The sequence below is a fragment of the Neopsephotus bourkii genome, unplaced genomic scaffold (assembly GCF_033783945.1).
Source record: "Neopsephotus bourkii isolate Nb327-2 ecotype Australia unplaced genomic scaffold, CSIRO-AGI_Nbou_v1 NB_1783, whole genome shotgun sequence".
NCBI classification, from domain to species: domain Eukaryota; kingdom Metazoa; phylum Chordata; class Aves; order Psittaciformes; family Psittacidae; genus Neopsephotus; species Neopsephotus bourkii.
The window spans coordinates 838,166-1,350,811 of NW_026902257.1; the positions used below are offsets into that span (position 1 = coordinate 838,166).

The 512,646-nt window shown below is 40.7% G+C and overlaps 2 protein-coding genes and 3 long non-coding RNA genes across 17 annotated transcripts; 2 read left to right on the forward strand and 3 right to left on the reverse strand.

Annotated features, from left to right (window-relative positions):
* Positions 1 to 33,785: 33,785 nt before the first annotated feature.
* PPIF (peptidylprolyl isomerase F) lies at positions 33,786 to 42,071 on the reverse strand. The gene is made up of 6 exons (XM_061380046.1): positions 41,751 to 42,071; positions 39,560 to 39,590; positions 38,577 to 38,665; positions 36,510 to 36,606; positions 35,619 to 35,694; positions 33,786 to 35,161 (listed from the first exon to the last, which is right to left on the reverse strand). The coding sequence occupies exons 1-6, from the start codon at positions 41,937 to 41,939 to the stop codon at positions 35,026 to 35,028; spliced, it is 618 nt and encodes a 205-aa protein (XP_061236030.1). The 5' UTR covers positions 41,940 to 42,071; the 3' UTR covers positions 33,786 to 35,025.
* A 9,687-nt stretch (positions 42,072 to 51,758) lies between these two features.
* On the reverse strand, positions 51,759 to 396,257 carry ZMIZ1 (zinc finger MIZ-type containing 1). Of its 13 annotated transcripts, none has more exons than XM_061380030.1 (23): positions 396,135 to 396,257; positions 345,864 to 346,014; positions 276,764 to 276,846; positions 207,057 to 207,166; positions 190,402 to 190,515; positions 179,072 to 179,177; positions 103,693 to 103,837; positions 88,129 to 88,243; positions 85,728 to 85,945; positions 84,115 to 84,313; positions 82,793 to 83,083; positions 80,532 to 80,714; positions 78,069 to 78,243; positions 76,609 to 76,795; positions 73,105 to 73,315; positions 71,792 to 71,897; positions 71,081 to 71,241; positions 70,718 to 70,785; positions 69,692 to 69,760; positions 68,985 to 69,232; positions 65,807 to 65,970; positions 59,822 to 60,070; positions 51,759 to 56,244 (listed from the first exon to the last, which is right to left on the reverse strand). In XM_061380030.1, the coding sequence occupies exons 4-23, from the start codon at positions 207,114 to 207,116 to the stop codon at positions 56,137 to 56,139; spliced, it is 3,177 nt and encodes a 1,058-aa protein (XP_061236014.1). In that variant the 5' UTR covers positions 207,117 to 207,166; positions 276,764 to 276,846; positions 345,864 to 346,014; positions 396,135 to 396,257; the 3' UTR covers positions 51,759 to 56,136. The 13 variants fall into 13 exon arrangements, with proteins under 13 accessions (XP_061236014.1, XP_061236025.1, XP_061236016.1 ...); XM_061380041.1 differs by lacking the exon at positions 396,135 to 396,257 and adding an exon at positions 395,642 to 395,778 and having other exon boundaries at positions 76,609 to 76,750; positions 82,793 to 83,065; XM_061380032.1 differs by lacking the exon at positions 396,135 to 396,257 and adding an exon at positions 395,642 to 395,778 and having other exon boundaries at positions 82,793 to 83,065.
* Positions 65,989 to 67,552, forward strand: LOC133226453 (uncharacterized). The gene is made up of 2 exons (XR_009729511.1): positions 65,989 to 66,890; positions 66,997 to 67,552. It is a non-coding gene; the product is annotated as an uncharacterized LOC133226453 (long non-coding RNA).
* Positions 213,065 to 218,832, forward strand: LOC133226440 (uncharacterized). Its single transcript, XR_009729508.1, has 3 exons — positions 213,065 to 213,137; positions 214,331 to 214,495; positions 218,534 to 218,832. It is a non-coding gene; the product is annotated as an uncharacterized LOC133226440 (long non-coding RNA).
* A 55,823-nt stretch (positions 396,258 to 452,080) lies between the features above and the next one.
* On the reverse strand, positions 452,081 to 455,884 carry LOC133226439 (uncharacterized). The gene is made up of 3 exons (XR_009729507.1): positions 455,712 to 455,884; positions 453,699 to 453,805; positions 452,081 to 453,022 (listed from the first exon to the last, which is right to left on the reverse strand). It is a non-coding gene; the product is annotated as an uncharacterized LOC133226439 (long non-coding RNA).
* Between the last annotated feature and the right edge of the window lie 56,762 nt (positions 455,885 to 512,646).

The following is a 512,646-nucleotide window of genomic DNA, read 5'->3' on the forward strand; positions in this document are numbered from 1 at the left end:
CCACCTTCTTCAGGGTTTAACTTGAAGTTTAGATTTAACTCTTTCCAAATCAGAAAAACCTTAAAAATTCACTTCCCCCCCCCCCCCCCCCCCCCACTGGAAAGAGGAGTTTTTACCCCTGAGATTTTCCTGAATGCTTTCTGATGTTCTGTTTAACCAGCTTGGCATGTCAGCTAGTAATCCTTGAAGGCATTTTTAGACAGTCGTACCAGAAGTGAAGCAAGCATCAGTAAAAAGTGTTTTCAGTTTTAATCAATATAGGCCTTCTTAAATTGAGTGTTGCTTAGGGGTGTACCCAAGAGAAATACGTCGAACTAGATTTTTAACCTCAGATGTTGCCTACCAATCCACCAGCACACAATACTGCTTTTTTTTCTTCCTTTCCCCTTTCTGTGGAGATTTTGAAGCATTCATTTGTTTCTTTATAGAAAAGGAGCACTAAACACAATCTGTTTCCTCAGTTGGTCAGAACATTTCACAAGGAATTTGTGTTTGGCATTGGCACTGCTCTGGAGAAAAGTATCAGAGACTTGAAAGGTGTGGTGTAGGTTTTTAGCTGCTTTAACTTTGATGTTGAACCCCAATGAAATTGTTACAAATACTTCATTTAATCACGATGAAGAAAAATCCCTGTAGTTTTTAAAGGATGACCCCATTTTAGCCCGGTTCTACTGCTGCTACCACAGACATAAAATGATGCCACACAAGCAAAAGTTGAGGCCTTTTTGTCTAAATGTTGCTTTTTATTTTCAGACAAATACACAAGAGTATATATTATTTTTGGAAACAGGTGTATTTTGAAGTTCCCCATTATATGGGAATTAGTTTGCAAACTAAAAATGTGAAGTTAAGTATGCCTGAGAAGCCTTATGCCAAGAAGTATTCTCTACATTATACCTTTCTGTATAACATGAAATATAGTTTATACATGGGTTATATACCTGTGATTCTCTAGCAGTTATTCCAAAAATAAAACTACTTAAAACGTATAAAGTTAAGAGCTTTTGGAGATGGCAAATTTCATAAGTTAGCTCTCTTTGTCCTGCAGTCACGTAGAATATTTTTTCCTAGTATGGACCCAAAGAGTTGTCCACTGAACAGTATGCAATAAATCACCAACATGTGCATTTCAAGTTAAGTGAACTGACATACATTTTCCACTTGCCTTTGCCAACATATGTTAAAATATGGTGGAACTATCCCCATACAAAAATCGTTCTTTAAGATATCACTCCACTCCCAACTGGGCTTGAACCCAAATCTCTTTCCTATCTGCAAAACCACTGCTGTCCATTCAGTTTGCTACATTGCTGAAGTGCTCAGAGGGCTGTTTGAGATCTTAGATATAGGGATGATGGTTTGTGTTTTCTAGGATGAATTTCAAAGGGACAATCGTGTGCAGTTACTAGCTATAGATGATTGATATAAATGTTTACCCCTGTATGAAGTATTTTACAGTTTTACTTGCAGATGTGTATTTATCTTGAGTTATACTTGACATAGAGTTTCTTTCAATTTTTTTTTTTTTAATACTATGTGTGTATTTTGGAAGCCTTTTTAGATGTTAAAATTTTTGAATGGTTACAAATATTTCTTGTAATACTGAATTGTTATCTGGAAACTCTTTGCAGTAACTTTTTTGTATATATTTGAGGGCCTTTTTAAAAAAGTATTGTTTGTTTTTTGGGGGGAAGTTTTTACAATTTGGAAGCTTTCAGAAGGGCCTTCCTCTCAGCTAGGATACTAACAGAGGTAAGAGTTTTCTTAAGTATTTTGCAGAACTAAGGATGTATCCTCAAGAAAATATTTATGGAAGTAATTTACCTTTTTTTTTTTTTTTACAATGCTTTTGTCTGTATAAAGTATGCAACAGAACTACATTAAGAAGGAAATATTGTCTACATAAAATATTATATGAAAGTTGGTACATAATTCTGACAAAAACCTTGCAATTCTTTAAGCCATATTGTTTTTGTTATCCTTGGATGAAGATATCAGTATTAAGTAACCAATGTATTATTCAAGTGCTTAGACTTATATGAAAATGCTTATACAGTTTATTTATGTGTATTTGGGAAAGGATTGCTAGAAAAAGCTATCACTAGACATAGAGCAAGTGAGGAGCAAATAACAGTATACTGTCACTTTATGGCCTTGTGAGAGACACAGATGCTGAAAGCACCGTAGAGACTCGGCTCTCAGAAACTCCGAAGCACAAGTGTTGGGTTTCAAATGGTGGTTCTTTCCCATAATCAGAGGGGAGAGAGTTGTTAGGACACTGTTTGACAACTTGACTTTTACAACTCTTTTCAAACTGTGAGCTCAGCTATGCAGTATCGGCTACAGCAATAATATCAATCAAAGGATATAAGAAAAGGATTGAAGTAGATGATTGTAGGAATTTATGTTTATTTTAATTAGAACTCATAGCAATATAGATTATGCATGTGCACGTATTTGAAGCATTTTTACACTTTACATTTCATGTAGTTTGATTATATTATGAAGGATTGGGTTTTTAGTTTGATATTTTACCATGCTAAACTGGGATGTCTGCCCAACCCTGTACTGGATTCTTGTTTCCTTTAAAAGGTTGTTTAGTAAGGCACTCACTGCGTTGCGTACTAGTGCTAAAACTAACACTGTATCTTATGAATTTCTTCAGCTTTAAAAAAATTAACCTAATGATTATTACATTTGTTTAGCTGTACCCACTGTCCTTGTCAGATTCAGTTGGCAATTTGTACAATTTCTTTTTCTGTAATTGTTATTAAACCTGTACAGCTAAAACAAACAAACAAAACCTATGGACAAAGGCCTCAGAGGTACCAGTTCTGCTTCAGCAATCAAGATGACAGCTTGCTCATCTATTGACTGTGTTGCTAAAGAGACTGTAAAACCTCTGTTGTGGATTGTCCATAAAATGGCATTCCGACATGTGCCTTATTTGCTGGATAGTATACAGCTTTCTTCTAGTATTCTAGCATTTTAATGCTGTATTAAAGTACTGAAAAAAAAAAAAGGCAAGAGAGTGGTATGGTTTTGTTGAATGGTCCTTCCTTTGAAGTTTTACTACCAGCTGTGTTGGGTTCCTGGTTATGGATGCCCAGCTGCGGCCTGGTGTTTGCACTGCAAACCTGGCCCAGCATAACCATGATCCAGATCAGGTGAAGAAGTGTCTCCACTGCAGACAGGCTCCTAAGCTGCAGTGAGCCTGATTGCATCCTATGTGAGAGAGATTCATCCAATATCTCCTTTGCTGCTGGAACAACTTGGGTTAATGATGCCAGCTTTTAGTTTATTAGCCTGGTACTGTCTAGCATTCATCTGAAGGAAAAACCCATAATCAGACCAAGTACACTTCTATCCTTATAGTTGGATGCAAATACTTAGGTGCCAGAATACTGACAGAATGAAAAATAACATCCGTTTTAAGTCATTAAGCTTTATCACTTAAAGTTTAGGGAATTAGATCTAGTTCATTCTTTGCGAACAGTAGAAGTTGGTAAGAACTAGATCTACCAAATGCTTATTAGCAGTGCTGTCCTCGCATCCCAAAGCAAAGATCAATAGCAAGCAAGTTTTCTGTTGAGACTACCAATACTGTTGTGATTGACAGTTAAGGATGTCACGAAACTTTGGACTTCAGGTATCCTACCTCTGAGAGATCTCCTTCATTTAAAACAAGCAAAAAAAAAAAAAGCAATAATTGACATAGCAGCACACAGTTGTTCTTTGCCAGATCACCCCTACAAGCATGGTGCATATTTGGCACTTGGAGTGCTTTACCATAGCGGCACAGGTTATATCGCATAGTAAGCCTGATTTCTGGGAGATTAGAGTGCTCTTCTCATTCAGGTTGCATGAGAGAAAGCAAGAACATGTGCATGCACTTGCGGATGGGCATGCAGGATGGGGGGGAGTGGAGGGGTGTGTGTCACCAAGGAATCTGATGCCTTGAAAAAAAGTAACTTATTTCATCAAATTATGAAAGACATGCTGCCAGCTGAGCCCCATGGAAAGGAAAAGCACACATTCAGAGCTAGTTGGTAGATTACAGTTTGAGGTAGATTACTGCTTTTCAATATAGCACTGTTCCTATAGCAAATGGAAGCCACAAAGCCAAGCTCAGAACTGAAATGCATCTTTCCACCAGAACAAGTGAGGGGCTCCCAAACACCAACACCTCAGATACAGCACTCCACCAAGACCAGAAAAAACGCTGAGTAGACCAACTGCAAAGTCCGAGCTTCCTATTACCATATTTCTGTGATTCCTCAAAGAAATAACTTCTTCATGTTTAAAACAAAGTAAATTAACACAAACAATATGGCATCAACAAAAAATATCAAACTACTTTTTCCTTACTTTTCATTGCCAAATGCGTCACCTTCCTGCACTATGTGAATGAGGTCAAGAGACAATGCAACACCCCGCTTGTAACAAAACAGCCAAATAATGGGGATTTAACATAACATTGATACTTTGAAATAAAAAGCTGTTTTGTTATTCTTCATGGAAAAGCAATTTAAACAGTACACTGAGGTTACTATTTTTAGTTAGTCACATCACACAAACCAGCTTTTAAGTCCCGACTAGGGAGGTCAAACAGTCCACATATTATACTTGTGTGGTGTTGCTCTGGGCCCCATGTATGGATTATTCACTGTCATGTAACACAAATCAAGTAAGTTTAAAAGGCTCCTCCTTTCTCCATATCCCTCTGGAGAAGCATGTACACAAGAGGCATTAGTGGGAGAGGAAGCTGAAACACCAAGGACTCAGTCAGATCTTTCCACTAAGAAATCAAGCACTAAAGAAACCACCTAACTGGAAGAACATATCAAATCCTTACTTCTGAGAAGCATATAGTACATAGCTTGTGATCTTGAAAGAATGCAACATTCAGCTTTGCTTTTCTCTAGTATTCACCTCCTGAACTTAGAGAAACAGGTCATCTGCAAACTCCTTTCTCACTAACACCAGCTATGGGGCCCACACCAAGCACTTTCATTTTACTAAAAGTAATGCAATTTTCTTCCTCACCATCTGTATCTCAGGAACACTTCAGGCAACAACAAAAAAAAATAATCCAGAAATCTGGCCATGATACAACCTACCAAACCTGCAAACCTCATTCAAACAGCATGGGTAAACACCTCTCACAATCCTACAAATTTCAGGAAACATTTGTAGCAACTGAACATGCTGAGAAACACCTACCTCAGGCAGCATTCATTGGGCCTTTTTCCAAAGGGCCAGAACTGAAGTTGAGGCAATCACATCCATGAGATACTAGAGCATCCTTGGTTTCCACCCCAGGTGAACAGAGATGGCCAACACTGCTCTGCAAGAGAGCAGAACACCATCAGCCATCCTTGCCTAAAAGCGCTGCCCAGGCATATGGCTCTGTGGCACATGAGACCGTAGAGGCAGCAGCAACCCATGGCATTCTCTGGGGGGTTTGTTTCTATTCCATGAACTTAGCTAAATAAAAACATAATAATCATTGACTTTTTTTGTAACAGAGGGTAAAAATGGAGCTCACATGCACAGCTAACCCAACCAAAACCCATGCCTATGGGGAAAGCAAACCATAGCCAAAAATATTATGGATGCCTTAAGTAGAGCAGGCTGCAAGCCAAAAATTTTGTTTGTTTTGTATTTTTGCCTCCTTTTCACCAGCTGAGACAGGAACTAGAATGCCAGAACACCATAAGAAAGCTTTCTCTTACACGATCACTGAACACATCTAAGCAGCAGGTATGAGAAACCTAACCCCAGACAGCTTTTCAGAAGTTTTCCATATGGTTTCGCAACTTAACATGAAAGTACAACTCAATGGACTTCCAAGGAGTCAGACACACTTATGCTCCATTTGTTTGCAGCCAGCAGAACTGAAAGAAGTAATAATGCAGAAAAGCACTGCAGGAGTAATAGGAAGTAAGATCTCAAACCTCACTGTTTGCAAATAAAGCAGTGATAAACAGACAAATACCATAATTATAGGGGAAAAAATACCTTTGTTGAGTATCTTCATAGAGAAATTCAGAGAGCTGGCACCCACAGACCCTGGAAAGGGGCTCCTTTCCCTCTGCTTCTCTTACATTGGCTGCCAGCCCTGATTGCTGGGGGCTCCAGCTGTGTTGGCCAGATTGGGGAGGGGGAGGCACCAGCTCTTCCGCAGGTGCAGGCACTTCCTGCCTGGCTGTGCCTGCTGCAGTGCCAACCAAACAGCCCTCTCCACAGGGAAAAAGGGCAAAGACATCAGTGCCACAAGAGGAATTCTCATCGGCAGCCAGGAGGCAAAGTATAGTTCAGTTCATGTCTAGGAGAAACTGAAAACTCCAGTGTTTACAGTAATTGAAAACTCAACACAGTTAAGTCTTCGGCTCAGCAGTTTCATCAATGAAATACACAGAAGTAGGCTTCGCTGGACAGAAACATGAGTAAGGTGCGTTGTAACAAACCAACTCAAACTGCTTTGCAGCATACCCCACTAAAGTTTCTGAATGTCATGAGTGATTTTTGAATACACAGTGGTTGCACATATCAAGCAACACCTTGTCCAGCTACTTGCTCTAAGGTGTGGTTACTTCTTTGGCCATTTACCCACATGGGTTGCCCCATGTGTCTGCACTGCTTTAATTAAACTGATGTAAAAGTGATGCAGTTAAATAAAGACAACCAGCACCCACTCGCACCAACATCTTTCAGGATTTGAGGAAACTGAACCAACTTTATAGAGCTGGTTTTCTGTAGAGAGGTGAACAGCAATACACTGATTCAGAGCAGCAAAAGCAAATCCAAACATGAGCAGTGGCTAACCGAGTCCCTGACACTCAGTGAAAAACACCCCATATAGTCCCTATCCAATAATAGATTTTAAAATCAGCTAGTAACAGTCAGGAATGAATGCATGGTGTTGTTTTGGACAATTTAACTCAATGTGGTGTTTTGTCTTTCTTAAAGAGAGACAAACATAGGATTTGGAAGTAGGGACACGAAACCAGAGCGAAAACGTTATTATATGATCCTTATCACTCTAAAAGGATAAAACAGAAGTAAGAAAAACAGGAATGGTGAAAGGGACGAAATTGTTTCCCTGTGAAGAGACTTTGTGCAGCGGGCCTCTGCCTGCTGGAAAAGAGATCACTGAGGGTGGATATGATAGTGGCCTGCAACATAACAAATTACAGGAATAAGGGAGGAAATATTCACTGCTTCCACAGTGCTTTCCTTCTAGGAGCAGGGAATTTTGGATTAAACTATCTGAGGTAACATGATAAAAACAAAAATTTCACACAGCAGACTGAAATTCATAGTCATGGGGTATTCTAGCTGTCAAAAGAATAAATGGGATCAAAACCAATTACAGAACCACATAAAAAAAGAAACGCTGTAAGGGTTATTAACCACGAAGCTGCAACCCTGCCTCAGGAAGTCCCAAAGCACAGAAGCAGCCAGCAGCAAGAGGCGACGCCAGCAGAAGGCTGATTGCCTATGTTTAATATGTTTTCCCTCAGTAAGCTGTTGTAGGAAAGCAGATATCAGAGAAGGTACTGAATGCTGCGCTGGTCTGAGAGGGCTCTCTTTTGTATGACAGTAGGAGCTGAAATACATGAGTGTAAACATGGGGTTAGTCCTGTATGTAAGGAAACACTTTCATAGCACCCATCGGGAACCTGATGGCTGTTGGGGAAGGCTTGGATATCCATGCCCATGGAAATGCCCATTAGTTGCCCAGCATTTGTGCTTCTGAAGGAAACCTTGCAATTCAACTATGTTCATGCTCAGTTGAGCTAATTGGCAAGAAACTAACTGAAACACCACCATAATTTGCAGTCTACAACTGAATATTGCACTACTGTAGCTAGTTTGGTATTTTATTAGTTTTTTTAATTCATTGCAGATACTTTACTTTGAAAAGCTGGTCCCAATTAGCTCTGTTTAAAGTTATTTTAAATGCATCCATGCAATGCATTCCTGCTCACTGGGCCACACCACCCACTCTTGCTCTCCAAGAGACAGGCCAGGGTCTAGCCCTCCCTTTGCCTCACCATATGGTCTTCTGGGGTCACAAAGGAATTTACTGAGTGAAGTAAAATTTCTAAGAGGTGTTTAAGCACCTCCTAGCATCCTACAGGTCCAGTAAATGGAGCTCATAAGGATGAGGTCGTAGGCTCTGGCTAAGACACGCGCCATGCATGCCATAGTAGGCGGCCAAGCTGTGTTGGGCTTCCATGGTGGGTTTCAGCCATGCTCTGGCTTTCTGCCCAGCACCGAGCCACAACAAAGGACATCCTGAATTAACGTGGAGGTTAGTTAGCCTGCACCCATGTTTCTCTATCTTCAATGATGTCTTAAACTGCAGGGTCACAGCTTCACACCCACATGGCCACTTACACTGTTTAGAGTCCTGAGGTGCTCTTCTATGCTCATGTGAAAACATGCAGGAACCGTGAGGAAAGCATGAGACCTTCAGAGCTGGCTTGAGAAGCACATGTGATTTATCTTTTCTGCCATAAGTATCTCTTCCCATCTCCCTACGACAGGAGGAAATGCCAGGTCGAGGCAGACAGAAACATTCAGACCAAAAGAGTTACATCTGGAGGCTTTTGTGAAATTACTGTAGCCAACAGAAAAAAGTGAATCTTTTCTCCCCCAGTTTCCTTTCGACATTGAGCCCTCTGCACCTCCTTGAAAGAATTTAGCACAATGGGAGGAGAAATAGAGGCTCAAATAAGGCTTTACCGGCCCAGGAAAGGCGAAGCGCAGTCTAAGGTACGTGTGATTTGCTCCCTCAAGGACCGTACATGTGAAATACAGCTTAGATTTTTTTTTGTTTTGTTTTTTAAATGAGAATTTAATGCACTTCATAACCCTGATCTTCTCTTCAACCCTTTACCAGCAAACCTGGCAGATTTCAAACAGCTTGCTAAATATGAAAACGGGGAAATTTGTCACCTGAGTTCTTTTTGTAAAGGTAGACAATACAGCTGGTAGTGTTTAACTTTAAAAGTAATGGGCATACAAACCTCATTTTCTTTGCTGGCAGGTATTCTTGTTTTCTTAAGAGTTAGAAACTGCTTTTCTTTTAACCCAGGTACTGCCTGGGCTCTGGCACATCACCAGTCCCTCTCAGGGATACCTAAGGAAAACAAAAAAGGAGATCTGTGCCCTGCTCCTGGGGTCAAACAAACAAACAAAATAAAACCCCAATAAACAATCTTCTAAAAACCCAGGTGGTTAAAATCTTCCCACTGACTGGAATGAGACACGTGTGTTTAGATTATAAAGCTGATCAACCTCAGCAGAGGCTCCTTCACCTACAGATTTAGTTTGTAAGGGATTGTGCTTTAAATAACTAGAACTGTAACCTTTGAGTCCCTAGATGCCTTCTACCTCCTTGGCTTCTCTTGCCTCTCTCAACTCCCCCCGTTGCCTGTATTTCACAGTTGTTGGTCTTTTGTGGCCTTTTTATTTCAAGCCTGAAGTTATATTACATAGTTAGCACCGGTCCTGTTTTTACAAAAGCTGTATTTCGTATTACAATAACATTCTGTCCCCTCCCCAAGTCCCTAATGGCATTCTCACACATCCCAGCCAGCCCCAGCACCGATGGTGCCTGCGGCATAGGCAAACGCCCTGGTGCTCTCCGTTGCCAATGGTACTTCTAAGAAAATTATTTGTTCCACAGTGTTCAGTAATTTATTTTATTTTTCAAATGAGAAGCATTTATTTAGGAAGTACTGAAAGGGCCTTAAGATTGTTAGAAGGGAATGGAGGAACAGTTAGGGCAACTCGGGCTTCAACCAGCACTGAACCCTGGCCACCACTACATCAGAAGGAAGCAGGTGCTTGACCACAGCTATTTCATTGCCCATGTGGGAAGCAAAAAAAGTCTTCTGTAATCGAATTGTGACTGTGGTTTCGGCTCTTTCTCACACAGTCCCAGACTCAGCAGAGAACCAAAAATGCCATGGATGATGCACACAGCACTGCTTTGCAAGGGGCAGGAGCTGAATTCTTGGTCTCTCCTAGTCCTCAGGTGTGGCCACCTGCAACTGGGTTACAGCCAAATAATTCCGTCCTTTTCTTCTGTCCAGAGCCCTTCCCGTCACTCTTCAGACAGCTCAACAGCTCTAGGAGGCCTTCCCATCAGGGATGAATCTAATTCTACCCAATGAACAGCCTGTTCAAAGCCCTCTTCATTTGTTTGGCCTGGTGGAGCCACGGAATAGCTCTTCAGGGCGGAAAGCACCTTGCTTAGGGGAGCATTTTCCTCCCCTGAACATTAGGGGAGACAAGTGACATGGAGCAATGGTTTTGTGGTGCAGCAAGAAAATGTCCCAAACACAGTAAGCCAGGTGTGAAAATGATCCTGATTTCTCCTTTTAGCACATTTGGCTGCCCAGTGAGATTGAGCCCAAGACAGAATTAGCAGACGGGTCTGCAAGATCAGTGCTGGCAAATGTGGAAACATTTGCAGCCTCTGGCTCTGGCCCCAGCTCGTCCCCACTTTCCATGAATGCCTAATTGAGACTGCTGGCTTTTTCCACAGAGGTGGGAGCCAGTTTCCAGGCAGGGCATATGGGTGTATTCTGTAAGTCTTCGCCTTGTAAAGTTTTAGCACCCAAAAAAGCCTCCCATCTCCAGTATGATTCAGTTGGTTGGCAAGGGAGCGGCTGACAGGCAGGGGTGATGATTGTTGCTGTTGGCAGGACAAACCGGAGGGTAGGAGTGGGGACAGAGTGACTCCCTTTTAAAGAAATGATGCCAACAGCAATCATCTCATTTTGTATGGGGCATGAAACCCACTCAGACTGTTACACTACAGTCCCTGCAAGACAGGACACTCATGTACAGCCATGGCACAGGCAGCAGCATGAGGCGGCAGCATGAGGATAAGGGTGTAGCCACTTTGATGGCATATGTGGCACTCCTGGTGCGACCTGTGACCAAGCCTCCAACAGCTGCCCTGTCTGCCTTGTGCTGGAAACCACCTGCAGCAGCCATGGCACCCACCTGGCACTCACACTTCTACCTGCTGCACCTCAGCCTGTGAACCATAGCAGCAGCCACCACTGCGGCCACCACTGCTCCCACACTGCAGATGCAGCGCTATGCTTTGAGTTCAGAGAGGCAGGTCCCAAAAGGAGAGGCATGCCTGCGTACCGCTGTGCATGGCACTGGCTCCCACACCAGAACTAGCCTGAGCTGCTGTTTTCTGTATGCAGAACAGCAAAGAGCCACACAAAGGCACAGCTCAGCATCTAGAGCAGGACAGGGTTGCCACGAGCTTTGCCCCCCACTGATTTCCTGTAGGCACCTTAACTTACAGCCAGCCTAGATAAGGAACAATCATATAACACCCAGCTAGGAAGTGGTCTGGGCTCCCCAACATGCCGTGTTCACACTATTCCTTTCTCAGTGGGCAAGACCCTGCACCTGCCAAACATAACGTGGATGATGGAACAGCCTGGCCTATCACTGATGTTGAGGTTTTGCATTAATCACATGGAAATCGGACAATTAAGCATACAGATGCAAGGCCAACTGGCTGCACATATTGTGTGGGGCATGACCTAAAAGCAATCCCAGTGATTGAGATGATGTAGTGTGAAAGCTGGATTAAACAGGTCAAGTAAATTTGGAGCAGCTAAAATAAACCAAACTCCCTTCCAAAACATATATTGTGCTTGCCACATAATACTGCTGTACTTTGGTAGCATGTCCCAAACATGCCAAAACAGTGACATGCTTGTTCCAGGGTCACAGTGCCAGAGGTAGAAAGTGAGGATGGTTGGAAAGTAGTTCTGAGAAAGTCACAAGCACTCCTGAATGTGCTGCCTGATAAGGCTTTGTGTGTCTTCCCTGCAGCCAACCTGCCCAAATACCCAAGCCCTAGGAAGGGATCCAGGCTCACACTGAGCAGTCAAACGTGAATGAATGTTCTGGGCTTTTGCTCCCCTCTATAAACATTTTCCAGCCAGTGGTAAGCTGTTATGAAAGCCCCCAGCAGCTTGGCTAGGAGCTGGAGACATTTTACAACATCTGGGAACAATTCCCGAATCACTTCCTGCATACACCTGTATTGAACTCCATTTGCAGCCAGTTTGCTGTGAAAAAACAGTCTGTGCCGCCCATACAGGGCTGGGACTGAAAGGGCATCACCACTGACCAGGATGGCCAATTCCCACCACAGAGTGGCCTGTGGGATCTGCAGGGGTGGCTAATGGTGTGAAACACTTACCATTCCTCTGTGCTGACCTCACTTTGGGCCATCACCAGTACACACAGAGTGGGAAATGCTTTATTGGTGTGATACAGCCATGCAGGAAAAGAAAACAGCCCTCAGCCACCCACCGACAGATTACCTAGGCTGGGCATTAATCATAGTGGAAGCACAGGGAGTCCAAAATGAGTTGAAAAGGGCTTGGATGAACGGCAGCCCTTTCCCATTGCAGAGTCCTCTGTGGGACCCAGGTCAGTGCTGCTTGGTCTTCCACAGTGCTTTTCTTTTACTTTCTTACCTTTTAACTGCCATATGCTTTGTATTATCTTTGGTTTTACTTTGTCTTGGTCATTCCAATCCTTCACTACACTAGGTAATCAAGAGTTGTCAGCAGTAAGCCAGTAGATAGTAAGACACAGCACTTGAAAGATAGGAAATGTTAAGGGTCAACACATCAAATTCTTCTTTGTATGGAGCGCTGCAACATGTAAAGGTTTATCCATCTTGAACTCATCACTGGAAAAGCGTTTTTAGCTTGTATGTGTGGTTTTAGTGCTGTTCTTTTGAATGGCTGTATTTCAGTACCGCAACTGCCAAAGCCCTGTCTCATTTACAAGGGGCTGCAATGAAGAGTGCACGTGGCATGAAGTTCCCAGAGCGAGAGAAGGCAGTAAGGGCATGAGGCCCCAGAGACAGCTGGACAGCATGCTCCTCCTCTGTTTAAACTTCCCCATGGAATTTGCATGTGTACCAAAGTTCATAAGTTTGCAGTTAATGTTATGGATGAAGCATATAAATCCATGGAAAGCTTTGTGAAGGAAGAATAAATTATCAAAGAACTCAGAGAAGGTAAAAAAGCTGACTAGAAACTTTGTGATTCCCAACTAACCACATGTGTGCTAAAGGAGGCATTTGCAATCTCTGCACTGACCAGCTAGTTGTATGCAAACCTCCTAGGTACCTAAGCTACCACCTCAGAGGCGCAGGTGAGGGAAAAGGGAAGGTCAAAAGATGGAGAAGTTCTGAACCCCGATTAGTGTCACTATTGCTGGAGTTCAGAAATACCCTCTGCAAAAAGGGAAGAGTGGGTGTGAGCCTTTGACTGCAATCGCTGAGGCTCCAAGCTGGAGAAACTGTACTCCGGTAAGAGGGAAAAATAAATTTACTGTTGATATTCAAAATTTGGGGTTCTGTGCTTCATTTTCTATATCTGGGGTTTTTTTATGTATCTGTTTTCTGTAAAATCTGGGCCTGAAGGCATACTAGATTGCCATTTGCTTTGGTTCAGTGCCAGCCCCATTTACCTGGCAGCGTAGTATAGAGAAAAGCAAGATCTGCAGGCAGTCTGGTGATCACAGGCGTATTTGGGCAGCACTTAGGAACAAGCCCTGACCATCTGGAGAAGAACAGAGCAGGGGTTTTGCTAGCCTTTGGAGGAGTGCTCTTTGGCTCACACAGGCATCCCAGCCATAACTGTGAGTGGTGATGGTAAAACACAACAGATAAAACCCGAACCCCTGCAGAGTTTGTCATACATCTATTAGTGATTTATAAAGCAAGTATAGGACTGACTGCAGCATAACAACCCACTGCCATTCAGAAGTCACACACATGTTCAAAATGGTTCTTTAAAAATAAATGAGATGGTCTGCTTCAGTGCAGCTAAAGCCTCCACGCATCAAGCCTAGTTGGCCACCAACTGTGGACGACAGGCAGGTACAGCCCCCATTTCTGAGCCCTGCAAACCAGTCTTACACGGGAAAAGAGGTTGCGCAGGTTTCACTGATGAGCCCAGCCAGGCCGACTGCTCTTTGGGATCACCATCATGCACCCATGATGAGATGGAAAGAACACACTGAAATGCTGATGGCTTTCAAGAAACTCTGCTGCTGCCTTGGAGGCCAGCCCAGGGAGTCACCTTCTGGCTGAGGCACAATCCGCTGGCATGCACTTAGAGTGATCCCCACTTGTCCCAAGCCTCATGGACAGTAGGGCTGTGCCAGCACCTTGTCCTGCTGCAGGGGGGGTTCTGAGGCACTCCTCCACCAACTGCATTTCCAGCCTTTCCATTGCCCCGTGGGTGCCATGGGATGCCCCCCACCACCGACTGCAGCCTTTATTCACTGCAGTGTGAATTACAATGCAGCGCCAACAGTGAGCCCCGTTACATGTGTATGCGCTCACCGGGGCCTGTGCTATTTATGTCCAGAAGGATCTTTTACAAAGTCAAACATCTGAACAATGTCAGTGCTGTGTGGTTATTTTCTCAAGGCTGCGGCAGAGTCTTTCTGTGCTGTCATGTTTCTCCAGAAGACTTTTGCCAGACACCTATGCACGGCTGTGGTGTTACTGAGACAGCTAAATGGAGACCTGATGGAGACATCCCCTTAAAAACATTTGTGTCCTTAGTTTGCCAGAAATATGGTGATTTTCAAGCTGAACCAGAGTTTTAAAGACAAATCTGAACTTTTCCTAAACATGTTAGAGCTTTTCTCTTTCTGAAAAACAAATAGGGGCTGGTGGATGAGTAATGCAATTACACCAGGATCACATCTATCATTTTGGTGCATCCAACACGATCTGAGAAGTAATGTTGCAGCACAAGATCAGGCCAAGACTGAGCATGCCAGTTCTTCTATTCCACCAGCAGTCTGTTGGCCAAAGAAAGAGGTACAGTGGGGAACTCAGGGGATGTGTTCAAGCTCTCCTGCAACATAGAAAGAAGGAGAGAGAAACCTGTGTGCTGGATACTGGCAGAGCACAGGGAATTATCTTTGATGGCTGCCTTGCCATTTGATCACCTTCCTGGTGGTCAAGGCAGCAGCTAGGTTGGCTGGAAGCACAGCATCCCTGGCAGCGGGCAAGGGCTCCCCAGGCACCCCTGGGGGCTGCCAGGGTCCCTGCAGCCCAGGTCCCCACACAGCAAGGGGTCAGGTCCCCAGGGTGGTCCCTCTTTGCTGACATTGAGGTAAGGCTGGAAAGGTGGACTCTGCTCCAGGCATTTGGACGAGGAAAAATATCCCCCCATCCTGCTTCTACTTCTCACCCCCTTTAGTAGACAATTCCCACCACTGATGGGCCTTACGGTATAAAAAAGGTACCACTGCTTTGCGGCTGAGCATCTACAGCACTGACAAAGACCAGATTGCCACCACAGTTATTTCCTCTTGTGAGTAAAAGGGGAAACTGTGGTATGTGACACACCTCTGGGCAAAAATAGCTGACAAATGCCAACTTCTTCATGGCGAAGACTGCACCTAATGGCATCTGGGCCCCACTATGAAATGTTCAACAACTAATTTCAAATGCTGCCCCATGATGTGAAACATTTATAGTTGGAGCAACCCGGGAGTTTTGGGAAGACTTTCCTTCATAAATAACCCCCTGGCCTGGACACTGACACTGGTTTTACAGCTGCCACCCAGCTCTGAGAGCTCAAGGACAAGATCAAACTGCAGCCCTACTCACTGGCCAGCTACTTGTGCAACACAAACACGCACAAATTAACATCACTGGACATTTCCAGGAGCAATGGAAACTAATAATTCTTTTGGACAGGATGGATTTCCTGCTGAATTTAATAACAACAGTTGGAGACAAGCGTCTGGATACTTGCTGCTTTGAGATAACCAGCCAGCGAAATAACTGTGGTGATTTTCCTTGCAGAAAATTCGTATGTGACAGCCAGACATATACTCTCTTATTTCTAGTCATTACTGAGCATATTTATAGAACCTCCATCAGAAAAATGCTTAAGATGAAGGGATAAAACTCAAGACAGCCCACTATCAGCAAGCTTGTTTTTTATGAGGTTTTTCAAAGCTACACCAAATTTCAGGGCTCTGGATTGAGGCTTTCATAAGACCTGTGTTTGGCATCCAGTTCCCTTTGAATTCAGATGAATCTGGGAGTGTGACTCCCTGCAGGACCTTCAAAACCCCCACTTCTTGTCTGCAGTGACATACTAAAATGAGAGAGAGAGAGAGAGAGAGAGAGAAACTCCTCCAAGAACAGACTGAGAACAAGAGTAGAAAGAAACGATAAGAAGTGCTGGGAAGCCAAGTTTCACAATCAGGGAAGAGGGGTTTAAATGCAGTCGAAGGCCAAAAGGGAGCATTAAAGCATCTGTTCTGACAGCCTATATGCTACAAGTCATTAAATCTCAGCCAGTTACTCTTCTGTTTAGCCTAATAATTCTTCTGGTACATCTTTGAAAAGAAGCACTTTCTCTTAACAAGAAGGCCTTCATCAGTTGGTGGCTTGGTTCAAAGATAGTCATCCTCTCTGGTCAGACACTGATCCTCACTTCCTATATTGATTTGTACACCTCAGATTCCAGGTGTTGTGTCCCTCTGTGCTTTCAGATGGTATATTAAGTGACTGGTATTTTTTTTTCCCACTTACACAGTGTAATTAAGTTACTCCTAGTACTTTCCTCCCTCCTCTCTCCCTCCCTCCCCCTCCCCAATTTCCTTTAAGCTAAAAAGTCTCTTTTTCAAAGAGATTTCTTCTAGTACAAATAATCTCTGTGGCTCTTTTCTGCACTTGCTTAGGTTTTCAATGTCTTTTGAAAAGGGTCCCTGAATCACACAGAGCATGCCTTTGTTTGTCTCTCCTTTTTAAAGATGGCACTTCCCCCTCTTTCTGCCACAGCACCATAATGGAAGCTCTTGCTGGGTTTTGCACCTTGTGCAGCCCTTAATTCCTGCAAACATGCAGGTTTTAGGATGCAATACTCACTCTATCTACACATGCTGCCTCCATGTTCTCAGAAGTACAGCTTTGTATTTTGCTATATAAAAAGCACTTTTGTAGATATGAACCAATCAAGTCACTGTCATTATTGTACCTAACTTTTCCCTGGTACCATTATTACCTGTTTATCATCGTCCTGTCCATAAGTTTTACCAGCAGTGATTTTATATTGATATTGGTAGAAAGGATTGATTGGGAATCTATTTAGAAGTCCTAGTCCTTCTAAAATGCCACTGAACACACACTCACCCACATTTGGTGCCTTCTTCAGGAGAGCTATAAGGTACCAAATTCCAAATCACCTCTCAGGTGCTTTCTTGATGTCACAATTGTTTTTTTTCTTAAATATGAAAGCCATGGTGTCCTAAGTCACATGTGGTACAGAAGGTGAAGCACATTATGTCATACCCTCAGTTTTATCAGACACATACATAATCTCTTCCAAGACCATAGCCTGGAATCCCCAGGCTTTAGGTCCTGCAAGTATGGGCAGGGGAGGCCAGGGAAGAATTCAGGAGCCAAGCTGGGCTGCACAACCTGAGCTGTCACATAGAATCATAGAATAGTTAGGGTTGGAAAGGACCTTAAGATCATCAAGTTCCAACCCCCCTGCCATGGGCAGGGACACCTCACACTAAACCATGCCACCCAAGGCCTCGTCCAACCTGGCCTTGAACACCGCCAGGGATGGAGCATTCACAACCTCTCTGGGCAACCCATTCCAGTGCCTCACCACCCTCACAGTAAAGAACTTCTTCCTTATGTCAATCTAAACTTCCCCTGTTTAAGCTTGAACCCGTTACCCCTTGTACTGTCACTACAGTCCCTAATGAAGAGTTCCTCCCGGGTATCCCTATAGGCCCCCTTCAGATACTGGAAGGCTGCAATGAGGTCTCCACGCAGCCTTCTCTTCTCCAGGCTGAACAGCCCCAACTTTCTCAGCCGATCTTCATACGGGAGGTGCTCCAGTCCCCTGATCATTCTCGTGGCCCTCCTCTGGACTTGTTCCAACAGTTCCATGCCCTTTTTATGTTGAGGACACCAGAACTGCACACAGTACTCCAAGTGAGGTCTCATGAGAGCAGAGCAGACAGGCAGGATCAGTTCCTTCTACCTGCTGGTCACGCTCCTTTTGATGCAGCCCAGGATACGGTTGGCTTTCTAGGCTGCAAATATCTGCCATTTCTTACATGAAGACCTCATTTGCCATCTTCTGTGCATACCAGGACTCCCTAGATGTGACAGCCCTGATGCAGAGGTTTCATATCCCATAGGTTTCATATCCCATCAAAGGCCCCCGTCACAAAGCACTGTCATACACTTTGCTAACACTCCCCAGCCAGCCCAAGCAGGCTGTTGCCAGAGGCACTGACATTTCAGGCAAGCAAATCATGCTCTAAGATTGAGTTTTGCCAGTTGTACAATACTTATTCCATTAATGAGCATTTCTAATTCATCTCTGTTGTTATTTGCATGGGTATATCAGCCACTGGGAAATAAACAAAAATCCTGGTTTTGGGACACTGTCACAAGCTCCTGCCCCTTCTGCTGCCTGTTCCACCTGGAAAGGGACAGGCAGCCACCTGCAGCAGCACACTCCCTATATAGTTCTGGTGCCACTGCAGACTCTGTGCTCATTTAGGATTGTAGGATAGTAAAGCTGAGCTGTTTCTGCTGTCCTGTATCTCCTTCTGGCAGTGGTACCAGAGCCGCATGCCCCAGCAGTCCCTGGGCAGGGATGCATCAGCCTGTGTGTACCTCAGCATCGCCTAGTCCTTATGGGGCCCAGGGTGGAGGTCATCTCCCTGGGACACAGATATATTTTGGGTGGATGTGAGGGGCAGACAAGCCCATCTAGTTCTGGATACATAACAAGTATGAGTTCATTAGGAGAAACTGCAGTTACAGCCCAGCCTTCCTACTCCACCAAGCCAGAGTGCAGCAGCATGATGTGCTGTAAGGCAAATGAACTGGCATCTCCCAGATAAGTTTCCCAAAACTACTGGTGTTTGAGGAAAAGCATAGCTTGAAGGAACTAAACTTGGTTCCAACCTGACACAATCCAGAAAGAAAATTAAATCAATTTTAAATACTAGATTTCATTGTCGCTGTTGTTACCAAGGCAGGCTCTAAGCTGGATAATCATCTCTTTTATTGGGCCCTCACCCACTGGCTTTAGAACAGTTGCTTTTACAGCTTTTTTATTTTCTCTGACAAGGGCTACTTCCCCCTTGAGCATCCCTATGCTGAACTGCTGGAGCAGACTGGGGAGTGGGGTGGTAAAAAGAGGAATCTCTAGCACAAGCTGGCAGGGAGCCCCAGTAATGGGCCAGCACATTTCAAGCAATTCTGCCAGGCCATTTAGAGACACCTTTGCCAAATTACAAACACTTCAGGAAACCTCTGGGTCCGTGAATGCTCTTAGGTCCATCTTCAGTACAAAAGGATCTCACTAAATGAGGTCAAGAGAAAATATTGTTACTGCAAATCAAGGCTTATAGCTGTCATTTCAATCACTGAAAACCCTTCCCTTTACAAAAGCCATGCAGTAATTCAGCCTATCTGTTGGTAGCTGCTTTTAGTTGAATCCTCATTTATCTCTAGATCCTCATTTATCACACAAGATTCCTATCTCTCCCCAAACTAACGCTACATCAGTAGCCTGCCTAGCAATGAAGCCAGCAGGGAGTTTATCTACAGGAACAGCTCCAGCCCCTGCTCACCCTGGGGCTGCATTCACCCAGCCTGAGACTTAGCTCAGTGTTTCACCGTGGGGAAGAATTGACAGCATATGAACAGTGAGGAAACACGTTACCTCTTTTTCAACAAAATCCCACAAGAGTGGAGAAAGGCAGATGTCACCCCCATCTACAAGAAGGGCTCAAAGGAGGATCCAGGAAATTTTAGGCCCATCAGTCCTACTTCAGTCCCAGGAAGGTTATGGAGCCAATCCTCCTGAGCACTGCCACAAGTCAAATGAAGCACAGGACTGGGAAAAGCCAGCACATATTCCCCAGGGGAAAATCATGCTTGATAAACCTGATGTCTTCTACAACAGAGTAACCTGCTTGATTGATGTGGGGCAAGCAGTGGACACTGTCTACCTGGATTGTTTCAGGGCTTTTGATATGGTTTCCCACTGCCACCTCTTTGAGAAGCTGATGAATTATAGTGCAGACAAGAGATCTGTGCAGTGGGTGGGGAGCTGGCTGACAGGCTGCACCCAGGGAGTGCTGGTAAACAGCTCCTTTTCAAGCTGGTGACCTGACACTAGTGGGGTCCCCCAGGGCCACTGTATTGGGCCAACTCTGTTTAACGTCTTCATAAGTGATCTGGAAGATGGGATCAAGTGTACCCTGACCAAGTTTGCTGATGACACTGAATTGAGTGGGGAAGGGGACATTTTAGAAGGGAGAGCTGCCCTGCAGGATGACCCAGATAGGTGGGAAGAGTGGGGTAACAAGAACCTTATGAATTTCAACAAAGACAAGTGTAAGATCTTGCACCTGGGAAAACACAAACCAAGAATGCAGCACAGGCTGGGATCTACCCAGCTGGGGAGCAGCTCTGTGGAAAGGGACCTGGGGGTCCTGGTGGACAACAAGCTCAGTGTGAGTGAACAGTGTGCAGCTGCAGCAGAGAAAGCCAACAGGATGCTGGGTTACATCAACAAGGGCATCACCAGCAGAGATAGATAAAGAAGTCATTGTCCCACTCAGCACTTGTCAGGCCACACCTGGAATACTGTGTTCAGGCTTGGTCCCCGCTCTACCAAAAAGACGTGGACAGGCTGGAGAGGGTCCATAGAAGGACCACAAAGATGATCAAAGGACCGGGAAGCCTGCCATGTGAGGAAAGGCTAATGGGCACAAGTTATTCCTGGGGAGATTCCAACTGGAAACAAGAGGAAAATTTTTCACAATGAGGACAGCCACTGGAATAATCTCCCCAGGGAAGTGATAGATTCCCCAACACTGGCTACTTTTAAGATTCAGCTGGACAGGATGCTGGGCCACCTTGTCTAGATTGGTTTTTTACCAAGCAAGGTTGGACCAGATGACGCTCGAGTTCCCTTCCAACCTGGCATTCTATGATCCTATGAACTCTCCCTGTGGCTCTTGTAAACAGAAAAAGCAGCCATCATTACGTGTTCTCCCAGATGACCATTTCTAACCTAACGGTGAAGGTTGGCTGGTATGAGTGGTGCTCAGGTGAGGGTAAGGGCTCCCATCCAGACCCCTCTCCAGATCTTGGTGGATGTGCCACCAAAAGCAAGATCCTAGGGACTGCAACCTGATGCTCCAAAGCTCATCCTGATCCGGCAGCTTGTGGGCAAAACCCAACACCCACCAGTGTGGCATTGTGGTTAACAGGGAGCGCAGCAGCACAGGCCAATGTTGGTTTGGCCACGTTGCAGCCTGGAGGTTTGCTAACCCTTGGCAGCTACAGCGGGAACACAAAGCACAAAGAAACAGCTCCCCAGAATGCCATGTCAGCAGTTTTCTTATCAGAGGAGACTGGAAAACAGGGCTTTGAAATACACTGGGAGATTTTCCCAGTAAACATCAACTACCAGCCCTTTATTTATAACTTATAAAAGTCATCGCATTTCAAATCTGTCCAAGAGGGGCTGCTTTGGGTTTCTTAAGCTATGAATTTTGTTACTAAAAAACTGCTGTATAAAGCACGAATGCTGATTATAAAAAAAAAAATCAAAGCCAATAAAAACTATCCAGAGGACAACATTCCTTAATGGGGACCATAAAATATAAGGACAAAGGAAGGATAATTTGGAACTAAGTGATAGGAAAGTAATACATTTTACTGCCAGTTAGTCTTACAAACAGGAACAATCATATCAATGGACTTAAAAAAAGTGAAAATAATATACTTTCAAACTCATCATTGATCATATATATGCTTGGGAAGAGTTTCAAGCAGGGTTGAGTTTTAATCCTCAAGACACTGCTAACCACACTGGGCATTTTGCCGCCTTGTTACCCCATGAACCTAATGGGTTTGTATGTCCAAGTGTGAGGGTTTTGCTTCAGGGAGGGAACTAAAGGAGAAGAAATGAGAAGTTGTTTGCTGTTGTGTTGGGCTTGGTTTCATTTTAAACATTAGAGACCAGTTTTACAAAGCTGCAGAGTCTGGATACAGCCATTCAGACACAGGCAGGCAGAGGTTTGGTCTAAATCCACTTCCAGTCTTAATAAATCGGTGGTTGCAATAAAGGACAAGGAGCTTGAAAATGTGCAGGGCTAAGATATTTTATAGTTCACCCTGCAAAGCAGAAAGTCGATATCTCACTAATGCATATTAGAGGTTGTTGGAGAGTTTCCAAAAATAAAGTATCTAGCTTCTTTGGGGGGTTTATTCATTCTGCTCTATAGTCTGTGGCTTTGTTTTTTCCAGCTTTCCATTGCTTTGTGCCAGCTAACAAAATACATGTAAAATACTGTCTGTCCTCATTCATGCTGGTGGGCTGCTGGTAGCACTCAAGCCACCTCAACACTAGGACTCTAACACTGAGATGTCCCAGTTATAAGATGATAGAAAACAGATAAGAAATAACTGGCTATGAATTGTTTCCACAGAGGAAGGAGTCTTGCCTTAATAAACTACAGTGGATTGGAATAGGGTAAATATTTCACTGATTATTTAAGATCTAATTCAGCTTGAGGATCACACCACATAGGCACAAGTCATCTTTCCTGGTGTTTTTCCCCTTTGGGACCACTACCATTTCCCAGCACATCCCACTTATGTGACTAAAACAGCAGGGAATGTGCCAGAGACACCTGGGGTGGGAACAGAGTAAGCTTCAGTGCCTGGATCAGCAGTGAACAAGCTCTCCAGGTGAGTGATGTCAAATACAGACAAGATCAGACCTAGTTTATCATCCAGACTCGTATTTCTGCCAGGTTTTGAGAGAATGACTAAAGAATACATGGTGAAGCTATGACTTCAGAACACTGAAATAATAAAATAGGGGGAAATTCAGGATAACAAATTACATCAGTGGAACAGGAACAATTTGGGGTCTTGTTAAGCCCAGGACCTTAGTCAGCAATGACACACTGGGGCAATATTATTTTAACCCTTTGACTCCTTGATACAGAGTTCAGTCTGCTCTTTGAGGGGCCCTGCTCTTTAAGAACAAGAGGGAACAGAACTGTGTTATCTGCAGGGTGTTAGCAGCCATTGAAAAACTGTCAGCTTCATTCCTAAGGAACTGAGGCACCTTCTGGGCAGACGAAGCTGGCACAGGTCATGCTCCAAATGCCCCAAAACCAGAGGGGGTGGGAAAGGGAGGAACTGAGTTCTCTTAGGCGGGATAATAACGATTGCAGCTGCAAAGTCCCACAGAGGCCTTAGGCTGTAAGTTTAAGTTACATTTTCAAGGGTCAGAAGGCTGCCACACGCTAACTAGTTCTGCAGAAGCCCGTCAGCTGGATGGGAGCCACCAGCCCAGCTCCCAGGGTGACCCCAGCCCTGCTGAGAGCTCCTTGTGCCCCTGGCTTTGTCTCAGCTCCAGCCACACTGGAGAGATGGAAAGGCCCCCATCCACCGGGTCTGCAGTGCCTGCTGCAGGCAAGCGGGACAGCTCAGGCTTAGGCGGTGTGAAGGAACCCCAGAGCCAGCACTGGCAGGAGAAGTGGGGACAGGAACTGCAACCCTGCAGCAGTTGCAGGTAACTGTGTGCTCTGTTTGTTTCTCGTCCCCAGCTGCGGGCTCAGATATGCGGCTGATTTCACAGCCAGCAGATCAGTACTCTCATCTCAGCTTGGTGGCACCTAAAATACATTGGTTTAAGTCAATTTTTTTCCTGAAGTAATATATCAGTTCCTCTCCCATAGTTATAAAATATTATTTTTTGACTGTATTTTAATGTACTGCACCCACACTGAGCTGTTTTAATGTCAGAGTTCCTGTTTCACTGACACACCTGGCACTCCACTGCATGTTACCGCGGTCTTGTCTCTCTTCAATCTCACACCCTTTTGCTTTCACCTGTGTTTTGAGCTTAGAAAGCAGACAGCAGAAAGCAGAAGGAATATGGCATTTTTCCCCCATGATGCAGGATGCTGCTCTTGCACCTCAGGTGTGACATTGGCAGCAAAGGACATCCTTCCCTCTGCTGCTAGCGGGTGGAGGTGCCCCCCACCACCCTGCTCCTCAGATGCCCTCTGAAACAGCAAGGGAAAGGGATGATAGAAACCTCATTAACTGGGGCAGTAATTAAATAGGAGTAAAAATATCACCGGCAGCTGGGAAACGCTGCTGTGCTGCCTGCAGGCAAAGGTAACCAGCCCCCGGCTCCAGCCCCAAGCCCGCTGCCTCCTCCACCTCTCTCAGTCATCAGATCTTAATGGCAGAGGGAACCCTTAGCTGCAAACTCCAAAGTCACATTTCTGAGCACGACCAAGAAGCAGGGTTGTAAAATTAGGGGCCAGCCCCAGCTTTTGGGTTTGCATGCAGCAGGACCCCACAGGAAAGGGATGTCATCCAGCCTTCAGGGTACAGTTTGGCAGCCCTCTCTTGTGAGTTGTATGCTGAACCAGATGCAGTTTTATAACTCTGCTGAAGGCAATCTGGGCCAGGATGCTTTCTGGAAAATTATTTCATACTATAGTGAAGAGAAAAAAGCATTTCATTTCAGCATGAAGGAACAGTGCTGAGGAGATGGAGACGAGCAAGATGCAATCCCCCCACCACCACCCTACACCAATTTCTACGCATTTTGTACCTAACCATCGTATAAAACTCTAGTTCACCCCCAGAAACGAAGTCATCCTTACAACTAAAAGAGGTATCCAGCTTTCCTTCATTATGCAGTCCTGCATCTGTGTGCATGAATAGTATTTTCCAAAATCCAGCAGCATCAGACCACTTTTCCAGTGGTTTCAAAACAACTGGAAAAGAAACAGAATAAAAGCACTGGAAAAATGAGCTGCTTTGCCTTGACCCAATGTGACCCAGGCAGTTCTAACAAGCAGTTTGTAACAACAGCTACCCCAGAGGGGGCCAATCCACTGGTGATCTCCCGTTTTGCTGCCTTGTGTTTTGAGCTCCCAAGCTCTGTGCTATCCTGTTCACCTTTCAGTCAAAGGAAAGCATTTAACAGGAAGTGGGAGGTTTTTTCCCCCAGTATATTAAATCCTTGCCCCACTTTGAGCTTCGGTGATTTGCAATTGATGCTTTCAGCCAGGCAGGCAAGATTTCCCACAGAGGGTTGACAGCCTGCAACCCAAAGGGATGCAGGAGCACTGCTCAGAGCCAGGGCTGCCATGTCCACCTTCATCCTTCAAAGGTCTTCTCCTGACCTCAGTGAGAAGATCCCAAGAGCTGCAGCCATGCCAGCAGAGCCCTGCTCTGCAGAGGTAGGTGACAGCAGCGCAGGCTAAAGGCAGATGCCCTGAGCCCCTGCATCCTCTCCTGCTGAGGCACAGCTGCTGCATGGTGATGCTCAGCACCTGCTCCCATTAGAAGCAGCACCAGCACTGCTGCCATCACATCCCCCTGCCTGGCCCCACTGCCAGCCCAGCAGCTGGGGAAGGAAAGCAGCAATAGCCACAACCTCCATCTCACATCACCTTGTGGAAAGCAACACTTTCAAGGCCACTAGCCTGCAGCCCTGACCCCAGCCCTGCCTTCAGCACCTTATGGCTGCTGGTGCCAACAGCTGTATTGGAAAGGGGTGTGGAGGACAGCCATGCTTTTGGGAGCAGATCTTGCACTGGGAGCTCTGCCACAGGGAACCGAGCTGCATGGCTTCACCGGGAGCCAAGGAAGAGTTCTCTTTGCAGCTCCCTTGCTCTGAACACTGTTGCTTGACATCACCGACTGCGCACAGAGAGTGGGTGGTGATGAGAGCGAGGAGGATGGCCTCTGAGCCAAAGGGCTGTTTTTTCAGGCAGCTGTGGGCCGGGAGCAGCTTGACCTGGTGTACGCACACCATGCCCTATAAAGCCAGCCCAGCGCTCCATCTGGGGTGCTGCCACCGACCCAACAACATCTTAAAGACCTCCTTTGTCAGCCACGGGTAATTAACGTTCACAGCACCCATCAGGGCAGCAATCTGCATTGTTTCTTCCTTGTGCAGGGCTAGCCTATTGTTTGCATACACCACTGAGTCAAGGGGCCAAGGGTTAGTGGGTTAACAGCTACCTAACGTCATGCTGTGCTCAGGGTGGGGGACATGGGCCGCAGCTCTGTGTTGGGTGTAACTGCATGCTGGCCTAGAACTATAACCCTTCCACCCCTGCCCAGCCAGCCTGCCTTGGCTGCACTGCATGCTCCTCCTGCAAGCTGTACAACCTCACACTGAGAAAGAACCAGACCCAGAAATGCAAATCTGGAGCTGCTGCAGTTTAAGCAAGGAAATGGTCTTTAAAAATGCATTAAAAAAAAAAAAAAGGCAAAAAACATTTATAGGAGGCTGGCAACATGAGCAAAGCATGTGACAGGCTGCGAGGCAGAGGCTGCGTGCTGGCATCCCCCAGCTTCTAATGTACAGAATCACGCAGCTTTCTCCAAGGACACTTTGCACTTCGTTTGGCCTTGGCAACCACCAAGTTAATCTCAGCGCTGCTTCCAGAAAAATAAAGCCCTGACTTTTTGGCAGGGAGAAAAAAAAGCCCTAAGACACTGCCTCATTGGAGCGTGCACTGCTCAGTGCGAGCGCAGAATTTATTGCTCGGCAGAGCCTAAACACTCGCAGCTGCCGCCTCCTCCTCGCACTCCTCCACATCTCCAAGGACCACCAGTGTCAACCGTGCCAGTGGTGGGGTCAGAGCAGCGAGTCCTCCAAGAGCCCGGCCCAGGGTCCCAGTGGGGGCCGGCGCTGCAGCTGCCACGCATCACGAACAGATCACCCTTGGCTCGGCTGTGACAGCAGCCGTCATTAGCGAGACACCAGCGACACGACAGCCTTTCTGGGGGAAACTGCAGCGCGCCGGGGTTGAGGCAGGGGTGGAGGGGAGAGGGGGAGCAGGAAAACCACAAGACACTTGTGCCTTCTCAAAACGATTTCCACCTAGTAATTTTAGCAGCTGTTGTGCTCCTCTGCCTACCTTCCTGGATGGATTTTAAGTAGGAGGTGAGTGAAAATGAGAATGGTGACAGAGCTCCCCTCCCATCCCCCAAAACCTCTGTATCTGCACATTTTTAACTTATCCATGACCCCATCTTAAAGACACAGTTTTTTTCCTCAGTCACATCAGTTTTGTTCTGACTGGTAGAAAGAACTAAGAATTTACACCAATGCTTCTCAAGGGTGATTAAGAATAGCAACCTGCCGGAGGAGTTCAGAGCTACACCAGCACCCCTGGTCCAGCCCTGCACCCCAGCTGGATGAGACCACCTCAGGCCTCCAGGTCCAGGGTATGGATATGAAAAGAAATGCAGCTTCCCAATAAACAGCAAAAGCCGTGAAGCCATTGCTCCTCCCTGCCTGGCAAGGGGTGGTTTCTCTCCAGCGTGTGCTGGGCTGCACCTCTGCTGTGCCCTGCCTCTGCGTGGCCGTGACCCTGAGGAGCAGGAGCAGCAGCAGCACAGGGTGGTCGCTGTGCCTGTCCCCCTGTACCCGCTCACTCACAGCCCCAGCAGCCATGTCTGGAGAGGGTGGGAGGAGGGACACACACATGTTGAAGCACTCACAGAGAGGCCTGCTGTTCAGCTACAGGTACCCTGACGTTTACACACAAGCTGTAACCTGTGTTTCAACACTCAAATATACACATGGATAGTGAGGATGGGTAACATCAAGCAAACTGCATGGTGTGCTACCAAACCAGGTGAAGAACTGGCTCCTCAATGGGAACAGGTAGACCAGAGCTGCAGATTGAGGTCTCAAGTCCAGTTACCTGCTCATTTATGCTGCTCTTTTCTGGATCTTTTGGGACCCGAATGTTCTGCTGAATTCCTGACAGATGATGAGGCGTGCTCCTGAGTACGTTTTCCTCCATTCTTCTCAAACTTAAGGATTCCTAAGGATGACTGAATTTTGGGGTTTGGTTCACTTAAGCAGCTAAGAAAAACCAATCAGTGTTAACCACTGATATGGGTGCACTGAACTAGCTGTGCCCTATGAGATCTTCACCTCTGATGAACAGGCACCAGGTATTGACAGCCTTCTGCAGAGAAGTTACTCAAGCCTTTCTCCATTTAGGCATGGCATCTGAAGTCGAACAATCCTGTCCTCATTCAGATTCCCTGTAACAGAACCACCTCCCTCTCCTGACACAGTAAGCTCTCCTGCCTCACGTAATTGCCTCCAAGCCCCTTCATCTTCCACCATTAATAGCTCGCAATGATGGTTCTTCTGCACCCCAGCTCTTAAATAACACCCTTGCCAGTCCCTGACACCCTTGGCCTCAGCCCTCACAGAAGGAAAAAGCCACCTCTTTGCTCCTGCTTCCCTCCCAAAGCAGTGAATCACCTGCTTCCCCAGCTGCAGTCATTCTGTCCTACATCTACCCTGAGGCCATCTCTCCACCATGCCAGGGCACTACGGGTGACCTCCTGCAGGAGCAGAAGCTCCTTCTCTTGAAGACTTTGGGAAGAATTAAAAAGAACCTGCTAATCTCCATCTGCTCTCTGCCTGTCCTCACCCATTTGCTCACATGAAGCAAACTGTACACAATCTCCTCCCACAAGGATGGGAATTACGTACAGGGCAATGAGGCAAGGGTTCAAGGTAGGAGCTCCGCCAGCCTGTGGCACACACAGCACAGCCCTGATGTGCGGCTCCAAGGCCTCAACCACTGGAAGGGGAAGGAGGTTACATGGGAGAAGTACTTACGCTTTCACATTGCTACAGCTCTTTTCTCTCCACCATCTGGCAGTTCACACACAGCTAATGTAGGATACAGGCTCTGGTTGGCTGCAGCATCCCATGCAGCATGTCCCAGCAGACATAGGGACCACATGGAGGGAGGAGAATACAGAAAAGGCTTTACTAGGGCTGTAGTGGGAAAATCAGAGGGCTGATAACTGGAAAAGGATCCTCAAGGTTCAGGACAAAGAAGGGCAATAAAGCTGAAGAGTCTAGAGCACAAGTCTTATGAGGAGTGGCTGAGGGAACGGGGGTTGTTTAGTCTGGAGAGGACGAGGCTCAGGGGGGACCTTATCACTCTTTACAACTACCTGAAAGGAGGTTGTAGTGAGGTGGATGTCAGTCTCTTCTCCCAAGTAACAAGCCATAGGACAAGAGGAAATGGCATCAAGTTACTACTGGGGAGGCTTAGACTGGATCTTAGGAAAAAAATCTTCACCAAAAGGTTTGTCAAGAATTGGACCCAGCTGCCCAGGGAAGTGGTGGAGTTACTATCCCTGAAGGTATTTAAAAGACATGCAGACATGGCAGCTAAGAGCCATAGTTTAGTGGAGGACAGCAGTGCTAGGTTAAGGGTTGGACCTGATAACCTTAAAGGTCTTTTCCAAAATAAATGACTCTATGAGAATTGTTAAGGTTCAGTTTTCAGTTTGATGGGGCAACAAGGTTTGGGCCATAAAGATTGTAGGCCAAAATTCACTTATGACCAGCCAGTTCACACAAATAGAGTCAGACTCAATACAAAAATCTGCAGTTTGAGATTAAAAGTTTTCCACTTGAAAGTCTATGTCCTGGTTACTTCTAACTTGGGTAGAAAGTGTCCGTCCAATTACAGATTCTCAGCTAGCAGCAGGACATCCAGATTGCCTTTGAAATGTCACATAAAATGATTCGTACTCCAAATAATTCACTTCTTTGAGGTTCCGATTGTTGATATATTGCTACCAGAAGAGTATATGCATTACAAAAGAGAACAACACTTTATACCGCAAATGTCTCGACTTCAAAGCATTTAAACTTTATAAACAAGGAGACAGTGCTCAGTCTAACACCAAAGAAAGTGATTTATGGAAGCAGAAAGTCTGGAACAAATAATTCAAACATGAGACTAAACAAAAACATTTGTGAGTTTGTTAAAACAAATTTTAAGTATAAACTCTTTTTTTTTCTGTGTACATTTATTTGCACTTTACCTAATGGTGCCCTTTGAGCGTGTTCTCTTGTGCTGCGTCTGGAGGCACATCAGTGGTAGTGACTGCAGAGCTCACTCTGCAGGCTGCTTTCCTCTCAGGCCCACACCTCACCCCCAAGGCAGCCTGGATGTGCCAACCTCTTCCAGAGGGCAAACTGTTACCCTAATCAGCTGGATGAGAACCTCTGGTAGCACACCTGCCACCCTCAGGGGGTCTCAGAACCACAGCCCCACAGTGAATACCTGTTAGAGATGTGCAAGGTTTCTGAGTGGTAGTCCCCCAAAAAACTCCATGTGCTCCATCTTAACATCTTTTGCGCCTCAGTAAGCCACAGATCACGGCAATGTGCAGTTGTGAAAGCCATTACTGAAGCAGCCCCTCAAGGGTCGCAGTGTTTACACCCAGCAAGATGTGCAAGTGCAGCTTCTGGTACCTCAGGAGTAATTAACTGCAGCTCATCTCCTTTCAGTGTAGTGTAGCTGAAAGGAAGCCACAGGACAGCTCGTTATCAACACTGGTGTAATTCTGCCTGCTCCTCACCTGAGTTTAGCGGTGTTCGGCGATCTCCGGTTCCTCCACGGTGGTTATCGGGGACGAGGCGCTGACCGAAAACGCGATGTGCAATCGTGTGGTGCCACCTCGCGGGGAGCGGGACAACAGCGGGTCTCCACCAGGCCAACCCCAGGCTGGGGAGCATTAGGCGTCCCTGGGAGTTCCTCAGAGAGGATCCGGAGGGAGCGGTTCACCAACGTCTGTGATCCGCCAGGGACAACTGCAGGCCGGGATCTGTAATTTGTTTGACTCGCTACCGAGCACTCGATCCACAGCGCAGTTAATGACCAGTGACAATAGCCAAGGGTCAAACCAAATAGGACAACTACAGTATAACACGCGAGGGGGGGTGGGAGGAAATAATGATTTCCACAGCGATCATTTGTTGGGGACATATATTTCTTACAATAGAAAAGCAAAAACTTGACCTAATCCTCTGCTACACCAAAAGCAGGGACTCCCCAGCACTTCAGGACACCTCAGCCAAACACCAGTCTTGTAGCTCTGCCCTCTTCTATGATAGAGGCAGCACCAAAGTAACAAATCACAGGGTGAATCACACTATTTCAACTTGTATGGCAGCAATTTCCACATTTTTAATACATACATCAATAACGCTAGGTACTCTGGATCACTTGCCTGCTTTAAAATGAACCACGTTCTGAACTACTTTAAGATAAAGGCTTTTTACCAGCAGGACAGGGAAAGCATTTCCATCTAGCCTATTGGGATTTAACATCTAAATGCATTTAAAAAAATAATGTGGAACAGTTTATCACAGTTGAAGCAGGCTAACTTTAGAGGTCACAACCCTTTTCAGTACATGACAGTGCTGTGAGGCTGAGTTTACTATAGTAATTTTGCTAGGAAGATGTATAAAAACCCAGAGTAAGCAAGTCATGAACAAGGAGTGGCACTGCCCAACACGTCCTGTTCCAGCCTATCATCTTGGACATGACAAAACCATCAAGCAAGGCTGTAAAAGGTGAACCCTCTTCTCCTAGAAGCTGTTTGTGATACAAAACAGCCAACCGTAGAGTGACAGGCATTTAAAATCCTGTAGAAAACTACTAGAATGACTAGCAAAGGCCATTTTCTGTGTACGTACCACGGACTGCAGTCCTGACTTTGGACTATGTACAGAAGTGGGTAAGCTACCCAAGAGTGACTGCCACAGGATCACAGAGGTCTAGAACCCACCATCCAGCATGCTGAGGTCCATGCAGCTCTTGCTGTGGTGTCCTGTGGTGCCACAACCAGCTCTTAATATTACCTTGGATGCACCTAGTACAAGTTGCAGTCATGTATTTTCAGTGTAGGAATGCTCTTGCAATGCTGCAGCGTGCAAGACATACTGAAATAGAGTTCTCTGTGTTTTCTTTATGAATAAAGGGAAAGGGGGTTGAAAAAGAAGAGATTCAGAGCAGCCCTGCGGAGGACTTGGGGGTGTTGGTCTCTGAGAAACTTAACATGAGCCGGCTTCAGTGTGTGCTCACAGACCAGAAAGCCAACCATATCCTGGGCTGCATCAAAAGGAACGTGACCAGCAGGTCGAAGGTGATCCTGCTCCTCTGCTCTGCTTTTGTGAGACCTCACCTGGAGTATTGTGTACAGTTCTGGTGTCCTCAACATAAAAAGGACATGGAACTGTTGGAACAAGTCCAGAGGAGGGCCACGAGAATGATCAGGGGACTGGAGCACCTCCTGTATGAAGATAGGCTGAGAAAGTTGGGGCTGTTCAGCCTGGAGAAGAGAAGGCTGTGTGGAGACCTCATAGCAGCCTTCCAGTATCTGAAGGGGGCATATAGGGATGCTGGGGAAGGACTCTTCATTAGGGACTGTAGTGACAGGACAAGGGGTAATGGGTTAAAACTTAAACAGGGGAAGTTTAGATTGGATATAAGGAGGAAATTCTTTACTGTGAGGGTGGTGAGGCACTGGAATGGGTTGCCCAGGAAGGTTGTGAATGCTCCATCCCTGGCAGTGTTCAAGGATAGGCTGGACGAAGCCTTGGGTGATATGGTTTAGTCTGAGGTGTCCCTGCCCATGGCAGGGGGGTTGGAACTGGATGATCTTCAGGTCCTTTCCAACCCTAACTATTCTATGATTCTAAAAAGCAGGAAGAACAGAACAACAGAAAAATCCGTTTTGAGGAGGACACTTTACAGAAGGAAGCTTTAAGAGAGTGATCTGTTTAAGTTTCTCAAAACATTAAGACCCATATTACACTGCTGTTAAGTACTGCACAGCAAAGGACTTCTTCTGGCAGAGAAAAGTGTACAGAGACTGGTATCTGGAAACCAAAGCCAGTCCCATCAAGGCAGGGCAACCAGTGTTATTCATCAGTTATTCTGCATAGCTTAATATTTATCTTCTAGTCAAGACTGCAAGCCATCATCTTAACATGCACAATACTATCACTTATTTAAGGCTTAACACAGTTCTGCTCAAATGGACTGGTTTGTGGCAAAGTATTTTCCACTGCATTTCCTGGCCTACAAATACAGGAAGATGATAAATTCTTAACGTCATCTCTGATCACCCATCAAGGAAGGAACTTTTCTCAGTTGTCCAGCAAAAAGCTGCAACTACCAACTTTTCAAAAAAGGAATTCAGAAATTAAAAACCCTACCCAGTAAATTTACATTTTCCTCACTATCTCTGCAATCAGATGAAATAATCCGACAAGTTTCAAAACCCAAATTGCTATTTATACACCAGCTATTTTAGATTCACTAGCAAGAGGCAAAGCATGGCACCAGTACCACGTTTCTTGCTGGGTTTCCCTCCAAGTAACAGCATGGCTTCTGCTACTACTGCATCAGATCCATTAACAGACAGAATAGAGCAGCCCAAGTAAACACAACAGGTTTCAGCTCCTCACACTCCTGCTTTCAAGAAAACAAAAAACTTTTTTTTGTGGTACTGTATTTAATTATTTTTCATTTGCAAATTAAGAGAGCACAACCCCCCCTTCATTATTGTATCAAAATGAAATAAGCCAAACCAACCCAAATTCATATTTTTAAAATGCTACAAAAAAAGGTGAAGCATCTATAGTGGAAAGAATAAAAAGCTTTTCAATTCCCTTTTCTGCAAAATTACACTCTGAATACTACCTTGTACACACAAGAATGCAGCTCTCAGTAGAAAACAAATCCAGTACAAAATAGTTTTAAACCCACATACTATCAGAATGCAATGGAAGTAAATTCACATTTGAAAAGAGCCATCACATTTTATTTTTCTCTTCAGCATCAAGATTACTGCACAAAACCAGTCTTTTCTCCCACAAGCATGAATACTTTACAGCCTTAGTGATTCCAAATGCAATGTTGTGAGTTTCCAACATTTGTTACTGCTCAAGCACGCCACATAAAACACAGCAGTTCATACAAATGAAATGTGTTTATCTGATCAGCTGAATTCTTTCCTTCTCGTGCATCAACCTCGATAATGATTTTGCTGCACAGCGAAGCTTTGCGATTCTGTGGTGACCAATTTTGACTTATGATGATGTGTGAGAAGAAATCACAACCCCAGTAACACCCCATGTGGGCTGACTTTGCAGGACCACCAGGACAAAAAATGCAATGAAACCTTTCTCACTCAAGCAAGCTCACTAAACTCTGATTACATTCTCAAAATGCAAAAATAGACTATCTATTGAGAACCGTGCTGTATTTCTTACAGACCCAGATCTCAGAGCAGAACCGCACTTCAAGTAAGTTCACAGTTGCATAATAAAAAAGTCCCAAGATCTTTTGGCTAATTTGTGGTTTTACTGCCCAGGCAGAGCCCAAGTAGTAGGCTAACTCAACCTATCGCAATTTATTTAACCCAAAAGTCACACTGCTCCACTGGAGCAGGTAAGATAGAATTCAGGTTTAAACAGTGGCCTGAGACTACAAAAAATAAGATTATTAAAACAGAATTAAATTTTTAAAACCTCACAATCACACATTAACTCTATTGCATAGACTCCAATTGAGACACAGAAAGAAAACACCTGACAGCCCTGAGAGCACTAGTTAGTATTTTTTTAAAATGAGACGAACAATAGGTTTTTATGAGCACCAATGTGCTATTTCTCTATTCTATCTAAGCCCTGACTACAGAACACTTAGTTGCAACTCCACCACCAGTCCTAACACCTGAAACATTCAAAAGCTCAGGCCAGTATCAACACTGCATTCAGATGACCATGCTACTTCTTTCGAAACACAATGGGATTCTATCAGATCAGTGTGGCAGAGTGACTACCACATCAGCTCATTTAAAACAAGTTTCAATTACTGTTTTTAATCAATATTATTCAACATAAATATAAAAGTTGGACCAAGTTACATGGAAAATGTGGTTCCACAGGTGCTATTCATGGGATCAGAAATGTTTTTATGATTCATTTTTCACAGCATCGAAGTTTTCATGAATGGTGAGGCAAAAGGCTAGGACAGCTGGCCACAGTCAGTAATGACAATCTTTTTGGAGGTTTTTCCACTCTTGGAACCAAAGCTCTCAATTTTTTTCACGACATCCATTCCTTCCTTTACATACCCAAAAACAACATGTTTTCCATCTAGCCTGTAAAACAAACACACAAAGGGAGTTTTACTTAAAATATCATAAAGACTGAATCAAACCAAGCTCAGTGAATGAATGTCAGCAGATCTTCGTAGCTCTCACATGCTGACCAAGTTTATGGCAAAGGCACCGCTGCTCTACAAGTGAAATACTTTAAGCTCTGGACTTAGAAGCATTCTGAGGGACAACTGCTTTGTCACCCCCACAGACTCTCCTCCCTCAAGTAGCACATAACCATTTATTTTCCATTGTAAGATAAGTAATTTGGAAATTAAAAACCTAACAAACAAACCAACCTCAAACAAACACATACAAAAAAACCCCAACCAAAACCCACCAAATCAACCAAGGAAGAAAAAACCCAATCAAACCACAAACAAACACAACCTTAAGAAAACCAAATGCTCCAGATCCAGGCATCAATTCATCTGGTTAATATGCAGTGCTGAGAACCTACCAGTCAGTTTTTGCAGTGCAGATGAAGAACTGAGATCCATTTGTATTGGGTCCTGCATTGGCCATTGAAAGAACACCTAGAACAGAAGCAGTAGCACCTAATTAGTTTGGCATAACAAGTACACAGTGGAGAAGACAATTTTCCTCCGCACATTTGGATTAAGATGGACAGACAGAAGATGGGATGGCCCACACTGACTTGCCTTTGACTATTCCCTCCAGCCCAGCCTCCCTTCTTTCCACAGCAAGAACATCAGTAATACACTCCCTTGTACACATTCAGAAATGTGATTAACATCAGCTAACCTCTACTGTGGTTCAACAGCAGCAGTAGCTTACTGTGAGAAGAAAGTAATAATCCAAAAAGAGAGACTATAGAATTGAATCAGTGTCCTTATGTACAGCTTTTCCTTTACTTTTTCTGTATTTGACCTTAAAAGGATGTGCCTATGTTAGTAAATAAGAAATCCCAGATTACTTTGTTTCAATGTTTACTTAGATGATTACTGGAGAAGCGAAGTCTATGACTTTATGCTATGAAAGAGGACAATAAAAGCAGTAATTTCACCTTTGCAGAACTTGTAAGTCAAATGCAAAAAAACATAAAAATACCGTATTCTGCAGTCCCTTTTACAGCAAGAGCAAGAGTGGCAATGTCACCTGTTATAGGCTGACTTACAGTGTCAGTCCTACTTTGTCAGTCTAAGTCTGCACAAATAAGCTCAGGCCAGGGACAATTTTAATTTTCCATTGTTAAACTTCTGGATATTTCCCTAACTAGCAAGTGTCCCTCCCATCTTTTTTTTTTTTTTTTTGTTTTAATACATCTTCATAAAAAATGTCTCATTATTGGTGATAGTCAGCAGAAGGTAGAAAAAGTATGTTTGTTTACCAGGTCCTATGTGCTTAAGTATGAAATTTTCATCTGGAAATCTACTGCCGTAAATGGATTTTCCACCAGTTCCATTATGATTTGTGAAGTCACCACCCTGAAACAGAAATTGCTATTAACCTTAATAGCACACAAGCATTACTTTACATCAGAAATCATGCTATTGAAAGTATACTCACTCCAATTTAAAATAAATAAAATGAGGAAATTGTCTTCAGGTTAAGAATGAGTATGGTCACGTGAGGATTTAAACCCGTGTAACCAGATGAAGGTACAATCAAGCTAAAAATAAATTTCTCCTCCAGATATCGCTGATATTCTCCAACTGACATCCATAACTGCGACAGCTACCTTTCTGTGTTGCCAGCCTCGCTCCCAAATATGATGCAATAAATGGTAGTAATAATTTTCAGAAACACCTCAAATGCCTCAAAACAAAATCACCCAAAATCACCACCATAGGCAAGACATCAAAACTTTCCTCTCTTCCTCTCTCTCTTCCAACAGGTATTAACACTGGTCTGGATCTCAATATTACTGTTTGCTACTTCTAAGTCTTGTTGTTTGTGTTACACTGCAGCTATTTTAGACTTCCCTCAGCTACATTCTGCTTGCTGAAATAGATGTGACCATCTGCCTTGGGTTAGAACACACAAAACTCAAACAAAAATCCCCAACAACTTGCAAGAGTGGCTACTAAACACTGCTCCCAGCAATCTGCAATTTCCTCTCCCAGAACAGACATTACAAAGAACTCACACCTAACAAGTATTTCGTATCATGTTCATCCTCCCATTCCCACCTTGAGTAATCTATTACAGGTGGTGCTACAGCTACTCTTACACAGGCCCAGAGGTATGCTCTATAGGCTGCATGCCATGTGGAGGCATCTGAATTGTCAAGTCCCAGGTATGATGACCTCAATTAGGCTATGCCAATTGCCTGAATCATATTAACACTCTACTTCAACATGTGGAAAGGCCTCTACTGTCCCCTCTCACTTTAAAAGATTTGAAACCTATGACTGTATTTCCACTTCAGTAATGACTTCCAAGTAATTCCTAAATATCAATTCATCTTATCACCGTATCATGGAGTCAGCCATGGAGTATCCCCATTTTGTGGGGTTTTTTATGGGGACAAAAAAGGCAGGTAAGAACAGACTTACACAGAACTTCACAAATTAGTGGCAGCATTACAGTAGGATTTCTATTTTTCTTATATTTATGTATTTCTGACCCCAGCTGGACTTCTAAACTTTGTCCCTTTGTCAGCATCACAAAATCTTACTTTCCATGTCAACAGCAAGAAAAGAGGTACTTTACAGCACACTTGCCCCCCTTCTCTTCTTAGAAATAGGTCATAAAATTATGGCCTCTTGTTCTGACAGCTGTGTTCTTCACTTAACGATAAAAAATTTCAGGAGGACCAACCATCACAGTTGTGATAATAAATAAAGCAGTTTAATACAACCTTCACCTCACTTTTTTTTTTTTTTTACAAATTTATTGTTTAAATCAAAACAAAATCCATTTCCAGTGTCTCATCCCAAAGACTGACCCCAACTAACCCTTTTGGTTCTCTCCTCCCCTCCACATTAGGGAGATGTTCAGGAAAAAAAATAGTATTTTTCTAAAAAAATACATTTTCTGTTGTGGACAGACTATTCTACTAGGAATAAATAAAGGACATGGTGTTTTCTTAGCTCACTCAGAACATAAGGTTGATTGTCATTCTACCCACAAACACTTCCTCCAAGGAAGTGTCATTTTGCTAAGCACTCCCTACACTAAAGTACACTGCTATACAAAAGAAGAAAGACTTAAGACAGTCTTTTTAAAACAGTCTACACATAACTTATTCATTCATACAAAAGATGTGCTAAGCAGCAGCCATAGCAAAAAAAAAAAAAAAAATCAGAGATGTAAGGCACTCTGCCAGTTCTTTATTCTGTAGTTAGCAAAGGTTAGAGCAGAGCCACTTAGAACATTACTAATCTGACTGGTTCTAAGAATATATAAATAACATGCAGATAAATTTAATAGCAAAGGAAACAAAAAGCATTACCTGGCACATAAATGAAGGAATCACTCTGTGAAAAGTGGATCCTTTATACCCAAATCCTTTTTCACCAGTACAAAGAGCTCTAAAGTTTTCTGTGAAAACAAAGCATAAAATATTATTTTGCCATATATGATACATAATATAATCAAACACACCTAGATTCACTATGTCCCAAGTTTATACACTGCATAGGTTTTTACAATATCTTTAAGGTGGTATTATTAGTTGTTTCCATTCTTTAAAAGCCAACTCTGTTATAACGCTGAGAAAACAAAACTTGTTTGGCCTCAGTACAGGGTACTAACACCATCCTTTTCCATCTCCATTTTATTTTGCTGTTACATCTTAACTCCACACACACACCCTGCTCCCAAACCCACCACTCTGGAGTCAAAGGTTTCATTTTATGACTTTTATGCCTGTATTTGCTACAGTAACTGTGAGGATGATGGGGTTTTGGTTGGTTGGTTTGGTTTGGTTTGCTGTTGGAGTGGTTTTTAAGGATATTAATCTAACAGGAACTGAAAGAAAAGTACAAGTTTTTCAGACCCACTAAATAAGCAGATGTGGAAGGAAGCACGTGATAAAACACAAAAATGTTGTAACATGGGTGCGCTAATCAGGTAGTGACTAAACCCTATACACGCTTTCAAATCGCCAAAAGACACCATCCCTTTGGTTTACCCTTTCCGATTTGATTTGATTTCAATGCAAACTAATGTGCTTTTAAACATATTCACCACTGGCAATCCAACATACGGACTGCACCATCTTGGTGCAAATTACAGAATGAAACTACTTGGAACAACAAGAAATAACTCCTCACTAGCACTGTTATGACAAACTTCACACCATACTTCTCTACTTAACAAATGGGGATGGAACATGGGAATAGTTTCCAAAAGGTAAAGGAATATTCTTGTTCCTGCAAATCACAATCTAAATCTTAAATATTTAAGTATGAAATTCTGGAGGTGCTGCCTTACCTGCTGTCTTTGGAACCACATCAGCTTTCAGCTGTTGAAGAAAGACAAATTAGTAAGTCAGCTTTGTCATACATATATAGAAATCTTCTGCATGGGAGGCTGATACAACTAAGCCTTCTTCCCAGTGTGATAAGCTAACTGAAATCACAAGCCACTCAGAATTCCAATAACAGCTTAAGACATTGCTAGTAATTAAAAGTATGTCCTCAATGCAGCTTTTGGCTGGTTAACAAAGAGCAACTTGAGCAGTGCCTAATGACTTCATGGATCACAGAACAATTTAGCAATAACGAAGAAGAATCTTTAACAATGGAACTCCAGGGACTGGATCATAGCCAGTTTGGATACAACTGGAGAGTCTCCCCAGCAGAAGGTCACCTGTAGAAATCTGCAGAAAAGCAAAGGAAAAAGAAGAGCAGAAACTGTCTATCATATACCATACACATACATACACTTTTGTTACCAACAAAGAAATCTGATTTTGATTAGTATGCATCTTTTTAACAATCTTAAACCTGTAGAACACTATAATTGATACAACCGTGGCCATACCACATCAGACCAAAGTTTTCTCTAGTCACACATCCTGACAGTAACCAGCAGCAGCCTCCTAGAAACAGTATGGCTGTGGCAAGAATCAATGTTCCTTCCCCAGGATACTCTCCTTGGATGCCTGTAATTTGCAGCTGAATCTAAGCACAACTTTGCCAAATATTGAAGGCTTTGGTGCTTCAATGCATTCTGATTTTCTGTAAATTGGGCAAACAAAAAATCTTTAAACACGGAAATTAAATACTGCAACAAGCAATACAGTAACATCAATGCTATTTTTTCTAATACAATCGAGCTATTTACCAAATCTCATTGACGAATAAGAAACTTGCACAGCAATACTTTTACCTTTGTCTCCTTCAAGTGCTACCTCTGAGAACAGGACAGCTGCTAGTATCCAATTAATTTATATGCTGACACTTTCAATGAAGAAAAATAAATTGGGCTCTGGCCTCAGGGGAGCCCCTTTCAGAGAGAACCCTTATGAACTATGTTTAAAACATCTATTGACACAGACCCAGAGTGGGTGCTGGAGGCAGAAGGCCACAACCAATTCCCTCAGTAAGGAGCAATTTGGAAGCGCAGCATTCCCCATCTAGTGCGTGGTTCTGGAGCACAGCCCTCATTCCTCCCCATGCACAACACGTTCATTCAGAGGCACGTGCCCAGCCCTAAGGATATGTGGTACACCACAATTAAAGTTTCGGTGCTTTTGTAAGAGCAGAGTGTGCTGCAGTTTGTATGTTCAAGCCTTCTTTAAAGGCCCAATTATTTCACAGGCCGAATGTTTAACGACAGAGCTGGTTGCTATCTGGCTGCTGAGCCGGCTGCCAGTTCAAACAGAGCTGTGCAAACCCTTCAGGGTACGCACAGCAGCAGTACCTCAGAACACTGAAAACTGAGAACCACACAGTAACTGGCCCGGAAAAGGGGGAAAGCAGGACGGAGCTGGAATTGTGGCCGAGGACCGCTATGGCACCATGCCCCCGGAGCAACCAGGCGAGGGCCTGGCTCCACACTTGCAGCGCAAAACCCAGAGCCGCGCTAGGGCTTCGGGTGCGCTGTCACTGCGGGAACCGCGCCTGCCCCTGTCCACCCAGCGCTACCTGCGGTAGTGAGCTTATCCTTGTTCAGCGTTTCTGCTTTCACACCATGCCTCCAGGACTTCTGCTGCTGAGGCTCCCTGCCATGGCATGGCCCAATCCGCCCCTCAGCTCAGGAGCCGCAGCCGCCCCGAGCACCAGACCCCTCAGACCCGTCCCGCAGGGGTGACCCCAGCTATGGACACAGGAGAGAGCTACCGCAGCAAATCGAAGCCAAACACTCTATGCCGCTCTCTTCCAGCCCCTGCCGGCTTCCCACCTGGGAGGGAGCCACTTCTGCACCATCTCCGCCCTGGAAGCGGATCCAGCAGCCCCGGGGGACCGCGACCCCCCGGACCCTTGAGGCCCACACCGGCGGCGGCCATCACCTTCCCCCGGCTCAGGAGCCGGCGCTGTTAGCCTCGTAGCCACCGCCCCGTTGGCCTGCCCTGACCTTGCCCTCACCGTCCGCCATGCCCAGGTGTCCCACCGCCCTCGGCTCCCCGGGCATCGGCCCCAGACCGCGGCTGAGCTGCCGGCAGCCCCCGCTCTCCTACCTCTAGCACTACGCGTCCCAGCGGCTGGTTGTCAGCGGACACGTCCATGTACACCACCGGGTTCGCCGAGCCGGCGGCGGCCGTGGCGCAGCCACGGGCACCGGCCGCACACATGCAGGCGAGTCCCGACGGCAGCAGCAGGCTCCCGGACGGGCGAAGCAGGCGGCGGGCAGCGCTTAGCGCCAGCATGCCGCGGGCGGGCGGACTGACTGACACGCACCGGCACACATGAACACGCGGCCAGGGCTGTCGCGGCCTTTTATGGGCTCCGCGCCGGCGCCACAGCGCCCGCTGAGGGCGGCGGGCGGCGCGAAGGGCGAAATGGCGGCGGGGGCGCTGTGGGGCAGAGCGACTCCCTGCGGCGGGAAGGAGCCGGCGCGCTAACCCCGGCAGCGGTGCGCGGCGCTGTGCCTGGTGCGGAGAGGGGCCTGCGCCGCCCGCCCGTTCGTGCCCCACCATTCGGCAGCGGTTTCTGGGCGCTGCTGGGGCATCTTTGCTTGTTCCGCACGTTTCTCCCGGCCCCGAACGCCAGGGGTAGCGGGGAAGGGGAGTTTCTGCATTTCGTAATGCCGGGGGGACGCCTTTGGGCTTGTCCTCGGCGGGAGAGGCAGGGGTGCTGCCATGGCTGGGTGATGGGGTGCAGGGCAGTCACTGCAGCGTTACTCACCGGCAGCGCCCAGCAGGGGAATCACGCCATCAGCACACGAGGAGGCAGAGGCGTGCTGAGCACGCTCCTGTGGTGTCACCCGGGCAGCGCAGACCCCGCGGGACCATGTCATCCTTCCGTAGCCGGACCCTGGAAACCTGCCATAGGGATCACAAAACTGAGGAGAGGTGGTCCAGGTTAAGCAGTTTATGAAGGGAACTAGGGTTCACCTGTTATACGAAAATATTCAGTTTTCATTTTAGTTTTCCCAAGTTAGTAACATACCAAAATACTTGGTACATGTCTCATATTCAGATATAATTTTGAAATTCTCTCCAATTGCCATCCTGATAAAAATCCTGTGTATAAAACCTTACAGAAGTTTTCCAGATTCTTGATGACACAGAATGTCTTCAGTTTGGTCCTGGTCTGTAAGGTCAAAGATCTTCCATCAGCAGACCAGTAGCAAGACAACTGTTCTTATATGCCAGCATACGTTGTCTCTAAAAGAACTGCTTGGGGTATTTTACAATCTGCATACATTTGATTTCATCCAAATCATTCATGGTGCAGTTCCCCCCAGCTGGGTGAACAAAACCTACCATTGCTGTGCCAGCACTTCTGCAACCAGCAGGCATACCGCTAGTAATGCAAGCCCACAGGTATCAGAGAACAAGCTTTAGTTTTTTCATTGGAAACAAACAGGAACAGAAGTTCAGTTCTCCATGACAGGCCCATGCAAGTGTCCTACGCCTACAGCATTCTGCCCCACTACGCCCAAAGCAAAGGACACCCACAACGTCTGATGCTTTGCATTTATGATAACCCTTGCAATTAAGGGGACACAACTGGGTCTCTGGTGAAATGAACTCTGCACATACATGACATCCTGTCTGCTTGTTTTGCTCTTTCAGCTTCCCAGGTGGAAACAGGGTTTCTATTAAAACATTTCTAAAAAGGATGCATGGGTTTTTACAGATTATTTTAAGGCAGTAAGTCACCAGAACAAAGTAGCATGTATCTATAGCACTGCAGGCTACCCTTGTTAAAAACTATACCCCTTGAACGTGGGAAAATAGATCCTGAAGCGTCTCTTAAACAAAGAAACAAACAAACAAAACCACACACACACAAAACCTGAACACCCACAAGCAAAAAACACAAACTGAAAAACCCAAGGGTGATTCCAGTAGTTATGGACCTGTAATTTTCACATTCCTTGTATTATAAATTAAGTTATTCTAATGAAGGACAGAGCACCACAACCATGTAATGCAATATGACACAAAGAGAGCCCCTACATCAAGAACAGGAAACTTTCAGTCCTGCCTAAGTTCTTTGTTGTCAGGCGGCTAAAAGTGACTTCACCAGTGACATTCACTGAATCATCAGAAAGCTGCCAGTCAAGGCACTGCCCTGGCCACAAAGTTCAGATTACAATTACAGATGACTGAGAAATCCTAGATAGACACTGTTTCCCAGGCACACACTCCAGAGAGACCCACGTTTCGTGCCCATTAACTGGAAGGACATCAGGACATAAATTAGAAAGGTTTTGAGATAGCAATTGAACAGCTGGCGGTATCGTAGGGATGGCTGTAGCACGTACAGTACTTTATAACTACAGAACCACATCAGGCTTTGCAGAAGGGTCAATCTTGTCCCAAATCCTGGTTTAAAGGAATGCCTAAGGAAGAGTGAAAACGGGAGGTTTGTTATAGGCCAGTAAGCTTTCAACCTGCTACTGCTTCCACTGCAGAGAACTCCCCGAGTCGGATGTGACTTTGGTATATAGTAATTTTTATTCCTTTTCCCCAATGTGACTTACCCACTCATTGAGCCTGTCCTAGCTCTCAGCATCAGCAGCTTCCATGGCAATGAACTGGAAGGTGGCCTCCACAGGCCTGCTGCCCAGCACATCAAACATTTGTTTGGTTTGAGTACTGTTCCCATTAGCTTTGTCTGATGTGCCCTACTTCTTGTACTGGAGCAGACAGGTTGATTGGTACCCATCTTTGTCATACTGTGCATAGTTTTAGACTTACATCTTTTCTCCTCTTGGTCATTTCAAGACCAAAAACTCACAGCCAACTCAGTTATTATTTTTAAGACAGCTGTTCCATGTCTTTGGGATCATCTTTATTGCCCTTCTCCAAGCTCTTTCCACTTTTATGGACTTTTTTAAGATGAGAGGATCTTTGCATGGTATCCGAGATAGGGATGACTGATTACTTTAAATCTACAGTATCATGCCAGTGTTTTCTATTACTTTACTAATAATCCAAAGGTGAATTTTGTTGTTGTTTTCTAATAGTAACCAAATCAGTACACATTTTCTAGTTACCTTGTGATTGGTATCCTCCCAGCTTCAAGTCCATTTTAGGGAAATTCTAACTTCACTCAATCTATTTATTCTCTAGTGACCATAAAAACCCTCACACTCTTTTAAATGTTGCTTTACTTGTAGCAGCCACTACAAGCCCAAGCCAGAATTCGCACGTGGGTGTTAAGTTCTGTGCATACCTATAACAGACCATTCTGGCCCTGACAGATTCATTATTTAATAAAAAAGGCAAAAGATGAGCAGAAGAAAATACTCTTATTTCACACTTGGGAAACACTGGCAGAACAGCTTTGAACTTTTTGCTAAGCGTTCAGAGGCATCTTTCACAGAGCAAACAACGCAGATCAAACACTTGCAGGCCTTGGTGAGCAGACAAAACTGCTCTCTTTCACAGTGGTGGATTTTTTTATGTGGGAATATGGACTGAATTGTTATCTCTAAACTCATGCAATAAAGCTACTAAATCGCTCATCATGGTCTACTCCTGCACAGTCAGATGAACTAGGACTCCTGCAGACAGTGTGACTAGAAGCTTGTGAGTTACTACAGAGTGTAGCAGCATACACAAAAGTCAAGGTAAATGCTTCAGCAGAGCCATCAGGGAGCTGAGACGTGCCCCACAGATTTCATCATCCTCTCTCCCTTCCCCATCTCAAAAGACAACATAGAAGTTACAGATATAAACAAAAAGGACCCTTTTCAGTTGCTAAATAGGTATTTTCAGAAACACACCTATTTAAGGACCATTCTGAAGTCCTAGCAGAGAAATTCCAGCATAAGAAAAACAATAAATGATATGGTATTTCATACTGATACATTACTTCCAAATTAAAAGTCTTCATAAACAGAATTCTGAAGCAAGTGAGTAAATATTACCACCATTATGCCCTGATGGACAGGAAACAACAGCAGCAGGTAAGTGACTCTTCTAAAGAAACGGAAAGAATAAATGCTTGACCTAAGTTTGGTGATTTTGATTTTACGGGGCTTGAAATGGTGTTGCCTCCCAGCAGACAGATACTGCACCAGTAAAAAGGCAATACACATTCCTGATTCTAACTGTCCGACTGCATGCCTATTTGTTTGTGACACAGGAATGTAGGTTAATTGTATTGTTCAGTCTTGGATTGATGCTGGGTTGATCTTGGCAGCTTGGCAAGATCACATTTTGCAATCTACCAACTGCAAGAATGCAACTACACTCAACTCATCTTTGTCATCTTTGGCACTTGTTGCTATGCTTTTTACGGGGCTGTATGCAAATAAAACTTCAAATACAGACTGCAGGAATCCAGTACTGAGTGGATTTTACCTTAGCATCACTTGCTACTGTGATACAGGGAATTCCCATGGTACTGATGTTAAGAACCCTCACGCACCTGGGACCTAGTTGTCTCAAGGACTCTGCTAATCTGGACTGTTGGTAGAGGGAATGGTCATACAGCCTGATTTTAAGTGAGGAGAGCAGGAATTTCCAGTGGGCATTCCCACTGTCCACCTGCACAGCCTGGATGTTCTTTACTTCAAAACACTCAGTGCAATTTTTATTTCAAGGTTTTGGCTGAGCTGGAAGATGAGTTAAGAGCTGGAAAGGATTCCTGTGATCTGCATCTGTGATATGCATTTATTTATGAATGGGGAGTAGAGCGGGGGAGATGGTGAAAGACCTTTCCATTATACTAAGTGACTGCAGTGTGAAATTAGATCATACAAGAGCTCAAAGAGCATAGAGTAGCCACACAGGTACATTTACAGATGAAAAGAAAAAAATGCTAATAAATATTTCCCCCAATCAAGGTTTTCTCTTAGGAGCTTGTAGAAACCCAGCTCACAACGTGAACCTTCTCTCCAGCACGCGCTGTACATAAAGGAGGAGTTTCCCCACATGACTTCATCCTAATTACCTACAAATAGTCATACAAGAAAAACCTCAATCCACTCATGCTCTTTACAGCTGTGATTAGCATTTTCATTTCGGAAGTCTTGAGCGACACTGCTGGCTCGGAATTCATTACTCAGTCTCCCTGCATAATGTATGGAAACTCACTGCTGAGATGTCAGATTACATGAGGCCTTTATGCAGTGCCCAGGGCACCCTGCAGCTGCCTGCAGCTTCCCACAAGACTGCCCATACACCACTACAGCTGGTCCAAGAACATTTACAGAGGGATCAGAACAGTACTAAGATACAGCCATAACTACGTGAGCCCTTCTATCTTCTGAAACACACAAATTTCAATTAGAACTTGAAATTTATAGGGGTCAGTTCAGTTTATTTACCTGTGCAGTGCCACCTCTGCTCTGAGGAATGAGTTACAACGTAAAATAGTATCAGAAATACTTTTAGAATTGATTAGTCATGCTAATGATGATGAGTAAGACTAGTCTGGAGCTTGAGATGATCATACTGAAAATAGAATTGCCCAGGAGTTACTCATCACAGGGGACTCATAGCAGCTTCTTCCCAAGGAGTGGAAGTCAGCACCCCACTGTCCCCACCTCCGTCCTGAGAGGCTGTTGCAGCACGCACTTGCATGGAAACCTACATCTGTTCTCTCATCACTACCAGCTCCTGCCATGCCTCATCTTTTCTTTCTCTGTGTGACTCCATTGACTCGTTAGGTTTTGTTTTGTGATGTAACACGGAACTGGTAAAAATGTAACTGATAACAAAACCAGAGGAGCATCGACACTTCCTATAATCACTATCAGGAACACCAGAGAACGCCAGGTGAAAGGGAGGGGAGAACATCACACAGTTAGCATTCAAAGACTGACAGGCTGGTAATACAGCATTCTAGGTTGAGATGAGTTTTAGAAGTCAGTTGTCTCTGCAACTCAAGTGGGAAATGTTCACACTGTTCACAGAGGCACAGGACCACGTGCGAGCCATGGTCCCATGCAGCACATCACCAGCAGCTCCCCAAGTTCCCAGCTGTACAGTTTTTATTCTCCATAGAGTGCTTAAAATTATTTTGTCATGGGTGTTTGCTGTAATTTGGTCCCTTTTCTGATATTTTCCGCTCCCCAATATTTAGGACACACTTTCTCATGATTACTTTCCTTATATTCTCATGTCCTCATGGCCTTTCTTCTCTATACAGTTTCTCAGGAGCTCTGCATTAACTGGCTGCCAAGTAAAGCCTTGGGTTTTCCTTGTATTTCTATGGTGTGTAAATCTGAACAGTGACTCTTTGAGGTAACAGTTGCCTTGTACAAGATGAATTATCCTGTCTGCACTAAACTAGTTCTAACAATAATTGTAGTTTTGAGACGTTTTTTAGTTGTACAACTTCACAATTGGAGTTTAAAGCTAAAAATGATCAGATAGCATCAGTTTGAACATGATTCACCTGGAAATTAAAAGCTTCACAGATGTAAGAAGACTAAAAAACACCTCCCCCAGTTTTTCTAATGTGTAATTCTGCTGGAACCAACCTCACAATGCAGAATCTCTCCAACTCCTTTCTGCTTTTCTGCCGTTTCACTACAGAAAAGGCTGCTTACTATGAGCATGGAACAGCACCACTGTATTACCTAGCATGGAACATTGTGACATACTTATACAACATAATTGCATGTGACAATCACCTGAATACACAATGTTCCACCAACCAAGCTAACCAGTTGTCACATGCAAATTAACGTGTGTCACATTTACAACTAAAGAACATCATTTTTGGATGATGAAATGTTTGGTGAAATACTTACAAGCCCGGGGTACAAATGCTGATCGGCAACCCTAGGAAGTGACAGTCCAGGTTTCCTTAACTTCTGACTGTCTGTGCCACTCCTGCACATTTTGCCACCAGTTTGATGGTGGCAGTATGAAAGTAATGCTTCCTCCCAGGCAGACCATCATTCACAACATAGCAATGAAAACTGCCAGCCAAACAGGATTGCTTGGGAAGCCATGTATTTTGTGTGACTTCATGAACTGGGTGTTTTTACCAGTCAGCAACTAGGACAGCCAGTCAGATGGGTACGCGGGTAAGTCCTAAAGTCACTGATTTTACATGTCTTAAAAATGTACAAAATGTACCTCCTGAGAAATACAGAAGCAACGAACAAGGAGAAAATGAGCCCTGATTATAAATATGAAACATAGGAGTAGCTGCTGAAAATCTGAATCATTTAAATATGCATTAAAGTCCCAATAACACTTAAACTGCAGCTTTTCATTAGTGTGGGGTATTTCAGGAGTTTTTACCAACCAACCAAAAAAATACAACCCTGACAACAGTCTGATTCTTTAAAAAATACTTTGCTTTTTCTAACATTTGACTCATTACAGCTCATTAAAACGAACAAGCTGTCTCCATGTTCATAACCATCGATGTGCTGATACTGAACACGGTGAGGTGTGAAACTGAATGCCCCAGAATGGTTCAACAAAGTACATTCAAAAAAAATCATTAAACAACTACGGGCAAACAGGAAAGTCTCGATTGCAAGACTGAGTTAAAAATGTAACTGGTCAACACTTAGACCTCGGGGAAAAACAGTAATCCCAAAACACTTAGAATGTCTAACAAAGCCAAAAACTGCAGAGAAATCTATGTATTTAAGAGTGGCAGACACTAGTGTTTCTAGAGAAGCTTTCCTGTGTTTAACTGGACCTATCAACAAATCTAGTGAGTTCAGGAATGGGGAAGACACTGGACAACGCAAGCAGACATAAACAGGGGAAAGAGCTTAATCTCATCTAGTCCACACATTTAGAAAGAAGGTTTTTAGCAGAAGGACAGACTTAAATAGCATAAAACCAATTGCTATGATTTAGGCAAGGAGTTTCTGGAAATGCAGATGAAGTGTGCATAGTGTAGCAAACAAACCAGTAGGTCCACCTGTACCATGGTGTATGCTAATGCCTGTAGGAGTCATAAAGTAACTGCTGTCTGCTTGCTTTATAAATGAAACTGGTTAGGTTCCTTGTGGACCATTTTTACACTGGAAAATTATATTGATTGATGGAGACAAGATACCTCAGCAAAAGGTTTTGGAAGTCTAACCAATACAAGAAAAATTCCATGTTCCTTTTAGAGAGAGCAAATGTGAATAGCGCGTTGACAAGATGACAGACATTAGGAGTACTCCGCATAGGGTCAGTAGGATTTCAGTGACACAGAAAGTAGAAAACTGTTATAAGGTGACATGCTGCTAATAATTCAAAATGTAAAAAAGAAAGGTAATCGTTCACATATGGAAGTTCACAACACAGGAATATTTGTCCAGATTCGGGACTTAAGCAGATAAGAGGGAAATAGGTTCGTGCTAAATATACATAGAAATAAAAGAGTAGGCACACAAATGTGAAAATTTGTTAATTAAAGGAAAACAGAAGGGTAACAAATGAGAACATTACACATGGTGTATCACGTGAGAGCTGTACAACTGTTTTATATGCTGTCTAGCTGCTTTAAAGGAAAGCAAGCTGCTCTAGACACAGAAGTCTCATCCCAATTGTTCAAGCAGAAAAGAAACGGGGAGTCCTTCTTCCATGTTTCTAATTGTTTTCAGTCTCCTGCTCCTGTAAAAGGCACAATGAAGTGCATGAGCACACAACCAAAATAATGAGATTCAGAGATCCATACTGTTCCATTATTGAGTAAAAATGCAGAGAAGTAAGAGTGTTCCAAAGCTGTTCAACGAGTGGTAAGCACGGAACTCAGACATTCATGTAGGTGGCTGCCTGGAGGCACAGGCAGAGCGCGCAATGCACTGAACACACACACTGACAGAACACAGGATGCAAGACATCGCATCAGCTGGATGCACACATTATACCTACCCTGGGGTCCTTGGGTTTTGTCTGTGAGAAACCACTCTCAGAACTGTCGTGGCTGCCTCAAAGTAAGCTTGAAAAACGTACAATGCTTATGGACACCACTCAAGATTTTTATATCCCTGCACATATACACTTGTATGTAACTTGGTCAACAGTAAGGACTTGCATCATTATGAGCTGTGGAGTAATTGCTATTTCTGAATTGGATGCTTAATACTCATACGTAAAATGCTTAAGTTGTTCTGAAGTATTTGAATTCATTTCAAAGGTGGGTTTAGACTAAACACTTCCACAAATGCAATATACATATACAAGTACAGTGATACTGTCTATATTACACTCTATTAAAGCAAGTTCTCAGATGCAAAGGGGCTCAGATGCATCTATGGCCATGTCTAAGCACAGGTGTAGAACTTGGTTGAGCTGAGACAGGGTCTGTATGTGCCACAGCTGTTGTTGATACGATCCTGTGTGTATTCCTTGTTCCACAATTCAGTCTGCTTAAACAGGCAGATAAATTGAGCAGACTTTGTAACTCATTTTGAAACCAAGTCCTTCAACTTGGGGATGCATTAAAAAAAATTATCTAATTTTAGCCATCTTCCAAGGTCACTGATTTCATTTCACTGACAAGCTCCAACTGAAGAAAGAAATTCATGAGAACTTAAAGCCAACTATGGACTTGTTGGCTGTTTACTCCCTCCATACATGCCAAGACCAGAGACAAGCCCTCCTTTCTTGTTATTCATATCACACACAGACTTCCATTTCAAAGTAACTTTTATCTGTTCAGGTGATACACAGTGCCCTGTGCACTGGGCTGTGAGTCACTGATACCCTGCTCAGCAGGGGCTGTTTTCTATGTGATCCCATGCCTGGCAGTACATTTCAGTTCATAACCTGTCATTCTGTGTCTCTTCCAGGCTGGTTCACACCTTCCCCTTCCCACAGCAAGTCCTGATCCCTGTAAAGGTGCATCCTGCGCAGCTGACGTCCATGTTAACACACACCAGGGAGGGCTGAGGGCAGGTTGGTGGTTTCAAAAAGAAACTCGGAATTTACAAAGCAGCTGCCAATTGGCCAGACCTTGATTTTGTAAATTTATTTAGGAAAAAAAAATTAACATGAGCAAATGAGAATACTTCAGTGTTACAACAGAGTATATAAATGTCTAGCAATAGTCAAATAATTTGATCTTTAAATACAAAATAACCACATGAACACCTAATATACAGGTTTCATCTGAATACATATTTATTAGATAAATATTAGGTTGTCACATCATCTAACTACATACAGTTTTGCAAGACTAAAAATCACAATTATTTTTTCTGACCAGTTTAAAGTATGAAATGATTGCATTGTACTGTACATACAATGTACAAACAAAGACAATGGCCATTTTTGCATGTTGCTTCAGATTGTACTTTTTTTTCTTCTTTTTTCTTTTTTTTTTTTTTAATTCCCATCTGATCGCGTTATCAAAAATTGTACAAAGTATGAATTTGGTTACAATTTATTTTTTCCTGAATCCCCGTATTTTTCTTCATTATTTCTGTAGCACCCTAAAAATACACAGGTGATAGACTAGTACACGTAAGCTAAATATTACATGTAGATAAAACAAAACAAAACGAAGGATCAGAGTATATTACAGAAGTGAAAGTGAAACAAATGCTGAGACTCCACAAACGCTAACAAACAGGATTCATTTTCCACATAAGATGGAGCTTCAAGCTTCTTTTTCCTGCGAAATAAAAACAATGCACATTCCAAGGAAAATGAATGCATTTCTGTTAACATGTCTCTATTTGTCATTTACATATGTACAGCTGTCCCTTGAGTCTCCGCTGCAGACATTGGCGTGTATCTGTCAGTCCTATAGTAATGTCTTGGCAGCAGAACTGTAGATCTCTGTGGGTTCTTTCCCAGATGAACTTCCATAGGGAAACAATTTAAGAGTAAACAAACAAAAAAGAAAGAATAAAAATACTACTGGAATTTCATATAATAATTAAGCTTTAAAAGAAGTGACTGTGATAACCCTATCTGCTAGGCTTTTTTTTTCTCTAAACTTTAATATGGCAGTGAACAGATAAAAAAATAACTAAATTTTTATTTAGAAGCCTTTTCATACTGACTCTGCTATACAGTACCTGATTTTAGCTGACAGGTAAGTTTTAAAACTGTCTCAAATGTCCAACATTTGGGTGATGGGTAAAAATTGTATTTTCTCTCAAGTTCTGCTTAGAAACCAAATGTTTCTGTAAGCTTAAAAATGTCAACTGTCTGCTTTAATTCTCTGTTACTGTACAAAGCAGATGCAAACACTGCTCCAAACATACTGCTAATATCTAGGGGTGGGTTTTTTTCCCTTTATGCTTTCCAACAGGTACTTTTAAATGATACATTTTAAATGCTACCAGTTAGCAAAAGGTCAGTCCTTAACATACGTGGTTTAAAATGCTAATGTTGTGTTTAAGAGAAAAAAAAATATCATTTCAGGTGACTAACTCAGCTGCTCAGGAATTAATGAAGGGGGAACATTAAACAGAATCAATTAATAAAATCTGAGCAACCAGTTCCAACTAATAATGAGAAATCTTCTTTATACCCAAACCTATGGCTTAAGAAACTCCCCCTTCCCCCCCAACAAAACCCCCAAATTCTAAGGGCAAAAAGTCAGTTTATCATTAGCCACCCCTGCAGATGACTTCAATACCTACATAAACAATGCAGCAAAAATACAGGGGGAATCTACTACAGTAAAATGGCTACAAAACACATCTGTAACTGAAGAATGGCCTTTCCTAGGAACTGCGCAAGAGCAGCACCACACCACAACCATATTATCATGTATTACACCAAGGTATCTTTAATACTCTGCAGAGATCCTCTACAGGTTGTCAAGCCTACATAACAAAAAAGACACTTCTAAGCAGTATAAAATATACTATACTGTTTCCCTCCCCCACCCACCAACATCCCAAAGTGTTAGTGTGCCCTGGTTCCAGAGACCGGAGCAATATAAACACGGTACCTCACATACTTGCTGCTTGCCTTAGTGCATCTTTACCTGTTCAGACAGCTGGTCCTAGGTGTTCTGCTCACTTGGGCAAATGAACAACGCCTCTGCCATTACCAGCCCTTGATCACCCACAGTCAGTGAACATCAGTCAGTTACTTGTTTGGGGTTTTTTTGCCCTAGGCAACCACTTATTATGTTTCCACGACAGAGCTGGGCCCTGATTGTCCAGGTACTGCCTGATGTACCAATTCATTGAGCACATAAATGGATACGAAATTTGGGCTAATTTATCAAGAGAAAACAGGAGGGGAAAAAAAGAAAAAAACCCAACTCCCTTATTCTGTTAAAGAACCCTCAATTTTCTTTTTTAAAAAAGGACCCATATTTTTCTTCAGACAAGGTATTTAAAAACACCAGCAAAAGTATAACCAGATCATGAAAATGCTGAATATTATCAAAGACGATACTAAAATATTCACAGATATTTACAATAGCAATTCTTAAAATAATTGATTTTGCATAATGAACAGCGCCTTTCTTAAAAAAACTTGAAACAGGAAAAATATAAGTGTGGGACCATCTCTACATAATATGTTTGACAGATTCAATACTCCTACTGGAAAACAAAAGAACTAAACCGCCATTTCCTTTAATATCTACAGCAAGGTGCTGCTGACTAGCATATATATATCATGACACATGTACAGCAGTAGTGGGAAACGTTAACAAAGAGAGCAAAACAAAACAAAAACCGCAAAGAATTTACAAATCTGACTTTGGTGAAGAAAGCAAATCCAGAGTCATAAGCACAGAACATGCCATTTACAGCATTGCAAACTAAACACGGAGGGCTAGGTAGCTAGCTAGTCAAACCAACAGGAACTAACAGGATTTTGCCTGGCACTTCTGTTCAAAATGTATTGTGGTAAGCAAACACAGGGTGTTTGATTGGACTTGGGATAAGGAAAAGGAGCAGGGTTAAATTTGCTTTAGTAACTAAAAGAAACAAAACCGATAACTGTACAGTGGGCAAAAGCTGAAATGTTGCACCACAAGGGCAAAGTTGGCACACATGCACTTCTTACACAGCTACTGTACATCATTTATAAGAGAGAAAGAGAGAGAGAGAGAGACGAAGAGCACAGAAATGGCCACAGAAGCAACAGGAAGCTCATGCAGGAGCAGCAACCACACGAGAAGCACAGATCACAGGGGCAAGGCAGTGATTGTGGCAGCAGGGTCTCTCGAGGGCAGTAGCAATCTACCAACAGTTACTGATTCTCCCCGTGCCCGGTCCTTCAGGAGAAAGAGCTCATCCCGGCAGCCAAAGTTTGAAAAAAAGAAACTGAAGGAGGAGAAAAGGAAAGGGCTGAAATATCTGTAACAGTCACAAAACAGGAACGCAAAGCAAAACAAAAATGAAGCTGTAAGATGTCTGTCCAATGTCAATGCCCCTTCTCAAGCCAATTATTAAAAACGATTATGCAGATTGTGATGTTACTCTCCCTCCATCCTGCAAATCAACCTGGCTGCCTTCAACCCAGCTTGTCTTACTATGTTTTGTGCAGCACAGTGACACAAACGCTTGGGGCGCCGAAGGCTGTAGGTAATAATCAGGAACAGTTTGGTTTGCATCCCCCCCTCCCTCTCTTTTCCATTCCATATGGCATCTACAGCAGAAAGATCTATTACAGAACCGCAAGAGCTGGATGTTAACTCAGCCACAAAGGGTACCGATTTCAAACCAAAACTACAAAACAAAATCTCTAAACATCGCCAACATTTTTTAATTTTCCTGGGTGCTCCCAATCTGTGTGTTTGGGCAGAGGAATCCTCTTCACAGAGGTGGTTATGATTCCTGTGCTTGCAGAAATATCAACACCCACGGCCACAGCCTGAAGATTCTCAGGATTCTGCTACTGAAATCTCATTAGCTAAACTGCTGGCTCCCTCTGACGCGCCCGTGTGTCTTCCCTATCTCTGCCACTCAGCTGTAGGATTGTGCTTTTTTGAGCTTTGTATGTGTTTTTGTTTTCCTTTTCCTTTCTGTGTGAGGCCAGGATAATCACCCCAATGCAAACCTGTGGCTGGAGGGGGGCATAGGGGAGGTGGGATGGAGGGAGGAGATACAGTTTCAAATAAATGGAAGAACACGTTGGAAGGACACTCTGAGATGGGTCAGTTAAAGACAGATCCATTTTGTTGCCTTTTCTTCCCTTGCCAAGATTCGGTTTTGCCAAGATACTTCACACTATGTTTATCACAGAACTCTCTCTCTAGAGGATGAACAACAAATGGGGTTTCCAATAGCTGCACAACTGTCTATGCTTCTTTGTCACGTGTAGCACGGCAGACTCAGAGATTACTGCATTTATTTATATTGTGTGTTTTTTTCTCCCGTCACTTTCGCAGTCTTTGAAGCTGACAAAAGCAGTTCCGAGATGAAGAAAGCAGGGAGTGCACCACTGGATCAAGTTGTGAGTTTTTTTTCTTCTCTTGTGGAAAAGGAGTGTAAAGATTTCTCGCTGTGCAGCCACACACGTGTGAACAAGTGAAAGGGATGGGAGAATACACAAGATTTCAGTTGTTCTCAAAGAGAGACAGAAGGTCATCATTGCTATTGCTTGGCAAATCAGGAGGATCCAGGTACGAAAGCAGCTCATCTGGATTTGTGAGTTCTGGAAGCAGCTATAAAATACAAAGATAAAAGGAAAATTACAGGTAACAGAAATACGATTGAGAAAAGAAAGGGATTAAACACCACACATTCCTGGAAACTGGCTTTCACATGTATATATCCAAATAAGTCGGAAGGCATCAATACAAACCTAACACCCTAAGACGATGCAATATCCACTTGTTTATGAAGGCCCGTATTGCTCAGTTTTCACCTGTGAATTACACTACCATCTCAGGGTTCCTCAGTCAACCTCCCCTATCACAAAGTTCACCAATAAACAAAGTATATTTCCTGGCTAGTGATGCTGACAAAAACTTCTCGTTAAATGCTCGCTATGTATGTTAGCTTCATATAAAACACCAAGTAAAAACTTTAACCACTTGGTTTGAGTAATACATATTTAAGCTTCACAGCAACTCAGCAAAGACTGGTCTATGTGACTTGCACATGGCAGTGTGATGATAATCCTAAATCTGCATTCCTACAGGAAGAAGCAGCCTTGTCCTTTCCTCACCCCTGTGCACAGATGTAAGCTCAGAGGCAGGTGACTCATCCAGGGCTAAACCTACTCAGAAAGGAGAAAGAATGGGGCAAAAAATAAAAGAGGAAAAAAACCCAACCCAACTGCAAAGGAGTATGGGGAGAGGAGTGGCAAGGCAAGTGGTTGAGTCCTTTTCCTTCTGTGGCAGTGAGTTTACAATAGTTGGAAGTACTACAGCGTTACGTGCAATTCCAGACATTTTAAAGGGACAGGGGTGTAACATCCCATTCAGCAGAAGCTGCACTGATCTTCTGAGTATCAAAAGGAACAGCTGTGGAGGCTTATTTATATTTTTATTACTATTGTGCTTTAAATAGAAAATCTTCTTTTTCCAACCATCAATCACTCAGATTCTTTTTGATCTGATGGGTAACAAGGACATCGTAACTCCTGAGTTACGTACCAGGCAGTGTTTTCTGTTTTATTCTGCATCTTGCCATATCCTAGTCAAAAAATAAGTGTCATTTATAAAAAAACGTCAGGGAAGAGTTTGCAACAAACTCCCTTTATATCTGTAATAAACTTGCCTTTATAGCCAGTGTTGTGTTAAAGCAAAGACAGAAAAACATGGACTGCTTTAACAAACTTACTAGCAGGTATGAGAAATTCATTTGAAGTTGTTCTGTTGTCAAATACTATAAAACAAAAAGCTTAGCTGCATTATATTTAGCATGCAAATATTATATTTATATGCTTCTGTTACTCCCGTGCAAATCCAGCTGCATCTTCTAACATTATATGGATAAACATACCTTTCAGTAAGCTAACCATGACATGCAGAAAGAAGTTTATTACTTCCTAAGCATTTTGAAAAAACCACAATGTCTAGTTTACACAACCAACCTCCCAGAGGAATGCTTTTCCTAAAACACCACCTCCTCTTAATCACGGCAAAAATACTGTTGTCATAGCTCTAGACTAAAGATACAAGGCTTAAATGTATTCCACCTGCTATCATGATTTATGAATACCTAGTAGAGAAGCCCAAAAGAAAACTGCGTTCTACCAAACATGCATAAAGTAAAAAATGGTTGAATTTGTCCTACGATTTTACAATTAAATTCTTAAAAATTTAACATAATGGCTCTGAGACCCATTTGTGTACACATGGGATTTAGTTGTTTTTTTTTTCAGAAAGGTGGAAGTTTTAAACCACATGCTCAGTATCTCTGAAGAGCAAGTACTCCAAGCTCTGAGGGTGACCTCGGCTCCCTTGCTGGGAGCTAAGGGTGCTGCGATGGAGCAGCAGTAAGAGACAGAGGAGCACCAGGGAGAGGATACAGGCAGAAGAACATACTAGAGTTAGGGTCAGAATCTGGAGAGGTGCACCCAGTGCTCCTGAAGTGAATACTCTGAGAGGTAGTTCTAATCAGTCATTTTGTCGCCTCTGCTGTCTATGTGTGCAGATCACCTGTATCTGTATCTATACAAGTTATGTCCTATATCCTAGGTCAAACCTTAGACTGCATCACACTGAAGCCTGAAAGAATTAATGTGACTGTGCCAGGAGGGAGTAGACCAAGCTGCCTGCTGATAATACAGTCCTGTTTGGTTTGCTGCATGGAATTTTATCCAGCCTGGTTCCACAATACAGCTGCTGAAAGTGAAACTCACTAAAATAATCCAACCGATTGTGACTGAGCTCACAGATATTTCAGGGAACTATATCCCCACACCACCTTCTCATTTAGCTAAGATAATTTCAGCCTCCTGTTAAGAATCTAGCACAACCCCATCAGAGAAAACCACAGTACTGTGATAATTGCACAGGTTTTTCTACTTTGCTTTTCACGATGAATGAGTGCCTGAGCTATAACAGCATACTTTGTGTGCTTAAATATTTGAAGAAAAAATGACATTTTTATTTCACCTATTAATATTGCTCATACAGGGTCCTTAAGGGTTCAGAACTCTTAATTGCCACATGAACTATCATTCCCAAAGGATGTGCACGTGACTGCGTTGTGTGAAACTGCAGCAGTCTGGTTCAGACAGAAGTTACTCCATTGAGCACTGTTCCCTGTGCACCCATCCCTCCCCTAGCCCCTTCCTTCCCTTCTGTGAGGCTACCTGCTGGCACAGTGCTCCTATGTGACCGGGAAGACGTAAATATACAGCAACAGTAAATACAGATATAAATGCGAGGCACAGAGGTGAGCATTTCTCTAAGAAAATTACACTGTGCAGTAGCAGACTTGGGAACAGACAGAAGATACACATACGGGAACGCATGACTCAAACAAAAATCCAGTGCTAGTGCTACAGAATTTGTTTTTCAGGAGGTAGGTCGTTAACCAGAGAGATACCTCAGATAATTCACTTCTGACTCCACTGAATGGATGGTAAGAGATGGAAGATCACTTTTGGCCTTAAAACTAGGTTTATCTTTGTTTCATTGTGAGCTTCCTCCCATAGTGGCTGAGGAGCCAGAAGACATCCTTATTGTTTGTTCTTCCATGTGGCACACCAGGAGGAAGAACTTGTGCTGCTGAGCTGCCTGCACAAGTGGGTACAAATGGGCACAGCCTGGTTTTGCCTGCAGGAAGCAGGGATAGTGCCACAGCCTGGGCCAGCACAGATCACCTTCCCACTGGCCAGGGCACACTGCAGGGCTCAGCATGTAGCTTGCTTGGCACAGCTCCACCACAGTCAGCCACACACAGCTGTTTCCTTCCTCTTATTCAGGCACTGTGATGGCTAGAGAGTCTGCATGAGCACATGGGAGCTCCCATCCAGCGATGAGGGGGAAGGGAGGATGTGGCTCCCCTCCTGGTGCCTGGACTGCTGTCTGAAGAAATGCCTGTCCTGGTGCTAGGAAGAGGCTATGGTTCACATGCCACACAGCTGCTCAAACCACAACTGTTCTCCCAGCAAATCAAAAGTGTCCTGTCACCTTGGCTGCAGCACCTGCGCCCATGTACCAAAGCATGAAAGGATGGCATGTGCCATGGAAGCAGCTCCCCATCCCCTCACCCTCCCCGCCCTCCCGCCGCGATGCGAAGCACACGCTATGGCAGGCAGATGATAGTATGACACAGACTTACATCCAGCGAGGGCTCCGGCATGTCGGGTGCTCCCTGTCCACCAGCCTGACCCTCTAAGGCTGAGGAGGGATTAAAGGTCAGGTCACTGTGTGGATGGTTGCTAGAAGCGGCCGGGGGTGGCTGCCGGGACTGCTGGGTAGGAGGCCCGCTGTGATGTAATGGCTGCCCTGACTGGCTGCTGGGGTGAGGGACGTGCAAACCTTGCTGCATGGAAGTATGGGACTGATCAGTGCTGCCGGGATGAGGGATCTGCGGAGGAGGAAAAAAGCAGGAAAAGAAAGTGAGGCCACAAGGTATAGTGCTCGCGGTGCCTGACTCTGAAACCGCATGTTACAAGAAGAAATAACTTAAAATAAATTTAAAAAGACACAACAAAAACAAATGAACAGACAAAAGCAACAAAAGAAAGACAAAAAAAAATTTAATCAGGAAAAAATACTCCATATCCCAATGCTTGGGGAAGTGTTTCAGCTTTTTGAAGGTTATCTGCTAGGGGGAGATAAACACATTGGATTTGTGCTGTTGGTTTGCTTCCTTGTGATGTGGGAAACTGTACCTGAAGATGCAACCCTAAAGAGCAAGGAAGGAGGCTTATGGGTACAGCTCAGCATTAGCAAGGCAGATGCTTTTGTCCTAAAAAAAAATCCCTGAATGAAAGGAGAATTTGTTGAATAACAATTCCTATGCCAGGAAAGTGATTATTCAAGAAAATGCAGCATTTCTGCTCAGCTCCCTTATTGGGTAGCTTCCTGTTATCACTGCTTACTTGTGTTTCAACTCAATACAAACATCTTGCAAACATCAGCCCTTCCCACTTCTCCCCTCCTTTTCTCTTCAGAACGCAACATCCATTTTAAGGGCTGGAGATTTTCCCTGCTGATATTCATGGGGTCTGATGGTTGACAAAGAAACAAGCCTGCGAGCTCCCCCACCAGCAGAGCTGCTGTAGGTGGCTGTATACCTGCTGACAAGGCATTAGCTTAAACTAAGCTAATAATCACAATTCTATTTTGTATCCATGCTGTGGATAAGTTCTCTGGCAAAAGCTTTGTATTTATTACATTTTCCACGGGGAATAAACTACCTAACCATACTCATCTTCCAAGCCCTGTAATAGAAGAATGCGGGAAGAGTCTTTCTCACATGACAAAGAAGCAACAAAAATGCACAAGCCCAATCTTTCCTTGCACTGCATATCACATTTAATGCTAGGGGATTCTCTGGGGCTTGACCTTGGTGCCATGAGAAAGAAGTGTGTGAATGCTTCAGAATCAGATGTCTCATGGTAGTTGGGTATATGGAGAAGCAAAAAATGTAAACATTTTTTGAGGAATGCTACATGTTGCCACAAAGTGGAGCTGAAATAAAAGGACATATACATACAACAACAGCATGAAATTCATTCAGCCAAGCCAACAGAAACCAGCAAAATGCTATGTCAGCATTGACCCTTTGATATCACAGTAAACTGCAAGGTTATATCCTGCATCTTCAGTATTGGAAAGCAAAAGGGAGGTCATTACAAAACTTAACTAAAATGTTCCCATAAAAAGAAAAAAAAAAAGATAAATTAGAGAAATAAGCATTAAAAAAATACATTTCACCACTCTTATGAAAACTGAAACCTGAATGCTGATCCACTGGGACAGTCATACTTAATTACACAGAGATCCTTTACAATACCTTGGTAATATGATGGTTGGTGGAAATGAGCAGGATTCTATCTGCAACACTGCATTTGGGCATATTTCCCAAAGAGTGTTTTAAAGTAACTGTTAAGAAGTATTGATACACACTCTTCACTCCATTAGGGGCATAGTTTGACTAGCTGAAAAGCATTCTTCAATGTTACTGTTGTTACCTTAGGGGAGAACTTGTACAAAATCTGCCCACAGACCACACCTGAATGCCAATGAATCCACAGCCTGAAAGCTTTAGGAAAGCCAAAATGAAAGCAGGTGCTATTCGAACAGTACTGTTCTCTTCTTCATTCATTGAGGATGTGTGTAGCTTGGAAATGGAGAAAGCTTAATAATAACAAAAAGTAAAAAGCTACTTAAGACAGTGTTGCTGAAGCGGGAAAGCAGTTCCCGGAAAACAAAACAAAATGAAACAGGATCATCTCGAATAGTCTCTTAAATTCACCCCTGAATGCACAAAGCAGGCATCAGATTGCCATATTCAGATCAATATTTGAACCAAGGGCATTTGTAAGTTCACAGACATATTTCAAAACAAATAAGCAGGTTAGAAAGTCTACATTATGTTTATATAAGCAAGCATCTTTATATATAAATATTTTGGTGATAAGGCAGCATCTTGGGTCCTGAGATAAATGCTAGATAGGGAGTAATTGTTCACTGTAAGACTGAGGGCCACCATCATCTTAAACAGCCACTGCAGGTTCAAAATCTGTTCAACTTAGGCCACAGACCCTACCAGCCTCCCTGTGAGAAAGCAAAATGCTCAGGGCTTCAACATTTTTCTATTTGCATTTATGTTACAAATGGTAAGTTTGCTATGGTGCAGAACCATTCTAAACAGTACACTTTGTGTATGATCAGCTTACGTCTGCAACTCACACAGTTTTAGTTTAAAAACACTAACCCACACTATGAACATGGAGTCTAACAAAGTTGCCTTTGCTTATATAGGAAGGTAATTCCTCTTGGTTTTAGGAGTGTAAACTTTGGCACTCTTAAAACATTTACCATCTATAAAAGAAAAGCTTAGAGCAGACCGAAGTACATCTTCAGCTTAATAGCACAAAACAACACAACTGTTTATGAGCCCAACAGTGACCTCTAGGAGTGCTGAGATGTATAGCTGGAGAGCAATGGGACCTGCCAGTTTCAGAACAATATTCCTTTCATCTCAGGATAAAACTGACAGTGCAACAAAAATCAGCTGGTTGAGTTGATGGTTTATCTCTCTCTCCATTACTGGGGTCATAGTTTTACCAACTCTTTTGCAGGGTTAGCTGGCAGAATCACTGAAAGGTGCCATCTTGCCCTGTTGCTCATCTCACTACTTTTCCCATTCATGCCTTTGCCATTGGGTTCATCCTTGCAGGCATGCGGTGAACTCAGCTGTGAAGCTGACAAGAAGCAAAGCTCAACTATCCCCCTGCCCACATTAGCTCATAATCACATCAGTACCTGGATCCACATCACTTCATGGCTGCAATGACACTTGTGCTGGCGTGAGAGAGAGGAAAAGTGAAAACAGAAACAATAGCAATGACTTTTTACAGCAACACCAGCTCACCTCACTGAGTCTATGAAACTATGGCATGATCATCCACTGCTCAGTCACGTACCACTCCTTACAATGTCTGCAATAAGCACCAAGCTACAGCTACCTTTGTCTAAAACTTGTTTACAGTTTCTGAAATCAAACATAATGTGATTGTGGCAGCTGTTTTGTAGCAATCTACCACTGACTAAGAAGCATCTGTTCTATAGTTCACAACACTACACTGGGGAAGAAATGCTGCTTCTAGCCATGTTTCAGGTCTTGATTTTCTTCTTGTGTAACAGCAGGTTTGAGAGAAGGTATTTCAGATGATCCAGCCCTTGTTACCCAGCCCTACCCACACTGGGCAAACACATCTGCATTTCCTAGAGTGATTTACAGAGTATGTCCGGGGGAAATCAACATTCTCTGCCTACCATTACACAAAGGCCACCACATAGATCTTCATAACAGGAGAATGTGCAGCTCCAGTTAGAGACAGACTTTGGGTCTAATAGGACCGAACATCTGATCCTGACTCACCTTGTAAACATGAAACAAGTCAAAGTGAATAGCAGATGAAAGTAAAATACACCTTAAATGTGTAAAAAGAAAAGACAAAAAGCCGGATGAGAGCACAGGCAACATCCCAAAACCTTAGTTCAATTATGCAATATGATTTCTAGATATTTTTGTACAGAATGTCTGTCAAAAAGCATTCAGCTACACAATTCAGAAATGTGCTAATGGCATGCATTTCTCTAAAAGCAGTAATTTTAAAGCTGCTTTTCCTGAGTGCCTGCTACAGACAAACAGCTCATTTCTGACAGAGAAGAAAGGGAGAAGAAGAAAAAGAGAGAAAGAGGAAAGCAGAGATTTTTTTAATATCGAAAAAACTCTGTGGGAGCACTACCAGTCTTCAAACACAGCCTAAAGACTGCATGGCCAGACTGACACAGTCAATCTAATTCCCTTGTGCTAACAGACCTGAAAAGTGATCCTCATCAGAAAAAAATCAACCATTGACATAAATTAGGTGGAATCTGCTTTAGCACTGCCTCATGTGCCCAACAGCATACCCTGCATATCATGATAGATGAGGGAGAAGTAAGGCAAAGGTTTAATTGTCAGCTATCATAAACAAATTATCAGATTTGCTACAGACTGGACCACAGAACCAAAAATCTATTAACATTTGCCCACATACCCTCTTACAGCTCTGGAACATGCACAGCCTTGAGCAACCTTCATGTTTGCTATTATCTGTAAACAGTCCCATTGTCAGAAAGCCGCAAAATTTTAACTTTCATATTCAACCACGTCGTATCCTATCTCTTCAGAAATTTCACTGGGGCAACTACTATAGCAAAGGTACAGCAGTTCACTGATGAAATCAAGAGTTTGTGTCAGGTAATAAGAAGCAAAAAGTAATTCCCTGTGCCTTTGATTCAAAGGAAAGTAGCTGTGAGGGGTTCAAGATGGTAGTATTTCCCCTCCCTACTATATTCTAATACTGTATGGTTGGTTCTGATGCAGGTAACTCAGACTGCCCTTTAAGCTGGGCACGTGGAATTTGCCAATGTAAAATTGAATTTACAGCGTATTTGCTCTTTCCTTTATTAGCCCATAAAGAGGTAAAGTCGTTACAGTTTCTGGATTCTTCCTTTGCAGACAGTCTTGTTACTTGAGTTCTCTCCAAGTGCTAAGAATTCTCTCTCTCTCCCTTCCTATTTCTCACCATCCTCCTTGGGAAACCCACTGCCGGCTAGAGGAGACATTGACTGAGTAGGCTTTTGCTGAGCATCTGCTACCACACTGCCTCACTACCTTCTGAAACTGTACTTTCTAGTATTCATTAACGACACAGCACAGATGACTTGTCAAGTTAAACATCCTTCCTGTGCAGTAACAGCACACCATAAAGCCCCTGCCCTGTAACTTAAATGAACATAAAAGGATGTATACACACACACCCCACACAAAAAAGAAGACTAGCCATGCCTAAAAGCTTAAGTATTTCTGGTAGATTTTCTATCACCTAGCTGCTGCAGTGCTCCATTTTCTAGAGATATATAAAGGTCTGTATATAAAACTCAGTGCTCTGAGCAAGCTGCTTCTCCAAGGCACTGCTCTGCCTCGCCTTCTGAGATTCAAGGAACCTCCATTTTTTAGTCTCTTACCCTGATACACTCTTACACCAGTGGCAGCATCTCTCCTTGAAATCTAAATGCTCAGCATATTCGCAAGAGCTTAAAGGTGCCTTTCATGCTACTTGGGTAGAACTCCCCTCAAAATGCTTTGATGCAAATTCTGCCCTCAGGGACAAAGCCATGGAAGGTATTGTCCCTGCTTTGAAGTCAGTCAGTGCCTTACTATAACAAGGTGTCTCCTGAGGATGGATAGTCATAGACCCTGCTGGCCTAGGAAATGAAGTCTAGTTTTTTTCAGGTGTCAGAGCAAAGCACAATCATTAACACAAGCACATGGAGCCAAGTTCTCTCTTTCAGATAAACAAGCCTAAATGACAATTCACGGAGCTCAGAAATGCTTCTCCAAAACCTCAAAAAGGCCAGAAACTAAAACCAGCCTTTTTTTTTTTTTTTTGCATTCCACAGGACTACGCTATTTCATGAACTTCCAAAGTGAGGAATCTACAGAAAGTAAAAGCAGTACAGGAGGAAAGTCCGTTAGCTGGATGAGAGCACTTTACCCCCACAAAGGAAAACCTACGTGCACAGCACCATTACTTACAGATTCCTGCATGGGGTGACTGAGGGGTTTGTCAAGAGCTGCCATGCTGCTTGGCATGTCTGGGGGATGTGACAGCTGTGGCCCATGCATGAAGTCATTCATAGACGTGCCACCGGGATTCCCGTGTGGGAAGTCAAAATTGCCATGACCTTGGTAACTGTTGCCTAAAAGAGAAACAGATGTGATATGTAAGAAACTATTTGTTACCCAACATTGATCTCCCATAGTATTTTGTAAGAGCTGTACAGCACGGCATCCTGCCTGAACAGCTCAGCACAAGGCAACTGCAACACTGAATATGATAACACTGTGCTCCCCACTGCTGGAATGAGCTGGAGGAATGGGGAGGGAAAAATGGCACTCAGCTTTCGTGTATATGTTGCAGCTAATTGAAAACTGATGACATTTTGAAAAACTACTGTCAAGTCCCCACATAAATTTAACCATGTTGAGAAGTGAAAGGGGTATTAAATGCCATGGAATATTTGCATCTGGAAGCATCCTGGCGTAACTGAAACTGACTGACCAAGTCCAAAATCAGTACAGAGGACACCTGTGTTAGTCTATGCTTCTACACACTCAGTAAGATTGTAGCATTGCTTCATTTTTTGATGAAGCTAATTGACAGAACTGTATCAAGAAGATGCTACAGTATCAGTTCACCTGTTTTACCTCTTCTGTGGTTTAAACAGGCAACTTCCACTAAGATAGAGAAGCAGAGGCCTTCATGTCCAGCTGGAGTTTGTGATGTAGTTCTCCTTGCTTCCCACAGAACCTAGTAAAATTCACTTGACTGTCTGCAAATATAACATCAATTTTCCACTCTTGGATTTCTTAGTCTTGTTTTCAGTTACAAACTGGATGCCTGTAGCCTGTGTTTCATCATGTGGATATGCACACTCGTAATGAAAAACTGACTATGAAATCCACCTATCTTCAGCCTGAAACAATGTTCTTCAAAGCATCAAACTTTCACACAAGTTGATAATAAACGATCTGGATTTACCCCCAGACATCTACTATATAGCAACAAGGCTGGAGTTCCTTGTGGACCCTCAGGACAAATATTGTATGACCATCAATGGTATGTTTTGATCTATCCCACCTCAGCCCAGTTATCTTCACTTGAATGCCAAAGACAGCACCTATCCCAGTACAGAAATTTTACTCTCCTATTTTTTTCTGTCCAGATCCCTATGCTAACACTTCCAACTGAGATACCAACTCTGGTGGCTTATTTGCTATGAAGAGCAAAAATTGAACTAAACCCAATCAGCTGTTTCATCTAAGCAACTGAATTGGATGGTACTGAGCTCTAAAAAAACAAGAGTAACTCTGGAGCTTGCATGGAGAGCCTACAGTTTGTCAGCTGAAGTACAGCAGCTTTAAGTCAAGGCAGAAGTTTGACAAACTGAAGAAGCTGCATCATTTGCTCTTTAGCACAGCTTCACAAGCTGAAGTTTAATCTCAGAGGAATAGAAGTCATTAGCCATGTAAGAGTATTTCTCAAAGAAGTCAGGACTTTGATCTATCATGTAACTACTGCAGAGCTTTACTAGTTTTCATTTTGTTAATCTGCAAACTGGATGAGTCTTGCAGAATACAGCTGGTCTTGCCTTGCTTCTCAGAAATGATTTAATAGCAGGGAGCTGGAATAAGGCCTTGTATTAGTGAGTACTTGTTATATTTGGAAATTAAACTTCAGTATGCTTACTGTCAAATGCAAACAAACAAATGTAAACTACAGTAGTAATACTACTACTGATTCGCTCTAGAGTACTGTTGATCCAAGGACATTACCTAATTCTAAACGCGACATTTCACTGTGCACATTGATGGAGAATGCAGATGCAAGGCAGTGTGCCCAGGGAGCTACAGCCATGCAGCAGTATGCCCTTCTCTGCAGGCAGAGTTGTGTCACATGCTGAGGGACAGACCTATAAGGACATTTAGGATAATCTGGTGCTCTGCATTGGTATGGCTGTTGCAGGGGAAATAGAAAAGCGTGGGTTTCACCTGCCACCGATGAGTCAGGCCTCTGAGAAGCAATGACTACCTCTGCTACAGGATCCACGGGGAAGGCAGGAAAATACCAGTCTAGGCAGCAATTGTTACACAAACCCTAAACCTCATTTTACATAACTACCCTGTCTGTTCCCAATTATAAAGTAGAAAGATGACGAAGAATAGATGGCTGTTTTCATGCTCTGACTGCACTTCACTCCTACTAAATGAGTGAAATATTTGTGATTCAGTGCTCTTGGCTTTGTTATAGTAATCATTCATCTGCTTGAACACCTGAGAAGTTTTATCGTCTGTCATCAGTTTTGCAGTCATTGGAGCAAATTAACCATATTTTGCATGCAATCTGTATCTTCCTTCAAATGCCTGCAAAACCACATATATCACCTTGTAATCAATTTGGGGATTCTGATGGTGTGAACAGTTTGGTCTTCCCAGAGTTGAATTGAGTCATATCATATTACTTGCACCAAAAAAACCCTAACAGTCTCTGGTTTCATATTTTCAGAACTGTCGCTATAATTGAGTTTTTCACAATATACCAATCATTTGAAAATGTATCTCTGCTGCCTGTATTTAATTCTCTGTTTCTTAATCTGGCGGCACATGGGTAGAGGAACTCAAAAGTAATTTTCTAATGCAAAGGTATTTGCAAAACAGTTAAAAGCTCTTTAGAAATCATTCCCTTTCTAGTTAGCCTACCAAATGTCACCCACCTGGCCACAAGTTAAACTCAGTGTCCCAGGCATCAGAGTTAATTAATGGGTCAGGTTCTCTACTTTGTAACTTCTGTAGCATTGGGAGCCTTCACTTGAATGAGAGTGCAACAACAGGAAAATGGACAGAAAAAATTAGGAAATATGTACATTGTGGCAGGCCATGAATATATAAGGTAACATACAATGTTTGTTGATTCAGGGAGGGCTGCATGGCAATAAATATGACAAGCACCTATTTCCTTACTAAAATATATTTCCCTCTAAACAGATGAATCTTAAATGAAGAGACTGATGCAGAACTTCAGAACTGCAGCTATAGAAGTTCCTGTCCTTATGCACGTCTCTGAGAAGATGCACTGACATATCTGAATAACAAAGCTGACTGAACCACTGACTTCTACGGTGACCACCTGTGTGCACAAAGGTATAAAACTAACCTTGGTTACCATACTCAGTGGAGTTGTTGCCTCCTGGAGGAGGGGGTAGGGATGGATAAGGTGATGGCCCAGGACCCAAAGCTGCAATCATCTCCATTACATTTGGCATGATCATCTGGCTTGGGCTCATGGTCTTAAATCTTTTTGAGGGAATGCCATCTGGGTCATCTTTGATGTGAATATCTGACTTTATAGGGACCGGCCTCCAACTGCAAGTTGGATCAATGGTAACTTCTTCAAACTCAGAGCTGTAAAATAATGTGAACATTTTAGCACATTTTTATTTTTTTTAATCAATTCTGATAGAGTTTCCGTAAGAATCTACATGGTAACAAATGCTCTGAAATGCTCTAGTATAATACATCCTCAAGATCTTTCACTAATCAAGTGTGCTCCAAAAACAAGTTTTAAAAAAGGCAACTGTGGGAGCACATTTCTGTGTTTATCCACACAACAAAACCCAAACATATCTATGTGATATCATCACATCTATCATCATATCCTGATCTATCATCAGGAGATAACCCAAACCGAATCTATTAAGCAGATGGAAACTGATTGACTGTATCACCAGCTCCACCAAGGACCCATGAAATAGAATATTCAAGTTCAATCTAAGACCTACTTTGGTGTGACTATCTCAGTACTCATTAACATATCTCCTGGTTGCTTTGTTTTGGATATGTGAAAAGATTAAGTTCACTTACTTTTGTATAGCATTCAGAATACCCCACATATACTGGTCAACCTCCAAGCCCTCCAGTAGAGCTGTTTTACTAGAAAGGAAAAAACAAACAAACCTCATGTTACAATATTGCTACACATGCATGAAAGAGGAATGGGAAAAGGATAGATTACTGATGAAATCAGCAGACTGAGATCCACCAACATCTGTAACATATAATTTAGGAATTATTTGGGGCAAACAGTTTTAGTTCTATATCTGCATTACCACCATAATGGTATTCTATATCAAACAGATAAGAACACATCTACTTGCATGTGTCCACACAAGCTGCTCACATGCTTTGAATAATTTTTTTACTGAAATACATTGTTAATTAAAAGGCTTTTCAAACACAGCAGATCTCTCCTGTGAACATCAGCTAGCACTATTCTCTTTTTAAACTGAATTTTTTTTTTGAGCTACACAGTAATATGGCTTCAAAATAACCATGTATTATAGCTATTTTACTTAAGATCAGCACAGATGGAGACAGAAAAAAACAAAACAAGAAATGATTTAGTTACACAGGCACTTAGATCTGAATGCAGGTGCTCATACTCAGAGAAATAGGACAAAAATTTTGGCCTGGATGTATGAATACATAAATTAAGAAGTAAGTCATTTAATTCTTGTGGTATTTTTAGCCAAACATAGAAAGATTCAGGTAGTTCAGAGAAAATACCTGCACTTTAGGGTACATATCAACCATGGATAGTAACTCGAACAAGCTTGCCTTCAGCCTGCAATGCCCACCTAATATTAGCCAGCACAGATGGGACTGAAGTAGAGACTTGTAGAGATGGCTTTAAGTTTCTAATAATCCAGAGTGTTCCCATGATTTATGAAGCATTGCAAGAATTCTCCCTGAACTTTATACTATTAGATAAATGTACTATATACACCTTACTTCTAGCACTTCCTTTTTCTTCTGCCTTGACCTAAAGTATGATCTGACTTTGGTCAAATGGCCTACCAACTGCATTTAATGTAATATGGTTGCACTTACTTGCATACTGGACACCTCCAAGTTCCTCTTTCACAGTTCAGTTGCAAGTAAGATTCCAGATCAAAGCACTAGGTATCAGAAAGAAAGAAGAAAAAAAGAAAAAATAAAACCCAAAGGAAAATACTGTATTAACTGAAACAGTTGGGTCAAAAGTAAAACTGTCATGAAAAAAGCCCTAGGAGGACTGAAAACTAAACCAAAGAGCTTACTTTCTCCCTCTACATTAAATATATGCACAGTTAATTATTTAGCTTGATAAACACAAAGAAATCACATTAGGTGCTCTCTTACAATAGCTTAGCTAAAGGTACTGTAACAACACATGGCTGAGGGAATACTGACATGCCACCGGCATCTACTCACTTGTACATGCTTGCAATCATGACCCCTTGCTGGGAGCTGAATCCGCCGGAATGTGATCGGACACTTCAGAGACACTTTAATAGCAGTTTGCTCTACTCCATCTTCCCCATTTAGTGTCGCATTACCAGAGGAAGCTGCTACACTACTGAAGTTCCTCTTTACTGTTTAGGAAGAAAGTATGTGTATGTGTAAAACACAAGTGTACTGTACATTCTAACACAGAAATCTGAAAGACCAACACTTCAAATGTTAAGGGCCAATGGAGTGGACAATTTATCCACACAAGTGTATTCTGTTTAATTTAGGATAATCTCCTGAAGAGACAAACCATCACACACATGCAAATCAGCTATACCCCCAACCAAATTATGTGCCGTACAAGCACTCAAAGCAGCCTTAAAGAAAGAACAACCTGGGCCTTTTAGGTAAGTTAAAAACAAATATGAGGGAAAGCTGGAGAGATTTTCCTGGAATGGGAAAGTCCTCGTTAGGAACTTAGCTTGTGTCCTTGATACTTTGTTACGCCCACTCAAATAGTCCTCAACGTCTGAGGATACTGAGGATTTAATCTATTCACATGATGTTCTGGAAATTCCCGACAAGTACATCTTAAGGTTTTCAATAAGCAAGTAAATCTTGCACAGAAATAGGTTATCACAACTGAACACAGGCATCCTGGAAAGTCATCATCCACGCAAAATGGAAACTCACTCTTAGTGATACAATGTTCTGCTGGGAGGAGGCGTTTCTTTAGTAGACCTTGAAGTACAGAGCGAACTGATGGCCGGTGTACTAACTGCAACACGAACAAGTGTGACTGAAAGAAAATGCATTTTGTTACCAAGAGAACCAAGTGCACAGAGTAAATACACTGCTGAACAGAGCTGCATTCTTCCCTTGAACACACGGCTTCTGTAAGAGCCTGGTGTTTAAATATGAAAGCTGGATCTGCTCTGCGTGCATACGGGCTCCCTTAGGGATACTCTGCACACTGCATAGCATGTTGTTCCATGCTCCAGGAGCATAGCATATACAAGCGCTCTAACGAAGCAAAGATTTTCTGCATTTTCTCCCTCCTTAATATTAAGAATACAAAGTGCTGACACATTCATCTCTGATATCAGGGGTTATTTTTAAAAATCTGAATTCTTTGACACTGTCTAGCCTCCCTGCCTGCTCTCAGACTATGTTTGAAGTTGCAAAAAATGACTTGCTACTGACGTTTCTGGAACCAGCTGAATCTTCGTCCTCAACACAGATCTCATTGGTGATTCACAGGATGCTGCCTCTGCTCTTAGCCATCAAATAAATGACATTAGGTGGAGAAACATCAGTATGAAGTAAAGCAAAATAGGTGAACGGTTTCTTGTCAAAGTGCCTCACACTGCAACCTTGGGAGAGGTAGCAGCTTGCTTTATTGTCAGTGGCAACAGAACAGTCAAAGGCTCAGACTGTATGTGTGCAACCGTCTGCATAGAAAATACAGTTCTCATTCCCAATAGTGGAACCATGGGAAAGAACAAAGGGGAAAGTTGCATGGTCTACACTGCATCATAGAATGTATTTTTCATCTGAAAAGCTATTTGAAAAAAATCATTACCACCACCAATGATTACGCTGTTGATATTCTCATGTCAAACCACACTCAGTTTAACACTCTAAGAAAACGAAATTAGTACCAGACAACAGTCCGCATCACAATCATCTACTTGTACATCAATACACTTTAGCTGCCTTGTTACACAGGCACACACTAAATAGGTAGGAGACCAAATTCCCTTCCTCCCCTAGACCACAAGCCTTTTCAGAGACACAAGGACTCCATTACATTCTGCAATAATTCAGCTCCCAAAATTTCCACATTAGCACTCTGACTGTGTCAACATCATCAAACAAGCACCTTACCAGAAAAATGCATGGACAAAAAAGAGAGTAAGGCTCTTTCAGCTAAGGCAACATTTGCAAACAGTACTAAATAGCAAACTCAGCATCAGCAGCTACAGCCATGAGCTCAGTGTACTTACACAACAACATGCTGTGACTGTAATTTGAATCGTGTTTCTTCCTGGCTGGCAGACGTGCTTTAGGTGCAGAGGTTTATGAGATGTCTTGTTGTCACCACGTTCAATGGTAAGTGGGGTTGCATTAACGCTGACCTGGACTGAAGCTGGCCAGTTTGTGTTCATTTGTCTGTCTTCATGGTGATAGCACTTGAACTGTAATTCCAAGTCAGACCTGTATAACAACCAATAAATCTTCCTTAATTTTGTGTTCACATTGCAGAGGAAGGTCGTTTTGACGGTAGGAAAGCTTTTTCTTCATCAATCGGATTATTTTTCTAGACTTATTTGCCAGTAAAGGATCTAACATACTTCATAAAAGCCTTTAACAGAAGCAAGTCATGACAAATTACTGATGCAAGCATACCACAAACTTGCTATTAATATTTTACACTTATAAAGAACTTTTCAAGGGAACATATCAGACCACTTTGCAAAACTAGACCACGGAGTCATCCTGCAGAAGGAAAAATGACAATATTCAGTAGGTCCTTCCTGTGTGTTAAAATCTAAGAACAAGAGAGTGACATGCTGCAGCGCTTTCTGCCAGAAGACTGTGGATTCTTCACTGCTTCAGAGCATTTGAAAGAGCACTGGAATAAACACTTGTCAGATAAAACACAAGTACAGCTAATACTGCCTTAGAACAGGTAAATGAACTCAGATAAAATGACCCCTGTATCTCACCACCTGCATTTCTGTTATTCCAAATTAACACAGCTGTGGACTAAATCTACCCAATTTAGATCTTCTTTCAAAGCAAAAATTCCTCCCACCTCTCCAATAATAACTTCTGCATACTGTTTAGCTCCTCAAAAATGGTTTTATAACACCTCCAAAAATGGAAGAGGCTGAGATTAAATTGATCACAAATTCAGTGGGTAAAACTATGACTTCAGTTTCATACGTGGATGTTAACCTTGTGTTAGGAATGAGTAATTTTAAGAAGAAATTTAAAAGAACATGAAAAACTGAACTGAAATCTCAGGATTCTGCCATTTATGACAGCAAAAGACAGCTGAATATTTATCTTTTGGATTTTAAAATCTAGGTGGTCGTTTCTTCACCTTGCTTGAAGGAAAGTATCTTTGTAAGATCCATGCACAGCTTATTCAGGAAATCATCACCTTAACTGCCATTTTCCAAAACCAGAGATTCAATTCTGAGTTAACATCACCTTTTCTGGATGTCAAAACATCAAGATCTAGCACTGTATAAAAACATTACTTTTTTTTTTTTTTTTGACCAGAAAAGTATAGAACACAAATCAGCTGACCTTTCAACACAACCCATATCAATCTATATTAAGTCCTTGCAGCTTTTTCTAATATATTATTACTGATTTTTGAAAGCTCTCTCTGCAAGATCCACTGGAGATTCTCACCTTTTGAGCACACACTGCAGTCACCCAAACCTAGAGGGAAGCCAGGCTTGGTACCTCTGACATAAAACCCAAGCAGACTAAGTGTGCTCTGGAGGACTCTGAGAAGGCCTGCTGAATGTCACAAAGTGGTGACAAGAGTGCAGAGGACCCTCATGTTCTCAGCACACAGTGTCTCCACTGTGGGATGCTATTAATCACCGAGTAGTGCTAAGACTGAACTGGCTTCAAGAAGACATTTTCTCCGCCCTCAAACTGTTTCTCTTAACCATGAAAAGTTTCAGTGGGGAGAAAAACAGCTGAATTGCTATTCATTATGTGTGCCAATGTGAGAGGTTTTGCTGAATATTTTAACTGGCAAATATTCAAAATTGGCTCGATTCCACCATTCTCTATAAAACTGAAATCCATTCACACATGTGACTAATTCATTTTTCTGGAGTTCATCCAGCCCTGAATTAAATATGAAATGACTTCATTATAGGACCGTCCGTTCTTCCCACTATTAACAAGCTTTTCGAAACAGCCGACCTGAGCACAGTTTACCTATGAGTCTTCATTAAAATAAGTTTAAATAAAGGCTATGTGTTTGGTGATCTAAGGAAGAACAGGTATTAAGAAACAACCTCATACCTCAGTGCAGCACTATAAATCTACTGAATGAGCCAACACAATCCCCAGTAGTGATTACTTATTAATAAGAACTAGCAAATAACTGCCAGAACTCCCTCTGCTGCGAGTACTCCATGATAATGAAATGCAAGTAAGCAGTAACTGACCTCAAAGTTAGGTGTTAATTATTGGATATGGTCTGCCTGCAATCTCCCTCTCTCCCAACACCCATGGCTACCTCAGGGTAGGGGGAGCAACGTGGCAGCAAGGACTCTGTATCCCGCATCAAGCCTCAGTTTTAGAGGCAGAGTCCATCCCTGGAGCAAACAACTGAGTGCACCTCTCTGCCCAATTCACATCCTCCATAACATGAAAACAGAAGTCTCAAGTAGATTCCAGTGAATGGGAAGAAGATCCTCACAGGGAAAAAAGCTGAAGCTACAAGTTATCATTCCCATTAAGGTCAGGGGGTATGTGGTCCAGGCATGGGAAGAAACTGAAAACAAGACAGGCGTAACAGAAAATGTGCTGACAGAAGGATGCTGCATTTTATGCTCTCAGCTGCTACACCTGATGAAACAACTTCCATAAAGATCCTGAGCAATGAACCAGCCTTCAGTGCACAGAGACAGGTTCAAACAATGTTATCAGCAGCCATTTATTAAACATTTTATTAAACATTTAAAGCAATGTTTATCAGCAGCCTCAGGATAACACTGAGATACTTTCTGAGAAAAACAGAACAACAAGACAAAATTATTCTGTGGTATTTGAAAGTAGATAAAAAAGATTTAGGCTCTGACAGTCATTTGATCTAAAGCCCTTCCATGAAAATGGTGAAATCAGGACATAACCTGGAATCACTTATGCAGATCTACATTAAATGCAGGAATGTACCATCTAGGAAAACTTCCTCTGTGCTGGAAGGAAGTACTTGATGTAACTGAAATCCAGAAGCTTTTGTATGTGGAAAGCCATGTTCCAATATCTCTGACCTGTCCTTAGTGGAATCATAGGAGAGAGCACAATTTCTGAAGTTAGTTTCTAAAGCCTGGCAGATTTAAACACTTGTATTTCCAAGTGACTTTACCAATTCTCTAAATCAGGCCCTTGATTTAGAGGGCCTGATTTTCATTATCAGATACTCTGCACCATTTATGTATCAGTTCTGTGTAGTTACTCCTGCAACTAGCATTTCACAAAGCACCTAGAACTTCAGAGTCCCCCAAATGGAAGTTTGTAATGGTGTTGGTCATCCGTGTCCAACACCTGCTCCAGCAGAAAGGATGGAAGAGTTGCAGTGATTTTTCAGACACTGTGTGCCATGTGCTATCAGCAAGGAGATGCCACACAGATCAGGAGGCATTTTAGAACATGTTGTCTCTGAAAAGTGAGAGGCGAGAGTTATCTGTAAGTGGCAAACCTAAGTGGTGTTCATGTGGCCTCCTTGCGTCACTGGTTGCAAGACAGCTTACCTCCACATCAGCGTCTGATGAACAGTTGGCCGTAGGTGAAAGACATGGTTACTGACTGCCAGGTTGTGTTCCAGCCGGAAGGGCTCCAGTACAACACCATCTCTCACAGGAAACGTCAGGCGCAGCTCATCATTGTGGTTGGCTGGGATCGAAGAGGGAGAGAAAGCGTGAACTTTCCCTTTAGCATCTGCAGTGCAATAATAATGTGTATATTTATACAGAATAGTAACAAACAGCAAAGTGATCTGCTACTGGGTCTAACTTAGCAGGTTCATACGCACTTAGAAGAAAATCACAAGGAACGAACTGATATGAGTGAAAGAGCTCAAACTGATTGTGACGGCAAAACAAAGTCTTCTGTTCTCCCACACTTAACATTTGGACCATAGCATAAACAGAAACCAAGCCTGGTAAGAATTCCTAGTTTTTTGTTACTGGACAGGTTCTATGTCCAGGCTGACTCTGTTGGCAGAAGACTTGACAACAAATCTCTCAGTTATGGCAAAGAGTGATAATGCTTATCTTCTCTGGTTTGAACAGCAATCAACATCACCCAATTAATTTCGTCAGTTTCATCAGCTGAAACTATCCAATGACCAAAGACACTTGTTTTTAATTGCAATCTGATCTCACAACATGATGGTCTGTGGTAAACTTACAGCTGATCTATGAAGTATGAATGTCTTTAAATGCTGTGCTCTTAATCAAATAATACTGTAGGCCACCTTCTACTTCATTTCTCACCTATCCTGAACTCAAAGACAGGTTGCAAAGTGCTAATGCATCAGCAGTTATTTTACAGAAAACATAAAGGTTCTCCTAACTTCCTAGTAAATGGTATCTCCTATTGTCTATCAGTCACTTCAAAACCTCAGACATCTTGTGACAGTATACAGTCAAAGAGATCTTGTTATTCCTGCCCTGTACCCAGCCAAATGCAGCTGTGACGTTGAGTGGCTTTGAAAGGAACATATGTCAATTTTTGGCATACTACTGACTATTCTTAAGAAGCCTATACGGATCACAATAAAGACACCACTATAAATATTCACACTTCACGCTATTCTGCAGAGCTATTCAATGAATGGCTTTGCCCTTGAACAAAACAGATCACAGTGAAAGTTCATACAATAAGCAAGCCTACCAAGCACACATAGCACAACACAAAATCAAGTGGTTTATCCTCAGGAAGTATACCAAAAGAATACTTCAGAAGTAAAATGTTTACAAGTTTAACCTGGAAGAACACTTCTGATATCCTACTTCAGGAGGGGACAGCAATCTTTCTTTTTCCTGTCCACTGTTCCTAGTGACCCTGCACTGTGCAGGTCACCTATCACAACTTCAAAAATCAAAGCCTCTCCCAGAGCAGCAATCAGAGCTAGTTTCCAGACTCTGAAATGTATGCGGCAGAGGACAGAGACAAAAATGACTGTGGCGGCATTCTGTTTGCTACTCACTTGGAGGTGGTGGTAAAGCATTGATATTTGGTTTAATGTCAGGTGGGAATGGTGGTTTGACATCCTGGTTAGGTGACAGGTATGGAGGAATATTGCTCCCTGGAGTCATAGGTGGTGTGGGATTTCCTGGAACAGGTGAATGAGGGTAATTTGCCACAGGTACAGGCCTTGATGGCTAGAAAATAAACAACATCACATTGTTATTGCAGCCTGAAAATAAGAATAATAAGCCTTGTGAACTGCACTGCTATCAAACACCAAATACTACAAACAAGGTAGGGAGGCCCCTCTGTCAGCGGAAGGGGAAGAAACCACAGGAGGTCCCATGAGGCCTCCAGGGAAGAGGCAGGCTAGAAGAGCAAAGCAGGAACTGAAAACAGACAAGCCAGCTTAACTCAGGCAATGACCAGATAGAAGCACGGCTGCCAAAAGGCCTGTTGCATTCCTCTGAAGGCTCTCTTTCCAAAAACAATTGTCAATTTGCTTTAGTTTTTCCACACCACCCCAACCCACCCAGCCTTTTGTATCTCTTTGGCTTCCTCCCAAAATAGCCCCACTGCACAAAAGCCTACATGAAAAACAAATTCCAAAGACACGCAATTAGAATGTTTCTGTCCCTTTTATTGTCATCTATCCTTTCTTCCATCCCCATCCAACTCATCTACTCGGAATGAAAGCTCTGAGGGTCAGGGGATGTCTTTTATTCCGTGTACCTACAATTAGATTTTATTCTTAGTTTGATGCTGAGTAAGACAAATTAAAAGAAAAAGGAAGGTTAGGTATAAATAGCAGCTATAGTATTAAAACATCATTGGTTTTGTTTCTTGTAATTAAGGGGATGGCTGCATTTAACAGAATAAACCAGTAATGAAGGAAGCTCACATTAACCAAAACTGCTATTTCAAGTCACTCTCTTGTAATAGCTCATGTACCATAAGCACCTATTCATGGGAGTGTCAGAAGATGAAAATCTTTACAGGCAGCCAAAGTACCAAGACTTCAAATCTGATTCCATATCTAAATGCTGCACTGCTAGCGTAGGATACTCTAAAGTATCTAAGAAATCTGAGCATTTACATTTCCAACCATTTTTGCTTTTTTAATGCCTAGAGTTACTATCTTCACAATCACTATAATCCGGAGGTTCAGGTCTTGTCTGTGGCAAGCTGGAAATTTTCCACTAGCCAAGATGAACTCCCTTGTTACAAGGTCCCTTATTTTCTGTTTCCAGAACAGTCGTTATTTGATACAAAATAAAGGATGCATTGGAAAGACCACAGACTTCCTGTTAAGAGTTATACTGTAAGGAAAAACTTAAAACTCCATCTCAAATACACACATGCAAAATGTATTAAAAAATCTGTCACTTAAAAACTTGACAGAGATCATCTGCTGTTATTTTAGCATAAGTGACTGCACTGGAATTACAGCAGTTGAGGATCTGTCTCCTCCTCATGTTCTTCCTGGCAGTGTACTGCAAAAGCTGCCATGATGCAAGAGGCACTCCTTTGGGTACCACAGTGGACAGCTTGGTAGAACAGATACTCTATAATAAGGAGTGCTGTTTCCTCTTCTGTTTTTTCAATGGTTGGGGTTTTTTTGTGTGTGTGAATGACACTGGAATAATTCCAATTCAACACCAATGTGCAATTTAGATTCTTTAGCCCACATGAGAGATCAGTAAGTAGTTAAGAGACTTCAACAGCTAATGCTTTAAGAGCAGGTAAGACCATTGATGGTCCTCCCCATTTTTATGCTCACTGGAGTACCCTGCATGCAAAAGATCACTTTTGTGTGCACTTCAAAGATGGCAGATCTCAGCAGGCCCTAGGTACAAACTCAGTTTGGAGAATATGAAGTGCTCAAAATGTATCCATAAAGCAGGCTTTAGGCAAAATTTTAACAATATTAATTCCTGCCCAAAACAAGCAGCACAGAGGGAAAAGAAAGAGAAAAGGGGAGGGAGAGGTCAGAGGAAGTCACTCAAACTTCAGTTGAAAGATTAATTCTACAGATGGAAGAGCTTTTAAGTTTGAACTAGCTTAATCCAACAGTGACCACTGTAGGTCTGAAAATTGGATGCTGCAACACTGAACTTGTTTATCACAAATTTCCAAAGATGTATTTTTGCAGGGTGCCATGAATAGGTGAAAATATTACACCTGAATCCCATTAGGTACCTTTTTTCACATGCTATTTTTAAAGCAAAACCAACATTTTCTTGTAAAAGCCTCTAATGAGCTCCAGTACCATTCAATTTTATTTATTTTTTATTAACTGCTCTGAAGTTACAATGCAACTTGGCTGATTGACTTGATCCTATGATATCCAAACATTAGTAAAAACACTGCTTTTTTTCCCCCTTTCCTTTAATTACATAAAAGCAATAGCTATGAAATAATTCATGTGACTTCATTCATAAATGTCTAGCAGAATGCAACAAGATAATCTGAAAATTCTTACCTTGTAATACTGCCCCATGTTGACTGTTGGAGGAGGGTACTGCCCCGTGTTTTGCTGGCTTGGCATCCTTTGTCCAGGATAGTTGGGAGATGTAAGGGGTCTTGGAGGGTTGGGAGTGGGGTACTGACCAGGCTGGTTTGGAAACTGACTATTTGGTCCATACTGCTGGTTTCCATAATTTGGCTATTTCATGACAGAGATTAAAGAAGACAAAGACATTTCATGCAAGTAGTTGTCTTAAATTGATTATTAGCACACATTCAACAGCACAATCAAAACAAAAAACCAAAAACCCCTCTGGGTGCATACTTCTCAACTTAGTGCCACTCACGCCTAAACCAGGTCCTTGATGGCTGGAAGGGAATACTCACTCTAAAGCATAAAAATCCCACACACCAAAGTGGGATAAGAATAACCGTCCATCTTAACACACACGTACACTTAGCCTTGCAGGGCTGTTCAAAGGGCACTGTGTTTGAAGAAACCAGAATTACAACCAGATGCAGTGTTTGCAAAATCTCTGTGTTGTTGCAAGTGCTACCAGCCCCAACCCTGGGGATCTGTTTCCAGATGGAGAATGGAAGCACAAAAAGTACCATAAAAAAAAAATACAATAATACCCTAAAATGGGCAAAAACCTGTGTTGTACACGTCTCTCTGCTCAATACAGCTGCTATCCTGGCCTTGTGCTAGAGCATATAGCAAGACCTTAACTAAAGAGATGCCACCACTAGTCATAAACTCCCTGCTAGTGCTAACTAGTACTGTGCTGCAGTTTTGGAGTTGAAGTTATGAAAATTGGAACTTTAGAGGTAATATCAATTTGAAAAATTAAATGATTAATAGGCAGTTTCCATAAATGAAGCCTTCAAAAGCCAATAAGCAAATAGCATCTGTAAGACCCGCAGAATTCCAGACCAGAAAGCACGTAACATTTAGGGTATTGTACAGCACTGACTTCTTGGAAACGTGACCATATTCACTTACAAGGAAATAACCTGCTTCTGAAGCAGCAAAAGAAATCTCAAGGTAACAATTATCTGAACAAGACAAATTTTGTGTTTTCTTACTTGTAAATAGCAGTATGAAAAGCCATCCTAGAGAAGCAATTCCTGGTAAAGCACACCACTTTTTTTTTAATTTCTGAATACTTTTTAATTAATTAAAAAAAAGTAGTTTGCAGATCAGGAAAGAAATGTAGCCCAACAATAAACGTTTGCTAGACTTTATGCATGCTATGGTACTCTTTGCTCTATGTTTTCTAGAAAGTCTTAATACCATTATTATAATCAGGGCAATGTCATAATATTCAAAGCTCTACACCTGAAGTTACAGCTGTTGTTTTAGTCTCAGTTTAATACAGAATTTCATCAGCAAATTACCTCTGAAGCTAGTAATGTGGCTAGATTTGTCAAGATAGTTAGGTGCATATAGAGCTGAGAGAATTGGTGGGATTTTCGAAAGCACCTACTGCCTGATTCATACCCATTTCAGTAGTAAAATGCATTGGTACTTTTTAAAATCCAAAAGCTTTTCTGTCTACATCTTTGGTTCTCTACATTTCTCTAAAATTTTGACCCTAAGTGTTTTGCCTTAAGTCAATGGCAATGTAATTTTGTCTAGAAAGCCACTCAGATCCCGTATAACAGCATGGGAACTTCAGAGATAGAACACTCCAAATAAACTTGTATTAGATATATGTTGACAGAGAGGGATTTGAGTTCAATGTGATTTATATTCATCTCAGTGCCTATGAAAAATAAGCCTCAAGAAGTTTGGAAAGCAATTGGTCTTTAAAATAAATGTTATTACTATTGGTGTTCATACAATGTCCACCCTGTATCTCTTTAGAACAATAAAACCACCCAAGAAAATGCAGATCACATAAGTACTGGGCTCAAATGAAGTATTTCACCTTCAACATCTCTTTTAAGTTGTCACATTAAATAAATCCACTTCTGTGAAAGAAGTCTGCTTATGGTCTATGAATTCACCATCTAGCATGAGAATCTTAAAGCGACATTTTGAGGGCTCAGCTGATTTTGGGCCTTTATTGGTTTTAATGACTATCATCTTGACTAATATATAGCAAGGGTCAACCCAAAAAAATAAAGAGCTGCTTCCACTTGTATTTTAATGGCAGCATTCCTATCAAGGCTGAAACAATGATGTACCTATCTTAAAGGGATGTGCACCACACACTACCCAGAGTGTTTCAACACAGGGAAACAATGTATACAAAGCATAATTTATCTTATTACCTCTCCTGGGTACGGTCTTTTTATGCCCTGTATAGGCAAAGACTGGGGGCGTGGGCCTGGGTAGGCTTGCTGAGGCATCCTCTGCCCATGGGTGCTGAAGGGACTCATCCCAGGAGGCCGAGGTTGGTTCATGCCCATGGGTGGCCCACTCATGCTGGAAGGTGTCATTCCTGCTCCCATGCTTGCTGGGTTCATGTTGCCTGGCATAGAAGCAGGGCCACGAGGACCAGGCTGGTTCATAAATTGGTTGTTGTAAGCCTGAGTTGGACCCATCTGGAAAGAGGAACAAACCTTCAACGGAAGAAGAAGAAAAAAAAAAAAAAGAATAAAATGCGACATGCATTTAAAATGGGAGGAGGGAGCTGAACATGCTTTTGGGGGAGGGAAGAAGGGGAGGATTTATGTCGCATTTTCCGTCAGTGTTCTCCAACATTTGATGAGCAGCGACGTTAATTATAACAACTCAATTGGAATTGTAGAAGACATAAGAGAGGAAGAGAGACATAAGTCTAAGGTGAGCAATTAACTTGTTTAAATTGACTACTTATTACTGTAAGGTAAACAGGTTAGGAAGTTGGCTGTGTAAATACAGCACAACGCTACAATTTCTAAAGCGTGCTTCTTTACATCACCTGGCATATGAGGCCATATACATCAGAACTCAGAGAGGTAAAAAAGCTAAGGAGGGAAAAACCTGAATTGATCAAATCCTTGTTTATTTTAAGAAAAATACTACACGAAGTCATGACATGCTACAGGCTATGGCTCACCAGAAATGCACGTCTCACATAGCTGTTCTCACAGACAATGTTATTAAAAAGCAAATCCCTTTTCTACTGTTGTTTCCTTGTTTGAAGGGGGAATCAACCAACCAACCAACTGTAGATGGCAAAATAAACAATTACTGAAGCAGTAAAAAATCTATTCTAAGATTCTGGAACACTTTACCAGGTACTCAAATTTAAAGGTTCAAAGGCTGGCAGAGGCAGCAATAATACATCACATTAGATGCAGCTGTAACTTCTGGTAAGCTTCAATTTTTTTCAGGGACAATCTCCAAATTACAAAATACAGTTAGGCAGGATTTATTTCCAACCCTAACTATCCTATGATTCTACAATTTATTGGGAAAAACATCATACCTACATACACACATTCTAGCAGTTTCCCATAAGCATTTATAACCATGCTCATGCACAAAGAAAAAGTAATAAAAAAAATAGAGTAGGCATCCTAATAAACAGGGGAGTAAGAATAACAGCCCAATTCCCTATAACAGTCCAGATTAGGCAGGTAGGAAGATGCGAGGGTTACTCCCTTACCGGTCCATACTGGTTCATGTCCTTATTCTGCGTTTCCTGAAGGGCTGCCACAGTGGCTGTAGCTGTAGCTGTTGCTGTAGCAGCTGCAGCTGCAACTGCAGCAGCGGCAGCAGCAGCAGCAGGCTGGGTGAAATCAGCTGGTGGCCTCGTGTGGGGTGGGATCCCCATTCCTGCAGGGGTATTTGGGCCTCCTGGGTAACTGACAGGGAAGAAAGAAAGAGAGAAAGAGAGAATTAAGATGCGCCTGGTGATTGTGTTTTGAACATTGGTGTGATCCTCATCTGGAACTGTTCCAAAACCATGTACAACACATAATGAAAGCCAGCAGGACAAGGCATGAGGTGTGTATATGAGATGCAAGTGTTGCTCAGGTGTAGCAGTCATAGCCGCTGGGATTACAAGGACCCACCATCAGTAGTTTCAGCGGCAGTGTTCTGCTTTGCAGCTCTGTAGCTTACTGTGAAGCTGAACTGAAATCCTGGAAGTTAATGCATGCTTCATTTCCCAGTAGTGTAGGGGTATATCGCACAGTGGCATGAATAGACAGCTTTCTCCCCTACAGTGTGTTCATTTGCCTCAGTGGTGAACTACACCAAGTGTTGCCAGCATCCTAAGTGCTCTTCCCTGACCCTTAGCAGAAAGGACAGGAGAGCCCCAATGCAATCAGCTCTACTGCATCCCATACAGTGTATTCTGCAGTTCCTACCAGGCTCTCCTATTGATCATAAGATAAATTAAGCTAAACCATGCCTTTCACACTCCAAGACATCAACCATTTTTATAAATATGAGCCAGTGTACTGTGCCCATTTTAGAGATGTTAAAACAAAGCCAAAGAAACTTTCTGATTTGTTCAAGGTCACTCAGTAAATCAGTGGCAGAGATGAAAGGAAAGAGAAGTTCTCAGTGTCCCAGGCTTTTATTCTTCACACTAGACTGACTATGCTAACAACCTTTTCAGCAAGCTTTGCAGAGGGACCATAAATAGTGGTTTCAGCTAAGTGCACTTATCACCCTTGTTTACAAAGCACAGACACAGAAAGTAAAAATGTAACAAACCCCAGGCTATTAGTTTTTGCCTTATTTCACTAATGCAGCATTTACATCCCCCAGAAAAATACACAGCCTGACCACCTCTCTCTTAAGAAACATCTTCACCCCCAATTCTTTTCAAATTCCTACTGTGGAGTAAGTAGATGGGCAGAAATATGCCACTGCACTGGAACCTACTTTGCCTAATATAAATTTATTCCTCCATGCACACGTAGAAATTATACTATCAATACCTTTCACATCCTGGCCTTACTAAATGTTAATCATTCCTAAGTGTGTGGTCTGTTTAACAATCTCTGTTAATTAAAACTTTATTTTGGGGGTTTATTAAAGCTAATTGATTGACCTAAGCCATTTCTGTTTACTGTGATGAATTTTACTGCAGTTTGGGTAGCTGATTTCTGAAGCTGTAAAAGCAGCATGCACTTGAGTTAACCAGCGTAAAATAGCTACTGAGACTTTATATAATTAAAATAAGCCCAAGATACTTCTGCCAGGCCACTAAAACAAGCTTCATCAATGATTTACATCCATTTCCCACCTCACACAAGTAAATCTTACCTGCCACCAAAGCCTCCACTTCCAGGATAATTGGGTCGCCCATACATGCTCTGCTGTATATACGGCTGAGTGGAGCCTGCCTTGGCTGAAAATTGTTGCTGCTGTCCAGCAAACTGAGGGGAATTGATACCAGGGTTGCTGGTAGTCATCCCAGAAGCCATAGGATTTCCTGCTGGGTTCATAGGGTTGTTAGCATTTGCCATTGGATTTCCCAGCACCTGTGAGGACAAACATGAGAATAAAGGGCTGTACCTTGAACTACCTCAAGCAAATTAAGTTGATTTTTTGCAATCAATAATTTAAAATACAACCACCCTGTACTCTGAACTCCAGTATGCATACACCTTTTTGATGTCTAGGTGCACATTCTTGGTGATTTCTTCTTCTGCCATTCCAAACAAACAAGAGTTTCTGATCTTTAATTATCTTTCACAGATTTTTAACTAGATGGAACCCAAACTAATGCGCTTATGAAAAAAGTTACTACACAGACCTCCTGGAACCATGCTCTGTTTGTGACAAATTCATCTGATTAAGTAAATGCCTCTGTTTTTTTTTTTCTTCTGGATGTAGAACTTCAAAATAATTTGCAAATATTCAGTCCCACGTGCATATTGCAAAGGGTACTACAGATGTAGAACTGTGAAAGAATGTATTTTAGTGTCCTCTGTTCTGTTCTTAAAAGGACTTAGTTTGCTTGTTTGAAGCATGTGGGGTTTTTTTTCCATTTGAACCAAAACTGCTATGATTTCCTTTGAGATGTAAGTATGGCTGTTCATGGATCACCTACATGGACATCTGTCTTCTCCTTGGGAAAAAATACAGCACAAGACCATATTTCAGTTTTGGGAATTTGCAGAAGGAAATCAGTGATCCTGGCCAATGCCTTTTCCCTTGGGGAACTTGAAGACTTAAGGGAAACCCTGTCATTCATTTTAACCTGTTCTAAACAACCACAACCAAGCTTCACATTCCAGAGTTTCGCCCTTCTCTTGCAGTGATTCTGAAAAACCATTTTCTTCTTTTTACCAAAGCACTTTTTTTTTTTTTCCCCTTTTATTGCTCATTCCTCTGAAATATCACAAAAAATTGAAGTAACATTACAGTGGCTTAGGATAGAACAAAAATCTGAGTCTTCCCCCCCACATCCCCCTCTTTCCTTTTGCCTTTTTAAGTGTGAAAGATTTTCACAGGAAACTGTATTTCCATTTTCCGGCCAATGTACAGACTGTAGAAACACCTCTTTACTCAGGTGTTCCTTTCCCAGATGGGATACCTTTTCTTTTAAGGTGTTAAAAAGAAATCAACAACAATAAATGATGTTATAGATCTGTGTAACTGTTTCCTCTCTGTTTTCTGAAGACAGATTTTGCCACAGTCAATGCTTACATAACTGCCATGTGAGTATTTGTGTGACTTGGTCCCTGAATAATTTCAAGGGGCGCTATCCATAACATTCTGGTTTTATTTTTCTGACTAAGATTAAATTAATAAAAGCAATTACACAGAAGATTTTGTGTTGGATCTAATATCACTTGATTTAAAAAAGGTAGAAAGACAAGTTAGATTTATGTACTCATGAAAGATGTCGATGTGTTTAGATGTGTTTAGAATTTAGATGTGTTAGAACACTTCACCTACGGTGTAAAAGGCTAAACTGCCTGAGAGCTTGATTTGCACCACATCCTTTGGAGAGTACACTGTCACAAATAATTGGCATCTCCTTCATTAAAGCTGCTTCTTTTGGTATAGCATAATTCAATATACATTGCAGAAGAAAAAGAGAGTTTAGAGTGAAGTGGACCAAATGAAAATCTGCTAAGTATGGGTCTTGCCTGGAAGCCAGGAACTCATGCTCTGATGCATACTGAAATATTGTTTTAAAGTAAGGCCGTATTAACAGGAGAGGTTGAAAAGAGCACAGCCTATAGTCAGTAGTTAGCATCTCAGTGTGGAGGCAGATCTGGCACAGGATTTCACCAGTCCAAGAGTACGACACAACCCCAGGTAAAATCAACAATAACTGTTATTTGGTGAATCTTGCCAGAATTTGTTGGGTTGTTGTTTTTTTTTTATAAAATAACTATTCCAATTAAATCTGAATTTCTCAAGAAGTCTGGTATTATCTCAAAATCATGCTTTTAGTGTTGAAACCATACAGCGCAAAATACGCGGTAAACCCAAGCCTGACATTTGCATGCAGCTAAAGGAGTTACTGACTCATGCTCTCAGACAACCCCTTTTGATGCTTTCAAGGAGGAGACCACTGGAAAAAAATGCACCATGTGCAACAAAGACACTCTTATCAACCCCAAGAGAATCTTCCCCAAACCCTTCCTATTTGCACACATTAGTGAAAATCTGTATCTAGAGGGGAGGGAGCATAAAAAAGGAAGCTTACCTGGCTTTGAGAGGTGTTAGTTACACCCCATACTGTCGTGACCACTGACAAAGAGCCTGGAGGCTGGTTGGTATTTTGCTGCCAGGGAACAGAATCATAAGGGAAAGACCCATCACTGCAAAAACAAATGTTTAGGAGGGTGAGATTCTGGAAGTTTAAACAGTGGCAAGTTGCTGGCAGGGAAAAGGAATTAAAACCTGATGTTACCTTAACTCTCCACTCCTCCTTCAATTATTAGCCTAGTACTTCCACAAGTATAAAATTTTCTTTTAATACCAACATGACCATATCAAAACCACACAGAACTAATTAATTCCTTAGGTATATTTAAGACATGGCTTTCACCATAAAGTATGTTACCAATGAAAGTGAAAATAAACCTGGCAGCAGAGTTTCAAACGGCTAAGCAAGTTGCTCAGAATCACTTATTTTTTGCCATCCATCCCAAGCTCTTTAACAATCACTGCTTCAGCTGATTCCTATCAATTCATTTAGATTTTGAGACCAGACTGCACCTCCACTGTCTGCACTGGGTCCCCACATGGCCAGAAAAGCCGTTAAAGCAATAGCAGTTCACCATCATTTGGAAAAGAAAATTGAAATTCAGATAGTGTTCTCCCACACGATGGATAAGCTGCATGCCAAAAACAGTATCAGCTAATCAGCATTCTAGAAAATCAACTGCAGATACAGAACACATCTTCCAAATAAATATATGGTCGAGAAGATGGGGTTTTTCCATTAGCTTTGTCCACAGACACAAGCAAGCATTTCTTACAGTTCTTTTCACACGAAAGCATTGGTGGCTTCAAAATGAATGCAGGATAGGCATGCGTCTAGTGTAATTAATGATATATGCTAAATCCAGTGAAAGGAACTATTAATCCAAGAACTGTAAAATATATTCCACTTGAAATTTGCTTGTTCTCATATTATGAACTTGTAAATTAGATCTCTATTTGCATATATGTTCACACACACACACACGTGATCTTTCATCATCTAGATATATATACCATTTAATGCACACACACACACACACACACACACACACACACTGCTGTTTCATTTTCAAATGCCACTTACTTGTATTTTATAATTGAGAACTGCATTTCTGCTTGGACTACCAGCTATCACTGTACAGGGCTACCCTGCCTAAAGAATCCACCATACAGGCTCTGTGAGTGCTTTATCTACATTCTTCAAGGCCTGCACTGTGAAGTGCCGAACAATCAATTCATACAAGACAAGGTGAGACAACCAACCTGCCAAAGCCCTACAAAACAAGGGCTGTGGCAGAGCAGGGTGCTGACTCTCCCATGTTTCCAGACAGTAGTCAAAGCTTGGACCACTTCTTCTTCCTGTGCTGTGAGCCAAAATCAAGGACTACCCATGCGTTCACTCTTTAGCTTGTTTGTAACACCTCAAGTAGATCATTTAGGAATAGGAATTGCTTTGCTTAGAGTGCACACACATGTGATAAAAAGTATGTCCCAAGTAACAAATAATCTAATAACAGCAGCAGCAACTGTATAAGGTAAAATGAAACAGTGAATACATTTCAGAAACAACTAGGAAATGTCAAATACCATAATGCTGTGTGAGCACAACAGCACTATATTAGAACATAACCGTGAATCTGAACTGACCCATTTCAAAATACCCAAATTGAATTAAGCAATAAAATCATATACATACACACAAAACCAGCATTGATTAAATCAGGGAAAAGAATAATTTCCTCTAACAAATAATTAGGGAAAATTAACCAAAAACAGTAAGTCTCTGTAATATGCTTGACATGCAACCTTTATGTTGACAGCATCCATATAAAACAATGTGTGAATAAGGGCATATTTAACACCTTGCAATCAGTAAGTCCTTCTAGCCCACTTTTCTTACTAGATTTTCTCTTAGAAGGCTGAGAATCTTGCCCCTCTCATTCAGAGGTGCAGACAATAGCTTCAGTGACTAACATCTGCAAGTGACGCAATACTTCAGCAGGTCCCCTCCACCCACCATGGAGACAAATGATGACTAACCCAGAATCTGTGACTGATATTAAGCCTTCCTCTTTTTCCTATTCTGAATTATGCCTCCTACTTTACTTCCTTCTCTGACTGCTTTTGATGATGCCTGCTCTGTGATTTGTTTGGATATTTATGGCACATATGAGTGCATACTTCAATGACTACACAGAAGCTCTCTCCATGACATAAGCAGCGAAAGGACTCTGCAGCCATTCCTCTCTATTCTCCACTGATGCACTGGGGACAGGTAACAAAACCTAAAGGAGAAAGCAAACCTTTTGCAAGTGTAGGAGTAAATAAGAAGGGTAATGACAGGCAGGAGTCAAACCACAAAGTTGCTAAAGGTTCTCAAACTTTGAGCTAGCGATGCCTTAGTCTGCTGTTAAGAAGTTATAACTATTTCTACACTTTCTTTGCCTCCAAAGCATGTTCCTTGGACCTGTTCCTCACCTTTACAATTACACAGAAGAGATTTCATGTATTATTCATCCATAGTTTCCAATGGTGGAGTCAGAGCATTTGTTTAGTGGAAAGCTGTACTGGGTTCTCAAAGACTACACAATCACTTCACCTAATTACAAAGAAGAGTAAGTCACTCAATTTTTACTATATTATAGTTAAAACACCTCAAGAAACCACATAGTTGACATACGATAAAAGTCCTCAGCACAGGACCCAGTATAACACGTGAAAGCCAGAAAAAATGACCAGGTACAGACTTGTTTTAAATACTCATTGTTTACATTAAATCACATGACTATCACATGACCCAACACAGAACTCAGCCTTAAATCACAGACAACACTAATAGCAGAAATTATGGCAACACTGGAATAGTGATAGATGTGCCTTGCAGGGTATCAGCTTAACACCCTATTATACAATTACTGCACTAGACTCACTTCAATCTTCCCTTTAGTTACTTCAATGAGAAATACACAACATTCTAGCAGTGCGCACCCCCAGCATGATACTCTGGCCCATCATCAATTACACACACGTTTGAGTATGACTTTTGCCATACTGGATACAATACCCACCCTTCCTCCATTGCGTGAAGGCTTCTTTGGTTTCAAGCAGTAGCAGATGCTGAAGCACATGCCACTCAAATAAGGATTACTTGTCCCTCCACTTTGCTCTTTCAACTTGCACTTCTGTCCTAAGACAACCCAAAGGAGTTCTCCCACCATAAAAGGAAAATCCATATGGGCACTGTAATGAAATATGACCAATCTGATTCTCATTTGCAAGAGAGCACTCACTTTCCGCTGTTATTATACAGAGCTGTGAATTATCCCGAAATCCCCTTCTTTAAACTTGAAAATGGCAGCCAATAGAGAAAGAAGCTTTAACCTCTCCAGCCACAGCAAAATGCTGCCCATGACACTGTTCCTGTTGAAAGGTACAAGGGTAATTAAGTCTCTCACTACACCCTGGAGGGTAGTGAGTCAGCTTGGGCTCAGCTGGAGTCCACTAAAAGAGTATTGACTAAATTTATAATAGTGTTAATGAACCTATACTGCTACTGGTCAGCATTATTGGTCAAGCAGCAGAGGAAGCCATAGAGCAAGGAGGGAGAGATGGAAAAAAATAATTTCTCAAACTATGATGTTATGAATCCCTAATACTAGGAAAACAGAACCAGGTGCATATCCAGCCTCTCTGGAACAGTTACGGCCTTCATGTCAGACACAGACTTTAGAAGTTGCTTAATAAAAAGTGAGGTCCATATAGTAAATTAATACTAGTCAATTGCTGTCATTTATACAATATTTGTGGCATTATTTGAAAATGATGTATTTTAAATATGTTTATATTGCCATTAAAGCAATTGTATGTGTATCTGATACTCATGTTTACATGTCTTTGTTGCTTGAGGAAGAAGAGATACAGATGGTTTAGCAAAATACGCATCCCTAGAGCACTGGTACTTTACATGCTGTGGAAGAGGATAAAAAATGGAATTATACTATCCCAGTGATTTTTTTCACATGGCTTATTAAGAAAGCCAGGTGTCTAAAAGACTACCTTTATAAAGCATCTATCACTGTTTTAAGCACTGAAAATTTATCAACTACTGCAGAAAAGCACCAGATGTTGGCTTTCTCAAAAGACCTTTTCATTCCAAGCACTGGTATCAAGTTTCCCATAATTGGGCTTTCAGGGGCTAGCTGGCTAGTTTCTGTAGCTTACCCTCAAGCCAGCTTTACAGTTTTGCAGGGGTCTTTAATGCTTCTGAAGCACAGCCATCCTACCTGGTTGGACATATGCAGAGTCCACACAGTCCTAATGGACTCTACTAACTCTATTTCTAACGGAATCTACTGGCTCTACCATAACATCTTCAGCTGACACTAAGATAAGCAGGTAACTGCCAGTGCAATGCTGGCTATCATTTCTCCCATGTCTTCTTTTGTCACTCATGGACACACAGAGAGGAGAGCATCTCATGATAAGGAGTGAGGTGCCAGAGATCTAACCCCCGCCAAACATTCCTTTGCAGTTACACACAGCTAAAAATCAGACCCGTCCAAATAGAGCCCAAACCCAGGGCTACTGATCTGATCTTGCCTGCCGGAGTCTCTCTGTGTCTGCACCTTGATTTGCCTCTGCAAGTGCCTCTGGATGTGCGCGTGCTCAGGGTGCCCAGCACCCCTTGGCTGTATTCTTTGTTGATGCCTCTAGGTGACACTACTTTAATACAAACTAAAACAGCGATTTCCAAACAAGGCTCCTTGCTTCTGCCTCATCTCTCTTTTCACCCTAAAACCTCATCTGTCTGCAGTGGAAAAATATCACAAATCCCACAAACAGAACAGGAAATAAAGCCCTGGGTAACTGTAGCACCAGTACCAGTGTTTCACACCCATACTGTCTCACAAGTTAGGCAGCTTAGATTTTTTCATTCAGGTTTAGATTTTGTTTTACTTGGATTTCTCAAATGAAAACCGCTCACATAGCTTTAATTACTAATATGGATTTGGTTAGCAAACCTTCTTGATTAGGGCACCACCATAAACTTATTTTAAGCACATTCTTATTTAAGAAAAATACTGTTTTGCATGGTGCAGTGCAAATACTGGATTTGAACTGCCTTTTTGGTATGTTCATGTTACGGAACAGGCATGAATTTCACCACATTTTTGTAATTTTCATAATCAGTGTAAAGAAAACCTAATAACTTCTTTAAAAATAAAATCTCAAGAACAGATGGAATATTATTTGGCAGTTTCCTGCAACACTAATGCACCAGGAAGGACTTCAGCTAATTTTCCCCAATTCAGTAAGATAGGAATCCCCAACAATCTATTCATAAATAAATAACCAATCAAATTGATTATTGATTTTTAAATTTAATTTCTGGTCAAACTTCCACTGAAAATACCCTTGGCCTTGACTACCAGTTTGAAAAAAAAAAAAGAACCAAAAACTAAACCCAAACAAAAAACCCAATATGACACCTGAAAGCCAAAATTTGTTTCTGCTTACTGGCAATCAAAAACATTTCACAGATCTGCTTTTGCTTTCTTTTTAAGAACCTTGGACATTTAGAAGGAAACCACTTCTCACTTTTCATTGAGTTTTTTGCCAGGGGAACAAAACCTCACCAGCTGGAATACTTGCACCCCCTTCATACAGCTAAAGTGCTTGGCCAAAGCTTTTCGATTCAAACAATTTTAAATTTTTCATCTAGTTAACAGATATTAAAACACATTACTATTAAAAAAAATCCTAACACAAAATTTAAGGAAGTTATCCCTTGGCCTTCTGTGCTGTGTTTTCCATAGATGTAGAAACCACCCTACACAATCTGTTGTCTGTTCTCATGAAGGAACATGGCAGCGCAAGGAGAGAGCTGTGTAAAAAGGGCAGGAAGGCCACTTACTGTCAGCAAGGAAATATGAAGACAAAAGAATACCTCTGTACATCACACACTGACAGGAAGCAAACTAAAAGCTGATGTTGTTGTGTACAGGTATCCTAAGGTGCTTATGTTAAAGATGAGGAAAAAAAGAGAGTAGCGTAGGAAGTTTGTATATTCATACTGGCTTTGAATGGCTAGCAGTAATTTACTTTTGACTGATGCTGCCTATGTGATGCATACCTTCCTCAAATAGTAGTATCATTTGATGAGGCTTAAACTGTATTGGAATAAATTGAGGCTCCATCATGTATTTCACAAAACAAACACATAAGACAGAGTCCCATCCAAATCACTGGTTGTTTTTATGTCATGCAAAAGTGAAAAAAGCCAATTTGGAAGTATTCTGTGAGACTATTTCCTTCTGCTTCTTAATGGCGTGACTCCAAACATTCAGATCCTACAAAGAAAATGTACAGCTTCAAAAATTATCATATGTTCCCCTCCTCCCTCCAATTTCTCAAGTTTGTTGTTTCCCTCTACTCTTTCCAACTATGTAAGTATGTTCTCTAATCCTCTGGAAAGCTTTTATTCTCCTAACTCCAAACACCCAGAGGCTCCATACCTAGTCCTTCCCTTATCAAGAAAGAATTACCTCAAGTGTTGTTTCAGTACTGGATGTTGCCTGTACTATGAGCAATGTAGACTGACAGCTGTTAGAAAATTCGTAATTCACTGTAAAAAGAAGGAAGGCTGTTTTCTGGCAAACCAGTTGAAAACACAGAAGCATTCTGAACCTGTTCTGGATGAGCAGAGGCAGGTGAAGCAGTCAAAAGGTGAAAGCAGCAAACCAATTTATCAGCTCTGTGGTTTGGATGGCACCTGCAGTAAGCAGGTGGCTATCACCCCTGCCTCTGCTCTCTTAAATATCAACACACACTTTTACAACAACCGTTCATGCAGCCACACGCATACCCACAATACATTTTCTCCCGTGGAGACTGAGACAGCAAAATCCAGCTGGCAGTTCAGCAGGTGATACAAAGTACCTCTGAAAACTGAAAGCCCTGAACTTGTCTTCATAGTCCCGACAAGGCCTGTGAGGCCTGGATGACTTATGATTGCACAAGGTGGGGACGCTGTCTTCCATTCCACATAGGGTTGCTACAGGTCAGGCTGTGGCACGCTTGCTGATGCTTCCTGGCGCCTGCCTAACTCTACACCCAGCCTCATCAGTTAGACAGCCATGCCTGCAAAGGACCACGCTGCTCAGCTAGAGTTAGTGCATCTTAATCTAACCCCTGGAATTAGAAAAATGCATCAGGCCAAATAATTAGATCAATTCAGAAGTTTCTGAAGCTGCACACACCCACAGCCCCCTGTATACACACACAACCCTGCTATGCTACAGATTTCAGATATGTCTGTGCACACGTGTGCGTGCACGCACGCAAAGATACACGCAGTGATAACACAACTTATTTCTGTCCATGTGGAAAAAACGATCACAGCTATGCACGTAAAGCATAAGAAACAGAAACTCTACTGAGACCCGCTCCTGCCTCAGAAGCAGTAGAAGGGGTTACCATCATCTGGCATTACGGGACTAGAGCATCCATCTGATCAAAGGAAAAAAGATTAAAGCATCACACCCAGTTCTATTGTCACACAAGTAGACCATGCAGCGCGTTACTACAGCCCAGATTACAGTCACAAAATCCACCGGTAACAGCCCTGCTATTAACATGCCACCTGTTACCTTTTCCAAAATGCTGAAATTATCTTATGATCGTTTTCAGCTTGACAAATGCAGTTTAATCTTTATTGCATCTCACATCACAGACCTGCTTCATCCATGTCTTATTTATCTCACGTGTGTCGGAATGCAACCCCAAGCCCTCAGTCCCCCCCTGCCACCAGGCATTCTTTCTGCTCTGCTTTATCAATATACCTGGGTTTCCATATCCGACTGCTCCTTTACAATAAAAAACACACCCACCCAGTATTCTACCATTGCCTGTTGCCTTGGTAATCCAAATGCCTGGGTACTCGCTGATTATCGGCGAATGAGACTCGCATTGTTCACACCGCAGCGCGTCTGCTATGTTAATGTGAGATAATGGCAGCCAGAAGACTCCTTTTGTTCCCAGCTTTGCTGTTTATTCATAGTGCCTGGAGGTCAGCGACTGCTACAACAACCGGGGAAGGAACCGCTGTAAGCGTGAGCAGATTCCACTTCTGCTTTTGCCTCTGAGACAGAGGGAAACACGAGCAGCCCCGCACAGCGAGAAGGGCACCGGGAGCTTTGCAGTCTGACTCACGCAAGGTGTAGCAGGCGCCTAGGAGGAAGATTTGATGGACTTGCACTTCCGAGATTTTAGATGAAGCTGATTTACGTTCCCCGACAACAGAAAAAAAACGCTTTCTTCAAGAGGCGCGGCGGAGGGCGGGAGGGGAGGGGGCAGCGCACCGCCTCAGCTCACTGGAACCGCGCGGGGCTGGGGGCTCCGGGGCTGACAAGGGGAGCGGGGCGAGCCCTGCCGAGCCCAGCCGGGCAGCAGCTGCCGCTGGCAGCGGCCGGGGACAGGGCGGCAGCGGCTCCCGCAGCGCCGGAGGCTGACACGGGTGGGTCGGGTCGGGTTGGGTCGGGTCGGGTCGCGTCGGGACGGGACGGGAGTGGGCTGCCGGGGGCAGCCGTCGCGTAGCTCCTCGCCATGCGGCGGCGCCCGGAGCGGGCGGGCAGGGCAGGGCAGGGCAGAGGGAGCCCGGGCAAATGCCTTCGCCGGCGAGGGACGGCTGCGCCCGGTGGCACATACAGAGGAGGTCTGAGAAACGTCTTCCCGAGCCGTCTCCGACACTGCCTGTCAAAGTTGTTTGGAAATGCTGCTGCTGACACAGTGACACGGGCAAACAAACCATCACATCGTATCTCCCCTGACGTGGTAAGTGGGAACGCAGAGTATAAACAGACTGTGGTACCTTCCCCGCATTCCCAGCGTGGAGGAGATGAGGACATGCCGGAAGATGCCCCGGCTGGCGTGCTGTTCCCCATTCCTACAACAGCCCTTTCACGGGAAGAAACCTCCGATTCCTGCTAACGGCACTGCCAGTATCTAATTAATGTCAGAGACCCATCTGCACCGGTCGCTGATGTGCTCTGTCTACCAAGCAGGCTTTGTTGTCATCAGTAGCGAAAACAACACAGGATTTTTTAGCAAGAATTTCTAACCAATTTTATTTTAGGGAAATCATTAGAAAAGACTGCATTAGAAACCACTGCAAATATCAATGACTATTTTGTTTTCTTCCCACTGCGATACTAAAGAGACTTAGTAACCCAGGTATATGGGAATAGCAGGAATATTAATAATAATAATAAAGACAAAATCGTATCAGGAATTTACTCCTTTTGTAATATATTTGCAGGGAAATCCTGTGGGAGGTCACGTTTTCATCTAACTGAATGAATGACAGATGCGTGTAAAGAAAAGACATCAAGAAAAAAATACAAGGTTTTAGACAAAATACACATCTGTGTTCCTGTTGGCAAATTACCATAAAGAACAGAAATCTTTAAAAAAGACAAGGCATTTGCCATCATTTATGCCAGATATTTTTTCCACTCCACTGAAGATGGAACACCGCCAGACTGTAAGTCCCTCCCTGGGCAGAAGCCATGTCACCTCCTGGCAGACAGGCTGAGTGCAACCAACAGCACAGCATACACAGCACGGGTACCCAGCAAACAGCTACAAACACTGAACCCACCCGGGCTGAACCCGGGCTCCCCAGCCCTCTCTGTCTGCGAAACCACACTCACGGACCTGGCCCTGCAGTGGCTGAAGGGCACTGTCTTAGTTCTGGTCTTCCCCATCCAAAGGTACTCAATCCAATTAAAAGACTTCTAATGAATTTAAAAGATTTTAATGAGTTTTGCATCAAAGAGCTGGGCAAACTATAGCTTTCAGTGTCACCACACAGTTACCATGTTGACAGTCAAAATGGGTAAAAACTAGGGATGTTGCCATAGCTGACTGATTTTTAACTCCAGCACCATCAGGAATTAACTGGTTTCGTTGAGAACAAGTGACAGAGGGAACCTTCCCAACACACTGGAAGAGGAAAATCACCTGCACTCAACACAAATCATCTGCTTTTGAGAGCAGCCCTCATGTAAAGAGCATGATACTATTGTGGTTATCGCTAAACACTAAAGTGCAATCAATTAGACATTTTCAGGATCTGGGTGTTCCAAACATGAGAATGACAGCTGTCTTTTCAGAGGTGTCAGTTACTGTATTTTAAAAATGAGCATAGACAGGGAAAAGTCAGCAGACATCCCTTGCACCCTATTTGCCTAGTCTTTATCAGGATTTTAAAAAATATCAGCTGGCACTTTTTAATAATAATAATACTAATAACAAAAATATCACATAGCAAAACCCTAAATTGTTTTATCTAGTAAATACATCAGAGAGGAAAAAATGTAGACTAACACTTACATGTACTTACCAGAAACAAACAGAAAAAAAAAAAGACAAAAGTATGGCGGTTGTGTTGCTACATATTTTTCTTACTGCAATAGCACTGACTCTCTAATCAATACAGAAGCCCTGTTTTCGCATCTGTGCAAGGTGCTGTACGTACAATAAAAGACAATCTTTATCCTACACCTTTTACCAAGCATGTGAAGAGCATATATTTGAAAAGAAGTTGAACTGCCCATTATTATTTTCAGAGATTGTGTCCCTCATGCTCTCCTATCACAAGAATTGACCACAAACGTGTCGCCTAAAATGAAATACAGATTTTTCACATGAAAATATTACAAGCTGAATTATTAACAGCTAACGATTATGCATCAGTTTTTAACGAGGGAGTACTAATAATTTGCATTTAGCTTCAATATTCTTTCAAGGTTTTCTTCCACCTCCTCCTCATAGTAAGTGTGCGCGTTAAAACTAGCCTCTGGTTTCACTTGGAGAACAAGATGGGCAAACAAGTCTTGGGACAGTACTTCGGAGCAATTAGCTCTATCTTTACAATGCTTAGAGCATCAGCATACTGTTCGGAACAATTCCCGAAGGTTTGTTAGTTTTTTTTTTTCTTTAAGAAAAGGCACTTCTGCAGAAACAGCTTTTGACGCTGAACTTTTCCTTTATTTTTTCTTGATGGTGGATATTAACATTTCTTGACAGAAAGGAAGACAGAAGAAAAAGAGATGCTGCTCTTGCGGAATCAGGAGTAATACAGGTTGTTTTACTGGGTATATTCTCTTATTAGGATTTACCATCTGTTCAGTCCCTCATTATATTTATTTCACAACTTCACAAACAGAAAGATGAAAAGACTTTGAAACAATCTTATCTTTCACCTAAAGAGTTTTGAATTCTTTTGCAAATATTGTTCCTGTATGCCACAGCTACATGCAGTAACGAAGTGATCCCTGACTTCAAACTGATGTATAAAATACACACAACGTGCTTGTTTTCAAAGAAGTGGTATATGCTGCATCTGACCTTTCACTTTAGCCATTTCTCTCATCCAGACTTTTTTAAATTGAATATCACTGTTGGTTCAAAACTGCCTATGATGGCAAAATTGAAAAGGCAGCAACCTTTTCAGAGACTCTGTCACTGTTTCTGCTGGTGTGTTATAGCCAGATCACTTCTGCTCCTTAACAAACAATGTAAGAACCAATCCTAATCACTCATAAATTCAGAGAATTGCCATTCTTTCCAAGAGCTCCTACCAATGTCGAAAGTTCAACTCTAAGTAAAGTTTGAATAGAAACAAAAAACGCACAAAACCAAAAGCTAAAAATAAGCACCTTTGTAACACAAGTCTAATGAATAAAAGGTATTTATGGCAACTGCCTGAACATAAAACAATAATGATAATACATAAAGCACCTTCCATAATACTGAACTACTATTTAATTTGATCTACTGTTTAATTTTCTCAAAACCTCCAGCTTTTTTGTGATAAAATAATTTTATCTTCATATTTTTCATCAATCTTGACTGCCCTATACAGACATTGGTACCCTTTGGTCACTAACTGCAAGATAGCTGGCAATTAATACAGAAGACCAAAATTTGGAGCTAGAGAGAAGACAGTAAAAACCTGATGAATGTTCATGACCCTGTACCAAACTGCAACTAACAGCTGTCTATTTTCAGGTGGTTTTGCTGACAAAAATAAGTTTTATTACAAGTTACGCATTAAATTATAATCCTCCTAAGGCTTGCCTAAACTGAGCTAGGGTGCAATTCCCACTGGGACTGATGGAAACTGTACCCATTTCAACCAAGATTCAATTTGATCCACATGTAAAAGTCCACCACTTAATGCAATAAAGCGTTAAGCGGGAACTCGATCAAAGCAAAGGAAGTTGTATAATGACAATAATCACGTACTTATGTAACAGCATTTGCTGAAGACCTTAAATTCATTTAAAAGTAAAAAAACCCCAGCCACCTTAAGTAGTATCTGTTATTACAGACACATCATGGAAAACTGCAACAAAAGGAAGTTACGTTACTCCCTGGAAGCTAGAAAGCATGAAATTTCATTCCTACGCAGAAGGGCCAGCCCAAAGACTACTGGCTTTCCTTAAGTCCCACATAAATCCTTTAAGTAGGACTTTGGTTAGAAGTTATACAGAATAAGGGAGGTGGATAGGGCTCACACTGGACCTTGAGGACAGGAGTGAAACTTATCCACATTAATCAATAAAAAAGTCTTAAATTAAAATAAATCAATGAATCTCCCATTCAAGTTTGAGCTGATTATTATTATACTTAAAAAAAGAAAGATAAGATTGAGGGATTTTTATCTGAGAATCCACTGCTCACGCTGTTCATAAAGCACAGAGTTTGCAGTTCAACCAACCACCGTACATGAGGTAATAGTTATTTAGCTGAAAATTTGTTCTATATGCAACACTTGATCATTCTGTTAATGAAAAACTAAATTTAGAAAGAAATTACCACCATACAGCCCCTGTTCTGTTCCATGCATACACATCCCTGTATGGCATATACTCTGCTCTCTGTAAGTGCAATTGACCAATAGAATCATTGTCAAAGCCCTCCTTGATCTGTCTTCTTCTTCAGTTTTCTCCCACAACTCAAATTAACTTTTTAAAAATAAAAGGTTGTCCCTAAAAATAGGCCAGGCCTGAATTCCCTCCAGTGTATGTGTCCACAGTTTCTTAAATATGAATCCTTAGATTCAGATTCTTGTCATACATTCCTGAGTCAGAATTTATTTTAAATACCTGAGCCCTGTTTCAACTTTGAGACTAAGCAGCTGTGAGTCTATAGCACCAGGTACATTGCAATTCTAGTCCTTGATTAGAGTTCTGGGTAATTCTGTTGCTAGTAAAAGCAACAGCAGAAGAAGCTCTGTCTGAAGGTACTCAAAACAGTCCTATGACTATGGGTTTTTTTTGTCTATTGCTATTCAGCAACTGACGTATATCCTAAATTCCCTGTGTTCAGCTACATAAGGTTTTTCAATATGCTCTTGGTAGTTTTAATTTAGTATCCAATTCTTTCACAAAACTTGAAGTATCCAGTTACATTAATTTCTTGCTTGTTTGAATTCATACAAAACCCTTGTGGATTAGAGATAAGATACTGTGAACTTTAATACTAAGCTTTTGACCCAAATGTAATTTAATGCAAATACAAATGTTGCTTCATCAACAGCTTTATCACTGGAATTGTACTTAATGGCATTTCATCTTTTTTTTTTAAATTCAAGCAATCAGAAAAATCTATTCTTCACCCTATTCTTCACTACTGCCTTACACACTGATTATAAAACACCCATGAAAATAAACAGTTCCAGTCGGAAAAAGAAGTTGGAGAGTCACGAGGTGTCTCATTCTAATGCACCACTCCAGAGATTTTGAGTAGTCACAGTTATGGCTAAATTACAGACAAGACAACAGCATACGCTGAAGTAGTGATGCAGGTATTTCAAATCCCTGAGAGGCTGCTGCAGATATTATAGGTATGAAGTTATGCTACAGGAATTATGTTTCTAAAGGGGCATCTCATAGGTAAACAGCACTAATTTAGAACTGACTCTCAGCACCTTCTTCAGTAAAGGATTTCAAGGGCAATACTCAAGAGAAACTTACAAGGACTATTTCATACTGCACAGGATATTTTACTGTTATGCAGAATATAGGGTAAGCCAGTATTGCCAGAAATGCTGGTATTTATGTTGAGCAGAAGAAAGTGTTTATTTTTTGACGTGTAACAGAATTTCAGTGAAAAACTGACATGAAAGAAGAGTTGTGCCTATCTTATCTAAGTAATGTAGCACACAGCCCCTGTGAGACATAACAGTGCTTTCATCCTTACTTTATAGACTCCAGGGGAACAGAGGCTAAAAGGTCAGATGAGAATCAGGCATCTAAAAACTACAAAACTACACCTAAGAGAGCATATACTCTGCACCACACTTTCTCTGCAGACTGGACACTAATTCCACCTTGGCTTCTACAAAGCTTTTCCCAGGTGTAAAAACAAGTTATTTTAGAACAGAAGGTGGTTCGGTTTTGTGTTTGTTCTTTTGTTTGTTTGTGGTTTTGTGTGTGTGTTTACCATTGACCAACTGCAAAATGTGGCAATCCAGGTATTTTGAAAAGCCACTGATACTGTATTATGCTACAAAAATGGACTTCATTCTCAAGGGCTATAATAAAAGGCATAGTATTTGCATAATTTTCCCATGAATACAATAAAAATAAGGAGAAAAATAACCAACCCAAACCCAGAAGTGGTTTCCAGACGTGCACATTTGTATAGTGGACTTCATGTAAATGGACAGGTACAAGATGTCCCCCAGCTCCATTCTAACACAAAAGTTCATTACTTATGCTACCATGGAAGCTATGTACAAGGATTTCAGCCTTATCCATGCTCTACACAAAAACAACTTATACTATTTGTGATTTCTTTAATGTAATGCTAAGTGAAAGAAAGCTTTGAGAAAAACCCTCCCAGAAACACAAAAGCATAAAATGGATGTTTAGTCCTGTCTACACTTATTTTTCAGTTTTTGCCTTCATCTAGGCTCTGCAGACAAGAAATACAAATACTGCTCCTCCACGTAATTTGGTAAAGGCTTCACATCTTCAGCTTCTTCTAATGTCCTTTAATGCTCACATTTTCTGTAAATGAACAGAAGTACTTTGTGATCCTCACCTGATAAAAGGTAGCACAGGACATTCTCCCATGTGTGGTTATGTCCACTATACAATTGGTTTGCATACATTTCCAATGGTGCTCGGAAAATAGAACATCAGTAAAATGTTTTCAACCTTAAGAAAAGGCAGCTGTATCTAAGTAAACAGTAGGAAAATGGCTTGGGAGAGGCACGTTGTAGAATTTTATCTCTAGGGCACAACATGAAGTTTGAAAGCAAGCCCACTTGATCTGAGCACAGATTTGAAGACTGATTCATCACTTCACTATGCATCAGGGAACAGCAAAGTCAAAACCCGGGTTTATTTTGTACTTGCTCTAATTACAGATCCCCTGTTGTCTGTAGTGCTGTTCAGTGAATAAAGCATCAATGGTAACAAGCATTTCACATCTGTCATGCAGTACGTCTGCACACACTGCCACTCCTACAGACTGGGCTGAGACTCACCTATGAGAGAGGGTGGGTTTCATGGAGCTCATAGAGTTCATGGGGGGTTGCATGGGTAGCTTCCCTGGAGGATCGTTCTGCCGGCTTTTCTGATGGCGAAGCAGCAAGAGCCGTCCCAGCTCCTCACACCACGACGAAAGCAGTGCTGTGCAAACAGAACAAAATAACAGTAAGTGCACAACCCAAGAACCGGCACAGCCAAGTGCAGGTGCATGCTACTGTAACAGGAGTCTCAATCCCAACAGACAAACCCCAGGAGTGAAGAGCTTGTCCACAATCGACCACTCATATTATTATCCTATCAAATTGAGTCTGTATTTGCCCTACACTATCATTATAATGTTTTTACACAAGTTACTAACATTCTGCACAGCCCAGGAGGGAGAACTTGTCTGAGCTGAGCAGCACAGAGATGAACAATGGATGAGGCACAAAGACACAGGATAGCTGTTGTGAGTAAAAACAGATATGGAAGAATTTGTTTCACGCTCATAGAAATGTAACAAATATATACAGAAGACATCGTTCACAGAGGGGAGCAAAGAACAACAACATCTCTTTTCTGTTCAGCTATTTTTGTGCAAAAGATTAATTGGAGAGACATGAAGAGAAACCCATGTGAAAGAATCCATTTCCAAACCTGCTATCAGCCACCAGTCTTGAACACATAAACATGAGAATACAGCCACACTGATGTATGGATACAAAGTTAGCACTTAAATCTATATTTGACCCAGCACAACCCCTAAATGTGTATTTCCATTATGTGCCTAATCTTCTAGTCAATGAGGGCAATTCTGTGCTTACAGGAAAATCACGCTTATGAACTATGAAGATGCAGAGGTTTCCTACAGGGACAAAAAGCTTCCAGCTCCAGCTGAAGGGATGAAAGGGGTCATTATCTCTGAAAACGTGGCCTCTCCTTTATGCAACCACACTCAGAAAAGACCAGCCCCTGTTACAGAAACCGCCTAAGTAAGCACAGCCCCAGAAAGTGACTGCAGGTGAAATCTGGCTCCCATGAGCGTGTCCAGCCAAGACACCCCACTGGAGCCCAACTGAGCCTCAAAGCTGCATGTTTAATTCCAGCATCAGCAGTGGCTCTGGCAAAAAATCACCAAGGCACAATGCAGTGAAGAGTTTCACCAGAACAAAGTGCAGACTAATTGCAAAATTCTGCACTTGAAGAAACATTCTCAAGGGGCAGTGCTTGGGGTTTTTCCTCCTTTAAAGTATGCTTTACAAAGCCCTCAGAACAATAAAATGCTTCATATTTAATTTTTAACTAAGTGCTTTCCTGAGGTGTTACGAACTGAACACAAATCAACAGATTGCACAAGTAGGTGAGAACCAGAACACTGCTCAGAACCCAAGCTGCCACAGCGGTTCAGAGTAGGAGAGCTACACATGTAATTTTAGGCTTCCTGGTTTAAAAGAGACAAATGCAGAATTCACTAAAATTGTGGCTTTCATTTTCATCTTATTTTTCTAGTGTGTTTTTGGTTTTTTTTTTGTGGCGGGTTGTTTTTGTTTGTGTTTTTTTTTTTTTTACCAAATAACAGAATCATAAGCAGTAGCAAACTACCATTTCGTACACCACCTTCTTTTTCAGTAGCTATCGTCCATACGGTACCATTAACAAACTGGAACAAATTCAAAGAGACTAATTGTAAAATCGTATGGGGGGTGAGGGGGGAGACGAAAACCAGTTTTGCCAAGAGCACCCACAAATATGAATTTTCAGTACCAGAAACAATTGGAATTACTCAAGTTTAATGGCCACACAGGGAAAGTACTTAAAGCCCGATCCATTCCTGTGAATAAATCGCACATTTGGACAAAGGAGAGGTAGTAATTTCATTGCATTTATCAAGCAGAAGGTCAAGAGCGGTGTTTAGGGAGGCATTTTAGAGCTCTGCTGTGACAAAACGGGGACACTGCTTCTTTATGTAACTAAATATGGTCACTTGGAAATTGTCAGCCTCACATGTAGCTACAGAGAGCATTCCCCCGAGCAATGTGAAATGTTCCAGCAACGAGTGTCAGCCTAGGCTGCTTCTCTATTAGCCAAGGAATCTGTCAACAAGCATTTGATCAAATTATACTCACCTTTTATCTCTGGCATATCACCACTAATGTGCCAGTGACAAAGGCGCCCTCCCCCTTTCCAGCCACCTGGAGACACAAATCCCTGCCTTGCAGGGCTTCTTCCTGCACACCACTTGAGCTCTGAGAAACAGGAACAAAGTGTTCTGCTGAACGCTAAATGCAGCCGTTGCAGAGTAATAGTGGATGCTGAGCACTTCCACAGCAGAGTGTAATTACTACAGCATCAAATGGAAATCGTCCATCTTAAATGAGGCTTTGATGGGAGGAGGGAGCTGCTCCTTCTGCACACCTATGTGCACTTGATAAAAAAGCAAAAACCCAATGGATCTGAGAGCAAGAACCAGCAAACAAAAGACAAACCTGCTTGGAAAAAAAAGTGGAGTAACTCCTGGAAAAGGAGTAAGTAATGAGATAGCACTGCTTTGGTGAGATGAAGGAAAGATCTTAATGGGTTGTTATTATTATTACCAATATCCAATACACACATTTATAAAGGTGAAATGTAAACCATTAAAGAACAAAGAGGTCCTCAAGATAAGCTGGACAGTTTCATTCTCCAATTTATCTAGAGAGGAGTCATGTTTTTAGAAACTAAGAGACTGCAGGTATTAAACGTAGCAAATTTACTCATCCCTATCACAGCACTCATTACTGAGAGGTTTAACCTTTCCTCCCTTGGGACATTTCAACTCATACACCATGTATAATAATTGCTCTCTTTCCTGCATCACTGTTTGTGCATGGAATGAAAACAAAGAGTTGTTTGTAGCCACCTTAGGAGTAAGCAGTCCCCCTCTATCCTATTCAGTAGGAGCAAGAACCGTCTAAAGGAGTCTGCTCTCCTCTACTAGAAATGTAGGGGCAGTCTCCATTCCCCCCTGCCCCAGCTACCTCCACTGCTCTGCTCTCCGCTTGGTAAGATGAATATATACCCCACACACATCTGGTACAGCTGGCTTCTGGAGAACATCACTTCCTGGGCTATTCAAGCACGATGAAACAAACTCAAAATGAATTTACAGATTACACTATTCATCTTTAGTGTACTTAGTTACTGCTTTTTATGCTGACAGTATTAGGCGTATCTCAACTCATTTACACTCAAAGCACGAGAATTTCAGTATCATATTATAATGAACAGATAAAGCAGCAAGCACAAAGGACAGCTACAGATGGTGCCAACAGTCAGTCTCTCCCTCTCATAGCACAGCCAAGCAGCTGCTTTTTCTTCCCCCTTCGCCCCTCCTCCTTGTACAACAGGAGCACAGATTTTGCAGATGGACCATCCACACCGTCTCTCACAGCCTCTTGCTGCAGCAGTTTAATGATCAGATTTAAATCGTATTCCTGTGCTGCACTGCTACAATGTCCCTTGCATGTAATGATGTGGCTTTCCTGCTTAAGTTGAAGTTAACTGTTGCAATGGGGGAGGGAAAGGCAAAATCCCTAAATGTGCACCCCCGCATGCACCTCCATACGCAGCCCAGGTGTAAAATACAACCTGGTTAATAAACCAGAATTGACATTTTCAACCCTTGTTCAGTCATGGAGGGCTCTAACAGCTCATGCCAAAAGATGCATAATAATGGCAATCAAATGACGTGCTGACAGTTTAAGTGTATTCATACATTTATTTGGCTTAAAGGGACACACTCTGGGATGACTGGTGCAATATTTGACCTACTTTCCTCCATTTGCAAAACCTGTATCATTCTTAATGGGACTGCATTTTACTTTGAGCACTGATGTATTTTCATAGAAATAAATCAATACTGATTTGCTAATGATGACTGTGTTAAGAAACCAACGCAGAAATGAGCAGCCTCGGCTTTCAGATTTGCGAAATAGAGAAAACCAGAAAGATTTAAAAATAAGAGAAATTTCAATTATGAGAGTCGCCCAAGGGGTTTGCCTAAGGAAATGACAGAAAAACACATTCAGAGATACTCAGCTTGCTGCTAACCAGTCCCATTTTTGTTTCTCCTTTCCCTGAAGAAGAGCAGACGTTGCAGGAGTGTGTCTCAGCACAGAATGTAACCGACCTCTCCTGAAAATACCCATAAATACTCCCACACACCCGGCGCTGGCCACACTTTATGTCCTTCTGAATGCCTCCTGGAGTTTTAAACACTTTCATTGAAAAAAATCATGAGACATCGCAACGTATCCAACACTGGGATCCTGAGGACAAGGAGAGGGAGGGGAGGTGTAAGGCAAAGATTTCTTTTTTCTCCCCTCAGCCTGAGTCACATTTCAAGCATTTTTCTGCAACCGCAGAGCTAAGCCTTGTTTGAAAGAGAAAGGAAGCAATTGTTATTTAATCCCCTGCCTCTAGGAGCCAGGTCTTTAAGAACATGCCAAATATCACAAGATTTGCGACACAATTACTAGGACTGGCCACATCCCCGGGTACTGTTCTTTTCATGTGAGGGCCCTTCTGTGCTGAAAACCTGTCAGGCAGTATGGAAACAAAGGCTTCCGCTGCCCGCTCTGTGGCACCTTCCCATCCCTCAGAGCCATGTGTGCCTATCACTCACCAGCAGCACCAGGCACTTCCGTGAGGAAAACCAAGGAGTTAGAGCTGGGGAAAGCCATGGATCACATCCAGGCTACCCACTCCACTTACTTCTTGGTGACAAATGATGCTGGCGTACTTGCAACAATTACGTGCTGGGTGCTGATGACGCAGCTCAAAGGATAGTTTATAGCCACAGCACTGAATATTGGTACAGCCTGTTACAATCCCTTTTGGGTCAGGGAACAGAAAGGGGAGAAGGAAAACAGGCTAAGCGATCAATGCTACCCCATAGATTCACTAATGCAGTTCATTAGCTGCATCCACACCAGCTCAGAGAGCTGCAATCCTGTAACTGACTGATTTAACTCAGTGTGCTGTAGTAAGCATCTCCGAGTGAATGAGCCAGTCGGCTCCCTAGAAAGCAAAATACAGAGAAGCACAGTGCTAATCTATTTACCTATTATGATACCCTAGTATTAGTTACAGCTTATCACCTCAGTAAATCGCTGCCTCTTGTTAGGAAACATGCTTAAAGGTGCAGCAAACTGTTATTTACAGGCAGACACTATATTTACAGCCACAAAGACAGGTGAGGAGGGGATAGGACAACAACTCAGTAATTTCAATGCCTTCTGCTTCCCGGGAGACTGCTGGAGGAGCACAATAGGATTACCGCTTCCTTGCTGCAGTTAAGCTGCAGTGGATAGTTCAATAGGCAGACTGGCAGAACCGTATTTCTCACTCACTGCAATGAAAATATTAGGAAAAAAGGAGGAGTTTCATTTGGAAAGCTATCTGTTCAGCACCGTCTCGCTACTTTGGTTTTCTGTCTCGAAAGGAAACGCATTTGGCTGAAAAGATATTTACAGCATGAATGAGAAAATACAACATTTTTTTGCAGGTCATAACCATTAATTTTACGTTGCTTTTAGAAACAAATCTGTATTTTTTACATGCAGAATTACAGCTAAGTGGAATACAGAACTACTGAGGGCTTCCTATCCTCTTCTGTATAGACTGCAATCTAAATTCAGTTTTTATAAATTATCCAGTGAAATAATTTGGTGGGGTAGGAAGGGAAGCAGCAGAGAAGGAGGGAAGTGGAAATTACTATTGTCTTGACTATTTAAAAATGATAGTCTTTTTACACAGGAAAAATGGAGATTACATACTGTTTGGAAAAATATATTAAAAATGTTAACTACCTGATGATCAGTGTGCTGTAGTCTTAGAAAAGTCATTTCAATTGCATTAAAAGGATGGAATCTTTGTCCACAATTTGGAAAGCAGTAAATCAGATGTTTTCCTTGTGTTTTAAAAGACATTTTGTTTTTAAGGAGCTGGGGAATGGAGAGAGAGGAAAAATTGTTCATCCCCAACTATTTCAAGGATTGATATTCCTGCAGCTCTACTTCTCACACACGCCAGGAAAGCCTGGCAATGGCTGGCTAACCTGTCAGACAGTCAGTCAGGGCGGGAAAGCAACGCCACAATGGAAATAGGATGTACCTATCCATTAGGAGAAATTCAGAGTATGTGTGTTTGCCCCTCCTCTTCAGTTCTTTCAATGTACCGCTACGTGTCCTAACCTTGTGACAGACAAGCCCTACCCCTGTCATTACACAAGCTTCTGCTGTGTATCTGCCTCAATGCAGAGAGCACAAAAGGAGTGTATATAATGCCAATTACAAAGCAGAAGTAATCATTTCTCAGCAGTCTGGCTGTTTGACACGGACTCTCAGCAGTTCCCAAGGAGCCCACCCCTCCTTCCAGGTCTATCTCTCTGGCTGCCAGCAGATGCCCACTGCACATGCAGGGGCCCATGGCACAGAGCCTGTGCTTGCTCCCAGGTGTTTGTTCCCAACTCATACCAGGAGGCTTACATCCCAGCTGCCTGCTTTTCTGGAGCAGCTGAGGATTGTGCTTGCCGTTCTCCATCATGCAAAATCAGTGATATGAGCTTAAAGAATCCAAGGAAGTTGGATTAAACAAACTGGTTTTATCTGGAATTAGAAGTACCAACACAAATGAGGAGCACCACTGCCAAATACACGCAGGTTTAGAAGGTGCTAGTCCCAGTGACTGCACAACAAACCGCATGGAACTGAATTCCCTAGCAGAGCAAAGGCAGCGGCTGGCTCAACCCCTGCTTTGGGAGGCATGAAACGCCCACAGTTGCAGAAGGAACACAAAGTCAACAGCCACAGTTCAACACTGTGAAACACTATGGTACATGTTTCTATCACTAATATCCAAATAATTCCCTTTATCAATGCCTCCTTCATTACTATAGCTAGAGATGTGTCCTGCAGAAATACCCAGCTTTGCTCTGGTAGGGTCTATCATGCAGTTATATATTATCATTAAAAAACAAACACTACATAGGTTTGTAGCAAAATAGATAACATGGGGAATGCCTAATTAAATGAAATGTAATATAAAATTACTTAACAGAGGTTTTATTCAATAAAACCGTTACTGCAAACCTGAAAGTTATCTAGCATGTGCTTTCAAGGGTGCTGCATAAGAGTGACATGAAGTAGAAGTCTGGTCTTGAATATGGGTCCAGCTTGTCTTGGCATATCTTCAGCTCTTCACAAATACCTCTCAAAACACATATATATTGGCTTCCAATTAGAATATTACATGCTGGAGACACATATTTGAATACTGCTATCCTTATCCCATGTCTTCAGTGGAAGCGGGATTCTCCAATTTCCTTCTACACTTGCCAAAACTTGGCAGAGCATCTTACCAGATTCACTACATTAACTTTGAAGTAATACATTACAAAACATAGCAACAATGGCTCAATTTGGCAAGCACAAAACACTCTGCTTGGATCCAGATAAAATACGTAAGCACCTCATTTAGGCTTAGTTGTAACCACTGAGTTGCTGCATCTGAAAACATGCCCCATTATAAAGAAAAGACAAGGCTGGTTAAAGGCCACCAGCTAGGCAATCTTGCATACAGCTTTCCAAAGGAAATGCACTCCAATAGCATTAGATTGCTTGCTTTCTTACTCATCCAATTGTTGGTTTCACTGCTTAGAATTCAGACAACAGTGTCTTTCATTACTGCTGTATGTGTTTATTTCGTAATGCCAGTTCCAGTCATCAACAGACTTCACACATAATGCAGGCATCTGAAAAACGGAAGCAACTCACTTTAACCCGTCTTTAGCTAGATTCAAAGTGGTGACCTCTAGGTGAGAGGATCAGTTTCACATAATCCATCCTGAGCCCTCCAATTACTACTGTAAACAACTCCTGAGATAATGCTACCACTAGCACCCAAAAGAGCTAGGAAAATGTACTAGAGGCATGTAACCGGGGACTGAATACAGGGAATCCATGCACAATCAGTACGATGATGAAAGTCTGGAAAAAGGAAAACCTAGAGGCTATTTCCCAAAAGACTAAACGAGTAACTTCAGAATTGAAGGCCCAGTTTCCTACTGGTGAAAAGTAACCCAAAGTGTTCAAAAGGACCAAAAGGAAAGTAAAACAAACAAACAAAACACAAACAACAACAACAACAAAAAACCAACAAAAAAAAAAAAACCAACCAACCAAAACGGATTTGTCAAGAACAAGTCATGCCATTACTTCTGTACTTTCTGTACACTAACAGACAAGAGACTTTGAGCATAGCTTTGTTAGATTTTAGTGAGGCTTCAGTGATGCTTTACATGACCTTCTTACAAATAAAAGAGGGAAGTAAGGTCTAGCTGAATGCAACGCAAAATGTCTGCAAACTTAAGCTTACTGAACTATTAAACCAATGGTCAGTAATAGAAACAGGCATTATTGGCTGGGTTTTTGCAGGAGTTTGTTCTGGGTCTGAAACTACTGAATGCTTCATTTAGCGACATCCATGACACAGATGGATAAAGCGCTAGAACATGTTCTGGGTCAATTTACAGATAGCACAAGCTGGAACAAAGCATCAGTTCACTGCAGAATTGGTGTTGAAATCATCTTGAAAAGTTGGAGAAGTGGTCCGAAACTACATCCAAGAGGGACAAGTACAAAGTAAGATACAATGTAGCTTCCCAGCAACAGGGTGAGAATCACCTTCAAAGGCAGGAATTCTCAGAAGCGGAGCTGAGGGCAGTAGCTGTGCGGAAGCTGAGCTGTGCCACACTGCTGCAGCAAACTCAACTGTCCTCCTCAGGTACAAGTCTGAAAGATGCACAATTCTTCTTTCTCTCTACCCCACCACAATGTACAGTCACAGAAGGGGAAGAAAAGTTACCAAAATCATTATGAGAAACCCCACCAATATAATCTGGACTAAAAGATTGCATGGAGTGGTGGCATGGTTTGGTGGTGCTGGTTTGGTTTCTTTTAGACGAGCAAAGATTGACAGCAATATTTACCGAGTAACAAAGCATCACCCATGTCCTCAGCAGAAATGCCAAAATATAATGTACAGAGAGACAGAAAAGACACAGGTTAGGTATCAGAAGCATCCTAATGCTACTAAATACCCTAAGAGGCAAGTTGATGAATTTTCCATGAATGGAGATGCTGAGGCACGGTCAGATAAACATCCAGAGAGAACAGTACTAGGTATTCTTCAGGCAAGGGGTATGGCATAGATACCACTGGAATCTTTTACAATTAAATGACTCTATGATTGTGAACATAGGAACTTCAATCAATCAGCTTGCATCAGAAAAATATTTAAATCTGTCTTGTCTTTATAATTATTCTAAATAGAAATGTAAAATATACTGAACATCTCAGTTACAGAGCGGGGACCTCCTGCAGAGACTGCTGAAGTGGCCATCCAGCTACATGGCTTGCTGGCTGCATTTTACAGGTGAAAGAAACCGAGAGCAGGTGATGTGCTGAAGGTCACACCATTGGTGACAGAATGAGTCCCAGAACAGAGAGGACCATACACCTTCCTCTCTTTGCAAGGAAAAACCATAAGCACCACATCAAGGGCTTACTGCTCTGTGCCCACAGTCTCTGTGCCTGCCATGGAACATTTTCAAACAACTGTAAAACATCTGGAGAGGCTTTCAAGGAGAGGAAAAAAAAAATTACAAAAACCACACAACCAAAATTTATAGCAGAAACGTGTTTCCAAAGTTAACATTGCACAGCCAGAACTTCTGAGAAGGACCAAAAGCTATTTTAGGAACTTCTGGTTCTGCAGTCTTGCTCTTTGCTTTAATTTCACATTATTTTACCTTTTTATGGGAAAAGAATGTTTTGCCAGGTGTCCTCAGGAATTTTTATTTTTGTACAATTAGTGTAATACACGCATTGCCAACTTCTCCTGAAGTGTTGAAGGAAAAAAAAGTTCACTTTCAAAGCTGGGGGTTGCAGGACAATTTTTCATGCTATACAAACTTTGTACTTGAACAGAACCAAGCTGAAAGCACTGTGACCCCTACCTCTGCATTGTTTTTCATTCTGAAAGAACAATTACAGCTACTTATAAGATAACCTCTATGTGCTGAACATGAAGACAATTAAGGACATCAGCAAAGAGAAACTCAGCCTGCAGGAGTGTTTAACTTATTTCTGTTCCAACAATACAGAGCAGACAGATGTGTGCACGGCACTGCACTTTTGAGACAGTGATGTTTCCCATCTCACTTCCCAGTTGATGTGTCCGTTTTCTAACAAAGTCATTACTTCTCTTTTCCCTGGTGTTCCCCACCAACCCCACAAACCCTGTCATCTTCTTCCCATTACTAGCAACCTGCTCTGCTCCTCTGGTACCAATCACCTTTTCTTGAGAACTGCCTGATTAATTAACATTCAATTAACAGACCAAAGTTAAATGCCAAATAATTGTTCCCAAGCTGCACCCAGAAACTTGGCAACTAATGTGAACAAAAGAAAGAATTTAGTATCCTGAAAGTTCTTTTCTTCTAGCTCTGTTTTAATAAAACACAGTTATATTAAAGAGGCATTCTGTGAGCCATGGATGTTCTTGTTAAAGCATTCTGATACCTTTAAGATACAAAGTGAACTGTGTTTATTTTATTGCCAATAAAGCAAACCTAGCAAATCATCTATGCTCTGTTACAATAACGCCACATGGAAAACTCAAATTGGTGTAAAATAAGACATCTAAAAAAACCTACCCTGATCTTCAGATTTTTCTGACTGTGTTTTCATGATACAAAGTGTTCAGCAGCAATATTGCTGTCTGTGCCCGTGCCCTGCTGTGGCTTGTAAGCGCTCCCAGCTGTGCTGAAGCATCTCTTTGCATGACCATACTGTGAACCTGACCACGGATCTGACCTGACTGTGTTGTTTTTTTTTCTTCTTCCTCCCCCGACATTTATTTGGTTTGGTTTTGTGTTTTTCCCCCCACTAGATGAATTCCCTCGCTGCAGCTCTGAGTCTGGCCCCAGCACCAAGGCTACAGCACTGCAGAGGCAGAAATCAGGCAGCTGTTTCTCTGTACAGACGGTACCCAAATACATGGCTCCAGTGCACACTTATATGCCTCAGTTCGATTAGCTGAGCTAAAAGCACACAGAGGTTCTGAACAAGAGACTGCTTTATTTAAAAACCCAAGTACGAACATCAGCTTTAGACAGATTAGAAATTGCTGCTTCCTTGTCTTCAGGGAAATGTTTATGGTTTTACATAGGTAGAAATAGGTTATCTATGGAATAGGGGAGAAGTAAAAAAAAAATGAACATGGCTAATTGCTTTTTACATGCATCTAGGGAAGAAGCCAGTAGAAATCACAGCCTACACTGATTTCTCAATACCTTTCTTTTCTCTGGCTGAAAATGAAAAAGAAACTTGGAAGAGGGAAAGGGTTATTTGTGACTTATCTCATCCTATGGACATTTACAGAAGAGCAGCCTGCCTAAATTCTCACGGAGGGTATCTCCCTGCCCCTGCACACAAGTGCTATCGTTTCAGGACTGGAGTGCTATAGGATAATGCCATCACTGCTCTTGCTATCTATAAATAACAACTGCATTTGGATCCAGCCGAGTCACGTGGAAAGGCTGGCCAGTGCTATGTACATGTGTGTGAGCATGCATTTGGAAACCCAAATAATTCCAATAATCTTGCATGAAATAAGCTTTAGCTTTCCAAATTTAGCTCTGCTCCATGCACTCTCTGTGGCTCGCAGAGAACTGCCATCATTTTTTTCTAACACTATTCTTCCCTCGGAAGCTGCTGACTAGGGCATTAGCAGGGCATTGTGCAAAACTGTATCATGTGCTACTGCGCAGACAGGCTGCTCCGAGAGGCAGACAAGAATCAACTGCTCCAGCAGCTCTGCTAACCCTCCCTCCCCTCTCGTTGACATCTTATCTCAGCCACTGAAAAGGCGCATGGGCCCGAACAAGGCAGCCGTGGGGAGCAGTGGGCGGGTGAGAAAGCGAGACAGACAGCACAGCATGGATGCCACACGCTGGAGCAGTTTCCCGATCCTGCGCTGAACTGCAGCATGAGCCTTCCCAGCCTCCGGTGAACGTCTCAGGCGGAGCACTGGGATGGCAGAGAAAATAATACACTCCTAATGACACATGAAACCAAGCTTTAGCACCAGCTCTCTACAGCAGATCTGCTGGAGCAGTGCAAAAGGATGATTAAAAAAAAGGTAAAACCTGTAATTTGGATGCTTAAAAGATCTCACAGCACTAGTAACAAACACGAACAGGAAACCATTTCAGATGAGTTGTATGCGACTCCTCGGGGCATTTTCTGGGAAAATGACTAGAATACAACCTGACATGACCAATAAAGCTTACAAAAAATATTGTTTATCTGAGACTGAAATACCCACAACACATCACCAGGAGTAGGATTTTCATCTTTTGAAGCTAAAACTGAAGAGAGCATATACTGAGGAGGAGAGAAGGAGGGGAGGGAGGGCAGTGAGGAACTCAAAGGATTTCCCAAGACTTCAAGCCCTGTTATTTCTGCAGAGCTTTTCACAGGGACAGCGTTTCTATTTCACAGCCTGTGGAAAAGCAGCAGTTTATACCAGCACTGAGCAAACATCCTGTTTAAATAGCAACTGCATCTATTTTATGTTCCCAGAACATCTGGATAAGAAGAATCAAAATGGACATCAGAACACCAAATGTTACTGTAAAACACACAATAAGACGCTATCCAAGCAGTTGGTAAATAAAATTCTCCATTCTTGGTCAGAACCATTTTGGATTAGCTCCTGCTCCTACTGAAGTTGATGGAAAATCCCATAAACAACTTTAGTGGCTGGAAGGCTGAATCTCTTATATTTATTCAACCTCTATCAATCTGATCCTTTTCTTTTAAAATACACCATTTTAAGTGTACTCTACAAAACGTAACTTCTCTATACATTAACAAGTACTTTCATTTTAGTCAAGTAAATGATAATTTTAGCAATGTGAACTACAGGATTTCCCGGGAAAGTGGCTAGAACAGAGGGTCAAAATCAACAGAAATGAGAGCAAAAGATAAGATAACATGTTAGAAAAAGGTAAGGCTTCTGAAAGGTTAGAGATCCATTTACTGCCTATAGACAATGCCTGACTATTTACTGCCTAGGGATTGTATAAATGGCCTTTCACAAACACATAAGAACTGGCTCCTTCCATAACAAACTTGAAAGAAACGCAATAAAAGCTCAAAACCAAGATGGCATGGGCAAAAATTTCTCAGGGAAATTAACACAGGAATGCTTTCTGGAAGAGGCTAGTTACTTGAAGGGCTTGAAAGGAGTTTGCAGCCAAGTATTAGGAAATTTTCTCTAAAGGGGAATAGACTGAAGTAATTTTGAAAACATGAGGGTGGAGGAAGAGACAATGAGAACCTTCAAGAGCAACAGAAACCCAGGGAACAAGGACCAGACCTGAGGGCACTGTCTGACTGTTTAATGAGAAGGGAGAATGGGTAATCGTGTGGGCTCCACCAAGGTGTGATTCCCTCCCTCCCACCCCTGCCCCCCCAACTTTAGGTCTTGCATTTTACTTTGACAAGTTTCTACTGCATTTTCTTCCTGCTTAGAGCCCATCCTAAAGCTTCCTCATGGAAGAAACCCCCCAAAAAACAAATTGTCCAAATTTGGCCAAAGTCAAATAATGTATGTATGCAATACCTCACCTAATCTTGTCAACTGCAATATAGATCAATCTGCACTAGCAACCTGCACTTTGGTGCTACAAAACCTAGAAATGACAGCATTTTGAGATTTCATGGTTTGGATAATTTCATTGATGTTGGAGAAAGAGGTGTTCACTGGAATTGCTTCTGCTTGTATATTACACACATACATAATCCTTCTACCTCTTTATTAGTACAACCCTTTTGAAAGAATATAACTGGCTATTGGGAATGTCTTGTTTGTTCTCTCGTGGATTTTGTATTGATTGTTAAGGTCAATTCAGGATACCAGCTCCAGTTACAAAAGCTGTCGGGGGGGGGGGGGGGGCAGGGGGGGGGGGTGTAAAAAACTAAAGGGGGAGGGAAGGCAGGCACTGCAGCTTGACTGTGGTGTTGGCCAAAAAAATGGCAACCCCCCCATTTTTTAACTTCCTACACACCACAGTTGTTCTTCCTCTGTCTTCTGAGTCATCTCTGTTCATGTTACTAAGAAAGCCCCACAGAGCCAGTATCACTAGGGAAGAACAAGATGTATTTTCAACAAAACTGTTAGCTGATTCCAGCTGCTGCAGAGCCTTTATTTTCAGAAATAATAAAAGAAGCAGGAAAAACATTGTGAATTTCAGGTAACAGATACCTTAATTCATGAACCAGGGATATCTGATGTGGAAAGGTAACAGTGGAAATTGTCTGAATGTCTAGAAAGATACTCTTGAAGGATGGTACTGTGTTTCCTTATACCTTTATACAGGTATAAGGAATTATTACAGACATAAGGTCAGAAATGTGATTGAAATTTCCATCATGATCACAAAAATCCTACATATTAACACTTAATACACATACATTTAAAGGTAATGAAACGATAGAATAGGGTGAATATTTCCAAATTGCTAAATGCCTCAGTTTTGAGGAAGCGGGATTCAATTCCAAAAATATGCACATCTTAATTATAACTGTCTGTAACAATTATTTTGTAGTGGTATCCTAAATCAGATGTTTTTCACATACAGACTTGAGCACTGTCCTGTGATCAGGACCATGCAGTCTAAAAGATACACATGTAAACAAAGCACTTCTTTTATCTGCAAGAGGCTGATAAACACTAGCTAATCCTCACCTAATCCTGTGAGGAGAACATCATCCTGGCTTCACAAAGAAGGAGGCTAAGGTAATGAACTAATCCTTTGGGGAAAATACCCAGGTTAGAATGCTGAAGAGACTAGTTCTTGTATAAAGGTTCAGTGAAATCACATCTAATTACTGCCAGCAAAAGAGATTGTGAGTCTACTGACTGGTAGGTCTACACGAAAATTTCTGTCTGTTTGATACATTTCTGCTGCCAAGACTACCCCCACTCCCTGAGGGACCTTTCAGGTAACTGCTGACAGAAACATTAGGAAGGGGAGAATGGGTCTGGACATCAACATAGAAACAGGATTTTCGCATCTGTAAGAGCAGGGTCTTGAAAGGAGAGAGGAACTGCCCTGAAGGAGTATAATGCCAGTCATTAAGGACATAAATTCACAGTCATCCATAGCATCCTGAAGAGAAGAGGATCAATGCACTCAACATCAGATGTGGATTAGAGCTCAGAGGCTCTTTTCCTAGCCTGAATGCAGATCACTAGGACCATGCTAATCTGACAGGAGGAGTTTCACAAGAGAACTGAAAAAAAAGCACAGATTCATGTTGCAGAAAATAAACCACAGGTTCTAAAACCTCTTTGCAAATTCTTGCCCAAGCGAATGTGCCACTGAATTTAGAATAAATAATAACAAAGTGGCAAAGGCTAAAAATCTTCCTTTTTAAGTAGACTTCCAAGTAACATGCATATGCTGTGAAAGTGCTGGACTCCGCAGCCTGTTTGACAGCCGGAGCAATAACTGCAGAGAACTCCAGCACCAGTCCAGCAACTTGAGCCGGAATGTTAAATGGAGAAAAGAAGGTTCAAAGCTGAAGACTAGGATCAAGCAGTCAAAGCTTTAAAGTGAAATAGTCCAGTTCATGCACTATTTATAAAAGGTAGTATCTCAAAGCTTTCATGGAGTACAGACTAAGTCCCCGCTATTACAGACTGGAGTAAACTAATAGTGAAGGTATGTTTAAGGAAGTCTTGAAAAGCAAAAAATTTATTTCATCCTCAAAAAATCTAAGAATCAAAAAGGTCAGCAGAACACAAAATGGGTAAGCCAATGTGAACAGCTTTGTAAGATAAAATGGATGCATTAAAAAAAGGTATAAAGACTTCATAAGGGAAGACTGGAAAAATGTCATACAACATACAGCAAACATTACTGTAGGTATCATGATGAAACAAATGACAGCCTTCTATCAGACAGGTTCTTGGCTAACAAGTTTCTGCAGATACACACTAATTAAAAAACAACTATCAAAACCCACAACTTGGACCGCAGTAGACTCAGGTGAGGAAGAAAGAGTAGATACGAAGCAGTCATTATACTAATGAGAGAGAACAGAGCAATTAGAATCATAGAATCATAGAATAGAATCACAATTGTAGTGTCTTACAACTGATACTGTTCCAGACATTCTATGAGTAGAAGTCATAAGGTCTTTAGTAAAGACCTCTTTTGGTAAAGATAGGAAACTACAGTGGATCAAACTAATGATCTCTTGAGTTAAGGGACTGCTTTCATCTATCCTAGGCAATAGAGCAAGTACTTCCAATGTGCTTTTTTCATCAAATGCACCTTACAGAGATCAGAGAAGGCCTTTCCAGTGTTTGGATAGACATCATCGGCTCAGAAACTTCTGAGTGAATAATAAACTTTCAAACACATAGAACTAGAAACAGAGCAATCTCAATCCTAACATACATGCAAGCAAGTTACAATTAATCCCTGTTTCTAAACAAAACTTTAAAATACGGGAAACTTTCCCGTTTGTTTTTTTTTTAGAAAGGACCACCCACCAGCATTTTACCGGGCTATGGAATTTTTGAAGCCTTTGCAAATTTGATGATGCACTGGAATTTCGTGGTTTATTTGTGGTTTTTTTGGTTGGTTGGTTGTTGTTTTTTTTTTAGTTCTTTGGGAACTTGCATTTGATGAAGATAAAAATTGGCTACCTAAATATTACTACTGTAACTAGAGAGGCACAAGTGGCATAGAGATCCATAAGCATAACTGAAGTGCAAAAAAAAGCAGCATTAAGTAATAAGGTAAAAGAACTAAAGTGTCAGTCTGCTCCACCCTTAGGAGCAGAGCCTGCCTCTTCAAACGGATTTGCACAGTGCACAGTGGGCATTCTGATTTAGATATGATCACTAACCAAATATTAGCAACTAATAATGGCAAATACCTTAACCTCAATAAAACAGTGCATCTGTAACTGGCATTTTTTAATGGTGGAAAGAATCAGGATCATAAAAGAAACACATCTGTCTAGTGAAATATTAAAAGTGATAGTGCCTAAACCTGGTAAAATCACATAGCATTCTAAAGTACCATCAAAACCATAAAAATGATTAAGTTATCATGTGCTGGCTCACAACTTGCACCATGGGGACCCAGCAGTTCTGGGTTTACCTTGTTCTGCTTAAAACTCCATATTAAGGAATATTTTGGCTATTAGCAGTAAAGTCACTCAGAACAAGACAGAAGAAACCAGTGACGCTGGCTACAAGAAAAAGATTGGTTGCTGTTACCTTGCTTAAGACACGGTAAACACAACTGGGTAAGCCAAAGACTTAACCAAAAACAATGTGCAAGAAACATAAAAAGTAAACACAGTAAGTGAGGATATGATTCCCAAGCACTAAAAACCCCAGACAGGAATAGGTACAAGAAGTAGGAGTGCACTGCTTAATTTGGGATTGGAAACAGTACACAAGACAGACTTGCAGACTGAGCAACTTGGTCTAGTAGAAGGCGTCCCTGCCCATTGCTGGGGGTTTGGAACCAAATGATCTTTAAGATCCCTTCCAACCCAAACCATTCTGTGATTGTATGATCTGCTTGGGGGAGAACAGGAGAAAAGGGAAAAAAAGGTGGGTGGGTAGGCAGTGGAAAGTGAAACAATCTGATGTTGCATTAGCTCTTCCATTATCACCTTGAACACATACGCACCATGTCCCAACTTGAGAAACCCTTGTCTAACAACGACCAGAAAGGAATGAGCTCCCCAAAGGCCCTGGCATGGAAGGATTCCCCATTCCCTTGTTGCTAAACCTGCAAGAGGCTGCAGGCTGAAAAAAGGCTTGGGTCCACTCAAGAGTGAAAGCAGTAAGTCAGGCCATGAATTGCTCAACTCCCATGATTTTATGTTAATTAGACCATGTTATTTTTACATGTGTAGAAGTTACCTATGGTGGTTTCTTCCTACAGAGTAATTACATTGGGATTTTTGAGGATTTACAACTAACCCAATTTTTCAGTTACAAACAAATACAAGTCTAACCAGTGATGACTGAACCTGAGACTAAACTATAAGAGTACACATGCAGTTTGGGTATTTGGCCAAAAGCTTATGACACCAGGCTTTCACTCCCCCTTATTCTAAGCAGTTACTGTGGTTCAGAAAGCAGATGGACTTTGTCTAGATTAGAATAAACTGACACTTCAGCAACTGAAAGGCAAGCCAGAACACAGGCCTATCTGAGCTAACCCTTATTACTTGTGTAAAAACACCAGCTCCAGGCCACAAGGGAGAGATGCAAGGAGGTACATCCCTCTGTGTGCACCCTTCTAACCAGCTAACTCAAGAAGTGAACAAGGAACTGGGGGAATAAATGGCACCCATAAAATCCTGATCCTTTAAGGAAAAAGCGAAATGTTGTTTCATATTATTCTAACCAATTCCAGCACCACAGCTGTTATCACAATGGCTTCAAGGTTTACAGCCTGCTTGTACTAGAAAAATTAACTATGAAGAATTAAAAAAATAGTTTATCTTAACACTTAAGCTGGGTATTACTTCACTACCTGCAAATTAGTATTCTAATTTGCACAGTTACATTAAAGTAAGTTGCATTCAATTTATACTGGATCAGTTCAATAGCAGCAAGTTCCAAATGGTCCACCTCAGCAATCTCTCAGGTTCCACCTTGTCTCAGGTGGGAAATATCTCATGATTTTGATAGTAGAACATGCAAATGCCCTGACATGCACCACAGGGCAAAGGATCTGCTAGTATAAATGCTGGAATTTTTCTGATGCATATATTATGTGTCTGAAATCTAAACTATTATGACTAGACACTGATAATATGACCTATTTCCCTTTTCAGTGTGATTCATAATAGCTTCCAAAGAGGTCTGGCTTCACTGGTGCTGCCCGGCTATGCCTGCTCAGCTAGTAAGTCGGACCGGCGCCTGAACATGCTGGTTAGCAGTCAAAGCCAAGAGCAGTTCAAACATGGTCAGCCACAACGGAGGTCTTCTGAGATCCTCTCTTCTTAAGCCAAGGAGGTCCCTTGTGAGCATTTGCAAACCACAGTTATTCAGCTGTGTATCAACACAGCCAACTCGGGATAGATTTTTTTTTTTTAATGGTAAAAAAACCCTGAGGACTTTGCTACTCAAAGAGCAGCATTTTGCCAAATGGGAAACACACTATCTGCAAGGAAAAGGTCAGTAGAAAGTTCTTCCATAAACAATGGCCTAGCCTGTTCTCCAAAATACATATGTAGTTTGTATATATATACATATATACACTTCATTGAGTTTCAGCCTGAATTGTTAAAACCCAGCAAAAAGATAAGGACCAAAAACAGTCTCATTATAGCAATGCTGAGCCCTACCAATCCTGCCTTTATTAGAAATATACCTAAAACTGAGTTCCAGTGTTATCATCTGCCCATGTACAACTAATTAAAAAATGCTCTGACAACCACTTTAAATCCAAAAAAACCTAGTGGTGAAATTATCTTTATAGCTGCTGAAGTAACTTTGGTACTGCAATACTGCTTAGTACTGGCATAAAACCTTGATAAAGCTTCCTGCCTGATTACTTATTTGGTGTAATTTGTACTTATTTGGTGTATTTGGCTGTCCTTGGTAAGGTCAGCCTCTTCCTTACTACAAACAAACAAACAAACCCACCAAAAAAAACAAACCCACAACCAAAACCAAAAAAACCCCAAACCCCACAAAACCACCAGCCTTCTCTCTATACAATTTCCAAAGTAATGAAACTCAGGTACTGTAGGATGGGCATCTTGTATGGACTTTGTTTCAACATCCTCTTTCCTCTTCTCCTCATAGGTGTTATGAGCCATTATAGTGCATTCCGTAATTCCAGTTTATGTCCTGGGAGGCATTTCTGTGGTGGCAATGATGAGGTAAGTTCTGGTGTGCCTGAAGCTATAAGGTATGGTAACATTCTCACACCAACCCTCACCAGCATGCAGAAAACACTGACTGATTTTATTTTGGTTTTTATTTTTACAAATGAAAGTTTATGAATTCATGATAGCGACAGCAGTGATGTTCTTTGACATGACAACCTCTACTTAACTGGATAAATGCTCAAAAAGACAACCAAACAAACCAACCTCCTCCTCACAGGCTTCTCCCGCCTCATGCAATCACTGATCCACCTGCCTTGTTCACGGAGACCAGTAACGCTAAAGACCTTGAGAGCCTTCATATCCACTGAAACCCAGTCTCCTTACTTGTGCACCAACAACTGTTTCCAGATGCTACAGCACATCAAGCTAAAAGCCATACACCCCACCGACTGCTAACAGGAACAAGGTCAACATCTCATTTGAAAGGGGGTATCAAGCATCTGTCCTAATGCGAATGGGCACTTGAATGTGAAGCCTTTGTACTGTGAAGTCTGCTAGTAATCTTCTCTCAGTACTCCACAAGTGACACAGAGAGGAGGTGGGACCATATTAAGCATCCAAGCAGGAATCCTCAATTTACATTACAGGAATCCTCTTGTCAAAACAAGAATGTAATTTCACAAGCATTTTTAATACCAGTGCTATCTTGCAAACCTTTCAGTACTCTGCTCTTAATTTTTTTGTGACACATCTTTTAATTTTTACAGCTCGGGAAACTGGATTTTGTAACGCAGATGTCTTGAGAAATGACTGACAGAGCTTGTAAAGCCATACCAATATTGATAAACACACACTTGTTTTAATAGCTATTAGAACACCCAGCAGTTAAAACCAGATTACATCAGAAATGTTCTATAAAGGCCAGTCAGTTTTGCCGTCTCAATAGATTTTACTGTACATGCTTTTATAAAGTTAAAAATAACAAATTCTCAAAAAAACTGCAACAAAGTTGTTTTATTCCCACATGAAAGTCAGATAGGCTAAACCACAAAGGTATGAATACGTATGTGGAATAAACAGTAGCATGACATAAAATGGAAGCCAAGCAAGCCAGTACCAGATTCACAACCAGATCTCCACTGGCTCCAGAAGATAAATTTAATGTATTTCAAACTGACCTTTCAAATTAGGTCACAGAGGGCCACATGCTCAATGGAGTTGACCATGTCTATGACATTAACGATCTTAATTCAGGATGAAACTGTACAATTTTATAGCCTTATTTACAAGGTGCAGTGAAAGGTAAAGTGTAACAGTCAGAAATCTGAATTTGATTCTGCTTTTGACTTTCTGTGCAAGCACAAAGCAGTTCTCAGGAGGAAGATAAGAAGCTGGAAAACAAAATTTCTGCTAAAACAGAGAAGCTCTCTGCTTGAGAGGCTCAGTGGAGCCTCACTGCCCAGAATATGATCTGCAATACTGCTACATACAAGACTAAATGGACCCTGGATGTTTGACTCAAGCCTTCAGATCACTTTCAGGCTGTCTGTTATCATATTTTTAAAATAATAAAAATACACAGAATAAGCACAGAAAGTGTGCTTTGGAGAAAAGCCAGTTGTAGCAAAAGTTGCTTTGTCTGAGAGTCCAAAAATACAGCCTCATTCACTCACAAGAGAAGCTATTCATGGACAGAAAGAACACTGCATAATTTGTAGGTCTTTGCAGGGTTCCCCCCACACCCCAAGACCCTCTTTTCCTAGAAACAGCATGAGGCAGACAGACCTTTTTGCCCCCCTACCAGTCTTGAATATTTTAGGTCTTGTGTGAGTGAATCGTAAGAGCTGTGACACAAAGTTCGGTTTAACTAACTGCCAAATAGGAAAGCACTCATTACTCGTTTAAAAGCATCTTTTGTGCAAATGACTACAGTACAGCATGATGAATTAAAAAAACCCTCCCATACCCGCAACATGACCAGAGCCTATCTATCCAGCATGGTGCAAACAACAGGCAGACAATACTTTATCTGCTTTCTCAAACTGACCTTGTTGATCTGCTGGATCGTGAGGCTGTGTACCATATTTATAAAAACAGAGCGCAGGGGCAGACAGCTGACTTCCACTAGAATGTCAGCAAAGACCCTGTTTTTACTCTGCCTGCAAGGCTTTTATTGCTGACATGAAATCTGAGTCTTAGGAACTCAGATTTGGTAAGTTTGGGCAAGGAGAGGGGCAGCGATTAACATTTGGTAATATGGACAGTTACAGCACCAGGCAAGAGTTCCATTTACCATGTGCCTTACAATTACAGAGGATATAATTTATTTACACTCTACACCAGCAACAGGGCAAGCAACAGTAATAAGCAGTACTGTCCTTCATAGTGCACAGAGTTTAGCTGACCATTTGATCCTACTGCTTTAACAGTGAAACATCTACAGTGTGTTGAGTCCTAGTTTAAAGGGTTTCAGATCAGTTAACATTAATTTAATAGCCAGAAACATGTACCTGAACATACAACAGAGGTAAACCAGAGGGTGTCAATGAAGACATGCCTGAAATGAAGTTTATTCATGTAACTTAACTGCCCTTTTGAAGAGCCTTTGACAAAGCCCCTGGCAATAGAATGTCAAGGAACTCAGTAGTCATGGGATCTGCAGCAAACAGCATTGTCACCCACTTGGAACTCCTTAACAGAAAGACAAAGAACCAACAGTTCTCAGTCTGACAAACAACTAACATACGAGGGGGACCAAAATAATGCCAAAAAATTAAAGGTGTTTAATGTATTCACCCAGTCTCTGAAAAAAGAGTTTGAAAGTAAGATGACAGGATTTGCAGATGGCACATTTCTGAATAAGTAAACAGAAAAAAACTATATTATTGATAAAAAGAGGAATGTAGAAACATCAAGCTTCATGGAAAAGATGCACTTGGCAGACAAGGTTTCAAAATCATGTTACTAGTATTCAGAAACAAATACATGGTTTTTACTATGATTTTCTCCTTCACATAGCTCAAGCATGTCAAGTTCCTCAAAATCCCTATTACAAAGTATTTATGAAGCCAAGAACAGGGTGGAACTCAAAATAAAGTTAAGCATTTATATATACACATGCTCACTGACATTAGAAAAGATAAATGACATAAATGGACATGAAACGTTCTCTCTTGTTCTTAGAAGTACAGCAAGTTTCAACATTTGTCACATGTGATGTCTAAGATCAAAAGTGGAAGAAAAAGAAGAAAAAAGAGTAATTTTCTGAAATGTAGCATACAAACTTCAAAAAAGGTTCAGCAATTATTCTTACCTAATGATTCCATTCAGTGTTTTCCTCCACAACGAAAGCAACACACTTAAACTTCTTGTATCAGTTAAAAAGGCACAGGCTTAGCTCAAAAAATGACAAGCTGAAAGATGAGGATTAGCAAACCGAAGGCCAGAAAATCAGAACTGAATCATTCCAGCCTGCTGCCTATAGGAAGCACTGAAGGAGTGCATTTTAAATCAATCTGTTCATCCCAGGCAATATGTATATTGGAACAATTATTTGTTTTCCCTTCTCCAATGTTTAGTCACCATAAAAACCATCTACATGAAAACAGCTTGTGCTTTACAGTTCTGATGAAGCTCATAAAAAATTAATAGAATGTGAAGAAGGAAACACAATGATGCATAGAGATTATACATCCAAAAGACAAGAGGTATGTGCAGGTCTCATTGATAATATGCTTACTTCATTTTCACATATGAGGCAGCATTTTAAATCTAAAGGTTGCATTATAAAATGTGTATCAGGAGTTGTTAGCTATCATGTCAAAACTAAAACACACATGCACTGGCGAGAGAAATCTTATAAAATAGTTTCTCTTTCATTTACAAGAAATGGGAGAATCAAGAACAGAAAAATGAACTCCTCTGGTAAAGTCTTGAGCATGCTTAGGAGAATGGCAAAACCTACAGCTACCACAGGAATGGGATTTTATCTGCTAGGTAGGATTCCAACTGGTTTTCTAAGGCCAAGGATGCTGACACCATCCTCTTCACCACAAAGCAACCCTTTGGTTTCTGGGCAGAGTAGAAGTACAGACCTTTGTCTCAGGCTTTCAGTCCCCCTCTGCACCCCCAGTTCCACATGCATAAGCTTCCTACGGTGAGCATGAGCAGGACTTGACTGGGCCACTTAATCTGGCCTGCACCTCATTGAGGTGGAAATACCATGGTGAAGGGTTTATTCCTGTGCTTCACCCTGGAAAGCCAAGTAGATTATTAAGGAGACAATCCCACAGTAAATTCACTCAAGAGTTTTCTCAGCTCATCTGGGATTTTCCTACCTTCTCCCAGCAAACCTACACAGTATTGCTTTCAAAACTGTGTTGAATTGGGGCAGTGGAACTATTTTTCTGTCTTCCTAGCAACACATGGTAAGGTGTATACTAAATTGCCTTCTAACATCTTATTCACAATATGGTATTACCTCCTAATACCTTAAGAAGAAGTGTAAATATACAACCAGCAGCAACAGATCAGGCTAAAACTGGTCATGGAGAATGTAGTCTAGAACAGTGTTTGTATCATAAATCCTTACCTTATGTTATCAATGTGGGAATCAAGGTCTGATAAGCAACTATAAAAGGACCTTTTTAAGGTTCCTCATCTGTCCTCCTTAACCTTAAGACTACCTGTTCTAAAAGACATTACGAGAATAGAAAACTAATGTGAACTAATGCTCATTAACACCAAGGGTTGGAGAAGAGAAAGACGTCAAGCGCAGGCAGCAAATACTGAGAATCCCATTCATGTTTTAGAGCTCTATTTGTTCATAACTAGATGTTGTAAAAGTAGCAAATAAGGACAAGAATGAAAAAGATCAGATTCATTGTAGTAGGCACTGTTTTCAAAGATGTTCTTTACCAAACAAATAACATTAAAACTCCCCTAGACTTCAGAACCAAGGATAAAATAGAAATCGAAAAATAGATCAAAATCCAAGTTTCCCTCAGAGGGGAAACTGAACCTCCCCAACTGCATACATGAAGAGGGCTGTCCTACCCCTTCCAATCTTCTGACACGCTCCTGGTACCATTTTGAATAAAATCTGTGTAACTCAACAATGTATCATGTGACTGCTTTTGGACTTTTTGCTATAAAGTAGCTGTCTGTACATTTCCAGTTGCCATTTCAGTGCAATTTAATGCTAATTCCTTCATGTTTGTATTTGATGCTTTCAATACTACTGTTTACTAAGGCATTTAAAAAAAAAGTATTTGCCTCAATGAGTCTGTACTGGTGAAATGGAATTAAAACAGAAACAACTGCATGAGCCTCTCTGGTGCAGAGACTGACTAGACTGTCTACAAAGCTAATCTGCAACACTCCTTGAAGCATATTAGTAAGCAATATAACAAGCCGCTAAGCTCAAAAAGGGTGGAAATACAAACACTAATGAGTCATAAGCAGACAGATAGAAACTAAAATTACAAGTTGATCAAAGATACCTTTCCACTGACAGGGTCAGTGAAAAGAACTGTACAGCACGTACTAATTCAGTTCTATCGTAAACTGGCTAAGGCTACTGGTGTCAAGATTAATCATTTGATTCTTGTTCCAAATCATTCCTCTACTTACACCATTTTGTTATTCCCATCTGTCCTAACTCTTACATACCTGTTTATTTAAAGAAAAAGAACATATGGCACCAGAGATACTGAGACAGCAAATGCAGACTAATGGGTACAGCTGTCATGCAGTAAAGCCAGGCAGGTACATTTGCTCATCTGCCTATGAGCACAGACCTATCATTACACTGGCCAGCCCTTTTCCCCAAGCAAAAGAGAAATCTTGGAAACCTATTCTCAAACTCAAGACAATCAAAATTTTGATAGCACTTCAATTCCTCAAAGATTTAGTTGCTGAACTTTTCAAAGTCATATGCTCTTGCCAGGTACAAGCTTGTAAAGCAAAAAAAAGTCTGAATTTCAATACTGCTATTAGACACTCTCACCTGTACCAAATATCATTTTTAACTCTCACCTGACTGACATCAGATTCAGGCATGTTGCCTACCAGAATTTTTGTATTGGCATTTTGTTATTCCTGTGTTCATGGACTTGAGATATCCTGCTTATGTTTTGGATGTCACAACTGTTTATTCAGTCTTTATATGATGGAATTGGATTACTGAGAGCACCTTTGCTTATGCAGTCCAAAGAGACCACGCAACATCTTCCCTGATGACAGACCCAATCTTTCTTCAGAGAGAAGATATTATTGAGAGAGTGTACACATGTGATGGTTACTCGCACACAGCAGGTCCCAGTCCTGGGTACTGGGTACATTTCACCTAATCTGAGCTTTTTGTAGGACAGCAGCTATAAGGTTCTGCCTGAACTCATATTCTCCTACTTTTTCTGTTTCAATGAAAATAGAAACTTTTGTAGTTAACAGAAATTAAAGAATTCAGTTTATCATAAACAGCTGAATTCTACAATTATTAAAACCAAACCAAATTGCTAATTTGTTTTTACTCTAAGTTTTTATTTCAAGTAGCCAACATGCAGATGAAAACACAATTCATTTTCAAATACAAAACCTACCTATAACAAAATAGCCAGAGTAACCTGTAACGTGGCTCCCTGCCTGCAAGCGAACAGTGTTGGATAGGGTGGAACTGACAAATGTTTCAGAGTTCAGCACAGGCTTCTCCAGGCAGGAAAAGTACACTGCTCTGCAAACTGGCTCCACATAATGAGCAATTCTAGTCCCACCTTGAGTAAGAGGTTGGTCGATCTCTAGATTAACACACTTCATGGGTTCAATTCACTGAACTGTAACATCAACAGACAGTTACTGCTGGATTAACAAGACATTTAAAGAGGCTAAACATGAATTCCAGACAGGCAATTATCAAATGCTAGAAATAATTACTAAACTTAACTTGCCAGTACACGGATAAGGGTTGCCCCATGTTATTGTCATTTGATCCAAATACTGGTTTATTTGTCAAAACCTAAAAGATAAGTAAAACAACCAAAAAAGACAATCAGAGTTCTACAGAGGCAAACCAACACTAGAAAAAGAAGACCAGCAGCAGTGTTTATCTTGTAACAGATCTTCCAAATACAGTTAAAGACCTTTTGGCTGGAGAAGTGGACCACATCAATTTTGGTGTAAGAGGCATAACTGTGTTTTAATTCATTTGTAAAAAGCTCACAGATGTGGTTTAGACAGAAGTTGCTCAAGTTGCAGAAATGCCTTGCTCTGGCAAGTCCTGATTTCTTTCCAAATGGCAGGTCGCTGCACGGAATAGCAAAAAAAAAAAAGCTCTTGGAAATGTATGAAAAAGTTTTCACCCAGAGCTAGAGCTGAATATTTTTATACCAAAACCAGGCTAAACTGCTTTTTCAGGAAATTATTAAAAGAAACACAGCTGAGGTTCCTGAAAGAGCAAGAGGGGTTGGGATACATTTTGGTCAACAGTTCTGGGCAACTGCGAATTCAGTGATGAATATGGAAGACATGGCTGTTAATGAAGTCAAGCCCACTTAAACTGAGTTCATGATTTCTTTGATAGTTCTTTGAACCCGAAACTCAAAACAAAGCTCAGGATGGGATTAAGCCCATCTGGACTAAAACCTCCAAATTACGTACAAATCTGCATTAGACTGATCCTAAAAATACTTCTCAGGGAGTAAAGCCTTACTTCTGCATTTCCATAATGCCAAGATGACTCTCATGAACAAGCATACAGAATATAACATTTTGGTGTAGTTCAACTGCTTACCAATCTTCAAAAGGCAGGCTTTCTTCCCACACAGAATTTGTAGATTATGCATGTTTACAGTTATTCATGGATGATCCATGACACAAAGAAAAAAGATGCTATGGGGAAGAGGGTTGTTTCAGAGGGAGACACTGAAGAACATCCAGAAGGGAGTCTTTGGAAACACATTTGTTAGAACATGCACCTCAACTAACCTCATACATTACCAATGCATCTTCATACCAACTACACTGACTAATTCAAGGCACAATCTGAGTTTGCATACACAGTATGGGATAACAAAAGAGTGTCACCCATAAAAAAGTGTTTAGTGAAAAGGTTGGAAATCTCATATACACATTAAGAGATGTAGCTACTTCCAGGAGTATGTTTCCTACCTCCTTCATTCCTTGTGACCATTTTCACAAGTACTCTGTCAGCACAATCACCCTCAAAAAGTTTGATGTATGTGCCTATTGCAAATACAGTTTGTATCAGCAAAGAAAAGTGATCTTCACAGTATCACAGTATCACAGTAGGTTAGAGATTGGAAGGGACCTCAAAAGATCATCTAGTCCAATCCCCCTGCCGGAGCAGGAACACCTAGATAAGGTTACACAGGAACGTGTCCAGGCGGGTCTTGAATGTCTCCAAAGAAGGAGATTCCACAACCTCCCTGGGCAGCCTGTTCCAGTGTTCCGTCACCCTCACTGAGAAGAAGTTTCTTCTCAGGTTTAGTGGAACCTCTTGTGTCCATTTGTACCCATTCCCCTTGTCTTTCATTGTTTGCCACTGAGAAGGCCTGGCTCCATCCTCGTGACACTCCCCCTTATATATTTATATACACTAATAAGGTCACCCCTCAATCTCCTCTTCTCCAAACTATAGAGACCCAGCTCCCTCAGTCTTTCCTCATAAGGGAGATGCTCCACTCCCTTAATCATCTTAGTTGCCCTGCGCTGGACTCTCTCCAGCAGGTCCCTGTCCTTTTAAACTGAGGGGCCCAGAACTGGACACAATACTCCAGATGAGGTCTCACCAGGGCAGAGTAGAGGGGAAGGAGGACCTCTCTCGACCTACTAACCACCCCCCTTCTAATACACCCCAGGATGCCATTGGCCTTCTTGGCCACAAGGGCACAGTGTCGGCTCATGGTCACCCTGTCGTCCACCAGGACCCCCAGGTCCCTCTCCCCTACACTGGTCTCTAACAGGTCGTTCCCCAGCCTATACTGGAACCTGGGGTTGTTCCTGCCCAGATGCAGGACTCTACACTTTCCCTTGTTATATTTCATCAAGTTATTCCCCGCCCAGCTCTCCAGCCTGTCCAGGTCCCTCTGGATGGCAGCACAGCCTTCTGGCGTGTCGCCACCCCTCCCAGCTTAGTGTCATCAGCAAACTTGCTGATAGTACACTCAATACCCTCATCTAAATCGTTGATGAATATATTAAATAATACTGGTCCCAGTACCGACCCTTGAGGCACTCCACTAGATACAGGCCTCCAACTAGACTCCGCCCCATAGACTACTATCTTGCTAGTTTATAGCTTATACTAATTCCTTGAGCGAAACTAGCTGCATCAGCAAAAGGCCATTTTCATTACAGAACTATACCAACCCTGGCACTTTTGCCTGTATCTAGAGTTGTAAATAAACATAGTCTTTAATGACATTTCCATGTTCATACAAGTTTTATGTGCAGATCTCACTTCAGGTGATCTCACCCTTACTGCACAAAATTCCTTATTGTGGTTGCTTAAGCCCTTTCTTTCAGGTTTCAGACAGATCACTGAAAGCAAGTAACAAACTATCTCCCAAAAGGTGCATGCCTCTCATGTCATTTAAAACTGAAGTTCAGTAGAGAGCAGGTAGACTTTCAGAGTTCAGATGATGAAACGGGAAGCATATGCAGCTCTGCGGGAAAATGTGAGGGGCTTGTAAAGGGTAAGCAGAAGTTACTGGTCTGACAGCTAATTTATAGTAGTCAAAGTTTAAACATTTAAAATGTTAGTAATTCCGTAATTACAACAGAATTATTGGTTTGGGAGCCTTTTCTTGCCCTCCCTCTTTTTCATCTTTTCCCTGCTTACTTATAGTACTGTCAAACCAGAACACAGGTCTATTCTATTTCCTACACAGGTAAAGCTACCTTCCAGCTTTTGAGAGAAATTAGCATCACTGGATGAAATCTGATTATGATTTATTTTGCCACTTGATTCAATACTGGTATGGGTAGATTCTACCACTCATGCAGTATGTAACACAATTTTCAATCTCTAGTGTAATTAGGAAGAAAAAGGGGAGTTAAGGACAGGCGAGAACTATCTTAATCATCAATGAAATCTGCAGCAGAAGCTTCTGGAAAGAGCCACTTAATTTTTTTCCCTTAGGGTCCTTGATTCATGCAAAACTGATCTCAAAACAGATTAGGCAAACAATGAAAATGCATATGGGAAAACTCAACTGTAGACTCCAGTTTCAGATGGTGACAACTGGTAAAAATGTTTCTGAAATGCCTGAGTCTGTTAACAATCTAAAGTCCTCTGAAGAATTATGACAAATTTGCCAAATGCTACGAGTGAAACTGTACAACAACTTGAAACAGCATAAATTAGAAGGGCGGGTTATCGGGATTCCACTGATCGAAACCCAAGAGCCACGATAAACCTTCAGTTTAAGGCAACAAGCACTATCTAAAGTGAGATTTTGGAAAAATTATCAGTGGTTCAACAGGCTTTGTGAAGATCCACAAATACAGAGACATTTCAGTCTAAAGACAATGAATAATAGATATTATTTTCACACTAGGACATTAACTTTCATACTGCAGTCAGACAGACCTTTTTATAGTCGGGGTACTGCTCAAATGCAGGCGCAGAAGCAAAAAGTGAGGCAATGTTAGGGAAAGTGCCATTACCTATTAAACTCAGAGCTGAAAGTAGGCAGAACTCAGCTGCAGAGGAAATACTCAGGCTGCTACTTAGGACGCCACTAAAACAAGAAATGTTTAACTTGTATACAGTGTTATTTTATGATCAGGCTCTGCCTTATTCAAATAAATTCCCTCATTTCAACCTGATTTGGGTCATCCTGACAATTTTTCCAATTTGTACATGGCTGGAAAACCAAACACATATTTCGGGCAAAGTATCTGTCACCCAATAGTTTGGATAACTGTCAAACTCTGAGTGTTCATATGGGTTAGGTACATGTGCTCTGACTACAGGAGAGATACTTACAATTGAGAAGTAGGAAGCTCAAAGTAAACATACTAGTAACAGAAACGGTCACAACTGGGAATCAACACTGAGGATTAAATAACCTAAACACTGACAACCCATTTGCCAGTGATCTGCATCAGCTTTGCCTGACTTGGCACTAAGAAGAACACAGCAGAGAATCAGGACTGATGAATCTGGACACTGGAATATTGCTTGCCTGACTGCATAAACTGCCTTTTTTCTTCCTGATTAATAAAAACCCATTAAAAAGTATGTACCTGAGGTCTTTGTGCTAAACAAACAGTGAGTACTAAAAGGAGACATTCATCGCTATTTTTTCCAAGGTGTTACCATGTCTTTGTAAATGAAGTTAGAAACAGCCACAGTTCAGGTACTTCCTCTTAAGACAGCTTATCAGCCTTTAAACATCCATTCTCCCAGAAAGAATCCCAAACTTTCACCAAAAGGAAGCATTTTCTGAGAAGGGGTCCTCTTCTCTCCCTCCACTAAGCAACTAATTCTAATCTACTTTGAAGCTTTTCAAAATGCTGTGGCCAATTTTATTCAAGAAGAAAACTGTTGATGACGTCTGTCACTCATATCCCAAGACAAGCACAGAAAACAGTGTAATGTCTGTCTTGCTACCACAAGCTCATCATTCTTGCATCTGCTAGCAACAGCTGATGAGATCATTCACTAGACTGTTGTGAAGGAAAAATATTAGCCATCAATATACTCAAGCTCTTGAATCAGAAGGGACAGCCCATCTCCTGACACTTTCCAGAGCTGCCTGATGACTGATTTCATTTCTCCACCTCCATCTCTTCTTGCTTAGTGCAGTTGGGGCCCTGGAAGATTCTTGAGATTTGTATGCCAAAGAAAAGTACACTCACCGCTGTCGGATGGTCATTTGGAGCATTCCAGGTCAAGATTTGTCATTGACTGCAATTGCTCTAAAAACTGAAAAAGGAATTACTTTTCTTGGAGGACGGGTATTTCACTATTTGTCCTCCTTGCTCAGAGGCCAATTTGTTTCATCGTCTATTCCAATTACTATCACCTCAGGCAACACAAACCTTTTTTTTTTTTATAGTTAATTTTATTTATGGGACTAATGCCTACACACAGTTTAGTGGCAGGGACCACCTTTTCTTTTACCCCGCTTAATTGTGCTATAGGAGAACCATGGAGATGTAAAAGAAATCTCTGTAACAGTTCTTTTCCTTGCAAATGAAATGGCTGCAGTGCATTTCCCCCTATCACTTATGTATAAGGTCTCAAACAAGACATATTTTCAAACAGCAGCATTTTATTCGCTTTATTCTCTTTCTTCACCTTGTGCCACCCTGCTGGTGGTAAGACACTGAGTCAGCATGGCACTGCTTCAACACTCAAAATCAGATCACCCTTTAACTAAAAAAAGCAGTATTAACAACTTTCAGTAATCTGAGGCAAACAGCTCAGATGCAACAACCTCACAAAGACAGGAAACTGCTCTGAATTGAGACTCTCAAAACAGGCTCAAGAATAGGGGACTTGTCAAACTCAGCTACGGGCTGTGTGAGACATGGTCAAATTACCTCCTCTAGCGCACATTTCAATTTCTATTGGATGTGGCACATGTAATATCTCTCAGGTCAGAAACATTACAGAATCTTTCACTGTGTTAATAACCACCAGGCACTGTGACCACCAAGGTGCTACAAAACTACTTTCACCATTTTCACAGTTAAATGAAAACTAACTAGCGAAAGATAAACCAGCTCACATCTCTAGTGCTATCTCCTCAGGATAAGGCACAGAGCTGGCAAATATGACTAACTATACAGTGTTACTGCCCTTCCCACACTCACTCTGCAGAGGACATTTGTTTCCAGAGGTGTCGGTTCAGCACCTTCTGTGAGCATTACGCTGAGTTCAACCCCCTCAAAGCAAGCCTGACGTTCCCTCCTGCCTTGTGTCAGCCCTCAGTGCACACTGACTGACTAATGCACATACCGAAGTGTCCTTACTCTTTTACTTAAAGGAACAAGTTCCTGCTGAAATATATGCAGAGGACAGAACTGAGGAGACTCCTTATAAATATGCCAAGGAAAATTTTTTTCCCCTCCACCCCACTTAACTAGGAAGTAAACCAAAGCAGAACAAAAAAAACAAACCCCAAGAAAAAACACTTCAACCAGGTCACATGTGTGTTGAAGTGGAGGTAAGAAACCACTTAGAGCTCTTATAGGATTGTAAGCCCCTTTGACAGTTTTGATAATTTTAAAGGCCTAATTCTATTACAGTATCTGGCAGCCTGCAAGGGCACATTTTACCAACCATAGGCCACCAAGTCATGATAGATGATGACAGAAAACACTAAAGGTTAAGCAGATGTAAGACCATAAAACATTTCAAGCTGTACAGTGCCAACAACATCAACTAGCGACCATGACTGTAAAAGGGGAAAAAAATAGCTGGGTCTTTCTACCACCTGCAGGCCCAAGGAGCCCTAACAGAATCGGGTGGCCAAGACGGCCAGCGCCAGGCATGCTCACATGACATGAAAATCTTCTTCACTACATCAAAACCCAAATTTCATGTGTTACATGAAGTTCATAAAGTATAAGATTGGATTAATTAAGGTTAAGAAAACAAACCTATACTATAGATTTCACTAGTTCTCTTCAGCTGGAGAACACCAGTGGTGGTGCCTCAGAGGAACAGCAAGGCAGGAGACATCCTGGCAGCTCAAGTCAGGCAACCTGTCACTGCCTCTTTGTAACAGTATAGCATCCTGACTTTGAAAAGTAGCACTCAGATCCTCACTGTGATGAGCGTTTAAGCTAACAGTAAAACAATTTAGCAGGACACAGTAATTTTGCCTTAAATCCCCCGCAAACCTTATTCAAGAGCAGCAGTGTAATCACTGCAGGTGGCAACGCACACTTCAACTCTGCCTGAGAATATTTATGCAACACATTTACGCAGTTGTGACTCTGACATGTAATTCTGATTGCTCATTCCTTACAGGTGTCTAGATACAATGACAACGGCCATAATCACAGAGTTAAGCTTATTCCAGTCATTAAATATAAAACCTAATATTTTACATCCCAAACTATTTAACAGAAAGGAAGGTATCGCAGAGATCATTGCCTCTGTATATGGAAAAGGCTTGAAAGCTGATCTCTTCTACATACTCCCTTCTGTAAGCCATGTGAATAAGCATATTAAAAAATAAATCTTCAAGCTTTTATTTTCTTTTTTTAAACAAAAAAACCCAAACCACAAACAAACAAACAAAAAGAACAACAAAAATATGAGCTCCTCTGAGTGACATCTATCTGGGTAATAAATTGCCAACACCACAGACAATTAAATTAAAAGCTGTTCAATATGTAAGGAGGAGGGAGTTGTCTACTGACCAAGTCTGACATACAAATAGCTTGTTAATTTGTCAGCAAGCCAAAATAAATGGAATGGGCTGGCTACAGGTGCAGGCAAATGCCTCTGAAAGATACATCAATAAATCATTTAGCCCTCTATAACATTTTAGATTACAGTCATTTAACAAGAAGGACACTTTTTTTGCAACATGACTTAAAATGGCTCACTTGAAGCACTCACAAGTCAACACTTGGGACAGGACATTAAAACATCCTTTTCCAGATCTCTTATAACCTGCTCCTAGGAGAAATTATAAAACATATCTTCTGTTCTGCTTATAGCAAAATACCTAATCCAAGATTATGGGGTATTACATACTAATGATCAACTAAATCTCCAAGGCCAAAACGCTCTCTATGAGAGAATAAATCCTGCCCTGATATTTTTTGTAGACGTAGAGACAAAGAAACAGTTTGCTGAATGTCAAGGCAAGCCAGAAAGCCAACATCCTAGTTTCACTAAATGCAAAAGTATCTATATTGGAAGGGTGAAAAGTGGGTCCTCATGTATTAGATGTGTTCCTTCCAAGTAAAATCACTTGGTCCTTGTAATTCTTCATCTCAAATACTTCTCCAAAGAGTCAGCCACTGGCTCTCTCCTCTTTCTGCTCAAACACCATCTGCTGGGCCATTTTTCTATGAAAACTATACAAGGAGCCACAAATAATAACAGGCAGAAGCTTAATTGCGTGTTCAAAGAAGGCCACCCTCATATTAAAACCAGAAACACAAATACACAAGGACCATATATGCTTCTATTTTTCAAAAAGCTTAAAAGTATATTCACAAGCCATTAAGTCATTTAGTAAAACATTGAAATCTCTGGTTTCTAATGGACAAAGACCATGTAAAAGCTTACACGGATGTTTCTGATTTAAAGCCAATTCTACCTTTTGCCTAATGAAGCATATTTCTTGGCAGCCACAAACTACTTTAGATAGTCACTTTAAGGACTTTCAGGTAAACTGGTCAATTAAGGAATTACAGTATTTCCATGCTGAGGAATAGTTGGAAAACATATATAGCCATTTGGAAAGCCGGCTGGAACAGGACAATGTAACAGTGCTTCTCTATGTGCAAGAGACAACATTGCTTAGAAGTTTCTTCCAGATTAACCTTTTAATTGCCCTATTGCTAGAAAAACAGTAGGAATGTATATGGATGAAAAGGTACATAGGAACAGGAAGGACCAGCGCTTACTTCCAAAAATATGCCATTTTATTACACCTATGACAGGAGGAGTCTTTATGTACTTATAACCAAACATGACAGACAGGCACACTGCTAAACATGCACTATAAATCAGAGCAAACAGTCAAATCCAGACAGAACCCCAGTTACACTGCCTAAGTTCACTAAGGTATTACCAAACTTACAAAAAACCACAAAGGGTGTGACACAACCCTGTGGCACATCTGTCTTGAGTGAGAGGGCTGGGGTTAAAACTATCGACAGCAACAAAATGAGAATGCTGAGCAGTATCTGTAGTAGACCCCGTTAACAGAATCAGGGAGACCTACAAGCTGCTCAAGGCAGTCAAATAACAGCCTGTGATCAATAGAAGCAAATACTCCTTGCAGATCAAGCAGGATCAAGACTACATAAGCCTCTGCAATCTGTATGAATAAGTAAATCATGACAGGCTGCTCTGAAAGCCGTGGTGTTAGGCCAATCCTTGAAAAACTCAACTTTTTTAAACAGTTGGATAGTGTCAGTAGATAAGACAGTAAAAGTACTGTTAACACTCTCCTTTGAAGTCTAGCTAGAATATGGATAAGTAAGTGGCAAAAGTGCCAGAAACAGCCTTTGGTGCTTTTTTCTTTTCCTACCACTTACTAAGGGAGAAAAAACGTTGTTAATAAAATGTTAAATATGTTTAATCACTAAAACAAACAACACGTCACTAAAGCTGGTTAGCAGAGCTAATTGAGTACTGAAGAGTCATATGACAATCTCCCATTAGCTCTCTGTTACCTTCTTGGGTTTGAGTAAGAAAAGATACCCAGAATAAGCAAAGAAGTGATTTCTGTGAGCACCCCAGGTTGCCCTAGTTCTGCTTCTGCTGCAGCTCTACTCACTTCATTTGTAACTAAGTTGGGTCAGAATGATTTTGAAAATCCAGTCAAAATCGTTTTAATGATAAGCAGGCAAAAGAAGGAACCCATCCAGGTACTCTAACATTATCTTCTAATAGCATTCTAATGGGCTGGTATTTACAAAAAATGGTGTTTTGTCCCTTTCAGGATGTCAACACAGACAGGAGTCCAGCTTGTCTATCTCCTGATATTTAAGAGATTTAAGAAACATAAGAGGCACCGAGGAGGTTACAAAGAACCCCAACTACTAACAACATTTAGTTAGAGGATTAGAAGTTGATTAAAAAATGTTAAACATTAGTCATCAAACTGGTGAGACCTGCACTTCAGTTACAACAAACAACATGACTTGAGAGCTTAGCTGTGTGCCTGTACATGTGATGGGTACTAATAAAGACAACTGAGAACAAAATTAACTTTTTTTTTTTTCTCCTGGAATAGGTAGAACTGCCATTGGTCGCACTGGATTACTGTCAACAGAATGAGCCCCAACAAGCTCAGAGTCAGGATTAGTAACACACTCCAGGGAATGCAAGACATTTGAGAATGATCCAGGTCAAGAACTGGAGAAATGTATATTTATGATAGATAGGCTGAACAGCAGCCTCCCACACTGAAGTAATTACTGCCCCAGTGTCACTCATTTTATTTTATAACTATACCTTGTTTTGATTTTAAGGAAAAAAAATATTCAGGCAACTTCCAATTGAAACCAGGGAAAATAACCAGTGCTCTTTCTGGGCTTCTCTTGACTCCTTACTGAGTCCTCACTGAAAGAGACTACGTATGTGCCAGACTGGCTGGCTGCTTTCTCATTGATGATGAACGGATATGCACTCATCACCATGCCTTAAAAGCTATCGCTCCTTTGCTTTATTGCACATTGGTGTACCTCTGATAATTACTGAAGCATCCATTTCATTTGAAGGCTGGCTTATCCTTTTACATTCTGGTTTAAAAGGTTTTGTTCAGTAACTTCAAATTGTTTCAGTATTGAGGAAGTTGATTTTTAGTTAATTCTTGAACAACTCCTTTGTGTACCTAAACATCCCTTTGCTAAAGCACTTCAGAAGCAAGTATACCTGGTGGTGTTTTTGTCCCTATCCTGCCATTAGAAGAGCTGAGACATTAACACAATATATTTTTTTTCCCAGCATGTTAGCTTCCAGCTGTTTTTATAAGGATCTGTTTGTTTAGGTCACTCCGAAGAAAAGATCAGTAACTCCGCACTCCAGTGAAACAGATGCCACGTCTAATGCTTTTTTCACAGAACCTTTCTTCTGCAAAGGCAGTAGAAGGAACACCACTACAGCAAGGTAGGAAATTTACAGGACAGGCACTGGGGTCATTTCTTACAGCAGTATTTTTAAAATTGCCGTGATATGCCTATGCTGCACCATAAGCTGTACCCTGCAAGGTACTGGAGGCAGTAACATATCCACTCGGCCTGCACAGCTATCCACTAGCTACTCAGGCATGCTTCTGACACCCAGATTAGATCACCCAGCTCTAGCTGGGATAGCTCTTGACTACAGGAAGCCACTTTTCCCCACTTTCCCCCCACCCTGAGCAAAGCCTTGCTGCCCTGCTGCTCAATAGCAGTCCCAAGGCTGTCTGTTAACTGCAGCTTATTCTGTTTGTTCCACCCAAGATGAAACAGAAGTTCCACTTGCCAGAGCAGCCTCAGAGGAAGGTGTTTCCTGTGGGCAGTCTCTGTTCTCAAACTGAGAGGAACAAAACCAGAGAGCATCTTCACTGAGATCTCTGGATTATCCTTTTAGCAATGTTCCACATGGTAAGGTTTTGTGTTTGTTTGTTTTCCCCCAGTCAGCTCCTTCCCTGATCAGCTCTTTTGCTGTTTAATATAATATTCTCTTTTCCCTTGCTGTAAAAGAAAAAAAAAGAATCACAATTGCAAAATCTCAGAATGCTGGTTTCTTGTCAGCTGTACTCTAGTAAGATTTTTCATTGCTGTTGATCAGTTACATCCCTTTTTCTCTTGTCCTGGTCATAAGTAAGCAGCCTTGTGTTGTCACAGCCTCAGTGGCAACTGAGGACAACATGGGAACTTCTGTGTCCTCAGCTTACCTTGTGACACGTAAAACCACTATTCTCTTGTTTTAGTTACACATCTTTTAATCTGGGCGGCTTTGGGAGGTTGAATTCAGAGACTCAATCTAATTACTATACTAATTTTTCATGGCAAAAGCAGGCCTGTCCTGCTAGACCATTCTAAATCATCTCACTGTATGCAGTACATGGGGACAAGCTTTCTTGGGTGTTCCTGGAGCATCTGGAATAAGGGTTCCAGGCCTAACTGCTACTTTTGGCACTAGAAATACCAATCAGAGCGCATGTGTTTCACTGAAGCAACACTTCTGCAAGGACCACTGAGACACTGACACACACAGATTCGACATTTGTGCCCATTCTACTACAGTCTACACAAGATTAAAGGCTTAAGTTTCAAATATCTCTTATGATCAGTATTTTCAATTGCTACCATGAAACCATACCTTGAACATTCAGATGACTTTACAAGAGAAATCTCACTGCATTTGCAGGACGTATTTCCCCATAGATTTTCTGATGGCGCTTCCAGAAAGGAGTACAACTGGGGTGGGTGGGAATCAAATTAAAGTTAAGCATTAAAAATCAAAATTTTAGTCATAAATTCGAAACTGAGCCTTTGGTAACACTCTTCTGTTGGCTTAAACTCAAACTGAAGTGTTACTGAGTTCTTCTGAAGTAAATTTACATAAAACCAAACTTTTGTTCACAAGTGCTACTGCACTTCAGCTGCCATCTTGATTTAAGTGCTAAGCAAAAAGAGGAACAAAATCCTGCTTAGCAGATCGGTGACAGCACAGAGGAGACATGCTATTACTTGACTGAGAGAAGCTTCTACTTCTATGCATGATTAGCTGCTGCTACTTACTTTATCAATGTAACTGTAATAAAGTTCTAACTTGAGAACAAATTAAAGGAAATATTAGGTAACTTAGTTTTAGCTGGATCTTAATTTTATGTATTCAAAATGCAGGTAATGTTTCAGCCACGCTAATTATTTTTCTTAGGTCACTCCAGCCTAATGACCCAGTTCCCTTAACCTGACCGAGACATGGTTTCTTGAACGAAATAATGTCTCCACAGTATTTTTTCTCTCCAAAACATATAGGTTTGCAGAATCAACATCATCTTCTGTAATTTTACCAGACAAGCTATGTTGTTGTCATAAAAGGAGATTCGAACTGGCCAGTTCACCCCATGAGGGCTGTCTATTGAGAGCATTTATTTCATCAGAAGTTGACAGATGCTGTGGGATTTTCAGCCAGATCTGACAATGGGCACATCTGAACTCAGGGGAAGTAGTTTGTATGACTGAAGTCAATACTTATTTTGATAGTGATTTCAGTGGACACCGGATCACTGACACTACTTTATGCAAAGTCTATTCCATCTTATGCAGTGATTTTACTGATCCAAGAGCTGCTGTCTACAACAGCAAGTCTCCTCCCCCAACAAACCATGCTGTCAATGTCAAAGTTGCAACCACTGAAGCTGTAGAGATTCCTTGCCTTTCATTTTTATTGTACGTTAACGTATACCATTTTATTCAGTTTTACGTTATTATCTGCTTTAATCCAAGTAACTGAATCAAAACATAAACCTCCATTCCAAATTCCAGTCTGGCAGTACTACTTTGAAACTTCCTGAAAACTCCATAAATCATACAAAATTAAATATATTTTTGGTTTTTACACAGGCAAAGATATAAACTTGTAACTACTCAGCACAAGGGGCAAACATGTCAACTTGAATACTTGACACTGCCACTGATTCTAATACTTCTTTGGGATCTTCTTTGAGACTGCCTGCCATAGATGTGAGTTCTGCATGGCAAGGTCTTCATAAAGGCAGCAAAAATGAAATGGTGGCAGCAGTATTGCCACTGCTGTTCGCAGAACAGCTCCTCACGTTTTGACAGTGCCAGGCAGGCTCAAGTTGGAGAAAATGCCACTGATAATTGCTGTTGCATTTTGGTTTTATGGTGGCAGATATAAGAAGCAAGATTTTTGTGAGCTGTAAGCGGTTCACCCCCTAAAGCAGCAATATGGTAAAGTCCAGCTAAATGAGCAAACCGTGAACCTCCTTCTCGCAGCTCCGAATCTCTCCCCGCATCTGCGTGCGAACCCGTCCCAGTTTCCTTGCCTGCTGCCTGCCATCCCTGTGACAACATGCAGCACTGCCTTACCCACAATGCACCCTCGCGCTGGCACACACACCCGCCCGGCGCGCACACACACACTCACACACTCAGGCTCTCCCAGTCAGCCCGAGGCGACAACGCACACACTCACACTCGCGTCGCCACGGACACACGCAAAGCCCCCCTCCCGCCGAGGAAGCCAACTTACCCCCAAGTTACATCTCATTCAAAAGCCTAGTCCTCCTCTGCAACCGCCTCGGCTCGCCTGCCTCCCTTCTGCTGCAGAGAAAGGCCACAGATGTCTGCGAACACTTCTAGGCAGAGCCCAGCCAGTGCAGAACAAAGGCAGTCGGGGTTGCCTTCATCTCGGCACAAGGCAGCCAGTAGCTATTTTCAAGCTTGTTCGCTCTCCCCCCTCTGAGGGCACCCTGCTCTGTTTCTCCCTCTCTCTCTCTCTCCTCTTTGCCTGTCCAGCTACTGCACAACACACATCAATTATTCATTGCTTGTCTCCCGGTTTCCAGGCAAAACCAATCACAGATGGAGTCTTGCTAATGGGCTCATGCCGTACTTGCCAACAGGCTATTTGTGCTCAAGCTACAACCCTCTAGAGACAATAAAGAGAATCAGGTTAAGCTTTAAAACTTCACACGTACGCGAACAGACCTAAACCAGCAATATACACGTAAGCATCCCTATGACATTGCTTAGGAGTATGTCTTCAGCACACAGCATGGCAGAAGGCTGCTTTAAATCTTCTGAAAGGGTTTTAAGAAAATCAAACACTCATAAAAATCTCACCTCAGCTGCATGTTACTGATAGTGATGGTTTTCTTTTCTGCCTCTAGTGATCCATCTCTTGCTTTCCCATTACACCTCTCCCTCCTTCTCCCATACTCATGCACGCACACACACACACACACACACGCACGCACACGCAGCCACTTTGCCAGAAGGAAGAGAGAGAAAGAGAGGAGGAAAAAAAAAATACACCCAGGCAGCTCACATTTCAAACTTGCAAGGAGGGGTGGTGCTTAAAACGCGAGGACAAAGCCTCTCTCTCTGGCACCCAGCCAAAATACTAAAATAAATCCCCCCGATCAATTAATTGGCAGCAACACTTGTTCGAGTCCGCGTAACAAACCGCTGAAGGCACCGGGGCTCAGAAGTCTTTAGATTTGGGAAATCTTACGCACTTGTTTCCCCCCTACCCTGTTTGCTGAATGCTGTTGACTAAATCCATCAAACTAGTCATGCTAATTAACGTCCGGAGCAGCCCCGGCGGCTGCGGAGCAGCCACGGCTCAGGCAGCCCCCGTGGACGGGAGTTTCCTTCCGGACCTGCCGCCGCCCCGCGCCGGGCAGGAGGCACCGGCGGGGCCGGGCCCGCGGCGGGCGGCTCGACAGGGTGGCGGTGCGGCGGCTCCGGCTGCAGTCCCGAGGGCGACCAGCACCGGGTGCGCGTCCGCGGGAGCGCAACGAGGCCGCTCGGCGCAGAGACAGCCCGCGACCGAGGGAAACTGAGGCACGCAGGCAGTCAGGGGCTGCAGGCCGGAGCCGCTGCTGCTGCCGGGATTGTCCTGCTCGGACTCACGCTTGGGATAGGTTTTACGAGTTCAGACCTGCACCTCAGCCGGCCGCCCACTGCCCCGAACAGCATCACCCTTTCCCACGCCACTCCGAGTTCAGCGCTGCCCAGGAAAGAGTTTTAAACAAGTTTCACAGATCAAACTGTACCACAACGCAACCTTTAGTGGACAGCGTTTTCAGCTGTCAGTGTCGACGAAAAGAACAGGAAGCTAATGTGACAATTTCTTTGCTCCCTCTCAGAGGGAAAACTGGCAGTTTAAGTTGTGGCCAGCCGAACACCAGCCTTTTCCTGCCAGCCTCCTGCGGTGGGGAGCCACTTCCTCCCGCGACACAACCTGCACGAAGTACCTCCACCTCTTAAAGGCGCACCCGGCCCTTTCGCAGATCAGTCAGCCTGCAGGCTCCAGCGAAAACCCAAACAAAACACAACAGCAAAAAAAGGAGGGATTAAACAAAAATGCCGGCTCCTCAGCAAAATTCCTTCAGAGAAAAATTGGCCTCAGCTTTTCTTGCCATGCTTACAGTCACTTCAGTGTGCTTCGCAAACACCTTATCAGAGAGAGTCTGCAACATGACAGATTGGAGAAATAAACTATCACAGATATCAAAGAGCAGCTCTTCTCCGAAAACTTATTCCACAAAAAAAAAGCATTGTCAAATTTCATATTCTTTTTTCATTTTTATTTATTTTTTTTTTTATTCCCAGGGAATCCACTTCAAACAAGTGAAAGGTAAGTGTCCTTTTCCCTTAACTTCCACTCCTGACATGTGATGAGCTCAAGGTCAGCCTGTCAAGGTTATTGCTTTCTCTCCTCAGCTGTCAAATTAAGCAGTATTGCAAACCAAATCCTCTGCAACACTTGGGCAACCTCAAAGCTGCACCAGCCTGACCAAAGGAAGACTCCTGACAACATGGCTGCTACAGGTGGTACAAAGCACAGTGCGGGCCTGGTACCCATAGCAGGTGGGCTGTCCATACAGAGCGGGCAGGCCTTCAACTAAGTCCTCAAAGAGTGAGGTGGACCAACAGGCTTCTGGAACAAAATGTACTTCCCATTGCAACTGATCAAATCTAAGATTCAGTCACAGAAAAGTACAGAACCAGTTACAACGGTTTTTATCGCCTTTCAGAGTGGACGGATGCTTTACAGAGCCATAAATTACCCAGCTGGGCTGGCAGAAGAGGTAACAGCAAGCAGGAGTTTAGAAGACTGGCAAAGCAGTAAAGAGAAGTGTGCTGATAATCCCAAACAAGGACCAAAGTCCCTACTAATGTAACTGCACTGAATACAGACTTGGGGAATGTGAATGAAATTTATAACTGACTGTAAGTCAATATCAATTTTAAACAGCCACAGAATGCACAATTTTGTGCTTGTTTCAGGTTTTACTAGATTTAGAAAATCCATAAGCTATCATGGTGGTATTTCATATTTTGAAAAGACACACAAAACAAGAACATATCAGGCAGCTGCAAGGTCCCAAATATTAAGACTGACTCCTTCCTCATACAAGCCTCAATGAAATCTTATATTCTGAGGGAAAAATAATTTTATTATTTCCATATAGAAAACTTGTATTACCCAGTATCCTATGTTTTTCTTCCTAAATACCACCATGCGTAAGAGGATTGACTTTTTCCCTCTCTGCAATTAAACGCTCTTTCTAGTGTACCAGTGTAAGTTTCTCTTTTAAGCTGCCTGTCTTTTCAGCGGAAGTGGTTTAGAGTAGACAAATCACTTATCTAAAAATTATGTACTTACTTCTCCTTTGACAAATCTTCCGCAGGTTTCTAATCCCACCCTGCCACTTGAAATATCACTTTCTGTGATGACATTTGAGTCACAGTTGTCAGAAGCATCAGGCTCTGTAGTTAAATGGATTAAATGACACTTCATAGCATGCAGTATTTTGAAGAAGGAGTGGTTTATCATTTATAGAAATTAATCATAACAGTTTTTTCTCTAGGGCAAATTCCCAATCATTTTTAAAGATTACTATGTTTAAGCCCCACTGACAGCAGTATGTCAAATTACATCACAGGGAAGGTTATCTCAGGCAGTGATTACTATTAACAAGAAGCACTGAAGATATCTACTGGTGGGAGGAGTAGGTCCGCACTGGGAAGCACCTTTTAGATGCAGCAATGGAAGAGCAGACTCTTTGGCTGTGCTTTGTGCAGCTCTGTGGAGCCCCAGGGGTCCCACTGTCCAGTGCTGTGCTTGAGCGGCTGCTCTCCCATGGGGCCAGTGAGATGCTCAGCCCAGCAGGGGAGGTGGGCTGAGGTTGGGGCATTGTTCAGTCCTACAGGGGGGAAAGAGGAGACACTTATTTGGGCCACCTCCAGCTGATTACTGAGAAGGATTCAAAGCCACATTTACCTCAAAACGGGAGACAGTGATACTACTGATCAGTCTTCTCCAGTCTTACTCCTGTCAGTTACTGCTTGGCAAAGAAACACACCACCAGCACATCCATGTGGTACTGCTCTTTGCTCTCCATGCAAGATGCTTCTCTTTCAAGCAGTGTATTTTAAAAAAGTCACAAGTCCATTCTTAAGTCATGATGGTGCAAGAGACCTGTATGTCCATGGAACACTGATTTGTATGTCAAACAAGATAACAATGTGGACAGATGTGTACGGTCAGGTGCCTTTGACTGCTCGACATAAATGGCATGATGCTTATCTTCAACTACTTCGAGATAGCTTTTGTTGCTCTACCTCCTTGCCCCTCTTTGGTGATACTGCAAAACTACATACATGAATACCTGCAATAAAGACACAGACCACCAAGAGAAGAAGAAGGAAAGGGTGCAGAGGGGTGGAGATCAAATCCCCATTCAGATACTTCAGTATCAAGTAGACTGTACTAGGGGTGGGGGGATACCATCATGTTCTACTGTAATTTCATATGAGAGGTGCACAGAGAAAGAAGTAGAAAAGTAGTTTAGAGAAAGAAAACAGATGTGGTAAGGAAAGTAGCTGTAATACCAGTTGTTGCCCACTGAGTCATAATATAACCCCTTAGCAATGCAAATTTTCTATGACCAAAGATTTAAAGGTTTATCTTGGGGACTGATCTCTATTCATCAGGGTTTTGCTCCACTGCTGAACACAGCAGGGTAGTTCCTTACAACATTTGCCTAGAGCAGGTTATTTGACCAGGAATTAGTTCCCTGGATAGGTATATATTTTACTGTTGATTAAAAGGATTCAAAAAACTCTTTAGAAGGCTTACAATTATATAGCTGAAATACATGGAATACATGGATCAGTGGCCTTATGGATTTTTCCTAATGTTTCACAGCAGGTAGAGTCAGTTGAAACTGTTATGAATCACAGCGCTGCTTCCCAGTTAGAAATCAACCATGTACTGGGGGGGGGGGGGAAATCCTTTGAGTGCATCAAGAGTCTTTCACACATGACCCACTTTTCCAGAATCAAACTAACTCCATCCAGAGAGAGGTGTGAGAAGAAAACCCGGTGTAAAAAAAAGGGGACTGTTTTATGTAGTTTAGTCCCACCTCGGTTAAGTGAAAGATTACTCCACTGCAGAGACTACTATGAATGAAGGCCCCTTCTTTATAAAACAAAGGTAGGAAAGTTACAAAATGTAACAACACAGTATTTCCTTTTCTCCTGCCACTCAGGGCCAGTGCTGCATGTGCCTGTGGTAGCTAAATGTTTTGACACACCTGGAAACACTGAATGCTGTTTTGGATGCGCACAACTATCCCTACTGAGACACTCAAACCTTCTGAAAGAGACTTAAGCTGTATTTAATTTTCAAAGCCATGGAAACGCTCATGTTCTTGTTATTTCATGAAAATTTGTTCCTTCGAACCTATGCAGTGGCTCAGGATAGGCCTGTGGGTTCTGCCATGAGAAACACCTCTGTCGACTGCCATAATCTTTAGAAAAGGAGGTCTACCTTAAATCCATCTAATAAGATGAAATGTCACGATTTCTGATCTCTATTTCCTTCCTTCCTTCCTTTTTTCCTCCCTTGCTTCCTCCCTCTCTTCCTTCCTTCCTTCGACTAAATGTCTTTATGACATTCAGGAAAACAAAAAGATCTATAAAATTACAATGAAATACAAGGGGAGGGGAACCCAAAAATTAGAAAGTGAAGCTACATTCATCATGTTTATATCTTTGGTTCTTGCCACAGCTATACTTTTATAGAAAATTGAGAAGCAAAAGTAACCAAACCATGCAGAAATAAAGAATGAAGTACACTAAGGAAAAATCACATCTGTAATGCAGGATGACAGTCAGAAGAGACGCTTTACAGAACTAAAAGAGAAATCCCTGCACAATGACAACATCAGTTCAGAGTTGTCTCCAGCACTATTTCACCTGCAGCAGAGCTACTGCCACTGCCTCCTCCCACCCCAACTTGTCCATTAGGCAATTCTGGATGGAACATACCCCACCTGTGATGCTCTGCCCATCTTTTACTGCATCTACTTTGCTACAAATAATAAGATGTTTAAAACATGTGGAAGCATTGTCATTTCCCCAAATTTTAGAGATGTCTTAACTTTTAGATACTTCCACTCAAACTCCTTGGTAGAAATGGAGCATGGCAGAAATGCCTTCAGTGCTCATCTCACTTTCACTGCACCTGAACTAGAGTTCGTGACATCTCTTCTAACAAATCAGACAGAAAGAGAAATTAACTGAAGTCCTTTCCATATTAAATCCCATTTTTCAGCATGATCAAGTGGATTTCTGACATATTTTTCACAAACTTTAGATTAAATATTTTTATACCATATCTTCCAAACTGTCCAAATTTCCTCATAGAGTGTAGACACTTTCAGCCTGCTACCACTTTGGGGAAACATCTGATCAACTGTTTCTTTAGATTTCAAGCTACTCTTTTAGCATTCTTAGCATTTTTGAGCTACTCAAGATTATATTCTTAGTCAACATTTTTTATTGGTTTTATTACTTTTTATTATTTGTTTTATTTTATTGTTTCTATTGGGTGTGCAGCCATTCATATCTGAAGCCCCACCTCTTGGCAAGCTGTGAGTTAACTACAGTTAAGTTTCCTCTCTTCTCTGCTTACATCAAGGGTATAAGTAGGCAGCTCCGAAGACAGCAATCTAATCAGGTCTAACTGAAAGAAGGCAGAGAACTCAAACTGCAGCTTGTGAGGCTGTGTAGGACTAAAGGCAAGCAAAAGAGTAGAAGAAAACTGAAGCTTGGAAAGTAGAAGCCTTGCTAATGCTTCTGGACATGCCTTATTCCAGCCCTATCCTCGAAGTGGTGCTGTGGGCTGGGCTGCTCAGGCTTTCTGAGGAGCAGCTTGATTGTCTTCTCCTCTACATGATCTTGTTGGCCCCATTTTTTTGAGCTGCCCCTAATCTAAAACTGGTTTTGAGAGGAAAACCTAGGCTGTTTATTTATATCCTTTTTAATTATTATCTTTTAAAACCAATCCACTAAAATGTCAGTACTGAGAAGGAACATGTGACACAAACATTATGAATGGGACATAAATTCAGTAAAAGATATGTCCTCCATTAGCCAGAGTACTTACCTTCTATACATAAGAAAGTTAATGACTGAGCTCTTTTTTCTGTGCTATGAGTGAACTGTGAAAGCATTCAAATAAGAAAGCTGAGAAGCAGTGAATAATAATAATAATAATGAAAACAACACTGAATGTCACTTTCTCCAAGACAACTGTGGAGTTTAGAAAGCCATCAGAAGTGCATATAGATGTTTAATGATGCCATATCTAACATATGAGAGATTACACAAATAAACAAACAGAGAAAAGCCCAAAGTTACAAATTAAAAGAAAAGTTACAAATTGGTGGCTATGCATCACTGTCTTGGAAAGCTTCCATTCTGGATAACAAAGACATTCATAATTTGGAGGCCAGCTCATGCTTCTAGCTTTGTATTTAAACAAATCCATATACCATCATCATACACTTTTTAGATCAATCTGCCAGAAAGCCATACAGAGTTATTTTTAGTGATCTGTGAGATAAACTACAGTTTAGCTTGCAAAGTGGCCTAATAAGGCAAAATGCTCTTGGTGAAGACCAAATGCAGTCACTGTCACTCTCCCCAACCCCATACACTACTCAATCTCTACAAGCATCCGTTAATTTTCCCCACTTACTGTGGAAGATTACTGCATTAGCAACAATGAGACAGAACTAGAGGGATCTTCATCATTTTGATAATCAAATATACCGTGGTTTCAGAAGAACGGAAATGCTTTGAAATGAAAGTGGTTTTGCTCAGATTTGTCAAGGAAACATTTTGGTAGACAATAACTTTAAGAGAAACAACAGCTTAATATTGGTTTTTGCTTTCAGACACTTGCAAACTGGTTCTCGGTCAACTCCAAATATTTCAAGGCCTCATGTTACTTCAGTGCCATGTTCCCTTCCACCATGCTGGCAATGCAAGAAAGCTTTAAAGGGGATACAAAGGACTCTCAGGGAGTATATGTATGTTTAAGTATTAGCAAGGATCTTCTTATAACTAAGATGTTCCAAAATCCGTTAGATAACTTAGAATCTGAGAAAAGTACTCATTTCGACATGTTGCTGCTTGGAGGGGCAGGGGGGGGATAATTCTGTAACAATTTATAAGAGCAAGATTAAACACAGCAATTAACATAGGCTTCTATCTTTAATAATTATTCATATACCTGTTTAGCTGATTGTAAGTCATAGCTCCAGGCTGTCTGCCTGCACTGCTAGAGCACAGAGAGCAACCTTTGCTAAATTGACTCCACTGGCTATGCTCATGCTGCAAGAGCTGTTTTCAAGGACAGATGTACAATGTTATATGGGTAAAGAGATGAGCAAATTAAAGATGGGTGTTCTGTCAGGAAAAAGACTGAAGAACTTGTGTCAGCATTTCCCCACATTAATAGGACCTCAGACTTTTAACCCTTCAACACCTATCACTTAAAGAAACACTTTCCTCATACAGATAGCACATTTGCATCTTCTCAAATAAAATCATGAAAACACAATCACCCAGAACAAATACAAGGGCATGCACTATAGATAAACATGTATCTATATACAGATGCACAGGAATTCATGAAGAGCTTTTAATCCTTTTTAAACTGTGATTAATTTTAAAGCATCATAGCTTGTAAGTTAAGAAAGCTGAGAACTGTAGAACATGAAGTTACCAAAACATATTACTGCCGCACAACACAAAAGTTATCCTTCAATGTCAGATCATCAATAAACGTTCAGCGCATTCCTACCAAAAAGCTACACTGACATTTTTGATTTTTCTTCATATTTATTCTGCATATTTTGTTTAAAGCAATATATGTATTTCTTTAAAGGAGGCTGAAAGTCTTTCAGACCTACTCTGCTCTGAGAAATATTTAGCAGTATAACCACAGAACAGAGCTATACTGGCAGCTCCTACCAAGTGTTGACACAGTTCATACTGGCAAGAGGCTGTGTCCTATATTGCCTTGATTGGCTTCTCATTGAAATTAAGTTTACAATCAAGGATTATGTGATCTCGCTAACAGAGGGCTTCTGGCATGTAAATGAACACATCTTATTTTACTTAGAGCATTTCTAGCATAGAGCTAGTCTACTTTGAGACTAAGAGCAAGTCTACACCTTGCAATGTTCACACTTCCAAGATTTTTTAATAACTTCATCCATCTGTTAAATAATTTAAATTCTGTTAGAATATGCAGCAATGGTATGGCTATGAAAATATACATTTCCATAACCTGGAAACTATCCGTCAGTGTTTAACAGAATTTCTTACTTCTCTCCTGCAATGCTCTATGGAGAGTTTCACAAAAGTAGTGCTTTAATGATACACAGGCAACAGAAAGGAATCTTGACTGTAAGAAACACTTTGAAATAACTTAAATAAGAATCCTTCCACTGTGAATGATAGGAACTTCCCTTTTCTTAATCAGTATGCACCAGATTAGTCTTTCTGTCCACTATATACCACACATTGCTTTGGTGGCTGTTCAGTTCTCTTCATTGAGAGCTGAACAGTTCAAGACAAATGCTTTAGGATGGGAGATTTGATGATGACCTATTTACCTTGAAGCCTTCAAGGTGAAAACCAAGAATTTTGCATGTTACCTTAAGGTGTAAGTATGGTTTTGATTTTTGTTTCATATTGAAATGCAGTGGTAAGTCATATTTTAATCCATTGGTAAGTAAACATTAGAGCTAAACATGTTCTTAAAAATTTTAACTAGAAAACTGCATTTTTAATCAGTTAATTTCTTTTCATTTTTTAAAGTACTTAGACAATATACACTGAAGCATCTCCCCTTTAACTACAAAAGCTGAAATGAAAGTTCAGCTTGTGAGACTGACTTAAATGAAGAAGTACAATCTGGAAAAGGCACTAGAAATTAAAATTTTGTATACTTCAACTTGAGAAAACATAATTGGATCTGATTTTCTAGAAGTGCTACATCTCCTGCAGCTAAGAGTTAAGCATCTTCAACATATTTCCATTTGAGCATCCAAGAACTGACGAACTACAGGTCATTAGTCTGCTTTGGGAATTGTGGCCTGTATCACCACAGCTCTTGATTCTTGACCAAATGGTCACTGTCAGCTCTCCAAACTATTTACTGACTACTGCACCTTTATCATCAACATTTTAAACTAAAAGTGATGGCAGGTCGTTTAAACAAGGCTTAATACATGTTAGTGTTACTCTGCAGGCCACTTATCTTGGTCTGGAGGACAGGTGCCTGCAAAACACAGTCTTTAAAACGATTCACATCAGAAATCTTTTTTAAAAAGATGTAATATATTTTCATACCCACAAAGAAAAATTAGATTCAAAGCAAATTGCTTATACCAAAGGCTGTAGAAGTAAAGTTACAAAAGTGAATTTTCTTTTTACTTTGGGAAAGTGAATGGTACACATATTTACAGAAATATATGTCACTGGAAAGAAGAATCTGCCTTATGTTTAAAGACAGTTTGTGACGAGGGATTACTGATACTAAACCTTCATAAGGCAAGTACTTCCAAGAAGGAAAGATAAAGACCCTACAGTGCCTCACATTTCATCAAAACCACTTAAAACCATTTCCCATGCCAGACACATGCCACTGACTGCAAGCCATCTCCTGGTAGCAAACTACTTCAAGACCATGCCACAGGTTTCTTTTTCCACATGAGAACAGACTTTTTCTTGCCTTCGCCATGAAAGCAACCACAATTTACTTCATTATTTTTCTCATTTTTGGTAGCAATTCATCTATGGAAAAGATTTTAGGAAGGATGGGAGTAGGTGATGACACTTGCTTCAGTTTTGCTATTGGCTTCAAGAGAAAACCATATAAGATAATACTTCTGACTCGGTTCATCTCCATTGGTCTGTGCTCCCTTCACCAACCTCAGTATGAAAAAAAACAAACACATACACAAATTCTTGGTCTTTCTTGGTCTTTCTGTTGAACCTTAATTTAAATTACTGAATATGGTCTCCAAACTAAAGTAATGGATCAGTTAGGAAAATTATGAAATACCTTTAAATTTGGATTTACTTAGAAAAACAACAACAAAACCAATACCACCACCAAAAAAAACCAAAAAACCCCAACAAAAACAAACAAACAAACAAACAAACAAACAAGCCCATTCAAGTGTACAAGTAGTTCCTATACTCCGGGAGTATAAAAAATCCCATCAATTTACAACAAGCAAAAAAAAGAAAAAAAGCACATTGATCAAACCAACATTTTAAGTATTACCTCTGCCACAGGGAGAGTCAGTCAGGCTGAAGATGTATGAGTCCAATGTAATTAATATTCATATAACTAATCACTGGGGTTACACCATTGCTCACAGACCCAAGAAAGAGTAGAATAGCAAAATTAACAGAAATTATCAACACTATTTGCTAACTTTTAGCTTTAAGAATACAACTACATTCTTAAAACTTAGACACTGCCTCATATAACAGCAAGAATGATTTATGGGGATTCAGCAAGAAAAAAAAGGCATGAATCCCTACAGAACACCACAGGCAGGCAAATAATAACCCTAAACCTACTAAAATGTGGAACATAATTTACATGATTCTTATAAAATATTTATGTTACTTTCAAAGTATTGACTGAGATATCTGATTTCATCAAAAACATCAAAACATTCTCTAAATAATTACATCAGATTAAAGAGCTGATATTTAAGTAACAATGCTCTTTGAGGGTAGTCATCCTGCAGGCAGAGGAATGCAAAGGTAAGAAAAAACAGTGTGGGAAACCACTTCTGTGCTGTGGTTAATATTACTGAGGATGACTCTGTCAATCAACTGTAATGCAGGCCAGCAAGTAAGCTCAAACACAAACTGGAAATCTGAAGGAAAATCCATACATTCTTTTAACTCTTGCATTTAACTGCCAGAGCAGCAAGTGGTGTCCTTGGAAGGAACAGAAAAGACAGGGGGAGCAGCCACTGCTGCTGCTGCCTTCTGGGAGGTCAGAGCTGAGAGGTGACAGCATGGGGAAGGAAAAGCTGCCAAGATTGAGGTGTGCTTTGGGGAGCAGCCACACTGGGGTTTCCTGCAAATTAGACCAAATTCTCCCAAGTAACCTAGCATGTTTTCCCTTTTATGCCTGTAAACGCAAAAGAAAATTAAAAAAAAAAAAAAAAAAGAGAGAGAGACATAGAAAAGAAGGCACTCTTGAACAGAAACTTACAACATAAAAGCAGTACCCCAAACCCCAATACATTTGGTTATATTTACACAGACAGTCAACAGAGAAGAGAAAAAGGAAGGAAGTCACTGTGTCGCTATTTGAGCCCTGTTTGGAAGGAATTCAACACATTAACTCAATTGATTATACTAGTGCATAACAGCAAATCCACTGCTTGTCTGCTGTTCCCACTCCAGGGAATAAATGAGCGACAAGCACTGCTGGTATATTCCAAAGGCAGGAGGTGAGGAAGTCACCTTGCTCTGAGGTGCAGTAGTGGGTGCTGATACAAAGCCCTTGGTTCCCTGTGACAAGCCTGGCTCCCTTCTGCCACTGACTCCACTGCCCTGAACCTAGTCTCATAAAAACATGATCCTTAAAACTGAAATGTTTGGTTAAATTTGGTTTCTGACTGCTTTCAGGCAAGAACTCACAGTGGTAAACTGCAGTTAGTGCAAAAGATCATGGAATTGAGTCAACACTGTTCATTTCCACCAGAGGTTCACCACTTCTAGGAAGATGGTATCAAATCCAGGAGGAAGCCTCACAACTACCATAAATTATTTATCCTCTCTCTCCAAGATGACAGTAGCAGAAACAACTTTTTGTGTGATGAAGTCAGTTGAGAGATTCAAGACAGAAGTTCTTAGTTCTCTGACATGATTAACTCAGTTCCCACCTCCTCCTCTCCAACCCTTGCCTTCCTTTACCCTCTTTCCTGTCTATCTGTCTTACAAGTACTTCAAAGAAAGGATCTTCAAAAAGTGTGCAGAGTTTCTTAGTGAAAGTGGTCTTGATCTCATATTAGACTTTTTAAACCAACACCACAACCAAGCAGCCCTGCATCAGTGCACCAGAAAAAACAAACCATTAGATCCTTTGCAAAGTTCTGCACTTTCTTCTTTGCTGGTGACTGCATCATATGAGGTTCCTTCTTAGGATATAGAGTGCTCTGACTACAGCTAGTACTTGGGATGACAAATACATGTCTATCTAATTAACAGATTAAAGTAAAACCTAAGGGGTTTGTTAACTTGTTTAAAAAGGTAACATTACACATCTAAGAAGGCCAGGAGTCATATAGTTTTTCCTCTAAAAAAGTTTCATTGTAATCAAGGATGTGATTGTAACAAGTGAGTACCAGATTTTGTTACCTTGGTTAAGTGGCCTTTTGCTACAGTATGGGTTGTGACATGGCCTGGGTTATCTTGTTACCATCAGTACCTGTTCAGCAGCACAATACAAAATCAGCTGGCTGGTCGCAGTTCAGTTTACAATGCCTACGTTGTCAAATTTGTTATCTTGAGTTTGAAATCTATTTTGATCAAGAAGTAAAGGACTTAAACCAAATACTGCCTAATTAATTTGTTCAGACCTAAATTACTTGTTTGGTTTGCTAAATTTTTGCCCATGTTGAAGCTGTCCACAGTTCAAGAGAATTCCATACCCAGGGGTTCTGCTTTGACAATTTTTTAAATAACCTTTCACTATATATCTGTCATCTAATGCTTAATAAGCTCTTAATCAGTAGGTTGCATTCCTGAAACATTATTCTTTACCTGCAATTTGGAGTGCTGCTCATTTAGTGTTTTGTTTTTTTGGTTGGGTTGGTTTTGTTTTTTTTCCCCACCCACTAAAAATCTTTAGAATAGTTACTTAGCAGGACTGATCAAAGCACGTCATGCTTTTACAACCCATTTGCACTTTCGCAGACCAAGATGTAACAAAAGAACACCTCATGGTTGTCAACAACATGCACATACAAACCCACTCTCCCCATACTTTTTTTAAATTCAATTTACAGTAAGTGATTAAATTCTAATTTAAATTGATGACTTTCCATCAGCAAAGGTTTGTCTTTGCCACTGTTGCTTTTTGTTGGTTTCTCCCCCATGGAATAAATCCAAGATTTTTCTCTGACATCTTCAGAAATGAATTTCTTTTAAACTTAAGTCACCTCTACCTCATGTCATCAATATTCAATATTCCAAATATTCTACCTGTGACAACCAAGAAAACCCTTAAGTTTTCTTTCCTATTCCCTTGAACTAAACAGTAAAGTCACCAGATCAGGCCACATAACTGCTTCTGATCTAAAAAGATCCCAAGTGGGACAGCAAGCAACCCTTAGATAGCAGAGCAAGTGACACTCTTGACTGAGAGACATCCCGAATATTCACACAGAAGATCAACAAGCAGCACACTTTTAAGTGCATGCTTAAAACTGGCACTCAGTATCCCCCATGGAGTTCAATAAGCAGAGCAATTTCTCACCGTCTGCCCATTAAAAGCCAAGACAAGGGAAAAAGTTTCCATTATATCTAGTAACAAAAACTGTTTGTGCATACATTGGCCTTTCAGGCATATGTGGTCTTACACTTTGTCACTTCAGAGCAGATGCTTAATTGGGAGGAAGCAATTTTAAACATCTGTAGCCAATATCTGAGAAGCTAGATGAAGACCACACAGAGCCTTGAGGAAATTAAAAGTGTATGCAATTATGTCACTTCCTAGACTGCATATTTAGGAGAATTAAAAAACAACAAACAAAACCAGCAGTTTCAATAAAGAACCTTCAAAATCCTTCCTCTCCCCTCATTTGCTTTCCTCTGCCTCAGAAAAAAAATCTGGTACTTCAGGAGATGAAAGCCTATTAACTGAGCAACCAAGGTTTGACCAACAAGAAACACGGCATCCCCCAAAGGAAAAAGAAGGGAATAAAGACCAATTTAGTATCAAGCCTTTAATCCTTCAGGGAAACAAGCAAAAGAGTAAATATTTAGAAGATGAAACATTACTCAGTTCTAGTGTGTCTGAAGTGTATTGCAGTAACTCAGGTTCAGTGAATACAACTGCAGCATATACAACAGCAAAAGTCTTCTACTAAGAAGAGCCAGGGAACAGTCTCTCCAGAATCCAAGCCTCTAGCTTGCAACAGAACTGTTGGCAGTACCCCCCAGAACAGGGCTGCCTCCTTATTTCTAGTTACATCTTTCAGAAGCCAGGTTCTTTACTTCACAGAAGAACCTCATTAAGGAAGACTCTTCAGCTAAGCTGCTTTCTCCTCAGGTAGCTGCTACAGTAGCAGAGAAAACAGAAAATGAGGTGACCAAACAGATCAGTTCCATGAACGTAAGGGCAGATGGCCAAGAGATTCAGTTCCAGCAAGCATCTGGGAAGACTTGCATTTTTCAAAACTGTTTTGCTTAAACAGAGCATTGTCTACACAAATCAGTGTGCAAACCTTAACAGAATTAACAGGTTTAAATAAAAATACAAATGCAGCCTGGTTTTGCTGCCCTTCTTTTTACAAGTCATTTATTAGTGTGCTATACACAAATAGCATTCCATTTCCCAATTGTGAAACAGGGGAAAGATGTGACTGCTTACATTATCAAATATGTAAAAAGAAAGGTTACTTTGTGATGAAGATTACTGTTTGAAAACTTTAATTAAGATCAGGACAACAAAATGGTAATGGCTCAGCTCATGCAAGGTTTTGTAACAAGAGGAAAATCACAGGTTTCACAAAAATTATGTGACCAATAAACATTTTTCTATGTCCACAAAACTGATCTCTAAAAATGTTCCTCAAGGGGATGCCAAACCTTTTGATCTGCTCTCTGAGAGCAGAGAACCGCCATGTAAAATACACTGTAAGTAGCACTAGTGAGCTATTGGTTCTTAGGAATAACCAAAGAACTTGTCAGAATTTACAACCTACAAAACCGCTGGAGTGGCTCCATGGCAGAAGTGAAAAACTAGAGACATGGACACTGTGTTTGGCCAACATACAGTAACTCATTTAGCGGACATGCTTTGACTAGGTAGTAAAAATCTATGTTTGATCTAAACTACAGGCTAAGGCTTTACAACATGCGCTGGGGAGGGTAAAACTCCAGACTACTGTTTGCAAGTCCCCTGGTCTCCAGCCTGCAGTGGAAGGCACCCATTCCTCTGGAACAGCAGGGAGAGCACACCTGATGCTGACAGTTTTATGAGAGGTCTCTGGACCATGAGATTGTCTTGAAACCTCTCTGAACAAATCAGTATGTACATATTGCTGAACTTGCACATCCTGAGCATCAAAACCATGTATCATTACAAAGTACTGTGGTACCTTTATTCTCCAAGGACTGCAACTGGAACATGGTCTTCCCCTCCAGAGAACAAACACAAACACAAGTAGCAAAATTTCCAAGGAAAAACCACAGAATCAGGGAATAGTTAGGGTTGGAAAGGACCTTAAGATCATCTAGTTCCAACCCCCCTGCCATGGGCAGGGACACCTCACACTAAACCATGCCGCTCCAAAAATACTGCTAAAAGCTCTGTGGAAAACTTCCATTTTTATCCTGCATGTAAATGACGCATTACCTCAATTTGTAGCACATACAGATCTTCCTAAGAAGCAAAAAATTCCAAGCCTTAAATGAATTAATTACTATTAATGAGCAACCAAAGACAGAAACAAGCATGCTCTCTACTCTCTGATGGGTTATGATGGCCCACTCAAAGCTGACTCAGGAACTAATGTAGTTGTTTCAAGAAACAAAATAGCAAAAGATTCACTCTTTGGCAGCTTTTAAACCATCTGTTCCACACTATTTTAATCACTTCTGCTCAGTACAGGGATTATGGGTTTTAGTTTATTTGTGGTGGAAAAACAAAGAAAGCTGCATTTTTGGAGTGCGTGGGGGAAATGCAGAATCCTTCAACTACTCTGAAACTGAGGTATTTGAAGAAAGCAAAAGGCTTGCTGCCTGCATGCTTGAGTGTGATATAACCACCCTCCCCCTCCATGAGGGATTCCTCCTGTGCCTTGAAGCAAACGCAAATTGGAATGTGCCACACTGACCTGAAAAAAGGGGGAAGTGGGGAAGGAGCTCCTTTTAGCCACTTTATTATGGCAAAACAATTAGTACCATTCTTTCCAACGGAAGAACCTAAAAGTTCCCATTGCTATTTGTTGCGGGAAATTGCTTATTAATGGGAAGAATGTGTTTCCTCAGCTCAAGACTTTCCATGACTTTCTTGAATTACTAAAAAATCAGTAGGGTAAAATTAGAAGGTGGGTTTGAAGTGATGGGCATATCCTCTCTGTAACACAGTGATTTAATCTCTGTTCTCCCCACCCCCAAAAGAAACCAGTCCTTTGAGATGACAAGCAAATGGGAAAGGTTAGTCCTACAGGTAATTCAAACAGTTCTTCAACTAAGTGTCCTCCGTACAGTTGACTAGTGGATCAACACAAGTGCTTGTGTTTACCTGCCGGAGCTACTCAAATGACTATTCCCACACAGCACTTTCATCTTCCTCGAGGAAATGTAGTGTTACGGTTTCCACTTCCCACTGTGTCTTTTTAGCACTTCTAAGGGGAGCTGACACAGCTCTTTGTGTTGCTCTAAGCTGAAATGGTGTGCCAGTTCTTTCCCAGGGTGATGAAGGGAAATACGTCTTCCCCAACATCAAAAAATGATGCAGTCTTCTTGAAAACACTGAAAGACACTGAAATACTGAAACGCTTATCAGGACCTCAAATGATTTAGCCTGTGATCTTAGATGTAGGTAGGCAACTGATCTCATGAGAGGGAACTGGATGTCTGTCTAACCATGTCAGCTTGCCCAAGCTTAATGTCCCATTGGAAAAGAATTTTTTCCAATGCAAAGATTAATTTTTGGTATTCTCATGATCAATAGCTCCTATATGTTACTATTTAATACCAATATCAAAGAAGCCACCCAACAACATGAAGGTCAGGATGGATTTGGCCAAAACAGGATCAGTGTGTTTGTTTGCATGAGTTTAGATGACTAACAATGTTGGCTGGAAAAGAAATAAACAAAATATATTATGAATTTTTTAATTTTCGTTTTAAGATTTTTTAACCAGTCCAGAGTAAATTCATATTTAGTGTCTTTTACAGTGATCAAAAGTAGCAGGAAATAGAATGTACTCATAAAAATGCTTGTTTTTTGCATATAGACAAAGCGTGCACAGAAATAAAAACCTAAATATAATCAACAGCTCATGCGGAGTATAAAAGACATCCAAAGACTGTAAGTAGCATAAGTAAATACCTCTTTTATATGATTAAAATATTGATAGTAAGTGCAATTAGCTACAACATTTGTTATGGTGCAGAATAAACCCATATGCTGGTAGCTAAGAACATATTAACTCTTAACTATGTAAGCAGAGGAGATAGGAAAGTTCCCTTGGTTTACACAGATTTGTGCAGCCACTTTCCATTGCTTAAGGATCCACTAAGTGTATTAATCATCTCTGATCTCGGCACACTCCGATTAAGCAAAAAATTTCCACATAAAACATTTTCTGTACTACAGTAAATGAAATCACAGTGAGATACTTCCTCTTTTTTTTCACCTTATTGGCCCAATCTGGGGGCTTTAGCATTCCATCCGGCATATGCAACTACTCAAAACCTCTGAAAATCAGGACCAAAAATCAGAACCTGAGTGAATATTATATACCCATAGAAGGTGCCAGTCTAAAGCAGAAAGGGATTGTAGTGATCTATTTTTAGGACAGAAATGTCACAGTCAATAGTGAGGCACATATCCTGCTTCACTCTGCCCTAGAGGCAACAGCTTTAAAGGTCAGAAAGCAGCCCTTTCTGGAAATACTCCATTTTAGCTTCTCTAATAAGAGCATGCAATTAGCCTTTTGAATGAGAAAGTTATTTACCAATAGCGGGAATACTTCAAACTGCACAGACCCTGCATATATGTGCACTTCGGAAGGTTGTTTGCCACAAGCACTTAAGACAAGAGATTTTGCATTGGTTGTTAGAGTCCATGGGATGCCCCAGGCGCTTGCTCTCTGCAATGTGAGCATGACAGACATATTGTACCACTTGTTTTCAACTGTCCCTTAACAGCAATCCCAGAAAAATAAAGGATAAAAGGAACAGAATGAAGAGTGGGAAATGGATTTGCTCCTCAAAGAACTCTAGTGGTTGGCAAATGACTTTTCTCTCTTCAACTGATTTTTTCAATCTCAATCTCAAATTTGGGATGCTTCCAAACAGAGATTTCAAAGTCCTCATGCAAACAAGAGACTGCATGATGGCCGTAACAGCCACCTGCTATCCCTCTGAAGTTTCTAGGGTAACTGGAGAACGGAAATCCAGATAGCTGGTTGTGAAGAGAGACAAGTCTTTAGTGAAGCTGCAGTTGTAACAGGTTCTACCATAATCTGCTAGCACTTACACAACTTCTATGTAGGAAGACAATTTTATTTTTATTTAAGGCACAAAGATATGAATACATAAATGAATGCATGTAATTTTCTGGTATCTAAAGGAAGATGATTAAATTTAAGCTTCACACTTGGGCAATTACCTGGAAATGGTGATCAGCAGATAATGTACACATGAACAGAATGTTGAGCACCCTTTAAACACAAGGATAGACTTATTTAGCTCTCATACCTGCTTTTCTCTTTGAACTTATTACTGTTGATAACTTCATTAACTTCCTTTGCAGCCTCTAAGTTCCCATGGCATGAGTTTTACCAAGTGGAAGAAATCTGATTTTTGCAGTGCACCTCCCTGTTGCTAGTTGCTAGTATGTCAGGGCAACTTTACTGTGTTATTTAGGCAGGGAGCATAGTTAAAACCTCACAAACAGCCTCAGATCATTTACGAAATGTGGCTTAAATTCCCCTATGTGTGTTTCTGTGTAAGAGCTATCATGTTATCCTTCATATTCCTAAAGGGGAAATTGTTATTAAGCCCTTAATGATTCAAGGCCAACAAATAATGGGTTACTTATTTATGACATCATAAATTAAAGTAACACATGAAACTAAATGAATCAAAGCTGTTTCTGTCTACATGCTTTCTTCATTTCTGGTTTTGTTATGAAAATGAGTTAGCGATTTGGCTTTCAGAGACCGGAAAAAAAAGATTAATTCCCTAAGAGTGGCATGAAGCTGAGAATACTCCAATGGGCACAGTCCTGCCATACTGCAAAGCATACTCCATGGAGGAAAGGGACCTTAAAAATACCAGAGATCCAACTGTCATGTCTGAGGTATTGTTAGCAAACAACCTAAGAAACTTTAACATACTGACACATCCCTTCACCACTGCAATTCAAATAAAATGCCAGCAGCCATTCAGAAGAACTGATGGAGGAAAGGGGGAGTTTAAGCTCTTTGCCATCCACAAGATCATGCTCTGGACCAGCAATGCTGTCCTATTATTCGCTGGCTAAAAAATACTGATTCAGCAAAGAATTAAGCATGTGCCTAAATTTAAGCAGTTTAATTAACTTTGACGTCAGTGAGCCTACTTGTGTGCTTATAATTAGATGTGTGCTTGCTGAAGCAGAGCCCATCTGAATAGAATCTCGTTGATTTTAATTTGGCCCTTTGTCTTTGCCCCTCATTTATTCTTTGCAGTGACTGAAGGATTAGCGCTAAGGTTCTGATTCAGGAATGCACTTAAACAACTCATCTTCACTCACAACATGCAAAAAGAGGCTAAGCAGGTCTCAAAAAAAAAAAAAAAGGCATAGACCTATGTGCTTTCCTGAATAACAATTTCATGATTGAAGAGTGATGAGAGAGGATAGTTATTTCACCCATAATGTAAATTGGGTGGTCTGGTCTTTCTTTTTGAAAATCAGGGTGTTTTTAAAAGATACAGAATCGTTTCTATTTATGTAAATGAAGATCTGAAAGTTGTGCACCACAACCTATACATGCAAATTTGCAACTAAGCAGCTACTTCACACAGTAATTAATTCTATATAGGAATACTTTTTCACTGTTGTTAGTTCTTGCAGGGTAGAGGAGCCTGCTGTAAATGTCCCATTTCTTCATTTCAGTGATGGCTTTCAGGTCCTGGGATATTTTGAGGGATCTTGTTATCTGGGATATTTTAAGGTCACATGAAACCAAACACAAAATAAAGCAAAGAATAAAAATAAATAAATACTAAACCAACAACAACAAAAACCCACCAAAAAAGAACACCTTTATGAAGAATGCCAAGAACATGAATACCAGTCATCCAGACAACAGAAGTAACAGGTCGAGTCCCAGAGGTCAGAAGACAGCCAGGTGCCTCCACAGCCCATACACCAGAGCAAAATCTCAAGACCAAAGCCCCAGCTCCTGCCAGGAAGCTTAGCTAAACACCTCTAGAGGAAAAGCTGATGTCTTTTAACAGGCCCATGCAATTGTATTCAGCACACAGATAGCATCTTGAACAAGCCTTTAAAACTCAGATACTTAGCCCATTCTTCTGTGTTTATGGCCTTTTAAAATCTGGAATACTCGACAGCTGTTATTAGCTGCAGGCACCTACAATTTAAAGGTGGATTTGGAAGGATACAGCAGTGGAGGGGGAAGATGAAAACCACAAAGTGAGTTCACCGTGGAAAACACTACAGAGTTACTCAATAAAAAAAAGAAACCCAAAGAGTACTCTTGGAGACTCTCTGCCACCTATCACAATTCTCATCTACCAAGCTCACTGCGGGGTTCTGTGATCCTCTGTACTGAGATGCTGTAACACAGGGTGGGACTACTGTGCTGCACCTGGGTGCACCACTAACAGAACCACTGTCAGGTGCCTGAGCTGCACCCAGCAGCTGAAACAGCATAGGATCCATTAAGCAGTTTGTATTAATTGTATTTGGCAACACACAGCTAAAATACCAACAGGTTTTTGAAAACTATCCATCAGAAATCCCACTGATGTAATGATTTTTCAGAAATCTTACTTAAAACTGTGTGCATGTAGCGAGATGGCTAGTCTTTTATTAGCTCTCAAACTGTTGGCACATACCCGAAGTTCTGTTTTCGGACGAATATGGGGAAAAAAGTTTTAAAAGGTCCTTCCTCAAATTACACTGAAGAGAAAGACAATGATACAAACTGACTACCCGTTTACTTCATGAGTGCATTTGGAGATGCAAGAACAGAGTAAGAACAAACCAGTTGAATTATTAAGGCAATGTGCTTTAAGTGACAAAACTAATACAATTCTATTAAAACTGTTTAGTTTGTTACAATAGGCTGATATATTGGAGTTGAAGAAGATGTAGTAAAATAATTAATTTAGGTAGTAATTTCAGTTATGGGGATATTATTTGCTTATTAGCTTGCACATGCCACAAGAGAACCACATTATTACTTGCAGAGCTCGTAACACTTCATTATCCCATTCCCATTACTTTGGGTTTTGCATTACTATATGATTGTGTTTCCTTTGACACAACTAGATTTTTTCATCTTAAAATCTATATTTTTACCCTAAGATTCAGTCTCTTAAACACTAACTCATTTGTCTAGAATTTGCCAGCTTTGCAGGCAGAGCAGGCAGACATTGTCCTCCTCTGCTCCCATACTGTGACCTCTCTCTTCTTTGCTCTCTACCTTTTTGCTGCATCAGGTGAAAGGAATAGACCTATTTCAACTCTGTCACCTCTACAGCTTTAAACACTTAGAAACAGCTGCCAAAAAAATGGGCACTGTTTAATGCACAGGATAGATGATGTTTGGTCTGGGCCCACTGAAAACACCAAATCTACGCTTTGTCACAATCCCGTGCAGCCAGCGCTCAAAGCTGTCTCTCCAGAGAAGGGAAGACTTGGAGTTCAGAAAAGATATTGCTAAAAACTAACACTTCTAAACACAGAACTTTAACAGTAATTCCAACATTGCTATAGAAGACAGCTATTTCTGTATAGACAAGCTTTCTCAAGCCTAGCTTTTGATTTTCAATCTGTGACCTTTCTGGCTTTATTGACTTCATGATAAGTAAAGAGTTTTGGACAAGGAGATGAAAGGCAGATAAAAACATCACCTATGCAAAGAAATACAACAATAGAACAATGGTCCTTTACAGACTTCTTTTTATCCACCTTTGTAGACCAAATGGCACCTGCAAGAATAAACTGTTTCCTTTCATGAGGCAACATATACAATTAATATCTGACTCTTCCAGGTTTCTAGTATGTTTTCAAACTGCAGTCCAAATATAATTACTTCACAATAGACACACATCCATGCTCACATTGCTTCCAGATCCTCATTTTAATGTTGTTTTCTTCTCTACAAAATTCCCCTCCAGAATTACTTGCATCATGCAGAGACTGTCAGCCATATATCAGCACTGGCTTTTTGAAGATTATCTTCAGAGGTCATCATGATCCTCCTAGAGAGCTTATGATCACCTGATTGACCAGTTTAAGATTCAATCAAATGTGGGGGCAATATATTTCCCATCCTCCCTCGATTTGAAAACATAACCCTCTGTTGGAGACCCTGCCTCTTCCTCTCCCTCTTAGTGAAAGCATACATTTGTCACTGATGTGTGAAGATGTGAATTCTACCAGATAAAGAAAGTATGAGGAGCACAGAACATACTTTCAACTGTAGAAGTCTGCCAGTCGGTGGTGCTGACTGAACCAAAGGGGACTGTGCCAATTCCCCCTCTGTTTTTCTAATACCACCTTCAGTGTCTGTTACACCATACATTATAATCAAGGGGGGCGGGGGGGAGGGGGGGAAAGAAAAAGAAAAACGAAAAATGCTGAAATGCCTCTGCATATGCATGTGAAGCTGCTCTAAAGGGATACTGAACGCCACTCTGCTGTTCTTCATAAGAACGGAAGCTTAGCTTCTAGCAAGGACTCTACAAGAAGACTAGCTGCTGAACTCTGCTCAACTGACCTCTTTGCCTTGACACATGGCTCAGGTACTCATATTAGCCATAAATTCACTCAGTTTGAGCTGCTGAATTCTGGTGTCAGAGATACCTTATAATCAATGACCAAAGGATCTCATTAAGCCTTCAGCAGCAGTTTGATGATCCACCAGCTTTGTGCCACAGGCTTGAGGAGTTTGCCATCAGACATTATTCTTGTTTAACATCACAGCTTCCTGTTCCCCTGGAGGTACCGAACATGTGGAGGCTGTTCCCACTTACACAAAACAGGCAACACACACTTCTTTCCACCCCTCTATCACAATTCTTTAAAAGGCACCTAAGTCCCCAGACCCCTAACACATAGCTTCATACAATTGTATTGTATTAATATAACCAAGAGTAGTGCAGAGGCAGGAACTCCTTGAGTGGCACCCATCTTACTGTATTGAGGCTGCCTTGGCTGAGGAACTGCTTTACGACTTCTTCCTTTATCAACACAAGTTGGGAGCAATGATTGGCTAGAAAGAATCAAATGAACACAGAATGTCCTCCAACCAAAGACTTTACCTATTAATTTTTCCACACATTAAAAGAAGGAAAAAGAATCTCTCTCTTTTGGAAGAACATTTTTTCTTTCTTCCATTCTGACAGTTGCTAGACCAGAATGTCAGTCTGGGCTTTTTCCAGCTCACAATGATGCTCATCCTAGGTATCAAATGTATTATCTAGCTAAATTGAGTAAAATTTTAGATCAGAACTTAAAACCAATATACTGTCCTACAAAGCATACTAGATGTTGTAACAGGAGAGAGGAAGGAGGTTTACGTAATTTTTGCTCCAACAAAAATCTACCTGAAGCCTTTGCTTTTGCTCTCAAGACAACACAACACTGAACACAACTCTAGTACATTGCTGCTTTTCCTTTGGTCAAGTCACACTTACTGTAGTTACTGCTAATTACTTCAAACACACACATTTAGATGTAATACTAGAATACCTCTAAAACAAAGCCCCTTACTGCTTACAATGGTATTTGGCTTTTTAAGGACCACTAGGACCACTCCAACATTCCCAGTGGGAGACAGCAACTGCTATAAATTTCCAACAATTTACATCTCCCAATCTCATTTTAGACCAGCAGTGAGTAATTTTTTCACACTGGGAATCTAGAGGTCTCTCTGGTTCTTTGCCTTAATTGAAATTGCTTCTGTAGTAAATACACTAAATAATTTCATTTGTTTTGTCTATGATGGAAAGACGATATCTTCCAGAGTGAGCAGGACTAATGTCATTTGGGTCTGACCAGACAATCACAGGGGAGACTATCGCACAAGAAACAAATTCCCTGCTTTGTACACAGATGTTCAGTGTTCAATTTATCTCCTCAGGAGCAGCCCTGGTTCAGTTCAAAACCAAGTCAGTAATATTTGCCTTTTAAAATGTTTACATTTATTTTTTTCTGTAGAGAGCTTCCTTTAGAAGATGCACATTTTAAACCAGTCTGTGAACCTGGAACAAGGGATTGTTGCCTGTGGCTGCAGGTTCAAATCTATAGAAGCCCTAAACAGAAATAAGGAATATATTGAAGGGGGCTGAATTCAACTATTAGTTTGATTTTCTGTATAAAATGTTACTATTTTCAGTTTTGCTGAGAGTGAAGCAGATACTCAGTCCATAGAAAACACAAAGAAACACTGGTCCTTTGTAATACGCAAGCATGCAAGAAATACGTATTCTTAACAATAAAGCATAGGTACAACAGTGTTACCTACTATACAGACAGATAAAAGAATGAGATTTGCTTAGGACTGCACAATGTCCAGACATCTTAACGCTTGATGATTTCTTCCTTCTAGCACAGTAGGAAATCTTATCCAAGTGCCCCAGCCCCAACAACAACTACACCTATGAAGACATCTTACAGGAGCAGAGACACATTGACCATCATAGATCTGTTTCTTGGGACTTCACATCCAGATTTTCCCAAAAGGCTGGTGTAAGTCACAGAAATAAGATTCAAAATTCAAGTTTCTAGTTTCAGATTCACACCTTTTGGGATTTTACTACATTTTTTTTGAGTGAAACCTCATTTCTTCCATTTATTCCTCAAGTCAGGTGTTAGTGATAACTGCTACAAAGTATGATTTAGCACATACAGACATGGCAGGAATAAATAAGGAAAATATGGATTTATTAGGATATTCACAAATGCTCACGAGACACAAATATCCTTGCAGTTTTAATCAGACTATCAAGAAATAAAAAGGGAGTATTTACCTCGACATCCGGAAAACCTGCAGAGGAAAGCCGATCTGATGCTTTTCTTTACATGTGTTATTGAAATTGAAGTAAGTTTAGACAAAAAGAATCCATTAAATGGAAGCAATGCAGAAGTCTTATCAAACATGAACATACAAACATCTAAGGAACTTCTCAGAAGAGAAGTTCACACACAGAGCACACTGAAAGGAACAATACTGCGTTTGTTTCAGTAATATACTACTGTCCTGGTTTTGGCTGGGATAGAGTTAATATTTTCTCTTAGCTGAAACCAGGACAATTACTTAAATAGCTCTCTCCAAATCCATTTTCTGTTTTTCTGTGGTCTTTCTCCTTGAATTCGCTCTCTTGGAGAGGCACAAAGACTAATACAAATTAGAACAATCTGCCATGATGAATCCTTATGATTATTTGATTATTCTCTAATTGGTATTTAAATGAATGTATTTTATCACATAGCACTTATGTAAATACCTTCCTATCGGCACACTTTAACAGGTGTACTTGAACAGAAGCATTAGAAAAGATGAAACACTGTAACACTTATTCAGTAGACTTCTCACTACAGAAGCCTCTTTTAAAGAGAAATACTACATATAACATCTTGTCTCCTAAGCAGTGTGTTTCACAGAGTGTTGTCTCTAGAACATTCAGAGCAAGAACTTTTCCTAACAGGCTGACTACGTGCTGCAGATGAACCCGCAGGAATTAGGAATGATCTGAAATTCTGACCAGTGGAATCTCAGTTGTATTTAGGAAGTGAACTTGATGTCCTGGAGCCTGATGATCTTATCAGTTCACACAGTTAATGCTTTCGGTCGTTCAGCCCTCCAGCAACAAAAAAAAGCCACCAATCCCTGTGAGGTTGCTATGCTTCTGTTCTCATAGCTGGACTCCTTGTGAATTTATCTGAATGCCTCCAAGACACACAGGCTGATAAAAGAACAGTGGCAGAGGTACATTTGGATGCACTGCAGCTCTAAAGGGAACAGGTTCAGGACTGCATGCTGTAAGCTGAGAAAAGGTAACTTGTAAAGGGCAAATGCCATGCTGAAGAGTTTGCTTTCTTCTCTCCCATGAATATATGTAAGTTTTCACAGCCGCATTCCTTCTTACTTTCGATTTGTGACTTACCTCATTTTAACAGGGACAGATATGTTACTCAAAACAACAGAAAATAAAACATTAAAATTCACACTGAGACCAAGCTTGAGTCTGTCTCTATCAGTAAATTTTCAGTTGCTCTCAGCACATATGGGATCCCTGAAGCAGAAGACAGAAAACAGTGATAGAAATCAACAGAAATCTTCTCTGGAGAATGCCAGTTCTCGTCCAAACAAAAGTATGTTGTACGCATTAGGAAAAGACACTGCCCAATTGCATGATGAGCTAATTCATTATACACTTCAAATCCACAGCCAAGTGAGCATTCAGGTAAGAACTAGCTTCATGAAAATCCAAGGCACAGACTAAAGAAAACAGCAGGGCTAGCTTGCTGCTACAGTTGAGTCTCTGCAATTTTCCGAAGTGCTACAGTAAAAGTATTGGTGCAAAAATGTTCCAACCTGGCAACAGAGGTTTACTGCTACATCTCTCAAAGTCAGAATTGGTACCATGGTAACAAGGACCTGACAAATGTCAAAAAGCCAGATAAAACACCTGATATTTTGGATAGACAAAGAAGCAGCAGCTTGGCTACACAACCTCCTTTATAAACAAAGGTGCTCAAGTGCACAACAGAACAGTGATTGCCAAAAAGGAAGTAAACTTCCATTACAGAAAAATAATACCTGTCTGCATAGACATGTCATGAGGCCCTAAAACTCACATTAAAGATGAAGAGGAATTGCCAACCTGAGAATAATGAAAGTCTGACACAAGTGTGACCATGTTTCTTCTAAGAGTAGAAGGCAGACCAAATTCATCGTCAGCAGACATTTTTGAGGAAGGGAGCAGGAACAGCTCAAACAAGGAAAGCCTAGTCAGAAAGGGAATCTCTCATTCTGTGGGCTCTTCAGATACTCCATTTCAAGGTATCTGAGAGCTAACTCCTGGCAAGTCTGCCACATGTCAAGCCAACCTGACAGAGGCTCAAGATACAGGATATAATTTTCCAAACTGCAAGTCTTTTAGAGTTTATTCTAAGTAAACTCATGGGAAAAGATAAACAGACAAAGTCCACAGTGCCTTCCCTGTGATCCCCTTTTCTGCAGTCAGTGTAAATGTGGCTCTCACAGACTACTCCAGACATGAAATAATGCTGCTGGCCACTAAGCAACAGTACTGGCTGTGCTTTCATATGGTCAAGGGGAGTTGCCAACTTCATTAACAGAAACTAATGAAACTAACCCTATAATCTGAATGAATTAAGAATGAGTTACTCATTCATTTGTAGTATCCACACTATAAATCTTCACGTAAGAGAGCCTTAGTTGCAACAAATGTGTATCTTGCCAGTGTATCTTCCAGAACAGAATTATTTTAACTGTATTATAGCAAAGCATAAGTGTCCCAGCTAAATCATGGCTCCATTGCATCGGACACATATCTAAAGGGGAACAGGTAGTTTCTGTCCTGCATAATACTGAATTTAATTAAATCAGGAAAACAAAGTGAGATGGAAGGTGTGCTATTATCTTTGCTTTAAAAACATAAAACTATAAACCAAAGAACAAAGCAGACAATGACACTCAGTCTGTGCTAAGAGCTGGGAAATGAACCTACAGATCACCTGAAATGTAGTCAGTCTTCTGCCTCAAAAGCTGTTTTGGAAAGTAACACCTAAAAGAAAATGATGCCTTTAGTTTAATGAAGACAGTTCAAATGGACAGTTTTGAGATCACCAATGGATCAGACAGCTGCATGGAAATGTAGCAAGAATTTAGGACTACGCAGACAAACAGCTCTTATCCAGCTTCTAACTACATGACAAACCGCATTATACAGTCAGATTCATGTCTATTGAGCTTTATCTTTAAAAAGGCAGCTTGACTTGTCCATTTTCCTTTCCTCTGCTCCCTCCCTCTTCGCTGTCATTCCAACTGAAAAGCCTTAACAGTTCAGAATTCTCCACTTCAGTAACTTTTTCAATTTATACCTATATGGTTTTGTGCCAATACTGTCCTGTAGCTTCATGACTCTTGTTCCAAGTTGTTTATTTGTTGGTAATTACATACATTTCGTAACTCTGCTCAGCTTTTATTTCATGAACAGCCCAAGCCAAGCTCTACTTCTCTGCTTTCATAAAGCTGCCTACTTATCAGCCACTTTCCTAGGTTTCCTTGTATTTCTCCTCCAGTCATATGAGACCATTCTGACTTGACTGATTTGCTGAAAATCTCTGGTGTGAGGCATGAGGGTGACAATTCATATGCTGTTTCTTTCCAAATGCAGGCATGTCAATCACTCCGTCCCTTCAAGCTGGAGGGATGCCATCAGCCTTTGCTGTAGTAACTTCCATTCTATACTTGTAATCCTTTTAGCCACCTCACTTTGCCTTGTATCCACAGATAATGTGAGCATTGTTATTGGAAACTTAGACAAAGTGTTCATCTAGCCTTACAGTCTCCCATAATCTAGAGGCTATATTTACTTTCTGTATTTTCCTCATTCACATTGCAACCTCATTTTTTTCTCTCTTTTTCTCTCATTTTTGTAAGTTTGAGTTGATAATACACCAAAATATACTTTGCCCAACCTATGCCCTTGAAACAAGACAGTAAAATATGTTAGATGATTTACTCTGATCAGGACATACCTCACGTCTTAGTATCTTGTCCAGTGATGTCTTAACACCACCATTTGCCAGTACTCTCACTGCAAATACCTTTGTTAACCTTTGTCCAATTTACCTCCTACATCTTTTATTTATAATACATCTTTTGTATTACATTCACTAAGAATAGCCCTATTATTTTCCAGTTATAGTACAATGATTAAAGCTAAAAAAAAAAAAAGAAAAAAACATTATGTAAAATCCTCACATAGCATACAGTTTTAGTTTATGCTTCATATAAAATTATGATTATTAAGTAACACTGCTCTTGAAAAGTGAATCAAAAGCACACCAGGCAGAGCCTAAGGGACTGAAATGAAAAAGGGGTTGCTATCTCTGCTATCAAACATCTAACACTTAGCTGCCCAACCAAGCTATCACAGCATTTGTTTGCTGTAGCTTCTCCATGACTGCTGAAGTACCTTTTCTGCACAGTTCTGCCCTCAGGCTCCTTCCTTCCTCTCTCTCTCTTTACAGACATACTGAACACTGTCCTTTTCTGACAAAGCTCCCTGTATGATCTCATCCTGCCGTCCCCTTGTCTGGCCTCAGCTTGGCCTCCTGACAGAAGCAAAAGTAGCTACAAGAGCAATGGAGTTCAGTAGCTTGATAAAGAATTAAAGAAAAAAAAAAGAATCAAGCAAAAAAATGATTCCCTTTTGTTACTTTTTTCTTTTTTTCATTTTTTTCTTTCCCTAATGAACACTGATCGGTGAACTTTGTTTTACCTGAATAGCAGACCTTAAAATAAAGCTACCAAATCACCTAAAATTTTCCGTGGGAAGGACAAAGCAGCAGATACCACGCTCAGAGTTCAAACAAGCACTATTCAGAAAGTCTTCAGGCTTGAAGAATTAAAAACAGAATACACGAACACCCATTCACTCACATACTAAGAGCAACTGAGGCTGCTGGAGTTTGAAAGCAAATGAGCAGGCAGCTAACCTGCTGGGCCATTCCCTATAGGTGTCACGGCAAAGGAATTTGCCATGGAAGGTCTGGGGAGCAGCTGTCATGAAAGAGACACGTATATATTTTTAAAGGTTTTGTCATTTGTTTTCAGGGTGGCAAACACGGTATTTGACCTCCTGCTCAGGCAAGCAGCCCAGATGAGGAGGCATGGGAAGGAAGAATAAAAGCAGGCACAGAAGAATAAAAAGGAGGCACAGCTATTAGTTCAGGTACAAACACCAGAAAGCAGAGACAAAAGGCACAGTCATTAAGTTATCGCTACTATTTGAAAGTACACACGACAACTTTTAATATGTTTCATGCCATATGGGTGTCCTCGCAAGGCATTCTCAACACAATTTGTATTAGCTAATTATTAACTATCTCAATGACCGAGGAAGAAGAAACAAGAAAGCATGACAAACACCACATGGTCTTGGTTGGAAATGCTGCAGAGCTCACAGCTCTTGGTCCGTTCCCCTGCCTTCGTTCTGGCTGAGGCTGTGCCACCTGAGAAGGTTGCTGTCCCACCTGGCTCCAGCCTCTCATCTCCCTGCTTCCTCATAGTATCCTGACCTGCCATCTGTAGCTCCTGTAATCACTCCTCAACCTCTTCAGCTCATCAGGGAGCTACCACCAAACTGGTTTAAACCAGCTGGGATGAAACAGTGTGGGGCCAACTGCATGAGCCAGAGGTGTGGATTTCCCATAGAGCTGAGCCAGTGCAGCAGCTGGCTGCTCTGCCCTCCAGCCTCAGCCTCCAGACCTCTTCTATCAGGGTTAACAGAGACCCTAAGGCACTGCCAGGGGACACTCACCCTCCTGGGGCACTGAAGAGAGCCAGCTCAGGGAGCCAGTGAAACAGAAAACAAGCCATACCAGCAAAAGCTCTTCTGCCAGTACAGGTCCCTGAGCAAGCTCAGACTGGGAATCGCTCCGAGAACAGAGGCAGGACTACCAACTGCAGTAGTTCAGCTGCCTCTGCAAACCAATGGACCTGAGGGATGCGAGGCTGGGATGGTCCACCTGCTCCATACAGCAGAGCTGCAGAGCATGCCAGCCACCGCTGCCAGAACACTCCAGGCATCCCAGCCTGCAGGACATCCATCAACAAGCCTTGTCCTCAGCTGTAACGAGGCACTAATAGTAGATGGCCCTTGAAAGGAGGATTTGGTACAAATATTTTCCCCAATGTTCACCTACTCAAATGAATTTTAATTAGATTTTTTTTTTCTTCTTAATTTCAGAATGCCAGACTCTACAATATGGATTAAAAATGTTTCCAGAGCAATCCCTCTGGCAGCATTAAATTCATACTTGGAGAAATGAATTCAAACCATTATAGATTCCCTTTAAGCCTGAATGAAGAGAAAAATAAATGCTTATTCATTAAAAATAATGCTATTTAATATCTACATCAGGGGACTTCTATAGGAAGTGACTGGAGTGAGTGTTGAAGGTGGCTTTCAATAGATGGAGCATTAAAAAGAATAAGTCACTCAGAACAACATGCAAGCATCCTTGACAACAACTTAAGCAAATCATGAAAGGCAGCTTTCAGTGATGCTCACTGTTTACAAAAAAAAACTAAAGGACAATCTCAGCATTTGTACAAAATCTTAATAAGGGAGCAGAGCCACTGTTGATTTAGAAATCACAAAATGTTAATGTACTCAGATGTGGAAATTAACCCTTTCAAAGTCAGGAGGGTCTGAAACAACCTCATATTTAAAACCCCAGCCTGTCAGTCTTTCAAGTTGCCCATTCAATGATGTAGCTCTCGCAGATCATATGTGAATGTGACATTCTTACAGCAGGGGCTACATGTGACATTTCACAAAATAAGCTATGATGAACATTTAATACAAATAATCAGAGCATTAAAAACCACAAAATAGATAGGCATGATGAAATCCCTGCAGTAACTGGTGAAACAACTGCATATACGACAAAACTAAAGTAGCTGTAAAACCAAACATTTAAGATCATTGGAAATAAAAGAGTTGCATACGCAATTGAGAAATAGGAAACAAAGCAAAGAACTGAGAAGGTTTTTACAGTACATTGACAGAAGAACACAGCTTTCCCACTATTATATCAATTAACAATGAAAAGACTTCAATCAGTACATACTGCCAGGGTAATGAGTTGGGGAAAAAAAAAAAGAAGCATATATTCACTGAAAATAATTACTGTTAGAAATCAAAACCTGACACTGGGCTTCTCTAGGACATGATGTCTGACCAGCAGTTAAGATTATCCCCTCATCCAAGACCTAAAGGAAAAGAACTACAACATGAAAGAAAAGGTTCACCACCTTACCTTCACTAATGTACTGCTAAGAGACACACCTCAGGAAGAACTGCTAAGAGAAGGGGCATGACTATTTTTAATAGGTATATTTTCAAAGGAAATAAAATTTTAATGTCTCACTTAATGCAGTCATAGCTGGAAACCTTCATCTGACAAGCTTTAAAAAGAAGAAATCAAGTAGAGTTGTGATAGCTAACTATTGGAGAAGCTCACTAGAAGTTCAGAAAAAAAAGGGAGGCTGTTCCTTGGTCAGCTGAATGTATTGTCTTCCACACAGTTTTCCCACATGAAAATCAGACAGTTTATTCAACATTTAATAAAACTAATAATCACTTCCCATACAAAAAGTAGATCAGTAAGTCCAGTGAATATGCTTCAGTATGAAAGCCACTTTTGCACAAGAAACTCCATAGAACACTTGGGAAAAAAGGTAGCTATGAGTAAAGAAGTTTGGGGTTGATAAAAACTGAAAAGGAATATGAAAAGACTTTTTAACACCCAGTCAGTTGACTACAAATTACTGTTTTGGAAGAAAATAACCTTTTCTGATGTTCTAAAACAGGGACTGCATACCAGTTTAGTACTAAGCAGAAAAGTTATCTATGCTTAGTCTGGGACGGAACAATTATCTTCCTGTTTTCCAAGCCAGTGCACATTATGCTGACATTCATCAGCTAAGAAAAGAAGAACCAGAATTAAATGCTCCAGTTAAATCAAACATGTGAGAAGCAGAAAGACCCTGAAGTGCATTTTCTGCTTTTACTATACAGAGAAGCATTGGCAACACATCATGATCAAGTATTGCTATTTGATCAGAGCCCTGTAACAGACTATTGCTCTAAAATACGGGGGAAATGGCTACTTAATACTATACCAATTGCTTTGCTACTTAGTCCTGGCTCAAAATACTAAAGCTAATGACTAAATGTACGAGAGACCACGGTACTTCTTTGCACGGACATATGCAGTCAAGGAAGAAGTCTGGCTCTAGATATATTAGGGAGTGCGGAATGAATGTGAAAGATTTAGAGATTGACATATGACAGAAAAAATCAATGATTTACCGAGACGGAGGGGCCTGAGTGTGTTCATTCCCACCATGAAATTACTGAACATCCATGCTTCTGGAAGTAATATTTCATCTATAAGATCTAACAGTGCAACGAACAGCGCCAGTTGGGAAAATACGAATTTCCAAAGTCATGAATCCTCAGAACAACATGTCACTGAAACACTAAAAGCATTACTATAACCACCAAATACATATTTGTATTTTTTAATGTTGGTTTTGTTTTTTTAAAGACTTTAAGACAGTTGCAGGTAGCATTTACTCAGAATACGACCATCCAAGAATCAGTAATACGCCAAAAAAAAAAGGTTTTTTCCTACCAGCTGATTTTGGAGTGAATTTGTCCCTGTTGGCTGCACATACTGCCAGTAGCCTGTATCCAAGATCCAGGTCAAATCCTTGCTGAGCTGCCACTCGACTAACCACCTGCAAAGACAAAGAGAGAAAGCTTCATTAGAGGTTACTTGAGCTCTCTGCATAGTTGCATTAACCTGTTCATCAGCACTAATGTTAAGCAACTAAATCTGCTGTGATAGCCACAATACGAGCATGGTATGAAGCACTGCTCTCCAGTAGCTTCCAGTGCAAACACAACAAACCAACACAGGAGTCCTCTGGTGATCTGCTTATTTGACCACTTGCCAGAAGAAAAGCCTGGTAGTTCCACAAAAGATGGAGACACAAAGCTTTTCCCGAAGAAATAATGCAACAGAAATGTATGCAAAGATTATATAGAATGCATTTTACGGTACTTGAAACTTCAGGACGAGAAGTCCCGAAGTCTCTAATCCCTGTGTCACAAGCAGTTCCTGGCCCTGTTCTCAAGAGCAGTGCCCAGGTCTTTTAGATTAAAATGCCCTCCTCCACACTGATGGGCAGTGTTCTTTCGCTCTGTGATCAGTGTCACAGTTGCTGCATTTTAACAATACTGTACTTGGGAGCACAGTTAGTACAGTTTTAGAATAAATAGGCCTGTGCAAGAAGTATTTGCCAAACACATTAAATAGGGAAAGCAGTTTTGTTGGTTTGTTTTTGTTTTTGACTGATCTAGAAGGACAAGCAGAACTAGGCAAATCAAAGACTGGGGTTAAGGACGTAAAGCAGTCAACTGTTTCTCCAGGCCAGCGAGTCAGCTACATGCCAGGAATGTATTCTTGTGAAAATCTGCATAATTTAAACACAATACTGTGGTCATTCTAGCAAACTATGCTGAAGTTATAAACAGCAGAACTTTTATATTGCCTTCTAGTGACACAGGATGACTTCAGACTCAAGAGGCATGGATAAAGTGTCATTCTTAACCTTGCCATTACTGCTTTGCATTGAAACAATGGTCAAGGAACTCCACAAGAAGCAGAACACCATCTCCTTGTATAAAGCAGAAGGAGGTCCTTATCCTAAATAACTTAGAATACAAGAAAATATAATTTTCCCACACCTATCTCCATCTGAAAGCTTCTTTCTGAAGTAATGACCCTGAAATTATCTGTGCCAAGACTGGGTCCCCACAAAAAGCAACAGTACAGATCAGAGGGAAGAACCAATATACATGATAACCTACTAACAGTAAATAAATGTACTATCCTGCCCTATCTACTCAACAGTATTAGATGAATCTTATTATTCTGAACTTTGCCCATTATCCACTTTTCCTAATTAACAATTAAGAACCAAATTTCTTTCTCAGGAAAGAATTAGTATGGGTAAGGTTCATGGATAGGTTTCTGCTTTTTCTGTTGTTCCTATTAATTTAGAAACTACAAATTCACATGACTTCATCAGGTGGGAGTGTCCCCTGCTGATTTTTTTTTTTTTTTTGTTTTAGCCATTCCAATCTGAAAAACTGTGTGGGAAGAGCTTCAGGGAAATGAGATTTTGGGATACTCAGTACAGTAACACACAACCCCAGAACACATATACTGTTTTATCTTCTGTTTCTCTTTACAATTGCAAGTTTCAGATAGGAAAGAAAAAATGATTTGTAAGAAAGAATGCAATTATTTTTGGTAAGGCAAAAAACTTCCACCTTGGTAGATGAGCCTTTAATCCTGTTCCCCTTTCCTACTTCCAGTGTCACCACAGTTCATCCACTGACAGGTAGATGTCAGGGTAGGATCAGTAGGAATTAGACAGAAAGCTCCTCTAAAAAGCCTGCTTCTTGTTAAAGGCTCCAGAGGACAATGCCTCATTAGTATGTAAACATTATTTAAACTCCTTTAGGTATCATCTACTGTACCATCACAGAGGAACACAGTCCAGAGTGCTATTAAAGTGAAATAAAGGAGAAAGGGCCCTCCCATTTTCTGTTTTGAAAAAGCACATTATCATTTAACTCTATTTTGAAACTGGACATGAATTAAGGCAGACACATCTGCTCAGCGGTGAGCACATGGCAATTTAAGAAATGCATTGTCTTCCTATATGCTTGGTTCATTTTAAAACACAAATCTACAGACAGTGGGATCCTGCTGAGCAGAGGCCAAATCACTACCCTCAACGGACATCTTGTTAATTACAGAAAACTTCTACAAGGTAACTCAGGAAATACAGAGAATCATAAACCTCTGAGCCCATGAAAGCCACCCTGTGATTGCAGATTGTTAACTGAATTGATTGCAAAGTCTGGGTCAGTCCGAGTCCTAACCTGTTACACTATCACTTGCCATCAGTTTCCTTTTCTCAGTTTCTTCTGCCACAGAAGCACTGCTCTGTAACTCACCGTGGCCAAATGCAGAGCTTGCAGATGCCACGGTACACAGCCCCAGCAATGACTGCATCCCAATGGCCACAGCATCATCCAGCTGAAGTCCACCTTGAAGCGGCTGAAGCTGTACTTTATCAAGCACTGCAAGCAGAAGACTAAGCACAAGAAGGAGGAATCTGAACTTGCAAATCTACAGAATTGAACCAGTCAAATCATTACTTACTGCTCAAGTTTTTAATGAAAAATGTGTGGGGAAACAAAGTACAAACTCATTTTAGCTAAAAAAGAAGGCTCTGTAAAACAAACTGGTCGAACTGTGCTCAAAAGGGGTTTCTCTGGACTCTTCTCCCCCCAGTCCTTGTCTTTCATACAACACTCCTCAGCAACTGCCTTGGTCAACATGAACAGTGTGGTTCGTATTTTATATCCAATTTCTCTACAGGCTTACTTGCATTAGCTGTATTTAGATTTTAAAGTTTTTCTTTCAGTTGTTACAGCTAAAGACTTACTTTTATTTCAAAATGAAAGTCAAACAGAACAGATCTATATCCTTCAAAGATCTCGTTTCAGGTTGTCTACAACTGAAGTCAGACACTGGGCACTTGATACTTAGAAGGCTTTCCTCCTGTGAACCTGTACGCAAGGGACCTCCTGGCCTTTAAAATAAACACTGAGATTTCTCAGAAACAAGATGACAGATGCATTACAGGACTATGACCCAGAAAACACAAAGAACTAACTTCACGACATTTGGTAAGTTTAATATATTCAAGTCAGCAGACCCTGCTGAAATTTACCTTAGAGTGCCTCAAAGGAACTAGCCTGGACAAACCTTGTAACTTCTAATGATTACCTTCAAGAATTCATTCAAGACAGAGACCTTGGAGGCACATTGAATCTCTGGTTTTAAGACGGTAAAAAGGTGAATCTCAGAAATCACAAGTACCCAAACAGACAACAAAACAAATTACTAAACAAATATTAGGTGCATAACATGGAATATAATTACAAATCCATCAGCACAGTGCAGTTTTCTTTCTCAACATTAACTGGCCTTATAAGTGTAAGGAACACAGTGGACGTAACATATCTTAAATGTAATATGCCTTTCGACATTACCCTACGTGACACTGTTATAACAGAGGAACGTAGCCCAGATGACAGTAGTATAAATTTTACTCAGATTATTAATTCCTCTGTCAAATCATAACTTGTCCTGGATACAGGTCATTTGTATGTATTCAGTCCTGACTTGGACAATGAAACAGAGTAAAATGCAAAACTTCTCAATGATAACAGGCAGAGAAGTCTGCAAACACTTCAGAGTTTAAAATAATCTTTATAAACTGGAAAAATATTCAAAAAACAAGGCCAAAGACACATATCAAATACTATAGATAGGAAAGAAGAAAAAATTCATATGCCAAATAGAAAATTAGGAATAAATAGCAGAATTAATCTGCTCAGTGTACAACTACGGATAAGCTTGGGGCAAAAAAGAGTAGACTCCATGCTGCTTTAGGTCCATCCCAATCCAAATCTCAGTGATTTTAGACACTTAACTGCTGACTGGAGCAACCCAGCTCAGTCTGAACTCTGTCTGATGAACTATTCTAAGTTTGATACATCCTGTGATTTCAATCTTACTCCGGTGACAGGCCTGATCAGATAGGATCGAGTCAACAATTTCAATTATCCATTCCATGTTATAGCTAAGTGATATGATGCCACTTGCAAGCATACTCAGGCTTTCTGCAACTGGTAATTCAAGTTGAGCACATCAGTCAAAATTCCGAAAACATGCAGGTGACACCCTGTGTCAAACCATTACTTTGTTCTGCAATACTGCAAGCATGCATCTTAGTTGACCTAAGCATACAGGCCACAAAATTCCATTGTAAAGTAGTGTATTTAAAAAGGTAACAGACAAGAGTTGACAGTGATACCACAATCATAAATTGTTGAGACAATTGAGATCATCCTCCTTTATCATGGTTGAGAGAGGTGCTTGGCCAGGCCAAGATTCAACACTTACTATTTCTCTGTGTTAGTTTACAGTAACAGTTGAGACAAACCTTACAAAAGCTAGCCTATTTCCTACACATGCTTGTAACACCTAGCTTTTATTTCAAATTAGAAAGGGTGCTGACAGCTATTTCAAGCTATGCCTTTAAAGGAACATATACCAGATTTATAAACAAACATTATTGTAACATTAACCACTAATAAGAAACTCTGATCATCCCAAGCCTTTGAAATCTTTAATCTGTATAATATTGCATTCATAACACAGACATTGCATTCACTGCCTGTGACACAGCCCTGCGGAGTTCCAGATGTCTGAACACTCAGGGTCATTGACAGTGAGGAAAAAATGATGACGGTGAGGTTTTAATAACATGAAAAGCAGAGAAATTCAGCTACCAACTTCTTGTCTCTTTGCTGAACTTAACTGCAACACTTTTCTTTTTTTCTTCTTTCATGAGGCAAAGGAGCTACACCATTGCAAGCTCCGCTCTCTGCCCTTCGTCATCACACCATGAAGTATTGGAACAATGTACCTCTTAACCTAACAGGCCTGTTAATCAAGAGAGCTATATGACTGCTTATTACAAAACTCCCTTCCCATTATGTTGCACTTTCAATGAATCTCTTAACTAGCAGCAGTCAAGAGCACCCCCCCCTGCTGGCATCAGAATGAATTTTACCAATTCAATTTGCTGGCTGCTCAAAACTAAAAATGCCAGCTGATTGCTAGTTCAGACAGCTCCATGTTCAGCCACTTGTGCATACTTGAAATTATCTGAATGCAGTTTGAAGACTACAGCAGAAATTTTGTAATTAGAATTCTGCAATGTAGATGGTAATTTTTCCCCCTCAGTAACGCACAAAGATCAGATAAACAGGAAGCAAATTGAGGAATTTTGCAACATGAACGGTGATCTGCCTCAAACAGGAGAAAAAAAAAGAGGGTGGGCGGAGAGTGAGGAAGAAATCTTTGTGATCTAAGCCCTCGTCTGATGAGACTCTTAACACTCCTGTTGAAGGGCTGCCTCAACAATACAGACAATCAAAATGGGTGAGTAAAGTTGTACATCATTAACTAGCTTCTTGCCTTTGATGCTTGAAAACAGGCATTAAGTAGATTCTGCAAAGGTAAGGGACTCTGTGTTCAAACTAGGGCTTTCTTAAAATGTATTTCTGACCAGATAAGGTCCTGATCGGTGCATAAGGATCATATTTTCAAGTGAAAATAAACCAGTATCCTTGCCAGCTACTACTTTTCTTGGCACTTCCTGCAACAGTGAAGTAAATCATGCAGAATAAGGACATCTTCTTTACATCCTTCTCCTCTCTTCTGCATGCCTCTAACAACCATAAACATGAGACGGTCACCCTGTAAACCCTCTCTATCAGAAATTTTCTCTCAGAGGGAAAGATGCAGGGAATTTGCTTTAATTAAGCCAGCTGATCACTGGGTCATTGCAACACTGTTGCCACCTGAGTCCTGGCTGACTTTGAGCAATTATATGGATGAAACATACACCTATCATAAAAAGAAAGTGACAAAGGAATTCCAAAAGCTTTTTAATTTGGACAGCAAAACATCTCAAACATTTTAAAGTTGCAAAATAACTAATGCAAAATAATCCACCTTGACTAACAAAATTAAGTTCAAAAAAGGGCTTTAGGACACCATGAGGTCAGATGACAGTAATAGTGAGTTACTTGGTATGAGCTGCTCTGAAGCAGAGTGTTCTCTGCCTTCTGGCTGTACTCTGATGGTACAGCACATACACAGCCCTTGAGTGCTGTCATGCACTGCAAACACACAAAGTTGTGTGTGTTTAACAAATAAATAGAAAAGATGATGGAAAGAGAATTTCTTCCATATCAACCTTTTGCTCTGGAAGTCTTGGATACAAAGACTAAATGGAACATTTCTAGGCTTCTAATAGCTGCATCCTGCCATTTTTTGGGTATAGATATGATGAACAAACTCTTCTATCTGTAATTATTCGCATTCAGGTGCTAACCTTATTTGAAATCTGTGTTTTTGAATGTCACATGTTGATTTTTGGTTACACACTTTTCTGCATTAAACAGAATGAGCCCAGTCAGGCGTGAAGTCAATGTAACTGCAGCTACCTTGTGAACACATTTGCATTAGCTCGACTTTGTTCGTTTTGCTGTCTGAGGCATCACCCCGTTGTGAAAACATGGCATTATTCAAAGATACCATTCTTGTGGGTTTAGATACTTATATATATGTATTTTTAATCAATTACATTTTTCGTTACACATCAGATGAGGTGTCTAATGAAATACATTTCTGTATCATGAAAGTAGGAGCAGCATTCTCCCCACCCCCCTTAAAATGACCTAAAAAATCTCAACAGTCTCAATCCCAGGATTTTCCAAAGAGAAATGCAATTCAAAAGATTATTGTACCATGTACCAGTATGACTAAAACATGAACCTATAGCAGACACTTCCATCAGTTTACCACACATGCTTGTTATTTCAGCAACTCTCACTCAGCAGTACAGAGATCTACTAAAAGCTACATGCAGCATAAAAAATTTACATTAAATCCATAATCTTCAGATAGAGTACAATTAGGACTGCAGTAGTGGTGTTGTTAATTTAAAGAGAAACATTTCTTAAACAAACATGGGTGAGTTTTCCCACATCTGATGACTGAAGTAGACCCAATATTTGGAGAGGAAATATAGAACATTAAGATAGTGGGGACAAAGGCATTTTTCACAACTGTTTCAGCATACCTTTTTGTGGACAAACTCTGGTAGGAAGTGCCATCCTTTGGATAGGAAGAGAGACGCAGGTCATAACCACAATGATCAGGGACTCTATTTTTCACTAGAGAAGCCGTGTTACATTCAGTGCTTTGGCCAAGGGCCAGCTCAGGTCACTACACCCTGCTTACCTAAATTCCTCCTATTGTCCAAACAAGTTGTGGTGCTGGAGTTTGGTTTCTTAGATGAAGCGTCTAGGTACAGTTACAGAGTAACTGCACACAGCTCTGCTTCTCTCACCCTTCTATTTCTTTATCAGACACACTGAAGAACAATGAACTTTGGACCCTGTAACACTGAAGTGCAGCAAGAGAACAAACCGGTGCCTTTACGGTCTTTTGCTGAAGACAAGTCTGCAAATCTGTCCATTTTGCTCTCAGCTGTTCTCTCGTTTCCATTTTTGCTACAGTGCCAACTCAAAAGATAGCCAACGCCCTCAGTAAGATCATGTACATGTTAAACTGCCTGGCAAGAGTAGTCCTATGGGAATAGATTAGAGTGGGCCTGAGAAAAGGCAATATAGAGTGAGACCACCTTGTCCAACCAAACTGGGGTTATTTTTTCAACTGCTCTTTCTTTCTAAAGGCAGTAAGGTAATGCCATACACATTATGCTTTCAGAGAATAATATTTTTATATTTATTAAGAATATTAGCTTTACCATAATAGATTATCATCCCAAAGTGCTTTATAAACTGTGAATGCTAGAATCAGAAACTGTTCTAACCATAATAAAAACACAGCTACATCTGGTTTGTGGAAAGCAGAGGTTATTTTAATCAGCTCCCCCATAACACTATGTAAGAAGTAATGTTACATACCACAGAACACCGTATCTGTTGCAATTTCAATAATTTACAGAACCAACGATTTAAGTTATAATTCCGTTTCTGGCCTACAGACAATTGCATTTGATTTGAAACTAGCTACTGCTGAAAAAACACCTAGCTTTCCTCAGCAAGTTAGAAGAGAGTTTATGGTCTCTGAGAAAGATGCTAATTTGTTTGCATGAGTTCCATCAAAGCTGTTTAAAGGAACCTTTCTGCAGCCTGTAGCTTGCAAGGAAAAAAACAGATTTAAATCCTACCCCTCCCTCCTTGACTTTATTTATCTGTTGAAATGTATTTTCTTCTATAAACTTATATCACCCACTCGCTTCGGTGATTTTCTGTAATGGGTAAGCACAAAAATGTAAGCTCTAGAATTAATGTCTGCCAGAATTGTTTGAATGTAACGGTGATGCACACATTTTTGCCAGAAAGGGCACAGCTTCTGGGGCTTAGTTCATGAAGAAATGTTTTCTTTCAACAGCACAAGCCACAGGTTTACCCATGTACCCTAAATCTTTTCTCATCAACTGTCTGCACTGCACAGAAATAATTCCTGTTTCATTCATATGCCTTGGCAGCATTAAGTCTAAGTACTTCTGTACACTACAGAGGAGGAGCCTTATAAGCAAGCAAGCATTTTTAGTATTTGTAGAATTTCAGGATTAAATGAACTTGCCTTTAGGAAGCCACACAGCTCAGATGTTGCAATGGTGGTAGAAGCTACTTGTTTTAAAAAGCAAATCCAAAAATATGGAAATTTTAAGGGAATTTGGTTTTGAAGGTCATTTTAAAGGCTGTCAAAATAAAACAATAATCCTATTTTAGTGGTTGAACAGACTTTCATACTGATTTTTCTTTTAGCATAATCCTCACACAGAGGAACATTTGATAAACTTTGTCAGTATTAAGAAAAATTGGCTCCTCATAGTACAGAACATGCAGCTAAGCAAGCTAGTATTAAATTTACTCATGATATTCCAATATTTCAGCTGCCTTTCATATATTTACAACTTTCTGAGTTATTTCCCTGAAACAGACTGAAGTACTATCATGTTTGTTAAAGGCAGCACAATCTGCAGTCCTAAACTGCAGAAACTGCTCTCCCATAATAAACTCAGGCAAGGGAGATTTCATGCCACCCTTTTCAGATTTTAGGAAGAAGTATGAAGCAAAGCAATACACACTGTTCAAAGACACATTTTCCTGTAAGAGGACAACAGACCTCAATATCCACCTTTGCTAGATTTTGAGGAAGAAAATGTTTAGAAAGAAGTTCTATATGAGCAGGCTCAGACAGAAAAACTTTTGTAAGGAGACCTTGCCCTGCTGTACTGCTACATATAAGATACAAGAAGTATCAACCTCTTGGGGTACCATCGTGTAGGTAAGCCTGTTCAATAAGAAGCAGGAAGAGGGGTGTACACAGTGAGAAATTAAAGAATACCTCTTTAGAAGGATTTTAAAGTTAGGAACAAGAAACACATATTCATTGCAGTTTACATATTCTGCAAACCCCGTGTATTTGTCTAACACAAGACAACTGGTTAAATTCCTGTGTTTTTATCTTCTAAGAAATAAAATAAGATTACAGTGTGTAATAAAGATGCCACTGCCAGTCAGTCCTACACTGCAGGCAGTGCTCTCTCATAATGAGCTCAGGAAAGGGGGATTCCATGCCACCCTTTTCAGATTTCAGGAAGAAGTATGAAACAAAGCAATACATACTGTTCAAATCTTAACAGTACTTAGATACTAAGGATTTTTTTCTCTCTTTCCTGTGAATAGGTAGTATTTTCATTTCAAGAAGCTTTGATAACCAGGTATGGTGTGTTTTATGTCACTATTTTTCATGGAACATTTCCTTCTTGCTTTCCCTATGCTCTGTAAAGACAGTGAATCACTAGCAGCCAGACCTTGTTTTGACCCCGCACTTGGGCAGGGCCGCAGATCTGCTTATGTAAAAAGAAAAGATTTAAACAGCAAAGAAGTCGCAGGTCAGATTTGCAATGTTCTAGCAGAGATCCGCAGAGAAATACTGTGCATAGGCTGCCTCAATATACTTGAGCCAAATGTCTTCTTTCCCAAGCGCTAACCTGAAATTGGCAGCAAATTTTTTAAAAAGTATAAATAAAATGTATTTATGGGTCACATAGATCCTATGAACTTTTTCTCATGATTGAGGGTATACAGAACTTTTGCTTCAAATAGAATCGTTAAATAGCTTATGTTTAGACTCCACTAACATTTCTAACTTTCATTTTCTTTTCTGATTGGAAGGACGATATGCATCTCCTTAGATCACTGGATTCATTCTAACTTTTTGACGTAGAAATCTGAGGGGTGCTATACACTTGAGCGCATTAAGATGGAGCCATTCCTTAACATTTGGATTTCTGGCAAATAAATGTGTCTTAGTGTCTGTTTTACACACATCAGCTACATAGTGCATGAAAATAATCCATATGCTTTTGCCCACCCAACAAATACAACAATGAACTCTTTGTTAATGATTATGGGATTTGTTTCCTTTGTGACCATTTATTTACAACAACTTGTTCTGCAAGCCACAGTGAACCTTTTGAACACTCCAGTCAGAACTTATTTCTTCTAAAGGCTTGACTCCATGTAACTATTTTGGACTGGATCCTGCTACCAGGTGAATGAGAAATAAAACTTCCAAACCAAGAATTTCTGTTGTGTATGCACTAAAATATATTTTCAATGCATTATAATGAAGACACTTTAGGAACAACAGTGGTCTTAATAAAGAATGAATGGAAAGAAAAACACTGAAGTCAATAAAACTGTTGGAATTAGTATGTCAGGATTAAATCTGCAGTCAATATATGCAACAAAGTAAGCCAAACAGGCATGTCAGAAATACTGGTCCACTGAAAGCATAGCATACTTAGAACAGAAGGCAAACAGTCCTTCAGTCCTACCAAAAATGAGCAAAGGAGAATAAATGCCTGAAAAGCCTGTTAACTCCATCAGAATTGAAAACCATGAAAACAAGTATTGTATGTGCATATCACATAACCTAGCCTGTGCACTTGCATGTAATCTGACTATAAATCTTCTCCCCTCTTGTGATTTAACTTCTTAACTTACTGCATTTTGCCTCCTGTGAACTAACAGTCAAATAAACAGATTTTAGGATCTGGCTTTGTGTGCTTAATGTAAAATGCCAAAAAACCCCCACAAAATGTAGATTCTAAATATCAGTTTCCCATGGCCATGACAGACCACATAGGGTATAAACTAGGATAGGAATCATCACCACAGAGGTAGCAGACGTACCGTCAAACAACCCATCAGGCTCTGTTCAAACGGTCTCTGGAAGGCTCTGGGGTCTCCACACCAGTCCAGCAGCTCTGTTGCTGCATTATGGAAGTTTGCAGGATTCTGTAAGTGCTGAAAAGGGAAGACAAAGCAACACAGTAAATAACACACACATGGGCTGACACAGCCTTTTCTGTATCACATTAATGCAAAGTTTGAAAACTAGGAATAACAAATAATTTGGAAGCAAGACTTTAAATTGTACCATGAACACAGAAAATCCTACTTCATTCTTATTAATACTTACGCAGAGTTTAAAATTTTCTGATATGATCTCATTAGTTAGGGACAAGCTGTAGCTGAAAGACCAAAGCTCCCCTCAATTCCTTCCTCCTCCACCTGCGAATCATAATAGATTCTACACAGAAATGAAAACCACCTGAGCCCAATTGGAGGGAAATTTCAGTCTCATGTTTAGAGTCTTTGCCCTGGGTTTATGCCTCACTGTCGGGACATGCCGGCACATCCCTGCCTTCCAACAATCAAGATTTTAATCTCTGCCTGCCTGCCAGGAGTCAAACACTGCAGCAACAGAGCAAAGCACACTCACTATACTGATCCTTTCTAGGAGTTTTAGTTTCTGTGTCATCATGAGCCATTTGGGTGATCAGCTTTGGGACGATGAAAAACAGAGGATTACTTCTTGACTGAAGCATGGTGGGATACTGCCATGACTGAAAATGTTTTCACATGCACAGAAAGCATGTAGAAAGTTCAGAGTGGAAACCTATCTCTCCTGAAGAGGCTGACACAATTCTGAGAGAAAAATCTGGTTTTGTTTTGAGACTTGAATGAGCAATGCAATTTTTTAACTACTACATTAATCTCTGCCTCTGTACTAAACAACCTGTAATACTGTTTTTAAGAAGAGGCATTTAGTAAACTTACCTGTTACTATTATTCACACTGTCACTCCTCACTGTGCTACGTTGCCAAAGTATTCCAACATTTTGGCAGGAGCAGAGGGAGGGCACAAAAAAGAACAAATTCATTTTACATGAATAATAGTAAAATGAAAAATACTAAATTCTCCAGTTCTGGTGATGCTAGACATTTAAATGAAAACTCCAGAAACAAGCAGCAGAGAGTGTATTCAGGAATTGCTGGTATCTTTTTAAAAGGAATTGCTGGTATCTTTTTAAATAGTATGGTTCTAATTCTTGGGATTGCTGAGAAAAACATGAAAATGAGATGAGCATTTTATCTGGAAGGCACAAAACCCAAAAGCAGAATTTTTTAAAGACATCATTATTTTTTAATCAGTTGCACATTTGGGGAAAAACATGACTGCTCATTTCTAAGCATCTGGATTAACAATAATGTTCACAATCTATTTTTCCCCCTTATCCCCGAGAAGCTGTATATATTAACTCTATGACAAATGAAGGAAAAGAAAAATTCCTCCCATGCCAGGTTTTGAGGAGCTCCCAGTCTGTGAGCCTTTGGATCACATTTCTGTAATTCTTATTCCATGAAGGCTCTTGGTCAGAGGCCTTGTTTTAACAAGAGATGACTGACACGTGGGGCACAGATTTTTAAAACAATGGCAGAATGTGAAAAGCAGACAGCATTGAGCAATGCAGTTTTCTTCCTCTGCTCTCCAAACATGCACTGTAGCTCATGCCACCATCCAGTCTGATAGCTTTACCTCAGCTGCATTTCAGAGCACCATTTCTTTGCCAACTGATCATCTAGCTGCTGAAGGAGGCAAACTATTGCATATACAAATTAAAGAGAAGAAACCAAGTAAATAAGTGCAAGAAGCCATATTTTAAGGCTTCTTGTAAAAAAAAAAACAACACCAAACCCAAACCATCCCATGAATGCTATTAACAGAGCCAGTGGCTTGGGTTATGAATCTTGTCAGCAAAAGGGAAAAGGATGCCTTTTAGAAGGCTTCATTTAATCCTCCAGAGAAGTGATTGCCTGACACCAAATCTCTCAGTATATACTCTTTGCACATGCCACTTTCATCTGCAGGGGAAACAGAAGTTGGCTCAAATCCCTCTACAATAGCACATGTAAGCCCTGCTACTATCAAATATACAATCTCCAGAAGGCAAGAAAGGCACATAAGCTGGTGAACAAATTGCACCATACTGAACACATACTGCACCAGGAGGACATTGGTCCCAGCTCTCTCAGTAGGGATAAAAATCCCCAAACCACAACCCCCTTCCACGCAGACACAACGTAAGGAAAAAAATCACCGAAAGCTACACAATTCTGTACCCGAAAGTCTTTAATAACTGTTCCCTTATTGTGAAATTATTTGAGATCCACTGATGAAAAGCCTTAAATAAGAGCTACATACTATTTATTTTCACCAGTGTTGCTGTTTGCCCACTACACATGACATCTTCCACTAATGCTTACAATGAAATTTTCCCATTAAGAATCAGACATTATGCTTGAATCAGAACAATATTTACAGGCTTAGCCTAACAAACAAAAAGCAGAGCAAGACCTTAGGTATATGCCTAATTTTCAGCTTAGAACTAACTAATGCCACTTTCTATTTACCATGACATCACTGAAAAGCAGTATCCCTTTCCTAGAGGTCCAACATACATTAAAATTGCACTTCTCTATGGAGAAAAGGCTCCTTCTACTTGTCCTTGTCATAGTAGGGGTAACCTCAATGACTTAACTGTTTGCTCTGTAACCCTCCATCAACTTATTTCATTGCATCACGACTGAGTACTGAGACACACTGTCAATAACCCACTTCTTAAATACAAAGGGGATGCTGAAATCCTGATTTCTTAAATGCAACTATGTAACTGAAACTAGTTTAGAAATTTACTGGGCAAGATAATCAATTCTATTAGTTCCATTATAGGCTAAAAAGCCTCTAACAAACCATGAGAAAAAATTGTCAGAATACCAATGGTTTCTGTCTCTGTGGAGTGGACTTTAGTAGTTTCTGGGATGAGAGAAAAGCTGTTCTGCAGTGACACTGTGCAAGGTCACACGCAGTTCTGTCCAGGACTTATTTTATCACAGCTTCCAGACTTTCTTAGTATTTCTAAATAAAGGTTCTTCTCCAAGTTTTCTTTTTCAGATTATGGAGGGCAAAGTTACTTTTGTGAAAAACAAGGGGAAAATCTAACAAGAACCAAAGCATGAAGGCAGGTGCAATTGCTTCCCTTTGTTACGCAAGAAGACATTCCAAATGCCTACTGTGATATTTTTATTTACTGGCAGCTTAAACACTGCACCTGGGGCAAAAAGCCCTAATGTCATTCACATCCTCACACACTGAGGTGTGCTTGGGAAGAATATTACATCTACTGTATTAATTGAACAAGAAATTAAAGAGATTTTCTTAACTATTGATCCAAGAACAGAAGTACAAAATAAAGCTTATGCCAGATTCATAAATCAGCTTTGTTGTGAAGCATTTCCCAACCATGGCTTCATGCTCTCCAACTGAAATTATTGGCAGCATTTTGACAGAAGCAAGGTGTGTGCCTGAAGAGTCTAATCTGAAACTGTGTTTCATGTAACGGGCAGGAAATCACCTCCTTAGTAGATGGTTTAGAAAAAAAAGTGGCAATGAACCAGATCTGCCTTTGACACACTTTGGTGTACATTGAAAGCTACTAGTGAAGGGCCACCTAACATCACCTTGCTTGCAAGCAGTGCTGTTTCCAACAGGTGGAGAGGATTTATATTAATAAAATCTGAAGCAGAGATGAACAAAGTCAATGAACTGACTGAATCGGCTATTTATCAGATTTCTTGAAGTATCATTGTTTTTTAGAAGGTTATTAGTGAAACATAACAATTTCTATTATCTCAAAACCTAAGAAATTTTTCAATGTAATCCCATATAACTCCAAAATCCTAATATTTCCTTAGCCTGAATGGAACAGAAATCACAGAAATACTTGATGCATGTGAACATAACATTATAGCAGGGATCACCAGGTGGTGCTTTGAAGAGACAGTCTCTCAGAGTCATCTATTTTTGGTTTTGGAGGGAATCTTGTGTTCTTTGTAGCACTTCAATTAACAGTCTGGTGTAGGGGGATGGAGAAAAAAAAAGCAAAGAACTTTGCTCTTCACTACATTCAACAAGAGTGAACTGTACCAGGAAAGCCCCTTTCTGAGGACTCTGGCTGACATTTGGGCTGGATTCCAGGAAGACATCTACCCGCTACTCATCACCACCTTCAGCTTAAACATTTTATTCACATAAAGAACAGACCATCTTTGTAAATTACTGTGTCCCTGTGTAGCCTGCTCTAGGTGGCCCTGCCTTTGGCAGGGGGTTTGGGCCAGACGATCTCCAGAGGTCCCTTCCAACCTAACAATTCTGTGACATATGGGCAGAGGATGCAGGTACATTAGGACCTAAGTTCATCAGCTTTCACATCAACTGGCTGTGGGCCTGTTCTATGGTTTGCTGCTGCATAGTCTCCCAGGGTAGGAAATAACATTCAAACGGGGAGTTACACATAACATCTGATATGTGGCTATTTCTGGTGCAAACATTTCAAAATACGGCCACTTCCTGAAATTGTTACTCCCTTCCCATTAGACAGTGATCAAAATGTCTTGCTGCACAATAAAACTCTACAATTGGCCCAAAAGAATAAGCTTCATATGAACACAGGCCCCTATAAGTAAAATAGGCATATGTAATAAAGATCTTATTTTTTAAAAGGATACTGAAGCATAATTGAGTAGTTTCAGTCTACACACCCACACTGAAGTGGGTGTAAACCATTTCCTGCAACCAAAGACTCAATCTGATTTTAGAGACACAAATCAATTATCCACATTGAATATGGCAAGGACAACATCCTTATCTCCTCTAAATATAGGAGACTGCAACCCAGATGTACACTCGTGTATCTTAGAACAGTCTAGAAAGTAATGGCAGAGTAGCAGTCAAAATTAAGAGCAATTACAAAGGGTTAATATTATCTCATAGATATATCAAGAAACGCTAACCTGACAATAATGGTGTGGAAAGTGAATCATTTAAACATGGAATCCGTATGTTCCAGTTTGTTGCTATAGAAAACAAATGTAGAATTTCAATTTACAAATGACATATCTCTGGTGGAGGATTTTTTCTCTTTTTTTCTGCTGAACACATCAGACTGAAGGCACAGACCTAATTTGCCACAACTTAACCTATTCAAAATGAGATGTCATGTAAATAAGTTTTTGAGCAGCAAACTGCTTAACTATGCTAAACAAGTTATTGCATTTATTTACGTGATGTCGCACCAAATTATGAAGGCTGACTCAAGTTGTCTGTTTATTTTGCTGAGTTATGTCTGCTCTGTGTCTCACTCCTTGATTTAATGGAGCTGCTGAAGATAATATAACTTATCACACAGACACTGTGCCATGTTGCTAGATTCTAGGTTAATTAACAGTAGCCTACAGTCACTGAATTTCTCACATGGTTAGGCACTTGGACCCTGTCTACTGTCTAGCTTCACTAATCAACGAGTCTGGGAATTTTACATTAGTGACAGAACACACTAGCAACACAGGGAGCTTTTGACCGCACAGAAAAGGAAAACACAGCTAGATTGCAGGTAGCCTTTTCTTCACTCTGAAATTAACCCGTTCCTACACCACATGGCTAGGCTGTATGCTTAGCAAAACTTCTAGTACTTCAATTGGTGAAATCAAATGCAGGAGGCAAATGCCCTCCTGCAGCACAAAAAACAATGGCTGCTGTTCCACGGGCACTGCACCAGCAGCTGTCAGCCCTGAAAGGCTCCTGCCTCCCACAGCCCTGCCTTCTCCTGCCTGTTCTCCTGCACAGCACAAGGGGATGCAAAGCTGCATGGTGACTAGCCTTACCCTGTACTAATAATTCCAGCTGCATTTGGTCTCCAAAATGGCATGCAGTGCAAATTCTTGAACATTAGCACTAGCAGTGGGGTAGCAGCAGTGCATGCCAGCAGCAGGCCACTCAGGAGCTCATGGGAATGGTCATGACTTACAGCATGCCATCATTTCATGCCACTATTAGACTGAAGCTGACCTAAAACTAAGGGTTTATTTTCTTGACATGCTCACTCTCACAGCAGGCTGCCCCAAACCCATCTTCCTCAAGCTACATACTTGCACCAGTTCCACTGCATCAGACCATGCTTGCTGTTCTGACCATGAGCTAGCCTCCCAAATACTGATTTTCAGTCAGTGCTTACAGTGAGATTCCCCATGTGACCACATAATCATTAGACCCAAAGAAGGTGGCAGCAAACAAAAGGGAGGGCTGGTAAGGTACCAGGACTCTGCTCTCAGCAGCCCACGCTTTGGATTAAACGCATCATGAAACTTCTCCCGAAGGTGGAGCTATACCATCAGCATAAGAGGAAGACAAAGTTAAATTCACAGTATAAATACTTCTGCTCACAGTGCTCTCTCCTCCTTTTTAAAATATAATGGTAATTTCGATTATTTCAACCTACAGAAATTTTCCTGTTACTTGTTATTCTCCATAAAAGTGCATTCTAAGAGAGGTACCAAAAGAGCAATGATTTTTAGCATTCTGGTATTGTACATATTTACCCTGGTCTTAATTCTCAGGCTTTAGCCAAGGTATTCCTCGCTTAGACAACAGGGTCATCTATGATTTCCACAAAACCTGTCAACAAGTCCAGTATTTCACGTGATACAAAGCCCAGCACCAAAGCCATCTTTTGCTAATGATGAGCCAGATATTCAGCATGCCATAGATTTTGCATACAGCGCATGACATTTGAAATGCACATATAAAACTCTAAGGTTCACATGATCTGCTTGCTATTTCAGCTGCTGGCATGCAGGTTTTCAAGCCTTTCTCCACAACAATGAAAGTCAAAATTCTCATGTGGCTGTAAAAATCTACTAATTTAAAAGCAAAACAAAACATACAGTAGTTACTGAACTTTTTATATAAAAATAAGGATGCTCAATATAATTGATGCTGAAACGGTAGTTCCTTTATACCTAAACTGCTTGATACTGATTGAGGAAGGAGCTGGCTCACTCTTTTCTTTGCCTACATGGCTTTTCTAACTGGTGCGTACCCGCTCTGACCCTTTAGAGACAGGATTTGGTGTCCAGGTGCTTTGGTGTCCAGATTCTGCCAAGCAAGTCAGACTTCTTTTATCTACCTTAAGATTCATCCAGATATCCCTGCAATGATGTGCAATGAAAATGCACTGTTGTACTGAAGGGGAGTAAAAAGAGGGGTAAAAAGGGACCTGGAAAGAAAGAGAAAAAACAGAAAGAGATTACATGCTCTTCAACTGAAACAACCCAGGAGCAGAATTACTGTGGTCCTGCATGTTTGGCAAAGGGCCTTCAGCTCCCGAATGAAAACTAATCACCTATGTAAAGAATGTAAACAGGATTCCTGGTCAGACACCCCTGACACGGCGTAACCGAGGGGAGACAAGGCTGGTCTCTGCTTATTACTCAGCACACAAGTATTCTCCCACACCTAAACTTGATAGCTCACTCAGCACCATAAGCAATCAGTAGAGGAACAGCAAATCAGCAAGGGTCATTTGCTGTAATACATTAATAGAGCCTTTATTACTTTAAAACCTGAGTGTGAGTGAGCCCAGCCATAAGCCCTTCTCCCCCTCCTATGCACAGGCCTCACCTTCAGGTCACCATCTACCAGGAATTCCTTCTCTCCCTGGCACGCCCTCCGTTGACTGCAACAGAGTTCGGGGGTGTTACAGAAACACTGTACATTAACCAATGTAGCTTTAAATGAAGAAAATGATGCGACCTGAAACAGGTGGTTTCACTATTATTATTTTTTTTTGAGTCAAGTGTGATTCTACAAAGGCCTTATTCACAAGCAGCTATATTCAGTATATTAAAAACTCATCTGCAATGAAGATTCAAAATAAATGGTCTTTTTCTTTTTCAAGAGGATAGAGGGGAGTATTGAGCTATTTTCTGTCTTATGGGAGTATGAGTTTTGTTTATCTGGATATGGTTATATATAGTTCAATTCTCTACAGTCCCCTTCAATATCAAAGATTGTTTTATTTATCAAAAAATTAAAAGGCTCAAGCTGTGCATTTTGTATTCAGATAATCCCCCCTCCCAATTTAGTGTTAGTGAGATTGAGAGATCCCTAATAGAATTATCTTGCACTTACATGGCTCATTCCATCAGAGGCTTTATAAATATTTTATTAAGCTCACATTTTGAGAAGCACTAGATACACTGGGAGAGATTAAACCCAAGTTAGCCATGCCTACTTACAAAAAACAGAAAGAAAGAGAGTCACCTTTGCCCCATTTCTCCACTGCAGCTTCATTTTCAAAGGAAAGCAGTAAATACTGAGCAAAGAACACCACCTCTTTATTAGATGTTTTAGCTACATGAAAAATACTGGGTAATATGAGCAGAGGAGTCAACAACAAAAACAGAAGATCACATGCTAAACAAATAAGAGCAAATGAAAAACACATACATCACCGAACTGCAAAAAATCAAGTTGTCCAGGCGTGAGCTGTAAGGAAACAAAACCTGTACTAATGCAGATTTCCACTGATGCTTCTCATACGCTTTTAGTATAAGCTGTGTATAAACCAGTATAGGTTTCAGTAAAGGTTAATGTCTGATAATTGAATAGCCTTGTTTTGCTGCCTGGCTCTCTCATACCATGAGCTCTGTGAGGAAGATTGCACATCTATATGCATGTGCTGGAAGAAAGGAAAGGTAATGTAACCTTGTCTCTTAGTTTTACAAAAATGTTAGAGACAGACTTAACATCCTGATCCTCAAGCACTATAGACAGAAGCTAGAAGAGAGAAGAGCTGAAATAAGAATCACTCCCTAACTCTGCTGATCAGAGTTGTATTGCCATCTTCCTGCTCAGTACCCTTCATATCTACATAGCTGCACTATATTTATGATAGACTTTGATATAACTTTGTGCTATAGAAGGGAAATGAAGCAAATTAATGTCTTTTTGCCATAAACCCACCTACTGTTGTCCTACTACATTTTCCCTTGCCTAAAAGGAAACTGTGGTTTAAGGGTCTAAAGGCTGTGATCCAGATCTGACTGAATATGGAAATGGGGCACACTAGTAGCAATATGATTTTTTGTTAAACTATTGGTAGATGAAACAACAGTGCCCAGTCGAATATTTGTACCCTTGTCACCACCAACACCTGGTCTGCTATTATGCCAGCTGAGAGCACTGAGAACAGTATGGTTTACAAAAGACTCAAAATAATCAGAGGGCTCTGAATAATACTTCCTTAATAACTCATAAACAGTGAATTTATGGGGAAAAAAGTCAAAAAACAAAGGTAAATCTGTTTGGTCATTCTCTAAAGCCATCCTCAGTGATGCAAGGCTCCAATCTATCTTTAAATTTGTGATTACAACTCAACTAAATTATGAAGTAAGTCTGCCTAACTAGTTCACTCACTCTTCCTGGCAGCTGAACCATGTCATTTTCTACTAGTGTCCCTCGGTCATAACACGCGGGATGGATGTCTCTGGTGTGACTACAGAAATGATGCTGAGGCTTCCTTAGTTTTAGCATTCCAATAGACAATGTAACAATACAGAAGCTTTCTTCTCTAATGTCCTCATGACTTTCAGCCAGTAACTGCAGTCCTAAATACCTAGACATATCAACAAGATACTTTTCTAAAAGCAGTGGCCATGCTCTTTTCCCTAGAATACTACTGCACTATTAGAATAATGATCTAAATATTTGTTCTACTTTTTAATGATCTAAATGTCTTTCAGTAGAAGGTTAAGTGAAGAATACAGGCAAAGTGGGGTGCCTACATAAATAATTCCAGGTTATGAACCATATAATAATTTGAGGTGCATATCACAGCATTTTGAAACGCTTGGGTCAGTGGTTGAAGTCATGAAGATCTTACCAAATCAAAGTGTTTTAAAGATTAAAGAAATATTACAACATCCTTTTACTGGAAGACTACTGTCAATAGTGCACCCTTTAAAAAGAAGTAATGCTACCCAAGAGTATAGGGCGAGTTCATGGCAAGGAGAAAAAAAAGTACCACCTTAAATTCCTCTGACTGAAGAACCAATTTTAAAAAACGCACTTAGAACAAATACACTTCTTAGTTGTCTAAATTTCAGGAGAATAAATGCACTGATTCTGAAAAATAACCAATAGTGCTCCAGTCCCCTGATCATTCTCGTGGTCCTCCTCGGGACTTGATCTGTTGGAACAAGTCCAGAGGAGGGCCACGAGAATGATCAGGGGACTGGAGCACCTCCCATATGAAGATCGGCTGAGAAAGTTGGGGCTGTTCAGCCTGGAGAAGAGAAGGCTGCGTGGAGACCTCATAGCAGCCTTCCAGTATCTGAAGGGGGCCTATAGGGATGCTGGGGATGGACTCTTCATTCGGGACTGTAGTGATAGGACAAGGGGTAATGGGTTAAAACTTAAACAGGGGAAGTTTAGACTGGATATAAGGAGGAAATTCTTTCCTGTTAGGGTGGTGAGGCACTGGAATAGGTTGCCCAGGGAGGTTGTAAATGCTCCATCCCTGGCAGTGTTAAAGGCCAGTTTGGACAAGGCCTTGGGTGATACGGTTTAGAGCCAGGTGTCCCTGCCCATGGCAGGGGGTTGGAACTTGACGATCTTAAGGTCCTTTCCAACCCTAACTATTCTATGATTCTATGATACTCAGTTGAACAGCAGCACATTCGTTGGACATTTTATTTTCAAATTAATTTTTGACCCATCTGGGTAATTTACTTACCCACTGATCCTGCTATTTATAGCACTTTTAATCAACTGAATTATCTTTATTATTTTAATCTCTTAATCTATGCAGAGATAAAATCTCAAGGTGACTATTTAAAATGGCCACTACATGAACTGATACCACTGTGGAAGATGTAAAATTCACATGGCCTATTCTCACAGGTTCTACCAGCCAGCAAGATAGTACTGAGATATTTCAAACTCAAAAGGAAAAATACATCCCCATGCATCTTTTTCATTTGCATGTGCTTACAAAACTGCCTGCAGCATGTGCTTTGTGACCTGCCTATGCACAATGTTAACAGCTCTTCTTGGTAGTGCATAGAAGCAATAAGGAGCAAACACCACCAGTAAGGAACTTCTCCTTCAGTAGAGATCTGCATGGTAGAGGTCTGTGCAGCTGAAGGCTCTTGTTCTTAACAACACTGTCACCACTTCAAACAACTGGGGTTTTTTTCTTAAATGAAAATTTCTGCTTTGCAAACAGGTACAGTATTTCTTATATGCAAATGCTGCCTAAGTCATACCTGCTGTGGATTTGCTGTTTCACTAATGCACACAATGGAAGGAACTCAAGTAGCAAGCACATACATATAAAGGAAGAGCCTGAAAGGCTATGACAAAACCTAGAGCCATGTTGCCAGCTAAGTCACATGTTCACTACAGACTGACCCAGCTGCTGATGAAAAGGACTTCCTGTGCTCCTCTGACACTGAGGACACCCTGGATCCAACTTACAGATTTCTAGAATTTTCAAGTGTTCATCCTTATTTCCCAATAGGCAATTTAAAGCAACAGTTACTGCACAGGAAAGACTAAAATTATTCTAAACACTAAATATGGGTCCTAGCAATGGTAAGTGGGAGTTTAAAACATCTTTTCCCTTTCAAAAACAGTTAACAATACTTATGCCCTAGCCCTTGCGGGCAGGCGCTGCAGTGAAACAAGCAGCAGAATTGGGAAGAAGTGTACCCACACCAGTATTACCAGCCCATCTCAAAAGATGATGGGTTATAATCTGCCCACTGAAAACTTGTCAGATAAACAAACCATCAAGAAGGCGCTTTCTTCCCCCTCCCTTCCAGAATTGCTTCTAGCACTTTGCCTCTTTGCTCTTTCCCTTGTGGCTTCCCTGACAGAGCCAGAGCAGTCCCTGCTGGGATGCAGGATCTAACAGGGCAGGAATGTTGATTGACAAGTCTCTAAATGGACTAGAGGAGCCAGGAAAGCTGGTCTGCTGTCAGTTTTTCCTAAACATACTTAACTCTAGCAGAGGAATATTCCACCAGACTGAGCATGAAAGCAGATAAAGAATTTGCAGCGTTGGGTCTCAGAAAGAAAAAACCCTACACCATAGCTACTGAGATGGCATTGATGGACCATGCAACCAGCAAGCTGCAACACTTGAGGCCCACTGAATATCTTTTTATGGAAAAGGAAGGTCCTTTTCACCATTTGTCTTATATGTTATTTCATATTTAGCTGCTAAACCCCCCTGAAACATTTATAGGGCTACAGTCAAAAAATACGTATTCTAAATAAATATGCCCTTCATAAGAATACTTCTCATTTTCAAAGTGCTTCAACAATGAAATTTTCCTGAAGCTTTATTAAAACCTTATCAGCTGTAATTTCATACCAGCCCATATTAACCAGTACAAAATATATTAAAAATGACATGATTAGGACTGCTGAACATTTACATGAGTCTACAACAATAACACTGAAAAGCAGGAGAATTAGTTCAAGCATTTCAGGGCTTAAATGCTAACAGTTATGTAAATATACACAGAATTCCATTTTCTTCTGAATTGCAGCAACCAAATACTCAGTTGCTGAATGATGAAAGAAATGGGCCTACTTGTTTCCAATCTGAGCAAGAAAATAGCAACAAAAACACACAGCAATTACAACTCTTAGCATATCTCTGAATGGCTGGGTATGCATTATAAAGCATCACAACTGCAGAAATTCAGGAAGCTTTCTTTAAGGAAAGAGGGAGAAATGCTAATCTGTTTCTAGAAATCAGCTATGTGAGGATGTGTGCCCCCAATTAAGTGGGATTCCCCAAGTGATCCAGCACCATTTGAGGATACCGCTCAACATATTCTGATGTAATGTGACACAAGCAGCAGAAACAACCTTCTCTGTTCCCACCATGACCAAATACTTTTGGCACCAGAGAGCTTTTCCATACTTTCTTTTAACCTGTTACTAAAATTTCAGCAGAGCTTTAGTATGTACCCTGACAACTGCCTCAGCAGAGTGGGAAGATATCACACACCTATTCTGAAAGCGATGGTTTCCTTGTAATTTAAACATAGAAAGATTTTCTCCATCTTCCTCTTTTCAAGAATTTCAGAAGAGATGTATCGAAACCTTACAGGCTGACTAACAGCAGGACAGGCAACAGAAGACAGAAGTCCCTAGATTTAAATTACCTCTGCATTTTTAAAGTGAGAGTAAAGTGGAAATGCCATGCAACCCACTAATTTTGCTGTTATTTGCTCATATCACTTAAGAAAAATAATGGACAGTGTCTGATTAAAGCCATACCTCTGGGTATTACGAAGAACAGTTTAAGAAAACCAGTCAACTCTGCCCTATGCACTGGAAGCCAAGCTGGCTCCCTCAGAATCCTGTACGTGGGCACCAGGGAAGCCTCAAATTCAGCCCTGTGCATGCCCAGCCTGGTTCCTCCTGCTCTGGAGCCCCATGGTGGACAGTTCATTACAGCCAGCCAAGCCAGGAGCACTTGGCAGATAAACAGATTATTACTGCAGCATCGAATAGGGCAGTTCTCAGGGGCTACTAAGCCTTTGCTGAGCACAGAAATAATTCTGTGGTTTTGTTTGTACAGGTAAAAAATTAAAGACAAAAATATGCACCCTCAAGATCCAGCCACCTTCAATGTACACTGAAGAGTCTCATGTGTCATGACAAACTAATTGCATGTGTTAAGGGAAGCCTGTTACTTTGGCTTTTTCCACTGTACATCAAAAAACCCTGTTTGATTTTAAAGCACATACACTTAAAAATACTGAGGGAATCAGCTACAAAGAGACCACACAAGCTGTTCCAGCCTTCCACAGAAGTCTGAGGGTTTTTTTAAGAGTAAATACACAGCCACCTCTTCAGTTTGCCCTTTCATCTGTTCTGAAACACTTCTTAACACACACACACACACACACACACACACACACACACACACTTAATTTCCTAACTAACTGATCATATACAAGTTTTGGATTTGTTGCTTTAAAGTGCTAAAAAAGATGAAGGTAAAACACAACCTTGATCCTGGAACTGAAGTCAGCAAGGATATTGTGGGTGTCTCACAAGTCACAGAGCTGGGAAGAAAGAAGCCTGTCCTGACCCTGTGTTGAAACCTGATCTAGTTAAAGAGGCACATGGATTACCGTTTATAGCGTTTCTCAGGGGCTGGGTGAGGGGCAAGGAAGGCAACAGACAGCTCTCAGTCTGGCTGTGTAAGCCACTAGCTGCCAGCAAGGTTATAAAACATGCAGATGCTGGGCACCAAGGAAGGATGGTCCCTGTTGTAGTGCACCTTCCAATGCCACTGCTGTGTTAACCGCCACAAAAGCACTTCAGGAGAACAGCAGTAGTTTGCTCACAGGCTGGGAAGAAAGGATAAAAGACTGGAGACCAGGGAAGAAAAGGCAGGCAGAATTTTCTCTCTCCCTGCAGTTAATCCCCCAAATCAGTGAAGATCCATCGAATATGGATATGTGATGTACTGTTTGCTCCCCAAACCAACATGCACATAACAGCATGTGGTCCAATCCTCTATGGGTGAACTGGAAATCACCCTTTGTGATACAACATTAATTTTGCCAGCTTATCACCTGTCACAAAGAACAAGGCAAATATCTCAAAGCCGGAAATTTTAAGACCCTGTGGCAGATGTGCAAGTCTTCTCCAAAAAAGCTAGTCACAATCAGTTTCTGTCTCTTTTTCCACTATGGCAAGGGTAACAGTACAAGATTTGGAACTATAAAAAAGCAAAGTGCAATCTCTATGTAAAGTTCTTAAAAAAAACCCTCACAATGAACCAACCAACCAACCAAATCCAAAACCATTCAACCAAAAACCAAACAAACAAAACCACCAACCCTCACCCATTACTCTGCCACAAAACTACAAGTATGGCCACTTTCACAAAAAAGCTTTCTGCTATATATTTTTGGTGTTCAGCCTTGTCTTAACCACAGTTTTTCATGAATTGAAAACAGAAGCAACCCTAATCTCTTACCTGGGCCCATAGAGAACACAGGCACCATGCACTCATAAGCATGCCCAAGTATGATACCTCATCATCAGGCATCCTTTGCTGTCTGACAGAACAGAGTAGCTATAAAGCGTTCAGCCTTCATCGCTGAAAAAACATCCTAGCTGCATATGTAAACCAGCACTATGTATAAATAAACTTAGTGCTTTAACTGACAGAGTACCCATTACACAGGCAAAAATATCTCTTTAATACTGTAAGAAATGCGATTTGATATTCTATCCAATTAAAATAATACAAATTGTCTATGTACAGAAATGGACAGCACTAGAAAAAGGAACTGAGCAGCACAGTACTTGATCTAAAGGTCTGTTCTTACAGCTGGAAAGTTAAACTGTTCTGCAAGTCACTTCACTCCTCATCCAATGGGCCAGAATGACCAAAAAGGACACCAAGTTATCCCAGTCAAAGGCATTATTTTTTTCTGAACTGAATAGTTGTTCATGAGAAATTAGGATGAAATCCCCAAAACTGTATCTCCCTCAGGCCTCTAAAGGGCCATGTGATGCATTAACTTTTACCACAGCATGATGAAAGAGAGAGAAGAGCCACTACAGACCAAGGCTGGATTATGATCAGCAACTCTGCAGGGGCAGATTCCTATTTCTGCTCCTTGACCTATGAATTAACTTTGCATTATTCTGAAATGCTCATTTACAAAGGAAGCAAAATACTTCTGTGCAGCCTGCATTTATGCATCTGTTTGCTGCATGCATGCATTGGTATAGAGGTAAAAACAGGAAACATCAACATGAGAAACCATTCTCTTGCTCACCTCTTCTATACAAAAGGCCATTGCTATGAATTTTCCGTAAGGATTCTTGCATGCAGAGAATGCATGTGAGGGGAGTATACACACTGCCTGAAGCACCAGAGAGCAAAGCTTGCTGAGAAGGGTAAAGCAGGCATCTGCACATTCCATCCTTGCCTTTGTAGTTTCACTTGGTTATAAAAGCATTTGCAAGCGCAATTACAATGGAGAAATCTGTAAATGAGACTTAGATCCCACTGCCTTTCAGTGAATTATAAGGGCCCTTCATCTTAACAAGCAGATGCTTCTGAAAATTTTACTTGTGAAAGGAAGTTTTACATTTCTGCACAAACCGATTAACCCACACACTTGGGGGTATCCCAATTGTCCAAGTTCGAGCCTCCAGGTAGTGCAGGGTCAGGCACTGGGTTAGAATCGAAACTGGCCCATCAAAATTCTGGATTACTGTGCTCAGAGTACAAGTGTGATGGCTGCCTGCTGTGACACCTTCAGGGCAGAGATAGCAGGACTAGCACCACTCTGCTTCCTGCTGAGACAGATTTGTTGAGTCTCCAGGCTGAAGATTTCTTTGGAAGGTGAAAGGGAAAGTCTGGCTTTTGAGGTTTACACAGCAGCTCTAGCAGCAGATATTCTCTCTTCAATGACATTATAATGTCTCATTCCTACCACTCCCCTCTAAATGGCAAGGATATTCATTAAGCAACAGGTAACTATCATGTAGAACACACCTTGCCATACAATACGTGATACTTGCGTAGCAGAAGTGATCTCCACCTTTAACTTACCTGTTTTATGCACTGCAGCCGGTCATTGGTCTGCTGTATGTGCCTGTCCATAGAATTCATTTTGATTGTCTCCACTTTCTTCTACCTGAAAGCCATTAAAATTCCTCGATCTGCAAGACAAAAGGACAGTAAAGATCACTGAGCACAGCCTGTGCACTTCTACCGCCTAAACAATCCATCAAAGCGCCTCTTGCAAGAAACTTCTGAGCACATTGTGAGATAATAATAATCCTAGTAACAAACATGTCCTGGCCTCATCAGACCCATCTCTGACAAAGAGCGCAACTTAAGGCAAACTAAAACTTCCCTGGGACTTGAAAAAAACCTAGAAAATGGAAACAAAGGCTCAGAGTGGTGTCAGTGGCTTTAATTCATATTGCTACGGCTGTATAAAATCACCAACTGAAAACTGGCAACAAATTATGGTGATCGAAAGAGCAAACCCACAGTCCTCTAAGCCCCCCACTGATGCCCATGCTGGGTTAGGTTTGTGGATACAGCTTGGTACACACTGGTACCATCAAGAAGAACCCTGCTCCATGTATTCATTAACTCTTTTTCAGAGTCATACTTTACATCATACTCCATGATCACACATAAGTGGTTCTTTGTCAAGATGCTCTGGAATCAACACCTGCAAAAAGGGGAAACAGTAGGTGCTAAATTAGCATGCAGACATCATGCTGAATTCACCATTTACCCTTCTCTTAACCTGTGTGTTTAGACTGGGGTAAGGGGTTAACCGTTACACAAACAGCTCTACTGATCTGAAAGGCAAGAATGGCCAAAATGCCACTCAAACTTGGACCAATAGCAAGACACCAAAAGCACAAGCAAGCATAAGTAAACCTCCTGGTTTGGGCATGGTTTGCATTTCACTAGGACCCTTACACTCACTCACTTCTCCAGCCTTTCCTTACAGTTTTTTCTGTAGTGGCAGAACAGTAGATCATAAAGACAGAAGAAAACAACTAATCAACAGTTTCAATCCATAATTCATAGAATCATAGAATAGTTAGGGTTGGAAAGGACCTTAAGATCATCAAGTTCCAACCCCCCTGCCATGGGCAGGGACACCTCGCTCTAAACCATATTATCCGAGGCCTCGTCCAACCTGGCCTTGAACACTGCCAGGGATGGAGCATTCACAACTTCCTTGGGCAACCTATTCATATTACCAAATTGTTTGTACCATGACTTCTACTTACTTATGTTTTACATAGAACTGCATGAGACTTGAGCCTGTACTTAATAAGCTGACCAATTTTAAGTGCTTTTTTCTGAAGTTCACTTCCCAGGGGCACAGAGATGTTATATACATATATATATATGTATACTCTGCTGTTTCAATCACTGTCATGGAATCGAAAATGGAAATGAAACCACAGATATTCCGCACTGGAACATGAAAGCAGTCTTTTGCCTACAAATTCCTGTATCCTTTTCCTCCGACATGAGCAGTACAGTCTAAGAAGTTGTACTGTCACACTCATGAACAGAGACTGGGCACAGATTCAGAGATATATATACCCAAATGGCAGTATTTATGTAAAACTTTACACCAGCACAAGCAAGATCCCAGACTCGAACAGATACCTCCCCCCCCCCCCCCTTATGAACTGCTTCAGTGGCACCGAGCAGTTATTCGGAGAGTTATCCTTGTCAAAACTCTTCTCCACTCCCTACATATACACAGAAGAGACAGCAAATTTTTCAGATAGTTGTTCAGTTAGGGAAGCTGGCACTCACCACTCCTAGTACACACGACTCAACATCCCTGGAGTTCAAACACCTCTGCAAGTCCATCACTGTCCATTCTCAGCTCCCAGAAAGAGTGTTCCTGGTGGTGGGAATCCTGACTGCACGGCTGTCAGGGCGAGACAGACTCCAGACCACAGCATCCGCATGCGTCCCACACACCAAAGCTGCCTGAGATTTCTATATCTAGCTGATAATGTTCTTCATGGCTCCTGCCAGATTAGACTCGGGGAAAAAAATCTTTTCTGCTAGACAGCTAAATGAGGTCTTTACAACAACAGCTTAAGCTCCTCACCTCCAAGCTCTAGACACAAGAGGGTTCAATAAAGCACTCCTGTCAATAAATTATAATACTTACGAAATGGAAAAGCCAGTTTCACATGCAAGTATTCTCTTTTGATTATGCCACTGCCACCTTCTCAATAGCAAATGCCATCCAAACATCCTTTAGCAAATGTAAATTGATATATTTTATTAAAAGTGACTAACACAGTCTTATCTGCCTGTAAGACCCCCCAACAAACCTCACTAGTCATGAAGTTTAATGTCTCAGTGGACAGCAGAGGTATTTATCAAGAGATAAGCTACCCCAGACATGACACCAATTCAGCGGTGATCCATCTTACAGGCTAGGACACATTATCTGCATTTTAATTGAACATCAGAACAGACGGAGAAGGGCATGCTGAAAACAATCACAAATGTACACATACATATACACTTTTGTTGAAATATTTGGAGAAATGTAAACTGACGTGCAAATCCAGATAAACCAGCACTCAGAGTCACGGCTAGCAGCATCAGGAGCTGCTTCTGGTGTTACTAACAGCATAGTTCAGGGCTGGGAGACTGCAGAGAGATTTTACAGAGACAGTGACAATGACTTGCATTCATGTACTGTCACTCATGCCAACAAAGTATCCTGCATGTTGATTTATGAGCTGTACATATATCACCCCAATTCACTGCCTTCCAGTTAACCACAAACAAAACTAAAGGTTAGCTACCTCAACCACAGCTTACTATTGTACTTGCCCGGATTGTCATTTCTCCCACACAGCATAGCTTCTCAAAGCCCACGTGGAAAAACAGAGGGCAGAGCGCACAGAACTAACTTGCATGACTGAGCTGAAGCCTGATGGGGCTCTTGAAGGCAGGACTAGGAGTGCAGTCCCCTGCTCTCCTACACAGACATGCCATACAATTTCTGTTAGAAACGGATCAAATTCAGTCACAAAAATAGTTCTGCTTTTAGCACCCAATGGCTCCCACTGAAAAGCACTCTCACCCTTCCCCCTAGCTAGAAGTATTTTCACTTCCATCCTCAACTCCACTTGTTCTCACGTCACAAGTGTTCTCTGGCAGAAACAGCCTTTCGCTCTGCCAGGCTCCTTCCACCTTTTCCTCCTCACTGCGTGGACGGACACCCATTAGCTCTTTATATCACTGGTTTGCTACTTTCACCAGCCCAAGCTCAGTTATTCTCTTCTGGTCAAGAGAAGCTCCTCAGCCCACTAACTCCCCCAGGCAGTAAACATTTGTTGCATGAACCAAACAGCCAAAATTATACATATAAAGCCTCACCACACACATACAATGACATTAACAGTTTGTACTGGAAATATCCTGCCTTACCCTGATCCAAATAATTTTTACCTTTCACTCAGATATACCATAAAAGCATCAAACAGAATAACTTTTTCAGTGAGCATACTCGCTGTAAGTCATTTCTGTTATAAAAATGCAGAGCTCATTAGTGGGAAACCATTATTATCTGGAAATTATTCTTTCATAGGCCTCAGCAAGAATTAAAAGATTAAATGTGGAAAGTGAAAATTATCATTTGAATATGAAGTTTTACCAAGGCAGAATAAGCACTTTGACACCAGACCATTTTACCTGGAAAAACTACCGTCAGAACTCTTTCCAGTAACTATACCTTCTATACAGGTTCTGCTGTACACTGGTCTGGTTCACATCTACATCCTGAAATATAAAACCCTGCCCTTTCTGTCAATCTCACACTGGTTTGAAAGTAGCAGCAAGATCATCTTACCCCAAAATAATAGTGCTTAAGACACTCAGCCCTGCCAGCCGTTTTGTAAGAGCTGACTTCTACTCAGTTAAATGTCGAGTGCTTATCAGGTCACAAATGAAAATGACTTTGCAGGGTCCCTCGGTAGCCTCTGGTATACCTGCACTAGAAATCATGCTAAGACTGAGGCGCTGGAGCAGCTTGAGACAGCAGGGGATGTTGCTGATAGGGATTAAAGGTACTGGCAGAGTGGGATGGAAAAGGGAATTTCACCCAGTGCTTCCTAACAAATCCCCTCTGTTTGGTGTACACACAGGAAGGTCGTACACGCCTGCTTTATATGCTAACTCCATCTAAAAGGATAAACAAAAGAAGTGCTGCCAGCACCTTCTGGTAATTCAACAATAAAAATCCCCATTCCTCTGCTGCCTTTTCTGAGTCTCTCTCTTAAAAAAAAATAAAAAAATTATGTGAGTTGTTCTTTGCCTTCCTCCTTCCCTCCCCTCTAGCATTGGGAGTTTATAGCCCTAGGCAGTAATTAAAGAGCCCTCATTTACATATTTATGATGCCTCAAAAATGGAGAATGGTTTTTTAAAGGAACAGATGCATCGACCTGTTACTTTTCTTTTTTAACCCTAAACATACTGAATCTTTTTCCTTAAACCATTACTACAAAGCCCTCTTCCATGTTGAAAAAAATAATGAAATTATGTAGAGGGTATACTCTGCTATACTCTGTGTTGGCTGAAAGTTCAAGTTAGGAGTTTGCAATTATTGTGTCAGAAATTGGACTTCCAATAATGCCTTTAAGAAGAGCAATGTAGTAGAACATGGTCCCTTGCCAGTTAGTTCCTAAGGCAGCCTAAACAGTCTCTTAAAAAAATAATAAAAAAATCAAACATTTCAACACAGCTTCAAAACACTGACATATCTAAAGATGCACTGAAGTCTGAAAGTGGTTTCAGTTCTGCTCTGGGATTAGCTTTGCTTGCCACCAGGGCTACCGTTCACCAGACCAACAGACCAAGGAAACCAGGTCACCCATGGCCAAGGGAGACTTGAATCACCAACTGAACCAGGCCCGACTTTCTCCCCAAGGTTAGACACTCTTCACATGGTGCTTTTCATTCTTCCTTCCTTCTCACACACTTCCTTCCCTCACCGTCAGGCACAAACACAAGCAGAGCCCACTGAAACATGTCACCTGCTGCCCAGCCAAGGGTGGAGCAGGCCCCACAGCCTGAGCAAGCACTGCCTCCCACCCCTCACCTGGGCAAGCCTGCACTATTTCCTTAGAAATCAAGTTCTTAACAAATAACCCTTCCTCCAGAAAGCCATTTTAAGAGCACAGAAGGAAAGGCAATCCTTCCAAGGATAGAGGTGAGGCAGGTGAATGGGTGCTGTGAGAGGTGTTGGGAGGGCCAGCAGCACTGTATTACAGTGGGTTTCCCTTTCCACAGGTGACAAACACATGGCCAGCCACCTTCTGGGGAACTGTGGTTGCTGTAACTAACAATTTAGAGCCACTATGAACACCTTAATGGAAGGAGGACATGAAAAGAGACACGGTCAACAAGCATTACTAAGTAGGTGAGAGGAAGAAAAGAAGGAAACTTCCCTAAGCAGGAATTCAATACAGCAGTTTTCAAACATTCTTTTTTCGCCTCCCAGGCCCAGCCCAGCCCAGGACAGAAGCTGGCTAATATTGCTGACTGAGTCTGTTAAAAATAGTAATTTCCTGAGTGTCTCCACTGTGCTGAGGGCTGTGCAAGAAGACAGACAGTTTCTATCTAGTAAGCGACTTTGATCATGCAACAAGCAAGATAGAGGAGGGCAGGAGAGAACTGCGCTGGCTAACGACTTCAGGATTGTGCAGGGCAGGGAGTCCAGGGCCATACGCCGCGGCACCAAGAGGGGTGGGGTAAGAAGGCCCCAGCAGAGCTGCCGTCAACCGGGCGGGAAGCACCGAGCGAAGGCACCGGCAGGCGCCGGCCGGTGCCGGGGGCCCGGGCCATGAGGGAAGTCGGGGCCGCGGAGCTCACTCCCCGCCGCGCCGGCAGGGGGCGCCGCAGGGCTGCGCCACCGCCCGCCCGCCCGCTTGCCGCGGGGATCTAGGCCCGGCCGCCGCCGCCCTGAGGGAGCGCGGGCCGGAAAAGCGGCTTTCCGTGTCCTGGAAGCACGGATCCCTGGGGAGACGGGTCTGACACAGCCCAGCGGCTCTGGGGAGCCTGCCTCCTCCGATGGCAAATTTCATAAACATCGGTTCCCTCAGCTCCCGGTCCTGGCGGTAAAACGTGGCAGTCCAGCGCCGAACCCTACCTAATTGCACTTTAAGTTCTCCTGAACATTAAACACCTCTTAAAAGAAGTTGTTTCTTGACTATCGGAACATACCTCTGTGTGTACGCACAGATGAATACCATAATTGCCTTAATTCTGCTTTTCGGCATTAGGCTAGCGCACATGAAAACCCGCGGAACACTCAGACCTGGAGGCAGACCTCAGTGCACCGGTACAGCAAAGCTCAGCCCGTACACACGCACCAGGACACAGGGGCACCGGCCTGTGTCTCAACACGGCAGTACAAGGTCTTTCAGCCTGCTTTTCAGTAACAGAATTTTCAATGATGCTCTCTTAAATATATTTTATCTGGGAAAAGTTTAATACCCATCCATAACATCTATTTCCCCTGCTAGATACTGTTGTATTAAAAAAAAAAAAAAAAAAGGTGAAAGGCTGTTTTAATCATTAAATACCTGAAAAAGGAAGTTGTTTTAATAAAGCTTTATTTACCATAAGCTGCTAAATAGCTACTGCTGTTGGCTTTGAGCTATTAAAAAGGGCCAGATGTGAGACAAAGCAGCGTTTGTTATGCTGGGTGAGGAAGAATAGATTATTTGTGCTGTGCTGCTTTCCATTGTTGCTCTACAAATGTGCAGTAATCCCCAGAAGACTTTATATCATCTCTGACTGTGAGAGGCGGAAAGCAAGCGAGCGTGTGTGTGCGCCTGCATGGCTTCAGCGAGGGGCGAGCAGGTTCTTGTCATTTATGGTGGCTTGAGCTGCATGGGGTGGCGGTTGTGTTGGGCTTAAGGAAACTGTTTCCGCAGCTGTGTGCTTGGGAACATTTTTATATAGAGAGCCCAGTATCTGCAGGCACAAACAGCGAGCCAGATGAACACAAAAAAGCAAACCCACACATGCTTTTGGAAAGAAAAAGGCAGCATGACAGCTTGCATAAGCAAGCCTGCTGGACTCCTCTGGGAGGAGAAGCGGCGGTGCGCAGAAGTTGTTCAATCATGAAGCACATCTGCAGCCTGATTACAAAAGCAAAGGTGGAAGGGCTAGCTGGAAGTGCACACACAGCGCTGGGATATGACCTATGCTTAAAGTACAGACATAAAAATACTTCACACACACACACACACCCCTGGCCGTATAACAGTGGTATCGCAGGGATGTAAAAATATCCCCTCTCTAGCTAAGGAGACTGCTCCTTCGAGCCAGGACAAGTTGGTCACCAGCCACCACTAACCATAAAGCACATGAACTGCCTTCCTGCACTAGCAGCCCTCACCTCCAGCCCGCTGGCTGAAATGACTGGTTTCCTCAGAGAGAGAGCAGTATCTGCAGATCACAGCTTTAGGTAATTGCCCTGCTGCATGCTTATATTACCAGGTTGTTTTCCCTGCATTCCACCCAGCTCCTAGTATCATCAGCTCTGTCAGCTTGTTATCATTAGGGAGAGCATAGAGGGAAAAGGACACTGCAGTTTAAAACAGCAAGAGGTAATAACACAAAATTAAAGGCAAAAGTGCGTGGAAGTGTGCTACTGGGGAGCTGGAGCTGACAGACCTGCTGTAGTGCTCTTGGAGGCTTTGCACACTCCAGTATAGACAGATCTGCTAGAACAAACATTGACAGTTCCACAGCAGAATCCACTGATTCGGTGGTTTATTAAATGTACTGTAGCTTGCAGGTAAGAAATGCTAATCCTCACTGGGACATCTACAAGCAAATGAGCCATCCCTAAAAGCTTGCAGGGTTGCACTCAAATAATTTCATAACCAGTGTCCCTGATCACTCATACAACAATGCTGTAAAACCCCCTGCCTGATAAATTTCAAATTCCTAAACCGAGACAGAATCTAGCATCTATTCCCACCTTTTGGGCTCAGTGGGAAGATTGCAGAGGAAACTGGGTGAGTGTAAAAACTGAAAAGGATTTGCATTCTGGCATATGATGCTTGCTTATTTACCTAATGAAAGCTCATTTTTTTCAGAGGTTCTGTGGTAAGATGTAAAGTACTTGTTGAAAACTCTTTGTGTCTGCCTACCAAGTACTGCAGTAGGCATGAAGCGTTGCTAACATCATCTGGCTTACAAGCACTCTGAGGGCTCAGTCTATAGCGTTGCTACAAAGACTACATATGATCTGTGAACTTTTCCTTCTCTTGCTAGACGTTTATCAGCCACTAAAGAAAGCCAACTGGTTCGGATGTACTTATCCGAGTTACTTAAAACCTGAAAGATGAGATACAGAAGACAACCTAATTTAAATATTTTCTAAAGGTCCAGAGTAAACAGTAACAACCCAATTGATCTGTACAAAGATGATCTCGGAGAAAATTCAGAGGAGGAATGGCAGTAGCAGCAAATATTTTTAACGATTTAACAATAACCTGTCAAAAAGTGAAGATGCTATTTTGCATTTGTTGTGCTCCCATAACATCTCTCTTGAACCAGACAGCCTGCTATATAACAAACAGAGGTCACAACCTTTTGGGCCTGCCCAAAGAAATGCTCCTAGCAAGAAACTTCTCAAGCCCACTGTGAATTAGAAATGAGAATGACTTGCATTCTGACACTAAACGGTCTCCTACTTATCTGATGAAACAAGGCATGTTTTGAAAGTTGAACTGTATACCATTTGAAGGAAATTGTCTGCTGATTTCTTCTTGTGATGCTGTATCATCACAACTTACATTTCTCATTACTGGGTGGCAACAGAAAGAAGGTAACAATCCGCCATCCTCAAACTACACTGCACTCAGTAAAGGAATGAAGATAGATTTGGACTGTTTTTTTTCCCCCAGTAAGTTCAACATTGAGAAGAAGGCATACAGTCAAGGTAGACAGTAATTTCTCTTTATGGCCTATAAACGTAAGATTTATTCACTTTTTCTTTCATCCTATGAGAGCTAAGAAACTGCTCCCAAGACCAGTGATTTCTGGTAAGCCACTAGGGAATGCATCACTCCTTCAGAGAGGAGGAAGAAAAACAGCATTACCCTCAATCAGCAAAGTCTCTAGAGAAGAGAACAACTGAATAGCTGCTTTGGGACACCGGCTCTAATAACTTTGATATCTGCCATTATCCTGGTATGTTCTGATGAAATTTAAGTAAAGATTTACCCAGCTTTCCAGAATGGAAGCAAGATAAATTCCAGGAGGACCAGCAGAACCTGTAAAAGCTAAATGTAGCTGAAGAAATAAGGTAGAAATTGGATGGATGTGATTTTTTTTTGGCCAGAGAAAGAGAGTAGTCACTGGCAGCTGTGAAGTGCATTTTCTGCACTGCTTTCAGTGGTTACCCAAATGTGGTTTCTCTCAAACTCCCCGCTTATTTTGACAATGTAGTGCAGGGGGCTGCCATTTCTTTAAAATAATTTAAACTGAAGATATTGGACACCTAGACACACCAAAACTACAGTTTTGGTGAGTTCTCTTTTATCATCCTCATTTTAAAGCAGCTGATTGGAGATCCATCCATATTAATCCTTCTGGACCAGTGTACTGCACATTAAAACCCAAGGTATTTGGTCTCATTGAATTGTCCTGCAGACAAATGCCCAATATTTCAAGTCACCACCAAATCCTAAATTACAAGAAACCTTGCTGACAGTCTGGGTCACATGGTCTGGGACTGGACAAGCAAAACAAGATTACTGTGTATCCCTCAGGAAAACTTTTTGTACATACGCAGTGAAGCACTGTGTGAACACAATATACTGGGAGACTTGTAATGCGACTGCTGTTTATGTTAGTCTCAACAGCTAATATTCAAGCACCTGAAACGCAACCAAAGTGACCGATCCATTGCTACTGAAACATTATGAAGAAGCCCAGAAATATTTTTAACATCCTATAATGATTTTGAGAACTGTGTAATTTAAAAACTAGTTCCAACTGCAGTGCCTTCCGTCCAATAAATTCAAAGCTGCACATATCCCTGCTATTTGACTATCAATAATATAGTCTCTGTTTTTCCTGTTTTCTAAGTGCCCATAATTCCAGTAAGGTGGAAATTCTTCTAGACTCCTAGATCACAAAACCCTGCAGGAGCTTCACACACCAAAGTCTGCTGTCTTCAAGAAAGACTTTAACTGAAACACCCACGATCATCTGCCCTATTCGGTTTTTCTCACAATCTTATCACTTGAGAGGACCTTTATGTCTACAAACTGGTCTTTGAGAATTGTCCCAGACCTACCTTACAGGTAGAATTTTACACTTACCATGTAGTAAGTTTAATTTTCCCAAGAATCTTGGCAGACTACTCAGTTTTCAAAGGTTTCATGAATTCCATGGTTAAAGATCTGACACCTGCTCGGGTCACAAACCTCTTGGGATAATGAGAAACAAGATTTTAGTAGCATTTCTACTGAGAGTACAGATCTCGTCAGCGGTACCTCCACTAGGTGTCTCACCCTCAGGTGACAGCACAAGCAAGCTGAAATGGTATTTGGCAGAATACAACATACTCAGGTAGCAGGCAGGTGGTTTAAAATTCTCTTGAGCATTTCAAAGCAGCAAATATACAAATGCTAAATTGGGCCTGAATAAAAGTTAACCCAATGGAAAAGACTAGGAATCGGTTCAGAATCCCCCTGTTAAGAAGAGGAGGGCACAGTTCACATCCTCAACATTGCTGTTTCCACTGGAACAGGGCAGGAGTGAGCCTTACAACTTAGGAGTGACAGCTGTCTTACAAAATGAAGCAGACAGACTTCCCATTTTTATTACAAAGTGAACAGACTCACTATTGCTAATGAATTATTTATAGTGCAGTCCATAAATTAAAACACCTAGACTTGTCTTGTGCTTTTCATACCACCTTCATTATTATAAAGTATCTACCCAGAAGCTTTTTCCCATAACTGCAGGGCAAAGTCAGCCCTGTGAACAGGGACCTTAGCTGTTCTCCTGACTAACCACCACCAAGCACTTGACTTTTTCAGTTCTTCTGGCTTTCCAACTACATTGACAGCCCCTCAGGGTAGATGCTATCTCCACCAAACACACAGACTAATGCAAATCACAACTGAGACTGGGGCTACCATATGCTAGCTTAATATAAACAATGAAAAGTGATATAATAAAGTCTTTTGTACATACTACTATAAGGATAAAGCATCTAATATTACTCTTCCTGCAACTTCAAGACAAAATTTCCAACACTGAGCCAGACTTCCAACTATAGAATTAAATTAACCTGACAAACTTATACTGTACATCCAGATGACATCTGGATAAAAGCAGTTTAAGTCCAGATGGTATTTTCTTTCCTTATACTCATATCCTTCCTTTCTTATATTTTGTTTAAATGGTTATTACAACATGGTGTAACAGACCTCAAAAACCTACGTACTTTTCTTTTTTGTTCCCAGTGGCAACACTACAGCCTCCAGAGGTCAGCTTTATAGCCTTCCAGTTGTTCTGAAGCCCTGCCTGATTAGACGTACTCTGGAGTGACTTTCATTCTGATCAAATGTGATGTGCTGGCAACGCGCATACGAAGCTGGCAGAGCAGCCATGCAGCAAAGCCTGAAGCAGGCAGGAGTTGGTGCTACATCTTATTTGAAACAAGGCATGGCTCCCCAGAAAGGAAACAAGTGTCCCCACTGAAAAGGCTCTGATGAACTCAAGGACAGACATGCTGTTGTGACGATTTCAAACCTTGCAGAGAATAAAACTGCTTCAGTCCAATTTCTCGTCAGACTTTGCTCTTTATTTTTGTCATGCTTGAGTGGCTGCATTTTAACCCATTCCCCCCCCCCCCCCCCAGTAACCGGGGTTCATTTAAACTGAAATTTGAGGGATATCTTATGAAAGATGGTTCATTTATTAAAAAGCCTAGCTGCCCCTGTGCCACTTTACAGGATTTAAAAGGTTTCTGTCTCTTGCATGGCTGATCCAAGCAGGGATATAAAAGGAAAGGGCAGGCTGGCACAAAACAGGCCATGCTGAGGGGGTAGCCTATTCGCTCCTGTCCTGACTGGGACAAGGGAACCAATTCAGATAGTACCAGACGTGAGAGTTTCTATTTTTTTTTCCTGAATTTGCTTCTCTTGACAGAAACTAAGCCACAAGAGTAGAGTTATGTAGTAAACAGCAGCAATTCCTTGCCAACAAAAAAATACCTCACTAACTTACACTAATTCAAATTAAGGACTTCTTTGAGCCAGCCTTTCCTACCTTCTCCATGGGCAAAAGAATTGAACCTGGCTTCTCTGTCCTTCAAAATACATTAAGACACTCACCAGTCCTGGATAAGGAAATTTCTACTGTCTTTACCTTTGCATGCTGTCTCTCAGCTGGTTAAGAGTTAGGCAGTCTTACTTCTTCCTCCTAGGGTAATGGTCATATTCAAAAAAAGCAGACAGTAAAGTACTAAATAATTCAGTGCTCTATCTTCTATCTCTATACTTCTCGACTTGTAATTTCACCTTTCCAACTGTACAAAGAGGTAAGCAAACACCCATATGCGTCTTCTACCAATAGCTGACTTCTTGCCTATTAGCAAACAGGAAAGCAGCAACAATTAAACAAGTCCTGAACTTAGCTACAGGCAAGTAAGAATACTTTTAAAAGAAAAGTCTAAGAGAACAAAACTCTCCAATGATTTTACAGGTTGGCATAAATACTAGAGATGTATAGGCAAGTGGGATATCCTGCAATAGACAACATGACAAAATACAATCTCCTTCTAGTTCTATGACATACCGTAGGAGAAAGATGACTTTTCAGCTCTTTTCAAGTATTACTTCTCTCCTTTAGAAGAATAAGAAGTATTTGACAGCCTTCTCTTTTTCTTACCAGCTCAAAACCAGAGGTATTACTGTAATACTAGGTATTATGACCATCTAAAATCAGGGCATGAATCCTTTCTTGACTCCATGAGGTTTTGTCCAAAAAGTAAGCTGTATGCGCAAGCAAGAAGTTAAGCCACATTATATGTAGACAGACCGTAACTTGAAGATCTAGGGACCTGGGCTTGTCCAGAAAGACACTAAAAAATGTGGACTGAAAGACGTTTGTATCAGCAAGCAAGGTAAAAAAAAAATGTATATAGAAAAAGACCCTGCCACAAAGTTTGTAGAGTATAAGTTAAGCAAAATGAATCACTTTCCTTTGCAATCATTAAAGCATTATAAAGATCTTTGTAAGATATTTAGTAAAAGGATCAGAGTTTATTAACCACCTACCCTAATTATTTAATCTTAAGCTCATTAACAATAAACAAAAACAATGCCAGTTCTGTAACTGTAAAAACGCTATGCATTAGTTCCTTGTAAGATCAATTCAGTCCCTGAAAATATGCCATAATGCCACAGATAACAAAGTCTGTGGATCCTGGATGACCTGCTACCCACCTGCAAGTGTTGTAAATCCGTTGAACAAACTGACTATTTTCAAGCTTCTTTCAATTTTATTTCCCATGCTTGCACATATTTTTTTTTTCTTACTGCCACCGGTAGGCCTGAAAAGATTTAGGGGATGCATATGACATCATATAGCAATGTTGTGACTTATTTCCATTGCCGAGCAAAAATTACATACATTTCAAAAATGGTAGGTGGGAAGGTATTTCACTCAAAGGTTGACTTTGGTCTAGAGAGCCAAACTTACTCTTTACTACATTTTTGATAGCCCAGTCTCTTCTAAAGCAGAGAAGCATCGCAGGAGCCCAGTTTCATGTTCTCTCGATAACACAGGCAATTTTGAACTCTGACGTAAGTACCAGTGTCCTAACACACATGTCTTTCCTTTCTTGTCTATCATAAGAAGAATATGTTAAAAAGTCCTGTAGGTTGTCCTGTTCTAGCTGATGCCAAGAATAGACATTAATTCTCTAAAATGGTTTAAAACCAATTTAGACACCCATTTCCTAGGATGACTATCTCATTTCTTTTCAAGTCTCGCAAGTACCACTAAGGACATCAGTTAGTTATTGCTTCCTTCCATTCAGACTCAGTATATCAGAGTTGCATCTTCACTCTCCCCCTTGTTTTAGATTCTGTTTGGAGACTTGGTCAAAACTCCAGAAAGGACTGGTTTATACTACTTGCGATTCAAGTTTCTTTAAACTCACTATCATAATGCAAGTGCTTTTTATGTGACACACCTATTAAAGAGCTGGGAATTACCTATGGACCGCATAGCAACTGCAATGCTATGGGAAGAAAACCTGTGATGGGTCTAAGAAGCAAAGCTCCCAAGAGCTTTGACTGGCCTGTGAAAAATAATTCACTAGCATAAACTGGTTTTAGTAAGTCTCTCCTTGTGAAAACCAACTAAGCTGCTATTTATAAGGCTTTGATTAAATTAACACATAAATAGATATATAAGCATACATGTGCGGATATGTAACAGGATGAAATACTCCGAAAGAAACAATTTATACATACAAACGCATGTAAGCACTTTCTTGCAAGGTTGAACAACAAATCCTAAGCGTTACGGAACACAGGAGAAAAGTCTGCACAAGTGACATTTAGCAGATGCATTCTGCAGTTTAATTCAGCTATCATGAAGAACATATCTAGCTTTGGCTTAGGTTTTTATGAATCATCCTATGTACTAAATTATAAAGGGAAAATAATGGGAAATAGGGTATGTTTTGTATCATATTACCATGTCCCTCCCTACAAGAAACTGAATTTTTAAATTAGCTTAAAACATTCATTTAACACAACATGTTCAAGAACTGAGCAAACAATTTAACACTCAACAGAATAAAGCAGTATTTAACACCTACAGTGACCCAGTGGGCCTCCTTGCAGGTTCAACGAAGCATGGGCTGCCTCGTCAGGCTCTAAGAACGAAGTGGGGCTCGTACATAGAAAGGAGCCACTTAGGACAGGCAGTGGCAAGGAAAATATCAGAGTTGGAAGGTCATACAAATTGCTAGACGTGGAGACAAGATCTGTCAAAAAGACAAACTACCTAACAATTTTAACCTATTGACTAGAGCCGTCCATGTCAGCATAATGTTAACATATATTATAATCTCATCGCAAAAAAATCCATGTAGATGGAGGAGGACTGCTGCAAAACTCCCTCCCTTATCTTTTGTTTAGACAGCAACTCATTCTAACAGAGGCTTAAGGAAATACTTTCTCTGATTTTTTTCATATGACCCCAACATATTTTATATATTACAAGTGAAAGAAAAGTTGTTAACATGTTAGAAGCAGAGCTGTCAATTCACCTACAGTTACAGAGTTTATTGAAGTATCTATCACAAGCACCTCTGGTTTTGGACAACACTGACTTTTTTACTTATTCTTATTGTAATTTATTTTTAATAAAAGCTTTTCTGAATAGTCACTGAAATACTTAAAATAGAAAGGTGGACTTCTGCTAGACAAGATAATAATTTTTTTATATTTTAAATCATCTGCATTTTTGCCAGATATTACAGCTCAATCATAATTATGGAGCTGTGATTGTTCCTTAACCAGGTGTTGATGACTGTCTATTTTCAATGTAAAATCATCTCATGATTTCACTTCTGTTGAGATCACTGCAACTGTTTGAGGCCATGTGATTTTTCCTTGCCATTTAAATGCTCCACTGCATTGCAATATATGGTTTTTGTCATCTCTCCCCTGGCCTTATTTGGATGAGCATTAGAGAAGGCCTTCAGGAAGGCCTGGAAGTATTCCTCAAGTCAGTAGGTGGAATGCTTCCCTGGGAGAGAGTATTAAGCTAAACCTCCAGGAATTCTTCTAGGGAATCCTTATATTGTTCATTCCCCAGGGTTTATGCATGAAATGTGACAGCTGAGATTAGTTCAGAAGCATCTGTTCCTAATGCCTAGAACTGAACCTCCATGAATGTATTGCACATCATTTTCAGAAAGACACCTCCCTAAAGCTTCATTTCCCCACTAAAGCAAAAATTTGATTATTATAAAACTGACGTGTTCTGTATATTATGACCCACTAAGTGACACGCAAAACTCAAATGACAAAACTCCCTGCAAGTTCCATTAGGTTATGCTCCACTTAGGGTACATACCCTACTTCCAGTTATTTTTTTATTCTTGGAGGTTAACTCAGGATACTTCCTCTTACATGTCAGTTTTCATAGTAATTAGCATGTAGAGAAGCTGACCAAGGAAGAAAAACAAAGCCAGAAAACAGAAAACATTTCTGGATTTCTGATTTTTTTTTGTTCAGGTGTTCTTCTGGTTTTGTTGTTGTTTGTTTATATTTTTTTCCTAAACACAATACAAGCAGAAGCCAGTTCTGAAGGATTTGTAAGGGCAGTGTATATTGCCTCCTAGCTACTCAAGCAGGCAGTAGGTATTCATGAGTACTGAAAGATGCACATAATTATGCCTGAATGATTATCTATCCAGAACGAAGAGCAACTGTGAAGCATCTATCACTCTTTGTTCCAGGTCAGAAGTTTCAGCTAGCCATTTAAAAAGAAAAATAGCATAACGTGGATGATGCAACCAACAATACATTGAGCAACATGAATACTGAATATATAAATCAAAGTGTTTCAGAAACACAGAAGCTCTAGAGTTAGAACTATTTGCCTTGTACTGCTGAACACAAAGTTAGTTTGGTTTGCAAAAGAGACATTAACAAAGCATATTAATTCTTTTAAAAGAAGCATTATATGCTTAGGGTAGCCATTTCCTGCTGATTGTGATATATAATCTGTTTAATTTCTTTTAACCAGACACTAAGCAGGATATGCACAACAGTAGATCAAGCCAAACAAGGAAATTATGCTGAAGTACCGAATAGCATGCACAGCATCCAATACACTTGGAGGGTCTAGTTGCTGCTTTCCATCACCTTTAGATGGGCAGAAAGGTGTTGAAGACTGTATCACTTGTTTCCAATGGCCTCTGGTACAGACCTCTCCAACAGTGTGTCCATTTCTACTTCTAGGCTAGCAAAGTACAGAAAAGAGTAACTTGGGGTCAACTGGTATCTAAAACTCCTCCTGTGAATGCCACCTGGGGAAGACAGGGAACTAATTTCATCTGCTTTTATTCTACGCTGATGTTCCTAACAACACACGTACTTGTAAGGGCTGTCAGAGTACGTATTAATGCTGTATATTTCATGAAAACAAATCATGAAGATACTTAAAGATTCCCATCACTTGAATAAAAACAAACCTCTGGCATACTATGTTTTATACTGTATGTATATGGTGCTTTCCATTGATCAAGAAGAGTCTGAACCAGGACAGTTTGGCCGCACCTTCACTGAGGATTTTAATACCTCACCATGGTCAACAGCGTTTCACATGGAGACAGACTGAAAGGAAAAGGATGTGGGAAAGGACAGCTCTCCGGCTGCTACATTTTAAACCTGCAGCAAGACATGCAATTTTACCAACAACACATTGCTCTGGATGACTGTGGAAGCACGTGGTCTGTTTGCAAGAGGACCACTGGCATTAGCACTGCTGGTGGGAACACTTGCAATTGTGGACAGCTGCTGAAAAAACAGTTTGTCTGAAGTGATTGAAATGATGTCTCATTCTTCACTGGTTCCAATAGGACAGCACAAATCCTTGTCCTTCCTTAGAAGTGAACCGTCAGGACAAAGGGTAGAGGTGGTTTGGCTGACTTTGTTTCACTGACTTAATGCAAAAAAAAAGGCCATGGCAGAAAACTAGAAAGAATTCAAAGTAAAAAGCACTTGGGTTTTCTCCTACCCTTGTACACAGCAGGACAAGAAAGGAGTACTAACTGTCTCCTAATCACAACCAGGCCAGTCTAAAGCTGAACAACTGCTCATTTTCAAATATGTCACCTAAGAAAACAATGAATGAGTTAGGCTTTAAACTTGTTCTTTCTTCAGGGGAAAGAAACAGCTAAGGTATTTAAAATTAAACAGGACATTCACAATTAATCTGCTTTTTAATTAACTTACTCTGCTGCTGTAAGTGAGTCTGCATTTACCCTCATTCTTTTGAAAATTCCAAAGTGCTACTTCTGACCTGTGATTTACTGTTGCCGTACATCTTTATAAGCGGTACTTTAGTTTAAGTGGCAGTTGCATATTAATTACAAAGTTAATTATGTGCTATGTAATCATGCTGTAATTCATTAGTTTACTCCACAGTGTGAAAGGATAATGCTAAATGGAAGACCTGATGCAGAGTATTTTAGTAATTTACATTTTTGCATCAAATATTCAAAATATTAACTAGAAAACATTGTCTGCACTTAAGCGAGCCTACAAAAGCGCTCATCGTGATTCTACTAACAATCATGCTTAAATTTTTCCTCCTTGAAAAAGGCTGTAGCAATTTTAGCAGGGTAAAATATTTTCTCAAAAAACAAGTACACATCTGAGTGCTGCTAAGACCAGGGCAAAGTATCAGAAATACTGAACTAATTCAAATATTCAGATCTGGTACTTCTTGAAGCGACTCATTCTCAACAGACAGGTGCTCTCTGCTTTCTGAAATCAGGTTTCTTTAAGACTTTTCAGTTTCAAACCTAATTCTGAGGCATCAAGTAGTATTAACCACAGTTGAAGACACAGGCTACGACTTATGACCTTAATTACTGACACTTTGCATAAAGTACCTATAGCCAGATAATTTACTACTGGTTTCTGACTGAAATGCGCAGGGAAATCCAATTCCTTTTTGTTCAGGTCTCCTTACTACAGATCTTTGTTTCCCAACAGAAATACTGAACACACATGTAAATATTTATTTTGAAGGTAAAGGTTTCTGGTGAAAAACGAAGTAGGCACAATACCATAATAAACCTGTCTCTCTGCCCAAGGTTTAAACATCCCAGGAACTATCCAGCATACTCTGATCAACAGAAACACAAAACCTAAGTTTTACATGAAGTCATGTAGAATTCCTCTTAGGCATGAAGAATTCCTTCTCAGCACTCAAAGCACACATTCTCTCCCAGAAGTATCTCAGCATTTACTGTCCTTCATCAAGAACTGCTGTTTTTCGCACTGGTTCTTCACAAGTTGTAATCTTTTTTCCTTCCACTAGCTATCACTATGATGCAAAACGATGCTCTTCATGTGATATTTAAAAGTCAACAGAGGCAGGAGTATCCTCCTAAAGCTAACAACATAAACCCCACAATAAAGAGCACTTTAGTACCATGATAAAAGGCAGCTCTATCACTTAAAGTCAGAGAGAGAAAGTTACTATGCAAAGGGTCTATGTCTTTTGAGCCTATACTTCCATCTCTGTAGGTTGGAGCAATTTTCACTCACAAAAACAAATCCAAGGGTACTTAAAACTATCGATAACTCTGTAAAAAAGTGGGAAATAGCATGAACAAATTTGTCAACTGTTGTGCAGTGTTCTGACTGCACAATCTTTATTATCACACAGACTGCAACGACTAAAAGAAGCCCTAACTCTCCAAACAAACATCAACAGATTACCAAATCCGTGACTGAGTTTAGCAGCACTCCCGGTATTCTGTCTCACGGGCTGAGGAAGTTTACCTTTGAAGCCATTTGGGAAAAATAAAGAATCCATATATTTGCAGGTGAATTATGACAAACTACTAAGAGCTTTTCACTCCTTAAGATTCTTAAAGCTTTGCTGATAAAACATCATAGGGAACTTAAAATATAAATAAAATTCATGCAGAATAATAAAAGTTCCAGTGAAAAAACCTGAAATTAATGATATGGTACTACTGAAAATGTAAAGATAGCAAAATAGCACCTGTTTCATGCTACTGCATTTTGAGTACTATGTATGTAACTAGGCAAGGTTTAAGCTGGTTAGTTAAACTTTTTAAAACAGCAATTAAAGAAAAAGCACACGCAACAGTGGCTTTTAAAAAAACAATGCTGAAAAAACCCTGTGTGCTCTGTAGCCTCAGCTAAAAATAAACAGTTCTCTTTCTCTGAGCACTGCAGTCATGGATTTTGCACTAAGAAATGTAGTTAAAAAATTAATTTCAAGCTCTACTAGAAACAGGATACAATAAATATTGCGTCCAATATAAAAGGAAAAAGACGTATCAGTTCAAACAGTAATTTTACTTTCAAACTTATATACAAGTACAACAGCAGGTAAGAAAATTGGAAGCTTTTGCTCCCCTTTCAGAAACAGCCATAAGATATTTAAGTTAGTATTGGCTGAACTGCGTAATTAATTTAGGTCTGTAGGAACTGGGTTACAGATCGTACAGACGTGGCTTCTTTCTTCTTTGTGTTTGGCTTCTATTTTGTAACAGCTGTGTTTGGAAGTATACCGTATGGAATAGATCCATACGTTGTGTTTTAAAGAACTGAAAAAAGTGTTGGGTTTCTTTTTGATATATGATGATACAGCCAAACCCCAACAATTAAAAAAAAACAAAGCACAGCTTAAATTCTCCTCAAGATTTTAGCCCATGGTAGAAAGTACTCATCTGCTCTTTCTATATGGCAGAGTAAAAAAAAACCCCAATGTTTTAAGAGCAAATAAGGCTATATAAAAAAAAAAACAAAACAAACCCACAAAAACCCCAAAAGCCCCCCCCCTCCCCAAAAAAAAACCAACCCAAAAAACCCACCAATACAAACCCAAACTAATTCTTCCAATTCAGTTTCAACAGAATATGGTACATGCTTGAGTCATCCTTCTGGCTCTTTAAAAATCTCGGCACAAGAAAAAAAAAGGAAGAGGAACTTCTGGTTTGGTCAGTGCCTTTTCTCCTGCCTTAGCAAAAGGAGCAACGACTGAACTTTCACATTTTCAGAAATTACTTTGGTATGGATTCTTAATGTTAGCCATCTCAGAGAGAGCTTTAGCCTACCCTAATCATCCAGGTGCCATCAATAGTCAGTGGAGAGCACTGCTTTCAGAGTACTGCTCTCAGAGAGCAATTTGTCCCTTGCTAAGACAGAAGTAAAAAATGGGCAGCACAAATTGCTCTCTGGAGATACCTATTCCTGTCCATTCATTACAGAGCAAGTCTGGATAATTTCTTAAGAAACCAGAGTCTTCACTGACTTGGAGGAAGATGTAGACTCTTTAATCCCTTCCTCATTTTTGTAAACAAAACTTTATTTCCTTGACACATCTGAAATTGTGCACTAATGTTATGAATCACATCAATTTCAGCTTGGGTAGAATTAGAAGTATCTGAGAAGAGAGTCCTTAATTATTACATTATCAAGTGTTTCTTCTATAATTTGTAAAACCTGTATTTTATATTTTATTGTAAGTAGCATGTAAATATGGTACTATACATTCTACCTGCTTGTTAATAAAATGTACTAAATCGCTAAAAATAAATATGGTGAAGAAATCTTTCCAGAGGCTTGAGTTTTGTAGGACATGGATATTTTATGCAATATATTCAGTAATTTATATGAGCCTTGTTCTATACACTAACATACGCAATTGTATATATTTTTCATACATAATAAAGTCGGAGGAATTTATCCATTATTTGGAACCCTAGTCAAGGTGCTAGTCAAGAAGCTGCATTCAATTCTGTTGTCATTTCTCCCGTTGAAGCCTGGACAAGTCACAGGTTCTTCCTATGTACTTGTTTAACAGCTGTGGAATAGGGATAATATACTTTCCTGGGGTGTTATGGGAACAGATAGTTAAAAATTATGAGCTACTCAATTAGCCCAATCACACAGGTAACATAAAAGTAACCAGATGAAGTATATTGCAATACAAGTGTTTTCTTTAAATTAAATACCTCTCTCTCAGCTATGCACAAAGCCAAATTACGAAAGCTCACTTAGATGAATATCCTGAGAGAAAACAAGCCTAGAATCCAGTATGATGTATTATCAACTTTAATTATAAAAAAAAAGTATTACAAGAGTCAGAGATTATTTGGGCTCCTTGGCCTTATCAGAGGGTTTAGTCTAGGGCAAATTTTTAAAGAGAGCAGGAAGAACATGACACTTTGAGCAAGACCATTAGCACATTCTTTTTTCCCCTGGTATAGCCTTAATAGAAGAGAGAGCTACTGATTTACAACTCTGAAGGTAAACAGAATTGCAAATCTCTCACACATATCTTCCTTATCACCCTTCTCGGGACATGCAGGCATGTAATGAATTCCCAGAAACAGACAGGCCACCACCTTGTCTCACCTTTGCTAACATAACGCTTGCACTTCATTTGCTGGTGGCTGGCTGGTTTGCTGTCCTTGGGCATCTTTTCTTTTCTAAGGGCTCACAGCTCCTGCAAAGGCAGCCTGCAATACACCAACTGCTGTTTAGAAAGCAGTCTTCAGCTCTGCACTGATTACCAACCACTGGGCAATCAAGATGATGCACTGTTTCACCTAATTATTGACATCTGGATGAGCTGTTTATTAAACAAAAAAAAGACACTGTTGTTTAGCAGTTCCTAGTGAGTTTGAAAGCTCAAAATTTGTTTCCAAAGAAGTCATATATCCACTAATGGCACTCCAAACCCCATTTCCCTTAGTCACCATTCCGGATGAATTGCAAGCCTGGGTCTGCTCCTTTCAGAATTCTAGCAGCTTGGTCTTGTTCTGACATTAAATTCCTTGTTGAATGTAATTTCTGCCGGCTAAGACCAATTCTGGTTACTCCTATTATCATTCAGCTGTGTGTGCAATCATTATTAAGGAAGTAGGAAGGTTGAGTGCTTGCTCCATGCAAATGCTAACAGTTTAGACAGCATGCTCAGTATGAAAAGTCAGCAAAACCTCCCTACCACTTCCCTTACATGTGTTTAAATCACAAATAGTTAGTAACTCCAGATCTTAGTTTTTATTTATTTTAAGTACCATATCCAAATCTTCCAGCTCAGGATGTCTCCATACATTTATACTTACAATCTTTAAAGGTTCAATTCTCTTCTTCCTATGAAAGCACCTCCCAAGACCTTGTTTGTAAGACCATTATCTTTCAAAGATCTATCAGTCTCCATAGCCATAGCAGAGTCTCCAAAGCCACCCAGTTAGCTCACTCCAGTACCAGCAAAGTAAATAAAGTTAGGTAGGTAAAGGTACGACAACTTTTTAATGCTAAAATCAGGAGTGCCCTCTAGTGAGATTCCACAGGGAGCTTGTATGACTAACATCTGTCAGCTAGTGCTTCTTCATCTTCATAGGTGGTCTGATCTGTTGGGAGTATAATTACTGTAACGTGCTTCCCATACTGCAACATCAAGCATGGGAAAGCAAGAGCAGACTCTGTGGGTGTATGCAACACTGATGGCCCAGAAAACTGCCACTGACTGGCTGGTGAGGGAACCCCCCCCACAACTAAGGTGCACTCACAGAAAGTCCCATCACGTATGCACTGAAGCGCTACAGAATGGCTAATGCTCAGTAGCAGAGAATGCCTAAGCTCAGACACAGTGTTAGTTAACATGAGTGAGAGTTTAATGAACACACATCAAACACAAACTCATTTAACAATATTTACCCTCTTATTATGTGCTTTGAAATGCTTGCCTCTAATCTTGCTACCTGCTTTATTCTGATGTTCATATTTATAAGACTAAAACTACGGAAACTGGAAATGATACCTAAATTACAGATCCAGACACCACCTGAGCAGATAAAATGCAGTGCACACAATCAAACAGGCAGACTGAGAAATTCTGTGTCCTGTCGTTCCATACTATAAAATTGCTGATACATCAGCAACTTAAAGCAACTGCGAATCTTGCAGTGTGCCTGGTAGCAGTGCTTGCAGCATAAGCCTCAGGGTATTTTCTAACTAGAGACCTTTTTTGTCAGCTCATGATGGTAGTTCTTTGTAGGGCTAAATAACTTGCATATCCATCTTTGTTACATCTAAATAGAAACATATTCATACTTTAGATATCGTGGGTTAGTAGCACTCCCCCCCTTGCCCCAAATCAGTTTGAGTGAGGTATTAAAGAAAAAAGTGGAAAGCCATAAATCTTTTGGCTTTCAAAACAGTTCTACACATAAAGAGGAAAGGTACAGAGCAAATTACTTATTAGAGGCCACAGAATAATTGAAGTAGCGGCAAAGTACTGGATAATTACCTGCACACTAAACTTAGAGAGACCAACAGGTGTAACAACACTGAAGAAAAAGTCATGTTGTGCTGTAGGTGGGCAAGTCAGAGAGTACCCAGGAAGAGAATCACAGGGCTTGATGTTTAATAGGAAAAACTGTCTCAGGAAAACTGCTTCCTAGTTATGCATGTAACACTATGAAGAGTACAAAAGAAAAGAAAGCAAAAAATTGTGGTTTACGATAAGAAAATGAAGAACTATTCCTAAGATAGGATCTTGGGAGTGTGTTTTTGTTGACTTTCACTAACACAAGGCACTCTTTAAGCAAGAGGCTGCTAACATGAAGAGTTAACAGAGTTAACTATAACAATAAAAGAAAGAACAGATGGAGGAGAAGCATCTTCCTTTCTTTCACATATCTGTGAGGTGTATGACTTCATACACATCCCAAGCTAGTTATCAAAACTAAAGCTAAATTTGATGGCTCATATTCCTAAAAGGATACAGTGGCCTTCACCTTTAGGTCAAGAATTCAAATGCAAGCCCAGTCAGTGGTGACCAACTGTTGTCACCATCTGCTTGTTTAGTGGCCTGGATGAGAACAGAAAGGTTGTTCAGCCCAGTCCCATTGTTAATGGACAGGTGTCTCCATCACAGAAACAACCATCATGAGTGTCACTAACTGGAAGTTGAGTCAGAGAGGTCAAGAACTGAATGGGCATAAAAACTGAATTAACAGATTAAAGAGTCCCTCTAGATAAGGGTCAAAGCAGTTGTGTGCGTGCTGTCTACATAAAGAGCACTTCAGTTTTCCGGGCTTGCAGTCACATGCCTATCACTGAAACAAATTAATTTTTAAATGGAAACAAAATTGAATAAAACTATTTATAATTTGATTTAAATTCAGCTATTAGGCTGGTTCCCATTTTCTTTAGCATCAGCTGGAGGTACACAAAAGCATATCCATGTCTGCACTTTGTACAGCTGCACTGCTAAATATCAGTATCCTTCTGAATGCTCAGAGGTCTTCAGGTCCTCCAGCTTGACAAGTAGCAGACGATACTGCAGCCACACCATGGCTATTTCCCACAGCGCCAGCATGTTTCATCAATAGGCTTGAAAAGCCACCTGGGCTTCTAAGTGTTGAGATTGGTAGCGGCAGCACTGAACAGGTGCACTGGTTTGTACTGGTATTATCATAAACACAAGGGAATCCATAGTTTTTAATTTTCTTGCAGAACTGGTATTTGCGAATAAAGAGCATCAATAGAAGCTATCTTAAATCTCTTTATACTGGTAAGAAACTCTTCTTATTCTGCTGCCTCTTTTTAATTCCTTTATGTACACCTGTATTCCTAACAGTGTATCAAAACACTAAGAGTTTGTAGCCCAAAATATTTTTTCTTTCCACTACACATACATGTATGTTTTGCATCTGCTTAGATCCACTGAAATCAGATTATAATTACCTTGTTTTGATTCTCACAGTAAGTGCTGTGCTGGAGTCAACAATGAAGCAGGAAGACTTCAGATGCCCAGGGAAGATAGCTTGAAGCATCACCTTTGAAAAATTTGGGACAGATAGTAACTTGGCTTTCCTCCCTGCCAGGAGAGGTAATCTGAGCTCTGTGCAATTCAGAGCATGTACACGCACATGTATCTTTGGGAGCATTAATATGAGCATGAGGTTTGTCCAAGGAAGAGAAGCTTCCTCAGGCTTGTGTCCTGGGTTCAGCAGTAGCAGTCATTTTCCCCCTCCTTAGTAGCTGGTGCAGTGCCGTGTTTTTGACTTTCAGCCTGGGAACAGCGCTGATAACACCAACGATTTTAGTTGTTGCTAAGTCATGTTTACTCTGACCAAGGACTTTGTGAGTCTCATGCTCTGCCAGGGAGGAGGGGAAGCCGGGAGGAAACAGAGACAGGACACCTGACCCAAACTAACCAATGAGGTATTCCATACTGCAGCATGTCATGCCCAGGATGTAGAACTGGAGGCAGTTACCCGTAAGGGCTAGATCACTGCTCGGTCAGGCTGGGGATCGGTCGGCAGGTGGTGAGCAGTTGTATTCTTTTCCCTTGTTATTTCCCTTATCATTACTGTTATTGGTGGTAGCAGCAGTGGTTTGTGTTATACCTTAGGTACTGGGCTGTTCTTATCTCAACCTGTGCGAGTTACGTTCTTTTGATGCTCCTCCCCATCCCTTCTGGAGCGGGGGAGGGGGGAAGGGGGGAGTGAGACAGAGACTGCGTGGTTCTGATTTACGCCTGGGCTTAAACCATAACAGCTTGTCCAACAATTCCCATCTTACAACTGTCATGGAGCTGTGCTTCTCCCAAATCAGGCATTTCTCCTTGTCATAGTATACAACACCACTTTGGGAAACATGAGAGTGGTCTACCCTGCAACTCCCACTCTTTCTCACTGCTACTGTATGTTGAGCATGCTTTTGGATGCTTTCCATAATTCATAAATATGAATATTATTTAATATGAATATTTAAACAAAAAGCTAAATTCTATGCAGAAATCCTTATTCACAAAGGGTTTTTTTTGTTTGCTTTAAAAAAAAAAACCAAAACAACCAAACAACCAAGAGGAGGACACAGGAACTTGTTTGTCTCTTTACAAAGTCACAATAAATTGCAGCTTACATTAATTCTCACCCAACACTGACACACAAGCAACCAAACCATATTTTCTTGAGGCAGAAAGAAAACAAATTCTACTCAAGTTACTTTTTCCACTACACTTGAAGGCAGTAATGCAATTCCTGGGAAATAACTGTCCTTCATAGATTATACCTGTGTTTGGCAAGGAACACACCTGCGTAAGTACATTGGGGGTTGAAGGTATGAGTCAATACCATGCATTAAGAAGGGGTCTCAATGAATAAAAATATTTTGGACAAGTATTTGTCTCTAGTTACTACCTAGGTTCTAAAGAAAACTGGGAAGCAGCAGCAATGAACAATAGCTTCATTCTGATAGTGTCAAACAATCTCCAGGATGAAATGGGTCATTTCAAGAAAATGGACAATTCCTCTATTCATTGCTTGCCCAGATAACCACCACTAGGTCAACTCTGGAATAAGAGCATGTTATCATTTATGCCCAGGCCATACCTCACTCAGCTACCATGTAATTTTGTTTTCCCTTTCTGAAAAGCTTCCTTTCCATTAGAAAGGAATTCCTGTCCCTTTACCCTCCATCTTATGTGATACAATCCACATATCTAGTAGCTTCCTAATGAGTTATGATCTCCAAGTTATTTACATTCATTACAGTTGAATGGGTATGCTATGCTTCCAGCTTCATCTCCAAGCTATATATATAACTTATATAACAGTATAACTTTTCTTTTCATCCCATACCTTTTTTATTCAGACTGTCCCTTTGGGAACAGGAACAATCTGGTACTTCAAGACTGTCAAACACAACCTGGCCAGAAATTTGTGAAGCCTCCTAAGCTCTATACTTAAAAACAAAATCCTATGGTTCTCTACTAATTGTTATGTTACAAAATAAAATCACAAGTTACTGGGATAATATGTAAAGAGAACTGAAAAGTTCCCACAGGTTGACATCTTCACTTCCTAGAATCTAAGCAGTAAAATCATGGGTGCTGTCACCATACACAGATTACAACAGGTTTTGCTGGCTCCCACTTTATTCTGTGATGGATCAGACACAAGTACAATACATTAAGTAAATCTCCCCATGCCTTTGAGTCAAGAATCATGACACAACTACCTATTTCTGCAGAAAGCTGGTTTCAGAGATCCAGATTATCCCTCACTATTACATGTTCCTGGGGACTGGACACAGCAGCCTGAAGAGTTAAGAGCAATGTTCTTCTATTTCAACCAAAGTTTGATGATGACACTTTAGCAGGGATCTCCTTCTTCACAAAGGGCTTCTCTCTGGACAATCCTCCTGAGTGCCCTTGTGACTGAGTGCACTGGAATGTAACACAGAATATTCTGAACCCTATTAAAGCACTAAGGCAACCTGGTCAAGTAATGTTTCAGTGAAAACTACTGAATTACAAACTCTACATCTAACCAAAATCTCATGAAGGAAAATGAAGTATCTGTCTAATGACTGCTTCCAAGGCACACATCCATCATCTTACCCAGCTGCTCAACCTATAATGCTGCCTTTGTATTAAATGAGGCTTAAGCTTACTGAGGTACTGACATCAAAAAATACACATAAAAAGCATCAACTGATGAAGACAAAGGAACCACCTCCTGAGCCCCGTTTAGCCATTTGTATGTTAAGGATGAGGAAAGCTTTGGAAAAGGCAGGCTCTAACTGTGCTGTATAAACACCACTGTTGAGGAACCTTACGCATTTCTAGCTTCCAAGCTCATGACACAACAGTGGTGTGGTCTAGAACACAGGAAAGCCATCCTGTGCATTTCACGTACCTTCCGTGGACTAAATGCGTAACTTCTCCCAGGATGTGCAAATGATGAGAAAGGGATTTCACTGGTTCTCAGTACAGCTTTGTGATAGGAGTTAATACTTCGTGTGAGAGATGTGGAGAGAGGCCCAGCATAACTGTGGCGTTTGTTTTGGAAATATCTGAAAGTTGTAACCCTGATCCAGCTATCACAGACTGAACCACAATCGTGTATGCACCCACCTACATACCTTGCCTCTAGAATTTGTTAGTTACACACTTGTATTTAAAAACAGCTTTTTCAGTCTAATTGTTAACTCCTTGAAAGCAGGAGAAAACCACACCGCTAACCACAGTCTAAATAAGATAAACATACAAATGTCTGCTTTACATCTATGGCTTTTGAGAAACACATCAAGTAGATTCAAACTTCTCAGAAAATGTAGCTGGAAGTGCATGTCCAAACTTTCCACTCTGAGTCCCCCAAAATTCTCATGAGGCACAACGCTCATCAGACTGCTAACTGATAACATTGTAAAGACAGAGCAAATCCTGGTTTGTTTATAATGCTGCACAAATAGCTGTGGATCACTCTCTGTGGCATTAGATAAAACAAGAGAGAATCCAAAGCCTTAGAACACGGTGCACTTTCACAGAATAATAGTATCACCAACAAGAAAATAAAAACCTTTGCCTGTGTGCATCTCTTGGCAACCTTCATACACCAAAGCAGAAAGGAAGGTATTGCAGCATTGTATCTTCAGAGCAATCAGAGCCACACCTACTGAAGGATACAGCCAACAATCCAGCAATAGCCTCTATTATAGAAGGAAAAAGTTTTTGCTATCTACAATTTAGACACAACTTCATTAATTTATGTGTTTTACTAAGATGGAGACAAATCTACTTAATGGAACTCATATGCAAGCTTAAATTGGTGTGTATATATAAAATACAGAGACAGATATATACACACAAATAAAATTAACTGCAAGTTTCTGAATCTTGCCTACCATCTCCACCTTCCAGTGGTGGCATTTTGTGTGTTATTCATCACTTCTGTTAGAAGTGTGTTTGCCTTTGGTTTCAGCAAATCCATCCTTGTTCTTATCCTTTTCAGCATTATCCTGCAAATACTTCCTCAGTCCAAATTCATGCAAGTTCTAGATTTTAGTATTTCTCCAAATTCTGGAAAAAAAACAAAACAAAACCCCACAAAAACAAAAACCCCAAACAAACCCCCATTATACAAACAGAAACTTTACTGGTGAGAAATTCACCTTGGTACCCCATTCCCATTTTGTAAGAATGATTACCATATACCTTTATGAACAGCCTTAAAATGCACTGTATTATCAGTGATGTGTATTGCCAATATTACATCACTGCTAAAGAGTTTTCTTGGCATTTGCAACTAGTAACTAATTATTATAAGCCTTCCTTCACATACATGGGCTACATAAAATACAGTAGTGAACACAGGTTAAGTTTGACTGTCCTCAAGACCAGCTTCCCAAGATAACACTTTTCCTGTTACGAGCAAGGGGTTTGATTTCCCTCTCACAAAGGGACCTTGGCTCCAACTGCCCAGCTGGTACAGCGCACAGTTCATAGTAATCACACTAATGTTCCTAGACAGCATATGTTGTGCATCTCATGTATTGCTGCAACTTTCTGTTTCTTAAGCTACCTAACATACAAAAATAAACACATAGAAGAATTTCTCCAGGACTGTCCGGAGTGAGATTCAGCAGCCAGCTGATCACTTGAGGTAGGCTCCAACCCAGAGTGCTCACTTAGGAAAAAGATAATACAGCCTCCCAATAAGCAATCCCATTCCTGAACCTTTCCCTCCCGTTGCTGCACTGGCTGTTCTCAATACAGCCGCTGCACATGATGGCTATTGTCAAATTCAATGCAGGGACCAGGAGAGAGCCTTTCATCACCTCACTGTTCTCAAAAGAAACCTTATAAGAACACTGCCAACACAATACACGACCTGCGTATGCTCATTTTCTTGCCTCTCCCTCTTTGTGTCTCTACACGTTAGACAACACTGAGATCCAAAATGGTACTTCAGTCATAAAATCATGATTTAAATTTGTGTGTAGGACTAAGGAGAAAGAAAACACAGTTACACATACCAGACAAACACACATACACGCGCCTCATCTCTAATTCAAGGCAAACATTTCACAGGCAGTTTCTTGGCATTTTCTGTGAATATATATTTAGTCTAACCAGGCTTTATGTTGAATATGTCAACCATGTCATACATAAAGCTGTATATTACAGTCTTTCAGGGGCAACAAAATGGTGAAACAAACGCATCGGAGCTCCTGACTACCTTCAAGTGCCTTGAGTAACCTGTGGAGGCTCATGACTGAAGTCACGTCATTTAGCTCTCTGATGATAACCTCAGGCACACAAGATGCTCCTTCCCGCTTCAGCGTGAGCTGCTGCAGCAGAGCCTGCCTCCTGAGTGGGGATACGGCCCAGGCACTCGCGCCATACCTGCCCTTGCCCTAGCCGACCTGTCCTTCAGGGGCTCGTCAGCACCACTGCCCGCACTGCAAGACTCTGCAGAGCAACTCCTGACACACTGCTACACCAGGCTGTGGGCAAACTGCACCCTGTCTTTTCATCTCTCTCTAAATTTTTATTACCTTAAGAATCATCTTTCATGCTACACCACCAGGCAGAAAAGTTTAAGATTATGATAATTTTCTGTTATTCTTCCCTGGCCATGTCTGATACTTTCTTATCTGCATTTCTTTTGCTGAAGACATTTGCTGATCTTAAACCTGGCTTGAATGAATAGCAATTGTTCCCTTCTGGTTTTGAAGGTACTTTGTTTGTCTACCCCATTCACTGGCCTGAAATCAGCAAGGCCTCAGATGGCTGTTGCCATGGCAACTCTGTTCATTCAACACTGGCATATAATGAAGACAATGTGTTTTCCATTTAGATGAGTTTTAGAGCAAAAGAGAGAAGACTCCTGTTTAACAGTCCCTGAGAATGCCAGGGTAATATAATCAGGGTTTCTGTAGTACCAGTAAAACCACTATGTGCAACTAAAAGAGGGGAAAGAAAGAAAAGTTACGTTGATGTTTCAGAGTAATTACAGCACTGGGCAAATTAATCAACAGCGTGACTGCATTTCTTTACTTTTTAAGACCTTCTCCACTGAGAATAATTTAGAAATAAATGTTTTGCTCACACTTTTCCCCAGTGAAGTGGCAATTTGGACACTACCAACTTGCTAATAAGACACCTAGGGGCTTCTTTCTCCCCCAGCTTCCTCAAGGAAAGGGGTACTTTGAAAGCACCATTAGGATGTGTAGGTGTGTGCTTGTTTTTAAAACCAGTTTTAATAAGCACTGACAGGCAGAATTACCAATGCAACAACTTTCTCTGCTATCTCCTGGGTACTGGCCACGCAGGCTACATCTGCAAGGTGGAGAGGGTCCCTCTACAGTGGCACCGTGGGTCCATGCTACCCACAGAAGCAAGGAAGAGAGTTATTAAATAAAGGGTTCTCTGAATACAGATATGATTCACGTTTCACTTCTACACCCTAGCTTTTTCTACGTACCTCAGTTACATTAAAAATAAGCATAATAAAGCGTGTGCCAGGAGAGAGGAAGCAGAAAGGGCTCTGCACACACAGAAGGTGCACAGGGAAAGGCTGCTCCTCTCGCCCACTGGGGCTTATCAGGCAATTACTGCTCTGTATTGCTACTGAAGGCCACTACTGAACAGGGCTTTTAAAAGAGAATCTTACAAACATTTCCGAAAAACTTACACCACAGACACTTGTTTACTCCTTTGATCTACAAAATCTGGACATTTCCCCCTGTCTCCCTCTTCTCCTTCCTTCTCTCTTGCTCTCCCCCACAAGCCTTTTTCTAACTTTTTATCTGGTTACCTTCTGGGATTCACTCAGGAAAAGAAAACAGGGATTTCTGAGATCCCCAGCAACAACAACAAAGAGGAAAATGGAAACTAGACATTGTAAGTTCTTCTATTTGCAGTGGAAACAGTGACTTGAAAAGATTTCTCTTTTCCACTGTTTTTGCGGAGCAGCAGGGAAGCAAACACTTCCTGAAAGGAAAGCCAGTTTTCCAAACTCAAATGAAGTCCAATGTTTTAAAATCCTTCAAACAGGAAGCAGCATGCTTTCAGTTGACATGTCCTTCATTTGATCAGGTTATCGCCTTATTTCACTTGAAGGAGGTGAGTGGGTTTGGAACAAAGTCATCCTTTTTGTTTGGTTTTTTTTTTTTTCTTTTAGGAATCACATGTATGTCAGGTTTGGGTTTGTTGTTTGTTTTTTTTAATGGCAAAGTAAAAAAGACAAACATGAAGCTGCAGCAAAGACACAGGATCTACACTGATCTATTTTCAAGGGTTTTTTTTCCACTGATGACATTAAGGTTTTCACGAGTAACAAAACCCTGTTTTAACACACAGAGGCTCTCTCTCTACGCATGGAATGGTCATAGAATCAAAATCAAGAAATCCTGGGTGTTCACAGCGATTTCAGCCTCTGCGTAACAGCAGTCTGTGAAATTGCGCACATTCAGTGCCACACACAAACCATCCCAGGATTTCAAACAGCTGTGCCACCAGCTAGCTTCAAATACCTGAAAACAAAACACAATATTCTCCACATAGATATCCAACAGTAAGATGTCTGACAATTCCAATTATTTCCCAAATACAAGGTTTACACAGGTGGAGCCAACTAATACTTCTCTGTTATCCAAGTGAGCTGGGCTTTGATGGGTTATAGAACTTGGTGACTACCCATATATTTTGTAACACTATCTAAGGAGGAGGAAGATACATGTCAAGATCTGTGTTTGTTCCTTTACACTTCTACAGCTGAAGAAAGCAGTCATGTTTATGTCTGTCAGATCTTTTCTGGCTCTTCACTTGTGCTGACAGCCTACAGCCTTGCTTCAGCTCCTACAAAGCTCAAAACCTGCAGCTGCACTAGCTGGCATGCCTTTTCTCATTCTTCCCCTCCACCCCATATCTCCCCCCTCTCACTCCCCTGTCTTTATTTCTAACTTTTTAAAATCTAGATCAAAAGCATATAGGCACCAAACCTGACTGGGCTCCAAGAAAAGACAAACACTGAATTTTAAGGCACAACTACAGATATGTTGGTACATGCACTCACACTTGCACACTTTCCCTTTCTTCTTTCAAACAGCCACCTGCTATTCTCTAGACCAGCTATAGCACTGATCTCATCTATTGTCAGAATACCAAAAAACCCAGCCATCATTTATGCAAGCAAGACAGCAATATAAATCAAGGCAAGCTCAGAGTACTTGAATGCAGATTCATTGTCACTTCAGACCTTGAGACGTAGCTCTTTGGCTCCTGCCAGCTAAGTCAAGATTCAAGGTTACGATTTCCCAGGTAAAACAACAGACAAAACAATTTTGTAGTGTCAGACCAACTAAAGGGTAGTTTTGTTTAAATCCAGTAACACAGTTTCTTAAAAACATTAGAAGAAATAACACTGGTTCTTACAGAAATTTCTATTCTCTACAAGTTACAAACCCATGATCAGCTTTAATTGCAGGGTCCACATGAAGAATTGTATTGCAGAGTAACTGTACTGGCAAACAAAGTTATGATGAAGCTTTTGAAGTGTCAGAGGTAAACTTCGCAGTAACATTCACGTCAAACTAGTCACTAAAAGATTAGTCATCTCTCCTTTGGAGACAAAACCACTGTAGAAACAGTGGTGAGCAGGGCAGAGCTGCAAAAGAGCAGGACACAAACCAAAAGAGCAGAGCGTGCAACAGCAGAGGGTTCAGAAGGGAATATTTGCTGCTTTTCCTAGATCCACAGTGTCCTGGTTAATCCACACAGACAAGACAGCAGCAGTAAGCAGTACTCCCTCAGAAACAAGGGCAATTTCAACAAGATTCAGCACTGAATCTGCGGTGTACTTCAGTATCACTTGTCAGCCTTTGTACCACACTGGCATCTCAAGGCTCTCGGCACAGACCAGCACACCAGCACAGGAGCTGCTGCAGGGGCCTGACTATAAATGTGAATAATCCCATGAGCATCAAGGGATTATTCTCCATGGTCCAGCCATCTCAGTCTTTGCACGCAAGGTGGGGGAGAGGATAAAGCAGGTCTGCAGCCTGTAATACAACTTGTGCATGTCCAGCCATGCGCAACAGGGATGGCACCAGCCTTAAGCTAGGACCATGTTCCCTAACGGTTAGTTGAGGCGCAAACAAGCCTAAATTAATTCTTATATCCTTGTGCGCACAGCACCCCTCCCTCTGGCAGCCAAAGACTCTGTGGTGTAGCTGCTGAGCCAAAGGTAGCAGGTCTGGCTCCTGCACCCACGCTGTCAGCAGGAGAGGGAAAGGGAAACAAATGACAGCAAGATGTTAGTGGCTTATGCCCTGCACAGAAAAGAGATCTCTGGAAGATGGGTCACAGTAGGGTTGCTGCTCTTTGACATATTTCAGATGCCTAACTCTTTTTACCCCTCCTAAATCGTAAGTCTGTGCCTTCCTCAGCAGCGATGCTGCTTCTGTGGAAGGCCCAGCATAAGTGCATTGCCTGCGCTAAGGGGAGGGGGCAGGGGAAGTCCCCAGTTCCAGGCTGGCAGTGGGAGATGAAGAGACTGGAACACTGCATCTGAATAAACAGAAGGCCAAGTCCCTTGCCGCAGAGACAGGCACAGAGCAAAACACGGAAACATGGCAAGCAGCTCTGAAGGAAAAGCGGCATCGAATCCCTCAAAGATATGCCAGGAATTCCTGGTGCAGATGGTAATAAAACTGAAAAATTTTTACTTATACAAGCAAAAGGAAGTAATTTATCAGCTGATGCCTATTTCCCTCATTCCTTCTACTTCTATGACTCTGTGATAATGTGTATCGGCTTATGATCTGTCCCAAAGCAGCATTAGTAAGTTTTTAATCTGCACTGAAATGCTGCAGATTCATGAAAAAGAAAGTATTTTCTTCAGATTTTTAAAGTTGTTTTTCCTTTCATCACCCACACATGTATAGTGCCTAGCAAACTGCAACCAGGTCATACGTGCACCCCAGTACTATCACAAGTGTTTCAGCACAGTCTGGACCATGAAAATAAATCTGTTCTTGTCACTAATGCACTAATAAATGGCTACAACAACAGAAGCAGCAGCAAACATACAACGATCCAATGTTTACAAAATCACAGTATTTGCAAAAATTGTCAGGGAACTTTTAAATTCAGACAAAAAAAAAAGTTTAAATTTAAGAAGATTCAACTGTCTCTAAGCAAGCTGATTAGCTGCTGAATGACTGGACACGTGCTGGGCTGGTTCTGTTAGAATAGAACACTGAATACAGAACACTCTCATACTGAATGTCCGCTCAGCATATGACATGTTCAAGTAAAATTAATTAGAAGTACTTTTTTCCTCTGTCATATTTACAAACATAGGTGTCATTTTCATACTATAAATTCTTCCTCAGGAACAATTATTGAGAAACTAGAAACTGAAATTTGAACAACAAAAAAGTTCAATAAAATTATGTAGACACATATGAGAAGTCAACATGATCTAAGTCTTCATTTTTCTTAAATAGAAAGCACAAAGTTCTTAATAGTCTATGTTCTTGCTAAGCATAACGTAAGAGTCACTACTATAATGAGAATTTTGAACAACAGCTAGTTTTCTTGTAGAGAATGGGATTTACTCAGGTAGATGTCAGATGGTCCGGAGGTTTATGATATTCCTTCTGTGTTAAAATACAGTGCATCAGCTCCCGAGTGCTGTCTAATGAAGATATTACAACACTACCAAGCCACATGGCTAAACTAAATCCTAATGTAAACTAATGTTAGAGGGGTATTACATTGTTTTCATTTGCTCTGTGAGTTGCAGACTTTAGCATAATAATATTGCTCGGTAATAGTGATAGCTTAATTTCATGTTGTAACACCCTAATGACTTTATTGTTTCACTCCCATTCCAATTCCAATAGCTATTACCATTTAAACACCTGTATTATCAAAGTGTTGTGGTTGAGTACCTTCTGGATAATTTACTCATGTTACAAAAGACTAATTCAAAGGAAGGCTATAGTTAGTTTCCCTAACTGTTGCGCCATTTATCTTTTTAGCATAAGCAGAATCCATCAGAAAAGCGTATGCTGATGAAAACAACCAGCCTCAAGTCATACTTCAGTTCATTTCCAGGATATATTTCCTTCAACATGATGATTGAGGGGCAAGCATTTCTAAAAATTGTCCAGAGCAGCAAGTTCTTGTTACACACAATTAAGAAATTAAAACTTCTCAGATAGAGATGTCCAAGTACTACATTTAGGTCAATGGCTTACCAGTGTAAGAATTAAGTACTTCCTCTATGGAGACAGGCAACAGTCTACGGACCTTAATTTCAGAAGTGACTATTAAAAGTTGAATTCTTATACACCCAGTGATTTGGACACCAAAAGAATAGGATACGCTATAAGAGTAATATACAACTTAACAGATAACGCATATCCTAATCTTCAACTACATTAGATGATCAGTCCTGCTCAACCAATTCTACTTGCCATTGATAAATATATTAAAACTGAGTTAAAAGAGCTTCCACAAATCATTTTTCTTGACTTCATCTTAATCAACAAATAAAGTACCTCAAAGAAACAGTAAATAATTACAAAAAACCTTACTAAAAGCATTTTTAAAATTAACTATTTTCCAAACAATTGATACACTGAAATTTCTTTCACCGCAATCTATTTAACATGGAATCTTTCATGGGAGTGATGTGAAAAGTTTGAAATAGTCACACATCAGTGACTTAAAAAACAGCTGATCTGAACTGGATGGAGACTCATAGTTGGTGATTCCTGTATGGCAGGATATACTTAGCTGTGTTATAAAACACCATGAAAGTTCTGTTGTACTAAAGATACTATATTTTGTTCCTTTAAAAGTTTTGGGGTTAACATTTTAATGGATAAAGCTGTGGTAAGTAGGTTCCTCTAAGGGTTGTGTTTGGCAAAAATAAAAGCTTACCTTAACTTTTACTAGTCCATTTTGTACACTTTGGTCTTGCTTCAAGACTCGGATGAATCTGACTTTACAGACTGTTATCCATGTAAGTGAAGAACCTGCAACTGCTTTAATTACTTGTGTTACATAAAAATACTCTTCAAGATCTACAAGAAAGCTTTACACCGAGATCTAACAGTAAAAGAAAAAATAATTTAAAAATCTCATTTCTGATCCAAAATATTTCAGGCAAGTCTGACAAAATACTGCTCTCTGCTGCTTTCTGAAACATTTCCCATATTGAAATTCATCAACAAATACATACTAGAGCTCTGTGGACTACTGCAGGTAGTATGGAATGCAGAGAAGCATTTTTAAATTGGAAGTTCTCCCTGTTGAAACTTCCATTAAGGATATTTGCACACCTTCTGTATAACATTTATTTTTTTTTTCAAGGCATGTAGCTAAATGAGGGGGTTTTGATATAAACAGAAAATGTGTTTGTGCTGCACCATCATGAAACATAAAAGCTAACTCTCTCTGCTTAAGAAGCCTCTGAACTATGTCTACCTGTGTCCAAATATTTGGATAAACACATAAAGACCTCAACTGCCAATATTCAAGTTCTCTTTTTGCTAATTCCAGTAGGATCCATTAGGACTTTGCCAGCTCACCCACCTAAGCTGCTTCTGAGTACATCCACAGCAAATCACCTCCAACTAAAAGACTAAGGTCAGGGTTTGTTAAGTGTATGTATTACTGACATATCCACTACATAGCTGCTTATCCTCATTCAACCAATATGGCAAGATTAAAACAAAAGTTTATGCCATTTTTAATTATTTTTTCAAGTATTTAAAGAAAACATAACTTTGAAAGTGTGTTTTGATGTCTATCAGAAAAAAAGCTCATCCCACTGACAACTTCCTTATAGAAGACAGGATTAACTCACAGCAGTTATTATTATGATGTATTATTACTTAACAACTCCAGGACTCCTGAGTTCAATACCTGTTTGTGGCACTGACTCATAACATGCCCATAGTTAAGTGACCTAATTATTCTGTGCTTGCTTTGCTATTAGAAATGCTGGAAAGAAATCTGAGATCCTTGGACCAAAATCCCTTCTGGAAGCACTGAACAATAGGCTTGCAGTATCAGAACACAGAAGTGGAAAGCAACTTATCCATTAGGTACAATGAAATTTTTCCTGACACAAAAGGGAAGAGATTTATATTTTACTGAATACGTGCTCAAGAGTTTTTTTGGTTTTAATCTCTTTCACATGTTCTGTCATTCAAGTAATTTTCTTTGCTACTATCCACCAAATATAGAATCATAGAATAGTTATGGTTAGAAAGGACCTTAAGATTATCTAATGAGATAAAGAGAGGGGGGAAAAATCCCTTTATTTCTATTTCTATACTATTTCTATGTAATACACAAACCTTAAGTTTTGATTAACAAGTCAGAATCAACAGTAATTTCTCCCATACATGTTATTATTGCCATAGGATAAAATATAATCATTATTTTGATAGTCCAATACTCAGCCTTATTCTCACAACAGAAGGATGTTTACGTAACATTTTTGAAAGGGAATAAAAAAGATTATTTCAGCCTCTTCTAATTAATAGTATCTACCAAATTATGGTGGTTCATTTGCTCTCCTACATAGAGAATAACTGCCCTCCAGCTAAAAAAATGAAGTTATATTAGCTTTTAGTTTCCATTTTCAAAGTTATGTTTATGGAATATTTAAATTTGTAATAATTTTTCCTAGCACACATACTGACTCATGTGTGCTCTCTCTTGTGCTCCCCATTTGTCCACTCCATTCACCCTCCATCCTGAGCCTACATTAGAATTATAAATATAATTATAAATTTACATTATAATTTAGGCATGTGTCTGAGTGTCCACATATAACAAATGCAAACACTAACTTAACATGAAGGTAAAACTAACACTGGATTTCTTTGCTTGTCCTAAGAAATGCAAACTTGGTTTGGACCATGTGAAAGGACCATGATGTGGGATGCAGCCTGATGCTCTAATTGGAGATATGGTTTATTTAAATACGATTTCTACTATTACAGTAGAAAAAAATAATACCACATTTCTTAGGAAGAGAACTTATTTAATAAGGATTTTGCATTTCATTGCAATGTTACAAAGGTTTTTGAAGAAATTCATATGCACTGAATTAATTACTTGAAGCAACCAGTATTTAAGCAGGAAACTCCCAAAGGACACAACAGTAAAGCAGACTACATGTTTAATGTGACATGGAGTTATGCACAGGCTCAGGCTCAAGAACTGTAAAGGAACCTCCACATGCTGGAATAATTCACATCTTGATGATAGATTTCTAAAGGAAGAGAAGGGTAAGGGGGAGAGGGCAGAAAAGAGCTTTGCTTAGACTAAGAAGCATTTACTTCTAAAGGCAAAACATATGGACATCACAAAAGAGCTCAACATGTTTCTATTGAAAATAACATTTTGGTGCACAGGAAACCTACAAAACCTTGCATCCACTGGCTCTGGCTAAACCAGTCTTCTTGTTCTCTGTCTCAAGTTCCTGTTCTGCTCCACAGCAAAGCCCCTCCATCTCAGTATCCAAAGAGTCCCACCAGTTGTGACTCCCAACCCAGAAGTAATCAGCTTAACATTCAGCTTTGCCAACAACTGTGCAAGGTGCTTTAAAAAAGGGGAAAACAAATCAACCAACCAACCACTAATTTAGTTCACTATTGTTGTCCTTAGGTCAGCTCTAATTATTTTCCAGCATGGCAACTTTAAGGAAACTAACACATACTGAACTTTCCTCCTACAAAGGAAAAACAGAATCAAATTTCAAGGAAGGCATCACATCCAATTTTGCAGCCTTCTGGCTCTCTCTCAGCCAATTCAAACTCCAGACATCAAAGTGCATTTGGTTGTTGGTTGGCACTGTCGCCACTGGGGACAGCCCAGGGCTCAGCACGCTTCCCCGGGGCAGAATGGTGGAATGACACGCCAGTACAGTCATCTCACCCACCTAAGAAGAAGCCCTTGGCCTCACCACCTAAGTGTGTGCAGGAAATGTTGTCACCTGGAACACAGTTGTGATTCAAAAGTTGCAAGTGCACACAAACATCTTCATTCTGATATAAAATTAATCGTGAGACTAAAACGCAAGTCAAAAAATTACACTGGTAAAAATACTTGATGGAAGTGCACACGGTTATTTTCCATATTCTGCTCTTTGGAATAAACAGCAACACTACAGCACACGCCTCCAGAGGAATAAAGCCAGACAACAACTTTGATTTTTATCACTCTCACAAATACTCTTACAGCACTTCAGCTCTTACCTAGCTTTCTTCCCAGCCAGAGCCAGTTACTGCTGGAAGGGAGCTAATAACTTCTTGTGCCTCCCAAAGCAATGCATGTTACCTGAGCTCTCACTAGTAGCTAGCCTGTGACAAAGGCAGTACTGAGGAAAATTATATTCCTGTTTAAAGGAGCAAGATGTAAAATCTACATGTACACCAGCCAGAGATTTTGGTATACGCATCAGCAAACACCTGAAGAACAGTTTAAGACTCAGTGAAGTCTGGTCAGTGATGACTGACATGTACAAAGCAATACATGAATATGATTATCAATGAAGTTCAGCAGAACCTCTGCAAACAGATGGGTTATTAACTACGTGGTAGCTTACCATGATGCAAACCAACATTGCCAGTTAACCTAGTAACCTCTCACACCACACGTGTGGCTGCGCCCCAAGGTGAGGGTGATCATATCTGATCTTCCAAGTAAAAAAGTAAATAAAGGAATCATTCTTGGTGTAACTTCCATGATGTATACAGCTTTTCACAACTTGAGGAAGGAAAACATGATTTTGCATGACTGTACAACAACACGCAGCCAGCAACACCTTTCACTCATTACCGATTTATCCTCAGACTGATTTTACCAAGTGAATCATGTAAGAATGAAAAAGTCTAAGACCTCTATTTGGCTGAGGCTTAAATTCAGATCCAGTAGCTTACCTAACTAAATTATAAGATCAATTTTTTGCTGTTAGAGATAGTGTTTGTTTACCAGGCATCACAGAACTAAACAGAAAAGCATTAAACTTCTTTAATACTCCAAGTTTTCACTTAATCCTGGGCAGCAAAGTAATTTAATTTCTCAGTTTCAGGATATCCAATGTTAACTTTACACACAGCTCAAATTCTTTATTAATATTGCCAGAAATTGGGGCGGGGGGAGGGAGGAGGATTGACTTTTTCCTATTCACTTCAGAGAAGAAGAGGTGGAGATGAATTGCATACCTGTTAGAACAACATGATTTAAAACTTTACGACAGAATGAAGCTCCTGTTGTGCCATCTGGTTAATAAGCTGACAGTTCATTTATTAAGAACTATAGAGATCTGATGGAATTTGGGGAAGCGGCTGACAGCCCATCATATTTCTAATTCTAAGGTACATCCTGTCTTTCAGTAAAGTTTGAATAAAACAATTCCACATGCCAGGTTTGCAAGTGAGCTATACAAAGAACAAAGGCATTTGGGAGGAAGCTTGTAAAAACCTAAAGCTTTGTAGAGTATCTAGAGAAATGTATCTATAACCAGACACTGAATCAGTCTCATTTCCCTCACTACCCTCCCCAGTACATTTTCTCCCATCCCTCCTCCATCCCATACTACATTCTTTTGCACAAGGAGGTTTTGAAGCAGGTTTAAAGAAGGTAATCACTGTTGGAGGGAGGCAAGAAGGGTAGGAGATTTTAATCTCCAAGGCTAAATGGATGAAGCTGATCTTAATAGTTAGCATCTGCAAATGTCTGCAGGCTCAGAAGGGCGTTTGGACTATCTGAGGAGCAAAAACAAGTTTCAGCTTAAGCCTAAGAAAAAATGGTGGGGACAGAAAAAAAACCTTAAGAGCTGTGAGTCTCAGCTGTCCAAAGCGTCCTTTGGTAAAAGGAATTCTTACTTTAAAGGAGCTGAAAGTGACAAAAATGTAACTTTTTGTTCCTTTATTGGATGTTTTACTACATCCTCACCAGGATCTTCATTAAAATCCTACTTAAGATTATGTCAGTGGCTGGTTGCAATGGTAAAGTGGCACCCCGGGATGCTGGCCAATATGATTAAAACACGCACAGAGCAGTGCCACACATAGTAGCTTTTTCAACTTGGATATCCCTGTGTTTTTGTTTTCATTTTTAAGGAGACTAACAAACCTTTTGATTGAAAAGATACCAACTGTTAGGAAATGCCTTCTGTTAGAAGAGGTGTGCAGAGCTTGACTGGGACTGGCATTAACCACAAGCAGTTCTTCTGCTTTGACAGAACAGCATCATTACCAACAACATCTTAGTTGGGATCAGGGGAACCAGTTATGTTGCTGAATGTCTCAAGTGCAATTGTAACCTCTTTTGGAAAGCAAAAAAAAAAACCAATAACACAGTCTTCCTTGTATTACAAGGACGCTGTAAAACCACATTTGAATAATGTTCTGACATATTTAAAAGATCCAAGACCATCTGCTGCTGAAGTCTTCACAGACCTCAGCTTTATTTTCAAGATTATCAATGGGCAGGAGAGAAACAGTTTCATCTCTGTTGGTGGGACAAACTCTAAGTCACAGAAAGATCCAGTGATTTCCCAAAAAAACATACGGGGGAGTCCAACAGAGCTGAAATTGAGTCTACATACCCTGATGAGAATAGCCCAATTACAAAAATACCTGCTTCTAGCTCTTGTCACAGAAAGAGAGCTTTGCCAAGATTCTCTGACTTAGAAGTCTCCAACACTTTGAGTTCCTGGAGCTGGCTTTATCCCCATGGCACACCTAGCCCTGTTTTAGTTATTTTACCACTATTCTAGCTCTGAGTCAGGAATGTACTACTATATCTAATTTGGTTCACAATAAATACTCCACAAAACAAGATCAAGACTGAAGTTAAACATGTGTTCACATGCTTTTCTAAACTCTAGTCTTAACAGTGACACATGAGTAAATATTTTTAATAGCTCAAAAATCTCAGCACCTTTACCAGCTCTTTTAATCCCTAGTATTTTAGGCACTATTATTTCAACACATAAAAATTTAGTTATTTTATATAAAAACAGATCCAACTGATTTCTTTGTTATCATAAAGATATGAGCCTGTTTCCCTTTTCATAACTGTAGGTAACGCACAAGGGACCAGAACTTGCAAACATTTTACCACTGAGAATTATATAACATGAAACTGCAGCTAATTCTCTGCCTGAAAACCAGAATAAATGCTAACAGAAGAAAAGCGAAGACACACCTGCTCTCCCTGAGCTGTAAAGTTTGGGGGTTGGCTGGTTTTCAAACGCAACCTCCATAGAACAAGCTAATCTGTAGAAATACACTATCTCTCAATGGTTGGGGCTTAAAAATAAAGCAAATAAATAAGAAGTGACTGTAAAACAGGGCACGAGAGTTGGAACATTCCTTTTGGCAAGTTACTAATAAAACCTCTTAAGAACTGGTCATCAAGGTATGCTAATATTTTGGTTACAGGTTGTTGTAGACAAAGCTACTGAGAAACTGGAGGATAACAGCATTCTGCTTCATTTAAGAGACACCAGTTTCAAAGCAACTGTTTTCTAAAACTTTTTTGTTCATAGGAAATTTGAAAGACACTGGATTTCCAGTCCATTTGAGAGAGAAACTCAGACTGCCTCAAAAATCCTATTTCTCATGCATGTCTCAACTACAAAATAAGAACATTCAAGGTTTTAAGCTCACTGTGTGTTCTGTTACAAACACAGGATGACAACATATATGCGAGTAATTAAAACATGCAGAATATTTTACACATTACCACCTTGTTTTACAAAGTTTAGGTGCTAATGGGTTAAACGTTAAAAGAAATGCTTCTTCAAATAAGAATGCAGAATACTGTTCAGAATCTTATGCTTAATATGTCTGCTATTCACATGGAAGCATGCTGCCTAGTGGCCTTAAATCACTTCCATAACTTCACTGTTGCAGATTTATTTGGAATAGAAATGGGGGGGTGGGGGGGGTGGGGGTGGAAGACAGGGTACAAGAAACCAAAATCATTCTTCAGTTCTCAAAATGCTTTACAATATGTTATGTTTTATATATCACAGCAAGTTTTCCATTTTCAAAACCCCAAATGTGCATCTTTTTTCAGGCATCATTAATTGCCATTAGCACTGTGCAGACCTCAAAACTCAATGGAGGCTTGGGCTGGCTTCCAGGAGCTGACATTCTTACCAGCATCTCTTTGGTCTAGAAATCCTGGGAGAGTTTCAATTCTTCCTTGTTCCCAAATGGTTACAAATACTTCAAGAATAGACTTTTCTGCGGTATTTCTCTTCCCTCTTCCAAACAAACCCAGCAGTCCAGAGGCATGTGCAAAAGGCTGTGAAATACCTCTTGTACCTTCCTCAACCACCTGAAAAGGATCAAAGTTTTGGACAGAGGTTTGCTTTTTGAAGCAGGATACACAACAGTAATCCATGGCATTATGAAAGCTCTTTGGAAAAGTTTGCCTCCCACTACAGCCCAAACCTAAGCATCTAAATCTGCTCTTTCTGGAGCTGCAAAATCTTGATGCACTCTCACCCCTTACAGCAAAGGTCAGAATCTACCAGAATCACCCACTATGCTCTTTCATTTACAGAAAGAGTTATCTTTTTCCATATTTTCCCCATAGGAGTTATTGGAGCCAATAGCTGATTTGTACCTTTAGCCTTCTGATAACCTTGACACAATACCACTGCCCCGCAAGCAACTGGGCCTTGCTGTTCATTGATTTTAGCAAGAAGCAGGTTTTGCAGAAGGATGCATTATCTTCCGAAGACTGAAGAAGATTTATATAAAGAAACTTAGATAAAAATCTGCTCTTGAGAGCAGTTACAGGATAAACTCCAAGGTATGAAAAACTCTAAGTGAGGCAACAAACAGGTTTAAAATCATCTTCAATATCACCCCTACTGAGGCCAAAAAAGTCCACTGTATCTTGGCTAATTTCAGCGGATATATGTGCCTATGCTTGGACTCAACTATAGACCCCTTGTATTTGAGAAATTTGTGGATAACCTATGCTTTTTCTGACCTTGTAACAAAACAGCAATAATCCAAGAACTTTATTTCATGAAGAGACTTCAATAAAAATGGGTTGCTTTAACAGAAAGAAAACCAAAAACAACGTCGAGGCTTTTGCTGCCAATGACTCACAATACTTTTTTTTCTAAACTGTCCACAAGTACTTCACAGCAGACTGTAATAATTTCAGCCTTTGCTGAAATGTGCTCCCACTGAAAACCATCATTGCATCATCATCTTTCTGTTACTCCCTCAGCTCAGGGCTTAATGTATAAGGCATCATAGGCAGACCACTACCATAACGCCTATTCTGTCAGCAGCACTGCTTTTTTGGTTTACCTTCACATACCAGCCTGTCATTCACAGCAGGTCAGCAGTTGTGCGGTGAGCAGCTCTGCCAACTCTGCTGCAGCACAGCAAGCTTCCAAGAAAGGAACCAGACAGCTTGAGGTGAAACCAGCTCAGCCGTCCCAAGACAAGCCATGCTTCCCTATGAATCACAGCCATTAGTCATGCTTATTACAGCACAAACACCATGTATCTGAACAGCAGTGTGCTTTGCTGAGGACCAGCTGCATGCTAACTTTTACAAAGGTGCTCATTAAAGCCTCCATCTCCTTTTGTCTTTTGGATCTCATAGTGCTCCCATGCCAGCCTGCTTTTGGAAATTACACTTACTGGTTCCATGAAAGCTTTGGCTTTTGGAAGAATAATGTGGGCTGTCTAAGCAACATTTGGGGCCTTTCCAAACAACTGATCATAGCTGAAAGTCAGTGTAGTTGCAATATGGCATATCCCTACCAACAGAGACAACCCACTATGGTTTTGCTGCAGGATGGCTAGCACATTATTAAACCTCCTTGTATTACAACAAAGTTGTAATCAACTTCATAAATATACCAAAACCTCCACCTATGCTTGTAAAACAACAAACAAAGGTAGTTTATTACTCCTCTTTTAGACAGTGAGACTGAGTGAACTTCCCTAGGGCCCCACAGCTATTGAAGCAGTATTTTATTAGTGCCTTAAGCAAAGCCCCATCCCCAACACAGCACCACAGGACACCCTGCTTGCTGGCTTCAGCAACCTGACCAGCAACCTCCACAGTCCAAGAACTGCTGCACTTAGTGCTCTAATCCAGTGGTTCTAGGAAAGTGAAAACCCCCAAGTTTGGTAGGAAACCAATTAGCATCTTGCTAGAACCACTGTCATACTTAATTATATTTGGGAAGCAATTATCAACAGAGACCTCAGTCAATATCCTCACTGCTATTAGCAAAGTCACTCCCAAGGAACAAACAGGGACAGCTTAGGAGTTAAAGCACATGCAATTACATTGTATTCTTGTCAGGTTGCTCTCTTTCTACTGTCTTAATCTTTTACTTTTTAAATTACTGCATCACATGACATCTTTTAAAAGCTTCAACATATTAAACAGCTTGACAGAAATATTATTGGAAAGGAGACTCTTGGCTCTGTGCAGGAGCACAGATTAGACTGACATATTTATCCTTTCTGATGTTATGAAACAATTAAAAAGTAATCTTTCTTATGTTAGTTTAAATGAAACGCTGTTTTGTAATTAAACAGTCAAGTCCTAGAATTAAGTGCCTACCACCTGAAAATCTTATTTCTCTCCCTTTATAAAATGTGTTAGTAGCAAAAACCTTGAAAAATAAAATTCTGGTGTCATGAACGCCAGAAGAGCAAACAAAAAACCCAAACTAGAAACACTCTTCTAAAAAAAAAAAAAAAACAACCAGAACTCCTTAAACAGAAAAAATAAATACATTTGCTCCTCCACATTTGTGAGCTTTTCTAGACAAAAGCTGAGTTGCAGTCAGAAGCGAGTAAGGTTTTTCTCCAATGACATGCAAATCCATGAAATTTCTGGTATTACACCCTGCAGAAGACAGAGCTGAGTTCCCACAAATCACCCATGCTGCTATCAAACTCAGCGCAGGAAAAGAGCTTAGTCTGTGGCCTCTATACTGGCAAACCCCTGGTGACATGCTGTGTTACACAACAAGATCTCCTTCCATGCGGACCAGCAGCTTCTCTGCACGGCAGCGTCTGCAAGTGGCCTGGATGCAAGTCAGTGAACCAGAAGGGAGAATCTCCCATGTGAATCTCTTTTCCAGTACCAACGCAAGCATGAAGGGGATCAGTTCAAAATGAGAGCTGGACTGGAACAAGAGTTTCATCACAAGGAATAAGCCAGTTATTTCCCTGAAGGGGCATGAGCAGTGCTTGTTATCATGTACATGGGTAACAGTTATCGCATTGATTGGCTACTTCCAAATGACAAGCCTTCCCCTGAAGAAGAATGTATTGTGACTGCAACTTAAACACACAATGTACACACCAATGCCACAGAAAAATCTCTAATTTAGGAGAAAATATTGCAAATAATCATACATTATTTTTTATGTAAAACTTCTCAAATGCTAGTAAGTCGTGGACAACATCTATCTGAATAAACAGCAGGTTTCAAGTGGGGGGCCTGGAAGGGGCTTTGCTAGTAAAAGTTAGACTAGGAAGTTGACAGAGTGAAGGAACCTTTTTGCAGCTGAGCTGGGCACCAGAGCAGAAGAACAAGGTTAAAAAGAAATCCCTATCTCCACAAAAGGTTAGTATTACAGAAAAAACCCCTAAACAAGCTACTACCCTTATTTCTATTATTTGTTTTACAATAACATCTATAAGGCCCTTTGCCAGACACAAAAGCAAACTGTGACAAGCATTCTCCCAGCAGAGATTTATAATCTAATAACAGGATATGGCAGAGGTGAAGAGACTTGTCCAAGGTCACATAGTAGATACAAGGCACAAATAAGGATGTCAATACTTCTGACACTCTCTCTAGTCCCTTGCCATCTACTTCACATTGCCTCCCTACACCTTTGATGACAAACAAGCAAAGAACCTATTTAGAGTGGCAGGAAGGGATGATGATTCTACAGACAACTATGGGCCCATTTTGCTGATGAAATAAAAGGTTTCCATTTTACTTTCAAGGGAATAGCTGCAGGTAGAGTTATTTGTTATTACTACAAAATCCAGAAAACCTATGTTAATAAATTTAATTTTACATTATAAATTTAATTTCATAAAACACATAAAAAACCTTTTTACTTAAAGGTTGATTCTTAAAAATAGCAAGATCTACACTTATCTTCCTTTTGTGGTATTTGTTGCTGCTGATTTTGAACAGATACATTTTAAGGAGATCTGAAGCATTAAGAAACATAAGCTTAACTGTCTTCCTTCCCTGCCTGCCTTTGTTTACCATGTAAATTGCCACCCACACACTTTCCCATATAGAGCACAGTGGGGTACTATTCACCAACACAGAGCTTCAGCAAATGCAGCTCCTGTCCCCAGCAGGAATAAGGTTATGCCTGGAGTTCACTCTTTAAGTCGCATAAACTTATCTGGGGGTAATAGAAAACAGAGGTCTGATTAGAGTCACTGAGCTAATCCGACTTATGTCTAACGGACTTGAGAACAGGAGAATGGAGGGAAATGCAGAACAGAAAATGCACAGAAAATAGATTATTTCACGGAAAGTAATTTGACCCCAATAATTTGTGTTTTACTAGGGTTCCTTAATGACACATAGAACCTACATGCTTTACTATGCATCCAGAAATGCAGTAAGCCAAGAAACCAAAAAAGAACCAAATATCCAGAACTACATAGGTTTAAACTCTTGAAAGCAACAGGAACTGCTGCCAAATATTTGAGGGGTCTTTTAGATCACTATTTTCTTCCTTTCAAATGCCTTAACAAATGCTCTGCAACCTCACAATCCATTTATGAAGCACTGTCCTACCAGCATACAGATGCTCAGTGAAGGCACACGATGTTGCTGACTTTCTCAGATAAGCATCAACATTCATGTTTTTATGCACCCAACACCCATCTGTGTGCCTGCAAGCCGGGGGTTTATCATATGGGAAAGGAGCTCCCAGAGCAGCTTGCCGCTCTCTGCCTCCTGTAGGAACTGTGGGAGGGAGGGAAGGAGGGAGAGGGGTAGGGAAACCTTCACATACCTCAGTTTTCCTTTGGTTAAAGTATTACCAACCTCAAGAGAATTAAAAAACTTAAAACCTCTACCACAGCCTGCAGAGAAAGAAACAGGAACATACACAGCCCCCCCCACAAGCTTTGCACAGGGAGAAGCCTTTTTTCCAAGATCTCAATGCAAGGTTACTGCAGGAGGAAACAGGCACTACAAACAACAAAACCAAAACAAGCAAATAAACGAAATCAATCCCCCCCCCAGACCCACAACACCACACAAGGAAAGAGCAGAAACACAACCAAACTGTTCTAGCATCCTCAGCTGTGATTTATCTCCTTTTAGAGGTCCACATAGGCACACACGCAGAACCAAAACCTTTCCACCAGAAGACAAAAAAAATGCATGTATCACTACACGTGCACGTTTATTAAAGCTATGCTCTTGACTCCACAGAGCAAGAAAAAAACAACCCAAAACCTGAATTAAATCATACAAAAACTTAATCCAAAGTGTATGTCTGAGGACTTTCAGGTATCCCTTCTGCAGTTATCTCAGTGGTAACTTTTGTAATTTTGAATTTCCATGATGGGGGCATCCCTTGCAGGTTTCAATTAGCAGCCTTTACTGTTTGAAAGTACTTTAATCTGATTTTTTCCCCCCAGTGAAATGCTTTGCCATTAAGCAAAATGGAGGATTAGGAATAATCACAATTAATGGAGTAAATGTTTGTATAATGAAATCATGCTTGTATCAGCAGGCAAAGCGAGAGACTCAGGATAGCCTTCTCCACTCTTGATTTTATACTGTGCAGCCTCAGATATTACAGGAAAACAATTTAGAGTGAAAGATTATCCTCTGGCTCCTGATCTGGCATTGTGTTTACTAAGGACAAACAGAAGTGATGTTATCCCAAGTGAAATGTTAGGCAAGCTTAGAACTTATATTTTGTTCTGCCTCTTTTTTTTCTCCCTCCCTTGATAAGGTTTGGGGGAATAGGGATTTTTAAGCAGTCTGGCTGCAAGGAGTTTTATGGCTGCAGAATTATGAAATTAAGTTTCCCATTGTCTAGATACCATACTCATCCAGGGAGACTGCCATGTGCTTTTCCAGGTCCCTTTTCTGAAGCATCTTCTTTTAATATCAAGTTCCTATTACTCTTTTTTCAAAATGTTTTATTCTAAGCACCAGATCTACAGATTAGATGAAGGGCTCACTGCACAGTCAGTGTTGCATACACAGGATACAACGGTAAGATCCACCTTCTAGCTTCTGTGTAAACACACAGGAGACACAGAGTCAGAATGCAGCTGCTGGAAAATCTGAGTATTCCCCGAAAACCACTTCTTCAATTATTCCCAGGTTAGCTTTGCCCCTAAGGTGGTATCCCTTGTGTACAACATCTATGTAGGAAGCTGCAGGGACTGATCAAATCCCCATGGGGGAAGAAACAAGGAAAGGTTAGTTCACACTGAGAATTTAACGCTGTTCTTTTCATTAAAAATCAGTCCTTGCAGAATGGATGGAAAACAGCCCGCACTCAAGTATCACCATCTAGTAATGGTCTTGTCTGTAGTACCAAGACAATCAGCTCTGTATAGAAGAAGCTGTGCTTGGGAGTTTGACAGGTTGGGTGCTGAAACAAATGTATTAACTTTGAAGGGAAGGAAAACTTAATTCAGTAACCTTCAGAAGAGTTCAGTGCATAGCTCAGAAAACACCAGCAGAAGAGAGACGCCTCTCAAATGAAAATACACGTTGGAAAAGGGACCATGCTTTCTCAGCAACTTCACTGTGGGTCCTGGATGCCCTTGATGCCAACCTAGTCAGAAGATAGTAAGCTTTAATCTGGTTTGCCACCATTGAAGTTTTAAAACACACTCCAGCAGTCTTTCTTTGAGGTCTAAAGCTCAAATTATTTTCAACAGTTAATTCCTGATACTTTTAGAGACTAGTAACATGCAGTATTGTAAAGCTTGGATAAAATAGTATTCCCAAGAATGCTGCTGCTTTACTTGTGAACACCCTCTGTCATTGAATTTCTGTCCTTTCCCTGCGAGCCGGTGGGTAGAATACCAAAGACACTTCATTCAAACTACAAACTATGTACACTTTGCTAGATTTGACTTCCCTGCCCAATCAAGTGAGACCACTGAACACTGCTTGTATAGAAATATTTTAACATACCATGTTTATAATAAATAAATAAATAAATAAATGGGAATGACTTCAGGGCAAAACACTCCTCTTCCTTTCTCTTAACTCCCAGGTGCCTAAGTAATGAATGGTCACTATATAATTTCCTCTTAAGGCACCTCCCCTGGAGCTGGAAGGCATGGTGTACACTCGGGACTATATTTTTCACATATTAAACAATTCCACCAAATTTAAGGTAATATGTTAACACGCATGCTTTGTTGATTCTTTAAACTATTTGAAATGATTCCTCCTTGGATTCCAAAGACACATCTAGATTTAGTTTAGTTCTGCCAGGATGCCTGTCCAATGCATTTATTGAAATTACTCTGTGAGATAAGCGTTTGCTTATGCTTTCACTTAAGAATGCTGACATTAGTATGACATAAAATGTACAGAAATGAGGATGGTGGTTCTGGGGATGGGCACTAGATTGCACTGTGCCTTTACTGCCAGAGTTAGCTTGTTCTACAAAAGTAAGGTCTAGATCTGCTCTCTCCCAAATCCAGACAAATTTGTATCTTAAGTTTCAGTTTGGACCCAGTGTATTCTAATTAGTAGCAAAAAAGTCCAACTTGCACACAGTTTAACTCACAGATGTTCAGCAGAAGAGTTAAAATGTGGACCCATTGTCAAAATGAGATCTGTGATTGCTCCACATTTGGATTTACACCGCAGCACATGCTGGAGGGCAGCAGTGCACAACTGACACCATCATCAGCATCCTTCGCACACACCCTGCAGGCCTGCCAACATGGCAGCTGGCTTCCCCAAGTCCCTTGTCCCCAGTGAAACCAACTGAGGAAAGCAGAGAGCCAGCTGCCACGAGCTGTTCCACCAGCAAGGAGGCCTGGATGGAGACCATCTCATGGTTCCCGTAACAACCTGGTGTACAAAGGTTTCTGTGCCAGTTTCCATGCACTACGGTTCCCATGCAACTTCCACGACAAAGGGCTTCAGAGCATTTAAAGAAAAACAGTTCGGGCAATGGGGTCTCTAGGGATATCAACTGCAAAACTGACTTGTGATAAAATTAGTTCTCTCAGCTATACAACACAACAGCCTGTCTTCAGACAACAATGTGTGCCACAACCACATGAATTACTTTTATGGATGAACAGTGGTTAAGTCTTCTGAACTACTCACTGAGTCAAACTATTGTGCAAATAAGTTCTTTCACAAATTCCTGCCATGTTCTGGCAGGTGGCTGTTGAATGGTCCAATGAAAAGATTTGTCATTCATAAATATACACTGACGAGATTACAAATGGATTTCTAATGGCAGTTTGGGGATTGCTTACCAATTCTACGTGCTATTTCCTTACTCAAGGTATGACTGGGCACAAAACAGGCAGCACTGCTGCCAGTCTAACTTCATAGCCAGCAGAGAAAGAACAGTAACTATGCTTCCTATTTGCCTTCATCCTGCTTTCTCTTGTCCTCAGAAACCAAAATAAAGTCTCAAAACAAAAAATGTTTCAGTATGCATTCCCAGGAAAACTACTTACACTTGTATCTGTAGAACTCCCTCATTCACTGACACTGTAACAAAGAAGCCCTGCTTATCCATGTACTTCAGAAAGTATTAAGACCCTAAGCATCATTTTATACTCTAATTTAACTGAGCAGCTTTTACCTGGAGCGTATTCTCAAGCATACATACACAATGCCGTATTGTTAATTACTTCATTGGTGTGAAAGTCTGTCAGGATTCTTACCTTTTATTTTTAGCCACTTCCAAGTACTTTGTGTCCAAGTCTGAACCAGGGAGCATAAATTTCTATTAATCAATCAATGATGGCAGTGGTGGTGAGCTCTAGTTTTTCATTCTGACTGCAAAGCAAAATTAAAAGCTATATTTTGCAAATTTACGCATTATAGATTGTAGCGGCAGCTGGTGGACTGCTGCTGAGACAGACTGTCTTTTCCTTTCCAGTCCCCTGTGACCGAGATGGAAGAATTACAGGACAGCACTAGCAGCTGCTGCTGCTGCCCCAGAAGCGGCAAGCCAAGGTCTCTGGAAAAATAACTGGGGAGGCGGGGGAAGGGAGGAAGGGAGACAAAGAAGTTGGGGAGGGGAAGGCATTGCCAAGGCTGGCTGCACAAAAAACACTGCACCTTGCCCTGAAAAGAAACAATTGGGCTGGTTTGGCTTCCTTCAGTAGACACACGTCTCTTAAACCATTATGAGACTTTGAAACACTAACAATTTTTGATAAGGACTTTCAGAGGCTGAACAAAAGTGAGCAAGGCAATATTCCTTCCAGTTCGGTGACTGCAGCAGTTTGCTCTTGAATCCTCTAAAAAGAAAGCACAGCATAATGAGAAACACCCTTCCTTGCGGCTTTTGAAAAGCTTTAAGACAGTCATTCTATGGAGCACTCTATGATAGTACAGGCACAGTCTACAAGTCAATTCATGCCCTGTCTGCCTCCTGTAAAACAAGGATAACCAAATCCCTTCTCACACACATGCAGTCATGAAGATAATTAATGACTCCAAGACATCATGTGCAAACACTAAAGACCACTTGATTTTATTAGACAGATATGAAAGTTTGTTAAAAAAAACCTGCTCAGTGCAAAAATCAGCTCACTTATGTATTTGGTCACCTAAACAGTGGCTCAATGCAGGCAAGCAACACCCATTTACACTACTCACAACGCTAAATATAATGAGCATTCCAACAGGGATGAAAATCACAAATACACTAACTGTCCAAACAACATCCACCCACTTCTCCAAACACAATCTTCAGCCCAAAGCTTTCACATGTCCTAATGGATCTCCCGGGTTCAGGTACAGCTCTGTGCCCACAGCTGACCTCTGGGGCTCTAGTGTCCCACCAACAAGCCCCACCTTCACAAGCACTGCAGTGGATGGAGAGCTCCCTTTGCAACAGTAACTTTTAGTTTAACAAAAGTAACCTCTGAATGCTCATTTTCAAGAGATATAATCTGCTATACCCAAACCATAAATGGGTCATGTGCATCTTCCTGTTCCTTCTACGAACAGACCTAAATGCAAGATACCAGCTGGTCTAGTGGACAGTGCTTCATTTCCACAGTGGTTGGAAAGGCTTCCAGATTAGCCATACAACAGATTAACTGAAGAAACCATTCTGCTATTCTAAAAGTAAAAATTGCTGCTACCGCCACAGATGTACCACCACTAGGCCCTGTACACCTGGCATTGTGGTACACAAAGATTTACTAGAAAGGCATACATACTGAGTTTTATTCCTGTAAGGGAGAATATGCACCAGTTCAAATATGTATCTTATCTTTTAATTGCAGGACCTGTTTTCACACAGTATGTTTGGTCATTAAAAAAAGAAAAAAGAAAAAAAGAGGAAAAAAAAAAAGAGAACTTCAAATCATCTTTGAATTAATGTCATACATATAAACCAAGCAATGCTTAAGGTCAGAAGAAAGTACTGCTGACTGAAACAGCTTTCCTCGGCTTTGTTGTATGTCAGAATCCCTTTCAAGATAAGCCCAGACTCTGTATACAAACCCAGCACCATTATAAGCAGACACAGCCTTCCCTCAGTGTTCAAATTTCACATTCATTTTGGGAAGCTAAGCCAGTGATTGCTATCTGAAGAAACAGCTTTTGATATAGCATCAATTTCCTGAAGAACATATCAGTTTATTGAGCAGGGTTTTCAACTCTTATCTCATGTGATAGCATTTACGCCTCACATTTTTTAAATTTTAAAAAACCCCTATAGTTAGAACACTGAGACGGTTCCAGAAGGCATGTCCTCAAAAGCCAACAGCAGGTATCTGCTGCTAACACTATCGGGGACTCAACTCATTATGAAGTTCTTCAAAAAAATGAAATAAACCTTTCCTTCTTAGCATATTAGACCCTATGTTGTTCTTAAACCCAGAGGGTATCTAGTCAAAGTTAGCTTCATCTGAGATGAAGCCCACCAACATTTGTATTTTTAATGCATATAGGAAAATACTCTCAGCAACACTAAACCACTTCTGCTGTTACAAATGCCTCACAACTTACCACCCAATCCCCACTCCTCAGGCCACACTACCTAGAAGGCTGCCTTATCTCACACCAAAGGTACTGTCACATGAAGCTCATTATTTCCCTTCAGATTTCATTCTGTGGTACTCTTTGAAATTACCAAATCCAATTCACTAGAACCGCTACCTAGGTAACATAAAAAGCAGTTGCTTATCTCAGTCGAGGCCCTGGTGCATAAGAAACCACCTTACTGAAAACATGGCCAGAGATACAGGATCACAGAATTGGTTGAGGTTTGTGCCCATTGCTCCTTGTCCTGTCACTGGGCACCACTGAACAGAGCCTGGCTCTGTTTTCTTTGCACCCTCCCTTTGGGTATCTATGGACATCTCTGAGCTCCTCCTGAGCCTTCTCTTCTCCAGGCTGAACAGTCCCAGCTCTCTCAGCCTTTCCTCACGCATGAGGTGCTCCAGTCCCTTCATCATATTCATGGCCCTGCCTTGAACCCTCTCCAGGAGCCCTGTGTCTTGTATGAAGGAGCACAGCACTGGATGCGCTCTCTCAGTGTGGCCTCAGCAGTGCTGAGCAGACAAGAAGGATCACCTCCCATGACCTGCTGACAGTGCTCTGCCTGATGCAGCCCAGGATACTGTTGGCCTTCTTTGCAGCAAGGGCACTCAGCTGGCTCATGTTCAGCTTGGTATCTACCAGGACCCCTAGGTCTGTTTCTGCCAAGCTGCTTTCCAGCTGGGTGGCCCTCAGCAAATACTGGTGCCTGGGGCTGTTCCTCTCTCCAGGTGAAAGGCTTTGCCTTCATGAGGTTCCTGTCAGCCCATTTCTCCAGCCTATGTAGATGGCAGCAGGACTCTCTGATGTTATCAGCCATCTCCCCCAGTTTTGTGTCATCTGAAAACTTGCCTGGAGTACACTCCATTGCATGCTACAGACAGCTAATGAAGATACTGAATGGCACTAGAGCCAGTATTGACACATGGGGTACACTGGTACTGGCCTCCAACTAGACATGTGCCACTGCACTAACACTCTTTCTAGCAGGCAGAGCTTGAGGGAGGCAAAAACAATGGCACAGAAACCAAATTACTTTTTAACCCCTACCAGGGACTTAGCAGATCAGAGTTGAACAGTACTAAGGTACAGCTGGAAACCAATGTTTCCTAGCTGGCCATGTTCTATCAAAAGTGCCCTATAAAAAACCCTTACATAACATCTAATCCCAAGAGCTGTCACACTGACACTGATCTCCAGGATATGCATTTCTTACAAGTTACTCAGGCTCTTAGCCTTTATTCTTAGGGCAAGAAAATTGATAAGGTTCGGAGAAACAGTGTAAATATTTGCAGCAATACTGGTAGAGCCGTATTTCCAAACAAAGCGTTTAAGTCAAAAGAACTTTTTCTGTTAGAAAAACTTGTTTTGAATTCAGTTTTCTGAACAGTTTGATTTGACGTCTCTTGTATCCATGCATTACCAAAAAACATTGTCACGGCTTTAAGGTGATTCAGTGTGATAAGGATCGGAGCATATGTTTAGCATTCATGCCAATTTATAGCTTTGTAAGTTGAAGACAATTACAAGGGTTAATTACACAACAGCCTTCAATGCCCTTCTAAGTCTTAACCAGTTAAGGAACAGAACAGGTTTTTTTTCTATCATTCATTAGGAAGGATCTAGAGAATGACTTGGCTTATTGCCACAAGACAGCCAAGGCATGTGGCCTTAGAAGTCCCAGCATCACATACATGGAAAAAGAGGCTCAACAGAGACCAGTAAAGAGAGTGTAATGACAACGTGCACGCAGAGCAGCCCACTTCAGGTATTGATTTCATTTGCCTTTATTCTGAAAACATAAGCTAAGGGAGGCCTCTTCCTAAGCAGCAATTCTCAATGACATCTCAGACACTCCAACACTATCTGGAATTACACATCTTAATGACTGCACTATTTCCCTCTAGTTCATGCTTTTTTGACTCAAAGCTATCTTTGAACTCCAACTTCCTTCAGTCTCTCCAGTGAGAACAAAGCCTTTGATAGTTCTAGGGGTTTGGGGCCATGATGGAGAGGTAGGCACCATTCACAGTACTCTGTGTACAAGCGCTTTTTGCGCTTGTTGCTTTGTCACTCATGATTGCTTACACATGATTCACTTGTTTCATTTATTTATCAGGTCGCTATACCCATATGCTGCTTCTCCTCTTGGCTGGGAGGCCACTGTGTCACAACACAGAAACTTAAAGAACCACCTACTTAATGAAAATTAATTCAGCAGATGTTTCTCCTTTGCAATATGTTAGCTTGGTGCAAGTGGTTTTACACCTACTGAATATAAACACATACAGAGGTATTTAAGGTATTCTTCCATTCACACCACTTTTGAAGACTGAGAAGTCTAAATTCAAGAACATGAAAAGTTTTTGAAGATAGTGTGGCCTTATCACATGCACATTTTCGTAAGACACTTGAAATCCCAGACTGTGCCTGTACTTCACGTTTTATAAACATACGCATAGTTTTGACGCCTGAGCAATTATTTCCCATTTGATGCAGAGAGCATTAGAAACATGACACCTGGGCTCACACATTTAGCCTGAAGATTCGGGCTGATAACGCATATGTGTGCACACATGTTGCCAAAAAAAAAAAATAAAATAACTGCAAGCTTTCAAAAGTAAGTAGAAATGCTGCAAAGTGCAGCATCTCCATCAGAAAATATTACCTCTATAAATATTACAGTTCTGGTACCCTGCACAGTACGTTCCTGTTACAAGTAGTAAATTGGTTTTGCTTGTATATATATCCAAAGAAGTAAGTTTACTGGCTACAGAAGACAAAGGCAAAACCTTCCCAAAATGCTGGCTATTGTCACAGGTATATTCTTGACCAATATCGAAACTGAATCCAATCCACTAAGATGTTTGCAGAAGTCCAGCTACTTTTATGCAACAAAATGAGCAAATCTGGTTGATTCCCTTGTTTTGTGCATGAACCCATAATGTCATCAGGTTAAGAACCAGAGTAGCTACTGGTTACTCACAATCTTTAATAAGGCATAATTTGAGACTAATGTCTACAATCCTGCACCCCACTGTGGAGGAAGGGAATAACCATTGAAATGAAGCTCCACAGCAGACCTTCAATTCATCATTAAGGATTCACTCTGAGCAAAGAATTTTCATCCTACGAAGAACTGGAAAATGAACTTGATATCAGTTCAACTTCAGATAAATACTGCTAATACTTAAAGCCCTTTGACACTAGCTATTAAAAGAAAAGTTCTATTTATGCCAGACCTATTACTGAGGTTCCCTACTGAGGAACATAATAATTTGCTGGATGATTACTTTATTGTGTAATTATTCAGAGCTTATTATATACACAAAATCTCGTAAGATAATGTAGATTGTCTTACAGTCTTGCTATCTCCCTGACCAGTCCTTATAAGAAGATAGAGGCGTAAGTTGGCTTGACAAGTTTCTGGACCAAAACCATAGCTGGCAATGGTTCAAACTGACTGCACCCAAAAAGTAACGATGGATGCAATGGACAATGAAGCCCATGACCTAGACATTTGCCTTCAATGAGCTGGGAGGAAAACAGGCTTTAGCTTTGTACCACCAGTGAGAGCAGCATGATTATTTCAGTTGAGGAAGGCTGAATTATCTAAATCTTAGTGAAAAAAAGTGCTGCAGCTTCAGCAAATAAATTTAAAAGGCAGTACAAGTGGCACTGTAACATTAAGTGATGGGCTGCTGCTTATTTCTAGTGTGTATAGACTACAGTAAAACCTGCTATACAGTATGTGTCGGATAAACAACAAGGATCAATCCCATACGGTACTGCTTGCTGCTGTGTCCTGATAACAAGCGCATGTCCCTTACTTAGGAAAGGGAGACCCAGAAGATTTCCAGTGTGACATTGTTTAACAATACAGCTGGAATAAAGCTCTCTTCACAATCTCATAGATTTATGGGCTCATACATACTTTCTCAAGAGCAAAACTACTACTTCTTGTGCCACATTAGAAGGAAAAATGTGATTTTAAATCAGCTTTTACCTACAAGCTTCTGGAAAGCTAATATACAGATGTACAACTCTTGTACTTGCATATGTAATTAATACTTTACATTTTATACTTTCAATTTAAAATGACCATTCCCTAATGAGAAGTTGAGGCTATTTTTTGAAAGACCACCTGTAAAAATAGCTTCCAGGATCCTCAATGCTCCTTCCAGTATGTAGCAGCCAAACACACCTCTTGCCTCCAAGACTTTTCTAAGAATTTCCCATCACATGGAGTGTACAAGAAGAAAACGTGAATTACGACAAGGGAACTTGGCCTGTATTCTAGGGTAGAGGAAAACAAACTCTTCAAATAAGCAAACTGCTGTTGGGTTTCCCTCTCAACTACTTTGAGCACAGAAAGGGCACTGACATATGTCCTACTCACATGATGGCCACTCTGTTCATTGAAAACTTTACCACCCCCTGACTGACCTGCAGGTCACCACTGCCAGTCTCACCACTGGAAGTCAGATATCACTTCAACTTCACTTGCCTTAGCTTATCCTATTATTATTATTGGGTTTTATTTTTTCCAGGTGTTCACATCACCCCAAAATATGTAGTTAAAACCCAGTGAAGGAAAGACAAAGGAAGACACACATGGTAAAATTTACCGCCTATCAACCAGCTAGGCTACTTCTGTGATGATTATCTGCTTCTTGCAGAAACAATGATCCAGAACTACTATTTACATGTTTAAACTAACCCAGATCAGTTTGTCTCTAATGGCGCACGGAATAATCATGTGAATTATCTAGTTATCAGATCCGAACGGCAGTGACTTCTGCCAGAGGCAGCAATAAGCTGCTGAGAACACATGCTTTTCACAGTCTAATCTCTGTCTCTAAATTCAACCAGAGCTGTCTGAATGATGAGTACATTTGAAAAGAGGTTTCAAAATCGTTATGATGGGCCACACGCATGAATTTAGAAGGAATTTCTAAGGCACAAAGGGGAGAGAGGTGTCCATCTCCCTTGGTACATTCAATTGCAGGAGTGCCCCTGCCTCTTCAGAAGTTAATGTTGGGGATCTACTCTGGAAAGCACTCATCTTGGGGCTAAGCATTTTCCGCCATTCTGGAACCCTATTTACACCTGCCACAAAAGCAAAATATTTGGGTTTATGCACATATATCAATTGCTCTGATTCATACACAAAACACACAAACAAACCAAAACAAAACCCACAAACCAACCCTCAGGTGCTTTTTCCACCTACATCATCAGCCATTTGAGCCACCTACATCTGTCTATTACTCCCCTTTCCTTTGGTTACGCTCTCAGCATTTTCTGACAGTGCAAGCAGAGCACTGGTGATACAGGGACTGAGACAGAAGGAACACTGGTGAGTTAGGTGTAATAGTGTTTTTTAAAAACCCCTAATCTATGCATTTGGAGAGGCAAAGAAACAGAGATTATGTGATTCACCCTTGACATTCTGCCAGATAACTTCAATCCAGCAAAATGCCCCCTAATGACCTGAATGTAATACCATGGTGTTACAGTGTCATTTAAATACTGCAGGGTTCTTTCACTGGCAGTGCAGTCTGCAGACTTAATATGTGATGTATGGGATTATATTGCTACTAAAATATTACTTAGTGCTGCTGAAATTTCAAATTAATTCTGGGAGCTAAATCATTATTCAACTCTGTCTTTGCAGAGATACATTACCCTGGTTGCTTTAATAACAATGATTTTAGAACTAAAAGGTTGGTACTGTCTCTTTGAGGCTTGCTCAAACGGAGAAGTGGTCTCTAAAGTGTCAAGCAGATTAACGCAGCAATGCATGGATGTTTGTGACCAAGAAAATAATTTGAGAAAAATGGGCTCAAATATTAAGAGAGCTCATAGTGATGTGGCTGATGAATCATTCTTGTATTTCACAATAAAAGAAGAGAGTAGTCCAGTTTGCTCTATATTTATATACATACACGCTCATGTGTTCCCATCCATCTCCACTCTCCTCCACAGACAGATTTCTTAATATTTGAGGGGACAGATTCTTCCTGAAGTAAATAACACAACTTTTGGTAACTGATGAAACCAATCTATGCCAGCTAAGGATGTGGCTTTCAAGTCATTCTGAGCTCTAGCTTTCCAAACCTAAACAAACAAAATTCAGCTTTTTACAGCTTCTTCATATATAACTCCTGTTACTAAGAGTATTTTGTACCTTTCACTACAGCATTTCAACACTAAAATGGACAGATCCTTGACACTATACTGTAACCAATGTGCAAAGTAATTTGCTAACATATGATGTAAGGGAAAAGAGGATGGGCTAATCATAAAGGCAAACTTCTCCCCTCTCAAATGTCGCCCTTTTTTAAATGTGTTTGGATTAGTTTCGGTTTCCCAATTAAAATATCAGGCTGTTCACTTCTACAATAAAGTTTCTTATGTCTGGGAAAGATTCCCAAATTATATTGTAAAAAAAATAACAAGAACAGGGGTAAATGAGGAACAAGATGGGGCTGAAAACAACTTGTGGTTGTGAGTCTACATTTGGAACAATCAATTCTTCTCCTTATGAAAACTGTTACCTACTTCCTCATTCATTAATATTGTCCTTGTTTACTTGTGCAGCCAGGCCAAAGATTTTCCCCTCCCTCCGAATATAATTTCCTGCTATTGACAGACACATTCAAGTGGTAGATGTGCGTATGTCTGCATGGCATACTGCAGGCCGAGGCGAGCCTTCTTGGCCACCATCCAAGCCAGCTGTAAATGAGCCAGCTCCAAACTGGAAGCTGTGTAAGCACAATTAGCACAGCAGTAAGCCTGATCTAACACATCCTGCCAAGAGACCGAGCTTATTAGCTCAAGCTCAGCACAATGCTAACGATGGATATGGGGTTTCTGCTAGTTCATATCCACACAGAATGTGGCCAGCTGAAGATGAGCAGACCAAGTTCATGTCTGCCCACAAGATTATACAGGTGTAGATCCATGTTCTCCTCAGGTATACTCCTCTGCTACAAGAACAATTTGTTTCCCTCTACATGAACTCCTAGAACACTCTGACTGCAAACCAACAGGACCTGACTGAGTGCTGCAAGGAGATGGAAGGAATGGAGGTCTTCAGGTGGGAATTTCAGAGGAAGCATGAGAAAAAAGGCACCAGGTAGGAGAAAGGCACCAGAAATGCCAAAGATGTGAGAGAAGGGCAGAGTAAAGTACCGCAAGAGTCTACAAACTGATAAAGAGCACTCCACCTCTAGTTTCCCAGCTTCTATTAGGTCCAGGTCAATAAAAACAAAAAAAACCCACCCAACAAACCCAAGCCTTCATTACCATACAGTAGATGTTAAATGGCCATAAATACATTAATATGAAATAGTAAATGTTAAATCTCTGCATGGCCAGACATCTGTCCCACCGACCAAGGAAGAATGCACTCCACTTAGTGGACATTTGAACAGTCCAGAGGAGGAACATGCTCAGGACAAAAAATTGGTTATCAAACTAGGACCTGAAAAAAACAGCACTCTCTGATGCCATAGTTAATATTAAAGGAGCAGTGATAATCTGGTGGTTGGCAATAGTTTAGGAGAAACTTAAGTTTCTTCTAAATAGTGTAGGAGAAACTTACGGATTCAGAGCAAAACCAGACAAAAAATCAAATGATAGCAATGGAAATCACTGGAGGGCGTAGGGAAGCGTGTGCTAAGCACACCACCTGTAAAGATGTTTAAATTTAAAAGAATGTTTAAATTTAAAAGGATACTAATGAAACTATTATTACTAAACTATGTTAAACAGAAACTGGCCTGCAGAAATTAGTGAGCTTCTGCCCACCCAGTAAGAGAGCATATGGGCAAGAGGAAATGCCAGTAAAGTGCCTCGTTCAAAGGCAACAAAAGGAAACACCTTCTTATTCAATATGTAGTTATTTTGTCCAGTTCTCTGCCACTAGTGTTGCTGTGGCAAACACTTGGTATCTCTGAAAGGTGATGTTCATGCCTGTCTTCTTCTTCCTCTCACTCTGTTTGTAAGGCAACATTTTTAGTTTTCAGTTGTTTGAGCTTTTTACTGTATGGAACAGGTACAAGCAAGTGAGAGAAGGGACCCCACGTGACGTTGCAGACATACTTCTCGTGTTCATATTCTGCAGCTCAATTAGGCGTATTTTCACTTATGAGATTTAAGATTACATTGTGTATATGGAGGTTTTCCGTGATTTGTTAGCTCAAAATCTTTTATAAAGACTTAGGTTGACCTGTGGTGCAGAGTGCAAATTCTCAGCAAAGTTCAACTAGCACAAATACCTGGCCCTGATTGTCAGCTCGGGCCATACACCTGCTGGCATTTCACAGAGTATTTCCTGTGTTCTGGTAGCACGGATCTCAGCCATACATATCTTTATGATTCAAGAAAGCATTTGAACCACTGATAGGTGCTTCAAAAGATTTTTTTTCTTTCCTTTTCCCTGTCCTTTCATAAACTTCTAAAAACATGAACAAATCAAACTGGATTAATCATACCAGGTTAAGTGATGGACTTAGCCACAGACAAAAGAAAAACTGAGAGCTGAAATTACACTTGCATTGTTCTTTTGTCTTGAGAAAGAAATAAATCTTCTCTTTTCCCACTTCAAGCCTGAAAAAAAAGCTATACTATCATAAATATCAAGGCCTCATAAAAGGTGTGAAAAAACAGATCGACCTTGCATTTTCTAACCTTAGTAAGATTAAATAGAGGAATTTAGTTAAATGCTGTTCAATATGAAACATATTTTAAAAATCTGCAACAGCATTATTATTGCAGATTAAGTTAACCTTATTTAAAATGTGTCTATCATTTAAAATGCATATATAAGTCAATTGTTAACAGACTGTTCTGAAACAGGTTCTCAACTTACACACATGTATCCAATATATCTAGAATATGTCTAATATATGCAACATACGTATGTGTAAGCTATACAAGTTGAATTACCCATTCAGCCCCTTTCATTACATATGCTTTCAGTGAAAAGATACAGATTCTTGACTTGTAAAGCAGCTGATCTAAAATACCCTAGAAGAACACATTTCTAATAGTTGGAAAATACCACTGAGGTGATAAACAAGATTAAGAGGAAGCGGGAGGATAGAGAGGTAAAATATTTGCCAGTCAGCTACAAATACTTTTGTCCTGAACAAAAATAAATATTCAATGAACGTACTATTTCTTTTGGAAATACATCCTTGCACAGAGGAATGCAAGCTAGCATCTTTTACAAGGCTGTAGGAATCTTGTCCCTGTCACCATAAAATAGGGTTAGTACTGGATACAGCAATCTCCCATGCCGTCACATGATAAACATGTGGAATATTGATTCTATTTGGTGTCCCTTCAAAGCAATACTTTCTTACAAAAAAATAAATAAAATCAAAAAATCAGAAGCCATCAGCCAAAGGAAGTACCTCAGACTAAAAGGCCTGTCTATGCTCAAGATGTGTACATTGCTTTTTCTTTAGACAAAATAAAACCAGGATAAACTGCAATGTGTCTGCAGAAGGTTCTTCTATTTTTAACCAATACTGTCCTGCCAGTATCAATTCATCCAGATAGAGAATCCTTCATTAAAAATATAATTTATTTTGGTTGCTTTTCACTATGCCGAAGTGACATCTTTCCCAACCACTGTCAAAGGCAATTAAGAACAGAGCTTTTGAGAACAAGTTTCAACCATGGTTCCCAATGGCTTGCCTCAACAAAGTTTCCTTATAAAGGCTTGGGAAATCTTAGATGGCAAGGGGCAAAATGAAATGGCATAGAAAGTATTATTCAGATACAGATATTATCATCATAAAATTATAAAAAGTCTTTGCACATTCTCATAAAGGCACAGAAGCTACAAACCAGTGAGATATACTAAGGAACAAGATTAAAACACTAGAACACCTCCAAAAAAAGGGACGCTCTTGTACATTATTTCTGCTGCCTAAAGAACTTAAGGTGCTACAGCTTTTTACCAAAAGCACAGCACTGAAGACAACTCACATCAGAAGTTACCAATATCTTACTCAGATTTCTTGGGTAATTCTCCACATTTTTACACCTTCACTTGGAAAAAAAAGCCACATACACAAGCAGACTTGTGTATGTGCAACTTAAACCAGAAGTCTGTTTTTGAATCATGACTTGCTTTTACAAAAGATAATTTACAAATACCAGAGTATTTATAGTTAAAATGATTGTGGAAACTATGTTCTTCCCTACATGTAGCAGTCCAACAGCTTCTCTAGTTACAGACTTGTAGGCACCACCATTCTAGACTAGCCCAATCCAGATGACTTTGACCAATTATTGCTGTATGTGTTTTATGCCACAGGATCCAGTAGTTTTCTACCAATAACCACCAAGGTAAATAGGGGGGAAACAAGGACTCTCCATTCCCCCACAGTCACCATTCCCCAATACCGACATGACAAGGGGCAATGCACTCAGTGGTAACATTACCAGTTCAGCTGTCTACCTTTAGACTCAAAGCATGCCTCAAGCCAGCTTTAGAGATTTGAAATTGCAGAAATGCAAACAAAACTGACTCAAACATCAGTGGCCTAGACAGCAATTGCTGTAACCCATCTTTCTACCCCTACAGCATGGGAGAAGTTCCAAAACTATCACTATGACCACCTCAAACAGTTCTTCCCATTTTCTTTCAGACAGGAAGCTGCCCCTATTTTCTTCCATCTATTTCTGTTAACAAAGCTGGTTTTGGGAGGGACAATTCCCTTTCCTCAAACATTCAGCCTTTTTTCCTGTTGTGTCTTTGTCTCACTCTTCCTACGCCAACACTCTTTCAAGGAAAGGGAGAATCTACTGTTTCATAGCTTAAAGGAACACTCTAAGGCAAAACCATGTTGCCTTTTAGTAATTTTTGATGCAGTTAATAATCTGACTCAGCAACAAGCCCACCTGGATGTGGTCATAAACCTTCCACTGACTATGCCCTCAGCAGCCTCATGTAACACACAGCCACATCGCTAGGGTGATTTTTTGCAGCAACAAAGCTGGCTCTGGCTGCTTGTTACCCTTTGCATTGCCCACTCCCTACCCCTCCTGGTTGCCTTAGGATAACTTAATGGTGCTGTGTAGCAAATGGAGTTGGTTAAGTTAAAAATAGTCCATTGATCCTCCCCCTCCCTCCCCATTTTTGCCAGGTTATTTTTAAAACGTATCAGTTCTCTGCCCTTGTTCAACAAGCAGCTGAGTTCGGCTGGAAGGGGAAGGGATGAGGAGGAGGATAAGGTGCACCTCTACCAGCCCAGGGGTGAAAGAAAGAGTGCAGGGTCTCCTGCAGCCCACTTTGCCACCAAGACGTAACATGTCCTTGACATTACAGACTAACACAGAGATCCTCACAATCCTGATTTTAGCTGGTGTTTGCAAAGTCTCCAAAGGAGCATGTGCCACTCCTACAGTTAGAAAGAAAAGGTTTGCATAATATTAACCCTCATATACCAGGAGCCAGAACTAATTCTCTGCTTTTCTCTTTTGACTTGGGGATTCTATGCTGCTGCAGCAGGACTTAGAAAATGGCTCTTCACTGTAACCTTTTTTGAGTGCTCATCTTCTGTTTGCATTACTCTAGCTTGCAAGATGACAGCTATCAAGTCAGATTACTGAATGCCACTCACAGCAATACATGCCAAAAGTAAACCAGCAACACCATCTAAATAGCGGTGTTAGGCTTAATATGTAGGTTGGCAGGTATTACATTAAGTAAAAAATAATTCTAGACAAATTCAGCAATTAAAGGTAGTGCCAAAAAGCTTTTAACTTTTTGCTTGGAAAAAACAGATGAATTCTTAAAATCCATTGGACTGATCAGATAAAAACTCTTCTGGATAAAAACTCTTCTGGATTCATAAAGAAACTCCACACCTAAAGTGTAATTAATGTAGGCTGCCAAAAAAAGGAGGAAAACGAGGAGAGGGGGAATATAATAATTAAAAAATAAATCCTCCTCACCCTCCTGTTCTTTCTGTGTGTTTATTAAGCCTCCGGAAATACCATGGCAAACATTCCAGCTCTACAGCAGCGAGGTCACGTGACCCGCAGGCACAGCAAGGAACTTCTTTCCCAAGTTCCCTCACAAAACAGTGATTTCCTTATTTTATTTTATTTTTTTTTAATACACACCAGGATCTAAGTCCAGGGAAATCTCCAGGAAATTTTCAGGAATACAGTTTTGAAACAGGGTGGGGTTTGGGGTGGGTTTTTTATTTATTTGCTGTATTTCTGTGCCTGCACACGCCATTTTTTATAATTAAAGACCGAAGTCTTAGACCTACATTCAGGAAGCATAAAATAAAACATACTCTTTTAAGGCACCAGTAAAAACTATTTGTAATGTCCTCTAAATCTCCTATAACAGTTACAATCAGTACTATTGTATTTCTTAATATAACAAGATCTTTCCCTGGCAAAAATCACAGCTGTTAAAACCTCTCCTCCTCCTAGTCTTTCAGTATGATTTTAGTTAGAACTATTAATGAAAGGATTTATGCACATGAACTTTACTAAACATTATGAAAAAGTACTCAAAATGTGAACTTGAATAACAACCTTCCAGTTTTTACATGTGTAAGTACTTAGAAGTAATAATTTTAAATGTAGGAGTATGGATGAATCATAACATAATAGTTGAGTATCAGTTGAAATTTCTGTTTTGTCTTGAAACAAAATAGAAGAAAGCATCACTGTACAAAAAGGAAAACAGTCCTGCAGTACAAAAGCACAGCCAATGGCAGGCACACACCACTAACTTGCTTTTGTAGCCATGTCAAAATGCTTCTAATTATCAGAGGTAAAAGAGGGATGGCATTTCTGCTGGAAGCAAGTTTTACACTTCAGTCTTTCCTCTACCCCTTCTTTCAGCCTATAAATATTAGTCTTACACATTTTTCTCCTATACAGCTCACGAAAAGGTTGAGTTTTTCAAGGCTGAGAGCAGACAGAAATGTTCATCAAGAAATGCCTTCAGGTCAACTCTCTGTAACTCATCAAGTGCAGCACTGAAAATACGGATGAGGGGGAGGGAGGATTATGTGAGCAGGGTAGAGCAGATCATTAACTTTTTTCCTTTTGGAAATGGGTTCAGTTATCATCCATGCTCTCTGGTGGTGATGGTCACAAGGTACTGAGTCCTCCTACCCTAATTTCAGTTGCATTCAGAACAGCTACAAATGCATGAAAGTGTCCTGAATGCTATTTCCCAGTATAAGGAAATGTTGCAGGGATGTGACAAGGAGTGAAAGTGGAGATGACCCACATAACAGTGTAAGGAAAGGCAACTGGTCCACAAGGAAACTAATATGTGGACCAAATTCTTGAGAAGCTCTGAACTGCACTGGAAATAAGGCAAAGATGATATTACCTCTTGGTGGGGGGACAACAGAAACCCTGGAGTGCCAACTGTGTTTTATTTCTGTACAACAGCTGGACATGAGCTATTGAATACATTATTGAAACTACTGCTCATTTCTGCTCAGGGATTTCTACTTTGTTTATTATAAATACACATTTATTGGCAGCAAGTAGAACATATTACTCCCCCGTTTTATAGCTCGAATGGCTCATGCAAAGAGTAATTTGTTTGTATTCTGTATCAGGATCAATAATGTACCAGTGATAGCCCAAGGAATGTTTATGCTGAGGGCTTGGCTTGCAGTGTTTTGCTGTTGCAATCAATTGACCAAACAGGACTGCTTCTTAAAACAACAAATAAACTTTGATAGTGACCAGATCAGCCCCTAATGCACAAAACAGGATGCAGCATCTGGAAAAAGAATGAAAGCTCACAAGTGTGTTTACTGCCTGATGGTGCATAAAGCTTTCCTACCTGAATTTTTCCCACTGGCCTTTCTTCCTCTCGGTAGCCAGGGACTGTTTCCTCAACGCCCTCACATAACAAGTTCCATTTACCTGCAAAAAAAATACAGACACTTCATGCTTCCCTTCTCCTGCATAACATGGTAATATTCAAAGCAGCTCACTGAACAGACCTGAAATGAAGAGCATTTAGGAATACCAGGAACAAGCCTGAAGGACCAGATGTGAGGCTGAGTCGAGGTTCCAGCTCAGCTCTACCACCCTCAAGCTTTTAAGACTCACTCTAGCAGTTTAAGTCTTACAGGGTTTTTTGCCTGTAACAACGAGACAAGGAAAAGATAACAAGAATTCTGCTGAGGTTTATATCAAAATTTCCTGAGCCAAATGGTAATATTTCTTTACAGTTAAAGGTCATGCTGAAGTCTCTTTTATTCTCTTTATAAATGATAAATCACTGACTGTTGTGAGCCAAGCGCCATTAAAAAAAATACCCCAACCCCCAAACTCTGCTCAGGGGAATATGCCAAACACCTCAAAACCACCATGCTGTCTGCAGCAAAACAAGACAAGTTTACGGATTACGTTGGCACAGCAGTATGACTTCTAGGAAATGCTTTTTAATTATAAAGAAATACTGCGAAGGGAGACAGAGAAATGTTTACGGGCAGCATGTATCTTGTTACATGCTGTTTCAGCAGGCAGACAAGGTGTCCTTACAGCCTCACTACTAGGCTCCAAGCCTCAGCAAATATTGAAGAAAGCAACATGATGGCTACATTTTCCTTCTCTTTTGACTAACTACCAAATAACTTTCATGAAAAAGAGTTTTCCATTAAACATGAAAAAGCAAGTATTAGAGAAAAAGAATAAGGCACACAATCCACAGCCAGTCCAGGTTCCTCCCCAAGAACCAGATTTGGGAGCAGACACTTCTATCACAATTCATATGATGCAAAAGTCAGAGGAGATGTAAATGCGGAAGAAAAACCTCAAATTATTGCAAATAACTTGTTAGCTGCATTCATCTGTTCTGCAGTCGTATTTATTCTGTTCACTGATATTCACAAAGAATAAAAACATGTCTGAAAACTATAGGTTAGAAGCAGTCATCCCACCCCAACACTTGCAGTGCCACCAAGGGACTGTCTGCTTCAGACAGGAGCTTTGCTGGTTTTCTTGCCTCACAACAAAGGGCAATTTTAGAGAAGTTACGTATTGACAGGCACCCTGGGTGAATGATTGGCTTTTAAGGCCTCATTGAACTGTGAATGTTTTCCCCTGGAACATATTTATTCTCATCCAGAAGTTTTCCCCAGTGCTTTTGTACTGCTTATACAAGCCAGGAAAAACATGTTAATTGATTCAGATTTAGTATGTGTTAACATGACTTTCTCAGCTAATGCAGACAGGGTCTTTAATGAAGTCAGAATTAGTTATTTATCCAACTTGCAAGTTTGATCCTCCAAAGGATAAACTTTTGTTCCGCCTGCCCCAGGAGCTGGGTACCCGTCCAGGTGCAACAGGATGTGACATTGGCAAATTGGGCTGTAGCATTTCTTTGGCAGCTTAAACTTTACATCTCACTTCTCTCTCCTGGATGCTTGTGTAAGTTGTCCAACCCCGCATTTGTGCAGCTGCATGGTTATCTGGATTGGGGGAACTAATTTCTCATAAACATCTGTGCCAATGCAACACAGGGAGCAGGCACAGGTCAGGAGTGATCAGCCGCAATGGCAGAGGGTAGGAACAGAGGCTGTTTAAACCAGCTTAAACCGCGCTACTGCAATACACAGAGCCAACGTTTTGCTCCCCTCCTCTACTACTCCTTCAGTTCTGCCCCTCTGTAAAACTGACACCACAATTCCCATTTTGTTTCATAAAGCACCTCTCAAAAGCGCTATCCTACTAATATGTCTGTGAATTTACATCACAGACCACTTTTTGTAAATCAGGTCCAAGCTGATTCTAAGGACATCTGTCTCTACCAGCATCTGCTCCCTAGTTTTACCACGCAACCTTGCCCATGGGCTGTACCACCTGCCCCACCATTGCCCCTGTCTGTTCCTGGCCTTCATAGCAGCCCCAGCTCTGCCAGCACACTGCACAGGAACCAGTTTCTGATGATAAAATCAGCATTTTATTAAAGCATGGTCTCTTCTCTCATCCTGTTTCTAGGGAGATCCCCAAAACAGTCTCACTGTACAGTCTGGGGTAGCAGACTACACCTGAAAATGAGAACAGATGAGGGGGAAAAGGACAGCTGAAGAGACCTTAAACCTAGCATCAGTCACCCTTCTCCAGCTGTGAAACCATGGCTTCACTGTGACACAACACGGTGCCACGCAACCTCCACCCTTTTCACATTCATACCCAGTTCACGTCCCATGACGCAGCTGCACAAGCGGGCACTGAAATGCAACAGATCCTCACAAATACTCACCGGTGCCCAGTAAGGGAGCTGCCAGGTGTGAACAGGAAAGAGCATGGAGGGGAACAAGCAGCACCCAGCCAGAGATTATTTCCTGAGCTTCCAGATCCAGCAGAGGGAGCACAAAAACACAGGGTTTTGGCCAAATGCTTTTTTGGCTATGAACTGCTTGATGCTTGGGATTCCAGGCATTTTGTATGAGATTATTTCTATAGCAATGCGTATGTGGTGCATTACAACCACGCAACAGACAGAACCCTTGCTCTGAGTAGATTACACCATAAAAATCAATACGGTGAAGGAGAGGACCAATACAAACAGGGAAGGCTGCAGGTGGTGAGAGGAGGAAGGAGAGCAAACACAGAAGGGCTGCCAACTCTGGTGATTTGATCATGACTCCTGCAATACTAGGCCTTCTTCCTAAAGGCAGCTCTCCAGAGTCTCATCATCACATACAAATTTCAGCTTTCATATTTTTGCTTGCCTTTTTTTTTTTTTTAAAGGCTGTATCTCTAAGTTTCCAAAGTTTGAAAGCAAAGCTATAAAGGTGGCCTAGGTAAACCCCAAAGACTCAGAAACTGGCAAAGTACAAGAATCCCCAAAATTTGTTACCTGCATGTTGTGGGCAAAACAACCTAAACTCAGGGAGCTTTACTTAATTTTACTTTATTTATTGTCAACACATTTTAATTACTGCCTGGGGAATTGTGTGGGGAAAAAAGGAAACTAAGCAGTTCAGCAAACACTGAGGGAAATTTTTCCTCCACCTTCCCAAGGCTCAACTTCAGCCAAACACCTTTTCTCCTGACCCCTTTCCTAATCTAACTTCCCTTGTTTCTGCCATGCCTTGCACTCAGTCCAGTCCAATGCCTTTGGTGAGGCAACAAGCAGCAGAGGTGGCTGTGGGCTGTACGCTCAGTGGTTTGTCTGCTCCTCCCCACTTCTCATTTGTCCTTCCACCGCTCCTTGCTGCTCTACTCGATTTCCCATCTGACCCTGGCCTCCTCCTCCACTAGTCCCAGTCTGCCAAGGATGTCCTAGCTCCAGCCTGGGGCAGCCACGGTTGCACAGGAGCATTCCTGAAGGGCAGCCCAGGCGATGTCCCCCTCCCTGCAGCCCCTGCCACCAAACCCAGCAATTTAGGCCCAATATTCCATACAGTTTCAACAGTTCTCTTTTAACATGGCATTCTGGTTCTTAGTGATTCTGCCAAGATGAATCAATGGAAAAGGTCAGTATACATAAGGGAAACACCCAGAGCAAACTGTGCATCATGGCAAGTCTTAAAAGCATGTAAGAAACACTGAAGGCGAGAACTGGAAGAAATCCAACAATAGGGAGGCAACACAGAGTTCATCTTTAGGCCTCCCACATCTCAGCTGTAACATTGCAATGGACTTGGGTTAAGCACAAACAACTTTCCCTGCTTTCTCATCCCATCCTGGTCCCACCTGGTACCTGGCAGTTCTGAGAGACAGGTTTATTATAGATGTTCTTGGAGCATCATAGATCTTCCTAGAGCCCTGTGTCTCAGCCTTATCCTCTGAGGAAAGCAAGAGGAACCTCAGGATATCTCACCGTTTACACCTCAGCATTCAGCCTGCACTGGACTTGAGCTGCAAAACCTTCAGCTCCCAGAAACAAAATACCATTTGGCGTCTACATACCCAAGCAAAAATTAGGAGATAGCAAATATAAAACACAGATAAATCCCTGGAAACCAGAAATACTGCAAAGATAGACATAAGTCTGCCGTACAATTTTCTTATGGAAACACATAAGGCAGGTGCAAATTCCAGGTATTTTCCTACTTTCACAATTTCTTTCCAAGTTCCAGCACTATTCCTGAACTACAGAATATATTCAAACCCAAAATTCCTGTAAAACCACAGCATGGTTTTGAAACTGTGGTTTTTAAAACCACAGAATCCCAAGTTCTCATTTACCCAGGGCTGTAACTGGGTCATAAGTGAAGAATACAAAGGGCTGTCCTTCCTAAATAAGCTTACTGATAAACAAGCATACTTCTGCTAAACAGGAAATTTTAAACACTTCTATACAGTTTAAATATTATATGCAGTCCTTGTTAGGTACCACAATTCTCTATCAACTCAGGAGTTTTCACAGACTTGAAATGCTATTTTGGAATTCTAAAGCAACTCAAGACCAACACTGACTGTATGCCTGACAAGCAGAGGATGCTGTCCTCTGCCGAAAAAGGGAGAGTCTGCTAGATTTATGAAAGAGAAGCATAAAATACTGCTAAAGTAAACAATGCAAAATAGGTGGGGGTTTGGAGAGGTGAAAAAGAGAGAGACCCTAAGCTTAGTGGAGGTTTGTGCGATCCTTTCCTGGGCAGAGACAGAGTAAGAGCAAAATAAGACAGAATCCTGTTAGTATTTCAATTTTTGCTTTACTTTTCACTGGGGTAAAAGCAGAAGTTTTGTTTATTCAGTCACTATTTCCTCTATTAGTTTTTCTGATTTTTAACAAAAGTTTATGCTTAGTTTCTTTTCCCTTCATAAACAGAAATGACACCCATCTCAAACTTGTATTTTGCATTATTTCAAAAAAAGAAAACATAACCAAAGTGCACTTTTTTTCAGATGTAGAGGCCATGAAGTTGTAATTTACTCACTTTGAGATGGAAGGGAATGTCAGGTTTGTGTTATGCCCTACATATAGAAGGCCTACCAGAAGCAGTAAGCAGTATCATGATTTCCAGTTCAGAACAAAACCAAAATCCTTTGCTTCTCCCAACTTCACAAAAATCTAATTATTAAAAGAACTGCTTTTCCAGTCCAGCTCTCTTTTCCATGCTGCAACTGAATTGAAGATGCACCTAGAGCACCTAAAGCCACAGACCCAACATTGCCACTATCCATGTCTTTGATCTCCTGGGAACCCTGAAGTTCCTGGGGCAGCACTGCACCTTGCCGCACTTCTCAGCCCCACATCCCAGATTCAAAGGCTGCAAAGGAGTCAGCAGGCTGATCTGGAGATCCAGCACCAGGAGGGAGGAAGGGGTGTAAGCAGGAACAGGGAAATAGGACTGGAAGGACGGGCACTTCAGTGCATCTCTCTGAAGACACGCGCCACAAATTTGCTGTTAAACAATAACCTCATGCAAGTGGCTTTGGCCTGAGCTGAAGTGAGGCAGATTTGGTGCGCCCACTCTGTGCCAGGGAGCCAGCCAGGGTGCAGCTCTGTGACCCTCAGCCAGGCCACTCCAGCCTACGAGCACCACAGCCAGAAACAGCAAAAATCAGCCCGGGGGAGATGAATCAAAAACAATTAGAATTTGCAATTCGTTACATTTCACAAGTGACCATCAGAATAACAGCTCCTACCTGGTCTGCAGCAGACAGTAGCATACTTGAGGGCAACTGTTTACAGCAGAGGGCTGAGTTGCCAACTCACAGGCGTAGGATAATGAGCACTATTAATCTTGGCTTAAACTGAGCCATTGTTCTGGAGATTGGACATCTCTTGTAAAATCCCATTACTAGAGACCATTTGCCATTTACTTCCGTTGCAACATTTTTAGTTTGTTTTGTTCTATTTTAGAAAAATTTCCCCTTTTCCTTATATCCCATTGTGCTTACAGGGCCTTAAACAATAATCCACTCAAGTACAGCCATGGAAGTGGTTTGAAGGAACAAAGGCTGCTTCTGGCATAGCCAGTGCATCTGATCTCGCTACATACAGCTGCTTGCATATCCTCTGCAGATTTGCAGAGCACTACAAGCCACTGATTTCCTTCTGCTTCTCCTGGGTGTTGGATAAAAAATAAACTGTGGGCAGGAGGATTCTACTAAAATTATCCTTGAAGCATCGAGTAAGGGTGCAGGTGAGTCATAAGCAAGTTCTGCAGCTAATCTTGCTAAAGGAATACGCAGCAGAAGGCTGACCTGAAAAGAAAGCGGTATGCATGAACAAGATAAATAAATAAAAGCAGAAATCTAACTCCAGGGAGGCGATGCAGTGGAAGCAGAGTGTCTCAGCTCTGCTAAAGAAGATTATTGCCACATCTAGCAGTTAGCACCCACCCAAGTAGTGTGCCATCAATTCTCAAACAAGACTAACAGAACAGCGAGACAGGATTAGACATGCTTGTTTTTAACCATTCATTTCTCTCTCTGGTGGAATACTATCAGCACAGCATTGGCATCAAAATTGCTACCCTTCAAAGTGTGCAGAGCACATTTTTAATTTCACATGTAGCAGTTATGTCATGTGGGGTTATTTATTTTTTAATTTAAAGTGGTAAAACATATTTAATCTGTTTTGAGAAAAGAACAAATTGATTTAGTGAGCAGCTCAAGACTGTCCCTGGAGACACTCAACCACACTCAGCAATCTGGATATAAGTTGAGACTTCACTAAAGTAATTTTAATTGTAGGTCATGAGGAATTTCGACATTTAAAACACAAAAGGAATACTAAAAATTAAGCCATCATCCGTGAGACTAACAAATGTCTTATACTTGGCAGCATTTTCTAAAATCTTTATGGCATTACTACTTAAGCACAGTAGCCAAGCAGACAGCTTAGAGGTGCATGTAATACATGCACGTTATTTATGCTGGGGGGGCAGGGAACACGACACACACACCAAACCCACCACAACAAGGGAAAAATACAGGGTTGAAAAGAAACACAGAAAATGACACTTGTGTAGTTGGTGCCTCTTTCCTACTTTGATTCATTACACTAAATATTTTTTCTTTATAAACAAAAAGTTTTGCTTCACTGTGGGCAAAAAATGTTCTTCCTTCATACAGTGTAAAACAGGGTTGTGCGTACAGCAATACATATGCAGACAGGGAGCAAAAAAGTGAGGAAAGATGGTTTTTAATGATAACTTCAAAACCAAACTGACAGCCACAAAGCCTTAAATACTTTCAGAGCTTTGTGCACAAGTTCCATAAAGAAAACCTCTTAATTTCTTCTTAGGTAAAAAGTACTTTTTAAACAGTTTTTTCATGAGGAAAGTCCACTCAAATTTTGCCTTGCTGTTTTGAGCTGGTTCCTCATTCTGTAGAACTTATCTGAACTCCCCAAGTTTTCCTTTATCCACTTGCCTCAAATAAGAGTGACAAAAGAGGGCTCTGACCTTTGCAGCAGAAAGTGAAAACCCCTCCAGTTTAACTTCTTAAAAGAGAAGTTAAAAATTAGGTGCATTAATTTTCAAAACCAAAACAGTATCTAAGAGCTCTTACTAAAGTATCTAAAGAAAACATATACAGCACATCTTACTCTCTCACATTTTCCTATCAGAAATAAAGTTTAAAGGTCAGCAATGTGAAATTTGGGCAGTTATTTTTTTTACCATCCCTGTCTAATAACCTTTTAAACCTGGTCAATATACAAATGTCCATTGCTGCCATTACCTTCCTCTCATGGGAGTGGAGACAAGAAGGATAACTCCCCTATTTTAGTTAAATGAGAATGGAACTCACCAGTAACAAGGTACTTAGAAAGCAGTTCAAGTGATGTGCTGAAGACACACATTAAGGGAAACCCTTTATGAGTGTGGAAGTTAAAGAAGTAATTTGAACATCCTATATTGCTGCCAGTCAAGTCATTATTTACAAACACTAATTTCATTGGGTTTAGCCACTCTCCTAGCAGGTGTGCCAAAACCTATGGATGAACACACATCTCCCTAAACATGAAGGTAGGCGTCTCACACAAGTACAAATCTATCCACTGCCGGCCGGGTCCTTTTTCTTTACGTCGGCTCACTGAATACTACCATACACTAACCACCTTCATATAAAGGTTTAAATGCTGTGAACGTGCACATACATGCAAACTTACATCCACACATGGTGTAGTGTGGGGCCTACCACCTGCTTAGCCTGTGTGAGCAGTGTTGCTGAGCCAGGGAAGTGAATGGTAGGAAAGTTGCAACACTGCAACCCAAGTAAGATGCAGGCAAACACAATTCTGAAGATCCAAGCCTTCTGTGCAAACTAGCGTCAGAAATAAAAGCGCTGAAAGAAATAACTGCACATATACCTCAGAGGAAGAGTCATATCTTGGGATTTAACAGCTAGCAGCTGTCTTTCCCCCATCTTCTCTTCAAGTCATTTGGTCAAAGCAGATGAGCGCTCCTTGCGGTCCATCACATAAGCTGTTACACAAGCACGCTCAACCTGGTAGCCCTGGATCCTGGTTTTCTGGTGCTCTGGAGGGCTGCAGGGCAGGGTCCAGGGCTTCCCCTCACGCAAAGCCCTGCTAGGCTGCCCATGCTGGAACTTGAGGTCATTGGCAGCTCGGAAAGGCAGTCAAGAGCAGGCAATGTTGCACAATTTGTGTTCTGTGTGGACATCTGAGCTGGAAAGACAGTCACTTCAGAACAAACTGAAGTTTGCCTCTGGATTTTCTATGTTATACTGCAGGCTGTTCTTAAACTCTTCCACTGATAGCATTTGCAAAACTCACATTAATTTTCTGCGACACTGAAAGAGGGAGGGAGAGACCCTAAACACAATCCCAGCCCTGCCTCACTAACTTCACTCCCTACATCTGCATGAACATCCACTTGCTGCTGTCCTGTCCTCAGAAGCCCTTTCTCTCCAACATGCCAAAAGCTTTTAACCCATATTAAAGCCACAAGCATCCAGCTCCAGCTATGAACAGGCACTGCTGTGGCAAAATCACTGCTCTGTAAGACGTGAGCCTTGGAAAATCTTGTTCAGACACTTTGGAGATGTGGCTGCTGCCACTGATCCTCCAACATAAATGAGGCTCCATGGGCTTGTATCTGCAAGCCCTGCTGTAAGGGGTGGCTCGGTCAAGGGAAGTGCTTAAGAAAGTGGACGGAGAGCTCCAACAACAGAGGCAGAGGCAAACATTGCCTTCTGGCAGCTCCTCTAAGGGGGTGGGATGGACATCTGAGGAGGGGTGAATTAGAGGCAGAACAGCTGTTTGCTCAGTGAATGAGTCACAGGACTCAGCTATTAATTCTTCCTCCCAAGGGAATATGCCCCCATGCCAGCCCACCCACCATCCTACAAAACAAACAAACACATAATGGAGGTCAGGGAGGGGGAGCCCAGTAAGAGGAAAGATAAAAAAGGGGAAAAAATAACCAAGCATTTAATATTTACATAAGAATGAAATGTTTCATTAATTACATACAGAATCAATTTGCAGCTATTTCCCTTAAATTTCTCAGTCAAACCCACAGATTTTACGCACTTTGAACTGTGCTGCACCAGTAATTGTGGATGAATATTTTAGATCAGTCTTGAATCACTGTACTGCACACACCAAATGAACTAATAAGCTGCTCATGTGTGGACTACTAATGTATTTTCTTTCTTTCCTGGACAGATGGAGTGCAGTCTAAAAATCAGTTGAATTGGCTACTGGGAATCTTCAGAAAGGCTTAGAAAATCCTTTAGTTCTACCTTTTTATTAAAAATACCACTGAATAGCCCACATGCATTAAAAAGGAACCAGGAAGATGCAGAAAAAAACCAAGCGAGTTTAACAAAGATACGAAGGAAGAGCTGGACATTTCACGTGACTATAGCAACCTCCAGAGAGAGACAATGGATAGTATGTTGTGAAATATTATTACAGGACTATTGAAAAGATGGACATCCTTGCCATCTAGATGATATTTATCACAATAGGTCCATTTATGGGGACTCATTTTAAATCGCATATAGTGGCATATCAGTTCTGTAATCTGACAGATGTGCTCTAGTTTACAGAAGCATCTATTGAGTCAGAATAGTTAACTGCACTTTGAGGATGCTTTCAGAGATTAAAAGTTCCCTTATTTCAAGGAAATTTTAAGTGTTCTTACAGCTTAAACTCCCTTTTCATGTACAAAATGAGAAAATGAACATAAGCCAGCAGTGTGCGCTTGCAGCCCAGAAAGCCAACCGTATCCTGGGCTGCACCAAAAGGAATGTGACCAGCAGGTCAAAGGAGGTGATCCTGCCCCTTTATTCTGCTCTCGTGAGACCTCACTTGGAGTATTGTGTGCAGTTCTGGTGTCATCAACATAAAAAGGACATGGAACTGTTGGAACAAGTCCAGAGGAGGGCCACAAGGATGATCAGGGGACTGGAGCACCTCCCGTATGAAGATAGGCTGAGAACGTTCAGGCTGTTCAGCCTGGAGAAGAGAAGGCTGCGTGGAGACCTCATAGCAGCCTTCCCATATCTGAAGGAATATAGGACATATAGGGATTGCTGGGGATGGACTCTTCATTAGGGACTGTAGTGGTAGGACAAGGGGTAACGGGTTAAAATTTAAACAGGGGAAGTTTAGATTGGATATAAGGAGGAAATTCTTTCCTGTTAGGGTGGTGAGGCACTGGAATAGGTTGCCCAAGGAGGTTGTGAATGCTCCATCCTTGGCGGTGTTCAAGGCCAGGTTGGACAAGGCCTTAGGTGACATGGTTTACAGCGAGGTGTCCCTGCCCATGGCAGGGGGGTTGGAACTTGATGATCTTAAGGTCCTTTCCAACCCTAACCGTTCTATGATTCTATATGCACGCACACTCCAGAGAAATTAATGTATGAAATGTAAGGAATAACTTCCCTGAGGGATTATCTGGTTTCTTCCGCCTCCTTTACATTCTGCCTCACACTGTGCTCAGCTACAGGGAAAACAAAAACAGAACTTGAATCACGCATAATTCTGAAATACAAACTAAGATGTGGCCGACATGGGCAAAGAATACAGAGGAAGCTGTCTTCGTTGGTCAAGAACTTTAAAAAACAAGTAACAGCTGAAAACCACTGCACGATGCCTGCCATCACTTTTGGTCAAAATGCTTGTCATTATATTTCAGAAGCTTTTACTAGTGCTTATTCTAAAAGAAATGCTGTAGAGGCTGTATCTTTCACCACCACGAGGGTGTATGACAAGCCAGGAGAACCACCCACAAGATTAAACGTGCACTGAATGACATTAAGGCATTCCCCCATGTGAAGCTCTACCAACTACTTTTTATACACAGATAGGGACTGGAAGCAAGCAATCCCCATTCATACACCTAATTATTCAAATATCGAAATTAAAAATATCAAAAAACTTGTAGAAGACTCTTACAAGTTTTCAACATGTGTGAGCAGATTACATCTTTGCCATGCTTCTATCCTGAATTCTCTTGCAGCCTTCTGCCCTCCAGAACAGTAGGAGGATTAAGAAAACGTACTTCCTAGGAAGAAATACAAACTTTGATTTAAAACAATTCAGCAGTAGGTTTACTTGGTTGGTTGGTTGGTGTTTTACCAAAAACACAACAAAATGAAACAACCAAAAAAGGTATGCAATTGTTCCTCAGACATGACTGAATCTGCCCCTCTATAGCTCACAAACCACAGGGTCAATTCAATGAACTACTTGATTTTACTCCAGAAGATACCACAAGTGCATAACCATACGAGACTACAGATACCAACAGTGCATCTGGGTTTTGCTTCCTATAAATCCTATAGTGATAGCACACCACAATCTAACCAGATTGTTACTCTTTAGTGTAGAGGAAATCAAACTTGAAGTGAGACCATAAAAGTTAAGACAAGCCATGTAGTCATGATCATGCCTTAAAGAGGTCCCATCTTGTTGAAGTTACAGCATATTCCCTTGCTGCTAAACCAAACTGAGACTGCTGTCTCAGTTGCATTAGATTATTAGCTAATTAGCCCTGGGTAAGGACAACTGTGTTGATGCTGGCAAGCTGTGAAAAGAACACTTCAGCAAAGAAGATCAATAGCATTTTTGTCTGGCTTACAACAGGAAAACTGCTGGCCCAGGTTATGAATTTAAGCCATTTTTCATTTGGCAGACAAGACAGGACTAGTGACAGATCAATATAGTAACTTTAAGATAGGATGCTGCTCCTGCAGATGGCAGAACCATAAATACGTATACTCTTTACAGCCTGAAGCAATCCATTATTTAAACAGAAACCACCTGACCTTTTATAATATTTAGACATTCCTACACAGAAAGGAAAATCAGAAAACAAAAGAGGGAAAATCAGGAAGATTAGCTGTCCTGTAAGATAGAAGGGAATATTAGATGTTTGAAAGTCAGTATTTAAAATACCAAGCTTCTGTGCTATTTGGGAGATGAAACTAAAGCCACAAGGTTGGCACCAGGTAACTACTTACCCCTTCAAAGACAAAATGTTATTGTGGATCAGTTCTCATTTTATGCTATTTTCTTATCTGTAGGTTATCTGGGATAATAAAAGAGCCTATTTACTAATCTTTAAACCAGTCCAAAATACAACAACAAAAAAACCCCAAACAAACAAGCCACTTTAATGTGTCCTACAAATGTGAGATGGTTCACTTTAACACCTACAATTAGTAAGTATTTGAGAGACTACAGTTACAAATGGGTGGTTATTTTTGGCATGTTGCAATATACACACTATAGCATTCACAGGTACGATTTGTTATTCTGCACCGGTATTAGGATTGCCTGTAATGTTCTACATTTTTAACAAAGGCAAAGGAAAACAAGAGGAAGGTTTTACAACCCTAGTGCTTTTATGGTAAGATCTCTAGTTGAAGGGAATGTAAAGGATAGCACCTTTACAAATTATTCATGCCAGACCTTCAGCTGAGGACACAGGTCTAGCATATGGCCCTACATTTACAGTCTTCTCTTTACTATAAACATGAAATAACCACAGAACATGGTGAATTAATCATACAAGCAGCTTGACTCTGCCTCCCCGTCCGAGACCGGTTTGTGTCAATTACCAGAGAAATATCTGCTTAAGCAGGAAACTGATTTTACAAGAGCACATTAGATTCCAGGCTTTCATCAATACTTTTTGGTTGCTGCAAGTAACTAATTAATGTTAATGTCAACATAAATGATGGGAGAAGGAGGAAAATATTAATGAGTGCAATATAAAACCCAAGATGGCTGCTTCTTCCCATACAGTACTGCCATGCAACTGGCTTCCAGTTCATGCCTGAAAAATTAGTTGTTATTAATTTGGTCACTAATTTTACCTTGCATGATCTAAGCAAACAGCGCTACATTTTCCCCTTAACTAATGCCAATTATGCACAGCATTAGTTTAAAATGCAACAGAATAGCACACAAACCAGGAGTCTTCTGACTGGGCTCCACTCCAAGAATAACTTGGTGCACACATGCATGATGCTAAATCTACCAGTGATCTGCTCTGCTCCATAACTACTCCCCCAAGCCTTCTACAAGATCCTATTCACATCAAGCTGCGTTAAAGCAGGAAAACTAGGTATTGAATCTATTTTCAAAACAAATTGGATTTCTTTAAACTCAAAGGTGAAGGATGGTTTCAACCATTTCACATTTATAATCTCACCTCTTTCTAGCAGGCACAAGTGCTCTTTATACCTAACCTTGCTTAGACGTGCTGGCTGCTTTTCGGTACGATGGCTCCCTAGTACCTATTTTCTTTAACACTTCAGCCACCTTTACTCCAGTCCTTCACTGAACATACTCCTGGTATTTCCAGTTATGTTTTCTTCTTTTCCCTACATCCTATTGGATCTAAGTTCCAATGCACTTACTTCCTTCTCAGTAAGGTCCTCACTGCAACGTTGACTGTTTCCTATATTTCCTCTGTCCATGGTAAGATCTAAACTACACCTTCCAACCCAGACCACTCTCTGCAGACTCCCATTCTCTCCTTTCTTCAATCAAATTCCCTGGACTTTCTGTAATAAGGGAGTTTTAATCAATAAGGACATTAACTCTTTTTAGTATTACACTATTGAAATGAAATTATCTTTGCCTGAAGATAGCACCATATGAACACCTTTATAGACTTTAAGATCACTACCAATGAAATGAGACCTCATGAGGACTTCCACAATTTCTTGTTGAAGAAACTGTACGTAAGTGACAAGTCTACAAATAAAAAAGACAATGCAGCAATTTAGCTACTGTTCAAGGGGTTAATGGAGTTACAGGGAAAGAAAACCAGACGGGCTTCCAGCACCACACCAAACTTCTATGATCATATTTAACTCCATGATGATGACCAGAAAGCAAGATAACTATGCCTGTATTAATAACACAAACAAGAAAGCTAAAACAGTGCATTCACATTACACATTGTTTGTACTACCCTCCACCAGACCCAATCCTTTCAAGTGAAATAAAGTGAAGGTATTATAATTAGAGAGTTCATAATGCCATTTAATTGAGTGTCGAGCTGGAGCACAGTGGGTTGTATACCAAAGACAAAACCACGTTTTGTTGGTACAAAAGTACAGAAGCAGTACAATGCCGAGTGCAAGAAAGAGCACTCACATTCTTCAGGCAAAATAACAACTTACTACAAAGCCATGTTTTTTCCAAGCACTCAATGAAGACAGTTTGCATACTAGGTAATTTTACATCATGAAAATAAGTTATTTCATGAACTGTGAATGAAATATGTCCACAAAATTGTCTTTTGATTCTTACAGACAGAAAACCCCACACTGGAGTTTTCAATTTGTGAATTAATTCTTCATAGTTTTATTGGAAGAATTAATTATACTTCAACGATATTATAATTATTTTTCTACTACTGCTTATTGTTTACAAAGTGCTTTACAATAACTAACCAGTTTCTACAACACCTCTAGAAGTCTCTGTGTAGTGTAGCTGAGCCAGGAGTATCCTGAGCTCTCAGGCAGCAGAACAGCAAGGGACATTTTCCCAGGGGTCACAGTATCCTTGGCAAACCTAGCAGGAGATGCTTCTCACAATCAAGATTAATGTTACAACAGCTCCTTCCCATGTCTCAAAACCGGACTGCAAACTACCCTCCTCCTCTCTCCCACGAAACAGAAAAAGGTAGTCGGAAATCATTCTTGCAAAGGACGGATCAGACACTCACTCACATGTTTTATGTTAGCCTCCTGACCAATCCAAAACATCCTGCACACCCACCTGCCCAAGATTCGTGTCCTTGGTTGGCAGAAGTGAACATGCCACACAAGGAAGGCCCCTAATGAGAACAGTTGCAGCTACTACTCATTCCCCTTCTGATACACCAAAGATGTCCAGTGTTACTCTTTATAGCAAGACCAAAGACTACTCTTGTCCTAAGTAGCCATTGTTTTAACCACACCATAATATTTTTAGGAAAATATGAAAACACTTCCCACTTTATGTATGGAGAAACTTACATGACAAACACAGCAAGCATTAGCACAACCACAGAATGTTCCCAGAAAAAGGTGGGATTCCGGCACAGTGTTGTTACAGTTGTTACTTATTTCACAGGTGCAGCTAAGAAACCCTACAGACCTTAGCTTGGTCTTAATTCGGGGCCTCCAGAGCCCAAATATGATTTTTCATTGTATTACGTAAGTACCACTAAATATATATGATGTATGTATTCAAGTTACGTGTAACTTAACACACAAGTAACATCAGGAAAATTAAAGCAGAAGAATGACGCATCAGCACAGATCTTCAAAAATCACTCTGGCTCAAGTGAGTGTCTTCAGCCCAAAGTGGTGTTTAAAGATCTGTTCCCTATATAACAGCACATTCTCACGTGACTGAAGATCAAGAAATAAAAAAGTCTGAATTAAAACAGGGTCTGGTTTACTATCCATTAAGGTTGCAAAAAAGAGTCCCATTGGCTTCAGACAGCACTGGTTTCTACTCTAGCCACATCGCTAGGCAGGTTTCCTGTGCCCTTCAGCTTATCTGTATGACAGTTACACAGCCAGTTGTTCCCACACTAGCAAGATACAAATGTCCATCTGCCTGAATATTCCTTATGGATAACAGCTTTAATACTCCTAGTGCCTAAAAAAAGGACTTTGCAAACTAGGACTCAACTTTACCATAACCTGTAGAGTCCCACTCAACCACTGCCACGTCCGGAGAAGCACTGTCATCGAAGTTTTACAGACTGTTTTTTTCCTTTCCTGCCTATCATGCACAAGTCCTTTTTCATAATTGCATGCAAAAGCAAGAAAGACACAGAGATCACATGCTTTCATCACTTATTTACAAATAGCTAATTAATGCAAGGACTTCTCTTGATTTTGTTGGGTCATTTACACACTTAAAATATTTGGGTGCTTCAGTTCTGTACGAACAAACATCCCAAAACATACAATATTATCATGGAGGGGATTAAGATGTTTGCTTCGTTTCTCCCTTTAAAGTTTTAATTTACGTAAAATATAGGAAAACTTTCCCCTCATCTGCACTTTGAAAATACTCCTTAAAATGCAGGAGGCAGCTTAATATAAGCAAGACAAATACAAATTAAAGTACACTGAAGAAATGGCAGGACAAATAGTTTAATCCTCGCTCAAAGATAAACACCATAACTCAGCAATGAAATGGATGAAACACAAGTCTAGTCTTTATTAGTGGAGATAAATGTTTGTCACCTTCATCTCCAATATGCAATTCTTCTATAACTATGGGGTATATTCCCAGTTCAATCTGTGGGAGATTTAGGCAGACAATGTTAATCCTAGTGCAAAATTTAAGCAACATGAATCAAGTCAAAGTGTACAAGAATGTTTTAGCCACAGGCGGTAGCTCCCATCAAACAGGACACAGTCAAGATAAAAATCCTGCTGTTCTAATATCCTTAGGGCTTTATCCCGCCAACACTAACTGATAGTGTTGCTCATGAGAGATACTGCAAAAGACAGCAACAATAAGGACAAAAATATATCTCAAATCCCTTACTGAAGCGGATTAATTTTAATGAACACTTCATCTCTACTGCTTTTGACTGAAACTCTGCCATGATATTAAACTGTTCAGATGCCCACCTATTTCACCTTGCTTGCACATGCAGTGTTAATTCCATAAACATCCTGAAGGACCATTTACACCAAAGAGTGCATTTGCTGTACTGATTATAGACTTCCAACACCATTAATGTCTGTCAGTCAGAAAGGCTGCAGGACCTTAGGTTTGAAAATCAAGCTAAAAAGAGACATGCAGTGGCAAACTCAAAACTCAGCATCCAAATCTAAACCAATTTCCTGTACTTCTACTAAAATAATTTGATTTTTTTAATTTCTATTGCTTTATTAATTTCTATTTAAAAATTAGCCTTTTATTTACAATGTAAGTCCTTATTAATGCTTCAGTCAAAGTGAAAACCAGACACAGTTTATTTGACATGGACAAAAACTGTTTAAAATCCATTCCAAATAAATGTGTGGTACACACCTAAATGCATTGTATCCCGCTTAATTTTTTGCATCCATTCTAATTTTCCCCAAAGCAAGACACTAGAATAATCACTTTATTGTTACATTTACTGACAATGACCTCAGAAGGTGATAACATTTTGATCCCATTTGATTACATTAGTCCTAATAGATTCTAATGGAAACACAAGTAAATCCTCTTTCGTATCACTTATTCTCATTAATTTCAGCAGTCACTGTAACTTAACTGCTCAAAGGGCTTTAAAGCACACACAAAGTACAAATGAAAGAGAACCTGCACTGCCTTTCACTTACACCTTTTATCTTGTTCACTGAATGAATTTAGGGTAACTCTAAAAACAATGTCCCCAGATAGAGCTGTCACAGTGCCAACAGGGGTTAACGCTGCTATGACGCTGACAACGCAGCAGCAGCCCACAGGAGACAAGACCCAGGAAGCTATCCACCAAGAGTTCACACAGTCTAAGCAAAATCAAATGAACAGGATGTACCTGGAAGGTTATAAAAGAAAATAAATGACTATTATTATTGACTTACTCCTTGCTGACACTGCAGAAAGTACTGAGTTGTTAGTCAGGATCTGAGCAGAGCAAGCAGGGCAAGGGACATTTTACAAGGAACTGTGTCTCATGTGCAGAAGGTGATGCCAGAAAAGGTGTGAAAACTGTCTGGGGAAAAGCAGGTGGCCAGAGCATCAAGTCTCACACATGATCAGTAATTACTGTTCCAAGCCTTCTGGCAAGGAGGGTCACCTACAGGTGCTCACATCCACTGTGCCCAAGATTGCTCTGGCAAGGGAAAGAGCAGCGCACAGCTTAGGCGGGTAGCTGTCATCTCTATTTCCCTACCTGATGCCACCTGATACAGAAAACAGAGGTCCTGGTGTGAGAAATCAGAGTAGCCCACAAATGAGCCAACTGTGCTGAAATCTGGTTTGACTGCAGAGGTCAGGACAGCTCATCAGCCAGCTGCTCTTCTATGTAAGTGTAACGAGACACTCGCAGCTTGCTGCCCCTCCAGTGTAATTGCACATCTTGTTTTTTGTAATCATGCTTACCACTTATATGCTGCTGCAGAGACATAACTAATCCTCGCAGATCCCACTGAGAGGCAGGCAGAAAAGTATTACCAGCCCCATTCTACAGATGGATAGAAACATATATTATCTACAGGAGTAAGCTAATGGCTAGAATAATGTGATACACTTCCGCAGGCCTGGGAGGACCCAGCCTCATGTGTGCCGGCAGCCAACTTGGCCAACAGAGGTCAAGTCATTTGGCAAAAACCATGGGGTGTTATTGTGAGATACAGGATGAAAACTCTTAGGGCACTGAACCTAGCTTTGTTCTCAGGTCACTGTACAAAACCACACCTGGTAAATACCTGTTGGGGGCTGGTTTCGGCAGGTGGGGTTTGGAAGTTGGTGGAGGGGTGATAGAGTTCTTCTGTTGTTTTGGTGTTCCTGTGTTATTAAACCAACCCATAACGGATTTTAATTAAAAAGAAGCCCAAATAAAACAAAAACTTTTGCTACAGTTCCCCAAGTAGAAGGAAAGTCCCCATAATTTCATTAATTCTGAAGACAACTACTTGTTTTCTACAGCATCCAGAAAATACCATGCTTCTGCTGCCAGAAGAGACACAGTTACTTAAAAATGCATCATATATGAAAATCAGAGGACAGCAACATACAAATGATGTGATGTATATACAGTAAATAATATAACAAGGAGGCTATCTCATCCTTTCATAATGTTTATTTTTTTAACTCTCCACTTTAAGAAGAGGCAGCAATGTTAATTTGCATCATTCTAAAAGGAATCCTCTCCAACCGTTTTAGACTTGGGTAGAAGGTGAAAGGAGAGGTCCTACCTCAAGAACTAAGCTATTTGCTGTTAAGCTCAGTAGTCAGCTATTCCAACCAGGCCTTCCTCTGGTCAGGCACCAGCTGGTCAGGCACCACATCTCCCTCCTCATCAATGAGCAGTTTAAAACCCACTCGTTTCATGCACCTGTATCAAAAAAAAAAAAATGCACGATGCCCACTTGTTGGTTGCTTATCTTCGGGACCTCTGCTGAAGAACACATTAAGGTTTCATGGAAGGCACCACACTTGGGTTATTTTATTCTTGAAGATGCCAGCAGGATTCATTACTGTTAACTAAGTTTGTTCTTTATCAAGAAAATACATTTTTCTTCAGCTTGGGAAGTGGATACAGGATTAAAACATACCTTACACAACTGAACTTGGAAGACATGAAGATGAATTATGCAGTACTATCTAACCCAAATCCAACATTAATGTAAAAAAACCCTGAGATAATCAATCCAGCTTGTTCACTAAAGTATCTAAGGGCCAAAACCAGCAATTTCAAGGGGTTTTGTAGATTCATTCAGAAAAACAAAAATCCATTTTCTAGAAGAGGATGCACAATTCACCGACTCCTAAAGTCAGAATAAACACAGAGGAATTCTGCCTGTTTCCAGCCTTCTGTTACACACTTTTACAGTCAAAACACACATCTTGGGATAAATCAAGTCACCTGTTTACACTACCTTTCATGTTTCCACATGCACAATATGCCTACCAGTTTTTAGGGATTATGTAAACAGTTACTAACGTCATGTGGTTTCAACTAGTAGGAGAAAATCCCAGATAAAACTGCTCACCAAATGACCTTTATAGCTTTCCTTTAGCATGCAAAATTAAGCAAGAAAGTCTTGTAACAATCATACGTGCTTTTTAAGTAACATTATTTCGAAAGGAAAATGACCTATGAAAATTTTAAAGAAATAAAAGCTGAATTTGCACAAACCACGAAGACACTCAACAGACAAATCAGAAGTCAATCTCTGAAAAATGTAGTATCAAAGTGCATAAACATAAAACACTTCAATACATTTCAAGGTCCCAAAAAAACTGCAACAGTTATCCTTTGAACTGACCACTTCCACTAACGATCATGAAGTACTCCAGGGATCACTCTATAGTGCGGTCACTCCTGAATTACACAGCACAAACCAGATTAGATTCCCACAGATGCAAATATATGTATCCTATAGATAATCAGAAGCCTAGTGAGATCAAGTAAAGAAAATAGTCAGAAAATATAGTATTTCTGTTCTCTTGTACAACATGAATGTACTTTTCCTAGTGAAAAATTTCAGACTTCTTATTGGAGGACTGTAAAACAAATCCATCAATTACTTTTTTCAGCAAGCAGAACATTTCGGGCCAAAATGGGGGGCGTAAGGGGTTGTAAAAAATAAAAAAGGGGGTGGGAGGTAAGAAAAGCAAAACCACCCCGAACCCACAAGGGTAACTTGAGACAGCCAGTACACAACCCAGCATCTTCAAGCTTCAGCTCCCATCTAACAACACTTAAAGTTTTATTTTAACAGGATCTCAGACCCAGCACTATAGCAGCGAAAGGGACACACCTGTTCTATCGCATCAGGTAACTTTTCAGACACAAGTCTCCTGTCTCAATTTCTGCTCCTGAAGCAACAATATTTACCCACCTCACACCAGAGCCCTGACAAGGTTAGCTCGTGTGCAAAGAGCTTTTAAAATGAAAGAACGCATTATTTCTCTGCTTTCATGACGGCAGTCATCCTTGCAGAAATCCGAGTAGCCAGGAGCTTCCTATTCAGCCAGTTATAAAAGTCACGGTTGTCTTGATAGCTGTGCATGACCCACTTCTTCACCTCGAGCCTGCTGCAGTAATATTTAAATGTCCAGGAGTTTATAAGTATATAACTGAATTGGTAAGGGAGGAAGCGTATTAGTGGGGACAGGAAAAGGCAGAATTTGTGACACATAAAAGGTACTACTTATCCAGATGAAATTTATTATAGTCCATTTGAGTTAAAATATCACATATGCATGAGGCCTTAACGAAACCGTAATTCAGACAAGAGCAAGGAGAAAAGCGAGCAAGCCGTGCATTTGTGCAGAAAGAATTCGATCCTGAAGCCTGGCAGGCAAAAACGTAACTGGCTGCGTGTGGCATGTGCGTTCATGGCCGGCATCAGCCATGTGAAAACAAAGATCCCTACAGCCCTGGAAATTAATGGGAGGAAGCAAGCTGTGGAAACAAACCAACAAAGGAAGCCATATCAGAGATTTCAAATCTATCCAAGATTAGACATTGTGGGGTAAATGCCCAATGTATCACAGCTGACCAGTGCTAAGACTAGCTCTTACTGCCTGTGTGAACAGCAAGTGGCAAGACAGAAACCCAAACTCTGTGGAAAGCTTCAGGGGTTTCCAAGACAAAAATGTGAAAACAACCATTTACATGAAAAGGGCTCTTCTGCATATTGACTAAACAAGGGGTTCAAAAAAATTTCTTCAAACCCATCTCTCCCCTGTAGTTCACTTTGCAAATATAACAGGTGCCATACCCAGCTTTGGTTCAATTCACCAATACTGCTACTATGTGATAAATGTCAAATCCTGAATTGAGGATATCATAGTTCAAAGTGCCTATTATCAGTTGATTATATCATCTAAAAACATAATTACTAAATATTTATTTCCTAGATTAAATCATGATCAAAAAAACCCCCAAAACTCCAAAACCAAATCAGCACGATCCCTTTTTTTACCCTCTTTGAAGTTCCTTAATTCAGCATAATACTGGTTATATTTGCTTTGAATTATCATACCAAATGTATAGTTTCACCATGAGTTTCATTGTAAGCAATGTCTGCATCTGGAATATGGTGGTTATCTGAAAACTGCTCCTTTCACTCTTCCACAATTTTAAGGCACATTTTTAGCCTTTCTATTTGAAGACAACATCTAGAACGTTGGGCCCCCTGAAGCTGCAACAGCCAGTAGAAAGAGCATTTTTCTCTAGACACCTCTCTTGAAAAAAATTCAATAGCTTGACTTGTTATATACATCTAACATTGGCTCTACAGTTTGGTAAGGAATGCCGCCTCTCTCAGCCTAGACAAGCACTATGGTACCACCTCAAAAAGTCCACAAAGGGGCACGGTGGCCAGCCGTGGGCTTGGTAGCACTGCCTGGAGCTCTGTGGTAAAACAAACAACTCATTATGGGACTTTGAATTTTTAGCACCCTTTCAAAACTCTCACTCAAATAAGGAAGAGCCCCTCGATAAGCAAAGGAGCACACATACAGCCACAAAAACTGGATGCTATGATTTGTGCTAACAAGACAGAAATAGCAGCATGACCAAGACCCAAGTACGCGATATGACACGTGCAGCTGTCTAAATAGCTCTGCTGTCGGTGTCACTGCGTGCTAATGGCATTCCCTTCTGCTTGGCCTCATCTCTCCACTTTACACAAGAGCTTAAAAATTCAGACACTTCCAGCTCCACCTAGACTGAACTACTCAATTAAACAAATAGGAAAAATAACCACACAACCAGTTAAGATTTCACTCACTTTGGAAAGGATTCAAAAAAGCTTGGATTATATGGCAAGAACTGAAGTATCTCTTATTTCTGGGGTATTAAAAAAAAATGTCAAATTTTTGTTTTCTTTCCATCTATACAAAGGTCTTTTTCAAAGGAAAAATTCCATGTCTTCTACAGCAACAATTAGCTTTATATTGTGAAAATACCAACAGAGTAATCTCTAACGTCATCTCCACAAGATGTTTTACTGAAGAAACTACTTTCTGGGGATGTACTATATGCATTTTGTGAGCTTCTTTTATGCTTTAAATGCCCTAGAACAATTTGGAGTGCATGAACATGAGTTAGAAATATCCCAAATGATCTACCAGTCCAGCAGAGTACACCATGGTGCTGTGATGTCTGCTAATTTTACAAACCTCACCTTAATTTCAAAGGAAGAAAACCACACTTATGTATTTTGAGATTTATACTCTAATTGCATTGTAATTCCAACATAATGTGGCAGATACAGCACCCTTGCCATTTCAGCTCCTTCCTCATAGCACCTATGCAACCACTAAGATATTACAAGCCAAAATTATCAGCCAAAAATACTTTTCTTTTTTAAGTGATTATGTATCCCTGCAACAGAATCTTAATGCCAGCAAAATCCAGATGAAACGATTTCAAGAGCTTGGTGAGTATGCGTATTTCGTAAATTCTGGAAGCAACCGTATGAAGTTGGATGTAGATTGCAGTTTCAGGTTCTAAACTGGAACAAAATTTTGCATAGACCAAGTCAAGGAGAGATGCTTGTTTGTCATTCAACTGTGACATCACAGTACTAGAATCTAGCTAAATATAGTAATATACGTGCTGTTTCTTTACTAACCACAAGAAGGAACTAAACCAGGTAAGTACTTATCCCTAAGACATTTCTAGTGAAATACAGGTCTCTTTGGGTCTGTCACCTACAAGATGGGCTCTACTGTGCACAATGAACAGAAGAGCTCATGCTACAGACATCAGTGGTCAGACACTCAGGGCAGTCAGACACTGAAGAGTACATCAGACACTGCTGCACCTTCTCCTAAAATGTCTATATGTTATTTCTCCTAAAATGTCTGGGCCAACAAAAGCACCTTTTCACAACCAGTATCATTTGGGTGTGGTGAGGACTCCTCCTGTGGGCTTCCGCAGACATAGAAGAAAATACAGATGGTTAGCCCTGGACACTAAGGCTTCCATGAGCTTTAAATTCTCTTGAGAAAACATCACTGCTTCAAAGGCAATTAAAACTAGACATCAAAACTCATGCACAAACATCACTTACCAAAAGCAAGCACCTCTTTGCCAACGTATCAATAAAGCACTGAACACATTCAGAGCCCATAGAAATCTAGCAGGTTGAGAGGTTACAAACACTTGTTTGAAAACCAAAACAAACTACCTTACCTGTGGCTTAAAAGAGGAATACATATACAGCTATGTCATTAAAGACTAGCTCAGGCAATTATAAAAAAACCATCGTCTTTATGCCTGACAGCGTAACACAAAGCTCAGAGCCCAAGATATCCTCTTGGCCTCAGCTTCAGGAGTGGGGTTTACAATCCATGCAACAAGATGACAGTCACCAGCACAGTGCCCCAGCTGGGCTCCTGGCAGTGCCACACACCTGGGCAGAAAGGCCAGGTGAGGGTGAAGAAAGGACAACACTCAACATCTGTGCAAATTAATGAGTTCAACTTCATTACCTCCCAACAGAAAGATTAAATAGGGTGCAAGTGGTGATTTGAAATTGTCCTGATGTGTTCCACTGCTGGAATCCACCACTCATCAAGCTGAATTGATTTTTAAACAGTGGAAATTCAAACAACTCCCATGAGAAACTAACACAATTCCCATCTCAATCAAATGCTTTGTAATAGTTACATATAAAATGTGACTTTTGAGGAGGGAGAGTCAATTATTTCTTCTCCTTTCATTCCTATGGAGACGTGGCAAACTGATGGTATTTCTAGAACAATATTAGAATAGTAGTGTGAACTGAGGATGAAAAGCATACTATGAATAATATTTTGCAAATAACCCAAAACTGCATTTTTAATAAAAGCAGTAGCTAAGTATCTTGAGTGCTTGAAAGAGCAGGACAGTTAGGCTACTGTTGAATTCTTTACAATCATAACCTTCCAGAAATAAATCTGTAAGTATGCGAATACCCTGGAAATAATTCAAGACAGCAATTAATTTGTATTTTATAGTATGTTCCCCAAATAAAGATTTTGCTGCTAATTTTGAATGTCCGACTGAGCTACTTTAGGAGTACCTGAATTCAGAATGTGCCACAAATCCTTCAGTTTCTACTTGGGTATCAACAATTTTTGAACAAAAAATCACTGAGTTCAAGGAAATCCTGATTTCAGCAAAAATAAGACCTTTTAACAATAATAATAAAAAACCCCAAACCAAACCTACTGTTGTAGAAAAGCAACCCTCATTCTTTTCACATGTATGTAAGAAGATTTCTATGTAAATTAACTAAATATCACACAAGGTTTTAAGACAGCTTTTGCCCATGACCTCTGAAAGTAGCCTCAACTTCAATTATTCCCACTTCATCAGAAAAAGATTTGGAAAATATGTATCTAGAGCTTAGATGCTGCCTGACAAGTCCTATCTCACAAGTGATTAATGTGCTGACAATTTGCCAAAAAGGGCTGCGTTTATCTACTCATTGGGCAAGCAACCATTCGTGAGGACAACTGCTATCTATGCAAGGCGGCCACAGCCTGAGTGGTCATCAGATGTTAAATAGCAACTGACATTTTAAATGAAATCCAACGACTGTCAGCTTCAAAGGTTCACTGAACTAGAGCAACTGAAAGAAGGGTGAAGGGAAGGGAGCAAATGAAATGCCTGGATGTCTTCTCAGTGGCAGTTCTGTCTAATTTTATTTTTGCTAATCAATACCATAACAATAAAGCATTTTGAATATTGCTTTTGTGTAGTAATTCTTCATTAAATCATACTTTCATGAAAAGAAATCAAATCAGCCTTACAGCAAGGCTCTATTCCAGGTGATATCAAAGACTAAAATAGGAGCAGTGGTGGGAAAGGGGAGAAAGGGGAAAAGAAGCAGAAAAAAAACACCCTGCACAATGTTAAATACCTACGAGGAGATGACAAATCAAATGGGAATTACTGTGGTAAAAACATAATTAAAACTTGATTGAAGTTAAACAGAATTTACGTAACACTGCAAATTAACTTTACACTGAAAGTATTCACTGGGAAAGCAATAAAAAGGCATTTCATTAGTAATTTATATTTAAACGATATGTACAATGGGGTTGTTCTAATGAGAAACATAGGGGGTTTAATAACAGCAGTTTCCAATGGCTGCCCAGAGACACTGCTATCACTGAGATTTCTGCAAATAAACAATCAATCTTTGGCAGTGCCATGTGTGGATTGTAGCCATGAGACCCAGCAGAGGTTGGTGCTCCACAGCTTCTTGTTATAAATTAACTGCACTGAAAACACTAGTACACAACCCCAGGCTACCTATTTAGCATGGGCGTTCTGACTTCATGTGAAGGAATAGCCCCATTTCAGCCATTCCTGGTTTTCTTTAAGTTTTCTTTCTTGAAGAATGTATTGTTAAAAGTTTTCAGGAACACACCTCTGCCACTAGGACATTTAATTCCCATCTCTTTAGGGGGACAGACTATTTGTGAACATGACGAAGGATTACATTGCAATCATTAACTAAGTCACATAACACACCATTACCGGTAGAATAGTAATAATGAAAACAGCAACAACAGCATGTTAAATATAAACTACCCAAATGCATACTATTCATCTCCAAATGCTAAAGTCAAAACACATACAGAAGAAATGCCTTATTACAATCCCAAGATGGAACTTTTCTACAACACATGGAGGAGAACATAAATTCAGTTTATCCCAGGTATCAGAGGGAATCCTTAAAGATTTTGTTCACTTAATGATTTCTCACTTCTTCCTTATATCAGACAAATATGTTTTGGTCTTTTCCAAGCCACACGTTCTTAACAAATTCTGTGAAAGTTTAACAGGCTTGCAGGAACAACCCTGCTTGGTCACCTTTTATAAATACAAAAATCTCAGGTCACCCAACCACAACCTTAAACACCCAGGTCATAAAACCAATGGTACAGTTTACATCAGTATTGTTTCCATATTTTTACTTTTGAAACCGAGTCGCTAAATCCACCACTTCAAAAAAGGGATTAAGCTGCCTTCAGCCGCTCAATCCAATCTTTTACTAGAACTGGGTTTTAAGCTTGGATGGCAGCTTGGTAGGATGCCATCACAGGCTATCTTTACCTTTCTCTACTGAAAACACTTTAGAAAGCCCATTCCAGACAAAAGCAACCCTGAAAGAAAAATAATCAATCAAGAAAAAAATAAACAAAATCTTTGTTAATAAAAACAAAACACAAAAGTTTCTTCTGATGGACTTTTGACCTAACACAAATATTATTATATCCTTTCCATAGATATCTGCCGTGTGTTTTCAGTATTATACAATAGTTTCTAGTAAAACAATGTAAAATCATCAAAAGCAAGATTTGTTCTGGATCTTAGTGTGATAAATATGTGTGATACACATGAAAAGGGGCACTGGATATTATGAAACTATGATGTCAAAAATAATGCTACTTTCATTAACACACTCCGGGACATCCTGAAGTCTTGATTTCTCTGGTTGACATGTTTGCCGCTTATATGAAAGGACTTAAGTGAAACGGCTATAAAGCAAGTGATGTATTTCCCAAAGTGCCCCAAACACAAACCCTAAGAGTAGGAAACAACAGAGATGTTCTGAAAATTATCTTGAAGACTACAGAATAAGAAGTATTTCCAAGACATGGATAACAGAGGTAACAGGTTTTCTGCTTACCACAGGACTACTGCATTCACCAAGAGACTGTCTATATTTTTTGTGGACCTGTATTTTAGGAATCAATATATTTATTTTTCTATGATATTAAAAAATAATATTTAATAATGTAAGTGTCTGAGACATGTTTTCTTATCAAATTGAGTTTGTTTTAGTTTTTATGTCAGCAAGAAGGGAAACAAGCAAACGGTGTTTCATCTTGTTTTGGCTGAACTGCATTTAAAAAATATATATAGAAATTCACTTCCTTGCATTTGTTGAAAATTTGGTAGATAACATTTGCTCAACACTTGTAAATCACAACAGTTTCACTTTTCTTGTCCAAAACCCCACAAGTTCTAGAATTATTTTTTTCTAAACCATGTATTTATTCAATAAATAAATAAAAAGGCAAACCAAACTAGAACATGCTTGCTTGCTTAAGTACAGGAACACTAATGTCATCTCCACACACAGGGCTTTTTGAAGTAGGAGGCAACCTCAAATGCAATACCATAAAGATGAGACAAATGGCTGGAAGTGAAGCCCACTGCATTTACTCTAGGAGCCACTGGGGAAAAAGTGTGCATGTCATTATCCCAACAACTGCACTAGTGACCAAAATTGTCAAGTTACATGTTGCTCCTCTGCTAAATGTTGCACATAACTTCCAGATTTAAAGAATTCCATGCAAATTGTCACATCGAGAAAAATACCTGACACTATGCATACAGTATGTGCATATCCTCCAGGCTTTCCATGGCACTGAAGAAATTAAGGTCATCTTCTGTCCCACCTCCTAAGACCTGCATGCATTCTGCTGTTCCACCAAACTGGACACATTACCACACCTCCTTTAGAAGTGAGAGAGTAGGGGGCCCAAATCTCTCTAAGTAAATGGTAAGTCAGGTAAGATATGCAGTGAGCAACATGACTAATCTCACCAAAATCTCTCTCCTTGCAGAGCAGATCTTCCCAAGGAGTCAGCTTGTTGTGCCAAGGCGGGATTTCTCCAACCAGCAGAGAAGGGCAGGAGGAGGCACATTGTCCTTGCACTCACCCAGGAGCAATGAGCTCAGGAGAAAGGAATTGCCCCATCAGTTCCGAGAAGAGCATCGACACACCAGAAAGCAAGCTGTGCTCAGTGCTTTTCCTTTTTTAACACACTGTATTTATACTCAAGAGAATGCAGCTCACAGGCAGTATCGACCCAGGTTGGACAGACTACACTTTCACTACAGAGGGCACAGAGAAGGCACGTGTTTCTAAAAGCCTTTTCTATGCTAGCCTTATTCTGTACCCAGAGGACAACACACAATCTAAAGGGGATGCTGGGTTTTGGAGCAATAGGGCATAACTAGAACTTACAGTAAAAATAAAGAATAAAAAAAAAAAAGAAATAAAAAGAAAAATAACCTATGTGTTGCAGTAAAACCTACAGGCACAGCCAAAACTGCAAGTCCACTGTGGTACTTACTGTGCAAACACATGAACATGAAATGATATTGCAAAATGCTTGTAATTCAATTAATAGAGAAGAGCCTTTGAAGAAGAACAGCAGCACTTTTTTTAGGTTATTCATAAAAACATGAATGCCCAGGAATAAACCAACAGATAGGTTTCAGTAAGTTTTTGCAAGCTGTGGATGACAACTAATTCTTACGCTGTTTAAAACTGAAGAAAGCTGCGACTTTACGTATGTATGTTTGGAAAAAGGATATTGAGAGAAACAGAGCCAGTGATGGGTGGGAAACTGCCTATTCAAACATATTCTTAGGATTACTGAATATAGGTCATTGACACAGCAGGGAAAGCTTCCCAAAATCTCTAATGCCTATAGCACCCCACTGGCCACAGTGAAGGTCCATCCTCTTCTCCCCTTTCCAATGCTGTGCCACACTCGCCAGCACGTAACTGCCAAAAAGCCGTTAGCTTAGATCTGAAACAGTGTATGACAAGTTGAGGACAAATGGATCTTGCACAGCAAATTGCTCATGCGCACAAAGACTTTTATAAAAAACCTTGAGCTATGGGTTACAAGCAGTGACAAAACCCAAACCTGCTTCTTCAGAAGACGCAGATCTGTACCTTTATGTGCAGACAGCCTCTATCTTTACTTAACGATGTGTTGCACAGCTAAGAAATTTTCATGAATTGAGGAAAGCTCACTTGCCAAATTTTATACAAGAAAAACAAAAAGTAATCTGTCATCTTTGAAGCTGCTAGTCACTCTAAGAAGGAGAGGCCAGTATTTTTAGCTGAGCATACAAAGCTTTTGCTGTCTCCCCAACACAGCCTTACAATCATCTCACGCCCACAGCCACCTCCAAAACTACACTCTGACCTGCCATTAAACACTTTACTCATCATGAATTAGCTCTGAAACTTTTTACACTGATCCTCTATGCTCATCTATGCATGCATATTATGTGGCTTTATTTTAGAAAACACTTCAAGTAAAAATGTATGTTAATGACGTGGCAAAAACCTCTTGTAAATGCTCCTTTCCCCACTTAAAGCAAGCTTACTGGAAATAACATCAACTCAGCAGTCCTTGGGAAGTGAGAGCATAAGTTAGTACATGTTAGCTAATTCAAAAGGTCTTCTACAAATCTAGTAATTATACTTAATTTCATATACAAAGGTCACCATTAAATTCCCTACAGATTTGTATCTCAACATATTAAAACTTCAGCAATAATTTACTTAACAAATAATACCACAACATTAATTACCTGCAAACAGCAACACTGCCCAGATTTTAACAGGGTGCACTGGAAGCCATACAATATTCTAGCTGCTGCACACACCCTTTGGCTATCTTTAGATCGTATATTTCTTAAAAAAATCTAAAAAATTTCGAACCTAACAATCTCTTTTAGTATCCTAAGTCAAAATAAATGAGATCTAGTTGAAAGGCTGAATAAGTTGCAGTTGTGAGAGAAGAGGAAACGAGAAGGAACTGAGGTTGCGAAACAGTGACACAGGCAGCTGCAGCAACAACACAACAGGGCAGCTCGCATAAAAACGAAGACTGAGTCAAAAAACTCTTAAGAGGTGTTACTACACGATTATATTGCAACAGTGCACCATCATGATCTAGTGAGGGCCTCAAGTTGTAAGTACAGCTGTGACAGAAGAAGGGGCTGTTTATCGCATCATGATCCTAGTCTCCCCACCTCTTAATCTGCAGGACAGGCTGACAAACCAGAACTGACAGAAATGCTGTATGAGATGAAGCAGTTTGGGTGACTGCTATGGGACAGACCACAAAAAGCTTATGAAAAGGGGAAGAAATAACTCAAAAGAATGGTGCCATCACTGCTTACACTTAAAAAAAGCCTGTGCCATTAAAAGGCAAGAGGTAAGGGAGTATCTGGAGGCCTAAGGATGCAAGATGACTTTCAAGCAAAAAAGGGAAAAACCTATTGCCTCCCGGTCTCAAGTGCAAGTATTTTAAACTCTGACCCTCTGAGATTACAAAGTCATATCCAGATCCATTTGCTTCTGTGTTTTCACTGTCAGGCTCAAGAACCCCCCAAATGTGTCCCTTCCTTCCTGTTAGGTCTAGCACTTAAATATTTAAGAGATCTGAAAAATGCATCCAGTATCCACAAAATCATGCAAGATTCACTGATCTTAACCTCCTGGATGTGGAGGAGAAAGTCCCCTAGCTGGTATGCAAACAGCAAACTGAAACATCATCCCACTGGCTCAACACTGCTGCATTTGCCTTGCTCCTTATGGTCATAGAATTAAATTGAATAATAAACTTGATACACCAAGCAACTGCTGTCAGTGGCTTAATTTCCACATAAGACAAGAAGAACAAAAATAAAATAGTTCCAATTTCATTTTTTCCAGTTCCGTAACAGTAGGATGGAAGGAAGCCTCTGTCCCAACAGACACATCTCTTGCTGGCTTTCCCCAGAGCAATGGAGGGCGTGGAACGTGCACGTGGGCTGGGGACAAGGGGGTAGGGCAGGGTGGGCTGGGAAGGGGCGCTGGGAATGAGGATAGGAACTTGGCTTTCCCCAGCCAGATGGGTTTACCACACTGAGTTCAGGCCTGGGCAGCACAGCTGCAAGTTATAAATGTTAAGGCAGGACAAGGCGAGTGGCAGCCCCTCTGGGCAGCCAAATTCCAGGCAATTAGAACCAGCCGCCCTCAGCTCCCTGGTGGGTGCCTGGGCAGAGACAAAGCAGTGGGGAAAAGCCTGCTACTGGGGGGATGGAGGGAGAGCAAGCAGGGAATGGAGGAGTGCTGCTTTATGGCAGCATGGTAAATCAATTGCATTTTTTATTTCTACTGCTGAATATTATTCCGCTCTCTTCATGGCTTTTATGAATGTTTCCCTTACAACATAATGTATTTGCCAGAAACCAATAGTCTCTTATCCTTGCAAACTAGTAACCAACGTCGCCACCTTTCCAGCTTGCAGATCAACTACTGCTGCCCACTGCATCCAAAACAGGAAAACTGCTTGCTTTCTTGTTGCATTTCATACAAATCTTCAGCTAGGAAAGCAGAAATAAACACACCTATTTCAAGGAAGCTGCCAACAGCTTTTAAATCAAAGCCAGTGTCTTAAAGTATGCTTTTCCACTGAGCAAGTATGGAGATACCATTATGGGCCCTCATTAAAGAAACAGCTCATACCAGGAGTATAAGCATCTTGAATTGCCTCATCAGGATGTGCTAGGGATGCTTTCCTCAAGAGAACTGGAAGGGAAGGAAAAGATGCTCTTATACAACTCAAAGGATAGTACCAAAAATGACTGTTCTAAATATAAGTACTGTGTAGAAGACCAATTGTGAAAGGTGCTGCACATTTATGTAATGGTTTTAAATACAACATTATTATAACTCACATGAAAAAAAAAACCAACAACCAAACAGGGTGTCAGGCAGAAGAGACACCATGCCTGTAATTAAGACATAAAGAAAGACACGGTATTCTGTGTATCTCATAGCTTTCTCCAGAAACTCCCTTTCTTACTCTGTCAGTCCTCTATGAACCAGCTTTTGCTCCAAAACTCAAAGAAAGTTCCCTAGAAATTCCTGTTCTGAAATTAAAGAAAACCAAACAGAAAAAAACCCCACCAATACACAAACGAACAAAATCAAAGCAAAAAAGAAGGGCTTATAATTGTTTCCTCCTTTTCTAACAAATCTCCAAAAGCAGGACTAACCACTTTAGGTAACATCTGTATATCCCTTAGCCTCCATATCCTTCTCAATTTTGCTTTGTTTGGTTTTAATTTTTTCTCTGCTGTAAAGGGGTTAAGGGCTACCTTTTTACCTTCTCTAACTTATCTCTGTTTACTGTTTATCCTCCTCCCGGGGGCAGCATCTGAAAGTGGTCTTCTGCCCCTCTGAGCCCCATCGGGACTCATCTGCAACTGTGGGGGCTGCATAGAGGAGCTCCACCATGGCTGGCTTTCTGAGCTTTGGACTGCTCCCTCTTGATGAGTACAGAAATAATAATTTAGTACCCAGGAGATGGTGTCTCAGAGGCTGCAATAAAAGCTTCAGCAAGAAGGGTTTGCTCATCACCCAGAATAAAGTACCTGCTGTGGGATTTTATAAGCAACTTCACCTAAGTAGTGCAGCTACTGAACGCTTAACAGAGATGAGATACAGTTCCTGCATACACAGCTGCATGTGACCTCAGCTGCCTTGCTGAAGAATACCTGATATGAACCCAGTACAGAGGTGACTGCACCAACCACCCACTGCCACGCTCCCTGACCATGTTGCATCCCCTCCTGGAGTGTCCCTGAGCTAGAGCAGAAACGATCACCTCTTGCTCTTGCCCGGCTCTGCGGTAGGTTAGAATCCCATCTGTTTACAGGACTGCCTTTTCCATCTTTGAGCACAAAGGGCAAATTGTAACCTTGCTACCGCACCAGGCAAACATGGGAGAGGAAGCGCCTGCTTGCTGTTCTTGGGGAGCAGCCCCTGCACATTCACCCGAAGGGACTCTCTGTTGCTGTCTAATATTGTTCTGTGAATGAGCAAGTGCCAATTTCCACTCTGTTAGGACTAGTAAATTTTATGTTTGTAATGCCTGGTTGTTGAAAAGAAAATAACAGGCTTGTTCATGAGAAGTCCAGAGTTGGTAGTGCAAAACAGCAAAAACAGCAAACCAGGAAGCTGCTTTGAGCAGAACTCCATCCATCAGCCTAGGCTCAGATTATACCTCTGCAAAGCCATAAAACTGCTTCTGTGGGGGAGAGCCATCATTCAAACAACAGCCTGAGATAAACCACAATCTGATGACTGTCACAGTCCCTTTGACACCAACACTTACCATCTCCTAGTGTTTACAGACTAATCAGTTTAGCCTTCCCAACTGGCTGTGTATGAGGCAGCTGCTCATCATGACTTGCATTTTCTTAAAGCAACCCAGAGCAGACACCGAGTGCTCTGTGATTTCCTCTGCTCCTCTGGCTCTGAATGCCCGAAAAGAGCAAGGAGAAAATAACATCATTTTTCACAATTCCTGTGTCATGGAGAATCCTCAGTCATTTCTAGTGAATGCTCAGGATATTATTAGCTATTTTTAAAGAACAGCCCTTCATATAAACCTAAAAATGAACAGTTACCACAATACCAATTCTGTTTGTTGGGGGGTTTTAATGTATTTTTTAAAACATTTGTATTACCAAATTTTAGAAAAATTTTCTCAAGCATTAAAGTTGATAACACTTGTAATACAGACAGTCTTGTTTAATATAAACTATATAATAATGTATATAAATTATATAAATAGGCTTCGATTGCTCAGAGCATCCATCATTAAGTTCTGAGGCATAGCTTTAGGCATAATTGTACTACTGAATTCATCAGCTGCCTAATCATCATTTTGCATCTATTTCTGCTAATTAAAAAGAGAAAAACTCCTAACAACTTTTACATAAATACTGTATTTGTTCTCCGCAAAGACACAAGGCTAATTCACCACTGATTAACTGATTATCTAATTTCATAGCTGCCACTCCACAAGGACCAGCACCCAGAGCCACCAAGAAAGGAAACACAAAGACCAAGTGAAGTCCATTACTCCATACCTGCTGGCACGCATGCCTGTCCAGCTTGGTAACAGCCAAGAATAACAGCCTTGGCCTTAGGTTGCACATACAGGCTCTGTTGGCCTCACAATTCCTGGGGTAAAGGACAGGTCCTTGGTGGAAAAGCTTTGATAGCTTCTGTGAATTCAGCAAGGTACTAAATGACTCGTCAGGAGAGCAGAAACCTGCTGGCCACAACAAATCTGGCAGGGGCACTACACAAAGCGAGAGCTCAGGGTGGTTATGAAGCCTCACCAGACCCTCTGTATTAATTAAACTTCAGTGCATTCCCTCTGCTTTCATCCCTTCACCTGAAGTCCATTATGATACAGACACAGGAGCAGCAACCCCTCTGCTGAGGCCCCTAATACCAAGATCTTTTGCTTTCAAAGAACAGCTGTCAGCATTTAAAGATCTATCCTTTTCTGACAGGAAACACGACCAGGCCTTAGAAGAAGAAGGAAGAACTGCCTCAGGTAGCAGCTAATCTCTCCAGGCATGCATGCTGTGCTGAAAGCAGAACTCAACCACAACTGCATCCCCACCAATTGTGCAGATCCCCAGGGTGAGCTGAGAGCACATGAACTGCAAAGCACAAGAGAGGATGCAGAGCATCCCTAAAGGAACAGCCTTTTTTTTTTTTTTCCCTCATAACCCAATTATATTTAAGAAACCAAATAACTTGAGGAAGGTAACTTTGATCTCTCAACTGTCTTGAATTTTCACCAATTTCAATGCATAGCTGTTGCTAACCTTGTCCTAGTTCCAGTGGCACACCCAGTACAAGCCGCTGTTAAAGTGCAAATGAACAAGGGTGACACCACCACCGTTAGTTGTGTAGACAAGTGCCGTTTAGCTCTCCATATATTTTCTATTACAGCATTAGAGACATTACCTACCACTCCCCAAACCCTCTGCTCCCTGCAGGTAATAGCAAGTTAGGCAAATTAGTTCCACCACAAGGGGTAGACATTTAAGATCATTATGGCACCTTGGATTTTTGTCACTACATATCTCAAAAGCAGAGGAGGAAAAACCAGCATAGTCATATTCACTCCTGATAAAAGATACGGAATAACTTAGAAGTACTTCTTTTTTGAACAAACTTAGTAACATCCTCAAATGCGAAAGCACCTAGGAGAGACAATGTGCTTCAGCTATGCAGAACATGAAGTCATATGCTTTTTTAATAAACTGGACAGAAGGAGATACCTGAGTATCTGGTGAGGTGTAAGAGGCACTCATTTCACAATCAGCCTGATTTCTGGACTGAAAACTACACATACGTACCAAAGTTTACCTATTTTTTTGAAACCTTTTTATTTCCCCAGTTATGTATCTCTTTCTTTTGAGAAACTCCAGGGTGACAATTGAGACTTGACCTCCAGAAGAACTGATTCATGACTAAATGACTGATTCATGCTTCTTGTCATGCTTCCTCCAACACAGACTCTGCCACAGGATGGGCAAATGATTCTGATCCTCTGTTTTTCTCTCCCTAAGCTCCAAAACCTTTCTCTTGCTATTTGACTAAAAGTGATTCCCATCCCATGGGGACACATGTGCAGCCTGCTCCCAACACTCAACCAGGACAGCATGTCCTGGGATGCCACAGGTAAGTGTCATGCCTGAGGCATGGCTGTATGGCTATCACCAGATACATTTATTGCATGACAGTGAACCAAAGCACATTATGCTCATACAATAACCGTACTGTGCTTCATGACCAGTACTGAGTCGCAAGATATAATCCTATACTACTTTTGAAGGTGTTACAGAGTCTGCCCCAATTGAAGTTTTCATTATGATGGGCTAAATTACCCCTCAGAAACGCAACAGAGACAAGACAAATTATTTACCTTGGTAGATTTCTTTGTAAGTGGACAACAGAGCTGAGGGTATGATGTCACTTGCGGAACTGGAAAAGAGGTATTTAACATCCTCAGGTCTCCAAGGATTGGAGGTCGGCCAACAAGACACCTCTCTACAAAAAGGACAGGAACTAAGACCTAGGAAACTACAGGCCTGTCAGGCTGACCTCAGTGCTGGGGAAGGTCATGGAGATGTTGATCCAAAGTAAGATCATAAAACACTTGTGGGAAAACAGAGGGACCAGGCCCAGTCAACATGGTCTCATGAAGGGCAGGTCCTGCTTGACCAACCTGATCTACTTCTGCCATAAGGTGACCTGCCTGGTTGATGAGGGAAAGGCTGTGGACATTGTCTATTTGGATTTAATTAAAGCATTTGACACTGTCTCTCACAGGAATCTCCTGGGCAAATGGGCTGTTCATGGCCTGGGTAAGTGGATTCTTCGCTGGGCTGGAAACTGGCTAGATGGCCGAGTCCAGAAAGTGGTGGTAAATGGTATCACATCTAGTCGGCAACCAGTCACTAGTGGTGTCCTTCAGCTCGGTGTTAAGGCCAGTGCTGTTTAACATCTTCACTGATGATCTGGATGAAGGGATTCAGTGCACCCTCAGTAAATCTGGGACACCACCAAACTGGGCCGGAGTGTTGATCTGCTGAAGCTCTGCAGAGGGATCTGGACAGGCTGGATTGATGTACTGTGGTCAGTGGTATGAGATTCAACAAGGCCAAGCGCCAGGTCCTGCTCTTGGGCTACAGCAACCCCATGCAGTGCTCCAGGCTTGGGGAAGAGTGGCTGTAAAGCAGCTCGGCTGAAAAGGACCTGGGGGGGCTGACTGATGGCCACTGAACAGGAGCCAGCTTGTGCCGAGGCAGCCAAGATGGCCAACAGCATCCTGGCCCATATCAGAAACAGTGTGGCCAGCAGGGCTAGTGCAATGATCATCCCCCTGTACTCAGCACTGGTGAGGTTGCACCTCGAACCCTGCACTCAGTTCTGGGCCTCTCACTAAAAGACATTGAGGTGCTGGAGTGGGTCAAGAGAAGGGCAACAAAGCTGGTGAAGGGTCTGGAGATTAAGTCTGATGAGGAATAGCTGAGGGAACTGGGGCTGTTTAGTCTGGAAAAGAGAAGGCCCGGGGGAACCTTATTGCACTTTATAACTAAATGAAAGGAAGTTGTATTGAGATGGATGTCAGCCTCTTCTCGCAAGTAACAAGCAATAGGAAAAGGAGTAACTGCCTCAAGTTGTGTCGGGGAGGTTTAGATAGGATATAAAGTTTCTTCACAGACAGGATGATAAGGCATTAGAATAGGCTGCCCAGAGCAGTGCTGGAATCACCACCCCTGGAAGTGTTCAAAAAGTGCACAGATGAAGCCCTCAGTGACATGCTTTAGTGGTGTTCTTGGCAGTCCTGGGGTAATGGTAGGACTTGATGATTTTAAAGGTCTTTTCCAACCTTCTTGATTCTATGATGCTATAAAAAGAGAACCCTATGAAGAGCTGCATGCATAGACAACACTAACTTGATGCACTAGAAAAAGTGCAACTTAGCATAACTCTGAGGAGTATCTGCCTAACAGTGCACACAAAGTTAAGTGTAAGCACGAATGTGTCCTTAGTGGACTAAGGAGAAAACACTATCTGCAACAGCAATTTATTGTTCTGTAGTTATTACAGTTGCTGAAAATAGTTTCACCCAACAGGAAATAAAATCCACTGACACCCCTTCTGTACATGAATACCAAGAATACTGAAAAGCAGAGCACTAATTCTGAGCATGATTAAAATACAGAATAAAGCAGCATGCTATTTATAAAAGTCAACATTTTTGCCTCCACTTGATCCAGAAAGCACTTCAATGGAACTTTAAGTATGCAAAATTAACTGAAAATTAAAGATTTTGGCAGCTACCATTTATTTAACACCTCACTGAAATGTGTTCAAAAAAAACAGAATGCTGAAGAATTAAGTATAGGTTTTCATTAATATTTACACAAAAGGCATGCCACAAACACTTCAGACAACACGTATTTACAAAACACAGTACATTTAGCTGACTGTATAGCCCCCTACAGACAGATTATAATCTTACTTTCAAACTTGGAAAAAAGATAAAATCTTAGATACCAACTTTTTCCAAAAAACACTCCTAGAAGATACAGGAACAGTCTCAGAAAGTTTAGGGATGAAGGAATAATTACTCAATTCTCATCACGTAAGAACAGATTGCTTACAGATTTCAAATCAGATTTTCTCCACACAATTTGTTCTACAAAAATTCAGTGCATTTTCAGATCTTTAGCCTAGAGACATAAAACAACAATGGACATATTTCTTCATAAGCTACAGCCATGTGCTTCATTTAAAAGATGCTGATTTATCTGATGAGTGGGATATATACATTTGCTCAAGTGGTTATACCACTTCATACTCATTCGTGGCTTGCAGAGCCATGTAGAAGTGCTGAGCTGTAGCAGAAGAAGAACAGTTTTGGTACATGAATCAATGCAACTGAAACATTCAGGGTTCAGTGATTTCTTTCTCAATTTTAGAGCTAAGTCAGTGAACAGTGTGGATGCAGGAAACAGGGACGTCAGGCTCTAGCTCTGCCATACATTATTACATAAATCACAGCAGGCTTTTGTACATGCAGTGTTCATCTGCAAAAGAGATGAAACCACTGAATATTCTTCCCCACTTATTTCGATAGTAAACACTCCAGGCAAAAGCAGTCTGTTCCCAGGTACTAATATGGTCCCTAGAATGACACAGAAATCTTGAAGTTATTGGAATATAAGCCACAGTGATAAACAGGATTGTTTACATCAAAAATGCCAGAGAGACTAGCTTTACTGCCTTCTGGATTAGCCAATATTTATATTTCTAACTGGAAGCAATCTGAAAAGGTATGAAGTAAAAATACTTTATCATCAAGCATCAATTCAGAACCTGATTTCCAATCACAGTTTTAAATACTGTGTCAGTGTCCTGAACCAGAAAACAGGAATGTGATAACAGAGTAATACAAATCTTAAGTTTTTCCTATTCCTCTTTATCACAAATGCTACAATAATGGCTACTTAAAAAAAAAAAAATCAGTAAAAAGATACATGCTTACTGATGGTGTTGAAATTACGTTTTTGAATTATAATGTGAGATATCTGAATATACATAGCTGTTCAGAAGTATTATTATTCATGAACATTTTATTATTATATTCCTTAATGAAAATAATTTCTGTTTAATGCCATTGTACAATTACAAATTGTATAACAGTATTGTTAGATATCACAATAGAGTGAAAAAGAACAATTTATATTTCAAGAATTTTTGCAATAACATGTCATGCTACTGAAAAAATTTCATGTCACAGCATATTTCCTAATCTTCTCCTTTTATTACAATACAATGTTAAAACTATAGGGTTCCCCAACAATCATGTGAAATCCAAAAACTGTGAAAGAAATACAACACACTAAATATTGAGAAAGTTTTCTCCTCTTTGCTACAGAAAACTGAAACACATACATAACTGGAATATCTACCTCTTCCCATTTACTAAGCGATCTTTTACACCTCTCCAATTAACTCCTCAGAGGCACTGACTCGATCTTCATTTTGACATTAAAATTGTGAGTGAAATCACTGATGGACTGAAGCCAGTGGCAGAATTCCTACAACAACTTAATGGGGCCAGAAATTTGATTCTTAACATGCATAATCTCCTCTCTTAACTTTGTAAGTGGCAAAGCCATTCCCAAGTATGAACTTCTTTTGAAAAGTGGTTGGCGTCCTCCCACCCCAGCAGCAACAGAGCTCATCACGTGCAATCACATATGGCATTCGAAAGTCCCTGCCATTTGATATCCAACAATTAATAATTACCATGGAACTGGAACTGGTAGTGATTTTGACAAGGCAACATTGCTAAAATGCATTATCAACTCAGATTTTATAATTCTTTGAAATGCATGTTTGGACTGTGAAAGAAAGAGACCCATCACAAATGCATATGTTTTCATGTCTCCAAAAGCTGCACCTCATGCTACATTTCAAATCTGTTATGCTCAGTGAAGAAAGCAATTAAAGAGATGCAGAGAATAACAAGCATTAATATGTACACTCTCTACTTAAATGGGCTGAGCTCCTGTGAGGGTTTTTTGCAGCGATTACTTCCAGCCTACAAAAGGCATAGACAATCAATACCACATCTTCACATCCTCCTTGCCAAACCAGACATTGTATTCTGATCTCTTAATCTCTAAATCAAGTTCACTTCCAAATATATCCCCTGCCATGCATGCATACAGAAGCACATACATTTAGTCCCTAACCACCAGCTAGCCCCATTCCTGTACCAGAACAAGTCAGGAAAAGGTAGCTGCTGGTCTAGGACCTTACTGCACATGAACACTTCCACTGATGGGGTCTTATTCCCACAGCTAGCCCGTGAAGCACAGTTTATGGCAGATGGACAGAAAAAATCTGTGCATGAGGCTGCATTTCAATTTGTCTGCTGGCCTCAGCAAGAACCCCACTCTACTTCTTCCAGGCTGACAACACAAAGCTGGGCGAGGCAGGAATAACTCCTACCCCCCACTGCAGATCCCCACGTTCACCTTTTCTTACAGACACTACTACCACAATGCAGGAGAGCCCTGCAGCAGCTGCAAACATGCAGGGAGGTTTCCTTCACACAGCAAGGACTGCTAGATGGGACTTGGCTTCTCCTCAAACTGCACAAGCGGTAAACTGCTTGAGCTCTCGGATGCATTTGGACAAGGAAATCCTGCTCATAGAGACCTCCCCTTGCCTCAGACAAAGGGAAAACCAGTTTCCAGCCTGCAGCCGCAAAGCATCAAGCCAGAACTCTCCATACACTCAGCAGACATCTAACATCCTCAAGTGGACTTTATGCTTTGACTGACTGCATGTGCTGATAACCCTGTGTGTGCCTCCCACACAGCTCACACTGCCATCCTCAGCAGTGTGCAGCTCAGTGGGTTGCTGCTGCCCCCAGTTAACACAAATCATTGCTAGAGATCTGTAATCATTGACCCCCCTCAACCTTCTGTAGGAAAAGAAAACCTAAGTACTGAGCCAGACATGCAAAATAACACAAATTAGCTAAAAATAACCTGCCTGCCTCTGGAAGGGATTTTGGAACATTCAGAGGACTCCCACCACAGGCAGGCTGTGGGGAAGGTGATACACAGGAAGAAGAGTGCTGTGCAAAGTGAGGTTCTCCACGTCCTCATCTGTGGTTCAATCTCCTGCTGTCTTCACTTTGTGATACAGCCAACCATAACCTCTGAGGACTGTAACACACATGAGGGAAATACGGAGAATGCATACTGTGAAGTTCCCGTACTTAACACTGCAGGCAAAATCAAGCTGAAAGAGCAAGGGTTTTTGCAAATGAGACAATTAAATGGCTCACTGCTGTCCTAAAAGCTGGTCTCACTCCTGGATATGCTTTTCTGCTGCCAGCCTTGTGTTGGCTCTGGCACTTGACAGACTATAGAAACCTATTCACTTTAACTCAGCTAAGAACCAACTCAGTGTGGGGAAGAAGAGAGGGACAGACTTGACAGCGTAGTAAGCTGATTCAGCTAAATACTTACTCATACTTACCCAACTAAGAGAGCTGAACCTACTTAAAAGATGCAGTGGAAACACAGGGGCAGAAGTTCAATCTTCCCTCTAGTTGGTGGCAAAGTTATACTGCTTCAGTCACCTTACAAAGCTTCACTGATAAATGGTAGGAGATGACTGTCCCACAACTCCTTCCTTTGCCCTAAGGTGAAGTACTTCCGCTAACAAATATAAATAAGAACTGAAATGAGATGTTTGCTGCCCTTACCTGGTCCATCCTACATCTCTCCTCAAAGCGCAGATCTGTATTAGAACATCAGCTAAGGTGTTTAATATCACCTTGCATAATAGTACCCTATTTTAATTACATAAAATTATTGACAATAAAGCAGACAGTATTTTCTCGATAGCAGTTATTTTAACCTCTTAGCTCTTCTCCTGTAGACAAATACACTTAGAATAGCTAAGGCCTTTTTGAATCTGATATTTCCCAACCTGCAGTTCTTAAGCTGTCAAATTCTGCCCATTTCCTCTGCTGAACTGGCTGACATCTCATCTGTTATCTTCTCCAAACTTTTTCCCTTTTTTTCAAATAACGTCTAACCAAAGTAGTCAGAAACTTGCTCTTTACCCATCTTACAGATCATCATGCAATTTTCTTTCCTGGTTATTCAGACTGCAAATTGGGATTGAACAGAAGTTTGGTTCCAGATCATCCATTAGTTTTTACAGGATTCCAGTTTCCCTGGGCACACGGAAGCTCCTATTCTCAGAAACCCCATGTAGACAGTGAGGGCATGAAAAATAAAAAATACCTGTCAGAACCAGAACAAATTCACATTTTTGGCATACTGCCCTATGTTTTTATGTTCTTGCATATGAACTTTAGGATGAACAAAATCAGAAAAGTTATTTTGACCTGGTAGGAATACAATCCTTTACATTTAATATCAGTAGAAAAGAAAATCTTTCAGAAGCAAATATTTGAAATAATAAAAGGTGGCATTCTAACAGGCAGTGAAATGATTCCGTGGTATTCCAACAAATACTTCAGAAAAACTACCAATTTCAACAGCCTACTGTTAATCTTCCTAGGCTTCCACGATTATAACTCTTCCTTGAACAACATACAATATTGCACATCTTATTGCCAGTGACAGATTGTCTGTATCTAGAGTTTCCAGTATGCATGCATCAGGCTTCAAAAAATAGTCAGGCTCGGAAAATGTAGTGCAGGAAAAACTCAGAGCATATAAAAGCTTGACATATGTGGATAATTGATAGCAGACAGAATGGAATGGCCAAAAGCAGCACAGGCTGTTGCCAGAAGGCACATGGCAGCTTCACTACTGCTGCAGCATCTCTCCACATTGAATAGACAAGTAGATTCAAGGGAAATGGCAGGCAAGGTGGGAAGTTTTCCAGAATTTCCAGAATTCCAGATTTACTATCCAGCTATTTAAATACACCTTGCATAAGATTAGACAAAAAGGGGTCAGTAAAGGGACAATATGCAGCCTGAATCAGAATGTAAAAATAAAGCAGACTGCTTGAACATGAAATACAATTAGAACATTGCTATGGAGAGAATCCTTGCTTTTCTGATACTGTGCGAGTTTTGGTCTTTTCTAGAAACATATAGTTCATTTGTTCCTTCCCCCACCTCTCTGCCTGTGGAAAGAGCTATAAAAATCTGCAGCAGGGAGAAAGAAAGAGAGAGAAAGAGGGAGAAAGAGGGAGAAAGAGGGAGAAAGAGGGAGAAAGAGGGAGAAAGAGGGAGAAAGAGAAAGAGGGAGAAAGAGAAAGAGGGAGAAAGAGAAAGAGGGAGAAAGAGAAAGAGGGAGAAAGAGGGAGAAAGAGGGAGAAAGAGGGAGAAAGAGGGAGAAAGAAGGCAGAGGAAAAAGAGAAGAGAGAGGAAAGAGAGAAGAGAGAGAAGAGAGGAAGGAGAGAGGAGAGAAAAAGGGAGGGAGGGGAGGGGGAAGGAGAGAGGGAGAAATATGTGAGAGAGAGAAAGAAGGGAGAGGGAGAGAGAGAGAGAGAAAGGGGAAGAGCAAGAGAGGGGGTGAAAGGAGGGGAGAGAGGAGAAAGGAGAGAGAAGAAAAAAAGAAAACAGGAGAAGGCAGTCTGTGATGCACCAGTTATTCTGTCTCTGAATTCACAAAAGGTAAGCAGTGCGGTCAGGCTGTGAGCAGGAGCACAAACAGCCCTGCCCACTCACCAGCCCCACCACCCAGAACAGGGCTCTCTGGCAGCTCTGGTGATGGTCATGCCCTGAGGGATGGGGCACCACTGACCCCAGAAAGATTATTCTGTCTGTCACCACAAGTGCTGCTCTTTCTCTGTCTTCTTGACAGCTCACAGCATCTTTTGGGTATCACCAAATGTCCAGGCTTCGTTTAACGAAAGACCAGGGTAAGTAGAAAAGGCTTAGAGAAGCCAGAAAGAAAGGTGGGCAACAGCCAATTACTTTGACCAGCCACAAAATTAACGTCTCCTAAGCCTCTCCCAGTGCTATTCATCAACTGTGGTATTTTGTTCCCACAGGGCTGTTAGGAATCAATGAGATCTGTGCTGCAAACTGCTCCAGTAGTTTGGTAACAAAAGAAAAAAAATATAGTAAAGACATTTGTGTCATGTGGTAATATTCATTCCTCTGGATTTATTTTGCATTTTTTCTCTCAGAATGACTACAAACTCACACAGAACAGAGGGCAGCTAAACTGACTGCAAGTAAAGTAAGCCATTATGGTGGGCTTGGTCACATTGTTGCTGCATTGTGCTCTGAATCCCCTCACTTAATAGCAACCGAGGCAAAGATTTTGTGATAAAATCATTTAATCTAGTGACACTGGGTGGGTGGGTTTTGTTTGGGTTTTTTTAAATTTTTATTGCGTAACTAACAACTCGTTATTTAACTGCAATACAGCATCTAATTATGTAGTAAAGTCTCTACTGCTTCAGGTTAGAATCTGGGAAAACTTACTAATACAGCTAGTGGAAGAAGGCAAAACGGATGCCTGATTCTTGTGTGATGTTTTGAGGATTTTTGTACCTATAATTGCATATATGTCTGGACTTGTACTTCTTTGTTCCTGTGAATCAAACAGGTAGATGCCATTCCAACGTATGCTACTAATCATGTGTAACACTTCCATGTGTGCACTGTCCTGCTTCCAAATGCCGGAATGTATCTGTACTCTTAGTTGGTGTCTGCTGTTTGATGCCCCTATGACTACAGATACTAAAAGCCATGGAGTTCTGGGGTCTGTGTGATGTTTCCCTCAAAGAGCTGGATCCTGAGTACTTTGTTATATGAAGGACAGATCACTGCTCCAGCGCTTTAGATGACAAACCAGACAACATGACCCCCTTGTAGTTCATTCATTATCAGCAGCATTACGACAGTTCTTCACCTGAGGGTGGATCCCCACTGCGGTAATCATTCTGCTCATTCAGAGGCAGTCTGCGCCCCAAAACTTCATAGCTTGAGTCAAGAGTTGTAGAAGAAGAAACATACTCACAAGAGACATGATGTGTCCCAAGGTATGCTAAAAACTGAATCCACAAGGACAGAAAACAGCTCTCCACTCCTGCTCTGGTGCTCTGTGTATTGTCTGGTGCATCTGCTAAACGCACCAAGGCATTTACTCCATGGTGTATTTCTTTTGGGACAAGCTACTTAACTGATAGTTGTGAGTTAAAATGACAGTCAGCTTTTTTGTGCCTCATTATGTTTCTCTCTTTTCCATATTCATGTTAGACTCTTTCCATATTTAGTGTTTGAAATTTTATGGAAATATTGCTAGTCAAGAGCTACACTTGTAAGAAGGTAAAATGAGGACAAAACACGGGGGACAGATCAGAATCTTTAATCTTTGCTGCTGCACGTAATTCATAAAATGTATTAATCTGGTTTCATTCATTTACTGAACCATTTTGCACTCCAAGTCTCTGCTGCTTTGCCTTCATTTTAACTGGTCCAAAGCAATTTTGTTTAATGAAAAAGACTCATTTAGTTAGCATAGCAAGGAGCTTTAGCCCTCATACCTTTTTGTGTGAGATCCTGAGGGTCTGCCCCCTAAAGTTGTGGGGGAGTGTAAGTGGTAGTGTTAGACTTAAACAAATCAATTTCATTGCAGAGCCTTCCCTGTCATAATGATCGGTTTGCAGCACAAATCTCATTGATTTTTCACAGCCCTGTAGAAAAAAAAAGCCCCAGTTGATGAACAGCATGTATTTAGGCACTTTGTCTAGCAGCAATAGCAGCGTATAGAGAAGCATGACATAAGAATCATATACTGTGACAAAAACTACGGTAAAAAAGCTAACAAGCATAGCTTCCATGTGATTTAAAGATTTAAAGTACTGAGCATTTCAGAAATGAATTGCCTGTGAAATGTTCAAAGGGTTGACTTGAGATCTGGAAAACTGGAGAGAAAAAGGAATTCCCATTCTTCCCTTGGCTGCCCTCCATTCTGGGTCAATTTGTAGTCATTCTTATAGAAAAAGCACAAAATAAAACCAGAAGAGTGGATATCATCACATGACACAAATGTCTCTACTACCATTTTTTCCACCAATTACCATACTAGTAGAACTCAAAGACTGCACCCACTACTCCTCAAACATCAGGAACACATTGTGCAAATGTCATCAAGCGAAGAAGAGAGTTCAATTTTCCCAAGAGATACTTCTGTAAGAGAAAATGATAGACTTCATAACAAGTTTCCAATGCAAACAAGCAAGTTAAAAGCATTAATGGTATACTCAACACCATTTTAAGTGGGCAAAAGTGTTCTGTTATGTCCCATTGTTAATTTCTTTTTAAACATTAATTATACTCTAGTGAGATGGTTTCTGTATCTGCAAGCACGTATCAGTGGCCTGCTGAAATAATCATGCTGTGGTACATTCCCTTATAAAAACAGAGGAATTCCTGTTCTATGAAGACCATATTCATTGGTACAAGCACATACATACATATGTATTCATGAATACACAGGACATACAATGTAGCCTCTTTGGTCAAGAAATTCCGGAATAAATGAAGTTACAGGCATGCAAGCTAGTATTTAATTGCTGTGTTATACATTATGTCTCTTTCAGGAGTGACTAGATTAGTGGACCGCTATGCAAGAAGACTGCTCGTTTTCATTAAGAGCTTTTAAGCATACTTAAGAAAGAGAAGGTTTAAATACTGTGTTTGCAGCAGGTTAAGAGTCACAGCAAGCAGCTTGGTTGCCTTCAGCTCAAGAACATACTGTAATGAGGAAGAGAGTGCAAACACAGCTGGGCCTCAGAGGAAATGGAAAGAGTTTCTTAGGGACAGACAGGACTGCACAGTGCAACTCATAAATTCACTGAGTTGAATAAAAACCGCTCTCAGGTTAAGACCCACCTTCAGACACACAGCAGAAAACAGCAAGTTGCTCATAAACCTTTTATTTCCATTTTTCTTATATAGCCTTTTTTGTGGTGATCTTTCTTTTCTATTTAAGAAGTTAATCATTCCAGTATTTATTCAAATGAAGTCTCACTTTCAGAGGTTAAAAAATTTTGAGTCTTTTTGGAGGAGTTATCTAAAGGAAAAGGTCTAAGCACATGCAACTCAAAAGCTTTGGGCCATTCTATGTCCTGTTGGGTCCCTAATAATAATAATAATAATAACAATAATAACAATAATAATAATAGGCTCTAGAGCTTGGTCCTAGAGCCAAATCTTGTAATACACAGAAGCCAACTATTTTCTTGGATTACATACTTGCCACACATGCATATAGTAAGTCCAAAACACAAACACAAATGAATGCTTGAAATCATGACCTGGCCTTTTATTCAGAAGGTAAGCTATTGTTAGATTTAATTTTGCCACATTAAAGGAACGGAAAGCCCTGAGCAGAGTCTCTGACCAGAAGCCATGTAGATAGCAAACTCTATGTGATTCCACAGTTGAAACCAACATTTCAGTATGACTAAATTTCTATGACTCAGGACAGAAGCACCACATCTTGCCTGTTATTCTACAGGCTATCCTTAAAACATACAAATGAACAGTAAGCTGTTCAGGTTCATGAGATGCACATGGGAAGTGTGTTTACCCATGCTATGAGAGCTGAAACAGCAATACCAAATCCTGGCAGAAGCCAAGCAAGTTCTCCTCCTGTAGACCTCAGGTATACGACTACATTGCTGTGATGTGCCCACGTTATTCCCAGGACAATAGTAATATTCCTGCAAAAGGTTGTGCTATGTGAATGTACCAGAGGAGGGTAGTATTTGCTTGGGCATCTCTCTATGGCACTCTCTTGTGTTGCTTAGGAATGCCCTAAAATAGCAGATCAACTATTGAACAATTTCACTAATCTGCACTTCAACGATTTACTCAGTCTGAGAAGTGTTTTGGTCCCATCAAGTCTAATATCATTTTCTTTTAACCTTTACCTCCAGATGCCATCCAGTTTGAAAGAGTATACTGTGCAGTGAACTGCCTTCAGTTTCCCCGACCCCAAAACTTCTGGTGGAAAGTTGATATTTAATGTACTGCAGGGTGTCTGGTTTCCCATTTTAATTTCAGGATATTTGAAGGCATCTTCAACATACTAACTTCACCAAGTTGTGGGATTTATTTTTTGATCCCGATACTTCCTTTAAAGTCCGTCATCTCTCCCTGAAAGATTAGTAATAAGAGACACCACTTGTACTTCTGCAGAGCTCCCTTTTCCTTACCATGAAAGAACACTACCACTTCTTATTCTCTTGTTTTCTTATTAAGAGGAAAGCTGGGGATTTTTGAAATCTCAGCAATTATGAAAGCAATCACAACTTTACAGTCAAAATGAGATAACAACTGGTTAAAGTAATTTACCATGCTATTTTCCTCCAACAGGCAAAGCCTAGCAGCATGCTGAAATACAGCATTCCCATCACAGCAGCGAATGTTCTTTGCTTTATGCTGCTCCAGCAGCTGCAGCCCATCTATTTGTTTTATTTGGCCTTTTTAACATCTGCATAACTTGCATTCTTCAGATACTAGGTTACTACTTTCTCTGGATGTGGGGGTGGAGAAAAGGGAAGGGGGGACAAAGCCCTCTAGTTTACCTGGTTTTGAAATCCACCATACCCAAAGCTGGACACAGAGATTAATGTGCTTTAGATATTTTGTCTCCATAGAAAAAAAAAAAAAAAAAAAAAAAAAAAAGTAAAACTTTTAACCATTCACTTGTAAGGGTACACATTACAAAATTATTAGAAAGGAAATCCCCTCCAACAACCATGCATCCATAGCTCCAAAAGTATTCATTCAGACAATTCTGATGGCTTAACGGAAGTTACACTCTGTGAAGAGCTAGAAGTGTAATTAACAGATCATCTCTGACCTAAAGTCTGCTGATTATTACACCTAGGTCCCTTAGAACAGTGATACCACAAGTAAATGGCCATAAAACATAAAGGTTTTGCACAGATACTGTTTATGGGACTACTGCAACCACTTTGTGAGGAGAAGAGCGAGTCAAACAATACCACCTAGAATTGTTTGCTTTAGCTTTTATCCAGCTAGTACTCCACATAGGCTTCGCTGTTTGCTCAAATGGTTTGTGACAAGCAAAGTAAACCAGAGAATAAGAATTAGTGACGCTGGTGATGAAGGAAAGCAGGCAGTGAGAAGTTTGTAAGATAATAAATTTGCTACTATTATTTTCCATGGAATACAAACTAATTACTGCAACAAATCACACTAGTTCCTAGCTGCAGTCATTATGAAAACAGCAAATAATGCTCTAACCTGAAAACCAGTACAATCCACTGAAGGAAAGCTTAAATGGGTAAGCTACAGATTAGATTCAGCCTCTATAAACAAAGTTCCAGTTGATTTTTGTCTCACAAGTTCAAATAATGGTAGTTCACCAAGCCCCTAACACAGATGGGTAAAGAGAGTAGGTGAAAAGCCTGAAGTTAGGGTAGGCAGCACAACTCTCCAGTGCAGGACAGGCCTACTGTAGAAAGAGAGAAATGGAGCTACAGCAACAAATGACATTTTCAGAAGCAGCCAAGACTAAATAATACATAAATTAAAATATGTGTAAGAAGAAAATAAATGTGGCATTTCCCACTATGATACTATCCCATGAATTTATTCCAAAATGGGCTTCTATAATGGGCTTCAATTTCTTTCAAAGTTATACCTCTTTCCCAGGTAGTCACCAAGATCAGATGACATAATCTCCGGCCTTTTTACACATTGCAACATTCATTAAGAACCAATGACTCCTGACCTTGGGTTAAGAAATCTAACTGTTAACCTGAAATGGGTAACACTTAGTTGCTCCATCAAAAGATTAAATATAAGTCTGAAGAAACCTTTATATCCACAAAAATTTATTTTTCCAACTATACCAGCTGACCTAATTAAAACCCCTCTGCCTAAAAATCTTGTCCTACCATATAAAAAGAGATCCCTCTGCCTATTCATTTTTACACTAAGTACTCCCTTTAAATTCCTGAAGCAGAGAAACAGCAAACCAAAATTGTTTCTTAAGTGATTTATTTCTAATTTTTTTCTAACATTACTTTAATAAATAAATATCGTTCCCAAAAGAAGACAGTAACTGGATGGAGGCGTTACAACTGCTCCTGTCTTGTTTAATCTGGCAAGAAGGTAATGCTTCAAACATCTTTAATTTCTTATAGGCACAGGGGACTTTGAAAGAATCCAAGAGAAACTGGTAGACACTACTAAAAATCAATAACTGCAACAGTCTTGTGGTTTCATCCATTAGCATCTTCTGCCATGTAGGAAGAGTTGGGTGCATAGAACGACAGACATTTCAAAAACCATTTCGCATACCTACCCCTTCCCTCCAAACAGCTGGTCTCCATGCATCTAAGAGTTGGATAAAGCTCAAAGAACTCTTAGGTAAATGAAAGGATATAGAAACAGGCCAAACTGATTCCCTGCTTTAAGGACATTTTGCTAGGAAACTGTGGAAGTAAAACCTATTGCAGCAATCTACAAAGACTGAGAAAAGACCAGTCACAGGTAAACTGCTTGAAGTTCTCTGCATTTATAACTAAAGAATTCTCTGTTTGGAAGAAGCTATTAGAGGAAGGCAAAAGAAATTATGAGAAAACACAGATATATGACTGCAAGAAGGAATTTATCTGGACCATTTAAAGGACAAATCTAAAAACTGCAAGTGAGCTGCTGCCTTCCTAATGGAAATACCAGCCAAGCCTAGCTGTCCTCAACCACAAAAAAGACATCCAGCTTGTATTTTGATATAAGCACTAATGCTTTTGCACTATTATACAATATATTTTACTTTCCTCTTTCTGAGGAGACTATTTTTAAATCAACTACTACTAATCTAGTTGCAATGTCTTGATATACAAAAGGTATGAATGATTTTAATTCAATTAGTTGCATTTCCCACCTCTTTTAGCCTGTTTGATTACATGCATAAAACTGCCAAACTCATTTAACCAGTCCCTCACCACTCCATTGGGGAACACATTAGTTACACTTCTGTTAAGCACAGGCACAAAGCAGTCTGATGAGAAGCAGAGTGTCACAGCCATTGATGTTATAAATGCTGTTTTATTATCATGGGTTATCATGCTACGAATTGCAATAAAATCCGTTAACATTTTATTCAAATTCATGGCTGTGCTAGGTCAAGTGCTTGTGAATAAACTCTGAGGGATGGAGGACTGGCTTGAAGACTGTTGTTACCAATTTTAATAGATTTATTATTCAACTCAAATTGTAGAGCTGTGACTTAATTTCATAAGGGACAAAATGTTTGTAAGATAAGTTTGAACACAGCAAGATGGAGAAAAATAAAAACATGCCTATGTAAGTATCCCTAGAGTCATCAACACCACATTAGATGAGGATGCCACTGAGGTAACAGCAATGCCATGCCATACATATACTTTACTTCATTAGTAACCGTTTTGCCACACAAAATGCAAACGGTGCTACTGATATAAGCACTTACAATCTTCAAATATAATAACCAAGAGCAGATACATTTGTTTCAGATAAAATTCTTGTAAATACTGGTTTTCCTTAACAATGTGATACAAACAGAGCATCTGTATTTCTTGCATTCTGAATTTGAAAAGATCGTCAGCTCCTCTCAGGATAACCAATTCCCTGCTTTTCTGATCTTCATGCTAACCAGTTTGACAAAAGTACTATTGAATCTAGTTATGGAATATATCTCATAATACAAATATTCCAAGCTCTACAGCAGGATTCCATTTGTAACTCAAAGCAGTGTAAAAACAAGAGTTAATTGCCTGTACAAATATTTCAGGGTAGTGTTTACGTAATCCACAGTACATTAAGTACCAGAGTTGTGCTCTACTGATAGGTGAAAGAACAACTTTGAAAGGCAACTGCATTGCCAATTAGCTTTCAACAAATATGTACACAAGCTGTGCTCAGCTTCCTCATTCTCCCCAGACTGCCTGCCTTTATAATGGTGAACTCCTTGCTACTCAAATACCCAGCTAACTTGCACTGCTGGAACAAGGGAAGACAGCATACTTTATTCAGAGTTGTAACCTACCCAAATTCACAGTTTAAGATCGTGATCTTTGACCAAAGCCACACACCAGCCATAGGGATTGAACACAAAACCTGAGCAGGGAGGAAAAAAGCATTTTTGTTAAGTATGTGCTATCGCAGTTAGTCCAAAGAGGATGAAGGGTTGTGTGTATCACTCAGACACACACACAAACATCCCAGAAGCCCCAGCTCCTGGTGCCTGTCCTCCTCGAGGAGGCTGAGCCAAGGATATGTACGCCCACGTGCATGCTCTCTGCCGCAACTCGGTGTTTTTGCCTAACAGAGCTGTACACAAAATAAGAAACAAACCCAAGTTCACAAAACCACATAAAGAGATGAATGTTTGCAGTCTCTGGGTCTGTCTGCATGGTGCTTCACCCAGAAAACTGGGATTTTTATTTTTTTTTTAACTTAGAAAACTTCTGGTTTTAACAGAGCCCTGAGCCTATGACACCATGCTGCTTTGCTCTGGCTACCCAGATTCTGTCACTCTATGCTAGTTTGCGTATCACTGGACAACAGTGTGCAAATCCTTGAATCCTCCTCCTAATTCACTTTGTAGATTACTGCTAGCAGTGTAAAAAGAACTGTTTTGCAATTAGCTTTCCAAGAAATGCTAAAACAGTTTTCTGCAGTGCTTCCAAAGTTTCAGCCCTTTTAATAAAATATTTTTACACACCTTCCCCACCCCCCAAAAGAGCTATTGCTGCAGTTATGAGGATGGAAAGATTCTGTAGAAACATGAGAGTCAAAAGAATTCTGGAATTCTGCTTCATAAATTCCTTTAACTCACATAAATTATGTTATATAAATTGTGATTTTGATAATAAGGCAGCTGAAAATAAGTCTAGTCTTGTAAGTTGTGTGGGTGTATGGTTATGCTTATGTAAGTTAAGGTATCCACATTACTTTATAAGCATATGTTTAAGTATGCTTTCATGGACATTTATGCTCCCTGTGTGCACGTTTTGTTTCAGTATTTAGGAAAAATATCACTAGGCCATAGTGTGTAAAGCTTGCGAAATCTTTTTGTTAGGTAAAAGTAAACAAAGCCAGTTTTTCAGCTAGTACCTTCATGCTATTAAACTGGCTGAAAAGAGAAGACATGGTGAGGCATGAAAGTACAGCTGAGATCTGTGTGGCCTTGCTACTGGTGATTTAGAAAAGCAACTTCTCTTGCATTTTCTATAAAGTGGTTCACATCTGGACTCTGTCACAGACAGCCTAAAGATACCAAAGAATAAACAACTGTTCCTTTGACTCATTTATGTGTGATGGACAGCTTAACATACTGAAAATCTGTGGACCTTTTATTTACTTATGCAGTGTGTGCACGAATAACACCCCCCCGCCCCTACCTTTTTTGTTGTTTTTTTTCAATTATTCTTTTCAACATACACTGCTCTCAGATACTGTATGTTACCAATTCAGGATGTCCATTTCCTAGAGTGGCTTATCTGCCCAAAGATGCTTCACCTTCCTCAAACAGGTATTTGACCTTCTGTTGAGGGGCAGAGGACCTGTCACACATTTCACCAAAACTTAAATCTACATTCAAAGGCAGCAATACTGACAAACAACTTGGACCAGCCTGTATAGCTCAGCGCACGTAGCTTGAGCAAATGAACTCCTCCTTGCTCTTGTGTGTGACCGGCTGCTGCCTCCAATTAGGGAGGATGAGCAACTGCGCTCTGCGAGCTGCTGAGCTCACACAGCGCAAGGGGTTTCAGCACCTCTTCACTTGAGAGGGGAGCAAACTGAATACACTGACATTTCCTCCAACAAAACCACATCTGTTCATGTGCCTTTATGGGGAATTTTAACAAAGGGCTCCAAAGCCCAAGTTCAGCCATGAGTAAGGAAGGGATTTGAAAACTAATTTCTGATACACTTCTCCCAGATTATGGAGGCCTTGGTATCAGTAATATACCCATACATATGGTGGGCTAAAGAGAGAAAGAAAAAACCTGAATACTGCTTAGAATACAAATGACTCTGAATTCATTGCTATAGAATCAAAATAAAAGATTGAAATACATATGGTGACTGTACTAAATTAATTATTAAATGAGGGCCATATGGAGAAAAATCATTTGCAGGAATAATACAAGCCTCTCAAGAAGCTGTTATCTTTACATCACTTTTAAAGTCTCAAAATGTGTGTGTGCATACATGCTTCTAAATAAACATGCAGCTTCACATATCATACTGCACTATCCCCTAAGTAGTCAGATTCTTTTATTATTATCCCTAATTATTCACACACCAAAATACGTTGCTCTGGTTTAGCTTACACTTAGATGTACATAATCATTATTTTCCATGACAGCACTTCAAAACTCCCATGTCCTCTATACACGATATGCATTAGACCTTTCCAATTACATCAACTGCTGGTTTATTTGTTTTATTCCTGTGTAATGATGGCACAACTTGTAAATGATTTATCTAGAACTAGCCACGCACCAAATTGCATTTCCTCCTCCTATAGAAAGGTCTGAAGATGAACAAAAGATTTAGGCTACTGCTTTTAAATAAAACATACTGGTATAATTCAGTCTGTATTTAGTACCCGTTTTCTTTAAGAAATGTGTGCTTTCAACATTTTTTTCCCTAAATTTCATTTCCCTCTATGTTTGTGTACCTGTCATGTTTGTGATCTTTACCATTATTATAGTGGGTAAAACAAAAAGTGAAGGCAACAAAAAAATAAAAAATCAGACAAGAAATGTAAACGTTTCGTCTCCTGTCATTCTCTCTAATCATTTAGAATGATATAAATTCTGATTAACACCAAATACCTAGTGATATCATGAAAAGCAGCCCTACTCATGTATCTTGACATTTTTAAGTGTTGCCAAATTTCTCTTCTTGCTACCACTGCTAAAGAAAATCCTCACATACACACAAAAAAAACAACCCCAAACCCACTCAAATCTGATTTCACTAAAGGCCACACTGGTTACTCATTTGCAGACCTGCGCCTCCATTTGCAATCCACCCCTAGTTGGAAAAGTCCAAGTACACATAAAATGTCAACCTTATTCATCCTTAAATATTTTCCTTCATTAATCAACACGTATTTATTAAATGGAGGCCACTGCCAGAAGATGGGTAGGATAACTGTGTATAATGTAAGGGACCTTTCTGTCTTTACATTTTAACTGTATAGAATTTCAGAGAACTATCCTGTTTTCTCATGAGAAACAAAGTATTACTATGATGATGCAGGAAGAGAGGGAAGAGGAAAGGAAGCTTTGTGAAATGCAAATCCAATAGTAAGGGAAAAATGATAGAAAACTTGGTTGTATATTAAGTGTGCTCACACGATTTAGGAACTCCTCAGAGTTGTGTCAAGTTTTACAGGCAACACAGTACCCTCCCAAATCCTCAACAGCCAGAAAGTGTGCAAGCCACATGAACCAAAGCTTTTTTCTGGTAGTTCATTAGCTGCCTACCAGTTCACCAACACTACCCCCTTGCAGCCCCACACCACTCTCCCCCACAGAGCCACAACCAGCTTTTCAGCCAGCATCCCTGGCTGCTTCCACGTTGAGGACACGGTGAATATCATAGCATGCCCACAGAAATCACTTTAAAAAGCAAAAACCCACCTCAAAACCGCACAGCTATGCACCTCACCTCCTCTTACATACGTTTAAATACATTTAAGATGGCTGCTCACAGATTAAAGCCAGTGTTGCTTTGATTTAGCTTCCTGCTTCCCCACTTCACCACCGCAAAAGATGGAATTACCCCACTGTAAAAATATTGGCAAGGAGGATCTGCACCAAAACAGAGGCTGCCCAAGCACACGCTGCTCCATCCCTGACGTTGATGTGCATGTGGAGTATCAGGCATGTTTACTTCATCCAAACTGAGTCCCCCACTCAATCCTGTGCTAGCAGGATTCAAAGACAACCTTTCATGCTGTGACACACAGCAAGGCCCTGAAATGGGTCACCAGCTCTATCCCCCAGCAGCTGCCACCCAACTGCTGCTGTGCAGCAGGCTCAAGGCTGGGGCTTCAAAGCAGGAGCCTGGCTGCCAGCACTGGGCTGCCAGAAGTAACCAAAGCTGGATGGGGAACGTCAGGGCTCTGCCTCTCTCATGGAGTGACCCCCACAGCTTTTTCAAGCAGGTCACAAGGCAAAAATAAAGGGAAGATTGAATGGCAAGAAGAGCAACTGCTGGTTCCAATGATTTCATGTTCCTTCTATATACAATTAGTAGAGGGAACAGCTGATTTTTAGCACCCTCAGTCTTCCATGTTTAGTTCCATTCATATTTTAACTTCTCCCATCTTAAACAAACAAACAAAACCATACAGAAAATAAGTAAAGAAATAAAACATACCTTGATTTGTGAGTCAGGGGAACTGCTTTGCTTGACTTCCAGGACCCAAAGTTACACCAAGTTTCCTGAATTTTACCTGATTTTATGATGCGTTGCATCATTTTTAGACTTAACATTTGTATATTGATAGTACTGATCTCTAGATGTGCTTATTTTAGAACAATCTGAGCCAATTCTGAAAATGGAACAATACTACTGAGTTGTGCTGGCTCTTCTAAACTGGTATTTGAAACCATACACCTCATCAATATTATGGATTAATATTGATTTTTGCTCTGCAGCTCATGGTATTTCTCCAGTTGTATTTAATGGTTATTACTACAATTATCTGCATTTTAATTTTTCAGCATTCATATTTTTCTACTATTCTCTCCAACAGATTTATTTCTTTATTTTCTTGGCCCACTGCCCTTCCTCACATTGTCCATAATCCATGGAGAAGAGATTGCTGATGGCATTATCACAGGCAAACAGAATGAAGCTAATGGTAACAGGCACTCCTTGCTAGGTAATTATTACAGGAGAAAGAATGCAAATGAGCCCTAATCTGTCTCACACAATAGCAGAGGTCTCCGATTTGCATTAAACCTTTTGCAGCCTCTCCCAGGCCAGGGATTCTGCAGATAAGAACACATCTGCAACTCGGGCTGCCCCTTCCTCTCCCGCCGGGGCTAAATAGTGCCCCCAGCAGGTACAGTTGTCCCTGAATGACTTTCCCTTCCCCCGATATTGCTCCGGTCCCCTTCTCATTTCCTCCTCCCCCCCTCAGCTTTGCTAGAAAAAAAAAAAACCCAACACCACCACAAACAAACCTAGCTAACCTTGCACGTCATTTTGGCTTGCTTCACGTTTACAATGAAGAAGAAGAAAGCACTGTTTGGTAATTATAAGAGGGGAACAGACATCAGGAAATCAACTTGTTCCTAGCTGTCATTTGCTTGCCAGGGGACTGCAGGGAAATAACTTTGCTTTTCTGTGCATCCATGTGTTCAGCTAGAAATACGAGGTTGACATTTGCAGTGGCCCAATAGATGCTTTCATTTTACAGTGGCATCTACTGACCACTTTCAGAAATTAAATGCTAGACTTTGCTTAAATCTAGGTTGAGCTCATGATAAGCTATCATACTCCAGAAGAACCACTGCCTAGATCTCAATTCTCCATCTGCTAATAGGTTGTAAAGAATGACATTCTTTCCCAGCACTGTGTCCCGCTATAAAAGAACCTAAACCAACACCTGCCAGTGGGTGCTATGCTCAGTGCCCACAAAGGTGTCTGCCCACTAGGCAGGCCTTATAAAAAGGTGGTGTAGGAATTGTGTTTGAGCTGGTCTGATCACTGGTGACATCAGTACAAAACACCATTTTCTCTTCAGTTATGGCTTGTTTGGATTAGGAGCATGGGAGTCAAACGTACTGAACCTTTCCAAAGGAGTCCCTAACTTGGAAGCAAACCTAGCGTGCGAGGTGGAAGTTTTTTTCCAACACAAATGCCTTCTTGAACACTCATTTTCTTCTTAACATTTTTTTCAAATGAGACAAAATACAATAATATTTTATTTGAAAATTGATCTTTAAGAATCAGAAAATACCTGCCACAAAAATGCCTTTTCTGTCTACTGACAAGGCAACAGACTACCAAGCCTTCTATAGATAAGTAGCTTGTCAGCACATAAAAAAAAATAACAAACCAAAACTATACACACTGTGAGGAATGATTTCTGAAATCAAGATGAACCACCAAATTCAGTTGAACATCGTTACTACTATTCCAGCAGCACTAGAGTCCTATCCACAGATGCATACAGTCTTCTATAGCAGGCTTAGAGTGGGACACTGAGGGACCTTCAAGAGCCAAAAAAATTCAAGCAGTCACCAGAAACCAGCACAATGATACATGACTGAATATCACCACTCTCAATTACACCATTCAGATACATTAATCATCCATTGCATGCACTCTGGAGACAGCACCACGCTTTGTTCTTTCATCTATGAGAGATTTTTCTTGCTTTCCAAATTTACCAATGCCAATACTGGCAAGCAGCTCCTCTAGATATCGGCTGTATTTTTAAAGCCCCAGTACCTGTCTAAATTGGGTAAGTACTGTAAGCATAGTCCCTACTAAACTGTTGCCAGAAATTAACAAATGGTAGTGGTTCTTTAGTTTTGGTGTTTGTTTGGTTTTTTTTTGTTATGTTGTTTGGTTGTTGGTTTGTTGTTGTTTTTTTTTTGGGGGGGGGGCGGGGGGGGGGGAGTGGTGTTTGGTGTTTTTGCTTTGTTTAAAAACCCCGATGGTTAAAACATCCACAGCTACAGAAAGGGCTATGGTGTTTTAATGCCATGTTACAAGTTAAATTTTTCAATAATGAAAGTTTTGCAGATTTCTGTCTCATGGAGCAGTAGATGGGGTAGTGCTACTTCTTTATGCTTCTTTATTAATGGATTTTGCTATGCTTGTCTCTAAATCAGACTAATAGGTTGCTAGGATCTTCAACCAACAGCAGTACTGGGCACAGGTACTATATGGTACCATCATTACACAAAACCAACCAGTAGCTAGTTAAAAACCAAACGTACTTATATTTAAATGATGGTCTGGCTCCATTTTGATACCATGATTACCTGAAAGGATCGTCTCCCATCTACACTGATATTTAAGGCTCTTGCCACTTGGAAGGACTGAGGTGGTGCAATGCTATGAATGAGCAACCTTTACGTCACAAAACCAAAAGCTGTCTTGCACTGATTAGTTCATGTAAAACAAAAAAAGGGATCTTCATTCAACTTACTCATAAAGCTGCAAACATTTTCCCATGTAATCTTTGTGCTAACTTTCCAGTGCTAGAAAGCATTTCATTCAGAATACTGCAGCAATACAATACAAGAAGGGGGTATTTTTAAATCATCAAGGCATGACAGCTATCAGAATGTAAAATTTCTTGCACTGCTAACAAGCTCAGGTCCAGACTTACTGCTGATCTCTAAGCTGCTCCTCACTAGTGACCAGTTACTAACAACGGCCTACTGGCACCATTTTTATACATGCATAAAAACCTTCAAATGCAAGTGTACTTACAGAGAGCCTCATCCTCTGATTACCACACTCTTGTTAGACCTGTTGTTAGCATAATGGCAGAGAAAGTCAGGTGGGACAGCTCAAACCAACTTCACTGCTACCTGAACACACCCAGGTGACTGCCTGAAGTGGGCACAGCCATCTCACACCTCGTCCCACCTGCACACCTTGAGGAACAGCGGCCACAGATGTCTCTACAGGGAACTACTGCTCACACCATCACCTAAACCATGCACTTCAGGATAGCTCTCACATTACGCATTAACTCAATCAGTTCAGCTGTGTTGCTGAGTAGCCAGTCAAATATTTACAAGGTTTTTAGAAAGTACTATATTAACCTCGTCCTTTCAGTGTGAAAACAAGTTTCACGATTTCTTACTCTATTTTGTGTACCCAGAAGTTATAATTCTGAAGTTTTCAGACTTCCAACACAAGAGAGGAAAAAAAATCCAAACAGGAAAACTAAGAGGGACTCGATGCATACTGGAGACAAAATATTGGCACCACATACAGTGCTGGCAAGCACAGCAGCATGCTGTGTTCCTAAGGGAGATAGCAAGTAAAATCCAGCTCCTAGAGCTGGTGATTGCAACCTCACCTGAACAGCAGCTTTCCCTTGTCAAGGTTGTCCCTAGGTCATTTTATGGTAAAGACAAAAATTGCCAGTGTGTTTTCAAGTATCTCAACAGCTTTTCCCCCTGCCATTCTCACCAGTCTTTTGAGAGTTTCCCTCTATAGCAGCATTCTCCGTTTCAGGGATTCAACCTTTCAACTGAAGCATGCGAGATCACTTATACTCTTGAAATGGTGGAGCTGCCAGCCTCCCCTTTGTTGCAAAGGGATTTACACTTGAATGGCGGTGGGAAGCACAGTCTTTTAAGGAAAGGCTGGTGGGGGAGGACAATTTACTTGCCAGTATCCTATTCTCACATCACGTTCATCTACCACTTCAACTTCTCCCGTTCACAGAACTACAGTAATCTTATCACATTGCTAATTTGTAAGGAGTTTGCTGTGAGGTAACTTTTATGAACTTTGCGTTTACTTCAAAAAGGATCCTTATACACAGTCATAAGTGAAGTTAATTTCAAGCCTAAATGTGGACATTTACATTAATTTAATTTAGCCCCATGTAAATGGCTTCACCATTCCACAAAGCTTCCCTTATACGTGTCATTCACTTAATCTATGACTTTTTTGCTATTTCCCACTATAGCCCTGCATTGCCATGCATATTGTAGCACATCTGATGGCTTCTACAGCTTTTCAAGAGACACACTGGTGAACACTACAACAGCACAGATGCCCTGTTGAGGGTAAAGGATCATTTGAACAGGAGTAAGCAAGTCTGCTCCAGTTCAGTCAGTCAGTGACATGCTTGGCTTTGCCACTCCACCTAAATACACACAAAAGTAGCATCTCTATGGTGCATTTCCTAAGTTGCAAATTGGTAGATAACTACCAATTGCTTTCAGGCTATGTGAGCAGTTACCAGGCAGTATCAGATTGATGCTTTTCAAACAGCATCACACTTGTAAATCTACACATGGTTTTTTGCTTGCTTGCTTGCTTGCTGTGTAAGCATAAAGCCTGCTAACTCAAAGAAAAATAGTATCACCCAAAGTATGAAAGTTGGCAAATGCTAGTCTCTGGCACAGAAAGATCTGCAAGCAACATTTCTCCTTCTGTTTTTTAGATGTTATACCTGCTTCTGATTCAATTCAGTCGCCTGCGTTCTGAGTGTGCCACACACTGAAACACAGAAAGCGTGGCCTGCAGAGTGCAGCAAGGAAAAGGCTATCACACTCCAAAGCTGGTGGCAAACCACAGTCCCCATGAAAACCACATCTGCCAGACACCAAATATTTTGCATTTTGTTTACTGCTAATAAGGCTGCTTCACTTCATTAAAAGCAGCTTATCATTTTATCTAGTCACTCTGATTAATTAACCTCTGGTTAGAACAAATGAGCACTTGATTTGCGGATTCTGTTAATGTGACACTGGTGAACTACCACTTGCACACTTCCATCCTTTTCCTTTTACTCTTCATTCTCCTTATACCAAGTGTCTTATTAGGCCATTTGGACTGACACCCCACTATCCCCTGAACGTACCACAAATGCTTTTACAGAGAGGTGAGGAAGGAAAAGCCCCACAGTCCAAAACTCATCCAAGGCTCTATTCCCGTGCTGGAATATACAGATGGACACCATCTACTTCTCACTGTAACTCTGATTACAAGCTTGGAAAGAAACAGCATGGAAAGAAGAAGGAGCCAAGGAAATACACTGGGCTGCTGGGAACAGGGAGAAAACAACAGTATCATTAATACAGACAACTCATTTGTCTTTCCAGAAAAAAATTATTTGAAATATGAAGCACAAACAGCAGTCAGTTCCATCAAAAGCCCGACTTTCTTAGACAGCGAAGAACTTTCTCCTAGCCAAATACCATGTGCTGTATATGAATAAAGACAGCTTCTGCTACAGTATATGCCTACAGATTTCACAGTTGCATATGAACGCCAAAATCTCAAGTTCTAGCAGCAAAATCATATGTCACCGTTATTTAGCCAAGCATCTGAAGACTGAAATACATCATAGCTGCTCATTTTGCTGGCAGTGTTTTGCTTCATATACTAAATTTTCATCTCTATTCAACTGATTTCATGAATGTCACAAATACTCAAATGTGTTTGGAAAGAAAAACCAAACAAATAAAACCCCCACACAACACCACCCCACCACCTTCCCTTTTTATTTCCCTCTTTCTTCCTTTATCTTCCCTGAGAAGTTAAGCATCCATTGTTTTGCAACAATGCCCAGAGAGAAGATGGAAGGATCATTAAGCCTAAAATCTTAACAAATTCATACACTGGAGAAGAAGCTGAGAGGAAGGGGGAATCGAAGTCCTGGAGTCATGCTAGGTCTGAATTCCTGTCCCATCATGGCAAACCACAGGTAGAATATTACTGAAGTAACTGGAAACTTTGTATTTATGCCACAAGCCATTTAAAAGGTCTCTTTCAAGAGAAGAGCCTGTTTAGGTTATGCACCACAAGCCTGAAATTCATGGTCCAGCCAGACAAGGCTGCACGTGAGAAGGCACCAAGGAAGATCTGGTTTACATCACACAGCAGGGCAGTAAGTGACCATGAGTCACTGATGCACTTCATCTGGCTTTTAAGGCCATCAGCACCAGATCAAAATGTTTCAGACCACATTTTATAAAGCACTTTCCAGTATAAATTTATCCAGCCAGTTCAAATCTGCACAGAATTTTTCAGACAAGATTTCTTTATAACACAAGGCTTCCTGTAGCACCGAGTACCTTCTGTCCTGCAGCTGACATGATGCCAGCACAACTCTCTGCCTTAATGCCTGGGCTAACTGAATAGGAGTCTTCCCATGTGGTAAAGCCAGAAGGGATGAGACACGACGATGATCCCTGCCACCACCACCTTGGCAATAAGTAGCACCCACCCCTCCCAGCACCCCTGGCAGCATCATGTTTTCTAGACCTTAAACAATGCTTATACCTGACACAGTAGAAGAGACACAAACAAAACTGTAAAAGATGGTTTTGAAACATCAACTCATGATTTTGGGTTCATACTTTAAAATAGTTGGTTTAGGGAAGAAAAATTCAACTAGCTTGTTTTTTGTTATTCATTTTTTTGAATGGGCATATTGTTGAAACATATATGGAACTTACAGGCATCATTACATAGCTGAAAGATGGAGCAATATGCACCCAGATGGGCTGTTCCTTAGCAGAGGAGAACAGGTTTCACTTCTAAGGAAATCTGGCAACAAACCAGGTCTTTTTCCACTGCTAACTTCAACAACATTAGCATCCGATTTGGGCCTTCCAGCTTTCTTTTTGAGGGACTAACAGGTAATATAAGCAAAAGCAAACTACCAAAACCTGCCACCTATACTAATATCCATGTGTTACACTTTGTTCCCCTCTGGCACTAATGATGGATAAGTGCCACAGGGTCTTTCAAAAAACTCTTTCCTGTAGACTGTCAGTTCGTACCCCCATCACTCCATCGCAGCCAGAACTCTGCCTAGGAGGCCTGCAAAGCTTCAGAGAGCGTAAGTAGCCACCTCAGTGCTCAGGGCAATTACTCACCAGGGATGACCGTGGGTAGGCGCATGGCCTCCAGAAGCATCCTTTCAACCCTTGTGAGTGGATACAAGAAGTTGAATAATCACCCAACCACAGTTGTTGAAGCAGGAAAGGAGAGGAGGCTGCAGCACAAGGGAGTGCACCACTCCACATAGGACTTACTCTTAAAGAAGTAAACTCAGTTTTATATTAAGTAGATCTGTACACCTCAAACATGACAATCATGAGAAGTACTGAAAACCTCGTAGCACTGAGGACAACTGAGGCAGGCAGGCCGTAACTGCTGCAACTGGAGAAAAGCCAACTGCCCCAGAACTAGATCTGCTAACACTGAAGGACTGAAGGGTTTTAACCAGCAACAACAAATGGTCATTGCCATAGCTACACGACACGGAAGGGAGAGTGGGGGATGTAGGCAGTACCTTATAGCCCTCCATACAGATACAGATGCCCTCAGGCAAGCCCTTACAGTCTTTTCACCACCTCTCTTCACAACCCTATTCACTTATTCTCTTCCTGGGACCTGTGAAGTCTGCCTTCAGAAAAGGGCTGGCCCAAAAAACTGAAAGGGTAAGAAAACTGAAATCACAGCTCTTACTACCATTTTAACATAGCTTCTTGTGATTCTATATGCCAGATTTTTACTCTGCTGCTTAATATTTCTTAGACCTTGTCTATGAAAGAAATTTAAGAACAATTTCAGCTCTGAACTCTCTACTTTGTGCATTTAAAACCATCAAAGATGTTTAAAACCGTATTTTTGGGGGTATAAAATAAGCATCCAGCTTTCCAATTACATTTTTTAAATACACACCACACAGTAAACAGATTCTAAACATAAAAATAACCTGAAAAAAAAGCACTGCTGGGATGCAAATTGGTTTTCTTCTCCAATAAAGCTTTTGAGATTTAAATCTTCTCCATATCAGAATTAAAAATTAAAATCTGTAACCTTCATGAAATGAAAATCAGAGAAATATCAAAGATTTCATTAAAAAACAAGAGAGCACAGGCTCATTAACACAGAAGTTAAGTACTTAAAGGCCTTAAGCAGTGGTAAAGTCCTGGTTTAAACTGGGAGTCAGTTAAGGCTTTGCAAACTGAGGACTCTGGAAGAACCTGTCATTCTCTCATAAGGTGCAATACTTTGCAAAAACTTTGACAGACACTTCATTTTACTGAATTCAGTCACTGAATGAGAAATCCTAACCCCAAACTTATCTCAAAGGATTTGAGCGGGATAAAAAAAAATCCACAACTTGAAACAAACACCTTGTTGAAATGCTCACAAAGGCTCACAGCTATGATCTTGATTTATATAAGAAAAGTAAAATACAAACAACCAGGGTAGCTTCCCACTGACAGGTACTTATTACAGGATGCTGCTTAACATACAGACTGCCACCCACCCAAAATGTTAGCCAGCAGCAGTATCACCTTTCTTTTGGAGATGGTTCAGGTTGATACAAATAAGAGAAAGGAAAACAGGGGGAAATAATGAGGGAAAGTTCTTTCAAGAATCAGTGCAAAAATCGCAATTCTAGATGCACTGCTGAGAAACACATCGTCTGAAACAAACCCAGCGGAGGTATGGCTGCTCTTTCAAGGAACAAAAAAAATTGCAAATGATCTTTGCCCAAATTTAGTTAGAGGAAATGGGGGAGGAAAGCACAGCATTAAAGGCAGCAAACAAAACACTGCAAACTGTGGGCCACTAGCCAGACTGCTCTTACATTGCTTTGTCCCTACCCTGAGTTTCCCCTCCGTTCTGTCTTCCTTCCATACTTCCAGTCAAGGAAGGGGTATAGGACACCCCATCCTCGACCTCTCCTTTACCTGCTCTGGCACCAACACATGGGCAAGAATTTCTTTTTGCTTTGGTTCTCAAATTTCAGTATCACATCCTGCCTCTCCTCCCAAAGCTTTTCACCCCGAGGAATAGTCTGCATGATTGCATTTGATAATACAGACTCTGCTGCTTAAATACCATACATTTGCAGACACTTAAAGCACGTTTTACAAAGGTACCATAAAGGGGTTTAGCAACATACATTTCCTGGGTGCTCAAGTCACTGCAGCAGCTGGAAGGGGACCCTGTCCAACATGGGGACAGTTTCCCTCTCCCGGCAAGGGCAGAAAGGAGAGCATAGAAATAAGGTGTTTGTACTGGAGTTGTTCCCAAACCACAGCTTTGGCTTCAGAAGGACAATCCATCTGACATGTTGCAACTCAGGAAGCGTGAGAAGGGGAAGAAGGAGAACAGCAGGCAGGGAATCCCCTCCAAATTTCCACTGCCATGTGAGAGGGACAAACATGTGCAGCCAGAAAGAAATGGCAGTGGGCTTTGCACAGGCTTTCAGCTCTACCTATGAATTGAGCAGGGCACTTATCTCTGCTGCACATCACTGCATAAGATGCATGCTGGGAGGGAGACAGCAACAACTGATGCCCACGATCCCACAACACAGCTTGCAAAGCTTGTGTTTCCCTCGTCCCCCAACCCAGGGAGTTTAAAGGCATTCAGAAACTGCACAAAAACTCAGCTGGAGCTAGAAATCTTAATAGAAGCTTTCCTTCACGCCTGCAGCTCAGCCAAGCCTCCCACATCTCAGTGTGCCCCAAAATTCTGTGTTCAAAGGAATTTTACAGAGCCTTCACTTGTCTGGGAGAAAACAGGTTCAGAAGCCACAAGGCAGATTCTGCAGGCTTCTCTCAGCACGCTGCAGCATCAGTGGCAGAGGCACTGACTGCCTGAAACAGCGCAAGCAGCTGCATTCTCTAATCTGGCACCAAGGAGAAAAGCTATCATCCATTTTTAAGTTAGATTCAAGGAACCAGCTGGGGACCAGCGATTGCCATTTCTGAAGTGCAAGAGGAGGAGTGTAACCAGCCTTTCCATAGTAACAAAGATTAGCGGCCTGGAGTCTGACACTCCTCCTGCATTAAAAGATAGGAGACAAAGAGATAGACAGGTAATTACACAGAAGGAGCCCTGGGGAAATTGCAAGCTCCTGGAGAACCCTTTAGCTGGTCTGTATGTTTCTCCTTGTCTCTGCTTCAGCTGAAGGTCTCCAAGAAACATGTGCCCATTAGGTCATTAGCTTTATTGCAGAAGGTAGCCAGGCAGCTAGTAGCGGCCACTCAATAAAGACTTAGCTTGCCTCTGCACTGTCAAAAATGGGATGGAGACGAGACGAAACATCCCAAGGCATATTGCCTGTCGGCAGCTTATTCTTGATAAGTTAGTGCACTTAGTCAGTTTGAGGGGTCTAACAAATGAACTCTGACAAATCCCACCAGGGCAATTTAAGACATTATTACATTGCACCATCTTTCTAAACCCTTCACAAAAGTTAGCACCACAGAACAAATCTGGCAGAAGAATGTATATCACACACCAGCCTCCCCAGCTCAGAGCCCAGCCAGCTAGCATAAACCCCTCCTCAGAGCTGGTTTAAGTTATCAACTGTGAACTGGCATGGCTGAGGTCTAGACTGAAGATATTGCCTCCACTACAAGAAGCATTAATGTCTATCACAAAGATGGAATGGAAAATGACATCTCAAAGCACTGCAGCCAGCTCCCAAACAAACACAAATCTAAAGACTGAGTTTTGGTACTAAAATATACATGCAATTTGTCTAACAACTGACTTAAGTTTATTCATGCAGCTCTGGATGCCCTATGAATCACAGCACTGATTTCTGTATTTTGTATACGCTTACACATAAACTGAATGTCTTGAAGAGGAAAGACAGACCTAGATTGCACGTGGATCACAACACCAGGTAACTACAAAATTTAATTGCTTAGACGCATTGCAAAAAACGCACTGCATTTGAACTCCCATTCATCACATTTTGCACTTTTTCCCAAAACTAAAGAGAAGTCTGGAGAAGTGAAGAACTGCCATCTGTTTCCAACTCTTCACAAAAATACACCATTCAGAACTAGAGCTGGGGTTCCAGCTGGTTCCTATCTTTATCTGTCAGTGGTACAACCAGCCATGAAACTATGCAGGACCCCAGAGAAGACAAGCAGGTTTATAACTGAAACAAAAAGACTACTGAACAACAACAACAAAAAATAATCTACATTTATCTGATAGATGTACATGGACAGTAATAATAAAATAAGCACTCTTTGAGACACAGTTCTTCAACTTGCCTTCTCCAGACCTACCTCACTGTCTTTTCATCTAAGCTGATATTCAGTCAAAGGTTTAGTTAATTAATCTTCAGTACAACAGTTACTTAGTTTTTTTTCTCTGCAATCATTTAGAATGTATCTCATCTTCTAATTTTTCCCAAGGGATTGTATCCTGCACACAGGAGTAGAGAGAGAAGTGCACAAAGCTTCATTTTGCATCATACTGTTAGAAGGGCAATCCACATTAACCAGAAAGCTGGTTTAAACTTTATGTAGAAAAGCTAACATCACCCTCCTTTCCAGAAGGAGCTGAGCAGGCAAGACACCTCAAAAAGCAAATAACAATTACCTCTTACCTTTCTGAAGAGGCCTCCGCCAATTAGCACATTCCTGGAGCTTCTAATTCAGGCAAGGAAAAAGGAGGAAAGGAAAAGAAAAAAAAAAAGGGGGGGGTGGGGTGCAAAAAGGAGCAGGGAGCTGCTTTCTTCCTCAGCACAACAGTATTTCCTAAAGGATGGAAAAAGAGAAGAAAAAAAAAAAAGGAAAAGAAACAAGTATTAGTTTTCATGGGTTTTCAAGAGGCTACAGATCACAACTCCTCATTAGAAGCGCTACTGTGCCTCTTCTGCATTTCTAAATTACTAACTTGAGCTGTCCTGTATTTTCACTCCCTTACCAAAACATGGAATATGAAGGTTAAGTCACGTACTAAGAAAAGCAAAGATGCATTAATGTCAGAACAGGATGGAGTCCCCTACTAGAATGAGATGAAGTCCCATTCAAAAATATTCTTGAGCATTCTTTCTCTTAAGTAAATATGCTTCAGCCAAGCTCACACCCAGTTCTGTAAAAATTCAAATGAACTACATTTACTATCAAAATAGTTGGCAAAGGCAGATTCCAACATGCATACTGAACATACAGGTATATACTGACATTCAAGTGCTTATGTACTCTCCCCAGGAAAGATCATACCCAGAATTCTGAGGTATATATGCAACTAATCATAATTATTTCTTTTTAAGATAGGTACTCTTTTTCCAAAGACAGTCTAATTTTTTTAAGACAAACTATTCCAGCTCTATTGAATCTTTCAGTAACAAATAAGAGAAAAATATATTATACATCAGAATAAAGAGAAACAGAACCAAAATGCCTTTTTGTGACTAAAGATATCATTCAGAAGTTCAGCTTCACTCCCACAAAACCATAATCCTTTACCTCATACCACATCTCTCTCTCTCTCTCTGCCTTACTCCTAACATCAATTTAAAGAGACTTACAGACACTCAGATTTAATGGGCCCCTCCCTACCTCCAGTACCTGCCTCTGATGAAAGGCAGGAAAATCAAGTGGAAAATTATTTTAAAGGGGTGCATGCAAGACATTAACATATTTGAGGAAATGGCAATCAAGGTTTTTCCATGGGGAATGAGCAAAGGGAAACATGTCCAGTCTGTTCTCTATCACATTTTGTTGGCTTATATTCATACAGAAAACTCTACCCTTTTCTGTCCCATGGAAAATCTGAATGCAAGTTCTCAAAATAAGGAAAAAAGTCTGTGCTACCTTACCTTTTCCCACACACCTCTATCATCCTTTAAAAATATAATTATCCTCTCTGCTAACAGGATGAAACTGCTTATGCATCCTAGCAGACCAAAAGAGACTTCATACAAGGGGCCCCAACAGATAGGAAACAACATAAAAGGCAGCACACACCCGTCACAGCATCTCCCTCAAAGCAAACCAAATCTGTTCAGTTCTAAATGGCCACAGTTCTCTAGGGGACAAAAGCTTTCTTTTTCTCTCCTCCTGTCATCAAGTCTTAAAGCTGCAAGAATAATTCTGTACAGATTCCCCTCTAGATAGGCAGTGATTTAAAGAATTCATGAGGTAACAGTGGCAGTGTAAATAAACAATGAAAACCTAAAAGATCATAGAAGCGACACACAGAAAATGTGCACTAAAGAAAGAACAAGATCAGTGATTCAAAACCTCTTCTGCTTTGTTACATTCACCCATAAATAGGCCTAGCAATAATGTGATAATGCAAATGAATTCGGACACAAAAATGCACCTGCTTAAAAACCTGTCTCCCTAACCTCCTCCCTTAAAGGCAAACCTTCCCATACTTTGTAATTGATGTCTTACACCCCTCATCACATATCTGCTTTCTGTCAGATTTCAGCTCTCTTGTACCAATGGATGCAAAGCAACTTAAGCCAACACCTAGAGTACTCAAATTGTTATACTTTTTAGAAAGAGGAAAAGGTGCCACTGTCCTCATTGTCAGGACAGGAGAAGAAATGACCCCTAGTGAATTGGTCCTGACGTGTACTTCCCAAGGCTAGGTGCTAATCAGTATTTACTGAGTAACTCAGCACAGATCATATTGCAAAATACAAAGAAAAAACAAAGTATTCCCCCCAAGTCACACACTAGTTTTGTATCCCTAAATCAAATACATCATTTTCTTTTCTTGTTCATTATTAAGCCAAAAGGATGCTTTAGACAGCATTTTTCTCCCTGCTAAGAGAAACCTTCCACATTTGTCAGGTAAAGTCTGCTAGGAATTGATATACTGGCCACATTTAAAGCAGATGTACAAGATTTGGAGGAAGCATATTTTTAAATCGAACATAAAAACCAAGAGGTGGCAAAAAAGAAGACTAAGTGCAAAAAATGTCTCTCCTTCTCAGGGAGACAGAAATCTTTCACAAGTACCTTTTAGGGTTGTAGCTTTGACTCAACCTCACTTGCCCACCAGAAGGTGAGATTGCTCTATTCTCAGATCCTCAGGCAAGAAAAAAAATATAAAATGAAGTGAAATAAGACATTACCCAAAAGTCCAATTCTAAGTGGAGAAACCCAGCCAAATAACTTACCATACCAAAAGACTTGACTAAATTTCTGGCAGGGCCAGAGATAATTTGTATGAGAAAAATGTCAAAATGTTTTGGGTACACAGCCACCACAGGAAGGAAACAAATAGAAAACTGGGAAACACTGTATCAAAACCCAACAAATCGTTGACATCAACATTAGATAAATGAAGAGGCATATGCTAAGACAAACACCCTCAGATGGTGTGTGAGTAAACTTCTGCAGTGGATTTAGCCGAGTTGCTTTCCTATACCCAGCTTAATAAAAACATAAAAACCAAACCTCAATTCCACCAGCTGAAAATGGAAATGGATTTTGATGGGGGGAAAAAAACAAACCCCACAACAAAAAACCCTCCACCCCCCACCAAAAACAAACAAACAAAAAAAAAAAACCCAACCAACCAAAAAAAATAAATCTGAGTAATCAGTGTCAGATTTGTTCCTCCTGCTGCACAATGAAAACTGTTTTTTTTCCAAACATTACCCAAATCTAACCCACTTCCCAGAGTTAAACACAAAGATCCTGCATGACATTTTCCAAGATCTATTTCTTAATTTAACTAATCCAGAGACTTCTTACGTTCAGAAGATAAGGAGTTTTGGGAAAATTACTGCCCTCACTTCCAGTCTACATGACTGGCAGAGTTTGCTCACCTTGTATTATCTGACCCCTGCAAGGAGTCCCCATCAGCCCTGTGGCGAACTACTCCCTTATAGGGAGCCTCCCTTATACACAACCAACCTGGAAGATTTTCTAGTGTATTGGATTTTCTAGCTCTATGATGTTTATTATTTCCATTACACCAAGAACTAGAGAAAGGAATTAGATCACAGCACTGATGTATGTAACAGGTCCCTCCTAAAACTGTGTTCATGGCGTAAGGCAAAGCAGGGGTGGAGTGGGGGGTTGTGCATGTTAGTACATCTTCACCACCTCACACAATTCACAGGGAAAAAATAATATATATATATTCTCAAGGTTTTTCAATCTACGTTTAACAAACAGGTATTTTTCTTCAGGTAAATTATAGACGCACTCAGTGTGCACTAATATATGATAGTCAAAATTTATTTTCCTTTTTTTCCTGTTTATTTTTCAACATCTTGATCTAGGAAAAGTACTCATTCCATGGATATCTATGGAGGGGAGAAATAATCTCAATTTCTCACTGTAGAAACAAACCAGTTAAGAAAAAAAAGATTAAAATACCTACTCTTACTGATTACGATGAAACTGAAAAAGAGACCTTTTTTCCACATGCATTCCTGTACAACCTGTAGTTAAAACATTTCTTAGAACAGTATCAGAAGTATCTCTCACATACATACCTTATTCTATGATATATTAGGCTGTAGTCTCTCTGCCACTAATGACAGTGGCACCTCCCAGGTATTTTGGGCACCCTCCCTTAACTCTCAGGGCAGGACTCTAAAATTTGTGTTTTGAAGCCAGGAACCTCACCTCCCCTTGCAGCAGGTTTCTTCTCCAATCTATTTTCTACTAACTAGAGTCAGGACAGAGTCAGTATGAAATGAAACTTGTGTACAACACAGTGCTTACCTATAGCAACAGAAAGAGAACAAGCTAGAAATTAGCACACTCTTATTTAACTTAGTATGATTAAAAGCATATTCTTATTATCCATGCATATATATGTGTGTGCTCATGTGTATGTGTCTGTATATACATAACATGGTAAGCACTTCCACCACAAATGCCTGTACCTCTAGGTATTTGTGAAGAAATAAGCTTCTCCAAAACATAAATAGTGTTTTCCCAGAACTGTATCTGCACAAAGACAGGAAGCTCTTCTCAAGTATCTATTACAAACAGCCCAAAAAAAGTTACCAAAATATTGTTGAAGCAGCACAGACAAAGGATAAAAATATGGCAAAGAGTGAATCAAAACACATAGCTAAATAAATTTTCCTTCAATTTGCCCAGGTCTTCATGAACTCATGGGATATACCCATCAACAGATGTCTAAATATGAGACTCTCTGCTTCACCTACATGAAATGTAGTTCTTAAACAAGGAACTTACATCTTTATTAATGTGAACCACCTTTAATTCAAAGCCAAATGTATTACATTTCTATATCCTTAGAGGTGTTTACACAGGTCTTTTCTGCAGCTTAAATGTTATAGCTATCTGCATTTCCCCATCTGCTTTCTTTGGATCATGAAAAAAAGCTCTTCTCAAAATGACATTTGTACATGTGAAAATGTAAGTTTACAGAAGAACTATTCAGATGCAAGCATTTAGATAACATGCTTATTAAAACCTACAAACCTATGCACATTTACTTACCAGTCTAACTGCAGTGACCACCAATAACAAGATTTCATTTTCTCTTAACTACCAAAAAAGGTAGATGCCTAGCACAAGCATGATTTTATACCCCGTATTTTATATGCAAAGCCTTGAGGACCAAACCCAGTGCATGTAAGTCCAATGGAAGACACTGATCACTCTAAAGATTTGGTCCCTTCCAAAGAAATGGGGTGGGGGTGGGGGGGGGGGGATATTTTTTTCAAACTAGAAACTTCTTTTTAAACTAAATCTAGAAAGAAGCAATTCTTTCCTTAAAAGCCATGCTCCTCAGTGTTCCCCAAGGGACTCGGGTGATGGGATACTGATAAACCAGCTAAAATAACAGTGGTGTTGTGGAACTTGGGACCTAGGACATAAGGGACAGGGACATCAGGCACATGGTCATGTCCTGGAGGGCAGCATCCCTGCAGGGCTCCCTCCTGGGGTGGCAGCATGGGCTCCTGGTGCCACTGTTGGTGAGCCATGTGCTGACTTGACAACTGCCCAAAAGATAAGCGGGGTGTGGAGGGGACATGCAGAAGCATTTGTTTCGCAAGAACTATCTCCATCTTACAAGCCTGATTCAATATTTTTCTGTCTTATTTTTAATTAAAAAGAGGATACACTTCATATCAGAAATCTGTATTTTTTGAAGCTTGAATCATTTAGCCTACTAAACCCAAGCCTGTAATATGGGTGTTATTTCTTAAAAACATACAGTAAATGCATTAAATTATTGATAGTCATTAAACAGGAAAAGAATTTAAACAGCTCTCAGCTTTTATCAATCATTAATGCAGTTTCCACTTGCACATCTCACTGGGTTGCTATCATACAGCACAGAGCAAAGAGTACAAATCCTGAAGGCATGAATTCATTTTCTCTTGATGCAGAGTAAAAATATTCTTGGCAGCAGGAGAGAGGCTAAACCATGAAGCAGAATGGCTGAAAGGAGGTTCTGCATTTTGCAGTAAACAGGTAGCAACACATGGGAGTGGCAATTTTAGGGTCTGAGGCTCATGCACTTCCCCTCATCTCCTATAAGGGCTAGTACCATTGTCATCAATCACCTCCAATACCCAGCAGCCTAAAGCTGACAGTGTTTACAAATGTGATCTCTATTTGAAATATATGTTAATTCAATGGCATATGGAGGGGAAAAAGGAACACTGAGGTCAATAGTAAAGCATCCAGCAACCTGAGCGAGACAAAGATTTCACCCCAAGCTGCTCTCCAGCTAGTGAGCCAGTAACACAGATAATATGCTGAAAACCTCAACTGTCAAACTGACAGTCTCAGCTCAGAAAAATGATGGTGACTGAGACAGTCTCTTGAAGCTATTGTGAACCTTTACTGGGGCAAGTTATGACTACACCTGATGTTTTTATCAGCTCTGAATGACTCATGTCAATATGGGGAATCTCGAGATTGATGCCAATTGGTAGCACCCTGCCTGGCTGTGATATACCAGCTACCATTAAAGGGAAGTAAAATCCCATTTTTTTGTCCATTTTGCACACAGACTGAAGGCCTATCTTACAAAGCTGCTCTCTCAACTTTTATCCCCTGCAATTTTATTGAAATTCAGGAGTTCAAAATGTAGCAATGAGGAACAAGCAAAGACCAACAAGCCAGGTATGACTGCAGTATGCAAAGACCTATCTGACCTTCCTCTACAGCAGCTACTGTAGGTAGGCCATAGTCATAAAAACATCAACATGAAACACACAGAAACACCTGCTCTGGCTAGATATTAGCCAGTGAAACCTTAGCCCTGCAGCAGCCCTGTGCTGGAACCCAAATTGATTTGTTTTAAAGTACCTTGTGTCTGTTTAAATGAACCATAATAATAGTTCTGGAGCACTGTGCAGGCATATCTACAGCTAAACACAGTGCTGAGAACCGCTCAAGAGACACATGCCCACACCCAGAGACCACTTAGAAATATTAGCAGAAAAAATTCCTCACAACCAAAGCATTCCACTCCCCACGATGGCATAAGTTCCTTTGAAGAACATTTCTTCTCATTCAGAGAAATGTGAATGTTAAAGATTCAGAAGTACAGAAAGAATCTTTGTCTGCTCCCAAAAATCTAAGTCCTATTGAGGCTTTTTTTTTTGTTCCTGAAAATGATTCAAGAATGCACTGAGCCCAGTAACTAGATAATGCCAAGTGTTGATACAAAAGTAGCCAGGAAAAGCTGCTGTCACTGAAAAACACTTTCTAGCTTGATTGTTTACAGACAAATGTGCTATAAAATACAAATATATTTATTTCCAACCATCATTAGTGCAAATCTGCATCACGTAAAAAAAATAATAAATCATTAAGACGTGCATATGTCTCATTATACTGAGTCCCAAGGAAGGTAATACAGTATTTAAAGTAATAATACAAAAGCTATTACATGCCTGAATTGATTTCATGATATATCAACAATCTAAGTAATTCACAATCAATTTCAGCGTAATAGTAATCCTTACCTATATACAGAACTGTAAGAGTAATAGCCTGTATTATTAATGTAACACACAACCACTGCCAAGTTTCACACAGGTCCAGGAACTAGCAACAACCCAAGAGAAAAGATGCTTGCCTGTCCTTTAGGCCATACGCAGTGTACCACTGCACTGACTGCAAAGAAAAAGGGAAATGGAAATCAGGGCATCAACATGAGGTGCTTGGACCAGCTCCACTTCTGCCTGCATGAGCCACTGCCATGGCTGAACAAGCAACAGGCTGAGAAGAAAAAGGCTCTGTTTCAGTTTGTGCTCTTAATTCCTCAAGACACATTTATGGAAAGCCCATGGAGCTCTGACACTGGTTTTAAGCACCTCCCTATACATTGTTTTGGATTTTTTTTTTTTTTGTCCAAAAGGATTAGTTTATGGTAACACATCCTTCGTGCCAAACACTTTTTTTTTTTTTTAAGTACTAAATTTGTCTGTAAACAGTTCCAGTTCACATCTTTTCCCCACCCCCACCAAGAATGCACATTTCAAGAAGCTACAATTGCTATTAAATTTTGCCTAGCCTGTACTATCTGGAATTTGTATTTTGACACAACAATCTGGACCTCTAGCTGAAAGACAGAGTGAGAGTGACAAGTTCTTTGCCTTTCCCCTTCCTAACCACTGCAAGGCTTGTATAAGATGACACAAGCAAAGGCTACAAAACAAACTAGATTTCTCAAATCCCAAAATTTTAGTCTTGCAACAACTGCAGCTAAATCTAATGGAAAACAACTCTTTAAAGCCTTTCAAATTCTTATCAGCGTTTGCAGGGCATATGTTGTTAGAGAAGAGAGATGCCATCTCCTAGTACAGCACTGCACGTTGAACTGAACTGCCACAGATCCACACTTGAGGCAGTAACTATTTGACTTCTGCTAGTTTCAGAGACAGGACCTTTCTTTATTGGATGCTTGGGTCTTATACAGTAATATCTGTATATATGCAGCACTACCCCCTCTCCCCCCCTTTATTTTTATAAATTGATCCCATGATAAAAGTCACTTAAAATAACAAAGCCAAACAACTGCCAAACCACCACTAATATGAGCTTTCAAACAGATTTCCATTTCATAAATCATTTCGGTGATCTAGTTTCACACCACCCCAGGGAAAGTTATATGCATAACAGAGAAAATTCATTATCAATATGCAGAGATCATTTGGCAACAATATCACTACTAGTAAAGACCTGTGCAGTGGCACTATGATTTCAATGCACTGCACATACACTACAGGTGTTTAAAAGCAATGGATTAACTGTAGGTTTGCTAAATCAGCAAAAGGCAACCAGTTTTGCTTCAGGTGCTCAGTCATCTACTTACCCCTGAACCAGTGCACAGTGGGCATAAGGAAGAGAATAGAGCAAAATCGGTGGGTACTGGCTTACTGCTTTTGCTTAGGAAAGCAATTTCCATAATTTTCAGTAGACCTGCTGACGATCTAAAGGGTCTAGCAAGTTCAGAGACCTCACCTATCAGCTGAAACCTCATGTGCCATGTTCAAAGACAGCGCCAAGAACATCACAATTAATTTCTACGCTATGCATGTGTTTTCAGGTGTTTATTATATTAAGGATTCATATTATTTTCTAATAACTACCTGTGTCCTAACTTCTTCTGATATTTCCTTTTCACCTTAAAAAAAAAAATAAAACAATAAAAACTCTCTTGTTCTGTTCACCAGTTCTCTGTTCTTCCTTTGTGACAGATTTCTGCTATCAGTGCTCAATGGTTGAGACTCTGAATATTAGTCTTCTGGAGGATGCAGAAAAATCAGTGAACCATACCCTGTGTGTGCATGTGGTTTTGGCTGTATTTCCCACCTCCAACACATGCGCTTCTCCTGTAGCTCAAATGGTCACAAATAGCTCTTAATCAATACTTTTCCACTGGAAATTCACCCAAAAGCTAATTTCTCGTTACAAGAAATTCAGCCTCAGGAATTTAATCAGAAACCAAAGCAGAGTGCAAAATGACTGAAGGAATAAGTCGAGCGAGAAGTATTTAGTAACTAGTTATCTGAAATTATCAACTAACCCAAGTATTTTCACAATAACTACAGTTATAACTAATGTGAAACAGAACTAGAATTCCAGTAAGATGAATTCAGCCAAGTTTTTTCTGTGAAAGGAAATGAAAAATGTAGTAGTCAAAGGACCGAAACAGGTAGCCAACAAACCAATCTGACCCCAAAGCGTGTAACATGTAAAAAACTGTCTGTCAGCCAGAGATTCCGAGTCTGCAAACAACACAACAGTAGGAATCATTTGACTTCCCTGGGCTTTGTACAAGTCAGTTATCAGAAGCAAAACTTAGGCAGCTGATCCTGCAACTATTTGGTTCATTCTTACTTCCACATGTCAGCAGTAATATCTTACAAATATGTATCCCACACTACTGCAAAGTCTTGGGCAGGTGGGATAGGGATAGTTGATGGTTTTGTCACCAGCATCTCAGAGACCAGTTTAGAATACAAAATTTAAAAGCTACAATACCTACAGGTGCCCTGTTTACGCTGTGTGTCAGCAGCTGAATCAGTGCTAGTTTTTGATAGAAAGACACAAAAAAAAGCTTTCAATACTGCCTATATGACTTAGAAGGCTAACTCTCACTGTGTCTAAATCATTTAGGTATATCAAAAGGATGCTCCTGGCATTTTGCTGTTATTCTATTAGATGTAACTACAAACTATTACCTAAAATTTATGCACAAGTATCGGTTGTCAGTGGTAGTTTTAACAAGAAAAAAGGTGCAATTTTTACCAGTCAGACTGTGAGAGAATTTCCCATCACGCTGTGGCACGTATGTAAAGCTTCTCAGCATCTTGTTCCACGACAATGGATTTGCAAAGCAAGAACTGAAGGGATTATTTGATTCAGCATCTATTCAAGTGGCCAATTCCTTCAGCAATCAATACTAATCAACAAGCTAAAGCCTTGTAAGGAAAATCAGACAGCATTTGAATCCTTCCTGTTGCAGCAGGCAGGGTTCTGAGGCCTTATAGACCTACACACACACACACCTCAGATGCTGCAGTTGTGGAAAATAAATTTTACTTGGGATTTAAAACACACCCTGCACTTCTTTCCAAATGCCAAAATACAAATCTCAGACTTTCAGTGAAATTCTGAAAAGAAAAATATATACATACATACAAACAATTTGGGCCTAATATCATCGATTTGTTACTTCACACTTCAGCTGTGCAGAAAAGACATGAGCACAAGGGATAGGGATTAAAATAAGAGCAATGCATTTTAGAGCAGAACACAGGCCATCCTCACACACACAACTTTTGCATTAATAAAAGTAACAGGAAAAATTAAAATTCCTCATGTTATCTTTCAGGGTGAGTTCAGGGATTAAGAGATACAAATTATATAGCTATGACAACAGACATGGGGAAAGTAAGTGCCAAAACATCAATAAGATCTTATGAAAATAAACCATCTCTTGGGTCCTTAGAAAAACAAACAAAAAAGACCACACGAACAAGAGTTAGGTTAGGTTTTTAAATGCCCCTTCTTTTCAGTTAAAGTCCACATCTCATGCACTTGTATTTCTTTTGGTATTGTATTAAAACAGAAACCTTCAGATTATCAAGCAGACCAGAGGGTATTTGGCATCTACTAAGACTCAGCACTGAAGCTGTGTTTTAACAATCCTGCAAGCCCTTGCTCATCTGTCTTTAAGAAACAGGAACTACATGAATCTGTTTTCCCCTCCATTACAGGGCCACTCCAAATCCCGTTGCAATTACTAAGTAATTCTTGGCAAAGCTGTGCAAGAATGACCAAACCCACATTCAACGAATAAATTGGCAGGCAAGCCATGTTGACTAGGTGGAGGGGGAGAGCTGGGAACACAGTGTTTCCAGGAGTGCCACACACTTCCATGATAGGGCAGAAATGGGACCATGCAATGATCTGGTAGAACAAAAAGACTTGCCTGTGTTTATCAGGGGATGACTTGTTTGGATAATGAAGCAAAATGACTTCAGGCTGTATGATCAGTCAGATTCAGAAGGAAGAATACTAGGGGTTCGGAATTCCTAACGAATAGCTGAGGAAAAAGGGTGACCTGTAGCTGTGGACTACTCTGCAGTGGTAAGTCTGGCAAGAAGGAACAGACAAATCTGAAACAAAGTATCAGCTTTCACAGAAACTTACCTTCAAACCCAGCAAAGTTTGACACACTGACAAAATCAGGATTTTTGTGTTTTAAATAAAGCTTAAGAGCAATTCAGACATATATGTTAGTTACTGTGAAGAACATATGACCAGACATTAAATCCTCTATTAAATCAGAGCCACTACTAATCTGCTAGCACACCCGATGCTCAGTTCTGTGCCCTACTCTTCATCCACCAAAACATACAGAAATCATTCCCAGCAGACAGGTCATCTCTTCCACAGCCCTTTTAAGCCTACAAACAAGTGAATACAAATGTGTATACATTTTAGATATATCCATGTTTTTAGAAGTTTAATATATAGCTATACTTTGTATCTGTTTACATGCACTTTCCATACATGCTTATGCTTGTTTATGCAGAATAAAAAGCTCAACATTTTAGAAACAACCAAGTTACAGTTTTTGCACCAGGCAATGATGATTGAAACCTGAATATTTCATAGTGGTGAATCACACTGCCAATTCTCTAGGGACCAGAGCAATTTGAACTAGCATAAACGAATGTTTCCCAATCTTCTGCTGCTTCTGTAATGAGTTATGTTCCAGCCCTGCCAATCATTTATCGGAAGGCAGACCCACTCTCAAGCTTTTTAGCTGTATTCACTGTTCGTGAGTGCTGGGAAGGCTGTGCTTACTTCCACATGTGCAACTGTTGCTGACACAACAGCAGCCCATCCACACTTTAGACCTTCCTCCAAAGCCATCCATGCATTTCCTCAGCGCTTTCCTAACACACGTCTGCATGGAGCAGAGGGACGGAGAACCCTCAATTCAGAGCCCATTCTCCCATCAGCTTTTATCTTTCCCCAAATCATGAAATGAAATAAAATAATTTCTAAAACAGCAAAGACTGAAGAAGAATGCAAGCAAAGCAGTTTCAATCCCTGTACCCACATTTAAACTGGCTGCCCTCTAGACCCAGACTGTGAGCCTTTGCATGCCAGCAGCTCTGCCTGGAAGCCTTCTGATCTCAAATGTTAACACATTCCCCCACTGATACAAGTTTAACCTCAACAGAAGAGAGGAAACAAGCTGCTGCACACAGATTACAGCTGATGAGCAGTAGGTAATGACTGGAGCTGTGTCAAATCACAGTTATGAATTTCTCTCCCCTCCCCCCTCCCTTTTTTCTTTCTTGAGGTACATACGGGTTCACGCACTGAAGTTTTCCTTTGAGCTTACTGTGCAAATATCTGAACTTCAACCAAAACACTGCCAAAATAACACTTGTAGGGACTCGCCTGAATGGCACAAGAACCTTTGGGCAAATGTGGGCATAGTTTTGCTCAGGGAGCTCAAACGAGTACACTTGCAGATAACTAAAATAAATAGGAAGTTCAACTGTAGATTACCAAACTCAGACAATTTTTTCTTCCAAAACGTGACATGGCATTGGCAGCCTGCTGTATGGTGATGTTCTTCTACAGTTAAAGATGACATTAAGAATTTCGTTTCTACGCAAACTAACAAAACCAAGATAAATTTTGCTCATACCTAGCTTTGATTATCTTTTTCTCTCCCACAGGTCCTCAGCCTCTAGTTGTACCAAAACATTTTTATTTCTACTCTAAATCACCTTCTTTAGAAGAGAATTAAAATTGCTGACAAGACCCTCTACTTCTAGCTGGTGTCCTTGCTCCTGTTACCATAAGGGGATTTATATTTTCAGACTGACATTGTTTCTGTAGCTGAGCATTGCATTGGGCCATTCCTTAAGGACCCATAGCACAAAATCCAAGGTTCAAAGACTCTAGGCCAAAAATCCCAAACAGTTATGAAAAGCACAGAAGTGTATTAATATAATAAGATGTAACAGGTGTCACTGAATTATGAATATATCCCAGGATGTTATCAGTTACTATTAAACAAAGAAAACAACAAAAAACCCCAACAACAAAATAAGTCTTTTCACTCTTGGTAACACCACCAATGTCAGTCTGTAAAATCATTCTATCAGAGGAGTTACCATCAATGAAAGTTTTCTCGTGTACACAGAACCGAGAGAAAGGGGAACTTGCAATGGAAATTACTAGAGGTTATAAGCTAGTAATAGAAAATCAACAGCATTTTTCCTTTATGTCATCTCCCACCACCCCATATGCTAACAGCTGTCCACCAATCAATCAGTCTTGAGGACTCATAAGTTACCTCTACTCCTCATGCACAGAGAGTAAGCACTGGTATCTCTCAGAAGGATCCATACCTCTAAAACTGTTTTCAATGTCCTAGGAGCAGTGGTCTTGCTCCATCCCTTTTTATTCATAGTATTTTAAAGTCAGATGCAGGATGGGTTATTTCCTTGATCAAATTTTCAGAAGTTGAAACTTCAGCAACACCCCAGGAGAAAGCCCAAAACACCTAAATAAATTAAAGCCACAACTTGCATCCAGCAGAGCTCTGAGGTCTGTTTCCTGATGGCTTCTATCTATCCAACATATTACATACAACCAATTAAGTCTTTTGCAAGGAAAGCTTTTGTTTACACCAATGCTGAAAAGAAAAACAACAACAAAACCAACCAACCAAACAGTATTTAAGAGGCATTACTCCAAAAGTATTAAAATAATTAGTCCATCCACAAACACCACTGGAAATTACCTTGGGTTTCTCCTAACGACTTCAGTTTTGTTATTGTATGTAATTATAGTAATCAAGGGTTCCTATCCAGGTTCTGCAAACATTAGGTAGGTTAAAATAGAGAAGACATAAGGAATTGTGTTCTTCATTTTCCTAAGTTCTTCTATTAAAAATAAACAAAAAAAAAAACCCTCCACAACAATCAAACATGCAACCCCCTTCCAAAAAAAAAAAAAACAACCCACCAATAAAAACCAACAAAACTCACAAAACAAAACAACAAAAAAACACCCAAACCACAAAAACCCCAGCTACCTACAAAAGTCAATTTTGCAGTCTCAGTTTTTTAAATAAATAAATAAGATCCGTTCAATCTAAGACGCTTACGACTTAAAAGTCTCACATATCTCAAGAAAATCCAAGCTCTCAACATCAGCATCTTACTGCAAGAATGCTAAAGTCAAAGCTCAGTTTCTACACGGAAGCAAAAATTCATAGCCACGCATCCAAAAAGGTGAGCCAAGTAAGCTTTGCTCACCATCCAGAAGGAAACCCTAAACAAAATAATTTCAGAATTTCTAATTTTGAAAATGTGAGCCTAACAATAAACAAGTACTTGAAACCTTCATCATGCTTTCCCAATTCTATTATCTCCACACTGCTATTCTAAAGCATTTTGCTTTCAAATGATGAAGACTGTGTTCCTGAGAACTTTAATTAAAAATACAGTTTAACACCTGAAGATGCAAACAAGCTTTATTTTTCTTGCAAGAAAACTCTGTTGACATTGTTCAATACATAGGCAATTGAGTTAACACATCAGATCGTAGGCAAAACCCCTGCTGTATTGGAGTCAGTCACATTTTTGGCACTGACTTCACCAGAACCCAGATTGTGAGTGTTGTCTGCATCAGACCGCTAGTTTTCAGAACCTCTTTATCTTCTTTTCCTTATACCATTCTTTTAAAACACAAGTAGGATGTCCTGACATTCATGACTTTAAGAGGAAACAGAAAACTTAACACAGTGAAAATGTTAATCTAATGGTCAAACCAGAAAACCTTTCAGAAAAGTCTCATCATGATTACATGTGAATTACCACTGATGAAAGAATGTCACATCATAATTTTATAAAGTTCTTAATTCACAGTATTCCACAACCTATGAAGTGACTGCATCTTTCTTGCATAGATTTCAACTCAGAGAGGCGCACAGGAAAGAAGCAGAGACCTAATCATCACAATTTGCAATAGCTAGCAAGAAGTCAGTAACCAAACACGTACCTTACTGTCCTGCCTACACTGCTTCCCTTTATATTGAACTCATGTGTGCAATGTGTATGGCACAGTATATATTAATGGCTCTGTCAGAATCCAATGCTACAGTTTATACTCTCCCAGATAGACTGTAATGGTCTTTTGGATGTAAATACTGTATTTTGATGCACATAACCCATGACCTGGGTAACCTCCACTGCTTTTCAGATCTTCCTGAAAGCAGACTCTTAACGTAACTGTATCAAGGCTGGCGAAAAGGGCAGAAAACAGTAGCAGCACATCTTACAGAAGCAAGAAGGGTTCTCCAGGGAAAACCTACTTTTGTATTACCTACTCATTCCCTGCACTCCATTTAATACAGGCATTCATCTCTTGCCTACATTCAAGAAAGCACTGTAACATATTAAAGAATATACTTTTCAAAAGACTTTTTACAGTCTCCCAGAAACTCATATGAATGTTATGTTATAGCACTTTAGCACCAGTAAACAGGTTGTGGGTCCCACAAAAAAAACTATCGTATTTAAACAGGACTACGTATAATTTTGGATGACAGGATAACAAATCCAGGAAAGCACTCTTTCACAACAGTATTCCCTGAAATTAAGGGACAACTGCAGAATTACGCATTCACCAAGATGCTTTGCTGGGTGGAACAATAACCAAAATATTATATATATTAAAAAAAAGAGCAACAAGCAAACCCCCCTCCCGCCAATCTTTTTCACTACCAGTAGCATTTTTAAGTAACCACCAGACTCCAGTTCTTGACTTTCTGCCAGATAGTTTTTGCAATATGTTTCTTTCCTAAAAAGTTATCTCCGAATGTTAAAACAAGCTTGACAATAATAGTCAGATGGCTTTTATCTGCACAACAAACTCAGTTACAAACCATCAATATTTATTAGATATAAATCTCACGCCTTCTTGCAAGTTATAACAAGTTATATAAATCAATCTTGCTCAAGATAATCATCAACGTATTTTGTAACTTCAACACCATTAAAACAGCACTCACCAAGTAGCCCTTGTCATAGTCAGCAGCTCCTTACACTTAACTTTCTGCACCTTCATCTTGTATCTGGCTAAACTAACAAAATTAATATTCTAGCTTCCTTTCTCTTCTCACACTTAAGCTCCAAGGCAGAAGTGTGTCAAGCTAAAGAATGGAAATAATAATGTATTATTAACATGTAGAATTTGCACAGATCAGAGGAAAACAAAGCATTTTGCAGTGTGAAACACTGAAGATGTTGCTGTTTTGGGTGTTTTTTTTAAAAAAGGCAACAAATTTGGAAAGGGCTTACAATTACAATTTAAACCTTTGGATCTTGCTAAGAACAGCTGCACAAATATTTGAGGAAAACTGTAGCAAGTAGTACCTTTAGACAAAAATAATAGATTTTATAGTGCTCTTTAAAACTTCCATATTGAATTGTACAGTAAGCTGATATTTTCACCAGTAATTAAATCACTACATGAAGAATCAGAGCTGCAGACAAAGTTCCCTAGCTTCCCTTAAACCCGAAACAAGACAGCACAACGTACTTACAAATTTCTGCTCTGCTCATAAAATTCTGCCACCAAAGATACTCCTACACCAACCTCCTGTTAGGCTGCAATAAAAGCAAGCCAGCAGAACACCTGAGGGAGTTCAGAGTTTAATTCAGCAGCTGATGATATTTAAGCATATGGTCAACATAAGCACTTCCCTGAATAAGGACAAAATTAACATGTGCTTGACTGAACTTGAGCTCAAGCAGACTTAAAATTTTACTCAAAACTGGTTGAATTAACAGTCACACAAAACGGGCTTGAATACACTCCGTCGGGCTTGAGTACACTCTGTCTCTTTCTATATACATGTTTTTTAAAGTAAAACACTCTGTCCTACCTTTTTATAGGTAAACCTCAATGTTCAGCAACTGCTCCTACTGATTTAATGTAGAAATGTTTTTGAAGAAAAGTACACACCACCACCCCAGATGATTCAGTATTGAGGATTTATCTCCAAGCAAATGTCTCAAAGGCAACAATAGTCACTTCATTCTTCCCACCCAAAACAAAGGCTGCAATCTGTGACAAGTGTCTTCCACAGGAAACAAACCCAATCAACCAACTAAATTATTCTAAGCAGTTTTAAGAGAAGTTAGGTAAGCTTTACTGATTTAATATCAGAATAAACCTTATTAAAGAAACAGATTTTAAACCTTTGCCCAATATGTCATCTGATTCCTGTGTCTGAAACACCCTTAAATGCACTCCTCAATGGCTTCTGGAAATATAGTATAGACATACACACATATATGTTCCTTTAAATATATAGTGTATGGGAGCACACAGTAGCTGGAGGGCAACGGCATCATTGTGCAGTGGCAGTAAGCTCAGTGAAACATCTTAGACACCCAAGCATTACCTTCTGCTTATCAAAAATTATCATTTAGCAGTTTCTCATTTCTGAAACACCTAGAGAAAACTAAAGCAAAGTTCCAAGAGCACTGATCAAATTACATATTTTCAAGAAAAGAAATAAAACAAAAGCAACTTCATCATATTCCAGCCACTCTCTTCTTGGAGAAATCTTAAGTTTTAAAAGCTCCATCTCTTTGCTTGTTACTATTTTGTCTTTCCATCTCAAAAAAAGATAGGAAAGTTGGTTGTAATGCAAGGCTAATTCAGTCTCTAATTAGTTTGAAATCTTAATAGCCCTGATCTTATGTGTTAAAACTAATTTTTATCACGTCTGATGCTTCATGGATGTGTCATATTCTTACTGTGTAGATCAGCACTTGTCAAAATTTTATTATGAGCAGCATAGTATGGAAGATAGAAATTTCAAATATCAGATCATGTTGTGACAATGCAACAAAAAGCACACAGCTGAAAACAAAGCAGCTGAGTTTATTCAAGGGATGGAAGCCTTCTTCCCAAAAGAGAATTTGGGAAGATGACCTCCAGTCTTTTCAGAATTCTGGGTCCAGGTTGGCTTTAACATTAGAAAGGGAGAGAAATATGTACCAATACAAAACTGTGCACTCTAACAGCTTTTCTCAGGTGTTGCAATTGACAGCTACACTGAGTAAAATACAAGACATCCTCTTAATTTCTAATCAATTGCAGACATTAAAAGAGCACAAAATAAATGTATTGGTGCAAGTTTGGTTTTCTTGACGTGATGGGTCTATTTGTTGCAGCTATCTCACTGGTAGAGAATGCACTCAACTCAATGAGATACAAAATTTTGTATTCATATTATATAATCTTATCTTCTGTCATCAGCAACTACATGAAAAGGAGCTTCAAATTTACTCTAGTCCCAGCAATCTGTACTGGATACATTTTCAAGATGTAAGGATGGTCTCAGCTGATTCGTATTATCTCAGTGCAGCAGTGGGTAAGTGCAAACCACTATGCCATTGAAAAGTTTCTTTCCAAGATGTGACTCGTGGAAGCCAGTTTAACAGCCACATGCTCATCACTCCCATTACAAAACCACCACAACGCTTGGCACCACATGCAATATTTCCAGGAAGGAAGGCAGATGCATATTAGTATAGAGAGAAGTAACCAGACGAAGAAACACAGACAAGGCAGTAGAGATACATGCTCTGCGTCACCCCTCATCAGACCTGCCTCAAAGGGATGATGTTCATCACACCCTTCACACCATGCACTGAGAAACTGAAACCTGCAGATAACCATTCCAGCTGAGGGTTAAAACCTGGGCTCTTTTTTGCTGCTCTGCCCTGACATGCCTTGAACCCCATGAAAACACACACTTCAGGCACTGTACAGGTCAGAGATTTTGACTGACAGATTTTATCTCCACTGAAATTATTATATGCTTAGGCATAACTTGACATGGTCTGGGTCTACACCTCTGCAACAGACTGCATACAGTGACTTTCTGCGTATGTTCATTTTAAAAGAATGGTTCCACAAACTCCCGTGAAAGGAAAGCAAGAGGACAGGCACATATATTCAGTGTTTGCTGAATTTGTTACTATGAACTGGACTCCATGCTTTTTTTCATGCAACACTCAGCCAACTGTATGGTTTTATAAGGTGCCAGAGGAATGTATTTCCTGTTATCCGAAACATATCACTTCCAGAGCACATAAACGACAGTTTGTGTCAAGTATCTACAATAAACTAAGAGGGCTGTCAAGTCTGATGGCATATTAGTTTGTCACTTGTAACAGGCAAAGCTGTGTGAGCAGATTAGACAACGCTACATAATTTAATAATTTTATCATCTATTGTACTTGACATTACCTGCTATTCCTCATGATTTCATCTGCCTATAAGACTACGTGCCAGATGCAGAGCCTTTTTACTAAAATTAATATTGTCTACCCATACACAAATGCCACCATTTAATCCATAAAAGGCAAGCTTGGCTTTCAACGCCGAAAACTTAAAAAAAAAAAAAAAAGCCCCTCCAACTTTAATTCCTGGAAATCCACATGTACAAGTTCAAAGCAGCTCTTCTATAAAGGGCTAAGTGGAATGAGGTGTCTTTAGGCAATTAAAGTATATAACATGTACTTACAGACCTTTAATCAAATTCACAGAAGCAAAGCTTTAAATGCTGACCCTCTGCAGGGGATGAAGAGTGACAGAAATTGAGAAGTTAGAAAAAGAAAGAAAAATGAGATGAAAAAATAAAAACAATGCACTACCAAAAAGCCTCTGACAGCAACATTTTAAGAAAATCAAATATACAGATGGTATCAGAACTACTATATATATATATACACACATATACATGCATGTATGTCTCCAGTTATCCCAAATTAAGGAAATTGATAGTTATCAATGAGTAGAACAAGGGGAAGCACCTATATTTGAACCAGCAGTGGTTTTTAAAAAACAAGTAGCAAATCTGCCACATGCATGTACCTGCAAGAAAAGTTTGTGCTTGCATTGTAGCTTTCTTTCTAAACACAGCTTCCAGTTCTAGGGCTCCAAGGGAAGTGGGAACAGGAGAAAAGCAAACAGATAGGTTTAGGACCACAGGAGGACTTAAATACACACTGAGTAAACTAGTTACAACTAGAATAAAATCTTCCCAGGAAATACTGTTTCCAGATTCCTCTACTCTGCATATTACTCATTTCAGACTTCAGAAAGGGTTAAGAATCAAAATCTTTGCTCCAATTCTTGTGGCCTATAATCCAGGAAACAAACAACTTTAGTAGCGAAATATCACTGCTTTCATAAAATATATGGATTAAAAAAAATAAAAAATCGGGGTGGGGTGGGGTGTGTGTGTTCTTTTTTTTATATCCCTGGACCACAATTCTTCATTTTACGCTGTTGCAACTTGCTCAGCACCAATGTGCACTGCAAATTCCTGGGACAGATAAATTACTAGATCATTTGAGGCATTCAACCCATGGCTCACAGATGCAGCAACTCCTGTAAGTGCTTATAACAAAATCCTCTGTTTACCCTGCCCAAAACTGCCATCATGCCCATACAGTCTTAAATATTTACAACCTATAGGAACACCTCTAAGCTACGTGGGGCATCAGTGAATCATCATACATATTACCTGCCTTCTCTGCAGGTGTTGAGAACTAAAAACTGCTTTTGTGCAGATGCAATCCCAAGGGGACAAAATAGGCCAAAGACTTTTCCCTCAAACTTTTGCAAGTTGACCACAGTTCAAAGAATTATCACAGCTAAAATCATCACAACTAAAACGGCAGCAAACCCAGATATGTGGATAAGGCATCAGCCAGCTCCCAACTACAGAAAAAGACCTGGGTTATGCTGAAAAAAATTTCCTCTTTAAATTTGTTATCTGCCCACAGAGAATCAGGCTATCAATTTTTAAAGGGTATTTCTTTTAACTAAACTCCTGTAATGTATTTTATGCAGGATTACATTACTAATAATTTCCATGGGATTTCAGGCATGAAAAGTACCAGTTACGTCCTCCCTGGAAGAATGTGTGGAGGTAGGAAAAGGGAGAAAATATTGTGCTTTATTGGTTTATGTATAAAGCCTCTGCATGCTCACCTTTTTATGTAAAAATTCCAAACAAGAAAAACATCTTCTCCCAAAGTTTGCTGAAATCAGAAATTAACAACTCTGCAAGAGGGAATGCCCTTCCCTGCAACAGCACAGCTCAAAGTGCACACCCTTGTCCTATACTGCTTGCAAGGAGTTACAGCTGGGACACCATTTCAGCCAACTTTGGCCCAGAGCCACACAAAGGTATTGCTAATGTGATGCAAAGTCATAAAATTACCCCTGTGATAGGCAAAGGCTTGCTTCATATTTCTGGAGACATCATTTTGTTGTAAAACACACCCAGCTGAGTAGCCCATGACAAAAGCTTGTGTTCTTCACAATGTAGAAGTGGATGGTGTTCAGATTTAAACATCCTTATCAGTATTTACTCTTAGCAAACTAGTTTGTTTATTTTTCCTTTATGTTGCAGATATTTGTGCCACTTCCCAGAGATTTATGTAATAATGACCTAAATCAACATTGACAGGGATCAGCAACATACCCATTTGATTTTTTCAAGTAACTGCTATAGGTCTAGAAGTCTTTCAAATGTGTTAATCTAAAGATATGGAGAAATTCTAGTTTACTAAGCAGTTTAAAATACAAACATGATAAAACAGAGTCAGAATGACTGGGAAAGCTACTTATCTGGTTCTCCTGATGCCTCCTCAGTACAGGTTGTTAATTAGGATACTGAACAACTGCCTTGCTATTGTTTTCGTGCAAGATCCTTGACGACTACCTCTGCTTCCTGTTTCCATCAGTACTACCATGGCTAATAAATCACTAACTGTGTAACAGTCAATCACTGCATTACCTTTTTATTGTAATGCCACCATATACAGAACAATTTATTTAAAAGTGCAGTTGGCTCTTCTTTTAACCTCTATCTCTATTACTAAACATTAAAAAGGTGCAGTAATCATTTCAGCCACCACCAGAAACTGCAAGGAAGACCACATATGCAGTGAGCATAACAGACAGAAGTGACAGAAATTGATAAAAACTTCATCACATGGCTGACACCCCATATATCAAAGCCCTAAATCTCATTCTCTGCTTGCCTCCAATTTCCATCAAAGCCTGCCAGCTGCACATTTATTGAGAAGTTTGTGATCTGACAGCCACTGTATTACCAATGTTAATGATGCATCAGTCTCTAGAATTACTGGGGAAACAGTCCAATTGATTTTATTATTATACAGAGTCTCTTACATTTAATTTCAGGCAGCTTCCTACCACAAATTTTAGCAGTAACTAAAAATGCTACACAGCTGATGCACAAAACACTACAGCACAAGATGGTTATCACAGCTTCATGCCACACCTTCTCCCTCCAGGAGAGCTCCAAATCACTCAGATGCCCCTGTGTGCCCCATGAGCTCTTGGTCCATAACTAAAAGGGCTTATGCATTATGGTGTGATAAACAGTGCACGCTGCTGATATTCACTAATTTGGCCAAGAAAGCTACAGACAGACATCTCAAAAAAAAAAGAAAAAAAAAGAACAAAACAGTTTTCAAAAAATCTCAGAAATCCCTGCTATTGAAACTAGGTAAGATGTAATGGGCTCAGGGATACAGACATGAATGGGGGGCAACACGACAACTTAAAAATATACGACCATACAGGCTGCAATGGTTTCCACGGGTACCATAAATAAAGACTACACAAGTTCTTTACAGCAAATAGCCCACAGTAGTCTGTCCTTTTCATCCCAGGAGACTCTCTTCACTTAAAAACCACACTAATGACTTATCACAGCTACTAAAAAGATGCAATGTAATAAACCAAACTTGTAGGGTTTCTTTTGAATCATAACTATTTTAAACACATACCTAACTTGAAATTTCCAGTGTCAAGTTGGGAAAGGAGCTCCAAGAGATATCCAGCATCCATTCCCAGAATAGGTGCTGCTTTTCCTGTCTTTTATTTTTTTATTTTCAGCAAGCCTGGCAAAGATACCTAACAGAGCACTACTGCTTCCACTTCTTAGGTTTGGAAGAGAACAAATAAATTCTGTCACAGTTTCAATAAAAGTCATTTTAAAGCTCCGTATCTCCCTCCCAAAAGCAAGAGAGAAATACAGTTTTCCTCCTCTATATTTAATCTCATAACTTCATTTTTTCCAAAGGTCATAAACAAAATATTTTCAAGCACTTGTATTAACAGTGGTTTACCCACTTATTTTGATAGACAAGGTCTGCAACATAGTGACAAGAGGAATATATCAAATGGAACAAACAAAAACTGCTGCAGAAGCAGAATGAGATCCTTTCCCGTTTAGCTTTTATTTTTTTATTGACAACAGCAATTTAATGATTATGAGTTCTGCAAAAAATGAATTTGAGTTATTAGAGGAGATAGATTTTCAAACTGATCAGTATGAATGCTTTAGAAAACTTGCTACAGAAGAAAGTACGGTATCTGCTCATACAGAAACTCCTTCCCAACTTCACAGCAAGATCTCAGATTACAAGCACTACAGAAAAAAAAACCCAAAGATAATCACTAGCAAATGCACCAAGAGTAACAAGCTGCTTCCAGATGTGTACTGCAGCCGGGAGCTTACACAAGAGTAAGTGGTAGGAAATGCCGCTCCATTTTTCTTTCTTGTATGCTTGCAGTCCTCTATTTTAGAAGCATGCAGCTATTCAGCTTTGAGGAACATAGATGAAGTTGGCTTAACCTGCATCCTATTCCCAGGCTCTGCTCCCCAAGCAAAGAGCAAACATATCTGGACAGAAGAATTACCTGTATTCATTATGGTATCATCTAAAATGGATCCCAGCCTTAACTGTGTCTCAATCCCCAAGTTTAGAGGTAGAGCCGTGCTCCTGACTGCCCACCCGATGCATGCCAGAGGGACAGTTCAGCTGCTATTAATCCCTTGCAGAACACAGCCTGCAAACGCGAAGGGCTCACTTCAGTCAGTACAGCAAACAGTTCAGCAGCTCCCGAACAGGAGCAGAAATGTCGGAGGAAAGGGCAGAGCAGACTGGCCCTTCTGAGCAGGAAACTGAACAGACAAGCCCAAAGCAGGAGGTGTAGTGTGGGTTGTGTTTTTTGTTGTTGTTGTTGTTGGGTTTTTTAGTTTTTAAACAGTATCTAGTTATCCACTTAAACACATATTAAGCTTTCACCCACACTGTACCTAGTAGCAAATGTGACAGGTACTTTGTTAGTATTCCTTTCTGGGATATCCAGAAAAGAAGCAAGCCAGGCAGGAAAACACAACTGGTTTGAGGAAGCAGAATCTTCCAAGTATCTTCCTGATGCATAAATTTAAATATCCAGACAGTTTAGAGGACAGTCCCAACCAAACCTTTTTTTGCTTTATTGGCACAGCTTACATTTACAACACACACACACATAAACAAACCCAAAAAATCACATTCATTACTTTGCAATACATGCAATAGACTGAATGCAGGCAACTAACAGTGAATTCATTAACTTGGGAACAAACAGTTCCTATAATTAGTTACCAGAAAATATTCAACATGCATTTACAGGTTTATTCTTGAATCACTAAGTACAACTCTAGGCACTAAGGCTGAATTACCTTGGGTGGAGGGATTGGAACAAAAACCCCAAAGTATTTGAACTACCATCAGTTACTCCATTATTCCCTAGATCAAGAACCAAGTGACACACTGTTTATTTGCACATACAGCCAGTCCTGTTTGTTAGAAAGCTGTTTTCCAACATGCAAATTGACAACTACTGTAGGAAGAACACTAGCATGAGCAAGCTGATAAAAATCACGTTAAACTAGGACTTTTATCTCTCTTATACAGCTGGTGTAGACACAGGCAGTCATACCACTATTAATGTTTCAGATTATTAAAAAGACTGCTTAAGTGGAAAGTACTTAATATTCATGAAGTCTCTTTAGCATCTGATTAGGTTCTTCCCCTTCCTCTGCCTCATGCTTCATTTATTAAATTTTTACCTGGGCCAAAAAACTCAACGATGAAACAAACCACATTTATTTTGCATTTAGGAGACACTGAACGTTGCTAAACAGAAAAGGATTTCTGTCCTTTAAGAAGCTGGAAAGGAACATTTATTCAGCAGAGAAACATACCCAGCTTTCAACTTAAACTAACAAACCTTTTTAACGTACACTGACTTATGGTAAAACCAAGTTACATTAACGTAATCTGGTCTGATAAGCCATTATTACATATTATTATATTAATGATTAGGCTCCTGGGAACAGGCAGGAAGTACATACTAATGGAAGATGGGCCCTGGGAGACTGCACTGACCAACGGCAGCCCTAGACCCTGCGTCCTCAAAGCAAGGGTTCATGACTACCGCACGCAGATTACGTGATGCCAAATAAATCATACCTTGTGCCAAATAAATCCCCGGGGGCAATGACGACAGGAAAAACCCATGCCTAACAATGAAGGTCATGATCCGATCAGCACGCAACAGCGTGGTGAGTTTTATTATCATAGTCCATACAGCTTTCTGAGAGCTTCCTAACTGCATAAATGGCCTTAAAGTATTAACTTTATTTCCTAAAAATCTTGTTTCATCAAAACTGCTCCTTAAACTTCACCTCTAGTAGGCCCCTCCATGAAAATGGACTCATTTTGTGATGAACCAACAACCTGAGCCATGTCCTCCATCATGTGAGCTTAAACCTTTCACAATGTCACAGAATGGTTTGGGCTGGAAGGGACCTTTGTGCTGTTCCGTTTCACGAGGTGAATGCAGGGCCATTCACATTCAGGGGCTGAGGCATTCCCAAGCCCCCAGCAGCTCACAAATGTCATCTGCCCAGTTCACCACAGCCAGCTGCACACAAGATGGAGGCCTTGGCCAGGACAGGGCCAAACCTCTGTCATGTCAGGAGGGTAAGTATGGCCCAGCAGCCCATGCCTCAGGAGAGCAGAGCTCACCTCCTCTCGGTTTTGATGGTCAAAGGACTAATTCTGACCTCCATGTATGGCATCTGAGCCTTCCACACAGCTTTTTTTAATTACCTCCACTGCTTTTGCTCCAGAGGTGCCGCAGGGAGACTCACACCCTTGCCACACAGCTTGGAGGGGTGTGGGGTGCCCTGGGGCACCAGCAGCCATGGCACAGCCCTTGTCACCCCCAAGAGATGGCTTATCCTCATCACCCATCCACTAAAAATTAAACAAAACTTAAGCCCTTTAAAAAAAAGTCTTCATTTTAAGAGTTGAAGAAAAAAAAAAAAGTGAAGTCGCTTTAAGTTCACTGGTAATAAATAAGCATAATAATAAGGCCTAAGCATGGAGGCAAAGTTAACCACAATCCTGGGACTTGATCCAAGTCTCCCATGACAATAGGAAAACATTAGAACTATAACATTCAAAATATTATTTAACTTTTAAAGCGTTAGCACAGTTCAAAGTCTCCTCTGTGGAACAGCCCTTTTGAAAATGTCGGTTGCCTTCCAGAGACCATTTCCTCATCAGGCCCAGCGTTATTTAAATAGTGAGGAATACCAGCAAGAATAGGAAATGCTCGGCTGAGCCAGGGAGGGGGAAAGTCCTTAAAATGACTGCAGAATTCCTAAATGCTGGTAAAAGGCCTAATCCTATATAATGATTTACAAAGTGACAAGGAAAATAGATTTACTGTGACAGTTTGAAACCAGACCAACATAAATAAAGTTACTGCTCACGTGGTTGCAGCCTCCCCACTACCCCTTCGGCAGCACTGACGACAGGAGCCCTCCATCGACCTGCCTGATGATTCTCTCCCACTTACCCAGGCCTTCCTCATTGCCAACACCTAGCTAAAAGTGACCAAACAACTTAAAAAGCAAATTACTCATTCCAAAGTTAGAAGTTCTTTCCAAGGCACCAGCCTATTGATTACCACTGCAGCAATTCACATGTAACACCTGTTTGTACGGTAACCCTGGATTAAGAAAAAAAACGGTCAACTAATTATCCCTCTCTCCTCCCACAAAAATAACAAAACCTTAGACCCAAGAGTTCTGAGCTTCGGTTTTATTCATTAAGCTCCTGACTGCAGCACTGCAGCTGCAGTACGCAAAGCACAGTGCCAAGTATTAGCAGACCAAGCTCACTAACCATTTCTCTGGCCAGTTAATGTGATGTGGGTCAGGAAGGCCTGTTACTACTTATCTGTGGCTTTTTTGATATATAGAAGACTCACAGCCACATTTAACTATTTCTTTGCTGCAGAGCAGCTGAGGCAGTGGCAGGGCTGCTGGCCCACATCCCCTCCATCACTGGGCCCCGCTTTGCTGTGTACAGTGTGGTTACACGGGTGTGGAGGGACGAGCTTTCCTCCACTGAGGCAAAGCCATTCAGCTTACAGCTGCACAGCCAAAAGCACCCGAGTGCGCTGGCAGGGGACCAGCTGCTCTTCCCTGCCTCCACAGCGCCAGGCAGCTGCACTGCCTCTCTGTGCGGACCCACCCGAAACCAGCATCCACCATGCCCTCCAGCCCACCCCTCCCAGCTTCCGCATTGTGTAAACTGAGGGGGACCCCCCAAAAAAAAACTAAGGCAGCCTCCTCCTTTTCCTGGATCCGAGGTCCCTTTATACCGCTTTGCTTGCTGCCTCCTCACAGCCAGTGTCCAGCATCTCTTTCTGTAACCTGAAATTACTGAATAAACATGACAAACGCCCCCTCCCCATGAGAGCCATGCCAAAGACTGTAAGCAGGTCATTAACTGCCAAGGTCATCTTGTTTGTGAAAAAGAAAGGAAAACATTACCATTAAGACTCTAATACCGTAAAACAGCAATGCCAGCAACAAGGAAACCTAAGCTTAATGTTTCCTTTAACCCTTGCTTAAAAACACATTTGAAGTCATCTGATTCAACCATAGGACTTTCCAAATTACCATTCATTGAGGTGGTTTGGGGTAGACTCAGCCCAATTTCACACTTGCAACACACACATCCCCCACCATTTTGGCAGGATCTGTTGTTAAACCTCTTATCTAAGCAGAAAATAATGAATTAATCTGGCATTTTGAAACTTGTCATCAGGAGATCAGGAGAGCCACCCACCCCTTCCGGACCATAAGCTTTTAGGGCACACTACTGCATCTTTGAATGACCATATGGGACCAGCCTATGTGGAGCTGCAACACCCCTGCCTATCCCCCAGCAGACTCCACAGCCCTCCCTTTCCTTCAGGGAGCATATAAATTTTTCTCCATCTGACTCTTAACTACTGTTTGTCCGCAGACTTGTAAAATACACTAAGAAATGCCTAATGAGACACTGATCTGGCATCCAAATGTTCTCCCCCATCCATTTCCCCAGCGGGCCGTTGCCTGAGCAGCACACGCGTTGAGGCTGTAATTTGTTTGCCAGCTCTCCAAGGAAGGAAGGAAGGAAAGTGGGTGGGTGGGTGAGAGCTGGAGTCGGTGCAACATCAGCACATGGCTGGCTTGCACGTGTTTTCAGTCAATCACTACTAAGAAAAAAAAAATATATATATATATACACATACGCCACACAATAATCTAAAAGCCCAAATGAAGACAGGCAGGTTGCTAGGATAACAATGCTTCCTTCACACCAGGATCTAATCAGTAAGTAAAACCCACAGCTCTCAAGACAAAGACCGGTAAGTGCTGAGCTTTTGAGACCCTAACAAAAAGGCATTCCTTCTGAATTCCAGGTAGCCCAGCCTGTATGTGACCTGTACTTCCAGGGACTTCACAAATTATTTATCTTACAGTAGCACTGTGAAACCAGCTACTGCAGAACTGGGGAAGCCCAGGCAAGAGATGGAAGGTTGCGTAATAAACCCCATTTTATTACTGGGATGCCCAGGCACTCAAGAGTCCAAGCAATCTGTTCAAAGTTACTTGAGAAGTCTGGAGGGGAAGAATTAGCTGAATCAGACAACCACAGCCCCGAGTTCAGTGACCCAAAGCCAAGCCTCCTGCCCTCTAACTGAACGCTTAACTCTTGCTGGAGAGAGTCTGAACACGTAGACAAAAGACTCCAGCAGGTTGGTAAGCCAGCTGTTACCTTGCCTGCTGGTGCTGGGAGCAGTTTACCCAGGAGGCTGGTTTTGCATTGTCTGAATGCACCTCCTGCAGCACAGGGCCTTGAAGCATTTAAAAGTTTATTTGAAAATATTTTAAAAATCTGAAATAGGTTCCAGATTGCAAATATTTACACACGTTCTTACGTGCAAGGAGTCCAAGTAAGTTAAAAAAAATACTTTTACGTCTAACTTTAACTATGTACATAAATATTTACAGGATTGTGACTTTGATTTTCCTCCCTTGTGCTCAGAATATCACCTGGTTCTTGAGTGACTGGGGACAACGAAGTGAGCTGCTTTCTCAGTTTCATGTGTTATCCCTATCCTGCATTGTCTGGCTTGTAAACACAGGAGCAGCAGTGTAGAAATCCAAACCCAAAACCCAAAGCTGCTTTTAAGTGATTAGCGTTCTGCAAGAACAGCGTCAAAGAAATAGACTGAAACTTGAATAACTGTACATATTGTGAAATCTCATACAGACTAAATTGAACAGGATACTAAACGGATGCCTTAAACCTGTTTTACTCTCTTCCTACAAAAACTTATATAGCAGTTAGATGAGAGCTAGCAACAAGGCACCTCATGTGCCTCAGTAGCTATTTCCCTGATGTGCACAGAGATAAACCCCAGACCTCTACAAGCAGGGGGGTTTAAGGGAGCATAAAACAACAAATATAACAAATAAAACAAAATTAAAAAAACCAAACAACACCCTACCACACTAAACCAAAAAGCACAGCAAAAAAAGCCCCCAAAACACCCAACATGTTTTAGTAGTCTAATCTAAGTTTTCTTCACAGTTATTAAAACTTGGAAAAATACAAAGGAAGTTTTCGGAGTGTGAGCAGCAGCATTCCCTTCCTGGTTCCCTCAAGCAAGGAACAGCACTTCATTCCCAGGAAGCACAGCTGAGCATGTTCTTTACCTTCCCCTTCAACTCATAAAGTACAGGGAGGGGGGAACAGCTCAAACCAAACAAAAAAAGCCACTTCGGAAAACAAACTGCTCTTTCAACACTGGGAAGTTGAGCTGCGCACAAGGCTCAGACAGTTTAAACACCATACTTTCTAGCCTCTTCCCTCTTCGGCATGTGTCATAAGAAACATTTAAATTTAACGATGGTCATACGAACGTTACTTTAGAGGTTTATGCATTTGATAGCACTTGCACTTAGCTACTTCAACTATTTCCTCCCATAGACCAGCTATCTGCTGGTTTCCTCTGTTTGTATAGAGCCTTTGGTAGTAACAAAAATAAATTCTTTAAAGTGTATGCATTCTGGCTTTAAAACCACAACCACTGACTGAGTGATTCACCAACAGTCAAAATCCCCCCAACAGTTTTCTCTTTAAAAAGATAATTCAGTATTTATTTTGTGCTTCAGTGTAATTAATGCCTTCTACAACTTTTTATTAATTTGCAATTCACTGAAGTCTCACCATTAATTTCTGAAATCTGGAATACAGCACCCCATCAAATTCTAGCCCAAACGTGCCTAATGTGAAATCAATGGACGCAAACAATCTCTTGCCATGGATAAGGTTAGAGAAGGAAAATCAAACGTCTGTGTACAAACTAATTTCAATAATATGCTGAGAGTTTAATATATTAATGAAAAGGATTTTAAATACCACAATTTCACTAAATTCAATCAGTGCTGCTCAGCAGATACAGCTACAAAATATCACAATGAATATGGAAGAGGCTTATGCTATGTTACTCTTACTATCTTGACACACAGAAAGATTTGAGTATGGTGATTTGTTCAGAATATAATTAAAAGTACCAATCAAAACGAAAAAGCAAAACCTCTGCAAATGAACCTGTGCCCTTGATTTTTAGGAATGGACTGTAAAACTTCAAAAACTTCAAATAATTTGGAGATATCAGCGTAGGCTCATTTAATATTATTTGAAAATGTCATGTTTTCAGAAAAAGAATGCATTTAATGGAACAGGTGCCTGTTTCATGCATTTTCAAGAATTGGTTGCTTTGTAAAAAAAAGCGTTTTCCAAGAATTCGGATTTTATAAAAACAGAATTTTGACAGAAAATTAAGTCAAGACCTGAGGATACTCACAATTAATATCTTTAACTTTTTTTTTTTTTTTTGCTGAGATCTGAGAATAACTTATTTTTCAAATTTTCTAAAAAGTAATTGGAGCTATTAAAAGCTATTTTACAATAAAGGTTGGCAGTAGAGAACATCTGCATACAAAGTTATCAGCTGTATTCCAGTTTGAATGTGATTTTCTTCATCAAAATCTTTATAATGTGTTGCACTCCAAACAGCAGTCTACTTAAAATCTGTTCACAACAAAGGGACAAAGCCTAGACCCAGGTTATCTGTACATGTAGTACTTGTTAACTGCAGCTATTATGAATGTGTCAGGAGAATACTTCACTGAAATTGCTTTAAGTGACCACAAACACGGGCCAGTTTTAGTTTCCTGGTTTACTTAGGGACATTTTCTCCAAAAGCTGAAGATGACTGTTTCACACATTTCTGTCCAACAGCTCTGAGGCAGCTCATCAGAGTAAGGCATAAAGAGAACGAACATCCCTTAATAACTAACATGTGCCAAATAATCACAAAGAACATTTAATTCCACAGGACCATAAGGCACCCCACAGATGTAACTCATCTACACGCACAAGCCAGCCAGAATGACTTATTCTACAGTCCCTGAGATGATATGGCCACTTGCAGGCTGCTCTGTCAGCTCAAGCCCCCACACTCAAGAGCAACAAAACAACACTAGAAACAGAGAGCAAAGAAACACAGTGCGCCATGGTCCTTAAGGAACATAAGGAAAAGTACTTTAAAATCACAACCGGCATTTCAAAGAACACTGTGTAATGGTACGGGTTATTCATATTATCAAGGTGCCCAGCAGCTCCAGCCACCAGGCAGGGCTCCCACCGTGGCAGGCACTGCTTGATGTGCAAAAGGCACCATTTCAGTGCAGCTTCTTCTACAGAGCCTCAGCCCCCAAGTGAGGCTCTAAATCTGCAAAAACTGAGCTGGGAGCAGGAGAGGCAGGGAGCCAGAGGCTGCTGCAGCTGGTCCTTGGAGGAGCTGCCTGTGCTGGATGGCCTACCCTGCACTGACACCAACAGGAGGTGGCCCACCAGCTGCTGGCTCCCTGCAGGAAAGGTGGGAAGAGCAGATGACAGCTGGAATACTTCAGCACTGCAAACAGGAGCCTAGCTCCCCTTGCAGGCTTTAGCCTTTGTGACAATACACTGCTGATTTTTCCACCACAGATAGGTCTGCTAGCCACACCAACCGTGGGTGAGGATGGGCTTCAAGCTTAGTGCTACCTCTTGCTGAACTATATGGTATAAAGTTCCAATGACCCGATTTGACAGAAAAGGAAATAATTCATTTCAGTCAAAACACAGTTTGTCCAAATGAAAAAGGAAAAAAAAAAGAAAGAAGTGTCCCATACCATCCACATTAGAGCTTCCACTCTGTGGAAACCAGAGTCACTGTCTGCAAACATTTCTAAGAGCCACACAGTGGGGGGGAACTTTGTCTGAAATGGAGGAACTAACAACCAGCAGGATGTACCACCGCAGGTTTCAGTGCCAGCTCACACATTCCATCCCACTTCACAGGAGGATCAAGAGGGTTTTAAAAGCTCAGGTTCTCCAGTAATCCCAGACTACCCATCCCAACCCCAGGAGAGCATCAGACCAGACCAAAACAAGGATTCTCCCATACAGCCTGGCTGGGCATAAGGAGGTGTAAGACCACACTTCCCTGGTGCCCTCAACCACAGACCAACAATGCAGCTGGAGACTGTGTTTCCAGCATCACTTCACTTCTCCAGGTTGCTTTGCTGGAACTGGCAGAAGGCTCCAGCCTCCAAAGCTCATACACTTGATGAAGAGCTTCTGGCAGCAACCAGCTGTGGGCATGGTCCTGCAGAGCTGAGCTCTCTTTGGTTCTTGTTTTCAGGACTCCTGCCCAGTTCCAGTGGCTGTATTAACAGATGACAAGTAGTGCCTAATGTAGGGAAGGTTACATGCAATTTATGTTTTTATTGAGAGAGAATCTACCTGCCCCCAGCAATGGATGTCCTGGTACTAATAGGAAAACAAGTTTATGCAAATCAAAATACTGTGGTTTTAATCACCTGATCCAATCTAGTTATGAGCTGGGTTTATTATTTTCTGCTAATTGTGAGGCTGTGGATCCATCTGACTTTTCTAGGCAGGAGTGCCAGTTAAAGCACTTCTTCCCACCTCCACGCCTGCCATGCAACTCAGCTTCCCAGTCCTCTGCTGCTGCCCACGTGGTGCTTGCACGGCGATTTCTGCAGCGATGCAGGGAAGCAGACTGAAGAGCTGATCCAAGGGGCTGGAGGAGAGAAGGAAGAACCTATACATAAACACAAAAGTATTTTTTGTTTTCATGTTCATCAGTTCACCAGTCTGATTCATCATGCACCTGCACAAACATTGATGCTAATGCAGCATAAGGGTGGGAATAACATGCAGCAAGGAACAGAGAGGCTTAAGCAGCCCTAACAGTGCAAAACCACAGGCTGAGGATGAAAACAGCAATCATCCATATTTCTCAAAGACTAGCACATGTTTATACTGGGCATCATGGTACAGCTCCCACAGTATTAACTGTATTGTTTATTCCTAGCCAGAAGTGAATAAGGAAAACCATAAAAGATGCTGTCCCATACTAAAGCCACCCACCCTGACATAATGATGGCCCCTTGCTCCCATGTCTCACTACCTTTCCTGCTGCCCATCAACCCCATGCCAGTGGCATGGCCAGCACCACCTCCAAGATACAGCTTCTCACCGTCTTCCAAAGGAAGAGACAAGTGGCACAGATGGGACCCAGAGCACCTACATACTTTCCCTCTGCAGGTCCTGTCTGCAGAGAGGACAAGGAAGGTATCAGGACCATGGCCATGCCAGGGACAACACAGTCAAAGCCCTCTGCTGCTAGCAGCAAAGCTTCAGCAGTTGCACGTACAACCAATGAATGGCACCCTTCAGCTATTTCAGCATTAAATCAAATGAAACAGGGAAGAGCTGTTAGGTCCAACAGAACAAAAAAGCACATGAGCGTGTGTGTGAACATATTTTGTACGTTAAATATCAAACACAGAAAAATAACACATAAACCCACAGAAAAATAACTTCTCTCAGACACCTGTCACCTTCAGAATATTCTATAAAAGAAGAGAGAAAGAGAGAAAGAGAGAGAGAGAGAGAGAGAGAAAGGGAGAAAGAGAGAAAGAGAGAAAGAGAGAAAGAGAGAAAGAGAAAAAAGAGAAAAAGAGAGAGAGAGAGAAAAAGACAGAAAGAGAAAAAGAGAGAAAAAGAAAAAGAGAGAAAGAGAGAGAAAGAAAGAGAAAGAAAGAGAGAGAAAGAGAGAGAGAGAGAAAAGTGTTCCTGGAAACTGGCTGGTGTACTGTTCTGACGTGTATGCAACTGCTTGCTGTTGTCTGTGGGAACTGCAAGGTGGCTAGAGAGCTTGGTGAGGGCATCACAGCCTGAAAACCTGCTGAACTGAGCCCAAGGAGTGGCCCTGGCCCTCCCAGCAGCCTGGCTAAAGTGTTCCCAAGGGTGCCTTTCACCCATACTGAGATCAGGCAGTGGTATCAACTGTAACCAAATTGGCTGAAAATGAACCTTAACAAGAAAACAAACAAACAAACAACAAAACCACACAAAAGAACACCAGACACATCCCCAGCAAACCCCAAAGCCTTTTCTCAGTGACCTGATCCTGCTGCCCAGTAGGGGTGGGCTGTCTGAATTGGGACCCACAACCATCCCGTATTTACATGACTGTTTAAAAGACCATTTTTTAAGGAATGTTTTATTTGTATGATTTAAGTAAACAATTTAAAGTACCAGAGGAAGACAACCGAAGTCAAAACTGAAAGCATCACTCCCACTCCTTGTAGATACTCAAGTATAGCTTTTACAGTAGGGATGGGACACCACTCACTGAGCCTGGCACCTCCACCAGCCACTTGGCTCCCCACGGCTGGAGCTGCCATGCCCTCAGTGCTAATCACAAGCAGCTCACCTGCGTTTCCATCTTTTCTCCAATCATGGACAAAGTGAAAGCATATGAAATTCAAACAGGTCGCATTCCCAGGTTGCATGCTAAAGCTAGGAATGCCTGCCAGCTGCAGCACCTTTCTGGAGCATGCCATTGGTCTCACACTCACTTGCCTACAGAAAGTGGCAGTAACTTCTAGTTGTCAAAACTTCTAAACCTTTAATTTATCAAGATTAAAATCGATTAGCCCAAACCCAAGAGATTAAGGTTGAATTACATATGAAAAAGGACTTCTTTTTAATACATACTCTGTCATCTTACGCTTTTAGCAATTATTACAATATGGGACATGTGTTTGACACTTATTTTTTAGTGTTCAAAAAATATTTCAGTTGCAAGCTCTCTGCCATCTGTTTCCTATCATTATTTCATTAAAATAGCTTTCATTTCTTGAACAGTAGAAGAGTTAAGATTATTTTCTGGGTGACTAGATTATTATCTCCTTTACTTGAACAGCATCATTCCAGCTTTTTTTCTTAAAGAGGCATATGCACTTCACCACAATTCCCATTGACAAGGGCTAACAAAGCAAGCTAGCTTAAAACCAGAAAAATAAATCCCCTTCTCCCCACCTACCAAGAACACTCATCGAGATATTCTGAGGATACTAATAGAATAACTTGTCAGCTGCAAAAAGCATGGATGTTTCCTCCCAGAAAGAGAAAACTCACACCTGAATACACCTTGGATGAAAACCAAGGTCCAGCATACAATGCGTGGCTTACACCATGCAAAACACCATTCCCAGTCAAAATACTAGAGCTCAAGGACCATGACTACCCATGCAGGGGCGAAGTCGCCCACATACAAGGAAGAGGTGGTTTCTGAGCAGTTATCAGGAGCAAGCGCAATAATTCTTACCTGGAAAATGCTGTTTGCAGCTGCTCACCGATTTGTCAGCACACATGCTGCTCTTGCCTCATGATTTATGATGCTCTCTCCAGCACTGAGACTTCTATTACTGTCCTCATTTATTGCCTGCAGCTGTCATTCTCACCAACAATTCTACAGTTGTTTGTAGGTGAGGTATCAAAGGTATTTAGTGTGCACCTAGAGATGTAATTTTAATCAACCCTACTCACAGGCAGCATTTAAATGTTAGAACAACTTCACAGAGTGCAGCAATTAACGTGGACTTGACCAACCACAATTATGACAGCCAGAAACGTTTACTCATAAACGCCTCAAAAGGATGGATGTCCAACAGGCGTGAAAACACCTGCTGATTTGTAAATGAAGATAAAAATAGTACCCACAGATCACAAAACCTTCCGACAGATATCTGAATGCACAATAAATGTATTAATACAAATTCAGCAATTTCACTATGGTCGAATTGTCGATAAGGCGCTAAATTCAGCTACACCTTTCTCATCACGTATTTTCCACAGCCAGCTATTTTCCCCTTAGTCTCGACAGGTTTTCCAGCATCTCCTAAAAATCTGCTGAATCTGTCTGTTTTAGAATACTGGCAGTGGAGGGGGAAGCAGATTTTCACATCCAACAATTCCACTTTTAAAATATCTCAGTATGTTTTCTAGACATTCAAAATCTGCAAATCAAAATATTCTTCCTTAACTTTCTGGGGAGCCACAACGCACTTGATTTGAAAAAGAGGCAAACAGTGTTACTAAGCATGACTATCGACTGCACCACCCTGCTCTGAGAGAGGGTGGCAAACAGTCTCCAGGTGCAAACTGGACATACCACCTCCAACCATGGCACGAATGCACAACAGAGAGTACAAAAGGAGACCTGGACCTAAGCCTAATACTGCTTTCATGTGTATTCTTAAGTCAACTGATTAGAACAGCATCACTATTTGATGAGTTTCTAGCGCTTATGATCCAGAATGAAACTGGAAAACATGAACCCTAAACAAACCCCAAAAGGCAGATTTTGCAAAAGAATGCATGTTTCTTGTTATTTAAAATTATTCTATAGGTCTGGCTTCTGGTGGCTGAATATTTTAACGCTGGCAATTCTAAATTAATCTAATCAGTACTCTAAGCACCGAAATCCAGTTTCTATGTTCTAAGTTCTTCTCTTCAACACCATCCACAGCTTGACAATGGCACTCAAGGCAAACCCAACAATTATGAATTTACAAACAAAAGATAGCCTGATCATCACTGCTGTCATAGTCAAGCTTTATCTATAGGTGAACATATAGTGTCAAAATAAAAACTACAAATTAAACACATAACTCTCAAGTGGAAAAAATGATGATGCATTTTACTGTAGCTTAATAAAGAAACTTTGGTGTTGGGAAGCTACTAATACTTGCAATACATACAGGTATTGATTAATCCTATTATCTCTCCATGTTCCAGTCCCTTCAGCCAAGATGATGAGGTCACATTGCAAGAAGCACACAGAAGTGAGTAGTCACTAATTGTGAGCCCACATTAAACCATTAGCTGATGTACAGCAGCCTGCTTTCAGGTTAAGAAATAAAATCTGCTTTTAAATAGAACACTAATAGGAGCACATTTCAGAGTTCAAGAATATATGACCCTCAAACTATTCTGTGGATGCATTTCAGTCATTTAAATACACAATATACCATTTGTCTTCCTGTAACATTTATTAGGAAAAATAGGTCTGAATTGGTCATGTGCCCTTCATTAGGAACAGTAATTAAAAAATAATCCACCATGCAAGAGCTGAACTCACCTACACTTTCATACTTTTTTAAAATTCTATTTTTATTTCAAGTTTTACTCTACCCCTGACCCCCTTCCTACATGTAACTGCAGAATGTGTATGTTTTGGGTGGAAGTAACATTTCTATGCAGGGTACATGCAGTTATGTGCTTTACATATGCTAGCTTTGACCACAGTTTAACCAAGTCACTGCACTCCTCTGAGCGAAAGGCCCATCCAAATGGAGCAGCTGGATCCAACTACCTGGCACCCACCTGGTGCAACTACAATACAAAGATGTCTCTGAAGTCAGACACAGGATCCTTACTGTTGAAAGCACCTCTGAGATTCCTCACCCCAGTCATCCAGGAATTGGGGAATTAGAAACAAACCAAACAAACCAACCAACCCCCACAACTGCCACACAGGAAACCTCCATGGAACACAAAACTTGAAGCTCCCTCCATCAATCATTATCCCATTTTTCTTGATACTGGACATTAGAATATTTTACTGGTGACGGTAGAAGCCTTTTTGTTTTCCCCAAACCTAACAGAGCTGAGAAGACATTTAAACTATAATTGTTCTTAGATCCAAACAGAGATTCACATCCTATCCTCAGATGATGTCTTTAGGATCTGATCATTCATATGTGTATGTATGTTTTTTCACTGACAAACAACCTGACTCCTCTACTTGTGCAACTTGCATTACGCATAGGAAATCCTTGGCAGAGGCAGGCCAACATATGTTAATTACTGGGTTGCATTATAATAAGTCTAACATCTTGTTTCCCATACAGGGTTTTTAAATAAATACAAACAACAGTCTCTTTAGATACAAAAGTATGTATTTTTGTATCACAGGCTAAAAACATTCTATGTTAAAAACACAAATAGACCAACTGCCAGAGAATTCCTGCCTCTTCAGTATTTTTTTTGGGGGGGGGGATTTATTAAGCAAAGAAGCCAGGCAATCTTTCAGAGAGGTTAGCATATGTGCATTCATCTTTCATTTCCTATAAATTATCCTGAAGTCAGGTGTAATAGCGAAAAGGGGAGCTTGACTCCCCAACCTTCTATTTCTTCTATAAACAGCTTGTCAGGTAAAGTTGGCTACCAGCTTCTACAGCAAAATAAAGCACAAATTCATGAACACTGGGGAGCATGAACAAAGCAAACATATGCTTAGAAATATGTATTTTTCTTATGACAGGAGTACTATGTTTCTTCATTTTATGATTTAATACACTGGGATATTGCTAGGACAAGATGATGGCAACATTACAAGTATTTTTGATTTACATTTCTCTTTATTGAGTAAGAGGCATTGAAGGCCATAGCTGAAATTTCAGACAAAGGACTAAGACTCTACGCTGACACACTGTTTCTTTTTGGATGACCAAATTCAAAGTTTTAAATCTGAATTTCAAATCATGGGACACCACAAAACTGACAGAAACACCAGAAGTTCTGTTGAAATGTTCAGAACAGTAATATTCTAAAAATAGGGACTGGTAAAAGACTTTCTTTCACAAAAGGTTTTGGAAAGAGTTCAGGCACTGAATAAATAATGTATACATGCATTTAGAATGCAAAACCTTTTAGGAGACAACAAAAACGCTGTCTCAGATTTTTTACTTTTTAAAGTGATTAAACAAATTAGTGACAGGACATTATCCCACAACTGTGACCAGAAACCTACTAGGCATCACCCTCTCCTCCTTCCTTGCCCAGGAGTCCCTGCACTGGGTGCTGCACAGATGCAGCACTGGTCCCCAGTCCAAAAGGGTCAGCACCAGCCAAGAGGCACCAGTGAAGAGCAGACAGATGGTGGCCAATAAGGAAACTATCACTCTTAGTCACCATTGCTGAGCCTGGGTACCACACAACAGCAGTCTGACTATCATCTACTTTACTCCTCATTTCAGCTCGTTAATATGTTTACCTGCATATGCCTAGTGCTCCCAGCTATAGGGCAAACAGACAGGAGAGCTGTATTAGGTGTACCAGCCCAGTGTCATACAGGGCTTGCAAGGACCCACCACAGCCAAGTATAACACTGAAGCCAGATATCCAAAGGTTACAAAACAGTGCACTAAATCCAACATGCCCACTGGGAGCAGTTATGCTCTGTGTTAGCCAAGAGAAAATATGTCCAACTCTTCAAGATGGACGTTCAACATACCAACTAGTTAACAAAAGAAAATTGGATCTTGAATTTCACATAGTTTTTGTATTTATTTAGAGACACAATGATATTCTGCTGAAGAATAAGACAAGCACAGTGTTGAATTTAAGGTGCCCATGTACTTCCACCAACCAATTCCTCGAACCCAGGCTCTGAACCCTCCAGCAGCTGCTACCTCCTCCTCCACTTCCCTACAGACCTCGCACCACCCAGGCACCTGTCAACCTATTACACAGAACAATCTGCCATGAATACAGGTAGAAATAAAATGACTGCAGGTATTTTCAGGACCCATTTTAATCAAACAGTGTCCGAACTACTCATCATCCACAGCACTATCCCTTGCAGAAAGAACCACCGCTTCACCCAAGCCTGTGCAGCACCAAGCACCATCTGGTCTACACCCTGGGAGGTCCTTTCTGCACTTTCAACTTGCTCTGCTCCAGTTCGTGCCACCGACAGTGGTGCCATCACCACCACGTTCCCTGCTGCACAGACTCTGCAGGACAAGGCAACTTCATGTGAATGCTTCAAAATATTTATCCTGTGTCCTGTTGCTGATTCCTTCTGAAGTATAAACAAGATCTGTATGGCCTTCCCTTTATTTGTAACTCATACCCGAGGATCACTCAGCATGCAAGGTTTGGTCTTGAAGAGAAGCATTTATATAGCTCAGACAAGCCCAAGTCTAAGCTATATTTTTGTTAAACACCAGGATTAAGCATTTATTATTAACAAACATTTCAGAAGTTCCCATGTATTTCTTCTACACTCTTGTCTTTTGCTGGTCACCAACAGCTGCTGTCAGTTTTACTTGTTCTTTGGTAAAGAATAACAAGGCCAACTGAAACAGCGACTCCCAGGTTACACACAAACAAGCTACAGGAGCAGGACCTTGTTTATCTGGACTCTGAAGCCCTTCTGGGTACCCACCTTCCCACACAACTCCTGCTCTGTCTGCTGCTACAGGAACTGCCGCTAAGCCTGGGACTGCTGGGCCATGGAGCCCCCCCAGTTTCTCTTTCCAGTCCCACCAGTGAAAGTCAGTTCTGAGCTAGGCTGAGCCTTCCCCTAAGGGGTCCCTGCAGCAGTGTGCAACGCTGCTACAGAAGCGGGTCAGAGCCAGAGCCACAGCCTGAGCAATGTCAGGGGCCGGTGACTGGGAAAGAACACACCACCCGCACATTTACTCCATCAGAAAGCTGTGGGAAGAATACATGAGCCCAAGTGGTTTAACTCACAAGGCTCATTTAACCAAGTCTTAGAAGGCTCCACTACTGACCCAAAATAACTTCTCATTACATAATACTGTTATGATTTTAATGCGCGAGATGTCAAGAGTTTTACAGTGCCAACAGCCAAAGCTATGCATTTCAGCTGGAAAGCTAGTAGGCTCCCATGTCTAATGGTATCAAATTCCAGCTGGACTGCAACCCAATAGTTTTAAAAAGTGGTGTACATTATGGGAGAGATCTCATACTTGAGAGGACAGGAAAAGACTGAAGTATAGATCCTGAAACTAATCTCCTAAAGAAGGCCTGATAGAAGCTTTAAGTCTCACAAAGTGAGAAATATCAGAGTAGGTATCTCTAAAGCAGGAAAGACACTTGTGAATGGGATGAAGCTGAACACCAGTTTGTAGGGAAAACAGCTGTGCTAACACAACACACAAATTCATGTTTTCAGTCACAGAACTGCTACCTACATTTGTATACGTGGGTTGCATTAAGGTGCAACTCAGCATCTTAATTTTCTGTGAAACAGAGTACCTGTATCTCAGTGGCAAGGTGGGACTTCATGGTTTTGTAAAGCACTTAAGGACAGAAAACTGAACATGCAGATAGTCAGGATCACAAGGGCATGTTCACTGGCCTGGAGTCTTTTTAGAACAAGCATTCCAGTCTTAAAAAAATAATAAAGTTATTGTTTAATCAAATGTGAAGTGCATCAACCTGTGCTAAGTGGAGGAAAGAAGAAAAGCTTTCTTTGAAAAGACTTGGGGAAGCATTGGGCTGCTGTAAGGGAGGTCAACACAAGCTGTATACCAGCTGTAAACAAGTTAACTTCTGTGATCCCACTGCTGGGAAAAGAGTTGTAAGAGCATTAAACAAACACAGAATTTACAAGAAGGACACCAAGAGATTGGGTAGACTGCCTGACAACCACATCATTCTTCTTCCCCCCGAAAACCTGCAGGATAATAAACCCTTCTCTCTTCCATATATAGATAGATATATAAACAAACTGCTCTTCCGAGAATCCAATGTCAACAAAGTCTCTAAAACTGCTTTTTAAAGCTCTTCTCCTGCCTTTTTTGGGGGGGGTTATGCAGAGGGAAGATAACCAAATGGGTCTTCTGTTGACCTATGAACACATTATGAAGAAGTGACGGTGCCTGTTGTCAAGCTACTCTAGCTGCAGGAACTTGTGTTTTTGTAATGTATTTTAAGCAAAAATGTTCTCCAAGAAAATCTCCCTGTTTATAAGGCTTTTTTTACAATTTACAACCGCAAAAATCTAAAAGATACACTCAATGCTAAGAAAGACTAAAGTTTATGTTAAAGCAGTGATATGTAAGTTATTTCTTATTTTCAGACCATGTATGGGGACATCCCACATTCTGGCTGTATGAACAGAAGCATCACTCAGACTGGGTATGGAGGCAGCAGGACAGCAGGTTGGTGAGTTTCTCTCCCTTCCTTCAGAAAGTGGCTGCAGTTGGAGGGATAGGGGTCCTGCAAGTGAAGACAGAAGCCTTTCCTTTCTGTCACTTTATGGCAGTTTCCCCCACCCCATCACATTCTCACACCTCTAAAATAACCAAAAGTAGATGGTAACCTTTGAGCTGGAGGATGCCTGTCCACCAGGCACTGCCCTGCACTGCTCCCTCATCCCACAATGCCTTTAGTTACACAGTAAGCCCACGTTCAATTAGTTCATCTGTTTTTGGAATGAGTGCTTAAAAGCAAGAGAGGAAGAGAAACCTGCACTTCAGAATTTACTGACAGAACAGGAGGTGTGTATTTCAGGACAGCCTAAAAAGCTCTGCTGTTCTCAGAGGTAATCAGGAATACAGCCAAGAAACAAGCAGATATTTATCAAGGGAACTGGTTTGTTGCTACTAAATGGCCAATTGAAGCTCCTGCTACTCTGTCATGTATCTATTTCACTGCGGCCTCAATAAATAAACCTTTCTGATTAGTTATAAGACTATCTAGAAATCTCTGAGAGATGGATACCATTTGCTTTGCCAAACAAGCAGTCGTTGCAGCCCTTAAGCCTCAAAGGAATTACATAAATAAATAAATAATGATTCCAAGGGACAACACAAACTTGTGTACATAATTGCTCTTTTTCTTATTTATCAAACATAGATGTTTTCACCTAATCAGCAAGGGTGGCAAATGATATTTCACAGGTACAAAAAGCTGCAATATGAATGGGGCAGAGTTTATCCACATTTGTGCATTAGACACAACCAGCCAGTATTCTCCAGTTAATGCTATCCTGACCAACCCGACTACTCAAGTAAGCCACCAGAAAAGTTTGCCAGGTACCAAAGAGCTGAGAACATCAGAACAAGGAAGATCTGAAGACCAAATAAAGACAACAAACAATTCCATACCAGTTTTGCATGAACCTATCAGATGCACAAAGCCTGTGGCTTTCATCCGTACATATAGACACGTATGTATTATCTATAGAAGTGTTCCCCTTTCTGAAGTCAGACCCACAGCAGTGCTGCTTTTCCCTGGGGGGGTTGAGGAGGAAGGCTTACAGCAACCACAGTCTCTCTGTGCCTGCAGCCAATACTAACCACCAAGAAACTGGAATATGATTGTACAGGGAGAGGACAGCATCTACTACCCACAGATCACGCAGCCAGAGGATCGCCTGGGTAGATTTCACAGGACTGAAGAAGGATATCTTAGCATAAGAACATTGGTTTTATAAATCAGCTCTCCCTCATTTACTGACACATAAATATTAAGTCACAAAAACCAAAACCTAAATTGTGCTAAAAATAAATAAATAACAAAAAGAATAACAAACTCTTTATGAAGACAAGCAATGAGCAGTAGAGGCAATCCAAATCCACAGCTTTATGAAATTTCCACAGGTTTGTAGCATTGTGCATATTAATGGGGTTTTGACCCATTTCTTTTCCTTCCTCCCTGCCTGTGCTGAGCTAACAGCCCTCCTGCTTCACTTTGGGAATCAATTCAAATCTGCTCTGCAGAGTAAAAACAAGCACTGGATTATCAACCAAGGGATATGCTTCCCACATTTACCTTAACGGAATGCTAACATGATAGCTTGTATGTGCCTACCTCAGTATTAATACACTAGACAAAATACAAAATAGCTCGATTTACTGAATTATCTGTGGACAGAAGACTCTTTTCCAGCTTGGATATTTCACTAGATCCTGAACCTTATTTGAAAATGCATCAACCGTCACCCCTTCCCCATTGGAAGGGACTGTGTTTGGCTGTTCCAGGATTTCATACAGGGGTACAAATTACTTCTTCTATCTTCTGCTACAGGTCTGAACAGTGTAAGCCAACTGAGGGAAACTACAGGTGGCCCAGATCAAAGGGTCATTTACATGGGCCTTCAGAAGGGTGGGTTCTTTTAAGAATGAATCATCCCCTATGGAGTAACTCAATTTCTGTTGACACTTCCAGGAGAAATAGGGTAGAAAGTGGTTTTGTCTGTCTAAGAACAACTTTGTGTTTTGTACTAGATACATAACATACAAAATTGCCATCCTCCAAGAACGGAAGGGTAGAGGAACTGCACTGAAGCTGGCAAACCTCTCCTTGCAGGCAATGTAAGCTTCAGTGTATCTTAAAAACTATTAGAACCAAAAATAACATGTAACAAGTGTTAAGACCATCTCTTACTCTCATAATACACTACTGCCTCCAACAGTCGAGTTGTGGAGATCCATTACAACCCATTGTCTGGACATATCCCTTGCAGCCCATATCACCTTTAAAATATTCTGACGCTAACCAAGCTGAATGCTAATGATCATGTGAAACCCAATGGAAATAAAGAAATTGAAAATTGCTACATAAGAAGTTTTTGCTTTTAGAAAAAAGAAGGGGGGTTATAAATCAACAGGAGAAAGCAACATTTCCATTTACAAACCTTTTTAAAAAAAATAAAATCTGAAACCACCATAACAAGGCAGAAATTATACCTAAGGCAACTGACAGCCTCAACTTATCATCAGCACAAAAGCTTACACACACCTAAATTCAGTGAAAGGAAAACGCAGGAGGTGTATCACTGCCCATCTGTGGTGGTCTGTATCGATGCATGCCCACTGTGCTTCCCCATAAGCACATCTAAAGGATAAATACGGTTTGTGCACCTCATCCCACAACAGTTGGTTGACAAGAACAAGTATAAACCAACTCAAAACTCTTCAGCATTATTGATGCTTTGCTGTAATACAGGATAAGATTTCACAAAAATTGGTCTAACTAGGAGTGAACAAATCAGCCAATTGCATAGTCATCAAATTTGTTACCACAGGCATTAACTGCAGTCCTACTCATTTATGAGAAACAGGCTTCCCAGGTAAAGCCATAACAATCCCAGCTCATTCCTCCTCTGGCATTTGATCACCCATGTCATTACAGCAGCATGGCAGGCACCACCAGCTCCTGGCCAGCCACTACATCCGTTTCTCATGGTCACATTATCTTCTGTGTGACTGGAAACAGGCTGGATCCCTGTTGTCCTGAAGCCTATCAACAACACCGTAGAAGGCAAAAGGAATTCCAACTTTTGTTTCCTTTCTGGGATCTATTTTTCTTCCTTTTCAGCAGAGAAACCAGGCTTTGCAGGCTGCTAGTACAAACAAGTTGCCAAAAAGCAGCCAACATTGTCTCCAACTATAGTATCAGTGATATAACTGCCATCCATGAGGCTTGTTGTTTTGTTGGGAGGGTTTTTTTGGTTGTTTTTTTTTTTTTTTTTGGTCCACACAAAACCTTTGGAGCCTATAAAAGTGGAAGAGATTTGGGGCAAAGGGCAAGCAACTCCCAAGAAAAGTTATGAATGGAAATGTGCTACAAAGCCTCCTCTCTCCTTTCCGCCCCTTGCAACCGCTGCTGATCAGGACAAATCTTTCAGATGCTGCAGAAACTGATCTATTATCTTTTGTGGGTTTCCTAAAATATTGTAAAAACAGAACTGTATGCCACGTTAAGGTCACAGTTTTATTTCATCCCAGACAGCACAAAACACTCTGCATACATGCACAGCAACTCGCTTCTTTCCTGAAACAAAGTTTTCATTGATCCTTTGCCACAGACTCAATTATTGTTTCTAATCATGATCAAGGTTTATTTAAGGTATTGTGGACTGTAAACAATGTAAACAATAAAAGCATCTGTCCATGTTGACATGAATGTCATTGGCAGGTTAGACACCTATATCAACTGGTCCCCAGGGCGCTCTTTTTAAATTCTGAAAGTCCTAAGTAAATTCAAATTACAATTTACAGAATAGTCTTGAAACCAGCCACCTTTTGACATAGTGTTATCTTGAGTAAATAAAAATCACAGTCTGTCAATTAAACGCCATGAAATTTTTCGTTGTTTTAAAACACAATTCTAGACACTTTTTTTTTTTTTTTTACTTGCAGGAAATTTGGCAAAACTCCTGGTCCTCCTCACAACCACGGGGAAAAATAATAATAACCTTGTAATTTGGCAATCGTAGACACACGAGTAAAAAACAGAAGAAATCAAGCCCCTTTAAGACAACATTTTAAAAGTAAAGATAAAAAGGAGAAAGGTCCTTGACTGTGGGATATTTAAAGGATTTCAAGTCATGTTTTCCATAGCCTCATTCTAACAATAAGCATCCTTTTCTTTCTCCTCCCCTCCACCCCAAACTCGGAGGAAAACAGTCACGAAATGCACTCAACTAGCCTCAAAGTCACACGTGCTCCACTGCAGATCTTGCTTTCAATGTGTCTTTTGTTTGATGGCTGGTGTTTCGACATCCTCAACTTGAACAGAAAAAGGTCAGAGCAAGTCTTCTGGCATTCACAGACCTGCACCAGGCCCCGACAAGAGAAGATTGATGCCACAGTACATTTCCTCCAGTCGAGAGAAGGAAGTGGAGGTTTGAATCTGAGACCAACTATGTTTGCTAGAAGGATCCTTCTCCCAGAGATCATCAGTGGTGTTTAGATTTGCTGTGAAACTTCTCTGCTGGTGCTGGCAACACTTTTCGAGTTAGAGTTCTGCCCCATGCCACCTTACTGCCCCAGTACCAGGACCTGAACAGGTTCCCACAAATAAGAGGCTTTAGTCATACATCCAAGCTTTTTCCCCAGCCCTCCCCTTTCCGCCCCCTCCTGGTTCTGCTCCACCTCTCGGTTACCCCTAGTGCCCTTACGCCTGCTGCCCTCGCCCTTGCTCCAGGCTCCCCTGCCTGGGGAGGAGAGGCTGTACCATTAACCTTCCAGTATGCAAGGCCAAAGTCCATATTGCAGCTAGAGAGAAGCTGTTGCTAAAGATTCCTTAAAAGCTCTGGCACTTCAAGGCAGTTGGAACTACTCAACCAGAGCTGGGAGCCAAAGCTTCGCCACAGCATTAATGGGCTTTTGCCCTTTTAAATTTTGTAAGCCTGTCGCCTTTCTGATGCACAGTTTTATTCAGAGCCCTAAATGGCCATTTCATATTTAAAAGAAAGCTTGCATAGGTAGCACCCTAAAACTACCCCAGGTCATTCATCTCCCCCCCTCCCACCGCTCTCCTACTGTCTCTTAGGAAACCTTTGATAGAGCATTTGTTCAGGCTGCCAAGTTAAATCCTCTTCTCTCATGTCAATGCATTGAAAAAAGCAGTCGGAACACCAGCTTCACTCAGGCCTGCTCAAGTAAATGGAGAAAACCAATTCCTCTGGCACTACAGAGCCATTAAGCCGTTTGCAGATTATTAACTGAAGCACAAAAATATACACCGTGCACAATCGGACGGCAGCGCGGAGCTATTCCGTAAGTTCGCTTCAGTCTCAATAAACTGCCTGTATGGCTGCAATTTGTAATCATTTGAGCAGCTGCCGCCACTGCTTAGCGGGACCCCGACAACCCCAGACAAAAGCCGTTCCGCCGCGGCGCGGGGGTCATGCTTCCACCGCCGGCACGTTTCACGCTCCGAACATTCGGTAACTGGGGCTGCACAGGGGGAGAAGCCCCCGGAACGGAGCCTCCCCGCTCCGTGCCCCACGCCGCAGCCTCCACGGTAGCACCGAAATTAAACTTCACACGTGCAAAACAAAGTTTACAGTCTAAAAAACCGATTATAGTAACAACTTCCTCCCCCTGCCTTAGGCTGCTGTACTCCTCCTTCCACGCTACCGAGCCAGCCCGGAGCGCTATCCCGACCGGCACGGGGGGGAATAAAAGCGTGGCTGGATGGCTCCTATTTTTATGTTTACATTCCTGAAGTGTCTTTTAACTGACTGCCATTCCCCCTCTCCCCGCGAGCAGCTCCGCCAGCCGCCCCTGGAACCGCTTCCCCTCTCCCCTCGCACAAAGGCAGGCAGGCAGGCGAGCGGGTGGCGAGCAGCGGCCGGGCTGGGGCCGGGCCCCCCCTGGCCCTCTGCCCCCGCGCCCCCTCCCCTCCGCCCCGACGGCTTCCTGGACAGATGCACCGGGGGAGGGAGGGAAGAAGGGAAGGAGGGGGGCTGCTCCTTCCTCCTGCCTGGCGAGAGAGGCCCTGGTCCCAACTGGCTCTCCAAACCCAGACACAAGGAATTTACACCGAGGCAAGCTTCCCGCAGCCCGGAACACAGGCGCAAGCTCCCCCACGCGTCTCCCAAACCCCACACGCGCAGCCGGACACGCACGCCCCGAGCCGCGGCCGCAGCACCGGCCCCGGCGCGGGTCTCCAGCCCGCCCCGAGAGCGCCTGCCCGGCCGGGGGCAGCCGCCGCCCCGGCCCCCACAGCCCCTTTGTTTTTGCGTGGCTCCGACTCCCGCCCGCCTCGCCTCGCGTCGCGGTGCCACAAGTTACAGCCGGGCCGGGTCCCCCCGAGGCCCCGCGGCCGGCCGGGAAGGGCATTTCCCGGGTAGAGCCGCCTCCCCGCCGCCGGGCCCGGCTCCGCGGCTCGCCGCCCGCTCTCGCCCCGCTCCCTCGGCGGGGACAGCCTGCCCCTTTAAGAAGTCTCCGCACATTTTCTCCCCTCGCAGAATAAATACGTATTTTCTTTTCTTTTTTTTTTTTTTCCTCTCCACTGTACACCTATTTCCCCAGCGTGGCCGCTCCATTGTTTCTGCTCCGCCGAGACGCAACCCCTGCCCGGCCGCGAACGGGGAGGTGCGAGCAGGGAGCGCAAATAGACGCGAAACTTACCTACAGATTGCAAAGCAGCCTTGTAGCAGCAAAATAATAAGGAAGAAGGCAGGCAAAATCCTCTCTCCCCGACTGATTTGCAGCTCTACTCGGGTATTTTTAAATATATGATTTTGTTTATTCCCCCTTTCTTCCTTCTCCCCCCCCCCCCGCTTTCTTTTTCCTTTCTCCCCCCCCCCTTTTTCCCCTTGCCCACAGACAGTGAAAAGGAGCTCAATGTTAGTGGGTGAGTAAGTGAATCAACTAGCAGAGAGCACAGCAAGTTGAAGTGTCAAATTACATTGGCTATTCTATTACCAAAGGGCCATGCTTTGTGGCTGCTGGCAAAATCTGTCCCAGATTCCTATCTGAAAGGGAGCTGCCTCCTACAGGGATGTTCTTCTTTTCGCCCTCTCCCTTTCCCTCTTCCCTCCACCCCATCCTCCCCCCCATCCCCCAATTTAAACAAAGTTAAAAATCTTAGATACGAGTTAAAATACAAATATTGTCTTACAGTCTATTTTAAGGCGGGGAACCTCGGTTTAGTCTTCCTGAACACCAGGCACTCGGAAACCCTTCCACTCTGGAAACCGAAAGCAGGAGAATACCTATTCTCCCTTCTGTTTTTTTGTATTATTAAACAGGGGAAAGCCACCCTGGATCCGATGTGCTCTCAAGCGTGCAATGCCTCCGTCTCCATCGCCTTCACGGGAGATTTTTTACGGGGATGGAAGGAACTACCGGTTGGGCAGGGGGATGACACGGGAACGCCGAGATACCCGGAGGGAGCAGCGGGGTATCTCACTTCAGCCACCCCTCTTCTCTCTCTTCCCTCCCCCCCCAATCCCCCCCTTTATTGCCGCCACCGTCCCTCCGGGCCGCTGCTTTTTCAGAGCCCGGAGCTCCCGCCACCCAGGTAGGCGCGGGGCTCTCCCGGGGGTCCCCGCCCGCCAGCAGGGCTCTGCCGGGGAAGCCGGGCGGCGGTGCCCGGCGGGGCGGAGCGGCCCGGGGGGGGGGGTGTTTGGCCCTATCTCCCCACCCACCCTCCCCCAGTCGCCCTGAGCGCGTCCCGCGGCTCTAACAATAGGCCGGTTTGGTTGGGATTGGGTTCCCCCGTCTCCTCCTCAGGAAATCCAGCCCGATTTCCAGAGAGGAAAATAAGAAGGAACCGTCCTTGTCTGACGAGCACCGATCTGCTAAAAAACATCTCCCTCGACTTCTCTTCCCCTTGATAAAACACTTCCAGGACAATCAATATTTTATGATGAGTTGTTAATAAGCCTAATATATTCATCCCTGCTCCAACGGGGCTTGTTAGATTATGCAATTAAGATAAGCAATTTAAACAGCACAGTGCATCTCTCAGCTGGTCACATTCGTCTTGTTGGAAGAGGAGGAGAACGATCTGGACTTTAAAGGGGTGTCGGATCACTCGGGGGTGGGGGGGGTGTTTAATTATTATTTTTTATAACAACGCGTGCAGTCGGAATCGCACGTTCACGCCGCTCTCCACGCCGGTAACCCCGCGGGGCTCCCCCCCTCCTTTCCCTCCGACGGCTGCCGCTCGCTCATTTACGTACTGATTTGCATGGGGCGGCTCAGCAGCGGGGATGGAAGGGGCAAGCGGGGCTGCACCGCCCGCTGCCTCGGCCCCCCCGAGGACAGCGTCGCCGCCCCTGGCCCTCCGCCCCACTCGTTTGCGCCTTCGTGGCTTCACCAGAAGAAAACAAAAAGGAGGAAAAAACCCTACACCACCCCAAAACCCCAATTACTGTCGCTCTCCCCTCTCCTGCCGCCCGCCCGCCTCGGTGGATACCGGGAGTACCCCGCGGACACTGCGCCCCTCCGCCGCCCCGAGCGCTGCGGCACAACACCCGCCCGGTACCGCCGTGCGGCTGTGGAGGGGAGCCGCGGACGGCCAGGAGCTGCGGGGGGGCAGCGCCCCCCTTTCCCCCCGACCCCGGCAGGAGCTGGCAGCCGGCGCGTCCCTCCGGTCCGGCGTGGGTCCGGCTCCGCGTTTTGCGTGCGGCCGCGGTGTCAGCCGGGGAGCGCCGAATAACAAAGACAAGTTTGAGAGCAGCCGCCGCCGCACAGGCTGCCAGTGACGTCAGGGAACAATGCTGCTGCCAGCCAGCCCGCCCCGCGCAAGACCGGCGCCCCTTAAAGGCGCAGGGCCGCCCCACGGGGCGCTACCGGGGGCACCGGTGCCGGCACGTTGTGAGCGCTCGGGTGTCCGTCCCCCGCCGCTCCGGCTGGCCCCTCGGCACGCTGGCCACCCGCCCGCCCTGGCTGGGAGCGGTTCCGCTTCGCCGTGACGCGGCTCCCTCCCTCCCGCGCTGCGCCTTGCCCGGCACCGCTGTAATCACTCCCCTCAGCTGCCCGGGGGACGCGGCGGCCGCCCAGGCTGAATGAAGCTCTTGGCCTCCGCCGGTCCGACCCCTCCGCCCCCAGGGGGCCTGGTGGGCCGCGGCCGTCATGAGGGGCGCGGGGAGCGGAGCGGGCGGTAGTCGTGGCGACGCGGCCTAAGGCCCCGGGGCAGGTGGGGGAACCGCAGGCCCCGTTCCCCGGTGTCGCACATACGAGCCCCGCTGCCCGTCACTTAGAGCGGCTTTCAAAGTTCCGGGCCCTCAGGCGCTGCGTAATTACGGAACAGCGCTTCCCCAGAGGAGAGGGCGCAAGGGCTTTCAGCCAAGAGTTTGGCCAAGATGCCACCGTCAGGTTTCCCAGCAGTGACCCCTTCTCCTCTTCCTTTCTCCTGTGCGCTGCCGTCCCTTGAGAGCCACACGAGCCCCAATGATTTTAACCCGCAGTCCACAGATTTAATCAGTGGATACTGTTTAGTCAATGCAGCCCATAAGTCATTCCACTCCGGAGCAGCTTTTGATATCCATTATTAAAACAGGCGCTGAATAAACGCAGCCTTATAAGCAACCAACGGTGGCACTGTAGCAATATAGCTATTTCCTGACAATCACATAGATGACATTGCATCATATTTTAATAGCAATTAATTTGCAATTAGTTTTCCCCCTTTCACTTCCCAAGGAAACAGTTTAGCCAAGTGTCAAAACTTCCTTCCTGGACGCAGGCAAAGTCAAGCAATAGGTTTTACATTTCATGGATTCAACCGGTCTTACAGAAATACAGGATTGGAAAATTAAACGTATCTGTGCAGCAAAGCAGTTACAAGGGCACAGCCTGTCCACTGTATTTAAGCATAACTTCCACTGATGTCATCCAGGCAGAGCACGGATTGGTAATAACACATTTACTTTTGCAAGGCTTTTGTAGCTTTTCTGCAGAACACATTCCACATCACCACATTGTGCAGGATTTACCAGCTGCACCACCCTCTCAGCTTTCAGAAACTAAGTTGCTTGATAAGTACACAGCTATGAAAATAAGGGTCTTGAAGAAAATATGTTTATAGTGATGTAGCGGGTGTCACTGTAATCTCTGAGCCTGCCTCCACTGAATGGGGCTCTACTTCACAGTGTTCGTAGGCACCGAAGGGGCTGGAGGCAATAGCTGTCTACAGGGGACGTGTGACTGCAACAGCTTTCGGCCACTTGCAGTTGTGAGAGACCAGACAGCACTTACAGTGACAGCAGGTGTTAATGGGTGTCATAGCCAGATTCTAACTGCTACACCTGCCCACAGAGCCCTTTGTGTTCTCAGTCACAGGAGACATTCCCTACTTCCTCCACAAGCTGCATCGGTCACCCGCTAGGTTTTGGCCCAAAAGCAGCAGTCAGTTTACCTATAATGTGTGTATGTATGTATGTGTATATATATATATATATAAATTAAATCTAACTGCCTGAATATTAGGAGGGCCTTAGTTTTCTCTGACCTGTGCTGATATGATTAATGGAATTAGAAAGCTGCCTCTAACCCATGTTGATGTGCTTGCTTTCAGCCAGGGACTGGGCTAATCCATGACAAGGAACAAAGCACTTTTACAGCTGTTCCAGGTCACTGCCTGCTGGGGCATAAAAGGTGGACTGGCCACTTGGACTGGAAAAAAGGGGGTCAGGAGCCTCAATATATGACAGGGCTTGCTCAGGTTATTCGGTGTTGTCCCAGGAGCACCCCTGAAAGAAAGTACCCAGTTAGGCTGATCAGCCTGATTTTACAACTCTCTTGCAATATCAGAGCAAAGCAAAAGCAGTGTTTGCAACAGGATAAAGCATTAGGCCCTTTTTGTTTGTTTTAAGAGACCAGGCTGCTTTTTGCAAATAAGCGCACTTGACAGTTAGGGGAAGAAGAATTGTAACTAGCCTTAAAACAGAAGTTGTACAAGCTTCAGTGCATGATCTCCGATCCTGGCTTAACAGTGTTGTGCCGCTGCAGTAGCAAAGCCATCAGTGAGCAGGCAGACAGACAGTTATCCACATTATTCCATGCTCTGTGGTGGGCCTGTCCACAAGGGATTAGACCAAATCTGCTAACCTCATTTCTGTTATATAACCTAAGGCAGATCTGAACTCTTTTCTCCAGAGGATTGTATGTTAAACTAGAATATCACCTCCCCCTAACCCTCTTCAGCTGTAGTTCAAATCAGGTTTTACTGCTATCATAATTCATGCTGTACTGTAATGAAAACGGAATTGATTGAGATGCATGTAGACACCGTGTCTAGACATATCCAGGTTACTTGTATACAAGTTTTATCAGGTAACTGCTATCAGTGCAGCTTTTTGCAGCATAGTGTTTAGTGCAGACCACAGAGACTAAAGGGAGTAAGCACTTACAGCACCAAGTCCACGCTGAGCTATTGGGTGCTATACCCATTAGAAAATAAGAAAATAACTCAAGTAAGCACAACACAGACTGCAGGTGTACAATATGCACAAAAGACTGCTTATGAGCGGAGCTGATTTCATGGTAGAGTTTGACATCAGCATTGCTTTTCTTGTAGCTTTGCAATAGTCATGTCACAGTCACATGCATGACACCAGCACACCTGGTGCTCCCCAAATAACCCATGTTCTGAAGTCTTTGAGCCCTCATGGAACTGTTCATCCATCAATACAGACCTCTGATCTACTCTTCTGTCATAACCCATGGGCTTATCTCATACAAATGCTTGCTCACATCAATAGTTATGCTGAAGATTAGCTAATAATGCTTCAAAATGAAGGAGAACAAGTCTTTTTCCAACTACAGCTTAGGATGCCAGCAGTAATACTACTGGATGCAGTTAAATTACACCACTTTGAAAGTGAGACTAAGTTTAAGTGAGGCTGCAGTCAGGCTGTATACATTTTGCTATGCACAGTGAGAAACTGGTACAGTTTATTGACAACTATGTCCATTTTTATCTTTTACTTAATAGTATGGGAAAAAAAACCACCACACTAGGGTTTATTTGGATTCTTAAATTAGAGATGAAATTGCTGTGCAAAAACATTAAGGAGATCTGCAGTTATGCAACTGGAGTCCTAGAGGAAAAAGTTAACAATTTTACTGAGAAAAACAAACTGAAAACAATTACGAGATGTTAAGACAGAAGTGGCTGGTGATTTGGGTTGGTTTTTTTTTTTTTTCTCCCCTTCGCTTTTTCTTTTGAGGCTTGAAAACATTCACATATTGTCTTAAATTCGATTCCTCTTTGGTCCCCCTCAACCTCTACTGCCTATGTCACATAGTCATTTGTGACTAAAATGAGGGACTGGATTCCTTCAGAGGAGGCTCAGTGCAACAGGGAAGGAAAGGAGTATCATCATGACATTTTTTTCTGTCACTAAAGAAACACATCTTTTATGGGGATTTAACACTCACACCTCCTTTTACAGTCAGTCTTTCTGAACCAAGCTGCTACTTATGCCAGTCTTCTGCAAACAGTTCCATGTACTCAGAAGTCTGAAGCTCTTCCAGGGCCTCTTTGGGGTGCCACAGTATGATAACACAGACGCTCACCAGGTGTCTGGTCTTGCAAACACAAGACCCAAGTCACTATGACCTTTGTGCAACTACTGGACAGCCTTGCAGCCATGGCTCAGTTAAGTATAGCCTATACTCTGAGAAAGATTAGAGCTGTAGTTAACAACATTGTACTCAGCCTTCACGTGCACTCCATGCTGGATTATGCAAGGCAGTTTGCTTAGCTTGGCAAAAAGAATGAAGTCTTTAAACATATGATATAGGAAGAAAGCACTGAAATCCAGGATGTGTGCCTTCAAGATTCAAGGATACAGCTTAAATACAGAAACAAAGAGCCAAAAGGATAGGAAGAGAAGGCATGCCATGTGCTTGTAACATACCAAAAAGGGACTTAACATATGCGAGCTGAGGAAATGCAGCATTGTAAGCATGCTATTTATACAGTTCCAAGAGTATACTTTTATGGGGACATAAACATTAGTCACCCCAGTGCATATAGTCTTTCCTTCTGAAGAGGATAAAGGCACTACCCTGTCAGAGCCAAACCAAAATCCAAATTCTAGAACCGAGTATGTCTCAACTTTAAGAACTTTCATATCAAAATTTGGTCGGGGTGAAGTCACTTGACTTGTGCAAACCTTGCCCATAAAGCAAATAACTTCCAAAGTTTGCAACTGAGATTTGTAGATAGGGACTTTAGCCACTTCCGTTGTTATTAAACTTGTTTCTAGCTATACCATACAGTTTCAGGAGGAAAAGTGAAAAAGAAAACAAAACCTTACCCAAGTTTAAACTCAGGGGGAATGTATTCTTGCAAAATATAATTAGCAAAGCTGGAAGATGGCTAGAGTGCTGTGTGCAACCTCATGCTCTTACAAAAAACCCAAGGATTTTGAATGACCATAAAGTCAGGACCTTATTTTAATCTCTTCCAAATAATGCAATTGAGTCACCTTATCCAAAACCAGACATGCATACGACTACCTTGAAAGCATTTCACTTGGTATATTAGTGGGGATGTCCATGGTGTGGACTCCTGTTTCATAGATGGTAGATACTACTCTTTCTATCACTTGTCTACCTAATGCCAGATTTTGACAATAAGCAGGTCTTCTTTTAGCCTCAATGATCTTTAATGGAGAAAGGTAATGAGATTTAAAGAACAACAAATGCAGCCATGTGTAGAACATGAATGTCGAAGTTCAAATCCTCTTCCTGTTTCTTTCCTTGTCTTCGGCTTTTATCTAACCCAGTCAGGAGACAGAGATGACAAATAACACCAGCACCAAGTAGAGAACTCTAGTTTGAATTCTCGTCTGAATTTGTGGGAGAGGTTTTAGTGTAAATTAGCCAGCTTGGCAGTGCGAAAGGAGACCAACCAAGAGTAAAATAAGATGTTACTGAAGGGACAGTGAGGACTGCTTCGTATCAAATAGACCTTGCCAGAACATTTGTGGCACAGCTAATCACGCTAAATAAAATGTAGCCTTAAACACACTTAGGACTAGATTCTCAATAGGTTCTCCTATTTAGCATTTTTTACTTTTTCCTAACCAACTGTATTTTGTACCACATGGGATGGCTAATATAATTTTGGAAAAATAATAATAAAAAATCATAAAATATGAATAAATAAGCATAAGTTGTTTACATAAATAGACATTCTGGGGCATTGGAATTTACTCAGTAATTGCCATATTGGTCATAAAATATGCCTGAGAGCCCAAAGTATTTCTTTATTGCATTTAGCAGCAACAATTAGCCTCCCAATTTTTAACTGCTTTAACAGTATGGTTTCCTACTCTCTAAGAAGTAAAAAACAAAACAAAACTCAGGCTCTTCTGTGCGGCTCTACACATGCATATGTGCAAGATGCTTGAACTGTGGTCTGTGAAGTGTAGGAAAGAAAACAAACAAAAAGCATCAGACAATTTTCCTTCCTATTCTAGGGGACTACATTGGGTAGAGGGAGCAGTGACGAATTTTGTAATAAGGCTGTCTTGCAAAAGTACCACAGGCAACAAATTCCTTACAGCTGAATAGGAGAATAAGTGCAAAACTGAAGACAACAGGAAGAGGTGCGGTCCCTAATGCGCCATTTGTTGTATTTTACCTTCTGCGAGCCAAGAGAAGTAGAAGGCCACTGAAATTCCTAGAGAACAGAAGAGTCTGAAGAACTACTGAATTAGCAGGCTTCCTAATGCTTGGGATTTTTAATTGTAATACTTTCTAAAAGAAAGGAAGCATATGTTTTGCAAGTGAGAGCGTTCATGAGCTGAAACTTCTCCCCCTTATACTCCCTCCCCCCCCAATCTTCAAAGACTAATTAAAATAAATAATATAGTAATTTGGAAACACTTGGTTTTCCCCAGTAGTAGACATTCAGTTAGACATCGCAGCTAAAGGCCATGTCATGAAGACTCCAGTCGTGCAGACACTTGTAACTGAAGGAGGAGTGCAGATGTGATAGGAATTTGGGACTTCTGTTCAGCTGAACTACAGACATGATAGAGGATGTAGATACTGATGCAGCACAGTTACCTCACAAGTTTGATGATTAACCCATGGGTAATCAAGAATTGACTGTATTGCACTAACTGCAGAAGCTACTACATCCTGGAAACATGGCTGGGAATATCTATCTTGTATTTTCATCTTACTGGAACTCTAATTTGGACAGCTATTGACCTACTTTTAGTAGGTCACTGCTTTCAGCATGCTAGCTCCCCCATCCCCAAACACTCAGGGCTATTTCAAATAAGTGCAAGAAAGACAAAACTACAGATGTTGCTTATGCATACAATCAATTCATCCCTCCCCCACTAAAGTTTAATAAGGATTGTTAGTACATCATTGTAGCTGGTAATTGTGTAGGTACACATGGTAATTGCATGTATTTGCACTAATTATGTAAATGTACAATAATTAAAGCTCCAGGGTTTTCATGGTAAATTTTTAAGACACTCATGGATTTGTCATGGCAAAAGTGTCAGTCATGTAACGCAGTGGGAAAGGGGAGGAGGAGGCGGCTAAGGAGAACATGCTTTTAAAATAAAATACAGGGATTTTTGCATAAATAAGTAAATAGAGGACACCACATCATCAAACACAGGCTGCCATGCCTGGGCACAGCTTCTGAATCTCTTACCAGACTTAAAAAAAACCCAACAAACCATATCTAGGAACACCCAAAACACAGAACTTGACATGGTACATTAAAACTGAAGATCAAGTATTTTCCCCACTTTCTTCGCCTAATGTGTCAGCTTTTCCCATTTAGCCAGTGAAAGACAGGAGGAGAAATGAATTTGTTATCTCTTTTTGCTGTTGTAGTGATCGTCTGCTAATATTACCAGTTTTCGCCCTCTCCCAGAGGCCTTATCACACTCCACTGAATATGTCAGTGGCAATATCCCAGCAGTGCTTGGATTTGGATCGATCTCCCAGCACGGTGTGCTGCCTTAATGCAGGAGTCGTATGCTGCAGGCTCAAGTTGCTTTTGTCTTGGCTTTTTTTGGCCTCTTTTCTACCCTCCCCTTAGACTTCAGCCATTCCCCCCACCCTCAAATCTTAAGAGAGGAACTTGCAGGTTTCCTGTGAGGAGCACCCAGGCCTCCCTGCAAGCACTTCCCCAGCACCAGGCAGGAGCTGCCCATTCCTCCGTGCTGCCCCATGCTGCAGCCCAAGGCTGAACGTGCCACAGGACAGCTGCTCACCAGAGCTCTTGCTGCTGTGCTCCATGGGGCTTTAGGGTCCTGGGGAATTAACAGCTTCTTAATGACTTCAGGCATATGAAGGAAAGGCAGCTTTAGAAACACTCAGTGTACATCTCCTTGTACCAAGACAGCAAATAGGGACAACATAGTCCAACTGTTTGGCTGTTTTTAATCACCTCCAACAGCAAACCTGAGCAGCTCCCTTGAACAAGCCTATTATCCTTATGCCAGGAGCACAAGGGGCTGTTCAAGAAGCACAGCAACATAAAATAAGGTACTATGAATTCAGAGCACTACTAAGTATTTCCTACTGAAAAGCTTTCCATTTCAAAATACATTGCTTGAGAACTTAATCACTTAAGTCAAGTACTAGTTTTTCTAGTCACTGAAAAGCATTTACATTCATGAGACCTAAACCACTTGAAAAGCATCAACCTGGCTTGTAGTTAATGCAGAAACATTCTTTATATTACTACCATCTATTTGACTTTAGGTGTGCTTGTTGGCCCTCATGGCACAGCTACAGTCCCGCTTGATCATACACAGCTACCCATCTTCACTCTTGGACACCTCAACAGATAACCAACACAAGAGTTTTAAGCTACCAAGACCTCACAGCTTAAACCAAGACACCAAAGAAAGCTTTCACAGGATTTGCCACAAAAGCTTTGAAGGGATTTATAGGGCTCATAACCACACATTGTTACTTTTACAAACCTAACCCTATAAACATAGGTCAAAAAGCTCTGTGTTCATAGCAGCTACCTTTGCTGCATCCCAGCATGACGTCACACTTCATACTAAAGGTAGGACACTCTGGAGTATCAGAAGACAAAAACCCATATCCTGTAACCTCCATATAGCCATAGGGTTACACTATTAGCCTCCAAACCCTTCCCTAAGGCTCCATGCAGTATACCCAGCTGCTGATTTCAGGCAGACTTTTAGTACAGCTGTTTCAAATTGGCTATTCAGCCACAGCTGGGACAATAATTAGTCCTCTCTTTAATACTTCTTCGGCTTGGAGGAGTTGTCAGAAACTCAATTTTTCTTTTGTTGCTTTTAAAATGTATTTTTGAGTGTGCCATCTGCCAATTGTTTTCTGTCTGAAAAATCAAATCAAACAAAACCAAATCTAAAACAAACAACCCCTCCTTCTGAGACAGGACTAATAAATATTTCTGCATTTATTTAAAATACAAGGGAAAGAAATTACTAGAACTACAGTTGATGTGAAATAGTGTTGTTTTCCTGATGCTCTAAACAAGCTTCATGTGATTCAGGTGCCTTTTTTTTTAAAGTGTGGTTTTGAAAACACTCAATTTTAAAGCTACGTGATAAAAATTGATCCAATTTAGTACAAATTTGTTTTAAAACCAGCTTTTAATTGGTGCCCTTCAAAGCTGTCTGTGACAGACTATTTTCTACTTTATTTGTAACAACAGACATATTCTCAAAGTTTTTATTTCCTGTGTTATTAGGAATTCTCATTCTCTTGTTTGATGAGGATTAAAGATGATAAGGTGTCATTTTTAAATGTTCAATTTGCAGTAACAGGTTAATTGAGAATCTTGTGGGACTACAGAGGATTTCACAGAAATGCAGTCTTTCTGATAAAAGAAATTGCTAAACCAGTGATCTGTTGTATTAATTTCCTTTAATTTTTCAGTAAATTCATCTGTTCTTTAGATAATGGATGGTGGATGTCTAAAACCATAGAATTTGGGGTTTGTGGGCATGAATAGAAAGCGGGCAGGTTGGGTTACAGCTGGAGCACATGTTCTGTGTGTCTGTAGGGAATTTATTTCAGCTTGTCTTTGTTGCACAGCAGCATTGTGAGACTAAGTTAAAGCTTTAACTAGTGTTAATGCAGGACTCAGAGGTCTTTCGGATGTTTATGTCTAGCGGCAACTTGTATGATAAACACTTGCTTCCAACATCAGCAGTACCCAAGCTGAGTAAGTCTGCAATCCAGTAAGGTCCCTTGGACCTGATGCTCTTCCATGTTCTGCGTGTATAGGCAGGAAAAACCCAATACCTCCATTTGGGGAAGATTTACAAGGCACAAGGAAAAAAATAAATTTGTTTGTGAAGCATACCTCTGGTCAGTGTTTAATTTATGAAAACAGTGTTTGTTAATCAGATTAGCAAAAGCAGTTTGCAGGGAAAGCTGACATTCACATTCCTTAGCAAGAAGAGTTTCGCTGTTACCTTGGTTGGATGTCACGTCCACAGTGTCTCATATAGATACCTTGGACATGAAAATATCTGCAGTCAGCAAACAGTTTATTTAGAAATTAAACATCTGTGCTATTCTTTTGGCTGGCATGAAAAATATGAATAAATTATGTTAAATACAAGTAGATCTTAGTAAATACAAACGTATGCATATCAATGAACTTCATAGGTTGTGGTTGTGAAATGAACTGGTTGCTCTGAGATTCTTGCACAAGAAATGCTGACACAGCAGGTTATTCAGTAGGGGCTGTTGGACTATATGAACTGTGGCTGCTTTGAGCCTGCTTGCGGTGGAGGTGTCCATTACTGGGTATTTGCAACCCAAACACCCAGCAACAGAAGATATTCTTGCAAGACTAAGCATCATGATTTACTCAAAAATCAATAGCAGATTTGTGACCAGAACCTGCTCCTGAACCTGTTCCTGATGGGGAAACTGCATTGTTAAGTGCCTTGTTCCAACAAGTCGGCAACAGTGTCTGCATATTTTAAATCCCCATGTTGAGTCATCATCATTTAAATGGAACGTAAACCACCTGAGCGTGTCATCCTTACTAACCTGCTACAAACTGCCTTTGGAGCTTTCCTTTGCAGTGCAGGCGCAGCCCTGTAAATCCATACCTAGTGTGAGCCAAAGCTGGGCAGGTATTTCCTAGGTTATGTATCACAGTACAGGATTACAAAGGGTGCCTACCAACACCTGTTTGTTTGCTGTGTTTGTTCTTTTAAAGAATAATAGTGCTATTGTTCCAGGCAGAACTACACTTGCTCCACTTTCCCTTGCCCTTGAAAAAGTAAAAGCAGAAAAGTAATGATTTAAGCCATTTCTTTAGCTGTGAGATTTTATTTTATTTAATCTCTCTGCATACACTTTTTTCTAGTGTACATGCTGAAACAGCAGCCATTTCCTGTTATTGTTAAAGATTCTACATTTTTTGTGTTTTATTTCAAACAGAGGCTCATGCAGTAGCTAGTGTCTTCCTGACTTTTGATGAAATTCTTTTTACGAATGCTACTTTTCCACATTTTCCTTTCTGAAAAATTTCTTTCCTTTGGCAGCTGGCATGCAGTGGTTAGTTAGACTGTATCTGATCAGTAGGGGCCGAAATAGTCCCAATATATAGAAATGGCTTTAAGACCTTGTATTACTACATACACTTTACCTTTAAAAACCTGGAATTTCCCCAATCCCATCTGGAAGCATGTACAGCATATGCTGTATGGCTACCACTATCGGGTTTTGTTTATACACTGAATAAAACTTTTAGATGGAAGCACCTAAATTATTTCTGTTCAGACTGCATAATCTCATGCAATGGGGAGTGCAGAGGTTATCAGTGACACCTCCAACATTATCACAGAATCACAGAATGGTTGAGGTTGGAAGGGACCAAGTCCTCTGGAAGGAACCAGAGGCCATCTGGTTCAACCTCCCTGCTCAAGCAGGGTCACATAGACTACATTACTCAGGATTCTGTCCAAAAGCAGAGCAAGGGGTATTCTTGAACATCTCCAGGGAAGGAGACTTCACAACCTCTCTGGGTAACCTGCACTGGCTTGGTAGGACTTGAAGATTAGATCAGTGGAGTACAAGGTACCCTCAGCAAAGTCCTGAAATCACAAGGCACCTTTGCTAGAAGAAATCTTAGTGAGGGCAAAGTATGAACGCTCATGCTGCCTGTACTGCTCTATTATTTTCACAGGTGAGAGAAGTCCGGTTATGGGCAATTTGTGCTAATGCATCTCATCCTCTCCTCAGTGTTGCCTTCTTGCATGGTATTTTAGAATCAGCCCTTGGGGACTGAAGGGGGGAAACTTCACAGTGTGGGGAAGAGACAAGCAGAACAACTGGCTTCTCAAATGGTAAAAAAGAAAAACAGTGATGAAACCCCAGCTCTTAGCCTAAGAAAGGAAAGGGTGGAGGGAAGTGACCCTGATCTTTTCAAATATATGAACAATCCTTTTATTATTTTATAGGTACGTGGAAGACACAGCTTGCCAGAGCTGAACTCATATAATTCATGTAATATTTAGACACTTGTAGTGAGATTATTTTTCCTGTTTTAATTTGAAGAGCCTGCATTTCTCAGTCTTTTTGCTGTTGAGACTTCTGAAGAACTCAGCTATTTCTCTGGGGAAAATGTATGCCAAAAAATCTGATCATCTGGCCCAATAGTATTTATATTCCAAGTATTATAAAACATATGTAATAAGAAGGCTGTTGCTTTCTTTTCAGGGAAGCTGAACAGTGAATCCCACAGGGCATCAATGGGAGGAGAATGAAACCTCTCTCCATTTCAGTGTTTTTCTCCGCTTTCATGGCATGAAGTTAAGGCCCAAATTCTACAAAATGCTCAACAGGGAAACTTGCACAGTCCAACAGCTTCCTTGAGGCACAAATTACATACGATTTGTGCAAGATCAGGATCAGAGGCTCTTTTCTCTCTGTCTGCCTCTTTGGGTCACTGTTATGCTTTCTTTTTAAATTGTTTTGACTGGGATCAGTAAAACTTGTTGGTATGTTTAAAATCAGTGTCCACTCTGCTAATTGCTGGGCTGCCAAAGATCAGCCATGGAGAGTTTGACTTCAAAGCAAGATTCAGGCCAATAGAAAAAGTGATTGTATTATTTGAGATACATAAGGACCAAGGTCTGCAAGGCTGAATCAAGCCTTAAATGATTTGGCCAAGAGTACAGTAAAGCCATGAGACAGTCACAGTGAAAATGTGGCATTCAAATTCAGCCTTCCCTCTGCAGAGGCCAGAGCATTTATTAATATCAGTTAAATGAGTAAGATATGCCCATTTATATAGTCTATTCCCATCCACAAATGCTTGTTAACACACAGGACATACTTCTGCTCTTCTGGAGCAATGCTGCAAAATAAAGCTATTCCTCTGAAGTCAGTGGAGTTGCTCTGAGTCTGACTGCCTAATCTAGCTATACGTTTTAGTTTGACAGTAAGACTTATACTTCAGAATGTGCTTTAATTCAGAATCTGAAGAAAAATAAACGTCGCACATTGAAGATTTCTTGCAAAAAATTGAAAAACCATGCTGTCATCAAAATATTAAACAGAATTATTAATATTGCAATACTTAGTATACTGTAACACTGGAAACAAAAGCAATTGAAATGAGTCAGCATGAAAAGGTTTCCTCTTATCAAAATGAATGAAAGTGTTGAAATAATGCATTTCTGCTCTCTGCCTTTGAAAATGTCATTGAAATCAACACGTTCTCACAGAAGATTTGGATTTCACTTGGAGTGCATTTTTCAGCTGAAATGTGTATGCCCTCCATCAACCTAAACAGCTGCAGGAGGTGAAGGAAATGATAAATCGGGCCCTCTGGATTTACACAGGAGTTAGTGAGAGCACAAAGTGCTACGTGCTATGTGTTAATGGCTGTTAATTCACATGTACCTGCGCGTACCTGCGTACTGAGGTCTGTGGGCAGCTCTGATTATTGTGATAAGTCCAATTTCTTTCTGTATGAATAAAGAAGAATACGAATACCTGAAAAGCCAGAGGCTGCTCTGGAGTAGAAAAGCCAGCCCTACTACAAAGAAATTCTTGTGCCTCTTTAATTACCCTTCTTCACCTATAGGTGGAATTTCCACTCCAACAGCTTTAGCAAGGAGCCTGTTAGTCTGGGAGGAGATTTCTGTTTGTCTTTGTACAGCAAACAGTGGCTCTGTTGTGCAGTGCCAGTTTCTGATTCTAATGATTTCCTGAATTCATTCTCTTCCGTACCTCAGGGAAGGAAGAGGTGATCCTTTTGAAAATTCAGATAATTGCTTTTATTTGATTTTTATTAAATCTCATTCAAGAATAATATGATGGCTTTTTTTATTACATTGTTCATCACTGTGGCATTTTTAAATTTGCTTTGCTAAAAGAATCTGTTTACTAAGCCAAAGATTTAATTCCAGGATTTTTGCAGAGAGAGAACTGGGAGCTTCTTTTGAGGTTGTTTTGATTTCAAAGACTTTCATAATATCGATATATATCTATTATTATCTCCACTTTCTTTGACAGCCCAGGCTTCTTCCCCAGCCCCAGCAGCCAGAGCGTGCTGCGGTTTGTTGCATATGCATCTGAAGCTGGCCAGGCTGGCTTCGCCCTGGCTCTGCCTGCCTGTCTGCGTGGTGAGGCAGTGGGAGGGACACTCTTCCCAGCTATGGCTATTGTATAACAGGCAAAGCTGATACTGCTGTCATGTGCAGATGGCCATAGGGAAATAGCAGGCTCCAGCTCCAGTGGGAGATAAGCATGGGGAGATAAGCTGCCATGGGGGCTATCCCACCACACAGCCAGGGAAGAGCCACCCGCTGGTTTTGGCTGAGTCATGGGCTCTGGGGTGGCAACTTGGTCTTTCCACTGGAGAGTGGGAACATGCAGCCAGGCCCTCATGCATCCATCTGTCCGTCTGTCCATCCATCCCACTCACCCCTCCATCCCTCCCTCTAAAACTCTTCTGTGGCTGATGTTACAGGTTTTGTTCCCGTTGTACAATGGGATGACTGATGCAGAGAAGCAAAATGCATAATCCGCACTTAGCAGGAATGAAGGTAGCTAAGCAAGTAAAAATCAGGACAGACAACTTCATGTTGCCAACACTAAAAAATATGGATTTGTGAAATTTAATCTATTTACCTCTTTGCTGCCAATGTGACATCATAGAATCATAGAATAGTTAGGGTTGGAAAGGACCTTAAGATCATCAAGTTCCACCCCCCCTGCCATGGGCAGGGACACCTCGCTCTAAACGATATCACCCAAGGCCTCGTCCAACCTGGCCTTGAACACTGCCAGGGATGGAGCATTCACAACCTCCCTGGGCAACCTATTCCAGTGCCTCACCACCCTAACAGGAAAGAATTTCCTCCTTATATCCAATCTAAACTTCCCCTGTTTAAGTTTTAACCCATTACCCCTTGTCCTATCACTACAGTCCCTAACAAAGAGTCCCTCCCCAGCGTCATCTACTGTCCATTAATAAATCACACACAGAGGTACTTGATATGTGGTTTTATGACAGCTAATATTTTCAGAGTAATAATTTAAAGATAAGTATTTAAGAACATGAGATTTTCATATGGTTTTAGAGCAAGTTTCCCTCTTTTATCAATTTATCACAGGAAATAACACTGAGAAGACTTTGTAAAAGGTTCTTTTTTATCTCAGAAAGATTTTAACAAGGATCCAGTCATCTAGGTTAATCCCTTTAAACCATGTCAATATTTACTTTTGAGTGGAGTTTCAAATACTCAGTCAGCTGCACTCTCAGTTTAATCGGGACAGTTCCTATTGACTGGGAATTGTGGCTGAATACTGCAGGGGTTTACCTTGAGTCCTCATAGTTACAACTTGTGATGGCAGTAAGGATGATGGGGTGTCTGTTGTTAGCTTGTACATCTATCCATGAATAAGTGGGTCCCCCCAGGACCATTTTTAGTCAGCTGCCGGGCTCCTGCCATATCTGTGATGTTCTGTACCCCCTGTGAGGTACCCAGAAGGGCCCATGGTCATTAAAATAATCAGTGTGGGATTGATAAAGCAACATGTTCACCATTATCTGTTCATCCTCATCTTTTGGAAGAAATGTGGCCATTTGCCAACAGCTTGACCCCTGCTCAGGCGGGTAATGAGAAAGCTGGTCACAAACCTCATCACCCTGCAGAGGGTTACATGCCATGAATGAGCAGCTCCAGCCTGCAGCTGATCCCCATGTACAGGGCAGAGTTTTGTTACTGAAAGCCTGTAAGTACAAAAAGGACCTCAACAGCTCTTACAGGATAACAGACAGCTACAGCTGGTTGAGCATAGGTGTCTTTGACAGAGCTAAAGACCCTTAGCATGCACTGCAGCCACTTCCCGTGGTTCTCTGCAACATATAATTTGTAAATTTTTAATGCTACTGGCACCTAGACCTTTGCTTTCTAATTTTGATGGAATAATGGCAACAGACCTTGCGCTGCAGGATGAAAGACAGGCAGATGGAGCACCATTTTGTTATGTAGTTACACTATTTCACCCTCCCTTTCTTGAGACAAGGGACAGGTTATTTCATACAGCATGGGATAGCTTGCCGTTGCACTTCTCTCCTAGCAGACGTGTTTGGATCAGAGGAGAAGTGGGTTGGTCCAAGACATGGCTGGCATTGCCATCTTTAAGGTACCCAGCCAATGCGTCCTGACAGCCTCAGAATTAAACTGGTCACCAGTTTTCTGGCTAACAAGAAATTTTTCTTCCATTTAAAACTGGCTTTTCCTTTTCCTTTTTTTTTTTTTTTTTTAATTTTTCTATAACACTGAATGCAGTTGCTGTCTTTAATAGTTAGGAAGTTTTATTCAGTAGGTCCTTTGCTACTGCACTGACACAGGGTATTCATGGTACCTCTGACCTCCTCCTTGTCTGTTTGTGATACATCGTAAATAGGCTTGGTTTGGTTTTCGTATTTTAACTAGAGGCATTATTTTTCCTGAGGAATGTTAGGAAGCAGTTCCTTGGCTGAGGGTATGGAGTCGTCATTCTGAGGAACCTCCTGTCATTGGATATTTCCCACACCATTGCAGGGATCACTTTGGATGACTTGGATGTCCCCTTCCAGTCCCACTTCCCCAGGCAAGGGAGATGTTTCTTATCTGGTAGTGTAGTAACAGAGAAAGGCCTCAGCTCATTCTCATGGCCTTCAGTGTGGGGCACCATAGGGATATATAGAAGACAATGATTGAAAGAGTTTAAATCTTCCCTGGGTCCTCAAGGTAACTCCTGGCCTAGGACACCACGTTCTTTGTCATTTTCCTGAACACGTCTTACTTGATCTCATGCTGTTTGCACTTAATGTTAGTGAAGCGAACTGAAAATTACAAAGCTATGGCAAAGATCAGAAGGCAGAAAAAGGCAAGTAAATATGAACAGTGAAGTGAAAGAATGTGACTGGAGAGCAGCAGGTGCTAAATGGTGTATTTCACAAGAACTTGAGCATACACTTCTCTAGGAACTACATGCACCTCTGCAACACAGCCCTTGAATCTCCAGCTAGTTATGTTTTCCTTCCAGATTAATGCTTGGTTTAGGACACCTCGGCTTTGGCTACTGCTGGCTCCAACCTATTAATTTTCTGAGAGACCGACTTTCACATCGTGTAATAAATTCCTGGGATATATGGTGCATGCTGAATACTACTGGGAACATTTCAACTGAAAAACAGACTGGATGAATCTCACTGAATAGGCATATTTCTTTCTCTGGGGGTAAGAGGAGAAAAGGCAAACCCCCTCAACTAAGGGTGGTTTTGTTGGGTTTTTCCCCCCACGACAATAACTTCACAGAGAGGAAAAACAAAGTGGTAACACCCTCTCTTTGCTTTCCTTTTCCTTTCTGGTGGAAGTTTGCTAAAATTAATCATTTTCAGAATTATTTTATGCTTAAATAACTTAAAAGTAGATTGCAACCTGGTGTTTGACTAAATCAGACATGAAAGAAACATTTTCTCATTGCTTCCTCCTGATGCTAAAGATTTTTCATATCTTTGTGTGAATATACTGTGAAGCAATGGTTCTGGTTTGTGAGGTACCCCATAGAGTGACTTTGGAGCCCTCCATCCGCTGTCATAGTTGTGGCAGTTCCTGCCATGCTGAGAACTCTTCCATGTTCTAACTGCTTTCCGGTATAAATGGGCAATAATACTGCTTCTTTGCTTGGTCTCTCTGGAATAATTCAAAAATAAACCATGCACATATCAAATAAACCTTATGTGTTTTGTCTGTCTCAGATTCTTTGCCATGTGGAGCAGTTTCCTTACAGCTCAAGAGTCTTTTTCCTGAAGACCTCACCCCCACCAGGCTACTGAAGAATACCTCTCTTTCTCTCTCCTCCCAAAAAACTTCTTTTTGAACATTATGAGTCAGTTGCATGTTTCCTTACTATTGTCTGGTCTCATTGTTGGTCAGAAAACAGTCCTCTGTTAAGGTCTGTTGTCCATTTACAGCCTTTGAATAGATGACAGTCCAGTGTATAGCGGATCTGCAGCCGTGTTAACATTCAGAACAGTAGAGGAACTTCGTGGCGAACCTCTCCATCATCCCCATTTATCCTACTCTAGTTTGACTTGCTGTTTTCATGCATAGGAATCTTATTTCTTTTGGAGGAAACTAAACCAGAAGTTCTGCTTCAGGTGCATACCAGTGGTGCTTCAACCCCTAGCAGGGACAAAAGAGATCTGTAGGATACATTTAAACTACATGGATTGGGGATGTCCAGACCAGCAAATCAAAATACAGTCTGAAGTAAAATGCTAGATCACATGCACTGTAGATGTAGAGCCCTCATAGCCAGTGGCACTGTCCCACTGATCTGCTCCTACTGTGCCTAATGGCTTGATAATGTAGACAGAAGCGCATAAACAGTACAGCAGTTTTGTATCATCAGCTTCCTAACATCAATGAGTTCATAGGTTTGTAAGATAATTTAAGCTCCTGACTTATGTTTCTAGGCAGCTAGCAATATACAGATGGTATAGTCTACAGTACCTACTGTACTGAATTTGGTAGATGCCTTAATTTGGTGTTACAATAATTAGTGGATTTATAGGGGATAAAAAGATGGGATAAGCAGGGAGATCATTTATCAATATTACACCTATTGGGAGCTGTGATTAAGTGCTTGAAGCTTTGAGATGTGGTCAGGCCGTAGAGCAGTTTAGGATAACAAGTGAAGACTGTTACCAGTCCAATTACTCTCGAAAGGAAATTAGGAGAGGCAGAATATAATTACTTGAACTGGAATTGAGCCAGGGTGTTGGGGCAATCATTTGCAATATGATCATTAATGGTAAGGTAGAAAACTGTGGATTTAATGCCACAAGGTAAATATTCACTCTCACCAAGGATTATGCTCGTTAAGAATAATATGGATGCAGTCATAAAAGAATGTTAATTGAATTCTGTATATTGGTGCGTATTCATCTTCTGAAACCAAGCATCAGCAGTAACATCACTCAAAATAACATAGAAATGTTGCTTAGCATCTACTGGGGGTAGGGAATCGAAAGGGCTCTTTATCATTTTTTTTTGTTGTTTTGATGATAAGGCAAAAGATGAAATTTGCATAGTTAGCACAGAGTCGCCTCTTCTGGGTACTGCAGAGGCAAACACACAGGGATACAAGCAAAACTGCAAAGCAGCATGGATATGAGGAATAGCTTGCCAGAAATTCTAGTTATGAAAATAAGCTTTTAAGGTTTCATGGAAGACAGTGCGTTTAACAAATGATATACTATCTTGGATTTTGTCCTTCTTCTGTCCTGAAAGTAATAGCAAGAATTTTGTATGTCAGTAGTGTCTTTTATGCATTTAGATTATCCTTCAATTGAGCTTCAGCTGCACTCCAAAACAGAAGGATAAACAATAGATGATAATTGCTTTACCTTTTACTGCAGTGCAGCAGGTACATAACCACATTATCAATAGAGGTGTGGAAAAACAAATCAGTGCTTGACAATGCTTCAGGAATTTGAGAAGATAAGAACAGAGTTTATACTTCTAACAGTTGAGAATAAATGCTTTAGTCCTGTGACTATGTGCAATACTTAGGTCATCAGCTACCAAGATGGTTACGCACCCCTTTATATCCAATCTACCAGTTCATACTCAATTCCTATTAGGATGCTGGACACTAAAGCAGTTGGAAGACTTCGAGGACTTTTGAAATACTTTGCTAGTGAGAGATAATTTGCTTAATTAACATCCACAGTGGCCAGTGGCTCTGCTCCAGAACTCACCTGAGGAAGGGCATATCTAGGGGCACTGTGTCTCTCACTTCAAAGAATGCACCAGCTCAGTCAGAAAGGTCCCTGTGATGAAATCTGAGAGCTGCATCCACAGGTACTCCTAGAAGAAATAGATAGAAGGGGCATCTCTGAGTCTTTACCAGCACTTTTTACTTCCACTACTGAGGAAGATCCTGAAATGTCGTTAGGTCACGATTAAAACCTAATATCCACTATCCCAAGTCTATTTCCTTTAGTACCACTGAAGTTCCTCAAGATGTTCCTGCGCTTGCCAATGTTTTGCAAGGAAGTCTTGATGGACTGGAAAAAAACTTTAAATACAGTTTGTGAAGCTCGTTGGCTAAGAACCGGCCACTTAAAATATATGAGGCTTGATCCAGAATTTGCTCAAGTCTGTAGGGCCATCTCTTTTGCGTATGGAAGCAGGTGAGGCTTTCATTCAAACTGATGAGCTTGCAGGAAGGCTCATCTAAACCCACAGAAAATGGTAAAGACATTTGTGAATGAGATCAGGGGAAAGAGAGAGAAATATCAGTCTCTCCTCTTTCTGCTTTCCTAGAAGCCCCACAAGCCTTTATGTGCTTCTGTGAGTGAAGAGTAAGAGGTAAGAGACCTGCTTGATTTGAATCAAAAGGATCTTGTTAAAAATATTCAAGCCTCTGAGAGAGCTGCTTACATTAGCATGATTATTTAGTCTGGAAAAAAGGACTTCATTGTAGTCGTCTTTGGGAGGCCCAGAGCGCCAGCTGCAGCTCCTGAAAAAGGAAATTCCATCCAACACAGAGTGTGCTCCTGTTCCCATAGCCCAGAAGTCACCTGCACATGACCAAGGCTCCTGGAGGCTTCGAGACCCTCCCACTTACTGATTTTTTTACAGAATAAGAAGGCGCTGTCATAAATAAGTGTCCTTTCTGAAAGTAAGGACCAGAGCTGCCTTCTGAGGCACCACTGACAACTTCAGTAGCCTATCTGACACAAGACGACCTGGAGAGACCAGATCTGGAACTTGCAAAGAGAACTTAAGGTCAGCCCTATTGCGACACATCACGTTTAATAAGGCAACAGGAACAATAAAACCCATTATGCCTTTAATAGTTCAATAGTTTGCATGCTAGGAGAGGAGAAAGTCTGTGGTGTAGTGCATCAAATTTTATGTCATTATCTGACTTCTGAGCCTGTAAAAGCAGCTAACAGGACTTTGTATAACATTGCTGCTCTTGATAAACATGAAAAGATTCTTTAAACAGCATTAACTCCGAGGAGAAAACTCTTAGTCCATCAAACCATGACCATCAAAGGGGGATCCTTTATAGCATCATCACCTGAAGGGTATGCTTTTGTCCTTTTTAACTGAAACTATGAGAGGGCAGTCCCTCAGGTACCTTGTAACAGTGGTGGCCATCCCACAGGTTGTGAAGGATTTTATTGACCACTAGGCATTTCACACTGCTGTTTGAATAAAGAGAAACTTTATTCTAGCAGAAATAGACAGGATAGAGTGAGTAAACATGGGAGCTTGAACATGTTGCCTTGTGTAGAACTCCCTTTGTGAATCCACTGCAGTAAGTTAACTGCTCCGTGGACCATCTCTGATGTTCTGTGGCATCGGATGCTATGCATGGGCAGCTGACATGCAACTGTGTGCTCCACTGTTTGTTAATATATGACTATGAGACGCAAAAGATGAAGTAAGACCCAGGCAGGTGGGTTGGCTAGAGAGAAGAATTTGAAACATCACCGTAGTTCACAGATTTCTGCTCAGAGCAGCGAGATGATTAAGAAGAGAGAAGGAGGAATCTGACTTTGTTTCCAGGTATGAGCTTATAGAAAATAGCTTCTTCTACATCCTCTTCCTCTGAGCTTCCAAAGGTGTTCTGTTTTACTTCTACCCTATTGCAGCTGAGTACTCATACTGAGGTCTTGGAGCAAAGCCAGTCTAACCTTTATTTCTAGTCTCGCAGTACAGATGCATAAAATAATGTAAACCTCCTTATTGCAGAGTAATCTTAAAGAATGCCTCAGCTTGAATAAACTTTTATAGCAAAACTATAACCCTTTCCTTGCAAGTCAAATCAAGTTCATCTGATTTATATCTGTTGTTATTATTATTATGGACCACACTGGCAGTGACCAGGTTCCTGTTTCCTGGAAGATAAAACACCATGTGTGCAAGAGACAATAAGAGATAAGTCTATGGCTGTGACAGTGCACTGGCCAAAGCCCTCTTGGCATGGCAAACTCTTTGATTGCCTGGTCAAGGCATGGCTATGACCGTTTGGCATTTCTCTGCCCCCTTGCCAAAGCCCATGGCAAAACAAAGGCAAAATCAAACAGGAAGTAACATTTAAGTTTCGTTTTAAAAATAAGATGCAAATCTGCTACATAAATATCCTACAGCAGGCAAGTCCAAAGGGAGCATGTTTCATTTTGGATCCGCTTAAATTTCTTAAGCTATCTTCACTGACATTTGTCTTGTGGCAGTTAATTTACTACGGTCTGCTTTACCATGATCACACTAAGCATAGATAAAGTTCTCCACACAAAGGTTTATGCTAGCATAAGAAATCTGATGCTGTAACAAAAATGTTTTCATATCAGAATTGCCCTGTGCGTCAGCCACAGCCACCACTGTGCAGAGTTATTTGTTCTTGGTGGAACATTTGCTGTGTCGTGGCCAGACTGAGAAAAACGAGAATAACCCTTTTGCCAAGAAAGATGCATAGAAGACTTAAAGAGCTGAAGGGAGGAATGGAGGCAGCAACCACCTTGTGGGTCAATTTAGGTGACCCTAGCTATCTGCTTTCTACAATAAAATATTAGTTTCTAATATCTTCATGAATATGGGTGTTAAAGATACTGAAGGATTTCAATGCCCTTTGAAGCTCTCTGTGATTTTAAGAGCAGAAGGAGAAAATTATTGTAGAAAATTCAGCTAAAAAGTTGGGTTGATTTCCCCCCCCTCCAAGTTATTCCTTACTAATCAGTTCTAATCCTCTCTTTCTTCATAAAGCTGGAAGAAAGAATGAGTTTTCTACAGCACCTCAAGGAAGGTATTAGTTCTCAGTCTTTGTTTACCAACCCTCCCACCCCCTCCCCAAAACAATGCCTTTACTTGGAGAGTTATAGAGCTCACTTATTAAAAAAGTTTTAGAGTCTCTGTATATGATACAGTCTTTCATCCATAGTATCAGAGTTCCTATCACTTCTTACGACTGCTTCTGCTTTTCACAACAGATATATAGATAAAAATCAGCATGTTCTAATTTCCTTTTCCAAACCATTAAAAATACACATAACAGAACAATAACATCAAATAGCTCAGCCATTGTTTTTCCTTCCACTGTAATGGTTGAGAGCCCATTGCAGAGCAGCACCCACCAGCTCCCCATGTCAGTGTCTGAGCATGGCCTGTAAGGAAGGACAAGGATCGGGCTCCCACCTGCACGGCTGGAGGATAGAAAATCTCCTGCTCACTTATGGGTGGGAAGGAAAGCAATTTTTTTCTGTTCCAAACTTGCTAGTAACTTCAGGTTCCTTCTGAATACATTTCAGGTACATCTGCTACAAAGCCTTTGGAGCCACTGTTACAATGTAGGAAAGCACAACCAAGGCAGATAATAAGAGCTCTTTTCTAAGAAAAAAAGCAAGAAGTTTGCACTCTTCCAGAACCTTATTAGGGTTAAAACTACAGTGATTTCACTTGTAGGCAAGCAAATTGTCATTTCTCATGCTATTTTACCTGTAGCTAGTCATGGAGCTAGCAATGATTAATGGGTAGGTACGTTTTCCATATTGCTTTGGGGCTATAGGGCTCTTTTGAATGTGTGGAAGTTTAACTGTTTTCAGATACCCAGCTTTTACTGGAGCTGCTTTCATATAAATAAATAACCTTTCTGTTTAGTCTTCTGCATATTGCACTATATGCAAAGACATCCTGATCTATACTGTCCCTAGGCACTGTGCCACATTCGCTTTCCAACTTCACTCCAATCTTGACCAAATGAAGCAAACGAAGTGCACACTGGAAAAAAACCTGCATTGTCTTGGTCTTCTGGATAATTTTATCCTTTTTAGTTTTTGTCCCAGATGTTTACACTGTCATTACTTTACTTTTCAGCTGATGAGTTAATCAAATCACTGTTGCTGTTCAGACTGATTTCTTCCTTTCTCACAGTTACAATGTTAAGTTTTCTGAAAATATTTAATATCAGAATCCTTAATTTTTAGTATTTAAAAGTAGTCAGGTCAAATTCAGGAAGGAAACAAATAGACATGGATCTGACCCACTGACTGCAATGTAACATCAAATAACACGCAACTAAACTGCATACAGATGAATTACGCAATTAAAGAATTAACCTGCCATCTTCTATATAAGTCCACTATACCCATGATTTATTTAAAATGCCTTTGGGTAGGGTCACCTTCTTTTATTATGCCAATATACAAGGTGCTTGTAGAAGTTGATCATATTTGAAAGAGCCGTGGTACAGGGATGAACCTTTTAAATTCTTATAAGGTACACCTTTAGATCATCTTCACACCAAGATTGGTACCTACGTAAAATGGAGGCTCATAAGATAAACCGCTGGAATAAAAGCAGGAAAACTGACAAAACCTTCATGTTCCCTATGACCTTGTACTTTCCCAATACAACAAAGAAACCTGTATCTCTCTCTCCCTGTTGCCCAGGATAGTTTACCATGCAAGATCCTTTGTTTCACCTATAACTTTATTGTGGTGGTTTATCAACTCAGTTCTGTCATCACAGAAGGATTAGTGGATTGCTAACTTGTAACACATCCCTTCCTCAAGGAGGTGCACGCTAATCAACTCACTGGGAGTTAGACACCAAACCATACTTCTTTGAATGATATCAAGCATCAAAGTTTGTCTTCAGCTACCTTTGTAATTTTGGCCTAGCTCTGCATTCGTCACTCAGAATACCTACAGTTGTGGAACTGTCAGTGTTAACAGCCGTGCAAACTTCAAACAGGCTGTATGGTGGTGTCTGATAAGTTATTTTGTGATTTCAGGATAGTTTGTCTCTTTGGAAGCTTTCATGTCAGTGTTAAGAAGCTCTTGCACAGCATTTGTCTGCATTTCTAGGAAACAAATACAGTTTTAGAAGCAGCTTACTTGATTTTGTTCATTTTTCTTTTTAATCTAATAAACCCAACAGTACTGATTTTTAAATGATATTAAGACTCTCAAATAAAGAAATATTTAGTGTCTGAATATGTGCATTTTACCACTGCATTTCTGTTGGGTTTCAACTCATTTCTCTGAAAAATACTTTGTCAGAGAAGAAAACAAACAACATGATAGAGCTTTCACAGAAGCACTGTTGTATTTGTGGGTAGCTGAAATGTTGAGAAATAGTAGTGACAACAATGCTTTGAAAATGTTTTGGTTGCCCTCTTGGAGATCTGGTGTGTCCGTTCAGACAACAGTGGTGGTTTCTGCTCTGCACAGTTCTGCTTGTAAAAAATAAGTCTGCCAAGAAGTAGGGGTGCAGCAATCATGTAAGGCTGCAAGGTGATGCTTGGCCAGGTTCTAATCAAATATGAATGAAACCAATTGGAAATCAATGTAAGTTTTACTCCTTGCATCAGTGCCAGATTTAAGCTAACGTCCAACACTTCTAGAATATTTCAGTGTGCAAAGCTTTACTTGGTTGCAAGAGGGAGAAATTAAATTGTCTCACACAAATTTGTTGCTGAGGTTGTGTGCTCTCCTACAACAGCATCCACTTCCATCCTGCTTCATGATCCTTTTGTAGTTTTCCTCCTGCTACCTGTACAACTGCAGTATAGCAGTTTGCTCTGCCCCCACATCCCTGCTAGCTTTCCACCATTTCAGAAACTGTGCAGATGTGTTAAAAGGCCACATCTCTGCCTTATCCTGAGGGGCACAGAGCAAATTCCCTCCCCAGTGCTAACACTGGCCCTAGTGCAGCAGCACACGCTCAGACCACACTGAATGCCAGAGCTAGGATGTGAGCTTTCCTAACTGCTAAAGTCCTGGCTGTCAGGCAGCAATGGAGGCATGCTATAACCTTGAACTCCTCCTCAAAATTAAAGGAGATATGGCTAAAAAGATTAAGAAATTTGCTATAAGTCATGTCTCTTACCAAGTTTTCTCTGAAAGAGAGGGCAATGTGTGCTTCTCTTTTTCTGAACACGATACAGCGTTCTCTGTTCAATGATGTGCTCTGGAAACTAAGTTTACAAACTTTTGCTGGCAGTTTAGGCAAATTTAACAGCATCTTTAACAGCATCTTTCCTAGGCACAGGTCCTAACTTGGCACTTGGGCAGATGAGTTTTTGGGAATTGTGGACAAAGGTACTGAGGGCTGCTGGAATCCTTTTTATGCGCTAATACGTTGAACTTCTAAGTTAAGCAAGATCGTGTCTGTAAATCTTTTCAAAAGAAAGATTGAACCATTTTTTATTACATTGAAGAGTTTTCTTTATCAGAATGAAGAACTGAAGAGGTTTAATAAATGCTCTTCTCCCTGGAGTCCTTTCCCTTTGAAAGTTTTAGCTGTACTAACATCTAAGAGTCCAATTCGCAGGCGACGGACTTGGTGAAATTGTTCTTGTCAAACACAAGGCGAGGTCTGACCCAAGCCCAGGGGAGAAGACCCAAAACCATCATTACATGCAATGCTCATCATCCTTAGGTACCACACAGCAGACCATTTGAACAGGTTTTGTATGTTGGGTTTTTGTCTTCAGTGTTTCTGTGGTGTGCGACTGAATTGAACTTCATAAATGTCAAATAGACCTGTGGTCAGACTGCTGTGGCTGCAGCATATACAAGGGGAAAAGAGAAAGGAGACATTTGAAACTTATAATTTTCCTCACTTTTTTTTTTTCCCCTGTGTCTTGAACTTTTAGCATTTCAGTATCCATGTCTATATTTAGAGGCAGCTGCCAGTCTCTGTCTGCAGCACTTCACAGAGCACAGCCATACCATGCCTGCTCCAGTGCACCAGTTTCTGTCCTCTGCTCTTTTTTAACTCAGGTAACTATTGTATATAAATATATTTTCCTCCCAGTGCTGCAGGAGGGGAAACTACAGACTAGTCAAAATGGGGGAAATAGCCTGCCAATAAGAAGTGGGTTTTTCAGAAGCATGATTTAAGATGTCTCGACTGGAAATCAATTAAAGTCCATCATGGAGTATTTGAACTTCAGAACGTTTTAGAATGAAGCTGAGGCAGGAGAAAACACCATCAGGGTCCTTCACAATGGAAAGATCCAGTATTTTTACAAAGAGAGAAAAGCAGACTTCCAAAGAACAGAACAGCATTCCCTCAGACTTCTGCACTGGATTCAGACTAAACAACCTGAAGTTAATCAAGATTTTTCTTTCTCTTTTCATTCTTCTTTTCAATAAAACCAGCAGTCACGCCCTCCCAGATCTGTGTAGTTTGTGTAAACAGCAAAGTCAAGGTGTTTTTTTACATTTCTAATAATAGTTTTAACCTCTCTTCTGTGCATGTCCCAAGACTGGGGATATCAACAGTACTGCAACTTGTTTGTCCCATCTATATTACCTGTCCATATACAACCATGCTTGTGATGTTTGATAAAAATTCAGTATATTAATTAGCTAAAAAGGCTTGTACCAAAGAAGTAGTTTTGTAAATCACGTTTGGCCTCCTGGCTCATCCTTATCCCACCACTCACAGCGTAAGGCTGCTCTGGCAGCATGGCCTGCTGTACATTTTAATACAATTATCAACCACAGTGCATGATTATAACTAAGAGACAAAGGGACAGGTGTTGTATTGCACATCACCGCATGACTATACAATGGTTATCTGAAGTAATTTGTCATGTAATTTCTTGAAACGCATCTGGAGACTTTGAGGAAATTCAGAGGTGTTTTAAGGGGATTACTTTAAAAGATTAGTGGTTAGAAATTACTAAATGCAATGATTTTGGGACCTTTCCCCATTTTACTAAAAAACCCCTGGAGTTATTAACTTTAACATTTAATGTTAAATGCTGTTTTTTTTTTCTTTTTTAAGAAAGGCCATAATATATTTTATGGCAGGGGGGTTGGAACTAAATGATCTTAAGGTCCTTTTGAACCCTAACTATTCTATGATTCTATGTAGCTGATGAAACACAGTGCCAAATCAGACACTCTTCGTGTCACTCACTCATGGACACCTACAGTGAAAAGCAGTTCTTCTAGAGCTCTCTCTGCCACACTTTGTGGCCAAGTATCTTTTCCCCATGGGATAATATCCTGATTCACTTAATGTAAACTCATCCTCAATGTCCAGATCTTCCAAGTGGTTTGTAGGATATTATCTAGTGATGAATGCAGGATGTAGATGACAGTGTATCACATCCACTGACAGAGTACAAAGCATACACAGGAATAGCAGGGCTTGCAAGAGTGTGATATCAGGCTGCAATATAAAGCAACAAATGGCACAGTTTTACAGTGAAGCTTGAAATAATCAATGTTTACAGTATAGATTAAAACAAAAAAGATAAAAGAAATAAGGTCAGTTGGGGAAACAAATGCCTGGTGGAGGAAAAAGTTTGAGAATGGGAAAGCAGTTCTTTAGGAGTATCAGATTGCACGTGGAGAATGGGGGAGCTAAATTTAACCAGCAGGGAGAAGTTTGCAGCAAAACAGCTTAGCTGTGTGGTTAGGCAACATAAAAACAGCGACAGATTCAGACATTTAATGCCTCGTGTCCCAGGAGCTGACTCAGCAATAGTACACTAATATTTCAATGTACATTTTATAACATATTTCCCTTGCCAACATGCTTAAGACAATCTATAATTAGATATAATAATTAGGAGCATGGTAATATATTATTTGGCTTGAGTGTCTTACAGCAAAAAGACATACTTCATGGTTGTTGAATTTTCCTTAAGCAAACTGGATCTTTCTTAGAGATTGCCAGGTCACCTGCTTTGATTACTCCCTTTTCAGTTTTCTTGAATTGGAATGATTATTGTTTGGACTATTCCCCACTCTATCCAAATCTCAGTCGCGTACAGTTCCGCAGGAGCTAATCCTTATATAAACAAGACATACTGTTGAGGTTAAGAGTTTGAAAATTCCCTTTGTGCAGTCCCATTACATTACAGTTATTACAACTGTTTTTTTGTTGTGGGTTGGTTTTTAGGGTTTCTTTTTTTTTTTTAGGTTACAGCTCTAAGAAAGTGAGGTCAGATTTTTGTTCCAGAGCTATCATGTAGAAGCCAGCAAGAATTGTTCTCTTGAGATGTTTGGCAGAGGCCACATCACCCCCAAGTTTGTTACCTTCTGCTGTCTGCACTGTGGCCACTGACAGAGGAACTGCATATGGATACAAACAGTTCTGCTCTGCAGTTCAGATCTTTGCTCAGATGTAACTGTGACGGCCTTTGGAGGGATACCCATCCCTAGCAGTGTTCAAGGCCAGGTTAGATGGTGCTTTGAGCAACCTGGTTTACTGGAAGTTGTCCTAACCTGTGGCAGGGGGGTTAAAAACAGATGATCTTTAAAGTCCCTTCCAACCCAAATCATCCTATGATTTTATGTCGGCATCTGCCTGTGTTTATCAAAAGCTGGCCAGTATGATTAACCATTTTAATCTGGAGTTCTGTCTACCATAGTTGGGACTTCCAGGTTTTCCAAGCTGCCACTGAAACACATATAAAGATTCAGTGGGGAGTGGAAGACAGAAATCTTGGAAAGGCAGCAATGTTCAGGGGACAAAGTTTAATCCTCACTAGGTGGTGTAACATTGGACATGCTCTCCTGTACTGCAGCTTTGTTAGTCAACTAACAGCTTGATTTCTTGATATTGCAATGGTGCTCACATACAGTTCACATTCTTATTTATGAAATCCCAATAATGGGATGATGCAGCTATGGCTTGAAAAATGACTGAGTTAAAGCTTAGTTTCTTTATATGGCACTCAAACTTTACTACTGGGTTGTTTGTTTGTTTGTTATTTTCTTTCCTATTTATTTATTTGATCTTTTGAACATTTCATTTGATACCAAAGCTAGAAACAAGCTGAATCACCTGTTTCAAGTCTGTAAGGCAGGACTGGACAGCCTGAAGTCTAAATTGAAATCCAAATACTGAAAGATCACCTTTCATCTGCAATGGGCTAAAGTAAAATCTCCATTTCCTCCCCTTCTTCCTGAACTTTGGAGCAGTGTGATCCTGTCAGCCTGTTTGGAGGCTGTGAAAGAGAACATCTGAACTGTGACACCAAAGCTTGGCTACAAATTGCTGCCTCTTTTAGGCAAGAGCATTTTCTTCCATGTATCACAGTCCCTTCTCTTTTACTGTGAAATAATGAAAATGATGGAATAGAATTCAAAATAGCACAAATACCCTGTACCTCTTCACTGCCTGAACCAAGTGTGGTTCTGGTGATGGTGGCACTGTCCTGTCAGGGGAACAAAAGTGGCTTTGCTGCAAGCGCAGCCGTTCAGCCAGGATAGGTTTCTGATTTCTCACCCTGGCTAAGCTACGCAATGTGATTAAATTAGGTCTCTTACATTGTTCACCGACTTCTGGTAAATTGCACCTTTGATTTCTGGTCCCATGTAAAGGTGCTAATTACCTTTTTAAGTGCTCATTTAATGTTCTGCAGTGACATGAAGCATGAGTGCAGCCTCCTGCACGCGGAACCTTCCAGAGTTTTCTCCCTGGCTGCTTGCTCTCATCAGCCTTTGTCATTTTTCCTCTGCTCCTTCCCTCTGTCCCTCCAAGGCACCTGCTGTGTGCCAGTTCTACAGCTGAATAAATCCACAGCCTTTTTGCTGCAACTGGCTCCATTTTAACCCATTAAAAAAACCCAGACAACTCGGCATCCTGTCTGGATCTTATTGCCCAGGTCACATTATGGTTTTTCTCTTGGAGCTTAGCAGCTCTCAGTTTGAAAATGGCTTCCCCTTCTCTTCCCTTGAGAAAGAGGCTTACCAGGGGAAACTTTCCATCCAGGCACTATGCAGCCTCCACCTCCCTGTTTCATAAGTGCTCTCTGCTGTCACCTGTGCTTATGTGGCTAGTGGCACTTGGAGGGCAAGGTGTCCAAACCCACCCCCTAGGACTTGTGCACACACACCACCAGGAAGCAGCTGGAGCCAGGGGCTGTTCTCGCCTTGTAAGCAGCACACAGCCTGGGATCCACATCTCCAAAGCAGTGGGACCCTGGTGCAGCCTGTGCCTGTCCCTAGCTCTGGGATAGCCAGGACACAGTTCTGCCCTCTCACTTCAGTCCAGGTGCCCTAGACCTCAACACTGGTGACTCAGCATCTCCACTGAGTCCTGCCAAAGCTGTGGCTGCTCCCCAGCCTTCTGCCAGCTGGGATGAGGACGCTGGAATGGTCCTGCAGAGGAATTTCCACAGCTGTTCTGTGGCAGCCCCCATCTCCCCTCTCCAGGGAGCAGCTCCTCCCCATGGGCCAGCACAGCTCCTTCTGGACAGATTCTGAACCCAGGACTCAGCGCTGGCTTACTGCAACAAAAGCAGAGGTTAAGTGCCTGTAACTATACTCTGCAAGAGACCTCCAAGATTCTAACAGTTTGTACTTAGAGTGGAAACCAAAAATCCACTGCTTTTCCTTTTGCTGATCGCCAGCTCACTGTGGGGGCTTTCCTGTGCTCAGGTGCAGCAGTGAGCAGCCAGAGCTGCAGCCCTCCAGGCCAGTGCCCCAGACCATCACTGCCCCTGACCCCAAAGCTGTGAGCAGGGCAGGGTCTGCTTGAGGCTCTGGGTAGCCTGTCCCTGGCAGGTCCCAGGCTGGTGCAAAGCCAATAGCCAAAATGTCTCAGTTTTCTTTAATTCTGTGAGTGGGAAAAATCCATTGTGGAATGGCTCCCAGTGCCCTGCCTCTGAGGGACAGGCCTGCTGATGAACCCACACCCGTGTCAGGGGTGGATCAGGCTGAGATTGTTTTAGAGGAGATTTTTCCCTTCCCAGATTAAACACTGTTAAGCCTTTTTCATGTCAGCTTTATTTGCCAGAGCCTGTCGCTTATGGCTCAGCAGGGGCTCTACTCACCAGTAACATGCACAGCCACGCTCCCGTCAGCAATCCCAGGACAAAACGTGTCCACAGGGCAGAGCCATGGCTGCGGTTCAGCAGGGCTGGCTGGCATGTGCTCATCTACTTCTATTAGATTTCTGTTTAAAAGCACACAAGCTTGTTTTTTTGTTGTTACTTCCAAGGAAGATTAAATATGCCCTAATTTGAACTTGAAGAATTATTTTGCTTTCACTCAAACTTCCAGCTATGCTATATGAAACCCAGGCTTGTGAGGCCACTGCATGAGAAGCGGGTTGCCCGCTCCCCTCCTGCAGAATCTTACTGCCAGAGTCTTTATTCCCTATTCTTCACCAGGACAAATATTCCTGACAGTGAAGCTCAGTTATTAAAAAAAAAAAAATTTAAAAAAAGGCAACAAAGGCCCCAGCCACAAATCAGAGATTTCAAACAGCAGTTAAGTTGCTTAACCGTCACGTGCTTTCTAAGTGCCAGGGATCCTATAGACATTTATGGGAGGTGACCCACCACAGTGAGGCTGCTCCATCTAAATTAGTGTGTACCTATGCCATGTGCTTTCTTGGCGCTCTGTTTCATTCCTAGACCCTGTTTCTCCAGTCACCTCCACTGTGACAAACGCTGTTTGCTACTGCAGTCCTGTGTGGAGATGGAGCCCATGCAGGGTGGACAGCATGCTTTGCTCCCAGGTGCCACACCAGAGACAAAAGAACCTGGATTATATCAAAGTTTGCTCCTTAACTTGCAACAGGGCAAACCATACCCCAGCAGGGTTTGTGCCCTCAGGTACCTCCACACCTCCTCACGCTGCGCAGCACACCCCCATGGAAGCAAGCTGTATTTGTACCGTACTGGTGGTTGTCAGTGCAGCTTCTCATCATTGTGGGCACTTTGAATCAAAAGGTGTCTTTTATACGCATGCATGCTGAAGTCATTGGTGTTGTCACCAAACAGCCTGGTGAGACCCACAACTATGTATTTTGATGTGACCAAACTGTTCCAAAGGACTGAAGCTCAGAGCATTGTGGATACAATTCAGTGCAATCTAGTTGACCTGTGGTCCGGGCATCCCTGTCTGGTGTGGTCACTTGGAGTGGGGAGTGAAAGCATTATTTTGCTTGTTGTGATTGATTCTTCCAACCTAGACCTTCATAAAACCCTTTCCTGCCTCAGCCTCTGCACATTGAAGTAGTCTTTCCAGACATACTCTAATGAGGCCATGAGGATGTAAGGATGCCCAAGGACCTAACCAAAACAATTTTTTCTCTGGAGCAACACTTTTTATTTCCAGAATCTTATGATATGTCTGCATTGAACAGCAAAATGATGTTGACCTAACCGTGGTAGTCTTCAGAATTTAGTTTTTACCAAAACTTTCACAGTCCTCTATAGCTTGCATATCTCTTGATGGCTCTGAAATATGCAGGATTGAGCAGAAGTAAGACTATTAAGAGTAGAGAGATCTACCCAGCTATTAAGAAAGATTATTCTATACACAGACCTACATAAAATGATTCAGACTGATTTTTTTTTTATTTTGATGTGATTGGGGAGCTTTGGTAGGCAGCTGAGATATTTATGAGCTATTTACGGCCAGCTTGTGAGGTGTTTTGTCATTTGCTCACTTTTTAAAAGAAAATGCATTAAATTGTGGGAGTGCAGTTGAAATTGTCTTAGGTGTAATTTTTCCTCACTAAAAATATATTCTTACATTTCAACTGATGTAATTTGCTTTAAAGGAATACTGAAAAGGTAAGCCATTCTGTCAGAACAGCAATTATTTTTTGTCCTGAGAATCTGTGAGGGTTAATTGTTAACACAAAAGTTTTTTGGAACATGCATGTGATATGTTAATAAACCAATCTGGTCCCCCTAAAAGCCATTTGAGTTTTATTTTTTACTACTTTTTTTTTTTTTTCTTTATATTGAGGAAACAACCAAACTCATCTGGGACTTGTTTTGTTTTTTTTTTTTTTTTTCATTGGCATTAATATGATTGCTTTGGGCTTTTACAAAGGAGAATTAAGAGCTCTGGTTCATGATTGAATTGGATTCAACTTTGGTGGCTAAAGAGGTTAGTGCTGAGGCAATAACCTCGGCTCTTCTGAACCTGACACGAGTCATGAACCAGAGACCCTTCCTGCTGCAGCTCACAGCCCAGCATGTTAACATGAATTGAAATCAATGGCTGTTGGAGTTAATACACCGTGCTGTGAACTGTGATGGCCCTGGAGCAGGGAAACTACCTCTTCTGCCACCCCTGCTCTAGTAACTTCTGCCAAAAGGGTGGGATGGCCATTAGGATGCAATAGCTTTTCCAGTGGTCCAGGGCCTACAAGTCCCCTTCTGTGTCCTACCATCTAGCTACAGCATAAAAAGCTGGATATTAAATGTCAGACTGAGCTGGATTTTTGTCAGACTTCTGCATCCACTAGGCTTGGCTAGCACAGCTAGTCTGCTTGGTTTCAGGAGGAGTTTTGCAGAGGTTTATGTCTCTGAAAATCAATAAGCTAAATTCTGTATAATTTTACTTTGAAATAAGCCAGGCAAAAGATTCTCTTCCCAGATCACATCACCATTCCCTGCACAATGAGTATTTTATGCATGATTTTAACTCAGAGGTGGAAGAAGAGCCAAGAATGAGTTCCCAAGGTATACAAAACCTTACTAAATTGGAGTGTAATGCTAGGAAAAAAGTGCACATGCAGATGTGAATTCATATGATCTTCAAGGGGACATTTGCTTTTGCAATCCTATTCTCATTTCTACAGCTGCTGGCGATTAAAGCCTAGACCATTGTAGCTACTGCCAGTAAAAGAAAAGCCTAAATTTAAGTAGTGTCTCCAACAGAGGCAAATTGAAAACAAGGTGTTAGTGTCTGGTTGTTAACACCTCAGACAAAGACCAGGAATACAGCTGGAGAGTTTTTTTTCCAGTGAAGAAGAGACTTTCATCATAGGGGAACACTAAAACAACGCACAGTGCGGTATCAAAGTTAATTGTGAATTTGTGCTCTGTTCAGTGATGTAGGTTCTGCAGATTTGCTTGGAAGACAACAACATGTGATTACATTCTATAAATGTTTCTGTTTTTGTTTAAAGCACAAGTGAAATATCTTCATAATGAGGCAGGAAAAAGACATCCAAAATAAATTAGATAGCTTGGGCACTTTTGAAGGAGAACAGGCAGAGACAAGGACCTTTTTTCAACTGCTTTTGTTTTTGGATCCTGACTTGTACACATATAAGGTACTAAATTGCTTCAAGTTGTGCTCCTTTGCCATTTATGTCAATTTTTGAGTTTTATATGATGCATACATAGCTATTTATTACCTTAGCTGAGTTTGGCCCAGAAACTTCTATAGAAGATTTCACCTGATATCCGTAGGGTGCATGCAATCTCATCTGCCATGTAGTCATTTCAGTAAGAACATGTGATGGCAAAAATGTACAACATTCTTACAATTAGGCATCATAAAACATTTGTAACCATTACCAAGTTGTAACTTAGGAACTGTACTGCAAAGCAGCAAAAGACTCACCCAGGAGGCGATCCTCTATGGTCATTCTTCTTGGCTCACGCTGATTTCTGTCAGGGGTTTGGATCACGTGTCAGACTAATTTGTCACTACCTTATTACTAAGCACAGCCCTGCCTCTACTCACTTTTACTGGGAAGAAGGAGGTGGATGAGAGACAGCCTAGTTCCAACTAATGAATGACCAAACCACCACAAGTTTGTTTGGCTTTGATAGCCTTCTCAAGACTGCAGTTAAGGACTGCTCCCTGGGTAGCCCTTGCCAAACTTAATACCACTCAGACCATGGGACTCATTTTAATATAAGAAATCTTCAGTGTTTTACTGTTTACGGAGGACTGCACCCATAGCGATCATGTTTATATCTGCAGTGAGTGATGATGCAATTCTCACTGCTCTCTTAGCAAAAGTGGAGAGGAACAAGGAGTGGCACTTCATTTCTTATTTTGGTTCTGAGTCATCAGCTCTTACCTTAAATACTAAGGCAAGGTCTCCCCATCAGTGAAAAAAATTGCTCTAATTGGGAAAGAAAAGTAGTCAAGCCTGGAGAGGCTTAAATTAATGGTTATGAACAGTTTAAGTAATCCCCATGTTAACGAAGCCAAAACCCCTAGAGCAGATGTTATTTTACTCCTCTACAGCAAGTACAAAGTTTGTTGAAAAAAGCAGTGACAGAAAAGCCATAGGGACCATGCACACACCTGTGACTCTGTGGCATCTCACGGGATCTGAAAACTTCTTGGTTTAAGATGTATTCTTTCTGAAAAAAACATCCCAACTTCTGTTTCTCTCCCCCATCACCTAAACTGCAGAGAACCATAGCAGTTACTCCTAAAGATGCTCATTCTCAGGCTTCTGGAGGTAATACCACTATTCCGAAGCAGAACGCATACTTAAGTTTGTTAAATAAAAACCCCGTAGAACCTGGTGCCTGGGCAGAGCTGCAGTCAAGAGCTTCTGAACCAGCTCCTCCACACTGAAAACCTACACTGAGCTGCTAGAAAGACAAGCAGGACCACTGATTTATACCATCTGAAGAGCTGACCCAGAAGCTGGAGTAAATGGGCTTGATCTAGCAATTCCCAACATCCTCACACTCCAGCAGTATTAACGATCAATTAGGAGGCACTTTGTTTCCATACTGCAGCAGTAATAGCTTTACCCCTCCCTTGACAGGGCATGAAAGGGCAGAGGGCAATATCAGAGAAGAGAGATGACAAAATAAAGTGGGGAGAAACCAGGGACTTTTAGGAACCTAACTGCAAATCTTGTAACAAAATGCAATTGGACAGAAGGGACTCGGTTTCAGATGTAAAGTAAGCTCAATAGGTGAAAGAGTTCTCTTTAAACTGTCACCATTAATTTAAGCCAAACTTAATTAAAAAAATAAACTGAAACAGCTGGGTGTAGGAAGTGGCTGGCTGACCTCAGTGCTGGAGCCGTTTTCCTTTTCTCCTTTTAAACCATTGTTCATCAGCTTCCACTTAAAGCAAACCAGAACTGTCAGACTAACCACAATCAAAACCATAGGGCTTGCTTGAGTCTAATATTTCTCTCTGTGTTATGACATCCATTAAAGGAAGAAAAGGAGTATCATTGGAAAATCCCTCTTACACATTCACATGGTGCCATGGTATGTTACCTGAATGAGAGGACCAGTTAAATATTTAAAGCCTCAAAAGCATCTATTCCAGAGGATCCTTGAGTGTGCTCATGTGTTTATGACATTTGGAAAAACAATTTCTACATAAACTTCTGAATAAAAGCAAAAATGCTGCCTCATCCTTGCCTCTTATCCTAGCCATCCTTTGTCGGGTTCAGATGAAAAGTAAACTCTTTGCAGTTGGTACCATGCTGTTCTGTGTTTAGTCTAGTTAATGCATTTTAATCTCAGTTACACTTGTCCTTGTACCCCACTGCCATGAGCTACCTAAGTTGCCTAATGGCTTTGAAAAACCTGCTGTCATATGTGGATCATTTCACACATTTAAAAGCACCATCTATCAATTCACTGTCAAAAAAATCCCAGCATTAAACTCAAACCCATGATAGCTCTGCCTGTAGAAAGGAAATGGTGATCTGCCCATCCACAAGATTAAAGTTACCCTCTTTCTTTCTGTTCTGGTTAACTCCTAAAAATAAGTTACAATCATTGTGGATGCACTCAGAAATGGGCAAGTTATGGGAGTGGGTCATGGTGATGAAAACCGGAGCTTGGGCTGTGAAGGGAAAAGTGTTCCTCACTGCAACCTGGGGATGTCCCGCTGTGAGCACTTACTTGGTGGAGGTGCTGGGCTGGATCAATTCTGGACAGGTCTCAGAACTTCTATCCCCTCAACGCTGGGGGCCAGGAGCTGGGATTTAAGCCACCTAGAAGCATTGGTTTTCCTTGGCCCTTGCTGCAGGGGAGCCAGGAGCCATGAAATTAGCAGCGTGAGCTACCTTCCCAGGTTTTGCAGCACCTAGTGTAGTTGCAGAAGTGGCAGAAAAAACAACTCTGGGATTTTTTTTCCAAGAATCTTTGAAATCAGTGTTCCAGTAAATCGTCAGATTTGAAGAATAAAGAGGTTGTCCCAGAAAGAAGCAATTCATTTGTTTTCCTCTTTGAGCTGTTAAAATGCAAAAATTGCTGGGGAATATACTCTGTGGTGACACGTTCTACCAATGGATAAACCTCCATTAGTGACAGTGTTTTCTAATTACAGCTATAAATAAAAGTTAACCTTCATCCTGATTCAAAATGGAATTCATGGACTATCAGGTGCGTGTGTGATGCAATGCAGAAAGATGAATGCAGCAGCATTTACATCATTATATTGACTTAAAACTTGGGAGTTAATTATTGCATTCTTTTGCCACGTATCAGGCTAGCCATTTGTAGTCATTTCCAAAATGCTAAAAAGAAACTTGACAGCTTCTCATTAGATTAGAATAGACAAGCTGCTTGAATCAACAATGAAATTTTATTAAGAATTCTCAAGTATGAAAACAAGAGCTTTTCATTTGGATGTTGTATACTTTACACTATATTGATTTGCTTTTATTGATTGTTAATAAAAAAGTGTAAGTGTTTTTCCAAGTGGTGTAAATTAATTGTTATTGCATCACAGAAAACAGAAGACTGCACCACAGTAATTAACATTCTCTGGCAAGGAATCTAAGCAAGCTTGTTGCTGAAATGGGCTTTAAAGCATATTTTGACAGTACCACAAATGCTAGCATATGCCTGTGAGGTGGTGATGTGGCAGGCATGGCAATCACTTTAATGACTCAGATGACAGAAACAGATGCCCTCCTGGGTACACAAGGCCCCATGTCTGTGAGCTCAGGTAGGGGATGAACAGGCTACCAGCTCTCCTCAGATGATTTTTACACAGCTGTCTGAGGACTCGAGCAAACTTTGGTAGAATGAAGTCAATACAGCCAACTCCTGAAAGATTGAGTAAGAAGAGGAAAAAGGCTCCTTCTTTCTATGTAATCAGTCAGGAAAGGGAGGCAAAGATAACTGAACAGATTAATTAGCAGCTGGGAGGAGAATACTGTTGTGTAAGCTGCTGCAACTTGAACACAACACAATCCCTTCTTTTGAGACCACCTAAGTTACATGATAAAAATAAGCTATGTGTTACAAGAAAGGAAACTCTCCTTAAATAATTAAAACCGCATCAAGCGACAGTGATAAACCAATTAATAAAAGAGAAGGCTCTATATTCCTTTTTTTGTTTGCTTGTTCCACAGAACCAAATTTTTTTTTTGTACTAAGTAACTTAAAAGAAAATTTTAATCAGGTAAATAACGTTTTATCTTAGCAAAAAAGCCCCAAATCAGTACATGGGTAAAAACACACAAGGGAGCTGCTCTGCATATGCCCTCAGACAGAATATAAAAGCTGTTGGTGAAGACTAACCCTGTAGCTGGAAGTAACAGGGCACATCTCCAGTCAAAGGAAACTCAATATGAATAGAGAATTATTGCATGAACAGGGAGCCCAAACCAGCCCTGACTGCTGTAAGCATCCATGTCTTCAGACTCACAGCTAAGGCCCACCCTCTAACCCAGGAATCAGCAGCCTTTTGCATCTCAGGCACCTGGTGTATGTCTCTTGTCCTAATCTCTTGTGCCAGGGAAGGTTAAAGTGCTACTAACTCCTTGTTTGCTTGTTGTCAGTTGGAGACCCTATCCCTAGGCAGAAGCAGAAAGACATTTTGTTACCATGCAGAAGGTTGCCATAACTGTTTTCTCTTTTCAGTGGAAGTGATATAAAAATGCAAATTGATAGTGCTTTATGTTTTGTTCAGAGAGGAAGGAATAACACACATAGGTAAATCTGATCTCTCGTCTAGTTTTCCCAAAAGTGCAAATAAAGCTCAGGTTATTTCTATATACTCCACCCCACTGCTATCTTTCCTTCTTGTGCAGATCTCCACATGAGGGTCTTGCTGTGGCATGTAAATCAGACACACAATGATTGTCCATATGTTATTTTAAGCTTTGGTATATTTCATCTAAGAAGTAACAACATTTTTGTAAGAGCTCCTGTGTGGTTCAACTATGTGAGGCAGAATTCAGTTCTGGGGTGTTCTATAGGCTCCTTTCTAAAGTTTTTATTAATTGTGCTTCAATAATTTTTGACCATTGAGCTAGTTATTTGTATCACAATTAAATTCTCTGGCAAGGTAGTATCTTGCTATACAATCTTCCTATCATTAAATGTTAATTTTTGCATATGAAGGGCATTTACTGGTGTACACATATTCCCAAGTAGTTCAGACATCCTGCTTGCCAATTGTTTGGAGATGATCCCAAATCAAAGACCAAAATTCCCAAACAGTGAAATTTCACATAGACTTAGAAATAAAGGAAAAGAAAACTTAATTCCATCAAATTAGTCTTTATATTGGTGAGATTAATTATAGTTAATATTCTGTATGAGTGCCGTTTTCTGCTCTCAGTAGATTTTCCAAAAGCCCTGCTACTGGGTGGATAACTCGTAAAGCTTTAGACCTGAAAAGCATGGCATAAATGAGCAGCTGGCACAAATTAAGGGAGTTATATAATGTGAGCAGAAAATCTGACATTCAGATTTTTGTCTGTTATCGTATACCTACATTTGATGTCAGGAAACCAAAGCTAAGAAATTACCAGCCAAACTCGTACTGATACCAGTGGAAGACTGAGATGGGCAGGACTGCCTTCAAACAGGCTTGTTAGAAGTCATCTGTCACAGAAGTGACAAAAAGTATTAACAAGTACATGAGCAAGATGAGACCTATATGGCAAGAGCAAAGCAATGGGTGGTTCTAACCCTGCTTGGCAGAACACTGCACAATCATAACTTGCTTTAAAGTTCAGGGGATTGTATCCCAATGGGCTGGTATGAAAAAGATCTATACCATTAAGTGGATTAAGACATTATGGTGTTAGTTATGCAGATAAGGTTCTGTTACCCTTATGGTGATCTGCAGGAGAAAGAATGTTTGCCTGCAGAGGAGGTAAGACAGTACAAGTGCTCCACTCTTGTACTGCTGTGATTCAGTGCTCAGGAGCTATTTCCACCCTGAAAAGCTCCGGTCCAACAGAAACCCTCTGGCAGTCTTAGCTAGTGACTTCATGATGGCTTCAGCCAAAGCCTTTTACTTGAGATAGGGTATGAATTGAAACAATCTGGTAAAGAAAAACATTGAGTCAGAATTCAATAGAAGTGCAAATTTAAGTCACTCCCCACCAGACGTTTTAATGAATGCATAGTTATGGGGTGACTATGTTATCTTGCTTTCCTTGTGTCATTAACTGAGAAGAGAGTTTAAAAAAGTGTCCCCACAGAAATGTTATTCATATGTTTTATTATATGCTCCAGCATGGGCACCACTTTAGTTTAATGGTATGTTGGATGATGGTACAAATTTATAGCCAAAGGTTTACATCACAGACAGCTGGAATGAATAACAATAAATTAATTTAAAGTGCTACAAAAGTGCTCCCTGTAGTATGCAGTGCTTATGTGGGCAAGGCTAATAATTTATAAATGCATGTCTTTTATAATCCTGATCTAAAGTCCTGAAAGCAGCTAGTTAAAAAGCAGTCACATGACATAAATTATTTTTATTAATATTTCAAATGCATGATTAGGGTGGGCACCATGGTCATTAGCATTAGATAGGTTTCATTTATGACCAAGTGCAATGAAGCAATAGCCAGAGACAGAGAAACTAGCTCAGCAATGGCACAACAACCATTGGTAGAGTGGGGGTGGTCATATGCTGCTTCTTCTGTGTGGTTTTTATATGCTAGTAATCATCACAGCTATGTCTGTTTCCTTTCCTTTTGCCAGTCTGTTGTGTTTATCACATAAAAATATGTGCTACTGAGTGCAGCGAGAAGCAGCTGTGCTCCTTTGTGTGGTTTTTCTTCCATGCCCAGACACAGCAGCAAAGTGTAATGCAGCGAGGTGGCTGATCACAAGATGCCATAATGACATCTCTCATTACACCAGCAGTGCTAATTTGAACACTGACCGAAGTACTAAACTTTCATACAAATTCTTACTTTGGCAGGGTAGGTTACTTTAAAGCATTTTTCTTGCTTTGAGAGGACATCAACATTTTTGGCTGTGTCAGGCGATGAGAGAGAAGTCATGCCTCCAGGCAAACAGGTATTTGTAGAAAAGCATTATGAATTCTAAGGATAAGTCCAGGCCATAAACTTATTTTCGGGGTGAGGGAATACTTTTTTTGCTAGTGTAACCCAACATCTAGCTGCAGTCTTCTCTAGTGAAAGAGCATATTCACTGTTACCACTGAGGGTAAAAGAGCAACCAGCTCAAATAACTTGGGTAACATTGCACCTTTTTCCTCAGTGCAGTTCTGAGGCATACTCACTGCAGGGATGTCACTTGTCTTAATACCACTGTTATTTTCTCCAGGTAAATTTGGCTACCTCTCACTTCTCTTGGTGAGAATCATTTACTTCTTTAATGCAGAGTCATTAAGCTGAGGTTAGAGAAGGAGTCTTTCATGCTGAAAGAAGGATCATGAATAATTTCTGTGTCTCATTCTGGGCCATTGCCATGTATTAGGCTACATATTTGAATCTTGGCAGACTGAAAAAATATGTACCACAAGCAATCCCATTCACTTCAGTGGTTCTTCTAGCAGTGTAAACAGAGTGAGACACAAAGTGGGCAGGAGCATCATCTGGTCCCCCCATTCCCTCTGTAAAGAAGGAAAAACAAGAAAGAAAGGCTTTCTGCTTTACACAGAATGCAAAATTCTAAGCAACCATTCGTAATTATTGTTTTTACTATTACAAAGCTCTGTAAAACCCATATTCGCTCTCCTCTTCCTTTCTGGTTTCCTTTGAAAGTGCTCTGTAAATGTAACACATTTTTTTTCCAGAGGTCAATGGGGGCATATTTGCATTTTGATACATTTTAAATTTTTGCCTCCAGCACACCACACAAATGCGTTGTGCTAATCAGAAGCAAGTAATGATCTCCTAGACACTTGAAGCGGGTGACTAGGCATATAAAAGCACCTCAAAATGCAAAATTAGGGAGAGAACAATACACGGTAAAACTAAATAAGTAACAAAGGGGCAATGATACTGGTGAAAGCAGTTTGGATTTGTAAGCTGAGGGTTCTGTCTGGAATAAGCAGCTCATGTGTTTCTATGCACCACTGAAGTGATAAGGGGATTCAGGGGACTCCTGCATCAGCCGGCTACACTGATGGGCTCTGGGTTTCTCTCAGCACATCACTGGCACATCAGTATACTCAGATGATGCATAAGCATTTCTGAGGGCTTTTCATGCCGTCAGTGATACCTCATGTTCTGAACAACCCAAATCCAAGATTAGGCAGGATGTAGAAAAATGGGGCAGTCCCCAAAGCATGGCTTTACCTGTGTGTGGGTCTTTTATTTCCAGCACTAATTATAGGTTTACACTCAAATATGCTTGCCTCAAGGGGAAAGAGGTGTACAGGAAAGAAAAAAAAACACCCAGAGCTCAAGAGATTATTTATTAAGTTTATATTTTTTTTTAAGCATGAACATCTTCAACAGAGAGAGTGCAAGTAAACATGAGTGTGTCTGCACTAACCACCACATTAGAAGAAAAACTCCTGATAAGCAGATGTTGCTTAGGCAGCGGCTAGCTAGGCAGCGTGTGTGCATACGGGGGAGAGGGATGGAGATACAGTCAAGCAGCATATGCATTAAGGCACTGTGATGAGTGTGCATGTGGCTGCAAGGGATGGCAAATGTGTGTGTGTGAGAAAATGACACATGAGCAAACCCAAGCTGCTCCAGTGAGTACTTTGTATGTGGTTGTAAGAGAAGGCAGCAAGAAGCAGCCAGGGGAGAAAGACTGAAAAAATGAGGTAGGAATGACCAGGCAATTGCACGGCTGGGCTAAGAGCAGCGCAAGGGAAGAAACCCAGGCATCAGGGAAATCATTTAAAGCCATATTGATTTGCTTTGGAGGTGAGAAAAAGCAGATGCACTCGGCTACTGTGAAATGGCTCTGACAGCAGCTACAGCCACTTGATTTTACTTATTTATTTTTATTTTAAGGATTGTCAGTCACAGAATCCCGTGCTGTAAACCCAAACCAGCCTGCAGTCCTTGCTGTGCCCTCCTCTCTGCCTCCAGCAGCAGGGGCTGCGATCAAAGCCTGCCCACAGCAACGCAGCGTCTTCAGCCAGCCAAGAGAACCCTCAGGGAATGCAGGGAAGAAAGAGGTAGAAAGAGAGGAAAGGAGGGAGGAGATCAATGGCTGAAATTCAGTGGTTCTGGCCATTTCCCATGAGCCGGGAGCATTCAGAGGCAGCTGGGCAGAGCGGGAGCAGAGCCCATCCATCTCGATAGACAGCGGCTCTTCGCCGGGAACAGTGCCCGGTCTCTGTCCTCAGCAACGCACAAAGCATAGCTACAAAGCAGAGTATGATTCAACGCTGTGTGGTTTCAGTCCTCGCATCTAGAAAACAGGAGGGGATTAGACATGACACGGGAAAATAAGGCATTTTAATCTTCTGTGAGAAATGCTATGTCTGGGGGGAAAGAAAGAGGGGGCATTTCTCTACATGGAAATACTGTCAGGTGTCACCTGCACTGCTTCCAGAGAAGAAATCACTGCATCAGGCTAGGGCCTTGCTCCTTAGGTTTGTGCAGGTACCTTAATTCAGCCAATGGTATAATTATAGAATTACTAGAGAGACACTGTGGCTGAGATCTTCAAAATACTGCTTTTCTGGGAGCCAGGTACCTGTGAAGAGCTGACCTAGGTGATGTACAGTCACAGAGCAAAGCTGACCCTCAGCTGAGGTTTCCGAGTCTTCTTCAGATTCAGATTCTTCTCATGCAGTCAGCTTACTAATTGTGAAAGGCAGTTTCATATCTACAAAATTCAGTTCAAACTTCATGAATAGTTACAGCTACGCAGTTCAACATTGGCTAACATCATAATTTTTCATTTTCCATTTAAAAAGGAGATAGGCTTCACAACAACCAGGGTAAGGGGTGCTTGGAAAGGTTTCCTTAAGAGTCAAAATAGCACTGTTTAATCTGAAATGGAATTTGATATGATTTTGTTTTCCTGGAAATAAAACCTAGGTGCCCTACTGAATTAAACCCCAATTACTCTCATAGCTCTCATACCTCTTTAGTCACTGTCCTGTCCTTCCTGTTTTCTACACCAAGAACCTCAAGTGTAACCACATGGGGATGCGTGTGTGCTTGCTCACTGGCTTGCTCTTTCCTGAACATCTGCTGAGCAGTGTCTTATTTGTATGAATTATGACTTCAGCTTAAAGCAGGTCAGAAAATTTCCATCAGAACAGTTTTCCTAAAGAAAATAGCTTTCAGATAGATGAAATTCTTTGTAAAATTATGAAATTCCATTCTTCCATAGAAAACAGGAATTCTGTTCAAAATTTAATATACACTTCACTGAAGATGCATGAAAAAGAACAGAATTATTTTTACTGCAAATGAAAAAACTTCCATCATGTTTTCAGTGAAAAAAATAATCACACAGTATCCTAACTGGCACTAATTCATGTTTTATATTTGTTACAACTGATGAGTGTAAATCCAGATTAACTCCCTCAGCCTCGGTGAAGTTACTTTGATTTATACTGTTGTAAATTAGATAGAAATCTCAGTCTGTGTGGTTGGTTCTTGTGATGAATATCTTTGCCTCCTAGGTACATACACACAGGGAAAAAGCCCCAGTCAAACCCCCAGAACATAAGACTTGACTGATTCTGAGTCAGGACTGTTGTGAAGAGTTTTAACTCCCTGTGGATTTGGTTTCAGTATCCCTGGTCAGAACATGTCAAAATGTGGGAATTTATAATTAAAAGTAAGAGTATACAGCCAAGTATTATAATTTACAACTATATTTTTTAACAGCTATAATTTGAAAATGAGCAGTGTTAGACAGAACACTGGCTTAATTTTAAAAGGTAGGTCTATGTCTTCCAGTAAATTAAGCATACCCTAAAATATCTTTAGATGTAATGACAGATGAGTTTACCAGCATCTTAGCAATACTGAAAAGCCTTTATGAATCTTTAGATTTATTTGTAAACCAATGTATTTTCTCTTTTACTTGTGAAAAAAACCTTTGTCTTAGGTAAAGAAACCGAAATTGCCACAAGATAGGGTGAGTGTCTTGCCTTCATAAAGCCACAAACCAAGTCCCACAGAAGCCAAACACAGGGTACAACGTCTTTGTATTACCAGAAGTACATCAGGATCTGACTTATGAGCCAATGGCAGTTCCGTGGCATGGATTCAAGTGGAGAAATTAGGTATTACTATGCAAATATTACTTTTTATTCTTAAATCAGCTGGTTTGCAGGCCAGATTGTTTCATCCAGAAGTATCAAGTGAAATGATCATGACTGCTTTAGGTTTAGGTATCAGGTTGAGCAGGAACTCTTGCATTGAGCTTTTAATGCTTTTTCAAACTGGTGCCAAATTTTTAGACTCGATAAATTAGTAATTGTGGGTGATTCTGGTTTCCAAGGCAAAAAAAAAATAAAGTGAAGGAAACAGGATGAGAGCAAATTCATCCTTGGTGTAAACTCACTGACTTTGGTGCTATGACACTAGAAATAGTTGTGGAGTAGGATTTCTTACTCAAACGGTAACACAAATTGTGTTAAGTAAGTACCTTAAATCATGCCTTGGGCAAAATGGCTCAGTTAATCCCAAAATGTTGTTGCAAGAAAATTCCTTCCTTTCCACAGTGTTCTAGGGGAGTTATAAGGCATGTTACATAGCCAAGCTCTTTGAAAGAATTTAAATAATTTCTTGTTTCAGAGCAACACACTATTTTTGTGATAATTTTAATATCTCCCCCTGCCCTCCTGCAACCCCCCAACCACAAACCAAACACTTACAAGGTTACTTAATGCCAGACTTCATGGTTTGTCAGTTAGTTCTTGCATACATTACAGAAAATGTCAACTCTGTTTCCCTGTCTGTAAGCACCTGAAATAATCTGGCTCCCATTTTAGATGTGCTTATGAAGTCAGAGGACATTTTCCTGCAGTTACCTGAGCACTAAGTAGAGCAGTTGTCCAGGAATATATATATTTTGTATATAGATATATATCAGTATATAATAAACCCGAAAGAAAATGAAGTGAAAATGCCTCGTGTAATGAAACATTGGCACTGTTTGCTTTTACTCAGTCAGAAGTTAGGGTCTGATTTTTACTTTGACTTTTCTGCTTTACTTCCTAAAACCATAAGAGAAAATAAACATTGAGATGACAATACTGAAATAAACCCCAAAATGTTTCTGAAAAATCTCTACTGTGATTTTTCCCCCCTGTAATTGACATACACTGTTTGGTTTTTTTTTGACAAAATACCATTTGCAGGCCAAAACGATTCTGTCAAATAATTTTCAGCCAGCTTCCAAAAGCAACACTGCTATGGGGAAAAAAATTGTCAAGATTTTAATTTTATTCTGGTTTAAGAGCCCAATGTGTCTGTGTATTGTGACTGTATCCATTTGTGACTAACCCTATGTCTTGGGTTTGGCTAACATAGAGTTAATTTTCTTGCTCGTAGCTGATGTGGTGCTGTGCTGTAGTCTGAGAACAATGCTGATAACACACCAATGTTTTAGTTGTTGCTATGTAGTGCTTACTCAAAATCAAGGACTCTTCAGTTTCCCATGCTCTGCCAGTGAGCAGGGGCACAAGAAGCCAGGAGGGAGGCACAGCCAGGACAGCCAAAGGGATATTCCATGCCACAGAATGTCGTGCTCAGTATATAAACTGGGGGGAACTGGCCAGGAGCCACCTGCTGCTGCTCAGGGATGAGCTGGGCAACAGTTAGCGGGTGATGAGTGATTGTATAGTGCACCTCTTGGTTTTCTTGAGTTTTATGACTCTTTCTCTTTTCCTATTATTATTATTGTCAGTATTTTTATTTCAATTAGTAAACTGCTCTTATCTCAACTCACAGGTATTGCCTTCTTTTGATTCTCCTCCCCATCCCACCAGGGGTGGCAATGGAAGTGAGCGAGCTGCTGTGTGGTACTTAGTTGCCAGCTAGGATTTAACCGCAACACCCCAGAGACTGACACTTCAGGTTTGCCCTAGTGCAGTGTGATCACTTTCTTTCCTAGTGATTGTTCCTATTTCTGAAGATAGCAGCTCTCACATGAGCAGAGCAGCCTGCTCCCTATTCCCTTCACAGCAGTTCCATGTTCAAAAAAGACATCACAAAAGTCAACTCTGCTTTGCTAGTGATGTACCATGCATGAGACCCACTCACAATGCCAGCAGTCTGAAATACTGCTGAGTAGGGGCAGGAGGAGTTGGACCTTAATGATTTACCCCCTCCCAATCATTTGGATTCATTGATTTCTCTAATTAAATATGCATTCCACTTAACCATTATTCCCAATGATCCTATTTAATCTCAGTGACAGGGCCAGAGATATGAAGGCCTTCACTAACAAACTGCTTTTGGCAAGCTCTTCTATTCTGTAGGGGCTTTTGGATGTCTCCAAGTGTTATTCCAGTACTATACGTCTCCATTGTCCCTTTCTCATTGGTATGTTTACACCTACCTGTTGAAGCCTTACTTCTCTCTTTCAACTGAGCCTTCCAGCTTAGCTTCAGAGACCTGGAGCTGCTGTTCTGATTGACTGTCCTGTATGTGAAGCTGATTTATTTGGCCAGTATGGCACTATGCCACTGAAGGGGCCATCTGAATGGTGAAGCCGTTAAGAAACTAATTGCATGATGAACTGCAGTTGCAGGGGAGTCTTTACTGTTTGCTTCATCTAATCAGATGATCCACGGATTTTTCTGGTTTGCCCCTTTTCCACTGTTTGAATTGGAAGAATACCAGGTTTACACCAGCGATGGGCTTAACCAATTGGCTCCCAAAGCCTTTATCATTAGCTTGTAGGTCCCTTCATTCTTTAAAAGACTCAAACACTGTTACTGCAGTGAGTGTTTTCTTGCTTTCTCATCTCAGACTGGGAGGCTTTGAACTTGCCAAGATCTAAGTTCAGCACTCCGTGTTTGTTCTGCTTGTGTGGATGAAGTCACTAATCCCTAAATGAAGGGCAGGGAGCTGTTTGGGTTAGCAATTTCATCACCTTTAATAGAGAAAACAGAATCCCTCACAACACAGGTGAGTTAAAGAGAAGATTACTTTCCTCTGCCTTGCTTTCAAATGTCTTTCTGAACAGTGGGTCTGAACTGAAACTTTGGTTTGCAAGACACTGTCTTTGGAAAGAGCAAAATCAGGGGAGAACTCTGTGCCACCAGATCACCTTTGATTAGGTCATGCTTGGCCCCTTTGCAAACAAATACACCTCATCAGGCATTTACCTAGCAGAAAAGCAGCCATACTGCTGCTTGTCTTTGTTGTTTCTACCCAGGAAAGAAGTGTTGTAAAGAGTGGACTTAATGATAAGCTGAACAATTCCTGTCCTCAAACACAGCTTCCATGGGGCCAAGTACCAACTACTTTTCCCTTGTCATGGGTGTCTGCAATAGCACCAGAAACATCACCTTGTTTTGTCACTCTGTGCGTAATGCAGCTTTGATGCTGTTTGCATGCAGTTGCTGATGGTATTTTTCATTTGAGAGGATTATGTTGATTTTTCTTCTAGATACCAGGTTCCAATCCACATTGACTTATTGTAAACTAGACAATCTTGAACTGTAAACATTGAGTTTTTCCTGATACCAGTGCAAAACCTTCCACACGGTCACTGCCTGCCTCCGGGGAAATGTACACTGAAGCATGAGACCAGGCCAACACTGTCATGGGGAATGGCTGCAAATGGCATTGTGGGTATTTTGAAGAGCCCTCATAAGAAATAGTTTTAGAAGCCAATCTTATGTAAGTCACTTTCAGGTAACCTTTACCTGTTATAAGTACGTTTTGTATTTGACATGTATCATTCAGAATCTAAGTTTTAGCTGGTGTTACCTATCTTTTCCTTTGCAAACAACAGAATTGCACTGTTCATGCTGGTCCTTATACCCTGTCCCTTTCGTTTTGAGGCCAATGGAAAGTCTCCCATTGACTTTGTGAGCAGTGAACCAGACCTGTTAAATTTCAGTTGTTAGGGCAAATTCCTCCCTCCTTCATGGTCTCACTCAGCAAAGGCGTACTGAGAGCAGTGTACTTGCAGCAGTCTACCTGTGCATTAGGGGTTACACCCTTTCAAAAGCAAACAGCTTAAAATGGGAGCCTGTACCAGCAGTAAGAAACAGCAGGCAAAGGAAACTGAGGGCTGGAGTTCAGTACAGGAAGTCAGCCTGGCAGCTCTTCTACATCCTCCAAAAGCACTCAGAACAAAGTTTTTGTCAGCTGAAATCTTATTGACAATCTCTGTTATTTTCCAGTAAGGGCAGAATAATTCTTGAAGCGAGATAGATTGAAGCTTTCTCCATCTCCTAAGGTGGCCACTAGTAAAAGCTCTGCAAACCAAGCAATCTCAGGTTGCTGTAAATTGCTGTCTAGTTTCTTACTTCACAAATTTGAGCACAAGCTAGAGGAAGTTCAGCAAATACAACCTCCTAGATCTTCCCCATACACTTCCTCATGTAGAAAATGGGCAAAGCTGCCCAAATTCCAGGCAATTACCCTTCCTCTGCAGGGCTGCACTCAGCGATAAAGTGCAGGATGACTTGGTCAACAGATATTTACAAAACAGGACGCCGTTTCAGACAGGTTTCAGAACTTGAATTTCTGAGTAGGAAAGGTTTAGGAAGAAAGGATTTATGGCAAAAGTGGAAAACAAGAAAGTAATTAAAACAGGACCATGAGTTGAGGCTTACTCTGATATATCAAATCAGAAATTACAGTGGAGGGGCAGAGTTTGGTTGCCCTTGTGACACTGCACATCAATGAGCCAGGACTGTTCTATGATATTCTGCACAAATTACACCTTCTGTGGCTCTCCTTCCCTATGAATTTTTCAACTTAAAGAGAGAGTATATGTTCGATAAACAGGAAAGCTATAAGAAAAGGTCAGATCAGGAAGGAAACCTATATGCTACATGTTGGGATCATGCTAACAATAGATGTAGGCTTTGTGGAGCCCGAGAACAGTCTGAACATTCTAGAAACACCACAGAAACGAGCCAGTGGCCATGCCACTGCAGCAGTGGCAGCTTTGAAGAAATCAGATTAATCTAGCAGATTTCTTCTACGCAGTCTGTACCAACAGTACAAAATGAATGGACATACAGAAACCCCTTTCCATCACTGGTTGCTCATGTGTTCCCTTCCAAACCCTCACATAGTTTGACCTGCACATCCTCCTCACATACCACACTCCCCACAAGATTAGCAGTGCCTATCTCACGGGTACACAGCTGCACATGCGCCCTGTACACTTGGGCAGGGAGTTATTGTCCAGCCCCTAATCATTTTTCTGGGTCCTCCTTAAAAGCAGTTAGCAGCTACCCCCTCTAACATCAGAGAGAAAATGCAGTCATGGAATAACTCTGCTGCAATCGGTACAATTAGCAGGAATGTGTTTGACCCCAGCTTCACCTTCTCTGAAATGCAGTTCCTGGTACAAAGTGTTGCAGTCTTTGAGAGTGACATGTTATGAATAACCGGATGTCAGGATCATTGTGTGAAAACAGACAAATCCCCAAATAACTGGCAAGTCTTGAACCAGAAATTGGCATAATAAAAGTATAAATAATTCCTATTTTCATGTTACTTTGCCTTTCTCGTGATAAAAAACCAATGCAATAAACCTGAACTTATGCCATTACCTATAACATCTTACAAAAGTACAGCTGAAGTTGGGTTTTGGTGGCTGCTGTGGTGTGGAAATGTGCCACAAAGAACGTGAAACCCTTCTGTTTCATTCATATTTTTCTTATAGAGAAGGATATATATATATGTATATATATTTTTTTTTAAGGAAACAACAACCAAAGATCTTCTGCCTAGGCTTGCGGTGCTTCTCCATTCACATGCAGATAAGAACCATCTATCTTACTGCTTGGTGACTGGGATTCCTAACTAGAGAAGAAAAATGCTGAATGCCCAGCAGACCTGCAGTGCTTGCATCCAATCTCACCTGTGGTTTACTCCGGGAACAAGCTTCTTATTTCTTGAGAAGGATATGGTGATTTGTGAGGCACTTACTTCTCATTAGAGGAGTAAGGAAAAAAAAGGAGTAATCTAAGGAGCCAACTCCTTGTCTGTAAGAGTTGAGGTCAAGATGACAAAGTATCTCTCTGAGATACCATTATCCAATTATAACTCAAAGTGTTTGCAAAAATGTTTTATTCCTTTAAACTAACGAGTGTCACAGTGCTCTGTTTTTTTTTCTGCAAAATTGACGTGCTTGGCTGTAGAACAAACTGTACTTCTTAGGAATGCAGCCATTGCTTTCCTTCTATACTTATTTTTGCCCACAAGAAACCTTATCTTCCATCTACACTCACACAATTGTAGTCCCTCTTCTCTCTTTCATTTTATTGCTGACTTTCAAAGAATCCTTCCAACCCCATGCCACACTACCTTGCTCCTTCTATGATGTGCACACAATGACCTCTCTTGTCCACGTCATATGTGGTCTAATCCTTTTCATTGAGCATCATTTGCACAGTAATCCTTTCCCTTCTGTGACATAAGCACAAAACTCCCTTGCCACCACTGCCACTTGCAGAAGAATCCCGTACTTCTAGTGACATGCAGGCAGTAACCCTTTATCTTCTGTGCTGAAACCAAAATGATCACGTAGCTTTCCTTTGATACAAAATTGACAGTGCAGCCTTTATGTTAATACTACAAAGAACACACTGCTGTATTTTTATTCCAAATGTACCCAAATATTAACCTTCACTTGGCCAGAAAGCAGTATGAAGTACCACAGTGAAAAAAGTAAGGTATAGAGCCCAAATTTTTCTCTATGTTTTGAGGAACTTCAAGAAATAACCTCAATTTTTTTAAGGGCTTAAATAAAGAGACGAAAACAACTTTTATGGACATTCTAGCATTTTTCCTGGGTTTTTTTTTCCCTTTTGCTCCCCTCTTTTTCAATGACATGACCAAAAAAAAAAGGCAGAAATTGTAAACAGGAAGAAGGAATAGAGAATTAGAGGTGACTTAGAGCTCGAACCCAAACTTGGTCTTGTAAATAGTCCGGCCTCTGTATTTTTCAGGTGAATTTTTTTTCCTATTAATTAAAAAAAGTGAAGTAAAAACCTTTTTGTCTTAATCCCCCTCTTCTGCTGCAGCACAGCAATTATCACAAGATAGAAGAGAAAGAGAAGGCAAAAGACTAGTGACCAGGACTGCTAAGTATAATCAAGTGAACAAGTCATTTAACCTGCTTTGTTTTAAGCCTTATCCAAACTCAAACAGATACCTGTTTAACCAGGGCTTTACAGCCTCCTCCAGTCAGGAGAGCCGTGTCTTTAACTCATTCCCTAGACAGCTGCAGCAAGACAGGAAGCTGGTAGGGTTTGGGAATGATTGCCTTAATTTGATACACCCTTACACACAGCGGTGTTGCATTTGGGGATGATTTGGGTTTAAAATGATCCTGTTTATTCTTTGGCCTGCCTATTTTCACCCTGCTGCCACAGCATGCTTTCAAAACAGGGCTCAATTAATTAAATGTTAAGTCTGACCCTTTGCAGAAACCCTACATTTAAATCCATTGACTCTAAATTGGTTTTGTCTGCTATCAGAGTGGCATATGTTTGCTAGGATTGGTTTGACGCTGTATCTTTGGTAAGCTACACACAAATTCCTTGTAACAGGAACAGTGACTAATACCTCTAGGTGCTCCAGTGTTTGTAATATGCTTTGACATCCTGTGTGGCTGGTGCATTTGAAGCGGGAGATTTACTGTTTGCTCCTAGAGTAGCTGCAGTATGTGCTGTTAGCTCCTGATTGGTACTAGCCACAATGGCTGCTTGAACAAAATTCAGGGTAGAAAAACCACAACTGCATTTTTTGAACAAAGACAGTAATTATGGTAATCGTATCACTTCAGCATTTTTCTTGCCTGTGTTTATGAACAAGTGATGTGAGCCAGCAAGAACAGCAGCTTCTTCCCTTCAAATTAATTCCTGCTTTGGAGTAGCAGGATAGATATGATAAGACTTTTGGTATGTTTTCGCCTGCATTTTTTCAGTGGTGCATTACACATTCACCACAATTCTTCACCTCTACTGTCACTTTTATGGCAGTGTTTTCCTTTTCCTCCTCTTCAGTCATGGGTATGCTAATCTTTTGTGTCACAAGCAGCACAACCCCTCCTTTATATTGCCCCCTCCTCCTGTGCACAGTCCTGGATTATGCAGTTAAAAGAAAAAAATCATTTCACCTGCGAAACGTAAACCAATGTAATTGTTGCTGTTGCTATTTTTATTTCCATTAACCACTAAAATCAGTCTGGACTGAATAATTAAGCAGCTATTTGTGTCACGTTTTTCAGTGCTGAATGTAACCCATTAACCCCATAGGAGCAAGGTCCTTGAATTCTGAATAATTCTAGGGGTAAACTGTGATGAATCAGGGCTGAGATAAGAGTCAGGCACCTTTAAACAAATCTGGAGCATATTCTTGGCACTCGAGGTTTGTTCTGTGTTGCAAGCTGTTTCTGCTCTCCCTTTTCTTTCTATCTTTCCCCATTCAACTGAATCCCATAGGAAATGCAGAATGACTCTACTTAGAAAAAGTGTTTTAGTTCATTCTTTCTGTTATGTTGTATTCTACACTTGAAATTGTCGTAAGTCTCACTCTGGTCTCATGTTTTCTCGCAAATAGATCCTTGTTAGCTGTAGCTGCTCTTGGACATGCTCCTCTGACATGGTGCAGCTGATATAACATGGCTCAGTGAGCACTATCAGTAGCAGTATTCCTGGGACCGGTGTAAGTGCACTGGCCTGTCCTTACCTGTGAAGCTGTGTGGCCAAACTGGTCTGTAAATGAAGGGTGGACGGTTCTTTCCTACTACATCAGCTGCTGCTGGAAGCAAAGGACTGGATGTTTTTTAACATGAAACAATGTGTTTTAAGCTCTCTTCCTGAGCAGGTACTTGGGAGGCAGAATGACAACTCTCCCCATAGATGCACAGCTCTGCAAAATTTAAACAAAAGAGTTAGTACCCAGTTAGAGTCTACCATGTGTGCCTATGGCCGTACATACCACCCTCCTCAGGTAAAAATACCCATGACATTAAGAGACCAGCATTTAATTTGGTCTACTGCATCAAAGCAGCCATACAATTATTTTGCCCCATAATTTCTCCACCAGTCCCAATCACTTTTAGCTGAATTAGACTGTCCCTTTCTGAGAGATGGCCAGCTCTGATTTAAGGACTCAGAACTTTTCCATGTCCCTCTGTGACCTGTTACGAAGTTTAGTGAATTGACTGCTCGCTCTTCTCATGGCTACACAACACATATCAGCCACTTTGTGTATTGACTTAAAACACATGTGTAGTCAGTGATGTGAACAGGGCTTCTTATATGAGTAATGGTGGTGAGAGCAAGCCCTGTGCTGGGCCTGTTGATTCAGGAAATGCAGACTTTCAGGTTTAGAGGAGGAGCTCAGCCTGGGATTACTGGCTGGTCAGGGCAGCACCACTGCTTCATCCAGTGCCCTTCAGTCCTGGAAGCTTTTGTACTTACTGACTCATCTTCCCTTTCTCTGTCTGAGACTACAAACTATGTCTCAAATTGGAGACACAGTTAGACAGCAGGTGAAAATAAATAAATAAAAATGAAAAGTATATTAGGTGCAACATCTCTCTTTCAACACTAGCTGTGTCGCAAGACCAACTGTCAGACAAGGGGCCAAATCCTGAACTGTGGGGAAGCAGAACTCAAAGTATGTAAATATTCTTTCTATGCTTTAAGAAAACATGTGCAAACTGGGAAAATTATGGCATTAAAAGATAATGTTATGAGAAAAATCAGGAGCATATACAGATGTCTGAAAATATATCCTCAGTCTGCAAAACAGACTGAGCAAACATAACTAGGTATGTTCAGTTTACACCAGTAATTCTGTGTAAGCTGGGAGTAAGCACAATACCTAATATGAAACCAACGAGCATGTTGGTAAAATCCCCTGGTGAAGTTCAGAGATCGTTGCACGATCCAGAAACATATTTTTCAGTTTTTCTCTCTCTTCTTCAATATCTCCTTTTTCTCTCCCTGAGGAAGTAACAATAATTTAATTCTGACTCATATACAGAAAGTCTCCTAGACCAGGATGGTTAACTTATAATGAGACACTTTATGAGCCACTGTCTTGGCTTACTAAATACCTTCTCTGCAGCTTCAGCTTTGGTTTAAGAACCTGTAAGAACACAGTTAAGGCCTTACCATTTAAGCAGGAGCTGTAGTTGGTGCTGGAGTATGAGGGGGCCTCCTGAAGCAACCCACTGACAGCAAAAGCCCGTCATCTTGGGAAAACTGCACTGGTGTGAAACCTAGGAGGAAACACAACCACAACAGAAACCAGCATGCACATCTGTGAGCTGCCTCCTGCTCCTTGTAAACAAGAGCTATAAACTCATTGACAAAAACTGAAAAGCCCTAAAATAATCCTCTAAAAAAGACCACTGTAAACTGCCAAGAGAGCTGTTGACTTGGATGGGAAACCGTGTTTCCACTTTCTCCACAGAAACAGCAGAAATGAAAGTCTGCTAACAGGTCCTGTCCCCAGAGGTCCGAGCCCACCCACTCCTAGGGAGGCTTTTGGTTTACTTCAGCCACCCTTAGTGTGGAAACAGAATAACTGAATCAAATGCTACAAAACTGAACTGCTGATGTGCTCAACCCAAGCTGCTGATGGCCCATGGCTGAGCTGGCCAAACTGCACGAACCTTTACACAACAGGAGCAGTGCTGAGCCTAGAAGGGTGGGTGCTGCAGTGCTGTGCCAGCTGAGCGCTTGCAGATCAGGTTGCTGTCAGAGGCTTGTGCTCTCAGGTTGCACGCCTGCTGTGTGCCCTACTTTAGGAGCCAGCTTGTTCTCTGAAGAGGTGGAAGCACGTGCTGCTGGCTGAGACGGACACCACTGGCTCAGCCTTGGGCCAGGGCAGCAGATGCCACGCTTCCAACTCTAGTGTTGCCACACATATCATACCCAAGGACATGGTGCCAGTGGGTGTCTCACTAATCAGGGATGTCATGGGTGCTTCTTGGGACATAGGGTCAATAAAGTGTGCCTTCACATACGGAAGTGCAACATATGTTTCTGAAGGGCTGAGACTACTAATGAGATCCCCTGGTGTTGTACATTACCTGCTGCACTGACAGGTTCATATCTAGACAGATAGATGTGTGTTTCTCAAGGAGTAAGTTACAGCCTGGGGAAGCATTCTGTGGGCTTGGTGTTTACAGAAAACTGCAACAGAAGGAGGCTGTGGTGTTGGAGAGGAATCACGGCACAGTTGCATGTGAGTCAGTCTGGTATCGAAATATTAAAGAATAAATTGCATTACTCCCAACCTTAAGGACTGTGAATAAAACACAGCAATGAAGTTTTATCTGTGCTCAAGTGCATATTTTTTATGTGGCTAAAGTTGTTGGCAGATGTTCTTCACTAGAATAGATTTTGCCTTCACTAATCCCGTATTAATCTGCCGGTAGAGCTATAAGTGCATTATTACCAGTGGGATCCTTGTGGAGAAGACAGTGCTCATGGAGGCCCGGTTCCCCTGCACCTCCCTCTGCAGAGCTGCAGCTCGGAGTTCAGGCATGCTCGTACCGGGGGGGAGCACCCCGCACAGCCCCCGTTTCTGTTACCGCTACAGTGCTCTGCCAGGAGAGGGAGCTACGACTCTGAGATTCAGGGGCCTTTGATGTTTTCTGTTCACAAATCATGAGGGTGTTACAGCTGTCCAACACTAACATAGGCTTTCCTGTCCGGCTGGGTGGGTACTCAGGGGGCTCATGGCTTCCCAGGAAGGCTACATACTGCAGAAAGGGTTTTGGACTCTGATGCTCCAAAATGTGTTTTGGGGCTCAAGGTCACTTTAACTGCCTCCCCAGGTGAACTCCAGTGGGAGTTTGGATTTGGTGAAAATGAAGCCTACAGATTCTGGTATCATGCTATAGGTGTAAAGCCACTGAAATGCAGCCACTGCTGGAGTGGAGGTCGAAAGCAATGGGTGCATAACAAGGCAAACAGCAGCTGAGAGGAGGGAGAAATTTTGGTTAAGGCTACCAGGTGGGACACAGATGTTTGACATTTCTTTTAACTTCGAAACCCATCAGCCCTCTTCCTCCTGAAGTATATGTGTTTCATTTTGAACAAGTAACTGGCAGCTGGAGAAAGTTATTAGAAAATGCTAAGTCTATGTTCCAGCACTTGCAATAGCAGCAGAATTACCTGTTTCTTATTCGGCCCAAGCCTTCTGTCTCCTTTTTAAGATACTGTTGGCCTCAAGTCAAGTTTTGCTTAAGTTATGTATCAGAAGGGGAATAAGTGGAGCTCCAAGCTTGCTTAAAGAGTAGAAAAGGGAATTTAAACAAAGCTGGCAGAGATACCAATGCAACTATTATCTAGCTTTTGGATGCGTTTGAGCCTGCTGGTAAGAAAACAGGAAATAAGCGAGAAAACAATGCTTAAAAATGTGAAAACCAGCCAATCCTACAGGGCTCCACTCTGTGCTCAAATGCCTGTAAGTGCTGATAAAAGAGTGCATATGACGAGAAAGTGCAGTATCATTATCAAAGGCCCTTTTAGTCTTACATTCATTTCAAATACTGGAGTCTAGCAAGGGAAGGAGGATAACCTCATTTCTTCTTTGACTAACGAAATGTGGTCATTGACCAATCTGCACTCTTTTCCTTTGAGGTGGTTGATAGGGAGTTGTGCTCCCCTCCTATTTTCTACCTGATTTAAAAGTGAGAATAGAGAAACATGGTGACAGTTTAGAACACTAGAAGAATAGCTCCTCAGATGCTGCTGAGCCCTGTTAGCCAGGAGGTGCCTAGAAGACAAGCTGGACAAAGGATTTTTGAAAGATAACACAGTGTGAGCAACCACTGGAAGCTGTGAATACTGAGGGAGGCTCCTTCACAAGATGTGCCTTTTATTGGCTGTGAGTCAGAAAAATGCTGTGATCTTCTGAAGCCCTCAGCCTGCATTACCTCATGGTCCAAGGGGTCTGTTTTGCTTGCTAGTTGCTGGGAGGCACTGGAACAGAAGCTACTCCCAGAAGCATGGCAAGTGGCCATCAGGGTGCAGGAAGTGTTTGGTAGCCAGGCCCCCAGGTTTATGGCTTTTGTCATTTCTGTCCTTGCAAAGGGTTCTAACTGATAAGGATGAATGGTGTGGAGCTTTGCATGCAGGAGCTGTGGTTGTGACTTCCCATCTCTGCACCAGCCAACAAGTTATTATAAAAATAAATACCTCAGCAACAGCAGAAGCATTCCCAAGAGCCTATTTACTTCCACTGGCATGAACTAATTCCTGCAGAGGAGCTCAAGCCAAATCCTACAGAGACCAGCAGGAATCTCTCCAGGCTCCTGCAAAGGCAGTTTGCACACTGGAGTAAATGCTGGTACTTGGTCATATTTATTGCCATGTCAGTTAAAAGATGTTGTCAGTTAACACCTTTTCCAATACAACATATATTTTCTAAAGCTGAAGGAAAGTGAGCTTTTTTACCTCCTTTTATTTTTAAACTAGTTACTCTGATTTACCTCTGCAATTGCACAACACACTAAATGGTGGCTCATGGAGTGGCCAGGGATCAATTATTACCTTTTCATGTGCAAAGTGATCCTAAGGTATCTATCAATCTCTTAAAGTCCTATCTCCAAAAGACATGCCCAATTTCAGAATACTGGAAGGATAAAAAGAAAGCTAAGGCAGGGCAACATTTGCTTTCCTTGGCTTGCTCTCTAGGAGATGGTTGATGGGTCAGTTTATTATCCATAGGAAGAATGAACAAGCCAATACACCCTTTTCAAGGTTTGCAGGTGCCTTAACTTGCTCATTTAATTTGGATCTATATACCTCATGAGAAGGGCAGAAGATTTTCATTTTCAAGGCCTTATTTAGCCATAAAACATGTATCACGTTAGCTAAGAGCAGGTCTATGAATTTCATTTTATTTGGTGACAGGAGAAATAGGGATGTATATATCACCCTTTCAGTAACTGCTATTAAAAGGTGCATGTTTCATGAAGAAACAGTATATTCCATGTCATAACATCTTTTTTGAAATAAAAACCAGTGTATTTCTAAGATACGTATATGAAAAGTATTAGTTCACTCATATTAACAGTATGAGGAAAATATAAGCCCCTTTTGTGAGTGGAGCTGGTCACACCTGGAAAATTAGGATGGATTTTGCTGGCTCCAATGAAGTCACTAGGAGATTTTCTATGGCCTCAATGGGGGTAGAAATTCTCCTAGATTTCATACTGTTTAGATAGTGTACAATTTAGACACCAAGGTCATTAAAATGCTATAATCCCCAGTGTGATACATGATGGGGTAAAAGCACTTACGAAGGTATTGCTTTCTAAACTGGTGTAATTATGGTAGTAATTCCCAAAGAAGGAGTATTGCAAATGCATTTCCAGTTCCAGTTTCTCAATGCTTTTCGGCAGTGTTCATTACAGTAGTGATATGCTTGTGCCTAAATCTTCTTGATGTCCTTCCAGAGGGCACTAAAACCCCTCAAATAAGTAAAGAAAAATTCAGTTGGTGATATTGACTGGCTGCTGAATTGTTGCCTTTTGAGCCTTGTCCCTCAGCTCATAATCCAATGTTCATTCTAATACTACACAGACTACTTGCTCTTTGTTTATGTTAAACCACTTACAGTTTGTCTAACTTAAATTAGGGGGAACACAAAAAAGAAAAAAGAAAAATAAAGCCCTCCCCTCACCAAACTTGGAGGATTTGGGGTAACAAGCTTAAGAGAGCTATCCACAGATATATTTTCAGTCCTTGGGAAGTTTGCAGGCAGGGCGAAGTCGCCCTGTGGGGTAGTGTGATATGGGGCGGTGGGGGACTAGTTTCAGTGGGGCTCTAGTGACAGTGCACAGGGCTTGGGCACCCAGTTTCAGGGCAGAGGGTCTATCCCTCCTGGCAGTGCATAGGACAGGGTCTTGAAAACCTCTTAAGGCTCTGAGAAAACATACAGAGTTGTGAACCCACCTCTTCCATTTTTAAGACTAGGATGAACATACCAGATTCCTACTTATGGCAACAAGATTCCAGCTGAGATAAGCACCAAAGTCTCACACAGACTGAAAAGAGGGCTTGACTGTTTCCTGACAGTGATCCTCTCAGCAGCAATGAAAATCAGCTAGAGGTAAATAATTGAATGTTCTCTTCATGAAAAATGAAATCCTGATCTTAGAGCCTACTTCTTTTTAACACTACAGTCGCACTGTATTCCTCAACAACCAGAAGGAGGCAGAGGTGCTAGAGGCTCTGGTATTTTATTTTACCCAGGGATAGAAATTTGCCTTGTGTGCTCTGTGCATTGGCGATAAATGTGTTTCCTTCTTCTCTGATGCCTAACATCTGCATTTCTCTTTGCTTATTAAAGCCACCTCCTTTCCACTGCTTAGCTTAGTTCTCAGGTGTTATTTGAAGAAAAAAGTGCTGTTCTTTAGGCAAGAAAACCAGAAAACCCCCACTGTATTTATTCTCTTCCTTTGACTGTGTCAGTCCTTTGACAAATGATGACAAGATTTCTGTTCCTGTTGAGTTGCCGGCTTCTTCACAGGTGCTACCAAATAAATACATCAGTTTGGAAGATGATTTCTTACAACTGTCTGGGAAATTGCAGTGACACAGTCAACTCATTTCTCATATGTCTTTATCAGATAGCTACCAGATTAAAGACTACATGAAAAATACCTGCCTTGATTAGATACCAGATTAAAGATCAAATGAAAAATACTTACTTGGATTGGATTTGAAATGGTCACTGGGTTCACTGTGATTTTATATCTCCTCATTAGCCTCTGGAACTATCTCCTAACACATTGCAAAAAGGAGCTTGGTGCCTTCTAAGCTAGAAGGAAACCTGCAAATAATTAATATTTCATTTGAATACTTCCTCTGAAACCCTGATGGTGTCTCAGACAGATTACCAGCTTGGATTTTCACAAACCATGCAAATTGGTGTTTCTTACTGGTGTTACCAAAGAATTAAAAGCATACAACATTTACATCTCGTGATTTGATATACCCTTTATTTGTAAATAAACCCATATTTTCTGTTTTTCTAATAGATGATTTTGTTGATGTTTAGTACATTAAGTGTCTATAGTACACAAGCAGTAAGTAATTCAAGTTTACAGTTAAGACACGGAGTAAATGGATGCAATGCCGAGTTGGGACTCAAAAGTGTTATCACTTTCTATAGAATAGATAACAGTAACCTGTCTGTGACAAACACATTTTCCCTACAGGTTTTAGATTATTTTTAGAAGCTACCATGTTCTAGGCCATGATTGCCAGTATTTACCCAGCAGATGCTGCAGCCTCTTGGTGAATGTGGCAAGCGGTACCAAAACTATCTGGAGCAGGTGACAAGACTGAGGGTGAATAGTTTTGTGGCTTGATCCTCCAAATAATAAGCTAAAAAAATGTAGTAAGATAATTTGTCATCATTATTATTTAGCCTACACCCTTTCTACACTGAAAGAAGTTGTGGTGAAGTTACTTGTGGCCTATGGCTGACTATCATGTCTCTTTCTTTGACCTGAGAAAGCAGTGTGTAATCATCATTGTTAACAATTCCAGCATGTGGTTAACCCAAATGCTTGGGTAAAGATTAATTACCCAAACCCTTACTTAATGAAAATGAGAAACTTGACGTACCTCAGCGTCTTCTCACTTCAAAAGAAAGGCTCATACCATCAAGAATTTGCAAGAAATCCACCTTGCAAAGGTGGATTGCAAAATCCATCTTACAAAGACTTAAAGCTGTGGCCTCACCAAAGCATAGGAGACAACTCTGAGGGCTGGGCTACACAGCAATGGTTTAGCAGCTCATGACAGCCATGTAGGTGAATAGTTCATAAGCCAAGCACTTTAAGTACGACTTTACGGAACAGAGGGCTACAGTATGCTTTCCTGGTACAAAAGGACTCAAATTTCACAACTGTTGGCTTTGGTTGCTATAATAACAATTATGCTAAAATTAGTGCCTGATACATGAAATATTTTCTTTATGATAAATAATCAAAACAATTCTATGAGGACAGAAAATTTGGTAGGATATATAATCTACTTGGACAGCAGGAACTGTCAGTACTCATGTATCTACATGGGAAACAAGACAGCAAGAAAATGTAGTGCTTCAAGCATATTCTAAAAGGATTTTTGTGCAGAAAAATTCTCTCAACACAGAAATCAAAAGGCTTATAACAGGGAAAGGCAGTGCTTGCTCTGCAGTGACAGCTTCATGTTTATTCTAGAAAAAATAAGAAGGAGATACTGAAATAAAGACAAGATAATTTTATTCCCAGATCAAATAAAGAAACACAGAGTGTGTTCTCATCAAAGTGATTACTTTAGGGGGAACTAATACAATGAATGTTATTAAATTAAACAATTTCTTTATAGGGCATCTCACATTAAGGATGTTAGTGTAAGTAATATTTCTGTCAGCAAAGTGATGCAAGACAAAACATCTTGTAAAAGATATAAAAAAGGCCTTTAAGAAGGTCCTAAGTAACACGATCGGAATATGAACCATTGTGAGAACTCTTATAAGAGGGCATTTTCTCAGATAGTGCATGCATTTATGCATCTTTACAGAGGTATTCCTTAATAAACACATTCTTGTAAAAATGTATTCTATTTGCTATGCCTCCTCTGCAGCAAATTATCCCTTTGCTTAACAGCTCTGAGAAAGACTGATGTCAGGAGCGAAAATTATTGTCCTTTCACTAGCTGCTCAAAATGTTTTATTTTATATTAGCTTCTAGGTGCTGGGATACGTGGAGCTGAAGTAAATGGCTGCTCAGCACAGACAGCTTGGACAAATCCTCAGCATTATGGGAGCTGTCTTCAGTGCAAGTCTGAGCAACCTGCATGCTGGAAGCCTTAGGAGCAAACTCTAGCAGTGTTGGGCACAAGATGCAACCAAGAAGGTAAGTTTGTAAAGATACCATGCTTTCTCAGTACAATTACACACATTTTCACGGGCAATCAGAGCTAAGAAATGTGGACCTATTCTATCTTTTTGTATTCTGAAATGAACATCCGTATATCAGCACACTTGAAGACCTACAGTTATGTTTTATTATCCTAGAATCTGAGAGGTCTCCAGGGGTAATTATTTATAAAATGACTAAAACATCTTGCCTCGGATGCAGAGTTCTGGAAAGCCATGTCTTCTCTAAGGGTCACGAGAGTTAGAGATGAAAAAGCCTGACTTCATCATCTTGTATTGTTCCCTCCAGTGCCTTCGCTAGTAATTTATCAAATCTGTATTTATCTTAGTATTTATATATGGCTCCCATTGCACCACTTTGCAATATTCAATTCCTTTATTCTCACAAGGGCCCTATCTAGTATATTCTGCATCACATCTGATGCAATCCTGAAGGATCACAGCAACAGAAAATGACAGGAATGTAGCCCCCTTTGCTTATTTGCTGTCTCACTCACTAAATTGTGGCTTGATTCTCATCTGATGGGGCTTACATCTCTCACATGAGAAAGATGAAATGAGTAGGAGAGCAGGTGGAAACTGAGTCAGTTTTGAGATGTGAAGGACTCAGAGTTGTCCTCTATTTTCTGTTCCTTTATTCTATGATATTCAGGACTCTGCAGGAACTAGAGAATTTGCAGAGTATTTCACTGCAATTATTAGGTCAAATTCTATGGCTTTTATTATTCATGAGGTTTGACTGCAAAATAAACATGTAGTTTTTTTTGTGCTGTGATATTGTTTTATTTCCTTCAGGCACTTGATGAAGAAAGACCTGCATGCTTTAACACTAATTTTTGTTTTAATTCCTTTAATTTCTCAATAAAAATTGACTAAAAAAGGAAATCAGAAACCCCAAAAGAAATAAATAATTTATCCCCCCCCCGACTTTTGTTTCTCTTTGCATTGGCCATTTTTCTAAATCCTTTAATCCTCACTGTGACCAAATATTACAAACTACAAGTGCTGAAATGCCATTTCCAGTGGCCAGATGTAGAGAAACTGGAAATCTCTTCTGCAAGCCAACTCTTCTCTCCAACAAGAGCTTTCGAATCTGAGGGTTTCTCAAAGTATTGGATAACCCCAGTACTTCAAGACACAACTACAAGAAATACTGTTTGGGTTTGGTACAGAATCAAGAGCAGATTGACTTGTTTGACAGGTCACTGTCTGCCTTTATTCTTCCAAGCAGAGAAGCATAGCACATGCTAATAACTATTTTTGCTGATTCTGACTTGTACATATCAAGGATGAACACAGACAAGTGACATGTGAGAAAAGGACTCAAGAACTTTGCTGCCCTAGGAAAGTCTGAATGATAAAACATTATCCAAGAATAACAGAGGGTATATTCCTATGGAAATAAACATATATTTCTTGTAGATCTTGGCCATTTCCTTATTAAACTTAGAATTCCCTAGATTTTTATTACCAAAGTGTGCTGTCTTCAATTGAAGCACTTACAGGTGATGTCAGAACCTGCTGGCACAGACCACCGGTTCTGGATTGAATATCTCACTGGTCATTTTTACAAGCCATCAGTGAAAGTATGGTGAAATAATAAAACAAAATATGAGAAAGTCTGTTAGGACTCTTTAAAAAATCTAGCAAGCTCCCTACAAATATGGAAAAGGAGGTGCAAGCCCTGGCACTTTCACATCTAACCCTCGAACAGCCATTCTTTCCCTGTCAATTTTATAGTATTATATTCAAAACAGAAGTTTTGAATAATACGTTGAAAAGACTGGGATCTTAAGCACTTGTTATAGACATTTTCTCAACAGTCTTATTCCAACTGGAGGCTTTGGCTACAGGCTAATTGTTGATTCTTGTTTACCCTCTGGGCACTTTTCACAGTTCTGGCAGTAGAAAACAGCATTGAAGTGTTTGTAAAATATGATATACGTTTGCACTGTTGCAAATGAGAAATGAGTCCCAAAGTCTTTAATTCTAATGTTGGTATGAATGTAAATTTAATAGACCCACAGCTTTTTTTGTAACAGCTCCCATACTTTCTTTTTGTGAGTCACAAGAGAAAACAATCATTTGATAAAAAACATTTTTACCTTAGAACCATATAAAGAAGTATTGTTGTTCTTTGTGAAGAAGAAAACATAAATGCAGTGTTATTTTCCATTTCTTTTTTATTTTATTTTTTTTACACATAACAATGCAAGTCTTTCTATGACTCTTATTATTAACATATGGAAATGTTCAGCAAAGAAGTTGGCTCCAGCGATGAATCTCTCTGACTTGGTCTAAAGAATGGATGTTAATTCTAACACTGGTGTGTTAGCTATATTGTTCTTTCATTCATGAAGATACAGTGAGAATTTCTGGGGATACTGAACCTTTTCTGACCTCATACTTTGAGATAAGATGAGGAGGACAGATGCTGATCTGACTTAAATGGTCACCTTTGCAGACTTTGTATTAAGGGTTTTGTAATGCACACAAATACTTTTGTTATAAATAAATGCACCAAAGCTGTATTTAAAATAACCTCTAATATGACATACCAATTTCATATCTTGTATCTTATTTGAACTTAAATTTTATCTTAGCAGTTGAAACTGGATAAAACACTTCTCACTAGCTTTGTACTTTCACACAGACTCCTTAATTTACTTTGCTGGAATTTTCTCATGGACAAACCTGAAGGAGTAGGCTAAAAATTCTACGCTACCAAACGGTCAGTGAAAGTCTCTTCTTATGCCATATAAAAGATGACCTAAAGACTACCATTGCCTTAAGGGCAGCTCTTTTCCAGACTCAATCCTCAATCTTGGATGGGTAATCATGAAAATACATAAAAAAAAAAAGGTATTTCAAGTTTGTAAAGTTTCTGTCTTTAAATTATGCAAGTAGTTTAGCTTTGTCAATGTGCTGAGATGCTGAAAAATTCAGCTACAAAGGAAACTAGACACCTAGTCTGCAATGGAAATACATAATATCATGAACGGGATGCAATGGACTCTAGTAAATTGTAATGTTAATACTATTGCATGGTGATAGCACCAGATTAAAGGAAACCTATTTAAAGTTGGAAACTGTATGCTCTAAACATTCCAAAATTGAGAATAGAGCTGTGCAAGCTATTTACCATGAAATCTATATGCATATTAATCACATCTGAATTTTGGTTTCAGCATAGATATTAAACTTGGATGAAATAGTCCTAAAAAATTTAAATTCCTTTAGGATTTAATATAGGAATTACCAGGACTAACAGACCTTTCTAGATCAGCATGTTTGCAGCAGTTTTAAAAAGAATTGAAGAAAACGTTCATTTTTTCAGATTAAGAAATATAACCAAGTTTACAAATCCCTTTTACCAAAACATCAATCCAGCAGAAAACACAAATATCACACAGAGAAATAATTTTAAAACTTATGCGTTGTGAATCTTGGATTATTAACAGTTGAAAAAAATAGCAAAGACTCAGTTAACTTTATTAGATACATCTGTTTTGCCTGGATTTTCTACCTGGAACTCCTATCCATTCTTTGAAATTAGCTATCATCAAAGCAAAAGAAATATATCATTTGTGTATTTATCATTTTATTTATATTTTTTTATCATTTAAAACCCAGCGGATATTCTCCACTTTTTCTTCTGTTCTGCTTTTTCTTTTTAGCATGACTACAAGTTAAGTGTCTAAAATTGTAGCTGCAGTAGAAGCTTCTGTTATGTGGAATGGAAAGGAAAAAATAATTTGGCAAATGACTGAGTAACTTTAACTCAGAGTGTCTCTGCTACTTAACGTTTGGTCAGACTATTATTCCTAAAGTTCATCGACATGAAAATGAAACCACCTCTTTGGGAGCTTCCAAGTGTGAGCAAGGAAGGGGTTTCATACAATTTTCCAATTGCATTTTGAAGGAGAAGGAAACTTTAGCATTCAATTATTTCTGGCACTGCATCTCACTTCAAAACTACAGAAGACATTTTTTCAATCAAGTGTTGGACATATCATTTAAACATAACTCTGAAAAGGACAATTAACTTGTCAACCTGGGATCTAGCAAAGAAAAAGAGATCAGAAAAAAAAAAAGAAAGGAAATGTAACAAGCCATAGAAAGGTCACAGAAGCGCAGGAACAATTACATAATATACATGGTTAGGAGAAAGATAACCTAGAAATTCTTAGTTGTACTAAATATAGAGGCTCAAATGAGAGAATGAAGCAGAAAGCAAAGCCTTCGGGACTGGACTGGAGTGAAACAGAAAATTTCATCAATCCCTGTAAGAGGCAGACACATGCTTTGGCACCTCTGAGCTCCTTTGGCAAAAAGCAGTTATGTTTGAACACAGGGAAGGTAACTCCTGCCTCTACCCATGTGCCTCTGGCTATGCTTCTTGTCCAGAGACTCACTCAGGAGTCGCAGATACATTCCTCTCCTCACTGAAAACCTTAGTCACTTATGAACAGTCTACTCTTTTCCCCTTGTTAGCAGTCCAGTATGTTCTTGGACACTACCCAACACACAGAAAGATAAACAAATAACACACAAACTTCATGGAGGAAGTTTTCAGATACGATAAGAAAACGTAAGCCCTTGAAGAGTCATAAGACATAGTTCTGCATGTGGACATGCTGCTAATGAGCAAACACTCAACTGACAGCCGTGTTCTTGGATGAAGCACACATCTTTGGGATTTGTAATTCCTCTGAGGGATGCTGAGTACATGGCTTCCTTTGCAGCAGCGCAGGTTTCCTGAAACAGCCTTTTTCCAAAGTTTTCAGTGATTAGACGTGGCAAAGACAGCACTGCTATTTAGTAGACTTTGACTAAAGGACATTGTTAAATAGGCATAACAGAGAGTGCAAGAATTTACTGTTTCTTATTTCTAGCAGAAATAGAGGAGTTTCTTCACAGTGCATGAGAAAAGGGGAATCTTCTCCAGCAGAGATGAAGTGGGGAAATGGACAGCGAGGACAGAATCACAACAGCTGACTGTCTGTGCAATTTATGGCATGATTTTCCAGAGAGAAGTACCCCATCTGTGCAGACTAAGGAAACTGCCAGCAGTAGGAACAGGCAGAGATTTTTTTTATGCTTGGAGATGCTGATGACATTTTCCACTTGAAGCTAGGGATGGAAATGTGGGGTGGAAAAGGAGTGGTTCCCTGACATGTTTTAAACACAGTTTTACCAATGCTAGGGCTAGCATTAGGTCATGTAGGCCATCTACATTTTTGCTGCAACTAAGCATGTTTTGAGAGTTCATACTGAGAATTTCCATGCTTGCTTCACCCTATGCAAATGTCAGCCTTTCAACTGTCAATACATATGAGAATTTGCACTCTGACTTGTGTGTAAGAGACATACCAGAAAGCGAATGAGTTTTGTCTTTGGCAGGCCAGCAAAGCTTTTAACATGTGTTTCACTTACTATCCTGACACTAGACTTCAAGAGCTGCTGTGGTTATTCTTTATCCTAAAAATGTGATGTCATTTCCTAGTGTCTTTTAGAGTGTGACAGGAAAGGACATTACTCAGGTAAAATCTCAAGCAAACCCCACAATTATTTTCTCTCACCCAGATAACACCTGGATTTCCTTTCCTGTTGTACAGTTTTCATGCACCCAGAGCAGAATTATCTGCCACTATTTCCTTGCAAATAATTCATAGTAATTAGAAATGAACTGAAAATACAGTAGGATATTGGCAGTTTCACAGTGAAATCAAAGATGGGAAATTCTGGGAGAGTTTGTGGTGAGGACCCAGCTGGTAAATGCTGTGACCACACTGGGCTGACAGCACCCACAAAGTGTTGATTGTGGGGTGAGGCAGAGCAAGATGTGGGGAAAAGTAGCCTTCACTTAATTCAGAGGCAGGAGCTTCGGCACTCCTCTACGTGCATATGACAGACATAGTGCTCAGCCATGGTCACCATACTGGAAATGAGGGGGATGTTAACCATATGACTTCTTTTTCATGTACCACCTGCCACAGAGTCAAAATAAGCAAATCAGGAAGCTGGCTATGCTCTGGGCAAGTCACTGGTTATCATACCAATAGATCATATTGTAGTGTTGATCATGATTTAGGAAGATACTGGATTTTGTCCAAGTCATTCAAACACTGAAATATATGCTTGACTAAATCACACTAAAATACTGTTTAGGACACAAGACAGTTACCATGAGCAGTCTTACTTAAAGCCAGAGTAAATTTAGAGCAATAATACACATGGGTTTCACTAAATGCAGGTAAGGAGATCTATCAGAACAGAAGGAATTGTGCCCAGCCAGATGTGTTCAGGCAGTTAGGTTGTAAGAAAGATCTAAGTTTAGGCAAGAGCAAGCATAAACATAGACAATTTGATGGCCCACTTGTTTCTGTATGCCATGCTTTTGTCTCAGCAACCTCCTTCCATAAAATCATAGAACTGTTTAGGTAGGATCCCAAAATGTCAATTTGGGCGCTGCTATTTTTTGGTTCTCCACTGGAAGCATTTCATTTTCAGGAGGTGCTGAAAGTGATCTATTCAAAATTATCTTCTGCCAGGCATTCATACAATGGGGACTATGCAAAGTATGGAAATGATGACCATATTCTTATAATTTTATTACACAGACCAGTTCAAATACAAACCGTGAGGAATTCTGTGATTGAGAAGTGTATGTGCAACGCAGCATCACGCGCTCAGCAATACAAATGTAGTCTTCCAAAGCGATAAACCTGGCTTATAATGTGCTTTAAGAAACAGATGCCTATCACAACCCATACAGAAACTCAGCTCTTAGTAAGAGAGGGAAGGCCTGATAGGTTTAAAGAGATAAAAAAATCAAGGGCCAGTTAAGACTATCTTGTCACCTGAAAAATGAAAGAAAGAAATGGGAAAACCAACAGTATCTATATTGTGGATTATTTCCTGGAAGGCGAAAAGGAGGAAAAAAAGCTCTTCTCTAGATAAATGTAAGAAGTTGAATGTCTTGATATGATCGGTTACCTGCAAGATGCCATAAATGACAAGATGTTTCAATAAATTAGATTATGCAACACTAAAATCCTGATGTATAGGTTATTTTGATCCAAAATCTTGACAAAACCAAAAGAATTTAGGATCCAGTCCTTAATTCAGTTTAGATTTACAAGGTAGGACTCTGTAGAGCTGAGACTTAATCCTGCAGACAGGTAGTCCTGTTCCAGCTCTTGTAAAAGCTGTGATGTCTTATTAGAGGTCCAAAACCCCACACTGTCTGAAAGATTGTCCTTTTGAAGATACCCACTGCAGTCACAAATGCACCTGCTTCTTAGCCCACACTGAAAAAGTAGCACCTCTTAAATACAGTCTGCTGATAGTAAAGCCTCTCTCTTGTATGGGGAGTTAGTTATAAAGTACAGAAGTGGTTTGAACTTTCAAAGCTTTTACTATCTCCTGCATGCCCAGTACACACAGTTCCATGATATACTTCTTCTTACACGTACAACAAATACTCCACTCTGATTCTTAAAATTCACTGTCTGTGCACTTGCATACATTAAGAAATTTTGTTGTATCTGGACTTGACATAATGATGACCATAACTGACCTGTCAGTGTAGATCAGAGCAAATCATACACAGGATGGCAGGCAATTGTGATTAAACCTTGATCCTATTTCATAATATGAACAAAGCCTGACTTGGAAGGGTCCTAATAATCAGACCTTCATTTTCAAAGGTACAGGAATATTGTTGATGTAAGACAATAATAGGGGGACAAAAATTTTAAAACCCAAGGAAACTAATGTGATGTATATGATGCAGACTGTAGTTTAATCTTTGAGAAACATGGTTATCTGCAACATTTTTACAGAGGCATATGAGAGGTTTTTAAGGGAACCAGTGGGAAGGGAAGGTACAAGCTCCTTCAGAACATCATCCTGAACCATTAAAATCACTGTTAGAACAAGCCAGGGGTCTCAAGCTGCTCTCTAACAAAATGTCTAGTGTGTCCTATTGTTTACAACAGTGTGTGCTATCCTTTCACAAAACAATGCAGGTATTCAAAACTGAACACACATAAATAAAAAGTAGAATTGTCACATGAAGTATTTTTCTGCATGTGAATGGAGCAGGACCTGAATATAGTCCAGGAAAGATCTTCAGTATTTTAAGATCAGTGCATTTTATTCTTTTGGAAGCTATTTGTTGCTGTTTCTTCTTGTGCAACATAATATTCTCAGGTATGGCTCAGAAGATAACATCGTAACATATAGGAGTGAATGGATCTATGTCTCTGCGGGTTCACTAGATATTGATCACGTCTACTGGGAATATGCAAGAAAGAAAAGGAGGACTTTTTTCCCATTTTAAATCTGTGTTAGGAATTACACAGTGCTCAAGTGCAGCCCCTAGCAGGCTCTATGAGCTTCTTTGTTTCCTGTTGGGAGAGGGATATAAAAAGTGCAGATAACGAAACCTGACTAGAAGGGTAGGCCTCTTAAAAGTATTCATTGTCTGGGGAAAGAGGGAGGAAGGAACTCACCTGACCTTGACCACCCAAGCTTTTAACACTCAAAAAGACTTTCAAAGCTTTCTTAGGGAGGTTTACAGCTGTGAAAGGATGCTGGAATTACACTGCAGCAGAAGGAATATAATTCACTTTTACTACCTCCCCTTCCCCCAAAGCACCCAAGTCACTGCACTTCTAGAAACTTAAATGTGTTGTTTTGGGAACTGATAGACAAAAACAAAGGAATTCCTGGCTTAACACCCTCTCACAGTCTTTCCCTCCAAATTTCTAACACTTCTTTTACACTGTCTGCCCTCGCTGTGAGAACCAGTCTCCATGTCACATCTTTCTGCGCCCTCTTTAACAAACGAACCCATTGCCCAGGGTCTGTGATTGGTGCATTTAACATATTACAACCATTATAAGTTGCTAAAAAGCCCTTTTCTTGCTAATAAAGGTAGCTGTTGTGGGCAGGCTGCAGTTCTTAGCCTTCTGGACTCTTGTTACCAGTAACAGTCCAATCTGGATGTTTCCTTAGTAAACTATGACAATGTTATTGCTGGCTCTAACCCCAGAACACCCAGATTAGGGTTAGGGATCCACTGTGATGCACACCCAAAAGTCACAATGTCTAAAGTTTGAACAACAGTATTATTGTACTAAAATAGATAGCAATCTGCTTCCAGAACCAGTGACAGAATCACTCCAGTCATAGTAGATTTCCCTTGGGGCAAGTTCAACCCTCTCTTCGGACCTCCAAGAGAAAATGGTTTTGTCAAAGACTTCTTGAATAATGGGGAACATACAAACAAAGCTCCTTGAATTCTCAGTTTTAATATACACAAACACCAAATTGTTCTGGTGGCAAAAGCAGGTGCTCTTTTATTTGTTTTGTATTTGAACAATTTAAGGTTCTTTGGGGGGTTAGTGCCTCCGGGTACAAAACAATGATTCAGTGCCTCAGAGAATGTATCTCTAACAGTTTCTTACAATAAGAGATGCCACAAAATCAGAAGAATTTTTCTTTTTTTACACTGCATTTCAGACAGCAACAAAATTATTCCGGTAGTAATTTGGCAAGAGCAGCTCTCAAAGGGGGCCTGTGCTACTTATCCCCATGGTGGGGATGTGTCAGATACCATGCTTACTCCTTCACAGAGTCCCAGCCTGTCTTCCCCTGCTCGACCCAAAGAAACGTTTTGGAGTGCTGGGATCTCTGAATCTGCTTTGAAGTTCTTTACTGGTGGCATGATGACATCATGGCAAGCTACAGGAGTATGATGTCTTTCCTTACCTCCTCTCTCTTTCTGCTATGATGTATTTTAATGGACATTCTGGGGTAAATCTGTAGGGGGGAAAAGAACCTGAATACAAGCCTGTGTGAGATGCTGGAATCAGGGATCTGAACTTTGCATCTGACTCCTACACTTAAAATATAAAAAAAACACAGGTAGGACTGTGTTCCCTGATCTTTGGAACGAAAAAAAAGTACAAATCTCTTGGCAACCTTTACAGCTAGCATCTTCCTGAATCATTTTATTCATTATGTTTCCTCTTTACAATCAGTATTCATCTCATACGTCAATAACATATGGGATGTATCAATATACTCAAGTGAAAATGACATGTTCATAACTCATGCAGCTGTTTTTTTTTCACACCTGAGACAGAATATAATGCTTCATATCAGTGCTTATCCACAGCTGTCCCACATCAATAAAAAATATTGTGAGGAAAAAGGAAACCATGACTTTAAAAGAAAATTCAGCTTCTTAACAGCAGGTTGCTGCCTCTTAGGAAAGCTAGCAATCCGTGATGCATAGTTGTGAGAAGATTAACTCTTTCTCAGCAAACACTGCACTGCTGTCTATCATCTGTGTGGTGCAACATGAAATGGGTACTATGGCAAATGAGGAGAAAGGAAAGGGGAAAGAAAGGGAAAGGGAAAAGGAAAGGGAAAGGAGGAAGGAAGCATGAGGACAAACTGACCTGGGCAGGAAGCGCTCCCTGGAGCCACACTGCATCTCCTGGCCTCTGCGCTTTTTAGACCAGGAGGAGGGGGTTGTAATTGAAGGTTGCAGATTGAAGGGGTTGTAGATTTTGCACTTTACAGAGGCTCGTTTGTGTTTTCAACACCCAGCTGCAGTTCTCTAGGGAAACTCAACTCCCTCACAGCCTCCCTTCCCTTCCCAGAGCAAACTCAGCCTTTCCCCATCAGCCACTTTTGCCTAATGCTAAACCTTCACCTTTTTCTCTTTTCTTCCCTCCCTCCAGCATGTCTTGCACCTCAGGCAATGCTCAGAGGCAGGAGCCTTTACTCGCAAGACAACAACCAACCTTTCCCGTGTTCTTGGTGTGTCTCAAGTAGCCCTGGAGTTGCAGCATCTCTGCTGTCAACAGGTGGGAAGAAGGAACGGGATCCTGATTTCAAACAAAGCTCAGTCTCCTTTTAGTATTATCACTTGGTTATTCTACTTAAGCTTCCTCATGCTGTGTATTTCTGGAGGTGATAACTACAGACAATATTCTGTTTATTTTGTTTGAAGTACATGGGTGCCTCAAACTTTTTATATCCTTTTTTTTTCACCAGCCCTTCTTGATTTAAAAAGATCATCTCTAGAAAGAAAAAAATAATCTGTCAAAGTATTGGTATTTGCCAAATAGATTGGGAGACAGCTGAAATGGACCTCTTCCCAAACTTTTATTGGAGCCTAACAAAATAATGGAGGGAAAAATAACTATTAACAAAATCCACCTACTGAAAGAAAAATAAAAGGTTTACGAAACTCCTTCCTGTTCCTTGTTCCCTGCTGTCTGTTAAAATCTATTGCGTGACTGTGACAGCATTTAGGAGTTTAATGCCCATGGAATAGAAAGTTGTCACAGGTTGATGGGCTCCTGCTGCCAGATAGTGTCCACATCATTAATCATGGACACTTATCTCTTTTGCCTCAGAGGACAGCCAGTACTGACACTTGCTCGCTGTACAGTGGAGCAAACCAAAAACTGTAATCTACCAGTGGTAAATTTACCATGAGATTGTCACAAGGATCATAGACAAATAGGGGCTGCCTTGCAGCTCAGGAGCACATCTATCACCCAGCCATGATGACTTTGGCTGACCTCTGGCCTTCCCTACACATCTTTGCTAACACCTGCAGACTCGACATGGTCACTTGGCACCTGTGCTGGGAAAAACACAGTGCGCGGCCAAGTGCAGTCCCTGACTGCCACTGCAAACATCTTGGTTTACAGTTTGATCTGATGGAACAGTAAAAACAACAACCAAGTTTAATTATGAACAGAAAGGAACTTCTTCTTCGCACCAAAAAAACCCTCTGCTTTCACTTGACAAAGAAAAATTGGGAGGGGGAGAGGGGAGAAAAAGGCTTTATTTTCTTAAAGTAATTCCTTATGTAATTAATACAAATGAAAATGAAAGGCTAATTTTATGCTGCAGTCACAAGATAGAGATAGAATGAGGGGTTCTAATTCTTCTTATACTCAGTAGCCTAAGTGTGTGGAGAAGTACAATATGAGTCCAAGGTGCTAGAAATTTAGATCAGCTGAAGTTCTAAATAGGACTTGAGTTTAGAAGTAAATTTTCAAAAGACTGTTATAACTAATATATTATAAAATATTCTTACTGCTGTTAGCATTTTCTCTTCAGCCTGGAGAAGAGATTTCTTAAATATTCATTTATAGAAAAGAAGTGAAAGGTACTCCTGTTACAGTCTGGTAGTTGAGTCACTTCAAGATTTGCAAGATGTGCATAAAAACTCGGTATCTGCATAAACCAGAACAACAGTCTGAATCACATTCTACCGAGCTACCACGAAAAAATGCAAACACACATGTTACAAAATAATCTGGGTACTTCCTTGGCACTAGCTAGAACAAGGACAGCAGTGTATTGCATAACTTATTCATCATAAAGGAGAGAATAACACCACCGTCGTTCCTTCCATCTCTCTTTTTGGCGCTCACCCACAGAAGGTTTCAAAAGCCAAATTCTTCTGGGAAGCACAACGTAAATTCTCCAAATGGGGTGTCTTATCCTGAAATCATAGGTTCAGCAGATACAATATAGTTAAGAATGAAAAAATAATAATTTCCCACTTCTATGTCTTATTTGAGGGAAGGTAGGCAGCAGCATTTTTTTTTTTTTCTTGAGATATCTAAATCAAACGGCTTTTAAAAAAACCTATGCAGAAATTTAGACCAACCAGATTTTAGTATCTGGGGAGGACTTCACCATAGGAAGATGGGATAAATCACACACCTCAAAGTTTTTTGAAGAAGACTTTCTTTCTGTATGCAAAAGTTTTGATGTTCTATTGTACTGCTCACTGATTAATGAAAAAAATCCTATACATCAAAACATGGCAAGCCTAATATATTAAGCCATGTTGTGTTTTGTTTGGTTGGTTTGGGTTTTTTTTTGTTGCTGTTGTTTTGGTTTGGTGTTTTTCCCTAAGACAGACTTTTTTTCAGGACACACTTTTCTGTAGATAGCTAATAACTTACCTTGGAAGCTTACCAATACATGAACCAGGATTTCCTTAAGATCTGGAGAAGTACTAATGAAATATGACATGTTTATAGTCAAACAGCTCTCTCAATACTTGCAGCTCATATCAAAGGACTAGTCATCAGTGTTTTCTTTAGTTTCTTTGGAGCAGTTGTTGCATTCAACAAGAAGAAACGGGACATTTTGAATACCAAAGAACATCACAACTAATTATGTAATCTCAAAGAGAGTGATATTTCCTTCTATTTTTCCTTCTCAATTTCTTTTATGCATTTCTATTCTCTATAATGTGGCCCATAAACAGAAAAAATAAGCCAATCCTTATTGCTCTTTAAAACTGAAAAAAGATTATTTTAGCTGACTGTTCAAACAAATGAAAAGAATACATTGATGAGGATGAAATAGTATGAAATTATTTTGCTTAGACTTTACTGTTACAAACACCGAAGGTGGGATTTGATCCCAATGTGGCTTAAAATTGCTGTAATTTTGCTGAGTTAATTTTCCTATATTGAGACATAACTGAGGTCAGAACTGCATCTTGATGCTGTTGTGAGTGAATAAAGGATGAATCAATATTAAGTTTGTTCTTTCCACATCTGTGGTTTTCTGCTGGCCTGTAACAATAAGACATCAGTGTGCTACTATTATCCTTCATAATGAAAAGTTATCTTGGCTTGGACTTCACATTTCAGATCTCCCTTTTGATATTTTCAGATAGTTTCTCTGCAAAGATATGCATACCAAAGTTATGTTGAAGGGGAGCAATAATATATTGTTCTAGCTGAGATGCTGACAAAGCTAACTCATCCAATTTATTTTTTTCTTTTGCCTTCATGCAATTTACATTTCTTGATCTTATTGATGAAGTAAACTCAGTGATACCAGATCACAGAAATAAAAGAATCTCTTTCTTTCCCTCTATAAAATACTTAATTATTTGCTGTATAACATAAAAGAAAAACATGCAAACCACACAAAAAGAGAGAAAGATAAAAAGAAAGGATATGTTTAGTAATTCTCACCTGATCAACTATTATCACTTACATGCAATACATGTCTTAATCCTTTGTGCCACTAGGTATCCTTGCTACTCTATTAAATAACTAGTAACAAAATCAGTGATCAGAGAAGTCTTCTTTATAGTAAAAATGTGAATATTTAGGCAGAATATTATTGTCACCTTTTAAAATTTTTTGAATGTTTATGAACTCATTTTGGGGTTACTATAAAAATCACAGTCACTTTGATATTTTCCTAATTTTTTCACTTACTGTAAATTTTCAGATGTGTTAGCCTGCTGCAGGTACGTCTTTAACTTCCCTCCATGCACAGCTTAATGGGGACACTTGTTTCTTGGCACAGAGTTAATTTGAAAGATATGCTTTGCACATGTTAGCCTATTTTAATGCAAGACATATTGTAAACCTTTATTAGTGATTATGGGTCAAATGGTAATGAAAGAGTCAAGGCAGAAAGCAGGAATACATGTTCACCTTGAATTTATTTCAGGTTTAGTAATTTTTCCCATGTATGAGTCTGACTGTTCATCTTGCAAACCCATGAATGAAACCTACAATTAGCGCACATGAATAATTTGATGTAACCACAGACAGTATGTGAAAGCAAAGCCCAGAAAGACAGAATAAGATGACATGAATACACCTGTCTTTCTGACTTCAAATGTCAGCTATTCTACTGGTCTGACAAAATGTTACATTTGTAGTGCAGTGATCTGTGCTCCTACATAATTGTAATGCAAAGCTATGTACTCCTATATAATTCCATCCAGTTTCCTAATCACAAAGAATACACTGAATTAAGGAACCGGTCATGCTTCTTTTTTTCTCATATTTTACTTGAAATACTTCATTTATTTTTAGTTATTTTCAGTGCTTGCAAAGAGTAAAATGTGGAATATCAATAAACTGTTGCCATAATATGGGATAATTTTTATTCTTTACTGTCTTTTGTGATGCTCTGTTCTCAGGTTTAAGAGACCTGGTGAAAGGTAGCAAAGCTACACCCCTGGAGAAGGAACAAACACCTCTTCACCTGCCCTGGTCCCCTGCAGCATTTCAAGCTCTGTATACAATTAGGATTATCTTCCCTCCACCAAGTGCTCTGGCTTGGGACCAGAGGTGTAGGAAGTTAGTTCAGTTTCTGTCTGTTAAATTTTAAAACTCATAATTGTGTCTGTTTAAAAGTGTCTTCTGCTTAGATATGATCTTATCATTTTCTCATAGCCTGACACTAATTTTATAAATCAGTTGAAAAATAAAAAAAATTGCTTCCTAAGCTCTCTGGATCAAAAAACTCCCTAAACAGGCAGAAGTCTAGGATAAATCCTCCTTTACTGCTCAGACAAGAACTGGGTAAACACCTACTTCCATTTACCCTACCGAAGTGTTGGTATACCCTGTATGGCAACGTGCTGGACATGTTGGCCAAGCACCTGCAATTCAGAAAGGATGCTGAAAACCATTAGAAACCATCTGGAAAAGAGATACTCGAATGATTGAAGTATATAGGTATGCATTACAGGTGTACAGAGAGGTAACATTTAGAAACTGAAATCTGGTTAATTCTGACTAACAAAAAGGAGAGCTTTAAATTTACAAGATAATTAACAATTTACATGATTTACCTGGGAATGTGGTGGATGTTCAAGTATCCAAAGCCCATAAATCAGTATTTGGTGTCTTGCTAAGAGATCTTTAACAGGTTAAATGGAACTTAATGCACTAATGAGTGAGATTTAATAAAAGGGCCTCAAAATGTAGCAGTGATGTCCCTTGGGGTATGAAATTATGTAATTCTTTAAGCTATCTGAAAGCTGAGTCCATCTAATGTCTATTCCAATATTCATACAAGAAACCACAAAATCTGTGTATCATTGTGTAGATACCTAGCAGAACTAGTCTTCAGCCTGCAAGCATGACTGCAATACAAAACAGGCAACAGATGCTGATGGCCACTCCAGGAATCTATTTTCCCCAGAAAATCAAGCAATCCTAGAGGAGAGACACTAAGCAATATTAAGGAAAGCACAACACTCAGTGGAGAGAGGTAGAATTTTCATTTAATAGGGCATAACTGGAAAAAGTGTATCTGCTTCTGAATTGCCAGGCCACGTGGTGCAGCTTTTTGTTTTTGTTTTCTTTTTGCTAGAGGGAAAGGAAATTATTCTACTGGTGCTATCTTAAGCCACCCATGAGGTTTGTTTTGACAATATTCTGGTCTCTGTGAACTGCAGTACTTAGCAGTCCATCATTAGAATGTCAGTGAGTCATTGAAAAACTGGGCACTTTCTGTCTTCAGTTTCTGTAAAGGCAGAAGGTAAAGCCTATGTGTCCTTCAAAATGGAACAGGAAAAATGTAAACCTTTGGAACAAGTCAGCCGTGTCTCTTCTCTCATTTTGTCTAGACCATTGGTTTGTGACTGTTTCAAAGTGGAAGCTGTACTAATCCTTCACAATATAGCAGGAGCTGCGAGGGGATGGTTGAAGATGACACGTCTACTGCATGTCCTATTTGTGTTTTACTGCATGGATGTAAGACTTAATCTGTGCTTTGGGCCCCTACATTTGTCTTGGAGTCATCTTTGGAGTGTACCATGCGACATCTGTCACTGAGAAAATAATTGCATCTTTGAAGAAAGAGAGATCTATCTGGATGAAGATAAATGGTATTTAATGGGAAGATATTTTCTTCCCATTCTTCACTGTGAGGGTGGTAAAACATTGGAACAGGTTGCCTGGAGAAACTGTGGCTGCCCCATCCCTGGCAGTGTTCAAGGCCAGGTTGGAGGGGGGTTTGAGCAACATGGTCTAGTGGAAGGTGTCCCTGCCCATAGGAGGTAGCTGGAACAAGATGATCTTCAAGGTCCCTTCCAACCCAAACTATTCTATGATCCTATAATCAGCTACTTCTATTTAAAAAGATCAGTTGCAGCATCCTCAGCAACAGCATTTCCCGTATTTTCCACAAGACTCTCAGGCAATCAGAATGCCAGAGCATTTAGTCCATCTCTCTATACTCGCTTGACTTCAATGTTTAAAAATTCACCATTCAAGAAATCACCCTGTAGCTGGGGTACACATCAATTAGTGTTCCAGGTCCATCTCAGCACAAAGTGAGATTGCTTAAATTACCTTTTCACAATGAGTGAAAAGAGAATAACTTTTTAAACAGCTACAGCTATTTTAGGGGTAAATATGTGAATAAAGCCACATAATTTTAGGCTGGGGCTTTTGAAGACATATGGGACTTAGCGTCTCAGTTTTATGTCATTTCTACAGGCTTGCTCCTTTGAAAACCCCAGTAGTGTATGCTGAAATACTCATACCATATCCTTCTAAATACACATTTTACACATTTCCTTTATGATCCCACTTGTGCTAGGTATATGGGAGTCTGTCTTACAGAGAACCCATATCATGCTGGATGCATGCAGCCCTCTGTAACAGCAGTGTCACATGTTCAAATACTGACTTTTTTTTGACATCTTATCTGTAGTTTTCCTGGGAGACCAAGCTCACTTAAAATACTGGATAAATATTTAGTTTATCTCCATGAAGACTGTGCCTTAAGGAATAAGAATTAATATGAAGCACCAATAATCTGAAGGTTATTTGTGCAACCCAGTCACATTTGCATTTTTTCCTCTGTCAACCAATACAGGGATGTTATGTAGCATTTTAAGTTTTCAGATAATTGAAGGGAAATAACCACAATAATGAAATCACTGCTGGATTACATTCTGATAGATGACAAACCAATTCATTTATGATACTTCCTTTGTCATACTGAGCCATTTTATTGTGCAGAGGAAACATCTCAAATTAATAAAACTGCTAAATCCATAAAGTCCCATGCACCAAATAGCACATCATAGGAAAACCTATCAATCATTAAAAGAATAAAACTGATAAATGCTAGCAGGAGATCATCTGGGAAAAGAATCTTGCTTTTAAGAGGATTATTCTATAACAGTAATGCACCACAATATGTATATGTACTTATGACATCAGTGTGTGTACGTCTATAGATATGTACACCTGTACGTTTGTACACACAGTTATGAGCATCATGTTTTGTGTTGCAGTAGTTCTGCAAGCAGGTACCAATTGCATGGTACAGAGAAAGAGCAAGTGAATTCCAAACAGTTGCATCACAATGTTATTTAATAATATTTTTGTTGTGCTTTCGCTTTTTAAATGAAATACGATTTCATATCAAGAAATAAAGCTGTTATTAGACTCCTTCTAACATGATTTAGCTCAAATGGGGTTTTGTAAAACTGCTAAACTTGCATAAAAAGGAAAGAGATTAGTACGACTTAAAAATTACATAATACTGTATATTAATTCACCCCACCTCTTCTGTACATTTGCAAAAGACTCATTCATATTGCATGATATACTTTAAGAGGTCACAGTGAAGCCGTGACACCAACCACCTCGTCAAAGATACTGCACAGACAAGCCTGGCAAATGTAGAATACAAAAAGCTCTAAAGCAATGACCTTAGTGTTCACAATCTCTCTTTAGCAATCCCACTACTAACATGCAGTTATTTAGTAAGAGTGAAAGGCAATATTTTCTTTTTTTTTTTTTTTTTTTTTTTAAGACAATGCAAAGCAACATGGCACAAACCAGGGTTGGGTGACAAGCTAAGAGGAATTAGATATCCTGAGGAAACAAAATTGTCAATTACTGAAGACTAAAACTGCCTCACCAATGGATTAACCCTTCATTAACTCTTTAATGCATAGTAAATATTTACGCAGTTTGAAGGCTTTCAAAGTGCATGAGACAATAGTGTTTGTTAGTTTGGCAAAGAACAGCTGTTGTGATTAAATAAATTAAAAAAAAAATCAAAAATAAAAAGGCTTTTAATTCTTTAAGTACTTTTCCCAGATTTTCCATTTTTCCTATTTTTATGGTGGGTTTTCAGTTTACAACTTCTTTTCTAACAGAGAAATGGACAAGTAGACTGACAAAGTGGAATAAGAAATCCCAAAGCTTCCCCTCAATCCTGACTGCACTTCACAGTTGAATAAATGATGAAACCTATAGAAACTTGCTCAGCTTTTAAAAGTAAGATAGGAATGTCTTGGGAAATCTTCATAGCTATTTTCTCCATTGTTCAGCACCTCTATGTAGATAATTTGCTTAATAAAGTCACCTGAACACCAGGCTCACCAGCAAGACAAATATTGCTTGCCTGGTTCAGCCCGCACGTTGACTCAAAGGAAGAAGCATGGTGTGAGCTGCCAAGCTCCAGCCAGCTCTCCTGCCCACCTTCTCTTTGAAACCTCAGTAAAGGGGACCTATAATACTCAGAAAAGGAGGAAAGCGTCTGCTAGCAGTATATCAGTCTCCTCTGATATTGAAGGAGTTCTTCACTAAAGCAATAACACTACTTTCTGTTGGACCTGAACCCAGAAAGCTGTCAACAGAGGTGGGATTTATCCTGTTAGTTGCCTTCTAGCTTGTGTGCAAATCCTTATTATGCAGAGACAGAAATCTGGATGGATGGGATTTGTACACTTGTTAGAGGCTTTTTGTGATCCGGCATTCTTACATTACTTGTTATGTCACAGGTTTACCTTTTAAGTACTTTTGAAATTGTCATGTCCTATTTGACATTGATATATCCCGAAGCTGATGTATGTAAGATGAGCAGATTGCAAGAGCAGTATTTTTTACCATATGCATAAAAATTCCCAGCAAGTAAACAATGAGTAGTTTCACAGTGATCAAATGATTACAGTATCTATCCAGCAGCCTTAACACTGAAGCCTTATAGTACATCCTCAGCCACCAAGACGAAATCTTAATCAAATAGAACTTGCATTTACAAAATAAAACAGCTGAAAGGTAAGACAATTCTATGGTAATTTTTTATTAAACTGATGTTCTGTGAATATGTTTAACATGGTACCAAAAGAATCTCAGCCTAACTTAAGAACAGTTGAGGAAAACGTAAACAGTATTGTGGCTCATCTGCTAGTGCTTCTGGTATGGGAGACTTGGCTTGCTGGACTTCACTAGGACTCCAGGTACCAATGCCAGCCTCAATTTGTACGATATAACTTTGTCTGTTGAGTTTTAAAACAGCAGAAGCATAAATAATTCACAATTAAATATATTTCTTTTTCCAAAATGGCACCATAACAAAGGAAACGTCTTTATTTAGGACTTTATAAAAAATTATTTTTATTTCAAATGGAAGTGCAATTTTATTCTCCCTCTATGTGCTTAATTCTAATGAGCCAGTAGTGGGATTTGATCAGATTTAAAGGAATCTATATGCACATCTTTTATTAATTCTTCTTACAAAATCAGTGAGCTAAATAAATGAAGAGTAGGGGAGGCTTTACCTGCATCACTCATGGCAGTGATCTGAAGGGAGGTGACAAACAGGCATATAACGAGACACATGGCTTTATACATGACAATCTCGCATATAAAAAGAGCATCAAGTTTATTTGACAGGATGAAATGAAACAAAATGTTAGTGTTAATTGCTACTCAGTGCTGTATTACCAGCCCCACAATTCAAATCAATTATGAAGATTTGTACCAGTTGTGAGACCAAAAAGATTTTGGAAGCCTGTCAGCTCTAGGGTGTCATTACCTAATGCTGATATGACTGCTCTGGGCTCTACTCAGAACAAGAGTCACAACCACCCACTTTCAGGACTGCAACCAAACTGGCACAACTGGAGTGTTCTAAAGAAAGTTGACAGGTGCATGGTTAAACATCACCGATTTGAACAAACCCTTCCCACTCGGAAATCTCAGCTTGCTTACTATATGCCCTCCCCATCCTCACCCCATCTAAATTAGGTGAGAATTCTGTGCAACTTCAGCAGCCATCACATTTATTTGATTGCTAAAATTAAAACTGAAAAATTATATTCTTTTTTTTTTTTTTAACATTAGGTATATTTTGGTACCTTAACAAATAGTTGTGTGAGAACTTAGCCAAGTTTGCTGCCCTGATGGATTAGTCAAGGGAGTAACTTATCAGTAGTGACAGTTGAGACTGATAAAACCTTAAAGCACATTCCTTTTAAGCGATCTTCAAGCTGCCTTTGCCACTGAGTCCCATGACGTGGGACTTTTGTTACTTCATTCCATCAAAGAGATCAAACAGATGGTGATTTAGGTAACAAGAGGAATGTTTATGCTAATGAACAGGGGATGTGGCTCTTTCCACGGGTCATCCGCCTGTGCCCCCAGAAAGATACATAGGACTATACTCAAAGGACTGCTTTTATCCAGAACAAAAAGCTTCCTCCATTTCAAGGGAATAAATTACTTTCACTTTACAAAAGTAAAATGCACAAGACTCTAGGGAGTGCTGACTCTACCCAGGTGGAGCAGCACCTAATCTCTGCATAGTGCATTGAACTCCTACTGTCATGTCTCCTTTGAGAGAAGTTTTTCTTGTTTATTGAGGAGAAAATACTAAGTAGAGCAAAATACATACTGCAAAGCAAATCTACAGAATGGAAGAAAGATAAGAGCAGAAGTACCCAGAGGCCTAGCTACTTCTGGTAGTACTTTCTGCTATTCTGGACTTAGAGTTTACCCAGATATCCAATTAAGGGTGTTATTTGGATAGTGCTGAAAATGAAAGCATTAATGTCAAAGCGGAATGAAGCACCGTTTTACTGTATTTGATTCTTGCTATAAGGAACAGGCTCTTGATTTGCAGCTTGGGACTGGTTCATCAGCACTTGTCCCACCCATCACTTATTGGCTTGCAATATTTTGCAGATGTTGGCACTATATTCTGGGAGAGAGAAACAGTCCAGGAAAGATCACCGAGTGAAAAAACAGTATCCTTCATGTTCCTTGGCAATGAAGTCCACTGTCTGCATCATCTCCCTTCACCAGTCTGTATAACTGAGGTCAATGATATTTAGTATTTTACAGTATTTTAGACAGTCAAAGAGACATTAGAAAAATTAGAGAGAAAACTAAATCAAGAGCCATATAACTTATGCTTGCACCATGTTCAGTGATAAGGACATGAGCCCAACACATGGTAAAGCTAGAGTAATGTTTATGCATTTTCAGTGGTTTTCCATTCATATATAAGCAGTACAAAGATTAGTCACATAAGACTTGATTTTTGCCCCTCAGTGCCTTTAAACAGACTAGTCAAAATATTGATTGTGAAGCCCTTGTGGTGGCTGGTCTGTGAGCCTTCTACAAATCCTGACCTCTACTGAAAATTAGTTTTTATTGAGCTACATCAAAACCAGCTTCAGCAAAGTTTTCTAATTCTCCTAACTCCTTTGTTTCTGACTTGCAAATTCACCATTAGGAAAACACAGTTTAAATAGGATACATATAAATAATAATAAAACTGATTAAAAATGCTTTTCAATATCATTAAAATAAGATAAAAATGTGTAAAAGTGGAGGGCTTACATTTATGTTTTCCAAACTGTAAGCTACGAAGTGTATTAGAGATCATGCCTGAAACCCTGAACTTAACTCCAGTAGTCAAGGATGTAAAATTATGCACCAACTAAAAAGCTTTTCAAATTCACTGAATCTTCATGATGTCTGCTTACACTTACATTTCAGAATACTATTACAAAAATGTTCAGTGCTATCTGGCACTGGTTACCTTTGGAATTTGCCTGATGGTCAAGACATTAACATGTTCGTATTTTCATGCTAAACAGCACAACTCAGCTGGTTTTCTAGTAAGATTACTTACTTACTCCCTGCTCCCCAGCTCCCCCATCCCCAAATTATAATGGTCTTTCTAGAATCAATATAAAATTTAGCAGTGTTCCTGAGAAAGGTTTTTAACGGTTAACATGTTGGGGTTTTTTAATTATTTCTTCTCTTTTGCACTTTCAGAGAATAACATTAGGTTCTTAAACCATGTGTCCCACTAACTTTCCTGTAATTATGGGGTATTCTGTTAATCAAGAACACATTCATTCAGAAGTAATACCTTGTTACAGACTTCCTAAAAAACCTTGCTATACAGGGTTAATTCTTCAGTTAGTAAGTAACTGTTTGGTTTTTTTCTGTGATTCCTGAAGTCCTTGGAGCTTATTTTTTGGTTACATTTTTGAATTAAAACCAAGAAAAGCAAGTAAACAGCTGTTTACCAGAAGCAGAGTAATTCAAGTTTGGTTACTGCTGCCTGCACTGCAGGCTGAATGCTGCAAGCTACCTCAAAGATTATGGCCTCTCAAGGATGAATGGTGCATTTTAAAGTGCAAGATACAGAAATACACTCATTTCTGAGGAACCGAACTACCTAAAACTGTGTAAAACAGCAGACTCTCAGAACAACATAAGAATCTCTGCCCTCTCCTCTACTGAGTCACAAAGGTTTGGTAAAATGTTGCCAGGAGAGCAACAGCAGTTATCTTTTCCATTATAGAGTTTGAGCCCATGCATCCAGAAATTCCAATTCTTCCTCAACCTCTTCTTGAAAACAACACTGCTTATTGGTGTTAGTATCAATACCATCGATAGACAATGTTCATATGTGTAAAGAACTAGGAATTTTTAGCTGCTTTCACAGTGTGTTACCAAATCCTTTACTGCAATTTTTGTTCTGTAGTTTGAGATTGTGACTAGTGGTTGATTCACAGGATCACAGTCCGCTACTAAGGGTTTTCCACTGTACTTCTGGGCATCATTCACACACAGATGGTGACAAAACTTGATGCAAGCCTGTTCCAGGGAGACACCAGCCGCTCTGTATCAATTCCTGCACTGGGAACTCAGTGCCATTGCACCCAGCCAAACCTGGGTTCCCAAGGCTGGGAAGTGGCTCTCAGCAGGTGCATGCCAAGGGGTGGCAGCATCAGTGCCCACTGCTTCCTCATGGAGCACAGCTCTACCTTGCTGCCTCAGATCATCAGCAAGCACTTTATTACTTCAAGCACCCGGCTGCTTAAGATATATTCCCTGTGAATTTCATGTCTTGTTTGAAAAGATTACTCAAAATCAATGTGGAAGACAGGCCAGGAAAACAAGTGTAGCCAAGTAATTTCTTAAGCATGGTTATCTTTACACTGAAGAGAACACCAGGGAGTTACTAATCTTTACAAAACAAAAAGGATCCCTGAGATGTGCTGCTTCTCTCTGCAGCCCTTTAGCTGATATATGAGCACAAAGCCTGGTCAACACTTAAATCCAGACAGACTCCCTCCTGAATTATCTGCTCTGGCTGTCTCTTTTTCTGGCAAGTTGCAGCGGGTCTGTATTCAGCCCAGACAGCATCTTGCCTTAAATGCATTTTTTAATCCTGTTTTGCCACATATTCAGCCTGCATAATTTGAATCCTGAGCCTGGGGAAGCAACCCAGTAGAATAATTACTGAGTCTTTCACAAGCAATGCATCAGGCCAGGCTGTCTGAGTAAAATCGATGTCTAGTATCAGCTCCCAGTCTTTGTCCCTCCTTCCTGCAGCCTACAAATCTAACTAGTTTTTCAGTAAAAAGATGCCCAAATAGCTTTTCACAGACAAACAGACAGAGGATTAAACCCCAGAATTTACAAACCAAACTTGGGATTCAGTTTGATACCGTAAAAACTAACTAGGAGGTATGAGCTTTGCTCAGTGTATTCACTGACTGCTTCCGGTCATTAAAAGCATCAGTTCCCAAGAGTGTCAGTGCTTTTTCTAATCTGCCATATTTCAGTGCAGCTCATGAAATTCTGCCTCCTAAAGCTGTCTGTTCTCATTTCAGCTGCATACAGTATTTACTCACTTTTGGAAGCAAAATTCCTGCTCAAATCAACTGTTGCAGTGTGTGTCAACAGCATCTCCCTTTGATTCCAAGGGCACATGAAGAAATTCTGGTTGCTTCAGAGAAAGTCTAAAGACTGTTTAGTAAGAGAAATAGTGAAATAAATGGCCGTTGCAATGACTCTGATCACAGTACAGGCATATTCAAGAGAAGGTTTACCTTTAGGCCAACTAGGTACTAAAATGTATTGCAAAGACTTTACTGATGATGCCTATATTGGGCTGAAGAATGACTAATGTTGATGTACAATTTATTCAGTGATCTTTTCCTATCAATTCTGAAATAATGGTGTTTTGAATATATGTTAATGCTTCAGACAGTATTTTTCCATGGATTAAAGTACCTACTTCATGGCCTATAATCAGATATACTGTTTAAATGCATTCAACAACCCAGTCACTGTCTCAGAGAGCCTGCAAATAAACTTTGTTTCCCTCCAAATGAACCTGTGGATTTTTCATCAGTTCTTTTTTCAGTGTTCATCCGGTTCTTTGGGCTAATTCAGTTCTGCAATTCTCACAATTAAGAATGAAAGAAGGTGAAATTCAAGACTGCTGATGTAACTTTACTGCTGGTTTTAAAGATTTTCTATGTTTCAGGACAGTGATGGTTAACGTAAGCACAGAATGCAGCATTCTTTTAACTCACCCACTAATTGCATGCTTTAAAGAAATAAATTGCATTTTCTTGCAACAACTGCAGTGTCAGTGTAAACTGTTGTAATAAAAAATAGCTTCTAGATTATCATTATAAAATAGAAATTTAAAATCCATTGGAAAATGCAAGTAATTTAAAGACCCTTTTGAAAAACAAGGGCTACTCTGGGCAGATCAGCATTGTATTTATTATTGTAACCATGGAAACAATAAAAATTCCCATCTGTTAAGGTATTCATTTGCTGCCTGCAAATGATGAATATACTGTACTCAATAGGTGAATGAAATAGTTACAATTTCAATAAGTAGTCAGATTTGTGATTTTTGTTCTCTGTAAAACACAAAGAGAGCTCCTGGATATGATTTAAGGCTCTACAAAATGTTTGGAATGAAACCACAAACCCTGGGAAATGTGCCTCGTTCCAAAGCTTTGTGACAAACCAGAAACTCAGACTGTCTTTATGATATCTGCATGTTAAGTTTTGGGAACCTGGGGGAGAGACGGGTGGGGAAAAAAAAAAAGGAAAGAATGAAAGGGAAAACAAAAAAGACCTGCGTGCTTAAATAACTTCTGTGCCATCACAAGGAAAGTTCAGTCAATCTGGTCTGCTCGACTGAGTCTTGCTTTAAGGTTCGAACTCACGCGGTGTGTGACTAGACCAGAAGCATCTGCTCCGTACTCCTCTCTGAACTTTCCAGGTGCTCAGAGCCAGATCAGAATTTAGGATTTGAACTCCACAGCTCGATGTTTCTGTGATGGGGTGAAATGAAACAGTTAAAGTCAGTACTCCAGAAGCAGATTCAGATTGTGGAATTCAGGCCTATTTCTGCTTCAAAATTAAAGTCAGAAATTCATCTATGTAGCTATTTATTGCTCTTTTCTGGGCATACTTTGAAATATGAGGCACCTTCCAGACATTCAAGAAGGTGTAGACTTTGTCTATTTGACAAAGATAGATTGTGTTCATCTGACTCTTTTGTCTTAAGGGAGCCAGAAGTTAAGAGATAAGGAAGCTGACAGAACCAAAGAAAGAGGAGAGGAAAGAAAAAGAGGAAAAAAAAAAAAAAAAGAAAGAATGCTTATAGAAGTTACTAAAGTCTATGTAGACACAAATGTTTCTTTGAAAGAGATTCCTGGCAACCTTAGGGATTTTGCAAATAAACATCGTATTATAATACCAGTGCAATATAGAAAAAGGGAGGCATTCAGAAAGAAGCTGAGAAGTTTTGTGTAATAATCATTCTCACTCCATGTACATCCGTATATTTTTTAGTATGAAATAACTACATGGGATGGAAATTTCTACTAGGCAGGATTTTTATTTATTTATTTTATTTTTAATGTTTGAAAAGGTTACTATCAAAGTGATCAACAGCCTCAACTCTGAAATACAGTGCTTGTTACTTCAGGGGGAAATCAATGCTGCCAGAAATCACTCCGGAACAGTCAGAAGGTGAAAATGTTGAGAACGTCTGAAGAACATGTTGAGCAACAGCTTATTTCCCTTTTGTAACATCCATCACCAATTACATTTAGTATTACTAGCCTACTTTAAAGGTACTGTGAGATGTTCTAGAATCTCATATTACAAATTATTTTTGGCTAAGAAAAATACGTTGAATGTCAAAGAACATAAAATTGAAAGACACTGGTAAGCGATAATGAAAAATTTATACGTTTGTTATGCTGAGCCTCTTTCTTGGTGTTTTGTAATCAAATAGACTAAGGCTGAAGCCTTAGGATGATAGCAGATAGTCACATATAAAAATCACAGGTATAGACTTTAAAAATGGAATCTGTTCTGCTTCTCCTATCCAAGGAGTTACCAATGGAGATCAGAAGTGATAAATATTTTTTGCTATTAATTTCCAATAGAGAAGGAAAGCAGACTGATTTCCAGATACTTCAGATTATATACTTCAGATATTTTGGAGTTTGCAGAGCCACGATCTATGGAAAAAGAACATAATCCTTGGAATTTGAGACAGTGTGGGAATTGACAACCCACTTGAATAAAAGCATGCGTTAAAAAGATCCTTTATAGCTACTGACACAGGGGTTGTTTGAGAAGTCTTTCTGCTTGCTCTTACTGTGTTTTTATTCAAGATCTGTTTATATGCAAGAAAATCTAAAAAGAGTTGGAGGGGAAAAAAAAAAAAGAGCACCACTGAAGTGATGAAATCCATACCCAGATATAAGTTAGAGGGAGATTAAAATTTATAGGGTCCTCTCTGAGTATGTAACTTTGAGAGTCATCTGCATCACAACAATCCAGAAAGTACACCAAGATCCTGTTGGCTTTGGTCACACATATGCTATTAGATCCGAAAACATTTGCCTTAAATAACTGTCAAACTTTTCATGGAACATCTTTGCAATATTTGTTGAGCATCTATTTGTACATTCTCTGTGAATGCAAATTGGTATTTACATGTGTTAATGTGCAGTTTAATGCAGAAAGATGCATTTGGGGAGCAGCAACAGATTTTGTGGGCATATTTAAGCATGTTAATTTGAAAATGTGTGCTATAAACTTTGATAATTTCAGAACAGACCCTAGAGAACTCTTAAGTGGCAAACACAAAACACCTACTCAAAAAGGAAAGGAAAACAAAGAACACATCAACTCCATTATAGGCAAGTAAGCTGAACAGAACAGGAAAATCACTGGCAACAATTTCAGAGGACTGAGTGCAAGAATGCCTTGAAAGCTATCACCTACTTATCAATCACTATAGATTTATTGTCTGTGGAAGGACATTCTTAACTAATATATAGAGGGAGGTTTTCTTTTCACTGATAACTGCTATAGTAAACATGGAACAGATAGCGGTTACTTTATGGTTTGATTTTCAAGAAAGCTCTGATATTCAGTTCCAGATCAGATATTACTGGCTTTGGTACTGAGACATTAGGTAAGGTACAAAACTGTCTGTTGGGTGGAGAGCTGTGTTTCTTGACAGAAATGTGAAGAGACTAAGACAGGATTTAAGAAAGGCTCCCCTCTCTTAGGAATAAATACTAATGATTGAGCCAAAGAATGACACCGTCAGCTATGAACTATGAGATAATGACAATTTTAATGTTATAAACAAACTGTGTCCCAGGATATCCTCCCCATGGTGCTAGTTGTACTGGGCAGGGAAATGTAGGACTCTAAATATTTTATGCACTCCTTTAATTGAAAAATCCTCATGCATTTTAAAAAATACGTGAGCACAAACCTTATTCAGATGTAGAGATTGAAACACTGTCCAAGTAAATTGCAAAGGCAGAACTGAAATACACAGAGGCACTTCTGAGTTGTCCTATCTATTTTTTGTAGAGTCAATACAGCATTACCATTTCCCTCTTACTGCAAATTGGAGACAAGATCCAGGTGCATTTGTCACATCAGCCATGTAGACTTGGTAGAACTTTCAGACTGAATGCAAGACTTCCAAGTCCTTTCTGCACCTTCTGTCTCTTTAGAAATGTATATGAATGTGAGATGCAAGTAACATAATCTTTCTTCAAAGTAACTAGAGAAAGAAAATCACTTCTCTGAGATTGTGGAAGAGGGGATGATAGGAAGTCGAAGCCTTGTATCTTGACAGCTCTAATCATGTGTTCAAGGTTTGTTGTTTTTTTTTTTAATTTTATAAGTACAACATTTGTCTTGAATATTTGCTAATAGTAAAATAATTTAAAAATAAAAAGTACAGCTAAAAATAATGCCTGCCTTAAACCCACTATCTATTTATAAACCACTAATACAAAGCATCTCTCTTAGGCTATTGGCTATTTTGTAACTTGTAGGAAATCTCCCAGGGGTTCTTGCTCTCAGAGTAATTTTCTCCTGTGCATAGCTAGATTATTTTCTTAGTAAGCAGTTACTTCCTTTTTGCTCCCTTCAGATGTTAACAGGCTTTTTCTGTCTTTCAGGAGATTCTGAATAAAGAGTCTTTGAACTCAATGATTTGCCCCCCCCCCCCCTTATTAACACTGGAATCAGTTAATTTGTCTTCTGCTTCTTTCATTCAGAGAATCAGATATGAGTTTCTCTTTTCCAAAACTTGGAGAAGAAGGGAAAGGATAAGGTTCTACACTGGAACACAGAGGAGTTTGTTAGAGATGAAGCATGCTCTCTAATGTCTCTAGAAGTCTCATGTGTTTGCATTCTAATGTAAAAACTCTTCTCTCATATCCAAGGCTCAGGGACAGGGGCTCAAAGCAGACTACAGGGAATCAGAAATTAAAATTTACTTGGGTTTTCCATAACCTGGGGTCAGGAGAAGTGGCGGAGGCTCTGTTGACTGTTGGTATTTTTCTGCTCAGCATGGCTCTTCGATATAGTGATAGGCAGGTAGTCACCTCTCCTTTCAGCTTTCCTAATATTTTACTGCATGTGCTCTTTACCTCATCAATTGGCAGATAAAGTAGAAGTTTCAGATGATCCTGACCTTGGGTGTGTGTGCAACATGGACTCAACTTGCACAACGGTAAAGACATGTGCAGACTAACATGTATTTGCAGCAAAACAAGGCACTGTAAAAAACAAAACAACCCTCTTCTCCCCTCCCAAATCCTCCCCTCCAAAATCCACATAGCTTACTCTAAAAATCAACAGCTAAACTGCTGATTTCCCAGCTAACATAGCTTCTGCTTTGAGCCGTTGTACTTCCCACCACTGGAAAATATGTATGCATCCTCCTAATAAGATTGTGTCTGTGAAATGCTTGCAGAATCATTTGTGACTGGTCACAACTGCTGAAAGAGCTTTTGCTAGAAGTACAGCTACCAGTTACCTGAGACCTCCAAGACCTGCGGAAATAGTCTGTACTCTGAAAAGATGCTGGAGCTGAATTACTGTCTTCTAAAAGACAACCATATACATCCAAGGAGACATTCCAATGTGTACATCAAATTGCAAAGGCTCACAATATCTGCTACAGCTTCCTCCCCTGCCCCTTGACCATAGCAAAATATCAAACTGTCTCTTCACTGAAGCCAGAGAGCCAAATGTTTATTTGGATCCTGAAAGGCAGAATCAATAGGATCCATTTAGCAGCTGAAGAACAGCTCTTGACTTTTCTAGTTTATGTAGGGTATCCTAACAATACCAAGCAGCTCTATTTAACAGGGTGGTAATTCAAGTTGGAGGCTACAGTGAAAGATGTCAGAGAGGTATTTCTGGATAAACATGAATGTCTTAACAGCCAATGTGCTCTTTTGAATTGCCAAAGAAGAAACAAAACAAGTCTGGGCAAAGCTGAGATTGAGCCAGCTGTATTAATGTTTTTAAAAGCCCAGTAAGAATAAATTGCTTTAATGAGATCACTGGAATTTGTGTGGCATGGTGCTCAAAAGCAAAATGCAGTAAGAATGGGAGGAGCTGTTGTGATATTCCCATTCTAAGAAGAAGGGGTCTGTCAAGGGTGCTCTGTAGCAGCTCCTGAACTCTACCAAGTTCCCAGCTGAGGAACAAGAGTCAGGAAAAGTGGGGATCCACTGCTGGATTTACTTATCCTATCTGGGATAGTGAATGTTTGCAGAAACACATAGTTAACTATGGAGGCCAGAAAAGATGAGAAATACAGCCTTTGTGAGGTGAGAAACTCCAATATACAAATGCCAAAAGCAGACCTCCCGCAAGGAGTCTAATAGGCCCAAACCAAGAGATTTACCTGCCATAAACTCATGCTTAAACATTGAAGTCAGCAGTGAATAATAATCACGCACAACTTTATAGAGTCTGACATACCGAATCAGCTTTCAATTCATATGTATAGAAAAAGAATCACCACAGGAAGAAAACTGAAGAAATCTAACCTTACAGGGTTAGATCCTAACATAATGCTCTGAAGTGATGAGGTAATACCTCCCCTTCCTGACACAAAAGATAGAAGGAATGTACTAATAATTACTTGGTGTCAGAAATAACTAAAAGTAGACCTTAACAACAATTTCCTCTTGTTATATTACGAAGCATTAAACTTCATGAGTCTGTTGCCACAATTTACCAACCCTACCATCAATAATTATAACGGGCTTTCTTCTGAGAGAAAAGCAAATGGTCATGACCTCTTTGTTATTTCTAAAACTTTTTTTTTTACCTGTGCTTCGTAGTGGAAATCTCACACTATAAACAATGCATCTGGTCTTGTATCAGCCAATAGTTTTACATAACAATAGTTTCATGTAAAAATAGTTAAAAATGTTGCAATGTATATTATACGTACAGAGGAATGTAGCTCAGGATCTTGCACTCTTAGAAAACACCTTTTTCTTTAGAAGTTAAAATTTTAAATGGAAGTAGGGTAAACACAGGTGATTAACATTTAAAGGCTACAAGATCAAATCCTTTGTAATTCCTCAGTACTTCTGCAATTAGATGCTGGAGAAATATCTACTGAAGCCTGTCCATGCTGTTTTGTTCAGTTAATATAGAGAAGAATTACCATACCAGATGAGAAATATGGGCTATTTTAATGTACTGCTTCAGGCCAAGGATATTTGGGGACAGTGTAATTACTTCATGTAAAGTACTTAGAAACTCTGTTCTAATCAATCAGTAATTGTTGGGAATTCTGTGGATTTTAAAGACTGTAACTGCCCATCCATTTCATTTAGGTGCTTCTCATAGCTTACTTGATTTGTTGTGAAATGTTCCATATGAAAAACAGATGAATTTCTTAAACGTGGATGGAATTTTTAACATTAAAGATAATTATCTAGATTATTCTTCTACTCTGTCTGTATGGTGATACAATTTCATAACTAAAAACTGGAGCTATGGCTTTTCTGTCTTTAGGAATATTAATTTCATTATGAAAAAAGAGTTAAGATTGTAATAGTGATGCTTATTTGAACCAAGAAATCAAAAATTCTGTGACCTATCAAAGTTGGACAGACACTATGTATTACCTACAAGAAACCTTCTGGTATGATGAAAGACAGTGATGATTTTCAGCAAGAAAAAAAAAATAAATGCAGGCAGGGTAGTTCATGTAGCTTTATAGTTTACTTTATAGGGAAAGATTTGTACATAGCAGAAGTCCCAGAAATATTCCTCCCCTGCTCCCAGTTTACACGGTATCCTGGAATTCGAACATGAAACTTTGTTATTAGGAAAATATTATTAATGGTAATATTGTCTTTTTATTTTTCTTTTTTAACTGGATGGAACATACTCAAGTATCATAATTTATACCGATAACTTTTCTAGAGGCATTTGTGCCTTTTTCTTACTTTAAATGATATTTTTAATGTTTCTGTGCCTTATTTAATGTCTTTCTACTGTGTTTTTCCAATAAACATTCATTTTCAACAAGTGAATATCCTGAATAACATTTATTTTTTAAACGATAGGTGATGAAAATATAGAAACATTTATAATTTTCTTTTTTGTGATATTATTTTTTTTTCCTGCAACTTCCTGCGTCAGATTTGAGAAGGGCAAGTTATCTGCGCCTATCACCTTTTTAAACACATGGTCATGAGCATAAGTATGCCAGAGAGAGAAAAGATGACTTAAGTAAGGCTTATTAATTCCCCAAATCTTCCCTTAAACTACAGTGGCCTTTAACTCAGGCTGTAGACCCACCATATGCCATTCACATTTAATAGGTTTTTCCTTGAGCCTACTCTATTTCTGTGTTTTATGGTATGTGGGGACTACAAAGTCCATTGAACAAATGGTGAGGTACGATTAATTCCTGTTTCAGTCTTTTGATTTTCATAAAATTAAAATTTATTATCAATAACTTCAAGCTATTGCCCTATTAATACTTTATTAATCCAACAGCAATCCGATCTAGCACTATGCATACACCTTATTGGCCCAAAGAAGGCATCTAGCAAGATTTGGGAGCATCAAGAAAAGGAGGAGTTTATCCCCAGCTTTTATCAAGAACAATTTCTCAGACTGTTTATCTTGTCTCCCAAGTTATTTTTGAGGGTAACTAAATCTGTGGAATTTAAAATGTATTTCTTAGACTGAAACAACAAGACTGCTGATTCAAGAGGAACTTTCCATTTTGTTCAGTTATCCATATCTTCAAAACCAGATCATAAAGAAAGCTGTCACATGCTAAATCTCACAGTACAATGTTACTTACTTCATCACTCTAATCCAGTTTTGAAAGATGTTTAAGAGGCCCACGGACTAAATTTTATTAGCAAATAAGATATGATTTGATCACATTTCAGGAAGGTCCTCAGGTTTGCTTTTTAATTTCTTTACATCAAATGACCTAGGATAACATCACAGTTTTCTAAAATCAAAGAGAAAGTAGACTGAAGTCTGAATTTCTAGTACAGCAAGAAAAATGTCTAAATCATGATGACTGTTTCTGCTTCCAAAATATGGGTTCAATGCATAAACCAGGATTCCATTTTAACTCCAGAGTTAACTGAGATGGAGTATTAAGAATTTAAACACAGTACTCAGACATAGTAAATCTGTACCTCTTCAGCAGAGGTCTTAGTGGATGTCTTGTACTTTGTTTACTAGACCTTAGTGAGGAATGTGAGAAGTTTTTTTTACTATTCCAAGGTGCGCATTTTCTACATCCTTTTTCTTGCATCTTCTCCTTGGAATTCCTCAGTATAAAAGGTAAGAAACATCTAGCTCCCCCCACTGCCTTTGTCTTTGAAAACTAGGTTAACTACAGAAGAATTTATCTTTGAGATAGAAGTATGATATTTACAACTTTGGGATGCACATTCCTTAAGAATGAAGTTCACAGCAGTGGCTTGCATCAGTGATCAAATTCCTGAACTCTTTTATCTACGTTTACTCAGTCTTTACTTTTGATTTTGTCAGGGCTAACAGAATACTCCCCAAACAGTTGCTAAAAACCTCTTTTCAAGCAGTAACCCAATTCCTTTCTCCTGCCCCCATAGGACCACTTCCATTTCAGCTGCTACATCCTTGTTTTGCACCTCTATACCCATTCTGATTTCATGACCAGGAAGCAATAACAAAATGGCTGCAGCTGATGGAATACCTCTCTTTCACTTCTCCCTCTTTCACTTCTCCTATATCTGACTTTTCATGAATAACATTCACTGCCAAAGACATAAAGCCACTAACCCTTGTACTGTGAAATGAACAAGTGCTGCTGCAGATAGTCTGAGGGGTTAGCTCCTTATCAATTGCTGGTGCACATGATGACAAGTGTTATTATTCATTTCTGAGTGCCCAGTTAAGGCAGGTCACTTATTGACAGGGGACAGAAAAAACAATCTCTTAACATGCTACCAAGTAGAAACAGTAAAGGATTAAAACAGACAGATAAAAACATTTCTCTACCAAAAAATTTTTGAGCAACAAATGCAGATGATCCGTTGCAAAGGGTCAGGGAAGGCTACTGAAGTGATATATTCAAAAAGTGGTTCATTTAAAAATTCCAAGCTAATTTCTGTTAGCAAATCCTCTTACACAAGCAGTATATTTTTAAAAAGCGCTTGAGGACTTAGGTGTTCCTCAGTTTTGGGGTTCCCATTTTAGAAAGCTTTTAACGAAACTAATTCTTCAGAAGAACCATTTTTTCAGCACTTTCTCTAAAAAAAGAAATAGGTCACTGCTTTGGCTTTCTGTCAGCAGTGAAACAGAATGTAAAACTCTCTAAACCAGGCAGTTCTGCAAATAATGGCATTTGGGGCATTAGTTCCCAATATGCGAGATGTGATCACTTTACAGGAGAGGTGTGGTGCCACCAGACCTCCCATTTAGAACTGGGAGATGACAGACTTAGAGCCTAAGGATGTGAGCTGTGAATAGGGTAAAAGCCATGGTGCAGTGGCTGGAGGAGAACTGGACCTGACTAGGTTCCTATATAGAACACTTATTCGCTCCAGAAAGCTAGGAATCACTGAGGGGCTCATGGCCTTTTTCCTTGAAGCTGATGAAGAATTTACCATTCATAAGAGGAGTTAGAACTGTAGTTCAGTTATTTAACTTTTACTGTGTAGTATCATTTCCTTTGCCCTCCAGCAAAAAGAATTAGCTACACTATTACATTTTACCATTTGACTGAACTCTGGTAAACAGTGCTCAAAAGTAAAAATAGGAACACATTTAACCAAAACTCCAGAATGACAGGAAGTAGCCTTAATGCAAATAAAAAAATCAAGTTCTACATATTAGCTTTTTTTTTTTTTAATTAACAATTTAATAGCTGTAAGTGAGAGAAATTAATTGCGTCTGGCCTTACATCATGCTCAATGTGTATTGATGCTAATGCACCCTATTTTAATTCCTCTGAATTTTAATAATACAGTAAATGAGCATTAGATTATGTTATACAAAAGCAATGGGAGTAATTAAACTTCATTTAATAAAATCATCAGGGATACAGAAGCATTAATGACTTATACTCTTCCTCTTCAGGGAGCGGAAGATGCATTGGTACATAGGAGCCTGACTACCACTGAGATGAGAGCAATGTAAATATATAAACAGGAATGCTAAGGTAAGTAGTGTATCATATATGAGAAGTCTTAAAGCGAAAGCCTCAAGCTACAATAAATAATTTACTTTAAAGCACCAGAAAATAGTACCATCTCAGGCAAACGACAGCAGAAATATTTTCCATCTCTGAGAAGCAAAGCATCAGCACTGAATTACTTTTTAGTGCAAAGCCAGTTAAATGTTGCACTAGCAGCGTTTGAGAAAAAGAATATTTGAATTGTGAATGGTTTTTCTCTTTTGTACAACCTACTGTACCTTTCTAAATTTATATTCACAAACAGCATTGTATTTGTATGACTCTTGTCTGGAATTGCTGTTATCTCTGTGAATGGTCTCACTTGGCCACAAAAGGATATATTCACTTTTTATGACCATGGACACTGGCCAATCACCATTTATTCCTCATTTTAACCCATCCCCAGTCATTATTTTTCTGCTAAAAAAACCCAAACAAACCACCAAAAAACCTAATAACTCTCTCCTAGTCTGGACAATGGAAAAGTACCATCTAACTTAGTTGATCAGTGGTGTACCACAGTTGGTAAGCTGTAAAAATTCTTATCAGCAAGATAATTTAAAATCAAAATGAGCTAGATTTGAAAAGAATAAAAAATAATAATAACAAAAAAACCGCAACCCCACATTACCAAGAAGTACTATTTTGTCTTCTTTGCAGTAATGGAACCCACTTCTCTGCCATAAAAGCATTCCTACAGTGCTTCCTATGAATATTAATCCTCCAATGACTGCAAGAATATGCAGAAAACTAGACTAAGTAATAATAAATACCCATTTTTCCTTGGGTTGTATGTTTTTATTATAAGTATCTCGACTGTCTACAAATGTGTAATGATAATTGATGGTAGTAATGATTGATTTCTGTAGTTTTTCCATGGAGGAAAATCTTCCTATATGTATGAACCATTCATGGGAGAAAAAAGCCTCGACAGTAGACATCAGCATAATGTTTCAGATTTTTAGATGCTCTGTGTAACTGGTTACAATTTTTGCAATCTTTGTTAAGCCTTTTTCAGAAAGCATACTCAGTTTAATTCAGTGGCACTTAGCTGCGGTGGTGTTTTATTAAGAGCGAGCTGCACTTTCTAATTCTTTGCAAATAGGGCAACAGTTAGTGACTGTTATAAGAACTTGGATTTTTTATTTGAATCTTAGAGAAAATAGCTTCTAATATTCTGCACAATATCAACTGTCTGTAGATCATCATATTAATTGATAAGATTTTGTTAAGTATCCCTTCTATCTCCCCATTTTTTTCTTTTTTTAAATGCACAAACTTTTTGATATTTAACCCAAATAAAGGTCTACAGGCAGGACTGAAGGGTTTTCTTCTGTGTTTAGTTATGTACATATCCGGCACTTTCTAAAAAGAATTGAAGTGACACCAACTGAGTGCAAAACATCTGTTGTACAGTAAGTGGTAGCTGCATTATGGGATGAAGCTTAAAAAAAAAAAAAAGCTTTCATGAAAATTAAATGTTGGTATTAGTGCTCATAATGTGTTGCAGAAATATCAATACGTTTGACATAGATAAGACCATTAAGAAAATGTATTGAGACTGTGACATACAGTGTTTTGCATTATAAGCATCAGTAATAAAGAATAATAAATTTTCTCTTGTGCCAAATGGCTCAGCAATCCTTGCAGCACTGGTGCATTACACATACTGCTTCTCATTAGGCAAGAAATAAAGGTTGGAGGCCAGCAACTGAAGTCTGACCCTAGATGTACAGGCCAATGTTTGGAGCAATTCCTTCAGCTCCCAAGGAGTTACTTTTGGTTTGCTTCGTTGTGTCTGAGATCAATATGTGTCCCTACAAGTACAGCAAAGGGTGATTTTCCTTCACTTGACGTGCAAAGAAAAAGGGGTCATGCTAGGAACACTCTTCTCTTGAGGAAAGACAACAGCAAAAAGAAAAAAAAAACAGCAGGGAAACGTTCAATCAATTGTGTAGCATTAAGGTGGCACATCAATTTGTGCAGCACTAGTTGTCACTGTATGGAAGCTGGCATAGGTGCCATTGCTTATCCAAACGGATTTGACTTATTCTGTGAGCAATAAGAACTCTCATAGCAACTAGGACCCCCTTCTCCACTATGAGAAAGCTGTATTATTATTTTTATGACAAGAGAGATCTATTTCAAGCTTAAGGTAGGCTGAATAAAAGCAATGAGTTCAATCAATAACAGGAATAACGGGATTCCTTTCCCACTTACAGCAAGATTGAGAAGGAGGAGTTAGACAAGTTGGTAAAGGCAATTTCAGCAGCATTGCTGAACTGCTGATACAAAAAAAAACCCTAGCACTTTTACTCTCTCTGACCAGAAATTAAATGTCTTCTATTTTGTCGAATATGCAGTGCAGAAAACAAGACTCCTCACGTCTACATCAGTGTGATTGAGATCTGTGTTGTCATCAGGATAGTGTTTTATATTGCTGTGCTTCAGTAATTCCCATTGAAGGCCATCTATTTGAGTAGGTACAGTTAAATAATACCTATTTTGAGAAGCTTTTTACATTTATCTACTTGAAATACTGATGACTATTTTAAACTGTTACAATGGCATATCAAATTTCATGAAAGTATTGCAAAACTACTCACACAAATAACTACCTAAAGTGAGCTTCAAGCTAAAAATTACAGAGGCTTTTAAGAATAACAAGAAATTGAGAGAGCTACTGCCATTGGTATGACTCATTTCACAGCCTCCTTGCTGAAGTTTTCCTCCAACACACATACTGTCCTTGCCTGTACCCTGGTGGTGCAGCACATCTGGTGCAGCTGGTGCCTGAGGCATGCACTGCCTGGAGAGGCATGAACGGTGCAATGTCAGAACAAAGGAATGGATATCTAGCTTGAACTCTATAATTTTGCATTTCTGTAGACTTAATGCTAGCATCCATTCTTCTAGCTCATTTGTAACTTGTGACACTACATGTACTAATATATCTTTCAGACGCTGAAATGGTGGGTGATTTTACAGATCGTATGTATCTCTAGACACATCACAGCATATTAAGGATGGAGAACCAGATGCAACCCTCAGACTGAGTTTTTGGTTCCTTTGTTTTTGTGTGTTTATAACAGATTCGCCAAAAAGTTCACTGAACTTTGCTTTCATAGGGCTTTACACAGATGGGTAAGTAAGAATTTTCCATGGCAAATTTCATTGACAGATCAAAAATAACTAGAAAGAAAAGGTGATATAGCAAGTAAATAAACTTTCAAAGTTTCAAAGTCATCATCCTCTTCCACATTGCTATAAGAGTGCATGATGCTTATCAGACAATTTCTATTTCTGGGTACTCTGGCATGCACGATTGGCTCATGAAGTGACGACTGTTTTAGACTACAATGTAGAAAGAAATTAGTATTACTGTGAAGTCTTAGCCAATTTTAGCAGCTATCTGTAGCCAAATTTTTCTTGAATTTTTGTTGAGAATCTCATCTTGATTTTAAAACATTAGCAATGTTAAGAACTTCACGTATGTTGTAGAGAAATAGTTGAAGCGTACAGGAGTCTTTGCACGGATCCCAGCTCACTTATTTTCATATTTGGCTGCAAGTAATTGTAGAGGATGACCTTTTCCATATTTTGTTTTTTGCAGTACTTATTAAAAAAAGACAAAAAGATTCAACAATTAGTCACCAGCTGTGGAGATAACAGCTTTAGTTATCTCCACAGATTTAAAAGATTATATGTATCTGTAAATCAAAGAGGCATTTCTTAGAAGACCCATGCACAAACTCTTTAGTAGAAATAGAAGTTCATCAGATAAAGATTTTGCAAGAGTCTTTCCCATCATCATGTTATAGTAAGCATGCCAATGCCATGCAGACACAGCTCCAGTCTCTTCCCCAGACTGACCTATTTTTTGCCTTGTCTAACTGGTCCATTTTGATGGCATTTACCCAATCTAAAATACTTTTTTTTTCTTCCTTTCAAAAGATCTGTTTCCAGAAGAACACTTCCAGTGTGGTTAAATAGATTTTAGAAGAACATATTTAACATTTAACATAACTAAGTATAATAAATACTGGAAGGAACTGAATTCCAGATGAATGAACATAGAAAGCTTCAAGTATATTCTAATAAAATTATAACTTGTGCAGATTAAAGAAACCAGATGATTCTGATCTAAATGAGTATTTAGAAGTGGGGTCACCACCTATTTGTACTAGATCGTATCCATTGAAGGTCTGAAACAAAAGCCAAATAATTTCAATTAATACAAACTCAGCAAGGAAAACTGCAGCAGATTTAAAAGCTGCGTGTTGAATATTGTTCATTTATTGTTTTATGTCCAACGGTACAATGTCAGTGTTAAAACTTTAATGACTCGGCAGAGCTGGGGTCCTTTCCCCCAAGCCTTTACTTGTACCTGTCTCTTGTCGTTGAAATTACAAACTGAAAAACTTTGCTAGGGTACTAGCCTGTCAAATTATTGAGAATGTTTATATTGTCTTTAGATGATTACCAGTGCAGTGGGTTAAATAAAGAAATCACACAATGGTGATCTAAGAAACCCAGGGCCAGTAAGGTCAGTTACAAGATCTTTCACATGCCAGACACCAAATTACCTGTATTGTAAGGCAGAAGATATTATCGCTATATGGTGAGACATGACATGCTGTTATGTCCCACATCAAATGTAGTTTATTAAATATGCCTTTTGCTAAGAACTCCTGACCTGAATGTGTGTGTTAAAAAACCAAACCAACTCATGTAACCAAAACCAAAAACTACCTACACCTTCATAATTGTTACCATTTATTCATTAATTACCCTGGACAGATATAAACACAGTAAAAAATTAAACAGGGTACAGAACACCTGCTCAAAGTTTCATGGCCATCACTGTAACACTATCAATGGCATTTCAACAGGTGTCCAAGGAATAGGACCTGATCTTGCCTCCTTTAATTAAGATCTAACAGTGTTGTCAGCTGAGCTGCTGTTGTATACCTATTTCCTGCTAGATGACAGCCAAACACAGGTATTCATAGACAGAGATTTGATGCTGCTCTTCTAGCCTCCTAAAAGCACTACTAAATAAAGCCCGTAAGTAATATTTTACCAACAAAGACTATGTGTGTGGATGTTCCAACTCACCAACACATACCTACATATAGGCAGCATCCACCTAGCTATTACTGAGCACTGTGGAAAGGGGTGCTACAAAAAAATCAAATCTGCATATGGGAGGCAGTGATCTACCCAGTGCCATTTCTGTCTGGCGTAAGCACTTGTAGGGAGTCTATCACCTTGGTACACAAGCAGTGCTTCAGCATTTGTGAGCCTGTGAGACACTTGTGGACTAATGTTATTTACAGAAGCTATAGAAACATTTTTTTCCTGAATGCATGCATTTGGGCAAGAAGCTCAATAGATATTGTGCGTTTGAGATTTTGTCTGACAATGCAGACACACTTACAGGAAATTGCACATTTATGTCCAGCAGAATGAACTGGAGCAGTTCCCCCCTCCCTGTCGCATCCCAGGACATACAGGAAGCTTTAAACTGGCCAAAATTAGCTGCGCTTAATCTGTCAATGATATTATCACCTATATCAGAATATTCTCCCCCCTCTCCTCCCACCATATATGAGGTTCCCCTCATATTGTAATGTTTGCGGATACAAATGAGAAGGTATAGTTGGTTAAGATGATTTTGGCTTTTACTGTTATTTCATTTTGATATATGACAATTTCAGGGTAGAACTATTCCCTCATTTCTCCACCCCTTCCCCATTAGAGACACTCTTAAACTAGATGCTAGGTCTTAAATTAGTACAACTTTTTTCTCTAGAGATATAAGCAAAACTACATTTCGTAACCAGAAGAGTTAAATCAGCAAAACCCCATATGGGTACTTATATTTTAAGCCAAATACCTTAGGAATTGTTTTTGGCTAGGCTAAAATATGCTACTCTTACAGTACAATCTAGGGGATTTACATCTGTTGAACCGCTTCCACAAAAAAATGTAAAATGCAGCCGATGAAGTATTAGACAAGAGTCTTTACTGAAGTTATTTTCATGACGTCCTGTGTTGGTTCAGGTGGTTTCTCACAGTGTAAGTCTTGCCCCAGAGTACATAAGGATGTAGAAACTTTTATTCTGGTGGTGGGAAACAAAAGGAAAGAAGCCAGCTAAAGAAAATTCACAAGGACAGAAAAGAATTTCAGGAAAAATCTTAGGCTACGGATTAAGTTGTGTGGTTGCCCCCAGCATATTTAAGCATATGTTTGCTTGTCATCTGGGAACCTGTAGAAATACAGAAGTTTTATTTACAGCATAAAAAGATAGAAAAATTTTAATGGTAAACTATGCCCATTGTAAAATAGGCCCATCATTGCACTTGTAACTATTAACTTTGCAAGGGTTCCAGCAGCACAGTCAGAAAATTAATAGGGAAAAAGTCCATTCCCTACAGACTTTTATCTCATGGTTCAACTGCATGCTTCTAAGCGCTACAGAGCTGGTGGTTTGACAGAAACAGCTGTGGGTGGGTTTGAGAACTTTCCCTTGCCAACTGGTGCCATAACTCAGAAATAATGTCAAAAATCTGTGTTGTAAAACTAAAGAAAGGAACAATACCCTCTGCTTCTTGGGAGCTGGGTCTGTTCAACACAGAGAACAGAAGAATCAGGGAAGATCTGACCAATGTATGCAAGTATTTAACAGAAGAGTGTCAAGAAAATGGATCGAGACTCTTCTTGGTGCAGCCAGACTTTTCCAAGATGATATGGGGAGAGGCAACAGACAAACTAAACCACAGGAAGTTCCACATAAACATGAGGAAGAACCTCTTTACTGTGTGGGTGACTGAGCATTGGAATAGGTTGCTCACAGAGATTGTAAAGTCTCCTTCCCTGGAGATAATCAAGAGCCATCTGGAAAGAATCCTGAGCAATGTGCTCTAGGTGACTCTGCTTAAGCAGGGAGGTTGGACTAGATGACCTCTGGTGGTCCCTTCCAACTTCAACTATTCTGTGATTCTTGCTCACATGCACATCTTTGTAGTTCTACGAAATGCCATTAATTAAAAAAAAATGCATATAAATATGTACATGGAGAAAGATATGTTTAGGTCAAGTTGAAGATGTGTCATTTTAGGTGGGCTTGGAAGCCCACAGTCAGGAGAGCACTGCAGCTTTTAAGTTTAAATATGCATTCATAATAATCAATATTTATCAAAGCTTACTGTGACATATAGGAAGTCACATTGATATTAATATAGACTTTGTCAGCCATTTCTGATCTAAGAGTGTGTTTATGTGACCTGGATGTGCAGAAAAATGAAGCTTCAAACAGGCATAGGGAACATATCTATTAATGGTTTAACATATAAGAACACAGAGATGGTTTTAATATTCTTTGTTATAAGTCCAAAGACAAGCTATGCCCATATTAGAAAACAAAACCCGAAACCACACTATCTAAAAACAAATCCATCATAAATTTGAATAAGAACTTTTTCTCCAGACTTCCCACCTTAGGGGCAGGTTGTTTGCTCGTGCAAATTTCCATAATTCAGACAAGTTACAACTGCTTACACCGGCTAGACTTGGTCCCATCTACCACCTCTATTATCTAGATAATGTGGAAAATGATCTGTTCAGAGTTTTTATTTCCAAAACAATGTCATGTTACAATTCTCAGCAGAGTCAAAAGGCTCCCCAAAGCCATGCATGAAGAATAAACTGTAACCTTTTAAGATTTCCAAGATGTGTAATAAATAATACTGAGCTAATAATAACTCAGAGAGAAACACTGTTTATCTTATTTTTCTGCTTTAGGGGAAAGAATCTAGGTAACAGATTTTGTCATGATTTTATTGCTCATTTTCAGTTCTGCAGGTTTCTGTCTTTGTGCTCATAGATTGTAATGACTTTTGCAAGAGAAATAAATTGTATTTCCATGGGAGCACAGAGCTAGGCAAATTGCAAAAGATGATGATGAAATTCGGATTAAGCTCACAACATGCTCTGGGTCTTGATGATTTAAAAACATTCCTTTAGTAATAAAAATCAAGTCCTTAAGAACAATCCTAGTAGCCTGCATGAAAACAAAAACACACACAGGATTATTCTGGTTTGATTTATAGTGCTTTTGCCTACTGGAAAACTTAGTGTGAGAAACTTGCCAAGGTCAGTGCTTCTGCTTTCAGATTTCTTTATGAAAAAGGAGAAAGCAGCTGCATTTTCAATTTTTTTTTAAAGGCTCTGGCACAGCAGCAGCCACTAGGCATTCAAGAGGTGTTCTGTAATCCATTCAACTGTAACATAAAGTTTTGTTAAAGGTACGTTAGCATATTCTGTGCCGGCTATGTTAATCAGTAATGTTCCATTAAATTGGCCACTGTCATATTAAAGAAAGATCTATGCAGTTTGTGCCCCCTTGTAACAATAATATTTGACAATAATTATAGTGATACCAAGGTGTAGGTGGTCCAGTTGGCAAGAATAGCACAATATTTCTCTTTAATAGCAACTTGATCAAACATGCATGGGTGTTTTGTTGGGGCTTGAAGGGGATTATGATAGCCGAAATAAGACAAGATAATTTGCTGACAGTTTCTTATTCTTTAGGAGAACGCATCCTTCTGTGCAAGTGTGTGTGTACATACCCACACTCAATCACCTCGCAGAAAAACAACACTTATGTAGCCATGCACTGGACAAATTTGTGAGGTGGAGCACTCTGCCAGAGGGAAAACAGAAAGCATGCCAGGCTTTGTCTGTTTGGGAAGAGGCTTTAACAAATAAGGGCACTGTGTTGAGGTTTCTGCCCTCAGCTGAAGAAATGGTGACTGTGGCAAGGCAGATGTTCAAGGATATGTTTTTTAATACCACAGTGCCACCTCTTCAACGACCGGACAGTCACATCTGCTGTACAGTACAATTTGCCATATATCACTTACACCAGCGCAATAATCAATGCAAGCCAGAGCACTGAAACAGCCACTGTTTAAGACCACCACCAGCCTCTCTACCACCACTGCCTCAAGAAAACAGGAGTGAGCCACCAAAGTTCCCCAGCCAGGCTGTCCTCCCAGGCACACAGATTGTCTCCTCCTGCACTGGACACTCAGGTGCAGGACCATATCTGTACTGGGACAGGCTGTTCTACAGTGCCGCCCCACAACCTGGGGTCAGTTCTTACCAACATTTTAGCTCACCGTTTCTAAGTGTTGTTGACAGACCACTGTGTGACAAGGCCTTTGGCATCCTTGGTCTGTCCTGGCATAGATGGTGACACCAGTAAAAGAAGACAAAAATGTTTCATTGGTGAAGCATGGCAAGGATGCTACCTGGGGCACCTATGGAGGTATCAGTGTTTCTTCTGCTGTACATGAAAGGTGAATCAAAACAATGATTCAGACTATCTTGCCTAGCCAGTTCACAACCTAGAAATGAAATTAAATGATTTAAATCAGTTGGCAATTTCTTCTTTTTTTTTTTTTTTTTTCCATGAGAGGTATAAAAATTAGTATTCTGTCCATTTCTGGATGTTTTTTCCTCTTCTTCAAACAATACCATAACTAAAACTGGCTGCCCTATTTTAGTGAAACTGTATTCAATTGCTAGTAGTGTGTACCCACTGCCTCTAGCATTTTGCAATGCAAAACAGTTGTTATTAATCTGAAAAGGAGCTGTAGCCTAGACTCAGTAACTAGTATTTCCCATTATACTTACTGGCACTCAGAGTACCTTATGAGATTATTGAGATAATGCACAAGTTCTCTGTGATTTATCTTCTTTTTCCTCAGTGTCTCGTGTGTGTTCTCTGTGGTATTCAGAGGACAACATGCTATCCAAGTGCATACAAACCCACAAACTTTCACATAACACAAAAGCTGCATCACACACAAAAACACAGTAATACATTATGACATTGATTCAACACAGATGCAGAAAAAGGCAATTTCTGCATGCTCCAGCATGTCCACCAGCTTTTGGGTGGCCACTGAAGTTCTTCAGTCCAGCTAATGATCTCCTGACCTTACACAGTACACATCATCACATCATCACAGCCTGAAATAATATGGCCAGAGGCAACTTTCTTTGAGACACTGACACAACCCGACTGAGCCCAGAAATCAGCTGTTACAGTTCCTGCTCTAACACCCCTTCTGCCTGATCCCAGGCAGGGTGGGACATCCCTTGTGGGGTACATGGGAAGAAAGCTTTTTGCTTCCCTCTCCCACACCTCAAATCTGAGAAGACTTCCATGGGTAACTTCCAGCAACTATCCCATACATCAGAATAAGAACAAGCTTTTGTTTTCTTGTCCTAGATTATGTCAAAATGAATTGACCATACTAAATAGCCAAATTAAAGAAACAGACAGCAGTCACCAGAGGAAGACAGTGCAAGCTGGTCACTGGTTAAAACAGCCCAACATTCAGTAAGTCTTCGAAGGTTTAAAAGAACCACTTCACAATACTAACATTACATGTTCAGTAAGATGACTTCTGGAAATTTCTAGGGCAGATAAATTAGAGGTACAAATTCTTATCTCTTCCTTGATCCATTAATCCTCAATAACCATGAGGTGTGAAGAGGACTATTATTAAAGCTACTTGAAAGCATATGATTGAATTTTAATTAGATGATGTTATGACTGTGTAGTAATTTTGACAAATGGTTTGGCAACTTGTTTTTTGAAACAACAAAGAATATTTGGTTCTTTAAGCTTCAGTGTTTTGATATGGTTTGTCAACTCAGGAACTCCAGCCCATGTTCCTCTTTTGTGTATCATCTAAAGAAGATCATAAAAAAGAAGTGAACATTCATTTTCCATAGTTATAAAAATATGTGAGAACTATTTTAGTAACATCAAATAATTTGCCCTTTTGCAAGATAAAACACATCAACAACAGTCCAATATTTGTAATTTGAAAGAAGTATTTGGAGAGGAACCTGATTCAGAATAAAAAGCAGTTCTAAATCCAGTTTGCTCTTTCTTTGTTAAAGGTCATACCTGCATTAGCAGGCTAATTGTAAACACATCTGAGGCACTATTCAAAGTAATGAGATCAGTTTTAAAGGGTTCATCACCCATCATGAAAACTTCATTTTTTTTTCCCCCTGTTCTTAATGGGTGCTTGAAAATAAAAGAATCTGGATTTTTGTCCTCCACAGAGGAACTAACACTGAACACGAAAGAATATGCAGTTTTCACAGAGAAGAAGGTAGCTTGATTTGGCCTATTTGTTTCCTCAAGGCATAAAACATCCTGCTCAGCTAGAGGATGCTCTAACCTCCACTCTTTACTGGGCATCTTGTTTGCGTAGGTGATTAAGCTTCATGTGAGGGTTGAACAGTCAGCAACTGAGAACTTCCCTCATGTGGGAAGCTTTAGCATAAGCAGGGGGATACCCTACCTATGCGGCAGAACTTGGCTTTTGCTGGAAAGCAGGAGCCGCTCAGTGAGTGCAAGGCAACGCTTCTTGGGAAGCTTACACTGGCTAGTTCAAAACAAAGCTGCCTGGTCACCGTCACTGGAAACTGAAGCCAACATTCAATTTAAATCTGACCGGAAGCAGAGATTTCTCTATGCTCCATCAGTAATATGGGGATTACACTGAACTATGCAACATCATATTTGTGATGCACCTTGAGACTGGGTGAAAGGCCAAAAGGAAGTGCCAAAAATTCTGTTATTATGAAAAACCATTCAAAGATATGCAAATGTTGATGTTAGAAAAAACATCATTTTCCAAAGTTTTTCTTTCTTCCTTGAAGAAGTAAATTAATTTACGTTTGAAATATATCAAACATATTTTCTTTTGATAACAGTATATTATGCTACTACTAAGTGTGTGCAGATTGCAGAAACCTAATTGGAGATCTAACAACTTGTGAAAAATTCCAAAATGTTACATTTTATACATGTCGATGTTTGATTTTGTTTAAAAATCCCCAGCCCCCTACCAAAAAAATAAAGAATTTTATGTAAAGGAAGCTAAACATAAATGGCCCTACTGTACCTTCAATTTATATATGTAACTTCACTTGGAGAAATGAATACTGTGTATATATCCAACTAAGTATTGTGTTAGCAAGAACCTCACAATTGTAGACAGACAATTACATTGGCTTATAAGGATTCTTTGTAAGATAGATTGCCTGAGGAACGAAACATTTTCTGTATGTAAATCTCCAATCTCTCCTGAAGTTAAAAAACCCTAAACCAACAACAACAAAATCATCAGAACTGCAAGCAACCACAATCATCTTTTAAAACACCACCATGACAAGACAGATCCTGAGCTAACTTAAATTGCGTGAAGGTAGAGAAGCACTAGAGGTAGACAGCTTCTCTGTTCAAAAAGGTGGGGGGTGGAAAACCAGTATTCTGAGACTCTAGTTTGTACAAACAGGTAGTGCAGGGAGCTGGTTCAAAAAAATCCTTCTCCACCCACTTGTCTGCACAAGTACCCCTTGCAGCAGCTTATAAGTCAAATTTCAGTGCTCAGGTTATACAAGTTACTCTCCCTTTCCAAAACGTGAAAGAGGAAGGTCTGTCAAGAGATAATGACCCACATTCCCTAGATGCTGTTACACAGAAAAAGGTGGTATCCCTGACACCCAGGCTGAATAATAATTTCTGTTGTTAAGAATGTTATGGTCTTTTTGAAAGGCTGCAACACTTCCACTACTTAAGGCAAAAAGCTAAAAGCTGACAGTGACAAAATACCTATGACTAGAGACATGCTTTTTGCTCAGCTTACATATTCCTCTTCCAGTTTGGATACATTATTAACTCTTGAACTTTGTCACTTCCTTTAAAGCATTTGCAGTACTCTAGAAATCTTGGGTATTCAGCCAAAGCCCTAGCAAATATTTTAATGTTAGGCTCGTGCCGCTGCCAAAGTAGCAGCAATGCCAAATGATAAACTGGAGCACCTGTACACTGATGCAGCAGAAAGAAAGATATGAAGAAAAAATGTCTCCCCACACCCAAAGCTTCTGCTAACCTCTGTCCACTGTGACACATCTGATCCTGTGGGCTATACTCCTGCCATGGCATAAGTTCTCTCTCCCCCCACAAAATGAGAAGCTTCCTTTGGATTTTCTTGATGAGCATCCAATGCTAGGCACCCAATCCAAGACCTAATCCAATGGGTCTCTTCAGGATCACAGATTCTCCTGCAAACTAATTTCAGTTTAATTGAACTAGTTGCAATTCAATAGAATATTCTGTCCTTGAAAGAGTATAAAATTACATACACAAAAGCATATTTAAAATAATCTTTTTAAAGTAAGTCTAGGTACTTGAAACCTACAAAGTGGCAGATCAATCTGGCACTTGACCTCAGCTCAGCCCCCTTGCACGTACGGGGTATGATGCAGCCTTTAATTATATGGTTATATAATTATATTTTCACAGAAACCCAGATTTCTTTGGTGGAGTAGGATATAGAATGAAAGCATATGGCTTTAAAAATGTATTTATGGTAATTTAAAGAGATTAAAAAACAACCAGTACTGAAAAGATCATTTATCTCAGCAGTAGCAGATGGGGCTCCTGCTGAGATCAGGACTTCATTGTGCTCTGCTCCATACATGCACATTAGATCAGATAGCAGTTTTTCCAAAGACTTTACAGTTAAGTAGGGCAGTCAGGCAAAATTATGGAAAAAGGAATTATTTCCTTCATGTTACTAACAGGGAAGTGGATGTACTGAAGTACAAATAAGTTAAAGCAAGGTCAAGTAACTGAATTCAGTTTGGATAAGGTGTGAACTCATTGCTGGCTTCCTTGTCTTATACTAGTTATATTTACTGGCCTGTGGGAGGAATGCAGCTCTAGACGTTCACAGATTTTGAGGTAGGGAAGTATTATTGCCAGGAGCTAGGTTAGTCTCAGTAGTTTCCCAGTATCCCAGACATGTTGCTGCACTTGTTTACAAATGTTACAACAACAATAGCCTTGCTTTTCCCTTCATGGCCAAGTCAAGCCAAGGTGCTCAATTAACATTGCCATTGTAGATATTTTAATTCCATTACATAAAAGTATCAGCTAACAATTCCTCCTAAAAGAAAAAAAGTTCACAAATGGCTTCACAAAATAGAATAGGTTTATCAGCCTTAAAATTAATACTTTGCTGGGTAAACAAATTACATGAGTATGATGTGTTTTAATTAACAAGTTTTTTTGCATAGGGGAGGTAAAGTGCTGTTAGGCAAATTTTGCCTCTCCTAGAATCAATAGTGCCTAACAAAATACGTGGTTGTCTAGACCTAATACAACAGATTCAAGAATTTAAGGTCTGAAGGAAATTTGATAAGAAAGGACCACCAAAGTTTTGCTTATCCAGGAAAAGGCTTGTCAAAGAACAGAGATTTCCTTTAACCCACTAAACCCTTTCATTTCTCAGCTTCTAGACTGTATGCCGTAAGATTTCTTAGCTCTCTTTTGTCTGCTTTCTCTCACCTGAATACTCTGAGGAACAGTTAGTTAGAGGGAGTTCTTTGGCAATGTATGCACAGGTTGCAGTCAATTCTGAACAGAAAATGAGTTGGTAATGTAATGTTACTGCAAACGAATTAGTCAGGGTTGGTTGTTTACATGGTCATTTGACCTGAAAACCCCAGTGTATTTCTTCTGCTTTGGAAAAGTTAGAGCTACTGTATTTCTGTTCAGATTTTGGTGTGTGTTCCAGGTAAAGCAATTAGATACAACCCATAATTCAATTAGTAGAGTTAAAAAATAAATAATTCAATCCAGTTCTCACATTTCCTTTACAGATATGAAATTCCAACTGAAATTTTCACCTATAAATCAATATTATCAACTACAGTGCTTTTCAGACCTCGGTGGCATTGGCAATATGGAAAATATATCTTAAATCTTTTGGTCAAGCAGAAAAAATCAGTGTCTCATACCCTGCATGCTTCCTAAGACATACCTGAAGAAAACTTGCCATTGTAATAGTGTACAATTTGTAAACATTACTATAATTTTTGAAAGAGAGAACCTGATTCGGTGCTTAAGGAAAGCCCTTAGTAAAAACAGACTTATTCAGACATTTTACAGTAATTTCTGTCAGACCTTGACTCAGAAATAGCAGTCATAATACAAATATCTTAATGAAATTGTTAGAAGATTCAGGGTCAAGCCTTTGAATCTACAAAAGAAGCTTGAAGCCCAACTCTGTTTCTTTCTCACTGCTCTTATAATTAATATAAGTGGCAGG

Bases quoted from the DNA above. Each gene is read 5' to 3' on its own strand.
- PPIF (XM_061380046.1), bottom strand. From the start codon at position 41,939: ATGCTGGCGCTAAGCGCTGCCCGCCGCCTGCTTCGCCCGTCCGGGAGC. The intron at 36,607-38,576 runs GTAATGCTTTTT...TTTCTGTTTCAG, and splicing joins TTCCTTCATTTATGTGCCAG to GGTGGTGACTTCACAAATCA. The intron at 35,695-36,509 runs GTAAACAAACAT...CTTCTGTTCTAG, and splicing joins ACTTAAGCACATAGGACCTG to GTGTTCTTTCAATGGCCAAT.
- ZMIZ1 (XM_061380030.1), bottom strand. From the start codon at position 207,116: ATGAATTCTATGGACAGGCACATACAGCAGACCAATGACCGGCTGCAG. The intron at 103,838-179,071 runs GTAGGAAAAAAC...CTGTTTGCACAG, and splicing joins ATTCACTCCAAAATCAGCTG to CACTGCTTTCGTCGTGGTGT. The intron at 56,245-59,821 runs GTAAGTCTGTGT...TGTATTTTATAG, and splicing joins TGCCGGAGCCCTCGCTGGAT to CTGCTTCCAGAACTCACAAA.